The sequence below is a fragment of the Schistocerca serialis genome, chromosome 6 (assembly GCF_023864345.2).
Source record: "Schistocerca serialis cubense isolate TAMUIC-IGC-003099 chromosome 6, iqSchSeri2.2, whole genome shotgun sequence".
NCBI lineage: Eukaryota > Metazoa > Arthropoda > Insecta > Orthoptera > Acrididae > Schistocerca > Schistocerca serialis.
Window position 1 is genome coordinate 540,568,455 of NC_064643.1, and position 576,716 is coordinate 541,145,170.

General features: G+C 42.5%; 1 protein-coding gene, 1 non-coding gene and 1 pseudogene across 2 annotated transcripts; 2 read left to right on the plus strand and 1 right to left on the minus strand.

The window, feature by feature from the left end:
* Nucleotides 1-48,298: 48,298 nt before the first annotated feature.
* Nucleotides 48,299-48,416, minus strand: LOC126485511 (5S ribosomal RNA; annotated as a pseudogene).
* Nucleotides 48,417-64,528: 16,112 nt separating this feature from the next.
* Nucleotides 64,529-416,225, plus strand: LOC126484489 (neural-cadherin-like). Its single transcript, XM_050108024.1, has 13 exons — nt 64,529-64,714; nt 158,401-158,647; nt 175,155-175,371; nt 176,265-176,541; nt 196,080-196,549; nt 206,654-206,779; nt 237,183-237,329; nt 237,451-237,642; nt 240,858-241,048; nt 242,732-242,921; nt 253,835-254,017; nt 299,495-299,684; nt 416,103-416,225. The coding sequence occupies exons 1-13, from the start codon at nt 64,603-64,605 to the stop codon at nt 416,147-416,149; spliced, it is 2,589 nt and encodes an 862-aa protein (XP_049963981.1). The 5' UTR covers nt 64,529-64,602; the 3' UTR covers nt 416,150-416,225.
* On the plus strand, nt 316,290-316,444 carry LOC126485523 (5.8S ribosomal RNA). Its single transcript, XR_007587997.1, has one exon. It is a non-coding gene; the product is annotated as a 5.8S ribosomal RNA (ribosomal RNA).
* Nucleotides 416,226-576,716: the final 160,491 nt, after the last annotated feature.

Genomic DNA, 576,716 nt, shown 5'->3' on the forward strand with positions numbered 1-576,716 from the left:
AACCTCGAGCAATTTCATTAACAGTGTGGTCACAGACATGTCCAAAGCCGATATTTCATTTCTGCCATTTGTGTAATATCCCCACGTCGAATCATTTAACTGTGCGCTGACGCAGTATAACAGATTGGGACACACACACCACTTCACTGCAGTGACTTCCGTCAGCGGCGAGTGTCACACGACCGCTTAGTACCAGTTTCAAGCTTTATACAGTGCTCCAGATCAACTTCTGTACTCTCATAATAGGGTGACTCACACTCTCTCCCGTGAGCTTACCATGCTTGTCAGTGAAAATAGACTATTTACAACTAATTATGAGTTTTAAGGCTTCGTAGCACTTATTACATTCAGTTGGCAATTATAAATAACACATCAAATGAAAGAGCAATTCAAACAGTTTTGTTGGCATGGTATGGAACGATCGAGAGTGACTGAAGAACGTGTTGAACGAGTGACAGTCTTTCACGCATCGCTCCAGGAAATCAGTTCAGAGGGCTAGTCTTGAAGTAGCTGCCTGTGTGGAGACTCTTAAAGAGACGCTTACAGCTACGTCCTTGTCGTTTGCAGTCTTACACGCTGTAAAGCCTACAGACGACGGTTTCCGTGCCAACTTTTCAGACGAAATGTTGTTGCATAGCGATAAAGAGTTTTTGGATCGTGTCGTCTTCTGTGATGAATCGATATGTGACGTAAGTGGAAATGTGAACACTTGTACTGTGTGCATCTGGGGCTCAGCAGTTCCCCACGAGATGGTGAAATTGCAACGAGACTCCCCTAAATTGAATGTTTTTGTGCCATTTTGTAAGATTCACCTTTACATAACTGGCTTTCGCGAAAATATGTTTGACCATGTTTGCGTTTGCCTAACAGAAAGTAACATTTGGCAAGGCTATCGTTACCGAAGGAAAATGTAACACCGATTAGTGAGGGAGAGATTTACAACAAGTTATCTCTGCGGACAACTTAATCCGACTACTCTACTTTCACTTAAATTTAGTTCAACTATCAAAAACTGTTCAATCATTCACGTACTGGTCTAACAAAAATGGAACCAAAGCACTGCAAAGCAATAAACTTTAACAATATTTTTGGAATAAATGGAAACCAAACGGTCGCCAGTTCAGTTGGTACCATCTTTTCACTAAGTAATTAAAACTCCGAACAACAGTGAGTGCGGAACAGAAGGCTACACACACGTTTGCAGTAACAAAACATGTCACGAAATAATAATGAGAAAGAATTTCAGTTATTAGTTCACTCGGTATTAAACAAAATGAAATTAATTTGGAATAAATAAACCTCACACTGACTGAACGAAGGCTGCCTCCTGTTATGCTAAACAGATGCGTAACCTCGCTTTTGCTAAGTTGGGAGTTGGCAAAGACACACGAAACAAAACTTCAGTTGACTTTAGAATTATTTAAATAAAGGAACTACCACCGAATATCAACACAATTGCAACGCCAGAGTGCGAACCAGGCCCACACATAAAACGGCATCACTGGTTTACGTAAAATTAGTAAGTATGAATAATTCTTTTCTTTTATATAAAATCTTTAGTCTGAACTGAAAGTATTTAATTTACTTTTAGATAACTGAATTTATCTTTGATCTGTAAGAATAATTCTACCTGTAAACAATATTTACCTCAACAGTGAAGTTACTGAGGGACATTAAAAATACTTTTACTTCTGTTTTCAAAATTATTGAAAATATAGAAACTAACTGGCACTGAAATTAATTTTGGTATATTTCTTTCTTCTAAAATAAAAGTTTCAGTAACACGTTCTGACATGGCACCTACTTGGTAATAATGACTTGGGATGATTATCAAGTTAAAATTCCTAAGTTTTGCAGTAATTATTATTAAAACTAGAAGTCCACCAATATCACTGGGTAATGCTGTTACAGTTCTAAAAAAGTGAAGAAATGAAGCTGTAGCCGTCGTCGACAATGCTGCAGTAGCTCCAGACAAAAAACTTGCGAGCACAGATTTGCTTAGCATTGACCATTGGCGGGGCAGGATCTTGATATGAATGGAGCTACGTTTTCATCTGCCGCCGCTTATTAGTTGCTACCGTGCTGCTAATTAAAACTTTTCTTCACACTGGCTTAGCGCGCATCTCCCTCGTCCGATCACAACAGAATACGCAGCGAGTTCTGACGTCACATCGCTCGCTTCCAGAGGCGCCGCTACACACTGTGTATTTTTACTCTTCGATATACGTCCCTAACATTTCCCTAACCACCACTGACCCAGTGCACATTACAGTTATTTACATTATGATTTACACAGACCAACAAATTTTCTTTACACATACAGATATATTTTAACGTTTTCGAGAGAATCAAAATACAATATCTATAGCATACAAAGGAAAAGAACTTAAATACGTACGTCTGTGTTAAAGTGTTATAATTTTCCGGCGAAAAGTTTATGAACCTTTCTTTCTCGGTCGAGTGACTCTATGTCTGAGAAGGTCCAAAGAAGAGGGGCAAGATTCGTGACTGGTACATTTAGCCATCGCGAGAGCGCTACAAATCTCTTAGAAAGTTTGAAGTGGGACACATTTGCAGATAGACGACGGGGTAAACGGAAGGGGCTGCTCACTAAATTCCGAAATCCGAACTTCGCCGAGGATGTAGAGCATATATTATTACCACCAATTTTAAAATCGCGCAATGACCACCATTCAAAGATAAGGGAAATTAATGCTCGTACTGAGGCGTTCAGACAACCGTTTTTCCCTCGCGCGATCCGCGAATGGTACAGAGAGGGGGGGATATGACTTTGGCGCAAATTGTGCCCTCCGCCACACACCGCTTGGTGGCTAGCGGAGTATGTATGTAAATATGCAGATGTAGATCTTGCACTTCTTATCTTGATGCGCTAGAGCTATGACCACTTCCTCAATTGAAAGAAGCTGAACCGCGAAACTTTATTTTGCAGTAAGATGGTGCGCCGCCTCACAGGCATAACTCAGCACGCGATTGGTTCAACTACGTTGCAACCAGCAGCTGCATTGACAGCAAGGGACGGTATGACAGAGCTTGTCTCCCATGGCTTCCACATCCACACAATCTGACGCGCTACATAAAGAACCATGTGTATGGGCCTCCGCTACCATCTGATCCATACGACTTTACACAAAGCATTGTTGCAAGAGCTACAACAGACACACTGACTAAGGTTTGCGGAGAACTCGCTTGTCGACTCGATGTGTGACTAATGCTGCTCACATTGAACACTCGTGTCGGACAAACTGTTTGAATTGCTGTTTCATTTGTAAGTTGAATGTAATAAAAGCTACAAAGCCCTAAACCCATACACTCATTTGGAAACACCCGCTACTTATAACACTCAACGAGAACTCTCCATTTGCGGCGACGTCAAACACAGATACCTAAAAAGAGAACGGAGAAACGGCTCTGCTGCGGCACTGTCGTAAAGCTGCTAAGATGACGAGAATACGAGGACGACGAGACGGCTGAGTAGCAGTGGCGGTCCCGCCGGGCCGTCAGAAGCCTGCTGACGGGGGCTCTGCTCATTACCGCTGCCTGCGCCCTCTTTGATGTAACAGCTTCTCGCTGCTTTCTCTCCCTCTATGCGGACAAGCGCCGGTTCGTTGACGCTCACAGTAGATGAACGACTCCACAATCGAGATCTCGTACGAAATGGCGAACTAGCGAGGAAAAATTACACGGATGATCTGTTAACAAGAATGCGTATTTGTAGGTACTATTTCGATTTATCACATGAATCTTTTGTAGGGTTAAATCTTTTGTGGGACTACATCTTCGTGGATTTAAATCGTTTATAGGGCTGTTGTAGTAATAGTTTTGCTTATCTCTGTCTTCAACTCCATCTTCAGACGGTGAAACGGGATGCAAGGAGAAGTTTTACTTCACATCTAAATTGTTACATACTCTGATAGTAAGTATTTTGACAGTCGACACACTACAATAGTATCATCTAGCGCATATGAATTAAATTTTATTTGATCACCTGCGTTGGAGTATTTCTTGTAAAAAACACTGTATTTGATACATATCATCTGCTGAACTGAAAATAAGTAGTGGTCTAATTACCGGTTATCGGTTACAGAATCTTCCACCTATGCAGATTCGTTTTCCTCAGACTAATGCAGTGAGTTATCTGGAAGGCTAAACGATGGCAAAGAATATTGATTCTAGAGACGGGCAGATGATTGAATAACGCTACAATAGTGTAACATTGAACAACACAACAATACTTAGCATCTGACAATGCAGAGTGTGTGTGTGTGTGTGTGTGTGTGTGTGTGTGTGTGTGTGTGTGTGTGTGTGTGTGGATGGGCTGAACGGGTTTTCAGAGACCGATAGAGCCATTGTTCGCAGCCATGTGTGAAAGACACGTAATCACTGGTACTAGCAGCCAGAGCGCGCGAATGCCTAGTCTGCGTTTTGTATTGTCAATGCTGAATGCACTTGTATTATTTGTTCCGCTTCTCTGCACACCAGTACTAATTACAATTTCTCTTTTCTTCTCTTTCATGCCTTCCGCAGCTGGACTACGCTGTAAGTATAACCTGACCACTATACAAGTAGAATATATAGCTGTTGTACAGCAGTCTAGTCTAAGAATTTTTTTCATTTGGTCAGTAATGCTTGGCAGCCAGTAGTTTCAGTGGTTTTTCTTTATGCATGGTATAGATAAAGTCTGCATTCTACGCTAAGTTCTTACCTGCTGAAAAACGTTTTTTTTAAATTCCAGATTTGTATTAAATATGTTTTAAAATCCAGCATCAAACATTCAGAATGATGTAGTAAATACTGAAATTTCATTGAGTGGACTGCATTACTTTGAAATAACTAGCATTTCAGCACGACTATTCAATGTAGGCAGGAGTAATTCCGTTTACATTTTGTTAAATTGGTGCATGAAAGTTCGTAGCGTTTTTCTGTAAGTTTAATAAACACAACAGATACACGTAACAGAGACTTCAGTCATCAATAGCATATTCTCCTTCACTATCCACAACGGTCTGCCAACGCTAGGGTAACTTTTCGATTTCGCGACTGTATAAATCACGTAGTTTTGACGCGAAGAACTCGTTGAGCCTTGTTCGGAGCGCTTTTTCATCCGAAAAGGAAGTTCCGTGGAAAATCTAGAAATTTGTGGGAAGTTCCTATGGGACCAAGCTGCTGAGGTCATCAGTCCCTAGGCTTACACACTACTTAATCTAATTTAAACTAACTAACGCTAAGGACAACACACACAACCATGCCCGGGGAAGGACTCGAACCTCCGACGAGGGGAGCCGCGCGAACCGTGGCAAGGCGCCTAGACTGCGGGGCTACCCAGGGCGGTGGAAATTCCTTGACGTTTGTTCGACAGAGAGCGGAAAAACGTGAAAATCCGAGGGCGCAAGATCACGTGAATAAGGTGGGTGCGGGATGACTTCCCGACACAAATCCTGTATAGTGTTTTTACTCAGTCTCGCAGAATGCAAGAATGCGTTGTCATGGAGAAGCATGACGCCTCGCAGTCTTCCAATCCTCCTGGTCGTTATTCTTTGATTGCATCTGCAAGACGTCTCAGTTATCGGTAATAAGTGTTAGCAATTATCCTTACATTTGGGGGAAGCAATTGGTAGTAAACCACACCGACGCTGGCCATTAAAATTGCTACACCAAGAAGAAATACAGATGATAAACGGATATTCATTGGACAAATATGTTATACTAGAAGTGACATGTGATTACATTTACACGCAATTTTGGTGCAGGGATCCTGAGAAATCAGTACCCAGAACAACCACTTCTGGCCGTAATAACGGCCTTGATACGCCTGGGCATTGAGTCAAACAGAGCTTGGATGGCGTGTACAGGTATAGCTGCCCATGCAGCTTCAACACGATACCACAGTTCATCAAGAGTAGTGACTGGCAAATTGTGACGAACCAGTTGCTCGGCCCCCATTGACCAGACGTTTTTAATTGGTGAGAGATCTGGAGAATGTGCTGGCCAATGCAGCAGTCGAACATTTTCTGTATCCAAAAAGGCCCATACAGGACCTGCAACATGCGGTCGTGCATTACCCTGCTGAAATGTAGGGTTTCGCAGGGATCGAATGAAGAGTAGAGTGGCTCTGAGCACTATGGTACTTAACTTCTGTATCATTAGTCCACCAGAATTTAGAACTACTTAAACCTTAATAACCTAAGGACATCACACACATCCATGCCCGAGGCAGGATTCGAACCTGCGACCGTAGCGATCTCGTGGTTCCCAACTGTAGCGCCTAGAACCACTCGGCCACCTCGGCCGAAGGATAGAGCCATGGGTCGTAACGCATCTGAAATGTAGCGTCCACTGTTCAAAGTGCCGTCAATGCGAACAAGAGGTGACCGAGACGTGCAACCAATGGCACCCCATACCATCACGCCGGGTGATACGCCAGTATGGCGATGACGAATACACGCTTCCAATGTGTGTTTACCGCGATGTCGCCAACACTGATGCAACCATCATGATGCTGTAAACAGAACCTGGATTCATCCGAAAAAATGACGTTTTGCCATTCGTGCGCCCAGGTTCGTCGTTGAGTACACCATCGCAGGCGCTCCTGTTTGTGATGCACCGTCAAGGGTAACCGCAGCCATGGTCACCGAGCTGATAGTCCATGCTGCTGCAAACGTCGTCGAACTGTTCGTGCAGATGGTTATTGTCTTGTAAACGTCCCCATCTGATGACTCAGGGGTCGAGACGTGGCTGCACGATCCGTTACAGCCATGCGGATAAGATGACTGTCATCTCGACTGCTAGTGATACGAGGGCTTTGGCATCCAGCACGGCGTTCCGTATTACCCTCCTGAACTCTCCAATTCCATATTCTGCTAACAGTCATTGGATCTCGACCAACGCGAGCAGCAATGTGGCGATACGATAAACCGCAATCGCGATAGCCTACAGTCCGACCTTTATCAAAGTCGGAAACGTGGTGGTACGCATTTTTCCTCCTTACACGAGGCATCACAACAACGTTTCACCAGGCAACGCCGGTCAACTACTGTTTGTGTATGACAAATCGGTTGGAAACTTTCCTCATGTCAGCACGTTGAAGGTGTCGCCACCGGCGCCAACCTTGTGTGAATGCCCTGAAAAGCTAATCATTTACATATCACAGCATCTTATTCCTGTGGGTTAAATTTCGCGTCTGTAGCACCTCATCTTCGTGGTGTAGTAATTTTAATGGCCAGTAGTGTAATTATCTTTCGTGGGTGTGCGCAGGTCTTTGTACGGCGAATTACTGGTTTGTTTGACTTCAAGCATTCTTTTCTTTCCCTTACGTTAGCATGAAGACTCCACCTCTCGTCATCTGTACTGATACACTACAGAAGTGGCGGGTGTTGTTCACGGGCCAGTTGACGAACAAGCGGAGATGCACATATGGTCACTCGTTGATTTGTGTGATTTTAGCTTAGAGCATGCGGTACCATACACCCGATTTTTGAACCTTCCCCATTCCGTGCAAATGGTGCAGGGTGGTCGAATGATGACAGTTCACCACTTTTTCAATGACCTGGATCATTGTGGATTAACGCGCTTAAACGATTTTCATCAAACCCCTAAGGTCCTTGCGAACGTGAAGAGTCACTAATGTCAAAACGATAATCCTAAAAACGAGAAAAATATTTCTTTCCCGTTCTCTGTACAGCGACATTATCCCTATACACGGCGCAAGTGTTTCTGACTGTCTCTGCTGCTGTTAGCCCCCTACTGATTTCAAACAGATGAATATGTCGGAAAAGTTCCGATTTCTCCGCTTGACACTCCATTTCTAGCGTCCACAGCTTCGCTCACTGTATCCAAATGACAAAATGGCAATAGATAAACTCAAATAGCAACAATGAATCTTCCTGGCAGTATGAAATTTTCACTCTGCAGCGAAGTGTGCGCTGTTATAAAACTTTCCTGGCAGATTAAATCTGTGTTCGAGACTCGAACCCAGGACCTTCGTCTTTCGCAGGCAAATGCTCTACCAACTGATCTACCCAAGCACGACTAACGCCCCGTCCTCACAGTTTCATAACAGCGCGCACTCCGCTGCAGAATGAAAATTTCATTCTGGAAACATCCCCCAGGTTGTGGCTAAGCCATGTCTCCGCAATATCCTTTCTTCCAGGAGTGCTGGTTCTGCAAGTGTCGCAGAAGAGCTTCTATTAAGTTTGGAAAGTGGGAGACGAGGTACTGGCGGAAGTAAAGCTGTGAGGACGAGGAGTGAGTCGTGCTTCGGTAGCTCAGTTGGTAGAGCATTTGCCGACGAAAGGCAAAGGTCCCGAGTTCGAGTCTCGGTCCGGCACACAGTTTTAATCTGTCAGTAAAGTTTCAATCTTCCTGCCAGATTCAAATTGTGTGCCGTACCGAGACTCGAACTTGAGACCTTTGCCTTTCACGGTCCCGAGTTCGAGTCACGGTCTGGCACAGTTGTAATCTGCCAGGAAGATTCATATCAGGGCACACTCCGCTGCAGAGTGAAAATTTTACTCTACCAACGATGAACTAAAATAAAAGATGTCAAACGATAAATAAACTCATAGCAACATGAGAAACAAAGACGCTACTAACTTATCCACTAGTGTAATATATTTCTTGCAAACAACCCCATTTCCTGTCTCGCAAAAGATATGTGACAACGCTGCACTACGATGTACCGCTGTGTGAACAATGTAAGTCCTCTCAGCCGTTAATCACGTGGGGCTCCTGAGATCCTGCATGGCGTTGAGTATGGATTCACTTTAAGTCATTGAGTCCGGCTTTACGTGACAGTCGCCGGATCTCGACCAACGGGAGCAGCAATATTATTGAGTATTATAACGCAGTAATTATAGGCCATGGTCCTGCCCTTGTCGAATTCCGACCGAGGTGGTAGATGTTTCTCCTTCTTTGACGTGCCGTAACAAGGCTTCCTACAAGCAAACGACATGCAAATGCGATTGAGAACCTGCTGCGTAATTTCTCTCTCTCTCTCTCTCTCTCTCTCTCTCATCAAACGCAAATCGCATTTGCATGTTGTTTGTTTGTGAGAAGTCCTGTTATGGCTCGTCAAAGCTGAAGATACATCTACCACCTCGTGTAGGAACTGGACAGCGACAGGACCGTGAGCGATAGTTACTGCGGTGTATTGTTCTGCAGTTTTGCTGCTCGCGTTGGTCCAGATCCCACGACTGTCACGTGAATCCTAAATCGATGGCTTAAGGCGGACCCATACTCCATGTAGGATCTCAGAAATCCCACGTGATTAGCGCCTGAGAGGACATACATTGTTCACTCAGTGGTACAGCGTCGTACAGCCTCGTCACGTACCTTGAGTCAACAAACAGCGTTGTTTGCAAGAAATATCCACACGGACAGTGGGACGATGTGTGGAGCAACACGGACTGTCGGTATGGCGATCATTTTTACGGATTCTCGTGGTGCTACAGCAGATACAGGTGGGTCGATAGTGATACACCCTACAACACAATGAGACACAGGACTGGCACCATATCGTACGTTGAGATGCATCCTGGTTCTGCGTACGGTATCTGAATGCAAGTACGCTTGTGTGGAGGCTGCAATGGGAACGAACGTTGCCAGATGGCATTTATAAACGTTATATGGGCCCAGCACTTTCTGTGATGGTATGTGGTGCTATTGGGTGCATAAAACGATCACCTCTGGTTTACATAGCCAGTAATCTGATCTGTAGGTGTTACAAATATGAGTTTCCCGTTGGCTGTGTACTGCCTATGGGGTCTCTGTGATGTTATCTTTCAACGAGATAACGCAGGGTCGCGTGTTGACCGTGTTATCCTCGCCTACCTCGATGGAGAGGATGATCGACTACTGCTCTAGCTTGCAGATTTTCCAGATCTCGCACCCGCTGGAAACATCTGGTCACAGCTTGCCGAGATAGTTGAGTGCCACCTCTCACCAGGCACTACGATTGATGTACTCTGCCGAAAAGCTGAAGCAGCATGTATTGACTTTCTCGCTTCTGTCAGCCAAGTTTAGTTCGACTCAGCGCCTGGCTGGCTTAGAACCATTGCAGCTTCCAGAGGGGGCACCTTTGTTAACTCAAACTGCCGCTCTGTGGAACCCTAATTTTAATAGTGTATATTTCCTACCATACTATACACGCACAAAAACTAATTTGCTATTCGTCCAAGGGGGGCAGTTTATTTCCATTCATCTACCTCAATTATTCGGTGCAAGTAGCTCTCATAAGTATCACGTTTTAACATCTTAAAAATGTAACAAATCCAGATACATACGTTCACTAAGTTACCTCCTTTTAAAAAGAAAGAGTAATGGAAGCTAATCATAAAAAAAGAGGAAAAGATGACCTAACATCCCGTCGAAGACGAGGATGATACAGAAACTCGGATTACATGAGATGAATAAAGAAGTCGATCATGAGCTTCTCACAGAGACCCTCCCGGATGGAGTTGTAAAACTACCGTAGGCTATTTTAGATCATCACAAATAACTACGTAGTTTTCCTAGTATCTTTGGTTAGTTAAGGTCATACAATGAAAACCACAGTGAAAATCCGATGAAGTATTGCACAGACGTGAGTTCTGAGCGCACTGTGAGCACGTAAAGATGCCTAGGTAAATAGTGACTCCCGCCAAGCATGAGGGCTTGGTGAGAGATTTCACCTGATTTCATGCAGCCCACATAACGTTGCTGTCATGCGGTTCTTTCTTCATGACAGTTCTAGGGTGCACTTTGCAGGGGCAATGAAGATGCTCCTGCAGCGTTTTCAATGGGAAGTGTTTCAACACCCACAAAGCAGCACATAATTAGCTCCTCTGAGTTTCATCTGTGCTCAGTGAACCGCTGGCTATGAAAACTATCCTTTGGCACAGACAAAGAGCTACGGACCAGCGAAGAGAACTATCGCAAAGCACAGGCAGCTTCCTTCTATGACGAGGTTATGGGAAGCTGGTACAACACGACGACATATGTCTAGAATGATGTGCGGCTCCACTTATGTGCAACACAAACAACCAAACAGACGCACAAAAAGAGAAATTGTCAACTACCAGTTTTTCTCTTACACATTTATGTATATATCTTTCCCTACCAATGCCAGCAGTACTACCCGTAATCCTACCACTTAGTACGCCATTTAGGCAGCGTACCAAAACTACTGAACCGTGGTCCTGATGGAGTTCAACTCTACTTCCGGAATTTGCAGCAGTTTTTTAGGGAAGCAATGGAGAACCCAGACTTTGGATGGCTGGACGGCGACCTGTACGATGTGGTTCCCAGTTTACAGTGTCTTAACCACTCCACCCTCTGAAACCACCAATTTCTAGCGACACAAACAATATGTTAAATTGACAACAACAGTGAGAACCGTTCAGAAACAGCTCTATAAGGGCTGATGCCGTGCAGCACGTATGGTACCAAGTTTTCTGGGCTAACTTTTATAGACTCGCAGAAGATTCGTGATATAAGAAAAAGTACAGTTTTTGAGAAGATTATGAAGCAAATGCCTATTAAGCAGAGAACACACCGTATAGTACCAGTATAGACCCCGTAAAATATTAAGACGCTGAACTGTTTATATATATATATATATATATATATATATATATAAGAGAAATTCAGTTTTTTCCGGTAAAGGTCCTGTATTTTTGCCAGTTTAAGTGAATACTCGCATTTGACTTTCTTACATATGTAACACCTACTTTAATGTTCACACGTTCAATAAAATTTCTGTTGTTGTTAGTGGAAGACCAAAATTATAATATTACCCGCCATTATTGTACAAAGATTCTTTTATTCAAACAGTCAATAATGTTTTGTCCTTTATATTTCACTACCATGCGTTTCTATATTCTTTCTGTGTTTACTGTTTGAATAGATGTGTATGTCCCAGGCTCATACAGATATTATTTTTACAATAGCTCTCACCAGTGAACAAGACTAACTGATTTTCTTGTAAAAAGTAGGTCTGGAGAAGTTAAACGAAGTATAATAAGCATAATGGCAATGAAGAACGGCTCTTTATTAGTACTTTCAGAAAGACAAACAGTTTTATCCCATCTGAGGCGACTATCAGACGAGAACGATATAAATTTAGGCATTTAACAAAGTAAAACTGTTACCGAGGCGATAAAACGGTGACACGATGCAAACAACTAATTACAACTGTATTATGTATCCAACTAATATCTACAGATCAGTGTCCTCACTGTGCAACTAAAACTTTAACTTGTTCACTAATATAAGATTTCATTCATCGTTTTCTGCTGACGTCCAACAACACACTTCATATAAATCATCATCCTTTTTGTTCAAGTGATGTGACTATTAACGTAAATTTTACGACTGTCAAAGTTTAGAAAAAGGGTTCGACACCCTTCGCAACAAGCATGCTAACCTTTGACGCTATACGAGTAAATACGCCTGTTTGATCACCACGACTTTTTTAACTCAAACGAGTTATTCACTTAGTGTCACGACAGAAGCTACCATCTCTGCTGTGGCTCATTTCTATCATCGTAAAATGGCTTTAGGCTTACATCTACAGAAACATTCCAACAAGCAGTCTGGAGTGTGTTCCATGAACACGTATGCTCACGGTTATTAGGGCCATTCAAAGCAGAACACCGTGTTACACAAAAAAGCCCAAATGTGACGCCGCCTGCAACTGGCGCAACACTTAGGCGCTACGTGTGTGGCGGGCAGCATATGTTACAGGCGCTTCGTCTGGATGTACAGCTGCAAAATGCGTGATTTTGGCCAACGCTGCAATGTGTTCATGCATAACTTGCGCTTTTATAAATGCGAATTGTCTGTTTCATAGAGGCGGTAATTACTGAACGTGTTATATAAATTACATCCGAACTATTGACGTAGCTGTCAAGTTGAATTTTGTTACGCAGTTACGGCGCACATAAAATACTAACTATAATAATTCGCTGGCAAACTATTTGTTGACCTGCATTTGCGAATCGTCAGTCTACAAATTCCCGTACTTTAAAGCGATTTTATGACAGGTTCTTTATATCACATGCGCACATAAAAATCGCTTATTCGCGCATTATTTAGCATCCCATGCAAACGATAAAAATTACAGTATTCGGATACCCCCTTCGTATTGGCTTGCCTCTAGAATTTCTACTCGTAGATTCAGTTGCGCGTTTATTTTGCTGGCAACATTTTTCTGATCTAGAGGAAGCCATTATTACCATCTAGATCACATTGACTGATGATATGTAGAGGGACCTCAAGATTTGCCAGAAAAGCAGATAACCTTCAATTATCTTGAAATTTCTTCGACACTATTGCATGCTCGCAAGCATAGCCTTGAATTTTGAGATATTCCTGCTTTTATGGTAACTTAACCTTACCACTACAGAAGGAACTTTACTCCAACTACTGCAACCCATATCCATTTTAACCTGCTAACCTTATTCATCCCATTGTCTCCCTCTACAAATTTAACATCCCACACTTTCCTCCATTGTCGAATTGGCGATTCCTTGAAGTTTCAAAGGGTGTCCTGTCAACACATGAATTCCTTTAGTCAGGTTCTCCCATAAATTACTTACTTCCACAATTCGATTCAGTACCTCTCATCTGTTATTCAATCTTTATCTTATACTATTTTATTGTCTGAATTGCATATCCTTCGGTTTTCACTTCAGTATAATGCTACGCTCCGCCAAAGCGTCTTAATAAAAATTTCCTAATAATTAAACTTATATGTTAACAAATCATCTTATTCAGAAATACTTATCTTGCTATACCCATTTTGCATTTTGTATCTTCAGTGCTTCAGCCATTGTGAGGTATTTTGTTGCCCAAATAGCAAAACTCATCTACTATGCTAACCTGATTCTCACAGCATCGTCTGAAGTTCTTGAAGTACATTCCTTTACACTTGCTTTACTTTTGCCGATGTTTATTTTATAACGTATTTTCAGCACAATCGCTTAAACGCAACAGCTCTTCGAAGTCATTTCCTGTCTTTGACAGAACTGCAATGTCATCAGCACACCTTTCTTCCTGGACCATATTTCCGTATTAAAAGTTCTCCTTGGTTTCCTTTACAGGTTGTTCAACGTACAGATTAAATCTGTCGGTGATAGGCTACAACTCTGTCTCAATCCCTTCCCGACTAATGCTTCCCTGTCTTGTCCATCGACTGCTTTCTGTACGAAGTTGTGAACATCCTTACGTTCCCTTTATTTTAGCTTGCTATCTTCAGAATTTCGAAACATCAATTTTAATCAGCATTGTCTAAAGCTTTTTATAAATATAAAAATGCTGTAAATATACGTTTGTCCTTCTTGAACTATCTTCTGAGATAAGTCGTTGGGCTATTATTGCCCCGCATGTTCCTACACTTATCCTCTAATCAAACTCATCTTCATGAAGATTGACGTCTTCAAGCTTTTCCATGCTTGTGTTAATAATTCGTGACAGTATACTGTAAGCATGACTTATTAATAAATGATTGTTTCTAACATTCACACCTGTGTCAGCACCGGCTTTCTTTGGAATTGTAATTATTATAATCCTGTTCAAGTATGAGGGTATTTCACACGTATCATATATCATGCGCACCAGATGGAATGGTTTTGTCAAGGGTGGATATGCCAAGGATATCACTTGTTCTCAGGGAATGTCTTTTACTCCAGGAACCTTGTTTCTACCTCGATCTTTCAGTGCTTCGTCAAATTCTTCTCGCTGTATCATGTCTCCCACCACTTTTTCATTTCCTTCCTTTTCTCTTTAGATGATTTGTTTTCAATTGTAATTTCCTTGTACTTGAGTCATTAGTCTTCTGACTGATTTGATGCATCTCACCATGAATTCCTCAAGTGTACCAGCTCAAATGGTTCAAATGTCTCTGAGCACTATGTGACTTAACTTCTGAGGTCATCAGTTGCCTAGAACGTAGAACCAATTAAACCTAACTAACCTAAGGACATCACACACATCCATGCCCGAGGCAGGATTCGAACCTGCGACCGTAGCGGTCGCATGGTTCCAGACTGTAGCGCCTAGAACCGCACGGTCACTCCGGCGGGCAAGTGTACCAGCCTCTCCGACTCAGAGTAACTGCTGCAACTCACATTCTCAATTATCTGTTGGTTGTATTCCAATCTCTAAATTTTTCTGCATTTTTTACCCTGCACAGCACCCTCCAATAGTCATGGAAGTTACGAGGTGTGTGAGAAAAGTAGTAATACTTGCAACCCTGCGAGCGATCCGGCAACGCTGTGTTGTTCTACTTGTGATGAACGCTGAGTTCATCACTTCCAGATGCTCATTTCGAGTTTCGGATCCGTACAGCCGTCACGTGATTTTTCGAGGGTGTCATCAGTGAAGTTGTGTTTTTGTTGTGTGTTACGAAAATGAAACTGGGGAAATCCTCGAGTGTGGCCATCGAAAAGTTGAAACAGGCCTATAGGGAACATTCCTTATCAAGAGCACAAGTTTTTCGATGTCTCAGATCATTTTTGGAAGGCCGAGAACACGTTGAAGATGAAAATCGCTCATGGAGACCTTCAACTTCTTGTTCGTGTTCTTTTGAGATTGTTCCTCCAGGACAAACTGTCAACCAAGTGTTTTAAAAAGATGTCCTTGAAAGGGTCAGGGAAGGGTTGACTCGAGTGAGACCGGACATTGGAGACAAGTTGATGCTGCATCGCGACAACGCCCCATGTCACACAGCCTCTTCCATCGCTGAGTTTTTGACCTCAAAAGGCATTCCTGTTCTTCCACAGACCACCTGTTCACCTGATCTGAGCCTTGTGCCTTTTCTTTTCCCGAAATTGAGAAATGTCTTAAAACGACGTCATTGTGGGTCTCTAAAGAACATTTGAAAGAATGTGATCGACGTGTTAAAGGCCCTACCAGTTGAAGCCTTTCAGTGCTACTGCCATGACTTGGAACAACGACTCCGCTGATATATAGCTGTCGAAGGGAACTAATTTGAAGGGGACGAAGTTGTTGTTTGAAAAAAATTAAAAAATTACTACATAAAAAATCTATCTCATTGCTTTTCTAATACACGTCGTATACCGTGACCTGTCATACATGTCCTTCTGTCCTGCACCTTCTCCTTGTCAGGGTTTATCATTTGTTCCTTTCTTCGCCGAATCTATGGAGAACATCATCGTTCCCTATCAGTCCACCTAATTTTCAGCGTTCATCTACAATACCATTTCGCAAATGCTTCGATTCTCCTCTTTTTCGGAATTCCCACAGTCCAGCATTCACTCCATACAATGCTTTGCTCAAGACGTACATTCTCAGAAACTTCTTCCTCAAATTAAGGTCCTTGTTTGATATTAACAGACTTATTTTGCCTATGAACGTCCTCTTTGCCTGCGCTAGTCTGCTTTTTATAACCTCCTACTTTCGTCTGTCATGTATGATTTTGCTTCCAAGATAGCATAACCCCTTAATTTTGTGTACTTCGTTGTCATCAATTTTGATGTAAAGTTGATCGTTATTCTCATTTCTGCTACCTCTCAATACATTCATCTTTCTTCGGTTTATTCTCAATCCATATTCTGTACTCTTTAAAATGTTCATTACATTCAACATATCCTGAAACTCTTCTTCATTTTTCCTTGTAACCTGGCTACACACGCGGTATGTTAGTAATCGACCGTGACACAAACGTACCTAATTGTCAGTTAAGGCCTCTCTTTCGAAGACTGTGAACTTAGAGACTGCAGATAAACGTACTACTCATTGTTATAACGTTAAAGAAATATATGGCTTTAATAACGATCAGAAACGAAACTGTAATAATGTTGATTAATTTTGATTAGTTCCCCGAATTTTTTGTTAATAATCAAACTGAAATTTAGTGAAACTATAATTATTGAAGGAAATACAGGGCCGCCAGTTCGTTTCAGGAGACCTATTATGAAACTGACTGTGTTGGATTGAAATTGAACTTATGTAACAGTTGATGATACATACGAGGGTGAAAGAGTTGGAGGTCAGTTGAATTTGCAAGTAATTATAAGATTTTTCATGGTTAACCCCTTAACACCCAACACTTTAGAATCATACAGAACCAAAACTGATTTATTAATTCCAGCGTGTGATGTGGTAATGATTATAAAACGTGACTTCACAATAGTGTTCACTGTAACTATATTCCCTAACCCTTTCTTTCTAATGATCAAAATTCATTACCAGGGAACATAATAGGTAAGCGGAAAAGATTGTTACGATTAGCAGCAATTAGATAAGGAAACACCGAAAATACAAACCCTAGATCGACACAGAAAATCAATAAATATATACACAATATATACATAATTGACTTATATTTTTGAATACGAGTGTAAAATTTTACTAGAGTTTGCCATAATTATGAGTTAGTTACTAAATGAACTTCCTTCTCAAAAACGCTATGAATATCATCAAACCGAAATTTAGTGAAACTGTAATTATTAAATGAAATACACGGCCGCCAGTTCCTTTCAGGACAACAGCTATGAAACTGACTGTGTTAGATTGAAATTAAACTTACGGAACAGTTAATGATACGTACAAACGTCATTACACATGCTGGAGCACAGTTGAATTTGCAAGTAATTAAAACTTTCAGTAATGTAGTAAAATTGAACTTCTCGTTGGAAGAGCAAAATTGAAGTTTCAGTTTTTGACACATTCAAGAATTTTATGTAAAGATTTCTGTATCTTTCAATAATTTGACATTCGATTATTATGGGGATAGGAAAAGGATACTACTGTTGGTAACAATGACACGAAAACTTTTAACAGAGCATAAGGATTAAAGTTTTGCAGTCACACTATGTTGTTCACTTAAATGGTTCTACGACGCTGGCGAGTGGTCTACATTTCTAATTATCTGAAATCGTGCAGTCTTACTTTCAGGAGGTAATGGTACTGGATCGACATATTGGTTTAAGACAAAAAATGATTTAGACAAAGGCTCTTCTTCCAGTAATGAGCAAATTTCAGTACCCTTAGCTGCACAGTACTCTTGTTTTCATGATCTCCTGGAAACCGCTCCTTGAATAAACATTGTATTGTTGTCGATAGAACTTCAAGCCCTTTACATCTATCATGCATTGCTATACATTTTTCACCACACCGTCTAGATTCACATATGCGCGCGCGCTCTCGCACTCACTTCGAATTCGACCTCTTTCCCTGTTAGCGTAAGACCCCTAACTCGCTCTCTCGCGCACCACATATGCTTATACTACTCATATTATATCTTTGGATACTGCGAAAATTCATGATGTTGCCAGCATGTCTACTTAAATCATGTACAAAATTGTTTTCAGTAGTTTGCTAGAAAATTATTTTCCACTGTTACATTTAATTGGCGTTGACAAGAAAACAGTGAAAGTATATACATTTAAGATCGAAGAACAAGAAAAACAAAAATACTGCTGTGCCAAGTGTAGATTACAATGTTGTAGCGTTAGACACTGAGTATAGCAATGCCATTAGCGAATCTTGTCGATGATATCATTTCACCCTGCATTTTAATCCCACCCTTGATTCTTTCTTTTATTGCCATTACTGTCTCTTCGATGTATAGATTGAACGTAGGGAGCGAAATGCTACATCTCTGTCTTGCGACCTTTTTAAGCGGAGCACTGTCATGGATTTTTCATTGTCCGTTATTATTGTTATATCTCTGTAATCTCTTATTTCTTGTACATATTGTGTTATCCTCATTTCCCTATAGCTTACAGTTATTTATTTCAGAATTACGAGCAACATGCACCATTTTACATTGTCGAATGATTTTTTTCTCGATCGCCAAACCCAGTGAACGTGTCTTGATTTTACTTATGTCTTATCTCCTTTATGAAACGCAACGTTAGAACTGTCTCTCTGGTGCCTTTGCTTTTCCGAAAGCCAAACTGGCCGTCATCTGCTGCTCATCTGTCCAGCGGTCATCAGCTTTGAGGACCATGCAATGCATAAACAATCAGTCTTCACTGGATTCCGTTTCTACGTACGCCAGATCTGCCCCCTACCGTTTGTAGCCCATTACACTCATAAACTTCGCTCTGTCTTACGATTTTCCCACGACGATATTAAACAGTACGCATTGCAATGCATCTCCCTGTCTTAATCGAGCTCTTATGGTGAAAAATTGTAAGTATGCTTCTTCTGTTCTTACTGTTCAGTCATATATACTCTAATCATTTCAGTGGTATTAACTGGGATACGAAATTCCTGTAGGATTTTATAGATACCATCCAAATCAATACTGTCACACGCTGCATATATGAGCAATTGCTGGACTTTTCTGTCTGTCATCTAGCAGCTCCGATTTTCTTTTCAATTCCTCTGTACATTATTCTTGTCAGACTCTTACAAGGGAACCTCCCCATCGCACCCCCCACGGATTTAGTTATAAGTTATCACAGTGGATAGGCCTTGAAAAACTGAACAAAGATCAATCGAGAAAACAGGAAGAAGTTGTGTGGAACTATGAAAAAATAAGCAAAATATACAAATTGAGTAGTCCATGTGCAACATAGGCAACATCAGGGAGACTGTATGCGCAGTAGTGCCGTGGTCCGGTGGTTAGCGTGAGCAGTTACGGAGCGAGAGGTCCTTGGTTCAAGTCTTCCCTCGAGTGAAAAATTTACATTCTTTATTTTCGCAAAGTTATGATCCGTTCGTTCATTGACGTCACTGTTCACTGTAATAAGTTTAGTGCCTGTGTTTTGCGACCGCACCGCAAAACCGTGCGATTAGTAGACGAAAGGACGTGCCTCTCCAATGGGAACCAAAAACATTTAATCGCAAGGTCATAGGTCAACCGATTCCTCCACAGAAAAACACGTCTGATATATTCTATACGACACTGGTGACGACATGTGCGTCACATGACAGGAATTTGTTGTCGACCCACCTAACTTGAACACTTGGCGAATGGGTAAAAAGATTCTTCTACCTTGCCCGATTTAGGTTTTCTTGTGGATGTGATAATCACTCCCAAAAAACTGATGAAAACATAATAGTTTGTCACATAAACTGAAAATAAAAATTTAAACTTTTCACTCGAGGGAAGACTTGAACCAAGGACCTCTCGTTCCGCAGCTGCTCACACTAACCACGGGACCACGACGCTTCTGCACGTGTATTATCCTTGATGTTGCCTATCTTCCGCATGGACTACTCAGTTTTTATATTTTGCTCATTTTTTCATAGTTCCACACAACTTCTTCCTGTTTTCTCGATTGATGTGTGTTCAGTTTTTCAAGGCTTATCCACTATGCCAACTTATAACTAAATCAGAGGGGGGTGCGATGGGGAGGTTCCCTTGTTAGATGCATGAGACATTGACCTGATTTTCGCACTTATGTGGTCTTGTTATTCTCGAAATTGCATGGGCGATATTTCTCCAGAATCTGATGGTATGTCTCCAGTCTCTACACATCAACTTAATCAGTCGCCATTTCCTCTAACTACTTTACAAAATTCCGTTGGAATTATGTCTACTCCTTCTGCGTTATTTAACCACTAGTCTCCATAGCTCTGTTAAACTGTGACTAATGCTGGATGCCCTACTTCTTCCATTTTTCATCTGTCAAGAAACCAGACAAGTCCTCCCATTCATAGGGACCTTCGACGTATTCTTTCCGCCTGTCCGCTATTTCCTCTCTCTTCTGCGTTCAATAGTGGAATTACTCTCGCGCTTGTAATGATGACGCACTTGAATAGCCCTTCTCTAAATTCCTTGCACTTTTCAACTTTCCCATCATTGCTTTTTACTGGCTTGCCACCTGAGCTCATTATATTCACAGAGTTCCTCCTCTTTTCTCCAAAGATCTTTCTAATTTTTCTACAGGCGGCACCTGTCGTCCCCCAAGTCACGAACGCCTCCACAGCCTAGGATTCTCCTCTAAAAATACCTACTTAGCCATTTTGCTCTTTATGTTTAGAAGTCTGTATTTCCTTTGCGTGCTTCGTTTTCTGATTTCTCAGATTGTCTCCATTGGTCAGTTAAACTGAGTGTAATTTATCAGCGAGGAATTTCTTACGCTATCTCCACCATTGCATCTCTCAGAGCTAGCCATTCGTCATGTAGTGCATTCCTTTCCACTGTTTCAGTCAATAGTTGCCTAATGCACCCTTGATAATACTCAATAACATCTTTTTTGTAGGGAGCACATTGTGCTCATGTGGGAGCGATCTAGATGGTTGTAAAACAATAAACTGGTAGCCAAGATCGGAGGAATTCTTTTCATTCCATGATTACCGGTTTCTGAGAAAGTAAAGCCGCCACCATCGGATCTAGGGAGGACAGAAAACACTATAAAAGTGGGCTTGGATTCCACTTGTGTAACATGTAAACATATAGTGTAAGAACAGAGCCGGAGTACCTATCTTGCGTTTGTATGCTATGGAGACACTTAACATTTATAATGTCATCTCTCTTGGACGCCTATGTGCTACTTACGACAATTTTGTAAGGCCTGCGTTTTATAGGCAACTATTAATATCTCCATTGTTTGCCTTGATGTTGTAACCTGTATGTGTTCTAAGGTATGTACCTAAATTTATATGTATACATGTTATATAAGTGGAATCCAAGCCCACTTTGATAGTGTTTTCTGTCCTCCCTAGATCCGATGATGGCGGCTTTAGTTTCGCCGAAACCGGTAATCATGGAATAAAAAGAATTCCTGCGATCTTGGCTACCAGTTCAATAACATCTGTTTCTTACAACTTATCCAAGTACCATATCCATAATTTCTTACCTTTCTGCAGTTTATTCAGTTTTAACCTGCAGTTAATAACAAATTACGGTCAGAGTCCAAATCTGCTCGTAGAAATCGTCCGAAGTTTACTATATGTTTTCGAAATCTCTGTCTTCTTCCATTATATGCTACTGTTTTGAAAATTGCAGCACCCAGAAGATAATGGTCTGAATTACTGCAAAGCCGGCGAATGTGTACAACACTGAAACCATAACAAATGATTAAGAACATGCCAGCAAGTGCCAGTATGCCTCGTCTACGTCAACGGGCACAATATCGCCATGTGAGTTCGAACGGGACAAAATGATTAGCCCTAGGGAGTTAGGTTTGTCATATCATGACTCTGCAGCTCGTACAGGGTACGCTGATATGACAGTGATGCGTGTGTGGAACAAGTGGGAGAAAGAGTGTTGCACAAAGCGACGAACGTACTGGATCACATAATGTGACAACAAAGCGGGATGACCGCCACCTTCTTCGCATAGCCATAACGCCTGAACAGCTGCGTCCACAGTGTTGGTTCGACGGTAAGCACTGCAATGGGTACGTCGACGTTTCGACGCTGTCTGCTGAGAGCTGGGCAGGTGGCACGCCTGACAGTACATGGACTTTCACTGGCCACAAACCACCAGTGCTTCGGACGAAATAGGCACTTGAACGCAGTCACTGGCGTGCTGAGTGAGACATGGAGTGTTTTCGGACGGTCCTACTTCAGCATGTCCTACAATGATGGTCACGTACGTAATAGACGCTACCATGGTGAACGCAATCGGGCAGATAGCATGGTAGAGTACCATAGCGGACAAACGCCAAGTTTGATTCTTTGGAACGCCATTGGTTATAACACGTGACTTTGCCTCCTATGTATGGAGAGCAATCTGAATAACAAGTGATACGTGAGGGAGGTTTTAGAGCCCGATGCACTGTTCCTACTGCAGGCAGATCCACACCCCATATTTCAAGAGTTTCAAGAGGACAATACCCGCCACATGTAGATAGAGAATGTGCCTTTTTCGAAGAACAACATGTACGTTTGGGATATGATCGGCCGCCAACTTGTTCATTCTGATCCTCCTGCCATCACTGTCGACGCTTTGTGAACGCTCCTATAAACCGCGTGGCTCTGCGTTCCCCAGTAGCATACCCAGGCCCTCTTTGATTCCGCGCCACGACGTCTAGAGACTGTGAATGCAGCACATGGCGATTTCACACCGTGCGAAAATCTTACGGTCAACGTCATGTAAATATTTGTAATTTATTCTCAATTATTTGTGCATAATCATATCCCTAATCTATGGAATAAATTTCATTGTAACCACAAATCTCCTTACGGGTAATGCAGTTCTCACGATCAGTAGTGTATAAACTGTCTGTAATCTACCGGTATCCCCACGACACTTCCAGACACAAAATATTCTTCTGTGGATCTTAAACCAATGATTAAATTGAGCTCAGATAGCTTTCCCCTTCATTCTTTGCGCCCCATTCCATAAATTACTACCATTTTTCTTCCTCTTCCTGTTCCTATTATTGAATTCTGGTATCCTATAACAATTAAAGTTTCATCTTCCTTAATCATCTGAATAATTTCTTTTATTTCGTCGTAAGTTCTTTCAATCTATTTATCATTTGCGATGCTAGTTGGCATATAAAATTGTACTGCTGTGCAGGATGTTGAAGTCATGTCTGTCCTCCTATGGCAGCGTCTTTAGTATGCTCTTAATGGTAACCTATCGACGTACCTGTTTTCTTATTCATTAATAGATGTGCCTCTGCATTACCTCTATTTGATTTTGTTTTGATAAACCCATATTGACCACATTACACGTCTGAACCTCCTCAGGATTAGCATCACGTTCTCTTCACCGATGAGTGTCGGATATGCCTTAAACCAGACAATTGTCGGAGACGTGTTTGGAGGTAACCCGGTCAGGCTGAACGCCTTAGACACACTGTACAGCGAGTGCAGCAAGGTGGTGGTTCCCTGGCCACAGCACTTAACTAATTTCCAGTACATCTGACTTCCACCTATCGATTTCTCTTCCCAAATTCTTTAACCACTACCCAGTTAAGGTATGCAAGTTTCTACGCTCCGACCTGTAGAAGGCCAGTTTTCTTTTTGCAGACGACCACATCCATCTGAATAGCTCCTGCCCAGACTTCCAAATGGGGTATTATTTTATGCCCAGAATATTTTCTCCAGAAGATGCCGTATGCGTTAGTGGAGATGAGTAGGAAAAACGACCACCTAATTTTCATACACAGCGTTATTAATGTGCTACTTGACGCAGGTACGTAGATTAAATACACACATCAAACAAAGTTTTGCATCACCCCAGTTCCCAGAACTCCTGAAGATACAAATTGACTCTGCATATTGTGTCACAGACACAGTCTTTTTGACTGTTCAGAGATGTCACTAAACCCGCCCAAAGATGTAAACAACCATGCATGAGCAGCGCCTATTAGACGGAGGGGGTCCGACAGCCGATCAGTTCCAATCATTCTACTAGAAAGGAGGTATTCGGCTCGTGTTGTCTGTAGTTAAACCATGCCTAGGCGGTCAGTACTGCGGTTCGATCGCGTCCGCATTGTTACTTTATGCCAGGAAGGGCTCTCAACAAGGGAAGTGTCCAGGCAACCAAAGCGATGTTGTTCGGACATGGAGGAGACACAGAAAGACAGAAACTGTCGATGACATGCCTCGCTCAGGCCGCCCGAGGGCTACTACTGGAGTGGATCACTGCTACCTACGGATTATGGCTCGGAGGAACCCTGACAGCAACGCCACCAAGCTGAATAATGCTTCGTGCAGCCACAGGACGTCGTGTTACGACTCAAACTCTGCGCAGTAGGCTGCATGATGCGCAACTTCACTCCCGACGTCCTTGGCGAGGTCCATCTTTGCAACCACGACACCATGCTGCGCGGTACAGATGGGTCCAACAGCGTGCCGAATGGACCGCTCAGGATTAGCAACACGTTCTCTTCACCGATGAGTGTCGGATATGCCTTAAACCAGACAATCGTCGGAGACGTGTTTGGAGGTAACCCGGTCAGGCTGAACGCCTTTGACACACTGTACAGCGAGTGCAGCAAGGTGGAGGTTCCCTGTTGTTTTAGGGTGTCATTATGTGGTGCCAAAGTACGCCGCTGGTGGTCATGGAAGGCGCCGTAACTGCTGCACGATACGTGAATGCCATCCTCCGACCGACAGTGCAACCATATCGGCAGCATATTGGCGAGGCATTCGTCTTCATGGACGACAATTCGCGTTCCCATCGTGCACATCTTGTAAATGACTTCCTTCAGGATAACAACATCGCTCGACTAGAGTGGCCAGCATGTTCTCTAGACATGAACCCTATTAAAAATGCCTGCGATAGATTTAAAAGGGCTGTTTATGGACGATGTGACCCACCAACCACACTGAGCGATCTACGCCGAATCGCCGGTGATGAGTGGTACAGTCTGGACCAACAGTGCCTTGATGAACTTGTGGATGGTATGCCACTATTAATTTAGGCATGTATTGATCCAAGATGACGTGCTAATGGGTATTAGAGGTACTGGTGTGTACAGCAATCTGGCGCACCGCCTCTGAAGGTCTCGCTGTATGGTGGTACAACATGCAATGTGTGGTTTTCATGAGCAATAAAAATGGCGGAAATGATGTTTCTGTTGATCTCTGTTCCAATTTTCTGTACATGTTCCGGAACTCTCGGAACCGAGGTGACGCAAAACTTTTTTTCATGTGTGTAGCTAGCCGTAACTTTGCAAAGCGATATGAAATAGAAAATGTGCGATCGGTAGTAGGGAAGACGAACAGTGGACTTCGGTTCACTGTCAGAATTTTAGGAAAGTGTAGCTCATCTATAGTGGGCACCGCGTGTAGATCACTAGTGCGACTCATTTTTGAGTAATGCTCGAGTGTGTGCGACCCCCATCAGATCAGATTAAAGGAAGATATCAAAGCAATTCAGAGGCGGATTGCTAGGTTAGTTGCCGGTACGTCTATTAGCACGCAAGTACTACGGAGACGCTTCGTAAAATAAAACGGGTTTCCCTAGCACTGTTGAGATAAATTAGAATTTTTTGTGGTAAATTACTATGGGACCAAACTTCTGAGGTCGTACATCCCTGAACAATTAGAGAATTGGCATTTAACGTTGATTGCAGAACGGCTCTACTGCCGCAAACATACGTTTTGCCTAAGGACCACGAAGACATGGAAAATTATGGAGCGTGTGGAGGCATATAGACAGTAATTTCTCCCTCACTCTGTTTCCAAGCAGAAGAAGAAAGGTAGTGCAAGGTTTTCTCCGCCATGCACCATATGGTTCTTGTGTAGTATGTGTGTAGCAGTAAATGACTAGTAGCAACTAATGGGTCGTCTTTCAAATGAAATAAGTTAATAGGATTGAGAATACTGACCTCGTACATTAACTGCGAGGTGGTTGTGTCAGAACACTGATGTCTATTCCTTCAGCATTATTTGATCGCTAGTCTCCATAGCTCTGTTAAACTCTAATTCTAACACTGTATGCCCTGTTTCTTTTTATAGACTGCCATAACCTACATCTATCACGTCAGCAGACAATTCCTCCCCTTCATATAGGCCTTCGATGTATTCTTTCCGCCTGTCCTCTCTCTTCTGAGTTTAAAGGTGGAATCCCCTTCGCACTTGTAATGATGACGCACTTGAATAGCCCTTCTATACATTCCTTCCACTTTCCAACTTTCTCATCTTTTCCCGTTACTGGCTTGCCATCTGAGCTCTTTATATTCATACAGTTGCTCCTCTTTCTCCAAAGGTCTCTGTAATTTTTCTGTAAGTGGCACCTGTACTCTCCCAAGTCATGAACACTTCTACAGCCTTGGATTTATCCTGTAACCATACCTGCTTAGCCATTTTGCGCTTTGTGTTCAAAGGTCCGTATTTCCTTTGCCTGCTTCGTTTTCTGAATTTTCGTTTTGTCTCCATTAATCTGTTAAATTCTGTGTAATTTATCAGCAAGGAATTTCTTATGCTATCTCCACCATTTCATCTCTCAGAGCTGGCCATTCCTTTTCTAGTATATTCCTTTCCACTGTTTCAGTCAATAGTTGCCTTATGCACCATTGGTAATACCCAGTAACATCTGTTTCTTACAACTTAGCCAAGTACCATATACTCAATTTCTTGCCATTCGGCAGTTTATTCAGTTTTAACCTGCTGTTCGTAACTGATAAATTGTGGTCGAAGTCCAAATCTGCCCTTGGAAATCGTTTGAAGTTTAATATCTGGTTTCGAAATTTCTGTCTTCTACCATTACACGCTACTGTTTTGATTGCAACACGCGGAAGGAGTTATTGCAATATAGAGGAATGTGTATAACAGTGAAACCGTAATAAATTATTAACACTGCAGAGATATGGCTTACACTAAGGCCCAGAATGACCACCTGTTGTGTGACCGTACAAGTCACTGTTATGCCATGCTAAGTTGGTGCAGAGCTACCAAACGAAGTGGAAACATGCCAGCAAGTGCCGCCTTGATAAGAGTAGTTCATGAAAGGTATCCCCCACGAAAACGTATTCGATCTAATAGAAATGTTTCTGATTTGAAATATAAATATTTGTAGTGTTGGGAATAACTTCTGCGCAAGAGCGCACACGAAAAAATGTTGAATAAACGTTGAAGGCTAATAAAGTATGTATCTGTCCGTGCATGACCGTGTACGGTACCAATATGTTCCACAAAGCCAAGCGCGAAAATGCGATTTTTGAGGGGGGCAAATCCCCGGTTATCTTGGTTACAGAGATGACTGGTCAAATGTTCTGGATAGCCCTTGTCCTAGCTACGATCTGTATTCTTACCGGAAGGAGGGGTATACTGTAGTTATTCTATAGTACAGGGTCAAAATTTAAACATTACAGACTTCCTCCAGGCCAAGCACATTGAGTAACTAGGTTAGTTATTTTGTATTGAATGTGATGTAGCTTGGCCCTTAAACGGTTTAAGAAAGCACTATTTGTTCCTCGGCGGTTCCTGAGATAACCCTGAAAAATCATGATTTTTGGTTACGAAAAATACCAGTTGTGATGGTGGCCATATATATAATTTATATTCATGTCAGCTGGTCGAAACTTTTACCATATATCCATAAGATGACATTCTCGCGCAACTTCGAAACTTTTTCCGATATCTTTATCAGTTACTGATTTCCAGGGGTTCAAAGTTACCTCTCTTATATAGAAAACCGCAAAAACCGGTTTTTAGCCGTTATTGCACCTTTGGCCGCAATTATCTAAATAACTAACCATAGAGAATTACTTAAATATTTCCTTACATATTGATCTAGGAACATTATTTTCCCATTTTTGAAAATCTGCATCCGTTGTCAAGATACGTCCGGAAAACCACGAATTTTTCAAGCACAAAGGATCAATTGTGGGGATGGTCGTGTCTGTAATTTCCTTTGATGTCGAATCATCAAAATTTTTACCATATGTTTTTAATATCTCGGGGAACCTTGAAATAGTTTTCGTTATCATTATCTGTTACCGAGATCCAGAGGTTCAAAGCTACCGTACGTATGCACTTCAAAGATGCACGTAATATCCGGTCTGTGCGTAAATGTAGTTTTAAGTGACGTAGTGAACGCATGGCAAGGACTCTAGGGTCGCCGAAAGGCTTCTGAGACCACCAAACTATGTTCTCCGTCTCCTTTTGTTCCTCCATTAAAACTATATGACGCTCTCTCTGTGCAATGGGCCCATAATGTCTATACAAACATGCCCAAAGTGGTAATACAGTGACAAAAAATGGGCGGAAAAGATTCTCAAAAAGGCTAAAAATAAGTAAAAATCTCTGCGAAGATTTATATAAAACTGGGAAGAATGCAAAGTCATTAAAATATTTCTAGTAACATTTTTACTCTTTTAAAATACAAGTCATAAGCTCGGCGTTCTCACTGAATTTCTATCGACAAGCAAAGTTTCCAGACAAAATGTAAGGCGAACGATTTCGTATTAACTTTATTATGTATACAGAATTGTTACTTTTTGTGTCAAAGTACACAAACGTGTCGAATTGTGCAAATAAACTGTCAAAACTTCACTGAGCGTGAGATTTCGTTTTATATGTGCGGCACACCATGCTGTAGCAGGGAAAAGAAGGGAACCAGCAGTAAAATGATACAGAAAAGGCGAATATGTTCCTCTTTAAAGACTCTGACAGAAAGGTGGGGAACCAACTGCCTAGATCCTTACGCCGCGCACCTCACCAATAAGTTTGGGTTGCCAACATAGTTACGCTGTTTTGTACTAAGAGAATAGCAGGGAAGCACAGCCGGTGGAAGGGAACGGAGGCAATGCCAGTGGGAGAGGAAGAGAGAGAAGATATTGATGATCACAGAGAGACAGTGGCAGTAAAAGAGAAAGAGAAACGTGTGGCAGTGGTATCAAATGAGCGAGGACACAATGGAAATGAGAAATACAGATTAGTGGAGATCATACATAAGCTTGGGGTTTCTCAACACTCGCAGATCAGCGAACTTCAACACTTAGGTACAGTGGAAATTTTAAACTCTTGGGTACAGGAGAAGAAATAAGTTGGGCCTCACAGAATTTTTGAGAAGACTAGGTGTGATGGAGACAAGGCAGTGGGAAAGAAAGACAAAAAGAGACAGTGTAAGAGATAGGATACAGTGGTAGTGGGACCTATTATAAATCGATGGGACAGTAACGAAACATTGCGAGAGAGACATATTGGGAATGGCAGTGAGAGGGAGATGCTGTAAATGAACTCACAACTACGAGGAAAAACTAGATAAAAAAATTTAATATTTTCAGTGTTAAAAGAACGCAAATTTGTTCGCATGTCAAAATTTTTGGTGTGGATGCGGTCTGAGGATTGAGGCAGCTAGTTGCGCAACTGTCTGTCAGTCTTTTGGAGAGGAACATATTCGCCTATTTCTGCTCCGACAGGAGCTGGCAAATACGAATAAAAGGAGTTATGTGAAAACAGGCGGATAATTTCTTGAATTTTTATGTTGTAGGGGAAGGTGTCTGATTTGCTGCATCAGAACCAACTTCTCTTACTCGAAAATTTGAGATCGAAGAACAAAGAGCCTCCGTCCGCAAAAGAGTGGAGAATTCCACAGAATTATATCATAGAGCTATATTACATAATTTTTTATGTTTAATTCATATACAACCGATTTCAAAACTATATAGTCGCATAATCGGGTACCAGCGTAACTCAGGGATCGAGAACCATGAATACTACGAGCGTCGGATAGACGCTCATGGTGCACACGGCAGCAGATTTTTGATAAGTATTTGGTTCCTGATGGTGAGGTAATGTAGTAAAAACACCAAATGTTTCTGTCTTGGCCACACTTTACTAGTTCTTCTTTTGATTACCTTTTTCGGCTAACAAGTACAGTAATACAAAATATTTGGGAATTTGCGTTAAGTTCTATGGGATCAAACTGCTAAGGTCATCGGCCCCTAGGTTTACACACTACTTAATCTAACTTAAACTAACTTATGCTAAGGACAACACACACACACATGCCCAAGGGAGGACTCGAACCTCCGACGGGGGCAGCCGTACAGTAATATGCGCGAGTAGTAAATACTATGTACTTTAAAACTTCAGTACTATGTACATCGTCAAATAGCAATGCTCGTATGGACTTTAGGTGCATACTGACGGCGACAGTCCAATTAAGTAGGTAAACTGTTCGATCCCCATCGCGTGGCGTTCAAGACATAGTAACAGAGCGCTCTATTAGACTGATGACTCATAAGTGAAAACATGAATAAAATGTAAATTAGATTAAAAATATACTTTCCATTTTTCTTATTTTGTTAAGTAATCATTAAAATGAGAAATCCATATGGATTAATACATGTGCATTTATATGGCTCTCGTGAAATTTTGGCAGACTTTATGTAACATAAGATTTGTACAACGTATGATGGCTAAAAATCGTAAGTATCGTCCACTTACGTATTTTCTACGAAATCATCTGTAATTGACACCTTTCATATGTTTTAACCGTCTTTAAATACGGTTTGTGTAAATCTTGGCTGAAGAGCGGTTTGTATCCGTTGCCATCCCGCCCCCAATGCAGGGAACTGAAATAACAACAATGAAAAAATATCATGCCTAACAGAAAATTTTTCAATACCAAATACTACATACAAAAATGAGAGAAATCGTGGAGTCTAACAATAGAGTACAGTCAAATACAATGAAAACATCGTAGTAAAATGACACCAAGGCAACCAGTAAGCAATCCACGTGGAGTCAATAAAATGAGATGTAGGTGACTGGGCTGGTTTGCCAAGGCATTCAAACGTCATAACAGATCAGAATGTTTGAGAGACCTAAAGTAGGTTCTGTTTTCCTAAGCCGTGAATTGATGCGTTATCAGGCAAGAGCGCCACTTATTATTTTCTTACACTAAAATCTACCCGCCTAAATGAAAATGTGAACCTATATTATTTTCAAAATATAAAATATTGTAAATTAACATGACCCGTTATTCTAGGCGTGTATGATAGGTGTAGCTGTGTCGATAGAATGTGGAGAAGTTCGGTAAGGAGACCATCAGCCCACACCTCTTTTTCGGGTGCCTCTTGGTACGTTTGGTGGGACTTCTGGAGCCCGGTGGTTGCAGCACCTCTTGTTTCCCGAGGAGTGAGGGGAGGGGTCTCCTCTTTCCGCGCAGACGGAGGATCATCTCTCCATCTCATTTCGTGCGGGGATTTGTAGCGGGGGGGGGGGGGGGGGGGCAGAATGTATCCCGTCAGCCGCTGAGCGGTGGAGACCCTTTCTCACCTCGGGCAATTTTGCAGACCTGATCCGGATGGCTTACCAGAACACGTAAGGGATTCTGAGAATCTGGAAATTTTCGGCTAAGGCTCGTCAGAGATGGAAACCCGTGACGCTCTTCTGTGATTCTGCTCGATTTCTCTTAGCGGCTGGACTCCTGTCGGATACTTGAATGTACTTGTCACATTCTCTTAGGCAAAGAAACATAAATATCCCTTCTTCATCTTCCATCAGTAAATTACAATTATGATAGCAAAAGGATTACTTCATAGTACTGAACTACCATTTTTTACGACTTCTGACCTTAGGAGGAATTTGCCTCAGGATCTTACATGTGTGGTAACATACTCATGGCATAAAGTACAGTAACAAAATACGTGGTGGTTATGATTAAACTTTAGCTACTTCAGCCAGTGTAGATGGTAGATGGAAAACCACACTGCCGGAGAAAAAATTTGCACACCTGCAAAGATGACGTCGATTTCGATCCGATGACGACATATGCCACCTGGGGGATAGTAGATGTACAGATGATGGTTTCAATGTCGTCTGCCAACAGATAGGGTAGTGGCGTAGCTACCAGGTCGCTGTCTGTGTCTATCCTTTAATAGGGAGTGCTCACAGCCAGAAGGCTCAGTGTAGTGCAAACGTGTGAAGCAAGCAACCAACCATGACACGGAAACGCACTCATTTCCCATAGCTAACTGAACCAACTTGACAGGGGCAAAATTGTGGCCTTTCTAGTGGTGGGATGGTGCTACCGGGGAATTGTCACACCAATTGAACGTGCTTAGTCAGTTGTGCAGTTATGCTGATATCAGTGGTCACATGAATACTCTCACATCTGTAGATGAGGTTCTGGATGTCCAAGCAGCACAGACGTCCGCCAAGATCGTCCTATTGTAAGGACAGTAGTGGCAGATCATACAGCTACCACAGCACAGATAGCACAGACATGCTAGCACGTCTTCCACTCATGCCACAGCATTAACGAGCACGACTCGACTTGTGCCGTTAGAGGATCACTCGGAAAGATGGAATGGTAAGGCAACAAGTGTCTGGCCCAGTTGTTAGATCGGTTACTGCTGTTACGATGGCAGGTTATCAAGATTTAAGTGAGTTTGAACGTGGTGCTATAGTCGGCACACGAGCGACGGGGTACAGCATCTCCGAGGTAGCGATGAAATGTGGTTTTCCCGTACGACCATGTCACGAATACACCGTAAATACCAGGAATCCGGTAAAACATAAAATTTCCGGCATAGCTGAGATCCTGCTAGATCGGGACCAACGACGACTGAAGAGAATCGATTAACGTGAGCCGGCCGCTGTGGCCAACGGTTCTAGGTCCTTCAGTCTGCAACCGCGCTGCTGCTACAATCGCAGGTTCGAATCCTGCCTCGGGCATGGATGTGTGTGATGTCCTTAGGTTAGTTAGGTTTAAGTAGGTCTAAGGCTAACGGACTGATGACCTCAGATATTAAGTCCCATAGTGCTTAGAACCATTTGAACCATTTTTTAATAACATGACAGAAGTGCAACCGATTGGCAAATTTCTGCACATTTCAATGCTGAGCCATCATCAAGTGTCAGCGTGCGAACCATTCAACGAAACATCATCGATACGGGCTTTCGGAGCCGAAAGCACACTCGTGTACCCTTGATGACTGCACGACCTAAAGCTTTACGCCTCGCCTGGGTCCGTCAACACCAAGTTTGGACTGTTGATGACTGGAAACATGTTGCCTGGCAGGACGAGTCTCGTTTCATTTTGTACCGAGCGGATGGATGTGTACGGGTATGGAGTCAACCTCATGTGCAGTTGGAGTGATTTGGGAGCCCTGATACGTCTAAATACGACTGTGACAGGTGATACGTGCGTAATCATTATGTCTGATCTCCTGCATCTATTCATGTCCATTGTGCATTCCGACGGACTTGATCAATTGCAGCAGGACAATGCAACACTCCACACGTCCAGAATTGCTTCACAGTAGCTGCAGGAACATTCTTATAACTTAAAATATTTCCGTTGGCCACCAAACTCCCCAACCATTAACATTATTGAGCATATCTGAGATGCATTGCAACGTGCTGTTCAGAAGAGATCTCCACCCATTCGTACTCTTACGGATTTATGGACTGCCATGCAGGATTCATGGTGTCAGTTCCATCCAGCACTACTTTAGACATCATCCAGTCCATGCCATGTCGTGTTGCGGCACTTCTGCATGCTCGCGGGGGCCCTACAAGATATTAGGCAGGTGTACCAGTTTCTTTGGCTATTCAGTGTAGTAGCTGTTGTAATTCAGTTGTTAATGAGCGAGGTATGCAAGCACTGTCAACCGTCTGTTGTAAGCGCAATATCGAGCCTCCGGCAGAGTTACAATTCCGCCTGCTATGTAAAAGAGGAAGCTTAGGATTTAACGTCCAGTCGACGACGAGGTATTTATAGCCAGAACAAGTGCTCGGAGTGAGAGTGTGGAGGAATGGATATGGAAGGAAATCGGCCGTGTCCTTTTCAGTGGTACCAACCTGGCATAATTTAGTGAAACCACAGAATATCTAAATCTGGATAGTCAATGGATTTTATATGGTGTTCTCCCGAATACCCCCCATGAACCATGGACCTTGCCGTTGGTGGGGAGGCTTGCGTGCCTCAGCGATACAGATAGCCGTACCGTAGGTGCAACCACAACGGAGGGGTTCTGTTGAGAGGCCAGACAAACGTGTGGTTCCTGAAGAGGGGCAGCAGCCTTTTCAGTAGTTGCAAGGGCAACAGTCTGGATGATTGACTGATCTGGCCTTGTAACAATAACCAAAACTGCCTTGCTGTGCTGGTGCTGCGAACGGCTGAAAGCAAGGGGAAACTACGGCCGTAATTTTTCCCGGGGGCATGCAGCTTTACTGGAGAGCTGCATCAAACCAGTCTCAGGACTGAAGACCACAACAACAACAACATCTCCCGAATACGAGGCCATGGTGCTAACCATCACGCCACGTCGCTGTGTGCCTGCTGTGTAGTTACGGTCAATGGCGGTAACTGAATCAGTCTGCGAAAAATAAAATTTATATCACACCTGAAGTCAGCAACAGAATATGTACCAAGTGGCACCCACACTGTTACTCGTTAGGTAAGTTCCTCATTTACTACCAGACTGCTTTCGATCTGACTGGATTGATAACTGACACCATGTGCCAGCCGATTTATATGACGAACGGACAGGCCCTGAGGGAGGCTGCCGAGCGAGGCGGGACAGTGGATATCACACTGCTCTCGCGATTTAGATCCCCGTCCAGCATCCAAGTTTAGGTGCCCCATGGCTTCCCAAAATCCCTTAAGGGGCTCCGGAACGCCCTATACTTGCAATGTTAAAATAACGCTTATAAATTACATCTTTCATCACAAAGTATTTGAGGTAGGAAGTTGAACTTTTTACAGATTATTTACTGGAATATGGGCTACAACTTAACACAGGGATTTTACAAAATTTTAGTTCAGTTATTAAAGATGATTTTTTTTCAATAGTAATGAAAATTCACAACATTTTTTTGCAATTTTTTATTTATATATTCAAAAATATACAGTTTTTTGGAAAAAGGCTGTGTTAGATTATGCAGAAGGTACTGTGTAACATTTACTGAAAGTTTGAAACAAATATGTTTGGAAGATCCTTAAAAAACATGTAATTAGTATGAGAAAATAAAAGTTTTGGGAATCGAGCGACAAAGATTGGATTAACTTTTTAGTGCATTCCAGGTCCATAGGATGGATTATCTTCATCCTCTGCAAACTCCTCCTCCAGCTTCCTCTTGTTCCTCCTCCTGTTTACTCTTGCTTGTATTTCTAGACTCTTTACAGCCCTGTCTGCAGCCCGAAGGCGTTCCTTGTCTAAAGCAAGCATCGCTCGTTGTTGTGTTCGTAGATTTTGCTACCATTTTCTTCAGTTGCAGTTACTGCAACACTGTTCCAAAAGGTGGTCATGTATGAACACTTATCACATTTCAGTTGTATTTCACTAGCAAGTCCTACGTGCTTTATTATGGAGATTTCCATACCAACTTCACTACAATGAATACATCTTACACAGTTTGAAAAAATTCCTTTGAGAACCGACGTATCAAATATTTCATTCACATCCGATTCGCCCATAAAACATTCATAGTTTTCACTCATTGAACCAAGCTTCTTCTGTGAAGTATTTTCTTTCCCACTTTGACTGCTATGGGCAGGTGTACTTGAGAGGTTAGGTTCACTCACTTGGTTATCGTCTTTATTGTTTACAGTAATAACACATACCTTTGGCTTTCCAACATTTCTCCTTTTCTTAAAAGCCTTCAGAGGCTTTCTAATAACTTTACTTTTACTCATTATTATACTTCAACAAAACAGAGACTCAAGAAACAGAATTAATTACGAATATTTTCGAAATAACGACAGAGTAAATAAACATGAAACAATCGACAATCACACCAGCGATATATATTGAACCATCACAGGTTAGCCACAACACATACTTTATCTCACATCACTAAAATGTACCTGATGAACACGGACGTTAATAATAACACCATTTGACAGCAGTTTAACAGCGCCACAGTGGGTCACGCCCATGTAGAACACATTTCAAAAAAAATTTAAAAATAGTTGTTGTCTTCGGAATTGAATAAATTATATATCTATTAAAAGGTAATAGTCTGCAGATTCAGAAAACGCAAAAAAAGTAAAAATTGAACTTTTCATGATTTTGAGCCTTTCCGGAGCACCTTAAGACTCTATATTGTATTCAAACATTGTGAATCACCTCGAAGGGAACGATCTATTGATACGTAATCAGCATGGTTTCAGAAAACATCGTTCTTTTGCAATGCAGCTATTCGCACGAAGTAATGGCCGCTATCGACAGGGGATCTCAAGTTGATTCCGTATTTCTAGATTTCCGGAAAGCTTTTGACACCGTTCCTCACAAGCGACTTCCAATCAAGCGGCTGGCGTATGGGGTATCATCTCAGTTGTGCGACTTGGTTCGTGATTTCCTGTCAGGAAGGTCACAGTTCGTAGTAATAGACGGCAAATCATCGAGTAAAATTGAAGTGATATCAGGTGTTCCCCAGGGAAGCGTCCTGGGACCTCTGCTGTTCCTGATCTATATAAATGACTTGGGTGACAATCTGAGCAGTTCTCTTAGGTTGTTCGCAGATGATGCTGTAATTTACCGTCTAGTAAGGTAATCCGAAGTCCAGTATCAGTTGCAAAGCGATTTAGAAAAGACTGCTGTATGGTGTGGCAGGTGGCAGTTGACGCTAAATAACGAAAAGTTTGAGGTGATCCACATGAGTTCCAAAAGAAATCCGTTGGAATTCGATTACTCGATAAATAGTACAATTCTCAAGGCTGTCAATTCAACTAAGTACCTGGGTGTTAAAATTACGAACAACTTCAGTTGGAAAGACCACATAGATAATTTTGTGGGGAAGGCGAGCCAAAGGTTGCGTTTCATTGGCAGGACACTTAGAAGATGCAACAAGTCCACTAAAGAGACAGCTTACACTACACTCGTTCGTCCTCTGTTAGAATATTGCTGCGCGGTGTGGGATCCTTACCAGGTGGGATTGACGGAGGACATCGAAAGGGTGCAAGAAAGGGCAGCTCGTTTTGTATTATCACGTAATAGGGGAGAGAGTGTGGCAGATATGATACGCGAGTTGGGATGGAAGTCATTAAAGCAAAGACGTTTTTCGTCGCGGCGAGATCTATTTACGAAATTTGAGTCACCAACTTTCTCTTCCGAATGCGAAAATATTTTGTTGAGCCCAGCCCACATATTTAGGAATGACCATCAAAATAAAATAAGAGAAATCAGAGCTCGAACAAAAAGGTTTAAGTGTTCGTTTTTCCCGCGCGCTGTTCGGGAGTGGAATGGTAGAGAGATAGTATGATTGTGGTTCGATGAACCCTCTGCCAAGCACTTAAATGTGAATTGCAGAGTAATCATGTAGATGTAGATGTAGATGTACCTGTTGGAAAGGAAACGGCCATTTTCTTAGTCATAATTCCCCAATAAGAGCTTCAGCTGCATCTCTGAAAACCACGTCATTAACGGTCAGTTTAACCCCTAACCTTTCTTCATCTTTTTAAAACGCCACTTTGCTGTAATGGCTTCGATGTTTGTCCTGATCGCTAGAAACGATCTTACAGAAATGAAGCAGCAGGCGTATGTTGAACAAAGGCATCGAACCTGTCGTTCGTTCGTTACCTTAGAACGCGTGCGTCACTGTCTCAGCTGGTGTTTCGATGGAAACCCTCTTTGGAGATTCTCATTATCTGTTGCCGTTTTATTGAAGCAGTTGCTCGTCGTGTTTAGCTCGGCTGGACTGCGTTAGTGAACACTTCACGAAACATACATCAAAAGTTTTTATCTACGCTACTGACCATTAAAATTGCTACACCACGAGACGTGCTACAGACGCGAAATTTAACCGAAAGGAAGAAGATGCTGTGATATACAAATGATTATCTTTTCAGATCATTCACACAAGGTTGGCGCCGGTGACGACACCTAGAACGTGCTGACATTAGGAAAGTTACCAATCGCTTTCTCATACACAAACAGCAGTTGACCGGCGTTGCCTGGTGAAACGTTGTTGTGATGCCTCGTGTAAGGAGGAGAAATGCATACCATCACGTTTCCGACTCTGATATAGGCGGATTGTAGCCTATCGCGATTGCGGTTTATCGTGTCGCGACATTGCTGCTCACGTTGGTCGAGATCCAATGACTGTTAGCAGAATATGGAATCGGTGGGTTCAGGAGGGTAATACGAACCGCGTGCTGGATCCCAACGGCCTCGTATCACTAGCAGTCGAGATGACAGGCATCTTATCCGCACGGCTGTATCGGATCGTGCAGAACACGTCTCGATCCCTGAGTCAACAGATGGGGACGTTTGCAAGACAACAAACATCTGCACGAACAGTTCGACGACGTTTGCAGCAGCATGGACTATCAGCTCGGTGACTATGGCTGCGGTTACCCTTGACGCCACATAACTGACAGGAGCACCTGCGATGGTGTACTTAACGACGAACCTGGGTGCACGAATGGCAAAAGGTCATTTTTTCGGATGAATCCAGGTTCTGTTTACAGCGTCATGATGGTCGCATCCGTGTTTGGTGACATCGCGGTGAACGCACATTGAAAGCGTGTATTCGTCATCGCCATACTGGCGTATCACCCGGTGTGACGGTATGGGGTGCCATTGGTTACACGTCTCGATCACCTCTTGTTCGCATTGATGGCACTTTGAATAGTGGACGTTACATTTCAGATATATTAAGACCCATGTCTCTACCCATCATTCGATCTCTGCGAAACCCTACATTTCAGCAGGATAATGCACGACCGTATGTTGTAGTTCCTGTATGGGCCTTTGTGGATACAGAAAATGTTCGATTGCTGCCCTGGCCAGCACATTCTCCAGATCTCTCACCAACTGAAAACGTCTGGTCAATGGTGGGCGAGCAACTGGCTCGTCACAATAAGCCAGTCACTACTCTTGATGAACTGTGGTATCGTGTTGAAGCTGCATGGGCAGCTGTACGTGTACACGCCATCCAAGCTATGTTTGGCTGGCTCTGAGCACTATGCGACTCAACTGCTGAGGTCATCAGTCGCCTAGAACTTAGAACTAATTAAACCTAACTAACCTAAGGACAGCACACAACACCCAGCCATCACGAGGCAGAGAAAATCCCTGACCCCGCCGGGAATCGAACCCGGGTACCCGGGCGTGGGATGCGAGAACGCTACCGCACGACCACGAGATGCGGGCCAAGCTATGTTTGACTCAATGTCCAGGGGTATCAAGGCCGTTATTATGGCCAGAGGTGGTTGTTCCGGGTACTGATTTCTCAGGATCTATGCACCCAAATTACGTGAAAATGTAATCACATGTCAGTTCTAATATAATATATTTGTCCAATGAATACGTTTATCATCTGCATTTCTTCTTGGTGTAGCAATTTTAGTGGCCAGTAGTATACATCCAACACTGCCTGCAGTCGCTACGTAACGACTGTTCGCCAAAGCTGCTAGGAGGCGGTGGACAGAAATATGGAAATATCAGGAATACAACACATTTCCTTGCCTGATACGGTGTAGGAAAATCGTAGTCATTCAAAAGACCTTCCAGTCGTCTCGGAATGGATAAATACAGCTCCTGCCGGTTATCAAGACAATCTCATACCATTCTTCCTGCATTATGCTGGCAAGTTCAGGTAATGATCATACAGGTGAATAGCGACCACGCAGCCTCCTCTCCAAAGTAGACCACACGTGCTCAATTATATTGAGATACGGGGACTGTTGTAGCCAGGGGCCATGCGACAATTCATCCTCGTGCTCAAAAAGCCACTGAGCTGTATGAAAAGGTTCCTCGGCGTCTTGGAACACAGCATCACCTTTGCGAACAAACTTCGTTCCATAAGATGGACCTGATGAGCTAAAATTGTCACATAATCCTTGGCAGAGGTGTGACTTACAAACCAACAATGGAACCCATGAAATACCACCATATGACTCCCCAAATCATCCCTGAACCCCCGCCCTGTTTCAGTCTTGGGACGTAAACTCAAAAAAATGGTTCAAATGGCTCTGAGCACTATGGGACTCAACTTCTGAGGTCATTAGTCCCCTAGAACTTAGAACAAGTTAAACCTAACTAACCTAAGGACACCACACACATCCATGCCCGAGGCAGGATTCGAACCTGCGACCGTAGCGGTCCCGCGGTTCCAGACTGCAGCGCCTAGAACCGCACGTCCACTTCGGCCGGCGACGTAAACTCGTCCAGATGTTGGAAACAGTCTGTAAGAGCACTCATCCGACCAAATTACTTTCTTCTGTTGCTCCATATTCCAGCTTTTATGGATTCGGCAGGACGTTTTCCTGTTACGAGCATTTGCATCACTGGTGGATGGTTTTGGAATTCCGGTTCATTCTGCAATTCCCAGCTTAACTCCCTTCTTGTTGTTTTGGTGCTGACAGGGTTAGCGAGTGCGATTTTCAATTCTGTAGTGACTTTGCAGCTGTCTTCCTGTTCTTTTCCGTCACAATTCTCTTCAGTAACAGTCTGTCACGATCACTCAGCACACACACCTTCGTCCGCGTTGTGACTTAGCGAATTATTTTTTTCGCTTTCCTTGTATGCATTACAAATCATTGATACGGTGCCTACTGAAAAACTACGATTTATCTCAAGTGAGAACCAATGCCGCTAAAAATTGTTTTCCTAACCGAAATCGGTTACCAGAAGTTAGCTAACGACATGAAAAAGACTAAGACCACCATGAAGAAGGAACCACTGGACTATTGGCTACTGAAGCACTATGACGTAATGATGGTCTAGGATAAGACTAAGTTCACCTACCCTCTTAAAGAAGGTACCATTGCTATTCAATTTTACGTCGCGGGCTCCGAGTCGTTTGACATACACCATAAGGCCCATTTGGATATTGGTCATGGAGAGCGGGGTAGGATACTTAAAGAACTTTCACCCAGGTATACAAAACATTACCCATCATGATACTGAGCTGTAAATTCACCTTTGCGAGCCTTGCCAGAAGAAGCTAAAAGGTTTTAAGAAAGGTATTGTGGTCAAGCCAATGGCTTTTTTCGAAATTCAGTTCCCGCTGTCAGGTCGATTTCATCGATTTTCAGTCCCATCTTGATAGACAGTACAAGTTTCTAATGGTTTACTAAGATCATCTCAAATTTTGTAGTTCTCGGGCCTCTGAAATCAAAGAGAGCTGAAGAAGTAGCCTACAAACTCATCGACATATTTACGTTGCTTGGTGCTCCAACGACTCTACAGTCCGATAACGTCAGAGAATTTGCAAACAATGTGGTGAGCAGCGTAAAGTAGTATTGTCCCACCTTGAAGATGGAAGCAGCGCCACTCACGAAGTCATTGGAGAGCAGGAAGAGCAAATCAGGACCTTGAAAATACGCTGTGTGTTTGGATTCAAGCTGAAAAAAGTTGCTGACGGAATGCGGTTCGTCCAACTTATGGAACACAGAGCTTTTCATTCTGGGATTAACGTCACCATACGAAGGTATGTTCGGCTGAAAAGCTATAATAGGTCTCTCGACCTCGTCTCTGCCTGACGACGCTTTACGAGACGTAGATACTGAGGAACAAGTGCCTGCAGAAGACATAGATGCGAATGTAATCCATGATGTAGAAAACGAAAACAGTGATGAAGCCATAGCTGTCGAAGAGCGTTCCATTTCTGTAGTTACGAAAACCCTTCTTTTTGTATATCAGTTGCGTTTGCTTAAAACAAACCAGTGTTGCTCATTCATGTCATGAGTGTGAGAGAAACGTTCATGCGATCTGTGTACATTCTCCTAAAGACGATGACGGCGATGAAGTAAAAGGTTATGGGGTTACCATCACGATGCTGTAAACAGAACCTGGGTTCATCCGAAAAAATGACGTTTTGCCTTTCATGCAACCAGGTTCGTCGTTGAGTACACCATCGCAAGTGCTCCTGTCTGTGATGCAGCGTCATGGGTAACCGCAGCCATGGTCTCCGAGCTGATAGTCCATGCTGCTGCAAACGTCGTCGAACTGTTCGTGCAGATGGTTGTTGTCTTGCAAACGTCCCCATCTGTTGACTCAGTCGAGACGTGGCTGCACGATCCGTTACAGCCATGCGGATAATATGCCTGTCATCTCGACTGTTAGTGATACGAGGCCGTTGGGATCCAGCACGGCGTTCCGTATTACCCTCCTGAACCCACCGATTCCATATTCTGCTAACAGTCATTGGATCTCGACCAACGTGAGCAGCAATGTCGCGGTACGATAAATCGCAATCGCGATAGGCTACAATCCGACCTTTATCAAAGTCGGAAACGTAATGGTATGCATTTCTCCTCCTTACACGAGGCATCGCAACAACGATTCACCAGGCAACGCAGGTCAGCTGCTATTTGTATATGAGAAATCTGTTGGAAACTTTCCTCATGTCAGCACGTTGTAGGTGTCGCCACCGGCGCCAACCTTGTGTGAATGCTCTGAAAAGCTAATCCTTTGCATATCAGAGCATCTTCTTCCTGTGGGTTAAATTTCGCGTCTGTAGCACGTCATCTTCGTGTTGTAGCAATTTTTATGGCCAGTAGTGTATAAAGCAGCTGAACAGTGCGCTAGAAAGTAAAGATATGACTAAGAATTACTTTAGCGCTTATACGTAAAACAACAGTGAAAACTAGAAAATGGAAAACATACAGACAAGGACGAAAAAAATAAGTGTAGTGTTACTGAAATAGTGGAGACGCTAACGATGAATAACGGGGAAGGATCCCATGAGAAATTAAGAAACAGGAGAGAGAATACGAATTGAGATAACTGAAAAAGGGGCTTGGGTGGTTTACGCGCATTGACAGAATGTCTTTGGACAGATGGACCAAGATAATAATAACGACGACATCGTCTGAATGGAAAAGAAACAAGACGACAGCAGAAACGAAACGGGAGAATGGATGTTCAAGAATCTATGAAACCCAAGGATTGGAAGAGCGGTTTTTCGAATACCGACAAGTCTGGCTTCTGAGATGTCAGAAACCGCAGCATCTCTACCAAAGTCGTCCAGTGAAGATGACAATGATAAGCATGTACCCCATAAGAGTTGCGATGTTTCAGTACAAAATCTTCTTCAAGCTGGCCAAATACATCGTCCAACCATGTTGATAGAATATATTCACGTTACAAGTCACTGAGAGACAGCAGTGGTCTACTTCTTGAGGAACAGTTTGTTTATAATCCACACTCAGTTGTCCAAAAGTAAAAGGAAGCCAGAACTTTATCAGCCATATCAAACCTATAATACTCTGATTACCGTAAAAACAACGACGATGAATCAAAATGAACCGAATGCGATGTAACTCGATCAAGATGAATAAAATATGATAAAGCATAAGTAGAAGAAGAAGTCGCAGTTGTAGACAGTGAATTTATGTTCCAAGTTACAGTATGTGTGAAACGCGTTGCATTAAACTGTCGCATTCATTTTGTACAAGTAACATAAATACTAAGTAGGAACAGAATGAGGGACAGTATACAGAGTGGGCAAAAAGAAAAATAGGCAACCTAATTTCCATCGACCACCCTGGATGCGGTTGAGGTAAGTTGGGTTTCCTATCTTAATGTGCAATAAATATAAGGGCTATTCGGAAAGTTAGGTCCGATCGGTCGCGAAATGGAAACTAATGTGAAAATCAAAAATGTTTTGTTTGAAACAGTTAGCTACACCTTGCAGCTATTTCTCTACATAGTCGCTGCACCGACCAAAACATTAGTCGTAGTGTTGTACAAAGTTTCCAGTACCCTCGTCATAGAAAGCAGCCGCCCGTGCTTTCCGCCAGTTCTCTACACTGATCCACTGGTCTACAGCTCGTTGCCTCTGCCAAAATATTGTCCTCGTAGCCGGCGGTTCATGTGAGGGGAGATGAAATTCAGAGGGAGCCAATTACGGGCTGTACTGTGGGTACGATCAAACACTTACCTTCGGAAGCGCTACTGAAGCATCTTCATCGCTCCTGCAGAATGAGGCCGAGAACTGTCATGGAGGAGGAAACGCAAATTAACAGCAAATTATCAGTATTAAACGCAGTTAACATGTCAGGAATTTGAAACTCCCAGGATGTGAAGATGCATGCTTTGAGAAACTTCCGGCATATGCCGACAAGTGGCATGACAAACTGAATTGGAAAGGCAGTTGAAACAGAATGGCCCCATCCCTTTATGTGTGCACCGTAGGAAAACAGTAAGCAGTAATACGATTTTTATGGTTGGATGGCGTGAAGCCTCTACAGATCCATAGAAGGTTGTTAGAAATGTATGGAGATAACTGCATTAGTGAGAGAAGAGTGTACGAAGGAGCAGATGCCTTGAAAAGTGGACGTACGTCAGACACTGATAAGGAACGCTCTGGTCGTCCCAGCTCGGTCGTTACTGACGAGAATGTGGGACGCGCTGACGCCATGATTCGTGATATCTGGTGTATTTCTGTAGAAGCTTTAGCCACGGAACTGAGTATCAGTGTCGGATACGCTCATACTGTTATAATTAAGGTTCTAAAGTACCGCTTTTTGTGCGCACGAGGGAGCCTGGGTGAACACCAGATAATGCGCTTTCAGGCTGCCACATCATTTCTGGCGCTATATAACGCTTTCTGACACGAATCGTCAGAGGAAAAGAAACCTGGGTGCACAGCTATGAACCGAAAGCAAAAGGTCTTCAGAATGACTACACACATCTTCTCCTGCCATGAAGAAATTCAAGTCTCAGCCCTCTGCCGGAAAGGTCCTTTTTCCATCCTTTTCTGGGGTATGAATGGGCAGATTTTTGAACACTATCAGCAAAGGGGTGAAACAGTGAACAGTGCCCGGTTCAGTGCCGCGTTGGAGAATAAGGCCAGCAATACAGAGCCGTAGCAGAGGACTTTTCTCTAGAAGTGTTCTTCTCTTTCACGACATTGCGTGCCCCCACACCGCCGCTGCAACACTTGCCGTCATTCGAAGATTGAGATTTCAGGTCTTACTGCATCCCCCATACAGCCCTGATCTCCCTTCTTCGAATTACCACGTGTTTGGACCTCTGCAAGACTCTCTCAGAGGACGGAAATTTGAAAGTGATGATGAGATCAATGAAGCGGTGACCTCTTGGTTACGGTCACAGCCGAAAACCTTTTATTCGAATGGAATAGAAAAGTTGGTGCAACGGCATGAGCAGTAAATCGAAATGGAGGGTAGTTATGTTGAAAAATGACTTCTTGTTTGTATGTATAAGTGAAATATATGCTTCGCAAAAAATATTTTGCTGTTACTTTTTGGATCACCCTCCTATATTCGGGCCGTGTCTCTCCGCAGATTAGACGGGAAGGCCTCTTTGGAAAGATCTATACTGCATTTACCTACAGCTCAGTGGGCCTATTGGCATACCCACTGCTAACGCCTCATCATGAGGCGCCGCGCGAGATTAGCCGAGCGGTCTTAGGCGCTGCAGTCATGGACTGTGCGGCTGGTCGCGGCGGAGGTTCGAGTCCTCCCTCGGGCATGGGTGTATGTGTTTGTCCTTAGGATAATTTAGGTTAAGTAGTGTTTAAGCTTAGGGACTGATGACCTTAGCAGTTAAGTCCCATAAGATTTCGCACACATTTGAACATTTTTTTCATCATGAGGCAAACGGTGAACGGCCCACACGTGGCTCGTCGTCTCGCATGCATACCCAATGCACATGATCAGTACCCGATAGTTTCGACCATTCAGTGGTTGCAGCTAGGGCACACCCTAGTTACGGTGGGATCACATCCTGTTCAATCCGGCATATCGAAACCTACATCTAAATTTTCAGGCAGGGAAAAATACACGGAAAGAAATGCACTGTCAAAATTTTAGCTGCTAAAACGTACTTCAAGTGTTTCTTTTATGTTAAAGCTAATCACTTTTGCCCCGCGAAGAAACGCCTATAAAGGAGGTTTGTGCAGTCTCCCCTGCTTAGTGAGTGAATCGGCGAATAAGCAGACGCAGCCGTGACAGGAGAACGTAGCGCCGCGTAGTGCAAAGTCAAAAGTGTACACACATGAATTTTAAGTACTTAACCATAGCAAAAATGTCTCATATCATTAATTTTCTGAATAACCTGCAGTTAATATCTCTAGCTAAACTGTTGCAGATTTGTTATGCAAATGACTAGCAGAGGAAAGAAAATCATGGGATTGTATGATGCTACTTTACAGACGATTTCTATCAATCGGGACTTAGTTTGTTGACATTAAATATTTTGTATCAATTCCCGTAGCACAGTGCTTATGAGACCTTTGAATAATGTTTATTTTACTAGGAATGAAACATTTCCTTATTTATTCCCTCCAATCGTCACCAACGTTCGAAGTTTTTATTGGCTGGCGAAAACAAACATTTTCCCAACACCGTGCACACCTGATAAAAAAAATTAATGTCTTTAGACACTTCATAGTAATTACTAGTTTTAATTAGACAGAACTGGAATGGATTACGAAACGGTCGTTGGCCGTTGTTCTGCGTATTGTGCTGCGTACCAGGCATACTTGATGAAATTCATAAAATGTGGTGATCCATGCCGCCAATGTAGATATGACTGAAGTTAAACAACACTGTTCTGCTGATAAACCTGAAATGACAAAGAGCTAACGCGAATTATATTGTCCGACAATTTTCTGAAAAATGCTTTCGTTGAGTCACACTATTAGTTCCAGATGGCGTCCTAAAGACAGATGTGTCGTTCTGTCTCGCCAAGAGTCCGTCAAAAGCAATGAATTATTTTCTGCAACTGATAAGAAGACGTTTCGGATGTAACTATGAAAATAATCCTCTCCCATTTTCTCAGATTTTTCTACATCCACTACAAGATTTTCGCAAGTAAACAGTCTTTTTTTTTTAATTTTTGTCCTAATTCGCCTTGACGTTCCTAAGACAGATGTAAAGCAGCGGAAAAAGTAATCCACTGATACTTATTTTAGTATTAGCAGAAGAGCCAACACCGTGTTACGAGTGGAGGCCGAAATGCACGCGTTTTAGCTTACTGACGTGAGGTCTGGAACATGACAAGGAATGAGAATTCAGAAAGCGGACGTAATTAGTTTAATACTTAACTTTAATCCATTAATGATGTACGTCGCTCTTGACGGAACATGATTCACAATATTATCTGTTCAGAATACATTCTTGAAGATAGTAATTATAGTAACTGAATATGGCGCCTTGCTAGGTCGTAGCAAATGACGTAGTTGAAGGCTATGCTAAACTGCCGTCTCTGCAAATGAGAGCGTATGTAGACAGTCAACCATCGCTAGCAAAGTCGGCTGTACAATTGGGGCGAGTGCTAGGGAGTCTCTCTAGACTAGACCTGCCGTGTGGCGGCGCTCGGTCCGCAATCACTGATAGTAGCGACACGCGGGTCCGACGTATACTAACGGGCCGCGGCCGATTTAAAGGCTACCATCTAGCAAGTGTGGTGTCTGGCGGTGACACCACACTTATCACTGCTATTGTTGTATACGAATGTGTCATAGCATTCATTGTCCGCGCAAACGACTCTATTTTGCTCTCGAAAGAATAAAGATCGGTTTGAGCGCATTTTTTGCACGAAACCTGACTAATTGGCTTTATACACAGCATTCTGGAGGAAAACGAGAAGCTTCGTCTTCACGTCACCTACGAACTTCTGTATATTGTTGCCTATTAACGACATCTTTCCAAGTCAACTCGAGATAAAGTTCGTAATTTGGCAATTTCCAACTTTTTTTAAATACACTTTTAAATGATTATGCGCTTCTTAGCAGCCAAAATTTTGACACTGTGTTTCTTTCACTGTATTCTTCCTGTATAAAAAAAATTTGAGGGCAGGTTTCGACATGTCGGATTGAACCGTTCCCTTGTTACAATGTTTAAAGCACTCCGTCTTCAGGCCAAATGTGGCCCATCGGGATCATCCGAGCGCCGTGTCATCCTCAGCTGAGAATGCGCATAGGAGGGGCGGGAGGTCAGCACCGCTCTCCCGGCCGTTGTGATGGTTTTCTTTGACTGGAGCCTCTACTGTTCGGTCGAGTAGCTTCTCAATTGGCATCACGAGGCTGAGTGCACCCATAAAAGTGGCAACAGCGCATGGCGGCCTGTATGGTCACCCATCCAAGTGCCGGCCACGCCCGACAGCGCTTAACTTCGGTGAGCTAACGGGAACCGGTGTATCCATTGCGGCATGGCCGTTGCCGTTACAATGTTTAGCAGCAAATGTTGCTGATCGGCACGCTTTCTATCACTCTTTCCATATCTCACTACACCGATTTACTTGCAATATTGTGGCGTGCTCTCGAGTAAGGCTATCAGTTTGTGAGTACTTATTGTTATTTCGGCGTGGTCTATTTTGTCGAGAACGACTAGGTGGTGCATCATTCAGTCACCACACAATCAACAAAAGGCTACTAACTTCAGTTGCTTTTTTACACCGTAATTTCTTGTCGAATGATGAAATATATTATTGAATTTGTGTAGTTGAAAACTTCGGAGCGAAACAATCATATGATCCTATTTCCAGAAACATTGTTGATGCCTGTTACTTCAACGGCATCCTCAGTGTTATCGTCAGTGGTTAACAAAGTTACAAAGCACGCAGGTCGTCTCTCACATCATTTATAAGAACTATTTGTCAGAGAGAATTCGATCTATATCTGTTCTCTGCAAACCACCGGGAAGTGTGTAGGAGAGGGTACTTCACGCTGCACCTCGTATTGCGGTTGCTATCATTGGCGCCATTTGGTGCCCTTCGTTAGAACGTAGTAAGGGTGCGCACTAGCTGATATTTTGTTTGTAAAATAGCAACTCAGTCCTTCATCTATTGACTTTTCAAACACCCAGCTAGTATTTTACGAATCTGCTATGCTGAACATTTGTGGCCTCAGTTTGTCTTGAAAACTTCGTGACACACCGTTTTACAACGAAAGCCGTGATATGCACTTATTTGTCGTACACACATTGTAACCCCGTTCCTGCTGAATGCGGAGATGCAGAGGAAGGGTAGTCAGTGACTCCTGTCAATATCGAAACAACAGTAACCATTAACATGTTGTTTGAAGCATGTACACACATGTGAGCATCTCGGGAATGTAATAGAAATCAGATTTATTGTATTTTTGAAACTTCCTGGCATTCGTCACGTGATGCCGACGGTATGCCTAACTTTGGAAGGCGTCATCATTCTCGATTAAGAGTAATCGATTGTCATTCTGCTGGCGCAAAGTCGACATCCATATTTTGTCCAACTTTAAAACTACTTCTTTTCTATTAAAATTATTATGGTGTTTGTGAATCTCTATTGCTTCTCCATACATGCGCGCATGATAAAGGGATGTTCGTGCTAGAACGCTTGTCTCATTAAATTTAATTTCGTGGTTTCCATCTCGAGAAACATGTTCAGCTACGTCCGAATTTTTTGGTGTGTCCTAAGCGACCGTTTCTTTTATGTTCGGCTAAGCGGGTGTTTACACTTCTTTTCCTTGTTCCAATATATACTTGTCCACAACTGCATGGAATTTTGTATACCCCAGGGGTTGCTAGGGGGTGTCGGGCGTCTTTTGCAGTTCTTAAATATTCCTTAATCTTCTTGGTGGGTCTGAACATTGTTTCGATCCCATACATGGCCAGAACTTTCCCGATACGGTGCGTGACTTTATTAATGAACAGTAGGAAAACTTTTCCAGTAGTTGACCGTTGTTGCTCTTGACTTCTGGCTTATTTTCTTCTTTGATGGAGGGCTCAATCAATTTCCTTGCTGGTATATCCGTTTTTCATGATATAATTCATCTTGCAAGGAAGCCGGCTCGCAGATTTTGTTGGCTCTGTCCACCGAGACTTTCATGACACCTCTTTTTTTGCCTAGGATGATGGTTTGATTCCTTGTGGAGATATCAATCCGTGTGAGTGTTCTTTTTATATACCTTGTGGCAAAGCGTCCCATCCACCCGTTTAATTACCGACACATCCAGAAAATTGAGCTGACCGTTGCTCTTTTTCTCCATCGTAAACTGTCTCTTCGGGTTAATACTGTTCAGATGCACCAAGAAGACATCCAGCTCTTCTTCACCATGAGTCCACACTATAAATGTGTCATCATAATAGCGGTACCCTTTAGCTGGCTTTTTACTGGCAGTCTGCAACGCTCGCTGTTCGAAGATCTCCATAAATAAATTGGCAACAGCTGTGCTAAGAGGGCTTCCCATCGCCACCCCGTCGATCTGTTCGTAAAACTCGTTGTTGTACTGGAAACAGTTGTCGTCAGGCAGTGTTTAAGTAAAGCCAGTATGTCAGTCGGAAAAAATGTCTGCTATATATGAAATAGCTTCATTTACAGACACCATGGTAAACAATGATACTGCATCGAAGCTCACAAGAATATCACTTGGTCTGACGTTAATCTCCCTCAGTTTTTCAATAAAATGCGCCGAGTTTTTAATGTAACTGTCCGTTCTGCCAATGTATGGTTGCAGCAAGCAGGCGAGATATCTGGCCACCTCTTGTGTTGGAGATCCTATAGCACTCACTCCTATATCCCGGAAGTTTCAACTGAAGACACCGGCCGTGAAAGCCTACATTGTATGATTAGCCATGATAGTGTCCACTAGAATCAGAGATTACGTTAGCGCCAACTGTGAAACATGACTAGCAGGACCATTCTTTTCGTCAAGATGTGTAATACGAGACAGAGTCCTGTGCAATTTAGAATGTGTATGAACAGCTTTGATAGCCATAAGGGATTCGCACTCGATGATATGCAATAAAGGACACCTTATATCATAACTGCATAAGCCTACAATGAGGTGACAAAAAGACATGGGATGGCGGTAGTATCGCGTACACAAGGTATAAAAGAGCAGTGAATTAGCGGAGCTGTCATTTGTACTCAGAAGATTCATTTGAATAGGTTTCCGACGTGATCGTGGCCGTATTACGGAAATGAACAGACTTTGAATGCAGAATGGTAGTTGGAGCTAGACGCACGGGACATTTTCCTGATATCGTTTGGGAATTAAATATTTCAGGACCCGAAGTGTCATGAGTGTGCCGAGAATACCAAATTTCAGGCATTAACTCTCATCACAGATAATTCGGTGGCCGACGGTCTTCACTTAACGACCGAGAGAAGTGCCATCTGCATAGAGTTGTCAGTGCTAGCAGATTAGCAACACCGCGTGAAATAGCCAGGGAGATAAATGAGGACGTACGACGGACGTATCCGTAAGGAGAGGGCGGTGAATTTGCTGTTAATTGACCATAGCTGCAGACGACCGATGCGAGTGCCTTTGCTAACCTCACGACATCGCCTGCAGCGCCTCCCCTGGGCTCGTGACCATATCGGTTGGACCCTACACGACTCGAAAATCGTGGCGTGGTCAGTCGAGTCCCGATTTCAGTTGGTGAGAGCTGATGGAAGGGTTCGAGTGTGGCGCATACCCCACGAAATAATGGACCCCAGTTTTTAGCAAGGCGCTGTGTAAGCTGGTAGTAGCTCCATAATGGTGTGGGCTGTGTTCGCACGGAATTGACTGTGTACTCTGGCTCAACTGAACCATTCGCTGTCTAGAAATGGTTATGTTCGGCTATGCACCCATTGATGGACTTCATATTCCCAAACAACGAAGTCATTTCGCCTGGCCACAATTGTTCGCGATTGGCTTGAAGAACATTCCGAACAGTTCGAGCGTATGATTTGTCTACCCAGATCGCCCGACATGAACCCAACTGAACATTAATGGGACATATTCGAGAGATCAGTCCGTGCACAAGATTCTGCACAAGCAAAATTTTTGCAATTGTAAATAGCTTTAGAGGCAGTATGGCTCAATATATTTGCGTGGGACTTCCAGTGACTTATTGAACCTGTTCCACACCGAGTTGCTGCACTAAGCCGGGCAGAAAGAGATTCGACACGACATTAGGAGGTATCCCACGACTTTTGTCATTGTAAACGAAGTGACGTTTCTTCATCGACGCCAACATAACCGCTGATCACAATGGGTCTACTGCCTCTGTTACATGTGTGTGATTCCTTTACTTCCTGGCAAAGAGAATGATGAATATTGTCGACAGCTCTGATTTTCATAGAGAATCAACGTGTGTTGAGAACATTTAACAAAACAAATTCGTTGCAAAAGACTTTCCGATTTAGTTACTTCCGGTGTTCTTGCACCCAGACCCAAAATATACTGATCCCCACATTCATCACAGGTGGTTTAAGGAAACCGCTAACTGGTAGAAGGGAGTTCCATTAAGTTTCGGGTGTGCAGACGCAAGAAATCTCCTTCTTCTTCTAATATTTCGGCTGTATAACGTTCAGCCATCTTCAGAGTGAGCCGCAAGACTGCCGCTCCAATGCTCGCTTCGTCCCTTTATACTGTTGGACCGCGCGACTGCGCATGCGGTCACAGATGCAAATGCGCCAGAGACGTTGGTCGGCGGCAGCGACGTGCATAATGCGCGAGTTTTATCTATGACTCCGCAGTTGATCTTTGTTGGCATATCGACATATCATTGTGAGCTGCACTGTGACGACGTCTTTGCGAGTTTATTACAGCAAGTGCCGGATTCCAAGATATATCAAGATTGAAACCACTATCTCTATTAATTAAGTCCGTCGTCAAGAGAATTTCAATTGCCCCTTTACTATCGAGTCCCAAAAGGATGATGCAGTTGCCAAAATTTCGACGTTGTCATACAACATACTGTGACCATTATCAATACAGTGCTCTGCCACTGCCGACTTGTTAGGTTGTAAAAGTCGTGTGTACCTCTGGTGTTCTGTACATCTTTCTTGGACAGTACGAGTTGTTTGTCCGATGTAAGAAAGGCCACATTCACATGGAATTTTGTAAACTCCAGATTTTCGGAGCAGCAAATCATCTTTGACGGAGCCCACGAGTGCAGCTGTCTTAGGTGGAGGACGAAAAATCACGTTTACTTTGTGTCTGCCGAGAATGCGTCCTATTTTTGATGAGAGGCTACCCACATATGGCAGGAAGGCCATCGATTTAAAGGTTTCTTCATCTTCTTCTGCTTTCTTTGAGGCCTCTTTCGGTTTCATTTTCAGCGCCCTCTGTATTTGTTGTGGAGAGTACCCATTGTCTTCAAACATTCTTTGTAAGTGGGAAAGTTCATCTTGCAGACTGCTTTCGTCAGAAATAACATGCGCTCTGTGAGTCAAAGTTCGGAGAACACTCAATGTCTGCCCAGAAGCGAGCACTGGAGCTGCAGTCTTGCGGCTCACACTGAAGATCGCTGAACGTTATATAGCCGAAATATTAGAAGAAGAAGGTGATTTCTTGCGGCTGCACACCCAAAACTTAATGGAACAGTCTTTGCGCCGCCAAAACCTGAAGATTCACATGGTAGAAGGGAGTTTAGTCTCGCTGCTCCACGTGCAGCTCGATACTTTCCCAAACACAAAGAACTTGATGTGACACTTGATCAGCGCTAAACATCGGCAGGCAGAGCTCACGACAGTTGCGCATCTTCTCTGACATCGAGCGAAGTGGTGCAGTCGTAAGATTCCAGATTCAGTTCCTCTACGGTTTCTCTAAATCACTTAAGGCAAATAGCGGGATGGTACTTTGTAAAGGGCAGGGTAGATTTCCTTCATAATCCACTTGCACTCCGAGCTTGTGCTTCGTCTCTAACGATCTCGTTTCCTTAATAATCCTTCATTCTGCCTTATCTGACTATTTTCAAACGGTAGAATTGGACATCTGGGCAGCCAGATGAAACTCTACTCCCATAGCAGGAAAGGAACATGCCACTATGGTTGAAAAACGTCAGTCAGTTTTATTTTGAGGAAATAATGCGGAATGTCGGTATGATTTCAAATATTAACTCTCCACTCTGTCTACTGGGAAAGAGAGAAAGCAAATCATTCGTATATGATACATAATTGAAGTGGGCGTAGAAGTTAAACTGGCTAGACGATGAACTATGCCTAATTTATCTTAAGGCCTTTATCCAGCTTGGAACGCTCTACCCATATTAATTGTTACCTCTCGCCCCAGTGCCTGAAGGGAGTAGCTGTATCGATATGATGTCCTCGTCGTTACAGAAATCTTTCTCGGGACAGTCAGACTCATCAATCTTGAACAACATAATACACTGTTAACAGGTGTAGAACTATGAAACCGGAATTTTTCTACAGATGGTGCTAGCCGTCAATGTAGGGACCGTAAGACTACGTCTGCAGCGCCATCTGCTACCGGTAACGACTGACGACAAATGTCAACACACAGTAACTCAAGTTCCATACGTCGGTATCTGTTACAGACCCATAAACATGTCGATTTTTGTGCCTTGAAGAAAACTCCTGCAGAATCACATCGAATGCTTGTCGAAGCTTTCGGCGAACATGCTCTTGGAAAAACACAGTGTTTCGAGTGGTTCAAAAATTCAAAGTGGAGATTTTGACGTGAGAAACGACGAAAGCGAGAAACGACCGGAAAAGCTCGAAGACAACGAACTGCAGGCCTTATTGGATGAGGATGATATTCAAACTCAATGGAAACTCACGGAACAATTGAATTTGACGCAGAAAGCTGTTTCCCTTCTGTTGAAAGCTATGGGAAAGGTGCAGAAAGTGGGTTCCGGATGAACTGAATAAAAGACAGCAAGCAAATCGAAAGCAATGCTGCTCGCCAGATACAAAAGAAAGTCGTTTTTCATCGGATAGTGACAGGTGATGAAAAATGGATACATTTTGAGAATATACGTGTCGTAAATCTTGGATGAATACAGGCAAACCATCGAATTCACTGCAAGACCAATACGCTTAGGAAAGAAGACAATGCTCTGTGTTTGGTGGGATCAGAAGGGTGTCATCTACTATAAGCTGCTAAAACCTGGTGAAACGGTTAACACTGATCGCTACCAACAGCAAATGATCGATTTAAATTGAGCATTACGTGAAAAATGACCGGAATATGGAAAAAGGTAACACAAAGTCACATTGGTGCATGGTAACGCCCCATCACACACAGCAAAACGGGTCGGGATACGATCGAGGCATTCAGTCGTAAAATACTTATTCTCCGGACTTGGCTCCCTGCGATTAACACCTATTTGCATCACTGGAGTACGCTCTTGCTGAACAATGCGTCAAATCATATGAAAATGTACGGAAACGGCTCGCTGACTGGTTCGCTTCAAAACAATAACTGGTTTTTTTTTTTTTTTTTGCGTGGCAATGATAGCCTGCCGGAGACGTGGAAGAAATGTATAAATACGAGGCCTGTTCAGAAAGTAAGCTCCGATTGATTGCCAAATTGAAACCACAGTGAACATCAGAAATGTTTTACTTGTAACAATTAGCTACACCTTTCAGCTACTTCTCTACGTAGTCGCCGTTCTGACTTAGACTTTTGTCATAGCGTTGTACCAACTTTTCAATAGCCTCATCATAGAAGGCAGCCGCCAGTGCTTTCCGCCAATTCTCCACGCTGGCCTACACCTCGTTGTCTGTGTCAAAATGTTGTCTTCAAAGACAGCGGTTCATGTGACCAGAGATGAAACTCAGGGGGAGACAATTGCGGACTGTATTGTGGGTAATCTAACATTTCCATTTGAAAACGATGCAGGAGCATCTTCATTGCCCCTGCAGAATGCGGCTGAGAATTGTCGTGAAGACGAAACAGCACGACAGTTATGTAATGTTAGCTGCATAGCTTCAGGCGAAATTTCTCACCAGGCCCTCGTACTTGGCGGCAGACACTATTTTCTAGACATCTTTACGCACTCACTGCGAGCTCATAAATGAGAAGAGCGACGTGGTGCTAACTAGCGTTATACTAGAGACACTACCCAACACATCTGTGCAAAGCTTTATCGGATTTTCAGAGTCGTTTCCATTTCGCGACCGATCGGAGCTTACTTTCTGAACGCCCCTCGTAGCAATGGAGATTATTTTGAATTAAATATTGTTAACCTGTTTCAGAATACAGACTTGTAATTACTGCAACCAAATTCCGGTTTCTTATTTCTACTCCTGGTAAATGCACCTACGCACTCGTAAACAGAAGCGCAACAACACGAGGGCTTAACGATAACAGGAAATAAGAAAACAAGAGAAAATTATTTGATATGGTTTAAATTTATTGATATGCTTCTGAAGAAACTCTTTGCACACGGTTTTGAAAGCGACCCAAAACAATTTAATATTGATCCAAGGTCCGACATTATCTTCCAGCTTCTATTGAATCGGCTACTCGCGTCAGCTATCACGGCTAGAGTCTTCATAGAGTGAACAATTAGCAGCAATGTGACAGCCAGCATTACGTAACACGTGAACTCAAAGACCTCTGCCCAAACAGGCACTACACTGCACTTGCACTTTTCCAGTCATAAGTATTGTGTTGGGGTCAGCGCGTTTAAAACAGATGTTTCTTCAGTTTAGCGAAGAAACGGTTCAAAGGTACACCATGTCACAACTAATTCCTTCGTCAGTATTTTTAGCGTAAGAGTTACATAGTGCCTTCTTTGTATTCTTCACAGTTGATGTACGACATATTTACATAATATGTACCAAAATACCAGGTTTTTTTGTATGCTGACGTGTAGCTTTGATGTCCAGAATGAACTTTCGCCCTGCAGTGGTGTGTGCGCTGATATGAAACTTCCTGGCAGATTGAAACTGAGGATCGAACCGGGACTCGAGCCCGGGGCTTTTGTCATTTTCGGGCTAGTGCTCTACCAACTGAGCTACCCAAGCACTTCTGTGAGGTTTGGAAGATAGAAGATAAGATGCTTGCGGAAGTAAACCTCTGAGGACGTGTCAAGAGTCGTGCATGAGTAGCTCAGTTGGTAACGCACTTGCTCCCTAAAGGTGAAGGACCAAGGTTCGAGTCCCGGTCAGGCACACAGTTTTATTCTGCCAGGTAGTTTCATAAATTTTCTGTATTTACCTGGCAATTTTAGTTGTTTACAACGATAAATACGTTAAATGTGGCCCGAGTGTAGCCCTCGGGTTATGCTTCAGATCAATCAGCCTAAAATTTATTTCTAGACCTCGGGCTACTCTAAAGATCAGTCTCTAACGACAGTCAATATTTAGAGAGTGGTCACTAGCGCGCTCTAACCCTTTTCAGTACTAAACGGCTCCATTCTCTCACCTTACCTCACTGCTGACGGCGCTTTAAAATCTAATTGACGAAAATGAATTCGTAATTTGTTTTAGCATTAGAAAGGCACAAGCTGTGACCTATATAAAGTCATAAACTCAGAATTTTGTTGGAAAGTCTGAGTACTTCCGCGTGCTCGAGGTGCTCATACTCACGCCGGAATTTCCCTGTTTCCTCCTATCGCCATATAAGCACTGTTTTAAGTTTATGGGAAAATTATGTCAGTTCAGGAAAAGTACAAGTTATCACATAGTTTTTGAAATACGAGGCAGCAGGAGTATATGCTTGCGCTATCTGATACAGGGCACAAAAGTATGGCAAAGAAACTTCGTGACATGATAGCGCCATGTAAATGCAAAGCTTACGTCGGATGAGCAGGTTCATGCGGAATACAATGGAATGTTTTCCCAAGGTTTCTTGTGAGGTTCTTCTGAAAGTATAAGAAATAGCTGTCTCATGTTTACATTTTCCGTTGAAGTCACAATTCACGGTTATTGACGGATCGGATCATTGGCGCAATACTCTACTGTGTAATATTATAATGGTGCGAAGTCATGTAATGTGTTGAGAGCGGTTTAAACTGAACGGTTGCCCGGGGTTGATGTGATGAATGTTCCTCAAACCGTTTTCTATTGAAGAAAAAAAATTAAGAGAAAACAAGGAGATACATCAAGGTTTAACGACCTGTCGACGTCATGGTCATTAGAGACAGAGCACAAGCCCCGATTAGATGAAAATAGGTAAGACGATAAACTGTGTCATTTTCAAATCAAATTCCCTGGCGTTCGCGTAAAATTATTTGAGGATATCGCGAAAATTTAAATGTAGATGACTAGAAGAGTGCGAGTTTAGTGATTTACCTGCTCATTCATCATGCTGAGGAACGGACGTGCCACATACACTTCTTGCCTGGATACGTTCTACAAGAGCTCTACGCTCGTCCTTCCCGTCATAATACGAGGGTTGCCCAGAAAGTAAGTTCCGATCGGTTACGAAATGGAAACCACAGTGAAAACCAGAAACGTTTAATTTGCAACAGTTTTAAGTACACCGTCCACCTACTTCTTTACATAGTCGCCGCTCCAACTTCGAGTGTTGTCGTAGTGCTGTATCAACTTTCCAATATCCTCGTTATAGAAAGCAGCCGCCTGTGCTTTCGGCCAGTTATCTGCACTGGTCTGCAGCTCGTTGTCTGTGGAAAAATTTTGTCTCCATAGCCAGCGGTTCTTGTGCGCACAGATGAGACTCATGGGGAGCCAATTACGGACTGTACTGTGGGTGATCAAACACTTCTCATCGGAAACGCTGCAGGAGCGTCTTCATTGCCCCTGCAGTGTGCGACCGAGAATTGGCCTGAAGAAGGAACTGCTCGACAGTTGTGTTATGTGGGCTGCATGACACAGGCGAAACCTCTAACCAGACCCATACTTGGCAGGAGACGCTATTCCCTACGCATCTTTACGTGCACACTGTTCACTCAAAACTGAAAAGAACGACGCGACTCTATCGACGGGCATACTAGAGACACGGTTCAAACATCTGTGCAAAGTTTTACCGGATTTTCCCAGTGGTTTCCATTTCGCGACCGATCTGAACTTACTTTCTGGACAACTATAGTACCAAAGCAAATATAATCGTTTCTAGATTTGCGGACGGTTCCTAGCGGAGCTATCAGATGAGAATATAGAGATGAATATGTTCAATATAATTTCAATCACATTTCATGTAATTCAACTTACACTGCGCAACAAAAGTAAAACATTACTTTCCGAAACCCCGTAATTGTCTCTCATTTCGACGCATAAGCTCGAAATTTGGCTCAAGATTCCAGCAACCTTCACTTGCGGCGTCATCCTCGGACCCAGCGACTCTTTAAACAGCAAGGTGTCAACATATGCAAAAAAAAAAGGCAAGAGCTTATACGAGGCGTGTTTTTTAAGTACTATTTTGAAATATCTCAGTAATTTTATTTTTGCATGAAAGACTGTACCTTAATCTAGTTTTCTACATAATTTCCGTCAATACTGAGGCACTTATCATAACGTTGTACCAGTTTTTGAATACCCTCTTAATAGAAGTCTGCCGCCTGACTTGTTAACTACTGCATCACCATTGTTTCGACTTCGTCATCTTCTTGAGGACACTGACTGCCCAGGTGTTTCTTCAAGTGCAGGAACAGATGGTAGTCACTGGGCGCAAGATCGGGGCTGTACGGAGGATGATCTACAGTTTCCCATCGAAAATATGTGATGAGATCTTTGGTCTGATTCGTCGCATGCGGACGGGCATTGTCTTGCAGCAAAATGATGCCCTTGCTCAACTTCCATGGACTGTTGCTTTGATTCTGGCGTGACGTAGACCACCCATGTTTCATCGCCCGTAACAATTTGGCTTAAGAAATCAGCTCAGTCGTTGTGGTACGGTTCAAGGAAACTCAATGCACTGTCTAAACTTTTGGTTTTGTGCACATCCTTCAACATTTTCGGTACCCAACGTGCGCACAATTTTCAGTAATTCAAGTGCTCGGTCACAATCTCATAAAAAAAGGGACGAGAAACATTAGGAAAGTCATCCCGCAAGGAGGAAATCGTAAAGCGTCTGTTTTCTCTCACCTTATTGTCCACTTCCTGCACCAAACTTTCATTAACGACCGAAGGACGCCTACTCCGTTGTTCATCATGCACATTTGTGCGGCCATCTTTAAATGCTCTCACCCACTTTCTTACCATTCCATCACTCATAATGTTTTCTCCGTAAACTGCACAGACCTCACGATGAATATCTATCGCTTTTACGCCTTTAGCACTAAGGAAGCTTATAACAGCCCTTACTTCACAATCGGCGGGACTCACGATTATCGGAGGCATCTTAAACACTCAGTACCCAATGTAAACAAGGAAGAATCAGACTGTAATGGCGTCAGTGTGTATATTAAGGTACAGGCTTTCATGTAAAAATAAAATTATTGAGATATCTTAGCACGTCTTTTTTTAATTTCAAAACGGTACTTACTTAAAAAACACGCCTGTTCATGTTAGCTAAAAGGCGGGTTAGTGATGTTACATTGGCACCAAATTTCATCACAATTCTGTCCAACCCCACGATGCACGTGTCATACGATGGGGAGGTCGTCACACCCCTTCTTACATACATTTCACTCCTTCTTTTGACGCCTCAGTGATGGAGATCAAGTCCTTGACAACCAGCTTTGAAACCATGCGATTTTCTTGTGGGTGGCCGAGGAAAACATTTAAAGATACACTGCCGCTCAGGATCTACACGAAAATGCCTCAAGGGGTGGCATGTAGGACCTTAATGAACCCACGCCTTCACTTGGGGGGTTGATTCCCACACATATAGCGGTCTAATACGACAGTTAGCAGCGCGATAAGCAACCTTCGACACTACTGCCACCGCATGGGCGTTTCAAACCTACTCAAACGACAGCGTGGGGCTCCAACCCCACTGCCGGCCGCGGTGGTCTAGCGGTTCTGGCGCTGCAGTCCGGAACCGCGGGACTGCTACGGTCGCAGGTTCGAATCCTGCCTCGGGCATGGGTGTGTGTGATGTCCTTAGGTTAGTTAGGTTTCAGTAGTTCTAAGTTCTAGGGGACTTATGACCTAAGATGTTGAGTCCCATAGTGCTCAGAGCCGTTTGAACCATTTCCAACCCCACTGAAAGTGATCTGACCCGTTTGGGGTATAGCGCGATCACCGTTTTTGCTCTTCTGTACAACTCGGAATCACTAGGGACTGTTATAAACGATTCGGCGAAATCTGTACCTTATACGAAGCAGCAAAGGGTTCATGTGCTTTTTCAACCCTCCTTTTTCGGTCCCTTCTAGGTCATGATAAAGAGGGAGGGGGTGCAACATTAAGATGTACGTGAACAAAACGGCAAAGGGTGTATCTAAGATCTTCCATTTCGGCAACAGTCTCGGTGCTACCCACGCACCTTAGTTGAGCACGTTACAAATTTACGTGTGAGAAACTTCGACACACATTCATTCTCGTGGCTGCCATGGCTCCTGAGCGTCAGGCAACCCCTTTGACACCCTTCCTACCCCGCCTACCTTACGGTGTATAGCAGCCGCATGACAGAACGTGCGTCGAAATTTCTGATAAATACAAATGTAATGTGCTCAACTACGGTGCATTGGGGCACCGAGGGTGTTGCCGGAATGGGGGAGGGGGCACATCTGAATGTTGCATCTACCTCCCCTTGATCATACTGTAGGAGTGCGCGCAAGAGGAGGGGTGAAGAAACATTGTGCCCTTTGCTGCTCCGGATCGCTTTCAGATTTCATCGAATGGTCTTTACAGTCCCTAGTGATTTCGAATTGTGCAACGGGGCAAAAATTGCGGTCGCGTTTCACTCCAAACGGGTCGGCTCACTTCATTGGAGTTGCAGCTCCACGATATCGTTAGAATAAGGTTGCTAGCAGTGTCGAAAGCTGTCACGAAAGACGCCTTGATGCTTGTCACAAAGCGAACTGTCGTTTTCGATCACGAAATGTGTGGAATCAACGCCCCTAGGGAACGGGTGCTTTCATTGAAGCCCTTTATGTCACCCCCTGATGTATTTTAATGTCGATTCACAGCGGCGGTGTGTCTGAAACGTTTTACTCTGCCACGCATAAGAACAAAGTGATATCAGCGCTGCGTGTAGCGGTTCCGACATCCATCGCAGATGCGCCAAAAGAAGGGGTGAAATGTGGGTGAGATAGGGTGTGACGATCTTCTCATAGTCTGACACGTGCATGGTGGAGTTGGGCAGAATTGTAGTGAAATTCGAAGGCAATATGACATCATTAACCCGCCTTACAGCTCGCATGAACTCCAGAATTGTGGACCATTTTTGCTTGTGTTGACACCTTGCTGTTTGAAACGTCGCCAAGCCCGAAGCTGGCGTTGCAGCGCCCCATGCTTTTGCACCCTTACACAGCACGGTTGTAGCCGTCACTGAACCGAATTTTAAGCTTATGCTTCGAAATGGGAGACTGTAACGGGGTTTCGAAAAAGTGATTCTTCAATTTTGTTGCGCAGTGTATTTATAATTACTATTTTAATGGCAGAATTTGTGCCAAAATAAACTACACCAGGCAGTGGAATTTGAAACAGTATTATCATTGCTAGGTTGCAATAGATTTGTAGAGAAACTGAGTATCTGCAGGAAATGAAACACCTGTGATATCTCGTGTAGTTCGCATATGTCAGGAAATAGGTCATATTTTATTTTTCTACTTCGCGACGACGTAAAAAAGTTAGGCCATTTCTGTTCAGTTTCGCTGTATATTTGATATTGACAGATACGAACTTAGGCTTAAAATATTTATTCTGTGATGAAATAATACAGTTAAATTGAGCATCATGCTTCACAACTACGAGGTGCTATTTGGTCTTGGACGATTCCTCGTGGAGGTGATTACTGCTAAAAGTATTCGTCTTTGTTACATAAGATTTCGTATTTAATACAGTTGGTACGTAAGTTTAGATATTTTGTTTAATACTATTTAATACAAAACGTCGCTGTAGAAGCGTCGAAAGGAATCTCATCTTCAAGGTTCTCGATAATCGCGTATTTCGGGTGTTCAAGATGACAGATTTTTTGCACGCGTTCTATTTAGCGACGAAGCGTCATTCACCAAGAGCGGTAGCGCAGACCGGCATAATATGCTCTATTGGGCAACGGAAAATCCACGATGGCTGCGACAAGTGAAACATCAACGAACTTGGCAGGTTAATGTACGGTGCGGCATTATGGGAGGAAGGATAATTGGCCCTCATTTTATCGATGGTAATCTAAATGGTGCAATGTATGCTGATTTCCTACGTAATATTCTACCGATGTTACTACAAGATGTTTCACTGCATGACACAATGGCGATGTACTTCCAACACGATGGATGTCCGGCACATAGCTCGCGTGCGGTTGAAGTGGTATTGAATAGCATATTTTATGACAGGTGGATTGGTCGTCGAAGCATCATACCACGGCCCGCACCGGATCTGACGTCCACAGATTTCTTTCTGTGGGGAAAGTTGAAGGATATTTGCCATCGTGATCCACCGAAAACGCCTGACAGCATGCGTCAGCGCATTGTCAATGCATGGCGAATGTTACGGAAGGCGAACTACTCGCTGTTGAGAGGAATGTCGTTACACCTATTTCCAACTGCATTGAGGTTGACGGACATCATTTTGAGCATTTGTTGTATTGTTTAAAAATGTTCAAATGTGTGTGAAATCTTATGGGACTTAACTGTTAAGGTCATCAGTCCCAAAGCTTACACACTACGTAACCTAAATGAACCTAGGGACAAACACACACACCCATGCCCGAGGGAGGACTCGAACCTCCGCCGGGACCAGCCGCACAGTCCATGACAACAGCGCCTTAGACCGCTCGGCTATTTGTTGCATTAATGTGGTATTTACAGGTAATCACGCCGTAACATAATGCGTCCTCAGAAATGATAAGTTCACAAAGGTACATGTATCACATTAGAACAACCGAAATATAATGTTCAAACGTACCTACGTTCCGTATTTTAATTTAAAAAACCTACCTGTTGCCAACTGTTCGTCTAAAATTGTGAGCCATATGTTTGTGACTATTAGAGCGCCATCGATCACATAGCGAAAAAAGTGGTCCAACTAAAACATTCATATTTCTTTACGTACTACACGAATATGTAATAAGAAATGGGGGTTCCTATTAAAAAAAAAAAAAAAACGCAGTTGATATCCGTTTGACCTATGGCAGCGCCATCTAGCGGACCAACCATAGCGCCATCTGGTTTCCCCCTTCAAGCTATACAAGTTTCGTTCTTTGTAGTTTTTTGGTTTGATGCTTATTTCGTGAGATATTTGACCGTGTCAGTAGCATTGGAGGATCTTGTATATATAGACACTGTATTACATGTCACCTGAAGACTGTGTACAATGCTGGTCATAGGGAGCTATATATATATATATATATATATATATATATATATATATATATATATATATATATATATATGTATATATATATATATATATGTGTGTGTGTGTGTGTGTGTGTGTGTGTGTGTGTGTGTGTGTGTGTGTGTGTGTGTACTACAATGTCACGTGACTGATATGGTGTGAAAACTATATCCAGAAAGTAACGCTTGGCGTTCTTTGTGCTGCAGACACGGACAACCAGCGCGTGATCATCCATGTGAAGGACGTGAACGACGAGCCGCCGTACTTCATCAACCGGCCGCTGCCGATGCAGGCCGTGGTGCAGCTGAACGCACCGCCCAACACGCCCGTCTTCACGCTGCAGGCCCGCGACCCGGACACCGACCACAACATCCACTACTTCATCGTGCGCGACCGCAGTGAGTACCCCGACCTTACCTTTTGGTTTGATAGCTTTGGAAATAGACACTCCCACGCCACTTTGTTCGCTAAAGTAATCTGCTGTCGCACGTGAAAGTCAGTCGTGTTACATCTAGTATTCGACGACGGTAACAAACGATAGTAAAATTGTGGAGTACTCCTAAAGCAGAGCTGCCCAATTTGTTGTTGTTGTGGTAGTGGTAGTAGTGGTCATGATCTTCTCTCCCAAGACTGGTTTGACGCAGGTTTCCACGCCAATATGTCCTGTACAGACTCTTCACTTTTACATAACTATTACACCCTACAGATAGTTGAACCTGCTTACTGCAGTCAAGTGTACCTGTCCCTCTACAATTTTTACACCCTTCCCTCTCCAATTATACATCGCACCATTATCAACGTTAAAACTGACGATATCAATCGCAAATAATTGACTTTATTTAATGGCACATTCAGAAGTACTAATTTTAATTTTATGACTATGCTGCATGCTGATGCTCGTATTATAATAGGAGAATCTGTAGAATAGGTTCAGATTCTAGTACACAAATTGAGACAAATTTCCCCACATACGGAATCTGAATGTCAACAGATAAAACAAAAGTGATGCCATTTCAAGGCCTGAACCCGTAAGAGCTAAAATCGTTGTTGATGGACAAATAATTGAAGAAGTAAGAGAGTTTAAATATTTACGGTAAGTTTTAAATTTTCGACGTCAGATGAGATAGAGCTAAAATTGGCCAGATTCACACATTTCTGTAGAGCTGTACAACGTACATTAGTAGATAACGTACAGAAAGAAACATTAATAAAACTCTACAAAGCAATAGCATTACCTTTGCTGTTGTATGGTATGGAATGTTGGACCCCAGCATCTGATCAATTACGACGAATCGAATCATCGAATATCAACTTCCTCCTCTTTGTAGCGAGACATCCGTTGTTGAACCGTAAAAGAAATACTGACATTAGACAATAACTATATGTTGAACCTATTAAAAATGCAATTGAAAAGTACCAACTGAACTGGAAAGACCATATCCAAAGCATGTTTTATGATAGAATACCTAAAGCGGCAATACAATATAACCCGACCGACAAGAGCAACGTTGGACCTCCCTTAAAGAGATGAGACGGAATACGTCAAACGGCCTGGTCCTTGAAGACGATGATGATGATTTTTAACAGCTTCACTATTATTCGTTGTCTTAATATCTGTCCTTTCAATTTATCCCTTCTTTCAGCCAAATTGTACCATAAATTTGTTTTCTCCCCTGTTCCATTCGGTACCTCCTCATTACTTACCTCACACCCCATCTAATGTTAAACATTCTTCTGTTGTAGCGCTTTTCAAAAGCTTCTATTCTCTTCTTGTCTACCTGCCGGGTTGGCCGAGCGGTTCTAGGCGCTACAGTCTATAACCGCGCGACCGCTACGGTCGCAGGTTCGAATCCAGCCTCGGGCATGTATCTGTGTGATGTCCTTAGGTTAGTTAGGTTTAATTAGTTCTAAGTTCTAGGGGACTGATGACCTCAGAAGTTAAGTCCCATAGTGCTCAGAGCCATTTGAACCATTTTTTCTTCTTGTCTGGGTAGCTTGTCACCCACGTTTTATATCAGTACAAGCCCGAATTCCACGCAAAGATCTTCAGAAAAGACTTTTTAACACAAATGTCTATATTCGATGTAAAAATTTCTCTTTTACATAAAAGATTTACTTGCTATTGCCAGTGTGCATTTTATATCACGTCTACTTCGACCATCGTCCTTTATTTCTCTGCCCTAATATACTGCTTTCGTTGTCTGTTTCCAGCTTACTTTCATTTAAAACACCCTACGATAGATACTTCGCAATTTTAGAAGAAAACTGTAGTACACACAGTGTAAAATATCCGTCCACTTACATTGAAAACGGTTATCTTCTGCAAGCTGCTATCACACTGGACGTGACAAAAGCGTCTGAAATCCTTAACTGAAGTTACGAATTCCAGATTATCGACAGTATTGTAATATTAGTTTTATAGCTAAGCTATGGCATACCAATTTAATTTACACTATTGCAGCTGCAGAACGTATAACCCCACTGAATGACATAATACTAAAAATTTGTAAAACAGTAACACATTTCCAGATGGAATCTTTCAATCTGCTGCATAGTGTCTTCTGATGTGTGCCCTCATGATAAATTAAACCTAGAAACATTTGATTGCTGCGAGCAGTGTTCTTACCAGTTGCGCTGTCGATGCACGAATATCGACCCGACTTCGCAAGTTACGGGTTGCACGAGAACTTTTATGTAATTTGGAACTTACGAGAGAGGTACTGCAGAACTGAAGTTATTAAGTCGTATTGTGATTCGTGCATGAAGAGCTCTGGATTCGCACCCGAATTCCCGTTGCAGCACATAACTATGACCTGTCAGAAAGATTCAAAAATGCATTATAGTATGTTCCTAATTCTCTTACTTATACCTTTAAAAATGAAGTGCCGGGAGGTTAAAATTAAACTGATGGTGTTTCTAGTGTTTCACTGCAGGCTGTATACACTGCAGGACACTGAAACATCGTAAGCATGTTCATTAATCTGTGCGCTCGCGGAGTATGCTGAAATTGATAATACTCCCACTTTCTGCCATCAGGTAAAAATATCATGTGGTTGCAGGGAAAGGAGAGGAACGATTAGACACATGATAATCGTGGGTCTGGCACGATTACTAGGATATGATCACAGGCTACAACATGTGTTCTACATGGTCTCCCGACTCAGCAACATACTGCATCCGTAACACAGTGTGGTCGACAGCTGGTCTGTGTAATCAGAGCTATATCTCATCGTATGCTATCCTTCATATCAGGGAGAGTCCGGATACATCCCTGATACACACGATCTTTCAAATATCGACACAACCACAAGTCAGGTCGGAGGATCTGGAAGGCCACACACCTTGAAATTGGCTAGACGTTGGGGCGTAGCGCCGTATATCGATCCTGCCTTGTAGGCGGTTAAGTGGGAGATGTGTCTCAGAGCTGGATGGTGACAGATGGTGACGCGAGATTCGACGCGCACGTTGTTTATGTATCAGCCGATAGAGGACAGTATCGGATAGGGGACTGTGTTTTAGTTTCGATTGTGCCCTCTAGAGTGCACTAAAGTAATGGAATGTTTTTCATAAACTGTTTTAGTATTTTCATAAAGAGTTATTATGTCTTTTTGTGTATGTAAAATGTTATGAATGTGTTTTAGCAGTATCAATGATGCGTGAGTGTGGTTTAAGATTAATATGAAGATAATTGTTTAACGAGTTATGTAGTGGGATTTAGTGTGGGAACATTTCGAAGAAGTATGGATGTGGACAAAGGGGATTTTTGTAGAATAGATTTGTAAAGTAAGTTTATGGTTCAAAAATGTTCATATGTGTGTGAAATCTTATGGGACTTGACTGCTAACGTCATCAGTCCCTAAGCTTACACACTACTTAACCTAAATTATCCTAAGGACAAACACACAAACCCACGCCCGAGGGAGGACTCGAACCTCCGCCGGGACCAGCCGCACAGTCCATGACTAATCCCGGGCGGCAAGTTTATGGTAAAGGAAAAGTTAATTCAGGTATACATAACAATAATAATAACTTTATGCATAAACAAAAGTTCAGCATACTAGATAATTACGTAGGTAAAAAGTGCAGTCGTTAGGTTTGGTTATTGATGAAAAGCGCGGACTGACACGGGAGAATGTTGTTTTGCTATTGGCTGTTGAGTAAACTGACGAATGGTAAAGCAATATTCTTTGCGCGCCTTTCTCTGTTGGTAGAGAAGACAGGGTATTCTAGAGAGGAGTCGGTGCCTAGCCATGAAACAGTTCGGACGTGTGTAGTAGTAATTCCGATGGAAATGATAAGTTGCCAGATCTAGCAGTGATTCATACATCAAAAGTGTTGTAAAGTGGCGGCATAATTATTCCGATGGGTGTGCAGAAATTTCGGAATTTTTAAGTGAATTTTGTGACGAAAAAAGACATAAATTCCGCGTGGCGTATTGAGCAGCTCGGAGGCTAAAAACTGTGACTGCATTAGGTACCGACAGACTTAATATTTGTCGAGCATTCTCAATCAAAAACAATCCGTATATTTTGTAGCTATTACGTTTTCGGGAAATGCAACACTATAAACTTGCTAACGTGAGTGAAAGGGATTGTGAGTGACTGTGTTAAGACTAGCATGAGCTTGGCAGTGATACTTGTTCACCTACGTTTCAGAATATATTAGTTAAGGACAAAATTTCCAACCTTTCATTTCGTGTGAAAACTTTCTCCTGAAACGCAGTTTAGTGACTTTAATTGCAGCCTGGTTCACGTCGAAGTACAGTAGGTTTCGCTCGGCTTCCCGACTCATACTGATGATCTGCTGAGACAGTGTTCACGGGTAGGTGCAGGTTTCGTCGTAAAGGGTCGGAAGGAACCGCGTCGCCGCAACGTGATGCGGTCGTTACCGAAGGTTACGAAAAGCAAATCTTTCACATGGCAAGCGAAATACAGTGTCGCCCCATCTTTCATGAAAATAGAGCTGTGGACACAGTTGCTTTCTTGCTAATCTGGAATCACGTGTTGCACAAAGAGGTCCTTATAACGTGCAGATGTCTCTGTATACGTAACAGGCCCACGAGGTGTCATCTCCTCTAGAAAAACAGAGTAAGAAAGAAGGAGCCTGTGAAACCATATCATACGGTCACATAAGCTGAGTGTAGTGGATGTTACTGAACAGCATGCGATGGACTGGAACCCCATATGCTACACTTCTGTGTATTCACGGCACAATGCAATTAAAATGTTCCTCGTCCTTCAGAAGAATATTCGATGGCCACATGTCATCCATTTCCAAGCGCGCAAAAAACTTAAGGGCAAAATTACAGAGTTGAAACTATCTTGAGGCTTCACTTGGTGCACATTCTGAATCTTGTAGGGATACCAGGGTAAAATACGCCACAAAATCATTGTTGGCAGTGGGAGAGACAATTCCCGTGACACAGCCCGAGTACTTGCTACAGAATTTGAGGCATGTGCTGCACGGTGGGCTATAGCTCCAGCAACTTCATTAACAACTGCCATTGGAAATGGCGGCCTTGCTCTCCCTGTTGCACCACCTAACTCTTCAAATTTCTTCATCATACTCCTTAGCCCATTTATTGACATGGGATCTCTTCGCAGCCGTTTCTGTCAGCGATATTCTCACAAGGCATAGCTGCTTTTGCTGCCGTTCTGATAAAACAACCTTACCAGCAGTGCACCGTCTTTCTTCTGGATAGCTATTACGTTTCGTACGGAAAACTTCAACGTTGATATGAAACTTCCTGGCAGATTAAAACTGCACACTCCGCTGGAGAGTGAAAATCTCATTCTGGTTACTTCAATGTTCTTAATCGTTTATATCAACAGTCATTTCACAAAATAAATAAACATGCGTCGCAAAGTGACAAGCAGCATACTGACGTCAAAACAAGAAAAATTTCACATTCTGACTGCTTACAGCGCCATATTTTCACCTTGTGGCAGACGGTAGAACTATTATTTTTTCAGCATGTTCCGTGAGTACAATGATTTATGAACATACCTATGGTGTTTCAGTGTCCTGCAAAAGTATATAGCCTGCACTACAGCTCTCGGAACACCGTCAGCTTGATTATAATCCCGCAGTATGTACGAGGGCAGTTCAATAAGTAATGCAACACATTTTTTTCTTGGCCAATTTTGGTTGAAAAAACCGGAAATTTCTTGTGGAATATTTTCAAACATTCACGCTTCGTGTCGTATAGTTTCATTGACTTCCGACAGGTGGCAGCGCTGTACGGAGCTGTTAAAATGGCGTCTGTAACGGATGTGCGTTGCAAACAACGGGCAGTGATCGAGTTTCTTTTGGCGGAAAACCAGGGCATCTCAGATATTCATAGGCGCTTGCAGAATGTCTACGGTGATCTGGCAGTGGACAAAAGTACGGTGAGTCGTTGGGCAAAGCGTGTGTCATCATCGCCGCAAGGTCAAGCAAGACTGTCTGATCTCCCGCGTGCGGGCCGGCCGTGCACAGCTGTGACTCTTGCAATGGCGAAGCGTGCGAACACACTCGTTCGAGATGATCGACGGATCACCATCAAACAACTCAGTGCTCAACTTGACATCTCTGTTGGTAGTGCTGTCACAATTGTTCACCAGTTGGGATATTCAAAGGTTTGTTCCCGCTGGGTCCCTCGTTGTCTAACCGAACACCATAAAGAGCAAAGGAGAACCATCTGTGCGGAATTGCTTGCTCGTCATGTGGCTGAGGGTGGCAATTTCTTGTCAAAGATTGTTACAGGCGATGAAACATGGGTTCATCACTTCGAACCTGAAACAAAACGGTAATCAATGGAGTGGCGCCACACCCACTCCCCTACCAAGAAAAAGTTTAAAGCCATACCCTCAGCCGGTAAAGTCATGGTTACAGTCTTCTGGGACGCTGAAGGGGTTATTCTGTTCGATGTCCTTCCCCATGGTCAAATGATAAACCTTGAAGTGTATTGTGCTATTCTTCAGAAATTGAAGAAACGACTTCAGCGTGTTCATAGGCACAAAAATCTGAACGAACTTCTCCTTCTTCATGACAACGCAAGACCTCACACAAGTCTTCGCACCCGAGAGGAGCTCACAAAACTTCAGTGGACTGTTCTTCCTCATGCACCCTACAGCCCCGATCTCGCACCGTCGGATTTCCATATGTTTGGCCCAATGAAGGACGCAATCCATGGGAGGCACTACGCGGATGATGAAGTTATTGATGCAGTACGACGTTGGCTCCGACATCGACCAGTGGAATGGTACCGTGCAGGCATACAGGCCCTCATTTCAAGGTGGCGTAAGGCCGTAGCATTGAATGGAGATTACGTTGAAAAATAGTGTTGTGTAGCTAAAAGATTGGGGAATAACCTGGTGTATTTCAATGCTGAATAAAACAACCCCTGTTTCAGAAAAAAAATGTGTTGCATTACTTATTGAACTACCCTCGTACAAAAAATATATTTTTCGCGTTTCCCTTCTACGTTAAGTGGAAGGGAATCGGCCATGTTCCGTTCAAAGGGAGGAATTTGACATTTGGCTTAATCGATTTATGGAAACCAGTGTCTTAACACGTAGCACGAGGCAACCCAGGAGTTCGCCCATGACTAGCCTTGGGCGTTATGGGGCAATCACAAAACGCTACACGAAACTGAAGTGCATTTGTTTTAGATTTGAACCTTCAAAAAATATTGCTCTCTGATTTCACAGTTGCAATCGGTCAGGGCATATAAATACCTGGGTGTGACACTCTGTAGGGATACGAAATGAAATTGTCACATAGGTTCACTTTTAGGTAAAGCAGCTGGCAGACATTGGTTTATAGGTAGTCTAATAGGGAAATGTGATCAGTCTACAAAAGAAATTGTTTACAATCACTCTTGCAATCTATCTTAGAATATTGCTCAAGAGTATGGGGACCCGTACCAAATAGGTCTAACAAAAAAAATGGCTCTGAGCACTATGGGACTCAACTGCTGTGGTCATAAGTCCCCTAGAACTTAGAACTACTTAAACCTAACTAACCTAAGGACATCACACACATCCATGCCCGAGGCAGGATTCGAACCTGCGACCGTAGCGGTAGTGCGGTTCCAGACTGTAGCGCCTTTAACCGCTCGGCCACTCCGGCCGGCCATATAGGTCTAACAGAGGATACTTAACATATACAGAGAAGGGCAGCATGACTGGTCACAGGTTTGCTCAACCTGTGGAAGACTGAACCGGCAGGCAACTGAACTGTCGGGCAGTTGAAGATAGGCGCAAACTATCCCGAAGAAGCCTACTAAAAAAGTAGTGTGACTCTATGAACATACTACAGCTTCTTACGTGTCTCTCCCGGAGGCATCGTGAGGACAAGATTACATTAATCACAGCGCGCACGAGGCACCTAAAGAATCATTTTTCCCGCGCTCCATGAATGGGACCAGAAGAAACCCTAATAACAGGTACAATGGGAAGAGCATGTATGTAGACACTGATGGAGATACAAGCGGAAGAAATCTATCAGACCGTTCGAAGCTCATGTATAAATTAAAAAATCTGGTACTGTGTGGTTGTAAATGGCAGGAATTTGTAACTTAGTGAAGCATAGCCAATTAGAGCATCAATTATAATAATGTTGTTGCACTACTAGATTTTTCCCAAATATGTCGCCAATTTTGTTATAACTCAATGTTTCTACTTGTCCGTTGACATAAGCTGCTCTCGTGAATCCTTGGAGTTTTACCTACGACACAAGCGCAGTGTCTGGCGGTAAGCGTGAACCAATACTCCTGTGGCAGGCTATGACTAGAGGCCTGGGAAAGATGACTGAGAAAATCAGTGCCCCGTTTATCAGTCCAGCAGTAGCATCTTCTTCAAAAGCAGCCTGCAAAGGCAAACTGAAGCCTTATGAAATAGCGGCAGTGCATCGACTGACCAATTTAGATACTGTTGCTCAACATCAGTACTTCAACTGGCTACTGCTGTAGAGTGTGATGGAGAGATTGACCCTGAAACGTCGATTTCTCTGGTAATTCATTGTTGCATTTACTGGGGCACATGAACTTTTAGAATAATCGACATTGGACCTCTGAAATTCGTCAGTAATTACGTCAAGAGCTTCTGAATAGTGTGAAAACAGGACCCTGGAGAACAATAGTCCAACATGAATTATCGAACCGATCTTTTTTTCAGCAAACCGTGACTTGTAATAAGCATGTGAACGATGTGCTTTAGTCTTTTTTAGAGAACTATCAAGGATGGTTCCTAAAATCAAAAACATTTGCGGTGTATGCTCTTGCATTGTCGTGCATGAAATAACACTAGATCTTTACGTTAGTTGATTGTTCTCTGAAAAAAGATTGCACTATGTTGTTCACATATCTATAATAAGTTACGGTTTAGAGGGAAATGGTCGGTCTAATAATTCGTGTTGCATTAATTGCACAAGATACGCCTGTTTGCACGTCATGCAGAGAGGCTATTGATGTAAGTAACTATAGAGGATGTTCGTAGCTACAACGTCGATTGTTCTGTGTGTCAAATACCCGGTAAATGCAGCCATGCATTACTAGGAAAAAGACTATTTCGGGACCAACCTGTCTGTCATGCACCTACTGTAAAAGCCAGTTGCAGTACTGACGTCGAGCAACAATATCAGTTAAGGAGATCCACTGTCGTTTCAGTTTGAATTTTTGTGCGCCATTGTCAGCGTGTAGGTAGGGGTCGCAGAGCATGCGGCGATCGGGAACTGCCTCCCCTGGCTCCCACGCAACGGAGAAATCAGCGCTTGCTCATACGAGAAACATCATGTGCTTCTCCTCTACAACCTTCAACTATAGTTACACCTAAAAGTAAATTGTGAACATCTGTGTACCTTTATCTTCATACAAAATAAAGCTTCATAATATGCCTTTTTGTCTGCATTCTATACTACTTTTGCAGTTCAGAACAGGTGACCGGACAGAGAGAAATGTAGGACCACTCCGTAACTGTGGCCTTCCGATATGTTGTTCACAGATGAAGCACATACAAAAGTTAAATTAAAAAAAAAAAAAAAATCTGCTGACATCAAAGTAAATACACCCTATCTTAAATCAGTTACTGAATAGAATAGTATATATTTCTCGCACAAATATAAAAGTCATAATTTCTTCTTTGACAGGTATCTTTTTTATTTGATATTTGATCTATAATCCAGCATCACACTGGTTTACTTATTGTGCAACAAAAAGGAGAGAGTAAACTATATTAAGTAACTATCTCTTGAAAATTCCAGCTGAATGCAAAGTAGACAACAAAACACTGACTATCATAAAGCAAACCTTGACCAACACGACTTCCAAAGTAAAGTTCTGTGGGGAACTATCAGAGCCCTTTGAAATTTGCACAGGTGTCCAACAAGGCGATGGCCTCTCACCTCTCCTTTTCAATCTAAAGCTAGATAAGGTAATAAAAGGATTTGAAATATCACAACAGGGCATAGCCTTAGGAAACCTACCCATTAACTGCCTGGCTTTTGCAGACAATTTGGCGATTGTTACGAAAGGTATAAACGAAACGAAAGAAGCTATTGAAAAACTACACGAAATCGCTTCCAAAACTGGACTACAGATTTCTTATGAAAAGAAACTCTCATCCCTGAACACAAAGTGCGGCACGATTTACAAAACGGCAATCTTCAAATACCTCGGTGAAACACTACAAATGAACGGACATAACAGAGACTCAAACGAAGAAAGAAAAACTAAACTGTACAAGGCATACAAAGTACTGTGGAATCATTACAACAAGAAGTCTATCTGACAAAAAGACAAATTACGCCACTCTGACACGGTGGTGCTGCCCGAAGCACTTTATGCAGCAGAGACCGCAATAATCCTAGGGCATACTCGAATCAGACAACTAGAAAAAGTAGAACAGAAAATACTTAGGAAAATATTTGGTGCAACTAACAGCAATGGAATATGGATCAAGAAACCTACAGAGGAACTATACAAACATGCGGAGACAATCACAGAATCTTTTTGCGGTGATGCTCTCTCTCTCTCCCTCTCTCAATAAATTCCCAAAGTTTCAATGTTGAAATCGCATCCGAAAATTAATCAAAAGAGTAACGCGGTCTCCCTGGTACACCCACACTTTGAAGCAGCACTTCAATATCAGCTCAGTGAACAACGATTCTGTGTATTACTTTCAACCAGACGTGTGCAGGATACATCTAGAAGGCCGTGTTACATAGTCTTTGGTTTTATAGATCATCTTTGGCCGATCCTGCACTTCTCAAAAAGTGTGTTCATGGCAAATCGCAAAATCCAAATGAGTCTCTAAATTCACTCATATGGAAACAATGCCCTAAAAACACATTTGCATCTGCTACAATTGTCATAATTGAAACTTATGATGCAGTTATTGTATTTAATGGTAGGAACGTCGGGAGGATGAAGGCATTAGAAAGAATAGGCTTCAAGATAGGAAATTTTACTCAAGACATCCTGGGAAAAATACCTTTACAGCGCGTCTCTGCAGCTGAAAAGTCAGTTGAAGACCTGGTAAGGGAAAGAAGACAGACAACAAGAAGCCAGAAGAGAAGCCTTGAAGGGAAAGATGACCCAGAGTGCAAATGTGGTGCCTTCTGAAGAACAGACTGAAGGAAAAACGTTAGGTTGAACTTAAAATTGCGTTTCCTGAAAAGTTCGTTTTTTAAAGTTTATGTACCTTTTCCTCAGACTCTATGAATGCTAGAATTATGAAATTTTGTACAGATATTTCTGTAAACCTAATAAACGTTGTCTCAAGAGCAAATTTTGGAACTGTGATTGAAAGCTGAGATGTGGGGCAAAGTGCTTGGAATTTTGCATGAATTTAAAATTGTACTTGTGGAATTATAATTTAAAAATTATGAATATTCTCCTATTTGACCTATTCCAAACACCTCATGAGACAAGCTTACGACGTATAAAGAGATGGAATTGAGAAATTCCGGCCGGAGTGGCCGAGCGATTCTAGGCGCTACAGTCTGGAACCGCGCGACCGCTACGGTCGCAGGTTCGAATCCTGACTCGGGCATGGATGTGTGTGATGTCCTTAGGTTAGTTAGGTTTAAGTAGTTCTAAGTTCTAGGGGACTGATGACCTCAGAAGTTAAGTCCCATAGTGCTCAGAGCCATTTGAACCATTTTTGAACAGAGAAATCTCTTGAATACTTTCTGAGAAAAAGGAACATACATTATTTTTTGAAAATAAAACTTCAAATTCCTTTATATGTAAATGTATTACCTTCACGTAAAGCGTGATAAAAATTTCATTGCCATATCACCAAAACTGTGGATTTGGTGCATTTTTGAAATAGTGTGTGTTTTGTATCAATGTCCCCTCTTAAGCACAGCACGATGCACGATTCAAAGGGTTTTTCAGCTGTCCGGTGGGTAGGTTTTATTTGCGGCTTGCCGTCAGCGGCCAGGCCCATACAACAGTGCCCTGGGGTCTCTTACTGGTCAGAGAAGGATTCGTTGATAGTGGACATCGCAGGGTACCGAGCTCGCAGTTGGATGGGAGAGATACAGCATCCATCCACTCCCCCCTTTAATTGCCGCGTACGGATAGAAGGGTCCCTGTCAGTATCGTGATTGCCGTACTAGTAGGCGGGAAGTGTAGGTGGGCAAGTCAACTAAATGTTCGCCCTCCGTTGCGATGTCTGGTGTCGTTGTGTCCTCTGCTTGCAGCAGGGTCATGGTGCTGAAGCTTGAGTCAGCTGCAGCTGGGGTCCTGGTCCCGATATCTGTGCTAGTAGTTAGTGGTGCTGGAGATAGACGGCACTGAACCTCAGACGCTGCTGAAGTTAGACTGAATAGGATGTAGGAGCGGCAGTGGTTGTCTTGAGGTAGAAGCCACTAAGAGTGAGGGCTGCTGGTTGGCGTGTCTGACGAGCATGGTGCCATTAGAGTCCACAGGAACCTTTGTCGTCTCCGGTCGACTCTGATGACTCAGATGTCCATCGCAGGACCCTTCCGGAGGCTGGCATAGCCATGTTGTTAGCCTCAGGATGTCCCACAAAGTTTGGTGACAGCGACCTTGCAGCTGTTCCGCTGGAGTGCGTCCCTGTGCCTATGTGGTCGTGTAGCAGGCGAGGAAGTGGGTCAGGAACTCAGAGTTGGGTTAAGCTGACAGAATCTTCTGCATCTGCACTTTAAATATTATATCGTGGGGTTTATGTGGAGTGGGGTACATACTGTAGATTGCTCAGACGTGGAATTCATTTTAACAATTATTTTATTTCTTCATGGCAGCAAACGGAGGATGGAATTTTCCAATTTTGCTATCATTTCAATATCTAAGGCACAGTTTTCTATTGCAAAACCACAAAATCACTTGAGAATGGCCCAGAAAGCTGAAACTAGTGGTGAGCAACTAAACTTAATGCAGCAAAAGGGGAAAATGCCACCTTCTTTTAATTATTCTGTTAAGCATTTAAACTTCAAATGACTGCTTAGTACACTACTTACGATCAAAATGAATCTCAGAGACGTTACACATCGGGCATAAAAATTACGCCCCACGCCTGTAAATCAAGTCGCTTACATGCAGAGGCAGTGATACTGCGAGAAACGTAAAACTCAGGCAATCCCTTACATTAAGCGATAACGGAAATAGACCAGCTGTCCTATGGGAAAATTTGCGTGGTCTTGGTACAGGCAAAGTGAAAACTGCAGATGATCCGACTGTTTCAGCCGAAGAACTGAACTGCTACTTCACATTACCTACAACCACAATTGAACCACAAGTGAAGCAGAGGCTCACTGATTACATCATGGGGGTAAATGACTGTAACCACGAAAAATTCTATCTAAAGCTTGTTACTTGCAACACCGTTAAAAAAGCCATCATGTGTATCAGATCAGCATCTGCTGGACATGATGACATCACAGTCCAAATGATGAAGCTATTACCCACTATAACAGACATCGTCAATTATTCCTTAACCTCAAGTGTTTTTCCTGAGGTCATTAAATAGGGACTAGTTGAGCCACTATCTAAAAAGAACGTTGCCACAGCTCCCTCTGATTTCCGACCTATTTGCGTTCTTCCTGCACTGTCCAAGGCCTTAGAATATATAGTCCACATCCAGCTAACATACTACCTAACCACAAACAATCTACTAGACGAATACCAATTAGGTATTTGTAAACATCGCAGCACAGCGTATAACTTAATAAGCGTAATAGATGACCTGAAGCTTGCCATGGATGCACAAGAGCCACTTATCAAGTGCTTCTTAGACTTCAGCAAAGCCATTTGAAATTGTGGGCTTCAACATTTTACTTGCCAGACTTTGCAGACTAAAGTCACAATGATGATAGTTAGTATCACGCGTGCCCCACGGTTTCGTATTAGGTCCTATACTAATTTCGTCGCATGTAAATAGTGTCATTAGTTTTGTCCTATTGCAAGTACCACATGTACGCTGACGACCTCCAGTCGTATCTAATGGTAAAACCAATAAACCTGAAGACAGCTGTCGACAATTTTAATACCGTCCCGTGTGCACTATCAAAATGGGTGCAGCGAAGGGTTAAAAGCTTAACCCATCCAAAACTCAAACGGTACTAGTTGGTCATTCCAGTCATATTAGCCCGAAATATCGGGAATCACTACCACATTTAACCTTATATGGGACAAACATCAAATTCTCTCCTTCAGAAAAGAATAACAGACGAAAATCTAAATTTGGTTGAGCACGTAACTGCAGTGTGTGCATTTTATATATTACTTAACGGCTGTTGACAGCAATCAGTGTGCTCCCTGCCGCCGTTGGATAAGCAGCTGCAGCAGCAAGTCGTATACTCTTAGCTCACTCATTTGTTACATAGCTTAATTCTTAATTTCTTTGCGTGTTTTTGGTACTTGCATTGTTTAATTCATAAATTTCGGGCGTATCATAGTATTTGAGAGTTGTAGCATCGCGTTTTACTACCTGAATAGTGTAAATTCGCGTAGTCTCCTTCCGCCGCCGAGCAGTGTGTCAGCAGTGCGCAAGTAGCAGCATTACTGCATTTACTAGGCAATCTTGTATTTTAATAACCGTTTAAATTTTGTCGATTTGTTTGCGCTCTCTGTAGATTAGTTCAGACGTTCTTTGCAAAACAGTTTTTAGCATGGATAGGGACTGCAACTGCTGTGTTCGGATGCAGGCTGAGTTGGCATCCCTTCGCTCCCAGCTTCAGGCAGTGTTGGCTTCGGTCACACAGCTTGAGGCTGTTGCCAATGGGCATCACTGTGGGGGTCCGGATGGGGGTTTGTCGGGGACGGCCAGCTCGTCCCACGCATCCCCCGATCGGACTACGACTGTGGTTGCCCGGGATACTGCCCGCATTGAGGCTGATCCCTCACCTGTGGTAGAGTGGGAGGACGTCTCAAGGTGTGGCAGGGGGCGAAAGACATTCCGGAGGGCTGTACGGAAGGCCTCTCCAGTTTGTCTGATGAACCGGTTTCAGGCTCTGTCTCAGGCTGATACTGATCTTCGGCCTGACCCGGCTGCTTGTCCTGTTCCAGAGGTTGCCCCTCAGTCTGCAAGATCCGGGCGGTCGCAGAGGGTGGGCTTACTGGTAGTTGGGAGCTCCAACGTCAGGCGCGTAATGGGGCCCCTTAGGGAAATGGCAGCAAGAGAGGGGAAGAAAACCAATGTGCACTCCGTGTGCATACCGGGGGGAGTCATTCCAGATGTGGAAAGGGTCCTTCCGGATGCCATGAAGGGTACAGGGTGCACCCATCTGCAGGTGGTCGCTCATGTCGGCACCAATGATGTGTGTCGCTATGGATCGGAGGAAATCCTCTCTGGCTTCCGGCGGCTATCTGATTTAGTGAAGACTGCCAGTCTCGCTAGCGGGATGAAAGCATAGCTCACCATCTGTAGCATAGTCGACAGGACTGACTGCGGACCTTTGGTACAGAGCCGAGTGGAGGGTCTGAATCAGAGGCTGAGACTGTTCTGCGACCGTGTGGGCTGCAGATTCCTCGACTTGCGCCATAGGGCGGTGGGGTTTCGGGTTCCGCTGGATAGGTCAGGAGTCCACTACACGCAACAAGCGGCTACACGGGTAGCAGGGGTTGTGTGGCGTGGGCTGGGCGGTTTTTTAGGTTAGATGGCCTTGGGCAAGTACAGAAAGGGCAACAGCCTCAACGGGTGTGGGGCAAAGTCAGGACATGCGGGGACCAAGCAGCAATCGGTATTGTAATTGTCAACTGTCGAAGCTGCGTTGGTAAAGTACCAGAACTTCAAGCGCTGATAGAAAGCACCGAAGCTGAAATCGTTATAGGTACAGAAAGCTGGCTTAAGCCAGAGAGAAATTCTGCCGAAATTTTTACAAAGGTACAGACGGTGTTTAGAAAGGATAGATTGCATGCAACCGGTGGTGGAGTGTTCGTCGCTGTTAGTAGTAGTTTATCCTGTAGTGAAGTAGAAGTGGATAGTTCCTGTGAATTATTATGGGTGGAGGTTACACTCAACAACCGAGCTAGGTTAATAATTGGCTCCTTTTACCGACCTCCCGACTCAGCAGCATTAGTGGCAGAACAACTGAGAGAAAATTTGGACTACATTTCACATAAATTTTCTCAGCATGTTATAGTCTTAGGTGGAGATTTCAATTTACCAGATATAGACTGGGACACTCAGATTTTTAGGACGGGTGGTAGGCACAGAGCATCGAGTGATATTATACTGAGTGCACTATCCGAAAATTACCTCGAGCAATTAAACAGAGAACCGACTCGTGGAGGTAACATCTTGGACCTACTGATAACAAACAGACCCGAACTTTTCGACTCTTTAAGTGCAGAACAGGGAATCAGTGATCATAAGGCCGTTGCAGCATCCCTGAATATGGAAGTAAATAGGAATATAAAAAAAGGGAGGAAGGTTTATCTGTTTAGCAAGAGTAACAGAAGGCAGATTTCAGACTACCTAACAGATCAAAACGAAAATTTCTGTTCCGACACTGACAATGTTGAGTGTTTATGGAAAACGTTCAAGGCAATCGTAAAATGTGTTTTAGACAGGTACGTGCCGAGTAAAACTGTGAGGGACGGGAAAAACCCACCGTGGTACAACAACAAAGTTAGGAAACTACTGCGAAAGCAAAGAGAGCTTCACTCCAAGTTTAAACGCAGCCAAAACCTCTCAGACAAACAGAAGCTAAACGATGTCAAAGTTAGCGTAAGGAGGGCTATGCGTGAAGCGTTCAGTGAATTCGAAAGTAAAATTCTATGTACCAACTTGACAGAAAATCCTAGGAAGTTCTGGTCTTACGTTAAATCAGTAAGTGGCTCGAAACAGCATATCCAGACACTCCGGGATGATGATGGCATTGAAACAGAGGATGACACGCGTAAAGCTGAAATACTAAACATCTTTTTCCAAAGCTATTTCACAGAGGAAGACCGCACTGCAGTTCCTTCTCTAAATCCTCGCACAAACGAAAAAATGGCTGACATCGAAATAAGTGTCCAAGGAATAGAAAAGCAACTGGAATCACTCAACAGAGGAAAGTCCACTGGACTTGACGGGATACCAATTCGATTCTACACAGAGTACGCGAAAGAACTTGCCCCCCTTCTAACAGCCGTGTACCGCAAGTCTCTAGAGGAACGGAAGGTTCCAAATGATTGGAAAAGAGCACAGCTAGTCCCAGTCTTCAAGAATGGTCGTCGAGCAGATGCGCAAAACTATAGACCTATATCTCTGACGTCGATCTGTTGTAGAATTTTAGAACATGTTTTTTGCTCGAGTATCATGTCGTTTTTGGAAACCCAGAATCTACTATGTAGGAATCAACATGGATTCCGGAAACAGCGATAGTTTGAGACCCAACTCGCTTTATTTGTTCATGAGACCCAGAAAATATTAGATACAGGCTCCCAGGTAGATACTATTTTTCTTGACTTCCGGAAGGCGTTCGATACAGTTTCGCACTGTCGCCTGATAAACAAAGTAAGAGCCTACGGAATATCAGACCAGCTGTGTGGCTGGATTGAAGAGTTTTTAGCAAACAGAACACAGCATGTTGTTATCAATGGAGAGACGTCTACAGACGTTAAAGTAACCTCTGGCGTGCCACAGGTGAGTGTTATGGGACCATTGCTTTTCACAATATATATATAAATGACCTAGTAGATAGTGTCGGAAGTTCCATGCGGCTTTTCGCGGATGATGCTGTAGTATACAGAGAAGTTGCAGCATTAGAAAATTGTAGCGAAATGCAGGAAGATCTGCAGCGGATAGGCACTTGGTGCAGGGAGTGGCAACTGACCCTTAACATAGACAAATGTAATGTATTGCGAATACATAGAAAGAAGGATCCTTTATTGTATGATTATATGATAGCGGAACAAACACTGGTAGCAGTTACTTCTGTAAAATATCTGGGAGAATGCGTGCGGAGCGATTTGAAGTGGAATGATCATATAAGATTAATTGTTGGTAAGGCGGGTACCAGGTTGAGGTTCATTGGGAGAGTGCTTGGAAAATGTGGTCCATCAACAAAGGAGGTGGCTTACAAAACACTCGTTCGACCTATACTTGAGTATTGCTCATCAGTGTGGGATCCGTACCAGATCGGTTTGACGGAGGAGATAGAGAAGATCCAAAGAAGAGCGGCGCGTTTCGTCACAGGGTTATTTGGTAACCGTGATAGCGTTACGGAGATGTTTAATAAACTCAAGTGGCAGACTCTGCAAGAGAGGCGCTCTGCATCGCGGTGTAGATTGCTCGCCAGGTTTCGAGAGGGTGCGTTTCTGGATGAGGTATCGAATATATTGCTTCCCCCTACTTATACCTCCCGAGGAGATCACGAATGTAAACTTAGAGAGATTAGAGCGCGCACGGAGGATTTCCGGAATCGTTCTTCCCGCGAACCATACGCGACTGGAACAGGAAAGGGAGGTAATGACAGTGGCACGTAAAGTGCCCTCCGCCACACACCGTTGGGTGGCTTGCGGAGTATAAATGTAGATGTAGATGAAAATGATTATCATTGTCCGTTTACACACTCGTTACCCTTGTACATCCTTCTTTCCAACCAAATCTTCTTTTCCTAAGATTCCTAGCTGTTGCAGTCTCCTCAAATTTCCGTTTCCTAGAACTCCTTATATTAGAAAATATCTACCTTGTACACTTATAAATTCTTTTTATATCTGGCACTACCATTATTATTATTATTATTATTATTATTGTCACTGTTATTGTCATTATTATTATTATTACTATTATCACTATTAGTGGCAGCAGTTACAGTAATACAAGTACTGTTAGGATTAACTTAATTTGTTCATAGTCAGTATTCTTTACTCACATTGCCACTACAGACACTCAAATCAATTAACAGGCAAGTCATCGAAGTAAGTACTTGAGCTACGAATTCACGGCACCCAGACACATATGGCCCCTATATGCCACAATATATGATTTTTGAGAGGTTCACATGTGATCTGAGGACAACGTAATGAATTGCCGGAGCTGGTAGCGATAATACAATAAAGTAGCATCTCAATTTCACGGCTGTTCGGCGAATTTCATTGTTAAATATTTGACCAGCCGTTGTCCCATGTCCGCAATGGATTAACAGAGACCGACTTTTCCGTACAGAGCCGCTACTATGCTTGTACAGTGCAGAAGTATGCTGTGTTTGCTGTAGTATTTAAATTTTATGATGTCTGCTAAAGAGAGGGAGAACCAGCCTGAGCATAGATTCCCTCATTTATAATAGGAATTAGTGAACGAGCATCACAAGAAATTTTACTATCTGGTCGTTGATAGTGCGAGAGAGAACTTTTGCAACTTCTCTGTGAAAGGGTTCAACTATGGTTGTAGTGTGTTTATACTGCAGCGGTTTTGTTGGCACAACGCGGTACCGCTTTTGCAAACTTTTGCCGCAAGCCCTTGTTTACAGCACTGCACACAGCGCGTTTCACTATACAGGCTCTGAATGCATGTATGTTTAGCGGAACAAACAGGGCACTATGGAAACCGCTCCCTACTGTGTTATATTGAGGTTTGGTGGAAGACGGACGAAGAGACGAATATGAACCAAATGAATCAAATACTCTGCTGATATGTTGCTTGAGTTATGTCCCTAAATGGACTTGAGGGTCTGAATTCCGAGTCGGATGACGAACTTGAGTTGTGATCACGCTTGCTGCGGCGCGAATGGGAAGGTCGTATTATGGAATCTACGTCACTTTCATCAACATTTTGCTGTGCTGCATTCGATATTTTAAGTGGTTTTACAGAAGATGGTGTGCTTTAACCAAGATAGTGCTGTGCTGCATCTGATATTTCAAAAGTTTTTCTATTGTTAACAGTTCTTTGAGAGTAATTATTACATGGCGCACTAACGATTCAGCATAGGATTGTTTACAGTTTTGATTTTCACACGAAAATCTACCCTTATTTGTCAGCATTTCGAGGTCAGCTGCCCCTGCGTTCTACAACTGACGCGACTTCTTGCGAAAATAAAAAAAAAAATACGAGCTTGTTAGCTACAACATCTGTTTCTTGTTTGTAAACCATGGATTTCATACAAATATAACCACTATAGAAGTCGTAAATTTTGTAGAAGACAAAGCATTTTGTGTTTAGTATGTGGCACAAAAGCACACTTTTGCAGCGTCGGTTATGCAACTCGCTTGGAAATGGAGCTGCAGATATCTGTAGTATAATGATCTCTGTGCCACGTAAGATGAAATGGCACAAATAGTGGTAGTGGATGCTGTCCACGTTTGTAGTATACACTGTTGCTGCTGCCGTTGTTGCAGCATTTGCATTTGTAGTTCCTCTTGCCCCCCGGTACTGCATTTGAAGTTGCATCTTTAGCTGTTGCAGTTCCATGAATTCTAGATTCGTGATCACTTAACTTAGTCTTTTATCATCACACACGCTACGTTCAAGTCCTCGTAGCTCCTATTACACCTACTACGTTCAAATATACTCTTTAGTAAACAGAAAATAACGATATACTGTAATGACTGGATAGTTGTCAATTCCAGTGCACGCCAGGTCGTCGTAAATTGTTAATAACAGAAGACACACACATCAGTCGCGGTTTATTAGTTTGTGTCTCGTAATACCACTCAGATTACGCTTCATCCAACTGCACGCTCACAAATTCCTGATATAATGCAGCGCAGAGGAACATAATTAGTATGTGCCCGTTAAAGAGCAATTACTGATCTCTGTCCTCATATAAGAATTAAAAAGATACCTCAGGATTCCCAGAAGGCAATTAACACAGCTCTGGTCTCCTTTTATGGACATTGTTTCACTATATACTCTCACGCTAAAACTAAACAGGATAGAAGAAAAACAGGTTTATGGAAATAAAAGAGGAATGAAAACATACACGATAAATCATAACCACGATTCTGATAACATTAACACTTACTCTAATGACTTATGTACTGTATCTAATCCTAAACAAAACACACTTCGTTGTTTTTCCTTCTCTACAATCATTCAACAGTTTAGTAATGCCGTGTCTTTGATGTACCACAGTGGGCGCCTACTCTCCGTTAGTGGTACTTAAACATCGATAAATTATAGATTAACCGATACACTATCGTCACAATCGGTAGTTTGGTTTAACTTTCGATAGTCCTATCGTTTATGTAGTGTTGGCAGAAAAGCCAACACTGTTTTTCTAGAGGAGGCCGAAATGCACGCGTTTAATTACACGCTGACTGGCGTGAGGTCTGGAACAGGACAATATCTTGAGAAGTGCAAATAAAGAACGTAGTTGATATAATACTTAACTTTAATCCACAATTGTAGAACATCTCTCTTGATGATACATGCTTCACATAATAAATATCAATTGAATACGGCGCCTTGCTAGGTCGTAGCAAATGTAGCTGAAGGCTATGCTAACTATCGTCTCGGCAAATGAGAGCGTAGTTGTCAGTGAACCTTTGCTATGAACGTCGGCTGTACAACTGGGGCGAGTGCCAGGACGTCTCTCTAGACCTGCCGTGTGGTGGCGCTCGGTCTGCAATTACTGACAGTGGCGACGCGCCTGGCTCCTGAGAAACTGTAGGTTTCTATTACCTCCATCGCGTTTCGAGTGCAAGAGAAAGTACATTGTGCGGAGGTATTTAATCAACATCAAGTATGGTGGCGCCTTAGCCAATCTAAGTTGCTTATACACTTTGTTGTTAATAGATTTGTCGCTGTAGGGGAGGGTTCGTGAGAGAGGGAATTGTATTGTTTGTCTTCCACTGATGACAACTCACGGTCGTGCGCGTCTCGTACCGATCAGATCCTTATGATATATCTACGAACGTAAATAATATGGATTCATGAATGTGCATTATAGTGACTTTAATCTTCAAATATGTGAGCTTGCTTACTTGCAACAAGGAATACAAATGTAAATAAGGCTGTTGTGATGCAATGCAGTTTTTAGAGGAAGAAATTACATTTTAAAGATTTGTTAAGTGTTTCCGATGGTACTGTGTAATGCATTTAAAATAAATACAATTACTGTCGTTATTAATTAAACACACCTACTACTTTCCTCTTCTTAAATTGTACTGATTTCATAACTATAGAAAAAGATAAAAAGTAAATTACAGAAAGCCCGTACAAAATGTAATTTTTTTAGTGTTATTACGGACATGTGGAAAATCAACGCGAATGAAGGCACACTGCCGTGGACTTGCCACATTATTATAGACGAAAAATTAATTTCACCCATATTAAAAGTGACAAAAACTGCAGGTCATCACAACGCAGAATCTATGCACATGTATATAACATTTTTTTAAAAATGTTTCCTTCTTTAACTCGTCAATGCCGTGTTGAGTTTAGTTTCATTCTTGTGATTGGTACACGCCGGTATAAGTCAAGTTGGCATAACTTGTAAGGTATTTCTTGGCAGCCACACGCTAAAGAGAATTTTGGAAGTACGAGTGAGCTTGAGATGGCGATCAATGAAAGTTCAAAAGCACTACCTACCCTCACAGCATAAAATTACTTACATATACATGAGATAATAGATCTTCTTTAACTTTTTGAAGTAGCAACAACAACAATCACAGTGGGGTCGTACATCACTGCTTCCTGAATTATACATCTTATGCGAGGTACCACAAAGGTGTCATACTTGTAAAGCACCTTAACAGCTGGTGAAGGACTAAGTGTTCTGAATTCCTTCATTAAATCAGTCAGTGAACGAGAGAAACCATTTAACACATAGACTGTTAATATGCTTGTGTCATCATTTGATCCTAGGTTTAAGAAACTTGTTTCCGGTGGTTTCAAGAGACAGAGAACGCTGCACAAGTGCTTTAGAAAGAGTATGCTGCTGCTGTCGCATCAACTACAAAAATAATACCTGAAACAGATCCATCCATGAGCAGTGCTAAAAGGGGAAGTCGGGGCGGATCGGGATACTTAATGTTTAACAATGTGTATAAAATAAGGGAACACAAGGAAACACTTTTTAAAGTTACAAAAAACACCTTGTAGTGTAACCTAACGTACCTTATTTTAAAATCACTTAAAACAATACATTTTGCATTTATAGAATTTTTCAAAGAAAGTCTTGCACATTTCCCGTTCCGCCCCACCCACGGGGATGTATGGAATAAGGTTATTTTTTCTTAAATTATTGCATAAACGTTGAATTTGAATTACGAATATCGTATTAAACTGTGACAAAATGTTGTCTAAAAGGCAAATCAGACTAAGAAATGTGTAATTTAAACAATTGAAAAGTCATTCTTCAAAATAAGAGAATATTTTAATGTCATTCTGAAAAATGTACAATGCTTAATAACCACCATACCACTAACTACTAGTCCTTTCGACGATAGTCACAAATCAGTATTTCCTCTTCATCTTCACTGTCTATGGCAGCACATGAATTGTGTGCCCACTCTGGCATGCGAACCAGCCCTCATTAGAAACGGAGTAGAAGTCCCCAGAGTAGAGACACTCAGCATCCTCTCTCCATCTGATTCTCTCTTCTCCATCATCCATCATCTTCTTCCTTTTATTTTTCTTAAGGTCTTTGATGTCCTCTTTTTTTGTGTACAGTTTGATATTTCTGCCTTAAGTTGCATTGCACCTGACGTCTCTGTCCTAACATTGTTCATATTTGTGCACCCTCCTCTTTTCTGTAGGCCTACTTTACGTGCGACAGCATTGTGCAGTTCCTTCTTATAAGGAGAATCTGTTAATACGACGGTTTTTCCTTTTCGTCTTGTAGTCCGGCGAGTATTTTGACAGATTAGTGGGATTGGAATGACAGCCTCGAGCGATATCTGGAAAGCTGAGTTGTTCGGCGAACATAGCTGGTTGGGAGAGTTAAACTGTGAAACTGCTACTTTGTTGAATCCCATTGCTCGGGCACGAGAGGTATTTTCTGGCTTGCAAATAGACAGTGTACGATGCCTCGTAAAAAATCCTTTAACCCAGTCTTGTCCAGCTAGACAAGTTTGTTTGTCAAATCTGTTTGGTAAGCCATTTCTTTCGGCTAGTTGATAGGCTAGTGATCTGAGGTCTTTCATTGTTAGACCAAAAAGTCTGCTTTCTATTGACTTGAGATATGTTCCAGCTCATGTTCTTGTTCTGCAGTGAACACCTTTTTAAATTTCCCACTTTTGAGGTTAACAACTTTTATGTAGTGTAATAACTACGTATTTAATCGCATTAAATAATACGATTATTCGTAGCTTTAGGCACATATCTTTCAAATGTTGATTTCGGTACATTGAACTGCTAAGATGCTTTTAAAAATCCCATTTGGGAAGATGAAACGGCTGAAACTGCCATTTCCATCGCTTTTACGTCCCATTGCTGTCTATCAGTCTGTTTCATGTACGTTAGCATCATCTGGAACAGCAAGGGGGAAAGAAAAAAGAATACAGTTTGCTTTCTGCTTGCATCCAAATATGACGGGGCAGAACGGGACACTATCCCATTCTGCCCCGTCCCGTTCCACCCCAAGAGCACTTTTGAGGTTAACAACTTTTATGGAGTGTAATAACTACGTATTTAAACGCATTAAATAACTAAAGTATAACAAATGCCATGCACTTTAAGGGAACGTGTCATTTTAGGGTATACAATTAGCAATTAACAGCTTACCTGGCGTTGAAATTCACCAAACCTTAGAACAACGCAAACGGTAACGTGGCGGACAAGAATTCACTTCGATCTCGCACTTCAAACTAAATAAAAATGGCTGCCCTGGTAACTTCCCTTCAATACGGAGAAATAGTTACACGGACATAGTACAGGTTGCAGCACTGTGTAGTCTAGAAAAGAGCAATTTCCCATTGTGCCCCGCTATCCCGTTCTGCCCCGAGTTCCCCTACGTCTACTGATACGTCTAACAGTTTGAAATCGGATGATCCACTTTTTTTTTTTTTTTTTGCTCTATTAGCAACTGCGTTAGCAACAGTGTAACGTCGATGTCGGATGCTTGTGTATTGGAATATTGTGCAAAATCTAGTAGTATGTTGCGTGTAATGGCCATTAAATTTTTGTGATGTCCCTGGAAACAGGGTCTTCTCCGAGGCAGGATAAATAATAATTTAAAAACGCAACAGACTAAAGGAGAAAAGTTTACACACCTTACGAGTATCTTTTAATTTTGCGTTTTAAACAACAGACCAAAGAACAAGAATTTAACTACCTTACTTTTTATAAACCAAAGTTTGCATATCTTGTATTGTATTTTAAAAAATAAAAATTCTTAGAAAGCTATTTTTCATTTGAAATACCAGGTCAAAACAATCGATAGTTAATCAATTCATATATAGTATTTAAAAATACTATCGGTAATACTGGGTGTGACAGCTATCGATGTTTGAGTAACAGTACCGTCCGCTACTGAGCACTTCGCTTCCATTATGTGCGTGTATACTACTCTTTACTTTATGTCGCACACGACGGTGCTCACTCTGTTCATAATTGTCACGAATAAACTATTTTCCCACGTCCGTGGGCCACGACATCTCATTTTCCTTCTTTCTTACCTATCTTTTCATTCTATGCATCGTACGTCCTCCAATCACACCTTGAATTCAGTCATACTTTCTTTCTTTTGACCAACTAAGCCCCAACGATATTTCGTTTAACCATTTGATTTCCGCAGGAGTGAAGGGTTCGTCTAGATACATATTTTTATTTTTCAATTCTTCAAGCAGTTGAACTGAGAAACGAAAATCCGTCTCTTTTAGAGTCCGTAAACTTAGCATCTTTTGCTTAACCTTGTGATGTGTCGAGCATGACCAGTAAATCACCAAAAAAATTCTGAATATCGCAAACGACAAACATTTCTGGAAAACTGAAGGGAGTCTATGTAGTGTCTCTGTGTCAAGGTGACTCGCCATAAAATGTAGCCGACGATGTCTGACCATGTGGGAGGAAAACTGTCAAACCCAGTCCACATCATGTATTGATGTTCTTTCTCCTTCGAGTTCTTGGAATGGTTATGCTAACGTGTAGAATCTCTTCGTTTCCTCGCGACGTACGCTTTCTGTCTGTTCTCAGCTCACCGACGCTGCCACTGCTAAACCCCTGCACCAGTAACCGCTGGTCTTACACTGCCAGTTTGGTTTGCATCCTTAATCTCGGCCTGGCGGTGGCCCTCTGTGCTACCAGTGCTGTCTAGGGAACAATCCCCATCTGTTTCAAATCGAATAAAGTTCTCGCTCCACCTCTCTCCTTCTTTACACCCCAGACGACGGATTTTGTCCTGCTGGTGTCTGAGACTAGATAGCAATTGTACTTCCGTGTATTCCGCTATTGATAATGTGTGACTTGTGTTCACGGATCTTGATCTATAATCGATTCATGACCTCTCATAATTTTCGCATTAATATAATCTTCCAGTTGTCCGACACGCTCCTCCATCATTTCAGCACATTTCTGTATCTTTTCCTGTCTCTCGCTTAATTGATCATGATCCTTTTGCAAACTGGAAAGCTGTTCCTGCCCACGTTCTACGATTACAGAGCTGTAGGTTAGTTTCTTTATCTCATCACGTCTTTCTTTTACTGTTTTCCTGCAGTCTCCTTTCACTCACATTGTTACCTTCTTGCTTCTTATTCCTCGTTCTTTGCCTCCTGAGCTGGACATTAAAATTGCTACACCACGAAGATGACGTGCTGCAGACGCGAAATTTAACCGATAGGAAGAGGATGCCGTGATATGCAAATGATTAGTTTTTCAGAGCATTCACACAAGGATGGCGCCGGTGGTGACATCTACAACGTGCTGACATGAGGAAAGTTTACAACCGATTTCTCATACACAAACAGCAGTTGACCGGAGTTGCCTGCTGAAACGTTGTTGTAATGCCTCGTGTAAGGAGGAGAAATGCGTACCATCACGTTTCCGACTTTGATAAAGGTCGGATTGTAGCCTGTCGCAATTGCGCTTTATCGTATCACGACATTGCTGCTCGCGTTGGTCGAGATCCATTTACTGCTAGCAGAATATGGAATCGGTGGGTTCAGGAGGGTAATACGCAACGCCGTGCTGGATCCTAACGGCCTCGTATCACTAGCAGTCAAGATGACAGGCATCTTATCCGCATGGCTGTAACGGATCGTGCAGCCACGTCTCGATCCCTGAGTCAACATATGGGGACGTTTGCAAGACAACAACCATCTGCACGAACAGTTCGACGACGTTTGCAGCAGCATGGGCTATCAGCTCGGAGACCATGGCTGCGGTTACCCTTGACGCTGCATCACAGACAGGAGCGCCTGCAATGGTGTACTCAACGACGAACCTGGGTGCACGAATGGCAAAACGTCATTTTTTCGTATGAACCCAGGTTCTGTTTACAGCATCATGATGGTTGCATCCGTGTTTGGCGACATCGCGGTGAACGCACATTGGAAGCGTGTATTCGTCATCGCCACACTGGCGTATCACCCGGCGTGATGGTATGGGGTGCCATTGTTTACACGTGTCGGTCACCTCTTGACGGCACTTTGAACAGTGGACGTTACATTTCAGATGTGTTACGATCTTTGGCTCTACCCTTCATTCGATCTCTGCGAAACCCTACATTTTAGCAGGATAATGTACGACCGCATGTTGCAGGTCCTGTACGGGCCTTTCTGGATACAGAAAATGTTCGACTGCTGCAGTGGCCAGCACATTCTCAAGATCTCTCACCAATTGAAAACGTCTGGTCTATGGTGGCCGAGCAACTGCCTCGTCACAATACGTCAGTCAGTACTCTTGATGAACTGTGGTGTCGTGTTGAAGCTGCATGGTCAGCTGTACCTGTACACGCCATCTGTTTGACTCAATGCCCAGGCATATCAAGGCCGTTATTACCGCCAGAAGTGGTTGTTCTGGGTACTGATTTCTCAGGATCTATGCACCCAAAATTCGTGAAAATGTAATCACATGTCAGTTCTAGTATAATATATTTGTCCAATGAATACCCGTTTATCATCTGCGTTTCTTCTTGGTGTAGCAATTTTAAAGGTCAGTAGTGTAGTTTCTTAGTTTCCTCCTCCAGTTTACTAATATACTTCGTCTCTTTCTTCACTTCTTTAATTTCGTTTCGTATCGTATTTTTCTCCCATTACATTCTTTCTTCTCCATTTCCTAGGCGACGTCCTTTGTTCCTTCTCCATTCTTCTTAAACATACCCTTCGCTTCTTTCCTCGTTGCTTTTAAAAATCATATGATGCCAAAATGATGATCTCCTGCCTGATGACTTCTATCTGGTACAGAAACGCGTGAACCCACTGGAGTATCATTTCTCATTGCCATGTTCGGGCTTTCGCTCTCATCTGCTTCGGAACTGCGCATTGTAACAAACAATCCCACACGCCGTGGCGAGGCCTTGTCTTCTTCTCTTCTATAACTAAGGTTAGCGTCTGCTTCGAAATCTGTGGAGTTCGTGAACTCAACACGAGAATTGCATTTTTATGTTCGCTGTGACCAGTACTAACTGTACAATCGTTTTCACCTTCTTCATATCCCAGACTATATTCTCGATCTCCAAAACTACTCGTATGAGCGTCATGGCTCATTGGCTCATCATCTCGACAATAAATCGTCTCTTGCTTTTCCTTACTGCCACTTCTACCAATTATTTGCCCCCTCTCATCCTTCATGCATTGAGAGCCCCTCTCATCTGAACAGTAAGTGCCAGTTATTACAAAGTGGTTAACCTCTCTCAGGTGATGGCATTGCAGTGCATATACGCAAAGCTCGCAGATAAGATATCCAAACATTAGAATTACACAGTCTTGCACAAATGCTCACGCCTCGGTTTAATGCAGCAAGAGTGACTCACTGCCCTGGATTCTTCTTAAGGTTACTGCGGTCCTCGTGTTTGCTCCTGTAATTTCCTTGACCGTGGCTCAAAATAGAAGAAAAGTTTTCAACCACCCTGGAATAAAAATCTTTTTACTATAGAAATTTACATTCCCCGTTTAATCTTCACCACCCTTATTTTCGCTGCGACATCGCTTTGTTAGAATTTAATTTCGATAGAGCATTACCAAAATCCGGGCCGGCCGATGTGGCCGTGCGGTTAAAGGCGCTGCAGTCTGGAACCGCAAGACCGCTACGGTCGCAGGTTCGAATCCTGCCTCGGGCATGGATGTTTGTGATGTCCTTAGGTTAGTTAGGTTTAACTAGTTCTAAGTTCTAGGGGACTAATGACCTCAGCAGTTGAATCCCATAGTGCTCAGCCATTTTTTGAACCAAAATCCGGTTTCTTGTAAACCGCTGTCAGTCTCCTTTGATTGTCTTCTAATTTCTTCGAACAAGTCGCCTCTATCCTGTGCTGCTTTGTTATTCAGTTCCCATGGGCTCTTGGTCGAGACATCACTACTCCTCCACAACTTAAGAGTCCCTAGTACTAATTCCACATCTTCGCTCAACTGTTTAATCAGGACACAGAAATTTAGTCATTCTATTACACTTCAACTCCCACTTTACCATTAAACAGAAATTTGTACATACCGGCACATAAAACCCTCCCAAAAATTTTACAACGCTGAATTAACGACGCCGGTAATTAATCGGACGTGGAACAGAATCTGCGAAACAATAGACATGAAGATGAAAATAAAATTGCGTCTGTTATTTATTCGCGCCAGCGCAGTACTATAAACCGTCGCGGATCTACGTATTTATCGTTGCCAGTCATTTACAACGAACACGAAATGTGATGCCTGACAACGTCACGGAATATCCATTGGTAAGATCAAGGTAGGATCTGCCAGTTTATGCAAAACCCCGCGTACGTCGAAGGTAAAAGAATATGAATCAGAAAAGTAATTATGAAACAGACACACTCCCTTAAGACCTTAGGTTAATTACTCTACGCAGATAGATTGATACGTAGTGAAATATTGCGGCCCTGGCTGTGGATTCTAAAGGGGGGAAATGACTAAGATAAAAATGAAAATGTTTGTAGTGTTAACAAAATCACAGTTTGAAGGAACATATTAACTTATTCAAACAACGCACATATATGGAAATGCATCTGGTAATTTGAGAGCAAAGTTAAAAACATGAAATACACTAAGAGCTCAAAAAAAAAAAAAAAAAGACTGAACCTTCCTGTTGGCAGAGTTACTTCGAACGTTAAAAAGGCGGCTATAAATGCTTCTGATGATCTGGAAATAATTCACGATTTTTACTGATCGATTATAGTGACTACTTGGCTGAGTGCTAAACTGAAAATGACGTATGCATCTACCAGTGTACTGGTGGACGTAGAGCAGATGATCGCAATGATCAGACTAATTTCTGATCAGCGTTTGTCCTAAAATGACGGTGCTGCTATTATGCATACCATAAATTATCAACAGAAAACGAACAAGGTGTCGACTCCGTCTCTGGCTCTCTCTAGTGTGGCGCAGGATCACGGTACTGCAAACTCGATCACTGGACCTTTAATCGGCTTCTGCAGTGGGGACTGCAGCCTGGAAAAATGGGTTCGGCACCAAGGCCCACGTCCAAGTCTCCCCTTGTCTATCAGAGTTGAGCAGCTGTCTGTTTCCTTCGCACCTATCATATTTTCAACTCCTCATTGAACGCCAGAGGTGTAATCGCTTCTCCAGCAGAATTCTCGCCAAGGAAGCACTTTCCGTACACTAATTAGCCAGAAAATATGACCACCTGTCTAATAGCCAGTATGTCCACCTTTGACACGGATAACAATGGCGACGCGTCGTGGTAGGGACTCAGTGAGGCCTTCGTAAGTCGCTGGAGGGAGTTGGCAACACATCTGCACGCACAAGTCACCGAATACGCGTAACTTTCTGAGAGGGGGGCCATGAGTTCTGATGTCACGTTCAATCATGTCCAATATGAGTTAGATATGGTTCAGATCTGGCCGGCTGGGGGGCCAGCACATCTATTGAAAGTCGTCACTGTGTTCCACAAACCACTCCGTCACATTCCTAGCCTTGTGACATGCCGCATTTCCTTGTTGGAAAATGCGGCTGCCGCCGGGAACCATGATCGTCATGAAGGGGTGTACGTGGTCTGTACGACACTCTTCGGTCGTCAAGGCTCCTTAGACGAGCTCCACTGGACCCATGAATGTCCTTGTGAATGCTCCCCAGAGCATTATGGAGCCTCCGCCAGATCGTCTCCGTCCCGCAGTACCGGTGTCAAGGACTTGTTCCCGTAGAAGATGGCAGATTCGCGCCCTCCCATCGGCATGTTGAAGAACATATTGGGATTCAATAGACCATACAACGCTCTGCCACTGCGCCAAAGTCCAGTGCCGATGCTCAGGTGCCAATTTCAGTCGTAGTTGCTAACGTCGTGATGTTAACATTGGCACACGCATGAGTCCTCGGCTGCAGAGTCTCCTTTGTTAGGAGTGTTCAGTGCATTGTGTGTTCAGATACACTTGTATTCTGCTCAGCATTAAAGTCTGATTTAGTTCCGCCACAGTTCGCCGCCAATCCTGTTTTACCAGCCTGGCCAGCCTACGACGGCTGGCATCTGCAATGAGGGGTGGCCGCTCAACCTCACGACGCCTGGTTTCGCCTTGGTTTCGCCACGTGCTGAAGGCAATCACCACAGCACTTCTCGAAAATCAGGCAACTCGTGCAGTTTATGAAATGCTAGTGCCTCCCCTTCGGACCATCATAGTCTGCCCTCGGTCAAACTCGGATAGATTGCGCGACTTTCCTATTCTACACACGGACAACACACTCACTGATACCACATGCACCGTGCGTGTGTCTGACTAGCAGACATTCTTCGCCAGGTGACACTGTTACCGCATGGAAGGGGTAGTTCTCTGATCATAATGTTCTGGCTGATCATTGTAAAAGATTCCAATGACTTCTCTGACCTCCTGTCTTCTCTGAAAAGCTTCCCTCTATGCGTCTGCTTCAGGACGTCCCATACACTTTTACCTATCGGCGTTTTTCGCACCCGTTAGTTAGCCTCGTTTCCCAGGTCATAGGAATGTTCAGAAACTGTACCTAAGGCTATCCACAATTCTGCGGACTCTTCATGTTTTCTCGAAAGTTGTACATTGTTATCTTCTGAGTGCACTATTCGGAACAAAGCAGAACGCGACCTTTCTGCTAATACAGCTCCTTTCTGTCACTCCACAGCTTTGCTTTCCCAGCCAGAGTGGAGACGAACTATAAAGACAAACAAAGGCTAGATGTCCAGCCAGCCACACAGCTTCCAGACGTACAACACACCGCTTCCAACTGTGGGAAGCCCGAGCGCCGTTTCCGTCAATTCTAGAGTCCCTGCTTCGTGGCACGCAGTGCGGGACCCGCCGAAAAAGCAGGTGCTCTACTAAACCGATGACGTAATAAGGCCCGTCAATAAAGATTAAAGAAAGTCGAATGTGGGAAATAATTCGTTTAGTCGCCAATTTTTGTACAGTGGTAGGAGGGCATGCCACGAATAACATACCCGAAACGGGCCGCATGTTGACTTTGGAGTGCGTTTAAAGGTTACTTTTGTACGTTTTTCATCAATAAATCTGAACTACGGCCCTCAACGAAAACGTATTCCAGTGTAAAATTTTACTACCTTGCATTTCCTACTAAAAGGTTCTGTAGGACTAATAGTTTACGGGTAGCGAGCGAGAGGATATGAAAACCCTGCGCATGGTTTGTGAAGGCCAGATCTACCATTGCGGGCTGCATAAAAATACAGCGGTATGGGTCGCTGAATCAAACTGTATACAGGGTGGTCCATTGATAGTGACCGGGCAAAATACCTCACGAAATAAGCGTCAAACGAAAAAACTACAAAGAACGAAACTTGTCTAGCTTGAAGGGGGAAACCAGATGGCGCTGGAGAGCGCTGCCATAGGACAAACGGATATCAACTGCGTTTTTTTTAAATAGGAACCCCCATTTTATTGCATATTCGTGTAGTACGTAAAGAAATATGAATGTTTTAGTTGGACCACTTTTTTCGCTTTGTGATGGATGGCGCTGTAATATTCACCAACATATGGCTCGCAAGTTTAGACTAACAGTTGGTAACAGGTAGGTTTTTTAAATTAAAATACAGAACGTAGGTACGTTTGAACATTCTATTTCGGTTGTTCAATGCGATACATGTACCTCTGTGAACTTATCATTTCTGAGAACGCATGCTGTTACAGCGTGATTATCTGTAAATACCACATTAATGAAATAAATGCTCAAAATGAAATCCGTCAACCTCAATGTATTTGGCAATACCTGTAACGACATTCCTCTCAACAGCGAGTAGTCCACCTTCCGTAATTTTCGCACATGCATTGACAATGCGCTGACGCACGTTGTTAGGCGTTGTCGATGGATCACGACAGGAAACATCCTTCAACTTTCCCCACAGAAAGAAGTCCGGGGACGTCAGATCCGGTGAAGGTGCAGGCCATGGTATGGTGCTTCGACGACCAATCCACCTGTCATGAAATATGCTATTCAATACCGCTTCAACAGCGGGCGAGCTATGTGCCGGACATCCATCATGTTGGAAGTCCATCGCCTTCTGTCTTGCAGTGAAACATCCTGTAGTAACACCGGTAGAACATAACGTAGGAAATCAGCATACACTGCACCATTTAGATTGCCATCGATAAAATGGGGACCAATTATCCTGCCTCCCATAATGCCGCACCATACATTAACCTGCCAGGATCGCTGATGTTCCACTTGTCGCAGCCATCGTGGATTTTCCGCTGCCCAATACTGCATATTATGCCGGATTACGTTACTGCTGTTGGTGAATGACGCTTCGTCACTAAATAGAACGCGTGCAAAAAATCTGACATCGTCCCGTAATTTCTCTTGTGCCCATTCGCAGAACTGTACACGACGTTCAAAGTCGTCGCCATGCAATTCCTGGTGCATAGAAATATGGTACGGGTTGCAATCGATGTTGATGTAGCATTCTCAACACCGACGTTTTTGAGATTCCCGATTCTCGAGCAATTTGTCTGCAACTGATGTGTGGATTAGCCGCGACAGCAGCTAAAACACCTACTTGGGCATCATCATTTGTTGCAGGTCGTGGTTGACGTTTCACTTGTGGCTGAACACTTCCTGTTTCCTTAAATAACGTAACTATCCGGCGAAGGTCCGGACTCTTGGATGATGTCGTCCAGGATACCGAGCAGCATACATAGCACACGCCCGCTGGGCATTTTCATCACAATAGCCATACATAAACACGATATCAATCTTTTCCGCAATTGGTAAACTGTCCATTTTAACATGGGTAATGTATCACGAAGCAAATACCGTCCGCACTGGCGGAATGTTACGTGATACCACGTACTTATACGTTTGTGACTATTGGAGCGCTATCTATCACAAAGCGAAAAAAGTGGTCCAACTAAAACACTCACATTTCTTTACGTACTACACGAATATGTAATAAAAAATGAGGAATTTCTATTTTTAAAAAATGCAGTTGATATCCGTTTGACGTATGGCAGCGCCATCTAGCGGGCCAACCATAGCACCATCTGGCCTTCAAGCTAGACGAGTTTCGTTCTTTGTAGTTTTTTCGTTTGACGCTAATTTCGTGAGATATTTGGCCCGGGCACTATCAATGGACCACCCTGTAGTTTTGAAACCGATTGTGCATGAATCGAACATCAAAATAAACTGTGTGATACAGTTCTTTGGAGAAACAGACTGTATGCACTAAATGGTTCTTATACTTTTTGAAAAAGAAACGAAACCACATGGGGGCAGATGTGAAGTGTATCGTGGATGCAGAAGTGCTGATGTTTGCGACGTCTCAAGTGGCGCTTCTGTTTTGCTTACCCTATACGCTGACTCGTGTTACGTAGGTCAGCGTGCCGCCTTATGTTTTTCTTACCCCAAAATCTGCACGCAGAAATGAAAACGGGTACCTATAAAATTTGCAAGAAAAAATATGTTAACCGCTACGGTCGCAGGTTCGAATCCTGCTTTGGGCATGGATGTGTGTGATGTCCTTAGGTAAGTTAGGTTTAAGTAGTTCTAAGTTCTAGGGGACTGATGACCTCAGATGTTAAGTCCCATAGTGCTCAGAGCCATTTGAACCATTTTGAAAAGATGTTATAAGGAACTTGAGTCGCTATTCTATGAGTGTATTACGTCAGACGCAGTTGTGTCGAAAGATTGTAGAAATGTACGATCATCGGCTCAGTATTAGGCTACATTGATAAATTTTACTTTTGGACCTTCTAATTACAACTGAGTTAAACAATTTTTGCGCTACACCCATTTTGCCTTAATTTCCTGCAGGGTATCTTAAGTGGTCTGGAATATGTACATATCTTTGTTTATATTATTTAGTTTGTATTTAGAACATTGTATACAGAGGTTGTAAACAGTTCTGGCAGTGTGCTTTTCTATGAAGTAATAACAATTTAAAATTGTACTTACAGGTTTCGTGGATATTGTTCTACATGTCGTGATTTCGCTCCTTTGGTAGAGCTCTTCTTCTTTTTACAATTGCCGTTTCAAAATTTTTCTTTTCAGATTTCACGGCGGTATAAACAAAAGTACAACATGTAGAACGTTAAATTAAACTACGAGGGGTAGTTGGAAACTACGTTTCCCCCGTCGACTGTGGGCAGAGTTGTGTGATACGGGCGAAAGACGACACGGCAGGTGAACATACACGTGCAAGACACCGATACACCATTGGGTAGAGGTCGACCGCAATCAAGCAGGTGGCGCTGTCATTTGCCTGCGCAAAGCGGAGGCCAGCCGCTCAGTCTTTTCCCGGAGGTATGGAGAGAAGGTGCGTTTTGGAGTCGTGGTCAAAGGCGGAAGTGAGAGCTGTCATCCGCAATGAATGGGCACGTGGAGAATCAGGGACAGAAATTCATTACCGCGTTGTTGAGGTGTATGGGTCAGGTGTGATGTCGATGCGGAGATGGTGCCAGCCATTCAGTGATGGACGTCAGCAAGTGCAGGACATACCGAGACCTAGACGGACGCGCACGGCCACTACAGATGCAAATATCAGGAAGGTGGATGACAGGATTAAAGCGAACCGGCGTATCACCATCGATGGAGTAGCGACAGAACTTGGAATCGGACATGAGCGAGCTCACAAGATCATCCACGACATTCTTCGATACCGGAAGGTGTCAGCACGATGGGTGCCCAGCCAACTGACCCCTACACACAGGCAACAATGTATGGCGTTCAGCCTGGAACAGCTCGTGCGTTAGCAAGAATCTGGCAATGACCTTCTGATTCAGACTGTGACGGGGGATGAAACATGGGTCCACCATTACACGCCCGAATCGAAGGCCGCATCCATGGAGTGGAAACATCCGTCACCGCCTGTCCGAAAGAAGTTCAAAAGCACTCCGTCTGCAGGTAAAGTGCTACTCACCGTTTTCTGGGACGCCAAACGAGTTTCGCTGCTGGATTTTCTGGAGGATGCAACCATCAACGTTGCGCGGTACTGTGCGACTCTGTCGAAAGCGAAAGAGGTGATTCGGAAAAAGCGGCCTGGCCTTCTCAGATCTGGCGCCCTGCTGTTGGATGACAATGCGAGACCACACACGGTGACGGCAACGCAAAACCATATTGCAACTCTTGGTTGGAAGCGCGTACACCATCCGCCTTACAGTCTGGACCTCCATCTGTTTTCTGCTTTGAAGAAAACTCTCGGCGGAAGGCGCTTTGGCAGAAATGCTGACGTCAAACAAGCCGTTCAATGTTCTTCCGTTTGCAACGCCTTGATTTTTTTCCTGGAAGGCTTTTTGAAGCTTATAAAGCGGTATGACAAATGTCTCAGTGTACTTGGAAATTATGTAGAAAAATAAAGATATATCTTATCTTTAATGTCTTATTCTTTCTTTCCTTTCACACACAACTCTGACAACAGTCGACAGGGGATACTTATTTTCCAACTCCCCCACGTACATCGTAGAAAAACGACTGCCAGAACTGCTTATAACCTACATATACAACGTTCTGAATAGAATAAACAGCCGGCCGGGGTGGTCGAGCGGTTCTAGGCGCTACAGTCTGGAACCGCGCGATCGCTACGGTCGCAGGTTCAAAGTCCCATAGTACTCAGAGCCATTTTTAGAATAAACAAAAACAGGTACATATTCCAGTCTAGTAAAGATGCCTAAAGGCGAAACGCGTATGGCGCAAAAATCGCGTGTTATTCAGTTGTAATTAGATGGTCCAAAAGTAAGAACTGTCAATATACCGTAATATTATATTCAACTGAGAACGACAGGAATATAAAAGTTGAAGATGATCTGCTTACTGTTCTGAGATTTGTTTGTCGCATGTTTGGTGATCCCGGCGGTTGCAGCACCTCTGCCGTACGTTTCCGGCTCGTAAGCCTCCGCCCCGCTGTTTCGTGAAGCGGCCGCTGTGGAGCGCTCTCGGCGCTGGAAGACAAGCCGGCAAACATTCGCGAAGAGGCGCCCGCCGCACTCGGAGCACAATTTCCGCAGACGTAACGGCTTCCGCCTCTCGCAATCGAATCTCCGCCCCTTGTATTGTCGGCTGCGCGGCGCCTGCACGGCACCGTACGGTACTTAACAACGGCGCTCTAAATCACCGAGCAACACAATGGCAGAGGCTGCGCCGCGAACCGGCCTCCCTGTGTCGGCGCAGCCTCGGCTACACAGTCTAGGCTGCTGCATCTCAGGGATACCAGAGCTGCACCGGAAAAAAAACTAGGCCCTCACTTTACAGACCAGTATGTGCTAACGGCAACGATCCTGATACATTGCAATCGTTTTCTGGCCAAGACTACACCAGCAATCTCCATCTTTCACAGTCAGCGTTTGTCCGTGCACACACGCGAACCCATGAACAGACAATAGCTTTCTCATACTGTCTGAAAAGCACTTATGCAAGAATCCAGGTCTGAGTCCTGGGCCATCACTATTACGAGTATATCTGCATAGTGACGCAGCTAAGATGCACCGAACTAGCTGGCTCAATGGACAGCACACTGTACTCGCATTCTGGAAGAGAATCTCCATCGGCCATCCAAATTTAGGTTTTCCGTGAATCACTCCAAGCCAATGCCGGGATGGTGTCCTTAAAAGGGCCTCTCTCTTCGCAAATGTTTGCAAGCTTGTCTTCTAGCGCCGACAGCGCCCCAGAGGGCCGCTTCGCTAAATAGCTGGACGCATGTGTACGGGCCGGAAATGTACTCCAGAGGCATTGCAACCGCTGGATCCAGGGATCCCACAATCTTCTCTAGAGACGTTTTCATTGTATCCCGACCGACGGCTCTTTAATAGAAATGTAGACAGCAGTCTCTAATGACCGCGCTGTGGACGAGACGTTAAACTCTAATCTTCCTCCCTTCCTTCTTGCGGTTAAGAGGTCTCCCAAATACGTCCCGAATCATCAATAATAATTAATAGCGTTCAACCACTTTAATTGTACTTAACAAAAATCAATGATACGTATGAAGAGACAGCGCTCTTATCATTTTGTCAACACTCAACGTGTATGGACGGAACATTAAAACTGTAACAATATATCTGAGGCGTCGATGAAATTAAATAGTCCAGTGCAATTTTATTTCATTTCATGAACGCTGATGAGTTGTCGTTAGAATTTTAGTAATCTATCTATACGTGTTGAGTGTTCATAACCTGATCATAAGAAACGCGCCACTGATTTGTGTTAAGTACTATTAAAGCGCTTAAACACTGCCAACTACTGTTCACAACCGAAAAATCGTTAGCATTAAATACGAAATGTCCCCCCTCGACAAAGAAAGTTCTTCAAATGAGCAATCCTCCAGCTAAACAACATTGAAAAATTCGAATCCTTTAAAAGTTTGGCGTGTGGATTTTGTCGAGTCAAGACGCACATTCCAAAGGTGATAGCATTAACTTCTACGCTTATAAACGGCAATAATACCTATTATAATAATTATTCACTGGTAGTAAACGATAAAATATATCAGTAATAGTTACTCCCATCGCCATTTAAAAAAAAGATTATTTCACCTCAGGCAAATGCGTTTCTGTTGCCTGGCGTCATTTTTCAGTCACTCTCGACCGTAAGTTTAATAAAATTCTTACATTGAAAAAATTCAGAAATTAATCTAGTAATCGGACTTCCATATTGATGAAGGTAAGTTCTCTCTCTATTAAGAGAACGATTAACGGAAAAGCACGAATAAAACTCGAATCGTTCGGTCATTGAAGAATCCGACTCCAACTCTTTCAAAACGACGTCTGAAAATCATAGAAAGCACATTACCCAGATAAGGTATTTCTTGTGGACTTATGGATTTAAACAGAGTTAGATAATTAACTTTAAACTTATTACTCCGTAAGTAGGCAATACATGAAACTTACATATTGTTCGTAACACGGCCAGATGGTGAAAGGTAAGTAACTACAGAATTGACAAGTGAGACTAAAATGTAAGCTTGATAGAAAAAGCTGAAGTAGCCTATGGCCAGTCTGTAGGGCTGTCTTCCTCAGTGATATACATTGGTATTCAGATATCGAGTGATTAAGGTTATATTCTTTTGTATTTAAATATCGCATATGTAAAAAATAAATAAATAGTTCTGCTGACGTATTTTAGTTTGGCGTTAAAAACTTACGCCATAAAATATACAGAACAAGTGTGTATATATATATATATATATATATATATATATATATACAAAATTCCTTTATTTAATTAAAATCAATAATCATAAACAAATTATCCAACTGTCGATATCGATCCATAGTGACCATCATCAGCCTTGCTTACTAATTGTCTGCTTCAGTTTGAGGAGCCATTTTACTCTGTAGTAATTCGGATATAGTACTCGTTTTACAGTACATAGTTTTATATAAATACATCGCAGTTTCTCTAAACTATAGCGAACAATATGATGAATTTTCTGACGCGTACAAGTAATTTTTAATATTTGTAGCTGAAGAATTATGACGCTCAGCTGCTGTCTCAGATATTCACAATGTATAACAGCACCGCTTACTGGCTGTGACGGGCCTTTCAGCACCGAGGGACCGCCGTGTCATCCTTTGTCTACGGCGTCATCCAGACGTGGTTGGAAGGGCATGTGGTTAGCACAGCGCTCTTCCAGTCGTTGTCGCCTTTTCCGTTTCTCTTTTAAGTAACTCAAATAACATCTTAAGGTTGGAAATATGATTTTCGTTTAAGTAGTATGTCGACCGACTATTAGCGGTGCGGTTGCGTGCTGGAAGTTATCCCGATAGCTCCAGACCCTCACGATCTTTCTTTTCAAACGTTCCAGACAAACTGTTACTGCCGGGTACTCAATCAAGACATAATGTGTTGTTAAATAGCGAGTGGTACGTGATTTCCTCAATCATACGACACTTACACACCATATCTTAAATACCATGAAAGAGGAAGCGGGATGGAATCATGGTCGATAGTGACAATTTATAATTAAGACAATTTATTGACATTACGCCTTTTAAGGAATTTGACAATTACAAATTGTGGACGAGCCACTAGATAAAGCTTCGCAAATACAAAGTGGTTCAAATGGCTCTGAGCACTATGGGACTTAACTGCTGTGGTCATCAGTCCCCTAGAACTTAGAGCTACTTAAACCTAACTAACCTAAGGACATCACACACATCCATGCACGAGGCAGGATTCGAACCTGCGACCGTAGCGGTCGCGCGGTTCCGGACTGTAGCGCCTAGAACCGCATGGTCACTCCGGCCGGCATGCAAATACAGTTAGAAACCCAACGAACTCGGTACTCAAATAAAAAGTCCCTTATTAAGAAAACAGAATTACTGACAAGCTTCAGAAATTTATATTCTCATATAGGATTTCGCTCAAAACACATATAATAAAAAGAATTACCAGTAAAGGGTGACTTAATAACACTTGAACACTAGTGCCAAGCTAAGATCCAATACAAAACATGATAGAACCACTTAAATTAAAAAAAAACTACAGCAGAAACACTGATCTTTAAAATAAATGTTCACGTATTCAGACGTGTTAATAAAAAAAATTACTAGAAAGAGCTCCACAAGGAACTCAACGGATGCTATGCAGCTTAAGGTTTAGCCAGTTGCCAATCCGTAATATTTAAGGAAACAGGTTTATATATGAACAGGTTACATACAATATACGTTTACATACCAGCTTAATCCCCTCTGGCGGAAGGAAGATAAATACTAAACTTCGGAAGGCGATACGTGAACAACTCCCGGTAATGGCCAGGTTCTTGAACACTGCCAGGCCTAGACCTCGGACGACATTTCACTCCTCGCCAAGGTGCTGACACAATGAAAAGTTTCTGTCCGAATCACAAAGACATTCCAATAACTCTGAAACACAGAAACACTCGACGGAACCTCTGACTCGATGTATGGGTAAGCGTGAAAAGGAAAACGTTACAATACTGACAAAATCGCAGCTTTGACCTTAAGTATTGTACACATTGACAACTGTATTAATAGAGTGCAGGCTTTGAAAACGACAACATAAAACCATTTGATTACAAGAATCACAAAGCACTAATAAAACTTCTGAGAAAACTTTCAAGTAACTGCCACCATTTAACTAGGCCAACTGGACTCTTCCGTACCATCTTAAAGTTCGACTTCGAAAGTCTCACCACAATAACAAATTTTAGATGGCTCTGAGTGAGTGCGTCGGTCAACAAAACACAATTACGACCACTTACTTCATATCACGTACACAGTGCGAGGGGACGGGTTCCACGGCTTCATCGCTTCACTTCAAATTTTGTTCTCAGCGAAGTCACAGAACTTGTATCCCCAAGCTGCGCATGTCGCCAAAACGTCAAACCAACTTCACACCACAGCATGTAACGGTCATCACGCTAGTTCGGCAGCCGTTGACACTCGTCTCTCAGCGAATGTCACGAGAAATCGAGGGTACCTGGCGAAGGCTAACAGCCAATTCACTTCACCCGCCAATCCAGAAGATAAGACACGTGAAAAATGGTTCAAATGGCTCTGAGCACTATGGGACTTAACTGCTGAGGTCATCAGTCCCCTAGAACTTAGAACTACTTAAACCTAACTAACCTAGGGACATCACACACATCCATGCCCGAGGCAGGATTCGAACCTGCGACAGAAGCGGCCGCGCGGTTCTAGACTGTAGCACCTAGAACCGCTCGGCCACTCCGGCCGGCGACACGCGAAAAGCAAAGATAGCTTAGCTCACCCACAATCGATGTCAACGATACATGAACAAAATAACACTGGCGCCAGTTCGCCACGGCTCAGCGAGTATATATCTTTTAATCTTGCAAAACATTAGAGGTACGTTAAATGTCATCATGGGTAGAAATTAGAGGGGAAAATTGTTGTATATGTACCTGAAAGTACACTCTAACACAAAAAACTACGGACCACGAAGGAATTTTCCGAAAGGGACGGAAAGTAGTAGATGTGATGTACATGTACAGATGAACGAATGGTTAAAATATCAGAAAAAATTGATGATTCGTTCGAGAGAAAGACCTTTACAAAAATTTAACAACTCAGTAACCCCTTATACAAGCAGTTATTCGGCTTGTCATTGATTCATGAAGTTGCTGGATGTACTCCTGAGGGGTATCGAGCCAACTGTGTCCAATTGGCGCGTCAAATCGCCAAAATCCCGAGCTGGCTGCAAGGCCCTTCCCATAATGCTTGAAACGTTCTCAATCTGGGAGGGACCCGGAGACCTCGCTGACCAAGATGAGGTTTCGCAAGCACGGAGGCAAGCAATAGAAACACTCTCTGTGTGAGGGCGGGCATTGTCTTGCTGAAATGTAAGCCCATGGTGGCTTCCATACTGGTTTGCCATGAAGGACAAAAAAAAAAGGCGTAGAACGTCGACGACGTAGCGCTGTGCTGTAAGGGTGCCGCGGATGAGAACCAAAATGGTCCTGCTATGAAGCGAAATGGTACCCCTGACCATCACTCCTGCCTGTTGGCCATTTGGCCCCTCCGCTGTGGGGCGTCTCCAGACACGTCTTCGCCGGTCATCGGGGCTTAGTTAGAAGCAGGGCTCATCACTGAAAACAATTCTATTCCAGTCAATGAGAATCCAGGCCGAGGACACGTCTAGAGACGCCCTGGACATTGGTGGGATACCAGGCTGACTATCACCTGCCACACACCCCGACAGTCAGGAGTGATGGTCTCCAGTTGAGAACGTTTGGAGGTTTATGGGAAGGTCCCTCCAATTAGCTAGGGATTTTGACGACCTAATGAGCCAGCTTGACACAATTTCGCACGATGTCCTTCAGGAGGACATCCAAAAACTTTATCAATCAATGCCAAGCCGAATAACTGCTGGCATAAGGACCAGAGGTAGATCAACGTGTTACTGACTTCCTGAATTTGTGAAGGTCTTTGGTTCAAATGGCTCTGAGCGCTATGGTACTTAACTTCTGAGGTCATCAGTCCCATAGAACTTAAAAACTACTTAAACCTAACTAAGCTAAGGACATCACACACATCCATGCCCGAGGCAGGGTTCGAACCTGCGACCGTAGCGGTCGCGCGGTTCCAGGCTGTAGCGCCTAGAACCGCTCGGCCACCCCGGCCGACTGTGAAGGTCTTTCTCTTGAATAAATCATCTAATTTTTCTGAAATTCTAATCTTGTTTTGTCTGTGCATTTTCATCACATCTTCCGATTTCCGTCCCATTCGCATAATTCTTTCGTGGTGCACCGCTTTTTTTGTTTTAGAGTTTATAGGAAATAGATTTTCCCACTTCCTGCTGACGAATTTCGCTCGTTTTAATTGTCATGCAACTTGGCTGATCCGATAGTGCCTGTACTACTCGATACAATCAAAAAGAGAAAATCAGTCTCTTAAATACGTGAAGGGACACATGAAGATTATTAAAAACAGTGGAACCGGCTCAACGCCTAAATCAGACGAGATTTAAATTGGTAACATGAGCTGCAAAGTGCACACAACAAATTTAATCCAAATGAGGCTAAGAAATTATTTAAAAAATGTGACAGGGATTGGAATGAACCTGGTATACTTGTCGATGGCGAGGTCACAGCAGATACGGGGAAAAATACCCAAATCTTCACAAGAGTTCTTGAGCGATTGCAGAGCCATGTGACTGATCAAGAGTTCGACGAAGCTCACGTCCGAAGACTGCCGTACTATGGAAGCCACTCTAAATTCACTGAACCACAGAAAGGTAGCTGCTGTGTTTAGGTGACAAGCTTGCACGCTTGCCGCTATACTGGTCACAGGGCTACCGTAACTAAAACAGAAATAACATTGGGAGCTGCATAAGTATCAAATAACAATCTTTTATTGAAATAATATAGAAGAGAAATACACATCTTTAGCTTGATGATGAACAGAGGTGTCTGTGAGACAGTTTAAGGATAAGGCTCGAATAATAATAGTCATGCCTCATGCGATACTTTTACTGCATGAACAGTGGAAAAGTAATAAATGATAAATATTTTTCCTTTCATCATCTTGCAGGGGCTGTCAGCGAGGAAAAATTGTCATAAAGATTTGAAATTATGTGTAAAGTTCGTTGCAAGTGACTAACAAAGGAAGTACTTCAGCTCGACTGGCTAAAACCGAGTACAAAAGCGTTTATAGTGCAAAGCTGTGCTTGTTCTACCACTCATCAGGGTTATTTATCCGTAAAACTCCATATTTTTGTACAATCTATGTTTAAACGTTAACGAATATAAAAGCTAGAGAAGCACAAGTCGCTGATGAAATAATACCATGTAGGATGTATGACTAGCAGATCCACAACAGACATAAATGAGATATTATCTGGCATAAAAAGCGCTACACGATATTTGCTGTAAACAATATAATATACTAACGGATGCAGCACGTACCTGTCCGTATTTTCCGTATTAGTAGGTGCTGTGATACGGGATTTTCTTCCTTTATTCATCATCAAAGTGCAAGAGTTTCAGTGAAGTGATCAAAAACACAACGGAGTGGAACAGTATGCACACTTGACAAGGGCAAAAATGGACGTGCTAATTTATCTTTGGTATATTCGCACTGCAGTTACCGGGTATCAAAAGCTGTAGCGACCACACTATCAAATGTTGAGACAAGAACATAAACATTGTATCCGGGCCTTTGCCACGCCATGTTAACACAGGCCTATACCTCAGTGGAGAAAATTTATTGTAGATAATTGTATTAGAATATGACGCAGTATCGATCACGTAATGTAACCTGTCGTTTGTCAGCGTGCAAGCATACAAAATCAACAGGGCGTCTGAAATAGAGTCTGCACTGCCTAAAGAAACATATATTCATGGGTTGGCAGCATTTGACTGTCTTTGGTGGCAGTGTCTGTAACGTAATATTCTTGTTGGGAAAACATTTTTCTACCACTGCCCTGATCATGAATCACAAAAAATGGTTCAAATGGCCCTGAGAACTTTGGGAATTAACTTCTGAGGTCATTAGTCCCCTAGAACTTAGAACTACTTAAACCTAACTAACCTAAGGACATCACACACATCCATGCCCGAGGCAGGATTCGAACCTGCGACCGTAGCAGTCGCGCGGTTCCAGACTGAAGCGCCTAGAACCGATCGGCCATGAATCGCAAAGTAATAAACCATTCTCTCCAGCATATTCACAAAGGACCTAATTGAAAAAGCTTTTCATTGGTCCTTTGCTCATATTTCCACTTTTACTCGCTTGAGTATGGATTTACCGTGGACCACATTGCAGCTGGTTTCCTGCGAACAAATATAAACATTGTTCGGAAATCTGCCATCAATCGACACAGTCACATTTATTGTGTAGCTATGTGTGGCATTATGAGCAGTTTGTACCACACTAGCTGTTGATTTTTCGCCTCTGTGTGATATTACTGAAGAAGATGACAGTTCGTAACAAAACAGTCTGTGGTCACTATTCCACACGTGTGCTGTAAGAGTGTTTTTGTCTTTAATCAACATATTTACATCTGCAACAAATGTTTCTGCTCTGTTTCTAACAATACGTTCCTCTTCAGTCTCTTTGCACGCCATGACCTTAGTGACATACTATATTCTTCTTTGAAGCCACTGACGAAATGCAAAGAAGCTTTAAAATTGTCTATAGCAACTGCCACTGCGGCTCCACAGCCACGCTTGAATGTGCCAATAGCGACTACTCATCCATAGTCTCTAGCTTTGTCAAACTATTCTCTGACAGATTCTTTTACAGCCTTCAATTTTGATGATTTGTTTCCCTTGAAATGGCTTGGATCTTGCCTTTTGTGCGTCACATAATCTTAATTGTCTTGCAATTGAATTTCCAACGGGTGCAGTTATAAGGATTGATTAATTTCACTGCGATTCCCGATGGGCCGCATGGCGAGTAGCCTGCTACGCTCCTATGAATTGACAATTTTTGATAAATATTGTTCATTATTCGGTTATCAATCACAATGGGTCGTGTTATTATTGGGAATGAAGGTACGTATTCACTTATACTTGCAGTTCCTTCATTTGTTTACGAGAACGTTGGAATTCTCACACCCGGGTACAGTTTATTCATCCCCATCAGACACAATTATTACCCCTACCCAATGTGTCAGAGTGTATGTCTGTTAAATCCCTAGTATTTTTGTGTTATGATGTCATACAACGTGCGTGCGAACGGCTCATCCTCTACTCCAATTACAGCCTCATTATCCGGGGTTTAAGTTCGACGTGCGTTTTCGCGAAGCAGGTTCACTACGTTCACAGGATTAAATGGCTTCAGCCTACTCATGTCTGACGTCAGTAACTGCACCTCATTACCGCACACTGTCTACAGAGCTAAGACGCAGTGGGGCTGGTACGCTAACCTTCAGGTGGCACTAACTGCCGCACGTCTAGTTTTATAGATGAATGACTTTGATACCTATTCGAACAGTATAACATATTTTAATTGCGTTTCCAATCACTTTTAGCCGTTCGAACAGGGGTACTTCCGTTGTAAGTACTCTCATTCCCAAATAGTGGACGAATAAAGTCTGGGAATTCACGCATCGCGAGCAACGCTTCTTTTTCACCCCCACCATTTTGATAAGTAGGTAGTTCTTACCCCCATAGCTATTGTCGCCTGAGAGTAAGGTATATTTCTATCAAGTTTGGTTGAAATCGGTCCAGTGGTTTAGGAGGAGATGTGGAACACACACACACACACACACACACACACACACACACACACACACACACATATATATATATACATATATATATATATATATATATATATATATATATATATAATTTCTGTAATATGTAATGCAGATAACGCTGAGTTTGGCGCAGGGTATTTGCCTAGAGATTAGCGTAAGTAATAACTGATTCAACGTACAATATCAGTTCTGTAATGCAACAATATATCTTGTAAGTAATTCGTAAATAGTCCTAAACGATTCCAAAAATCTTTTGTTGACGTTTTAAAATCTTATCTAGTATACTGTCCTTCCCCTTGAAAAAAAGAACGAAAAAGACAAAAACCAAACCAGATTAATACACCTACTGTTATTCTTCGCATCTTAAAGAGAAGTTTCTGGATAGTTCCAATATTTCTAATAGCTGAATCAGTAAATATTTGTGCCGTACTGCATTTACCGTGAATGTAGCTCAGTGTTCCCTGTACTGTCGTTGACGAATGTGTCTTTTTCGGTCAGCATTCGATGTATTAATGCCACTGCTTTTACCAGATCAGCTGTGGCGTTATTTGACGTTGGTACTAATGTTCGCTACAAAACTGCCCCAGACACATTACTATCAGTCGCAAGTGCTGTTGTTGCTAAAAATGAGCAGACTGTCGTATCGTGAAAGTCTCAGACCTCATGTTCCTGCACCTCAATTGAATAGCAAGAGTCCTTCGGCATTAAAACTGTCTCAACTGTCACTTTTTAGCCGTTTACCGGCCCACCTCGCACCCCATTGCGCTCGCTCTTAAAAGTGAATCGCTGGACGACCAGCTCAATTGCTCGTAATTACGCTAGTAAACACGTAAAGCGGCTCTCAACTGTAAAATTACAACTTGCTTAAACAGTAGACAACTAGCCTTCTCTGAAACTGTCCTTCGTTGTAAATAATAGTTCGTCCTCCTTCCATGTTTACCCTCTTCAACGCAGTTTCATACAACAGTTAGCGATGTGTATAATTTTTCCTTTTTTTGTCCGTCTTTTGTTCCTAGCCTATAATCAGCAACCTCCGATAAAATTTTGTATTCCTCTGTGTTTTGCCTATGTTCCACAGTCCTCGCATTGCTCTGATGAAACTTTTTCCACTGACTTACTTCCTTGTCAGTTTCATGTTATACATTTGCAATTCTGACGTTATCCCAGCACATATTCATTAACATCCTTCATATGCTCCCAGTATTTGTTCTCCGCTTTTACTCTGCTAATTTTTAATTTCATTTATGTTGTGTACGCACTACAGACGATTAAGATTTACATTGTGTAGCCCAGTGTTTGGAAAGAAAGTATTTCCTTTATTGTGAATACTTTCTTCAAGAACGGCGATCTGCTTCTACTGCCCTTGTTTGTGCTTAATTACATCTGCCGTTCGACTGGTTTGATGTCGTGCTTCCCCTCCGCAAATTATAAACTAACTTTTCTTATGTCTTATTTCATACTACATCCAGCATCATCCATAATGTTGTATGTATTTTGATTTTTGTCAGATGGAACAAAGTTTTACCTCCGCTGCAGCTTCCAAGCTGAATTTTATTATTCTTCAACGAATCCTCTTTGGTAAGAGGTTTCCAACAGCCCTGTTTTCCTCCATACCCATACTAATATTTCTCATTTTATATTTACCTTGTTCACTTAATCTTTAGCCCCTTTTTGCGACATCGCATTATAAATTCTTCTAGCTTCTTTTTTCCAGATTTAGTCATGGTCCATGTTTAACTCCCATGGCCGTTGTGCTCCAGCAGTTCTTCCGTAATTCTCTGTCAGTAGCGAACGCCATTAAAGCTTTTGTGGAGAACATGTTACAAGGCCTGTGCTTATTTGTTTCTAATCGCTCTCTTCTTTCAGCAGTCTTGTGTATGAATGCACGTATAGGAGTAGCATTTTAGATGCTTAGTTACTTTCCGTTCTGCTTTCTGTTCCTCTTCCTCTCTTTCGTCTTCCTTTGTTTACCCTCTATAGAAATTCTGTGTTAGGCAGCTTGTCCATTGAATTCAAATCTTCATTGCGTTTGACAGAAGGAACCATTTATACTTCCTTCATTTATACCGTACATAGCTGTATGTTTCGCAAGTACGAGAGAGAAAACAATAAATCTCGGTTTACTTCGTTTCATCCATAGCCTTAACGTGCAAGCTGTAAGCTAAAAGCGGTTCAAATGTTATGTAACGTTACAACAGCACAGTTAAAAGCATTCACAACGTACCGTACTTGCTGTTTGTGTCCTAAAACTCACATATTATTATTTTTTGTTTCGTTTTATTTGTATACTTCGATCGACGATGAACAAGCATGTCACCAGTTTTAAAAATAGTCAGTTATTTCCAAGAGTCAAGACCAATCTTGCGCATTTAGTGAGCCATACTACTGATATTCTCAAATACTACAGGAATATTAATAGAAAAAAGTAATGTGCCTACACGAACGGGGTATGACGTCTGCTGTTGAAGACTATAGACTTCCACCTCCACTGTGTACTGTGTTTGATGGACATCATTAATCACAAATTTAACTAAAGGTACTCTGATCTATTCTGGTGGCAAAGTTAACTTAAAGTTAAATATGGGAAGGTTAAGAGATGGAGCTGTGTGTCTAGTAACGATCGCATGTCCTGACTGTATCAAAATGTAATATTATTATTGCTAATAGAGTCGCTTGTCCTATTTCAGAGAAAACCTCCCAGCTTGCAATACCCGGGCAGTCACAGAGGGTGGAATTATTGGTAGTTTGGAGCTCCAATGTTAGGCAAGTTATGGGGTCCCTTAGGGATGTGGATGCCGAGGAGAGGAAGAAAGCCAGTGCGCACTCTGTGTGCTTAGCGGGTGGAGTCATTCCAGACGTGGAACGGGTCCTTCCATATGCCGTGAAGAGCAAAAGGGTGCAGCTAATTGCAGGTGGTGGTGCACTTCGGTACCAATGATGTGTGTCGCTTTGGATCGGGAGAGATTGTCTCTGGTTTCGAGCGGCTCCCAGAAGTGGTAAAGCCTGCCAGTCTTGCTCGCGAGTTGAAAGCAGAGCTCATAATTTGCAGAATAGTCTACAGGACCGACTGTGGATTCAGAGTATGCGGATGGAATAGCTCCATAATTAACAGGCATATACAACTGCTCGCTCGATGAAAGATCCGTACTCAAACATTGAAAAGCTGCACCCGCCAAGAAAAGCAATAGGAGCAATGCACTAAATTACAGCCCATATCATTAACGTCGATATGCAGCAGCATTTTGGATCATATATTGTGTTAGAACACTGCGAATTGCTTCGAAGAAAACGGCCTATTGACACATACTCAACACGGATTTAGAAAACATCGTTCTTTGTAACGCAACTAGGTGTTGAGTGCTATCGACAAAGGATTTAAAACTGTGTCCGTATTTCTAGATTTCCAGAAGGCTTTTGACACCGTACCTCACTAGCGGCTTGGAATCAAACTATGTGCATATGGAATATCGTCTCAGTTATGCGACTGGATTCGTAATTTCCTATCAGAGAGGTCGCAGTTCGTAGTAACTGACGAACAGTGGCTGTGTTGTTCTCTGTCCCTAAACATGTTCGTGCGGACTTTAAAGTAATATTTTTAAATTCTTTCCGTTCCAGTATTAGACTCTGTGCCTAATTTTTCACTTGCATGTTCTTCAAGCACAACATAATCCTTTAAGTTTTCTCTCAAAACTGCTGCACACCTTCAGTGTATTTAAAGGATAGCATAACGGAACAAACGGTCCAAATGGCTCTGAGCGCTATGGGACTTAAATTCTGAGGTCATCAGTCCCCTAGAACTTAGAACTACTTAAACCTAACTAACCTAAGGACATCACACACATCCATGCCCGAGGCAGGATTCGAACCTGCGACCATAGCGGTCGCGCGGTTCCAGACTGTAGCGCCTAGAACCGCTCAGCCATTCCGGCCGCCATAACGCAACAGTCAAAAGCTGCTAGAATGTGTATTTATTTATCTACAACCAATTTAGGTCAGACCACCATCGTCAACCCACGGATATCTTTGTCAGATTAAGGAAGTTCCCTTGTCGTCACATACATAATTTTCACTAGCTGCAGCTTTCGCCACATATACGTGCATTCACAGTGTTACACATTTTTCTGTTTGCCCCTAACAGGCACAAACTATTAGTCCATTGCACTGTTTAACTTACTATCTCACAAAATTCGAATCATAAAACTCTGAAACTGTTTGTCCGTAAATAAATACGCATTGTACACTCATGTTCAGAACAAAAACAGAATGCTTTTAATAACTAGAGATAGGACGTTCACATTCACAGGACATGTACATTAGCAAGTGTCCGGTTGCCTATTAGACAGAGGGCCCGCCATGGGCCCTGATATCTTGAGCCATACGTGATGGAATCGACGAGTATAAGGCGCGAATGGGGTCCTGTTGTATAGCCATCCATGCTGCATTCACCTGCTTCCAAAGTTTATATGTGGTGGTTGGCACTGGGTCACAGCACTGCACCTGTCGCTTCACCAAATCCCACACATTTTAGATTGGTGACAAGTCTGGTGATCTCCCGGGTCAGGGCAAAAGGCTGAGATCCTGTGACACCAAGAAGGCACGGTGTTCGTGCAGCAACATATAGTCGTGCATTGTCTTGTTGAAAGATGGCTTCTGGGGTGTTGCGCAGAAAGGGTATGGCCACAAGTCGCAGGATGTCATTCACGTAGGTCACACTGGTCACTGTGCCGTGAACACGTACCAGCTGTGATTTGTGGTTGTACCCCATAGCACACCACAACATAACGCCTTGAGTTGGCGCTGTATGTCTTGTGCGAATGCATCCCTGCGATGCAGCTCCCCTGTCTGCAGCGAACCAAATTGCGGCCATCACTTCCAACAAACAGAACCTGGATTCGTCCGAAAACGCTGTCTGATACCATTCCTGTCCGCAGTGAGATAGTTCCATGCACCACTGCCTTCTAACATGTTTCTGAACATTCATCAAAGGTAGACGGGGTAAGTGGACGACGCGCACATAACCCATGTCATAATAAACGGCGACGGACTGTCAGCTCTGATTGTGTACAATGTGTTACACCGTTCCATTGTTGCTTCAGAGCCGAGAAGAACGCAAGTTTGTACTGCAAAGCCGTTCGGATGAGGTGTCGATCTTCTCGGGGGGGGGGGGGGTCTGGGTGGTGCGACCTGTCCCATCTCATCGTGTTCTACGGCCTTCCGTGAACAATTCTGCGCACACCCGTTGCACTGCCGAAACATTTCGTCCCACACGGGCAACAATTTCCCGGACAGATGCATCACATTATCTGATAGCAACGACGCGCCCTCTTTCAAACTCGATGATTTGACGGTACGGTTCACGCGTAAGTCTTCGAGGCATCCTGCACGTCTGGTCAAGTCAGACTGAGCCATTACGTTCTGTTTATAGCGACAACGAGACCTGCAGGCGCATTTTACCGATAGCTGGTGTTGCGCCTAGATATCGATGTTGACCTTGAATCCGCAGGGCGACATGGTTCAAATGCCAATCGTTTCTATGGAACATACTAACGTACACGTCACGTGAATATGAACGTCGTATCTCTAGTCGGTAAAGGTGTTCTGTTTGTTCTGAACGTGAGTGTGGCAGGTATTGGTGGTTTCGTAAAGCCGTTCTTTAAATCCTTTTTCACTCCTTGCTCACATTCCTTGGAACTCAGATTCTAAGTCTCCAGCGCCTCTTGCCGTGGATGTACGGTTGTGATTCTGCCTCACCGTAACTCGCTGGACACGTCCAGCACCGGACCGCGTGCTAGCCGGCTAGCTGACGCTAAGCGAGGGAAGCCCCACCGCACGTTGTTTATAGCGGCAGGCGCGCACCGCGGCCGGATGCTTCACTTCCAGCCACAAGCCTCGTGTGTTTACGTGAAAGCCACGACGCACACGCGCTCTAAAAATTCTTGAGGTGCACAGGTTTATATTCACAAGATAAACGACGACATCGATAAACACGGTTGCGCTACCGCGGCGTTCGTTGTTCCGGGAGGCTGTAGCAAACTGTCGGTAAAAAGAGCGTACGTCTGCTGAGACCGCAGGTCCTTGGTAGCGTCAGTCTCATAACGCTGGGAACTATAGCTTCACAGAGGCGGATATTTGATCAGATGAGCACTTCATAATCTACACATACATTTGTCGTACTACTACTTCTTCGTCTTATTCTTCTCCTCCTGTCCGTCAAGGATATGACAGTTGTGCCTGTTCCGCCTTTACTATTCGCTGTCACCTCGTTCTGGATCCTCCTACGTTCCCTCTGCCTTCTAGCTTGTTATGCTTGGCGTGACGTGGTATTCTCTCTACACTCATTCTTTGTAGTAAATGTTTCTATAAGGTTATATTGTCGCCAGTCATTTCATGAATATCATAAATATTTCTAATATCCTCATTTCTTATGTGGTCTTCCCCGGTAACGCTTTTAACTTCCCTGAAAAATCTCATTTCTGCTGCTCGTAGTACTCTTTTATCATTTTTATGGGGATCTATGACTCATTTACATATACCAATATAGGTGTAATCATGGTTTCATAAAATTCTACTTTTGTTTTCTTCCGTATTTTGTTTTGGAATGTTTTATATATCATTCCGCATACTGATTCATATTTGTTAATCTTATTTTCGGTATCCTTGTTCATATCATAGGTTGCATCACATCTTAAAAGATTAAAGCTACAGACATGCTCAAGTGGAGTATTATCAGTTATAATTTTTGAGCCGGTGTGATATTTTGCATAATAAGGCATGGTTTCAGTTTTCTTTGTTGATATACAAGTGTCATATTCTCTTTTCGCTAGCATAGTTTGTACGAAGGTAATCCCAAAAGTAAGGTCTTCTATTTTTTTATAAGTACATAGACCTGTTTATTTCTACAATGGTTTACGTCAGTAAACAGCTTGAACATTAAGCTATTTTTCGACATAATCACCATTTCTGTCGATGCATTTTTGTAGACGCTGTGGCAGTTTTTGAATGCCCATGTCATACCAGCTGGCAGCCATGCTGTTCAGAAAGTTACGAACCTCTTCTTTCACCTCGTCGTCGGAGCTGAGTCGCTTTCCGGCCAAATGTTCTTTTAACCTAGGGAACAGCAACATTCCTCTTCTCCGATTCTGAATTGTCCGTTGGAGTTTTTTCAGTCTCACAGTACCTGTCACCGTTATTGTGGTCCAGTGGGCATAAAGTCGACCAACAATACTCCTTTCCGACACCAAAAACCGGTTGTCATGACTTTACCGGCAGACTGCCAACTCTCTACACTACTTACGAACATTTTTGACGTCCATGCACGACTCACCATACACTTCCGTCAATTGGCAATGTATTTCAGTCGGCGCAGTGCCCTTTGCGTTCAAAAACCGAGTAACTGCGTGCAGTTTGCATGTTTACACACAGTGTGTGAAGCACTCTTCATAACAGTGTGACCAACTGCTACACAAACAGAGTTCTGTACATATAAAAAAAAATAGGAGACCTTACTTTTGGGACTACCCTGATACATTGCGTTTTGTAGTTCATCTTCACTTTATTCCAAATTTGATACATCATATGCGTACATAATTATATGAACATATTTATTTCTATTAATCTGTACACTCGGATGTTCATCCTATCTCTAGTTCTTAATCAGAATACAGAATAATGTTCGCGACAGGCTACAGCGCTGTTTATCTCCTTATAAGTGATGGTTTCTTCAGTTTTCATACTATTTTTGTGTCTTTGTATAAGACTTTCATAGCTTGAATAAGATGTGTAGGATACTCTGCTTTAATCATTATGTTCCAAAGTTTTTGTTCTATTGACCCAGTTAAAAGCTTTTTCAAAGTTAATAAAAGATATATGTCTCTGCAAATTTAACTATCGTCGTTTCTCTAAAATTATTTTCATGGTGAATATACAAGATGTTAACTAATACTTGAGAAACCTCTGGCGAGTGATAGCGGAATTACAAAGGAGAAAAAAAAGTTCACATTTGTACATAAATATGGTTTTGTTTATTTTCTTACTTACAGATACTTTCTTGTCACATATTTGCTTCAATTCCGTCTTTTATTTTCACATTTACAGTTTGTTTCTACAATATTTTTCTTTTCAAATTGCCTTCTGATGGCTGAACTAAATGTTCAAAATGTCTACCACAAAATGTCTAACGCAAGCTTCTAAACCCAGCATCTGGGATCGTCTTACTCGCGCCCATATTCTTCGTGTCTGCTGTATCTGATTGAATCCTTCTTGAACACGTTAGCGAAGGATGTCAATTTTTGCAGTGGGTCTTGGATACACGATAAAACCCAATGGATTGAGATCTAGAGTTCGGACAGACCAGGGTGTTGCCACTCCATAAGCTATCAATTTATTTGGGAAAACATTGATTTAAAATTGTTCTTGCTTGCAGAGCAAAATGAGGTGGTGCCCCATCGTGCATGAGCAATATGTTCTCACATAACTATAGCGGCCAGTCTTCCAGCAAAATATTTAAATATTCCATTAAAAATTTACTGTATGATGCTCCAGTCAGTGTTCCATGGGAAATGAAATGTCAAATTAATCTGCCTCCAATTATGCCAATCTATACATTAATGCTAAACTGTTGTTGATGTCTTGTTTTGAGTACTGCAAAAGGCTTCTTTTCCCCCCATAAATAATCGTTATGATAATTTTGGACTCATTTCTCGGTATACTTTACTAAATCAGTGAATAGTATGGTAGGCAGAAGGTGTCACTCCTGACTACACACCACCAGTAACCAAGTACAAAAAGCTTTACGAGACTGGAAAACTGTTTCGATAAGACCTTGTACTGTCTGAAGATGGGTCGGATACACGAGTGACTCTCGTGACATTTTCCATACTGTCACGTGACTCACATTCTCAGTTTCTTCTATGTCTCTGTTACTACTGCCATTACTGTTTTCAATATGATGAAGTATTCGGTCTTCTGAATCAGGTGTCCTAACAACATTTTGCCTTCCATGATGAAATTACCTTTTTCTCAAAAGAGCCTGTCTTCACAAGACTCTCATGTATTCTTCGAAGGATCTTATTGTACGGTAAACTTCTGTTAGGAAACCCTTCAGCATACAGACGTCTGGCTCCAGACGCATTCCAATTTGCAAGTTCATACATCAGGTGTATGTCCGCCATGTGCTGATTAGAACATATTCTAGCCAGAAACGTGCAGTACACACTGCTCTACTAAAGTATTTCATTACTTTATAGAGAAGAGTGTGCCTTTTGTTATAAAATGATCCCATGACTCTTGATGCGCTAGCTTAGCTATCTGTTTGGCATGGTTCCGCGTTTGCCTATACTCCCCTCCTGTTTCTATTGTTTTATTCTGCAGAAGATTATTGCGCGATCCAATATATCTTTTTTTCAGCTACATTCCGTAGCAAAGCGACGGCTGTGTACTAAGAGCTCTACACTGACATCGGCACGAGGACATGTCCTTTCTTTGTGAGTCGTCGTAGATACACGCTACAAATCTAAAACAAGGAAATCTATTGAGATAACTAATTAACTGTGTGGTGAGCATATCTGAAACGGCAAATGAGTGAATTAGTTATGAAAAGTAAATACATAATTTAATGAGGGTATCCAAATGACTGCAAAGAATTCAACACTGTGCAGCCGAGTAGTCAAAAACTAAATTAAAAACAAAAACAGTGATAAAACAACTAGTAGATCCAATTCAAGACAACTTTCACAGACCTTTATGTTTTCACAAGGTCATCGAGGCATCCATTATTCACTGGTTTTGTAAAATTTTATTTGCACAATAGATCACAAATTTCATACTGGAGCAGGAAGATAAATGGGAATTACTCACTTTTATTCTCTTTTAACTATTTTAATTCATCATTTCCCGTTTCAGAGTCTCTTTAACATCACAAGTAATACAAGACTCATTTCTCTAACCAAAAACTAAGAGTAAGAAGATAAAGTATGTTCGTACTCTCAGTGCTAGGCTAGTGAAATTTCAAAAGAGAGGAAGTACAAAAAACTTCAAAACCAGCAAAGCAAGCACACACGCAGAGCAGCATCTAAAAACCTGGCGTCTTTTGATGGCTTTCAAAAAATAAAGGGGATAAGTGCATGGCATGATAAAATTGGTTATACTGAGATTCGTATAGACGGACACAACCTGAAAGAAATAAGCGTTACATTTCACGCAAGACAACGGGACAACACAGGTTAAAGAGATACTTATCCATTTAGTCAGGGAACTGGAAAATTCCAGATGAGTCTGGATAGCAACTAACGTCTTTTAATTTTAATTCTCAGAGATTGCATTACTTAGTTATCGTAATACATTAGGTAACTATTTCAGCTGAGCAGACACTCTATTATATACAATTACACAAATGTATTTATCACGAGAAAGAGTTAAAATAACGTTTCACAGTTCGTAAAATATGACCACGATTTAATTTGCTGTGTGAAAAGCTAATAAGTAAAAATGTCTTCTTCAGCTGTGCCAATTTTCACCCAGCCTTGGATGGAAGCAAAATATTAACAGAATCTGGGAAATTATGTGTGTCATCGCATGTTTCAATTTGTGGAGCACTTTACGTTCGACAAAATACGAGGCTGGCACGAAATCCTCCACGTTTTAGTACCCTGGCGTAAGGACATCTTGCGGATATTGATGTGCCTGACCCTCCACTTTCAAGAATTCTTAAGAACTAATTGGCTTACAAGCATTATACACTGAAGCGCCAAAGAAATTGATATAGGCCCGCATATTCAAACAGATAGATATGTAAACAGGGAGAATACGGCGCTGCCGTCGGCGACGCCTATGTAAAACAACAAGTGCGTGTTGCAGTTGTTAGACCGGTTACTGCTGCTACAATGGCAGGTTACCAAGATTTAAATGAGTTCGAACGTGGTGTTCTAATCGGCGCACGAGCGACGGGACACAGCATCTCCGTGGTAGCGATGAAGTGGGGGTTTTCCTGTACGACCATTTCACGAGTGTACCGTGAATATCAGGAAACCGGTAAGCATCAAATCTCTGACATCGCTGCGGCAGGAAAAAGATCCTGCAAGAACGGGACCAACAACAACTGAACAGAATCGTTCAGCGTGACAGAAGTGCAACCCTTCCGCAAGTTGCTGTAGATTTAAATGCTGGGCCATCAACAAGTGTCAGCGTGCGAACCATTCAACGAAATATCATCTATATGGGCTTTCGGAGCCGAACGTCCAGTCGTGTACCCTTGATGACTGCACGACACACGGTTTTACGCCTCGCCTGGACCCGTCAACACCGACATTGGAATGTTGATGACTGGAAACACGTTGCTGATCGGACGAGACTCGTTTCAAATAATATCGAGCGGATGAACGTGTACGGGTATGGAGACGATCTCATGCATCCATGGACCCTGCATGTCATCAGGGGAAGGTTCAAGCTCGTGCAGGCTCAGTAATGGCGTGGGGCGTGTGCAGTTGGAGTGATGTGGGACCCCTGATTCATCTAGATACGACTCTGACAGGTGACACGTACGTGAGCATCCTGTCTGATCACCTGCACCTATTCATGTCCATTGTGCATTCCGACGGACTACGGCAATTCCAACAGGACAATGGGACACCCCACACGTCCAGAATTGCTACAGAGTGGCTCCAGGAAACTCTTCTGAGTTTAAACACTTCCGCTGGCCATCAAACTCCCCAGACCTGAACATTATTGAGTATATCTGGGATGCCTTGCAACGTGCTGTTCAGAAGAGATCTCAACCCCCTGGAATTCTTACGGATTTATGGACAGCCATACAGGATTAATGGTGTCAGCTCCCTCCAGCACTACTACAGACATTAGTCGAGTAAATGCCACGTCGTTTTGTGGCACTTCTGTGTGCTTTCGGGGACCCTTCACGATATTGGGCAAGTGTACCAGTTTCTTTGGCTCTTCAGTTTTTAAAAGAGTGCCTCTTCAGCGAAATGATAGCTAGGATATGGTGTCATTGTGTCAACCACTTGTTAAACGCAATTTTGACATCGATCAATTCAGTGTCAAAAATATATTTATAATCTTAAACTTTATCTTGAAAGTAGTACATTAACGTCATGGAGTCCTTTTCAGGTTATCTAGAAATATATTTATGAAACTGCTTCCTAGAGAATACGTTTGAAGCAGTGGCATATTAACACGAACCGAACGAATGGTATACACATTATGATTCAATACTTCATACGTCGCATATCGTCTCCTAAGATTTTAAATAAAAAAATTATACTTATTTAATTTGTGACAGCGCCTGCTTCTTTCGTGATAAAAATAGCTGTTCTTTCGCCGACAGACAGTAAACCATTTACAGTACTGCAGTACTTGTTTTATTCCGAATTAAGATGCAATGTTCCTTCGGACATGCATACATGCTCGCGCTAAGTCGGAAACCCGGGTTCGAGTCCCGGTCCGGCACAAATTTTCGTTGTCGTCATTCCATTATGCAGTTGATAGTAGCCCATTTTCGTAGCCGGCCGCGATGGTCTAGCGGTTCTGGCGCTGCAGTCCGGAACCGCGGGACTGCTACGGTCGCAGGTTCGAATCCTGCCTCGGCCATGGGTGTGTGTGATGTCCTTAGGTTAGTTAGGTTTAAGTAGTTCTAAGTTCTAGGGGACTTATGACCTAAGATGTTGAGTCCCATAGTGCTCAGAGCCATTTGAACCATTTTCGTAAATGCGAAAACATTTCACGTATAGTAAACTACTTGTTCGTACTAGGACGTATTACGACCTTCACACGTACATCATCCTCCATTTCAGATACTGCCCTCTTATGTCCCTACAGGTTTGGTAAATGTTATTCTTTTGGCACACAATGAATGGTGAAAGGTCTTGGTCGCAAATTAATTTACTAGTGCATTTCGATACATCAGCATCAGAAATAGCTACGAAAAAAACCAAAGAAACGCATACATGTTGTAGAAATGTGCGTATGTATGTATGAATAGATATGTACACTGAGAAGACAAAAAGTCATGAGATAGCGATAAGCATATAGTATATGTATATAGTATCGCGTACACAAGGTATAAAAGGGCAGAGCTGTGGTTTGTATGGTTCAAATGGCTCTGAGCACTATGGAACTTAACATCTGAGGTCATCAGTCCCCTAGAACTTAGAACTACTTAAACCTAACTAACCTAAGGACATCACACACATCCATGCCCGAGACAGGATTCGAACCTGCGACTGTAGCGGTCGCGCGATTCCAGACTGAAGCGCCTAGAACCACTCGATTGCGTTTCATTCTTTTGTCTCAATATTAACTGTTTCTTTAAAAAACATTACCGTTAATTTTGTTGAAGGAACCTTGGAAGGAACCATTCCAGAATTATAAAGGTAGTGTTCAAAATTGGCTCTAAGCACTATGGGACTTAACATAGGTCGTGGTACAGTCATTCATGGATAGGGGACAGGTATCTGAGTGCTTTATTTTTTGCTGTGTTCTTTCTGGCAGAAAGAGATAATATTTAAAGAAAGAATTTAAAAGAACTTGGAAAATTAGTTGTGAACAAATTTTGTTAGTCATCATGCCTCAGTTCGTAGTTACCCTGATTGGCGACTGAGGCAAAATTTCACAAGGCTCCGTACGCAATTATCATTGCTTCACAAATTTTCCAGGTGCATTAAACGTAACAGTGATGGCGTCCAAACATGCAAAACGTAGATAAGATTTTAATAACCGGCTTTCATTTCAGATAAACTCGTAGACTGCGGCAACGGCGTACTTTTTATTGGCAATCATTAACAAGTTAAGTATGAACAGCAGCCAACAGCTGTGCTACACGCCACGGTGTCGCCTTGTTGGTAGCTTGTCCGAAAATAGTATTTGAGTTTCGTTTTAATTCTTATTTTCTCTTTAGTTTTCACTTGTTTCCACTTGAATTGTGCGGTGATGGCGGTTAGATTTATTTTTGATCACGCCATATACAGAAGCGCTGGTGGCCCTCCACAGTAATGTCTAACAGTAAGCTACGGATGTCCGTAATCAGAAGGCGATTCAGTACATCACATGGACCAACCTCAAACGGATTAAAATTGTTATCCTCCTGAATACTTAGCGACTTGTTTATGTGAACAGATGATTTGCGTCACAAGTTTTTTCTTCATTTGATATTAGTTCAAAATGTTTCCAATTATTTTGCCGAAGCCATCTTTTTGGGTGTTGCAAACAAGAAGGCGACAGGACTTTAACTTTTATATGTTATTCAGTCCAGTAATGTATTTTTTACATTCACAAGAACAAATCTCTCTTCAAAACGAGATCTGAACACATGTAACAGACACAAAAAATGGGCGACTGTAGAATATTTAGTACTTCATCACATGCACTGTTTGCATTGAAAGAAAAGCTCAAGAGAAGTCAATTCCATCACACGCACACGCACACAACACACACACACACACACACACACACACACGCACACGGAGAGAGAGAGAGAGAGAGAGAATGGATGAAACAGGCAGATGATGCTGAAATGTCTTAATAAACACTATTAGTTCCAATGCACTGGGCAAATCATGTTATGAAATAAGTGCACAATCAGAATCAGTATAAATTCATTAAGTATGTAGTAGTTTTCCCACCCTAAATAGTTTCAATCTGGAACTCTTCTGTACCAAATGGATTGACCTTTAGGAACCGAGTTCTACAAAAACCCTCCCTGCCACCTTGAGCAGGAAAATTTAGATCCACAACGAAATCTAAAATTTTAGAAAGCAGTCTTTCAATGGACAGTGAACAGCGATCGGGTAGTCCGCCTCCGTAGCGCAGCGTTAGCGTTACTGCCTACCGCACAAGGAGGCCCGTGTTCGATTCCCGGCAGGGGACCAGGTATTGTGTGTCTTTCATCATCATTGACACGCAAGTCGCTGAAGTGGCGTCAACTAAAAAGACTTTCAATACGGTGGCTGAACCTCTAAGGGGATATCCCGGCCAATAAATGCCATACGATCATTTCATTTCAGCGATCGGTATAAAATATTAAAATTTAATTAAACATTTTTTATTGCTACCGATATTTTGTTTTAGTTGGCAACCGGTTTCGGTATATAATTTGGATCCTCTTCAGGATGTAGGCACCATGATGACGGCCGGTGGCTGTGGCCATAACAAGATTCGTAAGAACATGGACTTCAACTGATGCGAGCAATTGACGTCCGTGTTCTTACATATCTTGCTCAAGCCACCACCACCAGCAGACATGATGACGCCTACAGCCTGGAGATAGTCTAAACTGTAGACCGAAACCGGTTACCAACCAGAATAAACATCTGGTCAGATCAAGACTGTTTAACTTAATTTCACCATAACAAAATGCTGTAGAGGTCAGCTCGAGAAAACCCATGGCACTTTGAACAGCAAGGTGAAAGCCAACAAATAAAAAAAAGTGATTAAACCAAATCAGTGACTCAGCATATAGGACCAGACCAGGATCAGGGGAGTGGTCCTCATGACCAACTTACGTTATGTCTGGATCTATGGCACAGCTGTAAAACGTCATCTATATTTTCCATGGGTGGAGGGGGGGGGGGGGGGGAGGGGAGAGTTGAGAGACTGGAGGAAGTGAAGGTGACGGATCTACCAGTTCCGTGGCGCCACTTACACGTTACTATCCACACTCCCTGTTGGGCTATCTGAATCAGCACCAAGATAGAAACATCACTGAATATATAATTTACGTCGCTCCAGTATGAATGTACAATATTAAGCTGTCAGCACCGATTTTATCTGAAATCGTTATCTAAAGTTCATACTAAAGGAAACAAACATCCGTTGGATTCCAGAAAGTTACTGGAGGGGCATTTATTAATGGGAAACTATTTCATCGTTTCTGTGTCGCATAGTAAAATCAAAGAAAATGGTTACCAAAACTGGAGACAAGAGCAACGTGATCTGTCTCTGGAGAATGTATAGTGGTGTTTATCCGCTTTTTCTGAGTACAATTCTCTGTTTCCCGAGGCACGGCTGTTCTCTTTCAGGAGAGTCCTATAACATCAGCACGAAAACGTCCTTAAGTGATCACTGGAGCATGGTCCGCAACCTGTGAAGAGGCTAGCGTTCACTGATGACCGACAAGTACGCATTCTCCTCGCAAGCAATGATACCACGTGGGTTTAAGTGAGCTACTACACGTGTTGCGTGTTTGAACGGGGAGAAGTGTTGATTGAACATTAGGCAGGTTAACTGCTCAGAACGAAGAGTTGGCATCAGTCGCAAATACCATGCTCGTACATGTATGATTCATTCTAGTTCATAGGAGATAAGACTGTATTGTAACAATATTCCAGTGAAACAGCAGATGACGATAAGAAACTGTAACATTTCGAAAAACTGGAGTCGGGAATATACTGTTAACTCCTGCCTCTGTTGATCACGTTACACTGAAGAGCAAATGAATAAAGACACAGAAAAACTGACGAAGTAGTGCAAATGCAATCAAATACACTTAAACCAACACATTTCCTCAAATGAAACTATATACGAGGGTTATTCCAAAAGTAAGGTCCGGTTATAAAAAAAAATCAAAACTAAAATGTTTTTTCAAAACAATTGTTTTATTTACATTCCTTACATCTTTATCTATTTTTCTACATAACTTCCATACTTATTTAAACATTTGTCACATCGTTCAACAAGCTTTTGAATGCCCATGTTATAGAAATCGGCCGCCTGTGACGATAACCAGTCCTTAACTGCTTCTTTCACTTCATCATCTGTGTCGAAGCGCTTGCCGCCGAGAAACTCCTTTAAGTAACGGAACAGGTGGAAATCACTTGGCGCCAGGTCCGGACTGTAAGGAGGATGGTCCATCTGTTCCCATCCAAATTTCTTGATCAGAGCTTGCGTTTCATTTGCAGTGTGGGGTCTGGCATTGTCATGCAACAACAAGATTCCAGACGACAAAAGACCACGTCGCTTATTCTGGATTGCACTCGAAGTTTAATCAGGGTAGCGCAGTAGGCGGCTTTATTAATCGTTGTTCCTCTCTCCATAAAGTCGACTAACAATACTCCACGTCTATCCCAGAACACAGTCGCCATAACCTTACGTGTTGAGATTGTCTGCTTTGCCTTGACCTTGACTGGCGATGACGTGTGACGCCATTGCATTGACTGACGTTTAGACTCTGGAGTGATGTGAGAAACCCATGTCTCATCCCCTGTGACAACATTGTCTAAAAGACTGTCACCTTCCTTATGATATCGCTCCAAAAAATCAAGAGCAAAAGCCATTCTTTTCATTCGTTGGGGCTCAGTAAGCAGCCTGGGAACCCAACGGGCACACAATTTGTGAAACTTCAAATGTTCAGACACAATTCTGTACAAAGTTGTTCTACTCACATTCGGAAAATGCATGTCTACGTCTGTAATAGTGAATCGGCGATCTTCACGAATTTTTTTGTCAACCGCATTGACCAAATCGTCTGAAATCACCGTGGTTCATCGTGCACATTATCCCGTCCTTCATTAAAAGCTCGCACCCACTTGCGCACTTTACTGTCGCTCATTATGTTAGGACCGTACACTTCAGTAATCTGCCGATGGATTTCCGATGCTGAATTGTTTCTTGCAGACAAAAACCGTATCACTGCCCTTACTTCACAATCGGCGGGCTGATCAATTGTCTTAAACATTGTAAAGTGACACTGTGAACTACACTCAGCAACAGTAACAAAGCGAATGGCGGCGTTTGACGCGCAAGGCTTGCCGGGAGTCGGCGCGCATGCGTGTTTTGTCATTGGCGCCAAATTTCAATAGTTACGGCGAATCGGACCTTACTTTTGAAATAACCCTCGTAGTTCCAGAGGATTTTGAATTTCTTGAACGACATGGTGCTTCAGGCTCTCCAGAATCCTTAGGCCTGATTGCGCTGCTGTTAGCGGCGGAGGATTGGTTACCTCCTGGAGTAGTTCTATCTAGAGAAATTGACATCATGCATAGTTGTTTAAAATTCAGGGGGGAGATGGCTTTTTGGGCCATTCCGAGGTTAAAACTGGGATTGTAAGTTCCAGAGTATGTGTTCAGCCGCTCATAACATGGAGAACAGACGCTGTTTGTAGCCACTCCTCTAGGAGTTCAGACGCTACATTTCATTAGTTTTTGGTCCGCCCTGGGTATTTGATTTCCCCAGTACCACCTATATCTAGGAGGCATTCCCCTATCCGCCACCTGGGGAGGCGCCCGATAGGGGTACTAACAACCCCACACTAACAAGGAAATGGAAGCTATAGCAAAAAAGGAGCGAAAAATCATTAGAAGAGTACTTGGGCCGAGGTTTGAGAATGGGACTTGGAAGCTTAGAAGTAATAGAGAAGTGTATGACAAAATTGAGAAAGTGGGAGATACTATGAGGAAGAGAAGAGTAAGCTTTTACGCCCATTTGAAAAGAATGAATGATGAAAGGCTGACAAAGAAAATATTCATGTTTTTTGACAAGAACCCCAGAACCCAAATTACCTGGTTCAAAGAAGTCAAAGCAGACTTAGAGGAGATGGGTATAGGAGAAGATGATATAACCAACAGAGACTTAATGAGAGACAAAATTCAACATTTTGAAGGATTTGAAGTGAAGAAGAGAAGAACTGGAGGAACAGTGTGGACAGAAGACCGAAGGGAGCAGCACAGAGAGAGGATGAAGACATATTGGCAGAAGAGAAAAGAGGAGGAGCGCAATAGGAGAAATGTACATTGAAAAATAGTTGTTTAACGCGGTCCCTAGACGGCCAAAATCGGAATAAAAGAAAATAGTTCCAGAGACATTTTAAAGTCTGAAACACTCGAACAGCATTGCAGAGGTTCTCCCTCTGTATTGGAAAAGCACCTCAGCATTGAACGAAATTGGGATCCTGTCTGAAACCACGGCATAGATACAAATTTTCACGTATATACAGGGTGTTTCAAAATTCAAGTTACAGAGTTCTGGAGGTTGTAGAGGGGAGTTAGTAGATTAAGTTTTAAAGAAGAATCCATGTCCGGAAACGTCACACTAAGACGCTACAGACTGCCAACGTTACAGGCGCCGGTGGCCATAAATGTATATACATAGAGAACATAGAGAGTAATTCCATGACGATGTTACAGACTTTCTAGTATGATGGAGAAGGACAAATGTATCAATCTGAGATAACAGCCCCTGTACTCGAAAGGTACGAGTCGTATGGTATAAGAGAAAACCGTTCTGAAACCTCCGGCGGTGGAATACATGCGTTGTTGCAAGTATCAGCGGTGGTAGCATGGACCAAACTAAGGAAAAACGTCCAGTAAACATGGGCTCTAATAGGCATACCCGAGGAGCTATGAGCACTTGTTCATCTTCAATAGTGTGAAACACATTTCCTCTATTGAAAAAATGCTCATAGCTTCTCAGGTACAAATGTTAGAGCCCATGTTTGCTGGAACTTTTTTCTTGTTTTGGTCCATACTACCACCTCTGTAAGTTGCCTACCTTACAATCTTAGCAACAACGGCACCAGTACATGTGTTCCACTGTCAGAGGTATCAGAACTGTTTCCACTTACAACTTTCGACTCGGTTGTTTCCGGTACAGGGAATGTTACCTCAAATTGATACGTTTACCCTTCTCCTTCGTCCTACAAAGTTTGTAACATCATCATGGAATCATCCTCTATGTACATACATTTACAGGCGCCGGCGCCTGTAACTTTGACGCTCCGTAGCGTCGTTGGATGAAGTTTCCGGACATTGGTTCCCATGTAAAACTTGTTCCACTGAAGCCCGTCTACAACCTTTAGACACGTGTAACATCAATTGTGAAACGCCATGTGCATCATAGGTGTTTGAGACTTCAAAAGGTCTCTGGAACCATATTGTTACACTTCACTAAAGTACCTATGCCTGGGTTTCGGGCATGATCGCCCGTTTCGTTCCGTGCTGAGGTACTATTCCAATGCAACTGGAGAGCCTCTGAAATGATGTTTGAGTTTAGGGGAAACACAAAAATGACGGAGGCGTGAATATGAACTTGCGTTGAGGAGGGAGACATGCTAGTATAGTCCGCGCAGTTGTGCGAATCACTGTGCCAGGATGGCGTAACGGTTAGCGCATTTGCCTAGTGAGAAGAAGAGCCGGGTTCGGCTCTGGGCCGTGATACAAATTTTCATTCATTCTTCAATGTCCTTACATACAAAACACTTTCTGTTGGAATGGTACTTCAGTTTCCTTTATTTGAACGAAAACACTAGTTGCAAGTTCGGTACAGGTTTAGACTTTGGCACATGACACAAAATTCTGGATGGTTGTGGTTATCCAAAGAATGAACACTGTGAAATATTGTAGGTACATCAATAAAGTCCAAGCGACGAGAAAAACGGCCAGAGTCAATCACCAAACATAGGTGAAGCTCACAGTATAGGCGGTCAACAAGAGGGTAGCTGGTGCGTATGTTGCAAGCACGTAGACTCAATGCGACACTGGCTTGCTGTCGCAGAGCGGACAGCTTTATCCCGCTCCGTGATCACTCTGCGTGATACAACGTGAAGGTGGACGTGTCTCCGGTCCATTGCTGTGCGCTCACTGCCTGCTGCGAGCATATGGGCCCGAGTGAGTAGTCTCTCCCCCTAAGTCGCTACATGCAGCCGTTCTCTACCGTGAGACGGGGTAGCTTTTTTCGTAGCAAGGGAGTGCGACCTATGACACTAATAGAATTCAGACTTTACTAGAATGAATACAACTAAGACCTCCGTCTCCCTCCTCAGAGCATGATTTAACATTCCCACGTCTGCACTATGACCCCATTCTTTGCTCTATAGGTCTGATTTCGAGCACAATTCAACGACTGTGATGAGCACTATATATAGCTAGCTATCCTAAAACCACTTTCTAGAAACTTCGTCATTCCTTTCCTGAATGAGCAGCTCTTTTCCGTTTCGTAAGAAACCGTTATCATTAGTATTACCCGATTTTACTGATAACGTGACTGAGCCATTTCGTACAATGCATACCCTGCTGCGAACGTATTTAACATTAAAATACGTGAGGAAAAATAGGTTTGTATTTGGTGAAAGAACATTATATGCTATGCCGATTATATGTGACAACAAAAACTGTGTGCGTACCGGCATTCGGAAACGGATCCTTGTCTTTCGTGGGCAGTGAGCAACCAATTAGTCTATCTGAACAGCGTGCTTGGCCGAATTCGAGAGGACGGCAGTTAAAAATCACCGTTCAGCCATCCTGATTTGGGTTTATGTGGTTTCACGAGATCGCTTAGGCAAATGTCAGTACGATTCCCCTGAATAGGACACGGACGATTTTCTTCATCCCCAGTCCAATCGTGTGCTCCGTCTCTAATTAATACTTCGTCGATGGCAAATTTAAAACTATTCTTCCTTCGTCCCTTCCTTCCTTCCTTCCTCCCTTCCTGGAACTATTCAAACTCTGAAGTAGTCACAACTGTTTCCCCGTTCCTTCCATACACTTCCAATGCCATTAGCGAGTCCATTACTCGTGCTCAGTTGGCGTAATTGGTAGCGCATTGTTGAAACGGTGCTTCGGTTTCCAGTGTTTGAATAGAAAAGTCAGTTATAAGTCTTCACAAGCTGAAAGTTCGGCGTATAACACAAACTTCTGGCTGGCCACGATTACGCAAAGAATGAACACTGTGAAAACTGGTAGTCCAAGAACAAAGCCAAAGTCCGTCGCTCTGCAATGACACATACAGGCACAGGCAAACAACAGACAGTCAGAACTCACAGCGTACGGTGTGAAGAAGACGGTAGCCGGCAAGTACATAGCAAATACGTTTAACTGTCACTTTCTAAACGTAACAGCAAATACAAGATTAAGTGGCTCAGTTGAAGAAGCGAGAGAATATATTAAAAAGTCATTACACAAAATGTTAAGCATCTAGAAGTAGTACCAACATCATTCAGTGAAATTAATACAGTTATGATAAGTCTAAAAAATAAAAGGTCTTGGGAGGTTGATGGACTCCCAAACAGATTTCTGAAAATATGTTCCAACTTAATAAGTAATGTACTTAGTGATATATGCAATGCATCACTGGTCCATGCAATTCCAGACAGATTAAAATATGCAATTGCTAAATCACTTTGTAAAAGAGGTGACAAGATAGACTTAAACAATTATCGCCCAATTTCCTTAGTGACATGTTTTTCCAAAATATTCGAAAAAGTAATGCACTCATGAGCAGTCACACACTTAAGTGAAAACAGTTTACTTACCACATCACAACTTGGATTCCAAAATGGTAGCACTACTGAGAATACTATTTATACATTCACTCATCAAATAGACCAAGCCTCGTGATAAAATATCGCCAGCTGGTATGTTTTGCAACCATTCCAACGCGTTTGATTGTGTAGATCATGATAGTCTCTTAGAAAAACTCGGTTTTTATGAAGTTGATGGCTTTATGCACAGCTCGTTTGAATCATGCTTGACAAACAGAAAGTAAAAGGTTGTGGTGAATAGTTCACACAATGTCGGAAACGTAGAACACTTTAATGACTGGGGAAAAGTCGCAAAGGGTGTCCCAAAGGTTTCAATATTTGTTCCATTCCTATTCCTTATACAGGGTTATTACAAATGATTGAAGCGATTTCACAGCTCTACAATAACTTTATTATTTGAGATATTTTCACAATGCTTTGCACACACATACAAAAACTCAAAAAGTTTTTTTAGGCATTCACAAATGTTCGATATGTGCAACTTTAGTGATTCGGCAGACATCATGCCGATAATCGAGTTCCACCCACACTCGGCGCAGCATGTCCCCATCAATGAGTTCGAAAGCATCGTTGATGCGAGCTCGCAGTTCTGGCACGTTTCTTGGTAGAGGAGGTTTAAACACTGAATCTTTCACATAACCCCACAGAAAGAAATCGCATGGGGTTAAGTCGGGAGAGCGTGAAGGCCATGACATGAATTGCTGATCATGATCTCCACCACGACCGATCCATCGGTTTTCCAATCTCCTGTTTAAGAAATGCCGAACATCATGATGGAAGTGCGGTGGAGCACCATCCTGTTGAAAGATGAAGTCGGCGCTGTCGGTCTCCAGTTGTGGCATGAGCCAATTTTTCAGCATGTCCAGATACACGTGTCCTCTAACGCTTTTTCGCAGAAGAAAAAGGGGCCGTAAACTTTAAACCGTGAGATTGCACAAATCACGTTAACTTTTGGTGAACTGCGAATTTGCTGCACGAATGCGTGAGGATTCTCTACCGCCCAGATTCGCAAATTGTGTCTGTTCACTTCACCATTAAGAAAAAATGTTGCTTCATCACTGAAAACAAGTTTCGCACTGAACGCATCCTCTTCCATGAGCTGTTGCAACCGCGCCGAAAATTCAAAGCGTTTGACTTTGTCATCGGGTGTCAGGGCTTGTAGCAATTGTAAACGGTAAAGCTTCTGCTTTAACCTTTTCCGTAAGATTTTCCAAACCGTCGGCTGTGGTATGTTTAGCTCCCTGCTTGCTTTATTCCTCGACTTCCGCGGGCTACGCGTGAAACTTGCCCGCACGCGTTCAACCGTTTCTTCGCTCACTGCAGGCCGACCCGTTGATTTCCCCTTACAGAGGCATCCAGAAGCTTTAAACTGCGCATACCATCGCCGAATGGAGTTAGCAGTTGGTGGATCTTTGTTGAACTTCGTCCTGAAGTGTCGTTGCACTGTTATGACTGAATGAAGTGAGTGCATTTCAAGCACGACATACGCTTTCTCGGCTCCTGTCGCCATTTTGTCTCACTGCGCTCTCGAGCGCTCTGGCGACAGAAACCTGAAGTGCGGCTTCAGCCGAACAAAACTTTATGAGTTTTTCTACGCATCTGCAGTGTGTCGTGACCATATGTCAATGAATGGAGCTACAGTGAATTTATGAAATCGCTTCAATCATTTGTAATAGCCCTGTATATGTGAATGACCTCCCACTTAACGTTAAAGAAACGGACGATACTGGTGTTATAATAAATTCCATTAGAGAGAACACAACAGAAGAGTTGGTAAATTATATTTTCCAAGAATTATTAAGTGGTTCTCTAAAAAAGGGCTCTCCCTAAGCCGGCCGGAGTGGCCTAGCGGTTCTAGGCGCTACAGTCTGGGACCGAGCGACTGCTGGGGTCGCAGATTTGAATTCTGCCTCGGGCATGGATGTGTGTGATGTCTTTAGGTTAGTTAGGTTTAAGTAGTTCTAAGTTCTATGGGACTTATGACCCCAAAAGTTAAGTCCCATAGTGCTCAGAGCCATTTGAACCATTTGAACTCTCTCTAGATTTTGAAAAAAGGTCATTACATACAGTTCTATACATAAGATAGAGCCATATCAACAGTCGATGCAGCACGAGTGCGCCGTCATCGTACATATGTTCGCTAATGAAATTCATCATAAATAATCCATAACAATTTGAGAAGAACAGTGATGTCACAACCTACAACTCAAAAGGGGGAAAAAATTATTACCTATTGTTAAAGCTGTCTGTGCCTCAGAAAGGAATTCAATACGCAGCAACAAACATTTTTGACATAAACATTTTTGACATAAAAAGTCTGACAGGTAAGGAAGCAATTTTTACATCTAATTTAAAGTCACTTCTCCTGGACAACTCCTTCTATTCCATCGATAAATTTCTATCTAAAAAATGGCAGCCAGTAAGAAAATTAACTTTAGTTGCATGAGTAGCGCTAAAAATAATAATTGGCCAGGTGCGAGTAATACTCGAGCCCTGACGGTTCAAAAAGACTCAGATGTGTGTGAAATCTTGTGTGACTTAACTACTAAGATCATCAGTCCCTAAGCTACACACTACTTACCCTAAATTATCCTAAAGACAAAGACACACACCCATGCCCGAGGGAGGACTCGAACCTCCGCCGGGACCAGCCGCACAGTCCATGACTGCAGCGCCTTAGACCGCCTGAGGGTTCAGTACACGCTTAATTATGTGTATGTATAGACAATTCATCCATTCCGGGAATCGCGAATCTCGACGATTTTTGACTGTTATGTACATTGATAGTGGCAAGATATCGGTCTCAGGGATCCAAAACTTTCTAGAATGATTTAATTTCAAGGATGAAGTCGGATAACAAACTACAAAAGAAATATTTCTTCGTGTTTTTTAATCACAAATCAACAATTACCTGATTTTTTTCCCTTTACTTGTACTGTGAAACCTTGCTTCTTACCAAATGTCATGTCACTACGTCAACGGGAAGTAGCCTATACGTTTTAATGAGTGAGTTTGCGAATGTTAAAATATGTGACATAAATGGCCTTATCTTTTGGTTGCATCGGCTTAGAAGCTTACGTATTACACCATCAATGGACCATAGATCTTAGCATGTGAAATAAATTTCTACTTGATACGTCTACTCGACCCCAAGAGAAAGGGGTCGATACAGATGTACGTACATACAGTCCGATAGTAAACGACAAAATTTATTTTTTCGTCTGATATAATCACAAATTAACAATTTTCGGAATCTTTCCCTTTGATTGCACCGTAAAATATTGCTTCTTCCCAAATTTCATGATTCTGGGTCAAAGGAAATTACCCTATACGCTTTTGATAAGTAAATTTGCGAGGGTAAAAATACGTGACAAAATAGTTCAAATGGCTCTGAGCACTATGGGACTTAACAGCTGAGGTTATCAGTCCCCTAGAACTTAGAACTACTTAAACCTAACTAACCTTAGGACATCACACACATCCATGCCCGAGGCAGGATTCGAACCTGCGACCGTAGCGGTTGCGAAGTTCCAGACTGTAGCGCCTAGAACCGCTCGGCCACCCCGACCGGCAAAATATGTAACACAAATGGCCATATCTTGTGACTGCACTGACTTCGTCGCTTAACTCTTTCATACTATCAAACGACCGTAAACGTCAGCATTTGACATAAATTTCAACTTGATACATCTGCCTGTCCCCGAGAAATCGGACCGACACACAGTCAGTAGACAGTCGGACAACAAATTGATCCTATAAGGGTTCCGTTTCTACCGACTGAGTTGATAAGGAACCTTAACACACTGTTCATTAGTATTAACAACACAACAATTACTTATACATGTCCTATAAACTAGCTCGTTCAACATTATTTCAATAAAATAAGCGTTCAACTGATGTATGGAACTTACAATTATCTTATTAAGTAACTAACTACAATACTGGCCATTAAAATTGCTACACCAAGAAGAAATGCAGATGATAAACGAGTATTCATTGGACAAATATATTACACTAGAACTGACATGTGATTACATTTTCACGCAATTTGGGTGCATAGATCCTGAGAAATATGTACCCAGAACAACCACCTCTGGCCGTAATAACGGCCTTGATAGCCCTGGGCATTGAGGCAAACAGAGCTTGGATGGCGTGTACAGATACAGCAGCCCATGCAGCTTCAACACAATACCACAGTTCATCAAGAGTAGTGACTGGTGTATTTTGACGAGCCAGTTGCTCGGCCACCATTGACCAGACGTTCTCAGTTGGTGAGAGATCTGGAGAATGTGCTGGCCAGGGCAGCAGTGGAACGTTTTCTGTATCCAGGAAGGCTCGTACAGGACCTGCAACATGCGGTCGTGCATTATCCTGCTGAAATGTGGGGTTTCGCAGGGATCGAATGAAGGGTAGAGCCATGGGTCGTAACACACCTGAAATGTAACGTCCACTGTTCAAGTGCCGTCATGCGAACAAGAGGTGACCGAGACGTGTAACCAATGGAACCACATACCATCACGCCGGGTGATACGCCAGTATGGCGATGACGAATACACGCTTCCAATGTGCATTCACCGCGATGTCGCCGAACATGGATGCGACCATCACGATGCTGTAAACAGAACCTGGATTCATCCAAATAAATGACGTTTTGCCATTCGTGCACCCAGGTTCGTCGTTGAGTACATCATTGCAGGCACTTCTGTCTGTGATGCAGCGTCAAGGGTAACCGCAACCATGGTCTTCGAGCTGATAGTCCATACTACTGCAAACGTCGTCGAACTGTTCGTACAGATGGTTGTTGTCTTGCAGACGTCCCCATCTGTTGACCCAGGGATCGAGACGTGGCTGCACGATCCGTTACAGCCATGCGGATAAGCTGCCTTTCATCTGGACTGCTAGTGATACGAGGCCGTTAGGATCCAGCACGGCGTTCCGTATTACCCTCCTGAACCCACCATTCCATATTCTGCTAACACTCATTGGATCTCGAAAAACGCGAGCAGCAATGTCGCGATACGATAAACTGCAATCGCGATAGGCTACAATCCAACCTTTATCAAAGTCGGAAACGTGATGGTACGCATTTATCCTCCTTACACGAGGCATCACAACAACGTTTCATCAGGCAACGCCGGTCAACTGCTGTTTGTGTATGAGAAATCGGTTGGAAACTTTCCTCATGTCGGCACGTTGCAGGTGTCGCCACCGGCGCCAACCTTGTGTGAAGGCTCTGAAAAGCTAATCATTTGCGTATCACAGCATCTTCTTCCTGTCGGTTAAATTTCTGTAGCACGTCATTTTCATGGTGTAGCAATTTTAATGACCAGTAGTGTAACTACTGTAAACATGTAGAGTGAATGCGACACCGGCTTACGGTCGCAGAGCGGTCACGGTAGCTTTACCGCTCCGGAGACCACGAGACTGCACCACGTTACGTGTCGTGTCGTGGCCGATGAGGGCGTGTCTGGAGTCCGTTGTGGTGTGCTCGCTGCCTGCTGCGTGTATGTGACGCCAAGGTTGCGCTGGGCGAGTAAACAGCCACACACTCTCTCTGAGTCACTGGCTGCAGATCGCACTGCTCGCGAATTAAGTGGCTATGTGACGGTGTTACGTTAAGTTCCAAAGCACGTAGCTGGAGGCACTGCTCCTGGTAACTGATGTCCCAACATGCAATACTAATGACATAATTGATCATGTATCATTTAATACACTCATGGACAACTGAATGAGGCACATGTGCCTAACAGCGTGCACTCATCGAAAAGCATCGGCCAAAAGTGGTGAACCTGTGCCTAGACTCCGCTGCGTCATCGTGAATGTATTCAAGGATTTTGTAAAAGTAAGTACTGTTATTTTACTTTTCAAATATTCTTAAGAAATTAATACATGCACTTATCGGCGCAGGCTACATGTCCAGTTCTTCCACATATCCCACTGTCTGAGGGCAAGGAACTGAAAGTTGTTGTTAAAGTCTCATATTACCATAATACACATATCAAAAAAAGTTTTGCATCACCCCGGTTCCTAGAGCTCCTAAAGACAGACTTTGACTGTGGATATTGTATCACAGACACAGTCCCTTTGACTGTTCAGAGATGTCACTAAACACGCCCAGAGATGTAAACAACTATGCATGAGCAGCGCCTATTAGACGGAGGGGGTCTGACAGCCGATCAGTTCCAGTCATTCCACCAGGAAGGAGGTACTCGGCTCGTGTTGTCTGTAGTTAACCATGGTTAGACGGTCAGTACTGCGGTTCGATCGCGACTGCATTTTTACTTTGTGCCAGGAAGGGCTCTCAACAGGGGAAGTGTCCAGGCGTCTCGGAATTAACCAAAGCGGCATTGTTTGGACATGGAAGAGATGCAGAGAGACAGGAACAGTCGATGACATGCCTCGCTCAGGCCGCCCAAGGGCTACTACTGCAGTGGATGGCCGCTACCTACGGTTTATGGCTCGGAGGAAGCCTGACAGCAACACCACCATGTTGAATAATGCTTTTCGTGCAGCCACAGGACGTTGTGTTACGACTCAAACTCTGCTCGGTAGGCTGCATGATGCGCAACTTCACTCCCGACGTCCATGGCGAGCTCCATCTTTGCAACCACGACACCATGCAGCGCGGTACAGATGAGCCCAACAACATGCCAAAGGACCGCTCAGGGTTGGCATCACGTTCTCTTCACCAATAAGTGTCGCATATGTCTTCAAGCAGACAGTCGTCGGAGACGTGTTTGGAGGCAACCCGGTCGGGCTGAACACCTTAGACACACTGTCCAGCGAGTGCAGCAAGGTGGAGGTTCGCTGATGTTTTAGCGTGGCATTATGTGGGGCTGATTTACGCCGCTGCTGGTCATGGGAGGCACCGTAACGGCGGTACGATAGGTGAATGCCATCCTCCGACTGATAGTGCAATCATATCGGCAGCATAAAGGTGAGGCATTCTTCTTCAAAGACGACAATTCGCGCCCCCATCGTGAACATCTTCTGAATGACTTCCTTCAGGATAAAGACATCGCTCGACCACAGTGGCCAGCATGTTCTCCAGACATGAATTCTATCGAACATACCTGGGATAGATTGAAAAGAGCTGTTTATGGACGACGTGACCCATCAACCACACTGAGCGATCTACGCCGAGTCCCCGGTGAGGAGTGGTACAATCTGGAGGAACGGTGCATTGATGAACTTGTGGGTACTATACCAGGATTAATTTAGACACGTATCAATCCAAGAGGACGTGCTAGTGGGTATTAGAGGTACCAGTGCGTACAGCAATCTATACCACCACCTCTGAAGGTCTCGCTGTATGGTGGTACAACATGTAATGTGTGGTTTTCATGAGCAAATAAAAGTGCGTAAATGATGTTTATGTTGATCTCCATTCCAATTTTCTGTACAGATTCCGGAACACTCGGAACCGAGGTGATGCAAAACTTTTTTTGATGTGTGTAGTTGCCAGGTACTTCAACCTTTAAATAAAAAATATGAGTTCCCGTAAACAATTTAAACACATGCGCCTACACTCAGATACATTACTTCTTGCCAGAATTTCAGTCTAAGAGCAAGCAACTAAAATATATTTTAAGACCCAAAATGAACATACTGGATGTCACTGCCTTAAACTTAAAGATATCAAATTTAAATAACATATTCATATAATTATCGGATCAGCTTCATTGCACGTCGACCTCGGCCTCTGAATGCAAATACGAAGTGTGCACTACTCGTAAACAACCTGCACTGATGCCTGGCCTGCACTGAACACGCACAGTCCAGCGCGATACGTGCCTTACGTGCGTTGTTGACCATCAAACACAACCATCCCATTACTATCACTGTCCGCATTATTTTGCCCATCTCCAGTAAATGCGAAGAAACCATGAGTAACAGAAGAAATACTTTAGTTGCTCAATGAAAGAAGGAAGTACAAAAATGTTCAGAAAAATTCAGGACTACAGAAATACAAGTCGCTGATGAATGAAATAAATAGAAATTGCAGGAAAGCTAAGACGAAAGGGCTGCATGAAAAATTTGAAGAAATCTAAAAAGAAATGATTGTCGGAAGGACTGACTCAGCACGTAGGAAATTCAAAATAATCTTCGGTGAAATTAAAAGCAAGAGCGGTAACAATATGAGTGCAACGGGAATTCCACTGTTAAATGGAGACGAGAGAGCGGATAGGTGGAAGGAGTACATTGAAGGCCCCTATAAGGGGGAAGATTTGTCTGATGTGGTAAAAGAAGAAACAGGAGTCGATGCAGAAGAGATAGGGGGATCTAGTCCTAGAATCAGAATTTAAGAGAGCTTTGGAGAACTAAGCATCAAATAAGGCAGAAGCGATAGATAACATTCCATCAGAATTTCTAAAATAATTGTGGGAAACGACAACAAAACGACTCTTCACGTTTGTGTATAGAGACTGGCTATAGAACATCAGACTTTCGGAAAAACATCATACACACAATTCCGAAGATCAAAACAGTCGACGGAGAATTATCGCACAATCAGTTTAACAAGTCATGCATCCAAATTGCTGACAAGAGCAATATACAGAAGAATGGAAAACAAAATTGAAGATGTGTTAGATGACGATCTATAAGGGAAGTTACATGGAGCTCCCCAGATGGGATCACAAAAAATCAGATTGATCACATACTCCTAGATAGACGACATGCTTCAGATGTATTAGAGGTGGATAGCTGTCATAGTGCAGATGGAGATATGGATCATTATTTGGCAAGAATCACATACAGACAGAGGATAGCCAATTATAGACAGACTAAGAAAGCTATCGCGCCAAGATTTGATGATACCTAGTTAAGAAATGATGAAAATACAGTACAGCAGTATAAAACTATATTGACAAATAGACTTAATGAAACCGAAAAGCCGGCAGGAGAGGCTATTGAAGAAGGATGGGAAACGGTTAAAGGATAATACATGAGACAGCTGAAACTGTACTGGGCAGAAGGAAGCAGTCGAGAACCCAGAGCTGGTTTGATGAAGACTGTAGAAGGAAGCTAGAAGAAATTAGGCAAGAAAAAGAATGCTGCAGAGGAGAGCTAGAGGTACAGTAGGAGAATACCACGAGAAGAGAAGGGAAGCATATAAGGAATGTAGGAGGAAAAAGAGAGAAATTGAAAAACGGCGATTGATGAGTTAGAAGAGAGAAATACTGCTCCAGAAACAAGGAAACTGTACGTGAGGGTTAAAGATATCAGGAAGGGATTCCAACCCAGAGCAGTTTTCTGTAAAGATAAGGAGGGAAATCTGATTGTAAGAAAAGATCAGACTTTAGACAGATGGGTGGAGTATTTTAGTGAACTACTGAATGCAGAATCGGGAAACGAACGTGGGGTTGATGCCGGTATGGCAGAAGAGATGAAGAAGGAAATAAACAGAGATGAAGAGCACCAGGGATCAGTAGCAGAACCCTCACTGGAAGAAGTTAAAGTTAGTATCAAGACTCTTAAAAACAATAAAGCTCCAGGAGAAGACAATATTACAGCAGAAATGATAAAATATGATGGAGAAAAAGTAGTGAGGATTTTGCATGAGATTATAGTGGACATATGGGGGAAAGAAAATATGCCAAAACAGTGGAGTACAGCAATACTCTGCCCTATACATAAGAAATATGATAAAGGTGAGTGCACGAATTATAGAGGAATTGCACTGCTCTGTATAGTATATAAAGTATTAGGAAAAATCATGGCTGGGCGGTTAAGAACATACGTAGAAGAGTATCTAGGAGACTACCAATGTGGTTTCAGGACTAATAGATCCACTACATATCAGATTTTCACTATCAGACAGATCCTTGGAAATGTTATGAGTATAACGTCGATGTCCACCAGCTGTTCATTGATTTCAAACAAGTTTATGATAGTATCAAAAGGGATCAACTTTGGAAGGCAATGCAAGAGGCAGGAGTCCCTAACAAACTGATAATATTGGTTCAAATCACTTTGAGAAGAACAGTATGCAAAGTAAAGATCAAGGGCACTTTATCAAAGGCATGTGAAGTTAACCAAGGACTGCGGCAGGGTGATGTGCTCTCCACTATTCTGTTCAATGTCGCCTTGGAGAGTGTGATGCGAAAGACACAAAGCAACAACCGCGGGGAACACTGTTTAATAGAGCGACTCAGGAGCTTGCATATGCGGACGATGTTGATTTGTTATCCAGTAGGAAACAGGACCTGGAAGAAAAGCTTGAAAGGTAGAAAGATATGGTGCGGAGTTGGGGATGACTATTAATCAGTCAAAGACCAAGTATAGTAGATGTTAACCTCTAGGAAAAAATATATTGAAGGAGAAAGAAGCATGACTTTTAATGGAAAAGAATATGAACGCTGTGAGAGCTTTAAATATCTTGGGTCGCTGGTAACTGAGAATAATGATAAGAGAGAAGAAATTCATGCAAGGATTGCAGTTGGTAACAGTAGCTACTCTGCACTGGTTAAAGTTTTTAAAGCAAGGAGCTTTAGCAGTAATCTAAAGCGACTGTGTATCGTACAGTAGTTAGACCTGTGATGATGTATAGTTCGAAGACCTGGACTATGACACAAAATGATGAGGAGTTGTTGCTGCGATGGGAAAGGAAGATACTTAGGAAAATCTACGGGCCTTTAAATAACAGGGGTTTTTGGAGAATCAGAAATGATAAGGAGATCAGAGAGTTGTACAAAAAGCCAGATACCGTGACAGAAATGAAGAGTAATAGACTACGTTGGCTGGGACATGTAGAAAGAATGGTGGAGAACAGCACAGTCAAGAAAGTTTTCAAAGGAAAATCCTGTGGACGTCGAATAAGGGGCAGACCGAGGACCAGATGGTTACACAACGTGGAGGAGGACTTGATAAGGATGGGAGTTAGAAGATGGAGAGCCAAGGCAGCCAGCAGAGAAGAGTGGGCGGAGATTTCCGGGAGGGCAAGGCCCTACAAAGGCTGTAGCGTCAAGGAGTAACCAAGTAAGTTAGATGGCGGTCAGTTAGACTTTAGGAAAGGTGAAGTCACCAAGAGAGTCTATTCTGATGTTGCGGCTGATAATGGGAACAAGACTAAAGAAATAACAAGACACGTTCATAGAATTTGTCGAGCTGGAAAAAGCCTTCGACAATGTAAAATGATGCAAGACGTTCGAAATTCTGAATAAAATAGAAGTAAGCTGTAGGGAGAGGCAGGTAAATAAATTGTAAATTTGTGGTAAGAGCTTATTGAACCAAACTGCTTAGGTCATCGGTCCCTAAGCTTACACACTACTTAATCTAACTTAAACTAAGTTACACTATGGACAACACACAAACCCATGCTCGAGGAGGACTCGAACAGGTAATACACAATATCTACAAGAGCAAAGGGGGAATAATAACAGTGGACGACCAAGAACGAAGTGCTCGGATTAGAAAGGGTGTAAGACAGGGATGTAGTCTTTCGCCTCTACTGCTTAATCTGTACATCGAAGAAGCAACGATGCAAATAAAAGAAAGGTTCAGGAGTGGAATTAAAATTCAAAGTGAATGGACATCAGTGATACGATTCGCTGATGATATTGCTATCCTGATTGCAAGTAAAGAAGAATTACATGATCTGCTGAATGGAATGAACAGTCTAATGAGTACAGGATATGGATTGTGAGTAAATCGAAGTAAGACGAAAGTAATGAGAAGTAGCAGAAATGAGAACAGCGAGAAACTTAACATTAGGATTGATAGTTACGACATAGAGGAAGTTAAGGAATTCTGCTATCTAGGCAGTAAAATAATAAATGACAGACGGAGCAAACAGGACATCAAAAGCAGACTAACACTGGCTAAAAGGGCATTCCCGACTTAAAGAAATCTTCTAGCATGAAACATGGGCCTCAATTTGAGGAAGAAATTTCTGATAATGTACATATGGAGGACAGCATTGTATGGTAGTAAAACATGGACTGTTGGAAAACCGGAAAAGAAGAGAATCGAAGCATTTTAGATATGGTGCTGCAGACGAATGTGAAAAATTTGGTGAACTGGTAAGGTAAGGAATGAGGAGGCTCTGCGCAGAATCGAAGAGTAAACGAATATGTGGAAAACACTAACAAGGAGAAGGGACAGGATTGTAGGACATCTGTTAAGACGTCAGGGAATAGCTTCCATGGTACTAGATGGAGTTGGGGAAGGCAAAAACGGTAGAGGAGGACAGAGATAGGAATACGTCCAGCAAATAATTGAGGAAGTAGGTTGCAAGTGCTACTCTGAGATGAAGAGGTTAGCATAGGAGAAGAATTCGTGTCAGACCTTAAAACGTCCCCTTAGAAAAATTACTGACACACAATATTTTTTGGCGCAACGCAATGTGACTTTCAAAAATCCCTACAAAAGAATGGCCCTGACTAACATTAACCTATACGTTTGACAAAACACTTACCTCAAAAAAATCTTGGTTACTCGAACTACTGCAATACAGCGAGCGCCACTACTGCCAGCTAAATAAAAGATTCAAACTACGGAAGGCACTAACTACTGATTGGCATAGTCAGCAAATGAAAGATTTTAATAGAGAACAAACAATGTATTTACCTTAATAGTCATCAAAAGTCATAATATATATATAGCAGTTCATGACATCCAGTCTTACAAATTTCAAAATTCCGCCATTTCTTCCCTCACATCCACCACTGCTGGCGGCTCACCTCCAACTGCGCAATGCTACGCGCTGTTAACATCCAGCTGCCCAACACTACAATGGCGAGTATTACAACAATGCCAACCAGGTACACACTGCACACAGCACAGGCAGTGATTTTCATACAGAGCGCTACGTGGCGTTACGAATAAGAAAACCTAAACAGCCTACTTACAACCTTATCTAACCAGTCAGAAGACTGATGACTAACAAAGAAAAGAAATAAAAGGACAGAACGAAGGGGACTGTGGCTGTGACACAGGACATACTGGCAGAGAGACAGAAAGAGAAAATCACAATGAGTTGAGCTGAATGAATGAGGCAGAATAGGCAACTGGGAGTGGATAGGTATAAGTGACTTACAGCGATGGACTGGTGAGTGTGAGTGACTTACAGTCAGGCGAGCCTGTGGGAGTTTGAGGTGAGATGCATGTTAAAAAAAGCGCGAATATGTTCGCATACCAAAGTTTTTGTGAAAATTTTTGAAATGCTGAGGCAGTTAGAATGAGGCAGTTGGTACCCCACTTTTCAGTCAGTGTTTTAAAACAAAATTTGCATTTTTTGTCCTCCGATAGGAGAATTTTTCTGCTGGTTAAAATACGAGGGTTATTCGTAAAGTACAGTCGCGTAACGGAAACCACTGTGAAATTAAAAAATGTTTTATTGGGAACAGTTAGCTACACCTTCCAGCGTCTTCTCTACACAGTCACCGCTCCAACTTAGACATTTGTCATAGCTTTGTTCCAACTTTACAACACTGTCGTCGTAGAAGGCAACCAGCCGTGCTTTCCGCCAATACTCTACGCTGGTCTACAGCTCGTTGACTGTGCCAGAAGGTTGTCTTCAAAGCCAGGGGTTCAAGTGAACAGAGATAAAGCTTAAGGGCAGCCAGTTATGGGCTGTATTGTAGGTGATCACAAACTTCCCATCCAAAACGCTGCAGGAGCATCTTCATTGCCCTTGCAGAGTACTGCCGAGAATTGGCATGAAAAAGGAACCGTATGACAGTTGCGTTATATGGGCTGCATGACATCAGGCAAAACATCTCGCCAGGCCCTCATAATTGGCGGGAGACACTATTTCCTGTGCCTCTTTAGGCGCTTATTGTGCACCCAGTACTGAAAACAGCAACGTGACGAGATCGCCGGGCATACTACAGACACTGCCCAACACATCTGATCAAAGCTTCATCGGGTTTTCACAGCGATTTTCATTTCGCACCCGATCGGAACTCACTTTCCTAATAGCCCTAGTATATTTGTATATGGAACTATAGGACATGATTTACAATGTACTCCCTCAATAACACGAATTACGCTAAGTGAAGCTAGCTGAAATGTTGTTTGTAAACAAACAAAAGCCACGCAGCTTGCATTTCTTTTCCTAATATGCGTGACGCTAACATTCATAATTAACGTGATGAATAACAACGCATTCAAAACAGAGGGAGACACGGCGATCGCGTATTCGGGCAGTGGACGCGGCTAGAGCTGACGAGCCGGTAACGACCGCGGCGCCGGAAGTAAATTGCGTGGCTGGCTGCGCGCATTGTCACCCAGGGCGCGCGATGGGCCCTCTGATAATTAACAGCCCTGTTCCGGGCTGTGGGAACACGTGGCGAGCGCAGGTGTTCAATTACGCGCCTGCTAATTGCATATTCAAATTGTATGGAACGGCCGCTGATGCCAGCGCGCTGTTGTTGTTGTTGTAAGCGTGGCCGCAGAACGCAAATTCGGTTCCGTACAACAAACGAAAATTCCTCGTCAGCTACAACAACAAGAGAGCCACAAATGGTGATCGCAGATAGTGACCAATCCATGAGCACCCCACCCTTTCCTCTCCTTCCAAACCACAATTCATCTACGCCGCCCTTCACTCCCAGCTCCTTTCCCCCTTGCATACGGGCCTTGCGACACCATACTGTTAAGCAGAAGTTTTGCGCGCGTCTTAACACTTACGTTTACACTGAGGTGACAAAAGTCATGGGATAGCGACATGCCCATATACAGATGGTGGTGGTATCGGGTACACAGGGTATAAAAGTGCAGTGCATTGGCGAAGCTGTCGTTTGTACTCAGGTGATTCTTGCGATTATGTGACCGCACGACAGGAATTAACAGGCCGTTGCTATTCAAGATATACATAAATGACCTTGTGGATAACATCGTAAGTTCACTCAGGCTTTTTGCGGATGATGCTGTAGTATATCGAGAGGTTGTAACAATGGAAAAGTGTACTGAAATGCAGAAGGATCAGCAACGAATTGACGCATGGTTCAGGGAATGACAATTGAATCTCAGTGTAGACAAGTGTAATGTGCTGCGAATACATAGAAAGAAAGATCCTTTATCATTTAGCTACAATATAGCAGGTCAGAAACTGGAAGCAGTTAATTCCATAAATTATCTGGGAGTGGGCATTAGGAGTGATTTAAAATGGAATGATCATATAAAGTTGATCGTCGGTAAAGCAGATGCCAGACTGAGATTCATTGGAAGAATCCTAAGGAAATGCAATCCGAAAACAAAGGAAGTAGGTTACAGTACGCTTGTTCTCCCACTGCTTGAATACTGCTCAGCAGTGTGGGATCCGTACCAGATAGGGTTGATAGAAGAGATAGAGAAGATCCAACGGAGAGTAGCGCGCTTCGTTACAGGATCATTTAGTAATCGCGAAAGCGTTGCGGCGATGATAGATAAACTCCAGTGGAAGACTCTGCAGGAGAGACGCTCAGTAGCTCGGTACCGCCTTTTGTTGAAGTTTCGAGAACATACCTTCACAGAGGAGTCAAGCAGTATATTGCTCCCTCCTACGTATATCTCGCGAAGAGACCATGAGGATGAAATCAGAGAGATTAGAGCCCACACAGAGGCATACCGACAATCTTTCTTTCCACGAACAATACGAGACTGGAATAGAAGGCAGAACCGATAGAGGTACTCAAGGTACCCTCCGCCACACACCGTCAGGTGGCTTGCGGAGTAGGGATGTAGATGTAGGCTTTGATCCGCAACATGGTAGTTGGAGCCAAGGGCATGGGACATTCCATTTATGAAATTGTTAGGGAATTCACTATTCCACGGACAAAGTAGCGAGCGACAGCCTTCACTTAACGACCGAGAGCAGATGCGTTTGCGTAGATTGTCAGTGCTCGCAGGCAAACAACAACCTGTTTCCTCCAGAGGAATGGACTCTTCGCGAACACTACTTCATCATTGCCCTTCTAATCTCATCCTCCTCTAACAGCAGAGCACGAGCAGAAAACCTAACAGCCCACTCGCTACGGTTGTGGACAACATTCCCTCAGAATGATTTTGATTCTTGGAGAGGGAGTGCCGGTTGTTATGAAAAAACTGTTTCATCTGATGTGTGAGAATTGTGAGCCAGGCGGAATACCCTTAGACTTCAAGAAGTACGGAATAGTCCCTGTTCCGAAGAAAGAAAATGCTGAAAGGTATGAATACTACTGAAGCATTAGTTTAATATGTCATTGCTGCAAAAATACTGACACGAATTATTTGTGTGCCGGTCGGGGTGGCCGAGCGGTTCTAGACGCTTCAGTCCGGAACCGCGCGACTGCTACGGTCGTAGGTTCGAATCCTGCCTCGGGCATGGATGTCCTTAGGTTAGTTAGGTTTAAGTATTTCTAAGTGCTAGTGGACTGATGACCTCAAATGTTAAGTCCCATAGTGCTCAGAGCCATTAGAACCATTTTGAGCCAATTATTTGTGTAAGAATGGAAAAACTGGTAGAAGCCGACCTCGGGGAAGATCAGTTTGGATTCCAAAGAGATGTAGGAACACGCGAGGCAATACTGACCTTACGGTTTATCTTTGAAGATAGGTCAAGGAAAGGTAAACCTACGTTTATAGCATTTGTAGATTTAAAGAAAGATTTTGAAAATGTTGATTGGACTAAACTCTTTCAAATTTTGAGGCAGCAGAAGTAAAATACAAGGAGTAAAAAGTTATTTACAACTTGTACAGAAACCAGACTGCAATTGTAAAAATTAAAGACATGAAAGGGAAACAGTGGTTGAGAAGGGATTGCGACAGGGTTGTAACCTATCTCCGCTGTTATCCAGTCTGTATACATTGATCAAGTCATAAACGAAAGCGAGAAGAAATTCGGGAAGGGAATTAAAATTCAGGGAGAAGAAATAAAAACTTTGAGGTTTGTCAATAGCATTGTGATTCTGTCAGAGGCAGCAAAAGATTTGGAAGAGCAGTTGAACAGAATGGTAAGTGTGTTGTAAAGAGGATATAACATGGACATCAACAAAAGTAAAACAGAAAGAACGTGGGTGAATTAAATCAGGTGATGCTGTGGGAAACATATTAGGAAATGAGACTTTGAAAGTAGTAGATGAGTTCTGTTATTCTGACAGGAAATTATAAGTGGCGGTAAAAATTTTCCATTCGATGGCCGTATAATCCATAATCGGTATGGCAATCAGGCAAAATCGTGTGAGCAATGACGCAGTCACTGCAATGAGGCATCAGATTCCTTAAAACATCGTGTCCTGCTGCCTGAAGAAGTCCGTAAGTACCCGCTACACGTTCTCGTCCGACTGGGATCGTCGACCTATCAAGTCATTTTTTACGGGACCGATTGCGTGGTAATCGCATGAAGGTAGATCAGGACTATAGAACGGGTACTCATGTGTCTCCCTCCTGATTTGGTGGAACTTCTGAGGGATAAAATTTGAACCAACACCCATTCATGCACCATTCCACAACGGTTGTTTTCGACAACTGACAACGGTTGTTTTCTGCCCCATACATATTCTTCATTCTCCGACGGATGTCTACTGTGTTTGTACTTCGGCAGCCAAGAAGAGTATAACAGCCCTTGGTCCTGTTTGGACTCATTTGGTAATAACGTCGCCATAGTTCACGTTTCCGCTTTTACTGCCCGCACGTCGAAAAGACAAGAATGGCACGTTAATCCCTTGCCTACAAACCGGTGCTCATGTAGCCGCTGGCTGCAAAATACTAACGCGAATTCTTTACAGATGAATGGAAAAACTGGTAGAAGCCGAACTCGGGGAAGATCAGTTTGGATTCCGTAGAAATGTTGGAACACGTGAGGGGATACTGGCCCTACGACTTATCTTAGAAAATAGATTAAAGAAAGGCAAACCTACGTTTCTAGAATTTGTGGACTTAGAGAAAGCTTTTGACAATGTTGACTGGAATACTCTCTTTCAAATTCTGAAGGTGGCAGGGGTAAAATACAGGGAGCGAAAGGGTATTTACAATTTGTACAGAAACCAAATGGCAAATATAAGAGTCGAGGGGCATGAAAGGGCAGCAGTGGTTGGGAAGGGAGTGAGACAGGGTTGTAGACTCTCCCTGATGTTATTCAATCTGTATATTGAGCAAGCAGTAAAGGAAACAAAAGAAAAATTTGGAGTAGGTATTCAAACCCATGGAGCACAAATAAAAACTTTGAGGTTCGACGATGACATTGTAATTCTGTCAGAGACAGCAAAGGACTTGGGAGAGCAGTTGAACGGAATGGGCAGTGTCTTGAAAGGAGGATATAAGATGAACATCAACAAAAGCAAAACAAGGATAATGGAATGTTGTCAAATTAAGTCGGGTAATGCTGAGGGAATTAGATTAGGAAATGAGACGCTTAAAGCAGTAAATGAGTTTTGCTATATGGGGAGCAAAATCACTGATGATGGTCGAAGTAGAGAGGATATAAAATGTAGACTGGCAATGGTAAGGAAAGCGTTTCTGAAGAAGAGAAATTTGTGTAACATCGAGTATAGATTGAAGTGTCAGGAAGTAGTTTCTGAAAGTATTTGTATGGAAGTGAAACGTGGACGATAAATATTTTAGACAGAAAGAGAATAGAAGCTTTCGAAATGTGGTGCTACAGAAGAATGCTGAAGATTAGACGGGTAGATCACATAACTAATGAGGAGGTACTGAATAGAATTGGGGAGAAGAGGAGTTTGTGGCACAACTTGACTAGAAGAAGGGACCGATTGGTATGACATGTTCTGAGGCATCGAGGGATCACCAAAGGAGGGTAAAAATTGTAGAGGGAGACGAAGAGATGAATACACTCAACAGATTCAGAAGGGTGTAGGTTGCAGTAGGTACTGGGAGATGAAGAAGCTTGCACAGTATAGAGTAGCATGAAGAGCTGCATCAAACCAGTCTCAGGACTGAAGACCAGAACAACAACAATGTACCCGCATCGGAGTCGCGCTACGTAGCATGTGCGATACAGCAACGCCTTCAAACGGAAACTTTTTGACTGCGGCTTATAACAGACGCTGGCCGAAAAGGAAGCTCTCCAGGTTCGCAGGAGAGCTTCTGTAAAGTTTGGAAGGTAGGAGACGAGGTACTGGCAGAAGTAAAGCTGTGAGTACCGGCCGTGAGTCGTGCTTCGGTAGCTCAGGTGGTAGAGCACTTGCCCGCGAAAGGCAAAGGTCCCGAGTTCGAGTCTCGGTCGGGCACGCAGTTTTAATCTGCCAGGAAGTTTCATATCAGCGCACACTCCGCTGCAGAGTGAAAATCTCATTCAGTTAATTATTATGATTATATGACCGTGTGCGTAATGGATGAAAGGCCATCGGTTTTTCTGCGGTGGTTTCGGGGCTATTTCAACACAGTGCGGTTGTTCTGAGACGGAGTAGTTAATGATTGAAAGTTTGTCTATTATTAAAGACCATAAAGGTTGCGATGTACAAACTGATATGTATTTTCTATAATAACACACAGATTCTGAGGCAGTTGCTACCTTCGCCTTACACGTCTAATTACGGTTATATCTTTTTATTGGTTGCTGATTTTAAGTACTTCGTCACACGCAATGATGATGGTTAACATTCACAACAATCCTCACTGCAATCCATGGTTGTTGCTGGCCGACGCGGTTGACGCGAAACACGTAATTCGGCACTTATCACTTTTGGTTTTATATCACTCTCGAAGCGGTATCGATGATGGTCAACCCCACGACGATCAGTGGGATGCGCTCATTTGTCATACTCCGGTGAATTTACCGTTTACTACTCGCTTGACCACCATTCTTGCCCGTCTCTCCAGTACTACTGCTCAGTCGACACTAGTCTCACTGCCTCCTGCAGCGCTCGACAATCGACTCCTGCCTGCTATCGACCTGGGTGTCGAATACTAATATCTTTGTTCGTGGAATCACAGATCCCTTACAAGCTTCATACTGCCATACCTCCTTTTGGGGCGAGAAAATTGTTTACACGATCTGCACCGGAACTAACTTCCTTCGGGGACAGCGTCGACAAGATGATACTTTTAGCGACCTCAAGAACTGTACATGTTTCGAATACGCCAGTATTTACCAGCACTGCAACATTAAACAAGACTCGTGTGACTGGAATTAACCACATACCACTGGTTAGTTACATAAAAATAGATCGATGTTTATGACTGCAGAATTGTCCATGATCTGTGACTGAAAATTCAGTACAGTGTGAAGTCCACAGCGCTGCTACCAGAGCTTTTAAACATGGTACCATGGAATCAAAGAACATTTGGATATGCTCCTGGGGATCTCTCTCCACGTGAGTCGTATGCGTCTCTACAAAGTTGAAGGAACAAATTACCGATAAACCATACCCCAGACGTTTTCGTTGGGCGCCATGTCAGTCCAATGTGCAACACTGGGCAGCAGCAGGCCTAGGTGGAGTTGCCTGACGAACAGTGATTCGGCCTGCAAAACCCCCCTGATGTAGCGGATACTGTTTGTATTGTCCTCAGAACACATCGGTTAAGGTAGCACGTTGTATCCGACAGTGCACCAACCCGTCCCACGTGGGCGCGCAGCAATCCGGGCTGTCAGACTGCGACCATTACGGTAATGTCTAACACGTTTACGTATATCACTGAAAGGCATAATTCAGTGACATTCGTCCGAAAACACTACATTTGGTCACTACGCACGCCGATGACGGTGTCACGTGCCTATTGGAGTATGAGCTGTTTGTGGTTTCCGTACGCCGGAAGGTGAAGCAATGGGACACTTGCCATCAGCCGAACCCTCACCAAACGGCGCCGAAGGAGACAGTTTCACATCTGCTATAGTGAACCCGCCAGGTGTATGGCCAGTTATGTCTTGAACAGACTTGATGAATACTATCTGGGCAGTCTCGAACAGGACCTCACGTGGCTGGTGCTTGTGAAGCCCCAGGAATATTATTACACTGTTCAGGAGAATAACCGTTTTAACAACCTAAACGGACAGAAAATACAGTTTGTTGATCTGGATTTCCGCCAGAAATTTGCTTCCAGCCCTCCAAATTTCGGGGTGCTAGGACGCCACCTAGTTCATCATGCGATAGAGATATCTTTGCTTGCTCCATCAGCCTCGATCACTGTATAACACTTAACACAGAAACATTATCGAAAATGCCAGCAAAGCTTGTCTCGCGTGAATATTGAGTTGAGATACACGGACTGGAAAATGGAGCGAAGAAGGAGAGAAGAAATACAAGATAGGGTACAGATGGATCTATCAGAGGTTTAGCATTTTCTGGTGGATAATAGCTTCAAAGATGTGTCAGTCTTTTCCACTCATAACCAAACGTTGCTGTCTAGTAAAACACTAGGCGCATGTTTGCTGGCGTGCAGCATATTTTTTTATCTTTGGTTCCGCCTTTAGGCCATCTGCCTTTCTCATTAAATTTAGGGGAGAACTTAAGAAATTCCCCAGGTTTACAAGCTGCGGGCGTGGCTGTTAGACATTTTTTTTTTTTTTTACAATGTTAACAATGGCAACCGCTTTGGTATGTGGAGTATGAAGGGTAGGGGAACTTAAAGTGTGCTGTCTCTGTCAGTTGATGCCTGAAGTTCTCCAAGGAAAACGCTCCTCACTCACTGAGTAGGCTCGCAAAGGAACAATGTGTTCTTCCCAAGTCGGGAACGTGAAACCATGTTACTTCGAATTTCAATGAGTTCATTTTCGTTAACTGACTCTCGCCAGGCAAACTAAGACTGTTGAATTTATATATACTTACTACATGATAATGGAAAGAATATATTTATTTTTATTACTCTAATAACTATTCTTCGTATGTTCCTTATTTTTATTTGTAACGTGGCTGCCCCTTATTATCCCTACTGGTTATATTACATACTTGAAACATTCACGCTTACCAATAGGAGATGTACTCTCGGCCGTTATCTCTTAGAGATCCGCGGCTTTCATTAATTTCTGTGCAGCAGGCAGATTTTAATCAGGAATGCATCATCATATTAAACAGCCATAGGTCCAGAATTTCTGTAAAGATCAAAATTGGTCACTGTTAGGTTAAGGACAGCCAACATACCAGAGTAAAGTTACACGGTGCCACATTGCCTAATCAAATCAAACGAGCGACTATGCAACCTTGAATTACCATTCTACTTAAAGCAACATTGTTATTTTATTTGAAATACACGAGGTTGATCTCCCTGTGAAAGTCTTTGTAGCCTTTCCAACGAATATATTGTATTGTTGGTCCGTCTCCGGTTCGTACCTGTTATCCAGTGCCACTCCTAAGATATTGCTTTGTTTATTTATTTCGACAGGCAAGAAAAGAGGTTTCAGGAGCATCCTTACATCTAGCCGGACACACTTAGCTAGAGAGCATTGCAATACACATAATTAATATTATAATAATACACTGAAGTGCCCAAGAAACTGGTACACCTCCCTAATATCGTATAGGGCCCCCGTGAGCACGCAGTAGTGCCGCAACACGACGTGGCATGGACTCGACTAAGGTCTGAAGTAGTGCTGGAGGGAGCTGACACCATGCATCCTGCAGCTATCAATAAATCCGTAAGAGTACGAGGCGGTGGAGATCTCATCCGAAAGGCACATTGAAAGGCATCGCAGATATGCTCAATAATGTACACGTCTGGGGGGGTCTGGTGACCATCGGAAGTGTTTAAACTCAGAAGAGTGCTCCTGGAGCCACTCGGTAGCAATTCTGGACGTGCTTGTCCTGCTGGAATTGCTCAAGTCCGTCGGAATGCACAATGGACACGACTGGATGCAGGTGATCAGGCAGGATGCTTACGTATGTGTCACCTGTCAGAGTCGTATCTAGACGTATCACGGGTCCCATATCATTCGAACTGCACACGCCCCACACAGTTGCGGAGCCTCCACCAGCTTGATCAGTCCCCTGCTGACCTGCTGGGTGCATGGATTCTTGAGGTTGTCTCCATACCTGTACAGGTCCATCCGCTCGATACAATTTGAAACGAGACTCGTCCGACCAGGCAACATGTTTCCAGTCATCAACTGTCCATTGTCGGTGTTGACGGGCTCAGATTAGGCGTAAGGCTTTGTGTCGTGCAGTCATCAAGGGTACATGAGTGGGGCTTCGGCTCCGAAAGTCCATATCGATGATGTTTCGTTGAATGGTTCGCACACTGACACTTGTTGATGGCCCAGCATTGAAATCTGGAGCAATTTGAGGAAGTGGTGCACTTCTGCCACATTGAACGATTCTCTTCAGTGGTCGTTGGTCGCGTCCTCGCAGGATCTTTTTCCGGCCGCAGCGTTGTCAGAGATTTGATGTTTTACCGGATTCCTGATACTCACGGTACACTCGTAAAATGGTCGTACAGGAAAATCCCTACTTCATCGCTACATCGGAGATGCTGTGTGCCATCGTTCATGCGTCGACTATGACACCACGTTGAAACTCACTTAAATCTTGATAACCTGCCATTGTATGGTTCAAATGGTTCTGAGCACTATGGGACTTAACATCTGAGGTCATCAGTCCCCTAGTCTTAGACCTACTTAAACCTAACTAACCTAAGGACATCACACACATCCATGCCCGAGTCAGGGTTCGAACCTGCGACCGTAGCAGTAGCACGGTTCCGGACTGAAGCACCTAGAACCGCTCGGCCACAACGGCCGCCTGCCCTTGTAGCAGCAGTAACCGATCTAACAACTGCGCCAGACACTTGTTGTCTTATATACTTGTTGTCGACCGCAGCGTCGCATTCTAAATGTTTACATATGTCTGTATTTGGCGCTTCAGTGTAATAATAGTAATAATAATGATTATGTATATAGTAATGAATAAACGAAATGTCAGTGTCATTCACATTGTGTTAAGCATTTTCTTCATTAAATTCTTGTCGAGTGTGAGTTATGGCATCTAACAGAAATGTGTGGCACCAGTACAGAAGGAAAGAAATTTGGAAAGGAAGTTGGATGATCAAAGGAAGAGAGAAATAACGGGATAATATTAGCAGATAACACGAAAGGAAGAAAACAAACAGGTAAGAATGGGAAAAGCATGGATAAGTTTATAGTGAGACGGAGATACTGGTTAACCGTTGGACAAAATGAAGGGATATGCGAGAGGGAAATTGCACCGATGACAGCATATAAGAAGTTAATCTCCTATTGAATGCAGGGTGATTTTGGATCATATGCAGGTTCAAGGGCAGTTTGTTCCAGAGTCGAATGGTTGAAATGGAGGAGGTGCAGAGAGATCTAGCTTGTATCGCCGCAAGTATCGGATCAGGCACTGCAGTTGTCTTGTGCCCTTGTGTTGCAGCCGGCGGCCGCTTCGAGGTGGACGAGCGGTCTGGCGTGGTGCGCACGCGCGGCACGGACGCCTTCCAGCTGGACATGGAGTACGTGCTGTACGTGAAGGCCGAGGACCAGAACGGCCGCGTCGACGAGCGCCACTTCCAGTCGACGCCCGAGGAGCGGCTCTCCATCGTGGGCGGCAAACGCGCCCCGCAGTTCTACATGCCCTCCTACGAGGCCGAGATCCCCGAGAACCAGAAGAAGGACTCCGAGTAAGCAGCGGCGCGTCTCTCTTTTTTCCACCCTACCTGTTGGCTCCCCCACATGCTAAAGGTGAAAGCTATGCACTGAGTACTTATGGAGTATCATCTTTCTTGTGCGACTGTATTTGCGATTTCCTGTCGGAAAGGTCACAGTTTTTAGCAACTGACGGAAAGTCATCGAGTAAAAAAAGTAAGATTAAGTCCTATGGCATGAAGGGGTACGAGACGCCAAAGGGCGAGATCAGCTGACTAATGGAAAGGTTTTCCCTATCTTTCGTTCCCGCTGGCACCTTTCTTTCGCAGAGTATGTGAGCTGTCTGCGTATCTGTTAAGAGTTGGTGACTGTAATGTATGTGTGTATGGTATAGTGTCATGTTCGTGCTGGGGAGTTATGGATGGTGAGAGAAGGGACAGAGTGAAACCCTGTGCCGCCACATAGCGTACTGCTCTCGGATAGCACCAAAGGGGCCGCCGAGCTTAAAGTACCCATCCGACAGACGGTTCACCACCAACTGTGTCACATACCCTCACTTAACAACGCTCTCTGTGGCCTTGTAGCGAAAAGGAAGTACTTCTCTGGTCGCTGTGTCAATAACCTGGTGTCTTGCTGCTGCAGTAGTCCGTCGTCGCACAGTAGTAGAGCTCAGGCGCCAGGTTCCATGTAGACTGTGATCCTGCTGAAGTGGGGTGGGTCGGGATGCCAGTTGTTAAATGTGAACAATGTTTTGTACTATACTCGTTTGAATAAAAAATACTTTGAAACGCACTTCACAGAATTTCCAATATGGCGGCTCTTGGTTACGCCGTTATTCAACCCTTTACAACACATTAATACATTTCTCACTTCCCATACTCGTGATATACACTACTGGCCATTAAAATTGCTACACCACGAAGATGACGTGCTACAGACGCGAAATTTAACCGACACGAAGAAGATGCTGTGATATACAAATGATTAGCTTTTCAGAGCATTCACACAAAGTTGGCACCGGTGGCGACACCTACAACGCGCTGGCATGAGGAAAGTTTCCAACCGATTTCTCGTACACAAACAGCAGTTGACCGGCGTTGCCTGGTGAAACGTTGTTGTGATGCCTCGTGTAAGGAGGAGAAATGCGTACCATCAAGTTTCCGACTTTGATAAAAGTCGGATTGTAGCCTATCCCGATTGCGGTTTATCGTATCGTGACATTGATGCTCGCGTTGGTCGAGATCCAATGACTGTTAGCAGAATATGGAATCGGTGGGTTCAGGAGGCTAATACGGAACGCCATGCTGGATCTCAACGGCCTCGTATTACTAGCAGTCGAGATGACAGGTATCTTATCCGCATGGCTGTAATGGATCGTGCAGCCACGTCTCGATTCCTGAGTCAACAGATGGGGACGTTTGCAAGACAACAACCATCTGCACGAACAGTTCGACGACGTTTGCAGCACCATGGACTATCAGCTCGGAGACCATAGCTGCGGTTACCCTTGACGCTGCTTCACAGACGGGAGCGCCTGCGATGGTGTTCTCAACGACGAACCTGGGTGCACGAATGGCAAAACGTCATGTTTTCGGATGAATCCAGGTTCTGTTTGCAGCATCATGATGGTTGCATCCGTGTTTGGCGACATCGCGGTGAACGCACATTGGAAGCGTGTATTGGTCATCACCATACTGGCGTATCACCTGGTGTGATGGTATGGGGTGCCATTGGGTACACGTCCCGGTCACCTCTTGTTCGCATTGACGGCACTTTGAACAGTGGACGTTACATTTCAGATGTGTTAAGACCCGTGGTTCTACCTTTCATTCAATCCCTGCGAAACCATACATTTCAGCAGGATAATGCACGACCGCATGTTGCAGGTCCTGTACGGGCCTTTCTGGATACAGAAAATGTTCGACTGCTGCCCTGGGCAGCATATTTCCAGACCTCTCACCAATCGAAAACGTCTGGTCAATGGTGGCCGAGCAACTGGCTCGTCACAACACGCCAGTCACTACTCTTGATGAACTGTGGTATCGTGTTGAAGCTGCATGGGCAGCTGTACCTGTACACGCCATGCAACCTCTGACTCAATGCCCAGTCGTATCAAGGCCGTTATTACGGCCAGAGTTTGTTCTTCTGGGTATTGATTTCTCAGGATCTATGCACCCAAATTGCGTGAAAATGTAATCACATGTCCGTTCTAGTATAATATATTTGTCCAATGAATACCCGTTTATTATCTGCATTTCTTATTGATGTAGCAATTTTAATGGCCAGTAGTATATATATATCCACAGTTTCAGCCAATGGCTTTCAGATCGCTGTTGCTAGGCAGATCTGACGTCACGTTAGCGGACATTGTGACGGAAGTTTGTCTCGTAACACTGTCTCAGATTGTAAGATCCTACGATCCTACTCTCGAATAGTCGGATCTTGTTCCTACTAAGGTTGCACAACATTGCCTCCTATGATTTTATCATTAATACTCCTTGCTGACGCATAATTGTCAGATGTACGTCTAGCCTCGCTGCTACTGAGCATTCCTGATCGCATAAATGTGCGTAATACTTGGCCAAAACACGTGCAAGGAATGCATGTACGCAATACAACTTCATGAGACACTGCAGTGAGGTTTGGAATTTGATCCAGGACATTGGTGCAAAGACTGGTATCAGTGATTTTACACCATCTCCCCATCAATTGTCAACAGCGCATGGCGTACGCGGATGGTCTCCTATCGTAGTACTGGTGACGCCCAACGGTGCTTAACTTAGGTGATGCACCGGGAACCGGCGTACGCACTTCGGTACAGCCGTTGACATCTACCGAAACAGAAGTGATATCTGGTATCCCCCAAAGAAGTGTTTCATGCCCTCTGATATTCCTGACCTACGTAAACTATTTAGGAGACAATTTGAGCAAAGATTTTAGTTTGTCTGCAGATGACACTGTCATTTACCGTCCAGTAAAGGCTTCAGAAGATTAAAACCAACTGCAATATGATTTACAAAAACTACCTGTACGATGCGAAAAGTGGCAATCAACTCTAAATAACGAAAAGTGCGATGTCAGCTGCATGAGTCCTAAAAGGAATTCGTTTAAATTCCGGTTACAAGATAAGACACACAGATCTAAAGGGTGTCATTTCAACTAAATAGATAGGGATCACAATTGGGAACAACTTACATTGGAACGATCACATAGATAATGTTGTGCGGAAGCCGAACTAAAGAGCGTGTTTTATTGACAGAACACTTCAAAGACGCAATAAATCCATTGGATAGACTGCCTACAGAATGCTTGTTCGTCCCCTGCTAGAGTATAGCTGTGCAATATGGGACCCTTACAAGATAGGATTAACGGAGGACGTCGAAGAAGTTCAAGGAAGGGCAGCTGGTTTTGTATTATCACGAAATAGGGGAGAGAGTGTCACGGATATGATACGAGAGTTGAGGTGGCGATCATTATGCCGTTTTTCGTCGCGGCGAGACCTTTGCTGAAATTTCTCCTCCGAATGCGATATTGTTTTTAAGTGCCCGTTTTACCCGAATGCTTTTAGAAAGTGGAACAGAAGAGAAATAGACTCTCACGTTCGAACAGATGGCAGAGGAACTTAAACTGAATACTTCGAGCTATGGAACTAACGGTCGGAAATGAATATTTACCTTTTCATTCTCTCCAGCGGAGTGTGCGCTGTTTGGTATTTCCTGGTAGATTTAAACTATGTGCCAAAACGTGACTATTCCGGAATCTTTCCTTTCGCGAGCAGTGCTCTTACCGACTGGGCTATCAGGCCCTCACAGCCCTCCATCCTATCTGCATACCTTCACACAAGCTCCCTTCCTTGACGGGACTATCTCTTCGGGATGAAAGGAAATTGCGGAGAAATGGCTTAGCTGTTCGGAGATAAATACTCGCGGAAGTAAAGCTGTGAGGATGGGTCGTCCGTTATATATGGATAGCTCAGTTGGTAAGATTGCATCCCGCGAAAGGCATGCTTCTGGGTTCGTGTCCCAGTCCCGCACACAGTTTTAAAGTGCCAGGAAGCTTCAGTTGTTTATTTTATTGACATAAATAACTTACGTCTTACAGCAACACCTTACACTAACAGCAACTGTTCATAGAGATGACCGTAGTCTCAGCGTATGCATTATAACCGGAAACGAGGCCCATTACTTTTCGAAGCCGATATCACTAATGTTTCTGAAGTGAAACACGATAGCTACCTACTTTCACTCGCTTATACCTAACATGCAGATAGCCAAGGATGGCTTCCACTCTTTTGTAACTTTCGATTAACATTCCTCGGCAGTCTCCTCTTTCACCGTATCATGGGGATATCCGATTCCTTTAAGTTCTCGTGATGTTGTCACTATCCTGCACTCTGCGTCCGACTTCGGTTAACACCAAATTAGTGGAGGTTTATGCGAACCATGAGCCTGTGATATAATCAGAAATAAGTCAGAAATTATTTCGGCGTGTGACGCAGACCACACGAAGCAATGGACCCAAGTTGTCACCAAGGCACTGTGCAGGCTGGTAGTGACTTCATAATGACGTGGGCTGTGTTTACATGGAATGAACTCGGTTCTCTGGTCCAACTGAACCGATTATTGACTAGAAATCATTATGTACTTGGAGACCACAAGCAGCCATTCATGGATTTCAAGTTTCCAAAAACAATGGAATTTTCATAGATAACAATTCCCTGTGTCACCGGGCAACAATTGTTTGTGATTGCTTTTAAGAATATTCTGGACAGTTGTAGCGAATGATTTGGCCACGCAGATCGCCAGACATGAATCCTATCAAAAATTTTCGGGACATAACTGAGTGGTCAGTTCGTGCACAAAACTTTGCACCGGCAACAGTTCCGGAATTATGGTTGGCTTTAGAGATAAAAACTCATATCACTACATCAACATCTAAAACTTTATAAATTCGACTTCGAAACTCGTATATGTGAGGCTGACAGACGTAATCCCAGTGCTGCTACTGTGGCATAAAGCAGACATTCGAACAGGACTATCACCTTGTTGCGGTTAATTTTCTGAACTTCACATCTCCAGCAGAGACAGTGTTCCATAGCGGTGAATTCGACGTGGGGTGCAGGTGCATCACTACGCTAAAGCATAATCTGCTTCAGTTAGAGAGTTTCGTTTTTGCCAACATCCAGTCGGCGGTGATATACGTCTACTCTCCATTTTATTATAATGGCACTCATTTAGAAAAACCAGAAATATACTTGATTAGAGTTTTTGAAATAATGTCAAGCTACTGCAACATGTACCTGCCTAGAAAGAATTGAGTAAAAACCCATAAGTTTGAGTTTCCTCTAATGATAGAAATACACTTCTGGCCATTAAAATTGCTACACCACGAAGATGACGTACTACAGACGCGAAATATAACCGACAGGAAGAAGATGCTGTGATATGCAAATGATTAGCTTTTCAGAGCATTCACACAACGTTAGCGCCGGTGGCGACACCTACAATGTGCTGACATGAGGAAAGTTTCCAACCGATTTCTCATACACAAACAGCAGTTGACCGGCGTTGCCTGGTGAAACGTTGTTGTGATGCCTCGTGTAAGGAGAAGAAATGCGTACCATCAGGTTTCCGACTTTGATAAAGGTGCGATTGAAGCCTATCCCGATTGCGGTTTATCGTATCGCGACATTGCTGCTCGCGTTGGTCGAGATCCAATGGCTGTTAGCAGAATATGGAATCGGTGGGTTCAGGAGGGTAATACGGAACGCCGTGCTGGTTCCCAACGGCCTCGTATCACTAGCAGTCAAGATGACAGGCATCTTATCTGCATTGCTCTAACGGATCGTGCAGCAGCATTGACTATCAGCTCGGAGACCATGGCTGCGGTTCCCCTTGACGCTGCATCACAGACAGGAGCGCTTGCGATGGTGTACTCAACGTCGAACCTGGGTGCACGAATGGCAAAACGTCATGTTTTCGGATGAATCCAGGTTCTGTTTACAGCATCATGATGGTTGCATCCGTGTTTGGCGACCTCGCGGTGAACGCACATTGGATGCGTGTATTCGTCATCGCCATACTGGCGTATCACCCGGCGTGATGGTATGGGATGCCATTGGTTACACATCTCGGTCACTTCTTGTTCGTATTGACGGCACGTTGAACAGTGGACGTTACATTTTAGATGTGTTACGACCCTTCATTCGATCCCTACATTTCAGCAGGTTAATGCACCACCGCATGTTGCAGGTCCTGCACGGGCCTTTCCGGATACAGAATATGTTGGACTGCTGCCCTGGCCGGCACATTCTCCAGATCTCTCACCAACTGAAAACGTCTGGCTAATAGTGGCCGAGCAACTGGCTCGTCACAATACGCCAGTCGCTACTCTTGATGAACCGTGATATCGTGTTGAAGCTGCATGGGCAGCGGTACCTGTACACGCCATCCAAGCTCTGTTTGACAATGCCCAGGCGTATCAAGGCCGGTATTACGGCCAGAGGTGGTTGTTCTGGGTACTGATTTCTCAGGATCCATGCACCCAAATTGCGTGAAAAATGTAACCACATGTCAGTCCTAGTATAATATATTTGTCCAATGAATACCCGTTTATTATCTGCATTTCTTCTTGGTGTAGCAATTTTAATGGCCAGTAGTGTTATTAGGAAAAAGGAAAATAAATGTTGAAAATATTGACAAAAAAGAACGGTGAATTATTTAAAAAATCGTGAGAATATAATGGTTAGGTGATCAGCTCAGGCGAAGAAGGAACCGAGAGAGCAGACACTACACGAACATCCACAGTGATATTAGAAAACATACTTTACAAATTTACATCCCCATAAACTTAGAGACAAATCGTTGGACTGCATGCGAACATGGACCATGAAAGGAGTTAGGGAATATAAAAAAGATAGTATAAAATACACATAGAAATATTCTGAACAGGAAATATATTTGTTGTAAACTTAAACAATGGAAAGTTGATCAGGAAGAAAACCCGAAGACGACTTCCAGAGCAGCTTGGTTTGATGCAAGAAACTGAGCTTATAGCAAAAGGATGGAAGAGATATGGGTACGAAAGACGGTCGAACACATCGTTTCGGAGTACTTTGTGCAGTCAAATATGGGTTCGTTCGCATAAAAGAAAATAATAGGACATAATATCGAGGATTTTCAGATAACACGGGCAGGAAAATTGCAAAAAGAGTAAACTAAAGGCCTGGACTATGAATTTTCTTCTGCGGAAACTGGAGGGATTGAAGCAACTTGCCCATTACAGAGCATCTTCACATCTTCGTCAACGTTTAGCCAATCAAGAACTAACGAGAGGTGAATATGCTTGACCCGTCTGGAACATCTCGGCCCATGCAGATAGACGGATATAACTCTGAAGCCACGGCTGAAGTCAGGAGGTCTTTCCCTCTGAACATCAGAGGGACCCAGAGTACCACTCGAGAAGGTAGGATCAGCCCTCCGGAGAACAAAGACCGCCCCCGCCGCCACGGACACTCGTCGACGCCTGCTACACGACCGGCCTCTGTTGCCGAGGTCGTTAACGCGCGTCGGGGAGCCTTGTCGGCGCTTAACCCCCAAGTTAGAATACATGGGGCGGGACCTCCGTCATGGTCTGAGGAACATTTTCGCAGCGCCCTCCAAGACCGTTATAGCATGGTTTAAATCAGCTGCAGATCTGGTGTTCAGCTCTGGGGGAGCGGGGAAGGGGGGGGGGGGGGGTCCTAGCTGTTATTACTGTCCCCCTCCCACAATAGAACTTGTCATCTGACACCCACACTTTTAACATGCCACAACTGCCTAGAGTTAAAATAATAACATTTAATTATATAACAATTAATATAGCAAAAATTCGAAGCTCTTTTCCATAAGCCTTGGCTACTATGGTATATCGTGTGAACACGTGGTATCACCGTAATCGCAGTAAATAGTTCAAAAGCCCTCAGCAAACAGGTCTGAAATCAAGCGACAAATTGTAACCGCATGTAGGATTACTCGGTACCAGAGTCTGAAGCACTTAGTGTAAGCTTGGCCGTCCTACAATATGTAAGCGGAGTGGAAAAGTGAATATATGTCAAAAGTGTATATCTTGCTGGCAGATATGCGGCTCAATGTCGTGTGGAGCTACGAGCAGCTGTGGGTGGCAGGGCATTTCTCTACTCAACAAGAAAGTTGGGTGGAGGCCTTCCAAAGTGGACGCCCAGAAACGACAGACTCATCGCAAAGTGAGCGGCCCAAGTCTGTCCTGTCTGACCCGTCCGTGGCTGTTACTGAACAATGTTTAACAGTGGACCGACGCTGGACTGTGCGGGAATCAATGACATGGACGTGTATGTCGAGAGTAACATCTACATCTACGTGATTACTCTGCTATTCACAATAAGGTGGCTGGCAGAGGGTTCAATGAACCACTCCAGAACGGCACGCGGGAGAAACGAGCACTTAAATTTTTCCGTGCGAGTCCTGATTTCTCTTATTTTATGTTGATGATTATTTCTCCCTATTGTGGTGGGTGTCAACAGAATGTTTTCGCAATCGGAGGAGAAAACTGGTGATTGAAATTTCAAGAGAAGATCCCGTCGCAACGAAAAACTCCTTTGATTTAATGATTGCCACTCCAATTCACGTATCATGTCTGTGACACTATCTCCCCTATTTCGCGATAATACAAAACGAGCTGCCTTCTTTATACTTTTTCGATGTCATCCGTCAGTCCCACCTGATGCGGATCCCACACCGCACAGCAGCACTCCAGAATAGGACGGACAAGCGTAGTGTAAGCAGTCTCTTTGGTAGACCTGTTGCACCAAGTGTTCTGACAATGAATCGCGATCTTTGGTTTGCTCTACCCACAATATTATTTATGTCAGCGTTCCAATTTAGGTTATTTGTAATTGTAATCCCTAAGTATTTAGTTGATTTACAGCCTTCAGATTTGTGTGACTTATCGCTTAATCGAAATTTAGCTGATTTCTTTAGTACTCATGTGAATAACTTCGCACTTTTCTTTATTCAGGGTCAATTGCCACTTTTCGCACCATACAGATATCTTATCTAAATCATTTTGCAAGTCGTTTTGATCATCTGATGACTTTACAAGACGGTAAATGACAGCATCATCTGCAAACAATCTAAGACGGCTACTCATATTGTCTCGTATGTCGTTAATATAGATCAGGAACAATAGAGGGCCTATAACACTTTCTTGGGGAACGCCGGATATTACTTCTGTTTTAGTCGATGACTTTCCATCTATTACTACGAACTGTGACCCTTCTGACAGGAAATCACGAATCCAGTCGCACAACTGAGGCGATAGTCTGTAGGCACGCAAATTGATTAGAAGACGCTGGTGAGGAACGGTGTCGAAAGCCTTCTGGAAATGTAAAAATATGGGATCAATTTGACATCCCCTGTCGATAGCACTTATTACTTCATGAGTATAAAGAGCTAGTTGTGTTTCACAAGAGCGATATTTTCTCAATCCGTGCTGACTATATGTCAATAAATCGTTTTCTTCGAGGTACTTCATAATGTTCGAATACAGTATATGTTCTAAAACCCTACTGCAAATCGACGTTAGTGATATAGGCCTGTAATTCTGCGGATTACTCCGACTTCCCTTTTTGGGTATTAGTGTGACTTGAGCAATTTTCCAGTCTTTAGGTACGTATCTTTCTGTGAGAGAGTGGTTGTATATATAATTGCTAAATATGGAGCTATTTTATCAGCATACTCTGAGAGAAACCTGACTAGTATACAATCTGGACCGGAGGCCTTGCCTTTATTAAGTGATTTAAGCTGCTTTGTTACACCGAGGATATCTACTTCTATGTTTCTCATCTTGGCAGTTGTTCTTGATTGGAATTCAGGAATATTTACTTCGTCTTCTTTGGTGAAGGAGTTTCGGAAAACCGTGTTTAATAACTCTGCTTTAGTGGCATTGTCATCAGTGACTTCACCGTTGTTATCGCGCAGTGAAGGTATTGATTGCGTCTTGCCACTGGTGTGCTTTATGTATGACCAGAATCTCTTTGGCTTTTCTACCAGATTTCGAGACAGAATTTCGTTGTGGAAATTATTAAAAGCATCTCAGTGTGCTGCATTTTATGGAAGGACTTGAAGTTGCTCAAGAAGTGGTCAAAATGGCTGCCACATCAGTTACCAGAGGTGGAGAAGTGGACGCGATACGAGACCGGCCGTATCTACCTGGAGCGACTTAAATAGGATGGGAATAACATGCTCCATCGCATTAATCTGGGCAGGAGCATATAAACCAGAATTGAAGACCCAGTCAGCTGAATAGCGTCATTCAGATTCACCACGAGGACACAAGGTGCGACAGAATCTATCAACCACGAAGGTCATGCTCATTCGGAGATATGACAGCCACTGTATCCTAGAGTGTCACACCGTAAATACTCAATATTGCTGCAACTTTCTGCTGTCCCATCTGCGACATACACTTCAGCGAAAATGTCCGGCACTGCTGGATAATACAGTCATACTCCATCACAGTGCTGCAGCCCCCACACCGCAGGCGTCATCAACAATGTGTACGGCAGTAAGGGTGGGAAATCCTCCCCCACCCACCCTACCCACCAGACCTCAATCTCTGCATGGGAGGCGAACAGAAAGGATATCCTCGCAGCATTTTGGTGACAAGTAGCGCACACTGATGGCAATGCCAATAGCATTCAGCCACTTTCCCACCGTTGACAATGCTGTGTTGGTACACTGGGAGATTATTTCGATGGTTAGTAGTTGATTTAGATTCATTTTTGTTCCATTTGTACTTGTTGACAATAAATTTACACTGTGTGTGTGTTTCATTTCACTCTTTGCCCTGACCTCCTCGATTAAACCCTATTTTATCTTGGCATTTAGATAGACACTGCCTTACCGTGTCTCATCGTGGAATTCTGTTCGCTCCGAAAGCTGAACTGCCAGCGTGACGGACTGCCGTCCTAAGAGACCCGGGTTCGATTCCCGGGTTGGGGATTTTCTCCGCTCAGGGACTGGGTGTTGTCTTCATCTTCATTTCACCCCCATCTGCCGCGCAGGTCGCCCAATATGACGTCGAATGTAATAAGACCCATACCAAGGCGGCCGGACCTGCCCCGTAAGGGGCCTCCCGGCCAATCACGCCAGACGCTCATTTTCATTTCCATCGTGGAATTCTCATGCTGTCGCGTTATCGCAAGATATGCCATAGTTGCCATGACCTATGGAATGGGCCTAGTATATAATTTGTTTATGTCAGTGCTTGACACACAGCTTTAGCATTAGTTCAAGAAATTGCAATTCACAAAAATATAAGAAATGAAAGGCATCGACCAAAAATTTCAGAAGTACTTGTGTCGTGCATTTGGTTTAAGAACTGTAATAGCAACGATTTCTCATAACTCTAACAACCCCATAATTTACGCAATCTGTAACCCACTGCTGCACTCACATCGGTGTCAATATTTTTTCATTAGCGATATTTTTCTCTAAACACAAGGCGCGGATCCAGGTTCCGGATGTCGAAGAGGTCACAGATCGTTACCCTCTGCCCCCTCCCCTGCGCCTTACATAAAGTGTGTTACAAAACGATACCGACAAACTTCGAGGGACAGTAGAGGGTCTCGCGAGGAACACTTTGAGGACAGGAACCCGCGTTCAGAAATGACATCCAACGAGCGCTACAGAGCGTCGAAGTTATAGGCGTCGCCGTCTGTCACTAGGCCACCACTTGAGCAGCAGACGTGACTTTTTATGCTGACGGGCCGTAGGCGGAACGTCTCGCAATGTTGATTCGGTGATGCTGACTGATTACCACGATCGTCAGTGGGGAAGACGGGGTAGGCTGCTGCGTAGAAAGACCTTGTCTGCTATGAATGCAATGCTCTGTTGCCTGGCTTCTCCTGGATCCCTCTAAAATCTCCAATGGTTCAAATGGCTCTAGGCACTATGGGACTTAACATCGGAGGTCATCAGTCCCCTAGACTTAGAACTACTTAAACCTAAGGACATCACACACATCCATGCCCGAGGCAGGATTCGAACCTGCGACCGTAGCATCCGCTTGGTTCCGGACTGAAGCGCCTAGAACCGCTCGGCCACCACGGCCGGCCTTTCGGTATACAGGAGAAAAATAAACTTCAGATTGAAACCTGTGTCTGAAATTGTCATTCAATAAGGAAGCAGCATCGCATTCATAGGAGACAATGCCTGTCTACACAACACCTATCTGCATCTTCTCCAATGGCGATCGTGGCAGTCAGTGATGATCACTGGATAATGACATTGCGAGACATTCTGCCTACAGCCCACCAATGTACAATGTCACATTTGCTGCTGAAGTGGTAGCCTAGCGACAGGCCCTATAACTTCGAACCTCTGTGGCGTTGGTGGATGACGTTTCTGGACATGGGTTCCTATCCTCAATTTGTTCTTCAAGACAGCCTCTATAACTCGTCCATGTTTGTCGAAATCGGTTTGTAGCACCTTACACAATTTGCCACCAACCCACTTATAACAAGCCACAGGTTCATAGGATTTTAATAATAATAACATCAAAATTTCTAAAATGTTATAGTATTAATTTGTTTACTTAACACTGAAATTACAGCGGAACTCTATTACTTCTAAACTCGATCCAAGGGGGGTGGAAAACTAAAACTAGAGTTTTTTTTTTTTGTTTTTTTTTTTTTCGTTTTCTGTCGTTCCTTAGTTACTTCAAAATTCATGGAAGTACCAGGTGGTTATAACTAAACTTCCCCTATTTTACACGTTATAACACAGAACCTAATTACTGTAGAAGTACTAAACTTGGTAGTGTTATGTCCAGAGTGTGAGGTTCATGATTTCGATGCGCCACAGTGCCACCATCCAGTTCCAACTACGGCCACCAGGTGCTGTGATTAGTCATCATGATTCATTGTCTCACACACCGGACCAGTCATAATGCACTTGTTGACATGTCACCAATGAGTTTGGAAAAAAAGGAGCAGGGCGTTATTGGTGAAACTCTGTTATCAGAACAACAGTAATGCTGCAGCTGCACTTCGAGAATATCGCCAGATGAAAGGATTATGGAAGCGTCCTCTTTCTCCACCTGCTGTGCGCAGCATGATGAAGAAGTTCGACTCAACTGGAGGCGTCGCTCCAGGGAGAGAGCGACGACCAGTTGCACCACAAGCGATTGATGAAATCGCTGTTGCTATGGCAGACAACGCTGCACGCAATTCCCGATCGTCAGGCAGTACATGTGCTATGTCACGACAGTTTAACATCCCATGATCCACAGTATGGAGGGTGCTTCGAACCATTCTTGGATGGTATCCATACAAGATCCATATGTACAGCGGCTTGCACCACAGGACCCACAACGTCATGATGACTTTGCTCTCCACTTTCTCTGCCATTAAATCAAAACATGGAAAACAAAACTTTCCAATTCATAACTGAATGCAATGCACTACTGAGGTTTAATTCAGCTTTTAACTACAGAAGCATCCGAAAGCACAGTAATTGCCCACAGTGAATGCGTGGAAGACCTTTCTGCGATTCCCAGCAGGTGACACTAGGGACTTCGCTTTCTTCCAACTGCCATTGTCTTCATGCACATGCATATTGCCAGCTTCCACCCTGATAAATTTCGATGTCACCACGTGATTATCATCAGTTGTGCCTTGCAGCAGTGGCAGCAGCAACTACTGCCACCTGAATGACAGCAGCAACTACCACCACCTGAAGAAGTCAAACTGTTGCACTGATGAAATATTGTGCATTTTACACAATATGATCCACGGCATACTTGAGAAGTGTATTTGAAATTATGTACAAGTAATGGAGGTATCCACTGCAAAATGACTAACTGCCAATTCCACGTAAAAAATCAAAGTTCATTATTTTGGGTGATGCTTCTTTAAAATAATGAGAATGAAGCAAACACAAATTTGGTAAAAGTAGTAACTGTATGTTACTAGATTAAAGAATCATTCTTGTTTTGTATGTTTAATATCACATCAACAAAGTGTGTTATATTCACTTTGCTGCAACTTTTGGCTTTTTAGGTGCATTTTTGTGGGACAATCTACACACATCAAAAAAAGTTTTGCACCACACCGGTTTCCAGAACTCCTGAAGATAGACGTTGACTGTAGATATTGTATCACAGACACAGTCCCTTTGACTGATCAGAGATGTCACTAAACCCCCTCAAAGATGTAAACAACCATGCGTGAGCAGTGCCTATTAGACGGAGGGGGTCCGACAGCCGATCAGTTCCAGTCATTACACCAGGAAGGAGGTACAGGGCTCATGTTGTCTGTTGTGCAACCATGCCTAGACGGTCAATACTGCGGTTTGGTCATGTCTGCATTGTTACTTTGTTACAGGAAGGGCTCACAACAAGGGAAGTGTCCAGGTGTCTTGGAATGTACCAAACTGATGTTGTTCATACATGGAGGAGATACAGAGAGACAGGAACTGTTGATGACATGCCTCGCTCAGGCCACCCAAGAGCTACTACTACAGTGGATGACCGCTACCTACGGATTGTGGCTCGAAGGAACCCTGATAGCAATGCCACCACGTTGAATAATGCTTTTCGTGCAACCACAGGACATCGTGTTATGACTCAAACTGTGCTCAATAGGCTGCATGATGCACGACCTCACTCCCGACGTCCATAGCAAGGTCCATCTTTGCAACCACAACACCATGTAGAGCGGTACAGATGAGCCCAACAACATGTCGAATGGACTGCTCAGGACTGGCATCACGTTCCCTTCACTGTTGAGTGTGACATATGCCTTCAACCAGACAATCATCAGAGACATGTTTGGAGGCTACCCAGGAAGGATGAATGCCTTAGACACATTGTCCAGTGAGTGCAGCAAGGTGGAAGTTCCCTGCTATGTGTGATGGCATTATGTGGGGCCAACGTACACTGCTGGTGGTCATGGAAGGTGCTGTATTGGCCGTATGATACGTGAATGCTATCCTCTAACCAATAGTACAACCATATCGGCAGCAAAACTGGCGAGGCATTTGTCTTCATCAACGACAATTTGGGCCCCCAGGATAATGACATTGTTCAACTAGAGTGACCAGCATGTTCTCCAGACATGAACACTACCGAACATGCCTGGGATTGATTGAAAAGGACTGTTTAAATACGACAACATGACCCACCAACCACTCTGAAGGATCTACACTGAATTGCCATTGCGAAGTGCAGCAATCTGGACCAACAGTGCCTTGATGAACTTGTGGATAGTACACCATGATGAATACAGGCACGCATCAATGCAAGAGGACATCCTACTGGCTATTAGAGGTACCAGTGTGTACAGCAATCTCAACCACCACCTCCGAAGGTCTCACTGTATGGTGGTACAACATGCAATGTGTAGTTTTCATGAGCAATAGAAAGAGTGGAAATGATGTTTATGTGATCTCTATTCCAATTTTCTGTACAGGTTCCAGAACTCTCGAAACCAAGGTGATGCAAAACTTTTCTTGATGTGTGTAACCAAACTGATTAACACAGTACAATTAATTTTGATTGAAGTTTAGTCAAAACAACATGAAGTGAAATTACACTGCACTGTGTTATGTAAATTCAAAAATGAACTGCAATGAACTCCAGAAATGAAATGCAAACACTGACTTGTGAACTAGCCTGAACTCAAACCCTGTCTTGGTGGTTGAATCCTCCAGTCCATATACATATATTCCTAACAATTAAAAGGATTTGAGTAATGTTAATAACATGATTTTGATTGACTTATAATTACTGAAATTCTTAAAAATCAAATAGGATGCACCATGGTGTACATAATAAAATGCAAAAACATACTTGCTACTCAGGAGAACAAAATGCATACCAGTTTAGTTTCAAATTTTCAATATGCTTTTAATAATGTTGAATTATCAAATCTTAATTTTACATATAATTAGTTCATTAATTTCTTTGCTAACATTTATGGCTTAATGCAACCTTAAAAGTTTTTTCATGTAGTGTGCTTTTTTTTTATGCAGCTACGTATCACTTGTTAACGATGTTTAAATTTCAAACAGATACAGCTTTTCCACAGTTAACTAATAACACTATTGGTTTTACTGAAAAGTAACATAATTATCAGCAGTTAACATAAATTAGTAAATAAAGTCATGAGTCATTGTATTAATGAACATAAAATGTGGCTCTAGTGGTATTGCGTATTCCAGTCTGTACTACTTGGTCTGTTACATTATACTCCCACACCTGACAGATTGACAGAGCATGATAGGTGGTGAACTGCACACAAGAGGTGACAGTCATGGCTTGATATACAGTTTTAATTTGCCACAGATACTCATCAGCCTATATTTCACTAAAGAGCAGAAAAACACATCTGTGGAAAAAAAATTGTCTCAAACTACCATTATGTTGTGTGTTACATTTATAACTTTCCTTTTTTTATGCTTCTGCAATACTAATGTAATTAAATCACAAAAAAATGTTAAAAATAATTTTCTCTTCATTTCACAGTATAATTTCAGTGAAAGCAAAATCTTTTGCTGATCGTGAAATTCGATACACACTGAAGGCGCAAGGTCAAGGTGCAGGTACTTTCAATATTGGACCTACTTCAGGAATTGTTAAACTAGCCAAGGAACTAGATTTTGAGGACCTCCGTCAACCTCATGTTTATTCTCTAATTGTTACTGCCACTGAAGATTCTGGAGGTTTCTCAACGTCTGTGGAGGTTAGTTCATTGTAAAAATAACAACTTTTTACCTTGATACTTTACGTTTTTAAGAGGATGAGAATTCTACTTATGCCAGTGTACTGATGTATTTTATTTTGATAAACAATGTTAGTGTGAGCTTAGTTCAAGGGAAATACAGCATTTTTGCAACAGTACATGCTCGTACCCTAAGTATGACTTTACATTTGTAACTACAAAATGCTTCCTTTTAACAGTGTATGAGTTCAGTTCCAGCTCAGGTAGACAATTCTAAATATTGCAAAACACGGGTTCAGTGTACACTCTTAGTGCTGTATCCACTAGTCACTTAATGTTCTGATTGAGACATTAATTTAAATGCTCATTGAGATTAACACCATTTCTTTCTTTTATAGCAATGCAGTTTTCACAATCAGTTATGTATTTATGCAATTAGCACAAAGAGAGATGCCTCAAAAGCATCAGTATTACTTACTGTGAGTGAAATATAAGTCATGAGAGTGATAGAAAAGCCATTCTTCTCTGGTGCTATATTAAAGTGTTTTCATTATTGTTGTTTTCACTTTAAATAGCCAGTAAGACTTGTATTTTTTCAAGTCAAATGTGGTCATCTTATAAACATTCAGTGTTTCATTATATTTCAACTTCAGAAATAGTCATAAAAGTTATTTTATGAATACGAACCAAATAATGTCTTGAATTTTGTTTTACTATTCAGAAGAAGATTTATTATAAGCAAGTCAATATTTCTCTTTTGACTGAGGAGAATTGAACACGCTGTATGATGCAGTGAGCTGTAATTTCTACTTGAACGTATCACTCTAGCAAAAATAGTAGATTATTTAGCATCATCTGTTAACCAAAATGAAATTATTATATAGTCACTCTGATCATGTTTCTCTATGTTTTAGCTTACAATACGAGTCACAGATGTCAATGATAATGCTCCAAAGTTTGAATTACCAGATTACCAGGCTCACAATGTTGATGAAGATGTACCTCTTGGAACATCAATATTAAAAGTGAAAGCAACAGACTCAGATTCTGGTGCAAATGCAGAAATTGAATATATGGTTTCAGATGATCATTTCAGTGTAGATTCTAGTGGAATCATATCAAACAATAAACAGCTGGATGCAGATAACAACAATGCATACTATGAATTTGTTGTGACAGCAAAAGATAAAGGTTTGTAGGCAATCATGTAATGTCAAAATGTAGAAGCCAGTGGCTGACACAACATTTCTACAGTATTTATTTAACTTACAAAATCATTTTATATTTCCACAACATTTTACCAGTTTTGACCAATCATTGATCATCTTCAGAGCATAGAATATGAAGCATGATGCTGAAATATGTTCTAGTGTAGAACCACGCACAATCAGTGAGAGTTTCTTTCTTTCTAGCTATGTATCTGTTTTCACTTCGCATCCCAATAGTCCATGAGCACTTGAAATTCTAAAGAAATTTAGGACTGTGATACAGGCTACTATATATTTTTTTCTTGTTTGTAAATACATTGCCACCTTCATATTTAATTTCTTTTTAGACATTGGCATGTCAATTTTTCATACAGCAGAATGTTTTAAGGACAAACATGTTGCTAAAATTACTTGGTTTTCCAGTTAAGTGATAATGTTGAAATACTGTTAAATTTTAATGACTGCCATACTCACCTTCAAAGTTTAATCCTAGCAACATCAATGGAGTTTCACGAACATATAATACCAATTGGGAGAGGGAGGGGGGTACATTTTGACCATATGAACAAAAATAATTTTTTTTTTACTTTTCTTTACTTTTTATAGCAGCATGCTTTGTTATAAATTTACTGTCTTCCAATTAAGGTCCAGAACTTGAAAATATGTTTCAGCACTTTCTTACCAATACCAGCACATTTTGAACAATGGAAAGTAAAAGTTCAGACAGGTACAATTAAAAGACACTTACATAAAGCTTCTACCCACAGCCTTCATCAGTAAGAGACACATGTACCATTCACACACACAAGCAAGCACACCTCATGCACACATGACCACCAACTTCAGCATCTCGGGCTAGAATGTAACAATCATGTGGGATGCAACAGCAATCTGGAGGGGTTGGGGAGGGGGACGGTATAGTAATATACAGGTGGGGATTTATTTATTTACTTTATTTATTTATTTATTGTTCCATAGATCCAGTTAGTGAGTCAATCACAAGGATATGGAACGTGTCAAATTGTACAGGTTTCAATTTAAACTTACAATAAATACAAGGGCAATTGAATGGCAAATTGTACATATTTTAAGTAAGACATACTATAAATACAGTAACAGATACAATGTCAGCTAGATAACATAACAACCATTTAACAGAAAAAGGAGTTTCAAATAAAGGTTAAAGATAAGAGCACAAAGTTAAATCAGATATTAGGCCTAAAAGAGTAAATACATGTACAGCCAATCTGTTGTTACAAAAAGTGTGCTAATGCCCAAATGCACAATAAAATCAATTGAACTACTTCTAGACACAATAAGTTTAGTGATGGTATACATTTTCTTTCAGATATTCATCCACAGTATAATAAGATTTCTCTGTCAGGTAATCTTTGAGAACTTGTTTAAATTTTGGCAGTTCTGTATGAACACATTTGATATGTAGTGATAGAGCATTGAACAGCTTAATGCTGGAGTAGTAAACTCCTTTTTGTACCAGAGTGAGACGTTTCATTTTGAAATGTACATTGTCTTTGTTTCTGGTGTTATAACCATGGAATTTACTGTTGTCTTGATAGATGGAATAAGTTTTGCACACAAAGGTCAGCAAGGAAAAAATATACTGTGAGGCAGTTGTTAGGATACCTATCTTCCGAAACAAGTGCCTACAAGAGTGTCTTTGATGGACCCCACACATTATTCTGATTGCTTTTTTTTGGATGGTGAAAACTTTTTTTGCAAGTGGTTAGTTCCCCCAGAATATGATAGCATATGACATCAATGAGTGGAAGTAGCCAAAGTAGGCAACCTTAATCGTGTCAACTTCAGCCACTGAAGAAATTACCCATAATGCAAATGTTGCCGAGCTCAGTTTTTTACATAGATGAAGAATGTGAACTGACCAATTACATTTACTGTCTATGTAAGCACCCAGGAATTTTGTATCTTCAACTTTCTGTATTGGTTAATCTCTACATTTTACGTTAATTTCATCGGGATTACTTTGTAATGTATGGAACCTCATATAATGAGTTTTATCTGCATTGAGTGAGAGACCATTTGAGGAGAACCAATTTAAGATGTCATTAAAAACAGTATTTGTAGTTTGTTCAAGATCATGATCAATCAAATCGTCAATTAGAATTGTGGTATCATCGGCAAACAGGGTAAATTTGCTGTTTATCTCAGAACAAAGAGGAAGATCATTAATAAAGATGAGGAAAAGCAGTGGGCCCAAAACGGAGCCTTGAGGCACACCACATGTTATCGTGCCCCATTCAGACGAGGCAGGTTCTCCAGAAGAGCCATTTAGCATTACGGTCTGCTTCCGATCCTGTAGATATGATTGTAGCCACAAGCCAACAGTACCACCTAAACCTACCCACTGGAGACATTTTTTTGTTAATGGCTTCCAAAACTTGGTTGCTGAAAGAGAATATTGCCTGTTCAGTACAAAGACCGGCAAGAAAACCAAACTGATTTTTGCTTAAGATACTGTGGAAGTTGAGATGGTCTACAATCCTCCTGTGCATGAGTTTTTCTAGAATTTTCGAGAAGGTAGTTAATAGGGATATTGGGCGATAGTTTGTAACAATGCTTCTATCACCTTTTTTAAAAAGAGGAATCACTACAGCCAACTTAAGTCTGTCAGGGACAATCCCATCTTGTAGGGATGCATTGTATATGTTGCATAAGATGGGACTAACAAATTTATAACAGTGTTTCAGTATTTTACTAGAAATATTGTCCACACCAGCAGAATTTTTATTTTTTAATGATCTAATTACTCTTATGACTTCACTTACAGTAACTGGAGGTAAGAATAACTGTGGGATTCTGTTACTAATAGCTTTCTGTAGGAGGGACAATGATTCTTCCATAGAACCATTACAGCCTGTCTTCTCTGCTGCTCTCAAAAAGTGGTTATTAAATATTTCTGCAACCAACTCAGGTTTCTTTATGATACTGTCCCCTGTTTTAATCTCTACCTGAGACATGTTCCCTGTTGTCCTGCCAGTTTCCCTCTTTATTACATTCCATATAGTTTTAATTTTATTTTCTGAGCTTTCAATTTCTGATTTTATGCACATACTTTTAGATTTATTTATAACTTTCTTGAGAATGCTACAGTAAAGTTTGTAGTGTTGTCGTTTCTTTGGATCATTACAAGTCCTGAGAGGACTGTATAACATCCTCTTTGTTCTACAAGATGTTATTATCCCTGTAGTGATCCAAGACTTCTTGGCATTGCCTATATGACTATTTCTAACTACTTTTTTGGGAAAGATGGACTCAAATGAATTGTACTTTTTGTTTACATCTGTTTCCCTATAAACTGGGCTCCAATCTATCTCTTTTAGGCTATCATTGAATTTTTTAAGGTCCTGTTCATTTATTATCCTAAAAGATTTCCAAGAATGCTCGGAACTGTTGCACACACTGATGTAACTGAGCCTAAGCAATTGACCACCATGATCAGAAAGGCCAAGGATTGGATGCACAGTGATCTCATTGCATTTAGACTTATCTATAAATATATTATCTATCAGACTTTTACTGTTAACAGTAACCCTTGTTGGGAAATCTACTATTGCCATCAGATTATAAGACTCCATTAAATGTACTAAATCAGCTTTACTATTGCTCTCATTTAGGAAATCAACATTAAAGTCACCAGTAATTATCAAGTCCTTGGACTTTGAGTACAGTACGGATAATAAAGAATCTAAGTGCTTAAGAAATACATTCAAATTGCCTGAGGGAGATCTATACAGTGCTAACACTACAGCCGTGAAGTCATTTACAGTAATCTCAATACCACATACTTCAATTTGTTGCTCTATACAATGGCTCTTTAAATCTAATGCATTGTAAGATATGTTGTTTTTTACATAAATTACCACTCCACCTTTTTCCATGATGGTTCTAGAGTAATGCGCTGCCTGACAGTAACCACTTAGCTGTAACCTTTCAATATCTTTCACATGATGTTCACTAAAACATAATACATCGGTATCTTTTATTCCTTGTGGTTCCTCTAACAGAACAGTAATGTCATTTACTTTATTACCAAGTCCTCCCACATTTTGGTGAAAAATCGTCATTTCTTTGGAATTAGAGACAGATGTAAACTTTTGCCTAAAAAATTATCTGCAGCTACAGACACAGTATGTTCATTACTAACAATTTCCTGAAACATTTGAGTTTGAAGCCGAGTCTGACTTGATGGCTGGAGCCATTTAAGTGCGATTGGTTCCAACTTTGGGGTACATTTGTGGACTTCTTGCAATATTTTTGTTTTTAAAAGGGTACCAAATGCTTTTTTCCTGATCTGTTCAGGTGCATACCGTGTTTTGTAAATAATTCTCATCCAAAACTGCTTATATCTACAACACAAGTATTTTTAAAACGCTTACACAACTTTGCTAACTTAGAGTTCGTTTGTGAGATAGCCTCATTTACACAGGACTGTGGAATTAAGTCATGTCTCTCTGGAATGTTCACAACAAATACCTTAGACTGATGAAGCGCCGATATTTTCATCCTGAGCGACTGTATGACATCATTCCCTTCGTTGCAGGCAACGTTGTTTGAGCCACCTATTAAGATCACACACTCGTTTTTTACTTTTTCAGGATCACACCCCACTACATCTTCTTAAAGTTTAGCACCTTGCTTCACAATTCCACAAACATCGGCAGCATTAAAACTGCTTATCACTATATCAGCCATGCCTCTACCATGACTATCAGCGAAAATGTGAAAACGATTTGTTGATGTTTCACTCACAGCAGACTGGATCACACCACTGCCACTTTCATTGCTGTTAACTGAACGTTGTGGCTTTGGAAGATCAAACCTAACCTTTTTCCGATAGTTTATTGGTACACTCTTCTTACAATGGTTTTCACTTTCTGTGAGACTATTACTAGAACAAAGTACATCAAAATTGTTTACATTCTCGAACCTCGAAACATTTGCTGTAGACGAAGTTTTAGTACCAATTGTTTGATGCTTGTTGTGTACTACCTTCCATTCTGATGATTTATCAGCGTCATTTTGCACCAATGTAGCCATGTTCTGGCGAAAGTTTTTGTCCTTCTGTCTGTCTTGAAGCAATGGATCCATGTTTCGCTTCGACTTCGGTTCTATATTTTCGGACTTCAGGCTGTCAATTTCTATTCTTAGACTGCTGATTACACATTGTAAACTAGCAATACGCTCATTATACTTTAATAATTCACTTTTGCACCTTACACACGAATTTTTAACGGCTTCACTGTAACTTATTTTTGGAGTAAAATCACGGATATCTACACACGTCGCCATCTTGTACTGTCTAGTACAGTGTGCAGGGACTAAACTGCCAACAGGCACAGTGTTAAGAAGTTGTGAGCTGGGAGGTGGGGAAAAAAAGGAGCAAAAAAGGATAGAAGGATAGAAACGTGAAAAGATGGGTGGATGCCTTGGCAGAGGGCTGCAAATAAACAGGATGTGAGGTGAGAATGGGGAGGAGATGTTGGACAAAAGGGATGAAAACTGTTGGGTGGAGGTTGTGGGGACAGTATGTTACTGTAGGTTGAGGTCGGGATAATTATGGGAGTGGAGAATTTGTAGTAAGGATGAGTGCTGCTGCACAGTCTGGAAAAGCTGGTGGTTGAGGGAAGGATCCAGATGGCTTAGGTAGTGAAGCAGTCACGGAAATAAAGTCCTTTATGTTGTGCCAGAGGTTAGTCTGCTTTACTCTTGGCCACAGTTTGGTACTGGCTGTTCATCCTAGTGGTCAGGTGGTTGGTATTTACACCAATATAAAAATCCCTGTGGACGACCCAGGTGCGAAACCTGCCCAATCCACCCACCCAGCACATCCTATTCCAGTCCTATCACAAATTTTTCCTACACCATCAGGGGCCTGTCTACTTGTGAAAGCAGCCACGTCATTTACCAGCTCTCCTGCAATTGTTGCAAGGCTTTTTACATTGGCATGACTACCAACCAGCTGTCAACCAGGATGAACAGCCAATGCCAAACTAAGACCAAGAGAAAAGTAGGCCACCCTGTGGCTTTCTACCGGCCATTAGATTACCTCAAATGATGTTAAATGGTCAGATGTAATCATAAATATGCATCAACATAATAAAAATGATGATGATCATGTACTCCACTAGAACTGTGTACTGCCTGCTCCTATATAAATCTGGTACTGAGTCTTTCACTAACCAACTATCCTGACTATCCAGTTACATCTCAAGGCATGAAAGTAGTATCTCAATGAGAACACAATGAATGAAGCTCCCTGCATGAAGTTCCTAGACATACAGTTGGATAATAAGCAATAGTGGCACCAGGACATGGAAAAGTTAAACACAAAATTCAGTTTGCCTCTGTTGCACTTCAAATTGTGTTGAACTGCAGATGGAATTGGTGGCATACTATGCATACTTTTTGATATGGTCTTCTAGGGCAATGCATCTAATGTCAAAAAAGTATTTCATTTACACATCTGCGCAATAAGAATACTGTGCAAAGCTGATATAAACTGATGTCTTGCAGCAGCATGTTGAGGGACATTTCTTACAATTATTTTCCAATACATATATGTTTTAATGGTATTCTTGGTCAATAATAGGGTGGATTTAGTATAATCTGTGCAGTACACAACCATAATACTAGAAGTAAAGACTATGCATCCAATCTAATGTTCAGAATGTGGTTGTAAATTCTTTATTATTTATGGCAAGGCATTGAGCAGCAAAACTGAAAATTCCAGATATTCACAAACAAGTTAAAAGAATACCTCATTAGTCACTTCTACAATTTAACAGGTTTATAAATGTAAATTATCCATAACTCTAATGTTTTTACTAAATAATACTCATTTTGCCAGTACATAGGTAGCTATCGGTGGTTTGTGTAAAGCTATATAACAGCTCTGTTTGAAGTACTGGGTGATCAAAAAGTCAATATAAATTTGAAAACTTAATAAACCACGGAATAATGTACATAGAGAGGTAAAAATTGACACACATGCTTGGAATGACATGGGGTTTTATTAGAACCAAAGAAAACACCCCATACTGCTAGACGTGTGAAAGATCTCTTGCGCGCGTTGTTTGGTGATGATCGTGTCCTCTGCCGCCACTTTCGTCATGCTTGGCCTCCCAAGTCCTCAGACCTCAGTCCGTCCGATTATTGGCTTTGGGGTTACCTGAAGTCGCAAGTGTATCGTGATCGACCGACATCTCTAGGGATGCTGAAAGACAACATCTGATGCCAATGCCTCACCATAACTCCAGACGTGCTTTACAGTGCTGTTCACAACATTATTCCTCGGCTACAGCTATTGTTGAGGAATGATGGTGGATATATTGAGCATTTCCGGTAAAGAACATCATCTTTGCTTTGTCTTACTTTGTTATGCTAATTATTGCTATTCTGATCAGATGAAGCGCTATCTGTCGGAAATTTTTCGAACGTTTGTATTTTTTGGTTCTAAGAAAACCCCATGTCATTCCAAGCACGTGTGTCAATTTGTACCTCTGTATCTACATTATTCTGTGATTTATTCAGTTTTCAAATTTATACTGGCTTTTTACAAAGTAGCTGCTTTTTATGAGGGCAGACAATGTAGGTGGAGAGAAAAAGCAACTGTTGGAAAGTTACAGTTAACTACATATTTCAGGCACAACTGCGATTTAATATAGTTCATTACTGGTATCAGCCCTTATTGATAATTTTCAGATGTTTTCACCTTAGTTACGGTGTGACATACAAACTTCATTAACATAAACAACTGAAATGCATGACAATGAAGTTTATAAATTACCCTCTGTTTGAGAAAGCATCAGTTTGTTTCCTGTTGTAAACAAAATGATTTTTAAAGCAGAGTTTTACATGCCTATTTGACAGAGCTGTCTCAGATTCATTTTATTGCTATGTATTGACAGGGACAGCAAAACAGAAAGAGTAAGCAGTGTCCCAACAACAACTGAGCAGCTCTGCTGCGTGATGGTAGTAAGCTATGACACGAGTCACTGCTGGAGTGCTGGTTACTTTTCATGTTTGATTTCCCTGTTAACACATCTCAATGAAACACATATTTCAATAGATTAATCTGTGACCACTCTACTGAATGGGTATGTAAAATTCCAAACTAGAAATTAATTTTGCTTGTTTCCTTAGTAATTAATAATTTTGTTTGTAATAGGAAACAAACAGACACCTTTTGTTACAATGGAGTGTAGGTGCACATGCGCATGCGATCGCGCGCGCGCACACACACACACACACACACACACACACGTGCCTATGTCCCAAAATCCTAAATGGTGCCAGCACAATGTCAGTGCTGTATTTCAGCAGGTGGACTAGGTTAGGGTAGGAATTGTGCTGGGTAGGACAAGTAGAGGGGGAGCATGTGTGAGGCAAGAAGAGGGGTTGGAAGTGGGTGGCTAGCAGCTAAGAAGGAGACAGCTGATTTGCTGGATCTGAATGTGGGGAGGGAGGGTTGATTGGTGCACGGGCTAGGTATGTGTTGCATGGGTGTTGCAGTTGGTGGGAATAGGTATACACTGCAAGTGACCTGAATTTGGAGGGACTGAACTGGAACAGCTGAACCACATCCTTTGCCAAGGCCTTGATTATCAATCATCATGCCCTGAAATGAGGGAATTCCACCCCGAGATTATTCCCACACCTCCTTCAATTGTGTTCAATTGCCCACCCAAGCTACACATCCTAGTCCATCCCTATGGCACTCCCACTCCCATCCACTTGCCACAGGAATCCTACCCCTGTGGAAGATACAGGTGCAAGATTTGTCCAATATACTCACCAAGCAACTCACACTCAAGTCCTGTCACAGGTTTATCCTATCCCGTGAGAGGCCAGACCATCTGTGAAAACAGCCATGTCGTATACCAAATCTGCCACAAGCTTTTTACATGTTGGTGTGACTTCCAACCATCTGTCCATCAGGATGAATGGGCACTGCCAAACAGTTGCCAAGAATAAAGTTGATTACCCTGTGGCACAATATGCCACTGAACGCAACATGCTTAATTTCAATGGTTGCTTCAGAACCTGGACCATCCAGATCGTTCCTATCAGCTTCCCTAAACAATGCAGGTGGATGTCATCCTTGCAACAGCCCCTTTGCTCATGTAATTGTTCTGGCCTCAATCTCTAGTAACCTACTGTCCCCACACACTCCACCCAACAATTTCCCCTTCCTCCATCCTATACCCTTCCCAGGCACCTTCAGTGTGAGCTGCTCTTCACCGGCTCCAACACCATGCATCCCATTCCTCGCCCATGCACCTGCCCCCCTGCCTCCCTAGCTGTCAAACTAGAGGCATCTCTATGAGCTGTTAGCCACCCATCCCACCCCGTCCTCCTGCTTCCCCCCCCCCCCTCTCTTTTCCTGTACCCATCCCATCTGAAACAACCCCCACCCTCAAACAAGTGCACCTGCCGAAATGTAGCACAGGCATTGTGTCCACCCGGCACAATGTAGGGGCCCAATTGCATGCATGCACGTGTGCGCATGTGTGTGTGTGTGTGTGTGTGTGTGTGTGTGTGTGTGTGTGTGTGTAAACACACATGCACTCTAGCTCAAGAAAAAATTACACCAAAAGCTAGCAAGTTCTCTTTCTATCAATCAATTGTGATAGGATTTACAGAACACAGTCTCTGAGTGAAAGACTTAAAGGTTGGGGCAGACTGAAGGCTGCATTTGATACTCTGAATGGCAATACTTGTTCTACCTTGAGAGCCTTTCCCTGCTCAGTACACTCTCATAGTATAGCCATTAACTCCAGATACCACACTGAGATGAGCTCATGGCCCACATCCTTACATACAAGATTACAATGAATATGTATTTATGTTTCTGACAGTGTACCCTGAAGAAGAACAGAAGCTGAAATGCCAAGCTACATTGTTCAACTTCTCATTTCTGCCTCCATCCACCATTCAATGCCTCCAATATGTGGAGAGAGGGTGTTTGAATTTCATATAGAAGCTTCCATTGCTGTATTAAACAAACAAACAAATTAAATTAAATTAATCTTCCAGAAATCAGAATTAATGAAGAAAATTCTGAAGTAGCTAAAATATAAATGGTGGCTGGACAGAGTGTCAAATATAGTAAAATAAAAACAAGAATAATTTTAAAAATTGTAACAATTTAAGGAAGAAAATAATCAGCTACATAGCATTAGTACCTATAGCAATTATAAATATATGAAAAGGTGGAGTAAAATGCAAAATCTTATTCAGATTAAATACAACTTTTTTTTTAAGAAAATAGACTCTTATTGTTAACATATAACAAGGGCAAGAAAAAATTGTTTCATTTTATGGCCAATTTCATTGTCACTTTCTTACAATTTAAATTTTATTTTTGCCAATTTTGAGTTATTTTTCCTATTTTTGATATTAGAGTCTGATTAATTAGTTTTGAAAGTTACTGCATGTTCTTTATTTTTGTTTCATTCCATTGTTTTACAGTGTTATGTTGAAAATGAAAACGTTGTACTTGATGGTTCAAATGGATCTGAGCACTATGGGACTCAACTGCTGTGGTCATAAGTCCCCTAGAACTTAGAACTACTTAAACCTAACTAACCTAAGGACATCACACACACCCATGCCCAAGGCAGGATTCGAACCTGCGACCGTAGCAGCAGCGCGGCTCCGGACTGGAGCGCCTAGAACCGCATGGCCACCGCGGCCGGCGTTGTACTTGATATTAAATTTTACTATCATAACCTTGTCGTTATAGAAAAAAAGAAACAATTATGGTAAACCTATTAAATCTAATTAATCAAAGAAAAAAATTACTCTTTAACTATTCAATTGAAAGCTTTCAAAAGAAAGCCCTGTGATAACTTGAAAGTTCTTTTCTGAGGCATTATGATACTGGTCAGTCAATACTGCTCTATGTTCGTGACCAGTAAAAACAAGCAGATTTACCTGCTGACTTACAGAAGCATTGCCCAACCATGGAACCAGTATTACTCCATGTGACACCACATTCATGGATCTAATTCCCTCACTGGAAACTGTCCATGTATGGCCTCCACCGAGTGTCTAATTAGCCAGCCACTTGGCCCACAGCCAACCAGCCGTCCTGTAACCTCCATCTCTGCATTCAGCCAAACCAGCAGCACCACCATTCACAACCAGGAAGAACTTAACCTGCAGCACACTCCCGATTTGTCTTGCCGTTGCCTCCCACAGAGCACAGTCTTGCGAGTCCAGTGCCATAAGCTCCATGAGCCACTATGCTGTCACTCACAGCTGATTCTTACATACTGACCATGGTGACTCAGGATTCTGCCTGCCTTATGTGCTTGACCTGCTCAGCTGTCACCAGGGACTGCAATTGCTAGCCAAGAACCCCTGCCTTATGGGACTCGGCAGTTATGAATGCTATGAGACAATCCTACTTCAGTGATTAAATGTAGACACTGATTGAACCTTCCTGCTGGTGGATGAAGTGTAACCTTATCCCTTGTTGTGTTTTGCGAAGGCTGCTTTGGACTGTATCTGTCCATACAAGCAAAATTTTATGAGAATTATTATTTTACAGCATATTGTCTAGTCCTATTGTGACAAAGTGGTTTAAGCATTGTGTGATGTAAGTATCACAGCCCGGTTTTATGGGTATGTAATTTTTGTCATTGAGCTGTTGTGTATGGTAAACTATGTTCTGTTCTGTTCTGTATGAGTCAACTTTGCTGTTGTAGATCTGAAGATAGAAATACATACTGCAAAAGCTAGTAATCCAGTAATTTTGTTGACATTGTGATCTTGGAAAATAAATTGGCTTTCACAAAAAGACTACAGAATAAGTCCCTGGACTGAAAGATCATGTCAGGTATCCAATATTCCTTGTTCTCCAAAAGTGACTCTTTATTTTCCCATCACTCATGTTCCATGTTTATTGGCTTAATAAACTGCTGTTCAGCATTACTTAAGGACATCTATAAGTGTTCTCTCCTTATGGTCACCAACACAAAACTGGCAGCACGGATGAAAGTTTTATGATACATGTCACACTCATAGTTTTTATTGTTTTTCAGTACGATGGTCTTCCCCAAACAGGACCTGCTGCAGAGTTGCGGCAGGCAGACTGCGGACTTCCAGGCTGCTCTGGCATCGGGTTAGGCACCTGAAGAAATGCTTCTTCCTCTGCTGCCTTGCTGTGGCTCTGCTCTGCATCCCTCCGTTGTGCCTCCTGCATTTCCAGTGCCTTTGCTACTGGCAGGCACCGCAATGACCCACCCACCATCCAGCACAGTGCTGCCTGTTGCAGTGACAGCCAGCCTGCTGCTGGCCCACACAACACCTCCCTGCACATTGCTGGTCTGCCTCATCCTGCCACCTCCACTGCCGGTCCCCACTCCACCAGTCTACCAGCAGCTGTCGTGCATTTTGCCAGCCCGCACACCACAGTTTTTACACTGCTGGTCCACCCATCACCAGTCTGACCACTCCCAGCCCCTGTGCAAGTGGTCATGTTTTGCTGGCATGTTCCCATCATCATCTTCATGCACCAATGTACACCTCGACATTCAATCATGTCCTTATGTGGCCAAACATACCTGCACACAGTCTCCTTTGCCTTCTCCTCAACCACTCTTGGCAGTTCCTTCTCCTCAGATCCTGTGGTGGGTCCTACGATGCAGGTCCCTCCAATTCCTGCACCTTGGATCCTGCCAGCTCCTGTTTCGTTGCCACCAGCACATCCAGCACCACCTGTTTTGACAGCACCGGGTCTCACTTCTAACCCTTTTGACACTGGCATCATTGCTCAGCAATCCTCTACCCACAGACTTCACTGTCCTGTTGGCTTCTCCCATGACCCCCTTCATTCCCTTGTTGTTTCCTGTCTCTCACAAATCACCTTGCTCTTTTCCCACACAGCACTGCATCAATATTTTAATTTTCCTTCTCTTCTTTCTGAGCACTCAAATGTGTGCCAAGCACTTCTGCAAGCCCCAACACATGCTAAAGTTCGTCTGTGGGTTTCACTGTGCACCCCTGTGCCCCTCAGTATGCAAATGCTCACACTCATGCATGCTCTCCCGCACAAGACCTCTCTTTTTCTCTCGTGCAATTGCTTCCTATCAGTTACTGGTTCACTTCTTTATCTTTTGTGTTCCATTCAATTTCTTGGCATTTCTTCCACTATGGGCCTTACATTCCATTTCTTACTGGTCCGGTCCTCATGCACAAACCTGGTCATGAAACACTGTCACTATCTTGATTACACTGCGTCCTCATCCAGCAATCACCATAGAACTTCCCAAAGTCACCAGCAATCACTGCAGCACTTTCGAAGGCCATGTCTCTTGTGCCTCATGTTTTTGGTCACACTCCTGCCAGGAGGGACAGGTTAAGTAGATGCCCAGAGGAGGCCAGGTCTTGCATCTCACATTTTATGCACCTATAATGTTTTCAGGGAGAGGACTCTGCACAATGCTGACATCATCCAAGGGTCTACACCTGGTGGGATGCCATCCTCATTCACCACCAGCCCACTCTTGTCCTCCAGCTGTGCCCAATGCTGCTCTCTCTGCTTCATGGAGCAGCCATGGTTGGCCTTTTTCGTGGGGGCACTCTGCCATGCCCTCACCACATCATCAACTGCCACATCCTTACCATGGTCTTGTGTCTGGTGCCTCTCGCCTCGCTTCCTCAAAATAGCTACACCAATTCTCCTTTATGGGGAGAAGGGGTGCAATATCCCAGTACAGCACCCCTGCACAATTCAGCACCACATACAACAGTCTGGTGGCTGTATCCCCACAACTTAGATGTCAGAAAACAAACACATTTCCATGGCTGGTAAACATAAGCAAATTTACCAGCCAATTTACAGAAAATGCTGCACAACACCATAGCACCAGTATCACTCTATCGAGCGCCATATTCATGGACCTAGTTCCTATACTTGTCACATGCCACTTGAAAACACACAGGCACAGGTTAAGTAGATGCCCAGAGGAGGCATACACAGAAAATTTCCAAGTGGCATGTGACAAGTGTAGGAATTAGGTCCATGAATATGGTGCTGCCTGGAGTGATACTGGTGCTATGGCATTGTGCAGCACTTTCTGTAAATTGGATGGTTAATATTCTGACGTTTGCCAGCCATCCTGCTGGTTTCATCTCTGCAAGCAGCCAAATAAGCATCGCTGCCCTTCGTGGCCAGGAAGGACTTCACCGGCAGCACACTGCTGAGTCACTTTGCCATCGTCATTAATGGCCATTGCCTGCCACAGAGCAGAGCCTCATGAGTCCAGAGCCTTATATTCCATGAACTGCTACACTGTCATCATGTAGCCACTACTGACATGCTGACCACAACCTTACTGGACACTGCCTGCTTTATGTCCTAAACCTGCTCAGCTGTCACCAGGTGCTGCCATCGCTCACCATGGACCCCTGCCTCATGGGACTTGGCAGTTACAAACACTATGAGACAATCCTACTTCAGTGATTAAATGTAAAGTCTGAGTGAACCTTGTCAGTTGTCAATACAGTATAACCTCATTCCTTATTGTCTATAAGTGACTCTTTATTTTGTTCTTGTCATCAAGCAGTGACTCTTTATTTTGGTCTTGTCATCAAGCAGTGACTCTTTAGTTTCCTCTTACTCATGTTCTGTGTTTACCGGCCTAATAAACTGATGTTCATCATCTGTGGCAGATCAGTAAGTGTTCTCCCATTGTACCAATATGATTTACCCTAAGATATTGCTCTAGTGTGTGGCATCCATATGTATCAGAACTAACATTGGATTTTGAAAGCATATAAAGATGGGTATCACAAATGGTCAAAGGTTTGATTGGACAGTTCTTGTGTCCAGTGGGCACAATCTTGTGTGGATCAGACATGTTGCCATCATCAAGTGTGTAGATGAACTGATCTGGGGCGAGGGAACATGGCTAATCCTTTACCTACAATTCCTGTTGGCCACTCCATAAGCCATCCACAGCAGAAGGTATATGTTGGCAGCCAGTGAGGCAGCTGCACCCATAACTACCAGTCAACACTCAGTGGGGATCCCGTCTGTGGCAGCCTGCATGTTGGCACTCCATCCAGACTGAAAGAGATCATAAATTGAGGAAACAAAATTTTAAAAAACCATGGAATATCTCCTTTATCTGAAGGAGGAAGCTCTAAAAAGAGGACAACATATTTGCCATAGAACCATCAGATCTTGTCACACCTTTCTTAAATATTTGGACTTACTAGAATGATAAAGAGTCGTGCTAGCACTAAAATTGCTCTAATTATTCAGTGTAATATGAATGGATCCAAACTCATGTAAAAGAACTAAAGTGTCTGGTGCTGCAAAGACTCTTACTTACCAATCCCACTTATCACTAAATTACAAGTAGTCGCCATCAGCATGCTTAGGATAAAGCTGTCCTCAGTTTAAAAGTTTCTTTGAGCACAACAGTGATTTATTAGGCTTGATCTTATTAGAGACAATTCCTTTCATTCCTCTGATGTGTAAACTGACTCGCCATGCTATAGCGAATTTATAGTTTGACTTGAGCTAAAAGCATGGTGGAAATAGGCATTTTTCACTTGTACAAATCATTTCAACAAATGAAAGATGCAATAAGTGACAGAAAAATACAGGGACTAATTTGAGATTGAACTCTGGATGTTACGATTTGCAGTCTCAGACTTACTGTCACCATCACTGTTTATACATGTGACCACAAGACTCCCATACTCATAGAACCTCTCAGCTCCTTCCTCCATTCTTCATCCTAGGATATTCAGATGTGTGTAACACGCTATGGATTTCTGCAGACCTGCCCCCAGGGTAAAGCCGTAGAATACCTTATCCTCACCTGTCTACTGAACAGAGTATGAGTGACACACATAGGACTACAACAGGATTTGTGTAAACCACAGATATTTCCTCCTCGCCCATTCTTTTAGATACTGTTCAATGGGGAGTTTGCTAATATTGAAATATTTAAGGTAAAGTCTTGCTCTTACAAACATTTATTTGCCATTACCTTTCCAGTTTGTGTGTACACCATCTTTAGATTCTGTGGTACATTGAAATAACAGAAAATGAACCAATAGCGCAAAAAATTAATTGAAACTCATAAATCAGAAAAGAAAAGTTAACTTAATGGACATTGTAACTTACATTACTTTGAAGAAACTAAAACATTACAAAGTTCAGTTTGCATGGGACAATCCCATGAAACAAATGATACATTTTTAATGTCCATCCTGCATGAAGTGCTAACTGGATGTGTGTGGTCTGTAAGAAGACTGAATGTCCAGCAGATGACAGTGACATATGAAAATTACCAGACATGAAAACAATTTAGAACATACCATACATGCTATTATCAAATAAAGTAGGCATAATGTCCTTTCCTGGATATGAAGCACAAAAAAAAAAAAAAAAAAAAAAAAAAAAAAAGAGAGAGAGAAAAAAGAAGAAGAAGAATAAGAAGAAGAAAATGCTTGTAAATAGCTAAAATTGTGAAACAATGTAGTCACAATGTAACCAATCAGAGAATGTATAGACTGACTGTCAAATATACAGCACTAAATGAAAATAAGAAAGGAAATTACCATTAATGTGTAAAACAGATACACAACAGAGTAATCACAAAAGTAACCACCAGCCGTGTGGCTAAGCGGTTCTAGACGCTTCAGTCCGGAACCACGCAGCTATTACGGTCGCAGGTTCAAATCCTGCCCTGGGCATGGATGTGTGTGATGTCCTTAGGTTAGTTAGGTTTAAGTAGTTCTAAGTCTATTGGACCAATGACCTCAGATGTTAAGTCCCATAGTACTTAGAGCCATTTGAACCACTCTGAACATGAATAACTATGTGCATATTGATATGTGTGCTTTTCATTGAGCTTAGTTATAATGTTGAAAATTGTATATTAAACTCAAAGATAAACAACTTGAATACCGCAAAGGAAGAACATTCTTCATATAAAACGTGAAATCTTGTTAGAGGTTGATGTTTATTTTGTTCTGTACTTATGTTATTGTAATAATGTTTTGATCATATAATCATTTATTTGTCATCCCTCATGAAATTTCATCGCACTCAGCATAATCAGACTATCAACCTGAAAAATATAGAGCATATAGAACAGTGGTATGAATGAGTCATTTTCATAATGAATGCCATATAATTTGAATGTCTAGTGAGGAGGGGACACTAGTGCTGATTTCATCTCTTATGTCATTGAAATTTGCACTCAAGCTACCATTTCTTAATATGGATTCATCTCGCTGAAAGGATGCCTGCCACATGGATGGTCCATTAATTTAAGAATAGGATGAACTGAATGTCTGATAACCAATAGGTTGTGTATGAATGGTAAGACAATGTACAGGTTGAGGTGGATCACCTTACATAAGTTATTCATCAAGGCACTTCAGCATCCATTTCCAGATCATCCAGTTAGCTTTGAACATAATGTGTCCATTGTTGGAGTGGAGTTGCCACCAGGCAAATGTGGAAGCATGTAGGGCTCTGCAGAAGTGTAAAAGTATCCCATCAGCAGGAAATCATGCTTCCACTTAAATTGCAATAGCAAAACCATAAGTGGAATAAGGGAGAATAAGAAAGATTTTGGCTGGAATTCCTGAATTCCAATAATTACATCACACTTAACACACAATTTTGAGAGTCAATAAAGGATTTCAGGCAAAAAAAGTACACATTCTTGTATGGTTATATCAAGAAACATCATTGTGTTGAGTACACTTATAGATAAGACTCACAGAATGGCAGAGCAGCTTTTTTTCTCTTTTTAAAAATAAAATAGTTGTAAGAATGAAAACTTCCTGAGTCAGGCACATTCCAGAATTTCAGGCAATTCACAGAACAGTGGAAGTGATAAAAGTGAGCATCTCCAACATGTTACTAGGAAACACAGTCACCCTGGACTACTGTCTGTCGAATGCGGAACAGCCCCAGGACCAAATGAAATTCATTCTGCCATTTTGCACCATTTGTGTTTTGTGCTTAAGATGGACTATTCAATTGTTTTAATAACATATTATCTCATGGACAATTGCTATGCACTTGGCAAGACTCATACCAGTCCGAACAGTTACTGGAGTGTTGCCATCACGGCTTTTGGGCTGATAGTGAACATTATCTCATACGGGTTCTTGAATGCTGAAACCTCTGGGAACTATTACAGTGTAGATTCAGATGGTATCATTACACCATTGGTAATTTAATAGTGATGGAGGCAAATATTCAGGAGTTCTTCCTAGACTGGAATTACACTAGTGTATTCTTTGTCCTAAAAAGGTGTACAACTCCACTTGAAGGTATACATTTCTTGTTAAATGGTTTCTGTTAATGGCTGATTTTTCAATCTTTTGCTCTCCGTCTATCGTCATAACCATAACACAGTTGTTATACTTGACTGTGATTAAGTTATCAGTCTGTTCTGAAGTGTGTGAGAAAAGTAATGAGACTAATTTTTTATCTATCCAAGTTTTTATTTTTTTCAAACAATATTGTCCCCTTCAGAGTAGTTCCCATCAGTAGCTATACACTGGCAGAGTTATTGTTCCCAGTCTTGGTAGCAGCTCTGAAAGGCTTCAACTGGTAGAGCCTTTAAAATGTTGGTCAAATTCTTTTGAATGTTCTCCAGAGTCCCAAAATGATGTCCTTTTATGACATTTTTCACTTTCAGGAAAAGAAAAATCACAAGGACTCAGATCAGGTGAATAGTGGGGCTGTGGAATAAATGTTTTTTGACGTCAGAAATTCTGTGACAGAAGTGACTGTGTGAATGGTGTGTTGTCATGATTCAGCATCCATAAGTTTGCAATGTATGGTCTTTCTTGATTCACTCTTTTTCCCAAGCCTTTCAAGAACATCTTTGTGAAACACTTAGTTGATAGTTTGTCCTGGAGGAAAAATCTTACAAGTGCACACACATGTTTGATGTTTTGTTGGTTCGAGGTTCATCTTTAACATGTTCTTGACCTTCCAAAAATGATTTGTGCTCCTGTAAAGAAATATTCCCCTTAGGCCTGTTTCAACTTTTCAGTGGTCACACTCATGGATTCCCCCAGTTTAACACAAAATCTGATGGCATAATATTCCTCTAAATTTCACTGTTCCTTTTTTGTAACACACAGCAAAAACACAACTTCACTGATGACGCCATCAAAATCATGTGATGGCTATGCTGAGCTCAAACTCAGACAGAGCATCTGGAAGGGATGAACACACTGGTCTACACAAGTAGAACAAAGAAGCATTGTCTGATCTCTCACCATGTTGTCAATCTCATTACTTTTCTTGTAACGATCTTTATATATTTACTTTACATCAAGGAGTGCATGTATTTAAATGAACATGAGTTGCTACTAGTTTGTACCGATACTTTTATGTTATTTCTTCAAATAATTTTCTTTCTTCCTATTTACAGCTGAAGCAGATTTCTCAATCTTATCAATTTGATATATCTGTTTACTCTGCAGGAGAACCATCAAAGACTGGGACTGCTACAGTACGAATTTACACAAAGAACAAAAATGATGAAGAGCCTAAGTTTTCTCAACAAGTTTACACACCAAATGTTGATGAGAATGCAGGACCCAACACTTTAGTTACTACAGTTGTTGCTTCTGATAAAGATGGTGACAATGTGCGTTTTGGTTTCGTTGGTGGTGGGACATCATCTGGACAGTTTGTTATTGAGGAAATCACAGGTGTAATACGTCTGCATGGTAATGAAATTTCATTAGATCGTGATAAATATGAACTGAATGTAACAGCAATGGATGATGGTTCATGTTGTGTTAACGGGGATAGCACTATTCATACAAGCACAGCTGTTGTTGTTGTTTTCATAACTGATGTGAATGACAACAAACCAGTTTTTAAGGACTGTGGAACTTACTCACCTAAAGTTGAAGAAGGTGCACCAAATGGAAGCCCTGTCATTAAGGTATTGTATTTAAAAGCAGTCAAGATGCTACTATTTTAAATATTGATGGCATGTAATAAAATAAGATATTGCCTGAAGGGGAATATTTAAAAAAACTAAAAAATACCAATGCATTAACTGTGATACTAGAAACCTAAACAAAATTAAAATACGGCACATAAATGCATGTTAACTACTCACCATGTGTCAGTAAGAAAAAGAGTGAATGAAGAATTACACTACTGAGTGAAAAACATTTGTGTTTGTAGGTAGCAACATGTAAATAAGAAAATTGTTCTGTGTCATTCATGATTCTGTTTCTTTCTTCTCTTTTTTTCTTCTCTCCAACTCATATCCTTTCATTGTTTCATTATTTCACCCTTGATGTTCTTGGGCTATTTCTTTCCACTGCTTCAGCTGTACAAGTCTATTAATTGGTATTCAGTTGTAGTTCCCTCTTCTCATTATTTGTTTATTCGTCACTCCCTCTTGCTATCACTCATGACCACATAATTTCAGTTACCAAGCATAGAATCATTCCTATTTAATTTTGCTGCTCATATATTTTTAAAAATATTTTCCAGTATTTTACGCATATCTATGCAAAATGACATCAAACCAAATAAAGAAAAGACTGCTTAATTAAAGTGGAAGAATTGATATTATTACACTATAGTGGCCTTTTAAGCAGGTAAAGACAGATTAGGTTATAAAAATAAAATATTTCAAGGAATTAAATGGAAAATAAATCTTAACATTTTGAACTGAAAATATGAATTAGGATACATTGCAACTCACTGCATAGGAGAGGCACTGAACAGCAAATAGACACATTTAAAAGTTGACTATTGAATGTTAGCTCTCAGACAAAGTCCTTCAGCAGATAAAAAAGACACACATACACACACAACTCACAAGACAACTGGCCACTGTTGTCTCAAAGGGGCCATGGCCCCAACCACCATGGCCACAATGTCAGCAGACAGCATATGTCTTATCTTCATCAGATGAAGGACTTTGTCTGAGAGCCAACATCCAACAGTTTATTTTTAAGCACCTGTCTGTGCTCAGTAACTCCTCTGAGCAAGTCTATTCCAAAGTCATTCAGTTATTCCATCCCAGATTTTCCACTGTTTAAAGTTACAGACTGTGACTGTGCAGCAGGATGAGCCCAAAACAAAACTAAAAATTGTATGTAACATAATTACTTCCAACTTCTTTTTTACTATGAAGTTCTTTTTTCTCTGAATCTTTGTCTCCTTTCCTTCAGATACACAAACTCCAAATAACAAAAGATTGCAACATGTTTTCTTTGCTTTGCATGTCAGTCATTTCAAATAGCTACATTATTATTATTATTATTATTATTGTTGTTGTTGTTGTTGTTGTTGTTATTGTTAGTAGTAGTAGTAGCAGCAGCAGTGATATTATTTTCATTCATGCATAATATACAGGATGTCAAACAAATGTCTCACTGATTTTAAAATTAAATAATATGATAATGAAAATTGACAGAAGAATGTGACAGACAGTATGTTTATTGTGAAAGCTGTAAGAATTTTATACAGAAGTTTAGAAATAGTAGCTAGAAAAGCTGCCAACAGATGGCACTATAACTGCAATAAATAGCACCAATAAATAGTACTCTCAAGCACAGTATGATCAGTTCCTCTGTTGTAAATTGAACTGACATTAATGTACCAAAAGGAGAGGTTCAAACTGTGTATTCCATTGAACAATGTGTGTTTCTGGTACTGCAATATAACAGGTTAATACACAGTAATATGACAAGGCACAGTTCTGAAATATGATTTAAAGATATAAAAGGACCTGATGTGAAAACTACTCACAAGCATTTCACCAAATTCAAATGAATGGGCAGCATGGCAGATGGTCTCATTGGGAATGATGGCCCAAGGCCAGCTGTAGTTGCTCCTGAAAATGCCATCACAGTTTCTGGCCTTAACCAGCAACATCTGAGGAAATCTGTCTGAAGAATTGTAACTGAGACTGCTTTGAAGAGTTTCAACACACATGCAATACTGAGAAACAGTCTACACATGTTTCCATTCACCAGGTTTGTTGCATCGCACCAAACAGGTGTTTCACTTTCTTGATGAACACTTTGGGGATAGATTCATCGCTTTGCACTATCCCAAATATACTGGGGCAAGCATGTATTGGCCCCCTTATTCACCTGATATACCCCTTGTGACTAGTTTTTGTGGAGCACATTGAAAGACATTGTCTATGTAATCATCCCACCGTGCTGGACAAAACTGAATCCTTGATCTGCAAGGCAACTGAATCCATTTTTGGTGAAATACTACAAGATATGAGGCAAAATTTCGTTTTTCATTTGCACCACTTCTCTACTGCAAAATGTGGATATTTTGAAAAGTTTGTAATGTGACTGCAAAGACCCCTCGCAGGGGATGAGTTTGTTTACTATAAGACAGTCGAAATGATGGCTGGTGGGTGTGAGCGAATATGGGAAATGCCTTTACGGTCACTCCCATCAGCCAGTGCACAGAGTTTCAGCTCGACAGCTCGAAGTGCTTGAGTACATGCAGGCTATGAGCTGTATAGTGTACAGCACCATCTGTTAACAGCTAGCTATCTTAAATGAATTATTGTTGACAAAGGGAAGAAAGCTAGAGGGTTTTTTATTTTATTAGTTTATTTTTAAGTTTCTGCTGTTTGACTATTAATTGGCAGAAATTCCTTTCAAAAAAATTTATGTGACTGTAGCCCCCAAAGGAAAGATCATTAAAAGCCAGAGATGTTACTAGCTTTCTCTCTTCTTTATCCAACTGACAAAAGTTGGGAGAGCAGTGTGCTGACCACATCACATCTATATCCGCATATGGTGATGCCTAAGGGGGGGCTGAGGATGACACAGTGGATGGTCAGTACCATTCAGCCTTCAAGGCCTGTTTGGATGGTGCTTTTTTTTTTCTTTTTTTTCCAAACTGATGGTTAATCTGCTGGGTAGAATACACATTTCCCTGGAACACTGTCTTTAGGTGGACAAGCTGTATAGGCCAACTACCAGGTCCTGAGACTTTGTGAGCTCTCTGTGAAAGTGTTCTAAGCACAATCATAGTTTGGGACAGGTGATGATTGTAAATAAAAATTGGTATGAGTAGTCTGACAATAAACAGAATGCCCCAGAGAGCCATCATTCTTCTGTCTAACCAAAACATCCAGGAAATGCAGATAAACATCTTTCTCTGTTTCCAGAAAAAACTATATGCTCTTATGAATGTAGCTGATGTAGTGTAATAACTGTATTAATTTATCTCTCCATGAAGCCATGTTATGAAAGAATCGTCCACATACCTCCAAGACACAGTTTCTTCAAGTGTCACTGACTCTCTAGCACTCTTCCTTCATAGTACAACATAAAAAACTTGTCTCCTTGTAGTAGTCTTGGTTGAACATAAAATAGTCAGGAAAGAGCATGCCAAAATAAAGCAGTGATGTCCGCCTAAAACTCATTACAATTGGTGTCACAGAACCTGTGAGGACCTTATCTGGCATGGAAGTGCTGCGTGATAGGATGTACATCCTTCCTTCATATTATGAAACCAAGGTATTTGACATATTTCTGGAAGAATTTTCATTTCTTGGGCACACCCGTAATGATGATGTCATTGAGATAATTGCAGTTCAAAGGAATGTTCTGTGTTAACTATTCCAAATGTGGCTGGAAAACCGCAACCAGCCAGTTGTACTGATAGAGACTAAAATAAGTATATAATGCTAACAGTTACTGACCTCCCAGGTGTAGAGTTAACTGAAAGCACACATCAGATAGATTGATTTTAGTATGGCATTCACTTTTGTTCAGTTTTTACAACAGGTCATCCGACCACAGAATTTGGAAAGTATCCATTGGGCATTTATAGCTTTAAAATTGCCATGCATTTGGAAAGAACCATGTGGTTTTTTTACAATGACTAGTGGAAATATCACTGGCTGGATGAGACAGTCTCTCTAATTCACTTTAACAGCATCCCATAATACATGTGGATTGGGTGTGCATGCACAAAGTGAGGTAAAGCTGCCTGTTATAAAAGAATTTCCACTGCCACATCCAGCACTTCCAGTCCTGTGTTAAATAGATCTGTATATGCAGCAGTTAATTCTTGTATGCCTTGGAATGGATTCTCAGATGATACGAAATGCACATTTTCTAATTGAGAAATCAAGCTGTTTGAATACGTCTAAACTAAATATGTTTTTGTATTGCTAGAACTAATAGCCAAGAATGGAAATTTCCTAGAAATTTTTTGTACAAAACTTATCATAAGCAGTTTCTTTTCTATGAAACAGTTTTAGTATGGGGGAACCTTACATGATATAGATATTACCATTAATGATATATGATAATGTATCAGTATATGCAGTGACTGCATTGCTACGAACTTGTAACATTAATAATAAGTTTACAGGTTTTCTGGTTTCTGGATCTATTAAAATTTTAATGTTATGCACTGCTTCATTTGAATTACACTGTCTAGTGTGGTGGTAAAAGGATACAGTATAACAAGATTCTGTCTTTGACTCATCTCTGTTCCTATTTCACCTCCTACCATGTGACTTACACACTAGTAACGTGACTTTTAGTGTCACAAGTACAACAGGCAACCAACTGAGGTTGGCAGGATGTTAGCTGAAATAATTTGGACAAGAGGCTAAATGATTAATTTTCTATTCAGATGGATAGTTCAATAAGTTCTCAGAAGAGGAACTACAACTAGAGAACAACTGTTCGGATGCACCTGGAGCTGTGCTGCTCTGTCTGAGTGCCGGTTGCCTGTTATGCATAGAGAAAAGAAATTTCTGGGGACTAGCATGTTTACCTGTATGGCCTGAGAGTGCCTCATTTTTCCTTATGTGCTTATGACACATGTATGCCAGTTTTCCTGTGGTACTGTGGACTCAATGGACTGAGCCTCCAATGGATTTGTGCTTCCTACACAAATTCGAATGCCTGAGTTATTTTAAGCACCTCTTGTAAAGAAGGATCAGAATGCCTTAAAGCCTATGTGTAAACTTCCTTGTTTGGCAAATATCTGATGAGTGACACTCTAATCACTGAAGCTGCATACGATTTTTGGCATGTTTGACTGAAGTAGGAAAATTCACAAGACAATTAAGATCCTGAAAGTCTATGAACCAGTCTTATAGGATTCAGATTGCCTTTTATAATGCTGGCAAATTTCTAAATTAGCGCATGATACCTGGGATTGACAACCATAATGATCCGATAACATTTTATGAAGTTGAGCAAAATATAACAGAATGAAGTAAAACTAAATGCGATTAGAAAAGGAGACATTTAAAGTAGTAAGTGAGTTTTGCTACTTGGGCAGCAACAAAGTGATGATGGCCAAAGTAGAGAGGACATAAAATGCAGACTGCCAATGGCAAGAAAAGGGTTTCAGAAGAAGAGAAATTTGTTAACACAGAATACAGATTTAAGTGTTAGGATGACTTTCCTGAGGTATTTTTGTGGAGTTAAGCTATATATGGAAGTGAAAGATGGATGATAAGAATATAATAGAAGCTTTTGAAATGTGGTGCTACAGAAGAATTCTTAGGAGTAGATGAGTAGATTGGTTAACTCCTGAGGTGGTACTGAGCAGAGTTGGGGAGAAGTGAAATCTGTGGCACAGCTCGACTAAAAGAAGGGTCTGGTTGACGGAACACATTGATGTCAACAATTTAGTATTCGACGGAAGTATGGGGAGTGAAAGTCATTGAGGGAGACCAAGAGATGAATACAGTAAGCAGATTCAGAAGGAAGTATGTTGCAGCAGTTTTCAGAGATAAAGAGCCTTGAACAGGATTGAGTAGCATCGAGAGCTGCATCAAACCAGTCTTTGGCCTGAAGACCACTGAACAACAACAACAGCAAGAACAGCAAAATACAAAATGTCTAGATTCTTCATGGGGGACAACTTATGTAACAACAGAAACATACTATGTGAAGCCCTCAAAAGAAAAAAAAAATGATATTTTGAGATCTGAATCAGTTACCTCATAAGCAGTGAAGCGATGGTTGAGATGACATTGATACATTTCCCTTTTGTCAATACAGACTTTAAACGATGGAAACAGTGGGAGTGCCAAAAATTTCTTGTTTCCAGTAGACAACACCCTTATATGCTGCTGTAGGAAGGCCAGATGCTGTTGATGCTGTTCCAGTTGTGAGCTGTTAGCCCTGTTCCCACTGCATAGCAGTAGTTGTCAATCGCTCTGTCATTGTTCGTGCTGTTGTAGAAGCTACTGTTTCATAAATTCCAGATCATTGTCACCAGATTTATCAATGTACTCAAGATTTGGTAATATTTGTTGCCACTGTTGCAAGTTATAATTAAGAACACAATTTTATTGAATATACCAAACATACAAGTATGCACATTGTTAAATTGAGTATATGGAAGGTTTGCTTGATGCTAACTGAATACTGCCAACTGAAACGGAGCACTTGAAGTCCATAAAATGTGGATAATTGTCACCATTTTACACCAGCTACAAGGCAGTTGTACATATGTTTCCATAGGAATGAGTCCAAAAGACGTGATACTCCAGGCTGGCAGTTCATTTAAATGCAAATGGAAATCATAAGGTCCTGCCACATGACACGATGTGTCTTCCGGGAGTGTGACATATGTTGATTGTGCCACCTGTAGTGAACTCACATTGACTGAGGTGCTGTCTGGGACAAGGGCCATGAGTGATGGTCGATCTCCGACAGATGTGATAGTCCCGTATCCCTGTCAGAGACAGTTACAGCAGTTATTTCAAGATAGCAAGGATCACCTGTAAATTTCAGTTGAAAGTGTTTTCTGCCCACTATCTTAGATTGCAAACCTTCTGGGATGAGTAAAGGACAATTTCTTATTGCAGAAGGCAATGTGGTGTTGCTTACATAAGTCAGACCCCATGCACTGTGGTAGAATGCTACACTGAACATCAACACGTAAAGTGCCCTCCGCCACACACCGTTGGGTGGCTTGCGGAGTATCAATGTAGATGATGTAGATGTAGAACACCACGAGTCTACTTGTCTTCTGCAACCAAGCAAGTCCCCTGTAGATGAATGTTGTATCTCCACTGGACTTTCAATGGAGTATGATATAACAATACTTATGTCCACAGCAACATCTTTTTGGGACTCCATTATTAAAGAATATGAGGAAACAGGAAAGACAGAAAGTCTGATAAACAGTGATAGTGGCTTTTGTTGTTGTAGTCTTTAATTCAGAGTCTGATATGATGCAGCTCTTCTCCTTGCTAGTCTGTTTTGTGCAAGCCTCCTCATCACTGCAGAACTACTGCAACCTACATCCATTTGGATCTGAGTACTGTATTCCAGCCTTGGTCTCTTGCTACAATTTTTATAACCTGCCCCCCCCCCCCTGCACCCTAACATACACACACCCTGTCCTCCAGTACCAAACTGGCAATTCCTTGATGCCTTGGAATGTGTCCTAGCAACTGATCCCTAAATTTCTTTTCTACCCAAATAGATTTAGTACCACCATATCAGTTATGAAATCTATCTATATAATCTTCAGCATTCTTCTGCAGTACCACATTTCAAAAGCTTTTATTCTGTTCTTGTTTCACTTCCATGCAAGCTGCAGTCCAGACAAACACCTTCAGAAAAGACTTCCTAATATTTAAACTGATATTAGATGGTAATAAATTCCACTTTTTCAGAAATGTTTTTCTTGTTATTGCCAGTCTACATTTTACATCCTCTCTACTTCAGCTACCACCATTTATTTTACTGCCCATAGCAAAACTTGTCTACTAGTTTTAAAGTATCGTTTCCTAATCTAATTCTCTCAGCTTCACCCCTTTTAATCTGACTACAATCTATTACCCTTGCTTTGCTTTTGTTGATGTTTATTTTGTATCTTGCTTTCAAGATACTATCCAATCTGTTAAACAATTCTTCCAAATCCTTTGCTGTCTTTGACAGAATTACAATGTCACTAGCACACCTAGAAGTTTTTACTTCTTCTCCCTGAATTCTAATTATATTCCTGAATTTCTCCTTAACTTCTTTCACAGTTTGCTCAGTGTGCATACTGATTAACACTGGGGATAGGCTACAACTATGTCTCATTGCCTTCTCAACCACTGCTTTTCTGTCATGCCCTTTGATACTTGTAACCGAAGCCTGGTTTCAGTGCATGTATAACACTAAATCTACAAATGCTGAGAATGTAGGCTTGCCTTTCTTCAACCTGTCTTTTAGGGTACGTCATATGGGCAATATTGCCTTTGCTATTCCTACATTTTCCCAGAATCCAACTGACTTCTACCAGTTTTTCTGTTCTTCTGTAAATAATTCATTTCAGTATTTTTGCAACAATAACTTATTAAACAGATAGTTCAATAGTATTCAGACCTCTCAGTATATGCTTACTGTTGCATTATGGTTACTATTACATTCTTCTTGAAGTCTGAGGTTATTTCTCCCGTCTCATACATATGTTTTTCAGTGGTCAACATTTCCTATTAACATTAGCCTTAGCATGTTCTCTTGTCCTCCACCTGCCTCTTACCTAACTAGAAGAGAAACTTTCTCTCCAAAATATCTTCATTATTTGTGTTACTGCAATCTTATGCATTTTTACTCAATTTGGCAAGATTATATTTAATGCAGACACCATGAATAGCAAAATATTTGAAGCTAGTGCACTACTATGAGTGGAATTTATTATGGTGTCAGGATTCACCATTAACTGGCAGAAAAGAATACTTAACTTCTCAGGACTAACTTTGATATTAATGATTAAGAGTATACATCCGTTCTTACAATTTATGCATTTTATGGTAGCTTTTACTCTAATCAGTTCAGTGGTACAAATTACTTTACGTTAATTTCAGTGGTGTATGACAGCGCACACACACACACACACACACACACACACACACACACACACACACACACACACACACACACACACACACTTGCACGGCATAAGGATGGACCACAATATTTTGTATGCTTTGTGGGTGGCAGAGAAATTCATTGGTTTGGGAGACAGGTACATGAAAGAGTTTGTAGAGGAGAAAAGGAAAATTAGTTTTAATGTCCCATTGATGATGAGCTCATTACTGATGGAGTGCAAGCTCAGACTGGAGAAGAGTGGGGAAGAAAGTAGGCTGCATCCTCTTCAAAGGAATGGTCTCATCATTTCCCTTAAGTTATTCAGAGAAACTATGGAAGACCCAAATCTGGTTGGGAAGATGGATGTGCCTTTGGGGCTGATTAACATGTGGGAATCAACAGTTATGAACATGGTGATATATGGCATGAAAGATCAGTTTACAGACAAGATCTGGAAGATAGTACCCATCTTGGCAAGACCAGCAGTTCATCTAGATAGACTATTTATCATTGCAAACGTCATGTCTGCAGATGTAGTGGAAAACATAAAAGTTGTATTCTACCAATGAACTAATAATGGTAGCAACATAACCACAAGGCTCAGTATTTCTGAAGCCAGTTATAAAAAAGTAATTGGGAAGAACTTGTGCAGATGTCCATCAACTTCAGGAGAGCAAGTATCTAATCATGCAGTGAAGGAATGTCAGTGAAGACATACCTTCATAGCTGAGATACAGCACACTGTTATTCCAGAGGTGAGCCATGTCCAGAAAAGATGAAGATTTGTATGGTTATGACATTTATAACGCTCCAAACAACAACTGTCTGAACAAATACCAACCTGTGTTACTGATATGTGGTACCTTAAACATTTTGGAAATTATTTATTTACAATATATTAATTATTTTATCGAAAACATCTACAGAACTGTGTGGCTGTTTAGTAATACACCAAAGAAAAAATATGCTACAACTGACCAAACACTTCATGACAATACTGTTTAAATTACTGTGATTAATTTCAGATACAAGTTCACATTTACATAGTAGGTTAATTTTATTCAAAAAGGGGGTATTGATCTACTGTTTATGCTTGCTGCAAAACTTTTCATAACATTTTCTTTAAGATAAGTATCATCTTGTTTCCTTTGGTACTGCCTTGCCAGTTTCTAAATGTGGGTATGATTAGAGAAATTTTTGTACAGGTACATGCAACAGATGAAGATAAGGGAGTTAATGGACAGGTGAAATATTCCATTGTTCAACAACCTAATCAAAAGGGAACTAAATTCACTGTTGATGAAGAAACAGGTGAAGTCTCAACAAATAAGGTTAGTATAACTGTGGTAAGATAACATAAATTATATTAAATCAAGATGATTTACAAATATGTTCAACAGGATTTTAAAATCTTGACAGAGAGTAAATACCAATATGTAAATAAATGTCAAATTCAAATAAACTGAAATTTCATTTTGATACAATTACAAATGGGCTATGCTGCTAACCATACTTATTTTGATGGTCAACTGCCAGTCCCTGCACCAAACAACTCAATCCACTGCAGATTTTCCTGCATTTTGGTAAAATTTTCTGGCGTTGCAACTCCCTTAAAAACTAAAATATCACCTGCAAACGATCTTGTAGGCTTCTGAACTATTCTGACTGATAATTTATATGTATTATGAACAGTAAGGGCAATATAACACTCTCTTACAGTAGTCTTCGAGTTAATTTTACCTCTGTTGATTTTACCCCATAGAAGAAAAATGTGTAGAGATCTGTCTGCTAGAAAGTCCTGAATCCAATAGCAGTGCTATCCAGTATTCCGTAATATCATATTTTGATGTCTTGGCACATTGCAGAATTCTACTGACTCTTTTCTGGAAGCCATATCATTAAACTGGAAGCTATTCTGTATTGTCCTCTGGAACTCATGGATGGACAGAGTGAGTTGAGTTTCATAATATTGCTCTTTGCAGAATCTGTGTTGTTTCCTATATTTTAGAGGTTGTTTCCATTTTTCCAAGAAGGTCATCATACTCTGGTATCAGTTATGTTACATAATTTTACAACAATACAGGCCTATAATTATGTGGATACTTAATAAAATGGGAATGATGTACACCATTTTACAATCACTCGGAGCCCGTTGTTGTGTCGGCAGCCTATGATAGACTGCTACTAGATGGTTCAAATACCGTTTTATTATTATTATGGTGAAAAATGATTAAAATACTCATATTACTTCTGACACCTCAGAAGTATCTCCTGTGATATGGCTTGTGTCATATTCTGTCACACCTTGAAATGAAGTACAAGATAAATTTAGAAATGAAAATCCACATTATTTGTACTTATCTAAGAAAAGTTTCCATACATCATTATTATTATTCTTGGCACAGTAGTATAATTAATGATTCCTGCTTGGAAATAGGATTTTCTGGGTTTAAATTCATGTCTTCTACTCTTTAATTGCATAGTACACAGGATATTTGATTTGTTCTTCTATATCTTTTATTCCTCTTCCACAGAAAAGATGTGTCATGGTGATCTCATCCCAGAAGTCCAGAATGACCTTCATTCTCAACTCAAATTTTTAGGCTCATACAGAATATCTCCCCCAAATCCTCCCTCCTAACTCCAGCTACCTCCACATACCAAGCTCCTACTTGCTTGCCTAAATCTATAACCCTAACCCCGAACACACCATTGTAGCTGGTTACTGTGTTCATACTGAAAGAAGCTCTCATTGACTACCTCCTACTAATTACCTGCAGCCTGAATGCCTCATATAAAAAATGTGAACCACTTCTTTCACTAGCTCTCACCTCATAAACATTTGGATCCCTGTTTGTCACTGTTGACACCAACTCCCTACAGACCATCCCCCACGCCATGGTCTTGCCACTATTGAACACTACCTTTCCCAAAATCCTTTCAACTACAAATTCACCACCTTGCTCATTATATATCTAACAAACTACCCTTCTACCACATAAGTTTTTCTCCTTTGAGGGGAAGATATACAAACAAATCTTCAGCATGGTCATGGCCAGTCACAAGGTACCCTTCTATACCAACCTCGTTATCGGCCATATACAGAAAATCTTTCTAACTACTAAAAACCCCAAACCCATTGTCTGTTTCAGATGTCATTGATGGTATCTTCATGATCTGTACCTAGAGCCAAGACACTTTATGAAGATTCCTTCAGTGTCTCAACACCTTCTCAACCACCTGCTTCATCTGGTCCTCATAAGCCAATATGCCACCCTCCTGGACATTGTCGTCCACCTCCCTAATGGCTTCATCCAGACCTCCACTCATATCTAATGGCTTCATCCAGACCTCCACTCATATCAAGCCCACTAACTATCAACTGTACCAGCATTTTAATCATTTCCACCCAAAAAGTCACTCACGCATTGTGCATGTGCAATGATGTGTGATGCTTTGCTCATTACACTGTAGTGGCTTCATAGCCACTGTCAAATTATGGCCAACAGCAGAGCTGACCACTCAGTGGATGAACATGCTGCTGGGAACAACATATTTGATTTCAATGGCCGCTTCAATGCTCATTGCATCTGAATCCATTTCCAAGACACTATTTTCTCTGACTGGCATAGATGAGAGTTGCCCATAATCCTCCAGGCCTTATTCTCCACTAGCATCTGCCTCACACCTGCCTCAAACACTGCCCTATGGCCCTAACTTCATCCATCCTGCACTCACATCCTCTTCTATTTAGTCTCCCTCTTCCTCTGTTCTGTCTCCCCTTCCCCATCATCTGCACCTATCAAATCCTCAGCAATTCAATAACACTGCCTGAAAGGAAAAATGAAAATGTACACCCTTGAAGGGGTTTCCAGTGTAGTCAAGATTTGTTGTTGCAAAATTGCATGTGGAGAACATGAAAGATTACATTTACAGTTCATTAGCACAAGCAATTCTGAGTTACCATATTAGTACAAAGTGTAACATCCATATGCAGCAATGAAGACGCTGTCTCTGGCATCCAGTTGAATGTCCTGGAAGACATTACAAAAACCTGCTCAACCTGTTCATATGGTTCTGTACAAGTTGGTTGACGAGTCGCTGAGTTACTTCTCATCCCATCACATGTGCTTGTTTGGAGACCATTCCAGAGATTATGTTGGCCAGGGAAGTTGCTGCACATCTTGCAGAGCAAATTAAGTTTCACAGACTGTGTGGGCAAGCATTATCCTGTTGGAATAACGCATCACCTTCCTGCTGCAAGAATGGCAAAAGAACATGTTTAACAACATTCTGCACATACCGAGCACTGGTTGGTATCCCCTCCAGAAATACCAAAGGTGAATGAGAGTTGTAACATATCACACCCCAGACCAAAAGACCCCAGGAGGGGCCAGTTTGTCTCAGATGAATGCAATCTATGAGGCAGCATTCACCAGGCCTACCATCATACATGCAAACGACCACCATTTTCATGCAGCCAGAGCTCGATTTCATCGCTGAAAAACACGGCATGTCATTTCACCTTCCAAGTGATCCTCTGAAGACACCAATCAAGCCATGCACACCGATTCTGTGACATGAGTGGAAGCCCAGCTCCAGGTGTGGGTGCTCTTAGACCTAGTCTTAATAACGGTTCACAAAAATTCATGTTGACACATCTGGGCTCACAAGCCCTCTTAACTATGTGATCAAAAGTATACAGACACCCCCAAAAACGTACATTTTTCATGTTAGGTGCATTATGCTGCCACCTAATGACAGGTACCCCATATCAGCGACCTCAGTTGTCATTAGACATCATGAGAGAGCAGAATGGTGCGCTCCGCAGAACTCACGAACTTCGAACGTGGTAAGGTAATTGGGTGTCACTTGCATCATACATCTGCATTTGAGATTTCCACACTCCTAAGCATCCCTAGGTCCACAGTTTCCGATGTGTTAGTGAAGTGGAAACATCAAGGGACATGTACAGCACAAATGCGTACAGGCTGACCTCATCTGTTGACTGAAAGAGACTGCCCACAGCTGAAGAGGGTTCTACTGTGTAATAGGCAGACATCTATCCAGACCATCACGTAGGAATTCCAAACTGCATCAGGATCCACTGCAAGTACTATGACAGTTGGGCTAGAGGTGAGAAAACTTGGATTTCATGGTCGAGCAACCGCTCATAAGCCACACATCACACCAGTAAATGCCAAACGACGTCTCGCTTGGTGTTAGGAGCGTAAAAATTGGACGATTGAACAGTGGAAAACTGTTGTATGGAGTGACGAATCATGGTACAAAATGTGGTGATCTGACAGGCATACATTGGTATTTTAACCACCTTCTTGCTTCCCACTGTGTTGTAGAGCAATTCAGGGATGGGGACAGCATCTTTCGACACGATTGAGCACCTGTTCATAATGCATGGCCTGTGGTGGAGTGGTTATGTGACAATAACATCCTTGTAATGGACTGGCCTGATCAAAGTCCTTTGGCATGTTTTGGAATGCCGATTTCATGCCATGTCACCGACCAACATCGTTACCTCTCCTCGGTGCAGCACTCCATGAAGAATGGGCTGCCATTTCCCAAGAAACCTCCCAGCATCTGATTGAACATATGCCTGTGAGAGAGGAAGCTGTCATCAAGGCTAAGGGTGCAACAACACCAAACTGAATTCCAGCATGACCGATGGAGGGTGCCAGGAACTTGTAAGTCATTTTCAGCCCCAGGTGCTCAGATACTTTTGATCACATAGTGCATCTGTCCTGTGATACCTGTAAGATCTACCACTGCTGCCCTTACAATACAATAGTACTGGTGAGCATCTGTGCTGCATGCACCTCCAGAACCTCATCTAGGGGTCTCAAAATGTTCATGTGACTACTGATACAGGCATCATTCCACAACTGATGCAGCACATCCAATTTGTATGGCAGTTCTCCAACAAGACCTGTGCACCACGTAGAAGACCACAATTTGACCTCTTTCAAACTCTCTCAGTGGCTGTAGGAAGCACAAGTGTGTTTTCATGGCATGGTTGCCTGCTTGCTTCATGCATTTGCAGCCCACTGACCCTTCTAGCTGTGAGCATTCCTTATTAAAGGGTAGACACAGATGACACTCTGGTAGCTATGCCACTACACTATCTGTTGGCGGACGATGTTGAAACCATTATCAGTACATCTACTCTCCCCCAGTGTATTTGGTGAGTTGTGCTTTATTTATTTTCCTTTAAGAACTTTTCAATACACACACACACACACACACACACACACACACACACACACACACACACAAAAACAATATTTGCCTTGTCATTCCAGCATTCATGGCATAGTTGAATGGAGGAAATGTACTAAGATCTTCTGCAGCAAAACAATTTTTGAAGATTGAGTTTATTGTTTTGACCCTCTGAGTTCTTTTCCATTTCAGTGCAAACTGATGACCGAGCTTACATACAGTTTGCTGACTTTTTGCAAGATCATACTTCTTAGGATTTTTCATCAGATTAATTACCATTGAATAGCTCTCTTTACACTCATTTTGGTTTCATTCAGCTTTGCTTTGTCAATAAGGCATTGAATTTATTCAAATCTGTGATTTCAGTTCTCCTTGTGTTTATAGCATCTTTATTAAGTTGCTATTGAACCAAGACAGGTCTGCCCAATTCCTCATAATCTTGCTTAGAACGTCTGTCTGAAGCATATTGTGCAGTCCTTTTAAGTCCATTGATACTCATCATCTTCATCGCCAGATATGGATGTCTGACACTGATCCTTTAGATGACCTGAAAAAGAATTCCTATCAAAATTATAATTAAAAATATTCTCCTTCCTTTCTTAATATTGGTTTTAGTACCTATAGCCATTGATACTGTAACAGCATTATGGTCACTAAATGCTTCCTCAGTCCTACCTGAATTGAACAGTTTGATCTATTAGTTTTGATAGATATAAGAAGTTGCTCTACCTGAAGGTTGTGTAACTAACTACTCAAGATAATTTTCAGAAAAGATGTTCAGAGCAATCTCTTATGAATCCCTGTCCTGGTAACTTTTTTAATCATTTTACCATTACTCATCTGTTATTTAGGTGACAAATTGAAATCCTCCCCTATTAAAATCACAATCACATGGTCACTCCTGTGATATTCTGCACATTTTCTCTGAAATGTATCTTCACTATAGCTCCTCAGGAAGGTGGTCTTTAAAAGCATCTGACTGTCATGTTTTTAGTGCTTACCTTCATCAAAATTATTTCACATTAGGAACCTGTAATCACCTCACTAGCTGGAAAATAACCTCTGTTAGGCTACAAATAATTTACTGGGGTTGTTAAAGCAAAATTATTAGGAAAATTGTTACACTATCCATTGTATTACTTCTCTACCTAATCATCATTCATATTTCAATATTTATAGGTATTAATGTGTTAAAAACTTCTGTCTGTACAAAAGAGCTGCAGCTAGCCCATGACAGCAATCTTGGAATTCTTAGTTGGAGTAATAATGTTGGGAATCAAGCCACTTTTTGTGCTTGAAGTGGTGAAAATCACTTGAGACCAAGTGGGACTGATATTAAAGATAAGTCCTGAATGATGCAAAAATTTGTGTTTGATATGCAGAGTGTATCTGAGCATTGTTGTACAGAAACACTACGTTGGTAATAAAGAGACCACATCACTAATGCATTTACTCAGCTTTTACCCAGCAAGTTTCAGAACTGATTGTCATTCCACATTGTATACAATGTATGAATAAGAGACTTCTAGCATCCCAGAATATGTTGAATATAACCTTCCTGCCAGACAGAGCTCGGGATGCATTTCACGGCAAGAGTAGTAGCAAAATGTTTTTCCAAAACTGATATTAGCAGAAGGGTATCTATAGCTACCATCATATGAAGCTTCCAGCAATTCAGGGTCATCGGTCCTCTTTCATCCTCTGTCACTACAATTGCCTCCCTTTTGGCATGAATAGTGCCCCTGCAGTTATTCATCATTACATGTTAACAGTTTACTCATTGCCCTGTCCTGCACTAACAACCTGGATCTCATCCTTGTTACTAGGAAAATCAGATAATCACATCTACACAATCTTTGCCTTCTTTTCCAAATCTTACAACACAATGGCACCTTACAACTTAAAGAAATATGAACTCCTTAAACCAGTGGCTGACTACATGGTACACATCCTTAATGTGGATGGCTTATGCCCACTGAATAAAAATGTCAAAGCTGCCATCAGACTTCCTCCAATGACTATCTTTAAAGTATTACAGTCCTTTCTGGAAAAAGCCAATTATTATGGGCAACATATGCCCAAGGTATCACAGGTATTCAAATTTCTCAACTTTCTGAAAAAAGTGCTAAATTTCAGTGGATTACTGTTTGCCAACAGGCTTTTGAACACTTAAAGCATGGCCTTCAATGTGTTCTTCGCCTACCTACCTTCAACCCCAGTAAACAATTGGCCCTTGTGACTGATGCTTCCTGCAACAAGGCACTGGTACAGTTTTATTGCACAAAAATCCTGATGGCACAGAAAATTCCACTGTTTATACCTAAAAACATTACCTCCGACTCAACTCAGTAATAGCCAAATAGATAAAGCAGCACTCAACCATTTTTCACATTGAAAAATTTCATAATTCCCTCTAATGAATGAAATATCACCTGATTACTTGCCACCCTCTTCAGCTTTCATAGTATTATACTGGAGAAAACAGCTCAGCGATTCCAAAGATGGACCTTATTCTTAAACAAGTTCCGTTATCAAATCCAATATAGATCCACCTCTCAGCATGTCAATGTAGATGCATTCTCGCTTCTCCCCATGGTTCCCAAGCTCACTTCAGTCAATAGGAGCCAATTTCTTTTGCTATCAACAGGGAGCTACAAGATGTTCTTGACAGATTCCTCATCACCACTGTGCAAGTGAGAGCTAAAGCCATGGTAGAGGACCAAACACTCAAACAAGTCCTCTATTTCATCACCTTGGGCTTACCTGAACATCTGTGCACTAAAATTGCTGCTGAACTTCAAACCTTGCACTTGCTACATCACCTAAAAGCTGTTAGTGATATACTTGTCTGTTCACTTGCATAGGACAAATGTTGAATCTCCTTTCCTATGTGACCCCACTCCGCATCAAACGGCTTGTAAATGACGCACACCAAGGCACTTGGTGTGGGGCACTTTTACTCACCAGGCACACACAACTTGCTGTCTGTGGCTGTGTTACCTGTTTTCACCGCGCCTGATGTTGCAGCAACTATGACAGTACATCCACATCACCCACATTGGCCCCTTCCTTGATGACATGTGGCTAGTGGTCAACAATTTATCCTCTAAATTTCCATATATACCATAGTTTGCTCAAAAACTACTGCATCAACCACAAATATTTATTCTCTAAGAAATATCTTATCCATAGAGGTTGCTCCTCACATCTTGGTCTCAGACAGTGGGCCACAAGTTCGGTCCATTTGGTTGTTTGCAGAAACAATGGCATCCAACAAATGATTTGTGCTACTCTTTATCCTGCTTCTAATGGCAAAGCTGAGCATTTAGTGCACACATTCAAAATGCAAATGATCAAAGCTATCATTACTACCAGTAAGGAAGATGCACTAAAAGCTTTTTTTTTTTTTTTTAATCTGCATACAAGAAAACCCCAGTCCAGGGCCAATCATCAGCTCCTATCCTTCATAGCTACTGGCAGCGCATACTACTGCTGTATCTCTTGCAGCTGGCACAACAACATCTGATGTCCAGCAGCCATTTCCAATATGCAGTTGGCACCACGTCTGGGCCCAAACATATGATTAGTTTCTAGAATGTGTTCTGAGAGTTGTCACAGCCATTCAGGGCCACATGATGTTTGACACAGAAGTATATGGCACATGCCTAGTCTGATGCACAAATCAGTTCTGCCCTTGCCTGCAATCCAGTAAGCTGGCAACAGCTTGGCCTCTTCCAGTATTGGCTCCAGCCTGGAGCCACTCCAGACATCTTCCCATCATGATGCAGTCCTGCAAGAAGATGCTGCAGAGGTACATGATAGCTCTTTATTCCCCTGTTTCTGTCATCCATGCATTTGACGCCAAGGACATTGTGCAACCTTTTGAGGTGCAGATGAATGACACATCTTCAACCTCCCTGCCACAACTGTATCTGGAGATGCACTTCCTGTGGAGGAACTATTGGGTGAGACACCCACCTCCACTTCTCCTCATTCAGCTATCTTGTCACCTCCATCATTGTCCTGGACATTTTTGGTCATATCAACCATTCCCTGGGGGGAGGGATCTTGTATCTTGCCTAGATAATGATACTGATCCTGCCACAGAAGATATTGTCATTATTAAGTCAAATAGGTTATGGGGTGTGTTAACTCAAGATAGGTGGTGCTCCCAGCAACTCACCTGGTTCTGCCAACTAGAGTTCAGAATGCCTTTATAAGCAGTGGATTATGAACAATCTCACGTCACACTACCTGGAGCTGGCTACACATTATTGGATTTCACCAAAGATTTATATATGGAGCATTAATTTCTGCACCGATAATGACTTTGGCAGGACTTACGAACATCCAGGAGAACCAAATGTCTATTACAACATACTAAGAAGTAAGCATAAAGTTGTCTGACATATGAGACATTATAAAGCACTGGGTTTCAGAAAGTATTTCATCAAGTTGCTGCACCAGTCTGAAGTTGACTGCAGATTGATGACCCTTTCTGTCACAATCAAGAATATTTGTCCCTCCACTATTAAACAAATGATATGATTCACACACAATACTTTCATTTGTCCAATGTTCCCATGAGATATATTGCAACTTCTCCCCCATTTGCTTCACCTGGCCCTACTCAACCCCACAAGCCACTTTTCTAGATGTTGGCCTCTGTCCGTATCAAACCTACTAACCACCAGCAATACCTCCACTTCTACAGTTGCCACCTGTTCCATACCAAGAAGTCCCTTGCATACAGCCTAGCCACTCATGGTCTTTGCATCTGCAGTGACAAATGACCTTCTTGAAATATACCGAGGGTCTCACTAAGGCCTTCACATAAAAAAATGGTTCAAATGGCTCTGAGCACTATGGGACTCAACTGCTGAGGTCATTAGTCCCCTAGAACTTAGAACTAGTTAAACCTAACTAACCTAAGGACATCACAAACATCCATGCCCGAGGCAGGATTCGAATCTGCGACCGTAGCGGTCTTGCGGCTCCAGACTGCAGCGCCTTTAACCGCACGGCCACTTCAGCCGGCGCCTTCACATACTGTAATCATCCTCACAACCTTGTACAAAAACAAATCTCCCATGCGTTACCTTTCCAGTCTCCCACCACCTACAAAAGTCTCACCATCTGGCCACGGAGGAGCATTTGCCTTGTAGCTCGGTAACACCCAGGACTAGAGCAACTCAATGATATTCTCTGTCAGGGTTTTGACTACATCTCATTGTGCCCTGAAATGAGAAATGTCCTGCCCACTATCCTTCCCACTACTCCCACAGAGGTAATCCACCGACCACCACACCTACACAATATACTCATCCATCCCTACATAACCCCTGCTCCCAACCCCGTACCCCAAGGCCCATATCCCTATAACAGACCTAGATGCAAGATCTGCCCCATACATCCTCCCCACCACTCATTCCAGTCCAGTCACAAACATCACCTATCCCATCAAAGGTAGGGCTACCTGGGGAACCAGTTATGTGATCTACACACTATGCTGCAACCACTGTGCTGCATCCTATGCGGGCATGACGACTAACATGCTGTCTGTCCATATGAATGGCCACCAACAAACTGTGGCCAAGAAACAAATGGACTACCCTGTTGCTGAGCACACCACCCAGCACAATGTTCTTCATTTCAATGACTGTTTCACAGCCTGTGTCATGTGGATCCTTCTCGCCAACACCAGCTTTTCGGAACTGCGCGGGTGAGAACTCTCCCTGCCTGCAATATATTGAACATTCCTGTAACCCTCCTGGCCTCAACCTTCTTTAGTAATTGACTTCACCCATGAAGCCCCTTCCCTGTTTCCATTCTAGCATTGCACACTACACAGCCCTCTACTCTGCCAACACACCCAGTCTTACTTCTCTCCTTTTCCATATGCTTCCCCCCCCCCCCCCCCCACTTCTCCCCTGCCCTCCATCTAACCTCCCGGTTGCACCTAGCTGCCCTACCCTGTCTCCAACTCATCCCTGTACACTCCCCATCAGCATTTCACCATCCCCCACCCCTACTCTGCTATCCCTTCCACTCCACAACCCAGCATCCTCCATACCCTCACCTAGCTGCCTCTCCCATCACGCACTGCTGCTGCTGCTTCTCGTAGTGTGGCTGCAGCTGCCAGAGACTGCACTCATGTGGGTGTGAGTTGCATTTGTGTGAGTGTGCATGTGTGTGTGTGTGTGTGTGTGTGTGTGTGTGTGTGTGTGTGTGTCATCAATTTTTGACTAAGGCCTTGTCGGTCGAAAGCTTATTTTGTGACAGTCTTTTTGTTGTGCCTATCTGTGACTCAGCATCTCCATTATATGGTGAGTAGTAACTATCCTTTTCATAATATTGTTACATTCCATCCTGGATTTTCCATTGTTTAAATACAGTTAAGGAGGTCTCAGTCAACTGGAATTCATACCATGAGTGTAAACAATTATGCTGCACACACCAAGAGGATTTCCCCCATAATACATAATGTATACTGTATCGCCTCTCGGTTCACCGCAAGACAACAGTCATAAGTTAGCTATAAGAAACTGCATACAGTTTAGAGATGTTGCATCTTCTTTATTTGATGGTGGTTTCTTTTGCACCTGTCTCCATTCCTCATTCATCCTACATATATATTGCCCTTGGTTCCACATTCCTTTCAGCATCGTCCATGCATTTCTATATCCCAGTATCCATTCTCCTCTCCTTCCAGCATTATAATATCTCTCCTTCCTTCCACATGTCCTGCCTTCCAACTTTCCTCATTATAGACCATTACTCAAGCTAGTATTGTTATGCTAGTACTCTTGGAATCTCTCATGAAATTCATGATGTCTGTGCACCATGTGTGTAGTGATAGCATCATGTATCAATGGTATCATTAGTTTAAAAATGGACAGATGAATATGCTGGACGAAGACAGCTCATTCTACCATTGTTTTCAGTGTGTATGTGTTATATTCAAATATCGCTTGCTCCTTTTGGTATTCGACTTCGCAGTACATAGTGAAGGTGAATGATGGACTGTACATAAAAAAAACATAGTCTCAAAACAAAATGGAATTACATGAAAATCTATGAAACTACATGAAAATCTTGCCATTAGTAATTATTACCAATATATGAAATGTAAGAGAAATGGCTGATAGATATTGAAACTTGCTGAATACTAGAATAAATTCAAGGGATGAATCTCAAGCTTTTGGAATTTTTAAAAATTCCTTCCTCAGCAGAAATAGGAAGACAGAAAACATAAAAAACATATAGAATGATTTTTGGTGTTTAAGGGATAGACAGTGACTACAGCAGCAGAATCTGATAAATTTTCAGTAGATGGTGTCTCTCAGCTTATAAGCATTCACTGAAAGTCATACTAAACCATCAACAGCATCTAATTTCAATAGCAGCAGATCATGATTAGTCATTTTTTTATCATCTCAACATTTTTATTTACTTACAACTAAGATGTCAAAAAATAAAATGTTGATAACTTGTTAGAAACATCACAGGATGATGCAAAACGCATTGATCAATCACATCTAAAAGAATTTAATTCTTACATTGAATACAGAAATATAGCAACCTGCTGAGTACTGAGGAAGTATTGTATATACCTCCTCTGAAACTTGTAATTGTGTTAAAATACCCCACACTAGTCTAGAAGAATCTATTAGTGATCAGCCAAAACATTACGAACACTGCCCGCTGTGACATTAGATGCTGCCTGGTGGTGTTGTGGACATGTGACATGGTAACTGAAGTACACAAACAGAGCAAACATGGACAGAGGATCTCCCTAGCGAAAATATGGGCTGCAAATGGGGAAATCCATCAACATAAGAGACCTTACCAAAGGGCAGATTATTATTATTACACAGAGCCTGTGATCGAGTATCTCAAAAACAGTGGGCTGGTCAAATGTTCTCATGCTACTGTCATGAGCATCTACAATAAGAGGTAGAAGGAAAGTGAAACTACCACTAGGCGCTAAATGGCTGGACGTCCATGGCTCTTCACAGAACATTGGGTTTGGAGACTTGTCTGCTCTGTAAAGTAGTACAAATGGTGGTTTCTCTGCCAAAAGAGCATGCACAAGTGTTTCAGAACACGCCGTTTATCTTACACTGTTGAACATGGGGCCCCATAGCACATCACACCTACAAGTTCACATGCTGACCCAACAACATCATCAATTACAACTGCAGTCGGCATTTTAACTTCTGGATTTAACCACTGATCAATGGAAATGTATCGGCTCTTTGGGTGAATCATATGTTTGCTACACTAGGTCAATGGTCGTTTCAAAAAATGCCATCATTGAGGTGAATGGCAGCTTGAAACATGCAGCAAACCGTGGATGCGGGTTGGTGGGAGCAGTATTATGCTTTGGGAGACATTCCCCTGCACTTATGTGGTACCTGTGGTACTAATCAAAGACAAGCTGGCACCTGTGAACCACCTGAATCCCTTCATGCTTGATGTGGTCCCCAACGATGATGTCATCTTTCAGCAGTATAACTTTCCATGTCTCAGAGACAGGACCATGCCACAGTGGTGTGAGGAGCTTTATAGTGAACTCCAGTTGATGTCTCAGTAACCAAACTCACCTGATATAAATCCTATGGAACCCATCTAGGTCACTATTGGGCGCCATCACCGCATATGCAAATCAGTGCCTTGTTATTTATGTAAATTACATGACCTGTGTATAGACATCTAATGCCACACACCTCCACAAATCTACCAACAAAATGTTGGATTCCTGAAATGTAATATCAGTGATGTATTTTAAGTTATTAAGCAGGTGCTCATAATGTTTTGGCTCATCAACATATATTTTCAGTAGATGGTGTCTCGCAACTTGTAAGCATTCATTGAAAACCATGCTAAACCACCAACAGCTGATATCATGAACAACCTTATTAATGCAATCAATTTCAATTGCAGCACATCATGATAAGTCATAAAATTTTTTTATAATTTCAACATTTGTATATGCTTATCCCAAGATATCAAAAAAACGCATAGTGAATACCTTGTTAAAAACATCACAGAATGATGCAAAAAGCATTGATTAGTCATAACTGACAAATTCAATAGTGACATTGAATACAGAAATATACCAATCTTTTGAGTATTGAGTAAGTATTGTACGAGATCTGTTTAAAAATTTGTCCACAAAATTTTTCTACACATACATTTTACTTAATGTGCATGGTCTCCTTCGAAACACTCTCTTTCACAGTTGATACACTGCTCCCAACGCCGTTTCCACTTCCAGAAGCAGTCTTGGTATGCCTTTTGCTGGACTGCATGAAGGACTGTCTGCGAATTTTCTTTTACCTCATCTATCGGTGCAAATCTTCGTCCATTCAATGGTGTATTCAACTTTGGAAGTAAAAAAAGGTCCAAAGGGGCCAGGTCTAGAGAGTATGGAGGATGCAGCACAGTGATTTCATTTTTTGTAAAACAGTTACACACCAACAGGGACAAATGTGCAGGTGTGTTATCATGATGCAGGAGCCATGAACCGTCTCACCACATTTCGGGCAGTTTCCTTCCCAAATTTTTTCGCAGACAACACAACACATCCAATAGTACCATCAATTGATGGTTTGTCCCCTTGGCATGAATTTCGTTGAAGTTCCTGACATGAGTGTTGTTGGTAGACAGGTGACCTGTACATAAGCATCCTGTCTGATCATCTGCATCCATTCGTGCATTCCGATGGACTTGGGCAATTTCCGCAAGGCCAGTGTAACACCCCACGCATCCAGAATTGCTACAGAGTGGCTCCAGGAACACTCTTCTGAGTTTAAACACTTCCACTGGCCACCAAACTTTTCTCAGACATGAACATTATTGAGCATATCTGGGATGCCTTGCAACGTGCTGTTCAGAAGAGATCATCATCCCCTCGTACTCTTATGGATTTATGAACAGCGCTGCAGGATTCATGGTGTCAGTTCCCTTCAGCACTACTTGAGACATTATTTGAGTCCATGCTATGTCATGTTGCGGCACTTCTGCATGCTCGTGGGAGCCCTACACAATATTAGGCAGATCTGCCAGTTTCTTTGGCTGTTCTGGGGAAATACTACTTTTACAAAACAGTCGTTTAAACTTTAGAAAAAGATGTAAGATAAAAAGGTGTTGCTTACAGAGAGTAACATAAAGGTGTTTCTAAAGAGTTAAAATCATAACCTTGCCAACTATTTTTATATTTGAAAATATTTGAATCATTAAGACTTTCATTGATGAACAGTGGGGTTCACAATTATGAAACAAGGAACAGGAATAACTTTCATAGGTACATACCACTAAAATAATATATTCGGACAATGTATTATAAGCCAGAAATTTTCATCAGTTCACTGCCATATAAGATCAAAAGAATACTAAACTTTAATACATTTAAAAGAGAACTAAAAGCTCTACTAATACAACATATAAAGCATTAATGAATATATGGAATGTTTCTCAATGCTCTGTAGGTTCTCTCTCACACTCTTTGTATTCAGCGGTTCATAATTATCACAGTATTTCTATAAAAATTAAACATATTTTACTAATGTACTCCCATTAATTGTGTGTAGTTATGTGTCTTTTGTAGCCATAGGTGAGAGTAGTTTGAAAAGTTTGTGGTATCACTACTAGATGTCAGTGCCAGTGCAAAGAGGATCCCACATAATAACAGGCTGTTCTTCATGAGTAGACACATGGTGTGACAGTGCACTGTGTAGAGATCTGTAGTGCAAACATCTCTCTGTTGTTGTTTCTATGTAGTAGTTTGTGAAGATAGAACAAATTGAGAAGCAACCAGTGATTAAGTGCTTCATAAAGAAATATATGAATGCAAAGGAAATTCATGTCAATTTTGAGAACACAATGGGGGACTCTGCTCCTTCATATTCAACTGTTGCCAATGGGACAAATGAGTTAAAATTTAATCTGGATAGCTTAAATGATGATTCCCATAATGGTTGGAAAAGATGTGCTACTACCCCATAAATTACTGCAGAAGTGCATAAAATGGTCATGGAGGAGCACCGAGTCAAAGTGTGAGACGCTGCTGAAGCTGTTGGGCTGTCATCTGAAATAGCACACCACATTTTAACGGTGGAATTCAATATGAGAAAATTAGCTGTTAGATGTTTGCATGATTTATAACAGAGGATCAGAGACACATCAGAATATAAATGTCCAAATGACGTTTGAATCATTTTCAAAGCAACCAACAAGAATTTTTTTGCTAGTTTGTGAATGCAGATGAAACTTGGGACCACTATTATACCCCACAAATGAAACAACAATCAGAGCAGTGAAAATATTCTTATTCACCACCACCAAAGAAAGCAAAGGCAATACAATATAAAATACGAAAGGAGGCAAAAATGATTGTGCTGATAGATTATCTTCCCACAAGCCACACAGTTATGGGACAGATTATCTTCCCACTGGTCAAACAATTATGGGCGAATACTACACTTACCTCCAGACTAACTACAGCAAAAGATACATGGAAAAGACTGGGTGTGGCAAGGAAGGCTATGCAAGTGTTGTTTCCATGGCAAAAATCATGAACTAAGAAACAAATTGTTGGTAAACTGGTCTTATTTGATACAAATTCTCTACAAAGGAAGAACTGACAACTGGAGTTGATGGATATTTTGCATGCTTGGAGAAATTCATTTTAGAGATAGGACCAAGGCACTGGAACACAGATGGACAAAGTGCATCAGTGTACAGGGAATCTACATTGAGAAATAAAAAGTTCTAAGGTAAGTCGTTTCTTTCTATTCCAGTCCGAGAAGTTTTCAAACTACCCTTGTATGTGGGAATTAAATGCTATTTTCTTATGCATATCTAATTAGAATATTGGTATAATAGAGGGAAACATTCCACGTGGGAAAAATATACCTAAAAACAAAGATGATGTGACTTACCAAACGAAAGCGCTGGCAGGTCGATAGACACACAAACAAACACAAACATACATACAAAATTCAAGCTTTCGCAACCAACGGTTGCTTCATCAGGAAAGAGGGAAGGAGAGGGAAAGACGAAAGGATGTGGGATTTAAGGGAGAGGGTAAGGAGTCATTCCAATCCCGGGAGCTGAAAGACTTACCTTAGGGGGAAAAAAGGACAGGTATACACTCGCACACACACCCATATCCATCCGCACATACACAGACACAAGCAGACATTTGTAAAGGCAAAGAGTTTGGGCAGAGATGTCAGTCGAGGCGGAAGTACAGAGGCAATGATGTTGTTGAAAGACAGGTGAGGTATGAGCGGCGGCAACTTGAAATTAGCAGAGGTTGAGGCCTGGCGGATAACGAGAAGAGAGGATATACTGAAGGGCAAGTTCTCATCTCCAGAGTTCTGACAGGTTGGTGTTAGTGGGAAGTATCCAGATAACCCGGACAGTGTAACACTGTGCCAAGATGTGCTGGCCGTGCACCAAGGCATGTTTAGCCACAGGGTGATCCTCATTACCAACAAACACTGTCTGCCTGTGTCCATTCATGCAAATGGACAGTTTGTTACTGGTCATTCCCACATAGAAAGCTTCACAGTGTAGGCAGGTCAGTTGGTAAATCACGTGGGTGCTTTCACACGTGGCTCTGTCTTTGATCGTGTACAGCTTCCGGGTTACAGGACTGGAGTAGGTGGTGGTGGGAGGGTGCATGGGACAGTTTTTACACCGGGGGCAGTTACAAGGGTAGGAGCCAGAGGGTAGGGAAGGTGGTTTGGGGATTTCATAGGGATAAACTAAGAGGTTACGAAGGTTAGGTGGACGGCGGAAAGACACCTTTTTTCCACCTAAGTTAAGTCTTTCCGCACCCGGGATTGGAATGACTCCTTACCCTCTCCCTTAAATCCCACATCGTTTTGTCTTTCCCTCTCCTTCCCTCTTTCCTGATGAAGCAACCATTGGTTGTGAAAGCTTGAATTTTTTGTGTATGTTTGTGTTTGTTTGTGTGTCTATCGACCTGCCAGCACTTTCATTTGGTAAGTCACATCAAATTTGTTTTTATATATAATTAGAATATTGCTTACTTTAGTACAGTCACTCAAGATGTGTCAGTAATTCTTTAGCTGTGTGTCTTATGTGTTGAGTGTTCAGTGAAGGAAAATTGTGAGCTACTAACACACAACAAGTGCACTGAATGCTGCAGTGAAAATATGGTGAAAACAGGGAAAGTAACAGACTATGACTATAAAGGTAACTACTGCTATTGTGTGAGGAGGTAATTGCTGAAGTCAGTGTCTCAATGCAGAAATCAATCGACTGCAGAAAGATATGTTGTAATTTAAATGTGAACATTGAGATTCTTAGTTCTACAAATATTTCTAGTAACAATTTCAAAATGTGCCAGATTGTAAAACTAGGACTGTATATGGTGATCACTAATGCATCTCTTTTAAAATCATTAACAAAGTGACTGAAAAATATAATATGTAACCAGGAAGGAGAGTCAAAGTGTGTGGAACTATATCCTTAGCATCATCTGCAGAAACTGTAAACTGCATGGAGAAAGATACAAATGAATGCTGCTGAAAAAACAGACCAATTAAAGGCATCATGTGAGTGAAATTTAAAATGCTTTGTCATGTTATCTGTGCAAAAGTAGACCTGAAGAAAAAAGATGAGGCTGTGCTTCAAATATTGCAACCTGAAATTAAGCCTACAAGAAAGAATCAAACAACAAATTATTGGTACACTATCTAAAGACATACTTATGAGAAAAGACAAATACAAATATCTGCAACCATCCAAAGTGTACACTATTCAAGGAAAGTCTAACAAATTGTAACATAAATTCAAAATTATGGAAAATACAGGGTGTTACAAAAAGGTACGGCCAATCTTTCAGGAAGAAAATATGTTATGTGGACATGTGTCCGGAAATGTTTAATTTCCATGTTAGAGCTCACTTTATTACTTCTCTTCAAATCACATTAATCATGGAATGGAAACACACAGCAACAGAACGTACCAGCATGACTTCAAACACTTTGTTACAGGAAATGTTCAAAATGTCCTCCGTTAGCAAGGATACATGCATCCATCCTTCGTCGCATGGAATCCCTGATGCGCTGATACAGCCCTGGAGAATGGCGTATTGTATGACAGCCGTCCACAATATGAGCACGAAGAGTCTCTACATTTGGTACCGGGGTTGCATAGGCAAAATCTTTCAAATGCCCCCATAAATGAAAGTCAAGAGCGTTGAGGTCAGGAGAGCGTGGAGGCCATGGAATTGGTCCGCCTCTACCAATCCATCGGTCACCGAATCTGTTGTTGAGAAGCGTACAAACACTTTGACTGAAATGTGCAGGAGCTCCATCGTGCATGAACCACGTGTTGTGTTGTACTTGTAAAGGCACATGTTCTAGCAGCACAGGTAGAGTATCCCGTACAAAATCATGATAGCGTGCTCCATTGAGCATAGGTGGAAGAACATGGGGCCCAATCAAGACATCACCAACAATGCCTGCCCAAACGTTCACAGAAAATCTGTGTTGATGACGTGATTGCACAATTGCGTGCGGATTCTAGTCAGCCCACACATGTTGATTGTGAAAATTTACAATTTGATCACGTTGGAATGAAGCCTCATCCGTAAAGAGAACATTTGCACTGAAATGAGGATTGACACATTGTTGGATGAACCATTCGCAGAAGTGTACCTGTGGAGGCCAATCAGCTGCTGATAGTGCCTGCACACGCTGTACATGGTACGGAAACAACTGGTTCTCGCGTAGCACTCTCCATACAGTGACGTGGTCAACATTACCTTGTACAGCAGCAACTTCTCTGACGCTGACATTAGGGTTATCGTCAACTGCACGAAGAATTGCCTCGTCCATTGCAGGTGTCCTCGTCGTTCTAGGTCTTCCCCAGTCATGAGTCATAGGCTGGAATGTTCCGTGCTCCCTAAGACGCCGATCAATTGATTCGAATGTCTTCCTGTCGGGACACCTTCATTCTGGAAATCTGTCTCGATACAAACGTACTGCGCCACGGCTATTGCCCCGTGCTAATCCATACATCAAATGGGCATCTGCCAACTCCGTATTTGTAAACATTGCACTGACTGCAAAACCATGTTTGTGATGAACACTAACCTGTTGATGCTACGTACTGATGTGCTCGATGCTAGTACTGTAGAGCAATGAGTCGCATGTCAACACAAGCACCGAAGTTAACATTACCTTCCTTCAATTGGGCCAACTGGCGGTGAATCAAGGAAGTACAGTACATACTGACGAAACTAAAATGAGCTCTAACATGGAAATTAAGTGTTTCTGGACACATGTCCACATAACATCTTTTCTTTATTTGTGTGTGAGGAATGTTTCCTGAAAGTTTGGCTGTACCTTTTTGTAACACCCTGTATAGTTTGCTACTTATGGTATAAAGAAGGCATTGAATCGCAAACAGATATAATGAAAAGCACTGCTAAAATATTTGATATAAAAAAGACACATACATTCACAGAAGCACAACTGACACACTCATGTCCACTGTCTCCAGTTGCCAGACCAGCTGTGATTACTTCTGACATGAGCAGAAGTCTCGTGGGGTGTGTGGTGGGAGTAAGGAGGAGTCATGGTACCAAGAGGGGGAGGGATAGCAGAGTAGGGGTGATGGAAGATGCTGTGCTGCCTGTGGGAACATGCAGGGACATTGTGGGGACAGGGCAGAGCTGCTAGGTGCAGTGTTGGGAGGCTGTACTGGGAAAGGAGGGGATGAGAGAAGTAGAGAAGGGGAAAAGACAAATATGTAGTTTGGTGAGATAGAAAGAGAACAGGTAGAGGGAGGATATGGACTAGCAAAGGTTGAGTCCAGGTGGGGGGGGGGGGGGGGGGGGAGAGGGGTTCTGGCAATGACGAATGTTTTGTAGGAAGAGTTCCCACCCACGCAATTTAGAAAATCTGGTGTTGGTAGGAAGAACCCAAATGGACAGGCTGTGAAGAACCATTAAATTGAAGCATATTACATGGGCAGCATGTTCAGCAACTGGATGGTCCAGCTGTCTCTTGACCACAGTTTGGCAATGGCCATTCATGTGTACAGACAGCGTGTTAGTTATCATACACATGTAGGAAGCATCATAGTGACTGCCACTTCATTTGGAGATCACATGGCTCCTTTCCAAGGTGGCCCTGCCTTTAATATGGTAAGAGATGTCTATGATAGGACTGGAGTAGTTGATAATGGAAGAATGTATGGGACACCTCTTGGGTTTATGCCTGTTGCAGGGATATGAGCTATAAGGCAAGGGGCTAGGAGAAGAGGGCGGGGAGTAGGGACTAACAAGGATACTGTGTAAGCACAGTGGGTGGTGGAATACCACAGTAGGAGGGTTGGGAAGGATATTCTTCATTTCAGGGCTCAGTGAGGAGCAATTAAAACTCTGACAGAGAATGGGATTCATTTGCTCCAGACTTGGGTGGCACCAAGCTGCAAGAGCAGTTTTCCTTTATGGCTACTTAGTGGGTATGTGATAGGCGGTAGGTGACTGGAGAATAAAGGCATGGGATATCTGTTTCTGGACAAGACTGGGAGGGTAATTCTGATTCTGTGAAGGCCTCAGTGAAAATATGAATACATTTGGAGAGGTACTGCTTGTCACTACAGAGATGACAACCACTGGTGGCTAGGCTGTATGGAAGGATCAGTTTGACATCAGTTGGGCATTAGGAAATGTAGTGTTCAATAGCTGCAAGACCATAGACATCTGGAATGTTAGTGTAGAAGAAGTTGGCATCAACAGTGGTGAGCAGTGTGCTAGGTAGTGAAGGAACAAGAATTGTGGAGAGTCACTGGAGGAAATGATTGGTGTCTTTTGCATAGGAGGGTAGGTTACGGGTAATAGGCTGGAGATGTTGGTCCACAAGATTAGAGATTTCCTGTATGGGGCACACTAACTAGTCACAATGGGGAATCCAGGGAGGTTGGGTTTATGGATTTTATGAAGCACATAGAAGGTAGGAATGCAGGGAGTGGCGGGGGGTGGGGGGGGGGGGGGGGGGCGTGAGGAAGGAGATGAACTCAGAGGAGAGGTTCTGGGATGGACCTAAGGATTTGAGGAGGGACTAGAGATCCTGCTAGATTTCTGGAACGTGGATACTGGTTTTGCATTAAATCTCATCGGTAGAGTTGGTGGTGAAGAGGTGTTTCCAATGTAGGGAACGGGAGAAGGAGAGAAAATGTAGGGACCGGTAGAGGGAGATAAGTTCTTTAACAATCCCAGCATGCAGGAAAATGCAATAATGTAAATTCAACAGACAAGATGAACTACACCATTACTAAGCTTGAAAATCGCTTTGGTAAGATGACAAAATTGGATATCCAGCAGTGGAAAAAAAGAAAACATGACGACCTGATTGATATTATGAAACATATTTAGCTTCAAAATGGAAACAAAAAAGAGCACGTATGAAAATATGATTCTCCAATTCTTAATGAAGATCTGGAGTTATCTGGGATGCTTCTGAAGATCATAGCTATGTACAGCAACATTATTTTGAAATATGAAAAAGTAACAAAGTTTACTGTTCCTGCAGACAGCTTTGATTGTGGGATTGCCACTCAAATAGGTGACATAATGGCTGGAAAAGCAGCAGCATTTATTGTGCCTGGTGGTCCCTTGTCTGAAATAAGGAAACTTGTCCACTTGCCTGAAGTCAGTAATTTAACTCACAATGATTTTATTGTGTTGCTTGGAGGTGCAAATGAGATATTTAAAAATGCAACTTCAAAAGCCACTGATGGTTTAAAAAATTGTCTAAGACACTTAACTCATACAAAATGTCTTATTAAGGACCATTCTACATTGATATGCTGTACCTCCACAGTTTTTTGTAAACAAAGAGGTAAATGTTGCAAGTGTATTGTTCTCAAAGATATACATCCAATATAAAAAAAGTAGGAGTTACTGGTCTCAGTGGTATAGGTTGTAGATTCCACACTACACATGGTCTACACTTAAACGTGCTGTGAAAGCAGCTTGACATGGAAAAAATAAGCAAATATTTTATCTAGAACTCTGAGACATAGAGGAGGTAGTGCCACAGACATGGTACATGAACTGGAGTGGCAATCATTAAAACAAAGGCGTTTTTCATTGTGATGGGATCTTCTCATAAAATTTCAATCACAAGTTTTCTCATCCGATTGCAAAAACATTCTGTTCGCACCTACCTACATAGGGAGAAATGATCATCATGATGCTATCAAGTTCTTCAATCAGTCACAGACAAAGTTCTAGATGCAGAGATTTTGCTAAATACAGAACCCCAAGTTATTTGTCTTCTGTGCATTAGACAGCATTGGCTAAAGATTGAACAGACTGTCTGTTTTCCTATACCAGGCTAGATACTAGTAAATTATTTCTGTAGAAACAGTAATAAAAATGGAGGTACTGTAATATTCTTTAAACAGGGGTAAATATATACATCTATTAATAAGTTTCCACCTCTCAAAGCAGAAAGGGGCTTCAAGCGGAAATTCATTGAAGTTAGTGATGCAAGTAGGGTTCCAGTACGTATTTATTGCTCCCCTAATGGAAATTTTGACTTATTCCTCATGAGAACAAGAGTGTTATTGATGCCCAACATACTGAAAACCTTTTAAGGTGCTACTATGCAGATGTCACAATCAATCAAATAGTCAGTGACAAAAAAGATAGTACAATAAAACAGAAAAATAAAGTACACTATGATCCTCTTCAGTCTATTTACAAAACAACTCCATATGAAATCAAACACTGGGAACTCCAGGTAGGAATATCAACAGTGTACAACAAGATGGATTGCTCCTTGCCCATAAAGATAACATGCTAAGTTGCAGAAAGGCACAATTAAAAGACACTTACATATAAGCTTTCAGCCTCAGACTTTGTTGGAAAAAGAGAAACACACGCCATTTATTCACACAAGCAAACACACCTCATGCACACATGACCACTAACTTCAGCAGCTCAGGCCAGAATGAAATCAGCCATATTGAGTCAACTTTTAAGAAAATGTCACCTGGAATTGATGGTATTCCAGATTACATTCTAAAGCAACATATTACAAACATTTTAGTGGCTGAAACTTCCTGGCAGATTAAAACTGTGTGCCAGACCGAGACTCGAACTCGGGACCTTTGCCTTTCGCGGGCAACTGCTCTACCAACTGAGCTACCCAAGCACGACTCACGCCCCATCATCACAGCTTTACTTCTGCCAGTACCTCGTCTCCTACCTTCCAAACTTTACAGTAGCACTCCTGTGAACCTTGCAGAACTAGCACTCCTGAAAGAAAGGATATTGCGGAGACATGGCTTAGCCACAGCCTGGGGGATGTTTCCAGAATGAGATTTTCACTCTGCAGCAGAGTGTGCGCTGATATGAAACTTCCTGGCAGATTAAAACTATGTGCCGGACCGAGACTCGAACTCAGGACCTTTGCCTTTCACGGGCAAGTGCTCTACCAACTGAGCTACCCAGCTCAGTTGGTAGAGCACTTGCCCGCGAAAGGCAAAGGTCCCGAGTTCGAGTCTCGGTCCGGCACACAGTTTTAATCTGCCAGGAAGTTTCATATCAGCGCACACTCCACTGCAGAGTGAAAATCTCATTCTGGATTTTGGTGGCTATTGCAGATATAGTAAGTTCATCTCTCATGATAGACACATTTCTGAACCATTTAAAAATTGCTAAAGTCATTCCTTTTTGTGAGAAAGGAGATAAATCACATATAGAAAACTATAGACCAATGGTCTTATTGTCAGGCTTTAATAAAACCACAGAAAAGTAATGTATAATAGGTTAGTGAAATTTCAAGACAAAAACAAAATTCTCATTGATACTCAGCATTGATTCAGGAAAAAATAAACTGACAACTAGTGCCCTATATGATTTTATGCAAAACACCTAAAAACAGTGAAACAAAACAAAAAGTCCCTGGCATTTTTTGATATTCTTAACAACAGTATACTGTTGGAGAAACTCCAAGCGTATCACATTAAAGTTATGCACTAAAGGTTTAAAACTTGTTAAAACACGTTTTCACACTGTCTGACGTACTTACTTCACACAATTCCACAGCATCGTACTGTAGGGAATTATTCTACTCCTCCTCCTCCTCCTCAGCTCTACAGCCCTTGCCTGCATCACAATATCATAAGGAATTATATCCTGGGGTAATATACCACCTATTTTAGTAATTTTCTTATCTCAGAAAGGAACAGTACAGGTTGTGCAGCAAGTTCAACACACAGATTCTTGCAAATCGCTATTTCAAAAGTCATCAATCCTCCCACTTCCCTGTGTGTATGTATTAGAAATTAGTAAATATGTTAAAAAGAATTCAAAAGTCATAAATAAAACTTTAATATTCATAATCATGATACAAGGCAAAAGGAAAAGCTTAATGTCCAGTCAAAAAATAGTAGTATACAATTTACAAAAGTATTCCACATCAGGGAAAAATTATATCATCATTCTCATTTATTGTAAAACCCTAAGAACATTTTTATTAGATCATTGCTTCTATTCTGAATCAGAATTTTTTAGACCATGATAAATGCAAGAGATTTATAACAAGACAGTGCAGTTACTGCAAACTCTTTATGGATAAAACAAGAAATTCATTTATTTACTGAAATAAAGGGTGGATGAATAAATAAATTACAATCAATCAACATGTGTTATGCTTAAATGCTGTATATCCTTTATAAACTTCTGATGGAACAACAGGTACATACATTCATGTCTGTACCACAGACATATGTATTCTGAAAGACTGAGTGTCCATCTATGAAAATGATGTCCACAAATTGTCAAGAAGTGGCTAGGACATATGGCATCTAAACAAAGTGAAACGTATCGGCACATGGTGTTGAACAGGTTCAAGTCCTTTCTAGAGATAAAACTGCCTGCCACCCTGTAATACCAAGAAGCCCCTAGTTGTTTTCAGTCTTCTGAAATTTAGAAGGAAAAGTGCTCCAAATTTCTTTTATAAGAGTATCTTACATTAATATTGAAAATATTCATAAATTGTTACTAATGACTTCAAGCAGGGAGGTGACCTTGACTGCTCAGTGGATTGACCTGTTCATGTCATTAAGAACAATTTACCCAACATACTCAGTGTCTATTGGTGGAAGGACATATGGTGTTAAGGGTACTGAAGCACATGAAATGTGCTCATGCTATTAAATTCTTCATTTGTTCAATTTCCATGAGGGCACTGTGAGTTATCCAGTGCATACAACCAGCAATTAAACATGTTCAGACCAGGCAGGACACCTTTCTCTGCATACATTATTTATAAAATGAGCTGATACTCTAGAGGGTACCAGGCTATATGGATATTCGAGGAATGAAGTGGCTAATGCAAGGAATGTAGTGGCTAATGCATTAGCTAAGGACACTGTATCTTAAGAAGTACAGGCAGAATATTGCCAAGGAACAACTGAATTACTTTTCAATTTGTTGTGACCAACCAACACTTCAATTGTGGATGTCTTTATACTTTTCTTTATATATATTTACATGTTTTGTGCCAAGTGTCCTACTCTGTGACTATCTAAATTCAATTGAGATGTTAATAGCTGCATTGTCTGGTGTCCTACCTTCAGAAGACAACAAAATAGTATAAATACATCTTTTGGACCATGTTGAAGGTCTTTCACAGGATGAAAATATCCATAAACATGTAACCTATTTGTTTAGTCATGATAGACACAATAAAAAGAAATTGTGCCTATCACGACTCAGCATCTCCGCTATATGATGAGTATCAACTTTCCTTCTCTGGTATTGTTAAATTCCATCCTAGATTTTCCATTGTTTGATTTTAACCTATTTGTTTTGTATGTTTGGTTCATCTTGTAGACTTCACTTTTCATCAACCTGAATTCACAGTTCGTTAGGTATGATAGTTAATTAATTAATCCCATGTTCTTTGGAACATAATTGCAACTTCTTGCTATGATATGGAATGAACACACACACACACACACACACACACACACACACACACACAGATGCTGTAACTTACCAAACAAAAGTGTTGGTATGTTGATAGAGACAATAAAAAACACACACACAAATTTCAAGCTTTTGCATACCAAGGTTTCTTCATCAGGAAAGAGGAAAGGAGAGTGAAAGACGAAAGGATGTGGGTTTTAAGGGAGAGGGTAAGGAGTCATTCCAATCACAGGAGTGGAAAGACTTACCTTAGGGGGAAAAAGGACAGGTATACACTCACACGCGCGCGCGCGCGTGCACACACACACATACACACACACACACACACACACACACACACACACACACACACACACACACACACACACATATCCATCCGCACATATACAGACACAGGCAAACATATATATATGAATGGTACTGTTGTTTTCAAACTGAATATAAGCCCATTTTTAGACATTTTCATCTTCAAAATTTGATATTATCCATACTGCAAAAGTTCCAGAACATAGACATTTAAGAAGATCTGTAACAGGTGATTTCCAGTTCAGGTTTTTATCTACATGAATCTGTAAGAATTTAGAATATTCTCTTTCACTTGTCGATTTACCCTCATACATTATGAGGCTGCAGAGAGCTTCAGGTAGAGCATTAGGGAACAATTGACAAGAATGGGGGAAAGAAATACAGTAGAAGAAGAATGGGTAGCTTTGAGAGACGAAATAGCGAAGGTAGCAGAGGATCAAGTAGGTAAAAAGACGAGGGCTAGTAGAAATCCTTGGGTAACAGAAGAGATATTGTATTTAATTGATGAAAGGTGAAAATATAAAAATGCAGTAAATGAAGCAGGCAAAGAGGAACACAAACGTCTCAAAAATGAGATCAACAGGAAGTGCAAAATGGTTAAGCAGGGATGGCTAGAGGACAAATGTAAGGATGTAGAGGCGCATATCCCTAGGGGTAAGATAGATACTGCCTACAGGAAAATTAAAGAGACCTTTGGAGAAAAGAGAACTACTTGCATGAATATCAAGAGCTCAGATGGAAACCCAGTTCTAAGCAAAGAAGGAAAAGCAGAAAGGTGGAAGGAGTATGTAGAGGGTCTATACAAGGGTGATGTGCTTCAGGACAGTATTATAGAAATGGAAGAGAATGTAGATGAAGATGAAATAGGAAATACGATACTGCGTGAAGAGTTTGACAGAGCACTGAAAGACCTAAGTCGAAACAAGGCTCCGGGAGTAGACAACATTCCATTAGAACTACTGACAGCCTAGGGAGAGCCCGGCCTAACAAAACTCTACCATCTGGTGAGCAAGATGTATGAGTCAGGCAAAATGCCCTCAGACTTCAAGAAGAGTATAATAATTCCAATCCCAAAGAAAGCAGGTGTTGACAGACGTGAAAATTACTGAACTATCAGTTTAATAAGCCAAGGTTGCAAAATACTAACATGAATTCTTTACAGACGAATGGAAAAACTGGTAGAAGCCGACCTCGGGAAAGATCACTTTGGATTCTTTAGAAATGTAGGAACACGTGAGGTAATACTGACCCTACGACGTATCTTAGAAAATAGATTAAGGAAAGGCAAACCTACGTTTCTAGCATTTGTAGACTTCGAGAAAGCTTTCGACAATGTTGAAGGGAGTGAGATAGGGTTGTAGCCTATCCCCGATGTTATTCAATCTGTATATTGAGCAAGCAGTAAAGGACACAAAAGAAAAATTTGGAGTAGGTATTAAAATCCATGGAGAAGAAATAAAAACTTTGAGGTTTGCCGATGACATTGTAATTCTGTCAGAGACAGCAAAGGACCTAGAAGTGCAGCTGAATGGAATGGAGAGTGTCTTGAAAGGAGGATATAAGATGAACATCATCAACAAAAGCAAAACGAGGATAATGGAATGTAGTCGAATTAAATCGGGTGATGCTGCGGGAATTAGATTAGGAAATGAGACGCTTAAAGTAGTAAATGAGTTTTACCATTTGGGGAGCAAAATAACTGATGATGGTCGAAGTAGAGAGGATATAAAATGTAGACTGGCGATGTCAAAGAAAGCATTTCTGAAGAAGAGAAATTTGTTAACATCGAGTATAGATTTAAGTGTCAGGAAGTTGTTTCTGAAAGTATTTGTATGGAGTGTAGCTATGAATGGAAGTGAAACATGGACGATAAATAGTTTAGACAAGAAGAGAATAGAAGCTTTCGAAATGTGGTGCTACAGAAGAATGCTGAAGATTAGATGGGTAGATCACATAACTAATGAGGAGGTAATGAATAGAATTGGGGAGGAGTGGAGTTTGTTGCACAACTTGACTAGAAGAAGGGATCGGTTGGTAGTACGTATTCTGAGGCATCAAGTGATCACCAATTTAGTATTGGAGGGCAGTGTGGAGGGTAAAAATAGTAGAGGGAGACCAAGAGATGAATACACTAAACAGATTCAGAAGGATGTAGGTTGCAGTAGGTACTGGGAGATGAAGAAGCTTGCACAGGATAGGGTAGCATGGAGAGCTGCATCAAACCAGTCTCTGGACTGAAGACCACAACAACAACACATTATTTCTGATTATGTGTGTGCAGTACTGAATTACATGTATTGTGTATTATCTAAAATCATTGACAGTCCATTTGCAGAGAATGAATATCAGATGAATGTCTGGATGTTTTGGTAGTACATAATATGGTTGCCACTATCTAAGAAAAATCAGCTTTAACTCACACATCATGTTACATGTTACAGATTGTATATCCAAATACTCTTTCACTCTTGAGTAACAATTCCAGTATTTTGGTCAAAGAAATGTCTCCCAACAATTACAATTGTGTAATCTTGTTTTACAATAAGTTCACATAAACAGTCTCTGGAAGAAGGACTGATAAAACAATGAACCCATTTAAATGAGCATTGGTCAAGCCACACAAAACTGAACAAAAAGTAGACATTTAAAAAAGGCCAATAATTTTTTGCCTGCCAATATGGGTATCACACTGTTAGAAGAAGTATGAGTGGATCCAAAACTGCAGTGTTACTAAAATTAATATTTGTAATAGAAAAATTTGATGGAATATAAATAATCTAGGAGTAAAGGAGACCACTCATTGAAGAGCTGAATCATTGTCACCAACAGGCACATACAACAGAGAAGAACTTGCTAGCTTTCAGAATAAAACTTTTGTTCAGCTGAAGCACATGCACATACCCTGTGCCTGTACAGTGTGCCAGCTGGGCACATCAATATTTATCAGTTAATTATTGATAAGATGCTGTTTAGCTGCACCAGCTGTTGATGGAAGGAAGAAAAATCTGCTTATTCAAAGTTCACTATTGTTTTTTATTTTGAAAACAAAAATGTGTATAAATTTGTGGCATTGTTTATTTTATTTTATTATCTGTCTACTATACAGCACAAAGGCTATTTGATTGACATATTTAAGATATACAGCTGTTGCATATAACTACTAATATTATAACTTATTTTACTTTATTTTTGTTTTACAGGTGTTTGATCGTGAAGGTGATGATGGAAAATTTGTGTCAGTAACGGTGAAAGCCACTGACCAAGGAGAACCTTCCTTGGAAGGTGTATGCTCATTTACTGTGGAGATTACTGATGTTAATGACAATCCTCCCCTTTTTGACAGACAGGTATTTTTCCATATTTATAGCGTATGGCACAATGTAATGTTTGCTTTATTTTCATAGCTCAGGATTCTGTAGTAAATTGAAGTTATTGGAAAATGTACAGTAGCTTTTGTTTTAATTGCAGAAATACATAGAGAATGTGAAACAAGATGCAAGCATTGGAACTAACATACTGAGAGTGTCAGCATCAGATGAGGATGCTGATAATAATGGTGCCATTGTATACACATTAAGTGCACCATACAATCCAGATGATCTGGAATATTTTGAGATTCAACAAGAATCAGGATGGATAGTTCTGAGGAAGCCGTTAGATGTAAGTAATAACATGTAATTAACTAATAGCAAAAGAAATGGTTATACTTATTGTTTCAAAGTGCAGTTTTACTTTTTCAGAATGTAGTAGACATGCATGTTTCTAACTGATATCACAAACTTGCTTTTGCTACAGTTTGTATTTTCCTTGTGATTAATCACTACTACCAGGGTTTAGTCTGCATAATATGGTATTGTAACAAGAGACATTGTAATCCTTAGAGGCTAATCCTTAGAGACCTTACAAGAAGAGTTGCCAACATTACAAGAAAAGTATTCATCACAATGCCAGACTGAACCCTGGTTCTTTTGGGTATAAGTGAAGGCTTCGGAGTGTACTGCCACTTCATTACAAGGTGATAGACAGTCTGTCTAGAGATGTCTGTGAAGTAATAATATGCATTCTTGTTTGAATATGACTCTAGTGTGACGCTGCAATTGTTTTCAAACTTAGCTTTTTGACTTATATTTATTCTTTTAGTCACACATTACTTTATGTTGCCATCAGCAGTCAGTAATCACTGTACATTAAAATGATGGATAAGTTTCCTTTCTACGGCACTTACCTTCAGTGATTTTATTGTATGTACTGTAATTCACTGTTGTTCACTACTTTCAGTTTACATGTATGTATGTACACACAGTATTTATCCAAGAGCACTTTATAAGTTTTTAAGTAAACCAGTTTTCTGAAATAACTGCAAGTATTTTAAATCTGAATATGCCTTTATGTATATAATCCACTTCCAAGAAGAATTTTAATCCACCAAGAATTTTTCATTTTTGTACATTTCTTAGAAATAGAAGCAAACTGTATTTTGCAATAAATATTGCGAGGCACTTGAGAAGACATTTTTGTAATTTTTAACTGAGCTGTACCACTATATTTATGACTGAACTCACTAATTTTGTTAACTGCTTTTCAGAGAGCTCTAGAGATTTTTGAAGGGTGATGCTCCGATTTTGCTGAGTTAGTATGTTTTTGTATTGATAATTCTTTTTTGCCTCTTCAGGAGGCTATATGTGATAGTATATATAGTTTGTGATATTTTGGTCAACTGAGGGCATCAGAGGTAAATTTTTATTTTTGTGCCCTCCAAAGGGAAGCCTCTGATGTTGCTCAGTTGATGTGACATTTGTGACATTTTTCCTTCTGTGTATGGGGCAGCGTACAGTAATAAGAGGCATCTGCAATTTTTGGATGCAGTGTTAGATATCATCACCATTTTTGGCCCAATCCTTTCCCCAATACCCTCTCTAAATGCATCTTCTTCCGCATGTAAATTGCTTGCTTTAATGATATTGTTTATAATTTCATACTCTTGTTTTGTTTCGTTAATTGCACCATTTCTGTTCTTCGGAATTGAACCACCACAAGGGATGTTTTCCAGTAAGTAGGTGACTCCATTTCCATATGTGCATACATAAACAATGAATGGAAACATTGGAGTGTTCAGTATGTTCCTTAAAATAAGTAGTATAGTTGAAATAATATTAAGTTTCTAAAATCATTAATAACAGGCTCGGTCTTGGGCAAAGTGTGGAGGGAATGTTCAGATAAAAATGACTCATCATTTTAAAAAGCTGTGTTATACATAATGCTAAGAATGTCATTATGAAAGCTGCAAAAATCTCTCATGTTACATTTTCACAGTACACAATATGTATAATTGACACAGATCTTTATTTCTCTGCTCTTCTTGCTGACATGCCGCAAGCTTCCCCTATAAATGTCTTGTATGAAGAATATGTTTAGGTACCACAGTTATTTAGTTTTTTTGTAATGAGAAGCATCATATGTAAATTGACTCTTATTGACCTGTCTTAAGAGTATTTAAAGGTGAAGCAATCATATAACTTTATTCACATATGAAAAGATGTTTTTAATTTACTGTAGAGAAATCAGCAGATCTATTTATTTAAACAAGACAGGAGAAAAAATTCGCCTTGAATAAAGGATAGGTACTAAGAGATATGCTATGGAAATCATGCATCTTAGAAAATATGCTGAATAATTAAATAATACTCAGGAAGATAATACTCACTGATTAAAGACCACTAAGTTACCCCATGAACAAACTCATGTGTTCAAAACCAACAGAATTCAGCACATCAACTCAGGCAAATTTTGTGTCACATGCTTCTCCTACAAAACTCTTGTATGAAGAATATGTTTAGGTGCCGTAGCTATTCAGTGGTTTGTAAAGAGAAGCATCATATGTAACTATTTTTTGCTAAATTACAACTTATTTATTTCACTGAATCTATTACATGGTTTCCATTTGATGAAATTTAGGAATGGAGTTTTGCATCTGTTATACAAAAACTTCTTTCCAGTTCCACTCTAGATAAGCCTCTGACCGGGCCTGCATATTGCTACTTTGTTGGCAAAAAATCAGAAAGTTTCCTAAACATAGCTGCAATAAAAAAATGTGATTCACTTTTTGCTAATTGCAACAATGCTTATTTTCAATTCGATAGTTCTATTTGAAGCCCAAAGAATTAAATAATTCATAATCTGTGAGACATTTAAAAATGAGGAAGTAGGTATCTTTTTTTATTAATTGCTTATGTTATTTTATCTTTGGTTAACTCAAAGAGATTAAGTGGAGTTTCTTTCTTTTTTAAAGTTTCTTTTTTAAATTGGTTTGTTTAATTTTTTGAACTGAATGTTGTGCTTGTAATCTCCCCACTTACCTGACAGCACATCTTTTCATGCCACTGTAGCGAGAAAAATATCTCCTGCGTGTCCGTGCCTTGGACAGGGGAAGTACTCCCTTATATGCAGATGTGGACGTTGCATTAGACGTCGTAGACAGGAACAATAAGCCTCCTCTATGGGACCTGAGTGTATACGGCCCCATTCACATCAAAGAAAATGTCACAGTTGGTACAGTAGTGACAACAGTGAGAGCAAGGTTTGTATGCTGCAGGAAGCTATAGAATGTAAGAAACATTATTCAAAAGTGAAGGTCTATCATCTTCATAGCAGCTGCATCTATAGCAGTTTGAAAATTTTTTTTGAATTTTTACATAATCTCTGTACATTTCACAGTGCCACAGGATCAGTTCAGTTGCTATGGAGATCATCCTGGTGGAGACAGCAGCTCGTGCGTGCTTCCTTCCCCCTCTTCAACCTATCCTTCATAGTGTGTAAGAACTAATATGACTAACAGCGTGATTTTTTGTTTTTCCATTGACAATTTTTTAATATAGCGAGAGACGTACAAGTTGGAAGCCATGGCTCAAGATAAAGGATACCCTCCCTTGTCCCGAACCGTCGAAGTTCAAATAGACGTTGTGGACCGTGCAAACAATCCTCCAGTCTGGGACCATGTTGTGTATGGACCCATCTACATTAAAGAAAACATGCCAGTTGGGGCAAAAGTTGTGTCTGTTAAAGCCAGGTCTGTCACTCGACTCAATGTTGGTTGCTCCGTGGGGCACGCCTCACCCTTGCACGGCACTGGGAGTTGTATTTTGCACGCTGACTCCCTACACGTAATGCACGTCCAGAGTTTTCTTGGTGTGTGTGACTGTCCATCTGTACCTCTACTAACCTGTACTTCTTGTGATGTGTCAAAGAATTTATATTAGCTCTATAAGTTCTTTCAACATTTTCAATGAAATGAGGACTTCATATAAAGATTGAAGATGGCAGCATTTTAAATCAGATCAGTTTATCAATATTAGTAGTTGTGATTTTAGAGAAGGGGGACAATTATTTTTTTGAAAACTGCAGGATAGTATTTCATCAAAACATTCTAAAACAGTTTCTGAGGCAGGCCAACAGTTAACAGATTAGATAAATCTTTATCTGAATTTGTAAAATACAACAACAAAACTTAAGAGTAACTTATAATTGTGGGAATATTAGAACATTAGTTTAAATTTTTCTGTTTTAATCAGTCAGGTCTATGTATTTTTGTGAAGGCATGAAATATCCTGATAGAAAAGATTTAGGCACAAAAAAATATTTGATCTTTTTTAAATCTGGGGGTCACTTTCAATAAAATTAAAACCGAGCTAGATTTTACTTTAATAATTTTCTTTACAACAAAATGCCCATTTTCTTTATTTTCTACAATCTGTGTCATCTAGAACTGATATGTCAAACATAGAGTACAGGTAGTTAAAAAAATCTTTGTTTGTGTAGTTTTGGATTTCATCTACTGTAATAGAAGTAATTTTGTGAATTATTTTATTGCTGTCAAATAGGCATTGTCTGTACAATTATCAGCATACATCAATTCAAAGGCTGTGTTAATTATCATGTAAAAAGAAATGTGTTTAATGTAGGTTGCTTTATTTAAAAGCATGCGCAACAATTTGTGTAACGAAAGCTTTGTTATGAGAATGTATAGGTGCAGGACTATTATGAATCAATACATATTACTGCTTCAATACATTTACAGACTATGCAGAGAACTAACACTACACATTCAATAGATTTTTGTGATTTCAACCAATTTTTGTGCAGAGGTTGACTGATTTTTTTTCTGGCATGATTTTTGTTAGTAGACATTGTAGAAGTTTTTATAAGATTTGTGGATGGGTACAAAGCAGTTGAAATACGGTTCAAAAATATTTTTTTCTCATTTTGTTTCAGTCTGCATGTGCGCATTTGCTCATATACAAAGTTTTAAGGCTGCAGAGTTAGTTACTTTTTTATTTTTGCCTGTGCTACTTGTAAGTCAAGAAGCAATTTCCCATACTTGACAGTATATGAGCAGCTCTTAATTTGCATGGATAATGGAGCATTTTTTAATTGAGAATAAGACAATTTTGGTTTTTGATGTTAGAATTTAGAATATTTTTAAAAAGAAAATAATGTTTTTGAATATATTATAAACTACAAATCAATAATTTTTTTCAATTTTTACATCATATCAATAGAACATCATCATTTCCAAACGTTACACAATATCTTACACAAAATACAATCAGTCAGAGAATTTTACAGATATGTAAGCTTTTGTAAAATTAAAGGTCTTGAGATTATAAATTGATCATAAATCAATAAAATTATGAGATACTGTATATTGCTCCAATCTGAAATACAGTTGGTAAATAATTTTATATTTTTCCAGTTCTGGTATAGAAGGAAATCCAACTGTTTTCTATCGCCTCATGCCAGGATCTACAGCACAAACCAACAAATACCATACTTTCTATTTACAACAAAGAGCTGACAATGGATTTACTTGGGCAGACATCAAAGTGAATCACCCATTAGATTATGAAAGTATTAAGGAATATAATCTCACAATACGTGTAGAGGTAAACATCTAAACTTTCTTATAGAAAAAAAATCTAGCATTATTTTACTCTGTGTTTAAGATTATGCCTTTGAAATTGTTGTTCATGTGCCTAAACTGCTGTGATACGGCAGATGAAACATAAATGAAACTTGAAAAAATTAAAAATTCAGAAATACAATCTACAAATTTTTAATTTAGTAATCCACACAAATAAGAGTTTTAGGATGTGCTGAAGGATGCAAATGCCTTCTCCAGTAAGTTTATTTTAGTTTAGTGTATGTTAAGGCTGCCTAAGAAAGATGTTTAAGATTTAGCACTTACATTACGTTTAGAAACACAGATCAATCGAGAAAACACGAAGAAGTTGTGTGGAACTATGAAAAAAATAAGCAAAATATACAAACTGAGTAGTCCATGCGCAAGATAGGCAACATCAAGGATAGTGTGAGTTCAGGAGTGCCGTGGTCCTGTGGTTAGCGTGAGTAGCTGCAGAGTGAGAGGTCCTTGGTTCAAGTCTTCCCTCGAGTGAAAAGCTTACTTTCTTTATTTTCGCAAAGTTATGATCTGTCCGTTCATTCATTGACGTCTCTGTTCACTGTAATAAGTTTAGTGTCAGCGTTTTGCGACTGCACCGCAAAACCGTGCGATAAGTAGACGAAAGGGTGTGCCTCTCCAATGGGAACCAAAAACATTTGATCGCAAGGTCATAGGTCAACCGATTCCTCCACAGGAAAACACGTCTGATATATTCTATACGACACTGGTGATGTCATGTGCGTCACATGACAGGAACTTGTACACTTGGCGAATGGGTAAAAAGATTCTTCTATCTTGCACAATTTAGGTTTTCTTGTGGATGTGATAATCACTCCCAAAAAAGTAATGAAAACATAAGAGTTTGTGACATAAACTGCAAAAAATTAATGCAACAGTTTCACAGTTTTCCCTATGCTCTGTCAAAACATATGTTTTTAACGTTTTCAAATTTTTCCGGGTGTAGTCCGTCAAATCCTGCATATGTCCATGCAAATCTGAACATGTCCTTGAATTCTGGAGAGCGAAGTTGATTATGTGTGAGTGCCTGAACTTTGATAATTGTCTGAAAATAAAAAATTAAACTTTTCACTCGAGGGAAGACATGAACCAAGGACCTCTCATTCCGTAACTGCTCACGCTAACCACGGGACCACGGTGCACCTGAGTTCACACCATCCTTGATGTTGCCTATCTTGCGCATGGATTACTCAGTTTGTATATTTTGCTTATTTTTTTCATAGTTCCACACAACTTCTTCCTGTTTTCTCGATTGATCTGTGTTCAGTTTTTCAAGGTCTATCCACTGTGCTAACTTATAACTAAATCAGAGGGGGGTGCGATGGGGAGGTTCCCTTGTCAGTAAATAAGAAATGAAATTAAAAGAGGAAGATTGCTACAACAAATCTTTGGAGCGGACAGATCCACCTTCAATTTTATTCTCACTGCCTTGCTTTTCCTCCATTTTGATTCTGCGTTGTACTGGGGCATAAGTATATGAGAACTTATTTCGCTTCTTCAGTAAAGAAGCGATGAGCCCATCTTGTATAAAATTTCACTTAGTCAATAATTTTATTTGTGGTGTATGTGCTCTCAGAACTTATTATTTTGTTTAAGAATTGTCTTGGTTTGGTAATTATGCATACATGAAGGAACTGTTTTTCTTATTGTCACAGAATCCATTTGTTATGTTTATTTTTTATTCCCTAACAGCTTTTTGCCTAAAAATCTTTTCTTCAAAAATTTTATTCTCTTTGGCTTATATCACTTCTCTGTAAACTATTAGCCACATTTTCTTCCTTCTCCTGTTGTAAAAACTTTCTTTCTTGTAATTATTTTGAAATGACAATGGGTTCTTCACATTTTCCACCTGTTTCATTTATGTCAACAGGGAAAACAAAATCTTTGAAGGTAGAATCCATAAACTCTTTTCCTCTCCAGTTGTGCCAAATGTTCTAAGTTGAACATTATGGCTTGAATGTCTTCTGCAATAAACAGTACAGCTCAAAACAAATTTGTCCCCTACCTTGGTATATGTTCCATAGTTGATGCTGAAACACACACAAGTGTATGGACAGTGTATATTTCTTTCATATGTTCCATAGTTGATGTTGAAACACACATAATTGTATGGACAGTCCATATTTCTTTCAGTAGTGAAGTGTTAAGTGCAATATAGTGTTCAGGGTGTCAAAGAAAGTGGTAAAACACTGGGCATGGCTATTTCGCTGTGTCTAATGTGGAGTCCAAACTGACGAAACAGAGTGCAGAAGTGGCTAATTGCTTTTGAGCACACCAAGGTAACCCTTAAAAGGAGCTGAAAATTTATTCAGGTTGCCATATGGCTTCCTATATGTTCACTGACAGTGACAGAAATCTCGTGATGTACCTTCACTCATGACATGTGTGTTTTCAGAGATTGTGTGCCCATACAGTATACAGTCAAAGGGCTGCTTGTAAAGGTCACCTGGATCAGCCCCCTCGCGATGGGTGAGTGTTACATTTTCTCTGCGTGTTACTGTCAGTGCTGAATCACCTAATGAAACATCTCGATGAAGGAATTACTCCAACATATCATTGCCTAGCAGCAAACTTTCGCAGAACAATGGCAGGTTCTCACCACCATTCTAAATCGAGTGGCAGCAGCGCGTTCATGGCAGCTTACTTTCCCATCAACACAGCCATTGTCCTTTCTGGAACTAAACCAGGTGGCTTCTACAAGCAGGCCTGTGAACTGTATGGACATGCAATTCTGAAGTTGCTCGCATCATAAGGGAAGGTACATCACTTTGTTTACAAGGAATACGTCACAACTGGAAAGAACAGATGACAAATTATGGCTAATGGAAGATCGGGGTGTATTCCAGGTCACTGCTAAAAATACTCTCACTGCTAACAAGGAAGTAATACAAGGCATGAAAGCATGTCCAGACTTTGCCAATCATGTATCTCAGCATCAAAAATGTTACAGTATCCAGTCAAACATAAAAATAGGTGACAAGATTTCAAAGCTGAGTTCTTTGTCTGATGGTAAGGAGAAAGTCTAGGAAGAGTAAACATCTAATCTTGGTGGGAGATACTCCTGGTCAATAGGGACATGGCAGAATAAGATGCAATTGACCAAAATCTTACTAGCTTCATTTCATTGGTACTTTCTATAATGTTCTCTAGCACTATGTCTCTCTTGCATTTTGCATCACTTTCCCATGAGTTTAAGTCACTTCCCTGTGTGTGTGTGTGTGTGTGTGTGTGTGTGTGTGTGTGTGTGTGTGTGTGTGTGTGTGTGTGTGTGTGTTTGTATATAGAACACTTAATATGGAGGTTATTTGTGCTGTGCCGAAAGAGGAACCCACTCTAATTTTAACCCAATGTATATCTGCTGTCTCATGTACATAAGTTTGGAGGCAGGTGAAATGAAGAATACTTAACACTTCCCAGTATTAGTGGAATATTACACACCCTACAGATTGAAATAATTATTGATTTTTACCAAAACTGTAAGCAAAGCTTTACTTTTTATCAGAAAACCATAACACGACAAGTCATTGTCTGCGGCTAATACTCATATCTGATTTTTCGTTTCTCCCCTGAGATTTCCTTTGTCACAGTTCAGGCGTGGAAATGTCTTTGATGGCTTGGTAGTCCAATCCTAGCATGGAACTTGTGACCATAGGAATTACAAATGATGGAAGGTGGAGGATGTGGCTGGGCCTGGAGGAGTTTACATCTCTGGCATTTGTCATTCTCCAGTCTTCAATATTCCCGCTCAAAATTCTGAAGAGCACTTGAGGTAGTTGAGTGCCAGCGACTGTGATATTCTGCTATGGTCGACCAGTTAGTCGGATCGATGTTCGAGGTTTTTAGATTTTTCTTGCACTGATCCTTATAGCATTTAAGAGGGGCACCTCACGGCCTTTTTACCTATGCTCACTTCACTGTACACCATTTGATGTGGAAGTCTGTCATTTCTCATCTGCTGGACATGCCCAACCCATCTTAGTTGGTGCACAATAATGAGAGCTTCTATACTATTCATTTTTGCTTTCTCAAGAACAGTGATATTTAATATAAAGTCATCCCATTTAATATTCATGATGTATCTTAGCTTCTGTTGGTTGAAACGTTCCAGTTTCTTCAGATCAGATCGCGGCAGTATAATGTCCAGGTTTCACAACTATAGAGCAGCATTGAGATGACAACAGCTTTATACACCATCAGTTTGGTGTATAGTGTTAGGTCTTTACTCAGGAAGACATGTTTTCTGAGACAACCAAATGCTACATGGGCAGCACGTATTCTGTTAGCAAAGCCTTACTTTGTCTCAGAAAACCATTGCATGACAAATATAGACATTTGAATAAATGCAAACCAACACACGTGAATCAAAACTGAGACTATTCCATTACCTAAGTACTTCACCATTGGGAGCACACTGGCTATTTGCGATTGGCCGCTGCCTGCTAGTTTATGGTGGGTACTGCACAATGCACATACTATCTTAGCATATGGAAATGCCCAACTCAAAAATGAACACAAAATAATGGTAGCATGCAAATGCAGGAAATAACCCTTGCAAACAACACAAATATACATACATACGTAATAAAAGTGAATGAAAAATAAAGCCTGAGAACATAATTGCCCATTTTTGCTGACAGCAGAAATGCATGATATTTGTACAGTTCTTTCAGTTAACATGTCTACAACTGGCGACATAGATAAGACACCTTTCATTCAATTAACTCGTACTGTAACCTGACGACATAAGTTTTATTAACGGTTTATAGTCACAAATTTGAATTTGCTGTTTCCTGTTTGATCACAGCTCAGAACATTTCAAAGTGCCATGGTCGGCAATGAGAAAATACATTAAGATATTCGGAATGTGAATTAACAATCTGCATTACTTGCCAAACAGTCCAGATTGTTCACAATTGATACAGTATGCTCCCAGCGATCATGCGGTGAATAACACATTGTAAATTCAAAAGCAGTGTTATGAATATTAGGTCACAATGAGAAAGTGCATTAACATATTCCTAATTAGATATGACAATCCACAGTATCCACTTCCGTACACGCACAGCACCCATTCACCTTGGTGATCTGCACATTGCAGTTTTAGGATTAATACTCTGGACATCAATCCATGATGAAAATATCTTCATCGACAGCTACAGACATACTCCACAAACCACCATACTGTGTACGCAGAGGGTCCCATATACCACTACTAGACATTTCCTTTCCAGTTCCATGTGCAAACAGAGCAAGGGAAAAATGACTTTCTATAAGCCTCCTTATGAGCCCTAATGTCTCACATCTTATCTTTGTGGTCCTTACATGAAATAAAGAATGAAAGCAGTGAAATCGGTCTGAGTCACACTCAAATGTCAGTTTTCTAAATCCCCTTGATAGCAACCCACAGAACAAATGCCATCTTCCTTCCAGGGATTCCGTAGCATTTCCATAATAGTTGTGTGCTGATTGATACCACCAGTAAAAAATCTATCAGCATGCCTCTGAATTGCCTCAATGTCTTCCTTTAATCTGACCCATGGGGATCAAAAACACTCTTCCGATATATAAAAATGGGTCACACTAGTATTCTATATGCTGTCTCCTTTATACATGAGCTAAGCTTTCCATAAATTCTCCCAATAAAATGAAGTTCTCCACACTAATGATGTGATATTCATTAACATGCATTAATACATTTTTTATTTAATCTAGTGGTTTGCAGTGCATACCATCCAGTCAGTGCTGTTTGCACTCATAGGGCTTGGTGATCTGCTCATGATAATTTTAAGAATAATATTCTGAATTCTGTCCAGAATGTGAAGCGATCCACAGGTTTGATTATTAGTTTCCTTGTCTGCAGTACAAATAGAAATGGAAATGTATCACAGATAAAATGATTTTTAACATCAGCCAAGGACGCGGCACTCATGCGACATGACAATCAGATCCTTTCTGGCTCTACAGGCTCTTTTGTTGGTTTTCATTGATCTCTCAATACATTTCTGCAGCTCAACACATCTTGTTCAGGATTATCTTGAGTAAAATGATTTGAAATTTCATATCAACTAATAATTTCATATTGTCGTGTTGATGGAAATTAATGTAAATATCATGTAACTAAATGTGCAAATACACATTAAAAAAATAAAAATAGTAATTCTAACATACAGTTCCAAACATCAGTGACATCATACCAGACCCAAAGATGCAACACACACAAAATATCAAAATGGCAATCAATACTTGTAAATGTTTCCATGGCACTGAAATAATAATGAAATACACTCTCACAAAAAGAATAAACTATGACAGCCATGAGAAAATGGGATTCTGGGTGAGGAGAAACTGACATGCACAATAAGAAACTCAGAATGACAGTAATAATAAAATATTGATAAAGCAACAGATGACGATGATATCTTGCTAAAAATAATAAAAGACAACCAAATGTGAATTGCCATCCAAAACTGAGCAATATAGCAAAAGTGCAAAGAGCAATAACAAAAAAATTTAAATTCTAAAATAAATTGCACAACACACCTAATGAAACATCCCAAAAATAACTAAACATGCAATCGACAACTTGAATTGAGCTATATAGCTGAAGTAGACAGAGTGATACCAAAAAAACTAAATCCTAAATGAAATTGTGTCACATTCAGAAAAAAAATCAGCCAAATATTTATGAGAGCGAAAATTATAAATATGATTACTGCTTGCTCACTTGCAACTTCCTGCTGAACCACACCATTGGAAATCATGAGGTATTCGAAATAAACAACAGTTACTGAGACAACCATAGTTAATATATAATAATGGACCACTTACATCCTTCACGTCAGAAACTCATGATGTCATACATAATGTCTTGGCTCAAAGCAAAGAACTGGAATTACACAGTAGAACTTACCCCAAAATTGCAGAAAGAGCTTACGTAACAAAATTCACCCTATATTAAATTTTCCAACATACTAAAAATAGAAAGCAGGAAACGAGAAGAAGAAAGCACAGGAAAAAGAAACTTTCTGATACCTTACAAAAATAGGGATAGTCCAGTCACCTTGATAGCACATTAGATTCTATTGCAGATTTGCATAATAATAAGGCAGTCTTTCTGAATACCTGAGCTGGGAATTTTCCTATTAGCACTAGCTGGCTTGTAAAGAATACAATTAAATATTTTGTTTTTATACAGTGATTCAAGAATACAGTCCAGGTGACCAGGTTTAACACTTTGACTAACAATCACATATACCTTGCTGTTTCTTAGAATGCCAGCCATTTTTACAGTGGTTTTAGAAATTATATGCCCTTCGGAACACGATGAGACCAACTGAGCCCATCAATATACATGATTTAATATTTAGAAATAGGAGTAAGTGTACTGCATCAAATGATGGGATTGGCAGTCAAAGTGTTATGGGTCAGGACTCAGCTAGTTTGTTTCCTAATACGGACTGTGTTCCATCTCATGCTTCTGGTAATTTTCTTTCTGCATCCTCAAATGTTTCTCCTTAGATAACTATGATGTGACTGTGGAAAAACAGCAGTTATTAAATAGTTTTAGAAACCATTGTTTGGGATCATTACTTGCAGGTGATTTATGAAAACTGATATGGTAGGGCAGGAAACAGTTTGCACTGCTAACAATTCTGGGAGAAGAAGAACATGTACACCTGATGCACTTTAGGAAGATGCTGGGAGATGACAAATGAAAGCTCCCCAGTTTCAGCTCACAGACTGGCTAAGAGGTTTGTCCTGCAAGCACCTGTGGCTAACCTGATCCCCACATAGTTGATAGGATTGGTGGTCTTCGACTCAGTGATGCATATACTGTACATCCATAGTCTAGCTAGAATTACATACAGAAGTTTTATAATACTAAAGCAGATGAGCTCTATCTACTTACCGAGACAGTGATGGAAAAAATTTCTGGTGTTTAGTTTCTTCAGTGAATTTGGATCAGGTCCTTTAGGTGCGGTACCCATGGCAGTTTTGTATCAAATATGTGGCTCATAGAGCTCACAGGCTCATTTGCAAGTCAGGTAAATTAATTCACTATGAACTATAAAAAACAGTGCACACAACCCCCTCCCCCTCCCCCCTCCACTCCCACACTCACCTCTACCTACAGTACATACAAAATCTTTCTAGCCAACTGCCCAAACCTATTAATTTGAGTTGTAATTATTGAGTTGCTGTGGCAGGATAAGAAAAGAGAAGAGGGAAAAAAAACCTTGTAAACTTACTCACAAATAAAGAGCACCACACTGGACCCCAGTGCATTGTACTTTATGATGTAGGTACACTTAAAATATATTCTTGAGGAACACCCTTGTCTGGCCTAAAACAATCAGATGGAACTCTACCAAGTATCTAAAAAGTCATTGTGATAGAAAGGAGTAAATCATACAGGCAGACATTTATGGAAACTCAATTGATGGAGTTCTTCTAGAATACTGTGCCTGCAAGTAGCATAATACACGTTTTTGCTTCCCAGTCTCTAGCATCCAGTCCAAATGATGGATATGACCATTCATGCCAAAATATTCTCTATAAGTCTCATTAAAGTGATACTTTGGTACTGAAGCTCATATGGTGATTCCTTGATTTGAGGGACATGACCAAAATTGTTTTACTCAATGAGTCGGGAAATTATCCTGTCTGTTGTATTACATTAAAAATTCAAAGAATACATCCTTTGATTTAGGTTGTGGGTGTCGCAGCATGTTTTATGGGATTTGGTAGTGACTAGGTGCAGCTCAGAGTTAAAGGCTCTGGCAAGAGAGCTGTCCAAGCTGACATGTCGAAACCTGCTCTGAATTTTATTACAAAAGAAGAATACACCAAAAGAAGCACAATGTCAGAATTTTAGCTGTTAGGGCATGCTGCCAGTATTTCTAAAAAATGTTGAAATTTGCCAAATTCCTAGTTCATCAGGCAGCTGCAGAAATGGTCACCACTGCTGTAGCTGTAGCAGACAGCACATGTGCAACACAGCAGACACATATCCCTGATTGATAGCACATCGGTAAACAGATAACATGGCAAAATGCAATTTAACTTATAAAGCAAATTACAGTTTACATTTATAGTTTCTCTGAAACAACTGTACAAAGTTACTGTTCATTTGAATTTGCTGCTCATATAACATCCATAGTAATTAGTGGCCGTCTTTGAGGTATCACTAATTGTTAACAATGGAAATAAAACTGAATTAATTTTCTTTGTGATCTCTTGGCAAATGCTTGCTAATAATATCTGTCTTTGTGCAGGTACCAGAGTTTCACAGTAATATGGAATCTTATTAATGTTTTCAACCTCACAAAGACAAAATATAAAGAATGAGGTATGCAGTTGGAATCACCTACTTCTCCTGAAGACCTACAAAAATTTTTTTTGTTAGCTAATTTCTTGAAAATGAGCGTTTGGCGTCATTGGCCAGGAGGCCCCTTACGGGGCAGGTCCTACTGCCTTGGTGCAGGTCTTATTACATTCGACACTACACTGGGTGACCTGCGCACTGGATGGGGATGAAATGATGATGAACAAACCAGTCCCTGAGCGGAGAAAATCCCCGACACAGCCAGGAATCGAACCCAGGCCCCTTAGGACGGCAGTCCGTCACGCTGACCATTCAGCTATCAGGGCGGACAGTTTCTTAGAGATTCATTCCAATGATGTCATCTTTTGTTATAAATTGTGGCAACATTAAAGAAACAGGAAGTAACTTGGATAATTCTGTGAACTGTAGTTCAAATGATGACTGATGTGCTAACTAAAGTCCAGAACAAAAACAAAGTACTTCCAAGTCAAAAGAAAATATGCACAGTAATAAGCTTTGACAAAGAAAAGGCTGTTTAAAACAAAATTAATAAAAGGAAGGAGGGAGAAAACACCTCACCTTAAGTGGTGTGCAAAGCTAGTTTCATTATGTAAAATCTGAACACAATCTTATAAATGGAAGAAAGATTTACACAAAGTACAAAATATGTGCCAAAATGAATTTCATAAAAATGTGAAAGAAAAACTGCTCAAAAGATTTAGAGTTGCTTATGAGAGTCAGTGGACTGTTACTGAGGGAGAACTATGAGACTGGGTGCTCTGAATTGCAAGTGAGATGAACATTACTGATTTCCATGCTGCTTTGTCATAGTTAAACAGTTTCACCAACTTTAACTCTATCTTCACGAACATCAAGGCAAATTAGGACCAAAAATAAGAAAAAGGACTGTTTACTTGCAGAAGTCTAGTAATCAATCATTCATTCAGGTTACCATTAACATTACCCATGATGTTTATTTCAACCTTAGCGGTGATCAATCACTACCCTTTCATCTACATCTTCATATGAATGGGCTGTGGACACTCCTATCTTCTGCAGGGATGCATGCATACATTCCTAGTTGTTTGAACACTCTGACACCCTATCGCAGCCTGACTTAACTGCTAAATGACGTAGTCTTGATGTCACTTAAAATGTGTGTTGCTATTTGGAGCAGCAGATGAAACACTGCAGTTGACACCCTCACAATTTTTTAGCTCTGTGGGATCTAATCATCAATGAGTGACTTCAGCTGAATATAGCACACATATAGAAATTTATGGTATCTCTTTCCAGCCAAAAGGAGGTCATTATAAAGGCTACAGGTGATGTTACATGTAGTGTTAACACGAGATCCCCTGAAGGTGACTAAATGTTTGTCTTGTATACTTTTCTTGAAATATGATCACAAATAATTAAGCCACTAAGTCATAAAATATGAAATACACAAAATATACTGAAATAGCAGAAAATCACGCGGTGTTAGAATTACACAGTTGGTATTGTGAATTAGTACTAAAGTAAAGCATTTCAATTTTTGTATTTTTCGACAGAATAACGGAGCACAACAGCTGGCTTCAGAAGCAACAGTATATATTCTGCTGGAAGATGTAAATGATGAGATACCACTGTTCACTGAGAGAGAGCAAGAGACTGTTCTTGAAGGTGAACCTATTGGAACAAAAGTAACACAGGTCAATGCAATAGACAAAGATGGGACTTTCCCTAATAATCAGGTAAGAAATATTTGCAAATTGAAACAATTTAACTATGTTACCATGGAGATGATCATCATACGTGCATGGGAGGTGTGCATGCTTTTGTGAGTGAATGTGTGTGTGTTTGTGTGTGTGTGTGTTTCCTTTTCTGAAGAAGACTTTGACCAAAAGATAAATGTGTAACAGTCTTTTCATTGTGCCTGTCTGCAACTCAACATGGCATCTGTATGGTGAGTAGCAATCTATCTTGTTCCTTATATCATAGAAAATTTTTAAAGAAATTCATACAAAACCTTGGAAAATGAAACCATTGATATTAGAGCCCAAATGAAAATTAATTATTTCTTTTCCTTCTGCATTCCTCCCTACTCCACTGCTGACACTCGTGTCTTAAGATTTTAGATTTAGTCTTGTTTTTATCATCAAATGTGGGGCTGCTACTGTTTTTCTTATTAGAAACAGCAGTTTTTATCAATATCTGCCCAAGTTTTATTTTTGATTATTATTTCTGAAGAGAAGAACTGAAAATAATATATAGATATTTGAAAAATTTCACTACAAAATGAGGGGTACTGACCCTCAGCAGTTTGGCAAAATAAGATGTACAGCTTTTAGCTTGTCAGTATCATAAAAATTAAGATATTTATTATAATTATAGTCACAAATAATGTGTAGCACATCCAATATGGGATTCAGATGCTGCTGCATCTCAGAATAAAGAACATGTCATGAAAGACTTCATAACATTCTTTCTTCCATCCTCCTTCCCTGAACAATTATCAAACAGAAGTTTAGTATGGAAAGTTCTGGCGGGACATAAATAATTTAAAAGTAAAGATAACAACTCATGGAATAATCCAATTTTTGAGCTAGAAGCACATGCACACGTGTGCGTGCCCACATGCGTGCACGTTATCCCTCTCCCCCCACACAAACACACACAGCTACATTGTGCTGGCTGAATCTAGCTTGTATGTGTGTGTGTGGGGGGGGGGGGGGGGTGCTCGTGTGTGTGTGTGTGTGTGTGTGTGTGTGTGTGTGTGTGTGTGTGTGTGTGTGTGTAGGTGCGTTGCTTCTACTATTCAAGGAGAAGTTGTACAGACTCAGAAGTTCCAAGGTACATATATGCACATTGCAAATTGAGAAATAGAAAAAGACAGAGCTCAAAGATTAAAAATACACACAATGAACTATTTAACATCTTTATGTACAAGATTGTCACCAATCTCTCTCATAAGTTTGTATGTAGCAGTTGTGCAGCATGCTATAGACCCATATGCATAAGGAATCTTTTTAATACGCAAGCAACCATTGTATCATAATTGCAAAGAGTAAACTAAACTGTGGCAGCACAACACAGAAACATGGGACATATATACCTTGCCGGTAGGAGAGCAATTAATGTTCCTATAACAGATATCATGGGTATGAGTACGGCCATAATGATTCTGGCTGTGTACTGTGTGTATTCGTATGGAAGCAGGATGACAAGTGAACACATTTGGGTGACATTACATGTGACAGTATAATTTGCTGGTAGAAAGTTGCTCACAATCAGCACAAGATGGACTGGTAGTTGAATGCTGAACTTATTATCATTTCATGAGCAGCATTTAGGAGGGTGGAAACATTAAATAACAACATCAACAAGATCAGCCAAATGCTGTAATCCAGTCTTAAGATTACTGTTTTTCATTAAGTAAATAAATTTAAATGTCGTGTGACTAGGGCCTCCCGTAGGGTAAACCGTTTGCCAGGTGCAAGTCTTTCGATTTGACGCCACTTTGGTGACTTGCACGTCGATGGGAATGAAATGATGATGATTAGGACAACACAACACCTAGTCCCTGAGTTGAGAAAATCTCTGACCCAGCCAGGAATCAAAGCCGAGCCCTTATGATTGACAGTCTGTCGCGCTGGTCACTCAGCTACCGGGGGTGGACTTTTCATGAAGTGACCAAAGATAAGTAACCAAAACAGCACTTTCCCCAGCTAGGGAAACATACTTCCCACAAAATGATGCATTATCAGTTTTGACAGCTGGTTCAGTATGCTTGGCAACTCATCATCATATCTGTTCCATTTACACAAAGACACAGCAGATGCAGTGCTTTGCTCCCTGAGTGTGGACCCAAGAAGACTGGCGAGGTGTACTGTTTACAAACAAGTCAAGCTGTAGCCTGGAATGTAATTCTTGTCATTTGATCATATGATGCAGTACTGGTTTAACTCTTGTCAGTACTGTGAAAAGATACCAATATGCCAACATATGAGATCACATACAAAATGACAAAACGTCAAGAGCACATACATGCATAAGTATTCCATTCAGTGGTTTATAATGCCTGGTTATACATTGTCAATCTGCTAAATGGTACTTATAACATGAGACCATCACTTATCTATGGTTAACAGCAGCTTGTCTCTGGTCTTAAGGAACATGGATGAGACATTCAAGAGCTTGCCTTTTCAGCAGTAGGCTGCATTCTTTTACTTAATGCTGGCGACTTGATTGATAGTATGGGCAGCTACTCTGCATTCCTAATTGCAATGCATGGGCATCACATACTGTGCAGAAGTTCTGTGTATTATCATCAAAGGAAAATCACAGATGGTAGGTTTACCTCCAATTTGTATCGTATGCTGCAACGTGTGGTTATGTTTTGGTGCACTCTTCATCACTGTGCATCACATTGTTCCATGGATCTCAAATGTCCATAAACTTCTGGATATGAATTTACAACAATTTCTGTTACGATACCCTTAAACAGCTAATGTAACAAAATTTTATCCACAATTTTTGACACATGTGGTTTTGTATGAAGTGCATTACACAAAGTCTTTATGTCATATTTGTTGTGTAAACTAGTTTTGATCGACATGGATACATGTGAGTTAAGGGCAGTTTTGCAGCAGGCCTGCTGCAAATGACAAATATTGACTAATAATAATAATTTTCCCTACACAAACGATTGTTTTATTTTATGTTCTTACTGAATTTGACTCCATTGTGGATGTTTACAGGGTTTATGTTACTGTATTATATTTATAATTGCAGCTAACTAATTAGTTTTTGAAAAATTGTTTAAAGTCTTTTAACAGGATATTTTTGGGCAATGTTATGAAAAGGAAAGTTACTACTCACCATACAGTGGAGCTGTTGAGTCGCAGATAGGCTCAACAAAAAGATAGTTCCAAATAAAGCTTTCAGCCTGTAAGGCCTTTGTCAAAAATAGGTGACACACACACACACACACACACACACACACACACACACATACACACACACACACACACCTGACTGCAGTCTAAGTCAACTGTACCCACCCAGCAGTACCAATGCATGATGGGAGTGGGGACTGGATGGGGCTAAGGAGGAGGCGGGGGCGGGGAGGGATACTAGGGAAAGGGTGGCGGACAGCGCAGTCCTGCAAAGGTGCACGCAGGGACGAGTGGAGAGGGTAGGGCAGCTATGTGTGGTCAGAAGGTTAGACGGAGGGCAGGGGAGAGGTGGGGAGACGAGGTAGCACAAAAGGAGAGAGGTAAAAAAGATTGGATGCGGTGGTGGAATGAGGACTGAAAATGCTGGAATGGGAAGAGGGAGGCTGGATGGGTGAGGGGAATGTCTAACCAATGTTGAGGCCAAGAGGGTTGTGGGAACATAGGTTATATTACAGGGAAAGTTCCCATCTGCACAATTCAGAAAAGCTGGTCTTGTTGGGAAGGATCTATATGGCACAGGCTGTGAAGCAGTCATTGAAATGAAGGATGTCACATTTGGCAGCGTGCTCAGCAACTCTGTTGACCCCTTGTTTCTTGGCAACAGTTTGTCAGTGGCCATTCATGCAACAGGCAGCTTGTTGGTTGTTATGCCCACACAGAATGCAGCACAGTGGTTGTAGCTTAGCTTGTAGATCACATGACTAATTTCACAGGTACCCCTGTCTTTGATGGGATACGTGATGTTTAGGATCAGACTGGAGTAGGTGGTGGTGGGAGGATGTATGGGACAGGTCTTGTGTCTAGGTCTATTGCAGAGGAATGAGCCTTGAGGTAAGGGGCTGGGAGCATGGGTTGTGTAGGGATGGACAAGTATATTATGTAGGTTCGATGGACGGCGGAATACCACTGTGGACAGGTGGGAAGGATAGTGGCAGAAATGTGACTGCTGCACAGCCTGTACCATATAGATCCTTCCCACCAGCACCAGCTTTCCAGAATTGTGCAGGTAGGAACTTTCCCTGCAATATATTCTATGTTCCCATAACCCTCTTGGCCTCAACCTTTGTTAGTCATTGTCCTCAACCATCCAGCCTCCCTGTTCCCATTCCAGCACTATAGAGCCCTCATTCCACCATTGCACCCAGTCCTTTTACTTCTCTCCTTTTCCACTACCCACTCTCCCTATCTCTCCCCTGCCCTCCGTCCAAGCTCCTGCCTGTGCATAGCTGCACTACCCTCTCCACCTCGCCCCTGTGTGCTCCCTAGCAGCACTGCACTTTCCACCACCCCTACCCTACTATCCCTCACCCTGCCTGTCCCAGCCTCCTCCTTACCTCCACCCAGCTGCCACTACCATCATGCACTGGTGCTGCTGGTTGCAGTGTGCCTACAGTTGCCTTAGACTGCAGCCAGATGAGCATCAATTGTGTGTGTGTGTGTGTGTATGTGTTTTTATTGTCTATTTCTGCCTAAAGCCTTACGGGCTGAAAGCTTTATTTGGAACAGTCTTTTCATTGTGCCTATCTGTGACTCAGCATCTCAACTAAATGGTAAGTAGCAACTTTTCTTTTCATAATACTGTTACGTTCCATCCTGGATTTTCCATTGTTTGGGCAAATATATTAACTGTGGATGCACAGACTGTATGAAGATAGTGTTTAACATAGAAAGGGTGATAGCTTTAATTAAAGAAACCACAGTGTAAGTATATAATACTGATATTCTGTTTAAATGAAATGGAGCATTACCTCCATGAAAGACACTAGGGGCCATGTTAGGTGCCACCTTAGCAGAAACAAAAATAACCTCAGAATGTAACTGGTTGAACATTTTAGGAAGGAAGCCACAGGGACACACATTTAGCAAGGCAGATTGGATGTGATACACTCCGCTGAGTCCTTTTGAAATCAAAGACAACATTCCTGATTACACAGATTACACTACCAGCATGACACACCATGTGGCTACTTCATGAAGTTCTCATTAAGTTTCAGGGGCAGTGAATCGCGCAAGTGAGGATTAACAGCTATGGTCAAGCTTGAGGCACTGTAATGGTTCAAGTATCGATCGCCTGCAAATAAATCACAGCCCATCTTGTCAAAAGCACTAATATATGACAAACAATCTAGAAAGCAAAAAAACAACATAGTGCATGTTCCTGAATTTACTGATTGGTTGTTCAAACAATAGAAGAGAATTTCTCTTCAATCATCTCCACTGAAAAGCAGCATTCAGCTCTTGATTGCCATCAGACCTAGATTAGGCATCAAACAAGGTTTGTAAATGATAGCAGACAGGGAGGAGGGCACAGCATGTTATATTGGATGGAGCGTCATCAGGAGAAGTAAAAGTAGCATCAGGTGTGTCCAGGGAAGCGTGTTAGGACCCTAGCTGTTCGCGTTGTTTATTAATGACCTTTCAGACAATATTGATACTGACCTCAAACTTTTTGCAGATGATGTTGTTATCAATAATGAAGTACTGCCTGAAAAAACTACACAAATATCAGTCACGTTTCGATAAGATTTAAAAGTGGTGCAACGACTGACAACTTGCTTCATATGTTCAGAAATCTAAACTTTTGTGCTTTTAAAAAAGTAATAATAATGCTTAGTATCCTATGACATCAATATCAGTGAGTTACACGATTGTTAATTGGTCAGATCATACAAAAACTTGGTTGTAATGATCTGCAGGGATATGAAATGGAATGCTAATATACCGGTAGGCTCAGTCATAGATAAAGCAGGTGGCAGACTCGGGCTCATTGGCAAGATACTGGGAAGATGTCATCGTTATACAAAGGGAGCACTAGCAGCTGCGTGCTGCGTGAGCGAGTCCATCGCGTCCGGAAAAAAAAGACACAAGTTATTCAGTGACAGCCTACTTACAAAATTTCAGCAATCAGTATTAGGTGAAGTATCGTTCTAGAGACATTCTTCAGGTCCTGTGCATTGCGTGGAGAGAAAATTAGATTAAATATAACAAGCACAGAGGCATTTAAGCAATCCTTCTTCCCGCGCTCCATACACAATTTCAACGAAAATGGCCTCGCGACCATCGCAGCCAGTGTTGCCAACTCTAAAAAACCCGAGTCGCTAGATTCAATATCAAAAGTCGCTAGAAAGTCGCTAAAACTGATTTTACTGGTAATATACTGAAAATTTCGTCCTGTGAAAGGTGCAATAAGCCGTGGGGGGGGGTAACAAAATATTAATTAAAATTGTCTCATACGTAATTGCTATATTGTCTTAATTAAATGACGCATCGCTTGCAACAACATACATATAAAATACGCTAACGTTTAATTAAACGTGTTATCATAATTGACGCAACACATAAATTGTTTCAATCACAGTAGTCAAATATACTAGAAATATACAACTATATTTGCAACAAAAGAAAGCAAGAACTCAAATTAGGTTACAAAATATATACGTACCTCTATATGAGCTATTCATCGTCGTCACTCAGAAGATCGAATAACTCTTCTGTTTCATGCTCTGACAGAACTGTAGTTGATGTAGGGGGTTGAACGTCGCTCAAAAGATGATGTTGCAGTTCGACTGGTTTTGTCACAAAAGAGTAACTTTTGTTCGCTCCAAAAAGCTCCAATACGTCTGACGGTATGTCAAAAGATGCACAATCTTTATTTTGTTTCTTCAGCTGGTCTCTTAATTTGATCAAAGCATTAATTGTCTTTAACGATAGTCTGTTACGTTGTTTGGTTTTTATAATGTTCATAGAACTGAATATTCTTTCCACTTCTGCATTTGAATGCGGTAGGCAGAGAACAGTCATTGCTAGCTGTGAAATAAAAGAAAAAGGATTCTCCCCTGCGGCATTTTTATACTGCAAAACCTCACTCCAAAATCGAACAGTGTTAGTAGTGTTATTCCACCTAATGAAGATGATATTATGCCATTCTTGCAGCATACCGTCTATGAAATCGCCACTAAAACCCAATTATTTGGCTACATCCGCTACAGCATTATTTTTATTCACTTTTAGTGTTTCTTCAACATTCAGTATTGACATTTTTTTCAGGATCGTAACGTTACTTGGTAGTCTTTGTTGAATTTCTTTTATGAGTTCCAGACTAAACTGAATGCATCTCTGTCGCCTTGGTGGCCGTGCGGTTCTAGGCGCTCCAGTCCGGAGCCGCGCTGCTCTACGGTCGCAGGTTCGAATCCTGCCTCGGGCATGGGTGTGTGTCATGTCCTTAGGTTAGTTAGTTTTAAGTAGTTCTAAGTTCTAGGGGACTGATGACCACAGCAGTTGAGTCCCATAGTTCTCAGAGCCATTTGAACCATTTTTTGAATGCATCCCTTCTTCAAATAAACTTTATTTTCTTCAGATAAACTTGACTCAGCCAATTTCTGTTCAAACATAAAGCCAAGGTTCGGATTTGCGTACATACATTCTCTTGGAACTGGTGTTGTCAACAAATCAACAATTGGAAAAACTATGTTTTGTCCGAGTGACTGCATGAGAAATAAAAGTGTATCTAGTAATTTAGTGGGGTCATTGTCTTCTCCTTCAAAAGCTTTTATTGCTATTTGTACGTCTTTTAAAACATGTTTAAGATAAAACATGTAAAGATGATTTGAATCGTCACAATACATCTTGTACAAAAAATCGGCAGTGTAACAATTGTCTTGAACCATGGCAAGTGAAAAATGTAGCTTTAATTCTTCCCACTGCTCCAGAATTCTTCGTATTGCTGGTTCAATTGAAATCCACCGTGTTGCACAGACCTTCAAAAATTTTAGTGGCTGTTTTCCACAATTTATTGTCTCATAAACCTTTTCATATTCCTCTTGTCTTTTGGGTGAAATGGAGAACCAATTGTAGGTTTCCCGTACAAGAAACTCTATGTTTCTAGGTATTGTATTCACTGAGGCGTGCGAAACTGCAAGCTGAAGAGAGTGTCAAATGCAATGGATCCATACCAAATGCTTCAAACCATATTCTCTCTTGAGCTGTTCGAAAAGCCCATTGTTTGTTCCAACCATTGCAGAAGCATTATCTGTGCCAATTCCTACCATATTAGCGATTAGAAATTTGAGATCTTCCATAGAATTCACAAGAACAGCAGCCAGATTTCTTGCATCTGCAGTTTCTACCACAACGAGTTTGAGAAATGCTGATCTAATGGTTTGGTTGTTTACACTATAGTACCGTATAACGATACCTAGCATTTTAGATATTGATACATCTGTGGATTCATCTATTAGTACACTGTATTTTTGGTTACCTATATCTTCAACCAATGATTGTGTAAAATATGGAGCCAAAACTTCAGTTATAATGTTAGTGCACCTTGTACGATGTAATTGCTTGTTTCTAGCGCCCTCATCACCGTAAAACACCTTCTTGCACTGTATTCCAAAATGATCTACAGCTAAAATAGAACAATGTTCAGCAATAAAGAAAGGAAGGGCCCCTTCCGCTCTGCTTGCTATTCTAACTGTGGTTTTCGGAACAATTTTCACAGGTAAGGTGGTTTGTGTTTCTTTAAATCAATTTTTTGTTTATGCTTAACAGTTTTCGAATGCTTTCTAATATCACACAATTTAGCATAAAACTCTGTTGCACATACTTGGCATCTTGCCTTGGATAAGTCTGCAACGACTGGTTTCAGCCACCCATTGAATTAAGGTTCTGCTTCCCACGCATCCCGATATTTTTGAGCGTACTGCTTCTTCTTTTGCGGTAAATCCATTATGTAAGCCACCACAACATAAGTTTCACCAATCTGTAATCACTGAAAACACATTAAAACTGAGGCGAACTAGAGACCATCAAACAATCTACTCATTCGGTAACTCGATATCAGTCCTATTGCTCATTGTTTAAAACGTAATACTGTCTGAGATACCCCCACCGAATTGTTCTTGCGTTACCACTGTGCATGTGGTAATAATTTGACTGCGAGTAACATTTCGAAAAATTAGAGGTTGCTAGACAGAAATGTATTTTATTATACTTAATATTACGTATGTTTTTTGTCAATTCGAAAAATAAAGGGAGTTCAAAAGTTGAAGAATTATAGATCTGTACGCTATCGACAACAGGCTAGTGGGTAATGAATAATGAATTGTTCTATAGTCAAGGTTTTCTTGCTCTGTAAGCAATTCCCACATTCAGGTTTACTAAATGCTGAACAATGCTACATGATCTGCTAAGAACTTAATTTAACTTAGTAATCTAGAATAAAGTCAGTGTAGTATCCATTATATAGTTAATATCTTAGTTTTGTTAATGAAAATACTGGCCCAAGATAGTTTTGATTTGTACTTCAAAAGTCGTCAGTACTCCAAAAGTCGCCAGATAAGTCGCTAAATAATTTTTGTCGCTAAAAAGTTTTTTTTGTCGCTAAGACGAAGGCAAAAGTCGCCATTTCTAGCGACAAAGTCGCTAAATTGGCAACACTGATCGCAGCGATACGTCGTTTGTGCGATCGATCACTTCGTAGATCGCCATATTTGGGCAAACCGCAGTAGTCAGTCGGTCGCGGATCGCATGGAAATCACAGGCAGTATGATGTATAGCATGCGATTCGTGCTTGCAGTACGACAAGACGACCTATAATAAATACATTGTAGGTGGTCTTGGATTGCCTGGCTTTTTAGCACTTAACGATATGTGACAATGTGGCTATTCGTTTCTCTAGTTATTAGGTGTGTTTGTGCAGTTTTGTTTCGTTTTGCTTTCCCACGTGTGGTAAGAATTTCATACTTTACAATAATTGTAATTATTTATAGTTATTCAGGGACCACGAATTACGCTGAGAAGTGAAGTGGAGATCGGAGTTGTCATTTCTGTTGAAAGTGATACAAAATAAATCCACCGATTTCGCAATGATTAGCATTTTTGAAGCTTGTGCCGTAGAAGTGGTTCAAATGGCTCTAATCACTATGGGACTTAACTTCTGAGGTCATCTGTCCCCTAGACTTAGAATTACTTAAACCTAACTAACGTAAGGACATCACACACATCCTTGCCCGAGGCAGGATTCCAAACTGCGACCATAGCAGCAGCGCTGTTCCGCACTGAAGCGCCTAGATCCGTTCGGTCATAGCGGCCGGCGCTTGTGCCATAGAACTGACGGGAAGTTCAAAGTAACAGTAATCATAGACTGTGCTTAGGGTTGGCAACCTTAACAGGAGCCACAACTGGACAATTCAAAAATTTATTATTATTGTATTACTGTTATTGCTATTATTATTGTTATTATTATTATTACTATTATTATTACTATTCACAACACGTTAAACAATAGATACATTATAGCTGCTACAACAGGAAGCATGCATTTATTTAACACGATAGACTCCCTACTTATTGTTAATACTCCGGAACCAGCCATTTCTGTGAGGCTCTAGTTTCTTCTCTAGTTTTATCTTTTAAGTTTTACTTTTTTCGACTTCACCATTTTAACAAGTTCTTTCCCGTTGTTGTTTTTGACAAATTTAGCAAATTCTGCACATAGCATATGGTAGTTCAAATTCACAAATAGTTCAGCTTTCACCATTTCCACTTGCAGTCTGCTTCTTTCATTGCTCCAGATATATAGCATCACACTGAAAATCCCCTCTACAAACGCATTGGACGAAGACACTTTTACCACAAGTTGAGCAACTTTCAACAAATTATGTGCTTTGAATCTCTTAAAAAATATCACCCATTTGTTTGAAATGTTAGCGTGAGGCAAGTCTTTAATGAATGGCAAGACGTCATTCAGTGCACATATTTCATAAAATAGTTCGTCGCCGTTTATAATTATGTTGAAATAATCTATAAGTTTCATTACGTTCTCCATTTTAAGGGCCCTTCAAGATTTAACTGAGAGATAAGCTTGAATGCGAATCTTCACTGAAGTCAAACCATTTTTCCAGATATTGCATATTCCTAGTATAGACTTGCTGAGCTTCTCTGATAAATTTTGCTCTTCATATTGCGGACTTTTTTTTCAGCTTTTGTAATACCTCGAATCCGAAGAAATTATTTCTTTGTCTATAAATAGTTTATGTATGCAATTTCAGGAATACAGAATATATTTCAGTTATCTGTATATAATCACTTTCAACATGTTTTATGGTTGTATTAAATAAAGGCATAACATTGTGGGCAAAATAAATGTAAATCTCTGGGAGTGTTACTTCATCGTCCACGTCACTGTCGTTTTCATGGGCTACGATTGTTCAGATAAGTTTGGCAATATTGTCTTCACCCTGGATCAGAAAACAGGGCTTTAACAACGGCCAGTTCTGGAGCAATCTGTCTACAGCAGAAAAAAACTGAAAAAGCGTGTACGAGCGTGCTTGAATAGTGTGGAGTACTTGACTGCAGGAACTCCAAAAAGTTCTTCAGCTCACTCACGTTCTTAGCGCTTAAAGAAAACTCATTAAATACCTTAACCGCTAACGATTCAACATCGTATGACAGTAGTTTTAGTCCATATTTCTCAATATTATGCAGCATATGTATGTCACAATGTCCTACAATAATATGTGGTGTTTCAAACATTTTTTCAAATCCATGAAAACAGATTGGTTTCTCCGTAATTGACCAACAGTTGTCCGCACCATAAAAAATCAGTTGCGATCCTGAAAGATGCTGTTAATGATGCTCTCTTTAAGCTTCTTGGCTATAGAAATTGATATTTCGTCTGCACTTTCGTAAACAATCCATAACAACTGGAGTCGTTCCCATTTCTTGGTCGAAGTATCGGATAGCAACTGGAAATAATTTCATATTTCCTTTATTTGAAGCATAACATGCAATCGAGAATGGAGTTGTACCATATTTTTTCAGAATTTGTTGCAGAGAATGTGGAGCCAATATATTCTCTACTACAGCTTCAGTTTTAGTCCTGTCACAGTGAATTTTGGATGATAGTTTCAAATCTTGAGACAAAATGTGAGATAGGAGAGCATTTCCACAGTCTTGTGAACGGCAGCTGTGATGACATTGTCACTCCATTATATGTTAATATTAATTCCGTAGCTGACACTTCCTCACCAGTTCCCGCTGGCACGAATTACATTCGAACAGTATGAGTCAGTATGAATCTTGGTACTGGCATGATGGCTTACAGTTTTCACGAGTTGTAATGCGCTGTAAAACTTATACGGCATGTTTTACAATATTCGGGATAGTCAGCTTCTTTCGAATGCCAGCCCGAATAGCCTGTTTCTTGTAGCCGTTTGTCACTGAAATGACACTCACGGGCGCTGTTTTCGAGCCTGCTGTATTTGAGAAGCTCACTATAATACGATGTTATGTACGTACACGTAACACTCAGTCACTACAACGCCATTCCTAAACACTTCAGTTTCAAAGTAAACGCATGCCGTGTGCGGTTCACCTAGTACAGCCAAGACAAAATACTTCACTACATCAATCAGCCGCGTGCAACAATGGGTATACAGGGCGCATACAGTTGTTCCACAGCGGTATTCCATTTAAGATTAGTGAGTTATTCCATCTGGTGATTTTCAGTTATTTATCAAACAATCAAATTCATTATTAAAGCTTTAAACTTCGAAACAGAATGATGTCCCGTAATGTTAAGTGGACATTTTAATTTAAATGTTCAGGGCAAATCTTTTACGCACCTATACTAAAGTCCCTGGTCAGTTAATATACTACAAGAAAAAAAACTCCCCTTAAACAGTTACGGTAACCAGTATTGCTCCTGTAGCAAAACAATGGCAGTAGATATCGCCACTCGAGTGACAATAGCGTCATATGGTTACATCCACTATGTACGCATTCTCGGCCACAGAGGCGGGTTCATTACACTTAATAATTCAGAACTAAACATGAAGAAATTGAACTGTTTTGTACATTCAGAAACACTCGGCATTACATAGGCTATATATGATGGAAAAATTGTTTAATAAACGATAGTTATAAATTGTGAAAATGTGATGTTTTGCTTTGTTACTTGCAGTCAGTTTTAACAGGAAACCTGTAAACGGTAAACGGCGCGAATTTAAGGACTTTTTCCATCTACAGATCAGAACCAGGATGGCAGTGCATTTAAAACATATACAGTTTGTTTTCTTATTCTGATGACGCTCTGCCCGCTGATAATGGCCTGAGTCAACAGATTTACTATTAATGGAACGATTATAGTGATATTCGATTGAAGTCTTTTCAATCATTATTTGGGCTTGGTAAGCATAAGGGAAATAAAAAGAAATGAGACACACTTCTGGTCACAGAACCAGAGCATTATGTGGATCAGGCATTCCTGAGACAAGAATATGGACACTGTCCTCTTGTATTATAAAAATGGAATTCATGGGCTGTAATGTAGGATCACTAGCATGATGTGGGGCTATAGAAAGCACCACAGTGCTAAAAAGTATGAAAATGTGAATTGCTGAAAGTTCAAGCTGTGCGACCAAAATTGTCTTGGGCTCCGTTATTTCAAAAGTGAGCATATATGGTAGTGCATACATATCATAGACTTGAGAAAAGCTATCGTCTTTTACGATTACTTGAAATACGTTCGAACTTTGAAGCCGTCGTGCATCACAACAGTCGATAGAAACACAACGAAACTTTGAGGCATGCTCTCAGTTGAGTTTTCCAGTTCGTAGTAAAATTATAGGTCTATATTTACTATTGCAAAAATAGGAAAATATGAGTGATTCAATGTACACCAAGGGATATCCTGAGTCACTGCCGTTTCTGACGTTAGCTCACATGCCAAAAACATCAGGTGTAAGTAGTGAAACTCTAGAAATGTTAAAAACCTACAAAAATAATTTTGTCTTAAAATTATTAACTGCTGTACTAGAAAGTTCGAGGAATTTAAAAATGTAGCGAATGGGCACTAGTAGTTCTATCAGATGCTGTGAGAGCATCTCTTTAAACTGCTTCATACCGTTACGGACTATATAAAGCCACCTGCGGTCAAAGGATTTTTTTTTCCTCTTTGCAGTGTCCTTCGTTGAACCATCATCGCACGTTAGGGACACTGCAAGAAAATAATTCACGTTTATATTGTGAAATTCTGAAAATTCGTATTTTCTGACATGTTCTCCTTGGTGATCTTTAAGTTCAATTTTGGATCGTTACTGTACCGTGGTCATCAGCGCAACTGTGAAAATCTTCATCACTGCTGGCCTCAACTGTTTTTCAGTGAATATAAAATAGGTATTTACAGTTGTTCCAAATAACCCCTCTTTGGAGATGGAATTATTAAAAAAAGTTTAAAAAAGACATAAAAAATTATTAATCATCAGCAACAAGACAAGCTATGCTTATGTTTTCATGAAATTATTAGGGATTTCGTATCTTGGCATTCAGAAAGGAAGTTTCCAAAGGTAAATTTTCGGATCCAAAATCGTCAACAAAATAAACGATATCTAGAGGCCAGTAACTTCATTTACTTCAATTTCTTGTTAAAACTACTTCAAATGGTTCAAATGGCTCTGAGCACTATGGGACTTAACATCTGAGGTCATCAGTCCCCTAGAATTTAGAACTACCTAAACCTAACTAACCTAAGGACATCACACACATCCATGCCCGAGGCAGGACTCGAACCTGCGACCGTAGCGGTCGCGCGGTTTCAGACTGAAGCGTCTAGAACCGCTCGGCCACACCGGCCAGCGCTAAAACTACTGCTCGTCAGTTGCAGAAGAAACAATTGTATTACGCAAGCCATGGTGCCAACAGTAAAAACAAGATAAATGCAGATCGTTTTAAGTTAGTCCACTGTTTCATGTAAATCCATTTTACGGTACTGATTTTTACACCGTATTCAAAAGAAGAAAAACCTAAGATACGCTTTGATCCTATTTCAAAATCTGAAGTCAGCTGTGAATTACAAACATAAGGCCAATATACACAGACGCAACAGTCACAGCAAATACGTAAAGCACATCCAGCGATTTTCTTTACGGAATGAGCGAAAGTTCAAACACTTAACAACACGTATAATATGCAGAAATGAACCAGGTCACGCATACAAACGCCTAATAGGGCATTTCGGCCTTGCCTCTGTTCTCACATCCTTTCGTAACACATGTGGAAACTCTCCGGACTTTTTGGGATAAAAAAAACGATAAAGATACGACGAGTAACGCTAAAAAGCGCTGATTATACGCTGAAGAGCCAAAGAAACTTGTACACCTGCCTAATATCGCGTAGGGCCCCGCGACCACGCAGAAGTGCCGGAACACGACGCGGCGTAGACTCGACTAAGGTCTGAAGGACGGAAGGAGGGAACCGGTATCATGAATCCTGCAAGGATGTCCATAAATCCGTAAGGGTATGAGGGAGTGAAGATGTCCTCTGCACAGCAGGTTGCAATGCTCAGTAATGTTCATGATGATGATGATGATGATGATTGATTTGTGAGGCGTTCAGCTGTGCGGTCATCAGTGCCCGTAGAAAGGCCCAATTTTTACACAGTTCAAGTTTTTCACAGTTCAGTCGAGCTGCTGTCACGAATGATGACGACGAAATGATGAGGACAACACAAACACCCAGTACCCGGGCAGAGAAAATACTCAACCTGGCTGGGAATCGAACCTGGAACCCCGTGATCCAGAGGCAGCAACGCTAGCCACAAGAATAATGATCATGTCTGGGGCGTTTGGTGGCCAGCGGCAGTATTTAACTCAGAAAACTGTTCCTGGAGCAATTCTGGACGCGTGGGGTGTCACTTTCTCCTACTGGAATTGCCCAAGTCCGTTGGAATGCACAATGGACATGAAAGGATGCAGGTGATCAGACAGCATGCTTACGTACGTGGCACCTGTCAGAGTCGTATCTAGACGTATCAGGGATCCCACATCACTCCAGCTGCACACACCCAACACCATTACAGAGCCTCCACCAGCTTGAACAGTCCCCTGCTGACATGCAGCATCCATGGATCCGTGAGGTCGTCTCCATACCCGTACACGTCCGTCCGCTCGATACAATTTGAAACGAGACTCGTCCGACCAGTCAACATGGTTCCAGCTATCAACAGTCCAATGTCGGTGTTGAAGGACCCAGGCAAGGAGTAAAGCTTTGTGTTATGCAGTCATCAAGGGCACACGAGTGGGCCTTCGGCTCCGAAAGCCTGTATCGGGGATGCTTCGTTGAACGGTTCGCACGCTGACTCTCGCTGATGGTCCAGCATAGAAATCAGCAGCAATTTGCGGGAGTGTTGCACTTCCGTCACGGTGAACGATTCTCTTCAGTCGTCGTTGGCCCTGTTCTTGCAGAAACATTTTCCGGCCGCAGCGATGTGGAGATCTGATGTTCTGCCGATTTCCTTATATTCACGGTACACTGGTGAAATGGCCGCTCGGGAAAATGCACACTTCATTGCTACCTCGGAGAATCTGTGTCCCAACGCTCGTGCGCCGACTATAAGACCACTTTCAAGCTCGCTTAAATCTTAATAACGTGCCAATATAGCAGCGGTAACTGATCTAACAACTGCGTCAGACAATTGTCTTATACAGGGTGTTACAAAAAGGTACGGCCAAACTTTCAGGAAACATTCCTCACACACAAATAAAGAAAAGATGTTATGTGGACATGTGTCCGGAAACGCATAATTTCCATGTTAGAGCTCATTTTAGTTTCGTCAGTATGTGCTGTACTTCCTCGATTCACCGCCAGTTGGCCCAATTGAAGGAAGGTAATGTTGACTTCGGTGCTTGTGTTGACATGCGACTCATTGCTCTACAGTACTAGCATCAAGCACATCAGTACGTAGCGTCAACAGGTTAGTGTTCATCACGAACGTGGTTTTGCAGTCAGTGCAATGTTTACAAATGCGGAGTTGGCAGATGCCCATTTGATGTATGGATTAGCACGGGGCAATAGCCGTGGCGCGGTACGTTTGTATCGAGACAGATTTCCAGAACGAAGGTGTCCCGATAGGAAGACGTTCGAAGCAATTGATCGGCGTCTTAGGGAGCACGGAATATTCCAGCCTATGACTCGCGACTGGGGAAGACCTAGAAGGACGAGGACACCTGCAATGGACGAGGCAATTCTTCGTGCAGTTGACGATAACCCTAATGTCAGCGTCAGAGAAGTTGCTGCTGTACAAGGTAACGTTGACCACGTCACTGTATGGAGAGTGCTACGGGAGAACCAGTTGTTTCCGTACCATGTACAGCGTGTGCAGGCACTATCAGCAGCTGATTGGCCTCCACGAGTACACTTCTGCGAATGGTTCATCCGACAATGTGTCAATCCTTATTTCAGTGCAAATGTTCTCTTTACGGATGAGGCTTCATTCCAACGTGAACAAATCGTAAATTTTCACAATCAACATGTGTGGGCTGACGAGAATCCGCACGCAATTGTGCAATCACGTCATCAACACAGATTTTCTGTGAACGTTTGGGCAGGCATTGTTGGTGATGTCTTGATTGGGCCCCATGTTCCTCCACCTATGCTCAATGGAGCACGTTATCATGATTTCATACGGGATACTCTACCTGTGCTGCTAGAACATGTGCCTTTACAAGTACGACACAACATGTGGTTCATGCACGATGGAGTTCTTGCACATTTCAGTCGAAGTGTTCGTACGCTTCTCAACAACAGATTCGGTGACCGATGGATTGGTAGAGGCGGACCAATTCCATGGCCTCCACGCTCTCCTGACCTCAACCCTCCTGACTTTCATTTATGGGGGCATTCGAAAGCTCTTGTCTACGCAACCCCGGTACCAAATGTAGAGACGGCTGTGATACAATACGCCATTCTCCAGGGCTGCATCAGCGCATCAGAGATTCCACGCGACGGAGGGTGGATGCATGTATCCTCGCTAACGGAGAACATTTTGAACATTTCCTGTAACAAAGTGTTTGAAGTCACGCTGGTACGTTCTGTTGCTGTGTGTTTTCATTCCATGATTAATGTGATTTGAAGAGAAGTAATAATATGAGCTCTAACATGGAAAGTAAGCGTTTCCGGACACATGTCCACATAACATCTTTTCTTTCTTTGTGTGTGAGGAATGTTTCCTGAAAGTTTGGCCGTACCTTTTTGTAACACCCTGTATAGGCACTGACGACCGCAGCGCAGTACTCTGCTTTTTTACATACATATCTCTATATTTGAATACGTATGCCTATACCAGTTTCTCTGCCGCTTCAGTGTACCTGCCGGCCGCGGTGGCCGTGCGGTTCTAGGCGCTGCAGTCCGCAACCGCGGGACTGCTACGGTCGCAGGTTCGAATCCTGCCTCGGGCATGGATGTGTGTGATGTCCTTAGGTTAGTTAGGTTTAAGTAGTTCTAAGTTCTAGGGGACTGATGACCTAATATGTTAAGTCCCATAGTGCTCAGAGCCATTTGAACCAGCCATCAGTGTACCTCAGTTCACGAAATCTGTAATCAGTATAAAGAAACAATCCGTATAATTTAAGTGAACTTGCTGCTCTTTTATTGCTCGTGTTTCAAGTGAAAATTATTGGATGTAAGGTTCACCTGTTATGCAAAACTTTTTTTTTTATGTGACCCACACAGTCGGCCGGTGTGGCCGAGCGGTTCTAGGCGCTTCAGTCTGGAACCGCGCGACCGCTACGGTCGCAGGTTCGAATCCTACCTCGGGTATGGATGTATGTGATGTCCTTAGGTTAGTTAGGTTTAAGTAGTTCTAAGTTCTAGGGAACTGATGACCTCAGATGTTAAGTTCCATAGAGCTCAGAGCCATTTGAAGCCATTTTGACCCACACACGTTTCAGTGCTTCTGTGCCATCACCAGTGGGATTTCCTTATTAAAATCTGTGAAATGTGAACACATTTTGTGTGACACTTAGTCTACAAACATTAGGCCTAAATAACAGTTTTTGTTCACTTTCGCCATCAACTTAATTTTACATTATACGCTTCTGCAGTACCATTTGTATTTTATCATCTCTGGTTGTATTCATCTGTATCTACACGATGCTAATGTGAATTTGGTTGACTACTTAATACATCACGTCCGCAGCTCGTGGTCTCACGATCGCGTTCTCGCTTCCCGAGCACGGGGTCCCGGGTTCGATTCCCGGCGGGGTTAGGGATTTTCCCCTGGCTCGAGATGACTGGGTGTTTGTGTTGGCCCCGATCATTTCATCATCATTCATGAAAGTGGCGAGATTGGACTGAGCAAAGGTTGGGAATTTGTACGGGCGCTGATAACCGCGCAGTTGAGCGCCTCACCAACCAAACATCATCATCATTAACACATAACTTTATAGTTAAATGTAATTTTGCTGACTAAGATATGCACTATGTGATCAAAAGTATTCGAGCACCTGGATGAAAATGACTTTCAATGCTGGAATTCAGTATGCTGTTGGCCCACCCTTAGCCTAATAATCTGTAAAATCTTTTAAATGCCCCTTCATTCTCCTTCTGATCGACAGATGTCGGAAAAAGTCTCTAAATTCGTGCCGGTCCTGGTTGCAGGTTTTCTGTTAAAAATGACTACGAGAAACAAAGCGAAACACCACCCTTTGATAATTTTTTTCTAAACGCGTTTTTGTTTTTGAAATCACCACATCACATATAGCCGATCTAATACCGAGTGTTTTTAACTACACAAACCAGTTCAATTTCTCCATATGTATTTCTTAATTAGGAAGTATAACGATGCCTGATCCGTGGCACTTAGTGGAAATAACCGTATGACGCTGTTGCCACTGGAGTGTCAATGGCCACTGCCCAAAACAAAATGTGTAAATACTTGAAGTTAAGCTACAAGACTAATGGAAAAGGAATTGAGGACTACTAAACAAGCCGGCCGGGGTGGCCGAGCGGTTCTAGGCGCTACAGTCTGGAACCGCGCTACCGCTACGATCGCAGGTTCGAATCCTGCCTCGAGCATGGATGTGTGTGATGTCCTTGGGTTAGTTGGGTTTAAGTAGTTCTAAGTTCTAGGAGACTGGTGACCTCAGAAGTTAAGTACCATAGTGCACAGAGCCATTTGAACTACTAAACGAAAAACGAATTCTGTTAACACAATGGAAAGATGTACGCAACCCTCTTGGCGCCACTTAAAAATGTAATTATTCTGTAGAGTAGCCTACAGTTCCCAAGAAAAGCGTTTGAAAACTAGTTTTAATAAATTACAATTCCCATTTTTTAAAATATATTTCTTGCAATTACTCATGGGGATACGGAGATCAACTGTGGCAGTTCATTTTCCGTAGTAAAGCTTCCAGACACAGCGGCATTTGTAATACTGGCTGAAATTGCAAGGTAAGTCGTTCGTGTGTGTCGAAGTCGAGGCGAGCAACGAATTGCAGCGGCATCGCACATGACTGATCGCTGCGATCCGTCGCTCTTGTCTGGGCCCCTTCATGGGTCGTACCATACTAAGTATCCCCCGCCACGCACTTCACTGTGGTTTTCAGAATATGTATGTAAATGTAAAACTTTGTTTGCTGCACCTGTTCTTCACAGCATTTTTCATAATTTTTGTTTTATTAGTCGCGCCATAAAGTACCCTATGGGTTTTTAACACACAGGATGTTGATGAGATTAATCCAATATCACAAGACTATATCTTGTACATAGATAAAGCTACAGACTTCGGGTAAACTTTAACTTACATGTCGAAATTCAAAGTTTTTGGCTCCATCCTTTCCAACAACTTTGAGTCAACTGCAACGCTAAATAGCAACATCAGTAAACGCAGTAAAACTCCGTACATGCTCGTAAAATTAAGTGAGGAGTGTGATTATCGTCTGGAAGTTTGTGGTGCGTCCGTTGAGAGGTGAATAAAGGTTTCGGTTCGAAACATACCCCAAGGTTGTATGTGCACGTATGTAAAAGATGTACCCTTGTAAAATCGGAAAAATCATGAAAATAAAGCTTTGTAGTCTGAGGAGTAACTTAAAACTCAGCCCAAATTTCTAACTTCATTCGTGCGAAAGAATTTCGAATAATTCTTTTTGAAACACCCTGTAAATTAAATGTTAATGCTGTTACAAAAAGTATGTTTGACGTCTGTAGCTAGCAGCAACGATAATTGGCGAGACTGTTCTGACAGCGTTTAAAATACTGTATTATCCTTTGATTATCGCGTTTCCCGAGGTGGTAACTAGCATAAATTCCTGCGGGTGAATTGTGTAGCAACGATAATTAGCATGAAAAAGTCACCGCTTATTGTTTGTCTCTTTTAAATACAATGTAACATATATTCCGAGCTGGATATCGGGTTGGGGCAAATGAGCTTAGCCTTGAGGCACTGATGGAGAACAGAGCGAGATTATGCTATGGTTTACTTCTTCGTTCAAAAAGTAAAGGCGTATTTGGTTGTTTAGCTTGTGTTCAACATAAATAATCAATTTCCTGTTATGCGCGAATTAAATCACCTGTCATATTTGCTTCTTTTTCTAATATAAAAATCTTAGAAATGTCGGATTTGCAAATAAACAAGTTATCGGACTTCTATTTCTTTATTACTGTAACAATTTTTTTACTTACTTTTAAGCTGTTGCTGTATTCATGAGCAAGTGAGCAGTAGAAAATACGGGCTCACACTTAGCCTCCTCTTCCTCAAGGGTCTGTCTGTGTAGCATGCTTTTCTTTCTCTGTTTCACTTCAGGTGTTGCGCATCACACCGTTTCACAAATTATGACGTGATAGTGTAAAATTTAAGACTTAGAGACTGATCTGAAGTGCTAATATAGTATCAAACTTGTTTTACTGTACATCACTGTATAACATGAAATGAAACGAAATTTTCCATGTTTTACTATAAACAGAAGCCAAAACTGGAAATAGTGTTCTCAGACTTTATCAACAACTGGATTTTTACTAATCAAATTCATTTCCTTTGCGAAGGAATGGAATATTTAAAGTTGTTACTTACGTCGTTTTATAATACCGAACAAAACACAAAATATTTCTTTTTAAAAACCTATTAGTAAAAATATCATTCACGGTGTGAAACAAACGAATTTTTAATTAAATAAGCAAATAAATAGCACAAAATGACTACCTCTAAAATGATCTTCAGAAGTTTTGTACACTCCTGGAAATTGAAATAAGAACACAGTGAATTCATTGTCCCAGGGAGGGGAAACTTTATTGACACATTCCTGGGATCAGATACATCACATGATCACACTGACAGAACCACAGGCACATAGACACAGGCAACAGAGCATGCACAATGTCGGCACTAGTACAGTGTATATCCACCTTTCGCAGCAATGCAGGCTGCTATTCTCCCATGGAGACGATCGTAGAGATGCTGGATGTAGTCCTGTGGAACGGCTTGCCATGCCATTTCCACCTGGCGCCTCAGTTGGACCAGCGTTCGTGCTGGACGTGCAGACCGCGTGAGACGACGCTTCATCCAGTCCCAAACATGCTCAATGGGGGAGAGATCCGGAGATCTTGGTGGCCAGGGTAGTTGACTTACACCTTCTAGAGCACGTTGGGTGGCACGGGATACATGCGGACGTGCATTGTCCTGTTGGAACAGCAAGTTCCCTTGCCGGTCTAGGAATGGTAGAACGATGGGTTCTATGACGGTTTGGATGTACCGTGCACTATTCAGTGTCCCCTCGACGATCACCAGTGGTGTACGGCCAGTGTAGGAGATCGCTCCCCACACCATGATGCCGGGTGTTGGCCCTGTGTGCCTCGGTCGTATGCAGTCCTGATTGTGGCGCTCACCTGCACGGCGCCAAACACGCATACGACCATCATTGGCACCAAGGCAGAAGCGACTCTCATCGCTGAAGACGACACGTCTCCATTCGTCCCTCCATTCACGCCTGTCGCGACACCACTGGAGGCGGGCTGCACGATGTTGGGGCGTGAGCGGAAGACGGCCTAACGGTGTGCGGGACCGTAGCCCAGCTTCATGGAGACGGTTGCGAATGGTCCTCGCCGATACCCCAGGAGCAACAGTGTCCCTAATTTGCTGGGAAGTGGCGGTGCAGTCCCCTACGGCACTGCGTAGGATCCTACGGTCTTGGCGTGCATCCGTGCGTCGCTGCGGTCCGGTCCCAGGTCGACGGGCACGTGCACCTTCCGCCGACCACTGGCGACAACATCGATGTACTGTGGAGACCTCACGCCCCACGTGTTGAGCAATTCGGCGGTACGTCCACCCGGCCTCCCGCAGGCCCACTATACGCCCTCGCTCAAAGTCCGTCAGCTGCACATACGGTTCACGTCCACGCTGTCGCGGCATGCTACCAGTGTTAAAGACTGCGATGGAGCTCCGTATGCCACGGCAAACTGGCTGACGCTGACGGCGGCGGTGCACAAATGCTGCGCAGCTAGCGCCATTCGACGGCCAACACCGCGGTTCCTGGTGTGTCCGCTGTGCCGTGCGTGTGATCATTGCTTGTACAGCCCTCTCGCAGTGTCCGGAGCAAGTATGGTGGGTCTGACACACCGGTGTCAATGTGTTCTTTTTTCCATTTCCAGGAGTGTAGAATTACTAAAGATCATTTTTCAGTATTTCAGTCATTCTGAGTATTCATTTTTTTCGCAGATGCCTTCTACAGTCGTGTTTAGTATTTCTGCATTTTCTTCTCATAGGAACTTGAGTAATGCAAAAATATCCTTCTTATTAGCATCTGTAATGCCAGGGCGTGACGGTTCCGACATCACCATTTCAGTCTTCACCACTGGAAATATACATACTCTTTTTTATTTGATAGGGAATGAATATTCCTGCATAAGAAAACGAGACTAAAATGAGTGTGTTTTAATACCAAAAAAAATATTTTTGATTTTCAAATTGTGTCTTTCCTATGGATTTCTTGTCGTAGTATGGTGATACAGCTGATGCCCAGTCCTCAATAATGTCCACGCCTTCTATTACTTCAAAGGGTGCTGGAGTCTTTCTACAGCTCGGGAGCACTGTAATGTACTCGCACACGTTCTCAATGCTTTCAGTGTCTTGTGAAATTTGTCGCGTAAGCCTAAGTTACCATCTCATAGACTGTAGAAGTACCCTGTAACTGAAACACATGTTGTGTGATTGCCAAGCTAAGTACAAAGTCTTAACATACCGTAAGATGGGGTAATATCGGATGGAATTTCAATATTCTTTAAGGTAGCTTCACAAAGAATATTAAATTCATGCACCAAAAGCGCAGGATATTTTGGATGACATAGAAGAATAATATGATCAAAGGACTGAACGTGAACCGAAAATGTTATTTAAATAACCAGATCCTAAGAAATAAAACTGCCTGATGTATTTGATTAATAATGACAATCTACTCATAGCATAAATCATAAACCTATAGTATGTTCTCAATGAACAAAGACTTCCACTTTTCTTCTCTAGGAGTCGGTGACATTCTGACAATTTGGTGTTTGCCTATAGTATGACTATGTGAAATCTAAGGAAAAATAAACACTAATTTGCTGCCTTGCAATAGACACAGAAATCTGACTTGTATTACTTTTGCGTCTACTTCTGTTACCCTTCCGACGAACTGTGTATTTAGCTACTTCTCTCTCTCTCTCTCTCTCTCTCTCTCTCTCTCTCTCTCTCTCTTCAATGTGGTATGCCAAATTTGCTTGATGCCTTTCTGCAGTGAAGTTTTCCTCATCTTATAGAAAAAACAACTTTTTCAAGATTTTGAGGGCTGCAATTGCACCTCGGAAGCCTCCTTTTGTAAGTCCTCGGCATTGTCCGATATTCCTCCCAACGTATGTAGTAACTGTTAATAGTTTACTAGACATTAGTGCATGTGAGATATGCAGACAAACTACAGTCATATTTCCTTCTCAACATCTAAATGAGTAAGTTATAAGAAATTAGGCTTACCACTTTTTCTCTTCTAGTACAAGACGAAAGTATACGCGTAAAGACAACTAACAATAATTTTACACTGCACTGAAAATTGCTACACGCCATATTCTTAACTTCCAAATGTAACAATGTAAGTTCACATCTGCTTGACAGCACGTAAGATGTAAACAGGAAAACGTGCGAGCGAAATAAAGGTTTGCATTCAGTGATACCAACGCAAAAAGAGAAATATACTGTTCCTGTCTGAATTTTTCCCTGTGTGCGATATTTCCCTCTCTTACGGTGTTCATGTTTGTGTTTTGCCCTCCGCATTAATCCGATAGAAGTATATTGGTCTTAAAATTGTTTGGATCCTGGAGTTTACTACTTATGAAATCATGCAATGAAAGCGTTGCACAGACAGCATCACATGCAACGCTGTTAAGAAGTGATCTACCTGAGCACTGATTATCTGCAGTAAATTGCGAAGACGTTTCATCCAATGATGGGGCTGTAGCGACGCTAATTCCTGTCTGAAACATGTTTACCTCGCCTTGGCTTCTTTTTTGTTTTTTTCCTTCGTGTGACACTGTCATTAAACATTTCCAGTTGCTACGCCGTTCTTTTCTTTCCAAATACATAAGAACTGAAACAGTTTGCAAGCTCTTGCCATGCTTTGTCCTTTTCTCGCAATGTTGCATCGTCCGTTTTCTTGTTTTCAGCTATTTCTTTCATTTAGGAAATGAGACCCACAACCAAACTCTTTTCATTATCAGAAAATAAGTCCTATCTTCTTTGTTTTAATAGCATTTTCCATTCCCTTTGCGGCTCTATGAAGTTCCTGTAAGAGTAAACATAAATTGCAACTAGAAGAGATCGGATAGCTTACGGCGGCCCCACACGTAACTGCACGCTTGCGCAAGTGTGCTTGCCCAAGTTTGTATGAGAGTGTGTAGGATAAATTTGCGCAAGCATTAAGACTGTACAAGCAGCTCGATGCTTGATCGAATTTCGATTATGCATGCTTGTGCAAGCATTCAAGCGAGTGTATACTTGAGCGTGTGTACTAGGAATAGGGAGTTTTGTGCAAGCATTTGTCAGTGATCTGACTTGATTTAATTTTTATTTGGTTTTGTTAAATTAAATTCTGTACAAAGATTGTATTGTACTGTAGGGAAAGTCAAAGAACACAGTATTACATGGAAAAAGAGAGAAGAAAATCAACATTACTGTGAGATAGTTTCCATTGCGGATCTACCAAGATTGGTTAATATAGGAATAATGTTCTCGTTTCTTTAACTACCCTTTACTCCATGTATCGCACTTTATCTTTTTTTTTTCGTAACAGGCAAAAAGGTTGCCAAAGCCAGCACATTGTTGTCTGAACTCGACATTTTCTGATAAACAAACTAATGCTTGTGCAAGCTTGTTTGAACCGTCTGTAGGAGCAAGGAATTGGTCATGCTTACGCAAGCGTGCTTTTCAAGCATGCAGGTACGTGTGGCCGCCTTTACTGAATTTGCGCTATATACGTCGCGATGTTCATTTGTTCAATCGAACAACAGAAAATAACAATGAAAACAAACGATAAAACTCTGTTTTGTCGATGTAGTACACGACTACAAATGTATTCGATCAGTATTTTAGTATATTGTTAATGGCACTCCCTACTACGATTGCGCAAAAATTTGTGAATACACGAATTTTTCACCTATTCGGCCTTTTTTGGACTTCGTTGACTGGACTATTAGGCTGAGGATAATTTTCTTGTTTCCAGAATGAGATTTTCACTCTGCAGCGGAGTGTGCGCTGATATGAAACTTCCTGGCAGATTAAAACTGTATACCGGACCGAGACTCGAACTCGGGATCTTTGCCCTTCACGGGCAAGTGCTCTACCATCTGAGCTACCCAAGCACGACTCACGTCCCGTCCTCACAGCTTTACTTCTGCCAGTACCATGGCCAAGCCATGTCTCCGCAATGTCCTTCCTCTTAGGAGTGATAGTTCTGCAAGGTTCGCAGGAGAGCTTCTGTAAAGTTTTGAAGGTCGGAGACGAGCTACTGGCAGAAGTAAAGCTGTGACGACGGGGCGTGAGCTGTGCTTGGGTAGCTCAGATGGCGATCCAGCAGTATGAACGTCTTTCTGGTAGCATTCTTAATGTCCGTAAATCGACTATGATGCACATTGGGCGCGGCCTCCCGGCTATGGTGCCGACCCCACTCCCAGTCAGTACCACCCTTCGTTGCTTGGGTATCGAATTTACGAGCTCCACACACCGCACAGCGGCCCTCGCTTGCCGGCGGCTTTTGCTGTCGATTCGCCACCATGTCCACGGTCAAGTGCACCGTAACTTAAACCAACTCCAACGTGTGTCCTATGTCAACATGTATGTCGCCCCTAAACTGGTACACGTCGCCCAGATCCTCCCAATGCCGTTACTCCTTGGCCGCCGCATCCAATCAGCCTTTGGATATTTCGTGTCAGCAGGGGCACTTTTCAAAGTCCGCTACAACACTCTAGCACTGCCTCCTGCAAAAAGTGGCCTCGGATTCGTCAACGTGCGGGCACGATCTTCTGCACTCTTTGTCCATACTATGTTGCGGCACTGGCGGTGGCCGGTCCCGACCTTAATACGCAGTCTCTTAGATATCCTCCGACCAGCTTCTCTCGATCCACCGCTCGATGTGGCACCTATTTCTCCATTATTGTACCACGTCGCCAATTGTTTCATAGAACTCAGCTACATTCGGGCCGATCTTACAGTCACCCGTCCTCTTCGTAGAAAAGATTATTATCGTTTGTTTATGCTGTCCAACCCTTGCGACCCCATGGTGCTACAGCATCCTGACATTAACTGGCGAACGGTTTGGGGGTGTGTGCATGCACCCTTTTTACCGTCGTCTGTGCCTTCACTCTGGTATGTTTTAGTCAATGGCAAATTCCCGACTAATAGTCGACTTTATCTCATAGTACTGGCCACCTCCCCACTCTGCCCTGACTGTCAGCTCGAAGAGACCGACGAGCACCGTCTTACGTGCCCCCTCAAACGAAACGTATAGCTCGTCATCCAACAAATCGTGGGCTTTTACCTCCGTGCCCCGCCAACGACGGTAATCCCAGAATTCTTGTTGTTGCCCCCAGACGTTTCAAATGGTTCAAATGGCTATGAGCACTAGGGGAATTAACTTCTGAGGTCATCAGTCCCCTAGGACTTAGAGCTACTTAAACCTAACGAACCTAAGGACATCACACACATCCATGCCCGAGGCAGCATTCGAACCTGCGACCGTAGCGGTCTCGCGGTTCCAGACTGTAGCGCCTAGAACCGCTCGGCCACCCTGGCCGGCCCCAGACATTTCACTTCCCTCTTGGTAAGCACCATACACTCATAAGGTTTCGAGGACAGCTTTTAGAATACCTCTTTCAGAGTGGTCCGCATACAGTCCTTGACTTCTGATACAAAGTTGTGACCGCACATAGCACCCTCACCCGAAAACCATCTTACCGACAAACTTTTGCCGGTTATCTCCGCAGCGTCTTGCTTGACCCCCCTCAAAGTTGGATTGTGCCATGCCTACCCATCACATGATGTAACACTCTTATCCCCGTTCTCATGCATCGAAAAAAAAAAAAAAACCAGAATGTTATATTTTGTTGTATTTAATGTTTTTCTAATATTTTTGTTTAACCAAGTATCGTTTGTATATGTTTAAATGGTACCTTGAAGAACTGTTGCATTGTGTATTTACATGTACTGTTAGTTTGTACAATAAAGATTATTGAAAAAAAAAAAAAGAAATGGTAGAACACTTGCCCGCGAAAGGCAAGGGCCCCGAGTTCGAGTCTCGGTCCGGCACAAAGTTTAATTTGCCAGGAAGTTTAATTTTCTTATTAATTCAAAGTTATTTCACTCTCGTGATCGAGGAGGTCATAAAAAAGTCCATCATCTGTAACGAACAAAGGTGCAAAAAAAGGCTCTGAGCACTATGGGACTTAACATCTGAGGTCAACAGTCCCCTAGAACTTAGAACTACTTAAGAACACTTGCCCGCGAAAGGCAAGGGCCCCGAGTTCGAGTCTCGGTCCGGCACAAAGTTTAATTTGCCAGGAAGTTTAATTTTCTTATTAATTCAAAGTTATTTCACTCTCGTGATCGAGGAGGTCATAAAAAAGTCCATCATCTGTAACGAACAAAGGTGCAAAAAAAGGCTCTGAGCACTATGGGACTTAACATCTGAGGTCAACAGTCCCCTAGAACTTACAACTACTTAAAGCTAACTAACCTAAGGATAGCACACTCATCCATGCCCGAGGTAGGATTCGGACCTGCGACCGTAGCGGTGGTGCGGTTCCAGACTGAAGCGCCTAGAACCGCTCGGCCACTCCGGCCGGCACAAAAGTGCAACTTTGTGCCAAATATCTGCTGTTGAAGTACTGATGCGTGATTTGTATGTATCATCTGTAAGAAATGTTAGCGCTGAATCTGAGTAATAACACAGTTCGAAATTAATACGAACTTATTCATAGTGAAAAACGGTGAACGCAACGCTACAAAAGTGAGCATCTGCTGCATTGCTACCAGAAGCTCAGAGTTATCACTTGAGCTTGGAAGTCGAAGCGGTCGTGTGCAGTTTTCTCGTTTAGACGTGACTAAGTGCCGTGCGAACGGCCTCCCGGCCGCATAGGCCGCACACAATTTCAATGACCTGCTGGAGGCACTACACGGAAAGAGTCGGCCCGACGACCCGACGAGTACTGCAGGGGCGGGCGCGCAGACGACTCCATAAATATGCACGCCTTCCGGCGCTGCGCTATCTGCGAATGTTGCAATAACGTGAGGGCGTGGGGTGATCCATCGCGGGAGCTATCAGCAGGGCGGCGCGCCGCTACAGGACGCTATCAGCCGCCTCTCCAGAGCCCCGAGCGTGCCGCGGGGGTCGTTGCAGCGGCATCTGCGACAAGACGAAGGCCCGTCGTAAAGTGGGTCGCAGGCCCTTCTGGAGAGCTGGAGAAACTTCCTTTCACTATAGATGCATACTCGTAGGCAATACACACTTACAGAATCGCTGCTGGGGCCGTGTAATCTTCTGCTAAGACATCAGTCTTTGAGGCTATCCTCCATACGTTCCCATCCTGCGGCAATACTTTCATTTATGCTGGTTATCCATTCATTCAAGATGTATTCTTACAGCAGTGCATCCGGAGTAAATACACTACTGGCCATTAAAATTGCCACACCAAGAAGAAATGCAGATGAGAAACGGGAATTCATTGGACAAATATACTAGAACTCACATATGATTACATTTCCACGCAATTTGGGTGCATAGATCCTGAGAAATCAGTACCCAGAACAACAACCACCTCTGGCCGCAATAACGGCCTTGATACGACTGGGCATTGAGTCAAACAGAGCTTGGATGACGTGTACAGGTACAGCTGCCAATGCAGCTTCAACAAGATACCACAGTTCATCAAGAGTAGTAACTGGCGTATTGTGACGAGCCAGTTGCTCGGCGACCATTGACCAGAAGTTTTCAGTCGGTGATAGACCTGGCGAATGTGCTGGCCAGGGCAGCAGTCGAACATTTTCTGTATCCAGAAAAGCCCGCACAGGACCTGCACCATGCTGTCGTACATTATCCTGCTGAAATGTAGGGTTTCGCAGGGATCGAATGAAGGGTAGAGCCACGGGTCGTAACACATCTGAAATGTAACGTCCACTGTTCAGAGTGCCGTCAATGCGAACAAGAGGTGATGTAGACGTGTAACCAATGGCACCCCATACCATCACGCCGGGTGATACGCCAGTATGGCGATGAAGAATACACGCATCCAATGTGGGTTCACAGCGATGTAGCGAAACACGGATGTGACCATCATGATGCTGTAAACAGAACCTGGATTCATCCGAAAAAATGACGTTTTGCCATTCGTGCACCCAGGTTCGTCGTTGAGTACACCATCGCAGGCGCTCCTGTCTGTGATGCAGCGTCAAGGGTAACCGCAGCCATGGTCTCCGAGCTGATAGTCCATGTTGCTGCAAACGTCGCCGAACTGTTCGTGCAGATGGTGGTTGTCTTGCAAACGTCTCCAATTGTTAACTCAGGGATCGAGACGTGGCTGCACGATCCGTTACAGCCATGCGGATAAGATGCCTGTCATCTCGACTGCTAGTGATATGCGGCTGTTGGGATCCAGCACGGTGTTCCGTGTTATCCTCCTATTCTGCTAACAGTCATTGGATCTAGACCAACGCGAGCAGCAATGTCGCGATACGATAAATCTTCATCAAAGTCTGAAACGTGATGGTACGCATTTCTCCTCCTTACACGAGGTATCACAACAACGTTTCACCAGGCAACGCCGATCAACTGCTGTTTGTGTATGAGAAATCGATTGGAAACTTTCCTCGTGTCAGCACGTTGTAGGTATCGCCATCGGCGCCAACCTTGTGAGAATGCTCTGAAAAGCTAATGATTTGCATATCACAGCATCTTCTCCCTGTCGGATAAATTTCGTGTCTGTAGCACGTCATCTTCGTGGTGCAGCAATTTTAGTGGCCAGTAGTGTATATGGCCTGTATGGGGCCAATGTGTCTTGGACGAATGCACCCTACGAGTAAGAAATCTGCACGCAGACGACCATCACTTGCGTGGAGGCAGAATCTGCTGTCATCGCTGAAGACCACGGCGCGCCATCCCATCTTCCAAGTGATCCTCTGACGGCGCCAGCCGAGCCGTGCAAGTCGATGCTGTGGCGTGAGTGGAAGACGGGCCAGAGGCGTGCGTGCCAGTAGTCCCACTGCTAATAACCGGTTCGAAACAGTTCGTGTTGACACGTCTGGGCTCACAAGCCCTCTTATCTGTACTGTGGTAGCTGGACGATCTGCCACTACTGCCCTCACAATGCAACGATCGTGGCGGGCGTCTGTGCTGCGTTGGACGTCGAGACTCTCATCTACTGGCGTGAGAATGTTTACGTGACTACTGATACGAGCATCGCTGCGCAGCTGACATAGCACTTCCAAACTGTGTGGCAGGACCATGCCACCAGTCGGAAGGTCACAATCTGATTCCTTTCAGACTCGCTCACTTGGCTCTAGGAAGCACGAGTGTTTCTCTGTGGCATCGTTGCCTGCTTGCTTCACACGTTTGCACTACGCTGAGCCTTCTAGCTGTGAGCCTTACCTATTAAAGGGCAAACACAGATGGCGGTCTGATAGCAGTGATACTACGCTGTCTCTTGGCGGAGGACGCTGAAACCACTATCACTGTGTCTACTATCCCACATGTGGCATATGCTGTATCGGATCAAAATCGACTTCACCTTTCCAGAGGTACGAACTTTTTCTGGCATTGTGCACATCTGCTACATTCAACAGCTTCAGTAGTCTGTCTCATATCTACACTCCTGGAAATTGAAATGTCGGCACTAGTACAGTGTATATCCACCTTTCGCAGCAATGCAGGCTGCTACTCTCCCATGGAGACGATCGTAGAGATGCTGGATGTAGTCCTGTGGAACGGCTTGCCATGACATTTCCACCTGGCGCCTCAGTTGGACCAGCGTTCGTGCTGGACGTGCAGACCGCGTGAGACGACGCTTCATCCAGTCCCAAACATGCTCAATAGGGGACAGATCCGGAGATCTTGCTGGCCAGGGTAGTTGACTTACACCTTCTAGAGCACGTTGGGTGGCACGGGATACATGCGGACGTGCATTGTCCTGTTGGAACAGCAAGTTCCCTTGCCGGTCTAGGAATGGTAGAACGATGGGTTCGATGACGGTTTGGATGTACCGTGCACTATTCAGTGTCCCCTCGACGATCACCAGTGGTGTACGGCCAGTGTAGGAGATAGCTCCCCACACGATGATGCCGGGTGTTGGCCCTGTGTGCCTCGGTCGTATGCAGTCCTGATTGTGGCGCTCACCTGCACGGCGCCAAACACGCATACGACCATCATTGGCACCAAGGCAGAAGCGAGTCTCATCGCTGAAGACGACACGTCTCCATTCGTCCCTCCAATCACGCCTGTCGCGACACCACTGGAGGCGGGCTGCACTATGTTGGGGCGTGAGCGGAAGACGGCCTAACGGTGTGCGGGACCGTAGCCCAGCTTCATGGAGACGGTTGCGAATGGTCCTCGCCGATACCCCAGGAGCAACAGTGTCCCTAATTTGCTGGGAAGTGGCGGTGCGGTCCCCTACGGCACTGCGTAGGATCCTACGGTCTTGGCGTGCATCCGTGCGTCGCTGCGGTCCGGTCCCAGGTCGACGGGCACGTGCACCTTCCGCCGACCACTGGCGACAACATCGATGTACTGTGGAGACCTCACGCCCCACGTGTTGAGCAATTCGGCGGTACGTCCACCCGGCCTCCCGCATGCACACTATACGCCCTCGCTCAAAGTCCGTCAACTGCACATACGGTTCACGTCCACGCTGTCGCGGCATGCTACCAGTGTTAAAGACTGCGATGGAGCTCCGTATGTCACGGCAAACTGGCTGACACTGACGGCGGCGGTGCACAAATGCTGCGCAGCTAGCCCCATTCGACGGCCAACACCGCGGTTCCTGGTGTGTCCGCTGTGCCGTGCGTGTGATCATTGCTTGTACAGCCCTCTCGCAGTGTCCGGAGCAAGTCTGGTGGGTCTGACACACCGGTGTCAATGTGTTCTTTTTTCCATTTCCAGGAGTGTATGTCTCGCCTTATGATGTTTCTTTCTCTACTGGTTATCTTGAGATGTCCCGTTATCTGTCCTTCCTTCTGTTAAAGATTTCTCTATATGCGTCTTTTGTTTTCTATTCATTCGAGTACATCTTCATTTAGCACTTTAACAGTCTACTAAATTCTTATCTTTCATCTGTAGTACTACGCTTTGTACTAGCTGTCTCGTCTTCTCCGATTTTTCCTCGGAGTGCATTTCTCCTATGTAGAATACATATATGCGTCTTTTGTTTTCTATTCATTCGAGTACATCTTCATTTAGCACTTTAACAGTCTACTAAATTCTTATCTTTCATCTGTAGTACTACGCTTTGTACTAGCTGTCTCGTCTTCTCCGATTTTTCCTCGGAGTGCATTTCTCCTATGTAGAATACATTGCACTTTTGTTTCAGAAACTCCTTCATCAATAATTTGTAGACAACTGACATCTGTTGTTGAAGAAAACTTTGTTTTTACCCTAGCTCGTCCTTGCATCGATCAGCTACAATAATTTTATTTATAGACAATTATTTTACTTACTCTACGTCTGTGTCTTCCCCAATTTTGTCGTTTGTGCGGCTGGTCCCGGCGGAGGTTCGAGTCCTCCCTCGGGCATGGGTGTGTGTGTTTGTCCTTAGGATAATTTAGGTTAGGTAGTGTGTAAGCTTAGGGACTGATTACCTTAGCAGTTAAATCCCGTAAGATTTCACACTCTTTTTTGGAAGTTTATCAACTTACATTTCTCTTTTCCACTTCTCGTTATTAATCTCAATAAACAATGCGTTTATCGCAAATTCTTAGTAAAGCAGACTACACGTTGCTTCAAGTATTTCTTGGAGCTATTCCTTACTTGAGGTGAGCAGGGCTGCACTGTCTACTAACCTTTGCATCGCTCTCCTTTAGTCAGCTTTGTTTCCTTTACTATGGCAACAATAACTTTAAGCTGCAGTCCTGTCTCACAAATTTCTTACGCTAGTTTCTCTATTGTCCTCTTTTATTACTTCCACTGTGTTTTTGCACACTACTTGTCCATATCTGTACCTTATCTCAATTCATCTTATAATTTCCAATGTTTTATTTTACTTTATATAGATCGACAAATGGTTTGAGAGACCAGACGTTTCTACAAATTTCTTGCATTGCATTGTCATAATTTATTCCCTGGTTCATTTACCTTTGCTAAAGCCCTGATCTTCAGTCATTCCCTCTTCTCTGTTTTTTCTGTTCTTCTGTGTATTATTCTAAGCATCAGTGCCCAAGAATGAGCTGTCAAACTGACAGTACGATAATTTTCATATCTGCCCATGTGTTTCTTTTTCTAACGTTTAATGATAACGATTCTCTGCAAAACCGACGTTAAGCCTCCAGTTTCATAAATACGGTTCTTTTTATTGTATCTCTCAACGATTTCAGTAACTGAGAGCTCATGAGTTCAAATGGTTCAAATGGCTCTGAGCACGATGGGACTTAACTTCTGAGGTCATCAGTCCCCTAGAACTTAGAACTACTTAAACCTAACTAACATAAGGACATCACAAACATCCATGCCCGAGGCAGGATTCGAACCAGCGGCCGTAGCGGTCGCGCGGTTCCAGACTGTAGGGCCTAGAACCGCTCGGCCACCCCAGCCGGCTCCTCATGAGTAGTTTGAATTCAAATAAGTCAGTACTGTGTCACGCTTACTGGGCAAAAATTAGCTATTTCTGTCGTGATACTGTGGAACACTTTCACAAGCCTTTTAGATAGACGAGATTTTTGTGCCGTGGGCTGGACGAGTTTCTGTTAATACGATACATGGATGTCTATCCATCTCTGCCATAGAAAGTTGTGCTGGCTAACCAAACTGCCTGGATGCCGTTCATGAAGTTTGATACCTTGTACCAGTCGATCATAACAGATGCATGAGTGGGTGCTTATGAATAGCCATCATGTCAGGCGGCCACAGTTTCAGCCGAGCTGGCGGGTAAACAGTCGTTAAGATTGACATCACAGGTAAAGTTACGGCCTTCTGAAGGTGACGGACAAAAGGTGAAATCAGCGAGATTGCCCGTTCTGCTTTGAGGTACATGTCACTTCACTACACTACCCAGGTCCGTGTAATTAAAGCCCGCATCTCGTGGTCGTGCGGTAGCGTTCTCGCTTCCCACTCCCGAGTTCCCGGGTTCGATTCCCGGCGGGGTCAGGGATTTTCTCTGCCTCGTGATGGCTGGGTGTTGTGTGCTGTCCTTAGGTTAGTTAGGTTTAAGTAGTTCTAAGTTCTAGGGGACTTATGACCACAGCAGTTGAGTCCCATAGTGCTCAGAGCCATTTGAACCATTTTTGTAATTAAAATCTACCCACAGAGTCACCAGTTGCTCATACGATCTCATGTATCAAATGTTCCCGGAAGACATCCTGAGGAATACAATGAGCGTGCTCACGTACAAGCACACATATGATTTTTCTGTGCAGATGACGCAGCTGATAGTCCTGGTCCGTTATGATCAGATTCCTTGTAGACAGAAATTTCTGCTGAAAACCCCGAAAATACAAACATGCAATATGTGCCCCCTCGTACATTCTTTCACTGACGGCATAGTTAGCTTGCGCTTAATAGTTAAAAAAAAATCGGTAAAAGCGTTGCAGTGTGCAACCTAGGTGGAAATTCTGAATATGAAACGACACTTTAAAAAATTGCTCTCAGCTTCCTCTCTTTATAAGCTATATAATTACTATTGACTGCGATTAACCAGGTAACCAGGTGAGAAATGTCTTGCCAAGTGAACTTTTGAATACATTTCTTGCCCAGGATTGGTACCGATTGATCGTGTCAATTGTGACTCTTGTGGTAGTAGACCTCGACGTAACGCATAAAGCACCTCACTGTCTCATACGCTCCTTTGATAGCAGACATTCTGCCTGATATCGAGCCCCTGGTTTCATATTTCTACTTGATGACTTCTGTTCCGCTCGAATCAGGGGTCGGCCTTCACCACACACTCATCCAGAAGCGTTTTATGTCTACAGTACCAACTAAAACGCTCAGTACTAGAATTTTCATTACTCTGCAAGAGAAATAAGGTATTAATTACGCTGTTCATTTTATTAATGAAACTCGAAAATTTTGTTCCAAACATACACGGAGTTCTTCTCGACAACGTTGATTTATAGCACACTTAAACTTAGTTCTATACTTTTATTTTACTGTACATTATATTTAGCAGTCTAGATGGGTTTCAGCCCCCTGTAGTATTGGAGGCTGTAAATACTTTCAGTCGTAATAGACATCCAGAGGAAATACTATACCTAGTCAAGCTTTCGCGTTGACGAATCAACTGTTACAGGACAACCTTGGGGATAAACGCCTTGCGTCGTTCATGATCTATGTAACCTGTGTTGTGATCCAATGAACTTACTATTACAGCGGATTTACACTGAAGCACCGAAGAAACCGCTATAGGGATGCGTATTGAAATGCAGAGATATGTAAACAGGCAGAATACGGCGCTGCGGTTGGCAACTTTTGTCTAAGACAACAAGTGTCTGGCGCACTTGTTAGAGTGGTTACTGCTGCTACAATGGCAGGTTATCAAGATTTAAGTGAGTTTCAACGTGGTGTTAGAGTCGGCGCACGAGCCATGGGACACAGTATCTCCGACGTAATGATGAAATGGTGATTTTCCCGTACGACCATTTCACGAGTGTACCGTGAATATCAGGAATCCGGTAAAACATCAGATCTCCAACATCGCTCCTGCCGGAAAAAATCCTGCAAAGACGGGACCAACGACGACTGAAGAGAAATTATTCAAAATGACAGAAGCAACCCTTCCACAAACTGCTGCAGTTTACAATTGTGGGCCATCAAGTGTTAACGTGCGAACCATTCAACGAAACATCATCGATATGGGCTTTCGGAGCCGAAGGCCCACTCGTGTACCGTTGATAACTGCACGGCACAAAGCTTTACGCCTTCCCTGGGCCCGTCAACACCGCCATTGGACTGTTCATGACTGGAATCATATTGCCTGTGTAAGGCGTCAACCACCCCTTACGTACTGAGAACAATATATCTTTGCCTCACGCAGGTCGCAGTAGGTATTATCGTTAGTCGAGCGCCCAGTGCACCAGAGGGTAGTCAGTGTTGAGACTCCGAGCAAGTAAGTAGTTGGCTGCTATAAGCGAGCAGGGCGGATTTCGGCAGGACGACCGACCGCGTCTACAATTGTACTATTGTTAAACGGCTGTGTGTATGTCACTCAAAGCCGTGGGCCTGACTTCCAGCAAATACATAAATGGCGTTAACTGAGTGATTTGTTTGATGTGTTTAAGTGTTCATTTGTGCACCCTGATTACGCAACAACCGCGCCGGACACCCACGGTTTGGATTGCAATTAGGATTGTGTATTCAGTGCCACATGAAGAATATTGGCGTGTGCCATTTATCGGCGAATTGTGATGAGTTAACCGTCATTAATTTGTCAGACGAAGGGAGTAACTGCCTCATTCGTGCTGCTTAGAAAAAAAGTATAGAAAATTTACAACAAAGTAAGTAACGGTTATTGCTACTTGACATCCTAATTAGCTTTGTTGGATTTCATACGAAACAACTCCCGTGCAAATATTAACCGATCAACCTTTATCGGTTTCACACGATTAAATTATTAGGCTATATCCACAAGTCAATAACGGTGGGTTTAATAGGAAACGTTTCACCTGGTCGGACGAGTCTCGTTTCAAATTGTACCGAACGGATGGATGTGTACAGGTATGAAGACAACCTCATGAATCCATGGACCCTGCATGTCAGCAGGAGACTGTTGGAGCTGGTGGAGGCTCTGTAATGGTATGGGGTGTGTGCGACTGGAGTGATATGGGACCCCTGATAGGTCTAGATACGACTCCGACAGGTGACACGTACGTAAGCACCCTGTTTGATCACCTAAATGCTTTCATGTCCGTTGTGTTTTCCGACAGACTTGGGGAATTCCAGCTGGACAGTGCAACACTCTACACGTCCAGAATTGTTACAGAGTAGCTCCAGGAACACTCTTTTGAGTTTAAACTTTTCCGCTGGCCACCAGATTCCCCAGACATGAACATTATTGAGCATGCCTGGGATGCCATGCAACATGCTGTTCACAAGAGATCTCCACCGCCATGTACTCTTACGGCTTTATGGGCAGGCCTGCAGGATTCATGGTGTCAGTTCCCTACAGCACTACTTCAGACATTAATCGAGTCCATGCCACGTCGTGTTGCGGCACTTCAGCGTGCTCGAGGGGTGCCTACACGATATTAGGCAGGTGCACCAGATTATTTGGCTCTTCAGTATATGTTCGCACGTGAAATCCAGTATTAACGTCAATCCGTCGTAGGGAGGTCGTCATATACCCTAATGGTCGTAGCCTCCCTGACAACGCAGGGATCACATTGCTGATGCCTGAACTGCAAAGCCTCATGCATACAGGGGAGTAGTGGTCTGGCCAATCTGGGGCACCAGGACCTAGGTAACGGTTATTGTGCGTTTGCTGTGATGGAGGGACGTCCATGGGGAGAGCTTCCAATTGGAGTGACATCAGGGCGGATGATCCAAAATGAAACGGATCAAACTTATCCATACTGGGGGTCATTCTAACAGCGCTGTCTCAGCATATAAAGATCAAGATTTCAAAGCGGAAACTTACAACCTTATGACGTTACCTTCTTTGCCACGATATGGGATGAGAGTCAGGTAGGAAGAAATGGAGGTAGCCAGTTCGCCCAGTCCTTGTTACGCTTCAGAACCGATGGAGAATCTTCTGCAGCAACGAAGCCACTGTTTTTCGTTGCAAATATCGAGGACAGATTTGACGAAGTTAATTCAATGGTGAAACTGAGAAATAGATCCCTACTGACCAAAACGTTGAATGCTAATCAATTATAGGCACTTCAGGCCTCTGGAAAGCTTGCGGATATACCAGTTACCATCTTTGCTCATACCAAACTCAAGGTCTCATCTCTCGACGTGTCCTGACGGTAGGAACAGACGCAGAAGTATGGGATAACCCTGTGCAGCGCAGAGTACATTTTGTTCGTCGCTTTCATAAAGGACCTAAGAATAACAGGGCGGCCACGTGAGATTTCATACTAGCATTCAATGGAAATGTTTTACCTGATGAAGTTAAGGTCATGGTTTATGGGTGTGATGTCAAACTCTGTGTGCCTACACCTTATCTGCCTTCTTCTACTAGATGGTTTTGGTGCCTGAGGTTTGCACACGTGTCGACGCTCTTTACTAATGAACTTATGTGGTGCATGCACAAGGACAATACATGAGGGCAGATGTTGCGGACAACTCCTTACATGCATAAACTGACCAGAATAGTATCCCTCTCGTACGCCAACATGTTCTGTTTTCAAGATGGAAGAATATCCAGGAGTATAAAACGTTTCAGCGACTGTAATATCAAGCCTCTAAGAGAAATGTTAAACGACTCCACCCATTCGACATAATAGCAAACTTGGCAAATTATGTGACAAAATCCAGACCCAGCACGACAACGACGACGTCTCAGACACCAACTCCTGACACTAATCACTTGTCAAAGCTTGTATTTCTTTTTGTGGAATAAGGGGGCGGGGGGCATCAGCTCCTTGACCCTCTAAACGACAGCACCGCCCTACCTGCGCAGTGGGAAATGCCTCTTTCTCCTCCGGCATCACTAGGGAAGAGGACACCTGCCAATGTATCCTCCTACACGCAATGAAACAGCCGTAAGTCTAACACTAGCTAGTGGCTGAAAGGGCCACAGGCTGTTGGTCATATAGAAGAGCGGACGTCTTCTGTCCCAGAAGTCAGGACAGGAAAACAGACACAGTAAACGAAAATAGAGACAAAAGGGAAAAACCAAAAACCAAAAGTGAAAAGTTAAACGAGTTTCTCCTGTTCTAGTCGATCAGTTTCCCCGCCCCCCCCCCCCCCCCCCCATGAATACCAATGTAGAACCACACATTCAGGTGGAGCGCGGCATAATGACAAAGTAACTCGTACTCCTGTTCCTCCTTCGCTGCTTCTCCAGATACCAGTCTGATGTTCCAGGTGGGTACCATCGCAACCTGGCCGAACACCGTCAACTAATGATTACTTATCCTGCAGTCGCTCAGGAGACATAATTCTCAGAAACCCAACGCCGTAATGTTAAACATTACAAATCCTACGATAAAAATCCCTTTAATACCGAGAGGAGTCTATCTGCAGATAATATGTTTGGACACTTTCAGTGAGCAGGTGCGTCTAAACACTGCATTTAAAGCTGTGGCAGTCCATGTCCACCTATCATTTAGGGTGATAATGTGCAGTATCTACCTACCCAAAGATAGATACATACTCGTACTATATCATATCATAAGCTGGTGGAACCAGTGTAAGAGCTGCCTCCACCCATCCTCCTGTTGGTGGACTTAACGCTTACAATCCTCTGAGGGACAGCTAAGGCCACGTCTACCTGGGGCCAAGTAATAGAGCAATAATTTAAGATGTGCTTTATATAGTCGAGGTTGTTGAATTCGGCCGTGAGCTAAGTAAGCCGATTACCTCAAGGGCGGAGGGTGTAGGACGGCCACTGCGAGGTTAGAAGCTGTGAGATGGAGAATATCACCTACACGAATGTTTGTCAGACTGAGATCCGCGGGCCACATGCGGTCTGAATTCAGTATTCGTGCGACCCACAGTTCTCAGCCGTATTTTTTGGAATCGTAATTGCATAATGTTACTATTTGTTAATCATCCGCTCACACAGACAGCGCAATAACACTTCGTCCGCCTGTTACAGTGTCACAACTTTGGGATCGCTGGTGGTGGCAGCAATCTGAAACACGTAACAGTCGACAAGAAATGTTCCGAATGACACCGACTTTTAACGATCAGTGGGAGTCGGCAGCCAACTTACCGTGCCCTTACTGTAGATAGTCAGTTGGGGGCTTATAACATACTATTTTATATAGATTAAGAATTAATAATAAGATCGGTACATACGCGGCCTGTGATGCCGCCTCACGATGTCAGTATTGGTTCCAGAGCAAAAAAGCATGACGACCAATGATCTACACTCTACGATTCACTATCAAATCGTGTCACAGGACTTTTTTTATTGTTGATCCATACATTAAAGTCTGTTCCCCTTCCACGTACAGATGGAGCGTGGAAAGAGTAATTATCTCCATGCCTCTGTGCTCGATGATATTTGCCTTATTTCAACTCCGTACTCCTTTCAGTATGGATATGTAGGTGGCTGAAGAATAATTGTAGTTTATGCCCTGAAAGATGGGTCTTAAGTTTTCTTAGCACGTTTTTGAAAAATATACGACGTCTTGCTTCGAGTTCTGCCAAATAATAGTTTCGACATTTCTGTCGAGCTGGCTCGCCTTATAACAATTCTAAACAATTCTATGACTAAGTACCACCCTACTCCAATAGAAAATTTTACCATACCAGATAACAGTTCCTCACTCAGTGTAGAACGTAAGTATTCTTAAATATTTTGAACTTTCAAAAAGACTGAGCATCGCTTGTGACAGCCAAGGGTGGTCAGGTACATCAGAATGGTTGTGAATACCTCATGATAACTCGATATCAGCTCTGTCAAGTCTTTATTCAGGACAGTTTCGATGAAGTTCTGGTCAATATCAGCTGGTACTGGAAAGGGTAGAGAAACTCCATGAAGAGATGTAATTCAGATAGATAAGTGCTTCCTTTTTAAGATCGTCGTCACATGTGCTAGATATGAAAAGAGGTGTTATTACTCCGTATGCATTTATAGCTAGCTTTATAGCCTGCTTAACACCACGTGTTTGGTTGCGAGTAATTGTTTTAGTCACTGTGTAAATAAAGTATCATTCTGGTCTAGTTACCGGCTCTGTTAGCTTTGTTTAATAAAGTATCATTCTGGTCTAGTTACCGGCTCTATTAGCTTTCTTTACTGTTTTTGTTCGTGTGTTGGAGAATTTCGTCAAGCATTTTATTGAATGGTCATTTCCGACAGCACCGTTCCGAAGAGGTCATATGTAAATGCGATGTTCATATTCTCAGACTGAAGTGCGTTTGTTATTATGCTGATTCTTTTTAATACTCTACAATGAGCAGCAGAGTTGTGTGATTCAGTTATGTTTTTAAGCTATTGCTACACTGGGTCACGCAAAATTTTTTTAAAATCCTGCCAGTGTAGCGTGCCGAGGCGGAAAAATATATGGATGTTGTCAGCCACTTCAAAATACAGAGCTGTTGTTTGATTAGCGTCTATATTGCTTTTAAGAACTTAATTTAAATCGTGATTGGATTGCTTATTGCGCACCATTGTATCCGCCGCAAGCCTGGTCGCAACATTTTCTCACGTCTGGGCCCTTTCGTTCTATAGATTCAGTTAATTGTTGATAGGTTCCTAATTAAGACTGATCTTTGGCCTGGATGGCGGACGTCCAGAACCATCTTCGATTATGTTAACATAACCAAAGAGTTCATTTGACTGAAATATTTTACTAATTTCTCCATTTTTCTTTCCCATTTTTAATTTTTGTTTATTTTTTTTGTCCTCTTTTTCCTCGGCGGCCCTCAGTCATTGCCAGAAGGGCCCGAGTCTACTGACGCCTTGCTATTTCCCTGGATATTTTCCTTAATTATGCGATGATTATTTTCCATGTGACACCTAAGAATAAACAACATATCCTGACGCGACGCATTTCGCAACAATACGAGATTCCTCTAGTGGCCCCAGCCGTTGCTTAGCATCAGTTTTAGCCAAGGCGTCTGGCGAGCAACATGAATGTGTCCGTCTCCCTTTTGCAATATCTTGGAGAAACAAGAAATTCTGGAGCAGCACGGAGAGAGGATGACGGTCAGAAGGTAAGCCGTCTAGAAACATCTTAGTTGTGCCAACCCGTGGCACCTAAAATGCATTCGTTAAATTGGATGCACCTTTTTACGGAATCGTAATATAAACCCTAACAGTTAGATATGTGTAATAAATACGGAGATCTTCGACACTGCAGTTACGTTCAGGGTGATATGATTTTTCAAACCAGCTATCCACACTGTTTCCATTCAACAAGTCGATTGTATCACCAACGTATCTTGAAACAAAAGGTTTTCCATGCAGATACCATAACAAATAACACATCTGTGTAAGATTTCTGAAGCATTACAGACTTATTTCAAACTTTACGCTGTTTTTGGCAGATAATTAATTTGTTATTTGAATCACAGGAATTTTGAAACGTGTGGATATTAACGGAATGAAATGTGGTTTGAAAAGTGTTGTTTCCCCTGACGTATAATCAAATAAAGTGGATCAGATTTATCGTCTTTGTGACAGTGCATCTCACACGCTCAGCCCCAGTAAAGTGCACCTATAAATACTCGGCTTCTCGTCTCCCAAGTACTGATTTGTTAGACGTTGCTGGGATACGAGCAGCGAATATTCTGATACATCTCACTGGCACCTTCGACGATAAAACGATACTGTGCGCTATATATCGAACATCAGAGTTCTCATTACTTAACCTTTTGACTTCCAACAAAATATGTGTGCCCTGGGACAGGTTATCAGAGAAGCAGAATGTGCTGTCTTTTATTGCTATGTATCAACGTCCTAGTGGAAAAGGGAAATATGGTAATGGTTTATAGAATTCTTGTAATTGTAGGCTGCGCTGTCTTCAGGTTTCGTTGTTAACCCTCTGTTCCGTATTGATGCATCGAATTAGTTCGTGCCTGCAGCTAGGCAACCCAGTCAACAGATTTGCAGAGCAAGATGCTGTCGCGCCTTCCAGGTCGATTGGTGTCACTGAATGACGTTTGCTACGTCACGAACTGTGCCCATGCTAAGCACCTGTATGTGAATTAGGAACACGGAGAGTTATTGTATCTACTAATGTGAGTCTGTTTGCTTCATGTCTTGTACTTTTTGCACCATAGTCTTATGAAACTCCAGAAGTACTTATACGTAATTTCCAAGAATGACTGCCTATGAATGCACGGGCCTTGAACGATATACACTGATGAGCCAAAACGTTATGACCACCTGCTTAATAGCTTGTTTCTCCGAATTTGGAACGTAAGACATCGCTGATTATGCGTACCAAGGATCCTACATTTTGTTGGTGGGTTTGTGCAGGTATGTGGCAGTAGATGATTTGCGTGCGCAGTGATGACACCGGATTGCGACCCAGATGGGTTCCATAGGATTTACACCAGGTAGCCGAAACAAAAATGTGAATTCACTATAAAGCTCCTCGGACTACTGTAGTACGGTTCTCGCTCCGAGATACTGACAATTATAGGCCTACTGCCGAAAGATGACATCGCCGTCGGGGAAGATATCAAGAATTAAGGGATGCAGATGGTTCGTAGCTGTCAGCGTGTCTTTGATTACTCCCACCGGTTCCATGCAAGTGCAGGAGAATGTCTCCGATAGCATAATACTGCTTCCACCAGCCTGCGTCCGTGGCGCAATGCAAGTTTCTAGCTGCCGTTCATCTCGATGACGGCGTTTGTGGAGACGGCCTAGAGTAGCAAAAATGTGATTCAACCGCAGAGCCTACACGTTTTCATTGATAGATAGTTGAATCCCGATAGTGCCGTGCCAACGGACGATGTCTTTGGGTCAAGTGAACACGTAGGGGTGGTCCAGTCATTCTGATTTAGACTTTTCATGGCTAGCCTTGATCACTGCATGTGAATAGCTCTCGCTTTAATGGTACCAATTCACAATGCGCTTTATCATATTTTAAAGATCACCATCTACCAAGAAAGCTTCATTGTGCAGACGCAGCGAGAAGCATTTAGTGATACTTGTGGTGTTATGTTACAGGTGTACTACTACGTGGTCGACTCCCCTCGGAACGAGGGTAAGGACTTCTTTGAGATCAACCTGCAGTCCGGCGAGGTGTTCACCAAGGTGGTGTTCGATCGAGAGAAGCAGGGCGCCTACGCACTGGAGGTGGAGGCGCGCGACGGGGCCTCCTCGGCGCGTCCCAACAGCAACGGACAGCCCAACTCCGGTGAGTAAGGCTATATACGCTACCTACTCGTCTGCTACACGCTACCTACTCGTCTGCTAGGGTCCCCAGCTTGATCCAGTTCCTCTAGGCCTTAGGACGAAAGACTTCACTGAGAGATTCATCGTTAACAAGTGGTTCTTACTCTGAGGCACGTGCTTCGGAGTTATCCACCGCTGTGTCAACGATATCGTGTAACGTGGGAGTATTGTATTGTATTGTATGTTAACCGGGGACCTAGAAACGACGGAGAGGCTCCGCCCCCGCCGCAGCCGCATTGGTCCACAACCCCACGACGATTACCACAGTCAACTTCACCCCTCCGCCACCCCACACCGAACCCAGGGTTATTGTGCGGTTCGGCCCCCAGTGGACCCCCCAGGGAATGTCTCACACCAAACGAGTGTAACCCCTATGTTTGCGTGGTAGAGTAATGGTGGTGTAGGCGTACGTGGAGAACTTGTTTGCTCAGCAATCACCGACATAGTGAAACTGAGGCGGAATAAGGGGAACCAGCCCGCATTCGCCGAGGCAGATGGAAAACCGCCTAAAAACCATCCATAGACTGACCGGTTCACCGGATCTCGACTCAAATCCGCCGGACGGATTCGTGCCGGGGACCAAGCGCGTTAGACCGCACGGCCAACCCGGCAGGCAACGTGGAAGTATAGCACACACAGTCACTACAAGGGGTTAGTCAGTGGCCCCTACCACAGTCGTTTTATGCAACCCGCAATGTTGTACCTGTCCTTCATAAACCACACGTGAGATTTTAATATTCTTTCGCTCTCTACGCGCAAACTAATAGTTCAATAGACAAAGTGAGAGGACCGTTAATATATGAAATTTAATGCAGTAAAACTTTTTACTGTGATAAAATTTCGCTGGAGGCCACTGTTTTCGAGTTATTCAAGAAAAACAAAACCTACAAAACTGACCTTCAAACGCACTCTACTCCCACGCTCAGCCCTCACCAGTCAGGATTTCTAGTATGTTGTTCATGGCACTCCCTCCTACCACTGCACAGAAATTTCCGACTGCAGGAACTATTCCCGATATTTGACCTTTTTTAGTCTCTGTTGATGAGCTGTTACGCTACCTCCATAGTCGGCTGCTTCATTAACATTATTAATCTAAATGTATTAGTGACGGTAATGAACGAAAAACAACTTTTGTAAACGTTATGGTAAAACTAATTACGCTGACAAGGAGGAAGTGCCATGACCAACATATTATAAAGCATGACTGGTGGTGGTAGAGTACGGGGAGTGAGGGTGCGTTGTAGAGCACTTTTGTACCTTTTTCTTCAGTAACTCACAGACTTCGGCCTCTAGCGAAAACGTATCCAAGTACAAAATTTAACTGCATTACGTTTCCTACTGAAAGGCCCGAGTCATTTCTTTTCTGTAGGACTAATAGTTTGCACGTAGCGAGCGAGGAAACATGAAAGTCTCGCGCTTCGTTTGTGCAGTCCAGGTATAACATTGCGGGTTGCATTAAATGACAGCGCTAGGGCCAGCTGACTCAACCTGTATATAGAATATGTTCCACTTCTTCGAAAGAGCATATTATACACTATTTTAGTTGAAACACGCTTCTGCTTCGTTAGAATTGTAATCCTAGGAGGGACTGTTGAATGAAACTATTCTAGTCTGATTTCTTCCTGCGCAGAAACGCTATTTGACTGATTATGTTCTGAAAGCGACTGTAATGCAAGCTGCCTATTCTTTTCATGACCACAAGCGCCATTGAATTTTATTCTTAAATAGATTCGCCTCACATTCTCATTGCCGGAGTTCCATCGCCGTCTGATAGGATACTTACATGACCTTGATCTCTCTCTCTCTCTCTCTCTCTCTCTCTCACGCACACAAACACTCACACACAACACACACACACACACAGAAAGCGGAATGACCATACAGCGATGTAGGAGGCATGGCGTTGGCTTTTATATTACTAGAACTTTACAGAGCTGATTTTTCGGAGTCAAGTGCTGCGAAAGGCAAAGATCTCCAGTTCCGGTCTCGGTCCGGCACACAGTTTTAATCTGCCAGGACATTTCATATCAGCGCACACTCCAGTACAGAGTGAATATTTAATTCTAGCTGTTAAATAATTTGGGAAGAGCATATTTATGCCATCAGCAGTACAATTTTATATTTATTCACTACCGTTTTCGATTGTTACAATCATCTTCAAGGAGAAAAACATTGTACGGCATTAGATCAGCCATACATTTCCGCTACATACAAGCCATGCAAATGTAAAAAAAAAAAATCTAATTTTCATAACAGTCTGACTTAACACAGGCCGGCCGTTGTGGCCGAGCGGTTCTAGGCGCTTCAGTCCGGAGCCGCTCTACTGCTACGGTCGCCGGTTAGAATCCAACTTCGGGCATGGATGTGTGTGATGTCCTTAAGTTAATTAGGTTTAAGTAGTTCTAAGTCTAGGGGACTAATGACCTCAGATGTTAAGTCCCATAGTGCTCAGAGCCATTTAAATCTTAACACAGTCCATGTAATCCATACAAAGACGTCGTGCCTTGGCACAATTACAATAGTGCCTACTGTAATTGTGCGCAGTCACAGCTTGTTTATATGGACTATACGAGCTGTGTTAAGACAGACTAGCATGACAATTAAATATGTTTTACATCTGTATGGCTCATGTATGACGGAAATGTGTGGTTGATCCATTGATTTGCAATGTTTTTCTCTTTGAAGCAGATTGTAACAATCGAAACCGGCAGAGAATAAACATAGAACTGTACGTCTGATGACACAAACATGCTTTTTCCACATTTATATTACTCGTGCTACATTGCAACAAGCGCCCATTCTTACACAGTAAGGATGGATACACAATTATCATTAGACAGTTGCTGAAACGATTCCGTCCCATGTCATGGTGAAGTTGTAGACACACCACAGAAGAATCCAGATAGTCTGTAGTCACGCAAGCCTGTCAGCACGCATGTTATCACAGTCGAATGAGTTACCCAATTGAGATCCACAGCCTTGTCATATATGCGCAGCCTCAGCGAGATAGACACATCAGCACAGCACGATGTGAAAGTCTGTGTATTCTGGCAAGGCGGCCAGTTTTATTTACTGCCTGACATAAGAAACCAGGCCTACGTTATTGATTGCAAGTGACTCCAATCCGCCACAGTTGAAGTTTTTAGGGGGCGTTTATAGCTGGCTATCGACCTCGTTGTATGAGAACACAGATATCGCACCTGTCTCCCCTTGAACTGTACAGTAGCGGGCGGGGTCACCGTAACGGCAGGGGGAGATTTTAGTGGGCAGGCCAGCTAAGTGTTCGATATCCATCGCGATTCTGGCTGGTTTCTGTTCCATGCTTTCTGAGGCTATGTCGTCATGATGCTGGAGCCGGCTGTTGCTGGTGTTCCAGTCTCCGAATCCTTGCTGGAGCGGGAGTCGTAGCTACTGGAGATGGGAAGGGGTCTCACTCCACGGGGGACCTGCTTCGATGTCGCTGGTCCTGTGGGCGGTGGCTTCTCTCCATCTGGCATCTAAAGTTTTACCTACCTTCTCTGGAGACAGAGGCAGTTGGCTCAAGGTGGAAGCCACTAGGCATTGGCGCAGCTGGTTTGGGTGCTGTCCTAGCACGAGCCACTGGCTTCCACAGTGAGCGTATGTCGTCACCAGCGATGAACTGATGAGACATTACAGCGATTCTTACGGTGCGAGCTCACGCCTCTGTGTCCAGATAGTAGAGGCTGGGGTGGCGTGGGTGTGTCGCAGGTTACAGGAGCTAGAGATCAGAAAACGGAGCGAGTACAAGTCCAATATAGAGGGTTGCATACTTTAGCAATCAAGTCAGTGATATACTGGCTTCTTTCCTTCCCGCTGCAGTTCTACCAGTATCAGGGCTCTGGGAATTGTAGAAATGTGGTCGATACCTGCTCGTCGAATCATTTTCTCTTATTAAAGCGTGTAGGAGTGTAAAGTTGTGACATTACACGGCAGTTGTTTGGTCCTTCTTGCTGTTGTAGTGTAGCACTGACCGTCTCTCGTGATCAGGTGGCCTCTAATGGAGCTGTGTTTTGGGAAACTGTAGAGAGTGTAAGATGAAAATTAAGTCGTTCATTGTATAGGCTACAATTACAAATTTACTCCAAAAGAGGAACATTGATGTCTGGAAAACGTCCGATGGTATGGTCCACACTTCAGACCGAATACATACAATATGAAGATGGTATCTGTTCTTTCGGACATGTCCGAAAGAACAGATACCATCTTCATATAGTAAAGGCTAATCAGTCATTGACCTCCTTCTGTGCTGGATGCACCCGCATTGCCCGAACTCTTACGGGACTCGGTAAGATTGTCTGCCGCGAGTAATGAGTGTAATGGGCAGGGGCACCACGAAAGTAGTGTGTGGACATTAAGTTGGGAATGTGGGTCTCATGGGGAGCGTGCAAGGGATAAATCCCTGCAGTCGCACTATCCTCTGCGCCCTCGGTGGCTCAGATGGATAGAACGTCTGCCATGTAAGCAGGAGATCTCGGGTTCGAGTCCCGGTCGGGGCACATATTTTCAACTGTCCCCGTTGATGTATATTAACGCCTATCGATAGTGTAGGGAAAACATACAAGGTTCGTCCGGAGCAAATAAAATGATTGTAGTCTCGTTTAAAAAATTTACAGCAGTCTTAAAATATCCGTTCTTTGCATAAAAAGTCTAGGGGTGATAGAGCATGACACGAGGAACAATTTTGTCAGAGACAAAATGCCTACCGACACTTCCCGCTGACTTCATGCGTCCTTTAGTATTTTCTGGCCCAGATTCATTTGTGGCTTCGGTTCTTTAGCCGGCCGTTGTGGCCGAGCGGTTCTAGGCGCTTCAATCTGGAACCGCACTGCTGCTACGGTCGCAGGTTCGAATCTTGCCTCGGGCATGGATGTGTGTGATGTCCTTAGGTTAGTTAGGTTTAATTAGTTCTAAGATCTAGGGGACTGATGACCTCAGAAGTTAAGTCCCATAGTGCTCAGAGCCATTTGAACCAACACTACTATCACTTGACCGTTCACCAAACAAAGTTCACTCTGAATAGTCATAAAGTTGTACACCCACCAAGCAGAGAATCCAGATAGTTAGTTGTCACCCACGTCCGTCTGCGTCTGTGTATTCGTGTTTCAAAGTGTTGTGTACATAGTTCGCGTAGTCAGCGCGTACACATCTTTCCCAATAGAACGCGCCCCGCTAAGCACAACAGCGTAGGCGCAGCGCTCGTCCGTCTCCGCACTACGAGATGGCGCTGCCATAGAGACGGACCAAATTCTGCTTCCGCCGATCCGCGTATTAATATGTAACGCAGCCAATGAGATCGCTGCTAACGTAGAACCTTTTCTCCTCGCGGATCACACTCGCGCAGTGGTACATGAACGCACGAGGTATTATAACGAGTGTACAGATCTCAGATTACTCAGTCTGCAGTAGTCTGCATTAGTCTATAGTCAAGTTTCAGTCTGCGCCTAATAAGATTATCATATTCCTGTACATAGCCATGAAGATAAATGAATAGACACTTTGTCAAGTATCAGAGATATGTGAGAATAAGATTAACGTACCAAGACCAAAGGAACTTCAGATTGTCAGTTGTAAACAGCATCCAGAATCAAGTTTCGTAATGTCTATGATTTTTATTATTTTAATAAATGTGTGTGAAAATTAATCAAGTTCTGTTTAAAGTTGGTCACCGTCAATCTGCTAGTCTAAGCGTGCAAGTGGCATTTCTATCGTCTGACCTAACGGCAGAAGATAAACACGCCACAATAAGACCACGAGACATATTGCTGACACTCGCCTACTTCGTTAGAGCGACAAGTCAAATAATCTGACGGTGTGTGTACCGAAGGTCTTACAGTACGCACACCACATAAATAGTTTTCCAAGTGAGATCCAGTAAGCAGCCTGGTAACACACAACGTTAGGAATGTAGATATTAGTGCACAACAGGAAGAGAATTCATTCTGGCAAGGGGGCCGGTCTGTTTCCCGAAGCCACAGGAAAGAAAAAATGTTCAAATGTGTGTGAAATCTTATGGGACTTACCTGCTAAGGTCATCAGTCCCTAAGCTTACACACTACTCAACCTAAATTATCCTAAGGACAAACACACTAAACCATTCCCAAGGGAGGACTCGAACCTCCGCCGGGACCAGCCGCACAGTCCATGACTGCACGAGAAAGACAGGTCGCGGCGCGTACGTCACAGGGCGTGACACTGCAGGTCTTATGAATGTCAGCAGACTTGTCCGCCGGGGAGCGAGTAGCTGTTACAGACGATTTAGTAATTCTTGACTGCGTGTTTAACTGGCATGCAAGTTCTCGATAGCACACAACATAATTAAGACCTTTAGTGGGTACGTTTCCAATTAAGTATTGAATTCCCGTGGGCCCTGCACGGAGCCGAGGGCTCGCGAACCGTGGTGGACAAACCGACTAGTATGACGTCACAAGTTCGTTGCAGCGGCCCGTATACCTCGTTGGGCTCGCTGTTTTCTACATGACGTCAGAGACCAAACCCATGGTATTGCTCGCATGGACCTCTTGTAGGTCGTAGATGAAGTCTTTGGCAGCGTATATCACAGACTATCGATTTCACTGTCTGAGGACACAGATGTAGCAATTTATCTGTAAGATAAGGTTTGAAACTTTTCTGCGTGTTTAGTCTTGTGAACTGATACTGGGGTAAACTGAACTGCTATTCTTTATACTCGGGTATCTGCGTTAGTGTCCTGAATAATACAAGCGGTATATTTATGGAAACGCTATCAGATAAATGAGTCGCCAAAACTGAAATTGTATATCTGTATTTTTAATTAACTAAGTAATTAGAAGATCAAAACTCTAAATTAAATAAGCGTATTTTGCAGGAGTGAACAGTGCTGTAGTGCATGACGTCACGCTGCAGTTCCTGCATAAAGAGCTAACAGAATGAAATATAAAACTACCAATCGAATTTTGAAAGTATAACGAACAAAAATGTTGCTACAGAAATTCAATGTAAATTTACGTACTCAGTGTGACTAAACAAAATTCCAAACACTGAATAATGCACACGCAAATGTAGCATTGCTCTGTAAAAATAAAATTATCTGCATGTGTAATTTGAATTGAACTTGCCCCAACAAATTTAATGTGGCTTGCCTGTGACAAAAGCGCCTTGCCATGGTTCGCGGCTCCCCCCCCCCCCCCCCCCTCCACTGTCGGAGGTTTAAGTCCTCCCTCGGGCATGGGTGTGTGTGGTGTCCTTACGTAAATTAGTTTAAGTAGTGTGTAAGCCTAGGGACCGATGACCTCAGCAGTTTGGTCACATAGGAACTTACCACAGATTTCCAAATTTCCTGTGCCAAAGGAAACTTAGTACTACTCAAAGCGATGGAAACAAAATATATAGCGCACCAGTAAACATGCTAAGAGGGGAGAAAGGGCCTTGCGCAGTGCAATGCTAGGACGTGCATCTATTCTAAAGAAAAAAGAGAGTGCAGTGAGATTACCCACCTAATGAAGAAATAAAATTCTTCGTGAGATGACGGTGTTAGATGGTTGAAGGAAATCGGACACTAATAAAAATTGTATTGCAAAAAACAAACTCACTGTCAGTCAGCTTTATAAACATTTATCTTTTCTAACAAGTCTTACTCTGCCAAGTTTAATCTCTAAAAATGGTAAAGAGGCGATAAAATCTGTAACTTCTGACGCAAACTACGTGAATAGAAAACTTTACTAACTGTCGCCTGAGCAATGGAACCAACTCACCGAAACCAATAAAAGGAGAGATTTCACTAAAACATTTCGTCATTCACAAACATGATAGTTACACGTAAGCAAGCAATACAGCAACACTTTACTCAAGAAAATCTTCGCTTGTTCAATTAATCTTTACGAATCATCATTCACAACTCATCCTTCACTGTAATCTTATCTGTCTGCTCTGCAAGCCATTTCTATCCGCTCACTAACATAGCCAACACCCGACTCTTTCGCTAGCTGCTCTCAGAATGTTACTGCAACAACAACGCTACTGACAACGGAAGGTCACAGTGCTTGCGGTCAGCATAACATATCGTCTATGAAAAATTATTCTTTGAAAAATGTTTAGCGAAAAATTTGAAATGTGACACATCCTATGAAAATATGAAGTTCACATCACTTTCCTTCAGTACCAGAAATAAAATACAAACCTTACAGCTTATTCAACACTCGGTACAGTATGATTTAAAGCAACGTGTTGTGACATACCAGTATTCATAAGGAACTATTGCATGACCCATAAAAACATAGCACACATTTCGAAAGCCGTAGCACATATCTGATAACGCTTCTATACATGAAAAGAACTCTGGGAGAATCGTCAAACGATCGGTAGCTACATTTCATGCATGGCTGGTTTCAGTTCGTCTCGCCACCGGCATGAAGTGCTTGCCCCCTCAATTCTTTCTGGAAGCTAACACTGAACAAAGACAGTACACACCCCTAGGTAAAGATACATACCCCGGTCCGTGGCACTAATGATCTCATCGAATATACTCATCAGTGATTCTTTGGCCAGGCAGCGAAAGGTTAACCAAACAGTACGCAAAACGGAAACAGCGGCAAGCATATCAACATAGACACCTTCCAACGTCTCCAAATATGGGACACCGTGTCAACTTTCACTACTTTCTGGATTTTGGAAACATGCTTGCTTCAAGCTTGCCAAAATGGGTGTCGAAACAATGCACGATGGTTATAGTGTAACAAATGCCAGACAGAAGTCTTACATGCACTCACAATAGTTTTGGGAATAAGCACTGAGGAAAAGTTATAATTGTGCACATTAGCTACATTTGGACCCATTTTTTGAAAATAATAAATTACAATTTTTTGAACCCTGCAGTATACACTTCTATGTACAAAGAATTCATATCTGTAACTAAAGTGCTACTAACAGCAGAGAATGTTGGTAAAATAAAATCTGAGGTGTATCCAATGTAAGTTCGAAAGCGGAGAGAAATAGCACACACATTAAGCTAAGATGTGATTGCTGTTATTCGTATTATAACATCATTCGGAAACACAGCAGTTACAATAGTAATGAGAAGCAAATATTTTCGCGTAATTCGCACAGCAAATATCCGCTGCTGTTAGTCTTTACGAAGATATGTAAGTTGCACCAATTTTAAAACATCAGTCCTGAAGAGACACACTTCCTTTGAGCTTTATAGAATTACTGTTTGTCACGGTGTAGTTTCCACTTAAAAATTAGAGTAACCTTTTCTTCCAGATAAATTTTCTTTTTGTGTTAGTAGTAGACTTGTTGCTGTATAAGTTAACATGGGCTCCAAATGCGCGACAACCAAAGATGGACAATTACACAGTCTCAGTTCCTTTACGGTTTCAGTCAAAGTACTTCACAGTCGAGGATGACACTTTCGCTTAATTATGGCTTCGATTGTTTGTCTATGTTTTGTATCTGTAATTTTGTTTGAATTCAGGAACTACTTTACTCTATGCGTTACATATGGCCCTTTGCGAGGAGTGAGATTCAAATTCCCATCTGGCGCCCATGATTAAGTTTTCCGCGTTTTCTCCAAATCACTTCAAATGAACGCTAGGTTTTTTATCTGAGTGCTCCTAGTCCAATTCTCTTCAGCTTCCGTGTCCTCGATGTGTACGTGGATTTAAACTTCACCCTTTCCGTTTTATCTTACTCCTGCTCTTTATTTTACAGACGGTTTCCCTAAATCACTTCAGGCGAATGAAAATGACACATATCCAGGAGGAGCAAGTTTCCAAACGCCTTCGTGTCATCCACATTCAAGTTTTTCTCAATTTCCCTGTACCACTTTAGGCGAATGCCTTCTTTTGAGAAACGCCAATGCAATTTACCTGCCTTTGTCTAGTTCGAGCCGACGCTCCGTCTGTAATGACGTTGACACAGCGTTGCTTTAAACTCTGATCTTTTTTCATTCAGGAGGGAGCAACAAGGCCGCAGCTATTTCCTTTCACACTGTTGTCCTCCTGTAATGAATAACTTATATACTGACGGATCGATAAATTCTAACGAATGTTCATTAGAACCTTCCTTTGTCCAACATCTGAACATCACCTGTAATGGAAGCAATGCTATTTGTAGGATCTGTACCTTGATCCACCTTCAGATTCTTAATTTTATTTTTGCAGAGGGATGTGGAAAACGGCTGTACACAATGTCAACTGACGGCAGAGATGAACTCACTGTGCGAATGTTCTCTGCTTCAGTCAACAGTAAATGGAAATGATCAGAAGAGCCAAACCATTGTCGATTTGATGGCGTATTTAGTATCTTTAGAATAAGGTTCCCGGGAAACACTTTGAACGCAGTTAGTAAACTATCTGCAACGTTTCTCTAACACTAAAAAAGTAGTAGGTAAAATTCAAAATGGTTCAAATGGCTCTGAGCACTATGGGACTTAACATCAGAGGTCATCAGTCCCCTAGTACTTATAACTACTTAAACCTAACTAACCTAAGGACATCACACACATCCATGCCCGAGGCAGGATTCGAACCTGCGACCGTAGCAGTCTCGCGGTTCCGGACTGAAGCGCCTATAATCGCACGACCACCGCGGCCTGCCGGCCGCTGGTGGCCGAGCGGTTCTGGCGCTACAGTCTGGAACCGCGCCACCGCTACGGTCGCAGGTTCGAATCCTGCCTCGGGCATGGATGTGTGTGTTGTCCTTAGGTTAGTTAGGTTTAAGTAGTTCTAAGTTCTAGGGGACTTATGACCTCAGAAGTTGAGTCCCATAGTGCTCAGAGCCATTTGAGCCATTTGAACCACCGCGGCCGGCGCCAAAACCTACCAGAAGAGCATGTGAAGCTTGTGATAGGGAAGGCACACGGTCGGCTTTGCTTCATTGGAAGAATTTTGGGAAAGGGTGGTTCATCTATAACGGAGACCGCGTTTAGCACGCTACTGCGATCTGTTCTTGAGTACCGCTTTAGTGTTTTGGATTCGTACCAGGTAGGATTAAAAGAAGACGTTGATGCAATTCAAAGGCGAGCTGCTAGATTTGTTACCGGTAGGTTCTATCAACACGCAAGTGTCACAGAGGTGTTTCGGGAACTCAAATGGGAATCCCTGGAGGGAAGGTGACGTTCTTTTCAAGGAACAGTGTTGAGAAAATTTAGAGAACAATCATTTGAAGCTGACTGCAGAATGGTGCTACTGCCACCAATATATGTTTCGCGTAAGGAGCGCGAGGATAAGATACGAGAAACTAAAGCTCATACGGAGACATATAGATAGTCGTTTTTCCCTCCCCCTATTTGCGAATGGAATAGGAAAGGAAATGATTAGTAGGTACAGTGTAGTCTCTGCCACCCACCGTATGTAGAAGTAGATGAAACTTGGTCGGCCAGGTCACCGGATCTCTCTCCAACTGAGAACTTGTCGAGCATTATGGGCAGGGCCCTGCAACCAGCTCGGGATTCTGGCGTCTAACACATCAGTTGGACAGAATTTCGTGCAACATCCCTGAAGAGGATATCCAGCAACTCTATCAACCACTGCCAAGCCGAATAAATTATTGCATAAGGGCCGGAAGTGGACCAACTTGTTACTGATTTGTTCAATTTGTGAAGCTTTTTCTCTCGAATGAATCATCCAATTTTTTTTGAAATTGTAATCATTTGTTTGTCCATACAAGTACATCACAACTACCGATTTCCGTCACATTCTGATAGTTCTTTTGTGGTGCGTAGTTTTATTTTTCTTAGAGTGCACGTATAAAAAATTAAATTCTTCTCAAACATGATTGAATTCATTAGTTGTGAATTTGTGAAATTCTGGTAATATGGAAGAAAACAAGAGACCAGCTGTTAGTCCGATTAGGACTCTGACTGGCTTAATACGAGATCACGTCTGCCATGAATGGACCTGTGTCCGCCCCAGTAGCTGAGTGGTCAGCGTGACGGATTGCCGTCCTCTGGGCCCGGGTTCGATTCCCGGCTGGGTCGGAGATTTTCTCCGCTCAGGGACTGGGTGTTGTGTTGTGTTCATCATCATTTCATCCCCATCCGGCGTGCAGGTCGCCCAATGTGGCGCCGAATGTAATAAGACCTGCGATATGGCGGCCGGACCTGCCCCGCGAGGGGCCTCCCGGCCAATGACGCCAAACGCTCATCATCATCAATGGACCTGTACATCTGCCTGCACTGTCGATAAGAAGTATGTGCTGGATGGGAAAGCAAACTCTAATCTCGTTTGTATGTGTTGTTACTTTCTTTAAAGTTGTAACAGTGTATGTAGGAGCTACAGAATCTGAACACAGTATTTTGGGTTTGCACAAAAACCGACAAAATAAGAGGTCTATTGCTTGGAAACTAAAGTCCATTATTCATCATGATGGGTCTGATGGAACAAAGGGAAATAATAGAAATGGCCATGTCTTAGTATTTTTCAGAACACATGCGGATTATTGATTCTCGGTGGGTACACAAGTTGAAGTGTGTCTTAAGTAATGCTAAATGAAACACGAAGACACATAATGTAACTAACATCGAAGGCAAAGAAACCTAAGTACTAATAAAATGGAAAAGTGTGAACAATTTCATAACTGAAGAAATTCGAACTGTGGTTACACGAGAGTGGGTGTACATATAGATGTACAAATAGAAGCACAAGAACTTTGCATTGCATCATCCTGCCGAAGTTACAGATTTTCTGCGTGAGACGCTGAAGACAGGTACCCGGGCACTGTACTGAGTCGCAACGCGGGGAAAGTATAAATTAAAGCTACTGTAACATTGTTTGGTTAAGAATTTTCAAGACTATCCCCATCAGCTTGCGTTTCTTATATCACAAGGAACTCCCTTGTGACGCTTTAGCCTATGCAATTTTCAGAACACTTCCAACCAAAGTTAACATATAAAAGCGGTCATCATGTCGGTAGTCATGACGTTTCTATTTTGATGTTGACAATCCGCTAAAGAAATTATTGGGCCTAATTAGTGTTGTAGCACACTTAACTCTGTTAACAGTTACAGTTATAAATGCCGCAGGGCACTCACTGACTGCACTGTGTAATTGTTTGTCGAATCAGACTGTATTCAAATCTTTTTGATATTCTCTTCCACGTCTCACACTTTAGTGTAACATTTATTTCGATGGTCACTGTATTGCTTTTCTCTTACTCGTTGCTAATCATTAGTGAAGTAATTTTCTGATTGTGTTTGCCAAAATCTTTGAGACAAAACAGACAACCCTTTAAATTCAGATTTCAGGGAACTCTGAAATCCAGAAAAAAATGAACGGAATGCAATAATCACTATCTTGTAGACTGTGGTAAAATCAGCATCTCCTCCAAAAATAAAAATATATATTTATATCAGGAGTCATTTTCATTTTGGTTTGCCGCTGTGACTACAAATCCCATCAGGCAAATGTTAAGCTGGTTTTCCCTCAAAGGTACCGTCGAATCTCTCTGTCCTTCTCACTAACGACTGTGTCGAAGAGTTTTTCTGCCTTCTTTGTTTGATCTGAAGGATTTTCTCCGTTAATATTCCACCTTTATGTCCTACATTACATAAAGTATATCACATAATAATTACAGTGAAGAGCCAAAGAAACTGGTACATCTGCCTAATAACATGTACAACCCCCGCGAGCACGCAGAAGTGCCGCAACACGACGTGCCATGGACTCGACTAATGTCTGAAGTAATGCTGGAGGGAAATGACACCATGAATCCTGCAGGGCTGTCTATAAATCCTTAAGAGTACGAGGAGTGGAGATCACTTCTCAACAACACGTTGCAAGGCATCCAAGATATGCTCAATAATGTTCATGTCTGGAGAGTCTGGTGGTCAGCAGAAGCGTATAAACTCAGAAGAGTGTTCCTGGAGGCACTCTGTAGCAATTCTGGACGTATGGGGTGTCGCATTGTCCTGCTGGAACTGCAGTCTGTCGGAATGCACAATGGACAATGAATGGATGCTGGTGATCAGACATGATGCTTACGAACGTGTCACCTGTCAGAGTCGTATCTAGACGTATCAGAGATCCCATATCACTCCAACTGCACAGGCCCCACACCATTATAGAGACTCCACCAGCTTGAACAGTCCCCTGCTGACATGCAATGTCCATGTATTCATGAGGTTGTCGCTACAAGTGTACAAGTCCATCCGCTCAATACAATTGGAAACGAGACTCATCCGACCAGGCAACATGTTTCCAGTCATCAACAGTCCAATGTAGGTCTTGACGAGTCCAGGCAAGGCTTAAGGCTTATTGTCGTGCAGTCATCAAGGGTACACGAAGTGGACCTTTCCGAAAGCTAATATCGATGATATTTCGTTGAATGGTTCGCACGCTGACACTTGTTGATGGCCCAGCAGTTTGCGGAAGGGTTGCACTTCTGTCACGTTGAACGATTCTCTTCAGCCGTCGATGTTCTCTTTCTTGCAGGATCTTTTTTGGGCAGGAGCGATGTCCGAGATTTGATGTTTTACCGGATTCCTTATATTCACGGTACACTCTTGAAATGATCGTACGGAAAATTTCCCCACTTCATCGCTACCTTGGAGACGCTGTGATCCATCGATCGTGCAACGACTATAACAGCACGTTCAGACTCACTTAAATCTTGATAACCGTCCATTGTAGCAGCAGTAACTGATCTAACACCTGTGCCAGACACTTGTCTTATACAGGCGTTGCCGACGTAGCGCCGTATTCTGCCTGTTTATATATCGCTGCCTATAGCGGTTTCTTTGTGCGCTTCAGTGTATCTCGCTAGTAGTTTATAACTTCATTTATTTTTCATTTTTGTTTGTTGATATTTTGGGTCCGCAAGATTTTGTAGTGATTCTTGATGCAACTTAAAGGCAGATAGACGTGCGTCAATTTCTCCACAGCCTTGAAATGACGCTGCGGGTGACTTTCACCTTGCAGCCCCCCCTCCCTCCCCCCCCCCCCCCCCCCACGCTGACTGTGGTCGGCCTCCGATCTACCAATGATGACCCCATCCGTAACATCGTCAAAATATGTTCCCTACGCCACTCTGCGTCCCCACAGCTCTAGTTCTGCGTGTAAAGTACGTTCAACGTGGAGACAGAACTGCTACGCCCAAGGTTCAAATAATACCAAATGCTTCAGTCTAAGCCAAATTTTTATGTTGTACGTATGGTCTCACAACTCAAAATAAAATTCACTACTGACAAGAAAATGAGGCACCCAGAGACACGGTCGGACGTCAGAGTATCTTCGTACAGTAGACACCATCGGCAGGTATGTAATTATTAAAATTGCAGTTTACTGTGGCAGAATGGCCATCAGAATGCATCAGTGTTTTTCATGTATAGTGTTGTTATCAGGCCTTGTAGGTTATATAAGGAACTTTGTCAGATGTTGAGTGTTCACTGTGAAAGACACGGACATGTCTCGTACTCGTGTGATACAGTGTTTGAAAGAAGTCTCCATTTAGTCAGTTGGTCGAATCTTGAAGTATCAAAAATTGTGGGGTATTCAGATGTGACAAAGGCCCGATGTTGGACTGCTTGTAAATGTGAGGGCAAGTATACTCGTCTTCAAGGCTCCGGTCGACCTTGCCTGACCACCAAAAAGGAGGATCACTGTATTGTGCCCTAAACAAATCGTAATCCATTCACATCCCTTCCTGTCATCTGAAAACAATTGATGGACTCCCTCCAATATTCTGTTCATCCTGCACCATTGGTCAGAGACTAGGAGCAGCTGGACTAAGGAACTGCTGTTCGACGCAAAGGCTATTGTTAACACAACACAAACGGCTGCGTTTGTAGTGGTGGAGTGACCGGGAAACATGAACTACTGGTGAGTAGCGTCGTGTTATTCAGTGATGAATCGCAGTCCTTTACTTCCTCGGATGACCATCATTAGCGAGCATGGCGGCTACCTGTAGACAGGTCCCATTCTCCCCATAGTTTGGAGTGGCATAGTGGTGTCACTTGTAGGGTCATGGTGAGGGTATGACTTCAGGTCAAGGTTGGTAGTGATAACTCTGACGGCACAGCGGCAGTTCATGAACATCCTGCGTCCTCATGTTTTACCTCTCATGCGACACTATTGCGGTGCCATTTTTAAAAGGACAGTACTTGTCCATACATATCACGTGCCTCAACGATCTTGGTTCAAAAGGCTCTAAGCACTATGGGACTTAACATCTGAGGTCATCAGTCCCCTAGACTTAGAACTACTTAAACCTAACTAACCTAAGGACATCACACACATCCATGCCCAAGGCAGGATTCGAACCTGTGACCGTAGCAGCAGCGTGGTTCCGGATTGAAGCGCCTAGAACCACTCGGCCACAGCGGCCGGCCTCTATGTACTGTCTGCATGATGTTGAGGTACTCCAGTGGCCAGCGCAATATCCAGATCTGCCCCCGAAAGAAACATGCATTGAACCAACTCTGATGTGAAATCCATCCAGGTGACAATATCCAGGATATTAAAGACAGGTTACAACAGCTTTGGTCCAATTTGCCTCAGGAGAGGATACGACGGCTTCATGACACCCTTCCCAACCGATTAGTGCATAGGTGTCCGCTCCCAGTAGCTGAGTAGTTCACCCAGGACGATGGATCACTCAGCTCGTGGGTCGATGAAGAACGCAGCAAATTGCGCGTCGACATGTGAACTGCAGGACACATGAACATCGACATTTCGAACGCACATTACGGTCCATGGATTCTGTTCCCGGGACACGTCTGGCTGAGGGCCAGCTACGTATACAAGTCAGCCGGCACGGTAGCTCAGCGTGTTCGGTCAGAGAGCCGGTTGGCCTCTGTAATAAAAAACTGAGTGGAAGGATCAACCACCGAACTTGACAGGATGTCTTGCGACGTACACAACGACCAAACACAACGAAAAAAAAGTGGCAGCACGACAGACTGTCAATCTTAAGGGCCCGGGTTCGATTCCCGGCTGGGTCAGAGATTTTCTCCGCACCGGGACTGGGTGTCGTGTTATCCTAATCATCATCATTTCATCCCTATCAACGCCCTTGTCGCCGAAGTCGCGTCAAATCGACAGACTTGCACCCGGCGAATGGTCTACCTGACGGGAGGCCCTAGTCAAACGACATTTTTTAGTGCATGGATTCAGGTCAGACAGGATAATACATCAAACTAGTAAGTGGGCTCATACTGGCAAGTACTTTGTAAATTTGAGTCCATGCTGTAAATATTGAAATAACATATCCCCTCAACTTTTGAAGTTTCATCTCTTACTTCCCTTCTGTGTGTTAATTATAACTGGGTGTTGTGTGATGTCCTTAGATTAGTTAGGTTTAATTAGTTGTAAGTTGTAGGCGACTGATGACCTTAGAAGTTAAATCGCATAGTGCTCAGAGCCATTTGAACCATTCAGCCATAAACATTAGAAAAATAGAAGAAAACGTAAAGGTAACGAACTGTGATGGACCAGCTTTAAACAGGTTGTTGAGTAATGACTTGTTAACATGTGAGAAAATGGCAATTTGTGATAAATTATTTAGGTAATGAGGCGGATGAGGTCCACATTTTCTCATTAGATGATCCAGCTGGTAATTCTACTTCATTAGGTTTTTATGAGCAACAATAAAGATTATGGTATACATTTTCTTATGTCTCACGTCAACTCGGATCGTCACTAAGGCGCCAACAAAAATCGATTGTCTACACTTCCTCAACCATGCCTCTTAACCTGAGAAATTCAGTCCCATAGGCAACATTTGAAACAGACAAATCTCGCTGGAAAATTGAGAAACACTAAAAGTCGTAGTACTGATGTTTATAAATGCACCAAAAATGTGGGATTTGTATTTGTCGTGGGAGCACAGTCTAATTGAATTTTTTAAATGTCTTCGTATTCATCATCGACTGTACTGTTTATTACAATATTCACTATTGCTGTTTCGACCGCAGGTCATTTTCAAGTGGTTACAGCTGCAAACAAAATGTACATCGTGTCTGGACGTAACAACTGACAAAAATACATAAACGTTTTACTGCACTGTCGTGAAAAATCTAGATCAGAAATAAAGTAAAAATTACTCACCTGCTGAAGACGCAGCAGTAATCTACATGGCTAAAAGCAATGAAAATGATGTGATCCTCTACGACTCGTGTAGCCTATGTCACGTTCACCATCTGTATAAAGTACAAAATACAATCACGTCACGAGAACACATCAAGAACAAACAGGTAAATGCAACATTCTTAACTAATTTTACCGGTATGTGACGGATGGGATAAAAACTCATGAAATAGATTCTTGATTACTGCACATGAGGCGGCCGGGATGGCAGGGCGGTTCTAGGCGCTACAGTCTGGAACCGCGCGACCGCTACGGTCGCAGGTTCGAATCCTGCCTCGGGCATGGATGTGTATGATGTCCTTAGGTTAGTTACGTTTCAGTAGTTCTAAGTGAAACGTCCCCTTAGAAAAATTATACATGACTGTGTTTAAACTGACACACACTATTTTTAGCGCAACGCAATCTGACTTTCAATAATCCCTACAAGAGAATGGCCCTGACTAACAATAACCTATACCTTTCATGAATCACTTACCTCACAAAAATGTTCGTTACTCGAACTACTGCAATACGGCGAGCGCCAATACTGCCAGCTAAATAAAAGAGTCTAACTACTGAATGCACTAACTACTGATAGGCATAGTTCGCAAATGAAAGATTTTGATAGAGAACAAACAATGTATTTACCTTAATAGTGTTAGAAAGTCATAAGCTATATAGCAGTTCGTGACATCCATTCTTACAAATGTACTGTTTCTGATGGACACACGTCCAGATCATCCGCTCTCAAAAATCCGCCATCTCACTTCCCCACATCCACCACTGCTGGCGGCTCACCTCCAACTGCGCAACGCTAGGCGCTGTTAACATCCAGCTGCCCAACAATACAATGGCAGACAACAATGCAAACTAGCCACAGACTGCACACAGCACAGCCAGTGATTTTCATACAGAGCGCTACGTGGCGTTACCAATAAGAAAACCTAAACAGCCTACTTACATAAGTTCTAGGGGACTGATGACCACAGATGTTAAGTCCTATAGTGCGCAGAGCCATTTGAACCATTTTTTTGCAAAAGCACAACCACAATGTCAAATATGGTAAAACAATAGCTCTAGCCCACAGCGTGCACACCTTTCTAAAATAATAGAAATGACATATCCATTGCAGCATCCTGAAGTGTTTTAGTCACATTCAAATGTAAGGGTGATTCTTTTTTTACTATAATTAGTACGGTGGTTGTGCTTCTATATCTGATAAACAAGAAAATATTTGCATTGCACGGTTCATTTGTGCGTGACACCTGTACGAGTCTCACACTTTATATCCGATCCTTTAACTGGTGCAATATATGGCACATTATACGCAGATCACAAGAATATACACTGCATGAGCTTTTCTAACTATACTATGTTACTGTATACACTGCCATGGCCTTATAGTACGAGTATTAATACAGGGCTATTACAAATGATTGAAGCGATTTCATAACTTCACTGTAGCTCCATTCATTGATATATGGTCACGAAACTCTACAGATACTGATGTGCTCCCTGCCGCCGTTGGATAAGCAGCTGCAGCAGCAAGTCGTATACTCCTAGCTCACTCATTTGTTACATAGTTTAATTCTTAATTTCTTTGCGTGTTTTTGGTACTTGCATTGTTTAATTCATAAATTTCGGGCGTATTATAGTATTTGAGAGTTGTAGCATCGCGTTTTAGTACCTGAATAGTGTAAATTCGCGTAGTCTCCTTCCGCCGCCGAGCAGTGTCAGCAGTGCGCAAGTAGCAGCATTACTGCATTTACTAGGCAATCTTGTATTTTAATAACCGTTTAAATTTTGTCGATTTGTTTGCGCTCTCTGTAGATTATTTCAGACGTTCTTTGCAAAACAGTTTTTAGCATGGATAGGGACTGCAACTGCTGTGTTCGGATGCAGGCTGAGTTGGCATCCCTTCGCTCCCAGCTTCAGGCAGTGTTGGCTTCGGTCACACAGCTTGAGGCTGTTGCCAATGGGCATCACTGTGGGGGTCCGGATGGGGGTTTGTCGGGGACGGCCAGCTCGTCCCACGCATCCCCCGATCGGACTACGACTGTGGTTGCCCGGGATACTGCCCGCATTGAGGCTGATCCCTCACCTGTGGTAGAGTGGGAGGTCGTTTCAAGGTGTGGCAGGGGGCGAAAGACATTCCGGAGGGCTGAACGGAAAGCCTCTCCAGTTTGTCTGACGAACCGGTTTCAGGCTCTGTCTCAGGCTGATACTGATCTTCGGCCTGACATGGCTGCTTGTCCTGTTCCAGAGGTTGCCCCTCAGTCTGCAAGATCCGGGCAGTCGCAGAGGGTGGGCTTACTGGTAGTTGGGAGCTCCAACGTCAGGCGCGTAATGGGGCCCCTTAGGGAAATGGCAGCAAGAGAGGGGAAGAAAACCAATGTGCACTCCGTGTGCATACCGGGGGGAGTCATTCCAGATGTGGAAAGGGTCCTTACGGACGCCATGAAGGGTACAGGGTGCACCCATCTGCAGGTGGTCGCTCATGTCGGCACCAATGATGTGTGTCGCTATGGATCGGAGGAAATCCTCTCTGGCTTCCGGCGGCTATCTGATTTGGTGAAGACTGCCAGTCTCGCTAGCAGGATGAAAGCAGAGCTCACCATCTGCAGCATCGTCGACAGGACTGACTGCGGACCTTTGGTACAGAGCCGAGTGGAGGGTCTGAATCAGAGGCTGAGACGGTTCTGCGACCGTGTGGGCTGCAGATTCCTCGACTTGCGCCATAGGGTGGTGGGGTTTCGGGTTCCGCTGGATAGGTCAGGAGTCCACTACACGCAACAAGCGGCTACACGGGTAGCAGGGGTTGTGTGGCGTGGGCTGGGCGGTTTTTTAGGTTAGATGGCCTTGGGCAAGTACAGAAAGGGCAACAGCCTCAACGGGTGCGGGGCAAAGTCAGGACATGCGGGGACCAAGCAGCAATCGGTATTGTAATTGTCAACTGTCGAAGCTGCGTTGGCAAAGTACCGGAACTTCAAGCGCTGATAGAAAGCACCGAAGCTGAAATCGTTATAGGTACAGAAAGCTGGCTTAAGCCAGAGATAAATTCTGCCGAAATTTTTACAAAGGTACAGACGGTGTTTAGAAAGGATAGATTGCATGCAACCGGTGGTGGAGTGTTCGTCGCTGTTAGTAGTAGTTTATCCTGTAGTGAAGTAGAAGTGGATAGTTCCTGTGAATTATTATGGGTGGAGGTTACACTAAACAACCGAACTAGGTTAATAATTGGCTCCTTTTACCGACCTCCCGACTCAGCAGCATTAGTGGCAGAACAACTGAGAGAAAATTTGGACTACATTTCACATAAATTTTCTCAGCATGTTATAGTCTTAGGTGGAGATTTCAATTTACCAGATATAGACTGGGACACTCAGATGTTTAGGACGGGTGGTAGGGACAGAGCATCGAGTGACATTATACTGAGTGCACTATCCGAAAATTACCTCGAGCAATTAAACAGAGAACCGACTCGTGGAGATAACATCTTGGACCTACTGATAACAAACAGACCCGAACTTTTCGACTCTGTATGTACAAAACAGGGAATCAGTGATCATAAGGCCGTTGCAGCATCCCTGAATATGGAAGTTAATAGGAATATAAAAAAAGGGAGGAAGGTTTATCTGTTTAGCAAGAGTAATAGAAGGCAGATTTCAGACTACCTAACAGATCAAAACGAAAATTTCTGTTCCGACACTGACAATGTTGAGTGTTTATGGAAAAAGTTCAAGGCAATCGTAAAATGCGTTTTAGACAGGTACGTGCCGAGTAAAACTGTGAGGGACGGGAAAAATCCACCGTGGTACAACAACAAAGTTAGGAAACTACTGCGAAAGCAAAGAGAGCTCCACTCCAAGTTTAAACGCAGCCAAAACCTCTCAGACAAACAGAAGCTAAACGATGTCAAAGTTAGCGTAAGGAGGGCTATGCGTGAAGCGTTCATTGAATTCGAAAGTAAAATTCTATGTACCGACTTGACAGAAAATCCTAGGAAGTTCTGGTCTTACGTTAAATCAGTAAGTGGCTCGAAACAGCATATCCAGACACTACGGGATGATGATGGCATTGAAACAGAGGATGACACGCGTAAAGCTGAAATACTAAACACCTTTTTCCAAAGCTGTTTCACAGAGGAAGACCGCACTGCAGTTCCTTCTCTAAATCCTCGCACAAACGAAAAAATGGCTGACATCGAAATAAGTGTCCAAGGAATAGAAAAGCAACTGGAATCACTCAATAGAGGAAAGTCCACTGGACCTGACGGGATACCAATTCGATTCTACACAGAGTACGCGAAAGAACTTGCCCCCCTTCTAACAGCCGTGTACCGCAAGTCTCTAGAGGAACGGAGGGTTCCAAATGATTGGAAAAAAGCACAGATAGTCCCAGTCTTCAAGAAGGGTCGTCGAGCAGATGCGCAAAACTATAGACCTATATCTCTTACGTCGATCTCTTGTAGAATTTTAGAACATGTTTTTTGCTCGCGTATCATGTCATTTCTGGAAACACAGAATCTACTATGTAGGAATCAACATGGATTCCGGAAACAGCGATCGTGTGAGACCCAACTCGCTTTATTTGTTCATGAGACCCAGAAAATATTAGATACAGGCTCCCAGGTAGATGCTATTTTTCTTGACTTCCGGAAGGCGTTCGATACAGTTCCGCACTGTCGCCTGATAAACAAAGTAAGAGCCTACGGAATATCAGACCAGCTGTGTGGCTGGATTGAAGAGTTTTTAGCAAACAGAACACAGCATGTTGTTATCAATGGAGAGACGTCTACAGACGTTAAAGTAACCTCTGGCGTGCCACAGGGGAGTGTTATGGGACCATTGCTTTTCACAATATATATAAATGACCTAGTAGATAGTGTCGGAAGTTCCATGCGGCTTTTCGCGGATGATGCTGTAGTATACAGAGAAGTTGCTGCATTAGAAAATTGTAGCGAAATACAGGAAGATCTGCAGCGGATAGGCACTTGGTGCAGGGAGTGGCAACTGACCCTTAACATAGACAAATGTAATGTATTGCGAATACATAGAAAGAAGGATCCTTTATTGTATGATTATATGATAGCGGGACAAACATTGGTAGCAGTTACTTCTGTAAAATATCTGGGAGTGTGCGTACGGAACGATTTGAAGTGGAATGATCATATAAAATTAATTGTTGGTAAGGCGGGTACCAGGTTGAGATTCATTGGGAGAGTGCTTAGAAAATGTAGTCCATCAACAAAGGAGGTGGCTTACAAAACACTCGTTCGACCTATACTTGAGTATTGCTCATCAGTGTGGGATCCGTACCAGGTCGGGTTGACGGAGGAGATAGAGAAGATCCAAAGAAGAGCGGCGCGTTTTGTCACCGGGTTATTTGGTAACCGTGATAGCGTTACGGAGATGTTTAATAAACTCAAGTGGCAGACTCTGCAAGAGAGGCGCTCTGCATCGCGGTGTAGCTTGCTCGCCAGGTTTCGAGAGGGTGCGTTTCTGGATGAGGTATCGAATATATTGCTTCCCCCTACTTATACCTCCCGAGGAGATCACGAATGTAAAATTAGAGAGATTAGAGCGCGCACGGAGGCTTTCAGACAGTCGTTCTTCCCGCGAACCATACGCGACTGGAACAGGAAAGGGAGGTAATGACAGTGGCACGTAAAGTGCCCTCCGCCACACACCGTTGGGTGGCTTGCGGAGTATCAATGTAGATGTAGATGTAGATACGTAGAAAAACTCATAGTTTTGTTCGGCTGCAGCTGCACTTCAGGTTTCTGCCGCCAGAGTGCTCGAGAGCGAAGTGAGACAAAATGGCGACAGAAGCCGAGAAAGCGTATGTCGTGCTTGAAATACACTCACATCAGTCAGTCATAACAGTGCAACGACACTTCAAGACGAAGTTCAACAAAGATCCACCAACTGCTAACTCCATTCGGCGATGGTATGCGGAGTTTAAAGCTTCTGGATGCCTCTGTAAGGGGAAATCAACGGGTCGGCCTGCAGTGAGCGAAGAAACGGTTGAACGCGTGCGGGCAAGTTTCACGGTAGCCCGCGGAAGTCGACGTTATTCGTCGACTTCCGCGGGCTACGCGTGAAACTTGCCCGCACGCGTTCAAGCAGGGAGCTAAACGTACCACAGCCGACGGTTTGGAAAATCTTACGGAAAAGGCTAAAGCAGAAGCCTTACCGTTTACAATTGCTACAAGCCCTGACACCCGATGACAAAGTCAAACGCTTTGAATTTTGGGCGCGGTTGCAACAGCTCATGGAAGAGGATGCGTTCAGTGCGAAACTTGTTTTCAGTGATGAAGCAACATTTTTTCTTAATGGTGAAGTGAACAGACACAATGTGCGAATCTGGGCGGTAGAGAATCCTCACGCATTCGTGCAGCAAATTCGCAATTCACCAAAAGTTAACGTGTTTTGTGCAATCTCATGGTTTAAAGTTTACGGCCCCTTTTTCTTCTGCGAAAAAAACGTTACAGGACACGTGTATCTGGACATGCTGGAAAATTGGCTCATGCCACAACTGGAGACCGACAGCGCTGACTTCATCTTTCATCAGGATGGTGCTCCACCTCACTTCCATCATGATGTTCGGCATTTCTTAAACAGGAGATTGGAAAACCGATGGATCGGTCGTGGTGGAGATCATGATCAGCAATTCATGTCATGGCCTCCACGCTCTCCTGACGTAACCCCATGCGATTTCTTTCTGTGGGGTTATGTGAAAGATTCAGTGTTTAAACCTCCTCTACCAAGAAACGTGCCAGAACTGCGAGCTCGCATCAACGATGCTTTCGAACTCATTGATGGGGACATGCTGCGCCGAGTGTGGGAGGAACTTGATTATTGGCTTGATGTCTGCCGAATCACTATAGGGACACATATCGAACATTTGTGAATGCTTAAAAAAACTTTTTGAGTTTTTGTATGTGTGTGCAAAGCATTGTGAAAATATCTCAAATAATAAAGTTATTGTAGAGCTGTGAAATCGCTTCAATCATTTGTAATAACCCTGTATATTCTAGTTTATAGAAGTGTGTATTTTTTTTACCGAGGGTAATACGGTGTGGTAACCCTGGTTTTCCCATTACCTTAAGCTTAGCGCCTTGGAATATATTTGTCTACGCTATCAAAGACTTTGTGTCAAGAAGCGTGTATGCGCCGTAAATGTAGTCCTTGGAAATGACGTAAAGACGTTGAAGTTGATTACCGCCTGTTTTGACCAGTACGGTGTTTGTTCCTGACATGTGCAATAAGCACGAATCTAGTTTCGCGAGTTTTTATCCCGCCCTTCACAAACCGGTAAAAATTAATTAAGTGTTCCATTTATCTGTTTGTTGTAGGACGTGTACTCGTAACGTGATGGTACAGTTTATACTTTATACAAATTGTGTATATAACAAAGACTGGCTCGAGCCATAGGGGCACACCTCATTTATATTCTTTTTAGTAATGCTGTCCTTTTTAGTAACGTTGACTACTGCTGAATTTCCAACAAGCTAGTGATTTTGTTTTTATTTTTAAACATGTACGTATGTCTCACCATGATGTAGATACTGATTGCAAGTGTAACCACGTGGAAATAACTTAAGGTCGATATTGTAGTAGTGGATGTTCTAATAAATAGTACAATCGATGGCAAATATTAAGTAATGTAAACAGTGTGAGAGAACATTTGAGAGGTACAATGTCAGCCGATCAGTTTTGATACATTTAGCTTAAATAGGGAACAGTAACAATGTAAAAACAGGCCAAGTGCTAGCTATACCGAACGAGTTGTAATGATTAAAGTTCAGAAACTGAAGACAAAACTTACCCTGTCGTCGCCTATTGAATGTACTGTGGTACAGCCATTCGTACTTAATTTTTTTAAAAATACCAAGCATATGTAATCAGTCATATACTTCTGAAATCCTTCTAAGCGGAAGATATGATTTACAGTTCAATATAAGCAGTGTGAATACAGACGCAGCAGTTAGTTGCTTTGAAAAAGTTTGAACAAAATATAGTTGGCTCCCAATACCATATGCGTATACTTCATGTTGTTACTTGTGATGCTGCTGATAACTTTAGAACCACGGAAAATCTCATTGATGTTAGGATGACGTTAAAGCTCTACGTAATAATGTAGCCCAGGCTACTTTTTTAACCGGATCTGCTCAGTTGCGCCACGGATTGCATCGGTCTGCGGCGACCTTCCCTTTGATTTGAAGATTCTGCAGTTTCCCTTCAAATTGTGTTTCTCAGTGGCGATAAGTAAATCGCAGGAGCTGACGTGACACACAACTGTTTGTCAGTTCTACGTTGCGTGGTCGTGGATAAGCACCCTACAAAACTATTAAATTTCCATGCCACCTCCTAAAATTATAAAGAACATTGTTTACAACAAGTATGGAAAAATCCTAACATGGAAAGCAAAACTTAGCTTTAGGTACTGACTATTTGCCAGCGGCTGTTGCTAACAAAACCTCTGATTTACCTTCATGTAACCAGTTTAAACCTATCTTATGTACTTATCTCACTAAAACTGTATTTATCTATAACTATTCACAGTTCTGTCGCCATCTTCACCTTGTCACCTCCAACATTTATTTCATAGGTCATAAGTGTGTGTATGTGTGTGTGTGTGTGTGTGTGTGTGTGTGTGTGTGTGTGTGTGTGTTTCTAAGGGACCAAACTGCTGAGATCATCGGTCCCTAGACTTACACACTACTTAAACTAACTTATGCTAAGAACAACGGACATACCCATGCCCGAGGGAGGACTCGAACCTCCGGCGGGAGGGACCGCGCAATCCGTGACATGACGCCTTAAACCGCGCGGCTGAGATCATAAGTACTTGCCTCATGAAAAACGAGAATGCCATTTTGATACAGCCCATTAGGCAATCAAAGCCATATCTCGAATTTTTAGATCTGTATCTACACAAAGACAGGGGACAAATCCGGGAGAGTTGGACCACTTTTATCCTTCAGATTACAATTTATGTTTTTCATTTTTTTTTCACTTCTGGCAGCATATTCGTATAGAGCGCCATATAAACTTAAGGACAGTGTGTTAATAAGGCAATGTCACTTAAAATTCAAGAGATGTGATGAAATGAAAATATACATACACCCTTAGGCGTGTGGGTGAGATGGACCTGTCTACTGGGAAAGATAGGGTCATATAACATAGAAAAATGACTGTACATGGCGAATAGTGTTAATCATAATTTCATATTTGTATTTGGAATATGGTCTAATGAATACAGAATTATACTGTTAAATATTTTAACTCAAAACAACTTTATCAGTTTTTTCGTAAATCTTGACTGAGCACTGCCTTTTATAATGAGATGTTGGTTTTGTTCAAGCATTAGCTTGTCTTTCTTTCACTGCAGCAGTTACACTTATTAGCAAATGTTGAACAATATTCATGTGAAGTCGGCCGTGGTGGCCGCGCGGTTCTAGGCGCTTCATTCCGGAACCGCACGACTGCTACGGTCGTAGGTTCGAATCCTGCCTCGGGCATGGATGTGTGTGATGTCCTTAGGTTAGTTAGATTTAAGTAATTCTAAGTTCTAGGGGACTGATGACCCCAGATGTTAAGTCCCATAGTGCTCAGAGCCATTTGAACCAATGTTCATGTGGCCATCGTGAACAGAAAATATACTGAATCCAATCGTGATCTTTACTAGTTCCGTAATAGATTTCACCACACCCAATGCGTTCATTCTCATCCCACTCATCAAAATTATTTTCGTAATCCTATGCAATGTCTGCATCCGATGAACACGGTGATCTATTTGCAATATCTTTTTTCTTTTTTAACTTCTTCGGTCTGTTTTTCTCATCACTAGTACTTCCCTTTGGTGATCTTTTTGTGCTATTTTTCTTTTCCCTTCCTTTTATTATTCCTCCCCTTCTTTACAGTTTCAATATTTCCAGCAGAGTTTAGCCTTCTGGATACAGTTACTGCCTTCCTCTTAAAATTCATGGTTTTACCAATAGAAGGAACAAGTGATATTCCATCCAAAAGTTTTGTCTGTGTTGGATTAGGAGTAGTCAGTTCTGAGATGGCAATCTTGAAAGTTTTAGGTTCAGTGGGAGAGGAGCGAAGTTGTGTCAGCAAAGGAATTTGACTTGTGCAGATAATTCTACTCTTTTGATGTGCCTATGTTCAGTAGATCTTTTGATGAGCTCTGAAGTGTTTGGTTGGCCTGTGTGTGAGATTTTGTTGGTCCACTTGTTGGTACAGCTTCCGACAAATAAGCATAGTCTGAGACTGCCGCCGTCTACAATGGGAGTGCTGCAAATGCTTTGAAGCTAAATTTAATTGGGTTCCATCTCTCTCACACTAAAACAAGCGGTACATTCTCTGGGAGATATATACCACCCCGACTTCCACCGGTAAGCAGCGAACTCGATGGTCATTTTATGTTATTTTCGATCCTACACATTTGTCAAGCTAGCAGTATTATGCAGACTAGGTATTAATACTAAAATTGTGTAACTACACGATAAAACTCTTCGACTTAACAGAATAGAGAATATGATTTTTGTCCAGAAGTAAGACGAAGATGACACCAACACCTCTGCACCATGTTGTTCACTAAGGAGCTTCCTCGCAAGTAGCTGGAGCTGCCCCGTGGCGCATTTATGAAATACGCCATTGTCCGTCACACCCAGTGGTCCAGCTCTCCTTGACTTACGCTGCTGCTTTTCTCGCTGTCGAGTCATGAAGTACCAGCCAACACTACTCCATTTGCTGATTCCCGTAAGGACATTTCCAAACATGAATCCAGCATACGACGTGTGTGAGAAAAATAATGACACTGACAACACTGCGAGCGATCTGGCAACGCTGTGTTTTTCTGCTTGTGTAGACAGGCGTGTTCATCCCTTCAAGGTGCTGAGTCCAAGTTGGAGCTTCGTACAGCCACGTGTGGTTTTTGAGAATGCCGTCAGTAAAGTTTTGTTTTTGTTGTGTGTTAAGAAAATGGAAAAGCGGAATTTTCAGCTACGTTATGCCATCAAGTTTTGTGTTAGACTAGGGGACTCCTCGAGTACGACCTTTGAAAATTTGATACAGGTCTATGGGGAGCATTCCTTATCAAGAGCACAAGTTTTTGTCTGACACGAGTCATTTTTGGATGGACGAGAACACATTAATGGTGAACCTTTCTCAGGGAGACCTTTAACTTCAAAAACCGACGAAAACGTCGAAACGTCGGACGTGTGCATGCTCTTGTGAGATAAGACCGACGTTTAAGAATACGGACAAAGGGTGACTTGTTAAACTTAAACACTTTCACTGTACATTAAATTTTTAACTGAAGATTTCCGACTGCGAAAGGTTTGCGTCAAAATGGTGCCGAAAAAAACCTCAAAACTGAGCAGAAGGACAATCGAAGAAACTGTTTGTTGATCTTCTTGAGAGGACTGCCAATGACCACGAATGGTTCACTCGTGTGATCACACGTGATGAATCATGGATTTTTGAGTACGATCCTGAGACAAAGCGACAAAGTGAGTAATGGCACACTGAGACATCTCCTCGATCGAAAAAAGCTGCAGTGAGCAAATCAAGCCCCAAAACAATCCTGATTTCCTTTCTTGAAAATAGGGGAATCATGGATGACGAATTTGTTCCTCCGGGACAAATTGTTAACCAAGTATTTTACGCAGATGTCCTTGAAGGTTCTGGAAAAGGATGAATTGAGTGCGACCGGACATTGCACACAAGAAGATGCTGCATTATGACAACACCCATGTCATATGGCCACTTTCATCACGGAATGTTTGGCATCAAAAGGCATTCCTGTAGTTTGCTTGCCAGCCGCTGTGGCCGAGCGGTTCTAGGCTCTTCAGTCCGGAACCGCGCTGCTGCTACGGCCGCAGGTTCGAATCCTGCCTTGGGCATGGATGTGTGTGATGTCCTTAGATTAGTTAGTTTAAGTAGTTCTAAGTCTAGGGGACGGATGACCTCAGATGCTAAGGCCCATAATGCTTAGAGCCATTAGAACCATTTTTGTAGTTTGAAAGCTCCACTACTCATCTGTTATAAGTCCTTGTGACTTCTTTCTTCTCCCGAAATTGAAAAATGTCCGCAAAGGTCATCATTTTGAGACTCTGGAGAAAATTCAAAAGAATATGACCGACTTGTTAAAGGCCCTACCAGTTGAAGCCTTTCAGCGCTGCTACCTAGACTGGGAACAGCGACTGTATAGTTGCCGGAGGGGACTACTTTGAAGGTGACAATATTGTTGTTTGAAAAAAAATGTAAAGTTTGGTAGATAAAAAAATCTGTGTCATTACTTTTCTCAAACACCTCATACACTATCCGATAAAAAATATCAGCACATCTAGCAATGTCCATTCTGCGGTTTTATGACGGACTGAACTCTGATGGGGATAGTTTCAATGAAGTGTCCGAATGTCTGTGGAGGGATGGCAGCCCTGTCTCCTCCTGGAGCCGAAAGTAGAGGAGATAGTTACGTTAGCAGCTTGGGTGTGAACCGAAGTCGACATTCGAACATCCCATAGGAGTTCCATTTGGTTAAAGTCTGACCCCTGGGTAGGTCAGTCCACTTGTCCACAAGCCATTGCCTCACAAATGCTGTTTTACACTGAAAAGCCACAGAAACTGGTACACGTGGCTAGTATCTTGTAGGGCCCCCGCGAGCGGGCAGAAATGCCGCAACATGTTGTGGCATGGTCTCGACTGATGTCTGAAGTAGTGCTAGAGGGAATTGACACCATGAATCCTTTAGGGCCGTCCATAAATCCGTAAGAGTATGAGGGAGTATAGACCTCTTCTGAACAGTACGTTGCAAGGCATCCCTGATATGCTCAATAATGTTCATGCCTGGGGACTTTGGTGGCCAATGGAAGTGTTTAAACTCAGAAGAGTGTTCCGGGAGGCACTCTGTAGCAATTCTGGGCTTGTGGGTTGTCGCCTTGTCCTGCTGAAATTGCCCAAATCCATCGGAACGCACAATGGACACAAATGGATGCAGGTAATCAGACAGAAAGCTTACGTACGTGTCACCAGTCAGAGTCGTATCTAGACGTATCAGGTCTCCCATATAACTGCAATTGCACATGCTCCACACCCTTAGAGAGCTTCCGCCAGCTTCACTCCCCATGGTCCATGGATTCATGAGGTTGTTCCCATACCCCTACACCTCCATCCGTTCCATACAATTTGAAACGAGTCTCGTCCGACTAGGTAACATGTTTCGAGTCATCAACAGTCCAATGTCGGTGTTGACGAGGCCAGGCGAGGCGCACGGCTTTGTGTCGTGCTGTCATCAAGGGTACACGAGTGGGCCTTCGGCTCCGAAAGCCCATATCGATGATGTTTTGTTGAATGGTTCGCACGCTGACAGTTGTTGATGGCCTAGCATTGAAATCTGCAGCAGTTTGCGGAAGGGTTGCACTTCTGTCACATCGAACGATTCTCTTCAGTCGTCGTTGGTACCGTTCTTGCAGCGATGTCGGAGATTTGATGTTTCACCGGATTCCTGATATTCTTGGTACATTCGTGAAATGGTCGTACGGGAAAATTCGCAGGTCATTCCTGCCTCGTCCGCGGCTCGTGGTCTTGCGGTAGCGTTCTCGCTTCTCGCTCACGGGGTCCCGGGCTCGATTCCCGGCGGGGTCAGTTATTTTCTCTGCCTCGAGATGACTGGGTGTTGTGTGTCTTTCATCATCATTTCATCCTCCTTTCCCTCGCAAGTCGCCGTAGTGGCGTTATAGAACTTGTGGAGCAGCGGCCGAATCGCCCCGCGAGGGGTCTCTCGGCCACCAATGCCATACGCTTATTATTATTATTATTATCGCTGCCTCGGATATGCTATGCCCCGTTGCTCGTGCGCCGACTGTAACATCACGTTCAAACTCACTTAAATCTTGGTAACCTGCCACTGTGGCTGCAGTAACAGATCTAACAACTGCACCAGACACTTGTTGTCAACGACAGCGCCGTATTCTGCCTGTTTACATATCTGTTTATTTGAATATGTATACCTATACCAGTTTATTTGGCGCTTCAAATGTATAACAGGTTTATTGTCATTCTGATACGATCAATAATTGTTCAAATTGGTTCAAATGGCTCTGGCACTATGGGACTTAACTGCTGAGGTCATCAGTCCGCTAGAACTTAGAACTGCTTAAACCTAACTAACCTAAGGACAGCACACACATCCATGCCCGAGACAGGATTCGAACCTGCGACCGTAGCGGTCGTGTGGTTCCAGACTATAGTATCTAGAATCGCTCGGCCATCCCGGCCGGCTCAATAATTGTCTCCCAACTGTTCGTGTTCTGTACGTAGTACACAATGGTGTAAAATGTGTTTATATCCTCCCGCATTCAGCGTAAAGCGCAGTAGAGAGACTACATCCTAACCCCGAAAAACATCTCCATCCCGTATCGCCACGTCTTCCGTACTTCACTAGTGGCATTCCACATGATGGGATGGAAAGCAACGCTCTCCAGGCATTATCGAAACTCTACCCATCCGCCGGCCGCTGTGGCCGGGCCGTTCTAGGCGCTTCAGTCCGGAACCGCGCTGCTGCTACGGTCGCAGGTTCGAATCCTGCCTCGGGCATGGATGTGTGTGATGTCCTTAGGCTAGTTAGGTTTAAGTAGTTCTAAGTTCTAGGGCACTGATGACCTCAGAATTTAAGTCCCATAGTGCTTAGAGCCTACCCTTCCATCGGATTTTCACGGTGTATAGCGTGATTCATCACTCCAAGTCCCTCGTTTCTAGTCATCCACTGTCCATGGGAGTAGTTCTGTACACCATTTCAAGTGTTGCTTAACACTGACTCAGAAATGTGTGGCTTATGAGGAGCTGTTGCACCACTGTACGCTTCTTTTTGAACTCCCTAAGCTTATTTACTGTTCTATCAAGGGTATTAGCAGCACTATGAAATTCACGAGTAATTCCTTCCACTAATTTCACGCGTTTTTTTTTTTTTTTTTTTTTTTTAAGCCATCCCTAGTGCTTAGCAGTGCTCAACGGTCCCCGTCCGCCAGTATATGAGGCCTGCTGTGATATTCCTCCGCGTTTTGCGGGCTTTAAAGTAATGATGAAATGAAAGTGATGTTGGTGTCCCTCAACTACGCACCCTCTGACTCAGAGTTGCAATATTAAAAGTTTAGGCTGGTTTCGTTGTCTAGGGGCTAGGATACGTAGTTGCCGCTTTACAGGCCAAATACTGCTGAGTGTACAGTATACGATAAGAATACACACATGAACCGAATGGTCGAAGGTTTCTATCACTCGGAAATTGCGAATTATGAAAGTAACATATAAATATATAAATGAAAGATTGCAATTAAATAAAATCTGGAGGTACTATCTTAACGACTTTAAATGATGAAGATGATAGTATAAGTACTTTTGAGAATGCGGTATATTTCTGCAAAACATTTATTGGTGTCGATGATCCAGCAATGAAGTAAAATATAAGTTGAAATGAAATGTCGTGCGGCGAGGGCCTCCCGGTGGGTAATGGCTCTGAGCACTATGGGACTCAACTGCTGAGGTCATTAGTCCCCTAGAACTTAGAATTAGTTAAACCTAACTAACCTAAGGACATCACAAACAGCCATGCCCGAGGCAGGATTCGAACCTGCGACAGTAGCGGTTTTGCGATTCCAGATTGCAGCGCCTTTAACCGCACGGCCACTTCGGCCGGCCCCGGTGGGTAAACCTGATCGCCTGGTGCAAGTCTTTTGAGGTGACGTCACTTCGGCGACTTGCGCGTCGATGAGGATGAAATGATGATGATTAGGACAACACAAACACCCAGTCTCTGAGTAGAGAAAAATCTCCAACTCAGCCGGGAATCGAAACCGGGCCCCCGGCATGACAAGCCGGCGCGCTGTCCACTCAGCTACCGTGGCGGACAAAAATAAGTTGAATAACAGGGAAGCAATAGATTCCTACTTCACGTAATTAGTTATGATCAACAACATAGCTAGCGAGATATTCACTTCTGAACGCATACTACATCTTCACTGAAAAAGCCACGGAAATCACACAAGACCGCAAGTCGGCACTCCGAAACATTTCTATCCTCCGCGACCACGCGCAGACTGCTCCACTGTCCACTTTCCGCCGACCCCGCGTCCGTCGTGCCGTCGCGTGCAGCACTTTCCGTGTCCCGTCCCTTACTCTCCGAACTCCTCTGTCCTCTCTCGAAACGATGCTCTTCTCCCGCTTCCATCAAGTCTCTCCATTCACGAGCGCTGTGGTGAGCTAGAGCGCTCGCGCCATGTCTTAAAGCTAACGCACCCACACAAACATAATGAAACACACGAAATACTGGAGTTACATTTAAATAACTTGAAATTAAATAAATGTTCCTACGGCTGGACCATAAACACGCTCTAACACCCTTTATTAGACACATAAACAAATTAAATAAACATACTCTACTGGCCATTAAAACTGCTACACCACGAAGATGTCGTGCTACAGACGCGAAACTTAACCGACAGGAAGAAGATGCTGTGATATCCAAATAATTAGCTTTTCAGAGCATTCACACAAGGTTGGCGCCGGTGGCGACACCTGTAACGTGCTGAAATGAGGAAAGTTTTCAACCGATTTCTCATACACAAACAGCAGCTGACCGGCGTTGCCTGCTGCAACGTTGTTGTGATGCCTCGTGTAAGGAGGAGAAATGCGAACCGTCACGTTTCCGACTTTGATAAAGGTCGAATTGTACCCTATCGCGATTGCGGTTCAAATATCGCGACATTGCTGCTCGCGTTGATCAAGATCCAATGACTGTTAGCAGAATATGGAATCGATGGGTTCAGGAGGATAATACGGAACGCCTTGCTGGATCCCAACGGACTCGTATCACTAGCAGTCGAGATGACAGGCATCTTATTCGCATGGCTGAAACGGATCGTGCAGCCACGTCTCCATCCCTGAGTCAACAGATGGGGACGTTTGCAAGACAACAACCATCTGCACGAACACTTCGACGACGTTTGCAGTAGCATGGACTATCAGCTCGGAGACCATGGCTGCGGTTACCCTTGACACTGGATATCAGACAAGACCGCCTGCGATGGTGTACTCAACGACGAACCTGGGTGCACGAATGGCAAAACGTCATTTTTTCGGATGAATCCAGGTTCTATTTACAGCATCATGATGGTCACATCCGTGTTTGGCGACATCGCGGTGAACGCACATTGGAAGCGAGTATTCGTCATCGCCATACTGGCCTATCACCCGGCGTGATGGTATGGGGTGCCATTCGTTACACGTCCCGGTCACCTCTTGTTCGTACTAACGGCACTTTGAACAGTGGACGTTACATTTCAGATGTGGCTCTACCCTTCATTCGATCCCTGCGAAACTCTACATTTCAGCAGGATAATGCACGACCGCATGTTGCAGGTCCTGTACGGGCCTTTCTGGATACAGAAAATGTTCGACTTCTGCCCTGGCCAGCACATTCTCCAGATCTCTCACCAATTGAAAACGTCTGGTCAATGGTGGCCGAGCAACTGGCTCGTCACAATACGCTAGTCACTACTCTTGACGAACTGTGGTATCGTGTTGAAGCTGCTTGGGCAGCTGTACCTGTACACGCCATCCAAGTTCTGTTTGGCTCAATGCCCAGGCGTATCAAGGCCGTTATTACGGCCAGAGGTGGTTGTTCTGGGTACTGATGTCTCAGGATCTATGCACCCAAATTGCGTGAAAATTTAATCACATGTCAGTTGTAGTATAATATATTTGTCTGTTTATCATCTGCATTTCTTCTTGGTATACCAATTTTAATGACCAGTAGTGTATATCAAGGGAATTGAACCAAAGGTAGACCGGTAGCCTGAAGTCTCTGTGCTTTCTAAAACAGAGTAAATGTTTAACCAATTTCTTCATGAGTAGTATAGATCGGATATTAACAAAGACATAGATGAATAAATATACTTATAAGCATGCTGCTATCGTTTTTTCGTGTAACTGTGGAGTACTTATGGCCTGTCGCGATCGATAGTAATCGGCCACTTTGACCTCCAATAGCTCATGTACTATTTAAGTTACATGCCTGTAATTCATACCAATTTCGGTTTACAGTAATAGCTTTCTGAGGACACAGTGACAGACAAAATCAGATGAAGCGTTTATAGTTTGGAAATTCGTTGCTGGGTGTTACTTGTATAGTTTACCGGCAGATACTAAACTTTAAACTAATAAAGATATTGAAAATCTGATTACACCATCAGAATCGTCGTGCAAATAATAGTAATGTACCTGTTTCTTTTTGGGGTATCATGATTCATCTGGCTACTATTAATTTCTATACGAACTATGAAATGTCTGCCTTTAAGGCTTCACAAAGTCCGCCATATTTGGCACTCCCGGCGTGTCTCCTTCATCAATATAGCGTCACCATGGAATTCCCAGCCACGCGGCTGGACCCCTCTTGCTTCGGCCAGCGTCTGGCAGCACGTGGTCGACCTGCCGAACCCGTGCGTCCACTGCTTCCTCCGAACTTAGGACATTTTCAGGGCGCGACGACTCGCCCGTTACCTCACAGTTTCCGCTTCACAGTCACATCACCAACAGTCGACTTGGGCAGATTTAGAAGGACTGAAATGATCCTGATGGAATTGTTACTCGGGTAACATGCAGTGGCTAGCCCACGCTCGAAGTCACAGAGCCCTGCTGACCTATCCGTTCTGCTGTTACTATTTCTATACCGTCAACGCAGAACTCCCCGCCTCCTTTTATACTGCTGGGCCCGTCCCTTGTGACATCCTGTGGTCATCTCTGTACTCCCGATGCCTTTGATCAGATAGTGTCTGTGGGTAATGGTACTAAGCTGTAGCTGAAGACAAATACTTCACGAACATGGCATTGGAGCGACGGAATAAAAGAGAGCTTCTTTGCTCTTCGTAGGTATGCTTCAACATTCAGCTATACTATGTTTCAACGAATGGAATAAAATAATCGCGAATGACAGTTGGCCACAAAGAACAGCAGCCAGGAAGAGAGACTCATACTGCATGTCGTGTTTCGGCAAGCAACGCGTCAGTATGCTTTTCTTAAATGTTTGTTTCTGTCGTCGTACCGTTTGTAGTGAAGTCTGACGTTTGTTCCCTTCCCAGAAGAAATTTAAAAGGCCACAGAATCCACGGCGGCTAAAATCGTTGTTGATACTGACTTCGTTGGCACTAATAATGTTTTCATTGCATTAACTGTGCCACTGCCCACCAAACAACGCTCAGTTGTCTCACAGGCCAGACGGCATTTATCTGCTGTTGTGCTGACCCGACGCACGCGCATCCAGGATTCAGGGAGGGAGGGGGAGGTAGCGGGGAAGGAGGGAGGGGTGGCACAGAAAGAGAGAGAGAGGGAGAGTAACCACCACTTCTTATTTTCACCTCCTTCCCCGAAATGAAATTTGCTGTCACCCTACTTTAAAAGTTATTCAGCCGATAATTTTAGATGGTTCCGTATCATGCAACAAATTTGGCTCTGAGTACTATGGGACCTAACATCTGAGGTCATCAGTCCCCTAGAACTTAGAACTACTTAAACCTAACTCACCTAAGGACATCACACACATTCATGCCGGAGGCAGGATTCGAACCTGCGACCGTAGCAGTCGCGCAATCAGTTTAAGATTTAGAATACCAGTAAACTGTCACAGCTTTGAGGTTAGGGTTAGGTTAGTGTTGTTTAACGTCCCGTCGACAACGAGGTCATTAGAGACAGAGCGCTAGCTTGGGTTAGGGAAGGATGGGGAAGGAAATCGGCCGTGCCCTTTGAAAGGAACCATCCCAGCATTTGCCTGAAACGATTTAGGGAAAAAACCTAAATCAGGATGGCTGGAGACGGGATTGAGCCGTCGTCCTCCCGAATTCACAGCTTTGACAGCGTCATAATATACAGTATATAATCGTAGCGTACCCGAACTATGACTGGGTGGGGGGTGGGGGGTGGGGGGGCGAGAGGATGAGTTTTCTTTCAATTGTTTCCGCTGTCGTTCGGGAAAGTAGATTTGTCTGTTATTTTTCTTTGGAGGGGGGGGGGGGGCTTATCCTTTATGTCTCGCTTTGTGCAACTTCATATGGTTTGCTGGTTTTACTTGAGGAGTTAACTGCTAGCATTTGGCACGGTCAGCCTATGAATGGGCACTTTTTTCTGGCTCTAATTTCTCTGGAGCCGATCACATCGCAAGCGAATTCATATAGGCAAACATTCGAGCACGCGTATGGAGAGTATCCTGCTTTAAATGTAGCTTGTATTTTTCTACAACTGTTTGCCATTTTTAGACTAGTTTCCATGCTATTATTTGAAAAACTTAGAAACTTATTTATTTAAAAATGCGCTGTATGACAAAGAACGACGCACCACGAAGCAAATATCCGAATTTGACGGAAATGGGTAAATGTGACAAGCATGTACAGGAAAACAAATGATTACAGTTTCAGAAAAATCGGATGATTTATTTGAGAGAAAGACCCTCACAAGTGGAACACGTCAACAGCACTGGGATACATCGCCATCGCTTGCCACGGTTTTTTTCCCACGGCACGAGCCTTGGCACTTTTTTCCCTCTGCTCTTCAAATTGCTACCCTTATTCGTGTTTCGTCCACTATCTATCACCTGATAGACCGTGTTAATGCGTAGTCTTACGCAGACGCACGGATAACATCACAGCCCAGATCCTGTGATCCACCTATTAGATAACTAACATGTTGGCGGAGGTGACAGTAGAACTTTTGGTCTGGTCACCACGTTGGTGCGGGCGTAGAGGGGCCCCATCTCATTTTTTGGTCGACCTCTGGCCCTTACGCAGGCAGTTATTCGGCTTGGCATTGATCAGTGGAGCTGTTAGATGTCATCCTGAGGGATATCGTGCCAAATTCTAACCAGCTGGCGCGTTAGATCTTCAAAATCCCAAGTTGGTTAGAGGTCCCTATGCTCAATGCTCCAAACATTCTCAATTGTGGAGGGATCGGGTGACCCTGCTGGCCAAGGCAGGATTTGGCAAGCACGAAGACAAACATTAGAAACGGTACCCGTATGCGGGCGAGCATTATTTTGCTGAAATGTAAGCCAAGGATGGCTTACTATGAAGGGCAACTGTGCTGTAAGAGTGGCCCGGATGAGAACCGGTGGGGTTCTGCTATGAAACGAAATGGCACCCCAGAGCATCACTCTTGGCTGTCTGGCAGTATGGCGGACAACAGTCAAGTTGGTATCCCACCACTGTCGGGGGCATTTCCAGACACGTCTTCGGTGGTCATGGTTGCTCAGTTCGACGAGGTACTCATCACTGAAGACAATTCTACTCCAGACAATTATATTCCAGGCCGAAGGAGTATCGGGAGATGCCCTAAGCAGGGGTGGGGTACCAAGCAGCCATACGGCCCGACAACGAAGAGTGATGGTCTGAGTGTCATTTCGTTTCATAGCAGCACCCTTACAGCACTGCGGTAAGTCGCTGATATTAAAAGCCCGTTTTGTTGCTCTCCATGGCGAGCCATCCAGTGGCTACATTTCAGCAAGATAATGCCCGCCCGCAGACGGGGAGAGTTTCTACGGCTTGTGTTCGTGCTTGCCAAGCTCTTCGTTGGCCAACAAAGTTGCCAGATCTCTTACCAATTAGGACCATTCAACCAGCTCGGAATTTTCATGATTCAACGCGCCGGTTGGACAGGATTTGTCACCATATCCCCATTTTGCACCATATCCCTCTTGGGGAGGACATCCAAGAACTCTGTCAATCAAGCCAAGCCGAATAACTGCTTGCATAAGACCAAGAGGTGTGCCAGCGCGTTACTGACTTGCTCAATTTGTGAAGCTCTTTGTCTTGAATAAATCATCCACTTTTTCTGAAAATGTAATCATCAGTTTGTCTGTACATATACAGTACAACCACCGTTTTCCGTCCCATTCGGATAATTCCTTCGTGATGGGTGTTTTTTATCTTATTTTATTTTTTATTTACAAATGTAAACGCTTTTGGTGATATAACCCATTGGCCCCCTTCCCTGTGATCCACATCTGGTGTCGATTCACTGCCGGAGGGTAGGACCATTTCTTAAGCTGCGACTTCTGTGACACTTCAAATGTGTCTGTGAAATCTCAAAAAAAAAAAAAAAAAGGATGAGACGAACAGATAATCATAACTTAAAGAATCCAATCATGGGTGATAGTAAAATTTAAAAAATCAGGGAATATCACAGAAAAATTGACCCTGCAAGATTTTGGGGTTGTGTGAAGTGTATCTAATATTGTTTAACGCAACCAGTTAATTGTAATTGGAGATTTACGGGGGAAAACTGCGTGTGAAATAACGACGCAATGTTGATGAAATTATTGCTCTTGTGGGTGTAACTAACTTCATAACATTAACAACTATATTAATAACTCAAGAATACGATCAGTGTTTTAATGATCTTATGTTGATGCCACACGGGTCCCTCAGAAAAGGTTTTATTAACAGAGACTAAAAACGATAAGCCTATATAGTCTACACGCCGAATTCTAATTTACTTCTGGTCGCCTGCTGCGGCACTCCAGGATTTCGCTTTCCTTCGCTGTACGCGATCCGACATCCGTACCAGTTGAATGTTGCTTTCTTTTGAACAAATAAAAAGAAGCGCCAAGGATACTTGGAATACTTGGAGTAAAAGATATTCCGCGAGTAATTCATAAGTAGTGGGTGACTCTCTGAACTTCGTAAGCTGTCTAGGAAGCAGCAGATACTCGAAAACAGGAGAAGGCGCAAGTAGCTACTGCGCTTGAGGGAGCTTACCCATTTACATCGTTTTCGGGTTATTTATGCATTTACCCATCTTTAGCGGAACATATCTGTTGCACTGTCGAGTGCCCGTCCTAGTCAAGTCCGCTTGTGATTCATATCCATCAGTGGGGATTTAAGCTGTTTTAATTCGCGAAGACCGACGCTCGTGGGATTCTAACTGCTGCCAGTTTCACATATCTGGCAGGCCTCCACGATCCTTGTCGCGGGTTAAAAATGATTCCGGCGTTTTGAAAAGCCTTTTGAATAAATCACGCTCATTCAATACGGGGGCGCATTTTTATTTCGCGGCGGGCCTCTCGCTGGCGCACGTTTGCTCGCGCAGCCGTGTCAGTCAAACAATTGCCGGACACGCCGTCCATTGTTTCAAACCGATTCGCGGCGCCGTGCCGCTGGCCGCCATAAAGTGACCACATATGGCCCGTCACATATTTCTGTGTTTCCATTATGAACGTGCCATTTATTTGACTGCGCCGTACGACGCGGACGAGTCACTAAATCTAGTGACTGGCTACGCCCTACTGCGTAGTGCAGCCGTCTAGCGAGCGCAGCCGACTTACGCTAAAGCCGAAAAAAGTGTCGGGTGGTAGGAGGGGGGAAGGGATACACGCCAGAGACGCGTAATCTATTACCGCCATAGTTAACGCGGCCAACGTCTGAGTGTGCTCGCTTTGCGTAACGGTCAGTAGCAGCCAGCGCGTAACTTTTATCCGGGAGAGGATTATGCCGGTGCGTTGTGGCAGTCTCAAAATTGATATGCGGACCTGCTAAATTTAGCTGCTAGTATTTCATGGGATTTGCTGGCCAGCATGTAACGCAACTCTGCCTCTTTAAGGCCATTACATTTGCGTTCTTGATATCGAATAAGGGGCATCTCACAAGTTCTACCACTGAAACGGATCATGCTAACGTCGTGACTATACATAGGGATGCGAAAAACCGACCAACTAGTACCGATATCGGTATTTTCGTCTGAATAACCGATATTTTTGGATATTTTCTGGTCTCGTTTATAACAGGTGTTTCTTTTGTTTTTCAATAATAACCCAGTAAAAAACCGAAATATCAATTAGTCATAGCAGCAGCACAAAAATTTTTCGTTTTAAAATAAACCTTTTTTAAAAAAGGAGTAAATTTCGTTCGTAAAATCTCCGTTGGTTTCAAATATTGTGTTTTTATGGGAAATGGGGAAAGCGATCAGGCTGTTTTAATAACAATGCCGACAAAAAGAACAACAGACACATGGCATCAGAAATGAGACAGCATTACTGATGCCGTGAGTCGTGGTTTAAGGTTTGCGCGTACGTGCAGGTGCAAGAACTGCCCCCACCTGGTTTATACGGTAGTTTCTCTCTGTCGTCGCCGCATATCAGTCCTACTGCAGAATGGCAGCAACCCAAATCTGGAAATATTTTTACGAAGTGACGTAGTAATGTAGTACAATGCTTTATTTGTTTTAAAAGATTAACAATTTGTCTGTCATTTCTACAAAGAGGCTGGTCCCGGCGGAGGTTCGAGTCCTCCCTCGGGTATGGGTGTGTGTGTTTGTCCTTAGGATAATTTAGGTTAAATAGTGTGTAAGCTTAGGAACTGATGATCTTAGCAGTTAAGTCCCATGAGATTTCACACACATTTGAACTTTTTTTTTTCTACAGAGAAAGAGGAAGGAAATTATGGTAAGTCTAATAAATTAAAAACTTAACAACAGCCCACTCACAGCATACATTAAAAGTCGTAAGTAGCTGATATGCTGCCTGTGCCTACATAATATGGCTTCATCTGCTCGAAGCCCTTGAAACTGAGAAACTTACACGAAAAATAGTCTTTCACCCTCAGTTTTCACCCTTCAGCACTGGTTGTTCGTAATGCCCAAACAGTGGTATGATCCCCTATTACAACATGATTTTTGAGCAGAGTTTCAGAAAACTGGACTCAATAGAATACTGGTATTTTTTTGTAGTATTCAAGCACTTACGACTTCGAGAAAAGTAGCGAACGGATAAGTTTTCTTTTATTTGTCTAATTCATTTAATATATTGATTCTGTATATCTTGAAACGGAGTGAGTCGAAATTTTTCACTCTTTGTTCCTTTTCTACGTTTAGTACAGAGGATAACAGGAATGAAAAAACAGAGAATCTGTTGTTTCAGAAACTGGTTATTTTGAGCGATTTTAACAGTCAGGTTAAACTGGCGTGAAAAAAAACCGATATAACCGAAAGCCGGTTGTTTCAGTGATAACCGCCATCCCTATAGCTATTTGTATTTACCTATAAACATACAGTTTAATCAGCAAATGCCTGGCCCAAGCTGTATTATTTGTGTGATAGCAGTACTTACGTAACAGTAGAAATACATACAATTGGTATAGAAGGAAAACTAAGGAAGCTTATAATGCGGCGTCCCGTCGATGAGGAGCTCATCAGAGATTGAACAGAAACTCGGGTATGACATATTTGGGGGAGGATATCGATCTTTTTCTTTCTCAGAGCAATGGTCCTGGCATTATCCTCAAGCAATGAAAAGGAATCACGGAAAATCTGTATTACGATGGTTGGCCGATAATTAGAGTCCCACTACTTCCGAAAGGGGGTACACTGCCTTAACCTACCGTGTCACCTCTGCCGCAGCAAGGTAAAGACGTAGCTTCTCAGACCCCATTAAGTGTTGTCAACACCGAAACCAAATTGGTGGGAACCATAGCACATTACACAAACAGAACAGTGGAACGTTTATCAAGTGGAAGATTCGTTGTGTATACCAAGGCTGGCACTTAATCAACTGATATAATATGGAGTTAGGAAATTGACTTTTATTTTTGTCATAGTTTAAAACTAGAAGGACATCTTTGCTGATTACACTACTATTTTAGGTTTTATAAGGCTGAGTTAGCATTATGTATTAGTGATTAATCTTCATCGGGTAAGTTTGGTACCTTGAAAATAGTATAATAACAAAAATTTGGGGAGTCCTCTCTTGCATTATGGAAAGAAGGTGCACCGATATATATTACCACCGTAAAAAACATCAACTTTTTTGCCATGTCCAAGAACTGTCTAATGATCGTACACTGATTACCAAAAGCTTTAGCATCCGCTGACAAATTTTAATTACTTATTCGAACGAATCGATTTTCCGGTTTTCATTAGGAACTGTATGATGAGGCATCATGGGGACCTAGATTACTTTTAATATTTGCTTTTCACATAGTTTGCGTACAATAACTGTCTATTGGTATAAGAGGTGATGAAAGAGTTTCCGTTTGAGGGTGTTGCTGCAGGGTACACTGAACAGCCAAAACTTTACGAGCACTGCCCACCGAGAGATTTGATGCAACGAAGTTGCGTTGCGGACACATGACGCGGTAACAAAAGTATGTAAGCGGAGCAGACGGACGAAGTATCACCCTAGCAAAAATATCGGCTGAAAATGGGAAAATTCATTGAGATAATCGACTTTGACAAAGGACAGATTATTATTACGCAGAGCCTGTGAGCGAATATCTCTAAAACGGCGAAGCTGGTCGAATGTTCACGTGCTACTGTCGTGAGCTTCGACGGAAAGAGGTAGAAGGAAGAGAAACGACCACACGGCGCTATATGTTTGGACGTCCGCGACTCTTCACAGGACGTGGGGTTCGGAGACTTGTCTGTTCTATAGACTAGGATAGATGGTGATCTGTGGCATCTCTGCCGAGAGAGCGCAATACTGGTGCATGCACAAGTGTTTCGGAGCACACCGTCCATCGTACATTGTTGAAAATGGAGCTCCACAGCATACCACTCCTACATGATCACATGTTGACTCAACGACATCGTTAATTACGATTGCAGTAGGCACGGGACCACCGGGAATCGACTGTAGATCAATGGAAAAATGTCGTCTCTTCACGTGAATCAGATTTTTGCTACACTAGGTCGCTGGTCGAGTACACAAGCGCCGTCATCGAAGTGAACGGCGGCTTGAAACTTGCAGCGCCACGGACCACGGACGCAGGGTGGTGGAGCAGTTTTGTGCTATGGGAGACATTCTCCTGCGCTTGCATGGAACCTGTGGTAATAATCGAAGACACACTGACATCTGCGAATCACCTGCATCCCTCCATGCTTGATGTCTTCCCCGGCGGCGATGTAATTTTGCTGTAGTATATATATCCGTGTCTTGGAGCCATAACTGTGCTATAGTGGTCTGAGGAGCGTTATAGTGAAGTCGCGTTGATGTCTCGGCTACCAAATTCACCTAATATAAATCCTATTGAACCAGCCTGGGTCGTTATCGGGCGCTATCACTGCGAACGCAAATCAGCCGCCCTTCATTTATACGAATTACATGACTTCTTCGTAAAAATCCGCTGCCACTGCCACATACATCCATAAACCTATCAACGAACTGTTGGATCCCTGATACGCAGAATCAGTGTTGTGTTGCGTTTCAAAGCCGTACAAACAAACTATTAAGCAGTTGGTCATAATGTTTTCGCTCATCAGCGTATATGCGACATAGCGTCACTCCGATGCGGGTATACAAGCACTGACGTCTAGGCAAGGGATAAGTGTCGTATTGGTGTCGTTCCAACGTGCGTACAGTAAATGTGGAAACATGAACTGTGACGTCGTTATTACCAAATGTGTCCAAACAGGACTGATGTGCTGTTACTGAGTTCTTGGCTGCCGCAGGACAAACACCGGTAGACATCCATCAGTGAACAAAGAATGTGTATGGGGTAGCACGTCTGTCGGAAATCTACTGCGACAAGGGGTGCTGCTGCTTCATGATAACGCACAGTCCCATATCACAAATTTCGTAACGCAGAAGTTAAGCCGGCCGGTGTGGCCGTGCGGTTAAAGGCGCTTCAGTCTGGAACCGCGTGACCGCTACGGTCGCAGGTTCGGATCCTGCCTCGGGCATGGATGTGTGTGATGTCCTTAGGTTAGTTAGGTTTAAGTAGTTCTAAGTTCTAGGGGACTGATGACCACAGATGTTAAGGCCCATAGTGCTCAGAGCCATTTGAACCAACCAGAAGTTACGCGGACGCGATTGGGAGACACTCGACACTTACCCTATAATCTTGATCTCTCCCCATGGGATTAGCCCTCCCTCGGTTCCTTAAAAAAGGCCTTGAAGGATTGACGAGTCCAGTCGGACCAGGATATGCAGCAGACAGTTAGGGATTTCTTCACGCAACGGGACACGGTGTTTTAAGAAAGGGGAATCTTTAAACTGGTGCGGCGGTGGGCGAATTTGATTTATTGGAACACAGATTCTGGACTGTATGGCCTTCGAACGGAAACTTTTTGAACATGCCTTATGCAATACAAAATGAATAAATTGCAAATACACAAATCTAAATTACCAATTACACTACTGGCCATTAAAATTGCTACACCAAGAAGAAATGTAGATGATAACCGGTATTCATTGGACAAATATATTATACTAGAAATGACTTGTGATTACATATTGGGTGCATAGATCCTGAGAAATCAGTACCCAGAACAACCACCTATGGCTGTAATAACGGCCTTGATACGCCTGGGCATTGAGTTAGAGCTTGGATGGCGTGTACAGGTACAGGTGCCCATGCAGCTTCAACACGATACCACAGTTCATCAAGAGTAGTGACTGGCGTATTGTGACGAATCAGTTACTCGGCCACCATTCACCAGACGTTTTCAATTGGTGAGAGATCTGGAGAATGTGCTGGCCAGGGCAGCAGTCGAACATTTTCTGTATCCAGAAAGGCCCATACAGGACCTGCAACATGCGGTCGTGCATTATCATGCTGAGGGTTTCGCAGGGATCGAATGAAGGGTCGTAACACATCTGAAATGTAACGTCCACTGTTCAAAGTGCCGTCAATGCGAACAAGAGGTGACCGAGACGTGTAACCGATGGCACCCCATACCATCATGCCGGGTGTTACGCCAGTATGGCGATGACGAATACACGCTTCCAATGTGCGTTCACCGCGATGTCGCCAAACACGGATGTGACCATCATGATGCTGTAAACAGAACCTGGATTCATCCGAAAAAATGACATTTTGCCATTCGTGCACCCAGGGTTGTCGTCGAGTACACCATCGCAGGCGCTCCTGTCTGATATGCAGCGTCAAGGGTAACCGCAGCCATGGTCTCCGAGCTCATAGTCCATGTTACTGCAAACGTCGTCTAACTGTTCGTGCAGATAGTTATTGTGTTGCAAACGTTCCCATCTGTTGACTCAGGGATGGAGACGTGGCTGCATGATCCGTTACAGCCATGCGGTTAAGATGCCTGTCATCTCGACTGCTAGTGATATGAGACACTTGGGATCCAGCACGGCGTTCCGTATTACCCTCCTGAACCCACCGATTCCATATTAAGCTAACAGTCATTGGATCTCGACTAACGCGAGTACAATGTCGCGATACAATGAACCACAATCGCGATAGGGTACAATCCGACCTTTATCAAAGTCGGAAACGTGATGGTACTCATTTCTCCTCCTCACACGAGGCATCACAACAACGTTTCACCAGGTAACGCCGGTCAACTGCTGTTTGTGTATGAGAAATCGGTTGGAAACTTTCCTCATGTCAGCACGTTGTAGGTGTCGCCACTGGCGCCAACCTCGTGTGAATGCTCTAAAAAGCTAACCATTTACGTATCACAGCATCTTCTTACTGTCGGTTAAATTTCGCGTCTGTAGCACGTCATATTCGTGGTGTAGCAATTTTAATGGCCAGTAGTGTATGTTCATCATCGTAGTCTCAGTCTCCTTCCATTTCTATCATGACTGCAGAATCACATCCGCCCTCCCTTACACGCACACACACACACACACACACACACACACACACACACACACACACACACAAACACACACACACACACACACACACACACAGTCTATAGTAATGTGAGATCTTGGAGGGCCAGCGGTGCTTTTCGAAAGTATTTGAGTTGAAGGACACCTGCAGAGTCCTTTTTTTCCTCTTTGTTGTAATCTGCATTCTGCAGAGGAAGAAATGCATTGTAGAACGTGTAACTTGGTATCTATTTTCGTCTGATGGGAGGAGCAATTGGTTTCTCTCTGGAGGACATCACGACGTAGCGCTGTCCTCATGGCAATACACATTTGATTAGTTAGTTACGATCGTACAGCTCGTCGTAATTATTTTAAGTAGAAAATAAAAATCCACATACATTATAAAATGTATATAAGTACTTACGTATGTTCCATGTCTCTTCCTAAATCACTCAACGATTTCAACCAAACTTGGTACACGCATCATTCAGAGTCTGGAAAGAATCATTGTGGTGGTAAGAGGCACCTGCCTTTCAAAGGGCTAGGAGTAGCGGAGGGGTAGTGTCAGGGACAGGGTTAAAAAGGAAACGTATCTCACGACACGCAAAGAGCCAGACGATGTTCATCAAGTATTTGAGAATGTGTCCTGCTTCAAGGTAGAAGATGGCGCGCGACCGATGAAGTGTGGCATCACTGTCGACATGTTATTGATGTATTCTGAGTAATAGTCACAAACACAATAATGATGGTTCCTAAGTAGTTGCTTATGTAACACTTTGCTACACAACACAGAAAGAACAAGCTTCAACATAACGTAGATTCTAATTGTTACAACTGAGAGGATCCTCCTGATGAATGTGGCGAAACCAAAGTCAGTCATGACGTAGGTCGTGACAATTGTCTGTCGTGACATTGAAGGGTAGGTTAAGGCTCACGTAGAAGAATATCAGTTACAGAGACGCTGAATCCGGTGAAGGCCAGCGACGGAGGAGGCGAAGGCTCCGAGCGTGACAGCTGGCGGATCGGTGTGACACGGAAGGCGTGAACTCCCATAGATTGGCCGCTAGGAGTGTGAGCATAAGGTGTGTGCTATTGGTTTTGTTTCTTTTTTTTTGTGGGAGGTTGCGGTACAGCGTTACCGGTTTTAGAATGGTATAACTGTCTTGGTGTAGGTATAAGTCCTTCCGATAATACAATAGCACATTGTATTGCACGCTGAAGAAGTGGTGGTTGGACTCGAAGTCCTGTACCACCTTACGACGGTGGGAATTCGAAGTAGCCAGTAAGAAAAGACACAACTACATAGGCAGCTATAGCTGAAATCGTACAAGGGATTTCACATAATGGGTGGCCGTATCAAAACTGTCACATTATGAGTGGCCGTACCAGGGCTATCGTTAGCCGTGCTCAGGATCCGAGTCCTCGAGGATGGCAAGAGAAACAGGGTGGTGGTGCCTGTAAGCTAATGTGTTGCAAGCCATTGACCGTGTCGTGGAGGGCGTCCACTTTGTCCTAGAGTCGCCTAGCCTTCTATCGAATGGACACCTTTAGAGAGACCATGTTTGGCACCTCATGTAGGGTGACAATCCTCCCAGAGGTGCATGCAGGCACCACCGAAGAACCTTATTCTGCAGGCGCTGTAGGGTCTGCATCCGGGAGGCACTAATCGTGGCCCACTCATTGGAGTCGCGGGTGAGGGAAGGGCGAACGACCATTCGGTACAGACGGAGCTTGGTGTCGCATTTCAAGTCCGTGCTGGTGAAGAGCGGGTACAATGCTTTCATCAGCTTCATCCCTTTTGGATGAAGCATTCCGCATGTCGGTGGAAAAGTAGTTTGCTATCTAGCCGGACTCCTGCCTCTAGCGGCCAACTGTGTCTTGAAACGATAGGAGACGGAAGGATATCCGCGCGGTGCTTGATGAACGCGTGACCCACGGATAGAACATACACTGAAGTGCCAAAGAAACTGTTATAGGCATGCGTATTCAAATAGAGAGATACGTAAACAGGCAGAATACGACGCCTATATAAGACAAGTGTCTGGCGCAACTGTTAGATCGGTTATTGCTGCTACAATAGCAGGTTACCAAGATTTAAGTGAATTTGAACGTCGTGTTATAGTCGACGGACGAGTGATGGATCCCAGCATCTCCGAGGTAGTTATGAAGTGGGGATTTTCCAGTACGACCATTTCACGAGTGTACCGTGAATATCAGGAATTCAGTAAAACTTCAAATTTCCGGCATCGCTGAGGCCGGAAAAAGATCCTGTAATAACGGGACCAACAACTACTGAAGAGAATCGTTCAACATGACAGAATTACAACCTTTCCGCAAATTGCTTCAGAATTCAATGCTGGGCCATCAACAAGCGACAGCATGCGAACCATTCAACGTACGATCATCGATATGGGCTTTCGGAGCCGAAGGCCCACTCGTGTACTCTTGATGACTGCACGACACAAAGCTTTACGCCTCGCCTGGGCTAATCAACACCAACATTGGACTGTTGATGAATGGAAACATGTTGCCTGGTCGGATGAATCTCGTTTCAAATTGTATCGAGTGGATGGACGTGTACGGGTATGGAGAAAACCTCACGATCCCATAGACCATGCATGTCAGCAGTGGACTGTTCAAGCTGGTGGTGGCGTGCGCAGTTGGAGTGATACGGAACCCCTGATTCATTTGTATACGACTCTGACAGGTGACACGTACTTAAGCATCCTATGTGATCATCTGCATCCATTCATGTCCATTGTTCATTCCGATGGACTTGTGTGATTCCAGAAGATCAATGCGACAGCCCACGCATCCAGAATTGCTACAGAGTGGCTCCAGGAATGCACTGCTGAGTTTAAACACTTCCGCTGGCCACCAGATTCCCCCAACATGAACATTACTGAGCATATTTGGGATGACTTGCAACGTGCTGTTCAGAAGAGATCTCCACCCCCTCGTACTCTTACGGATTTATGGACAGCCCTGCAGGATTCATGGTGTCAGTTCCCTCCACCACGACTTCAGACATTAGTCGAGTCCGTGCCACGTCGTTTCCCAGCACGTCTGCATGCTCGCGGGGCCCCTCACGATATTAGGTAAGTGTATCAGTTCCTTTGGCTCGCCAGTGTAGTACAACGATTGTATGCCGTTGGCGTCGCTCAGCGCGCTGCTAATGGGCGATACTGGCGCCTCTGGTGGCGCTCATTAGAGACTGGCCTGTCAACAGGCGTGCTTATGTTTGTGGGCTGTATATGCCAAACGCGCGGTGTGCACGCACCCCTAGGCACGTGTACTCCCTCCGGTGGAGAAGCTCCTGCATTACTGGAGCAATTCTACCCGCTGCTCACCAGAGTTGTGCTGGAAGCAGATTTGGCCGGCGATTGGCCGGTTTTATGGCGGTTTCATAAACACACTGGTGTGTAAAACTTTCCAACAACCTGTCGTCTTCTAAAGTTGTATCTCCAGGGCAGAAGCCAGCTCGTCGGTCGTGGGATCTTCTTTGGCGGAGGCTGCTACGCTGTCAATTCGAACCTGTGATTGTGCTTTATGCGGGATGCCACTTGCCCAGGTTAGTCCCATTGTCTACAGAGGGCAAGATCTGTAGTACTGACAATGATGGTAGGCGACACGTCTCATTACGTACCCTTTTTGGTTATTATTCAAATATTCATACACTTATACCGTCTTTTACAAAACTCGACATAGCCTTCTTAATTGTATGGTAACTTTTCCATCCAACTTCCGAAATATGATACACATGTCCAGCTCTCCGGTACGCACTAGACAGTGCGAGTATTGCACATTCGTAACTAAGTTACTTCCGATATAGAGTACAACATGTCGGGCTCTGAAAAACTCCCGAAACAGAGTGACTATTGCATACTCACATCTAAGTAATGCACGATAGTAAGATACGTGTGCCGGGCGGTGTGGCCGAGCTGTTCTAGGTGCTTCAGTCTGGAACCGCGTGACCGCTACGCTCGCAGGTCCGAATTCTGCCTCGGGCATGGATGTGTGTGATGTCCTTAGGTTAGTTAGGTTTAAGTAGTTCTAAGTTCTAGGGGACTGATGACCACAGCATTTTTTCTGAGATACGTGTCCGGCCCTCCAGAACGCCCGAAACAGAGTGACTGGCGCAGCCGATGCACTTCCTCTCCAGGCGCGTCAAAGCAACCCGGAGGTGCCCGAAGCACTTCGGTTGCAATATCGTTACTCTTGTGTTTCTCAAAACTAGTGAAATTTAATAAACAAAAACGATAGACTCGTAGGGTAACCGTGAGAGACTGTCATACTGAAAACTGTGTTAAATACAATGGAAAGCATATAAATAATTAATAAGAGAAGTTATTCGGCTTGGCACCGAGCATCCGAGCATGCCGACCAATCAGAAGCAAGTTCAGTACAATTGGCGGGCTCCCCCACGGTGCTGGTACATACTGTACCATCTGTCGCTTGTGCTCACTCCACTTTTGTACCATATGGTACTTCACTTGTGTCAAGCTGCATCAAGGCGAGCTTCTAGCAAAATAAACTACCGGCACCTAAAGCCAGGAATATCACAGTCACAGAATTTCAAGAGAAACTGTTATAAAAGCTTTATTCGAAAATTATCCAGAACAGATATTTCGGACCCCTATTTAAGTTGTCAACAAACTGACCCAACTTCTTTAAGGATGTTCACACAGAGACAGGGGTCAGTGACCATGAAGTAGTATTGGTAATTGCTGCAGCGAGATTGGAGAACTAGTAAATTAAACACAAGAGCCTCATGTTCAGTGTAATGCTCAGGGAAGAGATTCTCATTTTTCAGACAGGCGCTATAATTATTTAATTCTGGTAACGAGACGGTATAACAGGGCAGTGCACTGATGGAACTGTAATTTTTCTTAGGCGATTCATGTGAAAGATTTCCGACGTGATCATGGACTCATGACGGGAATTAACGGACCTTAAACTCGGAATGGTAGCTGGAGCTAGACGCATGGGACTTTCCATTTCAGAACTTGTTAGGGAATTTCATATTCCGAAACCCAATCTGTCAGGAGTGGGCCGAGAATACCAAATTTCAGGCATTGCATCTCACCACGAGAACGCAGTGGCCGACGGCCTTCACTTAACGATCGAGAGCAACTGCGTTCGTATAGAGTGTCAGTGCTAACACAGAAGCACCACTGCGTGAAATAACAGCAGAAATCAATGTGGGGCATTCGTTAAAACAGTGCGGCGAAATTTGGCGTTAATGGGTTATGGCAGCAGACGACCGATGCGAGTGACTTTGCCAACAGCACGACATCGCCTGCAGCGCCTCTCCTGTGTTCATGACCATATCGATTGGACCCTAGAGGACTGGGAAACTGCGGTCTGGTCGGAAGAGTCCCGATTTCAGTTTGTAAGAGCTGATGGTAGGGCTCGCCTGTGGCGCAGACCCCAAGAAGCTGGTGGTAGCTCTGTAATAGCGTCGGCTGTGGTTACGTGGAATGGACTGGGCCCTGTGGTCGAACAGAACCGATCATTTACAGGAAAGGGTTATGTTCGGCTACATGGAGACTTTATGTTCTCAAATACCGATAGAATTTTTGTGGATGACAATGCCCCACGTCATCGGGCGACAATTGTTCGCCATTGGTTTGAATAACATTCTGGACAATTTGAGCGAATGGTTTGGCCACCAAGATTGCCCAACATGAATCCCATCGAACATTTATGGGACATAATCGAGACGTCAGTTCGTGCTCAACATCCTGCACTGGCAACAATATCCCAGTTATGGATGGCTATGGAGGCACCATGGCCCAATATTTCTGCTGAGGACTTCCAACGACTCACGGCGAGTTGCTGCACCTTGCCGGACAAAAGAAGGTCCGTCACGATATAAGGAGGTATACCGTGACTTCTGTCACGTCGTTGTAATAGAAAATTAAAGACGGCAGAGATCCCCCTGGTATACTAACAATATCAGGAAGCTTCTTACCAAAATGCGTTATCTATATCTGAACTCGTCGAAGTACTTTGAAATATGTAACGAACACTTTTTTGAACCATTCCAGAGTTTGGCTTACCTTCGAAAGTTCCTTCGTAGTGGAAAATAAACTAATATGGCCATCAATTGGTCTTGAGAAGGAGTGACTCAGTAAACAACACTAGAGGTGTTAGAAAACGAATGGAATCGATAAAACTCAACACCATCCAACGGAATCCCTGTTGGACTCTTTACAGAATTTGAAAATGAATTTATTCCATCCTTAATCCAAGTATTGTTCCCTGTTTCTGAGAAACACCACAGATAACACTTATTAGCAAAAGCTGGTGACTCACAGAACTACTTCCCTATATGACTCACCTTCATTCATGGCATAGTTGTAGAAATTAATCAGAGTTCAATAATAACGACTTACAATGAAAAAAGTGCCTTCTTTTGAGACTCCCGTATGCTTCTGAAGAATTAATCATGCTAAATCCAATTCATGCGCTTCAAATTCCTAGTGGCGTGGATTGGGGTAATGAGGTCTATTTGGTATTTGCAGACTTCCATAAAGATTTTGATTCAGCATCACAGAAACGTCTAGCAAAGAAAATACGTTCATATTGGATTACTCACCAGGTTTGGAAGTACATCAGAAAATTTTTATAGGACCATTACTACTTTCATTACACATAATAACTTAGCAGATAGCGTTTGTTGCTATCTCGGTGTTTTTGCAGACTATTGCGTAATCAGTTAGATCTTGGCAAAATGTGAGCCTGCTGCAAAGACGACAACTGACTTTTAATGTAGGAAAATAAAAAATTTTGCGTCTCACTTAACTTAAAAATATAGTAGCTTTCATAGGTAGTAACATCGTTTGATACGGGTAACTGAAAGTATCACTTTTCTGAATTTAAACAAATAATAAGGAAGTTGAATATTGTGAACTGTAACTTATTGGACTGAACTGGTTTCCTGTCTTTAACTTAGTGTATGCCTCTCTTGCATACTGAACAATGCAAGTGATGTAATCACGAAATGCTATCTGATAAAATGAGTCCCCAAATTATTTGAAATTGTATAGCTGTATTTGAATAAACCTTTACCAAAATAATGAGAGAACCTGTAACTGTGTGCCATAGAAACTGTTGTTTATTGTGCAGTGAAGTGAAGTGTGCTACAATGCGTGACATCACAGTAGGTGATCTGCAGTTTTAACGCACGAAACAGAATAAATATGCTTCATGAAATTACAAAACGAGTTTTGAAAGCATAGATAACCAAAAATGTTTCCCAAACAATGCCCTGTGATTTTATATAAACCTCTGACTAAGTAAAATACCGAAAGCTAAATAATACACGCGCACTGCAGTGCAAGAATAAGAAGCATAAGAAATGCAATCTAAACTGACTCTGATAACAATTCTGAAATTCAACGCATGTCTGTGAATGATTTAACTGCGTCCTAACTATAATTTTAAACTACTACTGACAAATTTATGTGGCTTACCCGTGGCAACGGAAGCTCGGTACTCCTAAAAGTAATGACATAAAAATACAGCGCAACAGCAGACCACCTAAATAAAAAAAAATCCTTGCGCATTGCAGTGCAATAACATGCAACTCTGCTAAACACATTAAGCTTCAGCTTTACTTTTGTCCAGCTGTGTTCCACTCAGAGCAGTGCGGCGACACACACAATCAAAAAATAAAATTAGTGTGGAGACGGGGGAGAATATTACATATAGCATTTACTGAGTAATGTAAGGAGATAAGCATTCAAAAACTGTTCTAAAACTCGGATACCTTCCTTAAGAATTACAACTATCATTACAAACTTATTTCTTATTACAGATATGGCTGTGCCTTGAAAACGGTAAAGGGTTGGTCAGTCTGTAACTTTTGAGTGCGAGCCATGTGAACCGATACCTTTACTAAATAACCTCTGAATAATCGAACTAACTGACCTGGGCCAATAAAGAAAAAATTCTACTAAAACATTTCGTTTTTATGCGCATCATAAAATACGTGCAGGCAGGGAATGCAGCAACATTACCTGCACATCTTTACTTCTCAAATTAATCTTTATCAAATCATATGCCCAAAATGCAGACTCCTACGTATCTTTATCTCTTTGCTCTGCAAACTATTTCCGAGCACTCACCAATGTGACCAACACAAGACTCCCACAGAACAACAAGCCGACTCCTTCACTTACTTCTCACCGAATGCTTCTAGTAACGACAGCGCTACTGACAGCCAAAGATCACAGTGCTTGTACTCAGAACCTCTGTGGCATAACATATCCATGGAGGAAAAAAAAAGAAAGAAGGTGGCACTATAGACTTACTTTATACCTTGTTTGGAAGCCAGAGTGGGCGGGGCGTGCCGCCATTTTAAGTAGCCCAAAACATTATCAGACTGCTGTTTACGATTACTTCTCTCTCAGTATCTCTGTAGTGTGCATTCAACAACTGTTTTAAATACTAAAAATTATACTACTTGCAGGAATGACATTGTGTCAGGAAGCTAATTTCGAACTTTTTCTCTTCTTGAATTCGTATTTACTCTGCTAATACGATGCATTTGGCCTCGTTATTGTACCTTGTATTTGTTGATGCATTTTGAATAACCAAGAAGATAAGGATGTTATGTGAAAAGGATGCTTTTGTAATGCATTTTATTCCACTTTTACTACATTTGTATTGACAGTAAATGATGCTGGAATTCCAAAACCAATGGCCGGCCGGAGTGACCAAGCGGTTCTAGGCGCTACAGTCTGGAACAGTGCGACCGCTACGGTCGCAGGTTCGAATCCTGCCTCGGGCTTGGATGTGTGTGATGTCCTTAGGTTAGTTAGGTTTAAGTAGTTCAAAGTTCTAGGGGACTGATGACCTCTGAAGCTAAGTCCCATAGTGCTCAGAGCCATTTGAACCAAAACCAATGCTCATTTGCTTAGTGGTACTGGTTCTTGTTAGTCGCGTTTTCAGCTTTCAGCTCATATTCACAACATTTTAACGTTCACGTTTGCAATAAAACTTACCTACGTGTTCTTCCTTAGCCCATAAACGTGTACAGTGAGGAAAGAAGCAAGGCAAGCTATCATATCTTGTGCGTGTCAACAAAGTGAACTGTTATTGCAATGTCAGAGAAACAGAACTGCATAGAAGCATACCTCCATGCAGAATAGAGTTCTTGTTTTACAAGATTATCAGTGTATTAATTTCACTGTACTTTACACTTCTTTTCACTTTGAAATCTTACCTATGAGGCGTGATTCAGTAGGTGGCCAATAAATAGCAATTTACAGGATAAAAAAATACATAGTTTTTTAAACATCTTCCAGCATTATGGAATGGTATAAATGCGATAAGGGAATGGTCTCAAACCATTAAGACCTCATAAAATGGATATTTTGCTTTAACATGTATGTAAGCAATTTTTTTTAGCAATGATTGCTTAACTTGTGTAAGATGTAGGCCTACCTTTCCAACAAAAAGCATATCTGCTTCTTTTTTCGAAATATTTCTCTCCGGTAACTGTGTCAGTTTTTCAGGAATAACCAAATATAGCACATTTGAAATGTACGTCTACTTTGATGATCTGCTTGATTTTACTTTCGAATTTCATTTTGAGGTTTTCAAAGTATATATGCTTGTACTATGCTTTGTTATATACCAATAATTATTTACTTACTTAGTTAGCTTCACGTTGTATGTATCATTTGCATGATAAATCGTAATGATGCGGAACGAGTCATTATATGTTGACATCGATTTGTTTGCAAATATCTCTCCGTGCTGGTCGTTTATTAGATTTTTTCGTTTTTCAGTTACAGACAGACAGATCTTAGTCAGTAATTCCTACCCATCACCATTTAGACGTTACAGTAATAGACTGTCTTGTGTGGAATAGGAGGAGTTGTCAAATATAAATTTTTTCAGCTTAGTTTCAAATTTTACTTTACTGCCTGTCAGGTATTGTATGTCAATGGGTAAGTGATCAAAACTTTTGACTACAGCATTGCGAACCGCTGTTTATGCTACAGGCAACGTTAACGTGGCGTAATGAATGTCATTTTTTTCTTCCGGTATTGTAATTATGTACAACATTGTTCCTGTTGAAGTGCAGTGGATTATTTACAACAAATATCATGAGGGAATAACTACACTGTGAAACGGATAGACTGTTACTCGCTTGCCGAGCAGCAGACAGACACGACGAAAAGGGTGTTCACGTAAGTATTCAACCAAAGCCTTCTTCAGAAAAGAAGCAAAGCACACATACACATTCATACAAGGAGACACACGTAACTCAGACACACATGACCGCTGTCTTCCGGCTGTTGTAGCCAGAATCTTTTTTAAAGGGGGAGGAAATGTGAACAATGAATAGTTAATTGCGGGAGGAGTTTAGGGCGTAAGACGCTGCCCAGAGGTCAGAGCGGTTACGTAGCCGTATGTTGTACTGAGACGAGACCGTTGGTACATTGTGGCTCGGGTGTCGGAGCGTTTGCGATATTTAAGGCAATTAAAACCATAGGAAAGAAGAGAAAGAACGGACACTGAGTAAAGTAAGCCAAATCTGAAGTCAAATGACAAAAATAAAACAATTGCGATAAAGTAAACAGCTCAATCATAATTCATGTATACTCAAGAAAATATTGCTTGAACGGCTCCACTTACGAATGAAAAGCGATTCCTTTAAACTTTAGACTACTATGGGATTGGTTAGTACATCCGTAAACAACGCAAGGTGGCATTTTTGATGAAACAGCTACGTCTCCACGCAATCAAAACACGTGACACGGTCGAAACTTGGTAGGGCACGTCGAGGGTGGTTTCACGGGGAAGTATCACAGTTGGTAACCATGAAGGTATGAATGCAGTGAACATAATTTTTTGGGCTACTTAAAATCGCTTCAAGTTTGTGGCATAATGACAACTCCCTTCTTTTTATACCTCCATGCGCATATCGACTATTGGAAACTACTGTTTGAAAAAATATCCATAGTACAGATACGAAGCTTGACAGATCGATTGCAAATGTAGGGCTCACATCGCATTGGTTGAATACCAAAAATAAACTAGAAACCTTACAAGAGCTGTAATGTGAAATATGTGTAGTAGAATAAACATTTTGCTAAAGCAAATAGCTGTCTTCGATTTTGTTGGTAGAATCCTGGGAAACTTGCGTTCCCCTGAAAAAAAATGCCTGCAAAAAGTTTTTGACACATACTATGAAACTACGCCATTGTATGGGATCCAATCAAGTCCGACTATTGGATGATATCGAGCGTATACGAATAAGAATAGCACGCATAGTAACAGGCTTGTTAGACTTTGAAATGAGTACAGATAAGTTTAAGAAGCTGTCATTAGAAAAAAACTGTTAAGAAAGGTCCAAGAACTGGCTTTCAGGGCACAAACTGATAATATTCTTCAGCTATCTATGATCTGCTGCGTGCTGATCCCGTACAGACCACGAAGAAAAAAAGTAAGATAAACAACAGTTAGCATATATGCATTCAATTAATCATCTCTCGCTGCATCAACCGTGAGTATAACAGGTAGAACCTTAAAATAAGGTACAATACAAAATATGGCCTGCCTCACATTTGAAAGTGAATATGTAGATGTAAGAATAACTGTAAGTCAGAATGGGCGGTCACTGACTCGAACCCGCGCCTCCCATATTTTACAAAAAAGAAAAGAAAAGGAGAGGAAACTTAAGGTAAAACGCCCCGTACATTTTTCGAGTTCAGAGCTTTCCGTGTTAACGCGTTCACTTAAGGGGACCGGTTCTTGAACACAACCAGAAATCTTGGAAAGTTTATCAGGTTTCTAAATAGTGTAGCTCAAAGAATAAGCCTTGTATGCCCATCTTTTAACAGAGCTTTTGGGAAAAATTTGATGTATGAGCCACAGATTTTGGTCTTACACTTTTTTCTAAATCGTATTTTGTGTTGAAACCGAAATACAGCATGTTAATTATATACGTACAGCATAGATACACATATCTCGAAATAAAAGCAAAGTGGAAGTTTGATTTTTTCTGAAGTTCTTCACACTGTTATGTTTAAAGCAGACTTTTAAACAAATGTTGCGCTATCATAAATTATGGTTCAAAAATTTTTAATAAGATTATAAGATGGCAGTAATTAACTCTTCTGTATCCGTATAAAAATGGATCAAAGAATTTATACTAAATTTTGCTAGAAGAATGGAATAAAGTGCAGCAAAGTCTTGAAATGTTGAACAGTGCTTTTAGTGAGTCTGCTGTGTGTAAAATAAGGATTTGTGAGTGGTATGAAAGTAGGTTGTGAAAATGCCGGATGTGACGATCAGCCAGAACGACCTAGCACATCATCAACCGATGAAATCGTAAAAAAAGTAAAAGAAATGATTGAGAACGATCGCTGAATCACGAACGGAGGAGTCACTGATGATGTTGGCATTTCAGGTGGCTCATTTTATGAAATTTTTTGGGGTGTTTTGAGTTTGAAACGTGTGGCAGCGAAATTTGTCAACTATTGTTGAATTTCGAACAAAAACGGCAACGAGTGCCATTTGATGAGGAGTCGCTAGATGAAGTCGAGAAGAACGTAGAATTAATTAAACATGTCACGACAGGAGATGAAACATGAGTTTACGGATATGACGTCGAAGTGAAGTCGTCCCATTGGAAGCATTCTGGATCGCTAATATAGGAAAACGCTCACCAAATACGATGAAGTGTGTAGGTTAATCTCGCTGATTTCTTCGATTGTAACAGCACAGTAAACCATGGGTTTTTGCCAAAGCAATCCGAAAAAGCCCTGATACATGGCGAAGCAAGTTCTCCACAATAATGCAAATGTTCACACTTCGTTGATTGTTCGTCAATTTTTGGATAAAAGCCAGTACTGTCTTCATGGCTCAGCCTCCATATTCAACAAATATGACCACATGTGAATTTTATAAGGGCCTTCATTTTACAGGCGTAGATGAGATTAAAGACGCATCAAATGGTGCAAATGGCTCTGAGCACTATGGGACTTAACATCTGAGGTCATCAGTCCCCTAGGACTTAGAACTACTTACACCTAACTAACGGCAGTGCTGCCAATGCAGAGTTACTAAACACAGCCTTCTGAAATTCCTTCATCAAAGAACACGAAGTAAATATTCCAGAATTCGAATCAAGAACAGCTGCCAACATGAGTAACGTAGAATTAAATATCCTCGGAGTAGTGAAACAACTTAAATCACTTAACAAAAGCAAGTTTTCTGGTCCAGACTCTATACCAGTTAGGTTCCTTTCAGAGTATGCCGATACAATAGCTCCAACCTCTTAGGTTCCTTTCAGAGTATGCTGATACAATAGCTCCATACTTAACATCTACAACCGTTCGCTTGACGAAAGATCCGTACGCAAACACTAGTAAACTGCACAGATCACACCTATATTACAGAAAGGTAATAGGAGTAATACATTAAATTACAGCCCATATAATTAACGTCGATATGCAGCAGGATTATGGAACATATATCGTGTTCGAACATTAAGAATTACCTCGAAGAAAACGGTCTATTGCGCGGGATTAGCCGAGCGCTCTTGGGCGCTGCAGTCACGACCTGTGCGGCTGGTCCCGACGGAGGTTCCAGTCCTCCCTCGGGCACGGGTGTGTGTGTGTTTGTCCTTAGGATAATTTAGGTTAAGCAGTGTGTAAGCGTAGGGACTGATGACCTTAGCAGTTAAGTCCCGTAAGATTTCACACACATTGAAACGTCCCCTTTGAACAATTCTACAAGACTGTGCTTAACCTGACACACAATATTTTGTTAGCGCAACGCAATCTGACTTTCAAAAATCTCTACAAAAGAATGGCCCTGACAAACATTAAACTATACCTTTCACAAATCACTTACCTCACAAAAATCTTCGCTGCTCAAGCTACTGCAATACAGCGAGCGCCACTACTGCCAGCTAAATAAAAGATTCAAACTACTGAAGGCACTAACTACTGATAGGGGTAGTTAGCAAATGAAAGATATTAATAGAGAGCAAACAATGTATTTACCTTAATATCATCACAAATCATAATATATATATATCAGTTCATGACAAACTGCAAACCTCCGCCATCTCTCTCCCCACATCCACCACTGCTGGCGGCTCACCTCCAACTGCGCAACGCTATGCGCTGTTCACAGCCAGCTGCCTAACACTACAATGGCGAGTATTACAACAATGCAAAGCAGCCACAGACTGCACACAGCACAGCCAGTGATTTTCATATTGAGCGCTACGTAACGTTGCCAATAAGAAAACATAAACAGCCTACTTACATAGAGAAAACATAAACAGCCTACTTACATAGAGAAAACATAAACAGCCTACTTACATAGCCCCCATGCTCCCCACAAAAATTTTTACAAATTGGATGGGGCAGTGGCCAATACAGATTTGAAAAAATTTTTCATAATTACAATAACAAAGAAATCAAATGCACACACTTATTGATATTATGTTGGTCAAAAGCTAAAATTGTCTCACAGTCCATAAAGACAGTCCTAATCGTACATCATAACAGTAATTACAGGTTTTTTTTCACAAAGTCTCATTAGTAAAAGAAATTGCACACAGAAGTAGTGGATTTCCATGCAGTCTTGAAGAAGTAGTGTTGTCCTTCCAACAGAAAGACAGTGCTGACTCTTGACATGCTGACAGATAACGGGCCACAACATAGCAAACCCACAGCAGAGTCAGTCGTAGTTTGGAAGAATATTGGTAGGTAGGTCATCACAGAGCAGACCCACTGTAGTCCTGGTAGAGAGTATGGTATTGGTGGGCCACCAGAGGTGCAGACCCACTGTAGTCCTTGTAGAGATAATGGTATTGATGGATCATCAAAGATGTAGACCCACTGTAGTCCTTGTAGAGATAGCCAGCAGCCATCTGTTGTGACTGTGCAGGTGCACAATCACCATTGAAGAGTCTTGCGGATAATATAGCAAGTCCATAAACCATCACTTGTGCACTCACAAAGTTTTTGGAATTGTCCTTAGAACCAGCAATGCTGTTATCCAGTCCCTTGCAGAATTATTAACAAACGTGCAAACACTAACAGTCCCTACTTCTCACATATTGCCCATGTACTACGACCAACAGAAACGTGTGCAGTGAAATGTAACTTACATGTTAATAATATCATGAACTGGTGACAATTACAATTTTATAACATAAGAATACAATAACAAAGGTACAAAATACATTATTAAAAACATAACAATACAGATAACATTTGTAGTAAAACAGGCTTTACAAAAGAATAGAAATAAACATATACATCAATGTTACAGGAATTATGACATAAGTACATACATAGATCAGAATAATTATTGAAACATCAACTTTACACATGAGCATTAAAACAAAACAATAAACAATGTCTAAACATCTTTACAAAGTAAATAACACATTATTAATGCCAATTGTATTTGAGGATAACAGTATTCCTCATCATAGTGAATGTAGCTTAAAATTAAAAGAGAAAAAAATTCTATGAAACTGTACACAGAGACAGGAAGAAAACAAATACTCAAGGGTACACAAACACATAGTGGGATAACACCAATAGGAAAGGACAGGGTTCGTTTTCAGTGTAACATTTGGTACTGCAGTCCAACCCAAAACTTCATATATCTTTCCTCTTATTTCATCCTTTGTTTCCACCCAAAAAATTCTATCTAAGCATGCTTTCTGTATTTATATGTTCATACATTTCTTACCTCAACATTTATTTCCAAGAAAATCCTACCTAAACCTGTTTTCTCAATGCATTTGTTTACCTATTCTCCATAGTCAGTTTCTTATATAGTCTACCCCCTCTTAAGCTAACTTAAATCTACTGAGCTCAGATGCTAAACTAAGGGACGAGGCAATGCAGCAGCACATAAAACAATTAATATAAGCAGCAATGACAAGAAATACAGATTGGCAAAGCTAGCAGCAGCAAATGTAATAACTTATATCAAAACATGACATAGCTCAAGCAAAAAAGATATTACAGTAAAAACAACAATGCAGATAAGGGAAATGTATATTCACATCTTAATATCTATGTAATTAAAGTGGTGCACCACAACAACTGATTGTAAAAAGAAATATTACCATGTACTTGAAAAGAAAATTATTTGTTACTGTTACTAGATCCTTCTTATTGTTCTTTCCTTTCCAAGTGCTCCTTTTTTAAAGAATGTGGATCATAAAATAATTATTTAATAGATCTGTTGACAGAAAGTGTTCACATTAGCAAATGCATTTTATTTTATAAAAGCAATGCTGCAACACAGCTGGAAAACAGATGTCAAATGAAATAAGCAACTATGAAAAGCAAAGCATAAAAATATCATTCAGTAGTCATGTGACATTTCATAAGTTAGTAGCTCTCAACTCTCGTAGAAAGACGCGTGTCGTAATCAGGTGTGCAGATGTACGAATATTTCCCATCAATTCATAAGCATTTCAGTAATTAGCACAAAGTGCGAGTAATCATATGTTTTCAAGTAACGAGGGTGTCGCATTAGCGATGAAAGGCACACCCTAATGGCTTGTTCTCCAGGTGTTTGACACGTCCCACGTCCCCTTTTTTTTTCTACCTGTGCCGCTGAAAAGGGCTCGCAATAATGGCTTTTTCTCCAGGCGTCTGACACAGCTGGGTGCCCGCGACGAATTACGTGCATGTGGTCACTTAACTTTCGTACGGAAATATTTACGACAGCAATTTTCGCTAAAGTGACAGTCTAACATAAAAATACTTCACAGGTCAAGAATTAGCGTTGCAAATCTGTAGAAACAAAATCTTATGAATATAAGTGTCCAAAAAAATTTTCAGTGGCATTGTGATACATTCACACATGATTCACACATGTCATAAATCTTAAAGTACGATTCTTGGTTTCCAACATCCTTTTTCATGAGTCAAGAGTCCCTACCCACTATTCATTACTCCTTACCTCATTATACATATACATATTCGTCGACACTTCTTCAATATTTCATCGTGAGAAATACGTAGCATAATAAACATTCCTCAACAACATAATACACATCATCGTCGTAATAATATCATAAAACTTCAGTCAAATCTCAAAATCGTCGTAACTTCCTCCAATAATTTCTAAGCCTAAAATAATTCTCTGCTCATGTCAAAAGTGTCAGCTGCCTCAAACGTACTTTAAAAATCATGATCTCATACCAAATACATCATTCAAAGCTCTCATAGTATCACAATGATTCCGAAAAAATATGAACAGTTTACAAAGTACAGACAAAATACAGTTTCATAAGTGTGAAGTTATCCAACGGCGTAATTACGTAAACATGTGTCACTGACGTAGTAAAAAACATGTTTATCTCTCAGTTAAATGATCAGATAGCTGTGTAATTTGTGTGTTAGAGAAATATGGTACCGATGTGTAAAGTTGTATAAGCAAATACCATATTAGCTAGGGCTCCTTGTGCTTGCCAAACACATGGTACACAAAGTAAGCGTGTACCCCCCTGAGGATAAATGTAATTATGCCCTCAGGTGTTACAAATTACAGCAATGGAATGAAATGTATCACGGAAAACTTTCTTTGTAATTAAAAAATCTTTAAAAATAAATGTTTCAAGTACAAAATTAATCACTCAAATACGTGTACTGTAGCGCTAAATGTGCGTCTTGCTGTAAGATAATCTCTGTGAAAGTGTCGTAGTTATTGTCCTCTGAAAGCTAAGTTCTGCAGAAGTCAATGTACTTACCTCATGATAAACGAAAGTGAAATGCTTTGCGTATAGATATCTTAGTTATTACGCTTATTGTTGTGGTAAAGAACGTACTGTGCTGTAACGTATTGTTGTGCTACGGAAAACCCTGTCTCATTGTAGCTATACTACAAAAGTTACTACTAAAACATGTTTTACTTTCCAGAATAAAACAGAAAAACTGTGCAGATATAAAACAGAAACACCGCAAAAGCAACATTGTATATTGTCACTCATTAGTAGCGTCGTGATAAAATCGTGTAGCTGTCACATAAACTAACCACTGTGTCATCTGGTATCTCACAGAAAGTACTTTAAATCAAGAATATATTTTCAAGTAAACCAAAATGTTGCATTAAAATCTCATTAGCAGTACCAGTATATGTTTTAAGTATGTGAGCCTTATAGTAGTTACGTAATCGTGCAACTAACAAGCAAGAATGTACAAATACAACACTGTTTCGTCTGTTCACTATAACAATGTATTCGTAATTTCTGTTTAAAAATGTTCCCTAGGTTCTAGACTGGATATTTAACTTCAAACATTGTTGTATGTTAACAGTTTCTTAAGTCTGACACAGCATACTAGTAATGTAAAGTGAAAAGTTTTATGGCAAAGACAAAGTTAAAAAGCAGATTATCTTTCAATAAACGGTTTTACATGTGAAATCTGGTGTAAACCTTTACTCTTCATAGTACTCAGAGTTTGAACTTGAATGCAATTGTCATGCGGTATACGTCGGTAAAGAATACTGGAATTTTTCTTAAGGTTAGCGTCTATGTCATTTTTCTCTGAGCCAGCCGGCGCAAGCGGCTGCCTGCGGTGCGAGTCATTGTCTGTCCCTTTGTTGGCGCGCGTCGTTATTGGGATTAGGAGACCTAACTTCTACAAATTCGCCTTGCCGAGAGGGCCCAGCCGTGTTAGAATCCCGCCAGTTCTGATGAAATTGACGTCTGTCGTTATGATTATATCGTCTGTCGTCATGTCGGTAGTTCCTGTAGTTTCTTTCTTGTCGGTCATGTGGTGGAGAATTTCTCCTTGAATCGTACCTGCGCACTGAACTGTTGTGTCTGAAGTTATTCTGTCTCCCTTCATAATAATTGTTTTGGTTCCCATATTGTCTGTTTCTAAGGTAATCTCTGTCATATTCATTACTACAGAAATGCGATCTTTCTCTGTAACTATTATTACTCTGCCAGTGGTTGTCATATGGGTGGTGTCTGTTTTGGTCACGATTTGCGTTGTAAGAATAGGCTTGTTGTGTCCAGTTATTGCTTCTGTCGTCACGAAATTGTGACGGATGTGACCTGTAGTGATTGTTTTCCTGTTTTCGCATCCCGCGACGGTCTGTGTCAATTTCCAGTTCTTGTAACAGTCCCTGAAAAGCTTCAATGTCGTCTTTGCAACGTCCTGCTAAAATAATATGTCGTAAATGTTCAGGTAATTTGATTAAGCAAATGCGGATGAGTTCTGAGGGGCTGTATGGGTTTGTCAGGTACTGATTCTTGTGCAACATGTCTTCAAAATATTTCACAAGACTGGAGAATTCAGATTGTTCGAAGTGTTTCATCATCATGATGCTATGTTTTACGCGGTCTTGTGTGGCTTGAGACCAATATGCTGAGAGGAAGGCATGGTAAAATTCTCCTTCACTGTGGCAATCGTGAATGACCGACCGCATTCTTACAGCTGGTTCATTCTCCAAGTAGCCACACATAAATTCTAATCTGTGTTCTAACGACCAGTTGGGAGGAAAACAATGCGAGAATTGATGGAGCCATGCTTGTGGATGAATGTCGTTGCCAGAATTCTTAAATGTTTTGAATTTACGTGTAGTAATGAACAGCTTATAGTCAAAATCATCATGTCGGCGAGTCGCATATCGGTCATTGTTAGGTCGTGTCGGCCGTTCCATCTCAAAATTCGGTGCACATTGCCAATTTCTTTCATAACTTCCGAAATGCCCTGTGTTATTATTTTGCGGCTTTTCCGTGTTTCTAATTCCCTCTTCCCGTGTTGGAGCGCGAGTGTCTTCTGAAATACGTAATTCTTGTATTACCTGTGTCAGCTGATCTTGTACTTCCCGGATTTCTCTTTGGTGTTGCGTATCAATTTGATTCAGATTTTGTTTCAGTTTCCTAATTTGTGCGTTCTGTTCTGTGTCATTAAAGACTACCGGTTTTGCGTCATTCAGATTATCATCTACCTTCGCAGATAAATTATTTAGCTGATCCGAAAGTTCAACTACTTTCTCTGATAATGAACACATTTCCTCAGTGTGTTTTTCTGAACCAAGTTTCAGAGTGTCCATTTGTGTTGAAATCGAATCTACTGTGTCCTTTAAGTTATCCTGAGTTTTTGCAAGTTGCGTAACCGAATCGGTAGATGCAACTGAGTCAATTTTAGCTTGCAAGGTGCTGTGATTTTCATGAACAATAGTTTGCAGTTCTTTTATGGCTGCTTCGTGATTCTGTAATGCATTTTCATGACGCGAAAAAATAGGTTGAAAATGCTCACAAATTTGAGTTTTTACGTCATTACAGACTTTTTGACATTTCGATTCAATGTTATGTAACTCAGCAGTTAAATCCTCACGTGTTTGTTCGAGAGTTTGTTCCAATGAGTCTAACTTTTTGAGATTTTGTTCCACTGTGTCTAACTGTTGCTGTGTTTGTCTCTGGTGTTGTTCCATTGTGTCTAACTGTTGCTGTGTTTGTCTCTGGTGTTGTTCCATTGTGTCTAACTTTTCAAGCTTTTGCTGTGTTTGTCTCTGATTTTGTTCCATTTGTTGCATTAATTGCAATAATAATGTATTAGTGTCTGGAATCTGTTTCTCTACGCTTTTCGGCAGTGCATTTGCACCGGCAACATTCACATTTTGACAAGCAGAAAATGCGTCTTGACTTATTTGAGAAAACGGTGATAACCCAAAACCTGAATCTACAGTATTTGCGAAATTGTGTCCTGTCATTTCGGATTCCTGAGGCGAGCTGTTGCCGACCGATCGATCGATAATGCTTCCCTGTTCACTACCTGTTTCACTGTCTACACCATTGTTTGCAGCCCGCTCCATTTCCCTATTCACAATTACCAAATTACTACTTTGAACATCAGTTAATTCATTACTCTGCGGCGCTAACACACTGCCTTCGTCTTCACTGTCATTTCTCAGTTTGCTTTGGAGCCTAGTATTACGTTTTTCACACGCCATTATTGTCACAGTATTTCACACGACAACACAGAAAAACACAATTTGAAGATCAAAAATAAGAGAACACATTAACATAGCACTGAAAATAATATCTAGTTAATTGCAAGCGCAGCTGCGAAATACTTGCTGCAAATCTACATGCATGCCACAACTGTTTTGCTGCTCAAGCTACTGCAATACAGCGAGCGACACTACTGCCAGCTAAATAAAAGATTCAAACTACTGAAGGCACTAACTACTGATAGGGGTAGTTAGCAAATGAAAGATATTAATAGAGAGCAAACAATGTATTTACCTTAATATCATCACAAATCATAATATATATATATCAGTTCATGACAAACTGCAAACCTCCGCCATCTCTCTCCCCACATCCACCACTGCTGGCGGCTCACCTCCAACTGCGCAACGCTATGCGCTGTTCACAGCCAGCTGCCTAACACTACAATGGCGAGTATTACAACAATGCAAAGCAGCCACAGACTGCACACAGCACAGCCAGTGATTTTCATATTGAGCGCTACGTAACGTTGCCAATAAGAAAACATAAACAGCCTACTTACATAGAGAAAACATAAACAGCCTACTTACATAGAGAAAACATAAACAGCCTACTTACAACATTCACACACAAAACGGTCTATTGACATACAGTCAACACGTATTTAGAAAACATCGTTCTTGTGAAACACAACTAGCTCTTTTACTCACACGAAGTGTTGAATGCTATTGAAGAGGGATTTCAAATTTATTCCATATTTCTATATTTACAGAAGGCTTCTGACACTACCACACAAGCGGCTTGTAGTGTAATTGCTTGCCTATGGAATGTTGTCTGAGTTACGTGTCTGGATTCGTGATTTATTGTCAGAGTGGTCACAGTTCGTAATAACTGACAGAATGTCATAGAGTAAAACAGAAGTGATTTCTGGTGTTCCCCAATGTAGTCTTAGAGGCCCTTTGTGTTCCTTATCTATATAAACGATTTGGGAGATAATCTGAGCAGCCGTCTTAGGTTGTTTGCAGATGACTAGTAAAGTCATTAGAAGATCTAAAGAAATCGCAAAACGATTTAGAATAGGTATCTGTCTGGAGCAAAAATTGACAGTTGAGCTAAAGTAACGAAAAGTGTGAGTTCATGCACAAGAGTGCTAAAAGGAATACGTTAAACTTCGGCTACATGATAAATTAGTCAAATCTTAAGGCCGTAAATTCAACTAAATACCTAGGAATTACAATTGCGAACAACTTATAGAACACGTAGAAAATGTTGTGGGGGAGGGTAACCAAAGACTGTCTTTTATTGGCAGGACGCTTAGAAAATGTAACAGATCTACTAAAGAGACTGCCTACACTACGCTTGTCCGTCCTGTTTTAGAAGACTTGCGCTGTGTGGGATCCTTACCAGATATAATTGACGAAGTATATCGACAAAGTTCAAATAAGGGCAGTGCGTTTTGCATTATAGCGAAATAGGGGAGATAGTGTCACTGAAATGATACAGAATTTGAAGTGGACATCATTGAAACAAAGACGTTTTTCGTTGCGACGGGGTCTTCTCATGCAATTTCATTCACCAACTTTCTCCTCCGAATGCGATGTTGAGCTAGCACCATCGTCGGTTACGTCCGCAGTGGGCACGGGATCATCGGTATTAGACGGTGGGTCAGTGGAAACGTGTCGCCTGATCGTATGAATCGCCTTTGTTTACAGCAGTTCCAGTGTCGCGTCTGGATACGCTGTAATCCAGATGTACGGATGCTTACACCGCCCCTAGTTGTACCCAGAGGGTAGTATTATGCTATGGGAGACATCCTACGGGACTTGTGGTGTAAGCAGACGACACTGTGGCAGCTGACTACTTGATGAACATTATTGTGGACCACTTGCATCCCTTCATTTATGATATGTTTCCCTCGGCAGTGGCATTTTCCAACATGACAACTGACCATGGCACTGTAGCGGTTCGAGGAGCGTGAACACCGAATTCGCCTGAGCAGAAGCACGTTTGGTCCGCTGTCGGGCGTCTATTTGCTGCCCACAAACCACCAGCCAATTGCGTGGCCTGTTGCATAAAAATCTGATGCCACGTATCTCTGATAACCTGAGGATTTGTCAAATTAATGCCAAACAGAATCACTGCTTTATTTCGTTCGCAATATAATTTGGCACATTATTAAACAGATGGCAATAATCTTTTGGCTCGTCCGTTTACGTCGCTGCCTGATACAGTCCTTAAGTTGCCGCTTCTCTCGTAGAGTCCGCACTCGCAAACGCTCATCGTCAACACCAAGGTATAGGCTGTACTCGTCATTGACGTCATCTTTGCGTCATTTATCACTAAAATTGTGCCTTCCGCTACACCGCCTGAGACAAGCTGCACAGTTATAAATTGTTAGAGGAAGTCTGGCGATCGTGCTGTTCTTTACCTCACAGTTTCCAGACTTCCTTGTGACCCTTTGAATTAAACGAGGCCCATTCAAAAATTAACGCAACACATCTTTTTCTCAACCGGTTTCGGTTGAAAATATTCGGAATTTGTTGTGGGACGTCCTGGAATATTCCCACTTCATCCCCTGTAGTTTAATGTAGTTGCGACACTATACGTAGCCTTCAAAACGGCATCTGTAACGGAAGTGCGTTCCAAGTAGAGAGCTGTCATTAAGTATGTTTTAGCGGAAAACTAGAGCATTACAGTTATTCATAGGCGCTTTCAGAATGTCTACAGAGACCTTGTAGTGAAGAAAAGCATGATAAGTTGTTGGTATAGGCGTTTGTCGTCATTGCAACAAGATCGTGCAAACCTGTTCGATCTCCAACTTGCCGACCACCCGCACACGGTGTGACTCCGGGAATGATGGAACGTGCGGACACCCTCATTAGAGGTGATCGCAGGATCACAAATAGCCCACTGCACAGCTGGAAGTCTGGGGTACTCAAAGTTGAGTGCCCATTGGATTCCTCGCCGCCTAGTACAAGGACACAAGGAGAAACGAAGGACCCTCTGTGTGGAACTGCTTGCGTCTTACAAGGCTGATCGTGACAATTTTTTGTCGAACATCGTCACGGGCGATGAAACATGAATGCATAACTTCATACCGGAAAGAAAAGGGCAATCCATGGAGTGACACCACACTACATCTCCCCCGAATGAAAGTTCAAAGCCGCACCATAAGCTGGTAAAGTCATCGTGACGGTCTGCTGAGTCTATGAAGGGACTGTTCTGTTTGATGTTCTCCTTCACGATGCAACGATAAATTCTGGAGTGTATGGTGCAGCCTTCAGGAAACTGAGGAACGACTTCACCGTGTTCGTATCCACAAAAATGGAAGAGAACTTCTTTTCCACGACAACGCAAGGCCTAACACAAGTCTGCGCATGGGAGAGGATTTCACAAAACTTCATTGGACTGTTTTTCCTCACGCACGCTACAGCCCGCATCTAGCACCTTCTGACTTCCATTGTTCGCCCTGTGAGGGATGCATTCGGCGGGAAGCAATAAGTGGATGCTGGCAAGGTTACTGATGCAGCACGACGTGGTCTCCGAACTCAACCAGCACAATGGTACCATGCGGGCATACAGACCTTCCCAGTAAGACCGTTGTATTGAACGGAGATTATGTTGAAAAATAGGGTTTTGTATCCAAAAGAGTGGGTAATAATATGATGTACTGGTATCCTGAATAAAACGAACCTACTTCCAGAGAAAAATGTGTTGCATTACTTACTGAACGTCCCTAGTAAGTTTTAATTAGCCTTACGCGGCCAGCAATGGTTGTTCATCCTAAACGACGGTCCACACGGGGAATCTGTAGATCACTGATACATGGAACAAGAAAGACGAGTATCAGGACATTTTATGGGCCATTAGCATCATCGCTTATGCACAAGCAACACCTCACTTCCAAAGATAGAAAAATCCTGATAAGGACTATTGGCATGTTCTTTCCTGTCGTGTCTGTAATGTTTATGAACTTAGTACGATATTTCAGACAACAGACCGCTGTTTCTGTGAGACAGATTTAGTTGTCCGAGTCGGAAATGTTGACGATGATACAAACAGACCTGAAGAAACTAAGGGAATTTGAAAGAAAAATCCTGCTAAAAATTTATGCGCCTGTGAGAGAGGGCGATGGTTGGAGAGTAAGGAACAATCACGGCAAACGACAGCCTATACAAAGGAAAAACGTAGTGAAATTTATTTAATCTCGAAGAATACTCTAGTTAGGACATACGGAGAAGATGGCGCATGAAAGGTTGCTTACACGAATAGTGAAAGGCAGATAGTATTTCTGTGTTGTCTGTCCTTACCAAGATGGAGATTCGAGGATGGAAGAGGAAACAAGAGAACAGTGATGTATGAAGGAAGATTGTTGAGGAGACGAAGGTCCATCAAGGACTTTAGTGCCAAAGAAGAAGAAGAAGAAGAAGAAGAATGAATGCAGTTGTTAGCGGCTCTGCGTTTTTAAGATCCATACGAGATTCCTATTCCGTCAACAGCGTGGTACTTTGAATCACCGCCTTTGTTGTTTTCCACAGCGCTCGTTACAAACAGATTTATGTCTAGAGGTATTCGCTTCTAATTTTCCACTAATATATTTCTGTACGATATGTTGTCGCACCTACAAGAGCTGTTCGAAAAGTAAGATCCCATAGGTCGCAAAATGGAAACCACAATGAAAATACGATAAAGCTTTGCACAGATGTGTTAGGCAGTGTCTGTAGTATGCCAGTTGACGACGTCACGTAGCTCTTTTCAGTTCTGAGCGCGCAGTGGGGACGTAAAGATGGCCTACAGCAATGGTGTCTACTGCCTGATTTCATGGAACCCCACATTGTGTACCTGTCATGCATTTTCTTCTTCATGAAAACACTCCGCCGCACTCTGCAGGGGCAATGAGGATGTCCCTGGGAAGTGTTTGATCACCCACCATACAACCCAGACTTGGCTCCCTCTGATGTTCATCTCCACTTGCATGAACCGCTGGCTATGAGGACAACATTTTGGCATAGACAACGAATTGCAGATAAGAGTAGAGAAGTGTTTGATCACCCACCATACAACCCGGACTTGGCTCCCTCTGATCTTCATCTCCGCTTACATGAACCGCTGGCTATGAGGACAACATTTTAGCATAGCCAACGAACTGCAGATCACCGTAGAAAACCGGCGGAAAGCACAGGGTATTGGAAAGTTGGTACAACGTTTCGACAAATGTCTAAGTAGGAGCAACGAAGTAGCTGTAAGGAGTAGCAAACTATTGCAAATAAAATATTTTTGATTTTCGCTGTTTTCCATTTCGCGATTGGTCGGACTTTACTTTCTGAATAGGCCTCGTTCATAACTCATAAGCTGAACTATTTGCAAGTTCAATGAAGCAGATTTACGAAGCATATCTGATGGAACAAAGTTTACCTGTATAGTTCTAAACTGCGGAGTGAACTCTAGCCGATTTTTATTTTACATGAAGCTGTATTGACCCTAGGACGCCTAAGGTGTGGGGGGGGGGGGGTGCGTTGAACCCACAATTTTTTTATGTCCCCTGCTTTTGCCCAAGTAACTTTCATACTATATATTCCCCTTGAGTTATTGTTTGTTGGCTATTTTATGAAACGTTAGTGTCAATATACTTTAAATATACTTTATAGAAAATTCCTGCTTTGTAAGAAAAAATAAATAAACTTTTTATGGGTCCAACCACCCCCCCCCCCTCCATTAGGCTTCCATGCTACAGAAAATTTCCCTTAGTAGGATTTCGTATTTCTCATCTCTACAACAATACAAGTTAGTTTCTTGTTAGTTGGTATTCTTGATATTCACAACAATCGGTTAACTTTCAGAGGAAGTGATTGTTGATGTCAGTCAGCTGTTATTTATCTTGTAAACTTGCAGTGAGTTAGTGCGGTTCCGAACACGTAGGCCTCCAGTAACTTTGGTGTCCTACACAGCAAGAACGAAACCAAGTAAAAGCTTACTGACGTTGTCAACAGTGCACCAAGATAAAGGTACTGTTGGAGGAGACAAGAATAAAACCGAGTTAAATGCATATTATAATTCCACTAAAGGTGGAATTCATACCATTGATCAAATGGCGCGTATGTACACCTGCAAGAGGGGGACAAAGAGATGGCATCTGTATTTTACTCTCTCATCGACATTTGTGCTATCTATGCAACCACCATATTCATCCAGCAGCATCCAAGATGGAATGAAAAGAAACACAACAAACAGAAACTTTATCTTCTGCAAGCTGGGATGGAACTAGTGAAATTGCAGGTAGAAGAAAGAAGTGGCAATTCAAGAGGGTTATCTAACCAAATTGTTCAATCAATGGAGACTATTCTACAAAAGAAAATCAAAGAAGTGACAACAGAAGCACGTCAGCCTCCTGCAGGGAAAGGTCGGTGCCAAATTTGTGTAAGAAAAGCTAAAACAAAGAAGCAGAAGTACAACAATCTAAGTAAACCAAAACAGTGTTTTGGACAGTGTCATAAACATGTGTGTAACACACATTCAGAAAAAATTGTGAAGTGTGTCTCTTGCCTTGAAGTTGAGGACTCAGAGTAGTCTATTGTGTATGAATACATCTGTATTTTGCATTGTAATATGTCATTTTTTACTCACTCAATCCAATATTTATGACAATTAACAACATTTATAAACCGATGCCTTAGTTAAAATACATAAACCATTAAGAAAGTTTTAATTTTTCGCCAGTAAACTTATTTAATATCTGTGGGCTCGCCGAACCCCCCTCCCCCCCTTAGGCATCCAAGTTAGAAAAAAAGGCTTGGGCGTCCTAGGGTTAATAATAGGGTCTACGAAGTTTTCTGTACTTGTACGATAATCAGAATTTAGGTATAGAACAGAAATATAGTTAGTTACGTTTTGCAATTACACGGCCAGCTGGGCGCGTTCGTACACTCTTCACTCACAAGGAGAGTGAGAGAAAGAGTGTATCTGCTGACGTTTGTGTGTGTGTGTGTGTGTGTGTGTGTGTGTGTGTGTGTGTGTGTGAGAGAGAGAGAGAGAGATAGAGAGAGAGAGAGAGAGAGAGAGAGAGAGAGAGAGAGAGAGAGGGAGAGAGAGAGAGAGTTTTTTGTGTGGAGAGAGGAGAGGTGATGGGCGTAGGGGTGGAAGTGTGAATGGGACGCAACGGCACCAAGTGGGGAACCCTGAATCATAAAAAATGGATGAGGGCGCACGGAGAATGGCCAGGTGCCGTAGCCTGCATTCAGATTTCGGCAAGTTCTGCGCTTGAATAACATCGTGACTTGTAAAGCAGCCACTGCTTGCATAATTTTGCGCTCATTCATCATTAAACTGTGTACACCCGTACAGCGTACGACATAAAAGCGAATTTCTCGTCTAAGCGAATTCCGTTAAAGCTGGAACACACTTTTTTGTGACATGCAAGTCTTATGTATGCCATGTGGCCCTTAGCTTCCTACCCCTTTTTTTCTTTTGTTCTCTTTTGGTTCTGTATCGTCTTGGTACAAATGGTACAAAATGACGCCACTTCTCGAACACTAGGGTAATATTACAGTTTTGCGCCCTCAGAAAATATAATACCTTTGCACAGGAAAACCCTCTTTAGTAAACACACTTTACCATAAGACGCTTGGAATCTGTTTCCAATAATGGCGAGGAAACTTGCATATATTTTTTAGAATTTTTTCATTATAATTTCCAGTTGGGAACACAGGGCAACTCATGTCAAAACTCGTTTTCACAAAAGTAAACAATAAAGCACACACTGACTAGCCACTTACGTTTTCACTTGTCCTATACAACTCTTTCCAGACGCCATTGTTTTCATGTCAGTCCAAAGAAAGATACTGTATTATTCATTGTGGCTACACAATTAAACGTGTGAAACAAATGTAATGATTCGAAAGTAGTCCGCGTTCCGGTACCACATTGCACCCCATGTAAGGCGAGAAACTTTACGTCCATCCAAATCCAGTGGCCGTTTCCTCATGAACCCGCCAATCAACAAAAAGAATGTAACAACAACAACAGAAAACAGACTGTTACTGCAGCTAAAGATAGGTTTAATATCATTTTACGGTGCGTAGATGTATTTTTTGTGAAATTTAATCGTAATGAGGCACCAGATAGCGAGCAGAGAGAATAAATTAAAATATGTTTCATTCCATTTTACAGTGTGTAAATGTGTTTTGTGTGAAATTTAATCATAATGAAGCTGGAGATAACGAGCGAAAGCCCGAAACGCAAAGTGCAATGCCCATATAATCAGTGAAGCACGTGAGTTAATAAAATTGGCCGGCTGCTGCTACAGGTGTGTAACTACATTTTTTGTCGCGTTGGCGGACTTTGAAGAGGCAATAAGACTAATAGGCGTCATAAAATTCTAAGATGAAAAGAATTACGGTCAAAGAGTCACAATAATAATATTTTAAATTAGTAGTAAAAAATCCGGCGGCGAAAACACTATCTGAATGTCACTGGTTGATCTAGTGACCACTTTATAGCAGAACATCCAAACGCTGACGGTTGATAGTTTACCTATTTCTTTGCAAAATACAGTGAGAGGTGTTGCTACGTATTGTGATAAACAATTAAATGCAGTTCAGTTTCTTTATTCATCTGTCAACAATATACGTTGTGTGGATGCAGTCGATTGATAGCCAGAATAGTCACAATAAAATTTTGTTATATTTAAGTTGTTTATAATCTTACATAAAAATGCAGTGATCTTACAGCAGTATGTGTAAGTAATGTTGTAGAAGCTATGCATTATTAAAAACTATTTTAGCTCCACAATGATGTAATGAAATTCTTTGATTTTCTTTACTGTAGTCGACCTATCCTTTAAAAAGTATTTTGGGCTGATAACGTACGCTTTTTGGTAAAGAGCTTTTTTGTGGGTGTCCCTGTGAAAGTCATCTCTGTTTCTTCTTTGGAGAGATGAACCCGACTGCTCAGTGTTGACAATTCCTGTTAAGTTTCCAGAAAGCACACACAACCATAAATTTATAAGTCAGTAAGTGTCATTATTTTAAATTCTTTAAGTATTTCAGTGCATGGCTCTCTACATGTAACTCCTTTCATTATTCTAAAAGCCTTTTTTTGAAGTTTGAAAGTTTATTTTGCCATACCCGTTTTTGCCATAAGATCACACCATATCTAAGCGCGGTGTTTATATAACCATAATAGGCACCCAACAATCATTCAGTGCTGCAACAGTCCCAAAGCATTCTTAACACCTAACAGCATTCTAGATGCCTCTCCCATCTCAAGTGCTCGTTCGCCCATATGCCCGGAAATTTTGTGGATGGAGCTTGCGCAATAGCATAGTAGCTAACTCTTTTTTTACGCTGCTTCTATGTAGCTTTACTTCTAATACCGGGTGGTTATAGTTAAACTTTCCTATTTAACATGTTATAACACAGAAACTAATTACCATACGAGTACCAAACTTGGTAGCATTGATGTCCAGAGTATGGGGTGCGTGATTTCCATGCGTCACCGTCCAGTTCCAACTATGGCCACCAGGTACCGTGATCAGTCATCGTGATTCATAGTCTCACACACCTGACCAATCGCAGTGCACTTGCTGACGTGTCAACATTGCTTAGACAAAAGGAACTGCACTTCGAGAATATCGCCGGCTGAAAGGATTACGGAAGGGTTCTCTTTCTCCATCTGCTGAACGGAGCATGATTAAGAAGTTCCAATCAACTGGAGAACTGGGTGTCGCTCCGGGAAGAGACCGACGACCGGTTGCACCACAGGTGGTTGATGAAATCGCTTTTGCTATGGCAGACAACGCTGCGCGTAATCGTCAGTCAGAGCGCATGCTGTGTCACAACAGTTGAAATTCCGTGGTCCACTGTACGGAAGATGCTTCGAATCATTCTGAAATGGTACCCGTCCACGATTCATACCGTACAGCAGCTTTCACCACAAAACCCACAACGACGTGTTGACTTCGCGCTCCACTTTCTCGCAAGGACTGAAGTTGACGAGGGCTGGCCTTGGACCATCCTCTGGACAGAAAAGAAGCTCACTTTTCTCTGACGGGTGAGGAGAACACACACAATTGCCGAGGGTGGAGATCTTCACCTCCAGTCACTGTGCATGAAGTTCCTCTGTATGATGGACGTGTCATCGTATAATGTGGCTTCACGGCTATGACTATTGTTGGCCCATTCTTTTTTGAAGAGATTGGCGCTCAAGGATCAAAGATGTGCATTGTGACTGGCCAGCGTTACTGCGATATGCTTCGCTAGCATGTTATACCAACCTATAGGAGAGAGACACATCGAACTCAACAGTTTCCATGCAAGATGAGGCCCCACCGCACATCATCCGTGAAATTCACGTGCTTCTGAGAAACAAATTTAGAAAGGACGGGTTTACGTCTACATCTACATGATTACTCTGCAATTCACATTTAAGTGCTTGGCAGAGAGTTCATCGAACCACAATCATACTATCTCTCTACCATTCCACTCCCGAACAGCGCGCGGGAAAAACGAACACCTAAACCTTTCTGTTCGAGCTCAGATTTCTCTTATTTTATTTTGATGATCATTCCTACCTATGTAGGTTGGGCTCAACAAAATATTTTCGCATTCGGAAGAGAAAGTTGGTGACTGAAATTTCGTAAATAGATCTCGCCGCGACGAAAAACGTCTTTGCTTTAATGACTTCCATCCCAACTCGCGTATCATATCTGCCACACTCTCTCCCCTATTACGTGATAATACAAAACGAGCTGCCCTTTTTCGCACCCTTTCGATGTCCTCCTTCAATCCCACCTGGTAAGGATCCCACACCGCGCAGCAATACTCTAACAGAGGACGAACGACTGTAGTGTAAGCTGTCTCTTTAGTGGACTTGTTGCATCTTCTAAGTGTCCTGCCAATGAAACGCAACCTTTGGCTCGCCTTCCCCGCAATATTATCTGTGTGGTCTTTCCAACTGAAGTTGTTCGTAATTTAACACCCAGGTACTTAGTTGAATTGACAGCCTTGAGAATTGTACTATTTATCGAGTAATCGAATTCCAACGGATTTCTTTTGGAACTCATGTGGATCACCTCACACTTTTCGTTATTTAGCGTCATCTGCCACCTGCCACACCATACAACAATCTTTTCTAAATCGCTTTGCAACTGATACTGGTCTTCGGATGACCTTACTAGACGGTAAGTTACAGCATCATCTGCGAACAACCTAAGAGAACTGCTCAGATTGCCACCCAGGTCATTTATATAGATAACATTTACACATGTGCTGATCTAAAGCGCAGCATACCTACAGACGTGCTAAGTTCCGCTGTGCCGAATGCAATCCTGCGCTATCAGACTCTTCTGGACACTGACGGGGCCGGCCGGAGTGGCTGAGCGGTTCTAAGCGCTGCAGTCTGGAACCGCGCGACCGCTACGGTCGCAGGTTCGAATCCTGCCTGGGGCATGGATGTGTGTGATGTCTTTAGGTTAGTGAGCTTTAAGTAGTTCTAAGTTCTAGGGGACTGATGGCCTCAGAAGTTAAGTCCCATAGTGCTCACAGCCGTTTGAACCATTTGAACACTGACTGGCACCATATTGAGCCCCTTTTGGAGCAGTAATGGTGCAGGTATGTAATGGTATGATGTACCGTAGCATTAAAAACGTTTCATTTGAGTTGATTCTGCATTTTTCACTACCCAATGTCCTTGACATTAAAGCTACCAAGTTTGGTACTCGTACGGTAATCAGTTTCCCTGTTATAACAAGTTAAATAGGGTACGTTTTATTATAACCATCCGGTATTACTGAAATTCATTCATGCCGTTTCTTCCTCATTACCAAAGTGTTATCCCTAAACAGTTTTCCTGCCTGATTTATTGTCTTAGAGACATTCTGCTGTAGGTCATGCTCCATGCATTATTTTACAAAAATGCTTGTGTCGTCGGCAAACATCACTGTGTCTGCGGCGCTCAGGTGATTTGACAAATCATGTATATGTACCAGATACAACAGAGGGCCTAATACCGAACTCTGGACACTCCATAAACTTTTTTAAAATTTTTTGCGAATTGAAAGGTATTTCTTGCCTTCATGACATATTTATAATCTCTGTTGTCTTTCAGAAAGATAAGACTTAAACCGTTTGAAGACCAGTTCCCGGACCCTATAACAATCTAATTTCATAAACAGTAAATTATGGATGATAAGATGAGTTGCTCTGGATAATTTTGAGAATATCCTACAGCTTAGGTCATTCCCATCAAAGACATTTTTGAACAATATTCCTGAATTGAAAGACTGCTGTTTCTGTGATGTGTGCTTCATAACGCATTTTGACCATTAGTCAATATTTTATTTTTATTCAGAAATTCAGCTAGCCTTTCATACATTTCTCTTTCAGTTAATTTAGAAACACTTGTTAACAGTTATACTGGTCTGTAATTATTTTTGTTAGCTGTACTTTCGTTTTCGTAGAGTGCCTTTATTATGGATAACTTTAGCTTTGATGAAAACACACCTGTCCATAAAGAAGTAATAATAATGTCAGTTAGCTGATAGTCTGTAGTGATAGAACTATGTTTGATTACCTTGTCTGGAATTCTGTTACACAACGACAGACATTTTATTTTTTAATTTGTTAATAGCATACCTCAGATTCTTTCACTGGGTAGAGAAACATTTTGTTCTCTTAAGTCGGTACTTTTATGTTTCTTATTGTTTGAACTGCACGTACTTTTAAATAGGTTTGGTGCTATGTTCACATAATGTTCATTGAGTAAATTGGTTGTCTATTGAGTATCTTTTCTCACTTTATGTTGCGGCCTATTTCAAAGTCATGAAAATTGGGGCTCTATGTAAGGGACACGACATTTTATCTGTTAGTTAATTGGTTAAATTTTCTCTTCCCTGCTGTCGCATCTTATTACCGAAATAATGCAGTTCTTTTACGATAACTCTCGTAGTCGACAAGAAAGACTGAGGTCCTGCAGTAGCTATCGATATTAGACTGCGTCTAGCAAACAAGTGCTAAGTGGTCTGTTACTTCTCGTTCTGTTTGAAATGGACGCCTTCTGTAAATGATGCTACAATGAAGCGCTGTCTCCCTGGTTGTCTTTTCCGATTCTGTAGACGTAACTAACTCGGTTTCCTGGAAATCGTTGCTCGCGGGCCGTGTGCCAGCCGGGATCCGGCATTGAGTGGGCTGCAGACTATTGTGCGCGTTGATTAGCTTGCCTGCCAAGCAAGCTGTCTCTGACCACTTAATGGTGAAACCTGAGAACCTGAATGTCTTGATAAGGATATTAATGTCGTCGTAGTCGCCACCGAAAATGACGACGATCCACACGTCCATTAGTACGCACAGAGAAGCGTCCTTCCAAAATATTCACGCTGTTGTACTGAACATTATTTTGAATTGCGGGCAATCGCAGGCAAATGTCCACATTTTTATAAGAAGGCAAAAAATTCCGCTCTGGCTATGGATAATTTCTTTTACTAAAACCACCACCTGTTTCACGCCAGTTTAGGCTGTTCCCAGATGTTGTAAACAGGGGTTAGAAAGGAAATATTTTACAATATTTCTTTCTACACTGGCTTAGTAAATATTATTATATGAATCAGAATGGTTCTGTGCATCAGGTACTTACACAAATTGTATCTACAACATTATTTTACGTTTTTATGAAGCCTCTCTCCGTCCTCCATGTCTCTGATAAACTAAAAAAAAAGAAGCGAGTGGCAAACTGATAAAAAGGTGGTCTCCCGCAAACAAAATAAAACGAATATTTCATGTGGAGGGAAGAAAATGAGCCCTACAAAGCTGCTAAAGGAGGACAATGTATATAAGCACCAATAAAGAAATACTATATTATCGGCTGGATGCGAAGCTTGCAAGACCATAAGGAACACTGAACTAACTAGAGCCCTATGCAAACAGTCACGAGGAAATCTGCATTGACCGTGGTATCCAAAAACCTAGCGGGATAGCGCTAGAGAACGTCGTGCAAGTCCGCCGAAAGGCGAAGCGTGAAAGAGGGAGACGAGTTGTACATGAAAATCATTTACAGTTGAAATCAGCAGGTGATACAAAACATGGACGATGTGTGGATAATAAACTAATACGGTAAGTCTTGATTGATGCAGTACAGTTCGTAATTTTTATTCCACTGATACTTAAGTTTCTATCTTGATTGCATACATTTCTGTTATCAGTTAACATCATAACCTTTGCAAGCAGTTTAAACGTCTTTGGTTCTCTGGAAGGCATCGTGTCATATCGTGTTGCTTCAAATATATCATAGTGTGATTGTCATAAACTGTTTGGTGGAAATATGCGCAGTATTTTTTAAGCTACTAATCGTAAAATAAGACAATTTTTCAAGATAATGTGAAAGTATGCAATCAGTTGATACGAAAAGAAGTGAATAAATAAACGAAAGGTTGCATTTCACGATCTTGTGTACTTTACTGAAAAATCACCCCAGTATACCTCCTAGGAAACAAGAAACACTTTGACAGAAATCTTCAGCTTCAGTTGAGTGTATTTCTATCTCATTGATCCACCTCTTTCACTGATGCATGTTACTTTCACTAAATTAGCAATTAGTCAGCTAGAAGAATGCACCAAAGGTTATTGACTATTTAAATCATTCTTGTTTCAGCAAAGAATATTACCTAGAAATTACAATTACGAACAAATTAAATTAGAAAGAACACATAGAAAATGTTTTGGGGAAGGCGAACCAAACACTGTACTTTACTGGCAGAAAACTTAGAAGAAGCAACAGGTTCAGTCCGGAAACGCACTGCTGCTACGGTCGCAAGTTCGAATCCTGCCTCGGGCATGGATGTGTGTGATGTCCTTAGGTTAGTCAGGTTTCAGTAGTTCTAAGTCTAGGGGACTGATGACCTCAGATGTTAAGTCCCATACGGCTTAGAGCCATCTGAACCATTTGAAGCAGCAGGTCTACTAGAGAGACTGCCTACACTACGCTTGTCCGTCCTTTTTTGGAGCACTGCTGCACGGTGTGGGATACTTATCAGATAGAATTAACGAAGCATATCGAGAAAGTTCAAAGAACTACAACATATTTTGTATTATTGAGAAATGGAGGAGAGGGTATCATAGACATGACACCGGTTGAGGTGAGCATTATTAAAGCAAAGGCGTTTCTCGTTGCGGCGAGATCTTCTCACGAAATTTCAATCACCAGCTTTCTCTTCCGAGCCGGCCGAAGTGGCCGTGCGGTTAAAGGCGCTGCAGTCTGGAACCGCAAGACCGCTACGGTCACAGGTTCGAATCCTGCCTCGGGCATGGATGTTTGTGATGTCCTTAGGTTAGTTAGGTTTAAGTAGTTCTAAGTTCTAGGGGACTGACGACCTCAGATGTTAAGTCCCATAGTGCTCAGAGCCATTTGAACCATTTCTTTCTCTTCCGAATGCGAAAATAAATGGCTCAAATGGCTCTGAGCACTACGCGACTTAGCTTCTGAGGTCATCAGTCGCCTAGAACTTAGAGCTAATTAAACCTAACTAACCTAAGGACATCACACACATCCATGCCCGAGGCAGGATTCGAACCTGCGACCGTAGCGAAATGCGAAAATACACACACGAAAAAAAGTTTTGCATCACCTAGGTTCCGAGAGTTCCGGAACCTGTACAGAAAATTGGAATAGAGATCAACATAAACTTCATTTCCGCCCTTTTTATTGCTCATGAAAACCACACATTGCATGTTGTACCACCATACAGCGAGATCTTCAGAGATGGTGGTCCAGATTGCTGTACAAACAGGTACTTATAATACCCTGTACCACGTCCTCTTGCATTGATGCATGCCTTTGTTCATCGTGGCATGTTATCCACAAGGTCATCAAGTCACTGTTGGTTCAGATTGTCCCACTCTTCAACGACGATTCGGCGTGGATCCCTTAGAATGGTTGGTGGCTTACGTCGTCCATAAACAGCCCTTTCCAATCTATCCCAGGCATGTCCGATAGGGTTCATGTCCGGAGAACATGTTGGCTACTCTAGTCGAGTGATGTAGTTATCCTGAAGGAAGTCATTGACAAGACGTGCACGATGGGGGCGCGAGTTGTCGTCCATGAAGACGAATGGCAATATCCTGCCGATATGGTTGCACTATCGGTCGGAGAATGGCATTCAAGTATCGTTCAGCCGTTACGGCGCCTTCCATGACCACCAGCGCCGTACATCGGCTCCTCATAATGCCACCTTGCTGCACCTTGCTGCACTTACTAGACAGTGTGTGTAAGGCGATCAGCCTGACCGGGTTGCCTCCAAATACTTCTTCGACGATTGTCTGGTTGAAAGCATAGGCGACACTCATCGATGAAGAGAACGTGATGCCAATCCTGAGCAGTCCATTCGGTATGTTGTTGGGCCCATCTGTACCGCGCTGCATGCTCTCATGGTTGCAAAGATGGACCTCGGCATGGACGTCGGGAGTGAAGTTGCGCATCATGCAGCCTATTGGGAACAGTTTGAGTCGTAACACGACCTCCTGTGGCTGCACGAAAAGCATTATTCAACATGGTGGCCTTGCTGTCAGGATTCATCCGAGCCATAATCCGTAGGTAGCGGTCATCCACTGCAGTAGTAGCCCGTGGGAGGCCTGAGCGAGGCATGTCATCGACAGTTCCTATCTCTCTGTATCTCCTCCATGTCCGAACAATGTCGCTTTGGTTCACTCCGAGACGCCTGGACACTTTCCTTGTTGAGAGCCCTTCCTGGCACAAAGTAACAATGCGGACGCGGTAGAACCGTGGTATTGACCGCCTAGGCATGGTTGAACTACAGACAACACGAGCTGTGTACCTCCTTCCTGGTGGGAAGGCTGGACCTGATCGGATGTCGGACCCCTCCGTCTAACAGGCGCTGCGCAAGCATGGTTGTTTACATCTTTGGGCGGGTTTAGTGACATCTCTGAACAGTCAAAGAAACTGTGTCTGTGATACATTATACACAGTCAAGTCTATCTTCAGGAGTGCTGGAAACCGGGGTGATGCAAACTTTTTGTGATGTGTCTATTGTTGACGTCGACCTACATAGGGAGAAACGATCATTATAATAAAATAAGGAAAATCAGAGCTCTCCCGGAAAGATATACTTGTTCGTTTTTTCCATGCACTCTTCGAAACTGGAATAATAGGGAATTATTGTAACTGTGGTTCGATGAACCCTCTGACAGGCATTAAGTGTGATTTTGCAGAGTATCCATATAGATATAGATGTATATCCTGATTACTAATATTTATAATGGACGTTATTCCACGCTATTTGAAAACCAATGGAGAATTTATAAACAGTAAAAGTTGTTACATGCAGCACAATAATCTGTCGAAAAATAAGAAAAATGAGCGATCGGTTGAGGTAGTCAGAATTTCCTAAAATATTTCTCTGTCTCTGTTCTGTGTGGTTGTTTAAGTTGAGCTCCAGAGATTTTTGTAATGCTCGGAAAATAGCTAACTCTTCTTAGATAATAAGTTTGTTACCCTTATTCTCCAAATACATGATTTGTATACTCTTATGTATGTCCGCGATCTGATGTCCTGTGTCGCGTAAAAAAATGGTTCAAATGGTCCTGAGCACTATGGGACTTAACTGCTGTGGTCATCAGTCCGCTAGAACTTAGAACTACTTAAACCTAACTAACCTAAGGACATCACACACATCCATGCCCGAGGCAGGATTCGAACCTGCGACCGTAGCAGTCGCGCGGTTCCAGACTGTAGCGCCTAGAAACGCTCGGCCACTCCGGCCGGCTGTGTCGCGTAAACGTGCACTTAGTGCTGATCCTGAATTCGCGCAATGGGCGTGATCTTTAAACTGAGATGAAAATGTTCTGCCAGTTTAGCCTATACATTTGGCATCGCATTCGTGGCGACCGATAAGTTAAGCCTATCCCGGAGCATACTTTTCTTGTATCTAAATTTTAGGGTTTTATTCTTATGAATATATTAAACTGGGATCATGTTTCTTGAAGCCAAGCATTTTCCTATTCTGCCAGAAATATCTCTAAAGAAAGACTCCTGTGATACTTTTTTGTAGCGGAAGATGTTTTGGTTCAAATGGTTCAAATGGCTCTGAGCACTATGGGACTCAACTGCTGTGGTCATAAGTCCCCTAGAACTTAGAACTACTTAAACCTAACTAACCTAAAGACATCACACACATCCATGCCCGAGGCAGGATTCGAACCTGCGACCGTAGCGGTCGTGCGATTCCAGACTGTAGCGCCTTTAATCGCTCGGCCACTCCGGCCGGCAAGATGTTTTGCCTGTTGTGATAAGAGTGCTGATGGTCTTTGGTAGGGACAAAAATGGCGCTACATTACGTTTCGTGTTTAACCTTCGTACTACACCCCTATAAATGTTACGTGCGAAGACGTTGTCGTAACCATTCGTGGCTGCTATAAATTTTATTGTCTTAAACTTCTGTTCGAGAAACTCGGTAGATAACGGGGCACTACGCAGTCTGTGCAGAAGTGCTCTGCTTTTAAGACGCGAATAGCGGAGTACCACATACGTACATGAAATTGGAAGCAGTAATATAAAAATTAAAATATAATTTTGATTCTGTTCTAACGATGACTGACTATTCTCTCTGTTCTTCACTGGTACGCAAGAGGAGTTGTAGGGGCGGAAATGTTTGCTTCGGCACATACTTATAAATTCCCACAGACAGTGTTTGAATGTTGCAACGAATATGCAAGTCATCGCGTTGTCATACAGCACCCTTTACGAAAAACTGTTTAGGAAGGAAGAGTATGGTTTAATGGCGTAATTAGAGACGGAACAGAAGCTTGGATACGCAAGTAAAGCAAGGGTATCATTTTCAAGGAACGATCTGGCAATCCGTCTTAAGCGACTTAACGGAAACAACAGGAAACCTAGAGATGGACTTGAGCGCCTTTCCTCCAGTCCAAACCACTATGTCACTACGATCGGTGAAAAGATATGGTGTATCGACGAATATCTCTCACGTCGTCTTCTCGTGAGCGACTGCCCTCACGACATAAGCCGTTGCTTCCCTGACGAGTCGTCTGCTGAATAAGTATGGCACAATATCGATTGACAATTTCGTTGTGTGTCTCATGCAATAGCTAGTACAGCTCAACTCTGGATACTGCTAGAAGCTGCCATTTGTTTTCCTGCACTAGTACATTCAGAGCCATTTTAATTATATACAACGATAGGGAATTTTATTCGTGAGTGTGACAGCATCAACAAAATACGACACGTAATGCACCGTCATACATCTATATCCATACATATCATAAAAATATGTTCCACATCTCCGCCTAAACCACTAGACCGGCATCAACCAAACTTGGTACATATATCCCTTACTGTAATTAATATTCGCTGTGGCGGTAACAACGAACTACCTGTTATAATTCAGGAGATATGACGTCATAAACAACGAGATGCTTGAAAAACTGTCCCATCATGGATGACGTTGAAATTTGTTTCTTTTGTGCTACTAATTCTATTCGCAATAAATTTCGCAGTCAGTTTCCACATAAGCCGCTAAATGGACCTACAAAATTATATCGTGGTACCACTGATAGTTCAGGAGATATGACGTCATAAACACTGAGATGCGTGAGAAACTGTTGCAATGTGCGTGACTTTTAAATTTATTGCTTCTTTGCTACTAACTCTGTTCGCGACATATTTCGTAGAAACACAGTATCCGCATATGCCGCCGAATGTACCTACACAAATATGTCATTGTACGACACACATTTCAAGAGATAGGAAATCGTAAACACTGAGATGCATGAAAAAATGCTGCATCATGGACGAAGTGTTAATACATTTATTCCTTACAACTAAGACAGACGACCAGTCGAGTCGAGTGAAGGAAAATCTCTGGCACCTGGCAGCGCTTTTGACAGCTTTCAACTGCGAAGCGCAAAGGGTTGCAGGCGAAAACAGTAGCAGTCTATACAGCTATGAAGAGGCGTTGCTAAAGAGACGTTCGTAAGATCGCATTGTATCAGTTGCGCCCAGCGTAAAGAAACTGTCCGGGATACTGTACTTATGCATTTGTACGTTAAGCGTATTTATTTGTACGACTGTGTCATGATTTCAGAGTTTTTCTCACGTGTACGTGGAAATGAAATTTTTTCGATATTGCACAACAAACACAGCTCATTTTTTGTTTTCGTTGCTGATAGGAAACTGGCCATATAAATACATGGGCAATGTCGGGAATGTCAGCTAGTTTGCTTATAAAGAAAATAAGTTTAAAACACTGCCGATGATACCCTCTTTTAGTTGCAATTTTTAAACCACCGGCCTGTTAACTAGTAAGTGGCAACATATTGCATACAAGCGTGCCGTGACAAATAATTTATCGGAAAACAGTAATTTTAATTTGCTATCTCTGAAATTTGTCAGACAGTTGTTGCTGTTGGCATGGTCTTTACTCTGAGAACGGGTTTGCAGTAGTTTTGCTCAGTGATTTAAACTGGGCAAGTCTCTTCATCTCTGCATAACTAGTGCCACCTACATACACGCAATCTTGCTGGGTCTCCCTCTACCCCTAGACTTCAATCCGTTACTAAATTAACTGTTTCTTAATTACTTTGCCCTTTCTTTAGTCAATTTATGCTCAAAAGCTCTTCTCTCGCTAATTCCCTACAATATCTCTTTATTTATCATTATTCATTCGATCCACCCGTCTAATCATCACCATTCATGTGTGTCACCACATTTCAAAAGTTTCTGTTTAATTCTTTCCTGCGCTGTTTGTTGTCCACAATTCACTTTATTTTCTAACACTCAAATTTGTATTCGATGTTATCGTATTTCTCGTTTTCGAAAAAGATTTTCTTGCTATTGGCATTCTGTATCCTGCGTTCTCTTTACGTCTGCCATCGCCAGTTATTTTTTTACCTAAATAGCAAAATTCGTGTTCGACTTTTAAGGTCTCGTTTCGTCACTTAATTTCCTCACCATCAGTTGATTTAATTCGACTCTCCTCCATTAGTCATTTTTTATATTTGTTGATGTTAATGAGTAATTTCTTTGCAAGACACTATCCATTCAGTTCAAGCGATCTTCCAAGTACAGGGTAGCCATAGTTGAAGTTCCAGTTTCAAAACGCTGTAGAAAGAGAACCGCTGCTCAAACTGACGTCAAATTTGAACAGCATGTTATTGACGCAAGGGAAAAAGACATGCAAAAAAAAAGAAGTCATGAAAAATTTACCAATAGATGGCGCAGTAAGCGTCTTAACATTAATGAGGTCGCCTGCAAATGACAGATGAATCGCAGTACGACGGCTATGGTTTGTACTGCACATTACACCGTCCGCACTGTTCAATGTGAATTACTGCTCAAGTTTGGCGGTGAACAGTTGCAGCACCGTTCGTTAGGCAACCCCGTTTACCCCGACAATGTCGTACACATTGGATGGGAAAAACCAATTTATTACCCTCAGGGCAAATACCACATAAAAAGGAAAATGACGTCGGTTTCTAACTGTCGTGAGTCTGGTACGAGACATGTTCAATATGCTGTCCACTGTCTTCTGCTACAATCTGAAATCGAGAAACAGTAAAACAGGATGTTCCACAACAGATCGGAGTGTCTCGGGGAGTCACGTTCAGAACGCTCTGCGCTATGCGTGCCTCCAGTTCAGCTACATTAGAAATTGGAGCACTGAACATATCTTTCATATAACCCCACAGCTACACTACTGGCCATTAAAATTGCTACACCAAGAAGAAATGCAGATCATAAACGGGTATTCATTGGACAACTATATTATGTTAGAACTGACATGTGTTTACATTTTCACGCAATGTGGGTGCATAGATCCCGAGAAATCAGTACCCAGAACAACCACCTCTGGCCGTAATAACGGCCTTGATATGCGTGGCCAATGAGTCAAATAGAGCTTGGACGGCGTGCACAGGTACAGCTGCCAATGCAGCTTCAACACGATACCACAGTTCATCAAGAGTAGTGACTGGCGTATTGTGACGAGTCAGTTGCTCGGCCATCATTCACCAGACGTTTTCGATTAATGAGAGATCTGGAGACTGTGCTGGGCAGGACAGCAGTCGAACATTGTCTGTATCCAGAAAGGCCCGTACAGGACCTGCAACATGCGGTCGTGCATTATCCTGCTAAAATGTGGGGTTTCGCAGGGATCGAATGAAGGGTAGAGCCACGGGTCGTAACACATCTTAAATGCAGCGTCCACTGTTTAAAGTGCCGTCAATGCGAACAAGAGGTGACCGAGACGTGTAACCAATGGCACCCCATACCATCACACCGGGTGATACGCTAGTATGGCGATGACGAATACACGCTTCCAATGTGCGTTCACCGCAATGTCGCCAAACACGGATGCGACCATCATGATGCTGTAAACAGAACCTGAATTCATCCGAAAAAATGACGTTTTGCCATTCGTGCACCCAGGTTCGTCCTTGAGTCCACCATCGCAAGCGCTCCTGCCTGTGATGCAGCGTCAAGGGTAACCGCAGCCATGGTCTCCGAGCTGATAGTCCAACCTGCTGCAAACGTCGTCGAACTGTTCGTACTGATGGTTGTTGTCTTGCAAACGTCCCCATCTCTTGACTCAGGGATCGAGACGTGGCTGCACGATCCGTTACAGCCATGCGGTTAAGATGCCTGTCATCTCGACTGCTAGTGATACGAGTCCGTTGGGATCCAGCTCGGCGTTCCGTATTATCCTCCTGAACCCACCGATTCCATATTCTGCTAACAGTTATTGGATCTCGATCAATGCGAGCAGCAATGTCGCGATACGATAAACCGCAGTCGCTATAGGCTACAATCCGACCTTTATCGAAGTCGGAAACGTGATGGTACGCATTTCTCCTCCTTACGCGAGGCATCACAACAACGTTTCAGCAGGCAAGCCGGTCAACTGCTGTTTGTGTTTGAGAATTCGGTTGGAAACTTTCCTCATGTCAGCACGTTGTAGGTGTCGCCACCGGTGCCAACCTTGTGTGAATGCTCTGAAAAGCTAGTCATTTGCATATCACAGCAACGTCTTGCTGTCGGTTAAATTTTGCGTCTGTAGCCCGTCATCTTCGTGGTGTAGCGATTTTAATGGCCAGTAGTGTATAAGTCACACGAATTAAGATCAGGTGATCTGGACGGCCAATCTGAGGAGAAATGATGACTGATAATTCTAGCATTTCCGACATGCAGCAGCCGCTTCACTGGCTCTGCAATGTGCGGAGGAGTGCCATCTTGTATAAAAATTATCCTACCCACACATCCAAGCTGATGAAAGTTTTGAATGGCGCAAGAGTCTCTCATTGCGTTTATCAATGCCTGTACGGGTAACAGGACCCACAGGACTAATCTCTTCGGAAAAAAAACCGGCCCTGCGACAAACGATACCGTCGAATCGCGCCACACAGTCACCTTTCCTCAACGAAGTGTTACGCGTTGATGTGCGTGCGGATTTTCCGTTGCCCATATTCTGCAGTTCGGCGTACTGGCATGTCCTTGGAAATGGAAACACGCTTTGTCTGGTCACAGAATGTCCCATGGCCATTCATTGTACACGTCGATGAGAGAAATAAATTCCAGAGCGAACTTTTGTCCTGCGGCAAGACAACAGGAAACTACGCCTGAACATGAGTGATTTTGTATGGATAGCAATGCAGGATGTTTCGTAGGATCTTCATCAGCGTGCTCGCAGGCACGTTCAGCGTTCGAGCAGTTACCCGTGCACTGCATGTTTGCACATCACTGCTCGTCCCCTCCTGCTGTGCTGTGGCCACATCTTCAACAGACGTCGGATCAACTGTTTTTGACCCTCTGACACATCGCACTTAAAACGAAGCCGTCTTTTCGAATTTTGTAAACATTTTCTGCAGACCCTTAGCAGACATCTGACCAGTTCCTTTTTTCATACACATGAGTGTCCGGAACTTCTGCAAGAACAGTGGCACATAATTACCCCTCTTGTAAAAGAGCATTGCCAGCCGCACGCGGTGCTTCATGGATACAGTCAAGTTGGGCGCCTCTGGCGCAAACCGAGAAACAGTGTTGTGCCGCGTGTCCGTTGGTGTGCATATTCTGACGCTTACAGCTCTGACTATTGGTCAAATTTTCGTTAATTTTCTTTTTTCCCCAAGAGATGTAGTCTTTCCTCCACTCTTGCTCTGTACATAGATTGAACAGCGAAGAGAATGGGCTACAACCTTGTCTCACTCTCTTTTTAATTACTGCCTCGTTTCTATGTCGTTCAGCTCTTATAACTTTACTCCGGATTTTGTACAAGTTGTAGATAACTTTTAACTCCCTGTATTTTATATCTGATATCGTCAGAATTTCAGAGCGTATTCCAGTCAGAATAGTCAAAATTTTCATTTTTTTTTTGTAAATCCGCAAATTGTACAAAAATGGTTTTGTGTTTCTTCAACCTGTCTTCTATAATAAGTTGTAGGGTAAGTATTGCTTCGCATGTTTCTACTTTTTTCGAAACTAAAATTGATTTTTTAGCAGTCGTTACATCCCTCTGTAAATAATTCGACTTATTAATCTGATGATTCGATAATCTCACACCTAATCAGTATGTTCTGTCTTTGATACTGGGATACTTGCATTATTCCTGATGTCTGACAGCATTTCGCTTGTCTCGTCTGATTCTATTTCCATTTCGCCTGTCTCATATATTCAGCATGATAGTTTAGTCATGGTTGGCTCACTTGCGGATCTTAATCATAATGTGTCTGAAGGAATGGAGTTTACGTTAGTTGCTGTGTTTTGACTTTGGTCTTTCAGTGCTTTGTCAAATTATTCCTGCAATATCGCATCCCATATTTCATCTTCACCTACTTCCTCTTCGCTTCCCACAACATTGTTTCCTTCGTTTATGTAGCCCTTCTATATTATTCCTTTCTCCTTTAAGCCTTACCCTTCTTTGATTAATACTAGCTTGCTGTCTGAGTTCCTAGTAGTCAGCGAGCTGCTTCTTTTTACTATAAAGATTTTTGATTTTTATGTGCAGCATCTATATTTTTTATAGCTAAGCGTTCTACAGCTTTGCATTCTACATCTAACCATTTCTTCTTACCAATTTTGTTTTTTTCTGTTAAACTCATTTTTAGACATGTTTACACCCTTTTACCTCCGCCGTTTGCTGTATTTTTGTATTTTTCTTTTCATCATTCAAATTTAATACCACGTCTATTACCCGAAGGTTGTTGTTGAGCTTTGTCTTTTTGTTTAGATGTTCCTCTGTGTTTTCCTTATTCATCTCTGAAATTACCCATTCATCGTCTGTAGTACTTCTTTTGCTTATGTTAGTAATTATTAAATTGAATTAAACTGAGTTCTTCGCGAACGTCTCAACTTTCATTTCTCTTGTCCATGTTCTTCGGTTTTTTTTTTTTTTTTTTTTAATAGCACTATGGGACTCAACTGCTGAGGTCATTAGTCCCCTAGAACTTAGAACTACTTAAACCTAAATAACCTAAGGACATCACACACATCCATGCCCGAGGCAGGATTCGAACCTGCGACCGTAGCGGTCGCGCGGTTCCAGACTGTAGCGCCAGAACCGCTCGGCCACCAGCGGCCGGCCCTTCGGTTTTTTTTTTTTTTTTCCTATGCTCGAATTCTCTTGCCCCAAATCAGTTATATTGTATTTAGAGGTCATTTAAATGATCCGAATTTATAACATACTAGCGAACCCGGCAATGCTTCTCAGCTGCTAAATATTTATGAGAATTGGATACACGTCCTAATCTGGGATATCCCTGGGATCTGTCAGACGCAAATTTCGGCTCCTCGTTGCTAGTTCGCCCACTTCGAAGGTAAGAAATTCGAAATTATAGTGAATCATATAGAATACAAAGCAAATATACACAGAAAATTCTCGATCACATTACTTCAAATTTTTATGATCTTTTAATAAACAGACTGACACAGGCTATATCTCTATTTAAACAAAAATGTAGAAGTTTTCTTTGAAAATCTACTACCAGAAAGAAAATGCTGTTCTGTTCTGTGAAAATGTGCGATTTCGTTTTCGTCCTCGCAGTCAGTTTTTAACAGAAAATCTGTGTATTACGAAAATTGTATTAATGGGCGTGCGACATACATTTAAGCCTGCACTCCATGCAGTAACAGAAGATAATTTAAGTTTTGGCTCTGACAATCTTCTTATCGTTGTCCCAGAAATAAATTAATATGGTTCCAATCTACCGGTTCTCACCTGCGTTTTCGGGAGACTTCTAGTTTCTTGAATGGCGTATGCTGGAACCGGTAAGATCCCCGCGACTGGTAAATGAAACTAGTATGATGGCTTTTCGCCGTATGTTGTAAGTACTGCTATGCAATCTGAATCACCCGTAACTTTGTAATGTTATCTCGTTCGCACATTACAAATATGCAAAATAGTGACACTGAAGCTACTATCCTCGGAGGTCAAACAGATGAAGATCTACATCATTGATCCAAACTAATTTACGTGTTAAATTTATGGCATCATAGTTAAAACCGACTGGGAGTAAGAAAATGAAATCGCACATTTTCACAACGTAGCACATTTCTCCCTCGCATTCGGTTCGAACATAAAACTTGCACAGTGTCGTTTAAAAAACGTACGTAGCCTGTGTCCGTCCGAATGTTTATTACAGTATCAATATAAAAATTTTAAGTAATTCGGTCAAGAACTTCTCGAGTTTTTTGGTCAGAACGTTTCCCATTTGCATATTAGTATAATTTATGATCGAATACTTCCGATTTACAGCGCAGATTGGAATAGGAAATTAAACTTTTAATTCGTGTTAAATACAGCGAAGAAATGCGTTTATCGCTTAATTCCTGCGAGACATACCTAGCCAGGGCGGAGGATTTTGCGGCAGTGGGGACACCAGACGCACGTGCGAGTCAGTGACGCGTCAGACTGAAGGAACATAATCGTCAAACAAAAGATCGTCTCCTTTATTCGACCCTTCTCTTCCACCACCCTCCACCTTCTTCCGGAAGTCACGCTATCACGAACTTTCGGTCGCGTAAGCTTTTCACAGCTTTATGGATGGCACGAAAGTGCGTGCTTGGCTAGCACCAAGTAATCGTGGTTATAAAGCACAGAGCAGATGAACGCTGCATTCTTTGAAGTAATCAGCTTTCACTCATTTCAGTTAACTTCCTACACTCAGTTGTTCAAAAATGGTTCAAATGGCTCTGGGCACTATGGGACTTAACTTCTGAGGTCATCAGTCCCCTAGAACTTAGAACTACTTAAACCTAACTAACCTAAAGACATCACACACATCCATGCCCGAGGCAGTATTGGAACCTGCGACCGTAGCGGTCGCGCGGTTCCAGACTGTAGCGCCTAGAACCGCTCGGTCACTCCGGCCGGCCCACTCAGTTGTATTCTCTTGTTATTTTGAACGGCACCTAATGTTAACTCGGAAAAATTTTATTCTTCACACATCACACGTAAAATACTATGACCAAGAGTTGCGCACGAAGTCGTAATGGTTAATCGGAGAACCAATAGAGCTATAAAATTAATTTGTGTAGTTTCGTTGTTGTTCGAGTTATATTACCCAACATTAACGATTGATGCACTGCGACCGTGTCTATGTAGTTTTCCGAACACCACATTTCTATTTGTAGCAAAGGCTAAATAGTGGAAAATCTGTTTTAATGCGTCAGTAAGTTACATTACAACGTCATTTCTCTCGTAAAGTGAAAGATGCGTCCGAAAAAGGTCCTTTTTCGCCAGGTGAACTAGTACCTCAGGTACTTTCTGGGAAAAAGTTATCGTATCTAAAAATATTTGTAATACGCTGTATTAGCAAGCGGGATGTCCGGATGTGCCATATTTCAAAGCGGTTTGTGAGGATTATTCGCGTAATCCCATTGATGGGGTGTTCTGCTTTTCCAGACGATTTGTTTGTTCTATGTGATCAGGGATAGAAATCACATACATGTATGTATTATATAAGCATGAAAATAGAGGGGTTTCGTGTTCGGTGTTTGTTTTATGGCACGCGTCGGACGTGCAACGTTCGGTTCGCTTATTAAAACAATAATGATTTTATTTATGGTTTATATTTCATCTGTCAACAAGAACGAATAGGACCAACGGATTTTTCGCGTGATTGTGCTAACTACAGTTTCGTTCACCATCTGCGTTTTCTTCTTTTGCAGAGCTCATTTTTCACTGCCATTCCGTTTGTAATCTACATATACATGACTACTCTGCAATCCAGACTTAGATGTATGATTGAGGGTTCACCGAACCACTTTCACAATACTTTTCTGCCTTTCCACTTTCGATAGCACGCGTGAAAATCGAACACTTAAATCTCTCCGTGGGAGCTCTGATTTCTCTAAGTTTATTACGATAATCATTTCTTCCTATGTAGGTGGGCGTCGATAAAATGTTTGCGCATTCGGAGGAGACAGCTGGAGATTGAAATTTCGTGAAAAGGTCTATCTGGAACGAAAAATGGCTTTGTTTTAATCATTATCACCGCAGCACGCATTTCATATCGGTGACGCTCTGTCCCCTATTTCACGATAGCACAAACGAACTGTCCGTCTTTGAACTTTTTCGATGCCCTCAGTCAATACTATATGGCGTAGTATCGGCAGTCTAGTGGATATGTTGCATTTTCTAAGCGTTCTGCTAACAACACGTAGTCTTCGGTTCGCCTTTCCCGCAATATTATCTGTGTGATCTTTCCAATTTAAGTTGTTTGTTATTGTTATCTCTAAGTACGTAGTTGAATTTACAATCTTTAGTTTTGTACGATTTATTAAACCGATTCCCTTTAGGACTTGTGTGGATGACTTCACACTATTCACCCACTTGCCACTTTTTGCAGCATACAGATATCTTGTGGAAGTCATTTTGCAGTTGGTTTTGATTTTCTGATGACTTAACTAAGCTATGTATTGAAGAATCACCTGCAAACAATCTAAGAGGGCGGCTCAGATTTTCTCCTAAATCTTTTATATGTATTAGGAGCGCCAGAGGGCCTGCCTGTAATACTTTCTTGGGGTTCGCCAAATATCACTTCCGATTTACTCTGACTTAACGTCAACTACTACGAACTGTAACTTTTGTGACAGGAAAGCAAAAATCCAGCCGCACAACTGAGACGATACTCCATAGCCACTCAACTTGATTAAAAGACGGTAGTGTGGAATGGTATCGAAAACCTTTTGGAAATCCTCAGATATGGAATCACTTCAGATATGGAATCACCATGTCGATAGCACTCAATACTTCACGAGAATAAAGAGGTAGTTGTGTTGCACAAGAACGATATTTTCTGAATCCGTGCTATGTGTCAGTAGATCGTTTGCGTTGAAGTAATTCATAATACTGGAACTCAGTATACGTTCCAGAGTCCTATAGCAAATCTACGTAATTGTTTGAGGTTCGTAATTCAGCGGATTAGTCTTATGTCCTTTCTTGAGTAGCAGTTTTACCTATGCAACTTTCCAGTCTTTAGATACGAATCTCTCGTCGAGCGAGAGGTTGTTTATGATTGCTAGGCATGAAACTACTACATCAGCATATTTTGAAAGGATCCTGACTTGTATGCAATCTGGACTGGAAGACTTGCCTTTACTAAGTGATTTAAGATGCTTCGCTACCGTGAGGGCATATACTTCTAAGTTACTAATGTTGGCAGCAGTTCTTGATTCGAATTCTGGAATATTTACTTCGTCTTCTTTGATGAAGGGATTCCAGGAAACCATATATAGTAACTCGGCTTTGGTGGCACTGTCATCGTTAATATTAGCATCGCTATTGGGCAGTGAAGATACAGATTGCATCTTGCTGCTGGTGTATTTCACGTAAGACCGGAATCGCTTTTGATTTTCTGCCAGATTTTGAGTCATAGCTTCGTTGTAGAGACTAGTAATGGCATCTCGCATTTAAATCCGCGGTAAATTTCGAGCTTCCTTAAAACTTTCCCAATAATGGGAATTTTGCCTTATTTTAAAATTGACAGTTTTTTTGTTGCTTCTGCAACAGTGTTGTGACATGTTTTGTGTACCATGGGGAATCAGTTCCGTCTCTTATTAATTTTTTTGTATAAATCTCTCAACTGCTGTCGATACTATTTCTTTGAACGTAGTCGACGCTGACATGGTTAGTTCGGAAGAAATAGACACTCTCTCTTTAGGCAGGTGTCAACCGAATTTTTATCTGCTTTTTTAATAGGTATGTTTTGCATTTATTTTTGCTGGATTTGGATGTTGCGGTGGTCATTCTCGCTACAATAACCTTGTGGTTACAAATCCCTGTATCTGACATGATGCTCCTTATATGCTCGGGTTTATTTGTGGTTAAGAGTCGAACTATAAGTTTAATAAGCCACGGCTGCAAAATACTAACACGAATTCTTTACAGACGAATGGAAAAACTGGTAGAAGCCGACCTCGGGGAATATCAGTTTGGATTTCGTAGAAATGTTGGAACACGTGACGCAATACCGACCCTACGACTTATCTTAGGAAATAGATAAGGAAAGGCAAATCTACGTTTCTAGCATTTGAATACTTAGAGAAAGCTTTTGAAAATGTTGACTGGAATACTCTCTTTCGAATTCTGAAGGTGACAGGGGTAAATGCAGGGAGCGAAAGGCTATTTACAATTTGTCCAGAAACCAGATGGCAGTTATAGGAGTCGAGGGAGATAAAAGGGAAGCAGTGGTTGGGAAAGGAGTGAGACAGAGTTGTAGCCTATCCCCGATGTTATTCAATCTGTATATTGAGCAAGCAGTAAAGGAAACAAAAGAAAAATTCGTAGTAGGAATTAAAATCCATGCAGAAGAAATAAAAACTTGGAAGAGCAGCTAAACGGAATGGACAGTGTCTTGAAAGGAGAATATAAGATGAACATCAACAAAAGTAAAACGAGGATAATGGAATGTAGACGAATTAAATCGGGTGATGCTGAGGGAATTAGATTAGGAAATGAGACGCTTAAAGTGGTAAATGAGTTCTGCTATTTGGGGAACAAAATAACTGATGATGGTCGAAGTAGAGAGGATATAAGATGTAAACTGGAAATGGCAAGGAAAGCGTTTCTGAGGAAGAGAAATTTGTGGGACAACTTGACTAGAAGAAGGGATCTCTTGGTAGGGCATATTCTGAGTTATCAAGGGATCATCAATTTAATATTGGAGGGCAGCATGGAGGGTAAAAATCGTAGAGGGAGACCAAGACATGAATACACTAAACAAATTCAGGAGGATATAGGTTGCTGTAGGTACTGGGAGATGAAGAAGCTTGCACAGGATAGAGTAGCATGGAGAGCTGCATCAAACCAGTCTCTGGACTGAAGATCACAACGACAACAAGAGGTCGAGTATGTTTTCGCAATCATTTACACTTCAAATCGGCATCTGAACTAAACATTTATTTTCGCCAACATATCGAAGATAGACTGAATTCACCACCAACTACAATTGTATGAGTTGGGTAGCGATTTGAGATGATGCTCAAGTTTTCTTTGAGCCTTTCAGCTGAGTCAGGAGATAAGAGAGACCAATTACTAATTTACTCCTGTTCTCAAGTATAACCTCTCCACATCCGAATTCACGGGAATTATCTATTTCAATTTCGCTGCAAGGTAAGCTAATTCTAATAGCAACGAACATGCCGCCACCAGCTGTATTTAATCTATTCGTTCTGAACACCATTAGGTCGGTTGCAAATATTTAGGCTAAACTTATCTCTAGCCTTAGCCAACTTTCATACCTATAACGATTGGGGCCTTAGGGCTTTCTATTAGCGCTTGGTGCTCTGTTTCTTCCCCAACACAGCTAGGACAGTTCACTACTATAGTACCTGTGGTTCCTAGGTCCACCCTCGTCCTGTGTTTGTGTTTGAGCTGCATCCCTTGAAACTGAAGCCCTTCTTGCTTTTCCGAGAGCCCTTGTAACCTAAAAAAAAAAACACCGGAGTCCACTCCACACAGCCCTAGTTACCAGTGTAGCCACCTCCCGGCTGTAATAGAGAACATATTACTTTTGTATGACTGTAAGACATAATGAAGAAATAACAGAATAATTTTTAAATAGAATTTCGGGAGGGCCACAGAACGAAATCAAGAGAAATCTCGGGGAACATGTAATGAAGCGAAAAACCTGTGATTAGAAAAGATCTGAATCTGAAGACATAGATTTCAGAACACAAACAAAAAAGAAATATCAAATCTGGGAAATGTCTGTCACAGCATTCAAACAGCAGGATATCGGTCCTATTGTGGCATGATTACACTGGGTTGTTCTCGTATTAGCCTCTGACAAACGTTTTACCTACATTAACTGTATTCGCAGTTGCGAATAAGGACTACAATCAGCTGCATTATGAAATTACGACAATGAAAATTTGTGTCGGATCGGGATTCGAACTCGGCTTTCCCGTTTATCGCGAGCGGTCGCCTTACCATTTGAGGACGACTCTCTGCCAGACCCAAACCATGTCCTCAATCGTGTGTCTGCAACCTGTACTCGTACATCCATTATGTTCATTCCTATACAGGGGAGACATTTTACTTGAAAGTCTCTTGTCGGATAAATACGTTATTGCAGTGCCTGTGTTAATTCGAACTGCGTTGCATCGTAATTCGGAATAACACAGGTGCTGCAATATCGTAACATTTTACATTTCTGAAAACTGCCGCTCAAGATAGATGTGACACTTTATTAGTGCCGCATTCAACGTTGAAGAGACAGGGATCAACGTGTGATCTGTTTCACGACGTCCGAGAATTGAACCCAGCGTATTAGGGTACAAATGTCATCTTCCTAGTAATTATTAAACTTTACTAAGAGACTGCGCTGTGCTCAGAATGAAATGTACATACTGCTGTGATACTACGCGTCTAATGCACTGTCTTCTATTGCTTTTTAACCATGTGCGTGCTAGAGGCAGTGGCTGCTCGTTCCCTGTACATTCAGCTTTGTGGGGAACCCGTGACGTCATTTACAAAGAGTGCTTATCTTTTTTCTTCCCGTTTTCCTTTTATCTCCGATTATGTTTACGTTTTGACTATTCATGTGTTACCTCAAATGACAACGTTTCTTTCTTCTGAAGGAAAAATGAAGCACTGATAGAGCCACGCAGAAAGATGACGTTGGTTACCAAACGTTTCACCAAACGTGTTTGCCTTCGCATTCTACGTGCTGAGTTATAGTCCAGTTATGGACCGTTACGGTAGTACATGGTGCGATAAATCACTCCTGAGTGCTGCAGCATTGATTTCACATCGTGTGCGGTTGTCAAGTGTACCTTTGTGGTAGTATAACAATATCAGAAACTGAAAATAGAATATTGTCATCATCATCAGTTATCTGCTATATTAGCAGGTCCTTTGCCTCTCCATTTTCTGCGATCCATTGCTTCCTTCTTAAGGCTGCTGTATGTTGTACAGTCCATCATGTCATCCAGTATCTGGAATCTCTTCCTTCCTCGCTTCCTTTTCCCTTCTACATAACCTTCTAAAACTGTTTTTATCAGTCCGTCATTCTTTCTTAATATATGCCCAATACAATTTCTTTTTCTTCTCTTTATTACATCTAGTAACTGCCTTTTCTCTCCCACTCTTCTCAGTACTTCTTCATTTTTTACTCTGTCCATCCAACTTATTCTTTCCATCTTCCGCCATATTGTAGCGAAAAGTATTACGAGAAAATGGCATTTGACGATGAATAAAAAAGCTTTGGAACCTAATAGAAATTAGTCATATTTCTGACATTTTTAAAAATTAAGAAGGCTGTTAAACAACTGTCCTGAACTTTGCAAAATAATTGGATCCTCTTCAGGTGCGTACCACTGCTGACAGAAACTGTAAGGGATCCCACGAACATAGATATTAGTATCCGACACCCAGGTCGATAGCAGATAGGAGTCGATTGTCGAGCGCTGCAGGAGGCAGTGAGATTAGTGTCGAGTGAAAGCGGTACTGTGAACACTGGCAAAAAAAAAAAAAAAAAAAAAAAAAACAAATAAAAAAAATAAATAAATAAATAAAAATAAATAAATAAATAGTGGTCAAGCAGAGTTCGGTGTCAATGGCGGATGTGGCGAGTGAGGAGTAAATTGTAAATTCACCGGAGTGTGACAAATGAGCGCGTCGCCTTATCGTCGTGGGGTTGACCCCTCATCAATACCGATTCGCGAGTGATATGAAACCAAAAGTGACAAGTGCCGAATTACGTGTTTCGCGTCAACCGCGTCGGCCAGCAACAACCATGGATTGCAGTGAGGATTGTTGTGAATGTTAACCATCATCATTGAGTGTGACGAAGTACTTGAAATCAGCAACCAATAAAAGATATAACCGTAATTAAACGTGTAAGGCGAAGGTAGCAACTGCCTCAGAATTTGTGTGTTAGTAGAAAATACGTATCAGTTTGTATATCGCAACCTTTGTGATCTTTAATAATGGAAAAACTTTCAGTCATTAATTATACCGTCTCAGAACAGCCGCACTCTGTTGAAACACCCCCGAAACCACAGCAGAAAAACTGATGGCCTTTCATCCATTAAGCATACGAAAATGGTTCAAATGGCTCTGAGCACTATGGGACGCAACTGCTGAGGTCATAAGTCCCCTAGAACTTAGAACTATTTAAACCTAACTAACCTAAGGACAACACACACAGCCATGCCCGAGGCAGGATTCGAACCTGCGACCGTAGCGGTCGCGGTAGTTGATGGTGGCTCCACAATGGCATGGACTGTGTCTACATGGAATGGGCTGGGCCATCTGGTCCAACTGAACCGATCATTGACCGGGTATGGTTACGTTCGGCTACTTGGAGACGATTTGTAGCAAACAAAGATGTAATTTTTAGGATGACAATGCGTCATGTCACCGGGGGATTGATTTGAAGAACATTCTGGACATTTCCAGAATGAAATTTTCACTCTGCAGCGGAGTGTGTGCTGATATGAAACTTCCTGGCAGATTAAAACTGAGTGCCAGACCGAGACTCGAATTCGAGACCTCTTCCTTTCGCGAGAAAGTGCTCATATCAGCGCACACTCCACTGCCGAGTGAAAATTTCATTTTGGAAACATCCCCCAGCCTGTGGCTAAGCCATGCCGCCGCAATATCCTTTCTTCCAGGAGGGCTAGTTCTGCAAGGTTCGCAGGAGGTCTTCTGTGAAGTTTGGAAGGTAGGAGACGAGGTACTGGTGGAATTAAAGCTGTGAGGTCGGGTCGTGAGTCGTGCTTGGGTAACTCAGTTGGTAGAGCACTTGCCCGCGAAAGACAAAGGTCCCGAGTTCGACTCTCGGTCGGGCACGCAGTTTTAATCTGCCAGGAAGTTTAACATTCTGGACAGTTCGAGCTGATGATTTGTCCACCCATATCGCCCGACAGAAGTCCCAACGAACATTTATGGAACATAAACGAGAGATCATTTCGTGTACGAAATCGTGAACAGGCAACACTTCCACAATTATGGACGACTGTAGAGGCAGAATGGCTCAGTACTTCTGCATGGGACTTCCAGCGACATGTTAAGTCATTGCCACGTCTATTGGCTGCAATACGCTGGGCAAAACGAGGTCCGACATGATGCTGGGAGTTGTCCCATGACTTTTGTCGCCTCAGTGTAAACATTTGTTGCCGGGATCACTACAGATTTGTGATCATGCTTCCACGTGTACAGACACGCTTATTAAATGAGTGCTCGGTGCTCATCGCTGTATGCCCAAAGTTCGTGTTGCAAATGTAATAGCTCTTAATAATTGATAATAACACGAGTAGGAAGATCAACATGCGAGAACATCTATCTACAGTGTTTTTATGAATGGTGAGCTGTACATGTTACGAGAGTAGTAACTCAAGCTGAATGTCTTGTCGGAATACTGCGCATTTCAGAACGAAGACCAGCGAGCATGCGACATTTGTAAATGCCAAGCCTCGAACATTACGGCACAGCCTGAGAATTCCAAATGACCCGAGGCGGCATACTGACGGGTCCTGAGCAGCGCAGCAGTGGCCCTGGGAGTCGCTTTTTTCTTCACCCATTCCTCGCACTGTCCCACCCCACCCACTACACCTCCCGCCCTTCCCCACCCGGGACACGCCATCACGACGACCAATTCAGCGGGCAGCTGACGACGACACTGCGATATCCCGGATGATATATAGAGACAATCTCCTTAACGCGACGCGGCGGACCGGTCGCCCGCACAACTCAGCTTCGGCGCCAATATCTGCGAACGCAGGCGTCGGCTCCGAAGGAGTGGGACGAGGCGAGGCGAGGCGAAGCAGACACCGAGACGTACAGCTCCGGGAGGCCGCGCGACCAATAACCAGCGCGAGCTGCACTGACGCGTACACCGACTCTTTGCTGTACCCAATTGTTCTCCCAGAGCTAAGGCAGTGTACTGGATCTGCTGGCAGCGACCGTAGCGTTCATGAAAGGGCAGAGACAAGGACATGAAACAAATAACAACATGGCTCCAGTTTCATCAGAGGATCAAGACCAACTGAACACCATTAAACATTTGATATAGTTTTGTAAACAAAGAGTTGAATTTTTATATGTTTGTTGCTTGAGTTCGAACTCCGTACAACAACATCACCACCACCACCACCACCACCACCACCACCTTCATCAACGACTGGACATTTTGGCCCGTTCAGTCTACTTCAGAACTGATCAAGCCATCTCTTCATTGGACCTCCTAAGGATTTTTTGCCTCTTGGTCTATACTACTTTCTGGCTTCAGTGATCATCATCACCACCATCTACATCAACGATTGGGCCTTTTGGTCCGTTCAGTCGTCGTCAAGACTGATCAAGCCATCTCTTCATTGGTTTTCCTAAAGATCTTCTGCCTCTTGGTTTATATTGTTTTCCGGCTCCAGTGATTCTTTTATCTGGCGTACAGTCTATCCATTACACTCTTTCCATCTTACTGATTTTGTTTTATTATGTTAGTTATATTCTGCGTATTCAGTTAAGCTCGAATGTCATCATTCATCTTTTCATGCATCAAAATACATCCAGCCACGTAACTAAGGAAATTCCCTTAATATGCTCCTATTCTCTTTTCATCTCTCTTCGTAAGGGTCTATTCTCTGCATCGATAGAGCAGTACTGGTACAGCCATAACATTATACACTACTGGCCATTAAAATTGCTACACCACGAAGATGACATGCTACAGACGCGAAATTTAACCGACTGGAAGAAGATGCTGTGATATGCAAATCATTAGCTTTTCAGAGCATTCACACAAGGTTGACGCCGGTGGCGATACCTACAACGTGCTGACATGAGGAAAGTTTCCGACCGATTTCTCATACACAAACAACAACAAAAAATGGCTCTGAGCACTATGGAACTCAACTGCTGTGGTCATTAGTCCCCTAGAACTTAGAACTACTTAAACCTAACTAACCTAAGGAAATCACACACACCCATGCCCGAGGCAGGATTCGAACCTGCGACCGTAGCAGCAGCACGGCTCCGGACTGGAGCGCCTAGAACCGCACGGCCACCGCGGCCGGCACACAAACAACAGTTGACCGGCATTGCCTGGTGAAATGTTGTTGTGATGCCTCGTGTAAGGAGACATGCGTACCATCACGTTTCCGACTTTGATAAAGGTCGGATTGTAGCCTATCGCGATCGCGGTTTATCGTATCGCGAAATTGCTGCTCGCGTTGGTCGAGATCCAATGCCTTTTAGCAGAATATGGAATCGGTGGGTTCAGGAGGGTAATACGGAACGCCGTGCTGGATCCCAACGGCCTCGTATCACTAGTAGTCGAGATGACAGTCATCTTACCCGCATGGCTGTAACGGATCGTGCAGCCACGTCTCGATCCCTGAGTGAACAGATGGGGACGTTTGCAAGACAACAACCATGTGGACGAACAGTTCGACGACGTTTGCAGCAGCATGGACTATCAGCTCGGAGACCATGGCTGCGGCTACCCTTGACGCTGCATCACAGACAGGAGCGAATGTGATGGTGTACTCAAGGACGAACCTGGGTGCACGAATGGCAAAACGTCATTTTTTCGGATGAATCCAGGTTCTGTTCACAGCATCATGATGGTCGCACATTGGAAGCGTGTATTCGTCATCGCCATACTAGCGTATCACCCGGCGTGATGGTATGGGGTGCCATTGGGTACACGTCTCGGTCACCTCTCGTTCGCATTGACGGCACTTTGAACAGTGGACGTTACATTTCAGATGTGTTACGAGCCGCGGCTCTACACTTCATTCGATCCGTGCGAAAGCCTACATTTCAACAGGATAATACACGACCGCATGTTGCAGGTCCTGTACGGGCCTTTCTGGATACAGAAAATGTCCGACTGCTGCCCTGGCCAGCACATTCTCCAGATCTCTCACCAATTGAAAACGTCTGGTCAATGGTAGCCGAGCAACTGGCTCGTCACAATACGCCAGTCACTACTCTTGATGAACTGTGGACTTGTGTTGAAGTTGCACGGGCAGCTGTACCTATACACCCCATCCAAGCTTTGTTTGACTCAATGCGGAGGCGTATCAAGGCCGTTATTACGGTCAGAGGTGGTGGTTCTGGGTACTGATTTTTCAGGATCTATGCACCCAAATTGCGTGAAAATGTAATCACATGTCAGTTCTAGTATAATATATTTGTCCATTGAATACCCTTTTATCATCTGCATTTCTTCTTGGTGTAGCAATTTTAATGGCCAGTAGTGTAAAATTTCAGTAGAGTATCTCTGCGGACTTTCTTTCCCAGTGCATTGTGTAAGGTTCCACAGAATTAGTTAAAGAGACCTAACCTGTACTGCATTGCTTTGTTAGGCCCGTATGCAATACTGAAGCCTTAATACACTGCAGGAAAAAATTAATATACCCTTGTTGACGTTTCCAATTCATTCAGTACTTATTGTTGGAACAGTGCATATGGAATACATAAAATGATTACGTTTACAAATCAATAGCACAGGCTGTACTGAGATACCAGTTATCGACCCATGCTAAACACCCACATTAGTACGTGATGTAAGCTCTGTGGGTGGCAATGCAGGCGCAGACTCTGGCATCCAGTCGATCGTACAGATGGAGAATACTGTGCTGGAATACGTTATGACACGGCTGCTCGACCTGTTCACGTAGTTGTGTAAGAGTTGTTGGCTGACGAGTCGCACAAGTCATTTCTCGTTCCATCATATCCCGCAGGTGTTCGATTGGAAACAAGTCCCGAGATCGCGCTGGTCAGGGAAGCTACTGCACGTCTTGCAGAGCACGTGGTAAAAAATAAAAAATTAAAAAAAATGTCGTGTGACTAGGGCCTCCCGTCGGGTAGACCGTTCGCCGGGTTCAAGTCTTTCGATTTGACGCCACTTCGGCGACTTGCACGTCGATGGGGATGAAATGATGATGATTAAGACATCGCAACACCCAGTCCCTGAGCGGAGAAAATCTCCGACCTAGCCGGGAATCGAACCCGAGCCCTTAGTAGTCACATTCTGTCGCGCTGGCCACATTTATTTTTATTGTTCTCATTGTTGCTCGATTTCGTTCGTTGAATTTGTTCGGTGCGGATGTCCCATGACACCTGTTCAAGTTGAGTGTTGAGCCGTTGAATCAGTTTTTTATTGCAGAGGGCAGCTAACCCTCTGACCGAGGACGCTGAGCTACCGTGCCGGCGTCCACTCAGCTACCGGGGGCGGACAGTGCACGTGGTGTTTCATAGGCAGCGTGTGGGCGAGCATTATCCTGTTGGAACGACACATCACCTTCCTGCTGCAAGAACGGCAAGAGAACGGGTCTAACAATCTTCTGCACGTACTGAGCGCTGGTTATCGTCCCCTCCAGAAACGTCAAAGGTGAACGAGAGTCGTAGCTCATCGCACCCTAGACCATAAGGCCTGGGGTGAGGCCAGTGTGTCTCGGACGAATGCACCCATTGAGACAGCGCTCACCAGATCTACGTCGTACACGCAAACTACCATCACTTGCATGTAGGTAGAATCTGCTTTAATTGCTGAAGACCACGGCCCTCCATCCCATCTTAAGGGGAGGTTCACTATCTTTGGCCCAAAAAAAGCGTGTTCTTTGAGAAATTTTTTCTAGGGATGTGTTATAGATACCAATGTCAAATTTGGTCAAAATGTTTATTGATATTTTCTCTACAAACTGGAATTTTTTCGACCGGACATGACGAAGAGCAAAGGCGGAAGTGCCGTCGGAACGAAACAGAATTTCGGTGTAGACCTCTGCCGGCCGGAGTGGCCGAGCGGTTCTAGGCGCTTCAGTCTGGAACCGAGAGGCCGCTACGGTCGCAGGTTCGAATCCTGCCTCGGGCATGGGTGTGTGTGATGTCCTTAGGTTAGTTAGGTTTAAGTAGTTCTAAAGTTCTAGGGGACTGATGGCCTCAGTAGTTAAGTCCCATAGTGCTCAGAGTCATTTGAACCATTTGAGCCTCCACGCGCGGTATGTCACATGTCAGCCGGCTCGTTTGAAATGAAAACTGAGTTGACGTTAAGGAAGTATATAAGATTCTTTAGCAGTTGCACCCCTCTTCAGTTATTTGGACCATAGGAAACAAAATGGCGGCCATTTGAAAAAATAGGGTTTTTTTCGTCGATTTTTCGACTTCGTCGGCCAAGTAAGAATATTTATAGTTGATGGATCGGAATAAAAGTGGTACAACTCCTAGACAACAACTCCTAGACAATTTAGTTAGCTTCGTCGGAAACAAGGAATCATGCCAATCGGTTCAATAGATTTGAAGTTACCATACTGCGCGATAAAAAGAAAACGTCATTTCGAAAAAAAAGGCGTTTGAAGTTTTGACTACATATAAATGCAATATTATGCAACGTAGGTTCAATTTGCGGTTCCGGGTCCATAAACTAGCCCTTCCTCTTCCTCACAGAGGGCGTTCTGCTCGATCTGGGCCATCCTGCGCTGCTCCAGAGCCGCTCGTACTGCCGGTGACAAGCGGTTTTCGGCCGCTTGAATCCGGTAGTCGTCCGAATGCTTGGCCAACTGCGTCGAATAAAGTCCAGGATGACGTCCATCGTTATCATGGTCTTCAGAATTGCTGAATACCCTTCGTTGAAGCTGCTCACTGCCAGAAAATTTGCAGTCTCCACAGTCTTCCCATCAGAATGTAAATGCTGGGGGGCTAACTTCCAAACACACGCGCTCAGACTTTCATTTGAATTTAGTGTGTTTCCTCCCAAGCACCGGTACAATAAAAAAAAAAAAAAACTGGTGCGTGGAAAAGGCCGATTTCAGGCAGGCGAATTTTTTTGTTCAACCGCGAATAACAAACATTTCCATTCCGTATTCGGGAAAACCGTTTCAGGGGTGTATTCTAAGCACTTTTATCGATCCAAAAATGCAATTTAAAAATATAGATTTTTTGAACCCAAAGATAGTAAACCTCCCCGTAGGTGATCCCCCGACGGCGTGAGTGGAAGACGGTTCAAAATGGTTCAAATGGCTCTGAGCACTATGGGACTTAGCTTCTAAGGTCATCAGTCCCCTAGAACTTAGAACTACTTAAACTTAACTAACCTAAGGACATCACACACATACATGCCCCAGGCAGGATTCGAACCTGTGACCGTAGCAGTAGGGCGGTTCCAGAATGAAGCGCCTAGAACCGCTCGGTCACAGAGGCCGACTCGCAAGTTTTGGTTACATCGTCGTTGCATATATTAAAAAGAGAGGATGAGAGGGGTCACCCTTGTCTAACTCCTTGGTTTAGGTCAGCCATATTATGTCTGCTGTTTGCTATTTTTTTATTTCTAATTTGTTGTTCATATATAAAACCTGTATAAATCTTATGAGAAGGGATCATTCTATTTCTGAAAATTTTCCACAGTTACTTCGATGCACTTTACCAAACGCCTTTCCGTAGTCAATGAAGGCAAGAAATGTTGGTAAACTCAATTCACGGTGATTTTCTATTAGTTGTGTCATGGTGAAGATACAGCCTGAGCAGGATCTGCGCTTTCCTAAACGATGTTGGGCATCACAAAATACAGTTGCAGCGATTGGCGGTACTCAGTTTGTTACAATTCTGTCACACAATTTATAAAGTGAATTCAGAAGGCCTCTACAGTTCTGGCATTCATTCTCTCTCTGTCCTTGATGAAAAAATCAGCAACAAAGAAAGCTTGAGTCAGACCTTGAGGCGTGCCCAGATAACCTAATGGTTCAGGCGACATGTGGCGAAAAGAAGAAATCAAGGTTCGTGTCCCGATATGGCGCACATCTCCAAAATTCGCGAGGCATTCGTTACATTGTAGGTTCGGCGTATCTACACGATAGGCACTGATACGTTTCCATATCGCTGCATGTTAGTTGACTTCAGCCATATTTTAGCGTATGTAAGTGACCTCTGGTCTTAACTTACTACTTTTCTGTAATAGGCAGTCACCTTAATAGCAACAGCAAAATATACTGTATTTTAGCATTGAATGTTTGTTCCTATGTAATGTAATGTAATTGTACCTCATTGCGGTAACCGGTCTCTGTACACAAAGGTGCGCAGAGGTTTCTCGATCCCTGATTACGTTTATAGGGAACTAGTGGGAAGTCGGTGTGCCGTAACCGCGCGACGCAGACCTGCGCAGCCGAGCTTGGCAACTCCTGCGGTCTGCGCCCGGAACTCGAGGACTCGGTAGCGCCTTAGACTGCTCCCCTCTCGCGCTTTAATCCAAATGGACCGTTCCTACAGCAAACCACTTAGTTGCGTTTTCGCAATTACAGCCCTGGCAAGCTGCAAGCGCGGCGGGGATCTTCCGGCGGCCCTCCCGCGTAACGCGACTCGTTTGTTAGAGAGATTATTGTGCAGCTGCTGCTGCCGCGCTTCCAACAATGTGGCGCGGTTTCTCCGTTGCCGAGGCAACGGCGCTGGTTTATTTCATTTTATTTCTTTCGCACTAAAGGAAGTACCTTGAAATTTCCGCCCTTGCCGTAATTGAAGTTGTATTTGAAGTTTAGTCCTTCGAAAAATAATTGATGGTTCTCGTTAATTTTTTCTCGGAATTAGCGCGAATGAATTTCCCCGATAAAAGCTAACTTAAATTTTAACAGTTTCAGACCTAATATCTTAAACCAGAAAGCAGCTTATTCTTTGATCGTTTTTAATGATAGTGAGTTATTAATACGTAAATAACGAATTCCATCGTATAACTAAGAAACATCATTACATTGTATCCTGTGTCGGTCCATGAGACGCCTTCACTGCTGCAGAAATCTCATCTGTTTGCTAAATAAATACTTTATTTATTCTGGTGGTTCATATGGTTCAAATGGCTCTGAGCACTATGGGACTTAACATCTGAGGTCATCAGTCCCCTAGAACTTAGAACTACTTAAACCTAACTAACCTAAGGACGTCACACACATCCATGCCCGAGGCAGGATTCGAACCTGCGACCGTAGCGGTTGCGCGGTGCCAGACAGTAGCGCCTAGAACCGCTCGGCCACCCTGCCCAGCTCTACTTATCCGCAATGGCTTATATTTCCCTACATTCAGAGATAGCTGACATTGATACGCCAGCTAGAAATTTTGTCTACGTCATGTTGTATTCTTCTACAAATACCGTTGGTGTTTGAGTTTCTCATGCTTGTTAGTTTCTTACACACAAAGTATTACTTGCAGACACATTTATTGATTAATTTCATCTTTTGTGCTTATTATCTTGTAAAAACTTTATTTGCTGCGTTATAGATTCCTTAAATAGTTCTCGTAGATGCCACCTACGGAGAATTTGGAAATCAGAGTCCCTATCTCCAGTGGTAGCTGTCTCGCATATGGAATTTTGATTGTTTCAGACAAAAATTTTTGCGTCTTTAATTGAAACTTACTGGCAGATTAAACTGTGTGCCGGACCGAGACTCGAACTCGGCATCTTTGCCTTCCGCGAGCAAGTGCTCTACCAGCTGGGGTACCCAAGCAAGCGTCGGCTTTACTTCCGCCAGTACTTCTCTTCATTCTAGTTTATTAATTATTTCCGTCCCCTGTTGTACAGGAAGGTCGATAATTTCTTGTTGAGCCATACTCACTGTTCAACTACAACAAATAGATTCAATAATAACTGAACGAATAGTTCTTCTTATGGGGCGACCGCAACTGTACACGTCCATTTTGAAAAATGAAGGAAGCGCAGAACAGTTGCTTAATCCACAATTATTTATTGTGTACACGACCGGTTTCGGAATACTTAGAGTACCACCATCTGTTGTAAAAAATAAAATCGCTCAATCATGCGAGGTCACCCTCACCCCAATGCTGTCGCGGAACCAAAAGTTCCGTGTCAAACGGGTAAAAGAGACAAAAATTCCATAACAACCGTTCCCCCGTTCTGCGCGACCGGGAATACAAACAGGAAAACTGTGTAATAGAAAATACTAGCCGTTTTTACTATTACGTAGTTTTCCTGTAAATATTAGTCGTTTTTATTATTACTTAGTTTTCCAATTTGTGTTCCCGGTAGCGCAGCTCTGTGGAACGGTTCTTAAGGAATTCTTGTCCCATTTATCAAAAATGGTTCAAATGGCTCTGAGCACTATGGGACTTAACATCTGAGGTCATCAGTCCCCTAGAACTTAGAACTACTTAAACCTCACTAATCTAAGGACAACACACACATCCATGCCCGAGGCAGGATTCGAACCTGCGACCGTAGCGGTCGCGCGGTTCCAGACTGAAGCGCCTAGAACCGCTCGGCCACATCAGCCGGCTGACCCATTTATCCTTTTGACAGGGAACCTTAGGTTCCGCGACAGCATTTTGGTGAAGATAACCTCAGATGATGAAGTGATTTTATTTTTGTACACCAGATGATGGAACTTTAAATGTTCCGAAACCGGTCCTATACACAATAAACGAATTGTGGATTAAGGAACTGTTCTGCGGCTTCCTCAATTTTCAAAAGAATAATTGACTTAAGTGGATAAAACTGCAAGCAGTTCCTGCATAAGAGCATAATATAGTTATATTCATTATATCCACAAGTTTCTAGCAAGAAAATGGTTGTATTATCTTTCCATACTGCTTCACAACTGCACATTTTACAATTACAGCAAGTTTTTCAAATGAAAAATTAGGAGTACCAACATGAATGTAAGCATGAGAATCAGCAGCATAACTTATGCATCAAGTATACCTGATGTCACATTTTCAAAGCGAAACCTATAGCTACACGGAATGTAACTATATAATAATGTATAAAAAATTCCTACTTATAATCACCCTGTTTTCTCGGTGGGAGTGCACCTTTGTGGGATGACGCGTTGGCTTTATTAATCGGACATCTTGTCACGTATTTTTTCATCCAGTCGGTGCAGTAGACTAGCAAAATATTCTCCAGTGTTTATCCCCATAACACACTGGTAGCAACACTGACAAATGAAATCGACGACTTGTTCTTCGACGCAGCACCGCCGGTAACCGTCCTCCGCTATGAAGGCGACGTCGTTTCTGCACTGATGTGGTCCAACAACGTCTCGCTCGTTGCAACAGGTACAATCACTTTTGTTCGCATTAAAAAGTTCCAAACATTGCTGAGAAGTTTTTTTTAACGTTACTTTTGGACTGATTTCAACGAATGCGGCATCCTCCTTGCATCAAAATTTCTGGTAATCAGATCTCCATGTAACATGTATCACAACCATCCTTCTCATTTGCCGTCGTCTGTTTCATACACGTATACGAGCACTTTTTAAATGTTTTTCACCTCTGATTATAGTTTTGGCAGGTCCTTCAGCATCATTCCCAAGAGAAGTATACCCACGTTTGAATTAAGCTGGTCATTCTGTAACTTCTGAAAAGAAGGAGCTGGCTTCTAATTACTTCACAACCGTAATCATTCTCTGTAAATAACAAAACAAATGTGATACAGCGTTATTCCAGTTTATCCATTTGATACAAATACAGAGGGGTCCAAAAAATGTATCCACTGTTTAAAAGTCCATAACTGGCAAACTAATTGACGGAGTTGTCTCATCTTTGGTAGTGTAATAGTTTGTAGTTCCGGCAATCGCTACACAAGCGTTGTATTGCGTTGTTTTGTTTTGTCAGATGACAGTCGCCAGATAGTCAGTGTTTTGTTCTTAGTTGCACCTAGTTACTCGAGTAAACATGGCTGGCGCAAGGCTTACAATCTATGAAAGGAAGTCAGTTTTGAAGTGGCATTTCAAGTACGAAAACATTAATGAGGTTCAACGGCAATGGCGAAATGAGTATCAAACAGAGCCACCGACACGTTTAACGATTCGTCGCATTCGAGACAAATTTGAAGCCGAAGGCTGTGTTAAAGATGTAAACAAACAACTATCTGGACGACCTGTAACAGTAACAAGTCCAGTTACCTCCCATCGTGTGTTACAACAATTCACTCGCTCACCACAGAAGTCTGTGAGACAGTGTGCCCGTGAAACTGGAGTGAGTCGCTCAAGTGTTCGACGAGTTTTGAAGACAGCAAAGTGGAAGTGTTACATCCTACGATTGTTACACGCTATGAACGAGGACGACTCGGATCGTAGAATGGAGTACTGCGAGTGGTTTACTAACATGGTGCTCAACGATGAAGAGTTTGCAGAGATGATTGTGTAGTCTGATGAGGCACAGTTCAAATTCAATGGCACAGTAAATCGCCACAAAAAAAATGGTTCAAATGGCTCTGAGCACTATGGGACCTAACATCTTAGGTCATCAGTCCCCTAGAACTTAGAACTAATTAAACCTAAATAACCTAAGGACATCACAGACATCCATGCCCGAGGCAGGAATCGAACCTGCGACCGTAGCGGTCCCGCGGTTCCGGACTGTAGCGCCTAAAACCGCACGGCCACCGAAATCGCCACAATTGCATCTACTGGGCCGCCGAAAATCCGAACGTTCATGTAGACAAAGCCGTGAATTTGCCAGGAGTAAATGTGTGGTGTAGTTGTCTTACCGGGGCTTGATTGGGTCATTCTTCTTTGACGGCACAGTTACCGGGGAGGTGTACCTTCAGAAGCTTCAGAGATCCATTTTACCTGCCATCCGAGACTTGTATGGGGACGGAAGAGCTTACTTTCAAGAAGATGGTGCCCCAGCCCACTACCAAAATCGTGTTAGGGCGTATCTCGACGAAAATCTACCAGGAAGATGGATAGGCCGTAGAGGTGCTTTGGAGTATCCATCACGTTCCCCAGACCTAATTCCTCTGGACTTTTACCTGTGGGGAACACTAAAGGACGTCGTTTATCGACAAAATCCACGCACATTGGATGAACTTCGAGAATCCATCGTACATTCATGTGCAAATATTCAACTGAACACGTTGCAGTCAGTAGTTCGTGCTGCAGTTCTGCGGCATCGTTTGTGTGTCGGTGTTAATTGTGATCATATCGAACACCTATAGTTATATCTTTAAGTTGGACTTAAAGCTACACTTTCACCAAAAATGAGACAACTCCGTCAATTAGTTTGCAAGTTATGGACTTTTAAACAGTGGATACATTTTTTGGACCCCTATGTATATACAACACGACTGACGTATTGGCAACATGCACCAATACAACAAAAACACAACTGTATTGATACCAGTGCCATCTCTGGGCCAGGTAGAGAAATAATCTTTTTGTCTTTACTTGTCATCTTGATTACAATCAACAAAGACAGAGACTGCATATCTTCCGTCCTTATAAAATTAATAGAGATATTTTTGACAGTTGACTGAGATATTAATAAAACTGTTTTGTCTGTTTTTAGGTAAGTCAACAAGAACTCGTTTGTCAGTCATGGTGTGGCACTGTTAGCCATAGAACGTACACGCTGCAGACAACAAGAAGCCACGTAAGTAGTTTTTGCCTTTGTATAACAGGCCAATAAAATAACGTTCCTATTACTTTTTGTTTTTATACATAAATATGCTTTGGTCGGAAATAAGGGAACTGTGGAATTACCTATACATGTCATAATTTATTTGATTACTGTCAGTGTACAAAAATACTAATATATCAATTTTCATGAAAAGTTACAATAAGTTCAAAACAAGAGCCGTATATGCCATGAGACTTATTAAAGCATGTTGTGGCAAAAGTTTTACATCCCAAGCTGCACCAACAACTTTTGTTCTCTTCTGCTTATATTTTGTACTGCAGTATCTGAACTGATTCCTAATGTCATTGTCTTTCGGTACATGTTTGCCTACATTCACTAGCCGGACATATTCTGGCACACAAAAACTTCTCTTTCTGCTAGAAGAAAGTGATCGCTGAACACCTCTTTTTTCTACATGAAAAGCCATCTATAGCCACATCGTCTACATCATTCTCCACAAACCGCCTAACGGTGTATAGCTGAGGGTACTTTTGACACCACTAACCTATCCATTCTTAGCTGTTCCACTCGCGAACTGAGCAGGGGAGGTATGATTGGCGGTAAGCCTCTGTATTGGTCTGTTTTCTCGAACTTTCTCGCCGTTGTCATTTCGCAAGATGTATGTGGGAGCAAGTAATATGTTGCCCAACAGTTCCCGGAAAGTAGTCTCTCTAAATTTCAATAGTAAACCTCTCCGTGGTGCACAACGCCTCTCTTATAGTGTCTGCCACTGGAGTTTGTGGAACATTTCTGTAACGCTATCGCTCCGTCTAAACGATATTGTGAAGAAACTTGGGTCTCTTCATTGGATCTTCTATGTCTCTTTCATCAGTCCTACCTGCTAAGGATCCGAGATTGATGAACATTACTCAAGAATCGTTCGAATAAGACAGCTGTCTTGCTAACCCGAGAAGAAAGGTGAACTGATCTGCCTTTTGCCTTTCTATCTGATATAGTATATGTGAGCTGATAATATCCAAATTAAAGAACAGTACTCGATGCCACGAGTTTAGAGATCGTCTGCCGTAATATATCTTTCTCGTAGTTGATGGAGCCTGTCAACTCAATCCGTTGTGTTGTTGTAATGGCATACTGTGTGTGTGGTAAGTTCCTAGGTTTACACACTACTTAACCTAACTGAAACTAACTTACGCTAAGGACAGCACACACACTCATTCCTGAGGGAGGACTGGAATGTACGACGGGGGGAGCCACGCGAACCGTGGCAAGGCGACTAAGACCGCACGAATGGCATACTAATTTAGGACACGGTACAGTTATCTTAGCGCCATCTTCACCTTTCTTTGATAACTGTTGGATTGTTGTCAACAGAAAGCAGACAAACTGCTTAGTTTCCCTGCCATTTTACAGCAGCTACGCCGAACCTTACTGCAAACTGAAACTTTCTGCTTTTGAGATCATTTTTTTTGTTTACTAATATTTTTTTCAATGCTCTCCTGTATCCTTTTACTGTTCAACTATAAAGACCACGGTTTCTCAGCCCTTTCATCAACTTGTGAGTTGTAAAAAGAATAATCAAAAATAGTGTTTCCACCTAGTAAAAAATTGTTTGACGTAGCTCCAGCACTATTCGCTCACAACTACGGCAATTCTTGAAGTCTTGCATTGAGATGCTCGATTTACCGGTGCACACTTCATACTTTGAAATAAAACCACTTTTAGAATCGGAAAGACGCCACATTTTGTAATATGCTTAATATTTTCCGCGAAGAAAATTCATTGTAAAAATATAAGCATTTAAACTCTACACATAATTTTATGTGCAAAGTGTGCCCGGATACGTATGTCTCACTAGTATCATTTCACACGCAAAGTAACACAGGCAGTGAGAGGTACGTGTGACAGTGTATTTGTACTAAAAATGATTATTAAGTTAATAATAAGAAGAATAACTCACTACAGACGTCTTAGAAAAGTATGAAACGATGAAAATTGGCATGTGACACGCAACAGCGAGATTACAAAGGCCTTTCGTACGCTCCAATCACTATGAGTAGTGACAGCCTTCTCTATTACCTGTTTTTCGAAGGTTCAGCACAGTCGTCCTAGATGGCAGCACAACAGAGAGGCAGGTAACATGTCCCAACACACAAGTCGGTGCTCAGAGCTGGTGAGACATACGTGACCCATCAAACACAAAAGAGAAAAGTGCTTCCATGTGCACGAGGCTCTTGCGCACAACATTTTTCTCTCCAAGATTCAAAGGTTTTCTTACAAGCCAGTTTATTCTGGACCATCCGTGATCCCTTGGTCTACTATGTATGGCACTCCGAACCTAATGTCTCCCATTTATTTTCTTAGGAACTACAACAGTTACAGAAATCACAATGAAACAGTTTAACAGAACAAGATTTCGGGTATATACTGTCATTTATCAACACAGTCACTACCATTCGTTATGCACTTTCTTCCACCGATGAACCTGTATGATTTGTTTGTAAAAACGTGATAAAGCTGAGGCTAGCCACCATCTCTCAACTTTGATGATAGCATCTGACAAGGGAACCTCCCCATCGCACCCCCCTCAGATTTAGTTATAAGTTGGCACAGTGGATAGGCCTTGGAAAACTGAACACAGATCGATCGAGAAAACAGGAAGAAGTTGTGTGGAACTATGAAAAAATAAGCAAAATATACAAACTGGGTCGTCCATGCCTAAGATAGGCAATATTAAGGGCTATGTGAGCCGAGGAGCGCCGTGGTCCCGTGGTTAGCGTGAACAGCTGCGGAACGAGAGGTCTTTAGTTCGAATCTGCCCTCGGCTGAAAATTTTGCTTTCTTTATTTTCGCAAAGTTATGATCTGTCCGTTCGTTCATTGACGTTTCTGTTCACTGTAATAAGTTTAGTGTCTGTGTTTTGCGACAGCACCGCAAAACCGTGCGATTAGTTGACGAAAGGACGTGTCTCTCCAATGGGAACCGAAAACATTTGATCGCAAGGTCATAGGTCAACCGATTCCTCCACAGGAAAACACGTCTGATATATTCTATACGACACCGGTGACAGCATGTGCGTCACATGACAGGAATATGTTGTCGACCCACCTAACTAGTACACTTGGCGAATGGGTAAAAAGATTCTTCTACCTTGCCCGATTTAGGTTTTCTTGTGGATGTAATAATCACTCCAAAAAAACTGATGAAAACATAAGGGTTTGTCACATAAACTGAAAATAAAAAGTTAAAATTTTGGGTCGAGGGAAGATTTGAACCAAAGACCTCTAGTTCCGCATATGTTCACGCTAACCACGGGACAACGGCTCTCCTCGTCTCACACTGCCCTTAATATTGCCTATATTGCACATGGACGACCCAGTTTGTATATTTTGCTTATTTTTTCATAGTTCCACACAACTTATTCCTGTTTTCTCGATCGATCTGTGTTCAGTTTTTCAAGGCCTATCCACTGTGCCAACTTATAACTAAATCTGAGGGGGGTGCGATGGGGAGGTTCCCTTGTGAGAGTGGAAAATGTTGGCCATTCAGGTCTGTACAGAGAATGTTGTAGGGCAGTCCTACCAAATTTGCCACTGAGTCCGAATGCTGCTAAACTGTTTTGGGGCCTGCTACTATCGTGTTACAAGCGGAAATGAACTCCTCGTCTCTGGCCTGTCTCTGCAAATTGGGGCTTTGAGCCTGGTCAGTGTAGTATATTAGCGTTCAGATTGCCTGTTACCTTAAGCTCCAATACAGTGAAAAGAATTTCACTCCATTCATCCCAGAAGACTGAAGACTTTACCTGCTGATGGCTGTGTCTCGAAGTTGTTCTTTGTTGGGGAAATTGCATTTCTCCACTGCATCGACTATCTTTTGGATACTGCCGCGTAGCCGCGACACCACGTCTTCTCTTCGGTGATGATGGTGTTAGCTAATTGTCACCTTCAGCCTCGCGTTGTTGTGGCAGGTGCTGACAAATTTCCGTTCCTTGATATTTTTTAGTCTGGTTTAAGCATCGCACACTCTTTGCGGTAACGAAGGTTGCGTAACATCTTGTGTATGGCATGAAGCGTATTCGCAATTGCGAATACGAAGAATCATCACTTGTATAACGGAATGACGACCATGAAAATTTTTCCCGGATCGGGTCTAGAAATCGGTTTACTTGCTTTTTTTCTGTCTTATCGCGAGCGGTAGGCTTATTTTTTTTTTTTTTTGTAAAGGTGCATTAACCACTTTTTTGAGGGAATAACATGATTCTTTGTTTTCGTTTTAATTTTTTATTTTGTGTTTTTGTTTGTTTGCAAGCAAGTGCTCTACCGCCTTTTGTTTTACTTTTAAACATGAACAATAGGAAACAAAAACTACCTTTTTGTTGATATTACAAAATGAGATTAAAAATTTCTTTATATATATACATATGTAAGCTGAACAGGATAACTATAAACGAGACTGACTTAGAATCAACTTTGTAATAAGTAGTAAACTTTGGAAAGGTAAGCATATGTCAGGAATGAAAAACACAATAAAATTATGTTAAAAAAGAAATACTTCTCCAACTATGCTTCAAATTTCAATGAATATCTTTCACAAATTAAAGCAAATCCTGGTTCACATATAACATTTAAGTGAAGTTAAATTTCCGTAACAACCACTGTATTGTCATACCTCAAATAAGAAAATGGTTCAAATGGCTCTGAGCACTATGGGACTTAACATGTGAGGTCATCAATCCCCTAGAGCTTAGAACTACTTAAACCTAACTAACCTAAGGGCATCACACACATCCATGCCCGAGGCAGGATTAGAACCTGCGACTTGTGCGGTCGCGCGGTTCCAGACTGAAGCACCTAGAACCGCTCGGCCACACCGGCCGGCCACAAATAATATTTCTGTATTGCTTGAAAGCTAGTAAACTGAATATTATTCTCGCATTATATGAAGAAACCAACACACATCATAATGGAGAATCGTATTTCCAATTGCCTCCGCTGTTCTGTCATCTTAGCCGAGCTGTCTAGGGCGCTGCAGTCATCGACTGTGCGGCTGATCCCGGCGGAGGTTCGAGTCCTCCCTCGGGCATGGATGAGTGTGTTTGTCCTTAGGATAATTTAGGTTAATTAGTGTATAAGCTTAGGGACTGATGACCTTAGAAGTTAAGTCCCATAAGATTTCACACACACATTTGTCCTGTCATCCGAGTATGTCTTCCTGGAAGTATATGGTATCCACAGATACTTATCTTCCGTTCATTTTTTCTACGCGTCGATAATCTAACTTCGCCTACCCTGGACGTTCTAGAAATCCAGGTTCGAGTCCCGGTCCAGCACAAATTTTCAGTATCGTCATTCCATTATACAGCTGATGGTTATCTGTATTCACATCTGCGAATACATTTCATGTATTCCATAACGTCTGCAGTTGCCGCAGTGCCTGTTCCTTTGGACACGCGTGCATATCAGAAGGTATATTGCATCGCAATTCTGAACAACACAGGCACTACAATATCGTATTTTGGGTCTACTGTGGCGATGTATACTAGCAGCAAAGTGAATGTCAGCGATGTGCCAGAAAAAAATGATGGAGAAAGCTGCCAAGAAGCTGTGCATTTAATTAGTTGCCATGAGTTAATGCTAGCGCTACGGAATTATTTGGTTGCTGGTCTACAAAAACTGTTTGGCTGAAATGGCTACAGTTTTAATGTCTGCACAGAATAAATAGTTTTGTAACATAGATTAACTAACATAAAGAACGTAAAGTGATCGTTTTTGAACTCAGAAATCTGCAATTTAACTCCTAGTAATACAGCGTATCTTTAATTTTTTATGATGTGTATTTATCGGTTGTATTATTATATTGGCTGTTGAACATTATTATGCTGGCTGTTGAACAGCTTGTGAGAGTTCTTCCGGGTTGTATGGCCGTGGTCCATGGAACTCTTCAGTCCCTGACGTTTCGTCCAAGGCTGCGTTGGACATCTTCAGAGGTGCTCTTGGTTGTGCTGAGTGTTGCCGACACAACCAGGAGCACCTCTGAAGATGTACAACGCAGCCTTGGACGAAACGTCAGGGACTGAAGAGTTCCATGGACCACGGCCATACAACCCGGAAGAATTCTCAGCAGCTGAAACATCCTGTCGTGAAAGCCTTCATTGTATGTTCAAGAACAGCCCTTGAGTAATTTACGAGTGGTTCCTTAAGTCAATACAAATAAAGAAAAGAAAAAGAAAATACAGCGTTCGAATAGATGAATATACGGAAATGCTTCACATATCAGATATCCGAACTGTTTCACTTTTGAGCGGGTATGGGTATTAATATCAGATACCACGTAATGTTATTTCAGCGTAATTGATACAGTGTCAAATATTAAAGAGAGTAAACGTATCTGATCCTAGAAATGGTAGTTTCACAAGCAGTCTGTTTTACTATCGGATTTACGCAAAATAGTGTCTTGCTTGGCAGTTTTGGGTCCAATTATAGGGAGTATTCCTTCCATTTTCATCGCTGTCATCCTCGTAAAATTTCGATAGTGCTCTGTATCTTCCATCACAAGATCTACATCGAAATTCTTACATGCTCCACAACCATCCCGCCGCCTAATCCACTCTCTGATCTAACACGAACACTGTCGTTTACTTTTTGTCTTCGTCATTAAAAGTATTAGAAGTGCAGCTGCAGTCCGACACTCTTCCATCGGAACCCCTTCTCTTTCACGCAGAACGATGACTGAAAAATCTCACGAAGATTCATCCATCAGCTCTCACAGGCTCTGTCGTCCTGCTCTGTGTAAACGCTTCTGACATCTCGTCTCGTAAAACTCACACAATCAGAGAAGCTACTCGCAAGTGACTTATCAGACCGTGACTACCAGCGACAATTCAAGTCTAGTACAATTCTGGAAGTACTATCTGAGTGTATCAAACCGTTTGAGAGCAAAAAACTCGCACGTGTATTCTAGCCCTCACAGCCGCCATTGAGGTGTTCACAAAATTCTTGGAGGCAATCCACAAATCGTCACGGATGAGTTGGTCGAACCGTTGATCATTATAAGGAATGGCAGCTCAGCTGTGTCGACCGGGGCGTTTCTTCTCGTGCATATCCTTTTCGTTACTATTGAAACGTAGTACCCACCGCCTCACATTACTCGTCTTTACTTTTTGATCGCTCCTTATAGAAAGTTTCGATGGACTTCAATTTGTGCATTTTGTTCAGGAGTGAAGGAATACCATGACACATTTCTGTTTTAAAAGAAACTCAGAAGAAACTCGATATCAGACTTCATTTTGGAACGCTTGGGTGTTGCGGCTGCTTTTGCTGATACCTGTTGCAGGAAAACCAAAGCGACAGCACGTTAACGGGGAGCTTCGTAAATTAGTACTAGAGGCTTCAATAAGTAATGCAACACTTTTTCGCTGGGACATTTTGGGTCGAAAAAATGCGGAATTTGTTGTGGGACATTGTGGAATATTTCCGCTTCAGCCCCTACAGCTTCATGAAGTTTCCACAGATGGCGCCGCTATTACGAAGCCTTCAAAATAGTGGCTCTAACAGAGGTGCGTTCCAAACAGAGAGCATTTTCTTTTGGTGGGTATTCACGGGTGACTGCAGAATATCTGCGGGGACCTGGCAGTTAACAAAAAGCACGATGAGTCGTCGGGCGAGGTGTCTGCATCACAGCAACAAGGTCGCGCAAACCTGTCCGATCTCCCGCATGCTGGCCGGCCGTACAAAGCTAGGACTCCTGCGACGTTGGAACGTGTGGACATCATCGTTCGAATGATCGACGGATCACAGACAGACAGTTCCCTGCTCAAGTGGACGACTCCACTGGTAGTACTGACGCGGTCGTCCACCAGTTGGGGTACTCACAAGTGTGCGCCCGCTGGGTTTCTCACCGCCTAATACAAGACCATAAAGAGCAACAGAGGACCATCTGTGCGGAATTGCTTGCACGTTACGAGGCTGATCGTAATAATTTTGTGTCGAACATCGTCACAGGCGATGAAACAAGGTTTCATCTTTTCGAACCGGAAACAAAACAGCAAAAAAAATGGTTCAAATGGCTCTGAGCACTATGGGACTTAACATCTATGGTCATCAGTCCCCTAGAACTTAGAACTACTTAAACCTAACTAACCTAAGGACAGCACCCAACACCCAGCCATCACGAGGCATAGAAAATCCCTGACCCCGCCGGGAATCGAACCCGGGAACCCGGGCGTGGGAAGCGAGAACGCTACCGCACGACCACGAGATGCGGGCAACAAAACAGCAATCCATGGAGTGGAGCCACCCCATCTCTCCTCCGAAGTAAACATTCAAAGCCCCGTCCTCAGCTGGTAAACTCGTGGCCACGATCTTCTGAGACTCTGAAGGAATTATTCTGTTTCATGCCCTCCCTCATGGTGCAAGAATCAACTCTGATGTGTATTTTGCTACTATCAAGAAATTGTAGAAACGACTTCAGCATGTTCGTAGCCACAAAAATACAAACGAACTTCTCCTTCTCCATGAGCAACGCAAGGCCTCGCACAAGTCTGCGCACCAGAGAGGAGCTCACAAAATTTCATTGGACGTTCTTCCTCATCTGCCTTACAGCCCGGATCTTGCCTCTTTAGATTTCCATCTGTTTGGCCCAATGAAGGATGCAGTCCGTGGAAGGAAGTACGTGGATGAAGAGAAGGTTACTGATGCAGCAAGACGTTGGTTCCGACGTCGGCCTTTGTAGACTGGAACCATGCGGGTAATCCAGCTTTCTCAGTAGGGTGGCATGAGGCCGTCACGTTGACGGAGATTAGCACGAGTGACATAAAAGTAGATATCTTAGGTGTTGCGAAACAACTCATATCACTTAAGAAAGGCAAGTCTTCCGGTCCAGATGGTATACCAATCAGGTTCCTTTCAGAGTATGCAGACACAATAGCGCCTTTCTTAGCAATCATATACAACCGCTCACTTGACGAAAGATCTGTTCCTAAAGACTGGAAAGTAGCACAGGTCACACCAATATTCAAGAAAGGAAACAGGAGTAACCCATTGAATTACAGGCCCATATCACTGACCTCAATTTACAGTAGGATTTTGGATCTTATACTGTACTCGAACTTTATGAATCACTTTGAAGAAAATGACTTATTGATACATAACCAAGACGTATTCAGAAAATATCGTTCTTGTGCAACACTTTATTCCCATGAAGTAATGAGTGGTGTCGACAAGGGATCTCAGATCGATTCCATATTCCTAGATTTCCTGAAGGCTTTTGATACCGTTCGTCACAAGCGACTATTAATCAAATTGCGTGCATATGGAGTATCGTCTCAGTTGTGTGACTGGATTCATGATTTCCTCTCAGAGAGGTCACAGTTCGTAGTGACAGACTGTAGAACACAAGTGATATCTGCTGTTCCTGATTTACATAAATGATCTAGGTGATAATCTGAGCAGCCCCCTTAGATTGTTTGCAGATGACGCTGTAATTTACCGTGTAGTAAAATCATCAGACGATCAATTCCAATTACAAAATGATCTAGAGAGAATTTCTGTATGGTGCGAAAAGTGGCAATTGGTTCTAAACAAAGAAAAGTGCGAGGTCATCCACATTGGTACTAAAAGAAATCCGATAAATTTTGGGTATACGATAAATTGCACAAATCTAAGGACTGTCAATTCGACTAAATACCTAGGAATTACACTTACGAGCAACTTAAACTGGAAAGACCAAATAGATAATATTGTGTGGAAGGCAAAACAAAGACTGCGCTTTGTTGGCAGAACATTAGAAGATGCGACAAACCCACGGAATAGGCAGCCTACATTACACTTGTCCGTCCTCTGCTCGAATACTGCTGCGCGGTATGGCATCCTTACCAGGTAGGATTGACGGAGGACTTCGAAAAAGTGCAAAGAAGGGCAGCTCGTTTCGTGTTACCGCGCAATAGGGGTGAGAGTGTCACTGATATGATACACGAGTTGGGATGGCAGCCACTGAAACAAAGGCGGTTTTCTTTGCGGCGAGATCTATTTACAAAATTTCAATCACCAACTCTCTCTTCCAAATGCGATAATATTTTGTTGACACCCACCTATGTAGGGAGAAATGATAATCGTAATGAAATAAGAGAAATCAGAGCTCGAACGGAAACATTTAGGTGTTCCTTTTTTCCCACGCGCCATTCGAGAGTGGAATGTTAGAGAAGTAGTATGAAAATGGTTCGATGAACCAGGCACTTAAGTGTGAATTGCAGAGTAACCATGTAGATGTAGATGGGGTTTTGTAGCCAAAAGAGTGGGGAATAATATTATGTATCGGAATCCTGAATAAAAGCAACCTGCTTTCAGAAAAAGAGTGGTGAAACGTCCCCTTAGAAAAAATTATGAATGATTGTGCTGATAAACCTCTTACATTATTTGATTTTCAAACAGCTGAGCAGAAGTGAACGTACTCAGACATTTCGCTCTTTACCTATTCTGATGACCACTAAACTGACACACAATATTTTTAGCGCAACGCAATCTGACTTTCAATAATCCCTACAAAAGAATGGCCCTGACTGACATTAACCTATACCTTTCACAAATCACTTACCTCACAAAAATCTTCGTTACTCGAACAACTGAAATACAGCGAGCGCCAATACTGCCAGCTAAATCAAAGATTCTAACTACTGAAGGCACTAACTATTGACAGGCATACTTAGAAAATGAAAGATTTTGATAGAGAACAAACAATGTATTTACCTTAATAGTGTTCAAAAGTCATAATATATATAGCAGTTCATGGCATCCAGTCATACAAACTTACTGTCTCTGATGGACACACGTCCAGATCATCCGCTTCCAAAACTCCGCCATTTCTCTCCCCTCATCCACCACTGCTGGCGGCTCACCTCCAACTGCGCAACGCTACGCGCTGTTAACAGCCAACTGCCCAACACTACAATATCATATACTCCACAATGCAAACCAACCACAGCCTTCACAAAGCACAGTCAGTGATTTTCATATAGAGCGCTACGTGGCGTTACCAACATAAAAACCTAAACAGCCTACTTACAGTGTTGCGTTATTTATTGGACGCTCCTATTACATTAACATAATCTGGCTCGTACGCAGAAGACCAAAAATACGAAGCATTAATGTCGGAATGATGGTTGGTTAAATGGCATTTTTGCTGTCATACAAGGACTCAGCACGCTAAAGTCACAAGAATATGTCAGTTTCATCAAAAAAGTTGCTTACTCTTTCTGTGTGTAATTGTTATGGTAATACTGAGTGTTTGGATTGCTCGTCTGTCAAGCAATGACGGCACTACGGTCTCAACCTATTGGCCGGAAACGCTGTATCGGAGAGGCATCTTGGGGCCGCACGCTATCGAAGCAGTCGGCGGTGTAGCTCCTGCGGCGCCATTACTGGAATCGGAGCGGTTGGAGTGTTGGAGGCTGCGTCATAACCCCTGCCGACACTTCCGCCCGCTCAGTTCGTCCCTTATTAGGTTTTAATTGATTCAATAACGAGCGAACTGGTGCGGGCGGCGCGCGGGTAATGGAAGTCGCTTTCACTAATTTGGCGCGCGGTAACTGGTAGCGACGGCGGGCCAGCCATTACGTGGCGACGTAACGAGCGCCAGCAGGCAAGAACAGCCGCCGGAGCCGTTTGGCCGCGCCTTGGCCGGGATTACTCCTGCGATCGCCGGAACGGAACAGAACAACAGTGCGGAACGACACGCCCTCAACAGCGCAATTGTCGCTTAGGCCACGATCTGGGAGCGGAACGATTGTCAGGATCTTCTTACGCCCGTCGCATGTCTAAGAGCCACTTGGATGGAAGCAGGTCAACGTTTGTAGAGCTCGAGGCTTTAAAAAGGATGACGCTCACATTAACTGCTATCCATTCAGATAATACTTGGGTTGGATAGAAAGTAATGGCAACACTGTTGTAATTCATACCAGACGTTATTGACAGACGTTCACCGTATTTACCCTTAATGTAATAGCCCCGCATGTCGATCACAGATGCAAGGCGCTGTACACAACCAGCTAGTCCAACTCTGTCGATGTCTCGTAAGGACCGACCTTCAGGGTGTTTCACTAAATGTGTTTGCCCCTGTAAGTTACGAAGTAATAAATTGTTCAAATGGCTCTGAGCACTATGGGACTTAACATCTGAGGTCATCAGTCCCCTAGAACTTAGAACTACTTAAACCTAACTAACCTAAGTACATCACACATATCCATGCCCGAGGCAGGATTCGAACCTGCGACCGTAGCAGTCACGCGGTTCCGGACTGAAGCGCCTAGAACCGCACGGCCACCGCGGCCGGCTACGAAGTAATAGGCAACGGAAATATTTATTGCAGTAGGTTACCATAAGAAAAGTTACACTGTCTGCGGAGCTATGAACATAGTTTATTGTATTATTATCCAAAGAGTTACAGCAAAAAGATACAGTTTTTTAAATGGAACAATAGTTGTTTCTATCACGCACTGCAATCAGTAACACCAGCTGTGTATACATTAATATAAATTACATTCCTACCACTTTTAGTTTGGGAGCTACAACCTTTCAAAGTTTCAGGGGCAGATACCACACACGCTGCGCATAACGCAATGCGCCTTCTAAATGTGGTGCGGCCGAGTTGTAACGTCGCCGGTGTCACGGGGCGAGAAGCTTCCTCGATGCGCTGTTAGACTGCCGACTGTCGCCGCACACGGCCGTATACCCGACAGTTCGAGCCACACAAACAAACGGAGCTCAATATACCACAGTTACTGACATCGGATGAAGATGGCATACACGAACACCGAGTACGTTGACATGTTGCTGATGCTCGGCGAGTGCCGACACGATGCCACTGAAACAGCCATGGCGTACTCCGTGAGATATCCTAGGCGAAGAGCTCCGGCACCCGTTACGTTCGTACGTGTCGAACAACGACTTCAGGAAACAGGCAGCTTGGTAATGCATCACAGCAACAGACGAAGAAGTGCAAGAAGTGAGGAGACGGAGGTGTTTGTTTTAGCTGCAGTACACCACGATCCTCATGTCAGCTTACGAGCCGTTGCTGCAGTCGCTGGTGTCAGTCTCACATCTGTGTGGTGTATAGTACACGGCCACATGTCTCAACCGTACCGCCTGTCACTGACCCAGGAGCCGCATGGGAACGATTTCCGTGCGCGAGAGTTACATTCTGTAAATGGGCCATGCGTAGTCTCACGCTGGTGTCTTTACAAGGTGTTATGTTCTTTGATGAGTCGACGTTCACAAGCTGGCCGGAGTGGTCGAGCGGTTATAGGCGCTACAGTCTGGAACCGCGCGACCGCTACGGTCGCAGGTTCGAATCCTGCCTCGGGGATGGATGTGTGTGACGTCCTTAGGTTAGTTAGGTTTAATTAGTTCTAAGTTCTAGGGGACTCATGACCAAAGAAGTTAAGTCCCATAGTGCTCAGAGCCATTTGAACCATTTGAACCACGTTCACAAATTATGGTGCAGTGAATTGCCATAACGTGCACTACTGGGCTGCAGACAGTCCTCGGTGAGAACGACCTGTTGACCGTCAATGTAGGTGGTCTATTAATGTGTGGTGTGAGATCCTTGGGGATGAAATCATTGGTCCACACTACTTCCCAGGTACACTGGCAGGTGAGTTATATAGCGCGTTCATAGTCGACAGTTTGGGTGGTCTCCTTGAACATGTGTGTCTACACACGAGAGTCCATATGTGAATGCAGCACGATGGTCACCCAGCCCATTCTGCGCGTGCTGTTGTGGAAGAACTAAACAATAGGTTTGCAGGAAGGTGGCTGGGTCGCCATGGTCCTCATTCATGGCCCGCAAGGTCGCCCGATTTAACTCCATTAGATTTCTTTTTGTGGGGGTATCTAAAGGATAGTGTTTATGTCACAGAGCCCACATCCCCAGATGATCTAAAACAGCGCATCGAGGACGCATGTTGTTCCGTGACACCGGCGATGTTACATCCCGGCCGCAGATCCTTTAGAAGGGGCACTGCATTGTGCAATCAGGAACGCGGACACACATTTGAACATCTCATTTAAATCAACTTACCACCACCAGAACATCCATCACCCACCACACAGCCGTGTATTATGTACAGCGTGTGGTATCTGCCCCTGAAACTTTGAAGGGTTGTAGCTCCCAAACTAAAAATGATAGACCCGCATCTCGTGGTCGTGCGGTAGCGTTCTCGCTTCCCACGCCCGGGTTCCCGGGTTCGATTCCCGGCGGGGTCAGGAATTTTCTCTGCCTCGTGATGGCTGGGTGTTGTGTGACGTCCTTAGGTTACTTAGGTTTAAGTAGTTCTAAGTTCTAGGGGACTGATGACCATAGCTGTTAAGTCCCATAGTGCTCAGAGCCATTTGAACCACTTTTTAAAAGTGATAGGAATGTAATCAAAATTGATGTATACACAGTGCATGATAGAAACAACTATTGTTCCATTTAAAAAATTGTATATTTTTGCTGTAACTCTTTGAATAATAACACAATAAACTATGTTCATGGCTCCGCAGACAGTGTATCGTTTCTTATGGTGATCTACCGCAATAAATATTTCCGTCGCGTATTACTTGGTAACTTACAGAGGCAAACACATTTAGTGAAACACCCTGTATGTCACGGGTAGTGTCGTCTATTGTGCTGTAACGCATGCCACGAAGAGTTCCCTTCGTTTTGGCGAACAGGTCGTAACCGCACGGACTCACATCATGTGAGTACGGGGAATGATACAGTATCTCCCACCCCAACATACAGAAGAGCTCCTGCACGCGGTTCGCTATGTGGCATCGCTCATTCTCATGAAGGATGATGGTATGCAGTCCATGGACGATCCACATACAGTCGGGAGCAAGTAGCTCAGTTGTCATGTTCTCCATGGAGAACGGGGGGGGACATCCCGAACGGGGGCGATCTCGAATGACATTCCTGACAAACCGAAACACTTTCGCTCATCTCACCAGCGTACGATATGGCAATGCTGCATCATGGCACACCTTACGCAGTCCCTGAAAACATTGTTGTGCGCTCCGACCAAGTGCCAATTGAGTCGTGATCCATACATGTTCGTTTTTCCTAAACAAGCTGTTAGAGCGGCTTAACTGGTCTCTCCCACTTTCAGAAAGTACACACTGCAGTGCCGACCGGTGTAGCCGTGCGGTTCTAGGCGCTTCAGTCTGGAACCGCGCGACCGCTACGGCCGCAGGTTCGAATCCTGCCTCGGGCATGGATGTGTGTGATGTCCTTAGGTTACTTAGGTTTAAGTAGTTCTAAGTTCTATGAGACCGATGACCTCAGCTGTTAAGTCCCATAGTGCTCAGAGCCAGAGCCACACTGCAACTGATTGAAACACAGACTTTGTCGCTCACTGCACTACTTCAGCTGACTTTCTGCCATCAGCCACAGCAGATTGGATGCACATCCTTCATGTTACGGCAGTTTTGTCACTACTTTTTATCCAACCTTAGTATGTAGAAGAGCGAGTATTACAGATGAATTCGCCAGCCCACGCTCATTCTTTATTTCGCCATATAGGAAGGATATGTAGCTTATGAAGTCTACTGTCTCTTTTATGACACCTGAAATGATCAGTCACTTAGAATAGTAACAAGGATGGTTTGGTAAGTTTGGTAAATTTCCATGAGAGAATGGAATATTTTCGAAGCTTGGTTATTGCAAGTATTGTATACAGAATTTCGACGAGATACAAAAATGGTTAAAATGGCTCTGAGCACTATGGGACTTAAATTCTAAGGCCATCAGTCCCCTAGAAGTCAGAACTACTTAAACCTAACTAACCTAAGGACATCACACACATTCATGCCCGAGGCAGGATTGGAACCTGCGACCGTAGCGGTCGCGCGGTTCCAGACTGTAGCGCCTAAAACCGCTAGGTCACTCCGGTCGGCGACGAGATACAGCATACAGATCATTGTTGCCAGTAGGAATTGGAGAAACCGACCGGTTAAAACCGATACCAGTATTACAGTTCTGAATAACCGGTATTTGTTTGGCGTCGGTTATAACAGGTGTTTCTTATTTCTTATTTTTTACAAATAAACGGGCAAAAAAAATCTATTAGCCATAGCAGCAGTTTTAAAATCTTCGATTTTTAAAAAACGCCAACGGCCTTCCGCAGTGGTAACACAAGTGCTGTCGGGCTGGGCTAGCACTTGGATGCGTGACCATCCGGTCTGCACTCAGCCCTTGTAACGCAAACTGAGGAGCTACTTGGCCGAGAAGAAGCAGCTCCGGTCTCGTATACCGACATACGGCCGGGAGAGCAGTGTGCTGACCACATGCCCCTCCACACCCGCATCCAGTGACGCCTGTGGGCTGAGGATGACACGGCGGCCAGTTGGTACTGTTGGGCCTACCAAGGCCTATTCGGGCGGAATTTTTAGAAAACGAGTAATTTTTATCGTATAAATTACATTGGTTTGAAGGAATACATTATATTAGAAAATGGGAAAAACCATCAGTGCTATTTTAATAATAATGTCGACAGAAAGGAACAACAAACACATGACATAAGGACTGGTACAGTTTAGCTGAGACAATAATCTATTTGTGTCCATGTGGCGTGGCCTATTAGATGGTACGCATGTGCTTGCAGTGTGCAAGATTTGCCCATCTTGTCTGTGTGGTAGTATTTCGCTGTTGTCACCGGACACCAGCTGTATTGCAGATTGGCACCATCCCTAGTCTGGAAGTATTTTTCGAAGTGCAATATCAGTCAAGTATAATACTCCATTTTGTTTAAAAGATTAATAACAAGGTGAGCCACAACAAACTTGCGACATCATATGTGGTGATAACGTAACTGTTCACTCATAGTTTACGATAGAAATAGAAAGCATCTAATCTACTGCCCGTATTTATACAATACTCGTATATCTGCTTGTAACCCTTGAAAGAAGACATATTAACTAGAAAAACAGAGTTCTTCAGCTTCAGTTTTCATCCTTCAGCTCTGATGATTTGTAATGTCCAAATACTGGTATGATCCTCGATTGCAACATGATGTTTGAGCAGACTTTCAACTACGTACTACTTTTCGAGAAAAGCAGTGAACGGTGGATGGACTAAGTTTTCTTTTATTTGACTATTTAATTTAATGCTTTGATTCTATGCATCATGAAACTGAGAATCAAAATCTTCAGTCTTTCTTCGATTTCCACTTATTTCAGGAAATAACAGGAATAAAAAAACCGCAAATCGGTTATACTAGAAACCGGTTATTTTCAGCGGTTTTAACAGTCAGGTTAAACTGGCATTGGAAAAAACTGATATGACTAGAAATCGGTTGTTTCAGCGATAACTGCCATCCTTGGTTAACAACCGTCTGTTTGTGAAGAAGCTGAGTGCGAATTGGGTGCCGCGCACAGTCGACCAAAAGTGTATCCGACACAACACTTCAACACAATGTATGGCGATGTTTAATCACAATCAGCGAGACTTTTGCACCGTTTTGTGTCTGTTGATGAAATCTGGTGTCTGTTGATGAAATATGGATCTATTATTATACGCCATTTAAAACGGCATTTAAAACAATGGACGAGTTGCGCTGAAAGTGTAACGAAGTAGGCAGAGACCATTTTGTCAGTTCGTAAGGTGATGGCTACTATTTTTTCGGGTTCGCAAGAAACAGTCCTCATAGATTACTTGCAAAAGTCAGAACCATAACTGGGCACTATTATGCTTCGTTGCTGAATCGTTTGACACTTGCATTCGCTGAAAGAGACCAAGGTTGGCACCCAAAAAGGTGCTCTTTCACCAGGATAATGCACCATCCCACACATCAGTGGCAACATGGCGAAAGGGCATGAATTGGGCTTTGAATTGATTTCTCATCCACCCTATTCACCAGAGTTATCCCCAAGCGACAACTTCCTGGTCCCTAGCTTGAAAGTCTGGCTTTTTAGAAAGAAATTTTTATGAAATGAGGAAGTACAGCTGCAGTCAAAGAGTACTTTGCAGAGTTTGACATAACGTAGTTTTCCGATGGGATGAAATAGCAGCAGGATTGCTTGACAAAGTGCATATCCATGAAATGAGACTATGTCGAGAAGTAAGGTGAGTTGTTTACGAAACAAACATTTTTCTTTTACTTTTTTTTTTTTTTTGAGATTTATCAAGCCAACCTCGAAATACAAGTATTCATAGTATACTCATCGAAATATTCGTGGAATTCGTACTTGCTTGTTTTGTTGCAACAATAACACATCATATGATAGGTATCCATGATTTATGCCTTTTGAAAGTTAACACCACTGCATTCTCGGTTATCACGGCACCTACCTATGCAGAATATTCTTAACTTCGTTACTTAATGACTTTTACAGGTTACAACACTGCATTAAGTCAGGATTATGTGGTGAAGTAATGCTTAATGATCAGATACACATGCTAAAGAAGCATCAGCCAGTTAATATTGTCATGTCGAAACCACACTCACGTCTAAATCTCAGAAGAGTGTCATACAACAACACTTGGAACAGTAAGCACATTCATTACTGACACCAACGTACAGTCAGGACAGAAATGTTGTCCGAAGAGTGAAGCTATTTATACAAAACATTGGGTATTTCAGAATATACAATCATTAAGAACGTAAGGCAATGCAAGAAACTTCCAGAAATCACAAAAACTATACTAAGCAGCAAATAATTGCTGGTGCTCAGGTTTGAACTGGCGACTCGTGGCACGCCACGGAGCAGCGCTAACCACTGCTCCACATTGTTTGCATCACAGCGGTCAACCTTCTGGCAAATCGAGGTTGACAATACTGGCTGAGCAAAGCCTGCGTAGCTACTTACGTCCTCTGTGACTTTAAAATTAGGCTATTTGGACTGTGTGAAGCTCCATCCACCTTCTAACGTATGATGGACTACCTGCTTCGGCGCTTGGGCAGCCTTTGGTGACCCGCAGGCCTGAGTCACATAATTACTTAAGCTTGCGAGCAGTCTCGTCACTTGACGTGAAAGCAGTGCTCCTAGCCAATAAAATCAATACTGTGGCGTCCGTGAGCTGAATCTTTATGGGATAACGAAACTATATGAATTGGCAACCCTTTCCCGACTCACCACGCCAGCTAATTAGGCTCGAAACACGCACTTTTGAGAGTCCATTCATTTTATGTTCACCCCATCTGAAGATATTTATATTTCTGCATTGTGAACAATATATATTTATGGTTGGTTGGTTGGGAGACCAGACAGCGTGGTCATCGGACTCATCGGATTAGGAAAGGAAGTCGGCCGTGCCCTTTCAGAGGAACCATCCCGGAATTTGCCTGGAATGATTTAGGGAAATCACGGAAAACCTAAATCAGGATGGTCGGACGCGGGATTGAACCGTCGTCCTCCCGAATGCGAGTCCAGTGTCTAACCACTGCGCCATCTCGCTCGGTATATATATTTATGTACAACGTTTTTCGATAGCTGTCTGAAAACGTGCATCGCAAAATCATGCAACGCCATTAGTCAAGAAACGACGTTCACGATACCTAAATAAATGTCAGCAACTGAAGATAGGTTGCTAGGTATCTTTAAACGTCATCATGGAAAATAAATGCCTATAAAAACAACTGGTTGGAGCTAGTTCATTATACATTACCTTCAGTTTCAATAGCTACATTGATCTAATACGCCCATAATGGTGCCTCGGGCATGGATGTGTGTGATGTCCTTAGGTTAGCTAGGTTTAAGTAGTTCTAAGTTCTAGGGGACTGATGACCTCAGAAGTTGAGTCCCATAGTGCTCAGAGCCATTTGAACCAAGCCCTTAATGGAAACGGATGTCCGCGGCTCGACGTATTGCGGTAGTGTTCTCGCTTCCCGCGCATGGGGTCCCGGGTTCGATTCCCGGTGGGGTCGGGGATTTTGTCTGTCTCGAGATGACTGGGTGTTGTTTGTCTTTCATCATTTCATCCTCATTCATTCGCAAGTCGCCGAAGTGGCGTTAAAGAACCGCCCCGCGAGGGGTATCCCGGCCATTATTATGGTAAAGGATTATTTACTAATAGAATAGGCAAACAAAATTAGGCAATGAGATAAACAAGAGCACCTTCCGGATTATTTTCCGCGAGCCGAACTGAAAACATGCTGGCCGGATCTGGATCGTATCGCGGGCCGCGGACGTGATTTAAATGGCCAACTTGCCTGCTGTCTGGATGACACTGCCGTTTTCTCAAAGACATTTGAGAAATATCTAACCCGCCTCGCAACCATTTTGAAGTGTATTCACACTGCAGACCTATGACTGAATCTGAAAAGATTGCCTTGACTGGTTATTCGCCGTTGAAGACGTTATCCCACCGTTATCGATGAGACGAGTTCCAATCGTCAATCGACGTACCCAGTTCAACCGTGAAGCTATTGTCGATTGCAAAGAAAGCTATCCAGACCCAGAAGATGAGTATCAACATTTTACTTGGTCAAGGAAATCACTAACTGTCGCGAATGGCCACAACTCATCCCCAAAGATATTTAAGTAGTGACAACAAAACCAGTGCAAGAAGAGCACCTCAGTGTGCTCCGCCACCACAACAAACAAGGCAGAGGATGAAGCTACTACCGAACTGTCAATAGGACTGGACTTATCGAGGAACAACATAGACGAATGACTGCCGTTCTGCGTCAATTTTCGGGTGCTTTCATATCCAGAGTGTAGAGGAGACTGATCCGCCGGCCGCGGTGGCCGTGCGGTTCTAGGCGCTCCAGTCCGGAGCCGCGCTGTTGCTACGGTCGCAGGTTCGAATCCTGCCTCGGGCATGGGTGTATGTGTGGCCTTAGGTTAGTTAGGTTTAAGTAGTTCTAAGTTCTAGGGGACTGATGACCACAGCAGTTGAGTCCCATAGTGCTCAGAGCCATTTGAACCATTTGAGACTGATCGACCGCTCCGTGATAAAATCTTATAAATACTGAAGATGATCCACCAATGGCGCTCATTTAGAGTGTGACCGACCTAACAAAGGATAATCGGGGAGGAAGTGGAAGAGATACTGTAAGCGAAAAGTATTTCTTAACTATGAACATGCGCCAGAGCTCACGAAAATATTTTTCTCACCATAAGACAATATGCTTGTTCTGAGTAGTATAACTGTTCCCCACAGACAATTCCGTTGACTCCTTTCGCCCCTCTCCTCCTTCCCCCACCCTTTTGTTTGACTGTTCACCACATAATATTGCTTCGCTTGGATTATATGTGCAAAAACACGTTTTTGTGGGAGGATTTTGAAGCGCGCCGCTTATATAGATATTTTTAAATCAATAGCCTTTATCCGTTGTCGAGTTACGGTGGTCTATCGTTTTTTCTGGGAGGTTTTTGAAGCGCGCCATTTCTATACTTTAAATTTATACTAACTGGTTCAATCTCTGCACGAAGGTAGATAAGTGAATAAAGTCAAAAAGAAATTTTCTTATCCAGTAATATTTGTCCGTTGTCGAGATACGATGGTTTAAAGTCGAGCTAAATGTAGTATGCTAAATTCATTCCTACTTGAATTGAATGCGTGGAAACGGTTTAAAGTGAATCGAATATTTTAAAATTGCATTCTTCCGATAAAACTGGATACTCTCTTTAAAAAATATAGCTTTATTCTGATATTACGTGCAAAAGCACGTTTTCCTGAGGGTTTTTTTATTTTTTTTATACGCGCAGCTTCTATGTTTCAGATTTGTGAAACCCCACAAATTTTGTTAGAAGGCGGGCAAGTACAATGGTCGTCCTGACGTTTTGGGAAACAGTAATCCGTTAGCACGATGTAAGCAACATGGTTTGAAAGACAATTAAAAAAAAACTATACAGAATCGGTAGTCGCCCGAGTCAACAAGAATCTATGTAGTTTGTCAAGCTGTGACGGTCTAATGTTTGCCAAGTTACTTCCGTTCGATGTCAAAATTATGGTAGAGTAAAAGTTGGGAACCAGAATGAAAAATGTACCTATTGTAGCACAAAAAAGGTTAATTTGGCGTAGGCAGAGTTACGGATGTAAAAGAAGGGAACTAGCTTTGCGACTTATCTGGCAGTTTCAACGACATTTAAATGAAAACATCTTGACATAATCGCACTTTTTATACTTGTTAGCGTTAGTATCTATGTCATATGATATAATGCATCGTGTCATGTAAAGTAACATGTAATCGCACTTTTTATACGAATGTTGGAAGAAACAGACACAACTTTATGTGCTTCTAGAGAGTAGGATGCATCTGCAGTAAGAAGTATCCGAGAGTGGGAGTGCGTCTATAATAGGAAGTATCCCAGAATGGGATGCATGCAACCTAAGCTTTAAGCTGGCCGGGGTGGCCGAGCGGTTCTAGGCGCTTCAGTCTGGAACCGCTTGACTGCTACGGTAGCAGGTTCGAATCCTGCCTCGGGCATGGATGTGTGTGCTGTCCTTAGGTTAGTTAGGTTTAAGTAGTTCTAAGTTCTAGGGGACTGATGACCTCGTAGTTTCTTACTGTTTATCGATGTTAATCGATCTGATGATGTAATGTATAAAATCTGTTAAAGAATTTGAAGGACGATTAGTAAATAGCAGTCACAATACAACACCGAGCAACTGCTATTGTGAACTTTTACCGTCAGCCATTCGAAAGAGCGAGGTGGTTGCTGGTCGCATTATTCATCACTTGGTAATACAGATAGTGAACAGCTCCTTTACTATTCACAGTTTACATATTTTCTTAAAAAATGTGTCATGTGCAGCTAACATCACCACTATATTGAAATTTCATAGTAGTCACATTTAATGGTCGTTTGCTAGGGTATCACTAGATGTTGTATCTTCAAAAATCATAATTTCAGATCGAAAAATTTTAACCATTGTCGTCTGATACGTATATTAATCTTATTAGGTCTAAATACTCCGAAGACACCCACTGTATTGCCATCAAGATTTTCGTCTGTATTCCTGTTAAGTTTGCAGGAACAAACGTAACGGCATTTATCCACCGATTTGTTGCCGACTGCAAGAGATTTTTATGTCATTTTTCAGGTGGAAATCATCCAGACTTATTCCCGTTAAGTTTGCAGGAACAAACGTAACGCCATTTATCCACCGATTTGTTGCCGACTGCAAGAGATTTTTATGTCATTTTTCAGGTGGAAATCATCCAGACTATTTAAATTACGTCAGCTCTACAGACAACATTTCACCTGCAATCAGTTTCAAAATACAGTACTTATCCTTTGAGAGAACCAGTAGCAAAATGAGTTCAAAGGTAATAACTTCAAGTACCAGAAATATGATGTGAGTCCATCCGAGAACAGCTACATGCTGTTCCCGAATTCTCGTTACCAAATTCTAGCACTTGTAAAGGGGAGTGAGTACATACTATTTTTAATAGGAACCCACGTCCAGAAACGTACCGTTTTTGTTCTACAACGGTTTCATTTCAGATGTCTAAGGCGTCTACGTGTGCTTAGAGAAAGAGAAAAGTCTCAGAGTTGCCTGTTCTGATATAAAGTAGCGTAGACAGGATGACGTATACAATGCCTGTAATAACGCTGGAAGTCGGCACAGTGAGCTGCTGTTGTAATACGTCAGTACTGTTCTGTACGCACAGCATGCCTGATTCTTGTTTGTTTTGTAATAACGTAAACACATGATGTTTAAGTACTAATAGGAAACAAATGTGCTTAAGTGATTATTGGATGTTTCGTTATGTTTCCTTTCGAACTGTTACTTAATCACTGTACTGCGTCACGCCTAATTCCATTCCTCAAGCAGAAGTGGACGAGTTAAACATCTGAACTGAAACCGTCGTAGAACGGACATTGGTTCCTATTCTGAGTATTGTGTACTCCCCCCCCCTCCGCCCCTGCAAGTCCTAGAAGTTTGCAAAGGAAATTTCCGAACATCCTGTATAACACTCAACTTTTGTCTGTGAAGACGGCCAAAGAGAACAGCGGAGAGAATAACCTACAAAATGTTCAAATATGTGTGAAATGTTATGGGACTTAACTGCTAAGGTCATCAGTCTCTAAGCTTACACACTACTTAACTTAAATTATCCAAAGGACAGACACACATACCCATGCCCGAGGGAGGACTCGAACCTCCGCCGGGACCAGCCGCAAAGTCCATGACTGCAGCGCCCTAGACCGCTCGGCTAATCCCGCGCGGTAATAACCTACAGAGCACACCAAAGTGAACGCATTACAGAAGCCGCAATAGACACGATGGTGTCATAAATTTCGCGCTGTGAAGTGGAAAGTTTCCGATAAGTGCGTATCTTTATGGTGGTAACACCAACGTCCGTATGACTATTTTCCATAATTATGAGATCTATTGATTTAGTACAATTACAGCCAATTACACAACGTCCGTAATTGGTAATAAGGATTATCTACTAAAATAGTGAGAAATTTTAGTAATATAGTCGCTTCTTAGTCCTGATGGGTTACCATCTAAGATACTTGAAGGTGGGTCTCTAAAATCTACATTCACAGTTGTGTGTTCGTATGAAGTGTCTTCAGCCTTCTTGAGTCAGTGAGGCAAGCGGCTACGAGTTGACTAGATTGGTTAGTTATTTGTGAGCGTATTTCCATTGTCGTGTTTCGAAAAGAAGAGCAGCGTATCTGCATAAAATTTTGTTCTAAACTTTGGAAAACCGCAGTGGAAACGCATCAAATGTCGAAGCAAGTTTTTGGAGACAAACTTTGAATCAGGCACAGATCTACGATTGCTAAAAGCGTTTCAAAAACGTGCGAATATCCCCTAATGATGACAACCGTTCCGCTCGGCCGTCAACCGTCATTACACCAGAAAAGGGCATGAAGGCGAAGAATCTGATTCTGTAAGATTGTAGAACATCCAGGACCTCTGCAACATCTAGGGAATAAGTCATGGGACTCGTGAAGATGTTTTTGTGAAAAGAACTGAACACGAGAAGGATCACGTAGGAATTTGCGCCACGACGACATGAAGACGCTCCAAACTATATTTTAAAGACTGTCACTGGTGAAGAAAGTTAATTTTATGGCCCTGATCCTGTAACCAAGCAACAATCGCTGCGATAGTAAAGTCCTTGTTTACGTTGACCTTCAGAAATAGATCGACTCTCCTGGTCACACGATCAGTAAAGATTCCTATCCTGTAACAAGACGTTCGAGGGACGACATGAGTAGAAAATGCCACAGCAGTGGTGTACAAACAACCGAGTACTCCACCATGTCAATGTAATGCACGATCGCATATAACCTATGTTTTTTCTGGAATTTTTAACTAAAAACACGATGACAGTCCCACCCACCGTATTCACTATATTTAGCGTCGTGTGATTTCTTCGTCATCTCCAAGATGAAAATCAAGTTGAAGGGACGAACATTTGATACACTGGAGGAGAAGAAAGCTATATCGTAGGGGGTCCTAGCAGCCTAAAATTGAAAGACTTGCAGGATACATTTCAAAAGTGGTAGTAAGGTTGGGATCGTTTTATCTATTTCCATGGGGACTACTTTGAAGGTGATGGTGCATAATAGGATCTACATAAAGCATAATAATTTTAATTAATATATTTCGGTAACTTTCGGATACCATGTGGTATACATACAAGGCAAGGCCTGTTGTTACTGGGAAACTTCAATAAGCTTCTCAAGAGCCGTAGTTATCTTTACTTCAGTCTCAGGAAACACGCTGTACCCTCACCTAGCTTCTATCTCACCTCTTTTGTCAGGCAACAATGGTTGTAGTTTTGATACTTTCTTTGTCACAAGAGTGCCCTCTTGGCACATTTTCGAGCCTATAAAAAAAACGTTTACTCAGCCATTACTGTGCAGCGTTCACCCTTACGGGGCGATGTAGGGGACAAAGCCCCATTTCATAAGTATCACGTTATTAGGACATTTTCGCAAGGTGGTTGTGGATACCATCGTACACAATGCATTTGCTTCAGTCATCTCGGTAGCTGTTAGACAGCCGCATCTTTTCATTTCTGCTCTTTGATCGTTCTTCGAATATCCAGATAACCGGGGCGGTGCCTAGCAGGCAGCCACTCTACTAGAAATATTTCGAGACCGCCAATTGCCTATCAGAAGCTCTGACACTTCCCTCTCGTTAACAGCAGAGGGTAGAATCAGCAGATTTCTGCGCGCAAATGAGCTTAATCTCGACTGCTCACGTAGAGCTTTCAGTCTTTATTGCTTGGGGGAGTCTGAGAAGCTGAGGGTATTTCATCAAGAAAAACGTGACTATGGCTACCGTAATCTTAACAAGTGGCGGGAAACTAGATCTCTTTTATCCATTGATATACAGACGGCGTGTAGTGTATATTAAAACGACAAAGGTCTGACTGTGTCACGTTTCAGTCTTATTAGGTCTATGCTCGTTTGTGGAACTTGTAGTAATTATTTGAATGTTTGTAAGGTAAGTGCTAACGTAGTCGTGATGTTTATACAAGTGACTACGCTTCCTGCCGACATAAATTCAGTCTCGTCCACAACTAAGTTCTGGAATTACTCACAGTCTGACAGTCGAAGGTAATCAGTTAGAGAAATCTAATTTGTTTTGCCAGTTGTCAAATAATTAGAAGGTGGATGTGTAGGTAGAGATTCAAGTCAGCCTGTGCCTTCTGAATGAGGACCTCGCCCTGAGTCACTAGCAATCGGTCTGACGATTTAGGAGACACCAGGAATTTTATAAATAAAGACACTTAGTGTTTACATTGTAAACGCAATCTTTAGAGATCGCCCGTGATTTCATCCAGTTTTAGACCTCCAACGGTAGACTTGTTTGCAACTGTTCATGCGGATAGGGACTGTTCAAGTCGTCAGAAGGAGGGGGGGGGGGGGGGGGACGTAATCAACAAGAACAATAGAGATCAATGTGGGAAGTACGACGAACGTATCCGCTAGGACAGTGAGGCAAAATCTAGCGTTAAGAAGATCGACGCGAGTGCCTTTGTTAGCAGCATGACATCGCCTGCATTGCCTCTCCTGAGCTCGTGGCTATATCGATTGGACCCTAGACGACTGGAAAACCGTAGCCTGGTCGGATGAGTCCCGATTTCAGTTGGTAAGAGCTGGTGGTAGGGTTCGAGTGCGGCTCAGCTCTCACAAAGCCAATGACCCAAGTTGTCAACAAAGCACTGTGCGACCTGGTGGTGGCTCCATAATGGTGAGGGCTGTGTTTAGATGGAATGGAGTGGATTCTCTCGTCCGACTGAATCGAACATTGACTGGAAATGGTAATGTTCTCCTACTTGGAGACCATTTATGGACGTCTTGTTCCAAAGAACAACGGAAATTTTTATGGACGACAACGCGCCATTTCACCGGGTCACAATTGTTCGCGATGGGTTTGAAGAACATTCCGGACAATTGGAGCGAATGATTTGGCCAACCACCTCGCGCGACATGAGTCCCACCGAATATTTATGGGACGTATTCAAAAGGTCAATTAGTGCAAAAAAATCCTGCAGCGGCAACACTTTCGCAATTATGGACGGCTACGGAGGCAGCAGGGCTCAATATTTCTGCAGGAGACTTGCAAGGGCTTGTTGCACTGCCTCGGGCAAAAGGAGTTCCGGCGCGATAGTAGGAGGTATTCCGTGAGTCTTATGCTCTCAGTGTATATTAATACATCAGAAATTTGTATAGATGAAACTGTTAGCCCACAGAAGGAAACATACATAAAAAACCATTAAAAAAGCGTTTTTGGGTAAGGTGGTCAGTCATAACGAAACATCTACGCATTGATGACGGCTATTTCGAAGAGCTAAGCTAATGCGCTCTTAGGTGGGGAAATGTAGTGTGGTGCAATGGATAGTAAGTTTAATTTTAGTAAATATTATACATCTACATCTACATGATTACTCAATTCCCATTCAAGTGCTTGGCAGAGGGGTAATCGAACCACAATCATACTATCTCCCTACCATTCCACTCCCGAACAGCGCGCGGGAAAAACGAACACCTAAACCTTTCTGTTCAAGCTCTGATTTCTCTTATTTTATTTTGATGATCATTCCTACCTATGTAGGTTGTGCTCAACAAAATATTTTCGCATTCGGAAGAGAAAGTTGGTGACTGAAATTTCGTAAATAGATCTCGCCGCGACGAAAACGTCTTTGCTTTAATGACTTCCATCCCAACTCGCGTATCATATCTGCCACACTCTCTCCCCTATTACGTGATAATACAAAACGAGCTGCCCTTCTTTGCACCCTTTCGATGTCCTCCGTCAAACCCACCTGGTAAGGATCCTCACCGTGCAGCAATATTCTAACAGAGGACGAACGAGTGTAGTGTAAGCTGTCTCTTTAGTGGACTTGTTGCATCTTCTAAGTGTCCTGCCAATGAAACGCAACCTTTGGCTCGCCTTCCCCACAATATTACCTATGTGGTCTTTCCAACTGAAGTTGTTCGTAATTTTTACACCCAGGTACTTAGTTGAATTGACAGCTTTGAGAATTGTACTATTTATCGAGTAATCGAATTCCAACGGATTTCTTTTGGAACTCATGTGGATCACCTCACACTTTTCGTTATTTAGCGTCAACTGCCACCTGCCACACCATACAGCAATCTTTTCTAAATCGCTTTGCAACTGATACTGGCCTTCGGATGACCTTACTTGACGGTAAATTACAGCAACATCTGCGAACAACCTAAGAGAACTGCTCAGATTGTCACCCAGGTCATTTATATAGATCAGTAACAGCAGATGTCCCAGGACGCTCCCCTGGGGAACACCTGATATCACTTCAGTTTTACTCGATGATTTGCCGTCTATTACTACGAACTGCGACCTTCCTGACAGGAAATCACGAATCCAGTCGCACAACTGAGACGATACCCCTTAGGCCCCAAGCTTGATTAGAAGTCGCTTGTGAGGAACGATGTCAAAAGCTTTCCAGAAATCTACAAATACGGAATCAACTTGAGATCCCCTGTCGATGACGATATTACCGCTTTTATTTTTAAGTTATTTTATGATTATGTTGATTATTTCAGCAGTTTTGGCCGTGACATTTTTGTTGCTGCATTTCCTTAATGCAGGGTTTCTTGTTTCAAAAGCTGAAATGTACATAAAAGTTTTTTTTTGAAAGCAAGCGAGATAACTATCTCAGTATAAAAACTGATAACGCAGGTTTCACACTCAGTTTATATTTCTATGGAAAATAATTTTTCAAGTGCAGGCGTCGCTCATGTTGTTAATAAGTGTGTCAAAATGCAACTGAAAGGTTTTAACATTTAGCATTACAAGTTAACATGATGAACAGAAATGTAGCTTCTCTCAAAAAATAATCAAACTAAAGCTTGCCCGTCTTTGAAACAAAGCTCCTCTTTTATTCCCAGTCCACGAGTCGTTGTGTTTTCGCGCGCCAGCTGTAGCTTCAGGCCCGGATTGTTCATTGTCAGGGGAATCGCGAGCGAGAAAATGCTTGCAAGCAATCATCTACGCTGCGGAGGCCGCCCCAGCGGACAATGCAGCGCGAGTTCTCCAAAGCTGCGCCGAGGCTCCAGAAGCAGGTCGGCCCTGTCATGCAGATGAGATGTCCATTCTCCCGCGATGTTTTCGCACTTAACACCCCGCTGTGATGTTTTCATACTTAGTGCAACCAACACTGCCGTCTTTTCGGCTTGTTTTCATCCATCACTGCAGCGCGGACATGAAGCAACGCCATTGTTATAATCGTTATCGCGGGATTTCAGATTGTTCGTCACTGGTCGACGAATTTCAGCGAGCTCGAACGCTATCACCTACTTCTAGCGATTCCTTTGATACCGGCGAAATGTGACTACTCCATCAATTTACGACTCGGCACCGATACTTTCCGAATCTGCCAGCCCACATTTCGCATATTCGCCTAAAACGACCATTCGAATCGCCAGGGGAATTTAGGCGTGAGTATTCAGTCTGCATTTAGAATCATGTGCATGTTCTGTTTTCTGTTGTATTTGCCGAAATAAATTTCCTTTGCTTCTTACAGTTACTTCATTTGAACCGAGAGTGTCCGAACTAAGGTACAATTTTTGAGCGGGCCACAGCTGTTGCACTTAATAAGCGTGTTCTTCCATAAAATTCCTCTCGGTTATACATGTTGTAAAATAACACAGTTTACAACGGAGACGAATTTCACGGGAAATAACTTTGGCCACGATTGTATACGAACTTATATTTTCGAACGTGGTTTGTTTTATTGTGAGTATATCTATTATTATACTGATTTTGTTACTCTTTTGTATCTAGTGGCTTAATGGAAATTACAGGCAGTCTGATATCCGCCCTCTCATAGTGCTCGATTCTTTTAAATAAAATCCTAGGAAGCTCGGCATTATTTGGGAGATGATGTCCGCTTCCTGCATTTTTTAACAACAGAGGAGAACCCCCTGAAACCTTTGGTCTGAACCGAGGAATGAAATAAATGTTTAATTTGTTCCTGGAGCAATATGGAGGCCTAATGTGTGCTAATGTATGTGTAATTGTTAATGTGTGTAAAAGCATAAAGTCGGTGACTTGTACAGCATATCCTGCAGTGTTGAGTGTCGGCGGTTTTCCAGATTTATTCAGCTTAGGTGATCTGCGAGAGTACTACTGCTCGCTAAATGACGTTATCTCTGCTGCTTGGTCAATCATTTTGAGTTAGTGTACATCAAAATTAAATTTCTGACATACTTTTTTCATCACTTTATAATTCGACTCAAGAACTGGCAAACTCTGTTTGCTGTGGACTTTACTTGAAATGATATATTATTCACTGAGTAAGTTGATTGTAACGGCAAATTCGGCACAGGTTAAAGGATATTTTTCACTAATCTGAACCTTGTTCCATTCCTTTTTAGGTCAAATCTGTTCGATACATGATATATTAATTGTGTTGCATGAACGAGAACCACGTGCATTTTTTCGTAATATGAATATAAAAAACTGCAACCAGTCGCTTTTTAAAATTTTAGTTTATTGCATAAGTAGTTTTCGAACCGTTTCAGGCTCACTTTCAAATGGGGCACATTCTGCCACAAGCCAGTGTCATGCTATGGAAAGCAACGCGTAACTTCTACGTGCCCCATCTAAAGGTAAGCTTGAAAAGGTTTGAATACTAGTTAAGGAAATAAACGAAAACATTCATACATTCAGAAAAGAGAATGGTTGCAGTTTTTGGCGTCTCCCCTATTCTACAGGCTGTTATGTTTCTCCCGTGCAGACGTTCGACCAACCGACTGGTCTGGGGAAACCTGACTGCTTCCAGAAGCAGTCACCGACTCAAGGAGAACAGTGATTTAATAGAAATCCCATAACGGTTACGATTTTACTAATCGTTAATAAACATCTACTTGCGTCATTAAAATCTGACTAATCAGAAGAAATTGAAGGTAAAAAATTTGTAACAATGACAGTACGCGGAAAGTTCATCAAAGTCAAAGAATAGTCTCACTGCCACCGAGTGAGTAAACTGTCAATTGAGTAAACAGCTCTCAGTTCTCTGTCACGTATCTTTCTATTGCAGCTTGAGTGAATAAGTTACCTAAATCCACACTGCTAGTCACATCCAGTAGGATTCAAAATAGAACATTTCCTAGTAACGAATACGTCGATGTGCTACTTAAAACACTAGCGAAATGTCAGTTTCAACACAACATTCAAGAAAAAATGCACAATTCTAATATTTTATTTGTAAAGGTCCGTTTTGATCACACAGATTTTACAATTCATCGTTACCGCTTTCGGCTACCGCCACAGGCCTAGAGATACATACGAAAAATAAAAATATTAACGTGATTAACAGCCGCGCATACCAGTCATACTTATCGTGGTGTAGGTATCAACATCAAACTCTATATTTAGGTAAAGAGTAAGTGCTGGTAATGGTCAGCATGCGTCCAGTACTTCTACCAATAACTGAGGTCAACGGTGTGCACTATAGCTAGGGTACATTAGTAACCAGTATCGTAAATGTAATAGTTGAAATGCAGTATCTGTACTCATTAATTAAAATTACTTCATGTGGAAAAATGAGCGTCTCAAAATATGACATGAACTGGCAAACAATGCGTGGAATTAAATCCATACTTAACAGCCACATAAAAAGGGTAAAGAGTAATAATGGGAAACTCCTATCCTGGCAAAGTAAATAATACACAACTGCGTAAAAGCCAGAACAAAAAGTTTAAAAGTAACATCACATCTATAATTCGAAACCTTTTAGCGTTACAAAACAATTAAACATAACTGTAAGAGTAAGGCAATTAACAAAACAGTTACTATTAATTACAATCTCGACAGTCGATGAGACGACATTCGGATTGGAATCTCAGTGGTGCCGCCTTGTGACTACTTTTTAAAGCTCTTGTGTTCTTGTAGCGGAGCCTGCGGAAGAATATTTCTATTCGTAACAGATTTGAAGATGGCATGACCGAAACCGGTAATTTTGATTTGTAAAATCTGTTTGATTAAGACTAACCTTTACAAAGAAGTTCCATAATTTGAGCGCGGACCCTTTGTCTTCAACTGATCACAATCCTATCTTGACGATGTCAGATTAGTACATGACCAAATCTAACACAGCAGTTTTTTTTATTTTTTAATATTTAATGTAAGTTCAGTCTTCGGCCGTCTCGATATTCTACTGTTTGATGCCTGCCACATTCTCTTCCGGCCGTCGGTTTGATGGCCGAATTCTCAATCCACCATTCGTAACAAAGACAACGATGCCTAGTGATACACATCGAGCTTTCTGCAACATATTTTTCACAGCGGTTAGGCATAGAATTTCCCAGATTATGGATCATGGTTGGACCATCAGCTGTCTCTTTATTAAACGTCGCGGGTATGGCATTCAAAGCAAAGTAACACGGTCGTGATAATCAGAATCTTCGGAGTTTTATGTATTTCCATTAAATACACAGTCACTGGTTCTAAAACATCCGTAATGGATAAACTTAATCAATTTTTTATTGTACATACTTAGTCCGCAAGTGACCGTACAGTGCGTGGTGGAGGGTATGATGTACCACCGGTAGTCATTGCCTTTTCTGTTCCACTCGCATACGGCGCGATGGAAAAACGACTATCTATGAGCACCATTGCGAGCCCTAACTTCTCGTATCTTATTTTCGTGGTCCTTACGCGAAATGTACGTTAGTGGCAGTAGAATCGTTCTGCAGTTAGCTTCAGACGCTGGTTTTCTACATTTTCTCAGTATTTTTCCTCGAAATGAACGTCACCTTCCCTCCAGGGATTTCCATTTGAGTTCCCCAGCCGGCTGGGGTGGCCGAGCGGTTCTAGGCGCTACAGTCTGGAACCGCGCGACCGCTACGGTCGCAGGTCCGGATCCTGCCTCGCGCATGGATGTGTGTGATGTCCTTAGGTTAGTTAGGTTTAAGTAGTTCCAAGTTCTAGGGGCCTGATGTCCTCAGAAGTTAAGTCCCATGGTGCTCAGAGCCATTTTGAGTTCCCCAAGCATCTCCACAGCACTTGCTTGTTGTTCGAACTTACCGCTAACAAATGTAGCAACCCTCCTCTGAACTACTTCGATGTCTTCCTTTAATCACGAATGTAAAATTAGAGAGATTCGAGCGCGCACGGAGGCTTTCCGGCAGTCGTTCTTCCCGCGAACCATACGCGACTGGAACAGGAAAGGGAGGTAATGACAGTGGCACGTAAAGTGCCCTCCGCCACACACCGTTGGGTGGCTTGTGGAGTATAAATGTAGATGTAGATGTAATCCGACCTGATATAGATCACACTCTGGCATCACTTAGGAACAGGTGGGACTGGCGTCCTGTATGCGGTCTCCTTTACAGATGAACTACACTTATCCAAATTCTCCCAATAAGCCGAAATCGACCTTTCGCCTTCCTTACCACAATCCTCATCTGCTCGTTCCATTTCATATCGCTTTTCAGCGTTAAGCCCAGATATTTAAACGAAGTTACTGTGTCTAGAAGGGTACTACTAATGCTGTATCCGAATATCACAGGTTTGTTTATCCTACTTATCCAAAAATGATCCTATGGCTCTGAGCACTATGGGACTTAACTCCTGAGGTCATCAGTCCCCTAGAACTTAGAACTACTTAAACCTAACTAACCTAAGGACATCACACACATCCATGCCCGAGGCAGGATTCGAACCTGCGACCGTAGCGGTTGCGCGGTGCCAGACTGTAGCGCCTAGAACCGCTCGGCCACCCTGCCCGGCTCTACTTATCCGCAATGGCGTTATTTCCCTACATTCAGAGCTAGCTGACATTCATACGCCAGCTAGAAATTTTGTCTACGTCATGTTGTATTCTTCTACAGTCACTTAACCTCGTCACCTTCCCGTACACTACAGTATCGTCAGTAAAGAACCGCAGATTGTTGCCCACCGTGTCCCCCAGATCTATGTATACAGAAAATTATAGTTGTCCAGTCACACTTCCCTGGGGCTCTCCCGATGCTACGCTTGTCTCTGATGAACTTTCGCCTATGAGGACAACATCTGGGTTCTACTACTTAAGAAGCCTGCAAGTCACCCATGTATCTAGAACCGGGCCGGCCGGGGTGGCCGAGCGGTTCTAGGCGCTACAGTCTGGCACCGCTCGACTGCTACCATCGCAGGTTCGAATCCTGCCTCGGGCATGGATGTGTGTGATGTCCTTACGTTAGTTAAGTTTAAGTAGTTCTAAGTTCTATGGGACTGATGACCTCAGAAGTTAAGTCCCATAGTGCTCAGAGCCATTTTGAACCATCTAGAACCAGTTCCATGTTGTCGTAAGTTCCTCAACAGCCTGCAGGGGGGCGCCTTGTCAAATGCCTTACGGAAATGTCGAAATATATTGCATTCATAGCTCGCGATTTATCGTGTAAGAAAAGGGCAATCTGAGTTTCGCACGAGCGATGTTTTCTAAAACAGTGCTGATTCCTGGACATAAGATTCTCGCTTTAGACGACGTTGTTTTGCCGCAGTCCAACGTGAAAGCGTGTTATTTCGAAGACGTCAGAAGTATTTTACGTTACACTATGTACTTAAATTTTACCGATCATTCGGGGACAATAAGTAATCAGCATGTTAATTAAGGAAGGAAGGAAGATTAGGGATTAATGTCGCATCGACAACGAGCTGATTCGAGGCGGAGCACAACCCCGGATTGTTTTTGCAAGGATGGGGAAGAAATTTGGCATGCCTTTATCAAAGGAACGGTCCCGGCATTCGCTTAAAGCGATTAAGGAAAATCAGAATTGTGACTGGGAGTCCCGTGTGCTGACCGCTACGCCACCTCGCTCGGTAAAATGTTAGCTGTCCCGTAAAAGGAGTGTAGCTGCTTTTACCTGTTAACGTAAAATCACCTGTATTTTTTAATGTTCCGTACCTCAACCGATAGAAACCGAATTGTTATAAGATCAATTTGTTGTCCATCTCTCTGTCTGTCTGACTGTTAAGAATCCTTCTTCGCAGGAACGGTTAGATGCGTCAAGTTGAAATACGCATGACACACTGAGACGTACAGTCCCTTGACGATGTAAAAACTGTAAGCTTCTAAGCCAATGCAGTCGGTCAATTTATAACTATATCACACGAGAAAAATATTTTTTTTTACTATGTTCAATTGTTCAATTGTTTGTGAAATCTTATGGGACTTAACTGCTAAGGTCATCAGACCCTAAGCTTACACACTACTTAATCTAAACTATCCTAAGGAGAAACACACACACCCATGCCCGAGGGAGGACTCGAACCTCCGCCGGAACCAGCCGCACAGTCCATGACTGCAGCGCCTTAGACCGCTCGGCTAATTCCGCGCGGCTTTTTTACTATTTGTTATCCGACTGTCTGTCTGTCCACCTGTTAAAACCCCTTTCCTCAGGAATTACGTTAGCAAATGCGAAATTACACAAAAAATTTAAACTTTAAAACTAAATATATTCTGGAAAATCTTGGATTTCCCAGGAGTGGTAACTTGCCAGTATCGCTACAGATGACAGGCAAAAATTGTTGACTTTATCGATTCCCGGGATAGATGAACTACTTGTCTAATTAAGTATCTGGGTAATAAAGTTTGTACGGAACCCTCGGAGAGCTACTTCTACTCACATGTGGCCAATTTCCAAAAACGAAGAAAAAATCCATCTGCTCCCAAATTTTTTTGGGATTAGTTTTGCAAGATAAAACACAGACTTTTAGGTGTAGAGTTAGTTAATAAATTTTGCGTGGCGTTCATAACAATTATATTAATACGCTCATTCTGTTTTCGGGGCAGCGATCTTAATTATGTTAAATGTGTCGTATAACATGAACGACGCGGAGAGCGCTTCTGGGTTATGGAAAGAATTCAAACGTGTATGTTTCATTTACCTTGCGTGCAATACAGTGAAATGACTTAACATTACGAAGGTCTGTTATGTTACCGTGCTAATAAAAAAAAAGTTCCTGTGAAGAGACTGTTCATCGGATTGGGAGTTGCCCAACAGTGTGTTCTTTGATTCTGCCCTAAACTGCACTACATTACCTTCTTCACACATAATGTGCTCTGCTAGTTAGTTAGTGTGCACATGTAGCTGACTCCGTTCTATACTGATGTTAAGCCCTGAAGTCTTTATAGATATTGACTGAAGTCCTAGTGTTATATTCACGCTTTTCACTATTTCCTTCAGAAAAGAGAAATATTAGCCATGACAAACAACATAAATGATGTGATATTCAGTCCAAAGATTATCCTGTATCCTGTACAAGCGTCTTCATCTCTGCATAATTACTGAAACCTACACCCATTTGAACCTGTTTGCTCTACTGAAGCCTTGGTCTCTCTAATTTTTAACTACCGCCTTCCCCCCCTCCTCTCTCTCTCTCTCTCTCTCTCTCTCTCTCTCTCTCTCTCTCTCTCACACACACACACACACACACACACACACACACACACACGAGGGCTGGAACTTAAATAGTGGCAACTATTTATTCAAAACCGATACACGATACAAGAGAGTTACATGTTTGACCTGTTACTGTCCTACAGAGTAGTCACCAGTGTTGTGCAGAACTCGTTGCCAGCGATGTGGAAGGCGTAGTATACCGTTAACAGAGCGTGTTCTGTTAATGGTGCGAATGGAGCGGTCTATTGCCTGTCGAATCTCTGGAACGGATCTGAAGCGAATGCCATGAAGTGGTCACTTGGTTCCCTCATCTTCGGAATCAAATCAGAGTCACCAGGACTTAAGTCCGAGGAGTATGGTGGATGGTACAGTACTTCCCAGTTCCGTGCATAGCGTGCGCTGTATACGTCGGCGCATTGTCGTGCAAAATGATGGATGGGTTGCACAGAAAGTGTCACCGCTTCTTTCGCAAAGCTAGTCGCAGGTGATGCTCCAAAAAAAAAAAAAAAAATTGCGAAAGAAGCGATGACACTTTCTGCGCAACAACACACCCATCATTTTGCACGACAATGCGCGGGCGCATACAGCGCAAGTTGTGTCTGCGCCGTTCGGTAGCTTGTAATGCCTCTCCTTGGCTCGTCACCATATCGATTGGAGCCTAGACGGCTGGAAAATTGTGGCATGGTCAGATGAGTCCCGATTTCAGTTGGTAAGAGCTGATGGTGGGGTTCGATTGTGGCATAGACCCAATATGTTAACAAGGCACTGTGTAAGCTCGTGGTGGCTCCACAATCTTGTGGGCTGTGTTTACATGGAACGGACTGGGTCCTCTGGTTTAGCTGAACTGACTGAACTGAATTGAAATGGTTATATTCGGATACTTGGAGACCATTTGCAGTTAACTATTCACTGAAAACAACGATGGAATTTTTATGGATGAGAATGCGCCATTTCACCGGGCCACTATTGTTTGCGATTGGTGCGAATCACATTCTGGACAATTCCTGCGAAAGATATCTCCACCCTGATCGCCCGACATGAGTCCATCAGATTCTTTATGGGACACAATCGAGACGCCAGTTCATGCGAAAAATACTGCACCGGCAACACTTTCGCAGTTATGGACAACAGCATGGCCCAAAATTTCCGCCGAGGGCTCCGGACGACTTGTTGAGTCCACGCCAAGTCGCGTTGCTGCACTACGCCGGGCAAAGGGAGGTCCGCCACAATATTAGGAGGTGTCCTCAGTGTAAGGAGAATAAACTAGTTTCTTCACTTCTAAATCATGTATGGCAAAAATCATGCGTACTGGGACTGTAGCTGAGCGACGATGCTTCGTTAATTCTAGACAGTAGGCTCTTTTCCGTTGAGGCTGTGACCTATCTGTATGACAACTCTTCTGCCCTTAACCATTTGTTGCGCAAAGGGTGTACTGTTGTCTGATTTTACTTTTCCGACTATATTACGTGTAATTTATAATATAAAATAACACTCCAGTTTTATTATAATGAACGTTAATATACTGATGGAAATAAATCGAAACACCAAGAAGGAGGTGTGCGACATAAACGAAAGCTGGTAGGCGTGTTTCTACATCTGAAAGATGATATCTGTTCAAATTTTACTCCAGTCGCATAGAGTGACGGTAGCAGCGCAACTATGGGGATGTAAATCATATTTGCTTTAAATACACGCTGTAACGGTCGTGAACGTTAGTTACCTTTGAGAGTCTAAGTGGTGAGTTGATGTTAGTCAAGAATGACTTTAAGGCGACAAGGATGCCATTCTCAACACCTCATTGAGTTTGAAAGAGATCGTGTAATAGGGCTACGAGAAGCTGGATGTTCCTTCTGCGTTATTGCAGAGAGACGAGGCAGGACTGTAATTACTGTGCGTGATAACTGGCAGCAGCAGTCATGAGAATGCACGGGAGCAAGAAGACCGGGATGTGAATGGTCACATGGCACTACTGAGAGGGAAAACCATCGTTTTCGGCGTATAGTTCTGGCGCATCGTACTTCATCTGCAGCAGCAATATGAGCAGCAGTTGAGACGACAGTAACACAAGGAACTCTTACAAATCGGTTAGTTGAAGAACAGCTACAAACAAGAAGCCCTGTAGCAGTGATTGAAGTGCCCCCAAACCAGCGCCATTTGCGACTTCTGTGGTGTCACACGAGAGGTCACTGGAGGGCAGGGTGGAGGTCTCTTGCGTTTTATGATGAAAGCTTGCTCTGCCCTGGTGACAGTGATGGCCGTGTGTTGTTTAGAACGATGCCAGTTTTGAGGGTCTGCGACCAACGTGTCTGCGTGCTAGACACACTAGAGCCACACCTGGAGTTATGGTCTGGGATGCGACCTCGTATGAGAGCAGGAGCTGCTCGTTTGTACGTCAGTCAGGAGATCGGCCTGTTATGCTACTGTTCATAACCAGTATTGCAGGGGGTATTTTCCGATAGGATAACGCTCATCCACATACTGCTGTCGTAACTCAACATGCTCTACAGTAACAGTAAGATTTTCACCCTGCTCCGTAATCTGCCAGGAAGTTTCGTATCAAAAAATGGCTCTGAGCACTATGGGACTTAACATCTTAGGTTATCAGTCCCCTAGAACTTAGAACTACTTAAACCTAACTAACCTAAGGACATCACACACATCCATGCCCGAGGCAGGATTCGAACCTGCGACCGTAGCAGCCCCGCGGTTCCGGACTGCAGCGCTAGAACCGCACGGCCATTGCGGCCGGCAGTTTCGTATCAGCGTACACTCCGCTGCAGAGTGAAAATCTCATTTTGGAAACATGACCCAGGCTGTGGCTAAGCCATGTCTCCACAATATCCTTTCTTCCAGGAGTGCTAGTTCTCCTAGGTTCGCAGGAGACCTTCTGTGAAGTTTGGATAGTAGGAGACGAGGTACTGGCGGAAGTAAAGCTATGAGGACGGGGCGTGAGTCGTGCTCGGGTAGCTCAGATGGTAGAGCACTTGCCTGCGAAAGGCAAAGGTCCCGAGTTCCAGTCTCGGTCTGGCACACAGTTTTAATCTGCCAGGACGTACTTGGATCAAGGAACAGTCGGAATTGTAGTTGTAAATTGTTGTAGTTGTGCTGGGAAAGTCCCTGAGCTTCAAGCGCTAATAGAAAGCACAGAAGCTGAAATCGTTATAGGTACAGAAAGCTGGCTAAAGCCTGAAATAAGTTCTGCAGAAATTTTTACTAAGTCTCAGACGGTGTTCAGGAAAGATACATTAGGCAGAATTGGTGGTGAAGCGTTTGTGTCTATCTTGTAGTGTATCTTGTAGTGAAGTCGAAGTAGATACTCCGTGCGAATTGGTATGGGTCGAGGTTATACTTAACAGCCGAACTAAGTTAATAATTGGCTCCTTATACCGACCCCCAGACTCCGATGATATAGTTGCTGAACAGTTCACAGAAAATTTGAGTTTCGTAACAAATAAATACCCCACTCATACGGTTATAGTTGGTGGGGACTTCAACTTTCCCTCGATATGTTGGCAAAAATACTTGTTCAAAACCGGTGGTAGGCAGAAAACATCTTTCGAGATTGTCCTAAATGCTTTCTCCGAAAATTATTCGAGCAGTTAGTCCACGAACCCACGCGAATTGTAAATGGTTGCGAAAACACACTTGACCTCTTAGCCACAAACAATCCAGAGCTGATAGAGAGCATCATGACTGATACAGGGATTAGTGATCACAAGGTCGTTGTAGCTAGGCTCAATACCGTTTCTTAAAAATCCACCAGAAACAAACGCAAAATAATTTTATTTAAAAAAGCCGATAAAGTGTCACTAGAAGCTTTCCTAAGTGACAATCTCCATTCCTTCCGAACTGACTATGGAAATGTAGACGAGATGTGGCTCAAATTCAGAGATATAGTAGCAACAGCAATTGAGAGATTCATACCTCATAAACTCGTAAGAGATGGAACTGATCCCCCATGGTACACAAAACAGGTCCGAACGCTGTTGCAGAGGCAACGGATAATGCATGCAAAGTTCAGAACCACGCGAAATCCAGAAGATTGGCTAAAATTTACAGACGCGCGAAATTTGGCATGGACTTCAATGCGAGATGCCTTTAATAGGTTCCACAACGAAACATTGTCTCGAAATTTGGTAGAAAATCCGAAGAAATTCTGGTCGTATGTAAAGTACACAAGCGGCAAGACGCAGTCAATACCTTCGCTGCACAGTGTCGATGGTACTGTTACCGACGACTGTGCCGCTAAAGCGGAGTTATTGAACGCAGTTTTCCGAAATTCCTTCACCAGGGAAGACGAATGGAATATTCCAGAATTTGAAACACGAACAGCTGCTAGAATGAGTTTCTTAGAAATAGATACCTTAGGGGTTGCGAAGCAACTGAAATCGCTTGATACGGGCAAGTCTTCAGGTCCAGATTGTATACCGGTTAGGTTCCTTTCAGATTACGCTGATACAATAGCTCGCTACTTAGCAATCATATACAACCGCTCGCTCACAGATAGATCTGTACCTACAGATTGGAAAATTGCGCAGGTCGCATCAGTGTTTAAGAAGGGTAGTAGGACTAATCCATAGAACTACAGACCTATATCATTGACGTCGGTATGCAGTAGGGTTTTGGAGCATATACTGTATTCACACATTATGAATCACCTCGAAGGGAACGATCTATTGATACGTAATCAGCATGGTTTCAGAAAACATCGTTCTTGTGCAACGCAGCTATTCGCACAGGGGATCTCAAGCTGATTCCGTATTTCTAGATTTCCGGAAAGCTTTTGACACTGTTCCTCGCAAGCGACTACTAATCAAGCTGCGGGCCTACGGGGTATCGTCTCAGTTGTGCGACTGGATTCGTCATTTCCTGTCAGGAAGGTCGCAGTTCGTAGTAATAGACGGCAAATCATCGAGTAAAACTGAAGTGATATCAGGTGTTCCTCAGGGAAGCGTCCTGGGACCTCTGCTGTTCCTGATCTATATAAATGACCTGGGTGACAATCTGAGCAGTTCTCTTAGGTTGTTCGCAGATGTTGCTGTAATTTACCGTCTAGTAGGGTCATCCGAAGACCAGTATCAGTTGCAAAGCTATTTAGAAAAGATTGCTGTATGGTGTGCAGGTGGCAGTTGACGCTAAATAACGAAAAGTGTGAGGTGATCCACATGAGTTCCAAAAGAAATCCGTTGGAATTCCATTACTCGATAAATAGTACAATTCTCAAGGCTGTCAATTCAACTAAGTACCTGGGTGTTAAAATTACGAACAACTTCAGTTGGAAAGACCACATAGATAATATTGTGGGGAAGGCGAGCCAAAGGTTGCGTTTCGTTGGCAGGACACTTAGAAGATGCAACAAGTCCACTAAAGAGACAGCTTAAACTACACTCGTTCGTCCTCTGTTAGAATATTGCTGCGCGGTGTGGAATCCTTACCAGGTGGGATTGAAGGAGGACATCGAAAGGGTGCAAAAAAGGGCAGCTCGTTTTGTATTATCACATAATAGGGGAGAGAGTGTGGCAGATATGATACGCGAGTTGGGATGGAAGTCATTAGCAAAGACGTTTTTCGTCGCGGCGAGATCTATTTACGAAATTTCAGTCACCAACTTTCTCTTCCGAATGCGAAAATATTTTGTTGAGCCCAACCTACATAGGTAGGAATGATCATAAAAATAAAATAAGAGAAATCGGAGCTCGAACAGAAAGGTTTAGACGTTCGTTTTTTCCGCGCGCTGTTCGGGAGTGGAATGATAGAGAGATAGTATGATTGTGGTTCGATGAACCCTCTGCCAAGCACTTAAATGTGAATTGCAGAGTAATCATGTAGATGTAGATGTAGAAGTTTCATGCTGTACAGTGTCGACAAGTTTCCTTGGCCTGCTCGATCACCAGATCTGTCTCCAATCATCGAACGAACTCCAGAGTCGCCAACAAACAGCATTAACCGTCCCTGTATTAACCGACCGAGGGCAACAGGCACAAACTGACATCCGGCATCTGTAGAACAGAATGCACGCACGTTTGCATGCTTATTAATGTACCACCGTTTCGCTTTTGCAATGGCTTATCTCGCATTTACATTAACCTGTTATCTTGCATTGAAAATTATTTAAGGATGTTACCTAGACTAATGTATTCCCGAAATTTATATACTCTCCGTTAATGACTTCTTAGTGTTGCGATTTTTTCCGTCAGTGTACACTGGAAAATGAGTTCATAGGAGAGAGACATAGAAAGTCGTTGAGCTGCCCACAAAAGCTGCATTTAAGTTTCAGAACGCGTATTTGTACTGTCAGGTGGTGTTTTATGTAACATCTGTGCTACCACGCCGGTGGACGGGACATGCTGATGTTATCAGGTAATCGTCTAAGGCGCTTTAATACAGAGTTTCGACTAAATACATTACGCGGGCGCCCCTACCTTGAGATAGTTGCTTGACGGCTGCAGTGGGGTTAAGCCGTGTGCCGGCGGTGCGAACGGCTGCTGTCTGCAGAAAGCCCTTCCCTTCTATTATCATCCGCGTTGTCCGCCCGCTGCTCCCAATTTCCACTCGGCTCCAGTCCGCTGTGGATGCTAGCTCCCCACCCCCAAGACCTCTCGGCGCCGCCGCTTCGGAAATTACGAAGTTCTGAGCGGCCAGACAACCTGCCGACGCGTTCCTCGTTTTCTTCGACTTTAATAAGCGCTGCAGGGGCAGGAGACGCGGGACGGCGAACCATCGCCACAAAAACGGTTTATGCGATAGGCCGGCTCGCGTCCGTTCGGGCTGATAGGAATCGAGGGACTGCGCCTCGCGCTCAGACTCAATTTTCAGGGCAGCGGTGGCGGCTGTACTACAGAGACGCACCGCCTCCGCGAACCCGCTGGACTCAATGTGTTCTTGCGTTAGCGAAGCAGCGCGTTAGCTAGCAGCTCTCTATCCAAGCGGTGGTGTCCGCTTCTTACTTCTCCTCCCCAGAATCAGTTGTCTACCCACTCTGCTGCACAACGAATGTTGCATGAACAGGGTGGTCCATTGATAGTGGCCGGGCCAAATATCTGACGAAATAAGCATCAAACGGAAAAACTACAAAGAACGAAACTCGTCTAGCGTGAATGGGGAAACCAGATGGGGCTATTGTTGGCCCGCTAGATGGCGCTGCCATAGGTCAAACGGATATCAACTGCGTTTTTTTTTAATTGGAACCCCGATTTTTTATTACATATTCGTGTAGTACGTAAAGAAATAGGAATGTTTTAGTTGGACCACTTTTTCCGCTTTGTGATAGATGGCGCTGTAATAGTCACAAACGTATAAGTACGTGGTATCACTTAACATTCCGCCAGTGCTGACGGTATTTGCTTCGTGATACATTACCTGGCTAAAATGGACCGTTTACCAATTTCGGAAAAGGTCGATATCGTGTTGATGTATCGCTATTGTGATCAAAATGCCCAACGGGCGTGTGCTATGTATGTTGCTCGGTATCCTGGACGACATCATCCAAGTGTCCGGACCGTTCGCCGGATAGTTACGTTACTTAAGGAAACAGGAAGTGTTCAGCCACATGTGAAACGTCAACCACAACCTGCAACAAATGATGATGCCCAAGTAGGTGTTTTAGCTGCTGTCGCGGCTAATCCGCAAGTCAGTAGCAGCCAAATTGCGCGAGAATCGGAAATCTCAAAAACGTCGGTGTTGAGAGTGCGACATCAACACCGATTGCACCCGTACCATATTTCTATGCACCAGGAGTGCATGGCAACGACTTTGAACGTCATGTACATTTCTGCCACTGGGCACATGAGAAATTACGGGGCGATGACAGATTTTTTGCACGCGTTCTATTTAGCGACGAAGCGTCATTCACCAACAGCGGTAACGTAAACCGGCATAATATGCACTATTGGGCAACGGAAAATCCACGATGGCTGCGATAAGTGGAACATTAGCGACCTTGGCGGGTTATTGTATGGCAATCTAAATTGTGCATTGTATGCTGATTTCCTAGGTAATGTTCTACCTATGTTACTACAAGATGTTTCACTGCATGACAGAATGGCGATATACTTCCAACATGATGGACGTCCGGCACATAGCTCGCGTGCAGTTGAAGCGGTACTGAATAGCATATTTTATGACAGGTGGATTGGTCGTCGAAGCACCTTACCATGGTCCGCACGTTCACCGGATCTGACGTGCCCGGATTTCTTTCTTGGGGAAAGTTGAAGGATGTTTGCTATCGTGATCAACCGACAACGCCTGACAACATGCGTCAGCGCTTTGTCAATGCATGTGCGAACATTACGGAAGGCGAACTACTCGCTGTTGAGAAGAATGTCGGTACACGTATTGCCAAATGCATTGAAGTTGACGGACATCATTTTGAGCATTTATTTCATTTACACAATTTGCGACATCGTCGCGAAAAACCAGTCACCCGTATATGTAATAAGTTTCCTTTAATTTACGTCTATGCTCACAAACTTTTTATTAACAGATTACCGGTTTCGGTCTTTAATGACCATCATCAGATCTGTTTCATAAAAACAGAGTCCTAATGCACTGCAGCCATAGTGGCATCGTCAAATGTTAAATGCTGGTGCTGATTCCGTATTTAACATTTGACCATACCACTATGGCTGCAGTACATTAGGACTTTGTTTTTATGAAACAGATCTGATGATGGTCATTAAAGGCCGAAACCAGTAATCTGTTAATAAAAAGTTTGTGACCATAGACGTAAATTAAAGGAAACTTATTCATTGCATTAATGTGGTATTTAGAGGTAATCACGCTGTAAGAGCATGCGTTCTCAGAAATGATAAGTTCGCAAAGGTACATGTATCACATTGGAACAACCGAAATAAAATGTTCAAACGTACCTACGTTCTGTTACCAACTGTTCGTCTAAAATTGAGGGCCATAAGTTTGTGACTATTATGGCGCCATTTATCACAAAGCGGAAAAAGTGGTCCTACTAAAACATTCATATTTCTTTACGTACTACACGAATATGTAATAAAAAATGGGGGTTCCTATCTAAGAAAAACGCAGTAGATGTCCGTTTGACCTATGCCAGCGCCATCTAACGCGCAAACCATAGCGCCATCTGGTTTCCCCCTTCAAGCTAGACGAGTTTCGTTCTTTGTAGTTTTTTCGTTTGACGCTTATTTCGTGAGTTATTTGGCCCGGTCACGATAAATGGACCACCCTGTATAGATACACAACAACCAATTCAGTTAAATTTCTGCATTGAGTCCTCCAGATGTCTTGCAGTGAATGACGGGTACGTTCTCGTGTTGGTAGTGTTTGAACACACCAGTGATATCACTATAAATGGTTTCATAGCTCTTATTAGAAATTATAGGAAAGGATTTCAGCCACACTGTTGTTGACGTGCAATTATGAATTGGCTTTCAAGTTAAGGTTGCTATTAAGACTTTAAGCGGGATGGCGAGTTCAGAATTGGACACTAGTCCTCCCAAATAAAACAAACATGCCATCTTACCAGGAAAGTACTTGGGCTCGAACAAACACAAATACACCAAAATCGCGTGAGAAATAATGTAAAGGTCTCTTATTGCACTAGTGACACTCCCGCATCTGCAAAACTCTGCAGTCGTCCGTTAGAGGCCTCTGCGTATGCCATTGCGCATTGCACACTGACCTGCCGGTACGCCAGTCGGGACCAGTAGGGACGGTGCAGTGTGCCTCTGAAATTGCGTTTTGTGACATTATTTGTGTACTGAAGCGTCAGATGGCTCGGCGATTGGTAATCAATCCTGCTAATGTATTGCGATTGGTTGAGATGAAGTTACGAAGAACCCTTCTTCGTGAAGATGGTATTGGTGTAGAAGACGAATCATTCGCATATTTTCTGGTATTTATTATATGAGCATAAGTTAGAAACAGATACTGCTGTAACACTAACACATAATGATGATGATAGGGGTGATAATGACAGACAACTTATTGCAAACGGCAGTGCTACGGCAAGTGCGGGAAGCGGCGATGGAAGCAGTGGCAGTGAATACCAACCGTGTAAGAAGAAGAAGGTTAAAGTTGTAAGTATCATCACGGCGGTTGATGACAACACACTGGAGAACATGTACAATGATTATTACTTAAGAGGTTTCGACACATACGACAAGCTTTTGAAAAGATACCCTAAACTGAAGTCTAAAAGCAATATTAAAAACATACTGGATTACGTGGCAATGAAAAGAGAAGGAAATACAGTTTTCAAAGGAAATCGTACACTGCTGTTCAAGACCATCAAGGAGCGTGTAATGACGAAATTCGGTGAAGCGCGAGAATGTGGTTCCGCCGTTCATTATTGGCATTTAAAACATTGGGCATTGGACGTTGCCAGAAATCTCGGATGTAGAAACTTTCCAGCTTCACTAGGATTTATTACTAATTTGAAAAAGGAGTTTAGGATAACATCACGCCGTATCACTATGCTCCAAGCACGACTGGATAAGGATGACGAAGAAGAGCTGATTGAAAGAGTTCCAACGTTTGTTGCTGACGTCAATAAGCATATCACGAGAGAAAACGTCGATATTAGTTCTGTATGGAACTGTGATCAGAGTCAGTTCAAATATGAACTTTCTTGTGACAGAACACTATCCGTGAAAGGGGAGAGAAACACTGTCGCGATGTTGCAGTCAGTTAACTGTGCAACACATAGTTACACGATCGATGTTGCTATATCAGTGGACGGACGATTGGCAGACAAACTCTATTTGCTTCCAAGAATCCAGTGGAAAGTTTGGACCCCGCGTGTCAAGGGAAACAGAAACGCGGTGCCCTCTAAATGTCGTCGTCGATGCAAGTGTGAGTGGGAAAATGACGAAACAACATCTGAAGACGTTTTTTCTGTCAGTTTTGAATCCACATTTGTCGAGAAAGTCATTAGTACTTTGTGACTCCTGGTCTGGACGTAAGGATGAACGAGCACTACTGGAAGCATCTGGCGGAAAACATGTAGATTTAAAAATCATTCCCCCTAAAACTACAAAATATGCACAACCTGTGTATGTTTATTTCTTCAGACAATATAAAATATATGCCAAGAGAATAACAGACTTCATTAAATTACGTTCCAGTAATTTGCAGCCGAAATTGCACGACAGATTCTGTATCATGAATATGCATTCTGTCATTTATAATCAGTTATCTGCGGGAGTATACAGACCAATGCTTCGTTACGCGTGGCAGAACGCTGGCTATGATATTGGTGAACCAGTGAACAACTTCAAAAGTGTCATTGACGTGGCGTTCAACACTGATATTATAGAGTGTGCAAATACGCCATGCGATCAACTTGCATTTATTCACTGTGCGTTTTGTAGTCATTTGTATTCCTCGGAGCATTTTATTGACATTCGGCATTTACATTTCTAGTTAAGATTGCTGCATTGCGTATGGCGTCTACAATTACATCTACAGTGATATCTAGAGCATGACTGCAGAGTTTTGCAGAAAAACGACACCCACCAGCACATTCAGAGGTACATAATGGTCCTGTAACCAAACGTTCATACAGATCTGTTTGTTCGAGCCCAAGTACTTTCCTGGTTAGTTGTGTGTGTGTGTGTGTGTGTGTGTGTGTGTGTGTGTGTGTGTGTGTGTGTGTGTAAGTGCGCTGGTCATCGGGGCTCAGTTGGAAGCCGAACTTGTCGCTGAAGACAGTTCTACTCCAGTAAATGAGATACCAGACCGAAGACGTGTCTGGAGACGCCCTGAACAGCGGTGGGATTCCAACATGACTGCCACCAGCCACACAGCCCAACAGTCAGGAATGACGGTGTGGGATACCATTTATTTTCATAGCAGGATCCCTTTGGTTGCCCGCAGTTCTCTTACAGTACAGCGGTACGCTGACGATATTCTACAACCCGTTTTTTTGCCCTTCGTGGAAAGCCATTCTGGACTTATATTTCAGCAAGATAGTGCCTGCCCGCGCGCTGACAGATTTTCTACCGCTTGCCTTACAGATTTCAGTAAGATAATGTCTGCCCGCGCACGGCGAGATTTTCTACCGCTTGCCTTACAGCTAGCCAGGCTCTGCCTTGGTCAGCAAGGTCACCGGATCTCTCTCTAGTTGAGAACGTTTGGAATATTGTGGGTAGGGCTCTCCAACGAGCTCGAAATTTCGACAGTCTAACGTGTCAGGGACATAACTTTGCACGGATAGCCCTCAGGAGGACATCCGACTACTCTATCAATGTGTGCCAAGCGGAATAACTGCTTGCATAAGGGCCAAAGGTGCTACTGACTTGCTCCGTTTGGGAAGCTCTTACTCTTGACTAAATCATCTAATTTTCAGAAATTGTAATTACTTGTTTTTCTGTACATGTGCATCATATCTAACAATTTTCAACCCAGTCGGATAATTCCTTCGTGGTGCCTCGTTTCTCTCTCTCTCTTTCTCTCTTTGAGTGTATTTTTGCAACCAATCACAGAGCTGTATAAATTTTAGTGCCAAAGCCCACCGCCTTCAAAAGTATCCACAGTGCGCACACACACACACACACACACACACACACACACACACACATACACACAAACGCACGCGCGCGCGCGCGCGAGCGCGCGCGCGCGACACACACTTTGCATAACTTTTAGTTATACTACAGCATTACCACAATAGAAAATACTCGAAGGTATGAAGAAGGTGGGAATTTTTTGTGCCATATTCAACCAGACAATTAAAGAGTGTAACAAGCAGAATTTTGAAGTGCTTTACAACTTTGCCAAATGTAACGAAATACAAATAATTTTTCTGTGCCCTAATTAACAAAAAGTACGTAAAACGCGTACCTTTCACAGTTTCAAAAGTACTTTACAGAGTGCTCGGAAGCATCCATTGCCTTAGATTTTTATTTTTTTGCACTATATTCAATAAAAAATTACATAGAAAGAGTAACGTGGAGTGTTTCAAAGTACTTCACACAGTGTTCAGAAGTACCTGAGGGTTCTGATTTCTTTTGGCCATTTCAACCAATAATTAGGTAAGGGATGTGACTTCCAGTATTTCAAAATACTTTACAGGGTTTTCAAAAGTTCCAGAACGGTCTATTTTTTCATCGCCAAATTCAAAGATGTTGTTGTTGTTGTGGTCTTCAGTCCTGAGACTGGTTTGATGCAGCTCTCCATGCCACTCTATCCTGTGCAAGCTTTTTCATCTCCCAGTACCTACTGCAACCTACATCCTTCTGAATCTGCTTAGTGTATTCATCTCTTGGTCTCCCTCTACGATTTTTACCCTCCACGCTGCCCTCCAATACTAAATTGGTGATCCCTTGATGCCTCAGAACATGTCCTACCAACCGATCCCTTCTTCTGGTCAAGTTGTGCCACAAACTTCTCTTCTCCCCAATCCTATTCAATACTTCCTCATTAGTTATGTGATCTACCCATCTAATCTTCAGCATTCTTCTGTAGCATCACATTTCGAAAGCTTCTATTCTCTTCTTGTCCAAACTATTTATCGTCCATGTTTCACTACCATACATGGCTACACTCCATACGAATACTTTCAGAAATGACTTCCTGACACTTAAATCAATACTGGATGTTAACAAATTTCTCTTCTTCAGAAACGCTTTTCTTGCTATTGCCAGCCTACATTTTATATCCTCTCTACTTCGACCATCATCAGTTATTTTGCTCCCCAAATAGCAAAACTCCTTTACTACTTTAAGTGCCTCATTTCCTAATCTAATTCCCTCAGCATCACCCGACTTAATTAGACTACATTCCATTATCCTTGTTTTGCTTTTGTTGATGTTCATCTTATATCCTCCTTTCAAGACACTGTCCATTCCGTTCAACTGCTCTTCCAAGTCCTTTGCTGTCTCTGACAGAATTACAATGTCATCGGCGAACCTCAAAGTTTTTATTTCTTCTCCATGAATTTTAATACCTACCCCGTATTTTTCTTTTGTTTCCTTTACTGCTTGCTCAATATACAGATTGAACAACATCGGGGAGAGGCTACAACCCTGTCTTACTCCCTTCCCAACCACTGCTTCCCTTTCATGTCCCTCGACTCTTATAACTGCCATCTGGTTTCTGTACAAATTGTAAATAGCCTTTCGCTCCCTGTATTTTACCCCTGCCACCTTCAGAATTTGAAAGAGAGTATTCCAGTCAACATTGTCAAAAGCTTTCTCTAAGTCTACAAATGCTAGAAACGTAGGTTTGCCTTTCCTTAATCTTTCTTCTAAGATAAGTCGTAAGGTCAGTATTGCCTCACGTGTTCCAGTGTTTCTACGGAATCCAAACTGATCTTCGCCGAGGTTGGCTTCTACTAGTTTTTCCATTCGTCTGTAAAGAATTCGTGTCAGTATTTTGCAGCTGTGACTTATTAAGCTGATAGTTCGGTAATTTTCACATCTGTCAACACCTGCTTTCTTTGGGATTGGAATTATTATATTCTTCTTGAAGTCTGAGGGTATTTCGCCTGTTTCATACATCTTGCTCACCAGATGGTAGAGTTTTGTCAGGACTGGCTCTCCCACGGCCGTCAGTAGTTTAATCAAAAACTTATACAAGGAATGTGAATTACAGTATTTCAAAGTATTAAACAATTTTCTCAAAAGAATACAAAGGTCTGAATGTTCTGCATCAGCCGGCCGTGGTGGACGAGCGGTTCTAGGCACTACAGTCCGGAACCGCGCGACTGCTACTGTCGCAGGTTCGAATCCTGCCTCGGGCATGGATGCGTGTGATGTCCTTAGGTTAGTCAGATTTAAATAGTTCTACGTTATAGGGGACTGATGACCTAAGATATTAAGTCCCATAGCTCTCAGAGTCATCTGAACCATTTGTTCTGCATCTTGTTTGAAAGTATTTATCAAAAAATTACATACAGCAGCACTTGGCGCACGTGAAATGTTCGAGTGGAGCTCAAATTAATTATTTTCTGCGTCTAAATTGTTCCGTGGTGAATGTCAAGTATCTCAAGGCAGACAGGCAGCGATCGGCAGGACCAAACTCGATGACTGAACATTTTGTTTTTTCTGACAAGTCTTGTCATGTCGACATCTAGTTGGTGTAAAATATATCGATGCTATATTTCAAAACACACATGCTTGTCGACAAGAGCACATAATATTATTCTCTCATCATAGCTCGCCTTTAACTACTCATTCACCACTCGAAAATTATTCGTATTTTCGACGTTGAACTTAGTATGGAAAAAGGGGCAAATGTTTACTACAAAATTGTCGCTGAAAAAAGTTTCCAGTCCTGTGTTAATGCATTAGTTTTTGATTTAATGGCATTAAATTTAGATACTATGCATGTTTTTGTCAAAAAGCATTTTGGAAGAAAAGCCACTTGCAGACAATAAATATAGGAAAGCAGTGTTGAGGGAAAAGTGAGCAGAAGAAATACATGTCTGATTATACCACACTTTGTGCGCCCCGATAGCTGAGTGGTCAGCGTGACGGATTGCCGTCCTGCGGGCTCGGGTTCGATTCCCTGCTCGGTCGAGGATTTTCTCCGCTCAGGGACTGGGTATTGTGTTGTCTTTATCATCATTTCATCCCCATCCGGCGCGCAGGTCGCCCAGTGTGGCGTCGAATGTAGTAAGTCCTGCACCAAGGCGGCCGGACCTGCCCCGTAAGGCCAAACGCTCATTCCATTTCCATACCACACTTCAAATATATTTCAGACTCCTGATTTGATATTGAAGTTAATTTAGAATTCAGGATGGAACACATAGCTCAAGTCGTTGAGTTTTGATACATCAATGTTGTTCCGATATGTCGAGCGAAAAGTGGCCCATAAAGTGAGTTACATTGAATTTTTTATCTCTCTCGTTGAAGCACAATTTTGTTCTCTAGGGGCTATCTATCCTGGCAAAAGCTATTTAATGCTTGAAAGCATATATGTTCTGCGATGTGTCACCTCAAGAATATAGTACAATTTGTGACACCTGTTTTTGTCTTATATGAGAACGAGTATAAAACAAACTCTCCACAAACAGTTAAAAACTTACGTTCAGTTCTGCAATGTAACTAACACAATAGAAATCCGCAGTCGCCAAAGGTGGGTTTTACTTCAATTACTATTCCGCAAAACTTCAAAATGCGAAATAAACTCAGGTGCTGCTTCATACATTTAGGTGTAGGAAATAATAAATTAGAGGTATTGTTCGAACTTTGCACGCACATAAAGCGGTAGCTTTACGTAATTTTTGTATAATTCTTTTGAGCATGGTGCAAAAAATTCAGAGCATTGGAACATTGTTGAACAGCCTTGAGCTTTCTGTAAAGTATTTTGAACCACTGCAAGCTACACAAGTTACATCCTTTACATAAAGTTTTCGTTGAATACAGCGCAAAAACACAAAAAGTTCAGTGGAGCACCCCGCAAAGTACTTTGAAATACTGCAAGTTATACCTGTAGCAAATTTTTCTGTTTGAACATGGCCCAAAGAAAGAACTTAGCTAACGTGTGGTTATTTTAGAGCCTGTATAAAGTATTTCAAATTACTGTTAATTTACGCCATTCACGTAATTCTTAAGTAATTACAATGTAAAAATTCACAGCATCAGATACGCTTGAGCACACTGGAGAGTACTTTGAAATACAGCAAGTTACATCCTTTATGGAATTTTTGGATAAGATGCAAAAATTTTTTGGATGATAAGGTGCAAAAATTGCAATGTGTTGGGAGACTTCTGGGCTTCTTTTGATGTGGAAGTACTGTAGTATAACTGAATATAACACAAAAAGTGTGTGTGTGTGTGTGTGTGTGTGTGTGTGTGTGTGTGTGTGTGTGTGTGTGTGTGTGCACTTTACGATAAATAGTACTGTGGATACTTCTGAATATGGTGATCTTTGACAACAAAACATGTATTATACTGTGATTCGGTGTAAAAAATTCCCATCTTGCTTTGTGATTGGCTGAAAAATATTACCCGTCAGCATCATCATTAATTTTTAAACACTGTGAGTAGCATAAAATATTTCCCACAATCGCCGTCTTCCAATTTTTGTATTTATCACCATTGTCTTCTTATATTTTTAAATTTTTCACCATTACCAACTTGGATTTTTAAGTTTTTCGCCGTCCGCCATCTCTAATTTCTGAATTTCGTGCCATCCGACACCTTTATCTTTTAAATTTTCTGCTATTTTGGATTTTTGAGTTTCCTTCCATTTGCCATCTTGGTGACACTACGTGACTGCAACGCCGACTAGTGGTCGGAGCTTGAACTGAGTGCCTGAACATACATAGCTATATTGCTGAATGGAATTTCAGCAGTTCGAATCACTTTGCGTAACTTACGAACAGCGCACCTTCGGACGTCGAAGCCCCTTCCGTCGTCATAATAATGTGAATAAATATTAGACCGCTCAAAAGGCGATTTGCACCACCTGTTTGTCTAAGAATGTGTGTCAGCTTTGATTAAAGAGAATCAATAAACCTTATGACACTAGAAAGACGGTCATCATCATCATTTACTTTGGGCCTTTGTCCCACTTCAAAGCGGGGTCGGCCTTGTTACTGTGGATCTGGCAATGTTAGTGGGTGAGGGTGGTCAGATTCCCTTCCTGTCGCCACCCCATACACCCCATAATGCAATTAGCGTACCCCAGCTATCTGTGTCTAGTGTAAGCGATGAAATAGTGCCAACGTTTTCAAATGTCTGCGAGTCGCGTAACTGAGGCGGGACATGGGGACCAGTCCAATCGTCACCTAGTGGGATGTGAAAAACCGGCTAAAAACCACACCCAGGCTGGCCGGCACACCATCCCTCATCGTTAATCCGCCGGGAGGATTCGATCTGGGACCGGCGCGCCTATCCAAGTCCAGGAAGCAGTGCATTAGCGCCCTCGGCTAACATGGCGGGTACTAGAAAGACAGTCTTCACATGAAATAAAAACAAAAACAATAACCAAAGTAAAGGCAGTCTGTTCGAAAGTTCAGACTCGTGGAATCGAACTCTGCTGCTGGGTAACATTTAATAGTACGCTTATCCACCTTGTGCATTGTAACATACTTCTCAAGGCATTCTGTCCACAAGGTTATCGAAATGTTGCTTATGAAGCCTATTCCACATTCCAGCCGGCGGCACTCCTGTTGTTATCCAGTGTGTGTTTCTATAAAAACGCAGAGCAATTTTCAACTAGTCGCAAACGTTCTGAGTTGGATTCTTGTCAGTAGATACTGCAGGCGATTCGTCCCATTTGACTGCAGCGTCCTGGGTGAAGGCGTTGACGATTTGAGCGTGGTGTGCTCGGCCATTATCGTCTTGACAAACAAACCCTTCACCGAAATATTGATTATAAGGCTTATCGGCAGGTTGGAGAATACTGTCAGGATGCTGCACAACCCTTAAATTGCTAAAGATAACGATGAGACGCGACCGGCATCCTGCTGTACCCTTCAGACTACATGCTTGACAAAGAAGCGTCCGTATTTACTTGGGCCTTTGCACACTCTTCAGCGACATTATTCAGGCATCAGGCAGACACGGCACTAGTTCGTGAAAAGAGCCCTTGTTACTTTATACCTGTATCCTTACCCGTCTATTTTGTGCATTACACTGCTGGGAGGTTCGTGCTGTTATTCGGAAGGGACACCGTGATACCAAAGTGATTGTGTGAAGACGATACTGTCGAGATGGACACAGGCCTCCCTGTTGTCACCAAAAGGCAAGTGCAGTTGTGTTGCAATTTGATTGTGGTGCCTAAAATTCATAATATGTAGGTAGCGGTCGTCATCTTAGGCGTCCACCGCGGGCGAACATTACGAAGCAGATCATCGATGTATTGAGTCTCACGACAATGGCAGAATGTTGGAGTGACATCGCTGTAGCCAATTAGGTAGCCAACTTTCCGTGCGGACGAACTTTCTTGTTGTATAATGGCAACGCATGTACGATCCAATTTAGAAATGACCCATCGAAGCATGTTGAAAGTCTGAATAGAATAGTCCAGTAAATCTCCCATTCTTTAAAGATCGAACTCACACGTGTAAAACACTTTCAAATTTATGATTTCTTTACAAATAAGTTAACGCTGTCGTACCTTCTGACTTACGTGTCGTACAGTTATACAATCTTCCAAGTAGATACAGTGGTATATAATGACACTGCAAATTGAGTTGCAAGTAGAGTTAGTAGGAAAGAGGTAATAAATTAAACCGCTATACTGCAGACAAGTAGCTTAACGTAAAAATAAAATAGAGGGTAATATGTAACTTCCATTCAGTTACACAGTTCAAGTTTCGGCAGCTATACGGCACTGCAGTCACATGGCAACATCAAGACTGCAGACTGTAACAAATTTAAAAACCCAAGATGACAGAAAAAATAAACTTTAATTTGGTCAGGTGGCGGGAAATTTAGAAATTAAAGACGCAGATGGCGAAAGATTTTCAAATTTAAGACGGCGATGTCGACAAATTCAAACATTGAATTCTGCTGTCTAGAAATCTTTTTCAGCCAGTCACAGTGTTTGAAAATTAAAGATTACTGTGGCGGGATATATTTTTCAGCTAATCACAAAGGAAGATGGCGCTGCTGGGAATATTCTTACAATGAATCACAGTCCAGTACATATTTTTTGGCCAGAGTGTTCAAAAGTATCCACAGCTTTATTTACCAAAAAGCACCATCAAAAGAAGCTCAAAAGTATCCCAAGGCTCTGAAATTTTTGCACTGAATCATCCCAAACTTCCGTAACGGTTGTCACTTGCAGCATTTCGAAGTGGCCTACATTCCAATGTGCTCAAAGGTATCCAAATTCTCTGAATTTTTGCACTACATTCAACCAAAATATTACGTAAACCTTGTAAATTACAGTATTTCGAAGTTGTTTGTAGAGTGCTCCTAAGTATCCAAACGCAGTGATTTTTTGTTTCTTGTCCCGTTTTAAGCAAAAGCTTGATGCTGCATGAACAGCGAAAATGTAGTAAGCGATAAACGTCCTTCCTTTAAACATTTTGTGGAGGATGTCGGTGAGAAAAAGTTTCGTGAAGGTTTGAAATTATGTGTAAGGCTGGTCGCAAGTCACTAAGTGCTCTCATTCTATAATACTGGATGAATACAGTCTGGGTATTCGTGCGCAGTGAGTTACACTGCCTCGAGAGACATACACAGTTGTTCAATATTTCGAGCGGGGTACTGACGTAAGCGCAACCGGGTACTGCAATAATTTGACGGCGAAAGCTGAAAATTTCTGTTGGACTGGGACTCTAACGCGGAATTCACACTTTATGTGTGGGGTTGCCCTAACCGCCTCGGCTATCCGAGCACGCATTCCGTCCGCCACAATACTAAGTAGTATTCTAGTCCATTTACCTCATTTGCTATCAGCGATACTGTATTACCCTGCACTGAGGTACCATAAGTCAAGCTTATATATGTATAAGCTTGGTTAAAAGTCACGGGATAGCGATATTCACTTATACAGATGGTGGCAGTATCGCGTATGCAACGTATAAAAAAGCGTTGAATTGGCATAGCTGTCACTTGTACTCAGGTGATTCATGTGAAAATGTTTCCGACGTGATTATGGTAGCACGACGGGAATTGGCAGACACTGAACTCGGAGTACTAGTTGGAGCTAGACGTATGGGACGTCCCATTTCGGAAATCGTTAGGGAATTCAATACTCCGAGATCCACAGTGTCAGAGAATTGCAAATTTCAGACATTACCTCGCACCACGGACAAGGCGTTAACTTAAGGAGCGAGAACAGTGGCGTTTGCGTCGAATTGTCAGTGCTGACAGACAAACAACACAGCGTGAAATAACGATAGAGATCAATGTAGACGTACGACGAACGTACCAGTTTGGACAGTGCGGCGAAATTTGGCGTTAATGGGTATGACAGCAGAAGACCGACGTAAGTGCCTTTGCAACAAGCACGACATCGGTTGCAGTGCCTCTCCTTGGCTCGTTACCATATCCGTTGGAACCTAGACGACTGGCCTGGTCAAAGTAGTCCCGATTTCAGCTGGTAAGAGCTGAGGGTAGGGTTCTAGTATGGCACACACCCCATGAATTCAAGGACCTAAATTGTCAACAAGCCACTGTGTAAAATGGTTCAAATGGTTCTGAGCACTATGGGACTTAACATCTATGGTCATCAGTCCCCTAGAACTTAGAACTACTTAAACCTAACTAACCTAAGGACATCACACAACACCCAGTCATCACGAGGCAGAGAAAATCCCTGACCCCGCCGGGAATCGAACCCGGGAACCCGGGCGTGGAAAGCGAGAACGCTACCGCAAAGGCACTGTGTAAGCTAATGGTAACTCCATTATGGTGTGGGCTATGTTTACATGGAATACACTGGATCACCTTGACCGTGTGCACTGATCATTGACTGGAAATTGTTATGTTCGGCTACCTGGGGATCATTTGCAGCCATTCATGGACGTCATGTTCCCAAACAACGATGCACCATGTCATCGGACAACACTTCTTCGCAATTGGTTTGAAGAACATTCTGGACGATTCGAGCGAATGATTTGGCCACCTAGATGGCCCGTCATGAATCCCATCGAACATTTATGGGGCATATTCGAGAGGTCACTTCGTGTACAAAATCCTGCACCGGCAACACTTGACCGATTAAGGACGGCTATACGAACAAAACGGCTCAATATCTCTGCACGGTACTTCCAACGACTTGTTGAATCGATGCCACGCCGAGTTGCTGCGCTGCGCCGGGCAAAAGGAGGTCCGATACGATGTTAGGAGGTATCCCATGACCTTTTGACCTCATTGCATTATAATAGCAATTTAAATTTTTGTTTCGGGCAAGAATTATATGAAATGCTGAAAATCAAATTTTTGTGTGTCCTGGAAGCTGCAGCTGGGACTGGGCGCCATGAACCGCGTTTGCCGTTTGATAATATAGATAAGCAGCATTGCCGTGTCGACGGTTGGAAAGGCAGTGCATTCTACTGAAGTGGACTGAAACTGCAGGTCTGGTTTAAACCCCATTAGTAGGTGGCTGTACGTAGCCATATCCTGTCCTAAAAGTGTGCTGGGAAAGAGGCCAGCCAATAAATAGAACACGGACTGTACAGGCAATGATCAGTCAGCTGCACAAGACTGTGCAGTTGATCGCCACCAGACTGCCAACAGGGGACGGTGAATATTCTGCCCCCGCTTGGTCGCTGGAAGCCCTGAGAGACCACTGACAGTCCTAAGCCCAGTGCAGAGGCGCGCTCACCTGCAGCAGGTAGCGGGGCTCCGTGACAATTGGCCGCCCGCCGTAATTGGGCGGTGTAAGGCGTCCCCGCCGCCCACGGAGAGGGCTCCGCCGGGATGAGCTGCCGTCTAGCTGCCTGCCGCCGCCGCCGCAGCCGCAGATTGCTCCCAAGTAAAGCGGCGCTCTCCCGCCAACATGTGCGCTCTCCGGAGGGTCCACACGTACGTGGGAAAGACGCTATCTCCTTACTAAGCACCCCAGAGCCACTTCCAGTACGTGTCAACCGTTGCTGAACGTAACTTTTCTCTTAATCTCACATTAGCGCTGAAACCGACAGCTCTAATACGCAGAGTTTAATAGTACTACTGCAAATTAAGCACACCGACGAAATATAAGCTTGTCCGCGCCACCAATTACTAGGTTTCTTAAAAGACATCATAGTTGACATTGACTTGTAACCTGCGCATGACACAGTGTTCGTTAAAGCCTGTACTATGGTAGGTGAGCGGGGTTCACCTTATGAGAAAGAATTTTTGTATCGATATCGACTGCGTGTACCTGAATAGTGGCGAATCAGACTTACACCCACTCTTTAATAACAATGATCCGTCAAGCAAGTTCGAAATGCAATTACACGTCAGGATGGACCAAAAAAAAAAACTGAAGATGCTACCAATTTAATAATAATACGGTCGCCAGCCTAATTAGGCATTAACTGAGTTCCTTCCCTGTACAAGTTGGTAGATATTGATGCAAAACAACAAGTAGTAACACTGCATAACATAGTAGAATTTTAGAACCAGAAAATCTATTGAACTAATAGTTTGACGTTCTGTACTGATATGGAAAAACCATGAATACATAACACTACACTGTAATGCATACTACAAAACTTTATACTGTCCATTAATCTGCTTAAAATCGGGCATAGGTTACCCTAGAAATAGCACTTTCGTGCCACACACAAAATGTCAATTTTGATAAAGATAAAACACTGATAAATTTTGACTTTTACGTTGACTTTAACTTTTGCTGGTCAAACCAATTTAAAACACTTCAGAATTCAAATGAATAAAAAGGGGGGGGGGACCCTGAAACTGTTATGATCACTATATTAAAAAAATGATTACTGAATTTATTATGCGTTCAAGATTTCCAGTATATAAGTTACTACTCTTTTCATCTTATTTACTGCTCATTTAAATACCTTTATATCTGTCTCGAAATAATTAAACTTCATTACTATATCAATATTAAAGTTATCTTTCAACTAAGTTAGACTTTCGTTATTCATTTAGTGGTTCATTAACGAAACATTTCTTTAAACACCATTCTAACATAGCTAGGTTGCAAATAATTATTATTAACACAAATTTTAAATTTTCATTTCGGGACACTTGGATTGCACAGCATTTGGAAAGGATCCTGTCTAGGTTAGTTGTGAGGATAATTAAATGATGGGAAAGTTCTGGTAAAATTTAGGTTATTATTGCACAGTTCACTCTCTGATCCATACGAATACAGTACTAAAAGTTTCAACCCGCTTGTATCGATGCGGCGGTTGGCGGGCGGCGAGATGACGAGGCACAGAGCACACATACAACCACAGCTATGGCTCTTGACGTATCGGCACTTTCATTCTTCTTAGCGTCGCAATACTTTTCCATTTAGTGCCTATGGAATTTTGCCATACTGTGTGGGCGTTGGAACGGCATACTCGAGGCTCAGTGAAACTATGTCTTCCAGGAGAGTCTCCTCGCTCCAGAAGGTGTTGCTCAAACCAGTGCCAAACTCCAGCTACTACTGAGCCCGTTGTGCCGTGCAGTGCCCACGTGCATTTTCCCCTCGCTCGCCTGACATCCACCTTTTACCGCTCCGTGACAGACCGGGTATTCACCCGAGGTTTTGCATTCTACATATCCTAACACATTGCCTACGTATGGACCAGACGCACAGTTACAATTTTAAACATCTTACAACAGTTCCAAAATTTGTTACATTTCAATTCTATCACAATATTACTTGACATTTGACGTAAACATTAATATTCACATTGAAACTTGTTTACAGTTTTCTTAACACAATGGCATGAAACAAAAAACAAAAATAAAAAATAAAAAAAATCAGAACATCAATTACACAAGTTTATCGAAAAATCAGAAGAAAAGAACTATTGATATGTACAATATTACAGAGTCATTGTTGTTACAGACTGTATAAAATATTTATTGTTACTATTGCAATTTCGGCCTCATGGCCATTTTCAAGTAACACTGCAAAGTTACCTAAACACAAAAATACGAAAGTGAAGCACAGGGTGTATATACATAATTAAACAAACATTTCATTAAGAAAGTAGCTCAATTATAAAAATTGGAGATATATGTACATTACTTACATTCTGTCAGAATATAAAACTTACCTGACATGTCGTCGTCAAAATGCAGCCTTTTGACTGTGAGAGTCCCACAAGATCCGATGAGTACGACACTTCTTACATCGTAATATGTTGTTAAGTATATACTGAACTGTCGATGTTATCATCGTTCTAATAATCTATCACACATACAAGTTCAGGTGCACTGACTACATGTGGAGCTAAGTGAATTGGCGCGAAAATACATTTACTAAAGATACTGCCTATGCACGTGGCAAAGATAGTGCACACCAAGGATACAACTTACAAGCTTTATATCGTAAAGTCTTTTCACCTTTCGACATCATACAGCTTAATAAATAGTGCTATGGTTGTAATGGGCAGTAGGATAGGATGGGAATATTTATTTATAACATAATAGAGGATAATACATGTGTTATCTGTTAATAAGCACTCACATTGACTTAAGTGCTCGTAAATGAGATGAAGACAGAGCTCTGATATATAATACTTTGTATGCGTATAAATTTTACGAATATAAATGGCGTAAAACGCACGCCAGCAATCCAATTCACTGTGCAGCACCACAAATTCTGACAAAACATCACAATGCCTCCGCACAAATACATGATGCATCCTTCAACCAGGCTCTATTATAGCAAACAGGACTAAGTAAAATGTATACTATTCCATCGAAATTGTTTAAAATGTTTTCGTTGAGTGTTTAAAATAACTGTACAGCTCTATGAATTACTGTTGAAGTAGATTGATACAATAAATCACAAGCTTCGGATACAATGAAATGTCGAGGCTACATTTCATTTATAAAACATACAAAAACAAAATACATTGGAGTATGCTTTTCTTCCCTCGTTGTAGTCCTTAAAATTTTCTTTACAGTAAAATACACCACATTACTGATAAAATTTGTTACTTATGATTTAAGACAAAACTGGTCAGATACATCACAGAAAAATTGGCGATCTCAAAGTACGTAAATTAAGGGAATAGATACATTGCAAGTGGTAGCGGATATGACATTACACAGTTACTAATATAATTCTGAAGCATGTACATTTTTTTTTGTCTATACGAAATGTCAGGGTGGTAAACTCCCATCAGATGTCAAGGTATTGCGCCTGTAAGCCATTTTACAATCTATGATTTGTACATAAGACTGACTGTGAATCCCAACCATGAGAAGTTAATTACTAGGTTGGTGCATAAGTTAGTAGACCTTTTGCTTTGCATGTTGGTGTTCCGGTTACCATGGGTTTATCGGCATATTTGTTATTTGTAGTTGACTGTTGCTATTTGAGTTTACATACTGCCATTTTATCATTTCGAGGAAGTGAGTGGTGCTGTGAACGCTACAAAATGGAGTACCAAGTGGAGAAGTCGAAACATTTCCCACATGTTCTTCTGTCTGAGTTCAGCAGGGTGGTGACAGCAGTGGGGGGTAGCCATAAACATTTGCGCGGTGTATGGGAAGAATATCATTGGACAGAGGCCGGCAAGAAAACGGTGTTCTCGTTTTGAGGGGGTCGCTTCGACATTAGACTCTCCACATTCAGGAAGATCGGGGTTTGATGACGATCGTGTAAACGCATTAATCCACAATAGGCCACGGTAGTGTACTCGAAAACTGGCAAATGTGATGAACTGTGGTCATTACACCTTCATGCAACATTTGTGTGCAATGTGGAAGGTTCAAAAATCGGGTGTCTAGATGCCGTATGTACTAAGCCAAAATCACAAAAATCGGCCGTGGCCGTATGAATGTGCATCTCTGCTTGCTCGTCGTCAATTGGCTCGTGAAAAACACTGAACATTCCTATCATGTATCGTTACTGGTACGAGAAATAGTGTCTTCATGCTAACATAAGAAGCTGAACCCAAACAAAGCAGAAACTCCCCATACAAAGACCTGCGCGCTTCGAAAAGAGGTCATCAGTCGCCTAGAACTTAGAACTAATTAAACCTAACTAACCTAAGGACATCACACACATCCATGCCCGAGGCAGGATTCGAACCCGCGACCGTAGCGGTCGCTCGGCTCCAGACTGTAGCGCCCAGAACCGCACGGCCACTCCGCCCGGCGCTTCGACAAGAGATAATGTTGTGCATCTCGTGGTTCAGCGACGCTGTGGTGTATTACGAATTGCTCGCACGAGGTGTAACCATCATTCCTGTCATTTATTGTCAACGACTGAGACATCCAAGAACAACGACCAGGAGGACCGTGAAGTGATGCTGCTCCATGATAGCGCCGGCCAGCATTCTGCTAGACTGACACAAAAGAGTATAGAGAAATTGGGTTGGGAAGTCATTCGGCACTTACCTTTTTCACCCCGTATTGCTCCCTCAGATTTTCACCTTTACTGCTCTGTATCGAAGAAACTTCAAGGAACTTCCTTCCTCCACGAAAACCCCCTCCGAATATTACTCGATGAGTTCTTCGTTTCAGAATCACGTGATTTCTGCAGCTGCGGAATAGCAAAGTTACCCAAGCTATGGGAGATTTTGTGAACAGTGAAGGAGAATATACTCGTATTATTGATGACTGAAGTCTGTATTTTCTGTATCTGTTGTGTTTATTATAGGCGATATACGCTACGAACTTATGCACGAACCCAATAAAACAGGACAGGGGTCGCTTTGGAGCGCTGTTGATGGCGTAGAACTGGTACCTTGTGATCCCATGACCATCCAATGGTGACGTAAGTGTGGCAATGAAGTGGATTTGTCTGTCAGCCGGTTGTATAAAATCAACGCAATAAGATGTGGTGACGCGGAGATGTGACAGAACAGCAAAACGAAGTTTTCGTTTTCGTTTTTGGATGAGCCCATGGCCACATCGTAAATGAAGTTGCTCCATTCGTTGATGTGTCAATGTGAGCAGCGTAACGTGTCCGGAGCGAATAGTGTACCAAATAGGGGGAAGAATACTAACCGATACCAGTCACAATACAAGGTGATTTTATTTAACACACGACCGGTTTCGGGCTTTTGCCCATCTTGAGGTCGTTTACGTTCAGGTACACGTTTCCCTACTCAGTGTTGGAGATCACTGTTTTTACGAAAACCGCTTAATAGAGAAGATAGAGAAGATCCAAAGAAGAGCGGCACTTTTCGTCACAGGGTTATTTGGTAAGCGTGATAGCGTTACGGAGATGTTTAGCAAACTCAAGTGGCAGACTCTGCAAGAGAGGCGCTCTGCATCGCGTTGTAGCTTGCTGTCCAGGTTTCGAGAGGGTGCGTTTCTGGATGCGGTATCGAATACATTGCTTCCCCCTACTTATACCTCCCGAGGAGATCACGAATGTAAAATTAGAGAGATTCGAGCGCGCATGGCGGCTTTCCGGCAGTCGTTCTTCCCACGAACCATACGCGACTGGAACAGGAAAGGGAGGCAATGACAGTGGCACGTAAAGTGCCCTCCGCCACACACCGTTGGGTGGCTTGCGGAGTATAAATGTAGATGTAGATGTGAGATGTAGGTCTGATGGTAACTAAATAGAAACAAATGAAACATTTGGAAGTGGATAAGCGGCATGTGTTTTAAGATATCATGGTACTTCCAAATAACTGGTGTACCCATATCGTTTTCACGTTACAGTTATCACATATTTTTACAAAAATATTTGGTTTTGTACCTGTTAACTGTGTATTAGTTACAAAGCTAATTATTGGTGCTTCCATATTATGTCTTTGATAAAGTAGTGCCCCTTAAATGCTATTAGTTTCACAAGCACAAGATCTCACAACATCCAACATGTTTTCATTGGAGAACAGAGGTTAGGGTCATAGAGCTTAGGTCAAAGAAGTGTAGAGATGTTAGAGTTACAGATACATAACAGATACTATAAATTATGAAAATCAAATTGTTACATGATTGTGAAACCGCACTGTCATTTATAGTACGATAATAATATATAGGATGATTTCTGGCAAATTATATAAAGTTAAATACATATGGTCTTTTTTTTTTCAAAAATTTGGTATTGTGAAGTGACAATGAGTTACAGTTTACTGCTTTTAAACTTCTCATTAACGGTATGTAGAAATGACTTGTTTGCAAGGTCTACTTGTTCATTGAGAATTAGGTGTGGTGATTTGGAGCTGTGGATGTAAAATTTGTGATCTTCAAGAATATTCCTTTTCTTTCCTTTGCTGACAGTTTGTAGTACATATAGGTTGTCTTTAATGATTGTGGCTTAGTAGTCGTTTTCTTTCTGATGTGCTGTAAAAGTGGATTTATCAGAATTGGCTAACCGGAAGACATCCATGTGTTCTCGGTATATTATAGTGAAACTTCTTCCTGTCTGGCCCGTATAGCTCCAAATCACCACACCTAATTCTCGATGAAAAAGTAGACTTCGCAAACAAATCATCTGTACACGTCGTTAATGAAATATTTAAAAATGAAAAACTGTAACTCATGGCCACCTTATAAACTGGCAATTTTTTTTTTTGAAAAAAAGGACAATGTTTATTTGACGTTACATAATTTACCAGGAAAAGTTCTAGATATTGTAAATGACAGTGTGGTTCGACAATCATTTATCAATTTCATTTTCGTAATTTGTAGTATCTGTTACGTATATGTATGTGAGACATCACTGTACTTCTTTGACTTAAGTTCTTTGACCACAATCATTTTTGCAACGTAAACACGCTGAATGATGTGAATGCACTTGTGTCTGGCGTTACTAACGTCTAAAGTGTCACTTCATTATCAAATACGTAATATACAAGCACCAATAATTAGCATGGTGACTAATATACTGTTAACGTGTAAAAAAAAATTTGTGCAAAATGTGATAAATGTAATGTGAAAACTAAACAGATACACCAGCCATGTGCAAGCACTATAATATTTTATAATACTTGCCGCTTACGCAGTTCCAAATGTTTCATCACATTATTTGTTTTTTATTTAAAAAGTGATCCTCATCATTGAGCATGGAAACTTGTAGCGAAATGTAAACTATCTGAAGACGGTACAAGCACGAAACAGGTCCTGTGTTAAATAAAGTTATCTTCTACTGTGACTGATAGCGGTTATTATTCTACACCCTGTAAAAGAATATCCATTATGGATAAAATATATGTAGTGCACCAAATATCCTAACCAACAGGAACCGCAGACGAATGCCACGCCTTGGCGATGACAATCGGTTTCAAACTCGACAGTAATTGGTGCTGTGAGTAAATGCAGGTTCATCTCGCCCAGTTTCCAAGCGAACACTGGGACGTGTACTGCATTTGATACACATATGAAGTTGGTGACCTCACAGAACAGCGGCACGCAAAGCTTCATGTCTTCAGTGGACCAAGCAACACAAAAACTGGGCGGTATCTGGCTGGAGGCGTTAGGGTGTTACGACGACTCGTGATTTTGCCTCTTTTCAAATTGTGCCAAGTGTCGAGTGGATAGGCGGCCCGATGAGTCGTTTTATCCGCAGTGGGTAGAGGCTGTAGTATAGATCGGTCGCGGTTCTGTGAGGTTATGGGGATGCTTTTCGTACTATGACCTGGGATCACTCATTCGGATGTTACTTCCAAGATTCTCGTTGAACAAGTGTTGCACCTTTTGTATACGGTTTCAGTTCATATGTTTAACTCATCCACTTTTGCTTGAGGAAATGAATTAGGCGTGACGCAGTACAATTGATAGGCAAATTATTAGGTAACAATTCGAAAGGTAACATAACGAAGTACCCATTTATCACTTAAGCACATTTCTTTATATGAATACGGAAACATAACATATTTACATTATTCCAAAACGAAGAAGAACCCATCATACTGTATGTACAGAATAGCACTGATGCGTTATAACAGCGGGTCGGTGTGGGACCACCAACGTTATTACAGACATTGTACCTACGAAGCATGTTCTGGTACACACTCTCCATTCCACCTGGTGTCTCTTCCATTTCTAGTGCTGCGGCTAGAGCTCGTGCCAGCAGATCTCTACATGATTTTCATAGATTAAACTTGGCATATGACCCCACAAGAAGTAGTGCACTTCATCCTGTCTACCCTAGTGCATACCAGGACAGACAGCTCAAAGATTTTTCACTTTCCCTCAGTACACCTCGCTGCGTTACACATCTGAACGGAAACAGTCGTAGAAAGGAAACGATACGTTTGCGGACATGTGTTGCTGTTCAAAATATTATGTACTCACTCACCTCTACAAGTCCTAGACGTTTCTAACGGGAATATCCGAACACCCTGTATATAATTACGGCGATGACGGCCAATGATCACTTCAGCGCAGGTCGGAAAGATTCTCTCCGCTGCGAACTGTAAATATAAATCTTGTGTAATAATTTCTGTAATAACGCTCCAACTTCATTAAAGTTACGCATTCGCCTCGAGAGTATCTGAAAATTAATTTTGGAAAATCTGAAATTACGTTTTTAAGAAAATGCAAATACTCACAGACCTAGAAAAAGTCTCTGTGCAGAATTTTAGCATACAATTTCTCTACTTGAATGTGTTTCAGAATAAATTCCATCAGAGTGAATTGCGGAATATCAAAGGGCTGGTTGTAACTGAAGATTAGCTATGTTGTATGTCAGGGACTCTTCTGCTCCCAGCTGCGGTTGTAATGCATAAACCCAGTCTACTGTGCCCTTTGACTCTCTGTGCGCCGAGTTTTAATTGCCTTTCGGTTATTCACTGGCGATCCCTGCGGCATGCCAGCTCGTCCATAAAGGCAATTGCTTCTGGTGTTCATGTTTTGCGTTTATCTGATTACTAGGGCCTCGTCCTTATATTATGGCTATAGTAACAACTTGGTTGTGTGCATAATTTGTATCCGGTTCTCATATTAATTGCAATATACAGCTACCGATTGGGATCTTCAGAAAATGTTCTTCGCCTAAGCCTCAAGTTACTACACTGCCAACACAAAGAATCACTTTTTCCATCCATCTCCCACTGCGGCGCAGAAATTGGAAATTTAGCCTAAAGGTGACTACAATACAGGAGTAATCCACTAAATTACAGGCTCGTATCATTAACATCGATATGCAGCAGGATTCTGGAACATATATTTTGTTCGAACACCATGAATTACTTTGAAGAAAACGGTCTATTGACATACAGTCAACACGGATTTAGAAAACATCGTTCTTGTGAAACGCAACTAGTTCTTTACTCGCATGAAGTGCTACCGACAAGTGATTTCAAAGTGATTCCGTATTTCTGGATTTCCGTAAGGCTTTTGACACTGTACCACACAAGCGGCTTGTAGTGAAATTGCGTGTCTATGTAATATCGTCTCAGTTATGTGATTGGATTCGTGATTTCCTGCCAGAGAGGTCACAGTTTATAGTAATTGACGGAAAGTCATCGAGTAAAACACAAGTGATTTCTGGCTATCCCAAAGATGGTGTTATAGGGAGACAATCTGAGCAGCCTTCTTAGGTTATTTGCAGATGACGCTGTCGTTTATCGACTGGTAAAGTCATCAGACAATAAAACAAATTGCAAAACTTTTTAGAAAAGATATATGTATGGTGCGAAAATAGGCAATTGACTCTAAATAACGAAAAGTGTGAGGTCATCCAGTTAAACTTCGGTTACACGATAAATCAGTCAAATCTAAAGGCCGTAAATTCAACTAAAATACCTAGGAACTACAATTACGAACAATAGAAAATGTTGTGAGGAAGGTTAATCAAAGACTGCGTTTTATTGGCAGACAACTTAGAGAATGTAACAGATCTACTAAGGAGACCGCCTTGTCCATCCTCTTTTAGAATATTGCTGCGCGGTATGGGATCCTTACCAGATAGGAATGACGGAGTACATCGAAAAAGTTCAGAAAAGGGCAGCACGTTTTAAATTATCGCGAAATAGGGGAGAGAGTGGCACTGAAACGGTACAGGATTTGGGATGGACATCATTATAACAAAGGCGTTTCTCGTTGAGAAGGAATCATCTCACGAAATTACAATCACCATCTTTCTCCTCCGAATGCGAAAATATTTTGGTGGCGCCGACCTACATAGGAAGAAACGATCACCACGATAAAATAAGGGAAATCAGAGGTCGTTCGGAAAGATATAGGTGTTCGTTCTTTCCTTGCGCTGTACGTGATCGGAATAATAGAGAATTGTGAAGGTGGTTCGATGAACCCTCTGCCAGGCACTTCAATATGATATGCAGAGTATCCATGTAGATGTAGGTGTAGATAACAGTCCTCTGTAGTGAAGCAAAAGCGTGGCACCCTGAGACGTACCTTCGGCCTTCATGACGTTTCAAACTCATGCTAAAGAAAGGCCAGACATAGACAGGACATCGTCTTAATCACATTCCCCCCTTCTTTTGACGCCCGTGCGATGGAGTCAGAACCACGACGCCGAGCGCTCAAATTACACGGTTTTATTACGGGTAGCTGAAGCAAACATTTCAGACACACCGACTCTCGAAATCGGCACGGTAAGGCTTAGCGGGCGGCATTAAGGGAGTCAGTGAAACTAGCTCTTCCATGAGGGCATTGATTCCCACACATTTCGCGGTCGAAGTTCATCGCAGTGCGATGAGTAACAGAACGACGTACTTGACAACCTTTCCAACCACTGACATCCCCTGACTCAACCCTACTATAAGGACACTACGAGCCTGCAACCTCTCTGAACGTGATTGCGCCCTTTTATAGCGTAGCGCGACCACAGTTTTTGCTGTGTCCTACAAGGAGGAATAACCCATTCGACGGAATCTGAACATGACCCGAAACAGCAAAGGATCTATCTGCTTTTTCAGCAATCCTGTTTCGCGACTTCGTATGGCATTATTACGGAATGGGGGAAGAGGGGTGGTGCGTCGTTGACATACACTGTGTGATCAAAAGTATCCGGAGAGCTGGCTGAAAATGACTTACAAGTTCGTGGCGCCCTCCATCGGTAATGCTGGAATTCAATATGGTGTTGGCCCACCCTTAACCTTGATGACAGCTTCCACTCTCACAGGCATACGTTCAATCAGGTGCTGGAAGGTTTCTTGGGGAATGGCAGTCCACTCTTTACCGAGTGATGCACTGAGGAGATGTATTGATGTCGGTCGGTGAGGCCTGGCACGAAGTCGGCGTTCCAAAACATCCCACAGGTGTTCTGTAGGATTCAGGCCACTCCATTACAGAGATGTAATTGTCGTGTAACCACTCTGCACCAGCTGTGCATTATGAACAGGTGCTCGATCGTGTTAAAAGATGCAGTCGCCATCCCCGAATTGCTCTTCAACAGCGGGAAGCAAGAAGGTTCTTAAAACATCAATGTCGGCCTGTGCTGTGATAGTGCCACGCAAAACAGCAAGGGGTGCATGACCCCTCCATGAAAAACACGACCACGCCATAACGCCACCGCCTCCGAATTTTACTGTTTGCACTACACACGCTGACAGATGACGTTCACCGGGTATTCGCCGTACCCACACCCTACCATCGGATCGCCACACTGTGTACCGTGATTCGTCGCTCCACACAACATTTCTCCACTGTCCAATAGTCCGTTGTTTATGCTCCTTACACCAAGCTAGACATCGTTTCCCATTTACCGGCGTGATGCTTGGCTTCTGAGCCGCATCTCGACCATGAAATGCAAGGTTTCTCACCTCCCGGCTAACTGTCCTTGTACTTCCAGTGTATCCCGAGGCAGTTTGGCATTCCTGTGTGATGGTCTGGGCAGATGTCTGGCTACTGCACATTATGACCCTCTTCAACTGTCGGCGGTCTCTGTCAGTCAACAGACAAAGTCGACCTGTACGGTTTGTGCTGTGCGTTTCCCTTACCTTTCCACTTCGCTATCACATCGGAAACAGAGGATCTAGGGATGTTTAGGTGTGTGGAAATCTCGCGTATACACGTACGCCACAAATGACACCCAATCACCTGACCACGTTCGAAGTCCATGAGTTTGGCGGAGCGCCCCATTCTGCTCTCTCACCATGTCTAATGATTAATGAGGTCTCTTACATGGAGTACCTGCAGTAAGTGGCAACACAATGCACCTAATATGAAAGAAGTATGTTTTTGGGGGTGTTCGGATACTTTTGATCACATAGTGGATGCGTGGATAAAACAGTAAAGGGTACCTCTAAGACCCACCAGTTTGGCAACACCCTCAGTGTCGCATGCGCACGTTTGTTGAGCACTTCAGAAGTATACCTGTGCAGAGAAAATCTGTCGTGGATTCCTAGATGCCTGCATGCAGGCAACCTCTTGACAGCCCTCATATACTACAGGTCTTCAAGCAGGTAGTAGAGAAGCAGTGTATCACCACTCAGCTGAAGGAAGAGCCGCGCTGGCTAGCCAGGCAGTCTAAGGCACCTTTTCACGGTTCGCGCGGCTCTCCCCGTTGGTGGTTCGAGTCCTCCCTCGGGCATGGACGTGTGTGTTGTCCTTAGCGTAAATTAGTTTAAGTTAGATTAAGTAGTGCGTAAGATTAAGGACCGATGACCCGAGCACTTTTGACCCATAGGATCTTATCACATGCTTATGTTTTATGTTTCCAGCTGAAGGAAATTTGGAAATTTGTGGTAAATTCCTATGAGACCAAACTGCTGAGGTCATCGGTACCTAGCCTTACACATTGCTTAATCTAACTTAAACTAACTTACGCTAAGGACAAGACACACACCTATGCCAGAGGGAGGACTCGAACCTCCGACAAGGGGAGCCGCGCGACACGTGGCGAGGCGCCCTAGACCACGAGGCTACCCCACGTGGCTCAGCTGAAGGGTGTTAATGGGTTGCCTGTCCACAGGCACCTAAGAATCCATCATGGGCTGCCTTTGTACACGTAGATTTTTAATGTGCTCAACAAAGGTGTCTGAGTGGCACTGAGGGTGCTGCCGAAATTGTTGTCTTAGAGAGACGCTGCCACAGGAGGGCTAAAAAAAAGCATTTTCTCATTCGGGTCTCATTCCAATTTCGTCGAATGGGTCTGAGGAGTCGTTATCTGTTCTAACCTGTACACAAGAGCAAAAATTGTGGTTGTTTCTAAGGGGTGAGATCGCGTTCAGGGGGGTTACAGGCCCACCACATTCTTAGAGAAGGGATGAATCCTGCAGCGTATGTCAGCGGTGTCAAATGTCGTCGAGAACGTCGCTTTGTCACTCATCGCAGTGGTGAACTGTTCTTTCCGACCTCGAAGTGTGTGGGAAGGGGTGGTTTCATTAAGGCCCTTTTGCCACCCCCTGAGGCCTTTTCGTATCGATTCTGAGTGGAAATGTGTCTCAAAGGTGTTCCTCGGCCACCCGTAAGGAAAACGCATGACTTCAAAGCTGGTTCATTGCAGAGGCGTTAAGAGACAGGGTGAAACATGAATAAAAGGGGATGCAACGACATTCCCACGGTGTGAGACGTGCACAGTGGCGTTAGGGAAAATTCTGGTGGTAATTGGTACCAATGTGACGTCATTAACCCAACTTAGAGCTCACACGAACTTCTGGGCACTGGCCTTTTTTCTCAAGTATTGCCGCTTTGCTATTTGGGGCGTCGCCGAGGCCGGGGGTAGCGTTGCAGGGCGCCACGATTTCTCACTATTACAGAGGAAGGTTGTAGGCACCTTTCAGCCAAATTTCTAACTTCTGCTTGTAATGTGAGATATTTATGCGGTTTCGAAAAAGTGACACTTCAGTTTTTGTTGCACAGTGTATTTATGCCTGGCTGTAAGTAGAACGAATCCGGCCTGCCACTGGATAACCAAAATCCCAGGGGAAACAAAATAATTTTAATAATCAGTTTGTCATATACCTCGCGTATCACGTCATTTCTGGAAACCCAGAATCTACTCTGTAGGAATCAACATGGATTCCGGAAACAACGATCGAGTGCGACCCAACTCGCTTTATTTGTTCATGAGACCCAGAAAATATTAGGTACAGGCTCCCAGGTAGATGCCATTTTCCTTGACTTCCGGAAGGCGTTCGATACAGTTCCGCACTGTCGCCTGATAAAGAAAGAGCCTACGGAATATCAGACCAGCTGTGTGGCTGGATTGAAGAGTTTTTAGCAAACAGAACACAGCATGTTGCTCTCAATGGAGAGACGTCTACATACGTTAAAGTAACCTCCGGCGTGCCACAGGGGAGTGTTATGGGACCATTGCTTTTCACAATATATATAAATCACCTAGTAGATAGTGTCGGAAGTTCCACGCGGCTTTTCTCGGATAATGCTGTAGTGTACAGAGAAGTTGCAGCATTAGAAAATTCCAGCGAAATGCAGGAAGATCTGCAGCGGAAAGGCACTTGGTGCAGGGAGTGGCAACTGACCCAGAACATAGACAAATGTAATGTACTGCGAATACATAAAAAGAAGGATCCTTTATTGTATGATTATATGATAGCGGAACAAAAACTGGTAGCAGTTACTTCCGTAAAATATCTGGGAGTATGCGTGCTGAACGATTTGAAATGGAATGATCATATAAAATTAATTGTTGGTAATGCGGGCGCCAGGTTGAGATTCATTGGGAGCGTCCTTAGAAAATGTAGTCCATCAACAAAGGAGGTGGCTTACAAAACACTCGTTCGACCTATACTTGAGTATTGCTCATCAGTGTGGGATCCGTACCAGGTCGGGTTGACAGAGGAGATAGAGAAGATCCAAAGAAGAGCGGCGCGCTTCGTCACGGGGTTATTTGGTCAGCGTGATAGCGTTACGGAGATGTTTAGCAAACTCAAGTGGCAGACTCTGCAAGACAGGCAATCTGCATCGCGGTGTAGCTTGCTGTCCAGGTTTCGAGAGGGTGCGTTTCTGGATGAGGTATCAAATATATTGCTTCCCCCTACTTAAACCTCCCGAGGAGATCACGAATGTAAAATCAGAGAGATTCGAGCGCGCGCGGAGGCTTTCCGGCAGTCGTTCTTCCCGCGAACCATACGCGACTGGAACAGGAAAGGGAGCTAATGACAGTGGCACGTAAAGTGCCCTCCGCCATTCACCGTTGGGTGGCTTGCGAAGTATAAATGTAGATGTAGAACGAATATGTCCAAGTTGTCCGCCTGCTTAGCTGGGACAGCCGGCACGGTAGCTCAGCGTGTTCGTTCAGAGAGCTGCCTGGTCTCTGTAATGAAAAAACTGAGTAAAGGGATCAACAACGAACTTCAACGGATGTCATGTGACGTCCGCTACGACCATATACGACGAACTATAACGAACAAAATTGAAAGGGTACAGTACCGCCTGACATTGAAAATAGGTACGACATACTTCATTATTTTTGTCAGAACAACACATTTTTTTTGTAAAATAACTCAATTTCAATTAATACAGCGAATCCGGATACCAGTGTGGGAAAGAATGACAATTTATTTATTTAATTGATCACATGTGCACTCCCACAAAATAAATCCCTACATCCAGTTTGGTGAGATCTGTGAAATGAATGAATGTATGGTCGTCTGCTAACCGCAGATAGTGAATGTGAATATATGATCATCTTTGAGACGATCCTTTAGCCACCTTTGGTGGAACCAAAGAGATGAAACTTACCGGAGCTTTGAGCGCCTGAAATGTGGCTGACCAATACGGTAGCATGGTCTTCCCCCACCTCGACAGAGGTGCGAGATGATCTAAAGAACGGCCATGTTTCAGCACTCTGCCGCTGGATCTTGTGCTGTTAAGACCTGTTTTACTTGTGCTTCGTAAAGACAAAAGAGTGGAGACATGGTATGCATGTGGAATATTTAAGAGTAGTTTGAAATAATAATTTCTCTATTTCAGGAACTTTTGTGGGGAGAATTAAATGTCAGGCAGGTAATATTAATGGGATTGTAGTAATCTTCGGAAGTGACCAACGGTCACAATGAAACCACGTGTAGCAATAAGTTGAAATACTTCCGTGTGCTTAAGTTAAGCTGAATTACTAGCGTGTGTACAATAAGTTGAAATATTTAAGAAATAGCGTGTGTACCATAAGTTGAAATATTTAAGAAATGGCGTGTGCAGGACTTGAAAGTAGAGACGAGTACTTCCACGTGGTGAGTACTGTGCGAGTCTCAATCTGTGTATGAGACAAAGGATAAAGAGAAGTACTCGTCCATGGTATCAGTTGAGGACTCGCGTGTGTGATGAATATGTTCTTAATATTACTTTGCGTGATATGATGTGACGATAGATTCAAACTCTAAGAGAGAAGCAAGGTGAGTCGGCCGTCTAACCAGAAACGCCACTTGGCTTGCATTGCACAGGAAGACGTTCATATATCTCCAGAGTTCATAGTAGGAAAGTAGAATTACAAAGTGGGGCAGTGTCGTGTGAAACTGGGATAAATACTAATTGAAGTGGGAAAGCTGAAAGTGATAGTGTTGTGACTATCCATTGTATTGTGTTCCATGTCGTAGTGTGGTGTATGTCATGTAATTTTGGTATGTGTGGTTTGCATGGGAGAGCAGCAAGGTAGTTTTAAAAGATTAGTGGGTTATGCTTGTTCCTTCGGTACCGCTCGGTCTGGAGGAAAGTTTCGTGATGATGATTGTGAGAGTCGAAGTGTGAGGTATAATAAAAGATCCACCATCCTATCCAGAAAGTGCACTGTAGCGTTAAATAATTACGAGACCATAAGGTAAAGAATCACCAATGTTAAGCCATGCCCACTGGGCGGAATTTCTCATGTGTTATTGTTGTAGGTTATAGAATTTGTGCCGGCCGAAGTGGCCATGCGGTTAAAGGCGCTGCAGTCTGGAAACGCAAGACCGCTACGGTCGCAGGTTCGAATCCTGCCTCGGGCATGGATGTTTGTGATGTCCTTAGGTTAGTTAGGTTTAACTAGTTCTAAGTTCTAGGGGACTAATGACCTCAGCAGTTGAGTCCCATAGTGCTCAGAGCCATTTGAACCATAGAATTTGTGTGTTTAGGTTATAGAATTTATCGGAATAAATAAGGTAGTGAAAAGAAAAAGATTGGTGGCCTTTTCCTTCGAATTGTATGTTGTCATGATATCCAGAATTTATAATGTGTGCGCCACTCATATTCAGTGCGATGGCCACGTGTTGGTAAATGCCGTTAAATAAAAGAAAAAAGAAAATGTGGTATTGCCAGTGCGTAGTGAACAGTCAGAGTTCTGTAAATTACTGATAGTCAGATGTGCGTTTCCGTTGCGTATTATTCATACAGGAGGTTGATTAGTGACTTAATTGTGAGTACGAGAGTTCATGTTACTCGATAAATAAGAATGAATCCACTCGCTTAGCAGACCACTCATCTTGCAGGCCTGACTGCTTGATGCCACAGTATGAGCAAGGCATGTGGGTGCCTCTCAAAATGAAAAAAAAAGTGGTACCGTGCCTGCCTCCCATGCAGCGGGCCTTGGGTCGATTCCTGGCCGGGTTCGAGATTTTCTCCGCTCGTGGACTGGGTGTTGTACTCATCATCATTTCATACTCATTACAGGCGTGCAGGTCGTCCAATGTGGCGTCCACTAAAGTAAGACTTGCACTTGGCGGCCGAAGTTACCCGGACGGGGCCTCCCGGAGAACGACGCCATACGTTCATTTCCATTTTTTTGTTCAAATTGAACCGGAAGAAAATTTCTTCAGTTCACTATTTTGTGCATTTAAAACATGACGAAACTATACTAGCAGTGTGGGTAGCATATTAAAATGGTAGGATGGATAAAGATCTTTCCCCTTCACGCTGATACTATGGAAAGCTTAGAACAGTTTACGTAGTATAGAATTTCGTTTAAGGATAAACAGAGCAGAGCCGAGAGCTGATTACACATAGAAACGAAAACGAATAATATTTAACTACACCTAAATATCCTGCAAGTAACACAGCAGAAAATGTAAAAGACTCGTCTTGTCTTGGAGTCGAGATTATTACGTAAAGAAACGCAGGATCAGTGGAGAGTACAAAACTTTCGATAGCACAAGAAGTCTGTTGACATAGAACAGAGAAGTTCCGTAAATGATATGCGCCTTGTCTGGACCACAGCTGTCTATGCAAGTGAAACGTGAATCAAAGGAGAACCAGCGACTAAGCAAAACAGGAGAAAAAAATTACTTTTCTGCCACACTATTCTTAGTCACACTATTGTTGAGATGTTCTTAATGCGTATGTTAATTATTTGTGATCATTAACTATTAGCGGCTTTTTAGACAGTAAAGAATTATTAAAACTACCAGCTTATCAGAATGTAATGGAGGAGCTTCCAGGAAATGGTCTTTCTTTGCTGCAGTCAGTTTTGTTGACAGTATCTCTGAATTTATATACGCCACTCTTTGATTTATTGCGTTACCATGCTTCGTGTTGCTGTATTATAACATCGAAACATTCTGTGCGATATTTCATTAATGCGATATGTTTGTCTCACGTCAAACCAATAATTTTTGATTGATCTCTCTCTCTTGTTTATGCCACGCGAATGCCGGAATTAATAACCCTTTGGAATCCAGTGTGCTCCGAATAAGTATAAAGCAGAAACGAGACATTGTGTCTAAAATACTGCTACGATGAACCCATCGCGAGCTTAAAAAAGTGCTTTGTAAACCGAAACTTTTCTGTACGCTTGTCACTGTTTCGTATTCACATAGCCACGTGGACCGCTTCTGTACTTGAAAACTCGCTCTTTTATTTTGAGAGTAGGAGTGGTTTCTCTCTTTTTACATGTACACTGGCTTTAATGGTAAATCACCCTTCTCCAGCTGATTGTATAGTTAAGTACAATTAATAAAGCGATACTCTCTTCGTCGTAGCATCTTGCTGTCTTGCTGCATGCTTACCGCACACATCGGACACTTAAACGAAAGCCATGCTTTCTGTTAACTTTTAAATGCCATTTCTGCTGCAAAATTCAGACGACTTGATTTCCATTAGCAGTTGCTTCAGTAGTGCTGAATCCAAAGTGGCTGACTTTTACTTTATCGATAGTTTGAAAATTCATGTCGTATTACTGCAATGGATTTGCCAAACAGATGTTTACGTTTTGAATTCTAGTTCTTTAGATGATGAGTGGTAAACAGTTTTATTTATATCGTCTACATTAATTTGAGTGATAGTCATATGTCGAAAAACTGTAGAAGTTTTTGAACGTGCTTGTAAAGGTGACTGGACAGCTGATACAAAAATAGTGCATAAAGTTGATATGTCGCTACCCACGTTTAAGGCGAATACCCGTTCACTGGAAAACAATTACAATATTGTCAAAGTTGTTCAGCATTTCGGTAAATTCATCCACCGATCATAGTTTCCTGTACATCCGTCCATCATCATTATCGAATTACAGCGTACAGTTCTCTCTTAATTGACAGGCTTTTTGCTTGTATGCATCTACTAGAAGCTCTAGCAATGCTCAGTAAATGCTGAATATGTATGGGAATTGTATATGGATCCTAAATTCTTTCTGCCTCTCTCTCCACCTATCTCCTCCTCTCCCCTCCCCCCCCCCCCTCTGTCCATGTCATTATCCTCCATCCTTCTCTCTGGATCATCCCCTCTCGCCTTCTCCTGTCCATCTGCTCGTCCTGCGTTTCTATGCACATTTCCTCCCTTCCCACCCCTCCCCCTCTGTCTGCCTGTCCCTCTCTCTCTCTGACCATGAGCCTTGTTTATTGTTACTGCAAACGAAACCATCATTGGGAATGTCACTTAAAACGAATGGTAAACCCTAACGCCATTGTTTGTGTACGGACCTTCCAGCTGCTGAACATGCGAGGATCATACTTTAGTAACAATTTTCACATAGTTTTGACCTCCGAATGGGTAGGATTACAAAGTTTCGGACGATTCAGACTCCTTAGTAGCATTTTAATCATAAGCCGATGAGTCATAAATACACTTTTCCTGTTTCCTGTAAAGCTGGCAGCAAGTAACCAAATAAAACAGCACATTGTCTGTAAACAATTTTTGTTTTAGAAAGGATATTTGTGGGGGAAACAATTGTTCCAGTGGTTTACATTCACTGATGTAGTAGTTAAAACTGACTGGAAGAAATTTAACAAAACCGCACGTTTTCATAACACAGTACATCATTTTCTTTCTCACTTTCGGTTTCAACAGAAAATTTGTACAATGTCGTTTAAAAAATACAATTCTGCGAAATAAAGTAGAACACCGAGAGAGATGACGTCGATTTTGATCCGATGGCGGCATATGCCACCTGGGGGATAGAACACTACTAGCCATTAAAATTGCTACACCAAGAAGAAATGCAGATAATAAACGGATATTCATTGGACAAATATACTCGTATTATACTAGAACTGACATATGATTACGTTTTCATGCAATTTGGGTGCATAGATCGAGAGAAATCAGTACCCAGAACAACCACCTCTGGCCATAATAACGGCCTTGATACGCCTGGGCATTGGGTCATGTAGTTTCAACACGATACCACAGTTCATCAAGGGTAGTGACTGGTGTATTGTAACGAGCCAGTTGCTCGGCCACCATTGACCAGACGTTTTCAATTGGTGAGAGATCTGGAGAATATGCTGGCCACGGCAGCAGTCGAACATTTTCTGTAACCAGAAAGGCCCGTACATGACCTGCAACATGCGGTCGTGCATTATCCTGCTGAAATGTAGGGTTTTGCAGGGATAGAATGAAGGGTATAGCCACGGTTCGTAACACATCTGAAATCTAACGTCCACTGTTCAAAGTGTCGTCATTGCGAACAAGAGGTGACCGAAACGTGTAACCAATGGCACCCCATACCATCGCGCCGGGTGATACGCCAGTATGTCGATGACGAATGTACGCTTCCTTTGTGCGTTCACCGCGATGTCGCCAAACACGGGTGCGACCATCGTGATGCTGTAAACAGAACCTGAATTCATCCGAGAAAATCACGTTTTGCCATCCGTTCACCCAGGTTCGTCGTCGAGTACACCATCGCAGGCGCTCCTGTCTGTGATGTAGCGTCAAGGGTAACTGCAGCCATGGTCTCCGATCTGATAGTCCATGCTGCTGCAAACGTCGTCGAACTGTTCGTGCAGTTGGTTGTTGTCTTGCAAACGTCTCCAATGTTGACTCAGGGATCGAGACGTGGCTGCAAGATCCGTTACAGCCATGTGGATAAGATGCCTGTCATCTCGACTGCTAGTGATACGAGGCCGTTGGGTTCGAGCACGGCGTTCGGTATTCCTCCTAAACCCACCGATTCCATATTCTGTTAACAGTCGTTGGTTCTCGACCAACGCGATCAGCAATGTCACGATACGATAAACCGCAATCGCGATAGGCTACAATCCGACCTTTATCAAAGTCAGAAACGTGATGGTACGCATTTCTCCTCCTTACACGAGGCATCACGACAACGTTTCACCTGGCAACGCCGGTCAACTGCTGTTTGTGTAGGAGAAATCGGTTGGAAACTTTCTTCATGTCAGCACGTTGTAGGTGTCGCCACCGGCGCCAGCCTTGTGTGAATGCTCTCAAAAGCTAATCATTTGCATATCACAGCATCTTCTTCCTGTCGGTTAAATTTTGCGTCTGTAGCGCGTCATCTTCGTGGTGTAGCTATTTTAATGTCCAGTAGTGTAGTAATTCCTTCTGTTTTTTTTTTTTTTTTCAAAAATGCTCCTCAACATTCGTCGGCGCTTACTGCCTTGAGTCCTGCAGAAGAATTGGTAGATGTAGTGGCTGCTGTTTATATTGCCGTCAGCATATACGAGGGGCAAAATGGTTCAAATGACTCTGAGCACTATGGGACTTCTAAGGTCATCAGTCCCCTAGAACTTAGAACTACTTAAACCTAACTAACCTAAGGACATCACACACATCCCTGCCCGAGGCGGGATTCGAACCTGCGACCGTAGCGGTCACGCGGTTCCAGACTGTGGCGCCTTTAACCGCTTGGCCACACCGGCCGGCCATATACGAGATGTGATCACATATGGTCAGTCAAACTATTATTCTTGGTCATTGCTATATTTTTCAGCAATGCGGGCTGCCTGACTGAGGTCAACCCGGTAGCGTCTAACAAGGGGAACTACCCATCACACACCCCTCAGATTTAGTGATAAAATGGCGCAATGGATTGCCCTTCAAGAAGTGAACACAGATCAAGCATGATAACAGGAAGAAAGTCTGCTGAACTGTGAAAAAAGAAGCAAAGTAGAAATAGTGAACGGTCCAAGCTCAAGATATGCAACATCGCCAGGACGTGATCAGTTACTGCGTCGTGGTTATGTAGTTACGGCGTTACTGCAAAGGTGGAGATCCATGTTCAAACCTGCCTCGTTCCACTTTTTTTCACAGAATTATGAACTGTCCTTCCTGTCATTGACGTGTCTGTTCGCTGTATTCAAATCTGTGTCTGTGTCGTTGTGTAACTGCCGTCTGCAACAGCGAGGTGTAACGAAGGGACCTCAAGACGTACGTACCTGCTATTTATTCTACACACGTACCACATGTCATAACACTTCCTTTCCGTTTTGGAAGATTTTTCTCTTGAATTACTCTGTAGTAACACATTTCACACCAGTTTATTTGTTGTTTTCATTTCCGTGATAAGTCAACACGGCATCTCGCTTGCCCTAACTATTCATCACTTTTACTTGAGACTATAATCTACTGACGGCCGAAGTGGCCGCGCGGTTCTGGCGCTGCAGTCTGGAACCGCGAGACCGCTACGGTCGCAGGTTCGAATCCTGCCTCGGGCATGGATGTGTGTGATGTTCTTAGGTTAGTTAGGTTTAAGTAGTTCTAAGTTCTAGGGGACTAATGACCTCAGCAGTTGAGTCCCATAGTGCTCAGAGCCATTTTTTTTGTAATCTACTCTTACCATATGACTCACGTTCTATAACAGATGTATGGTATGACAATAGACAAGAGTACATAATTAGAGCAGACACGTCGATGACCTGAAGGACTGATCATAAATTTGTGAAAAATTGCGGAATGTGGGAAATATGAACGCGTATCTCCCGATTGGCAGTCCAACACCGTGACCACACAACCACGACGCGCGGGTTCTCGTAATACGCGCGATGATGAACATTTTACTCTTGGAACGTTCACTATTTTTATTTTTCTTCTTTTTTCACAGTTTGGTACACCTTCTTCCTGTTTTCATGTGGCCGGCCGGTGTGGCCGTGCGGTTCTAGGCGCTTCAGTCTGGAACCGAGTGACCGCTACGGTCGCAGGTTCGAATCCTGCCTCGGGCATGGATGTGTGTGATGTCCTTGGGTTAGTTAGGTTTAATTAGTTCTCAGTTCTAGGGGACTGATGACCGCAGATGTTAAGTCCCATAGTGCTCAGTGCCAATTGAACCAATTGAACCAATTGTTATCATGTGTTATCTATGTTCAGTTTTTGACGGACTATCCTCTAGGACCATCTTACCACTAAATCTTGGGGGGGGGGGGGGGGGGGGGGCATGATGGGGAGTTTCGCTTGCAAGTAAACGATCATCGCTGTGGGGCAAGTTGAAGCGGGGTTCATCCAAGAACATTAAATGCCGCCGTTCACCACAGCAGCGACGTCATTAATGTGATCACTGCAACGCGAGACGTTTGTTGTTTATGGGTAACGGAAACGGACGCAAGGTCATGTACGCCATCAATAGAGTCCGCTTACTGCAATAGCCAGTTGCAGTACTGACGTTCAGTGTTTCAGAGTGATATTGCGCGCGGCTGAATGAACAGCTGCTACTATCATTCCACTCTATACTGTTTTCCCATTTGCTGCACCCGATTTTGAAAGTGGGTCTTGAACTGGCCACGTAGCCCTATATGCGGTTGAGTGATCTGAGGAAGGCTGATTGCAGCTTCCTCCAGCAGCCTCATCCGCACATACCGATACCATTGCTCGTGTCCCGCCCCGTGGAGGTGGCCCTTGTCTTTTATTTTCCCTCTTTTTTGTGATTCTAGTGTGGCACTACAGTACCACTGCATGCGCTCGGCTTAATGCATTAGCAATGGCTATACCATGGGAAGGAATTGGGCACTGTTCGTTTAAAACATTTATAATTTATTGGGCCACAAAACTGTTACTATTACAAATGCAAATTGAACACCAGATAATTACTGTGACTTAAAGTGATTTTAACAACGGAATCACTATTTCATTAGAACATAAAACAGAACCATTTACAAAATAGGTAACACAATTTGGGTGCTCTTTCAAGAATCGTTTGTTTTAACCAAATGACCTAATAAACAGGTTTAATATCCTTTAGTTAGGGGAAAAAGAGAAAAACAACACAATAATAAACTTTATAAACTGTAAAAGATAAAAATACCAAACATAAGGGCAGAATACAGACATAAGTAGTACCTGTAAAGCTTGATTACCAAAAGCGCGTACTAACACCAGTCAAGGTTCCCAGAGGCCACGTCAACGAGAATAAGCACGCACAAGTTCCACCCAGGCAGCGCAGACACACGGCAAATCTAACGTGGGGGACCAGATTAAAACTGACTTCTATAACACACCAAAACTCTTTTTAGACAAGTGATAAAAAGCGTATTACAACCACTATTTTGAATTTAATTAAATAATGGGGAGGGGGGGGGGGGGCTGGAGAGAGGTTGCAACTCTTTACAAAGTCAAACATGAAATGCCAAAAGGTGGCTCAATTAGTCAAGAATGCTTAAAAGTTTAGAGCGGATACACTAGGCTGACCATAATAACACAAAAAGCCCAGTCAACAGATGAACACAATCAAACAGAAATGCTTGACAATAGAAGCCAAAAGCGAAACCACGTTACATCCAAGAGAAAGGCCGAGCTTAGCGTTGCTGGATCGACATGGATACGCCAGAGGCGAACTAAATAAGCAATTCAGGCACGTGTCTACAAAAAGAAGGAAGTAAGGCACCACAACAGGGCAAACTGTCAATCTACTGAATAATGTTTCAATAACTGTGCCATACATTCCACCACCCTGCCTAGAGGAAAACTACCAACGTACGAGGAAATTACGCCGCTCACCCGGTCTTAATAAGTCCAGAAGCAGCTAGTGGCCTAGTGGGTAGCGTTGCTGCCTCTGCATCACGGGGTCCCGTGTTCGATTCCCTGCCGGATCGGGGATTTTCTCCGTCTGGGGACTGGGTGTTTGTGCTGTCCTTATCATTTCATCATCATTCGGGAAAATAGCGAGATGAGACAGCGCAAAGATTGGCATTTGTACGGGCGCTGATAACCACGCGGTCGAGCACCCCACCAGGAGCTCAAGGCTTCGTCCTGCGGATAAACCAGCACCAACAGCGAGATGTGGAAAACAGAAGTTGCCACAGGCCGCGTGTATTCTAGTCGTGGCGCATCCCCGGTGCACGAACGTCGTCCTTGGCGTGATTACACTGCTTCTGCAGCTCGCTGGGCGAGTAAGGAGAGCCCTTCCGTACCGAGCGCCTCGTAGCCAAGACAGACCGCCAGCGACCTGATTCGACGACAATCACCAGAAGTCAAACCAATCAGAGCCTCACATCGCAGCACCACAGTCATACTCGCGAGTCGAGTGCTAGGTATCGATTTTGCAGTGAGGCTCAATGATTTCGCCCGCACCATTTTTTAAACCAGATATTTCAACATATTTGAAATGGAAATATAAATGATGTTCTGTTATCTAAAAAGAATAAAAACATAAGATAGGTTAGATGATAGACGAGTTAATGCCACCATCACTGTGTCGGGGAATGAATACGTCGGAATTGTCGCTTTGAGCCGTTTCCGTCAGTCATAATTCTTTAAGTTACGTTAATAGCAGAAAAGACACTAGACAGTGAATATATAAGCGTATGTGGTACTGCAGCAGTGTATAGGTTAATCTATTATAGTACCTTAACTTTCTATTGTTTATATCGCTGCACGAGTATCTACAAGTATATAGCGCTTTTGTTACGACAAGGGAAGCAGTAGTTGAGAAAGGAGTGAGACAGGGTTGTAGCCTACCCCCGATGTTATTCGATCAGTACACTGAACAAGCAGTAAAGGAAACCAAAGAAAAATTTGGAGTAGGAATTAAAATTCAAGGAGAAGAAATAAAGGTTTTGAGGTTTGTCGACGACATTGTACTCTTGTCAGAGACAGCAAAGGACTTGGGACAGCAGTTTAACGGAATGGATAGTGACTTGAAAAAGGATATAAGATGAACATCAACAAAAGAAAAACAAGGATAACGGATTGTAGTCGAATTATATTAGGTAATGCAGGGGAATCAGGTTAAGAGATGAGACACTTACAGTAGTTGATGAGTTTTGCTATTTGGGCAACAAAATAACTGGTGATGGCCGAAGTAGAGAGAATATAAAATGTAGACTGGCAATGGCAAGAAAAGCGTTTCTGAATAAGAGAAATTTGTTAACATCGAATATTGACTTAAGTGTTAGAAAGTCGTTTTTGAAAGTGTTTGTCTGGAGTGTAGCCATGTATGGAAGTGAAACATGGACGATAAACAGTTTAGACAAGAAGAGAATAGAAGCTTTCGAAATGTGGTGCTACAGAAGAATTCTGAAGATTAGATGGGTAAATCACGTAACTAATGATGAGGTACTGAACAGAATTAGGAAGAAGAGGAATTTGTGGCACAATTTGACTAGAAGAAACGATTGGTTGGTAGGATACATTGTGAGGCATCAATGGATCACCAATTTAGTATTGGAGGGAAGAATGGATGGTAAAAATCGTAGAGGGAAACCAAGAGATGAATACAGTAAGCAGATTCAGAAGGATGTAGACTGCAATAGTTATTGGGATGTGATGAGGCTTGCATAGGATAGAGTAGCGTAGAGGGCTGTATCAAACTAGTGTTCGGGCTGAAGACCAGAACCACAACACACATGAACTGTCTTACACTATTTGAACATATGTACAGGTTTAGAATGCATTATGGTAGCAATTTGAAATGTGGTGTGATTATATCAGCCAACCAGAACCGTAGGTCTATCGTCGCTCTTTCTCTTTCTTCATCTTCGGCATTTGCCTTATAGAATCTATCTTGAGGTCGCATGTAGGCTTGTCGTCTGTGGGCTCGTATTCGTACATACTCTTCACAGGTGGCTTTCGAGATGTTGTTTCTTAATGTATTAAGTTGGGTCCGTTGTTCTTTGTTTCTAATTACTGTGCAGAATTGTGGTTCTGTGTTACTGTAGTCTTGATGTAATGTGTGTCTGACGTTTCCTCAATGAAATTTTCACTCTGCACCGAAGTTTGCGCTGATCTGAAACTTTCAGACAGGTTAAAGTTGTGTTTTGAAAGTAAGTAGAAGACGAGGTACTGGCAGAAGTAAAGCTGTGAGGAGGGGTCGTGGTTCGTCAGTCGTGCTTGGATAACTCAGTTGGTAGAGCACTTGTCCGCGACGGCAGAAGTGCCGAGTTCGAGTCTCGCTCCTCCACACAGTTTAAATCCACCGTGAAGTTTCTGTCCCTCATGTTTCTGTATTATCCGCAGAAGGTGACTCTGTGTTCTGGGGAACCTTCTCCTCCACATGCACGGGTAGTATTTGTCCCAGACTCAAGTGGTTTAAATGCTAAGTGCATGGAATTAGGTCCGTGTCCAGTTAAGAAATGCACCATTACTCGGATGGGATAGATATGTTTAACTTGCAACCGCTCCCTTGCATCGGGGAGGCAATCGTATGCTATACGTCCCTCGTTATTTGTGTTCCACTCACTTTGCCAATGCATCCATCAGACAGAGTTTAAGTGGGGGTTGCTTAGTATATGTGCACCGGTAATTGTATTTAACCAGTCTACTCTCCCCATCTACAACCAGTACAATGCATACCGATGTCTAATGGTGATATCGAGCGGGTATATAGCAGATACCACGCACAATGCTGTCACTGAGGTGGAACAGAATGATCCTGATGGGCCGCGCAGGACACTCTCTGTCCTCGTCTGACTTACTCCTTGTTTGTCACCTAGGTCAGTGTATGTTCCCATGTAGTGGCTGTAAAGCTTAGTACTGATTCGAAGAGGGCGCAGTGGAATGTTCGTTTAACTGGTAGAGATAGTCTGCATTCGCTTGAATTTATCCTCGCTCTTTTGTGTAGTTTTTTGTGCTTTGTTTGTTGCTGACTTTATGTGTTCATGGGAATTTAGTTTCTCTTCCATGTATGCTCCAAGACAGCTTGTTAAAATTGCCGGTTTGACGCTTGTGTCCTCATTCTTTACTGAAGGGCCCATTCGCACTGATTCCTTCAGTAATGTGTAAGTTGTTTACTTTATGCTGTCATGAGTTTATTACTGATACAACACTGCGAGTTCCATTGGCTCTCTCTTCTAGCTGGATTCTGTTGTTTACAGAGACCACTACCAGTAAATAGTCTGCATTCGCGTTAACTTCCTCTATCGTATTATCTCTGTGTAGCAAGCACACGAGGGTTTCAATACTCATGTCCCCGAGGATGGGGCCACAGGTCGACCTTTGTGGACAACACTTGGTAATTGGGTTGACTATTTTGCAATTGAGCACCTGACGTTCTACTTGTCTGTCTCTGCAGTAGTCTAAGGCTGTGGTATCTCCAGTCGTCTTAATGGTCAACATTGCAAGCCACCTGCAATGTCTACTGTTATAGTCTCTGGACGTGAAGCCTTATTGGTGTGGGCTCAGGCCATTAAGCCTGTAAACGGTTCACAGTGGCATCGCCTGAACCTTTGCCAGAGTGTTTAGCAGACATATTGGCCGATATGATTTAGGATCTGAAGGATCTCTGTCTGCTGACTTCTTCATTATGACCGCTTCAGAGATTTTCCAAACTGAAAGCACCCGACGGAGCCGTAAGGCGTCATTCAAGAGCGTTGTTAGAAAAGGGGTTATCTGTGGTGCTAGTGTAAGTTTTTTTGGGTGGACACCATCTGGACCGGGTGTTTTTTTGTTTTTAAATTCTGAGATTGCTAGCGCAACTTCTTCGTGCGAAAAATGACAGGTAATTGTGGCAGTGTTATATGGGGTGTGTAATCCTTCTCAGAGTGAGGTTTAGTGTTGTGTGTCTGTATAGCAAGACTTGTTCAGCATTTCCCAACCCCTCGTTATTGTGATATCATCCTTCATTACTGTTAATATCTTGTACGACTCCCGCGAAACTTTTGATTTGGTTGATATAGTTGTGTTGTTATGGATCAATGTTGAATAATGTCTATTTGTACTTGCCTATACAGAGAGTTCCAGGAGGAATGGCCGTTATTTATTGATATGACAGGAACAATCATTCGAAGCAAAAAAGTCTAGTAAACATGGGCTCCGAAACGCATCCATTTTGAGCTATGGGCACTTCTTCATCTTCGATATTGTGAAACAGATCTTTTCTGCTACGAGTTCTTTACTTTTCGTAGTATATACCAAAACAAGAAAAAAATTGCTTGTAAACATGGGCTCTAAAGTGCATACCTTAAGAGTTATGAGCACTTGTCCAGCAGAAGAGATGTGTTTGGACGTGTTTGACAGTAGCGATGATGAACAAGTGCCCATAGGTTTTAAAGTATGCACTTAAGAACCCATATTTACTGGACATTTTTTTCTTGTTTCGTTCCATAATATCATCTCTCAAAATATGGAAAGGAAAGAGCTTGCAGTAGAAGAGATTTGTTTGCGAGTATCGAAGATGAAGTAGTGCTCATTCCTCTTAAGGTATGCACTTTGGGCTCATGTTTACTAGATTCTTTAGCTTTGAACGATCGTTCGTGTCATATCCGTGGATACTGACCATCCCTGCTGGGACACCCTGTATGCATTTACTCTTGCCTGTCTGTGTGTGTTATGGCTCGCTGATACAATTTTCGTGTATGTTTCGCTTCCTGTCTGAGTCTTTTCAGTTGTTCAGTCCATACTGTAGGTGTGCGTTCTGCGCTGGATGGTATTGATATACGAGGATACGTTTTGTGGATTTTTAAAATTATTTCCGTTAGTATGTGAGCCTTGTAGTCCTATCACTCCGCACTCCGCTTGTGTTGTTCAATTCGTGTTCTTATACGTTTTCCGTTAAGTTGTCCGATTTTGTTTTATGGAATAGTAGGTACCTGGCTGGTATTGTGTCAGCCATGGTTTGGCCATGTGTCAGAATGAATGTTATTACCTTGTTGTCGCTACTGGATATGTAATCGTGTACTCTCCATTGTGTTATGCGCGTGGTAGCGGCATCGTAATGTCAGTGTTGCTGTGTATTCTGTTATGTCCTGTGTTGGTTATAGTGTGCTTATCTGTATTCACTACGCGAAGCTGTGCTTCTTATGTTTTGTCCGTAATGACGCGTCCACTATCGTAAGTTCTGTCTGAATTCCACAGAGCAGGGCATGACTAATTTCTTACCTACAGTATAACGAGCTATATCTTTCATTAAATGCGGCCAAGGCTCTGTCCTATGGCTATATTGCGGGCACAGCAAGGCAATCACTCACATCCCTCCCGTGTGTTACTTCCAGTGTGACTAGATGATGATTACATAGCCGAGATATAGTGTGACAATTATTGAAGTATATGAAATAAAATCGTCATAACTTCTGAAAGGTTTGCGATAGGACGTTAAAACTGCACGGTTGACCCCAAGACATGATGGGAATTAGTACGCGAAGCCTACTTTCATTTGGATGGGTTCGTCGATAAGCAAAATTGGCGCATTTGGGGAATTGAGAACCCGCATTTCGCGATCGAGAAGTCTCTTTATCCTCAATGGGTGACTGTGTGGCGTGCAATGTCCAATCATGGAATAATCGGTGCGATATTCCTTGCTGGCAATGTGACTACCGAACGGTACGTGAAGGTTTTGGAAGATGATTTCATCTCCATTATCCAGAGTTACCCTGATTTATGCAACATGTGGTTCATGCAAGACGGAGATCAACCCCATCGAAGCAGGAGAGTGTTTCATGTCCTAGAGGAACATTTTCGGGATCGCATTCTGACTCTGAGGTACCCAGAGGCCACTGACATGGGCCTCGATTGCCCGCCATATTCTCCGAATCTGAACACATGCGACTGCTTTTTGTGGTGCTGTATTACAGTCAAGGTGAACAGAGATTATACCAAACCCATTTCTGCGGTGAAAACAGCCATTCAGGAGGTCATCGACAGAATCGATGTTCCGACACTTCAGCGGGACATGAAGAATTTCGCTATTTGTCTGCGCCACATCATCGCCAATGATGGCAGACATATCGAACATGTTATAACCTAAATCCGAATATCTGTAGTGACGTTTACATGTTGAATAAAGTGTGTGCACGCCGTGGTTTGTAACTAATTTACGTTTTTTTTTTTGGATTGAATTGGATTCTTTGAGAGAAGAGACCAAACAGCGAGGTCATCGGTGTCATCGGATTAGGGAGGACGGGGAAGGAAGTCGGCCGTGCCCTTTCAAAGGAACCATCCCAGCATTTGGCTGGAGCGATTTAGGGAAATCACGGAAAACCTAAATCAGGATGGCCGGACGCGGGATTGAACCGTCGTCCTCCCGAATGCGAGTCCAGTGTGGTAACCAGTGTGCCACCTCGCTCGGTACATTTTGTTTCACATAGTTCAATAATTGTTCTCCTGTATCTTGACAGTGTTTAATTATCTCTGGTTTACAGTCTATGTCACCAAATATTATTACGGCGTGGTTGGGAAGACACGTGTGTTGCACATTCTTTGCATGAGGTTTCTGTATGTACAGAATCACCTTATGCTGTTCTTGGGCCATTTCTGGAGCTAAGCGTTTACTAGGGTGGTCCTCACTGCATTGATCTGAAGAATCTTCACTATGGATGCTTAACATGAATATAGCATTTAGTGCCAGATTGAGCGTGCTCAAAATATGATCTTCCTTGCCCTAAACTGATCCTTATTTTTTTCGAGGTCAAGAATCTGAGACTTGCGCATGAAGAACTGGCGTAAATAGATCGTCTAAGGGTTCAGCAAAGGTTGGGAGATTTTCTCTCCTCAGCTCTGTTGTTGGAAAATACACAGTATCACCTCGTGGAAGTAGTAGTCCAGTTAGCATTAGCTGTGCCATTTCAAAAATGTCCTTTCTTTCAGTTCTACTTAATTTTAGGTCTACCTGTAACTTATCGTAATTTGATTTCCATGTCGTTGGCTTAGTATTCTTGCCAGCTTCGTTTGGTATTGTAATAGGTCTGATGTACTGGAATGCTGGTGTGTGGTCTCTGAGGACTTAATTTGTGATCGTCACACAGTATGCCTTGATTTCGACGCACGCGTTTCCTTTAATGCATGTTGTGGTGTCTAAAGTGCTAAATGACGCGACAAATTTTTCAGGACCCCTTGAAAGTCCGTTCCTAACTCATTTAGTTCGTCTAGTGACGATGTGACACCTGCCAAAGTCGGATGGAGGTTCCGGAGCGTATGCGGCGATCTAGCCTGTCTCATCGGCATTTGTTACTGCGCAGCGCTTGTGTCGTGTATAACATCCTAGTACATTTCAGGCAGACTGAAATATCAATCTGAAAAAATTTAAATTTCGGTAACACTAATTGTATAGGAATCTGGCAGATAATGACTTGGCTGAGGAACGAAGCCATTCATCCTACAAACTTATGTGAAGCTTTTTGTATATACCAAGTCCGTCAAATTCGAATAAAAACTCGAACTTTCGATGACCTCCACCATCATCATCCGTAAAAGCAAGTGAATGTCACGACCGTTTGTGTGGTCTCAATAGAATCATTCAGTGATGCGCATGGTTGAAACCTCGAGTTTCTACTCAAAGCTGACAGGAATACCGAGAATATTTTCCGCGTAATAATTTATCCGCAATTCGCCCTGCATCCAATGTGGTCATCACCCGGTCTGTAATAGCTTCGACGGACCGTTTTGCTAACCACTGTTGTTGTTTGCTTATGACAATGAACATTTATACAATTCTCTCAAATGACCGCACATCAGCAGAGTATTTCCTGTTTTCTGGATAGCGGTTGTGCTGCTATAGGAAGCCTTGGGTAACACAGGGTGGCGGAGAGGGAGAAAAATTCTACTAACCTGTGCATGAACCATTTTCCTCCCCACCAAGAGTACACCACGATTTTTTCAGTTTAAGAAGTGGATAATGATACGTATGGAACGCAATATCCTCAGTGATACATCGTTGCCGGTTATAAAACAAAATGAAATACAAGGTCAAAGAGAGAGAGAGAGAGATAGAAAAAGAATTACATAAACCTCCTTGTAAAATGACATTTCAAAGAGTTTCGATCTTTCTGTGCTATTTACGTGGGATGTAAATTGAATAGATAACAGTGCATAGATTTGGGGAGAGTACAGTCTAACGCGGTGCTACTTACCTTATAAGAAGGAGTATGTGAGAGCGTGGTCACTCACAAATGTTTTGTCTGTGTTAACGTCTGTGGAATGGCGGTGTATGAATCCGGTTTTCGGCAACTGTAAACTTTTATTGCATGCCGTAAAATGCTGTAGGGCAGGTATTTACTGCTGTTATTAAAAACTAAATGGTACCTACCCACACTACTGAAGTGGAGTACACACATACCCACAGTTCTAAGCAACCACAACCCATGTTGATTAACTTTCACATGCACTTATATTAACTCCCTCATCTTCTCACACAATCTACGATTCTATTTCACATCATCATTCTACACGACTCGTGGTGAAATACTCGTGGTGAAACACAAGTGGTGCCCCAAACAACCCCCTGCCGGCTGCGTTGTTTCACCCCGTCCCCTCCCTTTAGTTACGCCACACCTCCGCTTTATCGTCGCAGAGCGACGTGACCTGAAAATACAGCTGTCTGACGCGCTCAAGCGTCATCATGCATTATTAATTCTGCGCATGCGCACTGCCAGTCCTGCGAGCCGAATGCCTGGAGCACCTCTGGAGCGGCATGTAGGTACACGAGAAAGCGTCGGCAGTGCTAATAGTTGTTCCGTCGCAACTGGGTTGAACAATTTCATATCTGTCAATGAAAAACACAAACTATGGATATTGCGCATTACAATGCACAGCAACACCGTAGAACGTCCACATTTAGTGTGCTCCATTGACTAATAACCGCCAGTAACATTCCCAGTTACGCTTTGTCCACATTGACAACGCAATCTACTCGTCATTCGAAACCTCTCTTGAGAGTATGCACATTGTGTTCTGAAACAATTGATACTGCTGAATGAAAGCTGATACTCTGTGATGGGACGCTGGAAAACTACCGCATCAATCATTAGATGAAAATCTTAAAGATAAAAAAGAAGTTGATATTTCTTAGCTCTTCAGAGCTCATACTACCTTTGTAGTCTACGTGCAGATGACGGCATCGATCACAAACAATCTTACAAAATACTATTACTCGCAATGTCGGACTAAAGGCACGCCAAACAAGGTTTTGCAGTGTTAAAACACTTGGACTCCCCATCCCCATTTAGACATTTTGGTTTAGGCTTTGTGTGATTTTCTTATCCCGTTTAAGGGGATAGTTCCTTCGAAAACGACGCGGCCTATATAGTCCCACGCTCCACACGTATGGTCATTCACTAATGATGTTGACGTCGATGAGACATTGAAACCTAATGCACAGTACGCGTTCCATAGCTGATACCACAATTTACAGCAGATATAAAAAGACAGCTTATTTCAATTAGTGAAGAGGAACTTATTGTCGCCTGCCTCTGAAAGTGCTGAATACCGCCGGCCGAAGTGGCCGTGCGGTTAAAGGCGCTGCAGTCTGGAACCGCAAGACCGCTACGGTCGCAGGTTCGAATCCTGCCTCGGGCATGGATGTTTGTGATGTCCTTAGGTTAGTTAGGTTTAACTAGTTCTAAGTTCTAGGGGACTAATGACCTCAGCAGTTGAGTCCCATAGTGCTCAGAGCCATTTGAACCATTTTTTGCTGAATACCATATATTCAGCTTCGGTGTCCAAATCCACTACTTTTCTTACTTTCTGTCAATACATCACAAGTAGAGTGGCCCAAGCGAAAGAAGTTCTATTAGACAAAAAAGCACTATTGGTTGTTAAAGATTGTCATAGAACTGAAGACATACTCTCAGGAAAAGAAAAATACACACCGTGATGTCGAAATGTATAGTCTGCATTTATTGCTAAGTAATGAACTCTCACCTTTGATTTTTTCTATTTTTCTAAGCAGCATTGATGAGAAAATAGACTTTTTACGGAAAGCGATTACCCAAAGACATCAGAGAAAAATTGATTTACTCATAGCTAAACAACAAAATAAGCTTTCAGAAAAGGTCAACCATATACATCAATTTTATCCAAGGACAATTAATCTTACAGATATTCAGTTCACAAAGTCCGAAATGTCACTACTTGACAAAGGCTTAAAATATAACTTAACTCCCCCACTAAATAATATCAACGTTAAACACATAATTGCTGATGTTATAGCAACAAGCAAAATATCGAAAATAAATAAACCTGAAGCATGTAAGATAGCCCTAAAAACGAAGGACTTAATTTTAAAAGAGAAAAATAAACTACATAGAAAAACTGAAGATAAAACACTTATAAATATCAATAATAAACTACTAGCAGAGAAAGCAATTGTGGTAAAGGCCGATAAAGGAAATACCCTTGTAATTATTAAAGAAGACGATTATATATTTAAAACACTCATTTTTTAATGAAAATGGGATCGTTGAAGTAACTAAAGACCCCACTCCAAAGTTCCAGTTAAAGATTAAGAAACTAGTCGATGAAAATAATCACCTCTTGACCCCTGAGAAAAAAAATATAATGAAAAATATGAATCCCCAAATACCTAAATTAAGATCACAGATTAAACTGCATAAAAAAGAGAAATCTATACGACCTATTGTCAACTACAGAAGTAGTCCTTCATATAAACTAAATATGAAACTTAATAAAATTTTGAAAGCATTCTATACATATGACAGCAACTTCAGTATCAAAAACAGTTATGAACTAACGCAAAAAATCCACAATATAGACATTCCAACTAGTGCAAATTTCGCCTCATTAGATATTAAAAATTTATATACAAATATACCAATTACTGAGACGATTAATATAATTAGGGATAACTTAATACAATACAAAAATATGACTAAAGACGAAATAATCGAACTTATAGAACTACTTGAATGCACTTTAGATTACAATTATTTCTCGTTTAATACTAAAATCTGTTGTCAGAAAGATGGCTTAGCAATGGGAAATTCTTTGGCTGGAACGGTGGCAGACATTTTCGTAAACCACATTGAGACGCAATTCCTGAAAAATAACCCTGATATCGCAAATAAAATCATATATTACAAGCGATATGTAGATGATACATTATTACTTTATAATGGTTCAAAAGACGAAATTGAGAAACTTGCTATAAAATTAAACTCTATGCATCCAAAGTTACAATTTACAGTTGAACATGAAAATCGAAAATCTATTAACTACCTAGATCTCACTATAACTAATAACAACGGGAAACATTTATTCACCATATACAGGAAACCTACAACCACTGATGTTATTATTAATGCTACATCATGTCATCCTGACAAGTATAAAAAAGCATTTTTTAAGTCTATGATACACCGAATACTAAAATTACCGCTAGAAGCTAATGAGATCAAAAAGGAAATGACCATCTTAAAACAAATTGCAAAAACCAACTCTTTCGACACACGACAGGTAGATATCATTTTTAATAAAGTACAACAATCACAAAGTACTCCACTAATAAGTAATCCAAAATATATGAGGATGACATATATGGGAAACATATCAGATAGAATCACTAACTTATTCAAAAATTATGGAATAACAATAGCATTTACAACTGACAATACTTTACAACAAAAATTAAGACATACCGTAAATAAAGATAATGGAAAATCTACCAGATCAGGAGTGTACAAGATCCAATGTAGAGACTGTGAGAAAATATATATCGGCCAAACAGGTCGAAATTTTGCAGTAAGGTACAAAGAACATACGTCAGGTACCTCACGAACAAAGTCTGTTTTTGGTCATCATATAACATTCAATAATCATGCTGAGGGGACAGTACAACAGAATTTACAAGTTCTTCATTATGCAAATAAAGGCTTACTTATGAATATCCTAGAAGAAATCGAGATATATGCTCATTTGAAAACCAAATCATCAATGCTGCTCAATGAACAATTAGATTTTCGCGAAAAATATTATTACGACCTTTTTGACGAAATTTTATAATAAAAGCATCTACTCTTTTGTTTTTTAAAAATATAAGATTAGTTATACCCATGGCAAAAGCAATGTATGTAAAATATGCTGCATCAGCAGTCTCATCAGTTATTCAGATATACATAATGTGGAACGTACTATTGGCTGCTAACTTAATGCTATAAAGAACATTGCCATAAAAACTACAGTTAAAACAAGACGATTCTGCAGCATCCAACAAAGATGCAATTGTGATGTAGGCGACTTGGTATAATCGATATATACCACAACGCCAAGGATTTTACATCTTTGATGTAACTGGCACTGTGATAATATTAAGGTTGTCCATAGAGGGCACAGCTATCACACATCGTAATTCACTGTTTTTATCCAAAATATAAATAAGTTGTAGACACAACTATTATCTGTTAATCAGATATTTAAATGAATCAATTTTATGTTATTAGTGTATTTCCTACTTTTATATTTTGACGATGGCGTCATATTATGAACGCTGATCGGCAGTTATGAAGTAGTGTGACAGGAAGTAGGCGGAGCCTCTGCATATTTAAGCTCGTGCTCAGCACTCATAACCATCAGTTGACTGCACAGCAGCAAGGAGAGCTCCACCTACCAACCCAAGGGAGCCAATGGGTATAACTAATTTTATTTTATTTTGTTAAAAATTTTGACATCATTAGACTTTTTCATCCATTTAAAGATTGGTATCTAGTATTTCTTAAAATTTATTCACAGGTCTGATGATGGTTTTATAGAAAAAACCGAAACCGGTTACTCATTAAAACAGACATAACGTGATCAAGACTGAACTTTAATCTAAATATAACACCGTGAAGGAATTATACGAATGGGATGGTAATCGGTATATGTCACGCAAATGTGAAGACAGACAAATGATTACAATTTCAGAAAAAATGGATAATTTATTCAAAAGAAAGAAGTTCACAAAGTGAGTAAGTTAGTAACGCGTTGGTGTACCTCTGACTCTTACGCAAACAGTTGTCCGGCTTGGCGTTAATTAATAGAGTTGTTGGATGCCCTCCTGAGGGATATCTGTCCAACTGGCTCGTTAAATCGTCAAAATTCCGGGCTGGTTGGAACGTCCTGTTCTGAAAGCTCCAAACTTTCTCAACTGGGGAAGATCCGGTGACTTTGCTGGCCAATCGAGGGTTTGTCAAGCAGGAAGACAAGCAGTAGAAACTCTAGCCGTGTGTGGCGGGCATTATCTTGCTGAAATATAAGCCCCAGGGTGCTCTGTCATAAGGTAAATATAACGGGCTGTAGAATATCATCAACGTACCGCTGTGCGGTAAGACGCCGCGGATTTATGAATCAATCCCAAGCCGAATAACTGCTTGCATAAGGGCCAGAGGTGGACAAATGCGTTATTGACTTGCTCGGTTTCTGAAGCTCTTTTTGTTGAATAAATCATCCAATTTTTTTGAAATTGTAATCATTTGTTTGTCTCTAGTGTACATTAAAACTACCGATTTCCGTCCCATTCGGATAATTCCTTCGTGGCGAAGCTTTTTTCACTTTTTGCCTTAGAGTTTCTTTTTGCAAATGCACTTAAATCGAATGAAAATGGTACATGAAAGTGAATAGTGAACTTCAGAAAGGAACTAAAAGGAAAAAAAAACAATTGAAATATGGTTAGAACGAATTCCATAGAAAACCCATAAAAGCAGGATAAATTCATTAATCAGACATCAGGTGACCTAACAAGGATGTATCTTGGCACTGGCAGAAGAAGACTAAGATTAAAATATATTTCAGTTATTTACGAAGTATTGCAATGCAACCACTTCTCACTGCAATTTGTAAGTGCGTCTTGTAGAAAGCATGCTCAAGTCGAATCCAGAGTCCTCGAAGGTTGGCTGGAGTGTTACGTGATGGCACTTACTGGCCGACCTCGCCTCGACGCTTCTAGATCGAAGCCCGCGACCATCAGGACTAACTGACGGCTCGTAGATCAGCAGCTTCAGCTAGTTGGTGACGCTCCTCGATGAGGCTGGAGCGGCTTGGCCGTACGTTCGATTGATGAATGCCGCGGAAACTGCGCCGCACAAAAGGTCGAAACTGAAGGAATGCTACTACTGGCTGAGCTGAGATCATTTATACTCCTTCTGGCTTGGTGTATTATCACAGGAGGAAGGCTCCCGTAACATAGTCGGCGGTGCAAACGCCGCATTGTTGTGGACCGTATGGCATCCCAGACAACCAATGACGGCAGAACCCCGTGTTGGTTGGTCCCCCAAGCGTTGGCTGGTTAGGAGGGCCTGTCCGAAGCTCATGTCACAACAGTAGGTACGCACAAAGGAAGAGTGGCATTTAGCGTCCCCCAGACTGCTAAGTAAATACTGAAATAAAGAGCATTACACGATGCAAAGAGATGGAGGAATAGCATAAAAAAACGTCTAAAAACTGGGGTCTGAAAAAATTAAAATACACTCAAAACACAACCGCAAATTGTTATGTTCGTTACCGTTAACATTTCTTAAACAATGTCTTAACGAAATGCCGTTAGTTAACACTATAATTCGAACGAAATATTTTCTAGATGCTTAGCCTGTCTACTAACTTTACATGTGTCTATATTTGTGATGTCAAAAACAGAATAAAAGAAAACTTTGCAAGGGATGCTACACTCATAAATACAAGGTCCTGAAATTCACAAAATATGGGGCAAGTAAAAAAGTAAAAACGAAATAGAAGAATGATGAAAAAGTCTTGGAAGAGAGTGTTAGAATGGGAACCCGTATTAAAACGATATATAAGTAAATACGAAGGCGACATTACGTTGTGAAAACGGAAAAACAGTGTAGGTTATACCTGTAAAGCAGTATCTCTGTATATAACACAGAGATAGAGACGATGACGATTTCACTGTGACCGAAGTAAGCATAGTGTACTGTCAACTACAAGGGTTGGCCAAAAATATCGACTCACTGCGAGAAATGCGTGGTTCAACATAAATGAATGTGCTAGCCAAGCCTGCAGGTTGCGCTGCTCTACCTGACCATGCACGGCCCCTGTCCAATGTCTTCACAACGTTCCAAGTCTCAGTCATGGTCATAACAACGTTCCGTGTTGGTGAGAGTGCCTCGTGTTGTAACTAAGTGAATTCGCATGTGGACAAATTGGTGCACTCATGGTAGGTGCTTCGGTATCCAACGTAGCTGAAGCGTGTAGTGTTTCAAAAGGCACGGTATCAAAGATTTATACCACGTACGGGGAAAGCAGGAAAACATCATCCGATAAGTCGAAACACGTGTATTTAGTTATCGTGATAGCTCGCTGAAAAAGATTATGACGAAAAATAAGAGGACGACAGTTGCAGAACTGGATGTCATACTCGCGAACTGTGTCAGCACCAAAACAACACGAGGGTAGATCCATACGCTGGGAACTGAAGGACGAACTGTAATTCCAAAGCCACTAACCAGCGATGCAAAGCCCGTAACAGGAAAACGTGGTGCCGAAGCCATAAAACCTGGAGTATGGACCAATGGAAGAAAGTCATATAGTCGGATGAATTTTGTTTCACACTGTTTCCAACGTCTGGCCGAGTTTATGTCCCAAATGTGCAGTGGCAGAGGTTCGGTGACGATTAAGGCAACCATGCTGTGGTATTCTGTGGGCCTCATGGGTACAGTGGAAGGCTGTAACACTGCCAAATATCATGTGCCCATTTTGGACGATCAGGTCCATCCCATAGCACTGTGTTAGTTCCCTAATGGCCATACTGTGTTCCAAGGTGACAGGGTCCCACAGTCACAAGCTCTCAACGGTACTGAGCCTTTGTGGTCCATTTTGGAGAGAAGGATACGTGATCGCTACCCACCTCCATCATCGCTACAGGAACTTCCTACTATTTTGCAGTAAAAAATAGTATAACATTCCCTTGAAAATCATACATGACCTCTCTTTATTCTTTCCGAGGTGACTGGAAACTGTCCTGAATCCTAACGGTTTTCCTACACCGTTTTCACAATGGTAATGTGTTGTGTTTTTGGTGTTTCCATATTTACGTCCAGTCTCTCTATATGATGCAGTCACAATTATTATTTTTACATGTCATATAAACCTTGAACCGTCTGAAGAAACCGTATACTTGTAAGATTAGTTAGGTTGTTCGACGGCTTATTGGAATCGAACTTTCCTAGGAAAGCAATGAGCTAAAACTTAAAAAGTCTGTCCAAATATCTAACGTAATTTCCAGTGTACGAGACATTGTCTCATCACGTAACGCTTAGAGCACTACACGACGAGGCAGAGAGGACAGCTAGCCACACTTCAGATGAACGACCTTGGGTCTGGCATATCAGCCAGCTAATGCTTTTCGGTGGATATCAACCTCCGTCAAGGCAAAAGTCGAGTTGACTTTCCATTTCCATTTAAGAAACACAACAAACAAAACGATGAAACACGTACAATACAATATTTACACAACTCATATACAAATTAACGAGGCACCATAACGAGAAAAAAATCGTATAAGGTCGTTGATGTTTACTTCACTCTTCATTCTTAGTAAAACACTCTCCTTATGTCACTGCTTCATAAATTAGTTATTATTTTTATGTATATTATGTGTGTTTAGGGTTATTAGCTCATTGACACTGTTGTTGAGTGGAAAAACGAAGCAAAACACCACTTTATCGACCAGTAGAGTCCCAAACGATTACTGGCAAACTGTGTGTACTGCCATTTGTTGGAGGATAGTCAACCAAAATAGGTAACACCTTGAAGAAAAAGATATATTCAGTAGCTTAATACATCACTGAGACAGTAATCAAGAATTCGTTTAATCAGAGACAAGCAGTCCCCAATGAACAAAGTGGAATCTGTTAAAAACTGCGAAGTGTGTAGCTCATACTATAAAGGAAAAACTGGCATATGGTTGTGCACCAAGTTGAAAAACACAGCAGAAGCTGAAACTGCGGACAACAGACTAAACCTCTGCGCAGCATTGTCTGGAAACGAAGACACAGTTACAAATTTCTTTAAAGTCAGTACCGCCATTAGACTTGTTTATTTACAGTGTTACATTTACACAATCATTATTTCGGCTTCAAAGTGGCATTATCAAGTTTTTTAAGTGTTATAAATTGCAATGGAAATGTAACACTGCAAATAAACAACAGTCTCAACAGTCTAGTGGCGGTACTGACTTTAAAGAAATATATTATGACTGTGGCCCCGCATGGTGAAAAAATTATTAAACAGTTATAAATGCAATTGACTAAAACTGTCTGTCCTTGACGTAATGGAGATTATGAAGTGCCACAAGAACCATCCTGAACAGCTACTGAATGAAAAAAAAAAAAGACTTCAGTAAATGAAATTCTTGTTGCGGCTGTAGCCAGATCACACAACCATCTGGACTCAGTATCTCTAGTCGGAGATCAACAAACAGCGTTGTCACCTGAAGATGGCGTCCAGGTGGACTGCATAATGTTGTGTCCAGATGACGGCATGATCCGTCTACAGACCCGACAAGAATATCATGGTCACTACGCCGGGAAAATTTATGTAGTCACAGAGTTCAGATATTCTCCAATCCTTGATACTGTCGAAATGAGTACAGAGGAGCAGACTAACTGACCAGTCATTTTTATTAAGTTTTGCCCTATTAAGTTGTGGGTTTACCAATAATTTTTTTAGTATTCTCCCATTTGATGTGTTGTTTAGTGTTAGCAGGCAATTTTCATTGGTGAGTGGACATTCTGTACTTTGTTTACGTTTGTACTAATATGCATAATGACATTTTAAGCAGTAACGTTGGGCGATGGGCTACGAGTGATAGCGCAAAACATAGCTCGTGTATCCAAAAATAATAAGTAATCAGTGGAATAAAAAGTGTACGTCTCCTTGTGTAAAGTAGTGTTGGAGGGGAGCTGGATGAAAATGCATTTGGCCATCGTAATTAGGTTTTCCGAGGCTTCCCTACATCGGACGACGCGAGTACTGGGACGGTTCCTTCAGTGTAACCACGGATGGTCTCCACTCTCCTTTAATGTCCATCTAGCCAAGATGGTTCTTCGTCTGCAGTGATTCCGATGTCAACTGTACGTTAAGCTGTACTCTTCCTTCGTGTATAACACAACGCTAAATCCAGGACAAGAGAATGCCAATCAGATGCTGCCCTTGAAAAACCGAGAATAATGCGAAAAAAGAAGAGGTATCCATTGTGTGTACTCGATCATACTGTTAGGCTCCATTTTTAATCGGTAATTGCCATGAGAGGATGAAGCGTCCTCATTTCCCCGCCGGCGTTATCGTGCCGAGTTCACAACTCTCAAAAGACCATGAATATTTACTCAGGCGTTCCCGCAGCCACGGCTAATGGCGGCCGTTCGGGAGGGGTGAGTGTTGGCGGTGACCGCTGGCCCCATCCGGCCGGCCATGTTTAATGCCTCTCCGTAGCGGCAGGCACATGCCCACGCCCCTGCCTTAACCCTGCCCCCTCCACGTACCTCCCCCCCCTCCCCCGCAACCCTATAATCTCATACAGTGGGCCCACATTTCACTTATCAAACAAAATAGAATGTTTGAGCTTTAAATAACACGCCCCGTTTAAAATACATGACTCCCCGCTTCCGCTTAGAGAGTTTTCTCGTCTACATTAACACGTTCAACATTTCATAACAATGAACTGAAATGACTTTGTTAGTTATATAACAGGGTAATGTACTATGGAATAGCTCCTTGCGGCAGTATCTTACTGAAGGACACCGTGTAGAAAGTAAAGGGACAAAGGACTCAACGATAAAAACGCGATTTTGACTGACTGGGTTGAACCTCATCGAGATATAATTTTCCAAGGTCGTAACGAAAGCGTGCTCGATGTTAACTCACCGCAAATTTTTGGTAATCTGTATGAGTTTTAGCCTCCTGCTCACTCAGTGTTTTTCATCTATCAAAGAATCGACCAAAATTTGTGGACGGGTAATAATGCAACAAATGACATATGTAACTTGAATAACCATCCCACATTTACCAGCAAGGCACTGTTTCCATCTAATTTCTTTCCATTTACTAGCAGAGACAGTTTGCTTGTGTGGTCCCTTGGATGGCAATGGGAGAAACAGTTTAAATGCGTCCACTTCTCGTCTGTTTGAAGATGAAGATCCGAAGAGGATAAAAGTACATATACGAGGGTTGGAACTTGAATAGTGGCAACTGTTTATTCACAACCGATACAAAAGAGAAAGTAGTCACTAGGGTTGTGTAGAACCCGTTGCCAGCGATTTGGAAGGCGTAGTGTACCGTTAGCAGAGCGAATGGAGCGGTCTACTGCCTGTCGAATCTCTGGAACAGTTCTGAAGCGAATACCACGAAGTGGTTCCTTCATCTTCGGAATCAAATCAAAGGACTTAAGTCCGGGGAGTATGGTGGATGGTACAGTACTTCCCAGTCCCATCGACCGAACAGAGCAGATACAGCTTGCGCTGTATGCGTCCAAACATTGTCGTGCAAAAGGATGGGTGGGTTACGCAGGAAGTTTCGCCGCTTCTTTCGCAAAGCTGGTCGCAGATGATGCTCCAAAAACGAACAGTAATACTGTGCATTGACTGTCTGTCGTGGAGGAACGTAATGCGTACACGAGAATCAACATTACTTTTAACCGCTAAATTAGCACCATCAACAGAACAGGCTCTGCTAACGGTATACTACGCCTTCCACATCGCTGCCAACAGGTTCTACACAACGCTGGTGACTACTCTGAAGCACAGTAACAGGTGCAAACATGAAACTCTTTTGTATCGGTTATGAATAAATAGTTACCACTATTTAAGTTCCAACCCTCGTATATGAGAGCGTGCTGAAAAGTAATGCCTCGTAATTTTTTATGTGAAAACTCTTAACGCTTATTAAACAAAACAAACGTTATTAACATTCGACATGTGCACATATCCGCATTCCTCTGCCCCTAGAGGGCTCCGAATTGTAGCGTATAGTATGGCAGTGTGTAACCCAAGAATGTCAGTGCTTGAGAAACAGGGTGCTGTGCAAATGGTTTAAATGGCTCTGAGCGCTATGGGACTTAACTTCTGAGGTCATCAGTCCCCTAGAACATAGAACTACTGAAACCTAACTAGCCTGAGGACATCACATACATCCATGCCCGAGGCAGGATTCGAACGTGCGACCGTAGCCGTCGCGCGGTTCCAGACTGTAGCGCCTAGAACCAATCGGCCACTCCGGCCGGCCAGGGTGCTGTAATCGAGTTTCGAATTCTGAGAGGCACCCTCTCCTTCAACATGACAATGTTAGAGCATACACAAGCGCTGCGACATCTGCAACAATCCCACGCCTTGTGTTCACTGGCATCGATCATCCTCCATACACTTCCACCTTGGCCCCATCCGATATTCACCTCCGAAACTTAAAGAATGCCTTCGAGGACCTCTCTTTGATATTGGTGAAGTGATGCAAGAAGAGGCGATATTGTGGTTCCGTCATAAAATTAAAGCGTTCTGAAGTGAAGGTATCACCAAACTTGTCTCTTGGGACAAATGTATTCGTCGCCAGATGACTATTTGAGAAATAAATATGTAGACATGAAGAATAGAGATACAAAATGTTAATAACGTTTGTTTTATTTGAAAAGTTTTAAGAATTTTCAGATAAAAAATTCGGAGGCATTAGTTTTTAGAAGTCATCATAGACAGAAATTCTAACAATAGTGGAAAAAAGTATATTCAAATCTCATTGGTGAAAGCTACAATTCAAATCGCAGCATCGACCTAATCGGGAACAGTGTACTTCTCTTAGTAGCACTAGAAATACGGATTTCTTGATGCGTAGTAGTTCACTAATAAACGTGACTTAATTACACTCTAAGACACGCACAAAAATGACGCACCGCGAATAAATTTCCCAACGGGACGGAAATAGATAAATGTAATGTACATGTACAGACAAACAACTGATTACAATTTCAGAAAAATTTGGTGATTTATTCAAGAGAAAGAACTTCAAAAACTGAGCAAGTCAATACGGCGTTGGTCCACCTCTGGCCCTTATGCAAGCAGTTATTCGGCTTGGTACTGATCGATAGAGTTGTTACGTCCCCTTGGGGGACATTGAGCCAAATTCCGTCCAACTGGCGCGTTAGTCGTCAAAATTCCGAAGTAGTTGAAGGGCCCTGCCCATAATGCTCCAAACGTTCTCTATTGGGGAGAGTGTCGGCTATCTTTCTGGCCACGGTAGGGTTTGGCAAGTGCGAAGACAAACAGTAGAAAGTCTCGTGTAGTGCCGGCGGGAAATGTCTTGCTGAAATGTAGGCCTCGTATGGCTTGCCATGAAGGGCAACAAAATTGTGCGTAGAATATCGTCGATGTACTCCTGTTGTGTTGAGAAGTGTGCCACAGATGACAATTAATGTGGACCTGCTATGAAAAGAAATTGCGTCTCAGACATAACTGCTGGTCATCGGGTGACGATGAGGGTGGTATCCCACGTCTATCTGGAGCTTCTCCAGACACTTGTTCGAACTGGAGTCTCATTGACTGAGGTAGAATTGTCTTCAATGACGAGTCCAACTTCGAACTGCTACTTATGATCAGCCATATCCGGCACTGGCGAGCAAGGTAGCCGGATCTCTTCCCAGTTGAGAATATTTGGAGCATTATGGACAGGGCCCTCCATCCAGCTCGGCGTTTCGACGATCTAACGCGCCAATTGGACAGAATCTGACACGATGTCCCTCAGGAAGACATCCAACAACTCTATGAATCAATGTCGAGCCCAATAAAGGCTTGCATAAGAGCCAGAGGTGGAACAATTTGTGAACTTCTTTCTCTTGAATAAATCATTCAATTTTCCTGAAACTGTAATCATTTTTCTGCCTGTATATGTACATCACATGTACAAATATCTGTCCCATTCGGATAATTCCCTCGTGGTGAGTCTTTCTTTTGTCTTAGATTGCATTCTGTTTTACTTGCCTGCGGGGTCAAGGACTGATTTATTGCAGCAACATTACAGGCACAGTTAAATTAACGAATAGTATTTTATAATGATTGGTAGAAATGAGGAAAGAAGACGAGAATGAAGCGTCCCATCGACGAAGGAGTCGTTAAAGACGAGCACAATACCGTGTTGGAAAGGATAGGAAGGAAATCGGCGTTTTCATTTTCTACATCTACGTCCATACTCCGCAAGCCACCTGACGGTGTGTGGCGGAGGGTACCCTGAGTACCTCTATCGGTTCTCCCTTCTATTCCAGTCTCGTATTGTTCGTGGAATGAAAGATTGTCGGTATGCCTCTGTGTGGGCTCTAATCTCTCTGATTTTATTCTCATGGTCTCTTCGCGAGATATACGTAGGAGGGAGCAATATACTGCTTGACTCTTCGGTGAAGGTATGTTCTCGAAACTTTAACAAAAGCCCGTACCGAGCTACTGAGCGTCTCTCCTGCAGAGTCTTCCACTGGAGTTTATCTATCATCTCCGTAACGCTTTCGCGATTACTAAATGATCCTGTAACGAAGCGCGCTGCTCTCCGTTGGATCTTCTCTATCTCTTCTATCAACCCTATCTGGTACGGATCCCACACTGTTGAGCAGTATTGAAGCAGTGGGCGAACAAGCGTACTGTAACCTACTTCCTTTGTTTTCGAATTGCATTTCCTTAGGATTCTTCCAATGAATCTCAGTCTGGCATCTGTTTTACCGACGATCAACTTTATATGATTATTCCATTTTAAATCACTCCTAATGCGTACTCCCAGATAATTTATGGTATTAACTGCTTCCAGTTACTGACCTGCTATTTTGTAGCTAAATGATAAGGGACCTATCTTTCTATGTATTCGCAGCACATTACACTTGTCTACATTGAGACTGAATTGCCAATCCCTGCACCATGCGTCAATTCGCTGCAGATCCTCCTGCATTTCAGTACAATTTTCCATTGTTACAACCTCTCGATACACCACAGCATCATCTGCAAAAAGCCTTAGTGAACTTCCGATGTCATCCACAAGGTCATAGCAACGGTCCTATGACACTCCCCTGCGGCACACCTGAAATCACTCTTACTTCGGATGACTTCTCTCCATTGAGAATGACATGCTGCGTTCTGTTATCTAGGAACTCTTCAATCCAATCACACAATTGGTCATTTTCAAATGAACCGTCCCAGCAATCACCATACATGAGTTTGAGGATTTGAACCCGGCCCTTGCAGAACGTGTGCCAAACGTTAACTATCATATTACCGAACGTGGCTAGAATAATAAGATTGCTTACGTGTTTTCAGTTTTCACTTCGACAGCTGCACAGTGTAAAGCGCCCACTGTAGACAGGTGACTTTATTGAGGCACAGGGCAGTACTTTACTGAAGAGCAGCTGAAAGGCTAGTGATAACAGGCTATAGTCAGTGAAACCTGTGCGTAGCTCCTTCCACTCATACAGAGGTGGAATGAAGTCTTGTAAATGGCCTCCCAATTGAAATGTTCCTCTGCCGCATAGTTCCTTCTTTTGATAAGAGGACCTAGCAGTGTACAATGGTTGTGGCGTTGGACAGTCTGTATGTGACATTTTGACGAATGCACCCGGTTTACTAGAAGGAGGGCACAGGATTAAGTGTTTGTGAACGGGCACTTTGTTACAAACGACGACTCAGAAAGTGTCGGAGACAGTAAAAATGTGTGTGTGAATTCCTACGTGACCAAACTGCTTAGGTCATCGGTCCCTAGATATACACACTACTTAAACTAACTTAAAGTAACTTATAACAAGAACAACACACACACCTTTACCCGAGGGAGGTCTCGAACCTCCGGCAAGAGGGGCCGCGCAGTCCGTGACATGTCGCCTCAAACCGCGCGGCCACTCCGGTCGGTGGAAAGATAGTACATTTTTGTTTAGTGCCGCAATGTTCTGTAAAAATATTGGTATTTTTTTGTATTTTCCCAATTTCCTTTTTTATTGTTACGTATTTTTCGTTTCTTGGTGAATGTGAGTTTTGTGAGACTTGATATTAATTCAGTTGAAGGGATAATGAGTGCGCCGTTAGTCCACTCTGCACCGTATTAGGGAAGTACGTGAAAAATACACAATGAAGTCGGCTTCCGAGGTAGCAAGTTTTTAAGCTCGGCTCCTGACTGAGTTTTTACGATAATATTTGTCCGTGCGGTGGAAGCAGGCCAACTTCCAACTATTTCCAACTGTCTTGCTGAAGGAAGCAGGTTTACAGTTTAACCTTCCATCGGGATCATGCTCTTTAGATACAGAACAATAGTTCAGCAGGGAACGGATGGAAAACGAAATTAATTGTGGCCTCGTTTGGTAAAGGAGTAGTCCTGGGATTTCCAGCGCGGTGGTTCATCTTCTAGTCTCAACTCTTGTACTCGCTATGCTACCAGAGTTCATGACTGCCGAAGTTGGCCTTGCGGGCGCCATGGCACTACACACATAATTTAAGCCAAAATTAAAAATATATACTCGGCATGTCCTCTGTGTGCGCTTGCAAGGAACTGAAATATTTAATGAATAATATAGCAAGTAAAATTTAATTCCGTGCGCACTTTCACGCTAATTAACTGCCGCAGAGTGGCATTTCTCTCCCTAACTTCTGAGAAACATAAATGTCTGTCCTACAACCAAGACGCAGTGCGACACGATGCTTGTTACTGTGCTGCTGACCAGTGAAGTAAAACTTTATAAAATATTCAGTATTGTAAATACGCAGTAAATTCTCAGAGATCATTTTCAACAAATCAAGACACTGAATAAGATGTGTGAAGCGTTTTTCCAAACGGAATGCAAGACAAAAGGCAGACAGACAGGAGTTTTCAGCGTCTGAAGAACGTTTTTGATATCGATTCGCTCAAATAAAGAGCGGTAAATGTTGACCTGTACATCGTGATGTTAACATTAGAGTTGTGCAACAACGTCAAACACTTAACATTGGGATAGATCTTTCACATAAAAAGGAAAATCCAACCTATTCAGAAAATAGAAAACCATTCCAAAATGCAAGCCTAACGAAACTGCATGCTGTCAAACGTGAAGTTCATAATCACCTAAAACATGACACTTGAATCACGCATGCATTCGGTCATTGATGCTGACAGACAGTAATGGGCATTTGGAACCGAAAATTTTCAGGTTGCCGTATACAATCACTCTTCATTCGAATGACGGTAGGGACTCGCTGTGGCATAAATTTATTTCTGGAACAATGTTAATATTGGTCCCAGACCAAACTAAAAGGTGAGTGAGCGTGTTCATTTAAGACCCCGTGAGGGTTACCCGAGGTGTTGCTATAATGCTCATAGCATATTGAGTAGCACATTTGTGTGATCATATCAAATGCCAGTTTGAAAAGACTGCTACGGTCGCAGGTTCGAATCCTGCCTCGGGCATGGATGTGTGTGATGTCCTTAGGTTAGTTAGGTTTAATTAGTTCTAAGTTCTAGGGGACTGATGACCACAGCTGTTAAGTCCCATAGTGCTCAGAGCCATTTGAACCATTTGAACCAGTTTGAAAATGAATTGATTTTCACACTTTCGGCAAATGAAATTGTCTGAATCATTTTTGTTAGTCGAGCACACTCTTCATGAACATAACCGTTAGATTGAACACGAAGTCTCATATCAGTTACACTAGCCTCTTCACGAACAAAACAATACCAGCTTACAGATGAATTCTGAAGACCGGCACTTGTGTTTTGTCGAGAGTGATTCTCGTTTTTCGTTCGCCGTCAGCTCCTTGTAGACTTGCTTGTCACCAGTGAACAGGCCTAGTGACTTCACAGCTACGAGGGTAATCACAAAACTAAGGTCTCCTATTTTTTCATAAATACATAGACCTGTTTATTTCTACAATGATTGATATTAATCTACAGCTTGAATATTTAGCTATTTTTCGACATAATCACCATTTCTGTCGATGCATTTTTGTAGATGCTGTGGCAATTTTTGTATGCCCATGTCATACCAGCTCGCCGCCATGCTGTTCAGAAAGTCACGAACCTCTTCTTTCACCTCGTCGTCGCAGCTGAATCGCTTTCCTGCCAAATGTTCTTTTAACTTAGGGAACAGGTGATAGTCACTGGGCGCCAAGTCAGGACTATAGGGTGGGTGGGTGATTATGTTTCACTGAAACTGCTGCAGGAGAGCAACGGTTTGCCAAGCGATGTGTGGGCGAGCGTTGTCATGGAAAATGTGTACGCTCTTGCTCAACATTCATCTTCTCCGGTTCTGAGTTGCCCGTTTGAGTTTTCTCAGAGTCTCACAGTACCTGTCAGCGTTAATTGTGGCCCCAGTGGGCATAAAGTCGACCAACAATACCCCTTTCCGATCCCAAAACACGGCTGTCATGACTTTACCGGCAGACTGTGTTTGTTTGTATTTCCGCGGCTTTGTCGAAGAAGAATGCCGCCACTGGCGTGATTGTTGCTCGGTCTCAGCTGTGAAGTGGTACGCCCAGTTTGCGTCACCCGTGACAAATCAGTCCAGAAGCAGCGTGGCGGCGAGCTAGTATGACATGGGCATACAAAAAACTGCCACAGCGACTACAAAAATGCATAGACAGAAATGCTGATTATGTCGAAAAATAGCTGTAAACTGATGTTAACCACTGTAGAAATAAACAGGTCTATGTACTTATAAAAAAAATAGGAGTCCTTACTTTTGGGATTACCCTCGTACTACGCTCCTGGAAGCCAAGGCTTGACGTCTGGATGTCTTCAGCTGCATCATTTTATGTGGGCAGAACTGCACTTAGAGAAACTTGGGAAACATTTGAAGCAGAAGAATATGAGGAATGGGGTGTCTTCACACTTGCATTCGGCAATCGAAATGTCTGTACAACAGGTGTGGATGGCAGAGGATCATTCTCAGAAAGGTGTTATATGTCCTGGCTGAGACACCCAGTTCTTTCGCATTTCATCATCCCAGTACGTCGCAAAGGATTCAGGGACTGAGTTATCTAGCGGCTGAAATTCCTGGGTGGTAATACTCAAGAGATAAAACAGAGTAATGGCTTCAAATGGCTCTGAGCACTATGGGACTTAACATCTTAGGTCATCAGTCCCCTAGACTTAGAACTACTTGAACCTAACTAACCTAAGGACATCACAGACATCCATGCCTGAGGCAGGATTCGTACCTGCGACCGTAGCAGCAGCGCGGTTCCGGACTGAAGCGCTTAGAACCTCTCGGCCACAGCGGCTGGCCAAAATTTGGGGCTGTTTTCTATTTTAAATTAAAAATCAAAGACGGCCAATTAAAAAACCATATATACAGGGTGTCCCAGCTATCTTGTCCATCCAAAATATCTCTGGAACAATAACAGCTATTGGAAAACGACTTTCACCGGTATCAATGTAGGGCAGGGGCCCATGAATGTACATATTTGGAAACATTCTAAAACGAAAGCATACGTGTTTTTTAACATAAACTTATGTTTTTTTAAATGGACCTCCTATATTTTTTCTTCAGCAATCCATAGCATGACAAAGCACATACACAATGGCGTTGATTGCATCGCAATATTCCCATTGCATCCCGAGATATTGAGACGCGAAGTTGACTCTTGAAACACCCGACATTCGCTGCTAGCGCACGTCCTGAGGCTCAGGCGTGAACCCCATGCCCGTAATCGCGATGTGATTGACATGTGTAATCACATTTCCATACTTATCAAGAGGCCCGAAACGAATAATACGGTCTGCTGCCATCAACTCTCATAAGCACATAATGGTTTCCCTCTTGCACGTTTTACGTATCTAGTACACAATATGAACCAGTACCGATCGGTGTACACCCATCAGGTTGTCTTATTTATCCTGCACACCCAAAATAAGGTTTATCTAATGCGTTATATGACCCATTGTGCCTGTCGCACAGGGCTTGGCTCTACCTAGTGAAGTGTCCAACGTAGTTCCCACTACTGCCACAGTTACCACTTCGCCTTGTTTATGATTTGCGACCCATGCAAACTCCTGTACTCCACCACCCTCCGAGCATCCCATTTGTTGTTGCTTTGGCGTGCAGTACACCGCTTGTCAGTGTAGTCGTGCATCAGAGTAATCTAGTGACGGCACGGAGGTAGGACACATTGTAAATAAACGTTGTGTTGGGGAACTTATACTGTACAGTATAATGTACACACATGAAGATATGGTAGAAATGATGCTGATCTATGGAGAATGTACGTTGACGGGAAATACGTTATGAGATTGCTTGTCTGTTGATAGTACTGTTAGCGAACATTATGATTATTAAGTTAATATGTCTGTTTTCTACCCTGCTCTACATACCTGTACTGTACCCTGTTGTAAGTGGACGAAATGCTGTTCAGGCAGAACGACTGTACAGAAGACGATTCCCTGACAAGCCATCGCCTTCGCGCCGGATGTTTGGTTGTCTCGCATCTCGTCTACGTGAAACGGGAAGCTTAAATCCAAGACCTCGACATCGTCCTAGAACACGCACAGATGAACGTGCTGAAGTTACTGTGCTCGCTACCATAGCTGTGAATCCTCAAATCAGCACACGTCAAATTGAACGTGAAGTTGGTGTGTCGAAATCAAGTGCACAGCGTATTCTTAAACGTCATAAATTTCATCCTTACCATGTTCATTTACACCAGGATCTTCATGGAAATGACTTCCGCAATAGGGTAGCATTTTGTCGGTGGGCTCAGCAAAAACTTCTGACTAATCCAAATTTTTTTGCAGATGTTCTCTTAACCGACGAGGCATCATTCTCCAACAAAGGAATTGTCAATATGAGGAATATGCATTAATGGTCTGCAGACAGGCCGGCCGGAGTGGCCGTGCGGTTCTAGGCGCTACAGTCTGGAACCGCGAGACCGCTACGGTCGCAGGTTCGAATCCTGCCTCGGGCATGGATGTGTGTGATGTCCTGAGGTTAGTTAGGTTTAAGTAGTTCTAAGTTCTAGGGGACTGATGACCTCAGAAGTTGAGTCCCATAGTGCTCAGAGCCATTTTTTTTGGTCCGCAGACAATCCAAAATGGCTCCGTCAGGTAGAGCATCAACGTCCGTGGAAAGTTAATGTTTCGTGTGGGGTTATTGGAGATACCATTATCGGACCTTTCTTTATAAATGTCATCCAAAATCGCAGACAATACTCCAGATTTATACGACACAATCTTCCTCTTCTGTTGGACACCGTACCTCTGAACCGGAGAATTGTCATGTGGTATCAGCATGACGGATGCCCTGCACATAACGCCTTACGAGCACGACGACTTCTGAACCGTAAGTTCCCTGGTAGGTGTATTGGACGAGGTGGCCCAGTTAGGTGGCCTGCCCGATCTCCGGACCTTACACCGCTGGATTATTTTCTTTGGGGAGCAGTGAAGGATGCTGTTTACCAACATGATCCAACAACACCAGAGGACATGAAGCAACGCATTATTGACACTTGTGCAGCCATCAAAGAGGAAACAGTAGCACGAAGTATGGCATCCTTCATCCGCAGAGTGACCCTATGTATGCAAGCCAATGGGCATCACTTTGAGCATGATATGTGAACGCTATGTTTAGTATGTAGTGCTGGTATCACAGTGGAAGTTTCTACAAAGGGCCATTTTACCCAGTGATGTTAAGAAACATTTGTTTGCAAAAATTTGTCATTTAACGCATTAGATAAACATATCATTGATAATTATGTGATAATAAAACTAATTGGTTAAACATGTTTACATTCATCTTCTATGTCCTACCTGAACTTCCCAAATCAAAACATTTTTACCTAAACAACGGTAAAACTTTTAGTCCACTTGCTCGTTTCACTGAAACCATCAACATGAATTTTACTATTACGAGTGAATGATTAACTGTCACTTGCGCTAGATCTGCAGTGAAGTAAAGTTTTAACTTTGAACGGCATTACCTTTTCAGTAACGGATTAACGATAAGCGAAGTTAAGTTTGTGACTACCGAATTATTCGTTTCGGACCTCTTGATAAGTATGGAAGTGTGATTATGCATGTCAATCACATCGCGATTACGGGCAGCATGGGGTTCACGCCTGAGCCTCAGGACGTGCGCTAGCAGCGAATGCCGGGTGTTTCAAGCGTCAACTTCGCATCTTAATATCTCGAGATGTAATGGGAATATTGCGATGCAATCAACGCCATTGTGTATGTGCTTTGTCATGCTATGGACTGCCGAAGAAAAAATACAATAGGTCCATTTAAAAAAACATACGTGTGTGTTAAAAAACACATATGCTTTCGTTTTAGAATGTTTCCAAATATGTACATTCATGGACCCCAGCCCTACATTGATACCGGTGAAAGTCGTTTTCCAATAGCTGTTATTGTTCTAGAGATATTTTGGGTGGACAAGATAGCTGGGACACCCTGTGTATATATAATTTTAAAAACACGTCGCAGAAAGATGAAATTCTTCTGATAACACACCTAAACACTCCAAAGTCTGAAGGACCTGCGCTAGGGTGAGAAGTGTTGCCGTAGGAGAAAGTATATTCCTTAGGGTTGAGAGATGTGGGTAGAAAGTAGGAATGCTATGGCGATGAGAGGGAGCAGCTGAGGTGGATAGTGGGAAATACAGTCGGTAGGAAAGACTGAGGGTGAGTAGTAGTGTGTTGTGTGGGTGGGGCACTGGTTGCAAAAGGCAAGGGATGTTGATGGATGGAGAGGGAAAGGAGAGACGAGCCCAGATGTGGAGTGGAATATGTAGGGATAAGCTAAAGGTGGTAAGAGGGATAAATATCGGGGCAGATCTCATTGCGAGAGGGATTTGCTTGAAGGCTGTGACCAAAATGTGTGTGACTCGATGTCTAAATTCCTCATTATTAATATATTGCTCGGAGAAATATATAAATTAGCGTTAAATAGGGTTTGAAATCATGCATAAAGAATTTAAGTAAGCCAACTATTGCAGGTGCTTTATCCATAAAACCGCTGCACAAATTACATCGAACTGTACACCAAACCAAATCAGCATATTGCGACACTGAATGCTGCTAAAAGGAACACACTCGCATCAGGTGACTTCACAGTTAAGTGGGTGCTGCCATCTAGAAGTCGGCTAGCGTACTTTTTCTACAGATGGCCGCTGACCTCATTATGCACCTGGCTTTATTTGGGCCATCTACATTACTAATTCATCCTTTAACACTACACCGTATGTAAAGAAAAAATACAGTCGCATACTATACGTTGTACTGAGTTTGCTCAACGATCGCAATATTTTGTAGGTTCATTGTCATTCGGTGGCACTGAATACTGTCGTCACTGACGTTTACGGTTTTGTGGTTGTTTGATTTTACTTCCTTTTCGAATGCATCTCAGCAAAGCCATTCCTGACTTTCAACACTTCCTTTGTGTCGTTATTCACTGCTCCCTGAAATGACTTCTACATCTACATCTACATTTATATTCCGCAAGCCACCCAACGGTGAGTGGCGAAGGGCACTTTACGTGCCCCTGTCATTACCTCCCTTTCCTCTTCCAGTCGCGTGTGTTTCGCGGGAAGAACGACTGCCGGAAAGCCTCCGTGCGCGCTCGAATCTCTCTGATTTTACATTCGTGATCTCCTCGGGAGGTATAAGTAGGGGGAAGCAATATATTCGATACCTCATCCAGAAACGCACCCTCTCGAAACCTGGACAGCAAGCTACACTGCGATGCAGAGCGCCTCTCTTGCAGAGTCTGCCACTTGAGTTTGCTAAACATCTCCGTAACGCTGTCGCACTTACCAAATAACCCTGTGACGAAACGCGCCGCTCTTCTTTGGATCTTCTCTATCTTCTGTGTCAACCCGATCTGGTACGGATCCCACACTGATGAGCAATACTCAAGTATAGGTCGAACAAGTGTTTTGTAAGCCACCTCCTTTGTTGATGGACTACATTTTCTAAGTACTCTCCCAATGAATCTCAACCTGGCACCCGCCTTACTAACAATTAATTTTATATGATCATTCCACTTCAAATCGTTCCGCACGCATGCTCACGGATATTTTACAGAATGCTACCAGTGTTTGTTCCGCTATCATATAATCATACAATAAAGGAGCCTTCTTCCTGAGGCTCTAGTAAGCCAAAAGTAATCTTCAAATAATTTCATGCAATTTTTTCCCAGTTCAAGAAACATATGAAATCACTGCGCTTGCGTAAAAGAAAGTACCCTCACTGTTGGTGTTGCCTCTACTACGAGTGCTCAGGACGGCTTTTGAACTACCTAGTAGATCACGTGACAGGCTCATTTGCTCTTTGCTAAAACACTGCCATGCCCTTGCATTTCTGAAGCGAGACGTCGCCATCTAGACGGCCGCGGAGGCATCCGTCCAGCTTATTAATGCAGCGTCTCTGCGGAAAAGAGGATAAACTGCCGGTTCTCAGCTAACATACAAATGGCTGAAAGAAAAAGTAATAAAAGGATCTGCCATTGTCCGACGCCGCTGGACCTTTTTTTCCATCTCTGTTCCTGTAGAGGCAAAGAACCCCTGTAAAAGAAAAAACTGCGATAGCGTACAGTCCTTTTTCTTCTGCTGCTCGCAAAGAAGATAATTCAGTCTGCAGCTTACGCACTCATCTGCGAGCTGGACGCCGTTCTCGGGAGAGAAACCGAAACTGCCTCTAAGGGAAACACTTTTTTTTTCAGAACCCCACTGATTTTATTGGAAATAAGAACACTATGACGTGCCCTACAGTCTAATTCTGCTGATTTTGCTTTTCTGCGATTTAGAGAAGCCGTAGAGAACGTAGATATGAATTGGCAATGATTTGAAGTTCTCTCGACGTGACTGCAAACCGATTCTCTTTACAATTATTTCCTTTTACTCGGTGCAATGATTTGGCTGCTTGAGATGTTAAATATTTCGCAAGTAGATTGCGGTACGATTTGCTATTCACAGTGTGCCCTGTACACTTGCAGTCTTCCACGCTGATCTTTTACAGCACCATAAAAAGTGATGTCAGGTTGTCTTTCAGAAGTGTTGGTACTGGCTTATGAAAAGTTTAAAAACGATTGACATAACTGTTGCATGTAGGCTTCTCTGACTTTCACCGATGACAGTACAACCAGTTATCGTCACGTATGAGAATACATTTCAACAGAACATCTCGTTCAGCGTTACAACGCTCTACAAATTTCCTAGGAATTTATACGATTTGTTTCAATGCTAAGTTGTTTTACGTACTCAGCTTTGTGGTACATCCAGAACTCCGTTGTAACTTAACCTCTTGTCTGCTTCTCTCTGTCTGAGTCAATCTTCCTAAAACTGTCAACCAAAACTTGTCAAAAATTATTATCAGACTTACTAGTTCCTAATTTCAACTCGTCTACTGTGAAAAACTCTCACTACACCGATTTATGCAAACAGTTAATATGATTTGGTCAAATCTGTCTACAAATTGAAGTTAACTGTTTCTATAAAAATGCGGAGCTACCCTGAATGTAACCTGACTTCTCAAATAAATGCACAACTGAACTTACGAAGAAATTGCTGACCCTAAATCGTATTTTCACCCACCACGTGCTTTGACAAACAGTTTTGAAGATTTCTCAAAAGCAGCGCACATCATACAGCAGCAAAGCAATGTTAAAAAACTACTATTGAAAATTCCATACTACATAGTACGATGTGCGTACGTACATAGTATACTGAATGATGGGTGGGGATTTTAGCTGGTAAGAAATTAATTCTGACAAAATTCGAATGTAATTCTATATTCAAAGCAATGCTTTAAAAATTAATTAAACTTTCGCAATAGTATTTACATAACATGACTTTAAGAAGTAACTTTAAGCAAGGGGAACATCGTCTACTTATCAGAGCAATCCATATAACAGTCACACTATATGAGCTTCGTTACTACAATCTCATAACACTGCTATGCGCTTGCGTGCTTACCTTAATCTCTGAACATTGCAGAAAAACTCAGAAATAATCATCTAAGCTTCTCTTTCCATAATGCAACAAAATATTCATATTGCAATTGTAGCAGTCTCATATCACACTTACAAAGAAAATTTCCTGGCCATTCTTAAAAGTATGTATGCTACTCAACACTGCTCAGCTTAGAACGCATGTAACGTTGCTAGCGCTCTCAGGCAGAAGCGCTATAGCAACACAAAGATTTTGTAGCAATAGTCAAAGATCGCTCAGCTACGTGGTTTTGCTTTGTGTGAGCTGCACATAACGTTTTTACGGAAGAAACAGAATTTAGAGTGTGACCAAAATAATATGCGTTCCTCACACCATGACTACAATTTTACATCTCTGCATATTCACCTTTCATGATGTACGATTCACTAAAGTACATCGGAGGTGCCCCTAAATCCAAATCTCATACTTTTGAAGAAAGTAGAGAAATACCGAAGTCCGAATCTCATCCATCAGTTAGGTGTGAAAAATGCGAACGCCATCTCGAGCGAATAAGTTCAGACATATCCAGTGAGAAGTCAGAAATAATGACAGTGTCGTATATATATGGAGTGAAACGATAAACGACATACTGAACATCGCAGCGAACTATCTTAGCTTGACGAGTATTACTTTAAGGTCACATATCTGTGGAAAAACAATCTTTTTACAGCTGTAAACTCTCGCTGATGTTGTGTGGACTATATGTTTAGTCTTATGTTGCACGAGAATGGCATAGAAAGCCGAATGCCGGTTCATTAATAACTACGAAATAATTTCACTGTGGAAGATCAATATGGTTTCAGTTTTTAATATTTCCAAGTACCGACGGAATATTCAATAAATCTGATATTCGTTGCGTATAATTGTACTTCCTCTTTCTGCTAAATAATTCTGCGTCATTATTGCTAAATTATGATTATTGCCCGAGTCCTATATCTACATCTACATGGATATTCTGCAAATAACATTTAAGTGCCTCCCAGAGGGTTCATCGAACTACCTTCGCAGTTATCTAATGCTCCAATCCCGTATAACGCGCAGAAAGAATGTACACCTATATCTTTCCGTACGAGCTCTGATTTCCCTTATTTTATCGTGGTGATCGTTCCACCCTATGTAGGTCGGTGTCAACAAAATGTTTTCGCATTCGGAGGAGAAAGTTGGTGACTGGAATTTTGTGGGAAGATTCCGTCGCAACGAAAAGCGCTTTTCTTTTAATGATTTCCAGCCCAAATCCTGTACCATTTCTGTGACACTCTCTCCCATATTTCGCGATAATATAAAACGTGTTGGCTTTCTTTGAACTTTTTCGATGTACTCCGTCAGTCCTTCCAGGTAAGGATCCCACACCGCGCAGCAGTATTCTAAAAGAGGACGGACAATCGTAGTGTAGGCAGTCGCCTTAGTAGGTTTGTTACATTTTCTAAGTGTCCTGCCAATAAAACGCAGCCTTTGGTTAGCCTTCCCCACAACATTTTCTATGTGCTCTTTCCAATTTACGTTGTTCGTAATTGTAATAACTAGGTATTTAGTTGAATTTACGGCTTTTAGATTAGACTGATTTATCGTGTAACCGAAGTTTAACGAGTTCCTTTTAGCACTCGCGTGGATGACGTCACACTTTTAGTTATTTAAGGTCAACTGCCACTTTTCGCACCATTCCGATATTTTTTCTAAATCGTTCTAAATTTGTTTCGATCTTCTGATGACTTTATTAGTCGATAAACGACACCGTCATCTGCAAACAACCGAAGACGGCTGCTCAGATTGTCTCCCAACAGCAAAGGGCCTATAACGCTACCTTGGGGAACGCCTGAAATCATTTCTGTTTTACTCGGTGACTTTCCGTCAATTACTACGAACTGTGACCTCTCTGACAGGCAATCGCAAATCCAGTCACATGACTGAGATGATATTCCATAAGCACGCAATTTCACTACGAGCCGCTTGTGTGGTACAGCGTCAAAAGCCTCCCGGAAATCGAGGAATACGGAATCGATCTGAAATCCCTTGTCAATAGCACACAGCACTTCATGTGAATAAAGAGCTAGTTGTATTTCACAGGAATGATGTTTTCTAAACCCATGTTGACTGTGTGTCAATAGACCGTTTCGTTTGAGGTAATTCATAATGTTCGAACACAATATATGTTTTAAAATCCTGCTGCATATCGACGTTAACGATATGGGCCTGTAATTTAGTGGACTACTCCTACTACCTTTCTTGAATATTGGTGTGACCTGTGCAACTTTCCTCCCCTGGTATTGAAAGGTTTTAGAATAGCATGCTAATACTCTGTGGAAAAATTCAGCTCAAACCAAATCTGCGTTTTCAATATTTTATTGCATCTGTTTCACGTGAGAGTGCAAAAAGTTAATAAATCAGAAATTATTCATTTTCAGAAGTGGAACAAATGGTACTCAAAGCCACCGAATGATTATTTCTCACGCCAGAGCTCTCATTATCTGGTGAATTTACTTTTCGCAAACTCCAGAACTATCAACATTAAACCCCACCGGTTGTAGTTCACACGCCAGATTCCTCGCTTTGCAGTCACTGGTCATTGTTCACTGGCGCGGCTAATGCCATTGAGTGAATGGTGAATGCAGGTAGGCAAGCATTAAACGGATGTCGAGGTGTACACCCATCCATCACGCGGTGAGCATTCAGGGCGAAGCTACAATTGGTCAGCTCTCTGGACGCACATTGTGCATTCGGACAACCGCGTCGCCGCGCCCCCTATGCCGCTATTGTAGGAATGCCCGCATATTGGCTTAGCTGGCAGCCGTCGAAATATCTCCCATCTCGGCGATCGTAAGTCACGGCTGCGTGCCAAGAACCGCACGAGACTGCAGACAATGCCACCTGGTCCATATCTGGCGTGTACTGGACCTAAGCCGTTAATGAAGAGTACCGAAAATACCCATGAATTGTTGTACTCTTGTTTAATTTTAACATAACTCCATTGGGTACTAACTTTCTAAGGATAGTGGTGTCATTAAAGTTAGTACCCGACAGGGATATAAGACGGAGTGACAGAGCAATAATCATCTTGCGATCTGAATAAACAGCAATAAATTAAAATCATAATACTATGATTACAGCTGTTACTGGTATTTTTTACTGGCATTGCGCCAGTCGCTTAACACTCGAAGAGAACTCGCAGAGATGGAGAGTTTACAACTATCTGTACATTCAGTAATAATGGATCGATAAATTAATCATAAAGAAATACACTCCTGGCCATTAAAACTGCTACACCACGAAGATAACGTGCTACACACGTGAAATTTAACCGACAGGAAGAAGATGCTGCGATATGCAAATATTTAGCAATTCAGAGTATTCACACAAGGTTGGCGCCGGTGGTGACACCTACAACGTGCCGACATGAGGAAAGTTTCCAACCGATTTCTCATACACTAACAGCAGTTGACCGGTGTTGCCTGGTGAAACGTTGTTGTGATGCCTCGTGTAAGGAGGAGAAATGCGTACAATCACGTTTCCGACTTTGATAAAGGTCGGATTGTAGCCTATAGCGATTGCGGTTTATCGTATCACGACATTGCTGCTCGCGTTGGTCGAGATCCAATGACTGTTAGCAGAATATGGAATCTGTGGGTTCAGGAAATAATACGGAACGCCGTGCTGGATCCCAACGGCCGCGTATCACTAGCAGTCGAGATGACAGGCATCTTATCCGCATGGCTGTAACGGATCGTGCAGCCACGTCTCGATCCCTGACCCAACAGATGGGGACATTTTCAAGACAACAATCATCTGCACGAACAGTTCGACGACGTTTGCAGCAGCATGGACTATCAGCTCGGAGACCATGGCTGCGGTTACCCTTGACGCTGCATCACAGACATGAGCGCCTGTGAAGGTGTACTCGACGACGAACCTGGGTGCACGAATGGCAAAACGTCATTTTTTCGGACGAATCCAGGTTCTATTTGCAGCATGATGATGGTCTCATCCGTGTTTGGCGACGTCGCGGAGAACGCACATTGGAAGCGTGTATTTGTCATCGCCATACAGGCGTATCACCCGACGAGATGGTATGTGGTACCACTGGTTACACGTCTTGGTCATCTCTTGTTCGCATTGACGGCACTTTAAACAGTGGACGTTACATTTCAGATGAGTTACGACCCGTGGCTCTACCCTTCATTCCATCCCTGCGAAACCGTACATTTCAGCAGGATAATGTACGACAGCATGTTGCAGGTCCTGTGCGGGCTTTTCTGGATACAGAAAATGTTCGACTGCTGCCCTGGCCAGCACATTCTCCAGATCTCTCACCAAGTGAAAACGTCTGGTCAATGGTGTCCGAGCAACTGGCTCTTCACAATACGCCAGTCACTACTCTTGATGAACTGTGGTATCGTGTTGAAGCTGCATGGGCAGCTTTACCTGTACACGCCATCCAAGCTCTGTTTGACTCAATGGCCAGGCGTATCAAGGCCGTTATTACGGCCAGAGGTGGTTGTTCTGGGTACTGGTTTCTCAGGATATATGTACCCAAATTGCGTGAAAATGTAATCACATGTCATTTCTAGTATAATACATTTGTCCAATGAATACCCGTTTATCATCTGCATTTCTTCTTGTTGTAGCAATATTAATAGCCAGTAGTGTGTGTTGAGTCATGGAGTTGGACCCACTCTGTTCTTTTGTTACAAATGTATCCCCAAGGAATGTCCCGGCTGTAACCTCTCGTTACATATTTGATCTTTTTTGAAACTAAAATTTATGCTAACTGGCCATGAACAATTTCTATATTTCACATATAATCACGAATTGCCGTTTTAAAGCAGAGAAAATTGAATAAAAGAATAATAAGAGCCAATGGAATAGACTGTTATACGCCAAGTAGCAAGGGGTTTTACTCCAAGCGTTTCTAAGGAACGGCGCTTTTGTTTCACAACTACCAGATAAATCCAACGCATGTATTGTTAACGTCTTTAGCGTCTAGGTGCCTTTGGCGACTGGGAGTCTTTTGTGTTCGAGATTTTAGTGTTCGAGATTTTAGTGTTCGAGGTTTTAGGGTTTGAGTCGTGGATATTTGCGTCTCTTAAGTTCATGTGCCACTGCGTGGAATAGTTAACTTCATTGGGAGGCGTGCTACTTAAGAAAACTTAGGTTGTTGCCGGAGCTACTATTCAAATATCGCGTCGCAACTTGACATTCCATTATTGACCCTGTTTGGACAAAAAATGGTTCAAATGGCTCTGAGCACTATGGGACTTAACATCTATGGTCATCAGTCCCCTAGAACTTAGAACTACTTAAACCTAACTAACCTAAGGACATCACGCAACACCTAGTCATCACGAGGCAGAGAAAATCCCTGACCCCGCCGGGAATCGAAGCCGGGATCCCGGGCGCGGGAAGCGAGAACGCTGCCGCACGACCACGAGCTGTGGACCCTGTTTGGACATTTACTATCGCAATCAAGTATGACCATTCATAGTAGTGAATCATATCAAAGAAACTATGTTTTTGAAATCAAAGATATCAATTCATTTTGAAATGCGAATCGGCCTCCTAGTAACTGTTAATGATCATTTTTGGTGGCAACCGCTAAACAACGTAGCTAGCCGATAGCGATAGTTTGAATTTGAAACTTATTAACGAAAGAGTCTGACCTCGACGAGGTGAAAAATACTGGATGGGAATTGAAAAAGGACATATCCTTTCTCTGATCGTAAAAGTGCCAGTAGGCAGCAATAGGAGGCGTCACACGGCGACCCTTGTGATTTTTTGTTCATATTTGTAATGGCATTATTTTTGTTATTTGAATTGTAGCTTATACAGGAATTTCCTCCCCGTTATTTAATGACTATAATATCTTCTTGTTCCTACCTTTCTACTAGTCAAAGGTTAGGTGTAAAAGATTATTCAAAAGTACCTGCAGGAATTCAGAAGACGATTGTGGAAAAACCACAATACGTAGGGGAACTCGGGGCAGAACGGGGTAACGGGGCACAATGGGAAATTGCTCTTTTCTAGACTGGACAGTGTTGCAACCTGTTGTGTGGGCATGTAACTGTTTCTCCGAATGGAAGGGAAGTGAGGGCAGCCATTCTGATTTAGTTTGAACTGCGAGATCTAAGTGAATTGTTGTCCGTCACGTTACCGCTTGCGTTGTTCTAACGTTTGGTGAATTTAAAGGCCAGGTAAGCTGTTAATTGCATACCCTAAAATGACACATTCTCTTAAAGTGCATGGCATTTGTTATACTTTAGTTATTTAATGCGTTTCAATACGTCAGTTATTACATTCCATAAAAGTTGTTTAGCTCAAAAGTGCTCTTGAGGCGGAACGCGACGGGGTAGAATGGGATAATATCCCGTTCTGCGGCGTCATATTTTGATGCAAGTAGAAAGCAAACCCACTCTGGATGTTCATGGATGCTAGACTCTTCCAACCAGCTATGTTCGCTGAACAACTCAGCTTTCCAGATATCGCCTGAAGCTGTCATTCCAATCCCACTAATCTGTCAAAATACTCGGCGCACTACAAGACGAAAATGAAAAACAGTCGTATTAACAGATTCTCCTTATAAGAAGGAACTGCAGAATGCTGTCGCACGTAAAGTAGGCCTACAGAAAGGAGGAGGGTGCACAAATATAAACAATGTCAGGACAGGGACGTCAGGTGCCACGCAACTTAAGGCAAAAATATCAAACTGCACCCTCAAAAAAACCAAAACAGAGGACATCAAAGTCCTTAAGAAAAATAAAAGGAAGAAGATGATGGAGAACAGAGAATCGAGGGAGAGGATGCTGAGTGTCTCTACTGTGGGGACTTCTACTCCGTTTACAATGAGGGCTGGGTCGCATGCCAGAGTTGGCACACAATTCATGTGTTGGCATAGACAGTGAAGATGATGAGCAAATACTTATTTTTGACTATTGTCGAAAGGGCTAGTAGTTAGTGGTTTGGTGGTTAGTAAGCATTCTACATTTTTCAGAATGACATTAAAATATTTTCTTGTTTTGAAGAATGACTTTTTAATTGTTTAAATTACGCATTCCTTAGTCTGAATTGCCTGTTATACAACATTTTGTCATAGTTTAATACGATATTCGTAATTCAAATTCATTGTTTATGCAATAATTTAACAAAAAATACCCTTATCCCATTCTGCCCCGAGGGTGGGGCGGAACAGGAAACACGCAAGACTTACTTTGAAAAATTGTAAAAAATGCAAAATGTATTGTTTTAAGTGATTTTAAAATAAGGTACATTGGGTTACTTTACAAGGTGTTTTTTATCACTTTAAGAAGTGTTTCCTTGTGTTCCCTTACTTTATAGAAATTTTTAAACATTAGGTATCCCTTTCCGTCCCGAGTTCCCCTACACAAAATAGACACGTGTCAGTGGATGGAGCGTCTCTCCAAGTTTGTAACTCACGTTACGGGTGCTCCATATGGATGCAGTTTGTGTCGCGGCAAACGACAATAGATTCGTGCAGTTCACGGAAATTGCTGACACGAATTGTCCAGGAACGCGCTACATCAGCTCGGTTTTGGAATTCCGTTCATTGAGTTTCCTACTTGCAGGAGCAAATTAATTCGATGCGACATTACTGAGCGGAATCTTTGTCTACATCCTCTGATATTCCTTCCCCCAACTGCAATCACGCCAGCCGGCCCCTTCTAGGCGCTTCAGTCCGGAACCGCGCTGCTACTACGGTCGCAGGTTCGAATCCTGCTTCGGGCCTGGATGTGTGTGATGTCCTTAGGTTAGTTAGGTTTAAGTAGTTCTAAGTCTAAGGGACTGATGACCTCATATGTTAAGTCCCATAGTGCTTAGAGCCATTTGAACCATTTTTGCAATCACGCCACGGCGTTCGATCCTGAGAGGTGGGTGCTTTATCTGGATGTCCACGTGGCACTACCGAGAGGGAACACCATTGTGTTCAATGTATGGCTCTGGCTGAACGCACAGCATCTGCAGCAGCAATCTGAGCAGCAGCTGGCACCATAGTGACACAGTGAACTGTTACAAATCGATTACTTCAAGGACAGCTTCGAGCCAGACGTTCTGTAACGTGCTTTACACTGATTCCAGACCACCGCCATTTGCGACTTCAGCGGTGTGAAGCGAGAGCTCATTGGAGGGCGGGGTAGATACCTGTTGTGTTTTATGAAAGTGGTTCTGCGTTGGTGCCAGTAACTGCCGTGTGTTGTTTGGAAGAAGGCCAGTCGAGGGCCTACAACCAATCTGTTTGCATGCTAGACACACTGGACCTACACCTGAAGTTATGGTGTGGGGTGCTATATCGTATTACTGCAGGGGCACTCTCGTGGTCACCCCACGCACCCTGACTGCAAATCTGTAAGTCAGTCTGCTGATTCGACCTGTTGTGCTGTCATTTACAAGCAGCACACCAGAGGCTGTTTTCCAACAGGATAACGGTTCCACACGTACCGCTGTTGTAACCGGAAGTGCTCTAGAGAGTGTCGACGTGTTGCCTTGGCCTGCTCGATCACCATCTGTCTCCAGTCGAGCACTACGCGGGTGACAACTTCAGCATCATCCAGGAACAGCATTAACCGTCTCTGTATTGACCGACCAACTGCAACAGGCGTGGAACTTCAGTTCCATAAACTGACTTCCAGCACCTGTGCAACACAATGCATACACATTTGCATGCTTGGATTCAATATTCTGGCAGTTACACCGGTTATTAATGTTCCAGAATTTGACATTTCGTGCGGCTTATCTTGCATTTACGTTACCCTGTAACCTATTAATCATTTTCGTATTTTACCCAGATAAATGTATTCCCAAAATTTCCTTACTCTGCATTACTTACATTTGGTGCTGCGATTTTTTTCCGACAATGTATGTTGTGCCGCTCGAGTCAGGCCGTACTGTGATGTATATCTTGTGAGGGCCCTTTAATTTACGCTACTGGCCATTAAAATTGCTACACCAACAAGAAATGCAGATGATTCACGGGCATTCATTGTACAAGTATATTATACTAGAACTGACATGTGATTACATTTTCACGCAATTTGGATTCATAGATCCTGAGAAATCAGTACCCAGAACAACCACCTCTGGCCGTAATAACGGCTTTGATACGCCTGGGCATTGAGTCAAACAGAGCGTGGATGGCGTGTACTGGTACAGCTGCCCATGCAGCTTCAACACGACACCACAGTTCATCTAGAGTAGTGACTGGCGTATTGTGACGAGCCAGTTGCTCGGCTACCATTAACCAGACGTTTGCAATTGGTGAGAGATCTGGAGACTGTGCTGGCCAGGGCAGCAGTCGAACATTTTCTGAATCCAGAACGGCCCGTACAGTATCTGCAACATGCGGTCGTGCATTATCCTGCTCAAATGTAGGGTTTCGCGGGGATCGAATGAAGAGTAGAGCCACAGGTCGTAACACATCTGAAATGTAACTTCCACTGTTGAAAGTGCCGTCAATGCGAACAAGAGGTGACCGAGACGTGTAACCAATGGCATCCTATGTCATCACGCCGGGTGATGGCATAGGGCATGACGAATACGTGCTTCCTATGTACGTTCACCGCGATGTCGCCAAACACGGATGCGACCATCATGATGCTGTAAACAGAACCTGAATTCATCCGATAAAATGACGTTTTGCCATTCGTGCACCCAGGTTCGTCGTTGAGTACACCATCGCAGGCGCTACTGTCTGTGATGCAGCGTCAAGGGTAACCACAGCCGTGGTCTCCGAGCTGATAGTCCATGCTGCTGCAAACGTCGTTGAATTGTTCGTGCAGATGGTTGTTGTCTTGCAAAAGTCCCCATCTGTTGACTCAGGGATCGAGACGTGGCTGCACGATCCGTTACAGCCATGGGGATAAGATGCCTGTCATCTCGACTGCTAGTGATACGAGGCCGTTGGGATCCAGCAGGGCGCATTACTCTCCTGAACCCACCGATTCCATATTCTGCTAACAGTCATTGGATCTCGACCAACGCGAGCAGCAATGTCTCGATACGATAAACCGCAATCGCTATAGTCTAAAATCCGACGTTTATCGAAGTCGGAAACGTGATTGTACACATTTCTCCTCCTTACACGAGGCATAACAACGTCGGTTCACCTGGAAACGCCGGTCAACTGCTGTTTGTGTATGAAAATCGGTTGGAAACTTTCCTCAAGTCAGCACATTGTAGGTGTCGCCACCGGCGCCAACCTTGTGTGAATGCTCTGAAAAGCTAATCATTTGCATATCACAGCATCTTCTTCCTGTCGGTTAAATATTTAACTGTAGCACGTCATCTTCGTGGTGTAGCAATTTTAATGACCAGTAGTGTAAAACAACACTGACAATTAATAGCTTCTGTTTTACCCAGGGTAGCTTTTATGATAACTTAAATGCTGACAATAATGTCAGATGGAGACTGATTCAACAACCACCCACTGAAAGCGTGGAACTGGCAACAAGGGTAGAAAGCCCTTCACCGTACATTGCTAACAATTACGTTTCAGGTTCAATAAAATATTCGATAATACGCTCATGATACAGAAAGACAGGCTTTGAAGCGTTGCATTTACGATAATAAGTGCTCTACCTAGACCTCAAATGTTACCGAAAGTTGAAGTAGGGTTACAGTTCAAAGTCTTTTCGATGACGACATAGACAGATGAAGCACTAGCTCTGTTGTTCAAGTAAGACTGAAGAAATTAGTCGTGGACTTATTGTTAGGATCTAGCTGAAAGTCTTCTTAATTGATACATTGAAGCCACAAAGGATCGAAATTTGGATGCCTACAAGCACAAAGGTACTTCTGCGATTTTTTCTCACGCTCCCTCCCGAACAGCCACCCCTACATCCCGCCACCCGCACGCCCGCCCACCATTTCCACCCCCAGTAGAGACTTACGTGAAAATCGCAGTGTATAACCTTGCTCGGTTCAATAACTGGAGGTAATCATGTTGTGTTACATGACATCCCAGTATTTCATCGAGCTGTCCGTACAGGCCGACGGCTGCTATGAACTGGAAACTCTGCACGTCATTATCGACGAGTTTAATGCCTTATTAAATACGTGAAGTAAACAGAGTAAACTAGTTAAATCATTTCATAGCTGCCCTAATTAACTTATCCAAACTACAGATTTGTGAATATGGAGATGGTTTCATTGCGTGATCAGCATATAATTGATTAGAGTTTGATTATGCGCTAAACTCAGTCCACTAGGTTCGTTGTCCTGTTAACGTACACTGATATTTTCATTCTTGACTTCGCTATCTTTATGTATCAGTCAGACGGAAGATATACTCACCTGGACCCAGCGCCGAACAATGACAATTATAAAGCAACTGTCTCCTTGCATTAATGTTTTTAGTGTTGATCTTCCTGTTTAACTTCTGTAGTATCGAGAGATTCATGATTTATTCACCTTGCTATACCACGAGCCTAGCACTGAGTTTATGTCGTTATCTAGATGCTCTATGCTCATCTTTACATTCATTTAGGCATTGATGGCAATAAGGAAAATGTGCGAAGTTTTTCATTAAATCATTGTTCAGTTACGTCTGAATACTCTGTTCATAACTTCATTATTGTGTTCAATCGCCTATGCTGAATTGTAGTTCTCTTTAATCAACTTTAGCACTTGCAATAATCGTTTCTCTTTTAACCTGGATCCGTAACGTGTTGTTACTATACAAGTTACATGAACTCTGATTTTGCGAAGTATGTTCCGTGTATGTAAAGTTCTCTTGAAAACACGTGGTAATTACGCATGTATTGATACAGCGAGAAATTTCATCTCTTGTCCTTCTACGAAACCTTTCCTCTGTAGTGACAACTGAACAGCATATCGTACGTTATCTGCTATTCGATCAGATAGAAGCATGGTGAGGATAGAATTAAGTGGATAACCGCTGTTGTGAGAACCGACGTGGTGGTTCACAGCTGTATGGATGTGGAGAAGGGAAAAACGTCGCTAAAAGCTTCCCAGGATCGCTTCCAAGAACTGCATGAAGGGTTGAGTTATCTTGTTTTTATGACTCACGCACGCGCATTAAAAATTCTGTTCATCTAGAAAACACATTTTCGTCGTAATTCACTGCCCTAAAAAAGATTTCCAGGATCACTTACTTCCAAGAACTGCATGAAGGGTTTAGTTATCTTGTTTTTATGAGTCGCGCATGCACATTAAAAATTCTGCTCATCTAGGAAACACATTTTTATCGTAATTCACTGCCATAAATTTGGCTATGAATTTTATATGACATCCTCCTCTGACCTCTGATTGATATCGAAACCTCATGAGAAATTTATTTCGAAATAATTGGCGCAGTGTGGAGTGAAACAGGTGATTTTTAAAGTAGCTATTTGATCACAGTCGTAACAAAATTGATGCAGAACGATAATTTCAAGTAGCTAATTTAAAGAAGAAGTTAATTTGTTTTTGAAAAAAATTTTGTGTTTTGCGTATTTATGAACGGAAGTTACTATCTGCCCGTGGTAAAGCAGAGACTTGTTCTAGTAGACATACCTGTGAAACGTGTCTCTGATACATCCTAACAAATTGAAGTTTCTGACTTCATTTCCTTTACGTATCACTTGGAATAAGCACAGATCAAGATTTGGGAATATCATTAAAGCCTAATAGTTTCAAGAAATTAAAAGTACAGGAAACAGGTATGTTCCAGCATGTTTATCGATACGTTTGTAAATAATAAGACCGCTCCTAGTTGGGCAAGGGTATCTTTGGTTAATGTACTATAATTCCATTCCTGAATAACAGCGTTTATATCGCCATTTAACCATCCCGGTCAAGGTTTTCCGTACTTCGCATAAAATGACTACTATTATATATTGGATTGCACTTTCGAGAAGGGCATGGTCGATTTCCTGTCCATTTCAGTTTGTACTTATGAATTTGATCTCGATGTCGACAGGGTTGTTAATCTGTATACCTGTATACTGGGTGTAGGAGGGGAGGGGGACGTTTAATTCCTGAAATTCATGTATCCTACGTTAGTTCAAACGTGTAATTCATTCTTTAATGTATTCATTATTTGTTTTGCTAGTTAACAATAATTCACCTATATCAAGTTGTTATACAAGACGTAACAGAAATATGCCGCCGAATTTTGAGGACTTGTAGCGGGCGTATTGAGGAACAAACTAAGGATACGAACCATGTCCGGAAACTTCATCGAACGGTTCTACAGGGCGTCGAAGTTATGCGGGAAAGCGCGTGCCGCCAAATTCCTCACGATGTGACTGACGGTACTCTGCTTGTGCAACAACAATGTAGGCACGGATAAATGCAGTGATGCGTTACAATTCATGTTTGCTGTCATAGGAGTGGGACAGCGGCAGGCGTTTCCACCGTACCTTCGACGCTTTGTAGCGTTGTTGGATGAAGCTTCAGGATATGGAATCCCGTCCTCAATTTTTTCCTCAACAAAACGTATACAACCAATGCAAATTGCGAATACAAAGTAGCAGTTCCGGTATTATTACGAAGTGCGATGTAATATTCCTTCGGACATGCGTGGATGTCAGAAGGAACAGGCACTGCAGCGTGTAAAATCGTCAAGAAATACAGGAAATGTATTTGCAATTGCGAATACGAACCACCGTCGGCTGCATTCTGGAATGACAACTATAAATTTGTGCCGGACCGGCACTCGAACCCGGAATTCCAGCTTTGCGCGAGCGGTCACCCTAACCGCTTAGGACACCTGACTGAAAATGACTTAAAAGTTCGTGTCGCCCTCCAACGGTAATGCTGGATTTCAATATGCTTTTGGCCCACCCTTAGCCTTGATGACAGCTGCCACTCTCGCAGGCATATATTCAACCAGTTGCTGGAAGGTTCTTTGGGGAATGGCAGCACATTCTCCACGGGGTGCTGCTCGGAGAAAAGAGGTATCGATGTCGGTCGGTGAGGCCTGGCACGACGTCAGCATTCCAAAACATCCCAAAGATGTTCTATAGGATTCAGGTCAGGACTCTGTGCAGGCCAGTCCATTACAGGTTGTTTTGTCGTGTAACCACTCCGCCATAGGCCGTGCACTATGAACAGGTGCTCGATCGTGTTTAAAGATGCAGTCACTATACCCAAATTTCTCTTCAATAGTGGGAACCAAGAAAGTGCTCAAAACATCAATATAGGCTAGTGCTGTGATAGTGCCACGCCAAACAGCAAGGGGTGCAAGCCCTCTGCATGAAAATCACGACCACATCATATCACCACCGCCTCCGAATTTTACTATTAGCACTACACACGCTGGCAGATGAAGTTTACCGGGAATTCGCCATACCCACACCCTGCCATCGGATCGCCACATTGTGTCCCGTGATTCGTCACGCCACACAACGTTTTTCCATTGGCCAATCGTTTTGTTTTTACGCTTCTTACCACAAGCGAGGTGTCGTTTGACATTTACCGGCGTGATGTGTGGCTTATAACCAGCCACTCGACCATGAAATCCAAGTTTTCTCACCTCCCGCCTATCTTTAATAGCACTTGCAGTGGATCCTGATGCAGTTTGGAATTACTGTGTGATGGTCTGGATAGATGTCTGCCTATTACACATAACGACCCTCTTCAACTGTCGGCGGTGACCGTCAGTCAACAGAGGATGTCATCCTGTACGCTTTTGTGCTGTAAGTGTCCCTTCACGTTTCTGATTCACTAGCACATCGCAAACAGTGAAAAAAAAAAAAAAAGGTTCAAATGGCTCTGAGCACTATGGGACTTAAACATCTGAGGTCATCAGTCCCCTAGACTTAGAACTACTTAAACCTAACTGACCTAAGCATATCCCACACATCCGTGCCGGAGGCAGGATTTGAACTTGCGACCGTAGCAGTCGCGCGGTAACCGCTCGCGCAGAACGACCGGCGGAAACAGTGGACCTAGGGATTTTAGGAGTGAGGAAATCTCGCGCACAAATGTATGACGCAAGTGACACCCAGTCGGCTTACCAATTCCGAAGTCCGTGAGTTCCGCGGAGCGCCCCATTCTGATCTCTCACGATGTCTAATGATCACTGAGGTCACCTGGCAGTAGGTGGCAACGCAATGCACGTAATATGTTAAACGTCTGTTTTTGGGATGTCCGGATACTTTTGATCACATAGTGTATATTACGTATACATGCTTATATGTTAGATGTATTAAAATGTACATTTATTAAAGAGTTAGATACCTAAACAACACTCGTATTAGAATTCAACGTTGCGTCGAAATTTCAAAGCAATCAGTCAAGAACTTTCGTACATTAACGATTATGAACGAAAATTAAATTTTTTTCATATAGATTTGTGTTTTGCATCACGACTGGGAATTTGAGCACCTGGAAACTTACTTTAAAACAATCTCCATGCACTACGAGCGCACTCTGTATGCACATACGAATCGTAAATAAAAATTCGTTGTGGAATGGGATTATGCGGTCTCACAGTTGTAGAGCTCGCCGACTTCACTGTTACACTCGTGATGTTTGTTCGACTGTTCGAATGACACTGGGTGAAAAGGCGCGTATTGCGGCATTAACATGGTGAAGGGGGAACTATTCGACCGGCCTACGGAGGCTCCGGTGCCCTGCAAATACAACCCCGCGCGTGCGGTCATCAGATATGTGGAACACCCTCCACATATGCCAGTCGCGTGTCTGAGAAGGTACTCCTCATCGACCGACTCCTCATCGGCCGACAGTGTGGTACAACCTGTTGAGAGTAACGTGAACTCGCGGTCACGCAGTCACGAGGGCGCTACACGCGGCTCAACCCTCCACATATCGACCTCTCTCGCACGCTGGCTCGCGGCAGCGCGCGTCTGTGACGTCACGGCGAGAGGCGGAGGCTGCGGCCCTACGCTGCTGACCGGAGACCCCGCCGCGCGCCGGCTGCTATTGGCTGCCGCGGATTTCGTGGAAGCGTGCGGGCGTGCCGGCGTTATAGACGACGATACCCGCCGCCCGACCCGGCCCGGCTCGCATCGCAGCCTCCCTGCTCAGTGAGCCGCACTGCTCGCATTACTTAGCCGTCCCGGATGCCTCGTAGCACATACGGGAGCTGGTCTGAATAATGTGAAAGCTCTGCGGTAGATACAACGTTTCCGCAGGTTCTTTTCTGACTTACTCCTAACGCTCCTAAAGCAGGTGTTGACAGATGTGAAAATTACCCAACTACCAGTTTAATAAGTCGCAGCGCAAAATACTAACGCGCATTCTTTACAGACGAATGGAAAAACTGGTAGAAGCCGACGTCGGGGAAGATCAGTTTGCATTACGTAGAAATGTTGGAACACGTGAGGCAATACTGACCTTACGACATATCTTAGAAGAAAGATTAAGGAAAGTCAAACCTACGTTTCTAGCATTTGTAGACTTAGATAAAGCTTTTGACAATGTTGACTGGAATACTCTCTTTCAAATTCTAAAGGTGGCAGGGTTAAAATACAGGGAGCGAAAGGCTATCTACAAATTGTACAGAAACCAGATGGCAGTTATAAGAGTCGAGGGGCATGAAAGGCAAGCAGTGGTGGGGAAGGGAGTGAGACAGGGCTGTAGCCTCTCCCCGATGTTATTCAATCTGTATATTGAGCAAGCAGTAAAGGAATCAAAAGAAAAATTCGGAGTAGGTATTAAAATCCATGGAGAAGAAATAAAATCTTTGAGTTTCGCCGATGACATTGTAATTCTGTCAGAGACAGCAAAGGACCTGGAAGAGCAGTTGAACGGAATTGACAGTGTCTTGAAAGGAAGATATGAGATGAACATCAACAAAAGCAAAACGAGGATAATGGAATGTAGTCGAATTAAACCGGGTGATGCTGAGGGAATTAGATTAGAAAATGAGACACTCAAAGTAGTAAAGGAGTTTTGCTATTTGGAGAGCAAAACAATTGATGATGGTCGAAGTAGAGAGGATATAAAATGTAGACTGGCAATGGTAAGGAAAGCGTTTCTGAAGAAGAGGAATTTGTTAACACCCAGTATTGATTTAAGTGTCAGGAAGTCGTTTCTGAAAGTATTTGTATGGAGTGTAGCCATGTATGGAAGTGAAACATGGACGATAAATAGTTTGGACAAGAAGAGAATAGAAGCCTTCGAAATTTAGTGCTACAGAAGAATGCTAAAGATTAGATGGGTATATCACATAACTAATGAGGAAGTATTGAATAGAATTGGGGAGAAGAGTTGTTTGTGACACAACTTGACAAGAAGTAGGGACCGGTTGGTAGGACATGTTCTGAGGCATCAGGGGATCACCAATTTAGCATTGGAGGGCAGCGTGGAGGGTGAAAATCGTAGAGGGAGACCAAGAGATGAATACACTAAGCAGATTCAGAAGGATGTAGGTTGTAGTAAGTACTGGGAGATGAAGAAGCTTGCACAGGATAGAGTAGCATGGAGAGCTGCATCAAACCAGTCTCAGAACTGAAGACTACAACAACAACAACCTAACGCCCAGACGTTGTCTTTTGTTTGCCGCTTGTGCTCCAATATCTTACGAAGTCTTACTACTAGCCAGTATATCAGTGGTTGCTATCGTGTTGTGTTCGATGTTTCTTAATTTCTCGCTTTCCAATCTTTTTAATAAAGGAAATAAATTTATGATTGAGTCTGCGATCATTCTGGATACGAGGGTGAGTCAAATGAAAACCTTAAATTTGTAATAACAAATAGAAATTTCGCGACGTTATCCTGTAACTTGGAAAGCATGCTACAAACAGCGTGAAGAATATCCTGTAGGTGGCAGCATAGTTCAGATGCACACATACCGTCATAGTATCAGATAAAGATGGCCGCCTCACTTGCGACTTGCACCAGGGAAGAACAGCGTTCTGTCATTCGGTTTTTGCGTAGTGAAGATGTGAAACCCATTGAAATTCATCGACTAATGAAAGTTCAGTACGGTGATGCATGTTTGTCACAGCAGCAATGGACTTGGAAGTTCACAAATGGTGTGACTTCAGTGGAAGATGCTCCTCGTCCAGGTCGGGCACAACGAGCTGTGACTCCACAGCACATTGCGGCAGTTGAAGCTGCAGTGAAGGAAAACTGCCAAGTGACACTGAGTGACATCACAGCATGTTTACAGATTAGTCATGGGTCAGCGCACCACATTGTGCATGATGTGCTCCAGTTTCACAGAGTGTCTGCAAGATGGGTGCCACGGCAGCTGACTCTTGAAATGAGAGAACGACGTGTTGACGCTTGTGAAGAACTTCTTCGGCGCTTTGAACGAGAAGGTGATGGCTTCCTTGCAAGAATCGTTACTGTGGACGAAACCTGGGTTCACTTCCACCAACCGGAAACGAAGAGAGCGAGCAAGGAATGGCGCCATTCCTCATCACCAAGTGATTTCCGTATGTTTGGACCACTCACAAACGCAATGGGAGGAAAGAAGTTCCGTTCTGATGAAGAGGTACGCCACGCGGTGCATGAGTGGTTTCGCGGACGACGAAAAACAAAAAAAAAAAAATTATAAAGGAATTTATGCACTTTGTAAGCGCTGGAGGACTTAAATTGAGCGTGGGGGAGATTATGTTGAAATGTGATACAGCTTTGTACCACTTCTGCACAATAAATAATATTTAAAAAATATTGAAGGTTTTCATTTGACTCACCCTCGTATTTTGCTAATTTAGCTTCTGTATTAAGCGATCTTCTTTATTCAGAATATTTCCGAACTTCCATTCAGTTCAAATTTTTGTTGCGCACGTAGGGCAACCTTAGCAACCTCGCAAATTTGCGAATGTAATTTGAAGTTATTGTACCCAGTGTGCTGATAACATTCGAAGTTTTTAAGAAAACTGTTTCTGCTAAACAAAAAAAAAAAAACAAAGAATGGAATAAATTCTATACACATTGACAGAAACTATCAAGACAGTAACTGTCGCGCTTTATGAGCTTTTGGAGAAGACAATGTGGACGATAGTAGTGCGATTGGGAAATGTAAACGAGCTATTCGTAATATCGCTGCTACTGTAATAACTGTGGTAAGTCGAATGAATGTAAAAAGGGACTTGAATAGTGGAAGTAGCATAAAACCTAAACCACTGGTCAAAGGAAATACTTAATGTGCGCATTACCTCATGTCTGCTTCCACCCTGTTTGCTCCTGCATTTACACATGAAGAACACTTCTGTGTCTCCATCACTAAGGAAAAGTACAAGCCAGACAGTCTTGTGCCTCTTATGGAGCATGAAGGGGCCTGTGCAGTAGTTTTAACGGTTATAGCGTGCTTCTCTGTGGGTCCTGTGGTCACACTGCAAGAAGAAGTAACTGATCAAGCCCTTGAATCAACTCAGTTGCCTCAATTCGTCCATTCGGCTGGCATTGTTCTCTGAAATACCATCCTGTCTCAGGGATGGAAATGCCAGGAATGAAATGAGGACCATGAGGATGAATAAAACATCCTCCTTTGTCTCCTAACTGTCGCATTTCAGTATTAAAGCAGTCAGTGGTGGTCTCTATTCGTTTCTTTGATAGGCCACAGCGAAGCTTATATTATTATGTGTAGTAAAAAAATTTTCTGTGTTGTTGTATGTTTCACTTAGAATTGCAATCAAGTTACGTGAAATCCACATCAATTGTGTCATCCAACGAAGTTATGACGCCAACTTATATGACTTACAAGTCGCTGGAGCTGAATCTGGTAGTATCTCTAGCGAACATATCATGTATGGATGTGCGCTGACAATGAAGAAATATTTCAGGAACGTATCTTGTGTGGTAACGAAATGCGATCAAGGCTAAACTGAAGCAGATACAAACTTTATCGAACATTTATGTAAAACACTACTACATTTCACTGTTTTGAATGTAGATTGTTAAATTTGCAGCATTGTTATTGCGACATTTGGTGTATCTCAATAGCAAACGAGTCATAACTGGAAAAAACAATAATGCATCATTTCTTACTTGTTCTGACAGGAGCAACCTATCCTCAGTATATTTCGTACTCACATGTATTTTGTAATAATTGTTGTTATAAAAATAAAGAAAACAATATGGATTTGTCATATAGCGCTAGAAAACGTATTTTCCTGAACAAAACGGTAAAATAAATAAACGCAAACAAAAAATACGGCCGGCCGGTGTGGCCCAGCGGTTATAGGCGCTTCAGTCTGGAACCGCGCGATCGCTACGGTCGCAGGTTAGAATCCTACCTCGGGCATGGATGTATGTGATGTCGTTAGGTTAGTTAGGTTTAAGTAGTTCTAAGTTCTAGGGGACTGATGACCTCAGAAGTTAAGTCGCATAGTGCTCAGAGCCATTTGAACCATTTGTTGTGTTGACAGTTCGAGCGGCGACGAATTTGTAGCAGTTCTGAAGCGAATACCGTGAAGCGTTTGCCTCAGTTAAGAAATCTAATTGAACTCACGAGGGCTTAAGTCAGGAGAGTGCAGCAGGTGGTAAAGCAGTTAGCAGCCCCATCAGTCAAACAAATCAGTCACAGCTTACCCTCTACGTGCTTGAGCATTGTCCTGCAAAATGTTGGTCAGGTCCTGCAGAAAGTGTCATCATTTCTCTCTGTATGCTGTTCATTTTTGGAACAAATCCTACGACCAGCGTCGAGACAGAAGTGATGACAACTTCTGCAGGACCTGACCATAATTTTTCAGGACAATGCTCAAGCATGTACAGTGCAAGCTGTTACTGATTTGTTTGACTGATGGGGCTGCTAAGTGCTATACCACCTACTGCACTCCCCTGACTTAAGCCCTGTTGAGTTCAACTCGATTTCTAAACTGAAGGAAACGTTTCAGGGCATTCGGTTCAGAACTGCTACAAATTCGTCGGGCAGTAGAACGCGCCGCTCGAACTGTCAACACAACTGGCACTGCTAAGAGTATCCTACGACTTCTACTTCGCTGGCAACGAGTTATATACAATGCTGGTGGCTACTCTCAAGGTCAGTAAAACTTTGAAACACGTATCTATTTTATACGAGCAGTAAATAAATAGTTGCCACTATTAGAGTTCCAACCCTCGTATATCAAACATCGCCCTAATACTCCGTCAAACCTATATAAACGATGTTTCTGTTATTCATTTACACTTTCGCATTAATCAATAATAATAGGAAACTCTTGCCTTTGATCGTGGTGAAGAACATTCTGTTGAGTGTAAGATAATGGCTGTATATATATTTGCTTCAAAAGAAATTACTATGGTTACACAAAAGTGTAGAAGTTACACAATCAACTATTTTTTGTCACTTGTAAAATGCAATTTATGTTCTGTAAGGATATAAAATACGCAATGGGCTAGCATTGAATGATGTGCTGTTCTTAGTATGTGTAAAAAAAAAAATACAAAGAGAAATCCTTGAATCCCAGTTTCTCTCTTACACATTCATTTATGTTTCTTTCCCCACCTACCGAGCAAGGTGGCGCATTGGCACTGGTTAGCACGCTGGACTCGCATTCCGAAGGACGACAGTTCGAACTCGCACCCAGCCATCCTGATTGGGTTTTACGTAATTTCCCTGAAGCGTTTCAGGCAAATACCGGGATAGCTTGTTTGAACGGGCAGGACCGATTTCCTTCCCCACTCTTCCCTAATCCGAGCTTGTGCTCCGTCTCTAATGACGTTGTTTTCGAGGAGACGTTGAATACAAATTCCTCCTCTTTTCCACCAATGCAGTCAATACTACCGGTAATCAAGCCATTTACTACGTTACTTATAAAGTGTACCAGAACTGACGAACCGCAGTTTTGTCAGAATGAAACTCTGTTTCATAATCACTTTGGATGTGGTACTTTGCCGTATTTTGTTATCCACGTCTTTACCGTAGTGTAATAACATCATATTCGTATAGAATCATGAAAAAGGGGAAAAAATAGAGATATATGGGAAGTTAACTAATGTAAAACATCTTTCTCCGTGAAACTTTCTGGCAGATTAAAAGTGTGTGCCGGACCGAGACTCGAACTCGGGACCTTTGACTTGCGCGGGTAAGCGCTCTACCATCTGAGCTACCCAAGCACTACTCACGACTCGTCCCCAAATGGTTCAAATGGCTCTGAGCACTATGGGACTTAACATCTTAGGTCATCAGTCCCCTAGAGCTTAGAACTCTTTAAACCTAACTAACCTAAGGACATCACACACATCCATGCCCGAGGCAGGATTCGAACCTGCGACCGTAGCAGTCCCACGGTTCCCGACTGCAGCGCCTAGAACCGCACGGCCACCACGGCCGGCGACTCGCCCACTCAGCTTCAGTTCTGCCAGTACCTCGTCTTCTACCTTCCAAAATTCACAGAAGCCTCTCTGCGAACCTTGCAGAATTAACACTGCTGGAAGAAAGGATATTGCGGAGACATGGCTTAGCCACAGCCTGGGGGATGTTTCCAGAAGGATATTTTCACTCTGCAGTGGAGTGTGTGCTGATATGAAACTTCTTGGCAGATTAAAACTGTGTGGCCGGCCGCTGTGGTCGAGCAGTTCTAGGCACTTCAGTCTGGAACCGCGCGACCGCTACGGTCGCAGGTTCGAATCCTGCCTCGGGCTTGGATGTGTGTGATGTCCTTAGGTTAGTTAGGTTTAAGTAGTTCTAAGTTCTAGGAGACTGATGACCTCAGATGTTAGTGTTCAGAGCCATTTGAACCATTAAAACTGTGTGCCAGACCGAGACTCGACTTTGCTTTTCGCCGGCAAGCGCTCTACCATCTGAGCTATGCAAGCACAACTCACGACTCACGACCCACTTCGATGGCAGAGCGCTTGCCCTCGAAAAGCAAAGGCCCCGAGTTCGAGTCTCGGTCCGGCACACAGTTAAATCACAATCTGGATTTTACTCCGTATTTAATACGTAGAGAGATATCACATTTTTGATAATGAACATGAAGTCTAATCCGATGTACGACATGTGGCAGAGCGAAACAGTAATTTCGTTGCACTGCACTAGGGATATTTAAGTTCGCGGACGCATTGTTTCGCCGTTAGGGTTGGCCATGGAATCTCACTCGAGGACGCAATTACATAACAAAGGCGAAGCGCAGCTAAATTGCAGCTCTAATTAGCGTTAAAACCGGACTGGCTTGCGTTCGCGGGGGTGGGCGCCGGGCCGGCCGAGAGTGGAACCCCACGCCGCGGGGCTGCTCCGACCCGCCGCGGCCGCTCCTCATTAAAAAGAAGTCCGCAGACGCGGCAGCTGCTGTCTGTGGTGCTGGCGGGCTAGCGGACGACTGCGCCCCGCTGCATTAATACGAATCAGGGCGTAATGCGGCGTCCCGCCGGAGGTCGTACGGCACTAATCCTGCTGCATAATAGATGTCGCGGGCCCGGCTGCAGGCGGTGGTGCAACGGCCTCGTCAACGAGGCCTTCTTCAGGCCGCCAGGTCGCAGCCGCCGAGGTCTTCGGCGTCGACGTGCCTCTGTTGGCAGACTGGCACCTCGCGAAGCGCCCTGTCTCCGTTCATAGCAGTGGCGGCTCGTAACCAATAAAGATGGTGGTGCGGTTTGCAAACCAAGAAATACCGGATGATCAAAAAGGCAGTAGAAATTTGAAAACTTAATAAACAAGGGAATAATGGAGGTAGAGAGGTAAAAATTGACACACGTGCTTGGAATCAAATGGGGTTTTATTAGAACCGAAAAAAAACAAAGTTCACAAAATGTCCGACAGGTGGCGCTGGACAGCAAAACGTCGCCGACTGCGAATGACAATCGTGTATAACAGGAGCTGTAATGTTACAGAATCGCATCATCCCCAGCCTAGCTGATAAACACCTGCTGGAACGTACGATGTTTATGCAGGATGGCGCTGCATCCCATATTGCTAGACGCGTGAAAGATCTCTTGCGCGCGTCGTTTGGTGATGATCGTGTGCTCAGCCGCCACATTCGTCATGCTTGGCCTCCCAGGTCCCCAGACCTCAGTCCGTACGATTATTGGCTTTGGGGTTACCAGAAGGCGCAAGTGTATCGTGATCGACCGACATCTCTAGGGATGCTGAAAGACAACATCCGACGCCAATGCCTCACCATAACTCCTGACATGCTTTACAGTGCTGTTCGCAACATTCCTCCTCGACTACTGATGAAGCGCCATCTTTCGGACATTTTTTGAACTTTTGTATTTTTTGGTTCTAATAAAACTCCATGTCATTCCAACCATGTGTGTGAATTTGTACCTCTCTATCTACATTAATCCATGAGTTATTCAGTTTTCAAATTTATGCTGACTTTTTGATCATCCGGCACATTGACAAAGGGGAAAGATTTAGCTCACTGCTCACGTTTCTGTAATGGATGGTATAAACAGATTCCTCATTCATGTCACTGCAGCATCTACTCGCAATAACACCAAAATGTGTACATAGAGTAAAGTATTACATCGTAGATGATGATCGCTAATAATGACGTTTATTAATTTTTTATTTCATTTTTACCCAACTGACTTTTTTAAGCTCTGTTGACATGTCTCCGTATTTTATAATAATTTTTTTTTTTACTGTGTTATCATCTGGCTACATTCTTGTTACTTTGGATGTAACAACACTGCTACTTTAATGAGATTCTAGAAGCCCATATTGTAAATTCTACCCCTGTTTTTTTTTAAGATTTGTGAACTGTTAAATACTGTGTATCAGTTTGCGGTAACTGTACCAAATACACTACTGGCCATTAAAATTGCTACACCGAGAAGAAATGCAGATGATAAACGGGTATTCGTTGGACAAATATATTATACTGGAACTGACATGTCATTACATTTTCACGCAATTTGGGTGCATAGATCCTGAGAAATCAGTACTCAGGACAACAACCTCTGGCAGTAATAACGGCCTCGATGCGCCTGAGCATTGAGTCAAACAGAGCTTGGATGGCGTGTACAGGTACAGCTGCCCATGCAGCTTCAACACGATACCACAGGTCATCAAGAAATGGTTCAAATGGCTCTGAGCACTATGGGACTTAACATCTGTGGTCATCAGTCCCCTAGAACTTAGAACTACTTAAACCTAACTAACCTAAGGACATCACACACATCCATGCCCGAGGCAGGATTCGAACCTGCGACCGTCGCGCGGTTCCGGACTGCGCGCCTAGAACCGCTAGACCACCGCGGCCGGCAGGTCATCAGGAGTAGTGACTGGCGTATTGCGACGAGCCACTTGCTCGGCCACCATTGACCAGACGTTTTCCATTGGTGAGAGATCTAGAGAATATGCTGGCCAGAGCAGCAGTGGAACATTTTCTGTATCCAGAAGGGCCCGCACAGGACCTGCAACATGCGGTCGTGCATTATCCTTCTGAAATGTAGGGTTCCGCAGGGATCGAATAGATTGTAACGTCCACTGTTCAAAGTGCCGTCAATGCGAACAAGAGGTGATCAAGACGTGTAACCAATGGCATCCCATACCATCACGCCGGATGATACGCCAGTATGGCGATAATGAGTACACGCTTCCAATGTTCGTTCACCGCGACGTCGCCAAACACGGATGCGACCATCATGATGCTGTAACAGAACCTGGATTCATCCGAAAAAATGACGTTTTGCCATTCGTGCACCCAGGTTCGTCGTTGAGTACACCATCGCAAGCGCTCCTGTCTGTGATGCAGCGTCAAGGGTAACCGCAGCCATGGTCTCCGAGCTGGTAGTCCATTCTGCTGCAAACGTCGTCGAACTTTGCAGATGGTTGTTGTCTTGCAAACGTCCCCATCTGTTGACTCAGGGATCGAGACGTGGCTGCACGATCCGTTACAGCCATGCGGATAAGATGCCTGTCATCTCGACTCCTAGTGATAGGGGGCCGTTGGGATCCAGCACGGCGTTCCGTATTACCCTCCTGAACCCACCGATTCCATATTCTGCTAACAGTCATTGGATCTCGACCAACGTGAGCAGCAATGTCGCGATACGATAAACCGCGATTGCGACAGGCTACAATCCGACCTTTGTCAAAGTCGGAAACGTGATTGTACGCATTTCTCCTCCTTACACGAGGCTTCACAACAACGTTTCACCAGGCAACGCCGGTCAACTGCTGTTTGTGTATGAGAAATCGTTTGGAAACTCTCCTCATGTGATCACGTTGTAGGTGTCGCCACCGGCGCCAACCTTGTGAGAATGCTCTGAAAAGCTAATCATTTGCATATCACAGCATCTTCTTCCTGTCGGTTAAATTTCGCGTCTGTAGCACGTCATCTTCGTGGTGTAGCAATTTTAATGGCCAGTAGTGTAATCAGTCAGATTTTGCGTAATTAACGCTGTAAGAATAATTTACAGAGTCTGCCTTACTTAATCATTGGCAGTAATTTTATAAACTTGTTATCAGATTAGTTTCGTGCATGCTTTAGCTATCACACTGTAATGTAACCATCTAATTTATTTTAACAAAGAATATAAGTGTTATATTAGCGGCACCTGTTGGTCCAATTGCCAGCGTCAGTCCTTTACTGGTCACGCCTGCCAGTCTGTCGGCACCAAAGTGTAACGTAGCAGGTTATTACGAAATAACATTCGATGCAGTAAGGCACGCAGCCATGTAGTACGGTGGCTTCAGCATGGCTATGTTTTTTCTTCGCTCTGACTCACAGCGCAACTGACATTATCAGCCGTGAGAATGGTCTCAAGTAACATTCAGTCGGTACCCAAATTCATACCCCCTATGAATCTAAATAAACCATAGTAATTATCACCGTATTTTGTTCAAACTTTATATGCAGTCTTTTGTTATTAAGGCAGGGATTCTGTCAAAATTTCAGATTTTTATCTATTATAGTTACGGAGATTGAGAAAATTACTTAAATATCCTAAAACCGGCACTCTTGTTTCAAAACTCAGTTAGGAACAATAACCAAATGTCTTTTATTATCATGTAAAGTCATAACAAAGCTCACAGTATATAAAATCACTTAACTGGAATTTTCTTTTCAAAACTTTAATTACTCTACATTACTTAGTATAAAAAATCATTCAAAAATTTTATTTGCTTATTATTTTGTTGTGTGAATACATGGGAATGAATCAGTGAGTGTTGGCGGGACATACATTAAAACTTAATGTAATTATATGTAAAACCTTGTAAAATTGAACCGTGGTAAAATTGTGTTGCAACCACGATGCTGATGACGTATAGCAATGTGTGTCTGCTTTTGTAAGAGAGCATCCAGAATGAAAGTCTGAAGCGTAAAAAGTTTCTATATTAATTTAAAGAATATTTTGCGTTTAGTTCTATTTTATTAAACAGTATATTAGAAATTGAAATTGTAATGACCTAATTGACCATCTGATTAGTGGTTGGTTAAGGCAAGTTTTGCCGCGAGAATGATCTGGAAGGATCATTCTGATTGGTCATTCAGATCAATAGCCAGTCAGAATTAAGCGGTTCCCACGTGCAGATAGAGGAGAGAAGAGGAGCATTGAGAGAGTCGCTCGCTAATCTGTTTCCGAGTAACACCATGCTAGATGTCTCCACGAAAGTACTATGTAAAAATTAAGTGCTAGTGAGATCATTTTAGATAAAACGTGTCGTGACTAAAGCGGTTTAAGTTACGAACATTTTGAGGAAAGAATGATGTTTCAGAAATAGTTGGTTGAAGTTTTATAAGCGTGTGATCTTTCGGCCGTAGAGACAATTCCGCGTGGCATATTCCGTGTCCTTTATGGAATACTTTGGCGAGGACTTCTAACATAGAAGATCACTGAAACGACCGAATGTTCAGCTCGGTAATAGTGGTGGGTCAGTGACTGTTAGATCGCAAAATTAACCGGGTCGCACTTGCAGGAATTCTGGCTGCTTTTACGTGTGAAATATATTGGATAAACACTGAACCTGGAACAATAGAGCATTTGCATTAATAAATACGGACGATAGCCATTTCATGTGCTTCCTTATGAATAAAAAGACGTTAATAGAATTTTAAAATGCTTACTGCAATTAAACTGCATTCTCCTACCGCCTGAAATTTGTGAAAATGGACTTAGAGGAACTGATTTGCAACTTGAGTTACGCGGCCTCTGTGTGGTAGGTATTAGGTAGTGGTTTCATCAATGCTGCTTTACACCGCCTGCCTTGTATCTACTACTGCAGAGTGAAGGGACGTCGGAAGGAAGAAATATAGAGGCAAGTGAACTGTTCGATGAAAATGACTGAGAGAGACTAAGGAGAAGAAAGAACGATAGACCTACCCCGCCCCGTCGCACTGGTTGCAGTGATGTGCTGTGTTGTGAGCGGCATAAGACAGATGTGTGTGATGAACAACTGCCAATATACTGGATATAAGTTTAACGTGCCAGGGCCTCGTTCTTCTAGTCTGTTACATACACTATGGAATAAAAGGTATGCCGACACACCCAAAAACATAGGTGCGTTATGCTGCTGCCTACTGCCAGGTACTCCATATCAGTGATCTCAGTAGTCATTTGACATCATGAGAGAGAAGAATGGGGCGCTCCGCGGAACTCATGGACTTTGAACGTGTTCAGGTGATTGGATGTAATTTGTGTCATACGTCTGTACGCGAGATTTCCACAATCATGAACATCCCTAGGTCCACTGTTTCCGATGTGCTAGTGAATCAGAAACGTGAAGGGACACGTGCAGCACAAAAGCGAACAGGCTGACCTCATCTGTCCACTGACAGAGACAGCCGACAGTTGAAGAGTGTCTTAATGTGTTATAGGCAGCCATCTATCCAGAATATCACACAGGAATTCCAAACTGCATCAGGATCCACTGGAAGTGCTATGAAAGTTGGGCGGGAGGTCAGAAAACTTGGATTTCATGGTCGAGCGGCTGCTCATAAGCCACACATCACACCGGTAAATGCTAAACGACGCGCCGCTTGGTATAAGGAGCGTAAACATTGGACGATTAACAGTGTAAATACGTTGTGTGGAGTGACGAATCACGGTACACAATGTGGCGATCCGATGGCAGGCTATGGGTATGGCGAATGCCCGGTGAACGTCATCTGCCAGCGTGTGTAGTGCCAACAGTAAAATTTGGAGGCGGTGGTGCTATGATGTGATCGTGTTTTTCATGGAGGGGGCTTGCACCCCTTATTATTTTGCGTGGAACTATCACAGCAGAGGCCTACATTGATGTAAGCACCTTCTTGCTTCCCACTGTTGAAGAGCAATTCGGGGACGGCGATTGCGTCTTTCAACACGATCGAGCACCTTTTCATAATGCACGGCCTGTGACGGAGTGGTTACACGACAGTTACATCCCTGTAAGGGACTGGCCTGCACCGAGTCCCGACCTGAATCCTTTAGAGCACCTTTGGTATGTTTTGGAACGCCGACTTCGTGCCAGGCCTCACCGACTGACATCGATACCTCTCCTCAGTGTCGCACTCCGCGAAGAATGGGCTGCCATTCCACAAGAAACCTTCTAGCACCTGATTGAACGTATGCCTCCGTATGAACGTATGCTCGCGTATCATGTCATTTCTGGAAACCCAGAATCTACTATGTAGGAATCAACATGGATTCCGGAAACAGCGATCGTGTGAGACCCAACTCGCCTTATTTGTTCATGAGACCTAGAAAATATTAGATACAGGCTCCCAGGTAGATGCTATTTTTCTTGACTTCCGGAAGGCGTTCGATACAGTTCCGCACTGTCGCCTGATAAACAAAGTAAGAGCCTACGGAATATCAGACCAGCTGTGTGGCTGGATTGAAGAGTTTTTAGCAAACAAAACACAGCATGTTGTTATCAATGGAGAGACGTCTACAGACGTTAAAGTAACCTCTGGCGTGCCACAGGGGAGTGTTATGGGACCGTTGCTTTTCACAATATATATAAATGACCTAGTAGATAGTGTCGGAAGTTCCATGCGGCTTTTCGCGGATGATGCTGTAGTATACAGAGAAGTTGCTGCATTAGAAAATTGTAGCGAAATACAGGAAGATCTGCAGCGGATAGGCACTTGGTGCAGGGAGTGGCAACTGACCCTTAACATAGACAAATGTAATGTATTGCGAATACATAGAAAGAAGGATCCTTTATTGTATGATTATATGATAGCGGGACAAACACTGGTAGCAGTTACTTCTGTAAAATATCTGGGAGTGTGCGTACGGAACGATTTGAAATGGAATGATCATATAAAATTAATTGTTGGTAAGGCGGGTACCAGGTTGAGATTCATTGGGAGAGTGCTTAGAAAATGTAGTCCATCAACAAAGGAGGTGGCTTACAAAACACTCGTTCGACCTATACTTGAGTATTGCTCATCAGTGTGGGATCCGTACCAGGTCGGGTTGACGGAGGAGATAGAGAAGATCCAAAGAAGAGCGGCGCGTTTTGTCACCGGGTTATTTGGTAACCGTGATAGCGTTACGGAGATGTTTAATAAACTCAAGTGGCAGACTCTGCAAGAGAGGCGCTCTGCATCGCGGTGTAGCTTGCTCGCCAGGTTTCGAGAGGGTGCGTTTCTGGATGAGGTATCGAATATATTGCTTCCCCCTACTTATACCTCCCGAGGAGATCACGAATGTAAAATTAGAGAGATTAGAGCGCGCACGGAGGCTTTCAGACAGTCGTTCTTCCCGCGAACCATACGCGACTGGAACAGGAAAGGGAGGTAATGACAGTGGCACGTAAAGTGCCCTCCGCCACACACCGTTGGGTGGCTTGCGGAGTATCAATGTAGATGTAGATGTAGAATGGAAGCAGTCATCAAGGCTAAGGGTGGATCAACACCATATTGAATTCAAGCATTACCGATGGAGGGCGCCACGAACTTGTAAGTCATTTTTAGCCAGGTGTCCGGATATTTTTGATCACACAGTGTACCTACCAAGTCATGAGAAGTAGTCTCACTGCTATTTTAAGAAATATGCATTATCCTGTCTGTCGAGATGTCATGATTGTAACCCTGATTGCCGATACTGGTTATTGACGATAAAGCTTATTATTATCGATACTGGAAAAAAGTTTATTTTCTCTAATCTATTATCACAGGTCGCCCTTCCGACTCAAAATGAGTAAACTAAAGAATAAGAAATTACCTTGCACAATAAAAGAAACTGAAATGAATTGCAACTGTGTGAAAGCAAAAAGTAGCAAGGCCTTCCTTACTAACTCTTTCTCTCAGCAGGACCGATGCTCACGGCGTTCTAATGTCTCTGCATGTTGATGTGGTGGTGGTTAGTACTACAAGAACTCCATTCTTCTTTCCTTCAAGTTTGCAGATTTTTCAGTCACTCTTTGACTGTACTCAGGAATTTCTAAAACGAGGCCTCGTTCAGCAGAGACCATTGCTAGTGCTGATAGAGGCTTTCTTGTTTCGTAGTATTCCGCAAGAAGCTTTTGACGCGTTTCTGTGATGAAAAACAACGTTCTGCTTATGATGCGGTCGTTGGAATTGGAATTGCAATTATTGCTTTCAAGAGTTTCTCCGTTTCACTCAATGTATCACAAAGATTATTATCTACTATGTAATCCAGCAACCTCAAAGCTGCACATATAATTTTGAACTTCTCTTTTCCATAAATAACAGAGAGTCCCGTTCGAAGTTTGTTTGCTTCCAAAAAAGAATAGGACTCAATTCCAACACAGAACGAACTTTCTGAAAAACTGGAAGAGTTATTGTTGAATTTTCTGGTAGAAAAAGAGAGGCTGCAGCTAGGTGCCCAATGAACGTAAATATTTTTTTCGCTTCGTACCTTATAATGTCACATATTTGTTTTGCCTCTAGCAGTATACTGCACATCACTCTTCCATCTTCATTTCACTCTCTTTTGTGATAATCGTGCAAATTAGTTTAATTTTCATTCAGTCCTTCTCCAATTTTTTTTAGTTTCACGCCAAAAAACTGCCTGTTAATCTCGTTCAGAAATTGCGTCTATATTCATTTTCTGGAGCTGGTTGTACAAAATATCCAAATGGATCATAATTTTATGGAGGAACGAGATTCACAAAACGAACCTTTCGTCCTTTAAATTCGTTACCAACCCACAAACTTGCAGGGTGGGGTTTTCACTAAACAGTATTTCCCCATTGCTCATATTACATTCTAAAACATTATTGACACTGTTTGACTGGAAAGCCTATCGGGTAGGCGCTGAATGTGACAGTCGTTTCCAGACTATGTGATCGAGAATTGCTGTTCGTTGTGGAAGTGTTGAACAGAAGCTGCAGTGTCAATGAAGTATAGTGAAAAATATTCTAACAGTTTTATTAATTTAAGCGGCTTTAAGCATAATGATATTCAGCTGGTGGGCGTATCACTGAATGTGTGAAGCATCGGAAATTTTTTCCTTAACAATAGCCAGCACCCCATTTTAAAAGCCACTCAGGACTGCTCCACCATATATTTGTGCTATTAGTTTGTGCGGAGAATTCTCCAAGTGGAGTTTATCTGTTCTATGATGTGGATTTCCAAATAGTTTGGCACCATGCTTTCTGATGCTATGATGCCCCAAAATCTTTCAATTGATTTTCCATTGATGATGTACCTATGTACTACAACCATCTCAAAAATACAGGCTACGTCACTGGTTTCGTCAGAAATTACGGCCAAAATCTCTTTATCTTAGATTTCATTTCTAATTTCCTCTTGGCAGACTTGAAGCATGCATTGGAGGATTCCATTCTGGACGGTTTTAGAGGTGTCTTTGAAAATAGTTGCTTTTTCTAAATGCAGTTTTAATACCGAATCTAATTCTGCACTAAACGTAATCAATGCACAAGAAACGCCAAGATATGAAAATGGTGCAGTCTCATCATGTCCTCTGAAAGAAAGTTCCAACGCACCACAGAAACGTATACAGTTTAAAAAATGGTTCAAATGGCTCTGAGCACTATGTGACTTAACTTCTGAAGTCATCAGTCCCCTAGAACTTAGAACTACTTAAACCTAACTAACCTAAGGACATCACACTCATCCATGCCCGAAGCAGGATTCGAACCTGCGACCGCAGCGGTCGCGCGGTTCCAGACTGTAGAGCCTAGAACCGCTCGGCCACCCCGGCCGGCGGTATACAGTTAATAATGAGATTTAGTATGTACCTGTTATCGATAACTTTTTGATTGTGTAGTGAAACAGATCTTCCGTACCCACTGCCTAACTGAGTAGCTATATTTACATTGCCTAGAGTTGTCAGAGTCAAAACATTATTCACATGGACCACAGAAAGTTCGTATTTCCTAATTTTGTCATAGAAATGTTGAATGTTGCGTACTCTCTGTTTAGTCCACGAAGGCTTTACTCCAAATGATGAGCAAGTAAAACAAAATCACAACCACACGGCCATTCATGCCTGCTTCACAGTTCGTACGAATTCTTGTTTCAACTGTCTGCGACATTGTGAACGTAGGAGTCGGCCTACCTGGCCCCTTGATTTCTAATTTTTCTTCGGACTTGCAAGGACTGAACGGTTCAGAGAGCAGAGATATTACCTGATTCATTATTTCGTGTATTTTTACTTAAGCCTCAAAAGTCACTATAGCACACGCTGAAACAACGAACACAAAGCACAGAACTAGTTACTTCACTCGCAGCTACACATGGACTGGTAAGAAAGTGCGAGAATCCCAATTTGATAGACGAGCTGACAGTTTCGGTTCTCTTCGGAAAACTTCGGAGCCCGTTTCTGCGGCTGCCAGGATGGCCCATATTCGAGAATGGTGTTACCTAGCATTGTCTCCGGACCCCGCACCCCCTCTGAGATTCCATAGTCCGCGTTTGCAGGCGCACTGCAAGCACAAGGCGTCGTTGACACATTACCGTCCCACGCGGCTGCGTTTGGCGCTTATATCTAGAGCCCTGCAAATTCAAAAGGGATCAATGGCACGCTAGTACTGCACTTGGTATAGATACAAGGGTGAGGCAAATGAAAACCTTAAATTTGTAATAACAAATCGAAATTTCGCGCCGTTATCCTGTTAGTTGGTAAGTGCGCTACAAACAGCGTGCAGAATGGTCTGTAGGTGGCAGCATAGTGCCGATGCACACATACCGTCGCAGTATCAGTATAAAGATGGCCGCCCCACTTGCGACTTGCACCAGGGAAGAACAGCGTTCTGTTATTCGGTTTTTGCGTAGTGAAGGTGTGAAACCTATTGAAATTCATCGACGAATTGAAGGTTCAGTACGGTGATGCATGTTTGTCACAGCAGCACGTCTACGAATGGAGTAGGAAGTTCGCAAATGGTGTGACTTCAGTGGAAGATGCTCCTCGCCCAGATCGGACACAACGAGTTGTGAGTCCATAGAACATTGCAGCAGTTGAAGCCATAGTGAAGGAAAGCCGCCGAGTGACACTGAATGATACTGCAGCATGTTTACAAATTAGTCATGGGTCAGCACACCACATTGTGCATGATGTGCTCTAGTTTCACAAAGTGTCTGCAAGATGGGTGCCACGGCAGCTGACTCCTGAAATGAGAGAACGACGTGTTGATGCTTGTGAAGAACTTCTTCGGCGCGTTGAACGATAAGGTGATGGCTTCCTTGCAAGAATTGTTACTGTGGACGAAACCAGGGTTCACTTCCACCAATCGCAAACGAAGAGAGCGAGCAAGGAATGGTGCTAGTCCTCATTACCAAAACCAAAGAAGATTCGAACAAACCATCAGCAGGGAAGGTTATGCCGACTCTTTTGGGACAAAAAAGGCGTCATTTTGGAGCATTACATGCGTAGAGGGACCACTGTCACCAGTGCATCATACACAGATCTGCATTTTGAGTATCTTCCTCATCCACCATACTCACCAGACCTTGCCCCAAGTGATTTCCATATGTTTGGGCCACTCAGAGACGCAATAGGAGTAAAGAAGTTCCGTTCTGATGAAGAGGTACGCCACGCGGTGCATGAGTGGTTGCGCGGACTACTTAAAGAATTTTTTTCTAAAGGAATTTATGCACTTTGTAAGCGCTGGAGGACTTGCATTGAGCGTGGGGGAGATTACGTTGAAAAGTGATACAGCTTTGTACCACTTCTGCACAATAAATAATATTTAAAAAAATATTTAAGGTTTTCATTTGAATCACCCTCGCAGCTCAAAAAGCAAACACGTTCGAGCAAAATTATTTCTTTGGGTAGCGCAAACCTGCAAACCTATGCAGGTGTCGCCCCTGGATCTTAGGCAACCTGCTGTCACTCTTCGTCGTCTCGTTGGCCAACTGGCTGGTAAAAAAAAGGCTTATAAGATGAATATCAACAAAAGCGGAACAAGGATAATGGAACTCGCCTCAAGTCAGGCGTTCAGGGAATTTTTGGGAATTAGATCATGGAAAGAAATACTAAAAGTAGATTACTGTTGCAATTTAGACAGCAACATAACTGACGATGCCCGAAGAGGATATAAAATGCACAATGGATATGGCAAAACAGCTTCCATGATGAAAGAAAATTTGTTAACATCGATCAGAAATTGTTTGGAAGTCTTTTCGTAAGATTTTCGCCTGGGGTGTAGACTAATACGGGAGTGAAACTTGGATGTTAAACAGTTCAGAAAAGAATGGCATAAAAGGTTTTATAATGTGGTGTTACAAAAGAACGTTGAAGATCGCATGGATAGACTAGCGTGAAGAACTGCATCAAACCAGTTTTCGGTCTGTCCACCACAATAACAACAAAAAAAAGAAAACGCAACAACATCAACAACGGTATGCTAACACGTAACATCGTTTAAGCAAGGCAAAGCTTGCGGTACCGTTAACGGTATACCCTGATTTCTATAATGAATCTTTCATTCTGCAGCAAAGTGTGCACTGTTTTGAAACTTCCTGGCAGATGAAAACTGAGTGCCAAGCTGCGAACTGAACCCGGAAGCTTGCCAGTTGCGGGAGATCTCGCAGCGACTGATTTAACCAGGCACAACTCTCGGTCTGGCTTCACAGGTACACTTTTGCCGATATTTCTCTAAGCTCTCCCGCCCATCTTGTCGGTCTAGTATTCGTGGAAGGTATGACACTGCAGAGAATTGGGTTAGCCCAGATAACGGGTGTGTTTACAACCTGAATCCCTCACTACTATGTCGGAACTGCATGACCACGCAAGGCATAGTTCCGGCTTCGAGTCTCCGTCCGGCACATAGTTCTAGTATTCCAGTTAGTATCATGTTCTCCCTATTAGCGACAAATCCTGACATCGTGTCCCACTCTAAGGTACCCGTATTTCCCATACTAGTAAATTGATACGGTGTAGTGCAGAGTCATCTCAAAAGTACATTGTAGTGTTTTAATAGAATGAAGATATGTCAAACGAGTCGTCCCGCTTACAAGGGGACCGCGTCTACTCATCATAACCGATTTCGTCCCAATTTATGTCCAAAAATGAAAGTTACGGAAGTGGAAGCTACAGATGACCAAACGTTAAAATAATGGCGTGGGTCGGGCAAGACAATACCCATTTATATTATCGTTCTCTCTAAGCAGCGTTTAGCGCAGCGGAAAGAGTACAAAGACTATGGAACGTTAATCCCAGGGTCGAATCCGTTTGCGGAGATTTCTTTTATTTTTAGTTTTCAAGTTACTTACACTGCAAACAATTCATACATTGTATTTATCAATATTTTCATAAAAGGCATCAAAAGGGCAGCCAAAGGAAAAATTGGGTTGTAAATAAACTTTCAAGGGAGCAATGTACTTACAACGCCCACGAGGACTCTGAAAATAATTTTCCAAGAAGCATCATGGGTTCACCATGTATCTATGATTCATTGCGCTTGGTTTGCTCCCAGATTGTACGATGAGAGAGAACCTTTCATGAATGTAGACGAAGTTAGTTTTCTGTAGCAACTTTAAAACAACCATGTTATTGTGAAAGCGCGGCTTTTATGACGCGTGCGAGATCTCAAGGAAATTACGGCTTCCTCTGTTTTTGCGATGAATATCGTACCGTACGTGTAAATCATCAACCGAAAAATAATAAAAATATCTAACTACAAGCAAGAAATTCTCGTGTACTCCTTATAATCGCTTCCTGGAAATTTATGCAATCCTAAAGTTTCCTTTGCTTTTCTTTTTCTTTCATTTTATAAAAATATTAATAAATACAACATATTCTGCATTATTTCGATTTATTTGCAATGTAAATGACGTAAAAGTTGAAAATAAAAGTTCCCACATATGGACTCGATCGCCTAACACTCGGACTGCCGTTCTGTACCCTTCTGCTGCGCCAACCGCTGCTTGGAAGCGACAGTAACGTAAATGGCTCATGCTTCGCCCGCATCAAAAACGTTATTGTTTACTAGATGCCTGGCCGTCTGGAGCCCTCACTTCTGTCACTTCCATTTCTGGCCAAGCCCTGCATATACCATGAATTTGAACAAACTCGTTGATGACTAGTTGACGCTGTTCCCTTATTAGTCAAACTTGCGTAGAATGAGGTTGGTAGTAAAAACCGAACAAAGATTTTAACTACTCACATTACTATTTTCTGCCTTGAATTATGAGTTTTACTGAACACCTTTTCTTATTCGCCTTCTTATTCACCTATTATCCCTTCTCTCCTGTTTGGTCACTATTCAAGACATTTCTGAGAAAAAAGATGGTCTTACCTTCAGATAGTTTTTTACACTTTTGTTTTCTATGTTTTAAATTTTGTCGTTTGAGAAAGTTATCTTCGGTCTCTCTCAAATCTAACCTTTCACTCTTACACCTATTTCGTTCTCTGAAAAGTTTCAACCCATTGACCTGAAAGTAATTATCGTATTTCATTTTTTCGCCCAAATTTCGTTACAGTACCGTTCATTCTTAAAAACTGCATTTCTAGTTACACAAATATAGTCCTAGAGATTGTTTTCTCACTATCCTTACAGAATTCTATTATAGTCCATTATTTGTTAAATAATGAGTATATACTGATCGTTAATGTAAATATCACTGTTCCAAGCTCTGATGTATTGGACATTCGAAGAGCGTTGTCCTCTACATTTCAGTATCTTATTTCGTCTTAGTTCAATGCAGCGACAGTCTTATCCGTTCTTTCTCACACATGTCACATCCTTACAAAGAATGATGTCAGGCATATCATTGTTTGTACAATTTGATAACAAGTATCATCCGTGCAGATAACTTTCTCGTCGAAAGATTTTTATCTTCGAAATCAGAATATAGGGCTGAAATGTGATAGATAAAATAATGTGGTGCATATAATTCACTTTCTCGTCGAAAGATTTTTATCTTCGAAATCAGAATGTAGGGCTGAAATTGATACGTTAAATAATGTGGTGCATATAATTCACAAATATTATGTACTAGCGAACCTGGCAATGCTTCGCAATTGCTAAATTTGTATCAGATTGCATATACAGCCTAAACTCCTTGGCCCATCGCTCTATGTTCATCTTCTCATTCCCTCTCTGTCTGTCTAACTCTCCTTCTCTCCTCTCCCTCCCCCCTCGCTGTGTCCATGTCCTTCTTCCACCACTCTGTGTCAAATTCTGTCTCAATGTTCAATAAAGCACCTGTAAAAATTTGAAGTAAATCCGTCAAGATATTTTCGAGATTTTTGGTAACAACGTTTCTCCATTATATATATATATATATTCTTTGTCCGTCCGAACGTTTTTTAGAGTGTCGTCTAAAATTTTGTAGAAAATGGGTCAAGAATGTTTCGAGATTTTCGGTGACACCGTTTCCCCTTTATATATTACATATGTATTTATATATTCTATGTATATAACTGTCAACTTGATTTTTTTCTTATGAAAACATGTGGCAGCATAAATGTCAGCCTGAACGCAAAAAATTTTTATTTTCTTATTCATACCAAAAATACCATTGCCATCGACGTTTACGAACACACACAAATAAAGATAGTCAACGGCATCGGTAGAGCCGTTCTCAAATCTGATTTTAATTTCCGACTTTTTCGTTGGATTTTCCAAAAATTTTCTGTCATACAAACATCTTCCTGAAATTTACAAACACAATCAACCAGATCTGTCTAGCCATTCTTAACTGATGGTATTTCATACGTGCGTCGATAGATGTTACCTTCCGACTTTCCCATTGCATTTTCCAAAATTTTTGTTCCATACAAACCTTACCCTGACAATAACAAACACACACACACACAAACACACATACACACACACATACACATACACAAATCAACCAAATCGATCAAGCCATTCTCAGGTGATGATCTTTCATACATGCGACAACTGACTTTTATTTGTGCAGATTTACGTTGTGTTTCCAGATCATGGAGTTCATCTTCAGGCACTGCATCAATATAGTTTCAAAAAATTGCGTTGTGTTTCCTAACGTGTGCTATACAATGCTCTTAATATACAATTACTGATTTGAAACACTTACGTACTTACAGAAAAATACACATATAACATGTATGTCTAATTCGACCTCACGGTGCCTGTTAACGGTTCTCTGAGCACGGGGTTTTTTAAGGGGCCAAAGTAGGACAGAAACCTTGTATCAGCTGTGGATGAAACGCCAAATTTCTGTTGCACGGGCTGTGCTCAGATCAGGGTGGACGGGAGTAACAGCCGAGCTGACTCAGCCCTAAGCCGTTGGGCTCCAGCAAATACGACCTCCTTTCGATTAATCCTCCCGCCATCCTGATTTAGAGTAGCGCAGTCGTTCATAAATAAAAGATGCGGCGCATTTCTTGTTCCCTCATCCTCCGCGGCCGAAGAAGCGGTGTTCCGTTCTCGTGACCTCCGTGTCAACCGATCTCTAAGTGATGGGGCCACCTTTCGTATTTTCGATCTTGCACCGCGCGTTTCTTTACCAACTGTGTTTGGGATTGGCCCGTATGCCTGAATTTATTCTTCGTGAGTCAGTGGCACGCCCATAAAATTTTAACGTGCCTCTCTAAGCCGGTTCCCCCTGCCAATATTTTGCGGCATCTCTTTCGTGCCTGTCACAGATTTTAAGTAAAAGTATTTTGAAAGGAGCACAGTACATTGCGTCGGTACAAATTCACGCCAAGCAGAGGGCACAGATGTTAGGACTGAGATGAATAAGAAGGATATCTTAATAAATTCTATCTGGTTTACAAGCGGTATGATTTGAGTAAGATATCTCAAGTTTTCAATAGTTATCCGTATCTGCATCCTCAAGGCTATATTATGTAGAACTGATAGGCATAAAGAAATACCGCCTCCAGTTACATAAAAAATACTGGATGTGATACTCCACTGCGTTTTTCTACTTAGTTTGATAAGCAGTTACCACGTAGCCACATTTAACTAGACTCATTTCGCTGTCAAAACAAACGTGATGAAGCATTAACTTGTCTGCAATGTGCAGTCTCCCTCGATTCACTATTCTACTGACCCTTTCAAGGTCACATCTAATTGTGTGTGGTGGAGGGTACTTTCGGTACCACTATCTGATCCCTCAAACCCTGTTACACTCGCGAATAGGGCGTGGGAAGAATGGTTGTCGGTAAGCCTCTGTATTGGCTCTAATTTCTCGAATTTTCTCCACGTGGTCACCTCGCGAAATGTATGTGGGGGGGAAGCCATATGTTTTCCGACTCCTCCTGAAAAGTGCTGCCCGAAATGTCAGTAGTACATATCTCCGTGATGCACAACGCCTCTCTTCTAAGGTCTGCCAGTGGAGTTTGTTTAGCATCTCCGTAACGCTCTCTCGCCAGCTAAACGATCCAGTGACGAAACGCCCCGCTCTTCATTGGATCTACTCTATCTCTTCTGTCAGTCCTACCTGATAGGGCTCGCAGATAGATGAACAATACTCAAGAATCGGGCGCACAAGCGCCTTATAAGCCACTTCTTTCGTGGATGAGTTTTCCTTAAGATTCTTCCGATGAATCTGAGTCTGTTATCTGCTTTTCCCACTATCGTTTTATGTGGTCATTCCACTTAAGGTCGCTCTGGATAGTTACGCCTAGATATTTTACGGCAGACACTGTCTCTAGCTGTTTGTCATCAATAGTATAGCTGTACAGTAGTGGATTTCTTTTTCTATGTATGCGCAATATATTACATTTATTTACGTTCAGAGTCAACTGCCAGAGCCTGCACCATTCATCAGTTCTCTGCAGGTCGTTCTGCAAATTCTTGCAATCTGCTGGCGTTGCTACTTTGTTATAGACAACTGCATCATCTGCGAATAGCCTTACAGAGCATCTGACGCTTTCTACTAGATCATTTATATATACACTAAACAGCAACGGTCCTATTACACTTCCCTACGATACTGCAGATTTTATTATTTATTTTCTTTTATTTGCACGTCAAGTTCCGTAGTACCATATTGAGGAGCAATTCTTCAAGGTCATGGAATGTGTCAGTACACGAAATTTCAACATAAAAATAATAACAGATAAAAATAAAATATTCATGAACCAGAAAAAATGTCAAAGTCAGTCACCTGTACATCTGTCGATTTTGTTCCGTTAACAGCGACATCTTGAATTCTCAGGTTACCTTCCATTCAGAGGGCTGTTGCACTCAGCGACTGTTATATTGACTTGTAAATAATAGATTTCAGCTATTAGTCGTCCTTTTTAAATTTTATTAGCAGATCTAGACTTCAGCTAGAAAGTAGCCATTCTCAATGCACTATCATTTTTGGTCAATGCATGTAATGCCTGTCGGTTGAGATTCTTCCACAGTTCATTGAATACTAGTATTCAATGAACTGTGGATGAAGCCCGACCAACAGGCATTACCTGCATTGATCAAAAATGATAGTGCATTGAGAATGGCTACTTTCTAGCTGAAGTCTAGATCTTCCAATGAAATTTAAAAAGGACGACTGATAGCTGCAATCTATTATTTACAGATCTTGAGTTCTGTTTGCAAGAAAGTCTTGAATCCAATCGCAAGTCTGCTCCGATGCTCCCTAAGCTAGTATTTTTTCCATGAAACGGCAATGCGGAACGGTGTCAAATTTCGCCTTACTGAAATCAAAGAACACGGCGTCAGCCTGAGCGCCTCATGGAGGAACATAGCCAGCTGATTTTCGCAGGATCTCTGTTTGCGGAATCCATGTTAACTTTTATAGAGGGGATGTTCATTTTTCAAAAACGTCATAATTCTCGAGCACAAAACATGTTCCATAATTCTAAAACAGATTGACGTCAGCGATATAGATCTATAATTGTGTGTATCCGTCTTACGGTCTTTCTTGAAAACGGGAATGAGCTGCTCTTTTTTCCTGTCGTTAGGTACCTTTCGTTGCTCAAGTGACCTACAATAAATTACTGCTAGAAGGGGAACAAGTTCTTTCGCACAATCTTTATAGAACCTTATATGAATCTCGTCTGCTCCTGACGCCTTTCCACTACTAAGCGATTGTAGCTGCTT

What these genes read in the sequence shown, in the direction of transcription:
- LOC126484489 (XM_050108024.1), top strand. Translation starts at nt 64,603, where the DNA reads ATGCAGGCCGTGGTGCAGCTGAACGCACCGCCCAACACGCCCGTCTTC. An exon ending in GTTGTGTCTGTTAAAGCCAG is followed by an intron (nt 241,049 to 242,731) that starts GTCTGTCACTCG and finishes ATATTTTTCCAG; the next exon opens with TTCTGGTATAGAAGGAAATC. An exon ending in CAACGGACAGCCCAACTCCG is followed by an intron (nt 299,685 to 416,102) that starts GTGAGTAAGGCT and finishes GTCTGTTTTTAG; the next exon opens with GTAAGTCAACAAGAACTCGT.